Source organism: Lemur catta, chromosome 2, assembly GCF_020740605.2.
Source record: "Lemur catta isolate mLemCat1 chromosome 2, mLemCat1.pri, whole genome shotgun sequence".
Taxonomy (NCBI): Eukaryota; Metazoa; Chordata; class Mammalia; order Primates; family Lemuridae; genus Lemur; species Lemur catta.
In genome coordinates, this window is record NC_059129.1 from 8,908,866 (window position 1) to 9,401,891 (window position 493,026).

The 493,026-nt window shown below is 43.4% G+C and overlaps 1 protein-coding gene across 2 annotated transcripts; it reads left to right on the top strand.

Moving 5' to 3' along the window:
- The first annotated feature begins 35,957 nt into the window (after nucleotides 1-35,957).
- Nucleotides 35,958-285,995, top strand: SHISA9 (shisa family member 9). 2 transcript variants are annotated; one of them, XM_045542093.1, is made up of 5 exons: nucleotides 35,958-36,520; nucleotides 47,896-48,023; nucleotides 262,003-262,158; nucleotides 269,810-269,857; nucleotides 285,616-285,995. In XM_045542093.1, the coding sequence occupies exons 1-5, from the start codon at nucleotides 35,958-35,960 to the stop codon at nucleotides 285,993-285,995; spliced, it is 1,275 nt and encodes a 424-aa protein (XP_045398049.1). The 2 variants fall into 2 exon arrangements, with proteins under 2 accessions (XP_045398049.1, XP_045398050.1); XM_045542094.1 differs by lacking the exons at nucleotides 47,896-48,023; nucleotides 262,003-262,158; nucleotides 269,810-269,857; nucleotides 285,616-285,995 and adding an exon at nucleotides 41,518-42,571.
- Nucleotides 285,996-493,026: the final 207,031 nt, after the last annotated feature.

Consider the following 493,026-nt stretch of genomic DNA (forward strand, 5'->3'; position numbering starts at 1 on the left):
ATCAAAAGAACAGGTAAACGGGAAAAATAAAATTCTGTCATCTCACTCTTCACACAGTGTCAGCATGGGTGTTCTTACGTAAAATATGCAGAAACGCAAGTTAGGTTAATAAGTAGATGTAGTTTCTCATCTTTGGAACAGTCCTTTATTTGTTCTATAAATAAGGCAGCATGGTTCCCTGATGGCTTAGATGCCAAGAAAAAGGCAAGGGTGGTTCTGAAACTGTCCTGAGCTCCTACTGGAAGGATGGAGTTGTTAGGACACGAGATGGGAACAAGGGTGGGAGAAGCAGTTTTCTGGGGGAAGATCAGGAGTTCAGTTGGGGGTAGGCTGCGTTTGAGCTGCCTACGAGACACCTAAATGTTAGTAGGCAGTTGGGTAGATCTATCTGGAATACAAGGTAGAGACCTGGGTTTGACATCCACAAGGGCTCCGATTTTTTCTTCTTCCATTTTATGAGTCAAATTGTCTATGATTCAGAAGCATATTAACCACCTCTTTTTGGTTTGTCAGTACTTCCACGTATCTATAATCAATAATATTTGATATTCAGGATAATAAACCCAAGATCTGTAAGGTCCTCAAATACCTTCTGATTCATGGGTGAATCATAAAACCTGGTTAGAATGACTTTGTGTTTTCGTTTATAGTTGGCAGTTCATGATCTTTTCCCAGAACATATGGTAGCTGTACCACCCAGGGCATTTAATTCACCGGTCTCTTCTCCAATTCTATCTGTACAGAGAAAGAAACATGGCATGAGTGGAACGACTTTAGAACCAAACAGACCTGAGCTAGAATCTTTGTGCTGGCACTTTTCCTCCGTGAAGAGTCATTTAAATGTTCCTAGTTCCAGGGAATGACAACACATGTCTTGGAGGGATATTGGGGGAAAATATTGCACTTGATTCTTTATAATAATAATTATGGCTACTCACATCTTGCCCACAATGTGGGTGCCTACTAAATCCTTTTATTCCACCTGCTCCACATCAACAGAATGCCCAGCATATAGTAGGTGTTCAATAAATACTTACCGATTCATCATTCAGACTATCCTCTGAGTGAAAAGAGGGCTCTCACCTCTTTCCCCAATTCTTCTCCTATTTATTTGTCTGTCTGTGTCCATAGCACCCACCACTATGTGGAATGATGTGATGTGTTTATCTGCTTATTTTCTGCCTCTTCCAAGAGTGAGCTCCAAGAAGGTAAGAACTTGTATTTGTTCAATCCTTGTATCTCTAGTGGTTAGTATGATTTCTGGTCATTCTAGGGGCTCGATAAACATTATTGAATAAACGAGGAAGTGAATGAATGATGCAAGCAAACAAACCAATGCTAGTATCTCACATACAAAGTGAAACTCAAGGACCATAAGTCAAATCACCTTGAAAAATTCTGTTGCCCAGAAGAGGATGGATCTGACAATATTTCCAGCAGTAAGGTTTTATAAATTAATCGATTTTTCTGATTCACTCAGTGTGGGTTTAAACCATTTATCTGAAAGTGCCATAACACATCCCTTGAATTAGTCTAACAATAACAGCCCCGAAAGCGGATCCGATGAGTTGAACACTCAGTTGAGCCGTCTCTATTAGCCCTTTGCGTTTATTGCCTTTCAGAAGCTCCTCTGCAGTGTGAGCTTCAAGGGATATTGGGTTCTTCTGGGGACCGATTGGATGAGTCCTCTCCTCGCTTCCCTCCCAGCTCGTTGGAGAAAATGGCAGAACTGCCGTTTGGTGACATCACCTCCTTTTAGATCAGGAGCTTCCAAACAGAGCCGTCGTGCGCTGCCCACCCCTGATGCAGCAATATTTAATAACATGAAGCATGCAGAGACTGGCCGGATGGGTCACTGTTGTGAGTGACCAGCCAAATTGAAATCTCCTTTAACAAAAAGGGCCTTGAAACACGGGAGTAAACACACACTCCTTTAATTCCCAGTTTTCATGGGCATGCTACGCGTCTGCAGGCACGATGCCTGGCGTGCGCTTCCTTGTGTCGGATGCCATAAAACACCTCTGAATCCGAATTAGCTTCAAAACTCTTTCTTAACCCAACCTTCCGCAGACTTCAAGCATTTGCATGCCCTCTTCTCTCATTTCTTTGCTCTACCTGCATCTCACCTGTGTTATTTACTTTCCAGTTTTCTTTACTCAAATACCTTTGCTTAAAAGAGGGAAAAAATGACCTCGCTGCTCATGATTTGGGTAAACGAGTATCTCCCGCCACAAACAGACATGAGTCAAATTGGAGGGGAAAACAAAATAATATTAATATATGTGAGGTAGCTAATGCTGTCTGCTAAGGACGACGAGGCTCAGACTTGAGATCTCTCTGATAAAGAGGGAGAGTGGACAGTGTTGGCGGTAAACAGTGGATGCAGTGAGTGCAAGTGGAGGCTCTCTCCTTGGAGTAACGAAGTGAATTGAAAAGGGAATGTTGATGAGAGCGGGCCTTTGTGGCGACGCATTCTGTATCAGGATTCCGTAGGTGATTACGCGGAGCTAGCAGACGACCTCATCTCAATCCGACGACATCTGCAAAGACCCTGTTTCCAAATACGGTCACATTCACAGATACCAGGGGGTTAGGACTTGAACATATCATTTTGGGGGACAAAATTCAACCCACTATGATGACAGGGATGATGAAGATGATGACGATGATGGGAAGCAGAGGGAGAATAAAAGAAAGAAGATGATAAAGATGAGACAAATAAATTTTGAACACTTAAGTGCCATGCAATATGCTCCATAATGTACCTGAATTATTTCACACAATGCCCTAAGAAACCTAAGAAACGCTCTGAGGATAAAGTGGGATAAAATTACATAGAACTGCACACACACACACACACACATGCACCCCTATACACATAAACACATGTAAAAACTGGTGAAATCTGACCAAGGTCTATAGTCTAATTAACAATATTGCACCAAAGTCTATTGCCTGATTCTGATATGGCACTAAAGTTATCTAAGATGTCATCATTTAGCCTGCTGAAATGTAAACATGACTTTGTTACTGTTTTTGCAGCAACTTCCTATAGATCCACATGATTCCAAAATTAAAAGTTGTAAAAAGAAGGGGAGTAGCGTCTCCCTGGCGTGGCCTGCACAGGTGCACCACCTAAAATCAGCACGTCTACTGCCCACCTTGGACAAAAATTGGTTTATCCTTTTCTGGAGGCAAAAACCTAAGCAGATTCATTTATCAGGCTTTGGACTCCTCAAGAATAGTACGTAGCATTGTAAAAGGAAAGACAGCAAGACAGCATCATGGTTAGGAGCTTAGGCTCGGGGTCTTGATAGAACTGGAGGGAATCTCAGATTTATTCTACCAGTGGAGAGACCTTGGGTGATGGTCTTAACTTCTCAGAACCCAAGCTATTTTGGTTGAAAAGTGAGGAAAATAAAATTATGGTGCCTTCATCAGAGGGTTTCTTAGGGCTAAATACTCTGATTTGATTTTTTACACAACGCATACATGTATTGAAACATCACACTGTAGCCTGTAAATATGTACAATTATTATGTGTCAATTAACAATAAAAAAATAAAAACAATAAGCCACAGGCCACACAGCTTATCAGAGGTAAAGTAAACTTAATTACTTAATGTATTCGATTTAAGTTTATGATTACTCTAACTTTGCAATGGAACATTAATCATTCATAGCCAAATATTTCTCTTAGCTGATTTTACATATATTTTTTCTGAGTTAATAGAATATTATTCCACATTTAGAGCTCGTAATTTTCTACTGGATTTTAACACAAGGTAAAATACACATAAATAAACCAAAAGTAATATGTTCTCCCCACGAAAAGTACTTTAAAATCCCTTTCAATACATGTACCATAAAAAATATTTAGACTTTCCCCAAAGATGTAATTATAGGATTGAGATACATCTTACACACCCGCATAGCTTATGTGCCAGCAAAGATGGTAGGAACACAGAAAAACTGTTTGTTTTTAATGTGTCTCAAGGGGGAATCTTCCATTTTTTCTTTTAAATCATTTTGTCCTCAGCTTCTTAGTTCAATGCTTATTTGAATTTCCAAAAAAATAAAAAAGAAAACCCACAGTGACTGAAAAACGGGGTATTTAAGGCCCCCGTCTCAGAGGAGCAGTTAATCTAGGCATGTCGGCAAGTGATCGACTTTTTGGGGACAGTGGGAGTAGCACAGTTCTGAGGAGTTGCTTTTCTGGAAAATCAGAAAGTGCCCCTTCCTTCCTTCCTTCCTTCCTTCCTTCCTTCCTTCCTTCCTTCCTTCCTTCCTTCCTTCCTTCCTCCCTCCCTCCCTCCCTCCCTTCCTTCCTTCCTTCCTTCCTTCCTTCCTTCCTTCCTTCCTTCCTTCCTCTTTTTATCTTGCTCTGTCACCCTGGGTAGAGGGTGGTGGTGTCATCGTAGCTCACTAAAACCTCAAACACCCAGGCTTAAATAATCCTCCAGCCTCAGCCTCCCAAGTAGCTGGGACTACAGGCACAAGCCACCATGCCCAGCTAATTTTTCTATTTTTAGTAGAGCAACGTTTCTCTTGCTCAGGCTGGTCTTAAACTCCTGAGCTCAAACAATCCTTCTGCCCCGGCCTCCCGGAGTGCTAGGATTACAGGCATGAGCCACAGCACCCAGCCAGGGTATATTAGTTTTCTATTGTTGTGTGACAAATTACCATAAACTTAGCAGCTTAAAACAACACTCATTCATTTGCTCACAGTTGTAGCAGAAGTCTAGCATGATGTGGCTGGGTTCTCTGCTAAAGCTACCACGAGGCTAAAATCCTAATCTGGAGATTCAACTAGGGAAAGGTCCACTTCTCGGCTCCCCTGAGTACTGGGCAGAATTCATTTCCTTGTGGCTGTAGGACTGAGGTTCCCATTGTCTTGCTAGTTCTTGGTCAGGGACTGTTCTCAACTTCCAGGGTCTGTTCTCAGCTTCTTGCTGTGTGGGCCCTCCATCTCAGCCATTGAGAACCTCCTTCAAATTGAATCCCTCTCATGCTTTGAATTTCTCCAGCTGTTTTTTCTACACCCATCCAGGGAACACTCTCTGCTTTATAACGGCTCACGTGTTAGGTTAGCCTCAATCTCCTTTGTCCTTATTTTAAGGTCAACTGTGCCACATGGCATAACTTAATCATGGCAGTAAACTCCATCATCCTCACAGTACTGGAGATTACACAGGCTGTGTACACCCCAAGAGAAGAAAATCTTGATGGCCGTATTAAGATTCTGTCTAATACATGACAAAGAAGTAGCAAAGAGAGCAAGCGAGTAAGAAAGACTATTTGTTGGCCTATTTCTGCATGGGGAAGAATCTATATACCTGTCTCTTATTTAATAAATTTAATTCATTCCAGAAAACTCTGCTGCTAAGTAAAAAGCCATTAAGTGGGAAAAAATTCCATTAGTTTTAATGGAAAAAATTGTGATGCATTCCATCTCAATCCATAATATCCTCCCAATTTTTAAAGATAGAAAAACATATCAATTGAACAATGAAAACACATTTATAGAAGTAATATATATATTTTATTACTATATATTTATTTTACAAATAAATATATATTTACTTATATAAATAAATACAGTTTATCTATAAGACGTAAGAAGGTGTATTATCTTTGTCGATAGAGGAAGGTAAGATTTACTTGTGGGTGGTAGTTGGTGAGATAGGTGTGCCAGGGAATCGTTCTCTGCAAGGTACATTTTTCTTTTTTTTTTTTTTTTTTTTTGAGACAGAGTGTCACTTTGTTGCCCGGGCTAGAGTGAGTGCCGTGGCATCAGCCTAGCTCACAGCAACCTCAGACTCCTGGGCTTAAGCGATCCTACTGCCTCAGCCTCCCTAGTAGCTGGGACTACAGGCATGAGCCACCATGCCCGGCTAATTTTTTTGTATATATATTTTTTAGTTGGCCAGATAATTTCTTTCTATTTTTAGTAGAGACGGGGTCTCACTCTTGCTCAGGCTGGTCTCGAACTCCTGACCTCGAGCGATCCACCCGCCTCGGCCTCCCAGAGCTAGGATTACAGGCGTGAGCCACCGCACCCGGCCCATTTTTCTTTCTGCATCATTTTCTTCAGTAATTTCCAAATCATTTGGGGGCTGGTGGGTTGGTTATCTTGCACTCAAACTGCACAAAAAATTAACAGTAAAGCTCAGAAAACACCTATAGGATGAAGCAAGCTTGAATATAAGCATGCTCATGGAAATAGCACACATGCAAAACACACTGGAGAGCTAAGACTTCCCTTCTTCATTCCCTTCACTTCCCGACTTCCCTTCCGTTCCTCTTGGTGTAAGTATACAAGAAAATCTTTTGGGTTCACCCAAACATGGCTCACAATTTGAATTTGTTCCACCTGATACACTTGATAATTTCTGACTCGAAACTGTTGTGTTGGGTAAATTGGAGGAATCTTTGCCTGAAACCATGTCAAACTATCACTTCTTGCAGCATGTTTGTTTAATGTGTTTTTGAGGAAAAAACATTGGTATTTCAAAAAAAAGAAAACAGGAATGGTTGTACAAAAAGTAACATAAGTTTTCAAGAGCCATTATGACAAAAATTGATTGAACAGCTATAACGTGATCTCAAATTTAGACTTAGTCCTAGGAAGGATACGTGGTTTAGGGACACTCTGAAATATATAGGCCCATAGATGGTTTCTATTTTTTCTCTTCTGTTAAAAAAAAAATCACCCTTTTTTCCATAGTTAAATCGAAAATTAACAAGTCAATTATCATAAGAGAAAATATTTGAGATTAAGTCAAAATGACCCATTTGGAGATCATCACTAATTAAGAGTTTCTAAAAGAACCACACTTAAGAAATGAATATAAAGCTTAAGGTAGATAGTTATTGGCTTTTATCATTTTTTTTTAATTTTTAAAATAAGGAAATGTTTAAGTTAAGTGTTATTTTCATATTTTAGGGTGATGTTTTCTTACCACAAAACATTATAACAGAAAAATAATTTAAGAAATCAGTACAAAACAATAACGGTGAAGTTCTGTACCTTCCTTTAAAACATTTTAATAGGCAGTGTCCATTTTTGTTACAGTATTATATTTCTACTTTCTAAATGCCATGTAGGGTACTTTTTTTAGGATTTTGAATGAGGTAGAAAGGCTGTAAGCCTCGGCTTCTCTTTTGTTGTTTTTCCAAAATAGCCTTTCTTTAAAAATTCCTCAGTATAAGTTTATCTTTGCCTGAAATGAGCAAAAGAATATTTTTATCAAAGTCTCTTGAAAGTTCAAGAGGAGGCAGTAAAGTTTTAAGTAAATATGATATAAAATATAATACACTTAAAATAATGTTTATAAAAGATATTTTTGTGCGTCCTCAATACATTTATAATACGAAACTACTCACTTGGCTTTAATTCTGATATTTCTTAATGGTATTTTTTGGAGGTCATCCATACATTGTACTATGGAGATGTTGGTAGAGCCTCCCCCTAACCTCTATTCCTTACATTCTATCTCAGTTTCATGCTTTGAGCATGAATATTGAGCAAAGGGAAGGCACTATTTGATTTCAGTGAATATCAAATCTCAGTGTTTACCAAAAACAGGTCAACGCTAATTGTTCCAGGAAGAAATCCATTATGCATTCCCTTTGAACAAGCTATAGGATATTGCCTTATGCAACCCAATTCTCCCAAGATTTTTTGTGGTGAAATCATTATTGATAGTAGTTTTAGGACTTCTCCCCACAAAGTGACGCCAGATTGGAAGGCAATGTGTTGTAACAGTATGATAGGACTGAATTCAGCTAAGAGAAAACCCTAATGACATTGGCTTACAGTAGAGGTGTATTTTTTTCCATATAAATGAAGTCTAGAGGCAGGTATTTTGAGGCTAGTATGGCAGCTCCACAGTTTTCAGGAGCTCAGGCTTTTTGTGTATTCAATACATGCCTTTGGCCTCATTGTCCCACATGGCTGCTGTTGCTCCTGCCAGCAGGAAGAAGAGAGGAGGAACAAGAGGCAAAAAGTACATGTGGCAGCTACCTCCTAGGAAGGTTCCCTAGAAGCCACTATGGATTACTTTCTTGCACACCTGGAATTTAATTACATGGCCACATCTAACTATAGGGGAGGCTGAGGTGTTTACTCTTTATTCTGTGTGGTTTTGTGCCTAAGAAAAAATTTGGAATTTTATTACTATGACAAAAGAGGCAAATGAATCTTGGTCTCCAGCCCTCATAGGAAGAACATAGTCTTTGAAGTCAGACACATCTAGATTGAAATCTAGCACTTATTAATTGTTCAACCTTGTAAAAGACACTTAAGCTTTCATTTTAACATCTGAAAATAAGGATGATACCACATAGCTGCCTTCCTAACTTCCATGAAGTATATCTATGAAATAATAAAACTCTCAATCCTGAGACATGCATCTTCAAAGAGGTCTGCCAGTTACACTACGGCACTTCCAACACATCCAAATCGCTTTGGAAACAGCTCTTTAATAAACTTCCTTCTGAGTCACATAAATCTTATTACATTAGAATCCAATGCTTCACACAGAGTGTTTACATAGTAAATGTGGACTGAAAGAATAAATACATTCAAAGAGTGCACCCACAAATTCTATTAAACAACCGTATGATAAATATTGACTGGATGAAAATATTAAAGAAAAAATGACTACCCAGATTCTTTCATTCTTTATTTCAAAAAAGAATTTTGAATAAGTACAGGCTCTGGACTAGCCATTGATAAGAAGGAATGAGAAAGCAAGATCCCTGCATTCATGGAGTTTGTGATATGGGAAAGGAGACCTGCCCTTTCCCCATCTTGAAGGCATAACATATTCTCTATGCAAAACTCTGAGAGAATCTTGCCTGATTGAAAAATCAAATCCACCTTTAAGTGATTTTTTCCCCCTGTGGATGTTGGCTGTTCTGTTCTTCCTACCAGTGTGATTCTCTGTTGAAATATAACACAACCATAGTATTCCCAGTTACTAAATTGCTGCCAAAGTCATCCATCCATCTATCCATCCATCCATCCATCCATCTACCCGTCCATCATCAAATGCCTTATATAATGATGAACAAGCTGTAGTTCCTGCCCTTAGGAAGCTCACAGTATGCTGCAGGAGACAGGCAAGCAATCAGTCAGTTCTAACACAAAGTGGTGGTGCCATCGTTGGTGGAGTGGCCATGATGATGGTTGCCTCGGCAACAGCTATTCCCATGTCACACTCTTTCCTTGCTAAAAGAACCCTATTTTTTTAGGTGTTGGGTGGTTATGTGCTCCAGAGGATGGGCTCCTCTCTAGCCACAAAGAATAAATTTTGACTAGTCCCGTCCACAGTGGTAATCCCATTCCCTTTGCCAAGGACTGGTTTGGGTCTGTGCCTGGATTCTGGCCAATAGCATTCAAGAGGGAAGTGGTCGGTAGGGGAGCTTCTGGGAAAGTTTTTCACACTTTTAAAAGGAGGGATATCTTTTCTACTGTACTTTGGGCTTTTAGCGTGAAGACTTGATAGTCGCAAGCTATGGCGATGATATTTCTTCCAAGAGGAGATAAATGTGAGGACAAACACCAACACGTGAACGGCAGAGGAGAAATATAGAAAGAAACTGGGTCCCTGGGGAGATCGTTGCATTGCTGAATTAATGACCTTGGAACCTCCTGATCTCTGGAATTTTTGTTATGTGAAATAATAGTCTGGTTATTATAAAAGCTCTCTTGATTTGTGCCTTTTGTTGCTTGCTTCTGTTGCTTGGTGTCCTTGTTTACATCTGTGAGGAAAATTCCTAGAAATAGTATTACTTGGCCTAAGGAGACGCACATTTGGCATTTCAATGTATAAACACAAAATTACACAAGAAGGCACTTAAACATCTTTTGTTGGCCATTGTCTGATTGGTATCTGGACTGCAAAAAATTTCCCACTGGGCAAAGATATAGACTCCTTTATATTTCCAACGCCTCACATCTTTTTACCATCTTTTTCTCCAGCAGCCCAGGAGGTTGTTTAACCATTTAATGACCAGTATTTTGTAGGCAAGAGAAAAACAAGCCTGTCTAATGTTTTCCTGAAGTATCAGATAGCACTGTTTTCGAAAGCAGAGAGGATGCTTAAAGTAGACTGCTTTCTTTAGCTCAAAGACAAAGAAAAAACTACAACCTCTGGGCCAAATCTGAATACCATCTCTTTTTATGCATCCCATCAGCTAAGAATGGTTTTTACATTTTTTTAAACAGTCGTCAAAAATAAAAAGACAAATATCTGCGCTATGTGAAAATTATATGATATTCAAATTTTATGTCCATAAGTAAAGTTTTATTGGAACATAGCTACACATTCTCATTTACATATCGTCTATGGCTGTGTTCACTCAACAATGGCAGATATGATTTATTGCAACAGAGAATATACAGCCTGCAAAGCTGAAAATATATATTATTCATTTTATTGAGATATTTGTAGATTCACATACAGTTATAAGAAATAATACAAAGAGATTGTACTCTTTGCCTAGTTTCCCCCAATGGTAACATTTTGCAAACATAAGCATAACAGTACAACTAGGATATTGATATTGATATACTTCATTGGGCTTGAAACTTAAAATATTTACCATCTGGCCTTTTATAGGAAATATTTTCCAACCATTCCTTTAGGTCTGAAGTATTATTTTTCCTTTTGTGTTAGTCTTGTTTTTTCTTCTCCAAATTTTTCTCTATAGTTCTCTGCAGGCTTTTTCCCCCCTCAACACTTCTCCAAAGATAATACTCCAAATTAGCAGAGCCCACTTTAATAATGAATTATATTTTCCTACCTGCCAAGTTTCTGAAGATAAAATATATTTTAGGGAAAATAAAGAATAATGGATTTTCCTTTGGTCTAAAATTAGTTTTGGTCACAATATTAACACAAAGCTAATGAAATTCAGAACTAAGGGAATTTTAAAAAAATACATGAAAAACATAGCTCTTAATCTTTCTAGTTCTACATTTCCCTAGAAAGACTAATTTAATTTTAGGGTAGAAACCAGAGAAACTTCTACCCCATAATATTTGAGATCCATCAAAACAAAACAAAACAAAACAAAAAATCATTGACTCTTTCTGAACCAGAACTAGCCAGAGGCTAAACAGCTGCTTAAGTACTTCTGGAAAAGTCTACTTCTGAGCCCTGGGGTACCAGGTAGAACTTGGTCTTTTTATATTCTTTCCCTGGCCATAAGGATGAAGGTAGACCTCATCTCAAAATCCAAATTTCCTGAACGTAAGCAGAAATACAGAGCTTTTAAAGGGAGGGCCCCTCAGTTCTAGGCTATTGTGGAAGGATTTGTACATTTAATATCAAGAAGGCATTGATGTTTGAGCATGTCCACATTCTTGGTCTTGTTTGCCCCTCAATACAGCCCTGTGAGTTGGTAGAGCAGGAATTATAACTCTCATTTTCAGATGGGGAAACTGAATGTGGTGGATCCAGTCACTCGTCTCCTTCAGCAGCAGTTCAACCTTTTCCTAGGATGCCTCTCTACTGCAGAGACTGGAAAGCTAAAATCTACATTTCCTGAACTCCCTTGCAGCTAGAGCTCCAGGCGTGTTTCAGAACCACTGATCACATGGACTCACATGCGACTTGAATTTCGAATGGAATTCAGTGAGGAAATGAGGCATCCAATTTGCTGACAGGGCTTATAGCAGACGAGGAGTGGCTCTAGAAACAGCAGGAGAAGGGACTGGTTCCTATATCTGGACCATGGCTAAGGTGGTGTGATCCTGAGGTCAGATGTCAGAAGGTGGCTTTCCAGTTCCCCATCTTCCTTTTTCTCTGATGGGCCAGTTCTGAAGTGCTGCTCTGGAAGTCATTCCTGCAGGACAGCCTAGAGCCTGCTCCTCCAGCCCCCACAGCAATTTCGTTTGAACTGAATTCCATATATGAAGTTTTTTTGTGCCAACGTAGTGGGAGAGATTTTGCAGCTGAACCCCAGATGATACAGCGGTGTATAGAGAAGTTATACCATTTGTTCTAATAAAAGTTAAGTGTTTGATAATAGTCCTGACATATATTTTCACAACTTCACAGATACTAATTTCTTTCCCCTTGACTTCTCCATGTTAACTTATTTTTTCTTCTCTGAGCCTGAGTTTCCTCGTCTGTCAAATGGGGATAATAATATTTACCTTGCAGGGGATGTTGTGAAGAGTGATTGAGATCAGAGATATTAAACTATTAGGGTCATGTAGGTACTGCACAAGTGTTTCAGTCAGTATGTGCTGGCTTTTACGTTGAGATAACAAACACTCCCCCAAATCATCTCAATTGCTTAAAACACAAAAGGTTTATTTCTCATTCATGCTCATACATATGTCTAGAGTTGGCAAGGGGTGTTCTCCTCCTCTTGGTTACTCTGGGGTCCAGGCTAATGGAGCAGCCACTATCACCTATGCTCATTGATGCAAAAAGATAGCTCTGGAGGGTCTTCGACTGACAGTACAATGCTCTGGATTGCAGCAATACGGGATACCTCACAAGTCATTTTCCAAGACTAGTCACAGGACCCTACCCAATCACAAGGGAGCCAGGAAATGTAATGTCTTCATGGGATAAGCTGGTACTATTTGGTGACCACACAGAGTGTGGAAGTGGAGTGACAACAGTAAGACAGGATGCTCGGTAGTACTTTCAACATTTCTAAACTTCAGAACTGGTCCCATCTCCCATTAGGAACTGCAAGACTGCGACTGGGTGGTTGGAAAGAACTTAAAGGGCATTTTCAGATAGCTATAGGGAAGTCTGGAAATAGGAATCCTTCCAACACCTTGGTCTCTCTTGCCTTCCTGCATCCCCCTCACAGAGTCTGCAGTGCTCTATGTGAACATGAATCATTTGTCATTTTCCCATTTGAAATCCTTTCCTGGTGCCAAAAATAAGACCCAACTTGTCACCCTGGCCCTTCCATGACTGTGTTAGTTATCTGTTGCTGCATAACAAACAGTTCCCAACATATAGGGGCTTTGATTATCTCATGCGGGTTCTGTTGGTCAGGAATGTGGGAGCGATTTAGCTGGGTGGTCCAGGCTCACAGTCTTTCACGAGGTTGCAGTTGAGATGTCAGCTGGGGCTGCAGCTGTCTGAGGGCTTGACAGGGGGCTGGAGGACCCACTTCCATGCAGCTCACTCACACAGCTGGCAGGCTGGTGCTGGCTGCTGGCAGGAGGCCTCAGTTCCTTACCATACAGACTTCCCATAGGACTGCTGGACTGGACTGGCCTCATGACAAGGTGGCTGGCTTTGCCCAGAGCGAGTGTCTGCGAAAGAGCAAAGCAGACCTGCAGTGTTTTCCTATGATCCAGTCTCGAAAGTCACACAGTGTCCTTTCCCCAAGATCCTGCTGGTTACCCAGGTCAGCCCTGTTCATTGTTTACACAGGGGTGTGAATATCAGGGGGAAGAGGTCACTGGGGGTCATCTTGGAGGCTGGCCATGCAGTGACCTACCTCTCTGATTTTATCTGCTATTAGTTCACTCACTGAGCTCTCATCACATCGACCTTCTGTCTGTTCTTCTAACGTGCTAAGCTTGTTCCAAACTCAGGGCCTTTGCAGTTCTTCCCTGCATGGGGGACACTCTTTCCTGAGATCATTGCTTCCTCATAACATTCAGATTTTAGCTCAAACATCATCTCCCAAGAGAGACCTTCCCTGACCACCCCATTTAATGTTGCTTTTCCCTGTGGACCCCACTGTGGGACAGTCGCTAGCATATCATTTTATTTATTTTCTTTACTCTCTGAAATCACTGTCATGACTCATTGGGTGACTGAGCCCCAGTGTCTCCCCTTAGAACCTCAGCTCCCTGAGAGTGGGCCTGGCCCGTTATACTCATCACAGCATTCCCAGCACCTGGTACCTAGCAAGTGAACAATACTACGTGCCTCGTGAGAGAACAGCCTCCAGCCTCCCTGGGGGAAAATTCCAGATTCCTTAAATTTCCTTGTGCCCTCCTTCTATCATAGACATGATCTGAAATCTGATCCTGGGTTTGCACTAAGCTCCCTGTCCCCACGTGAGCATTATTCATGGCACAGCCCCTGAGTCTGCAAAGCTCTGCTGTCCTCCTGGAGAAACGAGGGTGAGAAGAGTCTAGGTGGCAGGCTGAGAGGCTGCCTCACCCCAGGCCTGCCTGGAACCACAGCCGGAGATCCCCTTTCCAGCTCAGAGCCTCTCTGTTTCTGACGGTGATTATTTGAATAAGTCACTTTTAACTGCACAGTCCAACAAGGGCTTCTTGGCAGGGGACCCATTAGCACTGGCCTAAATGGGAGTCACTTAGAGAGAGGGAAGCCCCAGGGACCACTCTGAAAGCTTTAGCAGAACATGTGGCCTTCTCAGTCGCTGTGGTTTCCCTGGGCAATTAGATGGGCAGCAGGCAAGACAGCTCACTTAGCGTCTCCAGCCTCTGGTCTTGGGGGCTGCAGGTGACTGTCTGCCCATTCGAGTGGATCAGCCGTCTGCCTGCCAGGCTTCCTCTCGCCCTTTGTCCATCTTTCCTTCTCCTGTCCTCCCTCTCTTCCTTCTTTTCTCCTTTCCTCTGTCCCTCCTTTTCTCCCCTGTCTCCTCCCTCCCTCCCTCCCTTCCCTTTCTAGGGAAGTCACAAAAGGTTTATGAATTTCCTAACTCTCCACTCTCATCACTGGCTATTGGCTCCACTTACTCCATCCTTTTCTTCTGTATCTCTCCTGCTTCTAAAATATGCAATATTGAGGTGACCTACTTTCACTTTAGAAGTGGAGGCAGTGGAGCTGTGGGCTAGATGTAGGAGAGAAATGGGCAGAGGCATCCAACCGGCAGGAACTGTGAGACCCTACAGGTTATCAGGCTGGGCTGCTGGTGGCTTCTTCAGGCATGGAGTTTCAAAGCCTAGCACCTTGGACAGCCCCTATGCACTTGGAGTTCTTGATCTCTGGCATTTTATCACAGCTCTTTTAGTAGAAAACTGAACAGAAGGTGGGATTTCTATAGCCAGAGTGCTATGTTGGGCCCAGAGTTTACTGACTGGACACTCTGCTAGGCAATGGGATTCCCCCTAGTAATAATGTGAGCACTTAGAAGGCAAGCACTTTGCACACACCATCTCATTTGATCCTCCCCAAAAGCCTCGTGAGAGGCGGATGATTTGTGTCCATTTTTCAGATGAAACTGATGCGTAGAGTGGTTAAGTTGCTCAGAAAATTCTAAAACTTCTGTGTTGTATGGCTTTTTAAATTTAATTCTTATTGCAACTCTGTGAGATGAGAATTATAATCCTCATTTTATACTTGAAAGCCCTGACACTCAAGGGAGAAGATCACATAGCCAATAAGCGGGAAATTTACTACTCATTAACAGTCCCCTGTGCATGCAATGATAGACTATAATGCACAAGTGACTTGATATCATTTGCAAAATTTGAAAACTCAGTTACTAAGAGTATCACTTATCCCACAAGTATGTCCTACGCATTAATTAGGTATTAGGATCAGCAATGGTGTGGTAGATTGCACACGTAGCTGCAGACTACTCCCTTCTCTTTAGTCACACCCCTTTGCCATGTGGCTTTGCAGCTTCTCTCATAATGAGGTAGAGTCTCTACCCCACCCCTTGAGTCTGGACTGGACTTGTGATAAGCTTTGTGCATTAGAATGTGGCAAAAGTGACAGAGTGCCAGTCTAGGCCTCAGGAGGCTGTGCAGTTTCTGCTCTCTCTTGGAATCTTACAAGCACCATGTGAGCAATCCTGAGCTGATCAGCCAAGTGGTAAGAGACATATGGCCCAGTCACAAATGCTACCTTAACTAGCACGTGGCCGACTCCTAGAAACAATCTTGTGGCTGACCAGAGGCTGACCATAGATGCATGAGTGAGCCCAGCTGAGACCAGAAGAACAGCCCAGCCGAGCACAGCCCACATCACCAGCCCGCATGACCATGAGCCAAATCAATGATTCTCCAAGTGTATCCCCAGCCCAGCAGCATCAGTTTCACCTTTGAAACTGTTGGAAATGCACATTTGTAAGCTCACCTCAGAACTACTGAATCATAAACTCTAGGAGTGAGCCTGAGTGACCTCCAGATAACTCTGATGCATGCCAAAGTTTAAGAACCACTAAACTAAATAATTAATGTTGTTGTAAGCCACTAAATCTTGGCATGGCTTGTTACCTAACAGAAGCTAACTGATACAGGTGTGGAAGATCAACTCATCAATGCCACTGAGATGCTTAAAGTTCCTTAGGGGAGACAACATATTCTTAAACTTAAAAATCTGTAATGTATAAGGCGAGGTATTAAAAGTGATAAACCAGTATCAGATTATGTGACAATAATGATAACCAACATTTAAATAAGGGCTTTCTATGTGCATCGCTATGAAGTGTTTTGCATTCATTGTTTGACTTAGTCCTCATTAAAAACTCTGACGTGGGTGCCATTTTTATAGCCATTTTACAGATGAGGAAACAGAGTCCTAGAGAAGAGGTTTGCCCGAGGTCACTTAAGCAGCAAATGGCAGAGCTAGGATTCTGACTTGGTTGTCTGGAAGACCCTCAAACCCATGATCTTGCATGTTGTGGGATCCAAACATTGAGTGTGATACAAAAAATTGTACTGCTGACATGCAGAGTGGGAGTGTTACAATCCCACGAGTCAAGAGAGATTTTATGGGAGAGGGAGTTCTTGAGTTTACTTTTGCAGATCAGGCAAGATTGGGACATGTGGAAACAATTTAAAAAAAAAAAAAAGAATTTCAGACGGAGGGAACCACCTGAGTGAACAAGCAAACCTTAGGCAGAGCAAGTCATTTCATTGGCAGAGGGAGTGTTCCAGGGCACGACTATAAAAGAATTTTAAATTCAGAATATTACAAAGACTCAGCATTCATCATCTTGTTGGACATGAGGTGTGGAAAAGCTTCTTGAAATATTAAATTATTAAACCCAGAAAACGTCTTTTGACTTTTGGGTAGTGTTGTCCCTGAACTGATTTCCCTCCACTGTTTGACTGTAAATTGTTTGAAGATATTAAACTTGAAAGGGTAGGGAAAGTATTTTGCTGTTGTTTTAGTTTATTCTCTCATCTAACGTTTTATTTATATCTTTTTTCCTTGAAGCTTGTTGAGAGGGTAAGACCCTTTTCTTTCTGCTGTCCTCTTTTTCTATGTCACCAATCAAAAGAGAGAATACTTAAGTGAACATCTATTATGTCCTCATCATTTGCTATGTTCACTGCAAGTTAAGACTCTGCTCCTGCTACCAAGGAACTTAACAATCTAATTGGACGCTAAACCACCAGGCATGAACTCTAAAAACCATTAACATCTATCAGAGAAGAGAAAAGTCAGTGCAGGCTGAAGAAACCAGGAAGACCTTCAAGGGGAAGTCAGTCCCGATCTGGGAGGAAGACATTTCAGTTTCACGCTGACATGCAGTACATGAGGGCCAGCCTAATGTACCAACTAGAATATATTCTCATCCAATTTAGAAAAATAAGAGATGAACCTTTGCCTGAAAATTTCTTGGCACATTTTCAAACTCAAATGGCAAATGTGCTTCGCCTCTTGGATCGATTTGGCTTGGAGTGCGATCTTGAATAGGATTTTGAGGCTCTGCCAGCTTCAGGGAAAATGAGTGCTGGGATCAATTAACGATGTCTGCTGCAGGCATGGGAGGAGTGAGATCAGGAAGAACATCCCAGGTATATGATGACTTCTCTTTTCTATACTTTTCTCTGCAAGCTGGTATAAAATCTCTGTTTTATGTACCCAAGTAGCTAAAATATTTAGCTAACTGGAGTTCATGCCTTGTTTTTGACTTTTAAGACAGAAGTACAATATGTGTAGCCTAAACATTTTTGCCCTCATAATATGCTGAAATAAAAATAAATAAATAAATAAATAAATAAATAAATAAATAAAAAAGAAGAGAAAAATAAAAAGACAGAAGTACATGAAAACAAAATTAAGCATATCAAATATTTGAAAAGAGAATGTTCTGGTACGTATCTGTTCAGCTAGTTAAGTTTTAATCTAATATCCTATACTTTATTTGGAGGACTCTATGTTGATTCCTTTATATTCTGAAAGATGATCCTGAAGTACAGTAAGATTCTCAATTACTAAGTATAAACTGTGTATCTCTATAGATACCAGGCTGGATTCTGTTGAAAATACATGTTATTAGCCGAGGATCTATCTGAATTAAGAAGGAAGTAGTCATTTAAGGATGTAGTTACTCACCAGAGCAGTATTAGGTGGTTCTAAAATGTTTAATTCTAATTAACTTTAGATAGCAACTCTAGACTTCAGAGATCAGGGAGAGAAGTCGGTAACATGGAGAAACGTTTTTCTTGATTAGACAACAAGAGCAAGAGGAATGGGGGGTGGAGGCTAGTGGGGCTTCCACATTGCATAACTGTAGGAGGCGCTGTTGACAACGCAGTCATATGTAACGCAGTGCGTGGTACCCCCAGCATTATGCTGTGAGGCTCTTCCCATCTAAGTCAAGTTCAAGTGTCAATTTCAGTTGACTTCAATGAATATTTATGTGGCACTTACCAAGTGTATTGGTCCAGGTTTTCCAGAGAAACAGAACCATGGGGAACAGGGAGAACTCCAGGCTCTTTGGTACTGCTGGAAAGGGTACATGCAGGGCTCTGTGAGGCTGGTGAGCAGACTGGGAGCTCACAGAGGACTCTGATGCTATGTTAAGGATTTGGAACTTTATCCTGAGGGTAACAGGGAGCCAGCAAAGGGTTTTAAATGTGGGTCAGACTTTCCCTTTTAGCTAAATTACCCTGGTGAGCAATGCAAAGGGAATGCAAGAATAGCCATGAATCAAGAAGTCCCATTCCTCCTTCATGCAAAGAGATGGGAAGGAATAAGAAAAGTTAAGAAGGCTGTCCCTAAGGCTTTGATCTCGAATAGCACTGAATGCTAAAACCTTGGAGCTAGAAGGGACTTTTCAGCGCATGCTGGAAGCTTTAGGGCTGTAACAGATTTAGATGAGTTGATTTTATTCAGCCTCAGACATAGATGCAGAGTTAGATTCTGCAGACATTTTTGAATTAAAATTGGTGAGACCGCACCCTGAAGAAACCTGGGCACATGAGCTCAACATTCATGTCCTAGAATGTTCATAGGAACATTGTTCAAGATAGCCCCAAAGTGAAAACAGCATGAATACATTGTATCTTGACATGATAGAATACTAGACAGCAGTGAAAATAAGCACAGCAGAGCTACATGCAACCATGCAAATGAATTTAAAGAACATAATACTGAGCAAAAGAAGCAAGATTCAAAAGCACACATACAGTATGAGTATATTTATAAAAGGCTCAAGAGTAGGCGAAACTAAACTATATTATTTAGGGATATATCTGTAGGCTGTAAAACTGTAGAGGCAGGCAAGAAAGAGTTACCTCAAAAGCCCAGGGGGAGGCAGGGAGTCTCGGTGGGGTAATAACCCTGGGGACCCCTGGGGTACTGAGGGTGTTCTATTCTTGACCTAGGTAGTTGGTCATCTGTGTACTTGCTTTCTAGTTATTTGTTAAGTAGGATATTTATATTTTTGCTGTTTTCTCATGTATCCATATTTCCTAATAAAATATTTGTTAATGTTAGAAAAGAAATTTTGATCATATTGAGTTAAGAAAAGGTAGTAACAGGAAAAAGTTAGAGGAGGAAATTTCCACAATATGCTAAGGCCTTTTTATATCTTTAAACCTTGCTCAAAATTATGTATCGTATTTGTTTACAGTCAGTGATTTATTTTGCTGCCACACTTTCTTCCTTAAGCAGATTTGTTCAACACACAGACACACACACACACACACACACACACCCCCTACATAAACTGTGAGCTCCATAAAACGACCCAAATCTAGAGAAATTTAGCTACCACTTGGAGCCAGCTTCATGAATTCCAGGTGTGGTGCTTAAGAACCTCTCAAAAATTGGTTCTGCAAATTCAAACTTCCAGGAATGGTAGATGTCAGAGTTATAAAAGGAAGATTAGTTTATATTTGCCCAGTGTCCCCTGAGAGAGGCAGCAAAATCACCCCCACATGAGAACTACTGCTTCAGAACAGCACTTGTTCAATAGAAATGAAATGTGAGCCACATGCCTTTCAATTTTCTAGTGGCTACCCTAAGTAAGAAGAAAGAGGTGAAATTAATTTTAATAACATGTTTTACTTGACTCAGTAATATCCAAAATATTATTTCAATACATTATCAATATTTTAAAACAGGCATACTTTCATCCCTTTTTCAGTGACAAGTCTTTGAAATCCTGTGTGTATTTCACAATGACAGCACATCTCAACTTGGATAAGCCACTTTTCAAGTTCTCAATAGCTCATGTGGCTCCTGGGGACCGTACTAGACAGGGTAGTTCTAGAACGTAAGCTCCACGAGAAGAGGAATTCTTTGTCTGTCTTTTGCATTGTTTTATTTTCAGTGCTCAATCTTGTGTATGCACATAGTAGACACCCTAATAGATATCTTTTAAATAAATGATTAAACGAATATCTGATTCTATTCATAAGAGAGAGGAAGAACATTTTCACATGGAATGGGGTACTTTACAAAGCACTAAGGGCAAACAAAGTGAGTCAGAATAATAATACCATCTGGTGAAGGTTTAAGTATTGCACAAGATGAAATCCATAAAATCACTACTAAAGAGGCCAGTTTGCTGACAGGTGAATGAAGGATGTGTGTATGGGTTTACTTTCCAATAAGATGCTGAGTTGTTCTCCTTTAAATGTCTTCCTCTGCCCCCCTCCCTCCCTGAAATGTGGTTTTGATATCCAAATCATTGTTATCCTCGTTGCAACACTTAGTTTTTTAATGCTTCAGATACCGTGTTAAGAACTACAGATTTCTTCTAGCTATCCGGTCTAAGAAAATTGGCTCGCCATACCTGCACTTGAGATTCAATTTTTTTTTAACTGGCAAACATCGCGATCTCCTGTGTATGTGTAGGCAGTTAAGCGTGTTATTAAAATGAGATGGTGTTTTGCTCTTTACATATGACATGCTGACGCCAGCAAACGGGCCACAAAAGACACAACCAGGACCTTCTCTCAGCAACTTTTCCCACGTCTTCTCCCAACATCTTGATGTACTTTTCAAATTAGACTCCAAGTCCTTTTGGGTCTCACCCCAATTTTTCCCCCCAGTGGTAGGAGTGTTACAATTCTGGGCAAGCTAATTGTGCAGGATGACACTGAGCTTTTTTCATGGACTTTTTTTCTTCCTCTACCCTCCCCAGCATTGATATAAAATACAAGCACATATCGATGGACTAGATTTTTTTTCCAGTTCAAGAAAAATATTCTCCTCTGGTGACAAATATCAAGGGAGAAAGCTAACTGTACTAACAGAAATACAATACTTTTCCATCACAAAATCATCTGTATTACAACTGGTTTTCCCCGTTTCAACAAGTCTGCCACTTGGCCCCTGCTCCTGTCAGCACATCTGCTTGCTAGATGTCACACTAACCTGATGTCTCCCTGGAGGACAAGCAGACGTGTTTCCCCAAAGTTCCTCCTAATGCCACCCCTTTTGCTATCTGTTAAGTGGTGACAGCGCAGGCTTGCATTCTCTGACTAACACAGTTTACAGAAAATTAACCCCCAGCTGAACCACAGGGACCCGGGCTCTCGTCCTGGTCTGTCATTTTCACTTCTCCCTAGACAGGAGAGGCAAGGCTTAAACTCTCCAGTGAGGACAGGTCGGTGATTTGGGGACTTTCGGAGTCCGTTTAAGATAAACGCATCCCTGGGGTTTACCACAACCACTCTTGTTCATTGCTAGAAATAAAAAGGCCACTACCTTAAAGTTAGATACACAGACACACATTCACAAGTTTAGCTATGTCAGCACTGAAAAACAAAACGGACAGACACGACATTCCCTCACTATTGGTAAGAGTCATTTTCTTGCTGAGACCTGAGACCAAGCAGACTCTGGTCCTCAAATGTGGATGGTGAGGGAGTCATTTGTAGGGCTTTTAAAGAACATTCTGGTTCTAGAGAACACAACGTTCTCTTGCCTATTTAACATCTGTTTAAAAATAGGCCGGGCGCGGTGGCTCACGCCTGTAATCCCAGCACTCTGGGAGGCCGAGGTGGGTGGATCGCTCGAGGTCAGGAGTTCGAGACCAGCCTGAGCAACATCGAGACCCCGTCTCTACTAAAAATAGAAAGAAATGATCTGGACAGCTAAAAATATATATAGAAAAAGTTAGCCGGGCATGGTGGCGCATGCCTGTAGTCCCAGCTACTAGGGAGGCTGAGGCAGGAGGATTGCTTGAGCCCAGGAGTTTGAGGTTGCTGTGAGCTAGGCTGACGCCACGGCACTCACTCTAGCCAGGGCAACAGAGTGAGACTCTGTCTCAAAAAAACAAAACAAACAAACAAACAAAAAAACAGTTCTCCCCTCTTCTGCTGGCAACAAGATACTTATTTCTCAGGGAAACTCATTTTGCCTGATTTAGGTGGAGTTGACACTAATCTCTACCACAGGCTTGGACACACAACTCAAGTCTCACCTATCAGAGAGCTATATCCTTCTGGTTAGTCATTGGTTTAGAGATGGGCATGTGACCCAAGCGGGACCAGTCATATATCTCTCCCTGACTGTTGCTGAAAATACCAGGAAAGAGATGTGCTCCAGTCTTTGAAGATGACTAATGTAAAGGTAAGAACAGAGTTTCTGGTAACTATCACTTTGTCACATGAGGGAGCCCCTGGATGAAGCTAACTGGGATATAAGAGCCAGGAGACGGAGGGGAGAGACAGAATCTTGAAGGCAGCATTGGAATCCCTGGACCCAGCCAAGTCTAAACCTAACCTTGGGCTTTTTAGTTTTGTGACCTAATAAATCCTTCCACTTTTTTTCCCCTTTAGGTTAAGTTAGTTTCACTGTAGTTTCTGTCATCTTAGAACGAAACAGTACTGATGAACACACTCATATTCTCACGATCACCCTAGTTGAAAATCACTAGATCATATATGGTGATTTTTTTAAAACTTCAGAATGCATAAGATTCAAACAGAGGGCATTAAAAATGCTTTTTGTGTCTTTCCAAGAAATTCCATTTCAGAAGGATGGGGCCCAGGAATCTTCATTCATTAAGCACTCCAGGTGATTCTGCTATAAGGTCACACTTTGAAAATCATGGAATTAGAATATTCTCATGGGCCAAAGCTTCAGAAGGAAGGGAGGTGACTAATTGCTTGTGTGCAAACTCTGAGCCACACTGCTGGGCTAGGTTATGTACTTACCTCGTTTGACCCCCAGAACAACCTTGTGAGGTCCTGAAAAAGAATAAGGTATCTCCCTTCGGATTTGTGAAATTATTTTGGATCGAAGTACAATAGCAATTCCACTCTTCACAAGGGCAGATAGCTGCAAGTAATAAAAGAATCCACAGTGTTTTCCTTGACTGTCCTTTCCAGATGTTAATAATTCCCAGGGTAATTGTAACTAAGAGAACTTAATCTCTTAAACGAAACCTACTGGTCTAGTACATGTGGATGAGAGAAGATAATGCATCTTTCAATAGACATAATCATTAGCAAGTTACAGATTCTGAGTATTAAATACTTTAGTTGAAGCCGCAGGAAACTGTCATGACATCAGTCATGATTGGCATTATCCTGTTTTGTGACAACTTGGAACAGGACCTTTCTACAGCTGGTCTTGGATCAATGATGTTTGTGCTTTTTGTTTCTGGTTTTGAGTTTAAACATGCAAGAATTATTGTCTAAGATGGATTTCTTTAGAAGGTGGGGGTGGTGCGAGGATTCACGTGCAGTTGATTTAGCAAGAAAGTACTTGCAGGAGAAACTCATAAAGGAAAGACAAGAAAGCAAGTAAAGGTCGGATTTTAGGCAAAGTTCCTCCAGCCTGATCCACAGGGGACTCTGGAGTACAAGCTACACCTCAGAGATTGTTCTGACCTGAGGCCAGAGGGCTGGAATTTCATACCCCTGCATCCGTAAGTCAATGGCCAGCCTCCCCCGCCCCGGCCCCAGGGATGTAACTTCCTAGTACTCTGTCTTACAGAGCATCCAGGAAAATTTGCTTCAGTGGCCTGAAACAGTTCTCTTCCTCCAAAGCTTTACTTATGTGTGATGATAGAAGCAAAAGCCTATCAAAGTGGGCAAGGGACACAAGACGAGGTCAAAGGAATCCGAGGGCATCTGGGTAGAGCATTGACAGTGTCTGGTTCAATAATAGTGATTTTGTTGCTGACTTGACAAATCTTTATTAATTTTTATACATTTTATGATGGTCAATTAATAGATGACAGACATTGGTTTTATAATAAGACCCTGATCTAATCTCAGAATGAAAAATTAGGAAGTATCCTTTGTGTTGCTGTATCTCAAACATGCCCAGCTCTTAGTATTTTTCGTTCCCCATATATGCAAAAAATAGGCATAGTTTTTTTGTGTTAACATTGTTCCATTCAATAAAGTGAATATTTATTTATTTATTTATTTTTTGAGACAGAGTCTCACTCTGTTGGCCAGGCTAGAGTGCCGTGGCATCAGCCTAGCTCACAGCAACCTCAAGCTCCTGACCTCAAGCGATCCTCCTGCCTCAGCCTCCTGAGTAGCTGGGACTACAGGCATGTGCCACCATGCCTGGCTAATTTTTCTATATATATTTTTAGCTGTCCATATAATTTCTTTCTATTTTTAGTAGAGATGGGGTCTCTCTCTTGCTCAGGCTGGTCTCGAACTCCTGAGCTCAAGTGATTATCCCACCTCGGCCTCTCAGAGTGCTAGGATTACAGGCATGAGCCAGTGCACCCGGCCTTAGTGAATAATTTAAATTGAAGAATATACATAATTTCCACGAGACTCAATAAAGCTGTGTTTGATTAAAGAATACTTGGGGACTTATTAAAATTACAAAAGTAAGGCATGCCAGAAAAAATCAGATAAGAAAAGAAATAAAATGGAAAAATTTCTTTAGTAGCACTGTCTAGAGGTAACCACATTCTAGTGGTTTATCCTATTTATTTATTCTTCTATTTATTTATCAGTCTCCAGTTTAGGTTGCTACCAATTTTTCACTATTACATGTTACAACAAACTGGCCTATCCACAGTCTTGTATACAATGATACAAATATATTGCGCACAAGTGTGGACTCCTTAAAGGAGGATTAATTGCAAGGTTCATTCATGCATTAAACATTTTAAAAGATCAAGTCCAGGCTGGGTGGGGTGGCTCACACCTGTAACCCTTACATTTTGGGAGGCTGAGGCAGGAGGATCAATTGACATCAGGAATTCAAGACCAGCCTGGGCACATACACATGATATTTTTCCATTTATTTGTGTCTTCCTTAATTTATTTCATCAATGTTTTATATTTTTCAGCATGCATATCTTTCACCTTTTTAGTTAAACTTATTTAAAAGTATTTTTTTGGTAACTATTGTAAATCACATTGTTTTCTTGATTTCTTTTTTAGGTAGTTCATTGTTGTATAGAAATGCTACTGAGTTTTTGTATATCAATTTTATATCCTGCAACTTTACTGAATTTGTTTATTAGTCATAACAGTTTTTTGGCAGAGTCTTTAGGGGCCTCTCTATATAAGATCATGTTATTTTCAAACAGGAACAATTTTATTTCTTCCTTTCTAATTTGGATGTCTTTTTATTTCTTTCTCTTGACTAACTGCTCTGGTGAGGACTTCCAGTACTATGTGGAATACAAGTGGTGAGAGTGGGCACCCTTGTTTTGTTCCCAGTCTTAGAACAGCTTTCAACTTTTCACTACTGAGTATGTTGTTAGCTGTGGGCTTTATTGTGCTGAGGTACATTCCTTCTAATTTGTTGAGGACTTTTATCATGAGAGGATGGTGGATTTTGTTATGTGTTTTTTCTGCATGTCTTGAGATGATCCTATACTTTTTGTCCTTCATTCTGTTAATGTACCCAGTCATTTTAAACTGCACAATCTATTGGCCTCTAGTACATTCACAATGTTGTGCAACCAACACCACTATCTATTCCCAAACATTTTTATCTCCCCCAAAAGACAGTCATCTTTAGCCACTTCTGTATGGTGGTACACGAGCATCCAGGGCTTATTGGATATGTTGGGAAGGAACAGCACACATTTTGAATAAAACAGGTGACCATCATTGAGACCAGAGGTCTGATCATCTTTCTTCTTCCGTGTTGTAGAGTTTCTGAGACTTCAGGTATTCCTTTCAGCACTTGGAGACTTGCCCAATGCACCACTCTTTTTTAAAGAATCCCCATTGGCATCTCACATTGTATACAGGTATCAAAATATCACATGTACTCTCAAAATATGTACAACCATTATATATCAATAAAAATAAAAAAAGAATCCCTATTGATCTGAATAATCTAAAACACTGAAATAGGATCTTGATAAAAGACAATATGAGTCACTGTTATATTCTCATCCTACTCTTCTAACCTAGGCTTTCACTACATTCCACCAGATAGCCCTTCATTCAGTTGCACTACTTACCAACATCCCTTAGCTCCACGCCTTCATTTAAAATGCTCTCTCTGCTCAGAACACCCTCTCTTGGAACATCCTACTCATTCTTCAAAGCCCATCTTCAAGGTCACCTCCTCTATGAAGCCTTTCCTAATTGATCTCTTTTTCCCATTCATGCCCATAGTGCATTGTTTAAACCCCTTTTCTCAGACGATCTGCTATCAGAATGAATTAACTGTGTCTGTCTTTCTCTATCTGAATGTGAGCTTCCTAATGGCAGGGATATAGCCCTATTTGTCCTTCAATTCTCCCATAGTTTCTAGCTCAAGAAGTGTTTCCTGAATGGAATCAAATTGTAGAATGTGTTACTATGAATTTTGATAGTATTTAATTTAAAGAAAGTAATCTCAGGGAAAAATTGATTAATATTCCCAGAAAAATACACCTGTCTTGGGCTTTTGGGGATGAAAGAAACCCAAGTCTATTTAAATTATCTTAGGCGTAAGTGGATTTTTAAAGAAAGATAACAATCCCACAGAATCCAAAGACAGGCTGGGAATGTAGTTCTCTGAAAGGAAAGGAGCTGGGGTGGTCCCAGGGATCTGGGGCAGTGAGAGTTTATGGGCTTTCCCTCTAGTGAGTGTTTTTTCTTCCTGCTAACATTTATTATGCACCTACTATGTGCCAGAAATGGTGGCAGGCACTGGGCCTCTATCAGTGAACAAGGCTGCTATTAAATACAAGTGCTGTTCTCATGTGCCTTTCATTCTGGCTTCTATTATTAATGTAAGTTGATTCTTCACCTCCACCCTATCCCAGTCTCATTATTTCTTAGCTCAGTCTCTTGGGGGGAATCTAACTGGCCGTTGAGCAGCATTAGGATTGATTGGCTCCTTCTGGGTCAGGTGTTTGTCATCTCTGGTCGGGGGCCACAGGAGCTGAGAGCTGGGCAAAGGTAGGGGGGACAGAGACTTTTCTCAGAGAAGAGGTTAAGAACTGGGTCAGACACTCAAATGTGACTCATTAAAAAATCATCTTTATTGTACATGACTTAGAAATATTTATGATTCATTTTTATGTCCTATAAGGCACCAGGTCCCAAAGATGACTCTAATAAAGGAAAAGCCATTTCATATTATGATGATAACATCATATGCTGCTGTGGGAAGCCAAGACAATTACTGCTTTAATTTGAAAGAAAGTTCTGCCCAAGCAGTTAGCTCTGTCAGTGAATATTGCAGATAACTTTTGGAGTTGGGACCAGATCCTCTAATTCTGCTGACCTATTTTCCAGATTAAAAAAACTGAGGCCCAGAGAAGGGAAGCGATTTGGCCAAGGTCAAGGATCTGTCAATGGCGAATCTGTCAATGGGAACGGAACTCAGTTGTGGTTAATCCATGCCATTTGAAGATCTTTCTCGTCTTCTTCTTTCTTTTCATTTACCCTTCATCCATTCTTCCTTCTCTTTTTCCTTCCTTTTAAAAACTCTTTAATTAGTTTATTTTCTTGAAAAGTTAAAGCACACAGCTAGTTTTTAAAAGTACAGTATATAAAAGTATACAGGGAAAAGTATTTCTCCCTCTCACTCCAGTTCCTGTCTCTAGAGGCTATCACTGCTTCTAGCATGTCTTTACAGAGATAGTCTGTAGAGTCTAAGCGTGTGTGTGTTATAGTTTTTGTCATTTTTGCTATACTGTGAAGATCATATAGATCTATCTATAAACATGTATCATATATATAACCTGGGGATCAGTAAGGCAGTACTGCTTAAGTACTCCAATTTCTCACCGATGCACATGTAGGTTGTTTTCAATTTTTTGCTATTACAAACAATGCCTTAAAGAAAACTCTTCTACATATGTCTTTGTGTACAGATGTGAGTTCTCTCTCTCCCCATCTCTTCTCCATCCAGCCAAGTCATGGAATCAGAGAGGAGGGAAATAAAATGTAACATGTGGTGGTGACATAACAGAAATCTGAATAGAGAAATTGGAGACAAAATATCTTGGTCAAGGTTCTTTCCATTATAACAGGAATCAACTTAAATTAATTTAGGCAAAAAGGGAGGAAGGTAAGAGGACTTTGTTGGAGGATCCAGGAATATCACACAGAATCTCCAAATCTCAGGAACCCAAAAGCCACCAACAATGTAGTCAAGTCTCTTTTTGTCTCATTTCGGCTTCTCTCTGAAATAAGACTCATTTTCCCTTTCTGTTTCCCAATTCTTTTTGCTCCTCTCTGCATGTGGAGGAAGAGGGGGACCCCCCGCCCCAGGACTCCAGCGTGTAGGTCTCAGCTCAGACCAGCTGGCTTTCTCCCAGTCGCAGATGGATGAAGAGTACCTGATTGGCTCTCAAAGTGACCTACATAAGCTGTAAATCTGAACTTGTCCCTCTTAACGTTTTCCTGATGAGGTACCATCAACTACAGGTGATAGTATGAGCACCTTAGCAAGGCATTTAAATTCTTTAATCTGACCTCCTACTTGACCTTCATCTCCAATCTTTTCTGCTCAACTGCTCCAGGGTCTGGCCATACCAAGCATCTAATCATTTTCTTATACACACCAAGGATGTACACCGTGGCCGGAAGAGTGCAGGCTGGATTTCAGCCCCAGCTCCCCCATGAGTTGGGTGCCTCTATGGAGTGCACATCTTTATGACTATAGGAGTAGAAGTAGGAAATCAGGGCCAGAAGAGATATACAGGAAAAAATATAAATCTCTTGATCATAGGGTGGGGTAGGGATAGGGGGGTTAATGCTGGGTTTCCCATTACATGGGGATGGGGTTTGAATGAGTTTTACTCAAGTTCCGAAGGGCATGGTGGTCTTGGGAAGCTGTAGGATTTGGACAATAACATCCAGGGTGGAGCACCTGGGTTTCACAGGCACATTCCCTATACCTTCAGGTCTCCCTGTTTTGCCATTTTCCTGGCTAAGCTGGTTATGGCCTCTGAAGGTACCACTGACCATCAGAGTTGGGACAGCTGATGTTGCTGATGGAGTGGATGCCCTTGGTCAACAATTGGAGCCCAGGAAGTCCATCATCAAGTTCTGCTGAGTCTATCTGCTTACCGAATTAGTCCTCTTCCATGACTCTGAATGATTGCCTTCTTACTTTTCTCCTGCAGTAAAGTGACTCACAGCCTCTACCTCCAGCACTGCTTCCCCTGGTCTGTTCTCCACAGCCAGAGTCGTCCTTTAAAAAAATGCAAATCACATCGCTGACTTCCATGCCTCCCAAGTGCCCTAAGGTTAAAATTCAAACCTCTACAAAACTCTGCTTGATCTGGACCCTGGCTACTTCTCTGCCTTAATCTCTATCTTCTCCAAATGCAGGAGCAAGCCAAGCCAAGATCAGAAGAATCACCCAGCTGAGACCAACCTAAGTTACCAACCCACTGAACTATTGATTAAGTACAAATTGTTGTTTTAAGCCACTAAATTTTGGGATGATTTGTTACATGCCAAAAACTAACTGATACATTCTGTATTTGTAGGAGTCTCAGTGGAGAGACAGAGGTCTCGGGAGTAAACAGCTGTAGGGTTTTCATCTGGTTCTCAGCTAATTCCTGGGGATACACTGGGTTATTTCAATTAATGCAGCTAGCTGGAAAGGGCATGATCCCAAACTTATTTTGGTTTCACAGCACAGTTGGAGGGAATTAAATTATTTAGATAATTGCTTCAAGTGACTACTTTACTTGTAAACAAAAGCTACTGTGAATCTCTTAAATTATTGGTCCCAGACTCAGATTTCACTTATAATAAAATGACCAAAAATTGGTGTCATTTAACCCCAATTAACAAGTTTGCTAATTTTTCCCTGGACAGATTTTTCTTAAATACCACAGACATTCACACCCACACACCACTGATAAACACAAAATTAACATTTGCTAACTCCAGCATTGCTTGAGAAAGTGAATTGTAACATGAATACAATGTACAACAACTAGAGAAGGTGTTTATTGAACACATTTCATCAGCCTTATGTTTTCTCGATTTTCTATGGATCAGTGAAAACTTCAACACTTATGGGTATTGTTCTAGCATTTGAGAACTGCTTTTGAAGAGTGTCTACCGAAATTCTTCCTGATGTGTTTCTGAAAATGTTTACGTACATTTAACTTACGACTGCTAGAATGTCACCACCTCTGAGAAGTCTTCCTTTCCTGCATAGGTGGAGCTAAACATCCTCATCTAACTTCCAAGAAGCTTAACTTCTATTTCTGCCAGTCGTATCACCTGTTCACAGGACTAGCTACACAGTTGGTGGTGCCTGGTGCAAAAATCAAAATGATTTTTGTCGAGTGCAGAGCACTAAAGCCTGGGGCCCTTCGGAGCACGGACCCTGGGGGACTGCACAGGTCCTATGCCCTTAAAACTTTCCCTCTCTATACTCCATCTCCCCCTGAAGATTTTGAGAACCTAGAGGGCAAGGACCTTGTGTGTCACCTGACTTCCCAGAGCTCAATGCAGTGCCTGACACCTTCTTGCCTTCAGGTTTATAGTCATGCATGACCATTTATTAGACACTGCTGAGGCTCCATGCACTGTGCCAAGCTCGTTATACAAAGTATCGACCATCTGTAACATTCCTGGGGAGAGGCCTCATCTTATTCTCATTTTATAGATGAGGAAACTGCAGCTTGGAGAGATGAAGTGATTTATTCACAGTCACAGACATCCTATTAGAAAGAGCCAGAACTTAAACACAGGCATGACTCAGTGGTTCTCAATTAATTTTGCCCCTCAGGGGACATTTGGCAATGCCTGTCAACAATTTCAGTTGTCACAACTAGGGGTGCTGCTGGCATCTAGTGGGTAGAGTCCAGGGATACACAGGACAACCCCCACAACACAGATTTGTCTGCTCTAAAATGTCAATCCTGCTGAGGTTGAAAAATTCTGGCCTGAAACCAAAGCTCATGCCTCTTAAGCTTCAGTTTTTAGTGCCACACACTTCATATTCGTTTCTTTATTTCTATTTCATTATTTGTACATATTTATTTTTCTTAAATTGACTTTACATGATATACTTAAAAGAATAAACTACACCTTCACCATTTATGCCTGTGAATTCATGTTTGATGTGTTATTTTTGAATACACATCGAAATAAATATAAAATCATTATTAATAATATAAAAAAGACCTTTGTTTGGGGTACCACCAAAAATCATCTTCCCTACCACTGCTAGTCTGAGAGAACTATACTTCAGACCAACTTCACCTCTTCTACAAGACTTCCCTTGTCTCTTCGAAAGGAGAGAATAAAATGCATCAAATTAGCATGTTGCTTCAAACTGGCAAGGTGCTAGCTACATCCTGCCTCTGTTTCATCTCCTTTTTTTCCTCAAGGCTAACAGTTGCTTAGAAACCTCTTTGAAACCCTAAAAGCCACCTGATGAGTGGATGATTAATAAACAATTCATTTGAGTGAGGGCCTCAGCACACATGATTTAATTTGTCGAGTAGCTTATGCACATTGGTTGCAAAGTCCTGGTACACAAACATCCTCTGTTACCTCACTCCCTTCCCTAATTATTGGGGAGTACAATTGCATTCTTCTTGCAGTGTGTACTGCAGTCTGACATAATTAAGGCTAGAGCAAACGAGATTCTTCTTTAGATATTAAAAGTGCCTGTGTTGTAAATAATAATGTCATCATCTCTTTCATAGGAAGCACTTTCATTAAGAGCTGCATTTTAATTTCAGCACATTTGCATGAATTCATTTTGGAAGTGGTGGGAGGGGTATTTGATATGATTTTTCATCTTCCATGAACTTACCAGGTGTTTCAATTAGGTAGCTTATACACCCCCAGCCCCCAGGAGCCCTGAAAGAAATATCTCCTCATTCACATGTTCCATACAGGGGCATGTGCCCAATAATCACATACTGATTAGAAAATAGTGACTGACTTGACCTGCTTAGAGAAAATCGACTTTTTCTTTGAAGAGCAAAATGAACCAAGATGATTCCTCCCTCTTTTTAATATTTTTCAAAGGCTTGAGAAGCAGGCTGGGGCAATATTCCAGGGAGCAGCAGCAGCTACAGCAAGCAGGAGCAGGAAGGGGATTTGGTTTGGGAAAACCTCAAGGGGACAGGAGATTTAAGGTTGAGAATCATTGGCTAATAAGCCACGCAGGGTGGATCCCGTTCTGCCTCTTTCCAAAGCACAAGCTCTGCACTCTTCTTGTCACAAACAGGGGGCAGTCTCTGTTAATTAAAGCCAGGAGCAGCCGCCAGAGTGAGTTTCCTCTGAGGACGGGAGTCAAATGTCCTGGTGACAGGCAGTATTTTACACAGCTTGGAGGCAGATTCTGAAATGGACTTTTCTGTCCAGATTTTATCTCTTTTCTCTGAAGTATTTCTTAAAAATCAAATTTAGAAATGCCTTAAAACCCACAACCCTTGCAGGAAGGTGTCTGTGACCCACTGATGTACCGTGTCCCTGGTTAACCTCTGCCCTGATGATTGCTGGGAGGAACCATGGTGGGTGGACTGGGGACAGGGGTGGCAGTAGAGCCCTGGATTAGGAGTCTGGCATCTGTAACCGGCCCTGGCGTTACCATTTGCTCGCCATGTCATCTCCCACACAGCCCTTAACCTCTCTGAGCCTTCGCTTCCTTCATAGGAAACCTGCTAGAAGATCCCCTTCCAATTCTGATTTAGCATGTAGAAGTCTCCGAACCCCTTTATGAATGTCATGACAAGTAACTTTGTCATCTCTGCCCTACATGTTCCTTTCTTCTCTTGGTTTAAGACAGAATCTTGCACAAAAGATATTAATTAATTAATACAGCCCATACATTTTTTTTTTTGAGTGCTGACCATGTTTAGAACTGTTCTAAGTGCTGGGGGACACAGTCAGAAGGTCGAAGCCCTTTCCATTTCAGAGTTTACATCTCAGTGTGGGGAGACAGACAAAAACCATAAATACATAATATAACATAAGGTGGCTAGAGACATCGGAGGCCTGTTTTATGCAGTGGTTAGAACACAGGCCTCTGGCTCAAATTTCCTGGGTCAAATGTCAACTTCCCATGCTCATTAGCTGAGCCACCATGGGCAGCTGGTATAATATAATTGCTTTGGGTCTCAGTTTCTCCCTCCATTGTGTGGGTCTGGTACTATTGCCTAAGGGACAGGGAGTGACATGAGATCAGTCACTCAAGGGTTCAGCAAATGTTTCCAGATTGTTTGCTCTATGCTAGGCACTGCTCTAAGCTTCTGTGAGGACGTGCTTTTAGAAACAGCAAGCTTAGTGGGTATGTTGCAAGCACTGAATAAATGTCAGCCGTCATTAGCGCTCACACAGACTCACGAGGTGGTGGTGGGTGTGGGTTGCCAGTCATGACAGACTTACCACACTGCCCTATTTTGGGGATCCTACTATAACGAATCTGATGAATTTGGATTAACCAGTCTCATACCGTCCCCAGGTGGGTTTGGGATATAATACCCCTGGGTATGCCCTATCCGTGTCGCTCTGGTGTGTATTTGCAAATCTTTTTTTAAACATCATAAGGTGATGTTGCTTCAGAGAGCAGGGGTGATGAAACTCCCTCTTATTTGGAGAAAACTTGCAATGGAGTCTCAGTAAATCCTCCCACGCTTTTTCAATGGAGACCCTGGTATATAATTTCACAGGTGGTCCAACTTCTGGGGTCTTCGGAGATGCCCTGAAAAGCCCTTGACTGCAGCCAAATGGAGAGGAGGGTGGTGGAAACATCCTCTCTCTGCAAATCGCCTGGCGGACTGCAAGTGTATACTTAGTTAAAGCAATTAAAAACAAAACGCCGGGGCGTGTGGAGATCTAAATTTGGGGTAGCAGCTTTGGTGAAAATCTTGTTCTGGGGGCTACTGGAGTCAAATTCAAGCAGAGGAGAGAAAGAAGTGGGAGGGGCCCGTGGATAGCTGGAATCACTAGGAGCGAGGGGGCAGATTTGGAAACACTGAGAGAAGACTGCAGGCTGGAAGCTGAGGAAGCAAGGCCGAGCTCCGCAGCCCCCGGTGAGGATGTCCGGGGGAGGCAGGGTGTCCGTGGGGACAGGGGCTAGCTGGCTCCCGAGACCGATACGCGGGCCCCAGGTCCGGGAGGGTGACAGAGGCTGGGTGCCCAGGCCTTGCGCTGCGCCAGATCCGGGCGCGCAAAGGCGACGCCGCCGCCGTCGCCGTGTGCCCTCCTGTGGAGCGCGGGGAACGCTGCGGGGGCGAAGAGGGACAGAAAGCTGCAGGTTCAGGGGCCTGGGGGAGTTCCAAGGATAGACCTTGCAGGACATGCCATTGCCTTGGCCTTGCCACTGTCCCTCCCTACCCTCTAAGCCTCTTTGACTAGTTCACCCCAAGCCCCTCTCCCAGGGGTGCTTGCTTACCCCCGGCCCAGGGGCTTGTGACCTCTTTCCCGGCTCAGCCTCGGTCCTCGCCTCCGCCCGGAGAGTTGGGCCATCCGGGTTGTGCGCAGGGCTGGAGGGCGCAGCCGGGGGAAGGGCAAGGCGGCCCCGCACGCCTGGGAGGGGCGCTTCTGGCCAGACTGCCTCGGAGTGAAAGCCATCTAGTCTGTCCCCATCCTCTCCGAGCCGCCCCTTCCCTGGTGGGCAGATTCCGGCCGCAGCTCCTGCGCTGGCACCCCCTCAAAAAGCCACGGGCTGAGTCGCCTCTGCGCTCTGGACAGGTCTATGCCGCGCCTCCCGCCCAGAGAGGGCGCGGGAGGTCCCGCCGCGGTCCTCCACCTGCCGGGAAACCCGAGCTCCTCCTGCTGCCTCGGCGGCCGCCGAGCTCGCTCCTCCCAGCCCGCCCGCCCGGCTCAGCTCTGCACGCCCCCAACTCGCTCCCGCCCGCCCGCCCGAGTCACCTCTCCGCGCGCCCCCGCCCCTCCGGAGCTCGCGCCCGCCCCCCCACGCCCCGCGCCTCTTCTGCCCGCCCTCCTCCCCTCCCCCTTCCCTCCTGCCCTCCCTTCATTCCACAAGTGTCGCTTCGCTCTTTCCAGCGCACTTGGCGAGCCGGGGAGGCGAGAGGGATACTGCGCGCGGGCGCGGGGCGGCGAGTCCGGAGCCGCAGGCCCCGGCGAGGCGCGGACCGACCCACCGTCCCCTGCTCCCCGCCCCCGCCTCCGCCTCCCCCGGTGGCCGGCCGGACCTGCACCCCGCGCTTGCCCCCGCTCCGCCTCCCCCCGCCCGGCCCGGCGCGCTCCTCCCCGGCCGGCCCCTCGGCGCGCGGCGCGCTGGAGGCGAACGCGGGCTGAGCCGAGCGCAGTGGCCGCCGACCACCGAGCGCCCCGCGCCGCTCCCTGCATGTGCGGCCCGCGGCGGCTCGCAGCCCCCGGCAGCAGCCTCGGCAGCTTCGGCCGCGCCTCGAGAGGCGGCTGCAGCGGCTCCAGCGGCGGCCGAGCGGCAGAGCCCGGACTGGCAGACACGATGCGCCGCGTCCTCCGGCTGCTCCTCGGCTGCTTCCTCACCGAGCTGTGCGCCCGCGTGTGCCGGGCGCAGGAGCGAGCGGGTCACGGGCAGCTGGCGCAACTGGGCGGCGTGTTGGTGCTGGCGGGGGGCAACCGCTCCGGGGCCGCCTCAGGAGAGGCCGGCGAAGGCGCTGGGGTGTCGGACGCGCCCCCGACCCGGGCGCCCACGCCAGACTTCTGCCGGGGCTACTTCGATGTCATGGGCCAGTGGGACCCGCCGTTCAACTGCAGCTCGGGCGACTTCATCTTCTGCTGCGGGACTTGTGGCTTCCGGTTCTGCTGCACGTTTAAGAAGCGGCGACTGAACCAAAGCACCTGCACCAACTACGACACGCCGCTCTGGCTCAACACCGGCAAGCCCCCTGCGCGCAAGGACGACCCCTTGCACGACCCCACCAAGGACAAGACCAACCTGATCGTCTACATCATCTGCGGGGTGGTGGCCGTCATGGTGCTTGTGGGCATCTTCACCAAGCTGGGGCTGGAGAAGGCGCACCGGCCCCAAAGGGAGCACATGTCCAGGTGGGCTGCCTCGGTTTCGTCCCCCCTCCGGGCTTCGCTCTCCCTTCTCTCCCCTCTCTTCTTCCCCCCAGGCAATGGCGCTCCCCCTCTCCTGCATCCCAGCCTCTCCGCTGGGGAATGTCGCCCGGGAAGCCAACTTCGGCTTGGAGCACGGAGAGCGGGCGCTGGGCTCAGCACAGGAGTAGGTCTGAGCGTGTGTGTGTGTGTGTGTGTGTCTGTGTAGGTCTCTGCCCCCTCGCCCTCCTGCCGCCCCCTCCTGCCGGAAGGTTGAGACGTACTTAAGACACACAGCCTGGGAGCCCGTGGTCCCCAAGTCTTGGGTTTTGGGGAGGGGGCCCGTGGCACCCCTCGATCCACATGCTAGCTTCTAGGTAAACAGGGGCAGGCGAGCCCGAAGGGGAAGGGGGGCGTGTGTGAGCCCGCGCGCGCGTGTGTGAGGGAGGGAGGGAGGGGGGAAGAGTCAGTGCCGCCTGCAACTCGTACGACTCGCGAAAAGGAGGCGAAGGAGGTGGAGTGAGGGGAGGGCGAGAACAAAAGCCTTGCTCGGAGCGGCCGCCTCGCTTTCCCGGAGCTTCACGGTCCCTGGAATCGAGACTTCTGCTGCCCCCGCCCCTTAACCCCCCTCCCCTACCCCCGTCCCTTTCTCCGGCCACCACCTCTCGCTGCCCGGGGCAGCGGCCACGGCTGCACCCCTTGCCCTGGCCGGCACGGCCTCCGGTGGCCCGAGACCCTCTCCGCGCGCCTTCGCCCTCTAAGCACCTTGAGCCGTCAACTTTCCGTTGGCCTTATTCATTATGCAAGTCCCAGCACGGGCAAGTCGCAGCAGATGGGAGAAGGCATTTGGGGATTAATGGAGCTATTTGCCTTTTGCTTTTTTTAAAAGTGTCTAAATGGATTCGCACAACTCAGTAACTTTGGAGGCGGAGGACGCAGCCACGGGCTCTGAGCCCCCGGCCGCGGAGAGAGGCGAGGGCTTGGGGTGAGGGCCGGGCGGGTGGGGTTTAAGGAGCCGCTGGCCGCCTGCGAACAGCTGGGTGGCCCGGGCGCAAGCTTTAACTGTCCCCTTCCTGAATCTGGTTAACGAAGTCGCTGGTTTCCGCTCCCCCTCCGCCCCCTGCGCCCGCCGCCCGGGGCCTGTGTGCGCGCGCGTGCGCGTGTGTGTGCACGCGCTCCGTGTGCATGCCTAAAAAATCTGAACAAAGAGACCCACCAAAAATAGGCGAAGGAACATCACTACCTCACTAGTAATTATTTTCTATTTATACGCAGAGTATCCGATGAATTTTTTCCCCGGAGGGGAGGGATTTGGGGAGAAGAGGTGAAGAAGAAGTTCTCGGTTTGGGTCAGCAGGAGGTGTGGGTGGATGGTGGGGTCTTGCGGCACAGAAGTAGGCTCCGAGGGGCTTCAGGAAACCTTGACCTACTAAAAAGGAGTAAAGCGCTGGCCCCACCCACCCCCTGCAACCGCAGGGTGTCCTGTCACTTGTCCCACCGGCTGGGCCAGTCCCTATTAATTCCCGGGGTCTGTGCTAAGGGGAGGGGAGAAATGCATGCAGGACTGCGGCAGCGGGTGTCGCCTTGGTAGAGAAAGTATCGCTCAGAGACAGGTAGGCTGCCTTGCAGATTCGGGTTAACTCCTGCTGAAATCTCCACAGCCCTTCTCTGCAAACCAGCTCTTAAAGGAGCCCTCCTTGGTGGTCGGCAGGGCGGGAGGTGGGCAGGTGGGGAGAAAAGCTGACCTTGGGGCATCTCTGGGAGACAGTAAAGCTAGATCAAGCCCTCTTTGATTTGCAGGTACCGAAGGGCCCAGCAGGGACCCAACTTCCTGGTCCTGCCCCCTTGTAGCTCTGCTGGGGGAAAAAATGACTCCAGCTACAGCTACAGCTAAAGGGGTTGCTGGCTACATCCTTCCGCAGGTACCAGGAGAGGTCTGCTTGCAGGTAGAATCCGGGGGTACCCAGTCCTGGGGTAGCAGAGCCTCCACACAAGACACAGCCTCTCCCAGTATAAATTTTGGGAATTCCAGAATGGAGTGAAAGTGCATCCTCCTGAAAAGAGAGAAATTTTTGTCGATTTTTACTGCTGGCCTCTAAGGTATGATTTGCAACCTTGAAGACTGCTTAGCATGACCTGGAGTGCTTAAAAAAATAATCCTATCGCCAGGGGCCCACCCCAGGCTATATAAATCTGAATCTCTAGGTTGAGACCTAAGCATCTATACTTTTGAAAAGCTCTCCAGGTGATTCTAATGTTCAACCAATCACTGCAAAGGAGAAGGAACTAACACCTGCTGAACACTGTACCAGGTGCCAGGACTGTACCATGGGCGTGTGTAAACACTCCCTTATTTAGTTCTCGCCTCTACCCTATGAGACAGGTGCTATTTTAATTGCCTTTTACGTGCAAGAAATTCATGGCTCAGGTGAGGTGCCTTGCCCAAGGTCACACAGTTAGAAAATTGCACAATCTCTAGTCTCTTGGTTTCAGCTGTGTCTGAGACAGATGCTTTCAGATCCAGTGAGCATCGGAATCTGGAGAGCTTCCTAAAATGCAGATTTTTGAGTTCCATCCGCAGAAATTGTGAGTCAATAGGTTGAAGGAGGTGCAGGGGGAGAAATCTGCATTCAACAGCTCCCCTGGATGGCTCTGAGATGAGGTGGTCCAGGCTTGAGGCAACACTGGTCTTTAGTTTGGGAACATTTTACAGGGTGAGGGGATGGTTAAATTAATTCAAGAGAAAAAAGAGGGGCCATGTGACATTCGTATTTGCTTTCTCCATGTGTGTAACCTTTCTGTGGTGCTGGGGCTACCCCAGGTACCCGCCAAATTTATCATGTACTGCTTGCCCAGTTAGTCATTTGGAGTCCCAGCTAGGACAGTTAGCTTTTGCCTGATGGTGCCAAGGGGTGATCTGGTGGGGACCAGCTTGGCATCCCAGAGGCTGCTAGAAGGCAAGGCAGCTTCCAGGTGAAATTAACCTGCGGCCGCAGCCTCTTAATTTTTGTCTGGAGCTGCAAGGGACACTGAAATGGGGTTTGTTGTCATCCTGCCTGAAAGCACCTTCTCTTAAAAGACAGAGCAAGTAGCTGCGTTATCACTACAAACTTTGCCCCTGGTGACCAGTGAACTTGTGTTTTTGAGGAGAGGCCTCCAAGATGTCAGTTTGCAGGCTCAGAGCCCTGGGCATGTGGCCTGCTTCCTTCTGGGCTGCTTAGGTCTGAGGAAAGGAGAAAGAGGAGTTCCAGGGAGGTGGGGGCTTGCCTGCAAGCTTGTAAGGACTGAACAAACACCCCTTCAGCAGCTGCAACATCAGCCACAGTCAGCCACTGTTACTTGGAAGAGATGACTGCCAGTGGTAGCTAGCTGTGGTCACCAAGCCACGTGGACATGTTTGGTTTAGTAGACAAGGTATTTCGATTTACGTGTCTTTATTTTAAAGTTCTCTTCATTTTTTTTTTTATGGTGAAAAACTTTAAACATACACAAAACTTGAATGAATAATAAAATGAACTCTAGTATACCCTTCATCTAGATTAGGGTTTCTCAACTTTGACACTATTGACATTTGTGGTTGGCTAATCCTTTGCTGGGGGGGGAGGGACTGTTCTGTGCACTGCAGGATGTTTGGCAGCGTCCATGGCCTCTACCCACTAGATGCCGGTAGCACACATACCTCTCACCCAAGTCGTGAGGGTAAAAAATGTCTGCAGACATTGCCAAATGTCATCTAGGGGCAAAATCGCCCCCACTTGATAACTGCTTATCTAGATTTAACAATTATTAGTATTTTGCCATATTTGCTTTATTGCTTTCATGCTCTCTCCATATATTTTTTCCTTTCTTTTCCCACCCTCTCTCTTTTCTCTCCCTCCCTCTTTTCTTTCTTCCTTCCACCCTCCCTCCCTCCCCTCCTTCTCCCTCCCTCCCTCCCTTCCTTCCCTGAGACATTTGAAAGTAAGTTGCAGACATGACAGTCCCTAAATATTTCAGCGTGGAACTCCTAAGAACAAGGACATTCTCCCACAATTCCATTACCATACTCAAGAAAAAGCAAAAATTCCATAATATCATCAAATAGCCAATCATATTAAAGTTTCTCAGTCGTACTGAAAATGTCTTTTGGAGCTTGGTTTTTCAAATCAGGATCCAGTCAAGGCTCATTGTATTTGGCTGTGAAATCTCTTTGGTTTCTATTATGTATGGTGTTTTAAAACCAACTTAGAATCAGTTGCCAACATTTAAAAACCGGGAGATTTCACACAGACATCTAGATTTCTGATTTCTCTGGAGAATTCAGTGGGTCTGGTGACATTGGACCTGCATTTTGCCACAGCGACTATTGGTTGCTGCTGAGTGGCGACTACCCACTGTAGGAACCTCCTGGGTTCATCTCAGTGGCCACCTCCACCCAATTCACTCAATTATGTTACCTGAAGCCCCCAGAGAGTCCGTCTGGCTGGTCGGAACAGCACAGGCTCCGGGCAGGTGGCCTGAGATTCAGTCCCAGCTCAGCCACTTAATAGCTGTGTGATCTTGGAAAGGTGATTTCACCTCTCGGAGTATCAGGTTCTTGTCTGTAGGTTGAGGATTCATGAGACTGGCCTTGGAAAGCAAAGAGCCCGGGCCCGTCACGTGGTCACTGCTCAGCAACTATTACCCTTAATCACTATCCTTGTTGGCATTTTCTACCTCTTGTCTCCTGAAGAGAGTGGTGTTATATTTCTGGATCTTGGTGACTAGCCCTTGCTGTGCTGTATTTATTTAGCTGTGTGACACTGGCCAAGTCTCTTAACCTCTCTGGATTTGCATTGTAATCTGAGCAGGAGGGGCTGTCATGTTCAGTATAGGAGGGAAGGTCTACTTGTTAATATGACGCATTAAATGCATTTCAAAGTATTGGTCTAGGTGATGGTAAGGAACCCTGGTTGGTTTTGCAATTTTGCCGTAAGCTTATGTGTACATTCTCATTTAATTTCATGCCGCTTCCCCATGAGGTAGGCTCTGTGACAATCTGCTGTTTACAGAGGCACTGCTTACTTTCCGAAGAGGATGAACACGCCCATGGTGAGTGGAGGAATCCGACTTCAAACCGGACAGTCGGAGGAAGGATACAGGTCCTGGACCATTGGCTCTACTGCCTTGGAGTGCAAACCTGCAGGACTTCCAGTCTTCTCAGCTCACAAGAAATGCTCGGTGCTCTGCAAACAACAGCACGTGCATCAGGGCCAGTTCAAGAAGCCACCAAAAGATCAAGACTAGGAATGTTTTCTGCATCTGCCCCAGGCAGGGCCAGGCATCTTGGTGGAAGCGCTGGTGAGAAATGACCCTGGGGACAGAGGCACATGTTTGAAGCTCTCTACACTTGAAGCCAGTAGGGAACACATGTCGTTATTTTGTCCACCTTCAAACAGAATTGGAAATCCGAGTGGCAAATTGCATAGCACAGTGTCTTGTGTCTTTTTCAAACACACTGCAGAAGAGCTGGCGTCTCTTGCGAAGAAATGGCATCAAATGACAAATGCACCTTCTTCCCTTGCCTTTTCTCATCTTCCAATTTCTCTGCTACCTCTTATCTTTCTACACATTGTGGTTATCCTATGGCTTTGACCAGCTTCCTAGGCTGGAGAGGGCCATGTGTACATGCATGTACTATTGGCCACAGAAAAGTCTTTATTTCTCCTTGCAGGATATGTTCGCTTTTTCTTTGGGCACTGAGTCCTTGTATTTTAAGAGTCAACTTCCTGGAGGTATAATTTACACGATAAAATGCACACAGTTTCACAAGTGTTGACAAATGTCTATGCCTGTGTAACCACTGCTCTAGAAAGTTAACTTACGCCCATCGCCCTTGCATTCTTGAAAAATAAGTGATGCTTCTTGCGAAGGAAGAAATGCTCAGGAATCCTATTCAAGTGTTTAAAAATCAAAACATAGTTTGGACATTAGGACCCCTGGAGCCTTTGAAGCAAGATACCAGGACTCTAAGCTCTGTTTGGAAATATTGGGGGTTATATGTTTACTGTCATTGGAAAGAAAAGAGATGGAACATTTTGTTTCTCAGATATGCTAAGCTCATTCCCACGTTGGAGCTGCTGTGTTGGCTCAAATTCTCTTCCGGCAGACTTTGCATGGCTGGTCCCTCATCACACAGGTCTCAGCTCTGGTGTCACCTCCAAGAAGCCTTGCCTGGCCACCTGCGTAGCCACTTAGCCGCTCCCCACCCCACCCACAGATGCTTGAGCCCATCACTTAGTGTGATTCGCTTCATTTTATATTACGGTCTAAAATTAACTTATTAATGTGCTGGTTTACTAGTTTATTATCTGTCTCCTTCCATTATCGTTCTCAGTAAGGAACGCAGGGACATTAACTGTCTCTTCCACCCCACGGTTGTGTCTTGACTGCCTACTATAGTACTTGGCAAACAGGAGTTCTGGTTTCTGATACCTTGGTTCACATGGCATAAGAAAGTATCTCTCATTCATTCATTCATTCATTCATTGAATAGGTATTTATTCAACACCTGCCGTATGCCCAGCACTGTGCTTTGGGCTGTGAGACAACAGTGACTACTACAGATGCAATCCCCGCCCTCCCAGAGCGGACAGCCAGATATTGGGAGACAGGAAACACATGAGGAAAAGTCTAAGAAAATGGGTACTCAGTTGAACCTGATGAAATTGCCGATGTTCAGTTGTTTTCTACTAAAAATTGGCAATGTTTCAACATAATCATTCTGAACTGGGATATCAAGGAAAAATGTGGCTTCTTCAGTAAGGTACTTGTATTAGGCAGGGTTCTCCAGACAGACAGAGCCAACATATAAAGAAATTTACTGTAAGGAACTGGCAAAATCTGCAGAGCCAAGTCCTAGTTGCAGTCTGAAGACCACTGGCAGGTGAAGAATTCTCTCTTATTTGTTCTATTTAGGCCTTCGAATGGTTGGATGAGGCCCACGCACGTTAGGAAGGACAATCTGCTTTACTCAGGTTGCTGATTTAAATGTTTATGTCACCCAGGATCACCCTCATAGAAATACCCAGGACAATGTTTGATCAAGTATCTGGGCACCCCATGGCCCAGTCAACTTGACGCATAACAGTCATCGTCACAGCACCCTTAGGCTCTTGCTACTCAAGAGTGTGGCCTGTGGACCAGCAGAATCCCCGTTCCCCGGGAGCTCGAGCAGGTGATGGAGATTCAGACGTATTGAATCAGAATCTGCCTTTTAACAAGATCCCCCAGAGGCTCTGAATGCACATTAAAGTTTGAGACACACCCAAACTGTGTGTCACAAGCAAATGCCAAATCCTGAGGCATTTGTTTGGTTTGTGTCACATAATTGTTTCTTTTCAACCATCTAATTCATCAAAAATTTTTTGGGACACATCCCTATTTATAAAATATTTTTTGTATGCTCCCCAATAGATGCACGTTTGTTTTACTAAGCGTATGCATGTGCCTGTGCCCACAAACAACTATTAGATACATTTATAAGTATGCACAGAAGTTTTAAACTGAGCTGAAGGTGAAATATTATTTTAAAATCTGTTGCTAATTGTGATGACTTCATACGATCATTAGCTAATATCTCAAAGCATAATTAATGTATACTGAGGGTGAAGTTCATCGTTAATAAATAAATCCATGTCTTGAAGATTCTTCCTAAGAGTTCTGATTACTTTTGGTGGGACTTTGTTTCAATCTGAATAGACCTTCACTGTTGTAACCTTGTAAGGCGCTATTGAAGAGAAGGGAAGAGGAGTCCACTTTATCGTTGTCTTGTGCTCACATGATCCGTACTGTCTTCAGGCTGTGGTTTGGTTAAAGGGGGCATTTTTTCAGCCACATGCCTGCTTTGCGATGGTTAGTGTAGTCAAATGCAGATGATTTAATCTGTGCATCCCCTTCAGGGGCACATGTAACCTCAGTACAGGCAGCATGTCCCAGTGAAGGCGTTGCTCGTGATCACCATCCTGGGTCCGAGGTTCCTGATTCCTGCCATCTGACATGGGTGTTCCAAGAGCAGGTGTGTTAAATTGATTTCTCATTTTTAATGACAAAAGATCATACAAAGAAGTTCTGATATTTCCTTCTTCCGTACCAAATCATTTTATGCCATCCCTGGAGTGAGCAAGTAATACTTTGGAGACTCCTGGTCCAGGAAAGGGGAGTCTCTAAGAATCCTCATCTTTTCTGCATGCTCTGGGGAGGGCTGCCTTGGGGAACAGTGTCCTTGGGCTTTCAGGCTGGAATTTCAGAAATTTTGGCACTCAGAAGCAGGCCAAGGCAGCTGCAGATGGCAGTGCTGGCCAAGTTCACGGTAGCCATCCTGATTACTTATTTTGCAATCCTCTTGGAAGCCTGATTATTTTGGAGTTTGAAGGGGGACTCCTTAGAGAGTCCCATAAAAGCTATAGCTTCTTGCTTGAGGAAAATGCACAAACAAAATTCCATTCAATTTCAGAGGAGTTCAGAGATCCCCTGAACTCAGGATGAAGAACCTGTTTAGAAGGGAAAAAGTTAGGTTCAGAAGGCCTCTGTCCTGTGCTTCAAAACTTCCTTCCCTGCTTATTGCACAGAGGCAGCAAAGAGCTTGAACTTTGATTTCAAAGACACTCAGGTTTGCATCTCCACTCGATCCCCCCACTGATAAGCTGGGTGAAATTGGGCAGTCTTTCATTCTGTGAAATGGGTTATGATAACCCACACCTGGTAATGAAGCCTTCCTCGTTTGACCCATTCCAGCTTTATTGGACTTCTTGCTTGTTCTTCAAATGCTTGAGCTCTTTCCTGCCCCAGGGCCTTTGCACTTGCTGTTCTCTCAGCATAGAATGGTCTGTCATCTTCTCATGACCAACTCCTCACTGTTTAAGTCTCAACTCAACTGTCATTTCCCCAGGAAGGCTTTTCCTGAACATACCATCTCTTGCCCCTCTCTCTGTTTATTTATAATTTAAAGAAACCCCAAAATCCACAGTCCTGTGGTTTTTAGTATATTGACAAATTTGTGCAACCATAATCATTATTTACTTCCAGTCCACTAATTCTAATAATGTTTTCATCACTCTAAAAACATTGCCCGTATCCGTTATCAGTCACCTCCCCCCTGCCACTAGCCCCTGGAAACCTCGAATCTACTTTCTGTCTTTATGGGTTTGCCTAGTCTGGACACGGGATATAAGTGGAATCATACAATATGTGGCTTTTTGTGCCTGGCTTCTTTCACTGGGAATAATGTTTTCAAGATTCAGGTTAAAGCAGGTGTCAGTGCTTCATTCCTTTTTATGGCTGAATAATATTCCACTTCATGGGACACATCTTGTGTATCCATTCATCAGTGGATGGGTATTAGGGTTGTTTCTACTTTTTGGCTATTGTGAAAATTGCTGCTGTGTCTTGGTCTCTCTCAATCACATTACTCTTTTTAAAAAATTATTTACTTGCAGCCCTTGTTTATTTGCTTAACATGTTTATTTTTTATCTTTTCCTATAGAATGTAAGCTCCGGGAAGGCAGTGACATTGTTCATCTCGTACACCACTGCGTCCTCGGGGCTTTGTATAGGGCATGGCATAAACAACGAATATTTGTTGAATGAATGAAAGACAATGAGAGCTGTTGTTATTCTTTTGTCTTTTCGTGAACTCAGTCTTCTAATCCATGTGGGACTCTTGCTGTGCTGGGTCTCTCTCACATCTGTGACTTCTCCCTGTCCGTGGCTCTTGCTCTGTCATCCCATTGCCCCATAATCAACCATGCCCCAAGCTCGGGGCCTGTATTGCCTTAGCACAGTCTCCAACCTGAATGTGCAGCGGACTCACAGGGGCGGCCTGTGAAAACACAGCTTGCTGGGCCCCACCCTTGGAGTTTCTGACTCAGTAGGTCTGGATGGATCTGAAAATTTGTGCCTTTGCAAGTTTCCAGGTGACACTGATCCTGCTAATTGGCAGACCCCTGTCTGAGAGTCACTGCTGTAAGTGGGGTAGATTTCAGCAGACGGGCTGGGCCTGCTGAGTTCAGAGGTGGTCTGGGTGGGCCTCGCCCAAACAGTTCATTTTCCTTCTCTGTCTTCCTTTGTATGGACTTAGAAGCTTCTGGTAAGCTAAGAACATTTGGGTCTGTCCTAAAACATGGCACTACCACTTGTGGGTTTGTATCCTGGAGACATTCTCCCTGGTCCAAGAGGAGGCCTGTATGAAGATATTTGTTTATAGGGGCCAGGGAGTTGGTGACCATCTAGATGTTCATAATTATGGAAATGATAAATAGGACTGATAGTCTGCTGGTTTGCAGTAAAACAACCGGATGTGTGTAGCTAGGATCCATTCTGATGGGTCAGTTCCTCTACCATTAATAGTTGCAGATGGAGACTGTCGTCCCTGCAGGTAAGTGAAATACGGAGGTTGCATATGATGAAATACTATGCAGCAGTTGCACGGGATGAAAGAGATTCACACTCAGCAATATGGCTGGCTCTCGTGTGTGAAAAAAGGAAGAAAGAGAATGAAGTTCATGGCAAAATCACCATTTATGTAAAGGATACATGCACGTACAATAATACCTACAATATTATATATCTTTCAAGGATATTCCTACATCTAAATAAAGACATGATAGAGGGTAGATAAAGAGAAGAAGTGTGCTGGTAAGTCTAATCTTAGGTGTGATATCTGTTTGACAGATCTCTGCTCTGTTTTATGTGTAAACACAGAGATTTATCCCTAAATGGACATCTAATTGTGAAGGTCAATGTTATGGGTTGCAGTGTGTCTCCATCCCCACAACCACCCCTTAGAAAGACTCTGGTTCGCGTCCCCGTGCCACAGCTTGCTGGTTGAGCAGGTTAATTCACCTCCCTGAGCCTTTGTTTACTCATCTGCAAAGGAGTAATGATTCTTACAAGGTGTTTTGCGCTGCTTTGTTGAGTTACAGGATGTAATGTGATTAGCATGGTGCCCGGCTTATGGTAAGTACTCAATAAATGTTATCTGTTGTTCCTAATATTGGGCCATTGCCGTACATGAAGTGTTGGTATCTAGTGTTAGATATGAAGAGAGAACTAAATCTACGAAGTGGAGACACCTAGCTTGTATTCATCATTTAATCCTCTCAGTGACTCCCTGGGGTAGATATCACTGTTATTACACGGCTGTTGTGAGAAGCATGTAAACTAGCCTGTGTGAAGTCCCTAATGTAACCTCTAATTACAGTGATTTTATTTTCTTGTGTTTTTCTCCACCCTACCCCTACCTAGAATGGAGGCTTCCATGGAGTCAGCATCCTTGCCTTTTGTTCACAAGCACAGTGCTCACGGCCTAGCAGGTGCCAGTCACTGTTTTTGCAATGAACAGATTTAAATTCTTTCTTCTTTCAGGGCCCTTGCGGATGTCATGAGGCCACAGGGCCACTGCAACACTGACCACATGGAAAGAGACCTTAACATTGTTGTTCACGTCCAGCATTACGAGAACATGGATACGAGGACCCCCATAAATAATCTTCGTAAGTACAGCCGCACGAATCATTTCCAGGCCCGCATGGTCCCCATGCAGTGGTCACATTTCCAGATTTCGTGGTGTATGTCTGGGTTAGTTAAGAGCTTCTCTTTGTTGACAAGTTAGAAGTTGTATTTCATCTTTCTTTCTTGGATAACGCGGAGTTTGGCATCGTTTCACTTGGTTGATTTCTTTGTTAAATAGTGATCTACTTGGTTGGTTTCTCATGGTTGATTCTTCTTGCACCTAGTAGACTGCTTCGGTGGCTCGTCTTGATGGATCTGTTAACTAGTGGCCCCCTTGGTTATTTCATCATGGTTGGGTACTTAGTTAAATAATGGATTATCTGGTTGGTTCATCTGAGGTAGTTAATCTCTTAGCCAATGATCCATTAGTTTATTTCTCCACTTCCGTACATAAACCAGCTGTGACTTCTAGGTTTCATGCTATATTCAGTTAAGCAATACTAGTTCAGAAGAATTATGTATTATTTTTTTTTTATAAAACTAGAGTTCCATAAAAATAACCTATAAAATACTCTGTGTGTATGTGTGGGGGTGGATATTGAATTATGATCATGTTGGTTTGGGGTTCATATGTGTGATTCAACCGTAGCAAATTTGTTTCCATTGTTATGCCAGGAAAAAAAAGGCTATATTTGCTATTGTGTATCTATTTTTCAGCAGACAGAGCATGCTTGGAGATCTTGGTAAACTCCCAAAGATTTTCTTTCCTTTCAAAGGTCTGTATATACAACATACATTATGGAGCTGATGCTCTGACTAATGAGAGTGGAGGAAAAATAAGATTGTTTAGTTTTTGACAATAATGTACTACCATGGTTATTCCCAGTAATTATGTTTTCAAGTAACCCCCACATTAAAGTAATGTGGAGGGCTTGGTTTAAAACAACAAACGCCAGACAATTTAAGGGATGCATTTAGTTGTGGCTGGAGGTTCCTGAAAACAGAAACGGTTCTGGTATTGCACATTTTTGCAGTCTGGGTCGCCTTTGCTCACTAGGAGGTGCATGGGTGTTTTATTTGCTGAATCATAGTTTTGGATTGTCTGGTTGCAAATTTTTATGCTCAATGGGGAGAGGAAGACGTCTGTGCAATTTAACATAGGTCACACGAATTCTCTGATTGCTCGTTGTGATGGTTTCTCATGGTTTTGGAAATGGTTGCAGGGCATTAGCAAAGTCAGCGTCAACATTTACATGATTAGAAAAATGAGCCACCAAATAGAATGTCTTAGGTTTAAATATATTAAATACTTGGACATCATTTGGTTGTGAACTGGGTCATAACATGGTGTGAGAAATAGCCACATGTGACAGCAAAAGACACTGGCCGTTGGAAGAAACAGCCCCAAAAGATACGGAAAATGGCTCGAACTCAGATGTAGGAATTGCTGTTTGTGATTCTGGCTTTGATGGGAATGAGCACATTCTCTTTCAGCTCTCACTGGGAAATAAGTTGAACCTAGCTGTGTGCTTGGCTCCCAAACATCATATATGAGTGAACATGGTCACAGAGCAGAGAAACTGAAATGGTATTGAGTCCCTGGCTATAAAAGGTGATTGTTAACAGGTTTTTCATTTGAAGTTTCAATCACTGATTTTGAATCAGCACTGAAATGTAATAACAAACTCATTGAAGTCACCCAAGTTTCATCCTTCCATCAGGCTAAAGGGCAGGGAACATTAACGAATGTTGCTTACATAAGGGATTTTCGTTTAAAGTTGCCCTGAAAATAAATCACTGCTCAGAGATGGTTGTAAAAAAATTGTATATTCAGAAGAATGGATGATTTGGGGAGTTGATTGACAGCCTAGGACTAGATGAGTGATATTAATCAGTTATTAAAGGTTTAAGAAACCAGGCGATCCCCAGAGCCCATTTTAACTGATGGAGAAGTAGGAGAGAAGGAATCCAGTCTGATAAATGGATAAAAAGACCAGTCCTTCATTCCACAATTAGAATGCACCTGCTGAATATAAACCCTTTTCTGGACATTATGGGAGCCACAATGACTTATCATTGCAAAAAAATGGAAAGAAAGATGCACCTGTTTTTGATGCACCAAGAAGGGTGCACCGTGCCATTTTTAGTTCTTTACTAAACATCCAAGTTTCCAGATTTGACTGGGGATTCGGTAGTCTCACCTTAAATGTCATTTTTATGGCTATTCAATCACCCACTTGACATTGCCTTAAGAGAGCAATAATATCCATCTATTTCTCTCTCCTTATCTGCTTACTATTAATAATGCTAGGTCGCTTTCTGACCTCTTACTTTGGTCAAATGCTAACAGAATCAATAGCCAGTGTAGAAATCTAGGTATTTGGAAAGAGGAGAGTAGAGGACTTGGGTGAAGGCAAACAGGGAGGAAAGTGTTTTGATATGGGCAAATTTTGGTCAGCCTTTCTGTATGAATTTCCTGGGGTTCATTTTTTCTATGATATGCATGACTTGCCTTTTTCTCTAAAGATGGACTTTTTCCCCAGCTGATGTTGTTCGTGTTCTTTCCAGGCATTCAGTGATATTGCCTAAAAATATTTAGTCTGATAATCAAAAGGGCCTCAACCTCTTTGATTAACAGGATGTAGATTCCTATGAGATAGTGATTTTCTGCAAATACTCCTCGGCTTCCGTATAATTATAGTTTGTTTTTGAAGGCACATTTTGTCCTTAAATGCTGTGAACATAACTCTGCCTTCCCCACCCCAACTTCCCTTCCTGCCAATGACACCCCCCACCCATTTTGGGAGTGCAGAATAAATATAGGCTCCATTTGGTCTTTTTCAGGATGGGGAATGTGAGTGAGGGGCTGTGCGTGTATCCTGGATCCAAGTTTCTCAACTCGTTTGTGTTCACAGCACGTTTTTTTTTTAAATAAAATTTTTCTTTCGGAGTACTTTTTTATTTACAGAAAAATTACAAAGATAGTACACAGTTCTATGTATTCCTCACCCACTTTCCCCTAATGTTAACATTTTACATCACCATGGTACATTTGTCAAAACTAAGAAATGAACATGAGTACATTCCCTTTGGCTAAATTGTTAACATGGTTTGGATTTTACTAGTTTCTTCACTAATATCCCTTTTCTGTTCCAGAATCCAATCCAGGACACCACATTGTCTTTAGCACAGCACACTTTGACGGTAGAGTTTTGCTTGTGCAATATTGTGTAATGATGTGATAAAGACAGAAAACAACATGAAATAAGCCAGCAGCAATTACAAAACCTTTATTGCTACAGTATCAAATGTGTCTCCCAGTATCTATAAAAACATCCAAATAAAATTATTCAATGTGGGCCAATGCTGGGTTGGAACCAGTTGCTGGCCTGACTGTACTCTTGCCACAGACTTGTGGGACAGGGCCCTCTCATGTTCCATGCATGCACGCAACCCCTCTTTGGAATCGGGTTGATGTTACACAATTTATTTTACTGCATAATCTGAGCAAGTGAGATCTCACCCCAAACTGAGGAGAAATGATGACTTGATGTTCTAGGCCACGGAATCCATCAGAAAGAGCAGGCTTCTATTCCAGCCCCACCACTTCCCTACCCCCCCCAGAATGATGCCCAAGTGGATTTATAAGGAACCAAACCTAGCACCATTCATTTGTCCACATTTACCAAGGCACCTGGGATTTTCCAAAGTTAACTTTTGGAAATATTGGCAAGGATATTCCCAAATATTTAAAACATTTGGGGAGAATTTCCTAGCCAGGGCAGGCAAAAGGGTAAATATAGAATAGATAAAGGATTATATTAAAGTAAAAAAAATATGTAAGAGTATAATATTAGCAGTGACTTATACATAAAGCATTATAAACCCCCAACACATTGAATCTTCAAAACCTTATTAGAGTCATACTATTAACTGTGATAAGGATTGAGAAACTGAGGCTCAGTTCATCTAGCTACTAAAAATTGAAGCTGGGATTTAAACTGAGCCAGTTAGGCCACAAGGGCTGTGATTTTAACCACAATGCTGTATTACCTCTCCTTATGGTGCTCAGTATACTTGAAAATAAACACAATAAAGTGTTAAACAATTAGAGAAGGTGTCAATGACATTATAGTTAATACATAGAGAGGCAGGATTCAAACCCAGATCTACCTGACTCTACAGCCTGGACTTTATTAGATGGACATGGGCTATCTCATGGTGAGTATTTGGGTCTTAGGAAGGGTGGGGATCAGGACCACCTCAGGGGCTTCAGTTGGTAGAGTGGGTAAGGCCTCTTTCCTGTCCTTAATGTGCTCAGTCACCGTGAGCACTTAGTTCAAATTAGAGAATATGATCGGTTTCCAACTGCCAGTGGTCTGGTTCCCCCTGGAGCAGCTGTCCGACCTTGGTTCAAGCAGCTGGGTGGGGTAGAGTGTATTTTAGGATTCTTCCTTAGGATTGTAGTGGGGCCAAGAAACGTGTGTGAGGAAAGGAAAGGCGAGGTAGATTACTGTTTTAATCTTTCTTGGGGGTAGGCAGGGATACATCTGTTTTATTTACTTCTGTATCTCCAGTGCCTAGAAAATACACAGTGTTAAGTAGATGGCTGTTGAATGCATGCATGCCTGAATCTTTAGCACAAGCACAATAAGGAGCCCGGTGGAACCCTGGGATTCTTGGGATTTTGACTTTTGAGAGAACTTGGCTCAATTCCAACCCATGTGAGGGTTTAACTTTCTTGCATGAAGCTATAACTACCAACACTCTTATTCCTGAAAACTAAATGTTCTTTTCCACAGTTGGGCAGACTAGTTGTTCCATCTGAAGATCTACGACTCTAATGGTTTTGGCACATGGGTTAGTAAATTATGTAGTTAATAAGAGTGAGGGAGTGATCTATACTGGATCAGCTAGGGAACATTTGCAGGTTCAGTGCAGAAGCCTGAAATGAGTCTGAGTGTTTTAGATCAGGAAATCTGTTTTTCTCTTAAAGCGTGGTATTCCGTGGTGTAGATGGGTCTCTGATATGTGGAAGATGCTCACCAGACCTGTCTAGCATGACTTTGAGGTGGTGCAGTGAGGGAGTGGGGGCTATGAGCTTGGCAGGTAGACAATTGGGATTGGGTATTTGTCATTTATTAGCTTTGCAATCTTGCAAAAATTAATTCTCTGAACCTCAGTTTCCCATTCTATGAAAGAAGTAAAATAACACATACCTTACAAGATTGGTGTGAGCACTAAATGAATTAACACGTGTAAACAATGTAGCACAGTGCCTGGCAACATAAATGTTGGTTGTTACTAATATTATTTGTGGAACGAGAGGCTATTGGTGCTAAAGTCTGTTCACTAGGGGACAGTGATACAAGTCGGCATGAATTCATTGTGCAGTTGTCTTCACAGTGAAAATGTTTTCACTCTGTGTGCCAGTTGATAACACAATTTGTGTGTGCATGTGTGCGTGTGTTTATTACTAATGTTTGGATGCAAATGAGAAGCGAAGGAACTGTCAATTCTCTCCTAAGGAAATAGCTTGGGTGGAGCAGCTGTCCCATCCTTAGCCATTTGTTCCTGTCTTATGTTTTTCTTGTATGCCCATGTAAAACACACGAGCTTTTGTTCTCTTAGGAATATCAATGCTATTACTTTATTTACACCAGCAGACCAGTCCAGGAAGAATCTGTATGGCCCCAACTGCGTCTTATACTTCCACCCAGAAAATTGAGATTGTGTGTGTGTGTGTGTGTGTGTGTGTGTGTGTGTGTGTGTGCGCGGAAGCAAGAGAGAAACAGAGCCCTTAAAGGAAAAAAAAATCGCTTTCTGTAAGTCGTCTCCTGGGCTCTTTTCAAAAATTGCTACTAATGCTGGCCACATGGCATTGCCTAATTAGATTTGCATTGCCTTTCCAAAGTACTTCCAACCAGCTGTAGGACTATTTGTAAAGAAAGCCTAAATGCTCAACACAGTGTCTGGTTTAGCTTAAAAGATGCCAAGTTCTGTTCCTTCCATACCAGGGAAAGCCTATCCTTAGACACATTTCCTTTGGGAGAGCATTTCTATTTATATGTCTGGATTAAGTGATATGACATACCTGCTATCTGATTGACATTAAGTGTGGATAAAAAGGAGCAATAAATAATAGCTTATGTTCTGCGCCTACCACATGCATGCATTTTGCTTCTTGCAACAACTCCATAGATAATTGAAATGTGTATTGCACGCACATATTGTCAATGGAGAGACTGTGGCTCAGAGAGTTTAAGTAACCTGCCCAAGGTCACACAGATATTTGCTGAGTAATTCAGACTCTGGACATGAACTCATGTCTACCTGGCTTTAAACCTTGTCCTCTATTCATGACCCTTCTCATGCCTTTCCCAAGGACCGATGCTAGGTGATATATCAGATTACGTCTCTTTTTCTCTTTCTTTTCCTTATTTATTGGTTACCACTAAGAATTGCTGTATTAGACTACACTCATCTTTGAAAATAGACGAACTGAGATAAAGTCATTATTTCTGTCCTGGAGGACTCAGATTTTAGCCAATTGTTTGCTTTCCAGTAATTAATATTTTCATTCAACCAATATTCAACTGATGTTTATTAAAATCTTACTACGTGTCAGTCAATGCACTTCGAATTGAAGGCACAAGGATGAATGAGACATAAATCGGACATATCATCTTGGAGCTTACAATACAGTGGGAGAGATTAAAAAAAAATAAACAGGTAATTGCAAAGCAGTGTGGTAGGAATAAATCCAGGGAGCCGTGGAAGCAAGCAGGAGGCCTCCACAAACCATCTGGGGCTAGAAAGGATGGAAGAGAGATTAGGACAGCTTTTCCTGAGAAATGTATGTTTTGTTCTGAAAGAAAAATACTCCTCATCAACTTTCCAAGAATCAAAGTGAAGAAAAGCAGAAAATTTTCATGTACTGGCTTTGCTCACCTTTGACTGAGGGGAGAACTAGTAGTCTTAGAATATAGATCTTTCTTGCAGATCTGATGAGTTTCATACAAATTGTATAAAGGGAGGAGAGGATTTTGTTCAGTTAGGGTCATACTGCTTTTGGACAGAAAATAAGAATGCCAAGTCGGCTACGGGAAGACAGAAATTTCAGGATCAGCTAGCTATCAGGAGTAGAATACAGGTTCTTTTCAAAGTACTCTCTCAGCTCAGTCAGCCTGCTGTTCTTTAAATAGATTAGAGTTGAATTTTTTCGCCTTTTAAAAATAACAATCAATATAAAATTAATATAGTTAATATAATAATACATATATTAAAATAATTTATAATAAGGTTTTAGGAAACTGCCTTAAAAATCCCAATAAGCATTCTCAATAAAGTTAATTACAAGTTGAATGGGAAATCCCATTACATTAGTCTGAGATGCAGTTAATGAAACTAAGTGTAATCATAATCTGAATATTTCATTAAATGGAGACTTAAACTCATTAATTTAGATATTAGGTCTTCAGTTGTGTGCTCACGCTAAGACTGCTAGTCTCAAAGCAGAACCTGTGTTTTTACTTATTTAGAGCCAGCTCTTTGGGCACAAAGGATCTGTCCATGGTTCTGAATCACACCATGGAGGGAAGGTATCCAGTTCAAACCTGTGAGTCATAAAGGTCTATCTTATAGATACTGGTGTTGGAGGGAACTTTAGGTACCATCTTGCCTTTGGCATGCCACATTTCTGGTATCCAATAGGATTAAAAATTTAAAAAAAATTAGAAGAACTTGAGACCAACATAGTGTACTAACTTTTCAATTTTGCCAAAAAAGGAAATTGAGTAAAAAGTAACCGCTAAATACTATCACCATAATTGCACAAACTATTAAGGCATCTTAACACCAAACATTTAGGTAAGAAATAGTTCTCAAAATAAATGACAATGCCTAAATCAAATGACATTTGCTTCATGAAAAACTCATTCCACTGTCCTTATTTTTTCTCATTTTATTTTATTGCACCCTAACCAGTTGGAAATGAGAACACAGATTTGCATTCCTGGTTGTTTGCTCATTGAATGAGTATTTATTGAGTACCTACTAAATTCTAGGGGCTTGTTACTAGGGATATAGAGATTAGCAATGTGTGTGTGTATGTGTGTGTATGAGTGTGTGACTTTATAGAGCTGTTAATCAGACCCTTTTCAGAATCTTACAAATGAAGAAACTGAGGTCCAAGAAAAAACTTGCATTTTGTTAAAGTTATACAACCATGGAACTCATCTGGTTAGTATTCTTTTAAAAATAATTATTAAACATTTAGGACATAATTACTGATCACAAATACATGTTTACTTGACAGTTCTGCGAAATGGACTTAAGGATGTGAACAAAAGGGACATACTTCATTCCTGTGACTGTAGAACTACTTTAGTTTGATCTCTCACCTGTTATCCGAAGGAAGCCCTTTGAAATATTCAGATACTCTTGACATTTTAATGAAATATTGAATTGCACACAGCCCATGAATTGGAACTTGCTCAAGGGCAGTGTGTGGTATTTACTTTCTTTCATTGAGTGGTAACAAGGAATGAAGGAAGTGCCTCATTCTGCAGAGGCAGTATTAAAAACAATTAATGTATATATCAAAGTCAAAGAAGGTTATTGATCAAATAATTCTTTGATAATAACTGACAGAAAAGTTGCATAAGCATGCTCTTAAAAATTGTTCCTTATGATCGTTTTTGTTCTGCTAATCAGCTTAGAGGTGGCTGGGTTCAGATCCTGGTTCTGTTTTTTAAAAACTTGTTTTTAAGTGCCAGAATTTCTTCCACCTCAGGGTATTTATATTTGCTATTCCCTGTGCCTTTAACACTCTTCCTTCTCATTGTGTAGGTTTTGGCCAAACTGTTACATCTTTGCGAAGCCTTCCCTATAGAAAGCAACTCAGCCTATGTAAAGGATACCCTGTCTATTAGATCACCATTTTATTTTTATCATGACTCATATACTGCCTAAAGTCATCTTATTTACTTGTTTCTCTTTCATCTTCCCCACAGCATGTCAGCTCCATAAGACCAGGGGCCTTGTCTGTCTTGTTCCCCACTGTATTCCCAGTGCCTAGTACTGTGCCTGGCACATAGTAGGTGCTCTATAAAGTTTGTCAGATGATCGATGCTGTCAAAATACAGTACTGGGCACATTTCATCAAATAAATGTTGCTGTTACTTTTTCTTTGTCAATTCATCAGGGTTTTATTTCTTGTGGACTAAACCCTCAGCATTGCTATTAGAGTTTAACAAATACCAAATTAAGTACCAAGAGAAGTTGCATACATTTACGAGCTCATGAATACATATTCCAGCATTACCTGGCAATTACAGAATGACACACAAAGGCAGTGTTTTTGAAGTTCAATTCACCAATTCAATCACAATTGATTTTTGTCAATAGCATTTCCTTCCTTTTCATTTCTTTCAGCTTCTCTGTATCATAGCTTGCTTGCTAATGTCCTGATCCATGCCAACTCTCCATTTGATTAGCATGAAAGCAAACTAAGGAGGGAATTGGGTGTGTTTAATATTTATGAAATTACTATGTTGTGTTGATGTGGATAATAAAAAAAACTTAACTCTGGTGATGCAAAATAACCTTAATAATCCCCTGCTTAGGCTCATAATATTGATTTCAGTGTGTTGCCAAACAGCCTGTTAAATATCCAACAGTTATGTTTCACATCTAAATATTATTTTTAAAGGAAAGTCTTAGAACCTAGAGAGAAAGGAAGTGGTGGGTACAATGAAATAAAAAACCATAAGAGATCCACAGCTCAATTTCACATCCTATGGTAAGGCAGTCGTACAATGGCAAGCCCCAAGCTTGGCTTATCTGTTGTTAAAATCAAGCATTTACCTATCCTTTGACTCTGAATCCAAAAATACCCAAATATGCAACCAGATCTTATAATCCTCACCCCTGGAGCAAAATCAGGTCAAGCTAAGAAAAGCACTTAAGAACAAAAGACTCAGTCTCTGAATTTTTAGTCAGGAATGCCGTGTGCATCCCCTGCCTCCCGGGATACTTTTTAGTAAAAGTATGGGAGGAAAATGGGTTGTATTATGTTGGGGATAGAGGGGATGGAGGGAGGAAGTTTTGAGCTTTGTGTCTCATTGTAGATTCTCATTTTATTAAGCAATCACTGTATGTGAAATACTTTGTGAGGCATACTCAGGGTAATAACACCAATAGTTAACATTTATTGGATACCTGCTCTATACCAGGTGTTTCAAATATATTATCTCATTTAATTCTTTTCACAGCCCTGTAAAGTGGTAGGATTATCTATATCTTAAAAAGTAAATAGGCACAGGCTACCCATCTAATATATGGCAGTGTTAGGATTCAAATACAGTTTGGATCGACTCCAAAGCCTGGGCTTTCTTCCACCCAGAGTAGGCAAACGGGTGTCACGTTGGGTGCTATCTCTGATGACTGGTCGTGGCTGCCTGCCGAGGAGTGTTGAAAAAGATTTTGAGGCCATATTCATGCTCAGTGGGCATGAGTGCTGTGATTGATTAGCCATGTCTGCTGCGAGAGAAGGACAGGAGAATTGTGCCATATTTCTGCTACAGACATAATAAAGACCCTTCAAAGCACTTATGAGTTTGTAAGTGAGGGGAGATAAATATGGTATAAAATGAAGGAATATACAACAAATTGATGGATTGGGAAGGCCTCAAGTGTGTAGTGCCTAACATACGGTGTTTGGATGAATGAGGTCTGTTCAAACATATCTAGCCATCGTTAATATAATGAGAATGGTTAACATGACATCAGTGTAACCTGGCAGCCAAGGAGAGTGGACTGGAATGCGCATGCATGAGCAGTGACAACTTCACTGTACTAGTCCGTGGGGCGCTGGATGCCATTGAGTGAGCATGTGCAGTGTGTGGCTGTTGCATTCAAAAATGCCTGAGTGAGTAGAGCAACGAATTTGCATCAGATTTTATGTTAAGCTTGAGCATTCCTCCTCGGAAACTATTCGGATGATTTGGAAAGCTTTCAGGGACGATGCAATGAGTCCAGTGCAAATGACACAAATGCTTCAAAGATGGTCGAGAACCTGTTGAAAGTGATCCATGTTCTAGAAGGCCTGCAACAGGCAGAACACCTGAGAATGTTGAGTATGTATGGGTTAGGTTAAGAGATGCTGGGAGAATAGAAAAATTAGCTGGGTGTGGTGGCATGCACCTGTAGTCCTAGGTACATGGGAAGCTGAGGCAGGAGGATTGCTTGAGCTCAGGAGTTTGAGGTTGCTGTGAGCTATGATGACACCATTGCACTGTACCCGGGGCCACAGAGTGCGACTCTGTCACAAAAAAACAATAAATAAAAATAAAAAAGATACTGGGCACACTGTGTGAGGTCCCAAGGTGCCTACTTTGAAGGGAACTGAGGCATCATTGTCTTATGTACAATGTGCTTTATACTTTGTATCATCTTCAATAAATGTCTCTATTTTTTCCTCTTACATGGCTGGATACTTTCCAGACAGACTGTATGGTAGGTGAAGAGCGTATCTTTGTTTAATGAATGAATGAATACGTGAATGAACAGTTTGAGGCACATGATAACTTTTTATTCTTCTAGATTCTCTAAGCTATTTCCCTGCATCAAGTCAGACCACCATAAAATTATATATCAGAACTGCATTCCTCTAGTTTCCTATACGAATGCCAATCTAGGACTGTATTTTAATAGTATTAATTAAAAAATATGGTTGATATAACAAAGGGAAAAGAAGAATGCACCTGTATTCCTGCAAATATGCTATTGAAAATGTGGCATATTATGCTGTTCAATATCCTTATATAGAGAAGGATTTCTGTATTACACATTTATTCAACAAATCTTTTTCTTGCAGTACCTAGTTAGGCACCGTGCTAATGAACCAAAAACAAGCCAGGCTTTTGACCTCTGGAGCTGACATATTAGTGGGGGAAGACTCTTCAAACAGCTAATAGACACACCATTTAAGAGATATTACTTGTAATAAGTATTGGAGGAAACAAGGTGATGAGATAAAATATAACAAGGCTGATGTCACTGAGGAAGTGACAATTAAGACGAGACCTAAGGATGAGAAGAACCAATCAAGTGAAGATTGGGGGAAAGGGAATTCTAAGCAGAAAAAAACAACATGTGCAAAGGCCTTGAGGCAAGAAAGAAATTCATCATGCTTGTGGAAATAAAGGAAGCCCAGTGGGGCTAGAGTCTGATGAGGTAGGGGAAGAGGTTACATAAATAAATGTGGAGAAGCGTTATTTAGAAATGAGAACAAAGTAAGATACTAATTATAGGCTATAGCTACAGTTTTTGAGCAACCACTGTGTCTGTGTGCTAGACACTGTGTGAGGTGCTTTATGTATATTTTGTTGTGTCTCCATGCTTGACCTGACCATCCAGTGGCGCTTCCCAGTGGATATTCCACTGGGCACTAGTCCTTTGAGATGTTCTGCAACGTTCGAGTTCCTTGGACAAATGAATTAAAGACTCTTAGGATAAGTGCAATAAAGCCATTTGCAGTTATGTTCATTTCAGTGTTTTTCAAACTGATACATCTGTTAAACATGTCTTTATGTAACAGTTATTGACATATAGGGGACATAATATTCTGGGGAGCAGACTTTGACGAATGCTACCAGATTGATTTTTTACCTGGTCCTACTTAAGCACCTTCTCTTGTGATAAACGTATTATGTCTCAAGGCAATCCATTCTGTTTTCAGGCAGGCTTCATTCAAAGGGAGTTTGCCACTCATTCCAAAGTTACCAGCCAAGCCCCTTAAAGCAACCTCCAAAGGAAGCCAAAGCCATCAATCATTTTCTTTCCTCTCCTCTCTGTACCCTTTTTTCTCTCATCCTTCAAGCCTCAGGGGAAATAGTCCATATCAGAGTGTTTTGGTTACAAGCAACAGAAATCAGTTTTGTCAGACTTGAGCTGAAAGGCAACTCTCTTGAATTCCGTGGGTTGGCTCATAGAACCAAGGGAACATCTGATGGTCCAAGCTTGCGATATGGAGCCAGGGCAGCTCCAACCATGGTCTTTGTCAGAGCTCCCCTGCTGATGTGAATTATTCCAACCATTTTTCTCTGTTTGTGCCCACTCATGTTTAAGGTCCTGGGGGAGCATCTCATTGGTCCACATTGAGTCGCATGCTCAACCCTCTGCTAGGAAGGGCAGGGACTTTGATTGACACTCTCACCAAGACTGCACTTGATGAGGAAGAGGAAGGTCTCCACCATGAAACTGAGGAGACTGGTCAGGAGAAGGAGGGAGTGAATGCTGGTTATTCTAAAAGGGAAACAAACAAACCTCCAAAGAGCCAAGCACGTCTCCTCTCCTGCCCGATCTCTTCTCCTCTGGATTTATATATGCCTTGATATCTGTCCAAGTAAGCCATTTCTGTAGCATTCCATTGTACCAGCATCTGGGTGTTGCTCGGTGATGTTTCCTGCATTGTTTTCTTGCCCTGTGGCTTAGCTCCTGTAGTGCTCTTTAACTGTGGGGGTGTGTTTACCTTTTGTCTCTATTTAGGCATTATAATAAGACTTATAGAATGTCTCCAGCAAAAATTGACATACGTGATGATGGGAAGATCATTCATGGGGAAGGGAAATCGAGTAACTAGAAGTGAGGCATGAGGATGTACTGAGGGCAGGGAGATGTGAGTGGACACATGGGCACACGGGAAGCATGTTTGCAGAAAGCTGCTAAGGCAGGTGGAGAGGAGCTAGCCTTGCTTGGGCAGAGGGACACCATGAGGAATGAGGACTGGTGAAGCTGACTGATGAATGGAAGGCCTCGAAGTCCAAGTACAGGAATTTAGAACTGAGTCTCTGGGACTTCTTGAGCAGATGGACTGCCTGACATCACTGCTTTAGCAGGTGTCTTGTTGGGCTGTTGGTATGATGGATGAGAAAGGCCTTTAAGACAATTTGGGGAAGCTCTCCAGCAATCTCAGACACAGCTGCCACCACCTTACCCAGGAAGTCCTTGTTCCCACCCTTCACCAAAGTCTTTTGAGGGTTGCTAGGAAACTGGGGATGCTTGAGTGGTTGGGATCTGATTATAATAATTCCCTAGGTTTCCATGGTTGGAGGAGGCAGGTCGGCCCAATGTCATATTCACTTACTTTACTATGGAGCACAGTGAGGCATGAGTGTCTTTAAGTTATGTGAATTCAACTCTGTGATCTCAGTTCAGGGACGGGGAGAAGGGAATGGGGGAGGGGAAGAGAGCTAGTGAGTGCTCATGTGTGCGCGAGCGTAACATAAATAACGCGAGTATTTCTGTTCCCCCTTCCACACAATGAGCATATGCTGACAGTGAGATGGGAGACATGAGTCTGCTTTTGCCTCAGACAGACTCACTTCCCACGAGCTTCTCCGGAGTGTGATTCTAGCATTTAAAGATATGCATTTTTCATATAACTTGGCCCCTAAACACAAGCCAGTTACTTCATCTGGTGCTAAACCAGAGGAACAGCCATCATGGGTAATTTTGGCTGAATGTGATTTTAGCCGCTCCCTCTGGCCCCAGATCTCTGCAAATGACAAGGTGCCAGTGTTCTGCAAAACCCTTACTTGGTGCCCCTGGATAATGTCATATGGCTCCTGTTTACAGACTTGTCCAACCCCTTGACACAGTGTGGGCCGGCTGGGGGGCTGTGGAGCTTATGCATTTGCTCCCTACCCCAACACTGTCTTTCGAGATCACTATTGTAACCTGGAATGGGGAACACCCCCAGGTACCTTATATAATTAAGTGATCATCTCAACAACCACAGCCCCATCCCCTGTGTTGTGTAAGCCCACCATGGCCCTACGTTCATATTTGTTAGAATTTTAGGAATTGAGTTTTAGATAATTTGTGGAGCTTGGAATTTCCCAGAAGGAGAGCTTACTCTGGACAATGCCTTTTGCCTGGCAGTCTGTCCATTTACATATAGTACATTTTAAAAAATTAATGTGTTTATCTATCTGAAGAGGCCAATAGGTACATGGTAGGGAAAAAAGTCAAGCAATCTGCAAGAATATAAAGCAAACACGAAGTGCCCTCTAGCCTCTCGGTCTCCTCTTCAGGGTCAACCACTGTAATAAGTTTATTGTCCATTGTCCCAAAGATACTCTATGCATTCGTCAGCATTTATGGACACTTCTGCACCTTGCTGATTTCACTTAATAGTGGATTTATTAGTCTACTTGGGTTGCCCTAACAAAATGCCACAGACTGGGTGGCTTAAACAACAGAAATTTATTTTGTCGTAATTCTGGAGGCTGGAAGTCCCAGATCAAGGGACAGTTTCTGGAGAGGGCTCTCTTCCTGGCTTATAGATGGCTACCTTCCTCCTGTGCCCTTACAAATAGTGAAGACAGAGAGACAGAGCACTAGCTCTGGCATTTGTTCCTCTTCTCATATGGGCAGCAGCCCTGTAAGATTAGGTCCCCACCACTATGACATCATTTAATCTTTGTCACCTTCTCATAGACCCCATCTCCCAATACAGTCACATTGGGGGTTAAAACATCAGCAGAAAAATTTGGGAGGGAGGGACATACACATTCAGTCCATAAGAGTGGTTATTGGATGTTTTCCCTATTGGTCTGTTTAGACATAGAGGTACCTTTTTCCAATCCTGGGGGCTGTGGACTGAGCCTGAAGGATCGGTATCAGATGTGATTTATAAGGTGGGGAGTTCAGGATCCAGAAGGGTGGATAAAATCTAACCGTTGATGCCCTTGGGGAGCACAGAGAGGTCTTAGCCAGTGGCCACCATTCTCTGCTAGATGAGCTGATGCCATACTTTCAGTACAGGTTGTGATCTTTTTCCTCAATGCCTAAGGCCCTTACTCAGTGTCAAGTTCATTTCTGACCTCTCCAAGTCAGCTTGCATTTGTTGACTCCCAGGTGCTAATTCTCATTCTGCCTTTGGATTTTGCCTGCCTTGTTGCCTTTGATTTTCATGGTGCATGTTAATTTTCACAGGTGTATCAGTTTTTCTCTCTAACTAGATTGAAAACTCTTTGAGGGCACTAAATACTTCTAAGTGTTCCCCACAATGTCTAGTATGTGCTATGCTCCCAGTAAGCACTGGGGTGAATATTCATTGAGTTAATACATTTGGATGATACTTTGGGGGAAGAATCAAGAAAAAGCTCCATCAGGAAGGGGTTTCTTTTGGATATCCTGATGGTCCCATAATTTTCCTCCCAGAGATTTGTTGTTGCGAAAATACACACCTTATATCCATGGGTCACAAGCGCACGCATGCCCTCTCGCTTGTGTGCACGCTCTCTCTCTCTCTCTCTCTATGTATATGATATATATTTATATATGATATAAAATATATATAAATATTTTATTTTTTTTTGAGAGTCTCGCTCTGTCACTGGGCTAGAGTGCAGTGGCATCATCGTAGCTCACCGCAACCTCCAACTGTTGGGCTCAAGTAATCCTCCTGCCTCAGCCTCCTGAGTAGCTGGGACTACAGGCGCACACTACAATGCCCAGCTAATTTTTCTATTTTTAGTAGAGATGGGATCTCACACTTGATCAGGCTGGTCTCAACTGCCTGAGCTCAAGCGATCCTTCTGCCTCTGCCTCCCAGAGTGCTAGGATTACAGGCGTGAGCCACCGTGCCTGGCCCCTTTTCTTTATGCTTTGAGTGGAATCCTACAGTTGGCTAAAAGCTAAGCATGTGTCATTGGTCTCATTTACGATTCAAGCCAACCCCGTGGGAGATTGACACTCAGGGAGGTTGTCAGTTGTTCAAGTGTCCGTGTTGGAATTTGAATCCTTAAATCTGTCTGGCTTGTGTTTTCTCTACACCATCAGCTTTTCTCAACCTAGGTAGGTCCTACTTCTCCCTGCCCTTATTATGATATTTGATGAAACATCACAGAAATGATAGGTATGATAAGGCACCCAGCATATACCTGGTGTAGAACAGGTTCTTCGCAAGTGCTCATTAATATACGTTCTCTCAGCTGAGCCTCATTCTCTCAGGGCAGTGCTGCTCAGACATTAGGTCTAGGACTGGGGCTGCGATGGATTCATGTGTAGCAGCCTCACCCTCTTCCCAGGTGATTCTGATATGGATAGTCTGAGGCCATATTTTGAGGAAAACTGCCTTAAGGGTTCTACTACCCAGTCAACTAATTCTTACTTAGGGGTAAGTGGTAGATACTTAATTAAAGGTTGAGGCTCCCCAAATATCATATTGTAATGATGTGTGTCACTTGTGGCCCTGCTGGGAAGAAAGCAGCTTTTGATTGGATCAACGGCAGGGCCAAGGGGTTCTTCTGCCTGCTTGGGTTCCATTGGGCTCACTTTCCAGGGTCTGATGCAGAGACCCGCGCGTGGGCTTGGAGGTCCATCTCACATGGATTCAGATCCATGGGTTCTGTCTCTTAGTAATGCTTTGACCTTGGGGAAGGTGCATTATCTCTCCTTTCTCCCCTAGGAAATGGCGGTGTTACTGTCCAGTTCTTTGCATCACAGGAAGTAAGCATGTAAAACCCTTGGCACAGTTCCTAGGGTAGCTAAAACAAACAAAACGAAACAAAACAAAACAAAGCCCTGTCTTCCCTAAAGTCACCAGTTACAATATTTCGCTACAAACCTGCCTTTGTTTGTGACACTTGAGTGAAGCGTGTGGATGGAATGGGCCTTACCAAAGCATCAACACTCCAAATTTGGGGGCACAGTGGCTTTTTTTTTTTTTTTTTTTTTGCTTTGTAAGGACAGGTTGCCTAGAACAATCTGTTACTTGGGCTGGAACCATTTGGGATCCTCAGTGCAGTGAGAGCCTGCTGGTAACGTGAGATCTCAACAGCTTGAATTAATCATGGAGCTGGGAGGTGAAGAACAGGTGCTCTCGGGGGCAGCTCCCGACGTTGGCAGGCACCTTGGTGCAACCCTTTTTGGGGCTGAAGGGCAGGAAATTCCAATTCTCTTATATTTCCCACCTTGGTGTAGGGGAGAGCGGAACCTTCAGTAGTTGGTATAAGTGACTTGCAGCTGAGAGGGAATGGGTAGAAATGGTCTGAGAAATAGCAGTGGCTAAAACGTTTTGGGACCAATTCCTGGAATGTTCATATGCAGAGAAAGCCTTTGGAGACATGCATGCTCAGAGCACATTGTCTCTTTCCCAATCCCACAGAATCAAGTTGACCAAGCATGTAAGAGTGAGTCCCTCAGTGTCCATAACAGAGTCTGTAACTGCAGCCTTATGAATCCCAGGATTAGATTGACTGCAGGGTATCAGTCAATGACATCCTGCAGCATCCTGCATATCTCTCCGTATTTCCTTCTACAAAGACTGTTGTTCTTTGAGAGGCAAGTGCTAGGAAAAAGCTTTACTTCTGCTAAAGAGCTTGAATGTTCTCACTTCATGTGTAATGAAAACAATGCTACTGATGAACTTTCCCTTTTCACTTGGTCTACCTGGAAGCACACAGCCAAATATGAAACTGCATCTCCCTCATCTCCTGTTGTCTGTTTTCCATTTTGCTCTCATCTTGGCATAATTCCTGTACTATGTCCAGATCTTTTAGGTTCAATGGACAGAAACCTAAGGCAAAGGAACAAAGGAATCATGGGGCCATGTCTCTGACCTTTAGGTACAGCTAGGTCTCAACAAATGTTCTCAGGGCTCTGACTTCACCTCTTCATCTCTAGATTTTGTGTGCCTCTCTTGGCTTATTTTCAGACAGGCTTTTTTCCTATGCTGGCAAGGTGGCTTACTGGCAGCCCTAACCCAGAATCATCCTTAATGCTCAACTCCCCAGAGAAGGACAGAGCCCTACAACTTTGGAAAAAACCCTAGAGAGTTCTCTGATTGGTCTAGGTAGGTCACATGTCCATCCCTGGCCCAGTCACTTTGATGAGGGTAAGTGGTGCTCTAATTGGTCAGTCAGGGGTCAGGTGTCCACCGTTGGATGTGGGTGGAGTCAATTCCACCCAAATATTACAGCTTAAACAGAACCACTATGGAGCAGGGTGCGCGTGTGTGTGTGTGTGTGTACACGTGGCATATTTGAAGGGGAGATCTTCAGGGAAGAGATTCTAAACAGACAACAATGGCAAAACCCCTACACACCCCTTATTCTAATTCATATTTTCTCTGTTTTGGATGTATGATTGTTTGTTTATATTTTACTTCACTGCCTTAAATCCTTTGTGAAATGAGGCGGAATAAATAAATGATACGATGTTTAAACTGACTGCATAAACAAATCAATACATCTCTTTTTACAGAAGGAGGGTAGGGTTGATTAGAGATCATAGTCACCAGTCTGGGCATCAGGTTGAGCTCTACTACCCGGTGGAGGCAGGAAACTTGTCTCCTATTGGCCATGAGTATGGCCAAGACCTCTATTCTGTTATGGGCATGCCTGTTAAAAAACACCCTGTCTCCCTTTGTAGATGCTGATGATGGGCTCATATAATATAAATCCCTGTTTACAAATTAATAGCAAAAGCTAAGAGGAAGAGATTGTTTCAGGGTTCACATCTCGAAATTATTGATTTGCCTGTGTATTGTCATTCTGTCTTCCCTTTCCTTTTTTACAGAATTTTTCAGCATCAACACTATCGATATCTTGGACCAGATAATTCTTTGCTGTGGGGACTGTCCTGGGCATTGCAGGATGTCTAGCAGCATCACTGGCCTCTACCCACTAGATGCCAGTAGCACCTTCCCACTCAGTTATGACAACCAAAAATGTCTTTAGTCATTGCCAAGGGGTAAAATCATCCTGGTTGAAAACCACTGTCCTATAAGAATGTGGCTTCTGGGAGAAGAAGGACCTTGCATGACTTGGTCTTTGTTTCATCCCTCAGCCTAATCCACGGTCTGGCCTGCAGTAGATGCTCAATAAATCTTTGTTGACTAAATGAACTGAGTACTTTGAACTCTTTTTTCTAGACTGTCTTGACCTCCAAGCAGCCACATTTCTTCTTGGAAGAACTAAAATACAAAATTTATGTAAAGTCTTATACCCTTTCAGGTATATAACAAGCACTCAATAAATGTTAGTTCCTGCCATTACTATTATTTTGATTATATCCTTCCTGGAACATTGCTAAGCCCAAAGCCATGGATTATTTGGTCTTTCTTGTTTAGCTTGCATGTTTGACCTAAAATTTGCTGCTGTATCTTGAACTGCAGGGATGGACTGGACCGAAATAGCCAGAGCATGGGATGTCGGCAACAGGGACAGAGGTTTGAAAGATTTTGGAAGGTGGTGCTCTGTGAAAAGACCCTGGCATGGGCTGTTCTTGGAGCCTGGGGTCTTTAGCTAGAAAGCAGTGGTGGAACTTACATATTTTCTTATGCAGGAATAGTGCTGTACCGCCCATGCCTCAGTATGGCTGTTTAGAAAATTGTAGGATTTTTTTCAGTATCAGCATGCCTGTGGAGTGGACTTGGTTTGATTCCCCCAGAAGCAGACCCTGAGACAAGGATTAGAGGACATTTGGGAGGCGATCTTAGGAAATGCTGTTAGGTAAGCGTAAGCAAACTAGGGAAGCCGATTAAGGTGTATCATCACGCGAGTTATAAGCATGGGCAACTGGATCTCAGTCCTGCTGGAGAACGCTGGGAGACCCAAGAGAACATGCTTCATTCAGAGTCATTGCGATTGAGGAGCAGGGAAGCTGAGGGATTTATCCACCAAACTGTAGCTCAACAGTGGTTGAGGGCTACTTCCCGGGGCATTAGCTCTCGGGCACTTGTGGCTTGCCTTGTGTGGGAACCAAGTGTGTTTTCCAGCCAGAACAAAAGTTACCAGACAGAGTCCCAGGTGTTTGCAGCTGGCACCCTTGGACATAGAGCTGAGTGCTAAAGGAACACTACAGGGCAGTGGTCCCCAACCTTTTTGGTAGCAGGGACAGGTTTCATGGAAGACAATTTTTCCACTGGGTTGCAGTGGTGCAGAGCTCAGGCAGTGCTGTGAGCAATGGGGAGTGGCTGTAAATGCAGATGAAGCTTTGCTCACTAGCCCGTCACTCAACTCCTGCTGTGCAGCACCCCCTTCTTCCCCTTCCCCTCTTCCCAAGTTTCATGAAAGACAATTTTTCTGGATGGGGGAAGGGGGCCAGGCATGGTGGAGCTCTGCAGCCTGGTCCATAATAGGCCATGGACCGGTACTAGTCCCTGCCTGGCCTGGGGGTTGGGGACCATAGCTGTAGGGAACTGGCTGCATCTGCTACAGGACATTTGGTGGACTGGGGGCCAGTGATGCTAAACATCCTACAGTGCAGAAGCCAGACCCTCACAAGTAAGAATTATCCCACCCTGAATGCCAATACACACCCCTTTGGGAAACATGATAAATGGAAATAGATATTTCCTTTAGATTTCTGGAAGAGAGAACATTTTTTGTCTGATTTTTAGTTATAAAATCAATAACTGTTATTTCCCCCCAGTTATAAACATAATAGGTGCTCCTTGTAGAAAATTTGAAAAGTACAAAAAAAGTCCCTGGAGAACACACATCTTGGGGCATTTCTTTCTTATTCTGTCCATAGGCCATAGTAGTAATGGTTACTAAAACAAGGTTCAAAGTCAGATAGTTCTGGGTTCAAATTCAGACTCCACCAATTACTAGCTGTGGCCTTGAACAAGTTAGTTAATCTCTCTGGGCCTCACTTTCCCCAACTTAAAAATGGGAATGATAATATCTTACAAAGTTGTTTTGAGATTTAAGGGAGATAATATGCACAGGGTACTTGGCTTATGATAAGCACTCATCAAGTATGATATATACCTATTCATCTGCTTTTAAAAATGAGAATATTATTAGCCTGTCTTCACGAATTACAATTCTTTATAGTATCTTTTTAGGTACATCGTCTTGTTTAATTTTGTTGTTGTTGTTTAGAATTATGTCATTGGCCTGTCCTTGTGGAATTAAACCTTTTCATAAACATTGTTTTAAATGGGTGTGTAATATTCTACTAAATGGTGTGTTAGTTATTTAATGCTGTGTAACAAATTGTCCCTACTTTGTGGCTTAAAACACCAATAATCGTTTATCCTCTCACATGGTTTCTAAGAGTCAGGAATCGGGGATGGCTTAGCTGGGTGCTCTGGCTCAGGGCTTCTCCTGAGGTTGCAGTCAAGATGTTGAATAGGGCTGCCACATCCTCTGAAGGTTTGACCAGGGCCCACTTCCAAAATGGCACACTCCTGGGGACTCACAGGCCATCTTGGAGGCCGGCTGTCACACGTGCCTGGCAAGTAAGTGGGTATGCATTAAATATCTGTTGAATAAAATAAACGAGTAGATGTGATGTGATGCTCCTATGTAACTGATGCAGGATGTTCAGATTATTTCTGGTGGCAAGAACTTTTGGTCCACAGGAAGGGGTCTGAATGGGGAGGCTAGACTGCTTGAAGCTCATGGTAAGACTTGATTTTCTCATCTTTGAGTCCCTTGTCCCATTAAAAATGAGACGCTAAAAGGGGGTGCGGAGCGAAAATGTTACAGCCAGGTGCTGGAAAAAGGATCAAATCATGTAGAAATAATGTCTAATGTGGAGATACCTGTCAATAAAACTGATGATAATGTGTTTTTGGAGCATCTGCTGGTGGCTGGGCACATCAGCCTTTGTGTTAGTGATCACCCTTCAAGGTTTACTGTTGTCCTCCTCTGTAAAATAGGTGACTTGGACACTCTCTGAGCCAAGTGTCCTCATTTAAAAATGGGCTAATGGTAGGCCTTCCTAATAGTGGTGCTGCGCTATAGGTGGGGTGTTCGTGTCCTCCCCAAATTCACAGGTGGAAACCTAATCCCCAGTGTGATGATACTAGGAGATGGGGCCTTTGGGAGATAACTGGGGTTAGATGAGTTCATGAGGGTGGGGCCCCCATGAATGGGATTAGTGCTCTTATAGAAGAGACCCCACAGAACTCCCTAGTCCCTTTCACCACGTGAGGTGACAGCACAGAGTCAGCTGTCTATGAACCAGGAAGCGGGGCCTCACCAGACACAGAATTTTCTGGCACCTTGATCTTGAACTTCCCAGCCTCTAGAACTATCGGGAATACATTTCTATTCTTTATAAGCCACCCTGTCTACGGAATTTTTGTTATAGCAGCTGGAACAGACTAAGACCTGCTGTGAGGATGCTGAGGTGACTCACATGAGGTGCTTAGCACAGTGCCTGGCACGAAATGCACCATCCAAGACACAGTGCCTGCTGTCACCACTGTTACTGTTGTTGTTCGGAGTCCCACACCGAGTAAGTGACAGAGCCAGGGTTTTAGCCCAGGCCATTGAACTAAGAAGCCTGTGGATTTCTTTTCTCTACCATGGTGCTGAAGGTACATCCCTCTTCTCACTCCCCACCCTTGAAGAAGCTCATCGTCTTACTGGGAAAGATACAATGTGGAAACATAAGGCAACCAAGAAAAAAGACAATGCTAGTATGAATCTGGCTTGGGTTTCCTAGAAGCAACGCCAAAGATAGGGATTTGGGGGGATGCAATTTGTGGAGGAAATGCTCTTAGGAGGAGGGGAGTATGGAGGGAGGGTAGAAAAGGCCAAGCAGGGGGATGGACTGGCTTCTGCTTGCTAACAGAGAGAGCTCTGGAGCATGGATTGCACCACAGAGTCGGTCCTGCCTTGAGCACGTGGCCAGCCTTTGGTGTCTTTGTGTCAATCAGTCCCTGGCTCTGGCTGCTCCCCTGGCTTGAGGTTAAGGGCAAAGTAACTTCCTAGAAGAGACGCTTCTGCTCTCGTAGCCAATGTGGAGAAGGGGGCAGCTGTGAGCCCTTAGCTCCCAACATTCTCAGCAGCTGGGAAAGGGGATCTGAGCAGCGCAGCCAGAGTGGCCGTTGCAGGTCTCTGGGGCCAGAGTCAGCAAACTCTAGTCCGTGGGGCAGTCCCTGCTTGCCCCCTGGTTTTGTGAACAGAGCGTTATTAGAACATAGCCATGCCCAGCATTTTGCATATGGTCTATGTTTGTGCTACCATGGCAGAGTGGAGCAGTGGCACCAGAGACTGTGTGGCCTTCAAAGCCTAAAATATTTACTATCTGGCCATTTAAGGCAAAGTTTCCCAGCATCTGGTCTACGAGAATCTAAGAGAGAGGGGTGCAGGGTAATCTGGGGTGCTCCCTTCGTGGAGGCTCCTCTTCCTCGGGGACTTGGAGAAATGGTGAGGTTTGGGTTGGAAGCAACGAGTCCAAAGACCTGCAAGGACTAGCGCGTTGGTGCAGGTCCCGGAGAAGCGAGTCCACCAGGAAAAAAGTATACGACTGTACTAAGGGAGCGTGAGCTGGTGCAGAATCTTCCCTCCAGGGACCACGTGGCTATCTGGGACAGGAGCTTGTCGGCGTGAAGAAATCCACTTAAGGCTCGTTTCCAGGGGAGAATTCCATTTAGAAGCCCTTAATCAGAGGAGTGCATGGTCTGGGCTGTGCTAAACGCAAATGAATTCAAACGTCATTATTTGGAGCACCTATAAACAAGTCTGGTCACTTAAGATAAAGATGTAAAGCACACGCTCTGCCTTCGTAGGAACAGCAAAAGGGAGAAAGGGGCCTCTCAGTCCTCGATGTTGGTGAATGTTAGCAGAAATTCATTCAGCAGGGGCAGACGTCACGTGCTCGCGAACAGGGACATCGGGGCTGCGGCTCTTGAAATCCATGGACTATTTTTGTCAAAGGAGAATTCAGTTTTAAATATTCGATGCCTTTAGGATAACTCATCTATCACTGGGCCAATTTAAGTCTCATTAATCACATAGAGGAAAGAACTCCCTGCCCCTTGAAGCTGTGAGTGCACAGCTGTGAAATGGAGGCCCGGCTCCCCGGAGACCTGGGACTCAAGTGGCATAATTATGCGGAGATGGGAGCAAGAGTGATCCCCCTGCGTCGGGATGGTTCCTTGACACAAAATGGCCCATTGTGGGTTCTCTGCCAAGCCTGCGGCAACCTGAATTGAGAGGATTGGCAGATCATGCCAAGGATCTGTGGATTGCATTTGAGGAGGGAACAGGGTAAAAACTGTGGCCTTTGGGGCCAGGGGGACTCCATTTATGTTCTATATCCATGAAGAACCTACTATGTGCCAGGCAGTGTACCAAACACTTAAAACACAAATACTTGTTTAATCCTCAAAAGAACCCTATGAGATACATGTCCTTGTCCCTTTTAGAGGTGTCAACATGGAAGTTTAGCGATGTTAACTCATTTGCCCAAGGTCATAAAACTTGGAAGTGGCTGAGATGGGATTTGAACCCTTTGGATTCTTGGTTTGACTGTTTCCAAACCAAACCAAGCGCTGTAACTGTTCTATGACACTGCTCTCAAAGCAGGACAGCTCTCCTCAGTGAGGGAGCCCTTACTCAGCTTGGAGAAACTGGACAATACAGAAGGGGAGGAAGTAGAAGAAAAATTAAAAAAAAAACCAAAACCCTTTAATTCCAATTGTCCAAAGTAAGTTATTGATAATACTGCAGTATATGTCTGTCTTGGTCTGTTTGGGCTGCTATAATAAAATATCGTAACTGGGTAGCTAATAAACAGCAAAAAATTATTTCCCATAGTGCTGAAGGCTGGGAAGTCCAAGGCCAAGGTGCTGGCAGGTTTGGTGTCTGGTAAGGGCCTGCTCTCACATAGGCAGTGCCTTCTTGCTGTGTCCTCGTACGGTGAAAGGGCCAAACAAGCTCCCTTGGGCCTCTTTTATAAGGGCACTAATCCCATTCACAAGGGCACCACCCTCATGATCTCATCACCCCCAAAGGCCCGACCTCTTAGTACCATCACTTTGGAGGCTAGGATGTCAATATATCAATTTCGGGAAACACTAACGTTCAAACCATAGCAATATCCTTTTAGGCTTTTTAAAAAATGTTCATATTTGAAAAAAACACATTCACACAGTGCACTTTTGTCTTATTTTTCCCAATCAACATTATGTCATAAGCATTTAAATATTATTATACCTTTGTAAGTGGCTTTGGAAGTATAATTTTAAATAACCTCATAATATGTCATCATGTGTCTGGATACACTCATCTATGTTAGTTTCCTTATCTTTGTAGTGTGGATGATATTTCCCACCTCATAGTTTTGTGGTAAGACAAGACAATAGTTATTAAGTGTCTGACATATGATAGATACTCAGTAACTATTTGTACGTTTCTCTCCCTGCATTACAACAAATTCCCTAGGCAGAGCCTGAGATGGGGATTCTTTTGCAAGGCTTTTGTCATGGGAGCACCTGCAGGGGAGTGATCTGGAAGAGGGTGATGGCAGCAGGAGTGGGCAGGGGGGTGAGTAAGACAAGAACGTGGTGTGATCCAGCCACAGCCTGATCCCACAGGAGCTCTGGAGCATGAATTATACTGCAGTCGGTCCTGCCCTAGGGCAATGGGGTTGGCCTTCTGTATCTCCATGTCAGTAGTCATTGGCTGTGGACTGCTCCTTGAGGGGAGGGATGTAAAACCTCTAGATGAGGCACCTCCTATTTAACCAAGGGAAACTCTCTAGAGCAGCCCTTTCCAATATGGTAGCCCCTAGCCACACATGGCTGTTCAGCTCTTGACATGTGGCCAGTCTGAATTGCAATGAGTTGTGAGTGTAAAATACACACCAGATTTTGAAGACTTAGCAGGAAAAAAATAGATGTCAACATGATTAATTATTTTTTAAAAATTGATTGCATCTTGACACGATAATACTTGGAATATAATGGGTTAAATAAAACATTATTGAAATTAATTTTACTTATTTCTTTTTATTTTTTTATTGGTATGTGATAATTGTACATCCTAATGGGGTACCTGTGATATTTTGATACATGCATACAATGCATAATGATCAAATATGGGTGGATTAGGATATCCATCACCTCAAACATTTATCATTTCTACAAATCTTCAAATCATTTCTACAAATCTTTTCTTCTAGCTGTTTTGAAATATACAATAAATTATTAGCTGTAGTCACTCTATTGTGCTAATGGACGTTGGAACTTCTTCCTTCTACCTAACAGTAGAACAATGGTATTCATCAACCAACCTTTCTTCTTCCCTCACCCTTACCATTCTACTCTCTACCTCCATGAGATCAGCTTTATTAGCTCCCACATATGAGTGAGAACATGCAATATTTGACTTTCTGTGCCTGGGTTATTTCACTTTTCCACTTCCACCCACGTTGTTGCAAATGACAGGATTTTATTCTTTTTGATGGCTGAATAATATTTTTTTGTGTATGTACCATGTTTTCTGTATCCATTCATCCCCTGATGGACACTTAGGTTCATTTCATATATTGGCTTTTGTGAATAATGCTGCAGTAAACATGGGAGTGTGGGTATCTCTTTGATATACTGGTATCCTTTCTTTTGCATATATGCACATTAGTGGAGTTGCTGGATCAACAGGGAAATACAAATCAAAACCACAATGAGATATCTTCTTGCCTTAGTTAAAATGGCTATTATCAGGGCCAGGCGTAGTGGCTCATGCCTATAATCACAGCACTTTGGGAGGCCGAGGCGGGAGGATCACTTGAACCCAGGAGTTTGAGACCAGCCTGAGCAATATGGTAAGACCCCATCTTTACAAAAAATAAAAAAAATTAGCTGGCCATGGTGGTGCACACCTGTAGTCCCAGCTACTCAGGAGGCTGAGGTGGGAGGATCTCTTGAGCCTAGGAGTTCGAGGCTATGGTGAGCTATGATTGGGCTACTGCAGTCTAGCCTGGGTGACAGAGCAAGACCCTGTCTCTTAATGAAAATATGAAAAAGACAAAACAAAAACAAAAACAGATGCTGGCCGGGATGTGGACAAAGGGGAATGCTAGTACACTGTTGATGGGAATGTAAATTAGTACAGCCACTATGAAAAACAGTAGGGGGATCCTCAAAAAACTAAAAATAGATCTACCACATGATCTTTTTATTTATTTATTTATTTTTTAATGTGGCTGCTTGGGAATTTGAACTTACATATGTGGCTTGTATTTGTGGCTCTTATTATATTTCTGTTGGGCAACATCGCTCTAGAGTAGGAGTCAACATGCTTTTTCTGTAAAAGACCAGAGAGTAAATATTGGAGACTTTGCAGTCTCTGCTGTAGTTCCCCAATCTGCAGTTGTAGAGGGGAAGCAGCCAAAGTGAAAACATAAATGAATGGGCATGGCTGTGTTCCAATAAAACTTCATGTACACAGACAGGTGGTGGGCTAGACTTGGCCCATGGACCATCGCTTGCTGACCTCTGCTATAGAAAAGAGTCAGCCGTGAGCTGTTAGCAGCCTGTACTCATATTGGCTGGGGGTGGTGGTGGTGGGGTGCACCAGTCTGGAAAAGGGATCTGGGGGAGGAACCAATACTGTGTCTTCTGTACTCCAGTTTCTGTCCTAGATAGGGAAGAATTCTTTTTCCAGTGATTTTCTCCTGCCTTTACCACCGACTTCCAGATACTTTGTCTCTAAAGGAGAAAGCTTTGGAGGGGAACTTCAGGGAGCTTAGACTGTGAAACGCTCTTGTATCAGAGGCTAAAGATGGAGAAACATGCAGGAGAAGGAAAAACAAAATGAAACATTTATTTCCTTCTCAAAATTGGAGGAGAGGAACATATGCGTGTCAAGATGGCATTTGAAGATGCTACTGGGTATTCTGAAGGTCCGTGCGACTGGTCTTCCCCGGAGGTGGGGGCAGTGTCTTGGGCCTTAAGTGATTTTTTAAAATAATCACCCCCCCCCCCCCCAGTTTTTGCCAACACAAACATAAACACGGAGTTTTTCCATTGAGAGCAATTAAATGCCTTAGGCCAGGAAATAATTAATACTAAATCCTGGGGAAACAGCAGCTTTGCAGCTCACGCTTTCTCAAGGTGGAATTGCTCATGAAAATGATTCTTTGGTCTTCAGAGAACTTTCTGTGACCTGCTTAGGCTGGACTTGAACTTCTCCACTGGGACTGCACATTTCCTCTGGCAGCTCGGTGGCACTGTCCCTCTTTGTAAATGCTGAGGGCCCTTAGCTTAAGGGCAGTCCATTCTTGCCAGATTTTTACCCATTGATATGTTGGGATTATCTCCTAGGTCTTCATCATCCTTTTATCAGAATCATCTGTTCCTTCAAGTCACAACAGACATCTTCCTCCTCCCTGTCCTCTTTCCCTTTCACTAATGTTTACTGAGCACCTACTATGTGCTGAGACTATTTTAGGCACCATGTATGAGCCTGGCACAGCCCCCAACTTGCTTGCTAGTGGGGAAGACTAATAATGAGTGTGTAAATAAAGAGGTAAAGTACGCAACTTCAGGAAGTGATAAGGGCTGTGAAAAAATAAAGGCAAAGGAATGGAAAGTGATGTGTGTGGGTGTCTCAGATAGGGTAGGCAGGGGAGGTCTTTTGAGGAGGTGGCCTTTGAGAGAAGGCCTAAAAAAATAGAATAAAAACAGCCAATGCTCATATAGTGCCTACTCTGTGCTAGGTACTGTTTGGAGGGCTTCCCACACATTGACTGATTATTTTTCTTGACAATGCAATAAGGTAGAACTAATCAGAGCCCTATTTGGCAGGTGAAGCTGAGGCATAGAAAGATGAAATCATTGTCCCAAGGATTCCTAAGTTCATCCGTGGTAGGATGGGGTTTGAACCCCAACACCTGACTCTAAGTGCACTTAACCAACAGAAGGCATAAGGACATTGATTTATTAAATATGCGATTCATTGATGTGTTGTAACCTTTCACTCATAGAGGACCTAACAAGGGTCAAGCAGACATAAATAAGACCTATTCCTCTCTTCCTGCCTGAGGGTAGAGACAGCCTTGGGGCTCAGGCTTGCAGAGGACTGTTCTAGAAGATCTTGTCTCTGCCTGGGTCAGTGCAGGAATGACCGAGGAAAGCCATTCGGAAGAAGTGACAAGATGATTTGAGACTTGAAGGACGAGTTGGTGGGAAGATAATGTTGGACTGAAAATGTAGAAAATGAGAAAAGAGGTCTCAGGAAAAGCATGCCAGACAGAAGTGCAGAGACATGGCATGCTCAGGGAAGTGGTGGTATTTAAACACAATGTGGGGTACACATGGGCAAATAGCAGTTTATGAGACAGCAAATGTGGGCAGAGTTCAGACAGAAATGTGGGCATACGGAACTTGGATTTTATCGTGAGGGAAGTGGGGAGCCATTGAATGATTCTAAGTAAAGGGTGATGTGGTTGGATTTGTGTTGTTGGAAGGTCACATGGGTAGTAGTTTGTGTGTGTGGAGGGGGGGTTGGTTTGATGAGCGGCAGGTTGTTCCCTTAGTTCCTTTTGACACCTTCCCCATCAGCCCAGTAGAAACAGACATTTCTCCTTAATTCTTAGCCATTTTAATGAATTATAGCAGCTAATTTTTATTAGGTACATATTAGGGGGTGAATAGATTTTATGCAGAATATTTTACATTTTTATTTAGTCCTAAAAATACACTCTGAAGTAGTTATTACTCTCATTTTTATTTTACAGGTGAGGAAACTGAGGATTATAGAGGTTAGGTGGCACGTCTTGAATTACACAGCCATTAGTCGGTGGAGCAGGGATGACAGCCCAGGGATCCTAATTCCGGAGGCCACAATATTAAGCACTGTGCTATTGTCACTCATCTTTTCATGCACGTGTTGTCTTATTTCCATACCTGAAGTGCAGGGAATGCATGAATGTATATACTGAGCATCCGCTATGCACTAGGTGAATGGGGGACATTCACCATAGTATTTGTGTTGCTTCCTCACAGTAGCCTTGTGTAGTGTCCTCTCCTTTTAGCAGATGAGAAAACTGAAGCCAGGCGGTGTAGGTTGCTGTGTTTTTCTCCTGCCTAGTGTGTCCATTGCTTTCTCCCTGAGCTGTCCGCCTCAGCCACCGTCTCAGTCTTCTATATCTGTAAACTCTTCTCCTCCCTGTGGGATTGCCTCCGCCGTCCCCAACGAGGGCTCTAGACGATGGTCATGTCAGGACTGGCTGGGTTCCACCGAATTCTCAGACACAAATGCTTTTTCTCCTCTTCCGTTTGGTTCACGTAATGAATGGTCATGGCTTCCTGGTTTCCTTGACACGGAGGCCTTGTCTGCAGGCTGGTGCTCATCACATCTCCGAGAATAACCAGCCTGTGCAGGCTTCGGGCTGATGTGTGCCTCCGCGTGTGTGTCCCACCACTGGGTGCTAGGGTGGGGGGGAAAGGGCTGCGTTCTTAGAGACAAACTCCCGTCCCAAAGACTCTGAGCTCACGCTCCATCATGGGGCCATGACTTATTTATTATAGCCAAAAAAAAAAGTATTTGTGCATTGCTTTTTATTACTAAAGCATTTTATACACACACATGTGCACACACACACACACACACACACACACACAAAAGGGCTGTCTGTAAAGTATCCAGCCATGCAACAATGTAACATGTAACAATGGCTGGATACTTTGCAGACAGCCCCCTCGTATATTCACCACCACACCAAATACTCAGCATATTTAGATAAGCCGAAAGAAGGAATCCAAAGTAACCTTTAATCTTATCACCTACAGATAAGTGCTGCTAACGTTTTAGAGAGTATTCGTCTACTCTTCTCTCCTCTCTCTCTCATTACGAAATGGAATCACACTGCAAATGCTGTTTTGTCACTGGCGATGTCCCTTTCACAGCTCAGCAGAGGCACCTTGACATTCTTCTCCAGTGATGGTTTTCAAACTTCTTTTAGCAGCTTTTGAAACCTTTCTACAAGCACGGGAATTGGAAACACAATTTATGACAGATTGTCTTAGTCGGCTTTGAGCTGTGTCTTCGTCGGTTCGGGCTGCTCTAACAAAATACCATAGACGGGGTGGCTTATAAACAGCAGACATGTATTTCTCACAGTTCTGGAGGCTGGAAGTCTGAGATCAGGGGGCCAGCGTGGTTGGGTGCCGGTGAGGGTCCCCTTCTGGGTTGCAGACTGCCAACTTCTCGCTGTGTCCTCACGTGGCAGAGAGCAGAGAGGAAGCAGGCTCTACTGTGACTTTTATAAGGACACTAATGCCATTGATGAAGGCTCCACCTTTATGACCTCACCTAATCCTAATTACCTGCCAAAGGCCCCATATTGGGGCAATCATATTGAGGGGTAGGGTTTCAACATATGAACTTTGGGGGGACACAGACATTCAGTACATAACAAAATACCATAGACTGGGGGGCTTAAACAACAGGCATTTTTATTCCTCAATTTTCTGGAGGCTGGAAGTCCAAAATCAAGGTGGTGGCTAATTCAGTTCCCTGGGAGGGCTGTGTTCTTGGCTTGCAGACGGTCACCTTCTTGCTGTGTCCTCACATGGTGAAGAGAGAGCTCTGGTCTCTCTTCCTTTTTGTAAGAATGCTAATCCCATCATGGGACCCCACTTTCATGACCTCATGTCAACCTAATTAACTCCCAAAGGCCCTAACTCCAAACACCATCACATTGGAGGTTAGGACTTCAACATATGAATTTGGTGGAGTCGGGGGCACATTCAGTCCGTAACACAGATAAAATCAGTTTCTTTGATTGAAGCAGAAGTGGAGAAACCAAAATCCTGCCTCCTCGCTTCATTTCCTGCCCAATTCGGCCCCTAAATCACCTCTGTGGATCTTTTAGGTTTCCAAAGAGCATTGTTTGCCCCCAAAATCATCATCTGACATTACTTTAAAGAGGGTGCAATATTCCATTGCATGTATGTATGCCATGGATTTGTCTGGTTCTCCTTTGTTGGACGCCGAGATTGCTTTCCATTTTTCACCATTATAAACAGAATTGTAAGGGACATCCTTGTACGTCCACCCTTCTGTGCACCTGTGATTGTTTCCCTCAGAAAAAGTCCTAGATGTAAAAATGTCTCTTGATCCCTGGCTTGTGGAAATTTCCCTCTGAAGCCCAGATCTTCGTTTGGTAGGCTGGGAGGAAATTTCCCCAGAGTGTAGACCTTGGTTCAGAGTGGATATGTGCTGGACACAATATGTCTTCATAACAGACAGCCTGGTGTTGGCCTGCTGAGTCATGCTCTGTTGTCAGGACAGCACCAGATTTTCCCCCGAGTCTGGGCTGGCCAAGACCGATGCTGATGATGCTATCTTATATTTGCAGTGGCCTTTTACAGTTTTCAAGGCCCTTTTCAAATCTGTTGTCCCACAGTCACTGCATGAGGTCAGTTGGGAAGAGATGAACATATTTTTAAAAAATTTTAAAGCATATTGAAGTTCAAGGAGGTTAAGTTACTTTCCTAGGATTATGTATCTAGAATAGTAGATAGTGCTACACTGTCCTAGTCAGCTATTACGGAAATAATGCTGCATAACAAATGCCTCTCAGCACCTTACATCAACACATAGTATTTTTCTTTCTGCAGTTGAGAGTCAGGTCTGAAGGTTGGCTGTGGTTTGGCTGAACTCAGCTGGGCCAGGGTGGCTGGCATGGGGGTAGGAGGGAGGGTGACACCAGATAATGTTGGAAAGCAAGACTTAAGCAAGATCTTAAAGGCAGTGGTGAGGTGTTTGAGTCTTATATTTATTGCAATGGGAAGCCATGGAAGTATTTTACAAAGGGGACTAACACGATCTGATTATGTTTTAAGAGCCTATTTGGATTTTTTGTTCAATGGTGGATTTTCTTTGCCTGGTTCATAATAAGATGCTCCGTAAATATTTTGCTGGATTAATAAAATTAATAATGAACCTGATTCCCAAAGAAAGCCATGGAGTACGAGGTCTGAGAAGTTGGGTATAGTTCCATCCTGTGCAAGGTGCTGGTCAGCTGGTTAGCTTCTCTGGGCAAGATCCATTTGTTAGTTTGCTCATCCATTCATTTCCTTCACAGAGAAAACATTTGCTAGGGACTTCGTCTGGGGTGTCCACACCAGCAGAGCAAAGGCCAGGATGGCTGTGACTTCGCAAGCTCTCTAGAGACCTCAGTCCTCCACTGAAGTCCTCTTCCAGGGAGGAGGAAAAACTTTGTGCAGCTGGAGAAAAAATGGGGCTCAGACTCGAGAGAGACAGGGCCCCCTCTCTTGGGGTCAGATACTCACGGCAGAGGGAGGCAATCATTGTTAGAACTGGAACATCCTCGATTCATCATTTCAGGCAGCTCTATTGTGCAGAGGAGGAAACTGAGGCCCTAGGAAGTGAACTGTGTTGCTCAAGATGACCCTGCCAATTAGTGGCAGAGCCAGGTGGACTCCAGACTTCCAGTGTTCCATCCTGGTGGCTGTCACCTTTAAGCCAACAGTTTTAACACTCTAAATAGGAGTTGGGGGGAAGAAGATAATGGTGTTTATTTTGCATTAAAATGCTGGTTTTTTTTTAAACAAATTAAAACCCAGCCACATAAAGATAGTTTATGTTTCAAATTAAATGTTAAAGTGCAAAGGTTTTCTTTAGGAATAGGAATTATGTCTTCTAATTGTTTAGTATTTGAAACTACATATTTCCTTTGAAGAAATGTGTTAGAAATAGGTCAAAACAGGCCTCACGTTCCTTATGTGTTTACTTGCCTGGTGTGCTCATTTGGCATTCGGCCCTGATCTTGTGTAGCCTTGAACTCTAGTTACATTTTCTTATGTAAATGAATTATCTCCAGCTAGACTGCAAGCAGGATTTTTTTTCCCTTCTATTTGTCATTCTCTTTCTATCACAGGGTCTAGCATAGTGCCAGATTCAGGGAATTTACTAATAAATGCATTTCATTCTCCTTCCCTCCTTCCCTCCCTCTCTCCCTCTCTCACCCCTGTCGTCCTTCCCTTCCACGGACATCTCTGTAACGTGCCAAGTGCTTTATAGTCACTGGGGATTCAGTGATGAATTAAGGTGAACAGTTTCCTGCTCTCGTGGAGCTTTGAGTCTGTTTGTGGAGACCCGGCCACTAAAGAGGTAGTAGTGCCACCCCTTGTGTAATTACGTCTGTAACACGTGGAGTGGAGACTGGGTGACCGGAGAGTACAGAATGGGGGTATTTGGTCAGGGGTCAGGGGATGATTTTCTGAGGAGCTGATACTTGAGCCAGGACCTAGAGGAGGAGTAGGAGAGGCCAGCTGAAGGGAGGGAGGGTGGAACAGCAATCCAGGCAGAGGGAACTGCATGGTGCACGGATGGCCTTGAACAGGGAGTGGCCTGGGGCTTTGGAGGAATGGACGAGAGGCCACGGAAGGGGTGGTGGTGAGGTGAGCACACACGTCACGCGAGGTCTCAGGCCACGGGGGAGATTCTGGTGCAATCCATGGAAGGGGTCTGAGCAGGAGAACACACCATCCGAATTTCATTTCTGGAAGGTCACTTGAGGCCAGAAGTGGAGGCGACTCTATCAATAAGGAATGGATTAAATAAACTAGGGAACCTGCTCACGACAGCACGCTCTGCAGATGTAGCAAAGAAATAGGACAGGGAAAGGTCCCCAGAATATCACGCTAGGTGGCCGAAACCAAGGAAGAGAACAGTGTCAGAAAGAGAGGTGGGAAATGATATATTTGAATTTACGTGTGTTTGTATAAGGAACCACTGGAAGGATAAAGAAGAACGTGTTAAAAGGGGCTGCGCAGCGTGTGTGCAGGGCGAGGTGGACGGGCACAGGAGTAGGGGAAGCAGACTTCCCCATGTGGCCTTTTTATATTGTTTCCGTATATATGGATTACAATTCAAAAATTGAAATGAAAATAAGATGAGCTGGGTTCTAGCAACATTGTTGTATGTTTGGGGGGGTTGAGGGGGATGGGACGTGGGCTATTGATTATGGGTGAGAAACATCCATTTACCTTTGACTCTCTTCTTCTTAATTAATTTTTTAGAGACAGGGTCTTGCTATGTGGTCCAGGCTGGTCTTGAACTTCTGGGCTCAGATAATCCTCCTGCCTCGGCTTCCCGAGTAGCTGGGATTATAGGCGTGCACCAACAGGCCAGGCTTGACTCACCTTTAGATGTTTCTCAGTCTGATATTGATGTTTTCATCATTTGTTGAACAAACAGCCCCAAAGAGTAGGATCATACTTCCTACTCTATCAACATCATGCTCTTTGTAACAGTGATTCATTAACATCTTACCTTTCACAATTGTTGAAGAGTTGCCCCTGTGGAAGGGTAATGTTATCTGACTTTTATGGAGCATGTGCTACATGCCAGACACAGAGTGCTGTACCTCTGTTGTTGTATTAATTCTCATAATGACCTATCACCACCATTTTGAGGACAAGGAAACTGAGGCACAGGGAGCTGAGGTGACTTGTCCGTGGTCATCCTTGGAGGTCTCCGTGTGGAAGGTGAAATAGGTCACTTATTAATCTGATAGGCATTTGCAGAGTACCTCCTATGTGCCAGGCACTGCTCGGTGCTAGGAATATGCCAGTGAATGAGAAGCAGTTTTTGTTCTCACAGAGCACATTGTCTAATGGGCTAGACAGACACTTCCACATGTGACCACTACACAGCGTGACAGGGGCTTTAAGCCAGAAATGTGCAAGGCCTGAGTGCAATATGAAGAAATGAGAGAAAGGAGTTAGGGAGGACTTCCTGGAAGAAGAGGAGATGCCTTAGCAGGCTCCTATGATATAGAGGAGTTTGACAGTGGGGTGCGTTTTGGGGGTGGGGAGCATTCCAGAGAGAGGGAACAGCATTTACAATGGCATGGAGGCAGGGAGTGGTGGATCACGATGGTGGCAATGTGAGTGCTCTGGAACTGGTGTCAGGGAGCAGCTAGAGAGGAGGGTGGGGACAGATCATGTCAAGCCTTGAATGCTGTGCTTGGGCTGTAAGCCGTGTGTTCCTCCAGCCAGTCCACTTCTGAGGTTTTCCTTCCCCTGCTGTCAGTGTGTCCCTTTGCCTTTGTAACGTGTCCGTACTCAGCTCCCAAGATTCATTCCTTACATAGCTGAGCAGTAACTGCGTGTCAGCCTCTGAGCTAGGGACTCAATGGTAAAAACGATGTGATGGTGCTTGGGTGAATCAGTCATGGAAAAGACAATTTGCATTTAATAAGTGGCATAATACGAGGAAGGCCAGAGAAGAGGCATTGGAGACAGAGGTGGTCAGGGAGGGCTTCTTGGAGGAGGTGATTCTTGAGATGGGTTTTGGTGGATGAGGAGGAGTTGGTTGGAGGAAGAGCTGATGATGGTGTCAGTAGAGGGGACAGCAGGGGCCAATGTCCAGAGGCACGACACAGTAAAGTGCCTGTGTGGGGCCAGCTGAGGGACCAGAAATAAGGCTAAAGACTGCAGTTCCCAACCCCTGGGCCAGGGACCGGTACTGGTCCATGTCGTGTTAGGAACTGGGCCACACAGCAGGAGGTGAGTGTTGGGTGAGTGAGTGAGTGAAGCTTCATCTGTATTTATAGCCGCTCCCCATCACTCCCTTCACCGCCTGAGCGCTGCCTCCCCACCCACCATCCGTGGAAAAATCGTCTTCCATGAAACCAGTCCCTGCTGCCAAAAAGGCTGGGGACCGCTGGCTAAAGAGGTAATGGAAGCCCCGGAAACCAAACCCCGAAAGCTGAATAGGGAGTTTTCCAGATGAAATGAGATGGGGGAAGAAGGAGAAGGAAGAGGAACAGTGACCACATCATATATTCCAAACTGCCAGTGAACACAGAGCCCATTGCCCCACCAAGAGCAGCTGTAAGTCAGCCCCGGAAGGCGCAGGAGTGCATTGCACTAGAAATTTCCCTCCAGTCAGCCCTCTCCTGTGAACAGTGAGTTCCTCACAAAAAGTCAGTGTCAGCTGAGCCCTGCAGGTTGGCCGGCTGTCAGGTGTGATCACACACACCTGCCGGAGCTGGCCTTTCCCTGCCAGGGAGTCACACCTTCCAGCATGGCGGAGACTGGGAACCGAGTGTCCAGAAGCTTGGGCCTGGTAAGAATAATTAAAATGGGATCAGTGGTCCGTCCCTGCAGTGACGTCAACATCAGAGCTCCCAGCGTGGCGGTCCCTGGCCGTGGCTGGACTTGTTCCTGAGGGCTGGCACTCGGCCAATCCTGCCTGCTCTGGCCTGGCTCACTCCGGCCAGACGGAAGGGCAGAGCTGTCCAGCCTGGCTGTCCCATGCTGGTGCTGTGCTGCTGTCATTTCATACACATGATCTTGCCTTCTCAAGATAACAGCCCTAGGAGGCAGGCAAGGGAAACTGAGGCTCTGAGAGGCTCAAGGATTTGCCAGTGGGAGTGAGAGTCAGGGGTGATGCCAGCCAGGTCTTTGGGCTGCTGCCAGTTCCAGGTTTTCTGAGCATCCTACCTCTATTTCTCGGCCCCCCAGTTGCATGAATGATGTTTGCCATGCTCGCTTGTGTTACAGACTGAATGTTTATATCCCCTACAAATTCATGTCTTGGTGCTCTAACCCCCCACTATCATGATATTTGGAGGAGTCCTTGGAAGGTAATTAGGGTTAGATGAGGTCACAAGGGTGGGGCTCCCATGAGGGGATTAGTATCTCATAAGAAGAGAAACGGAGACCAGAGTTTTCTCCCTTTGCCCTGTTGGACCATAGTGAGAGGGCAGCATCTCCAAGCAAGGCCCCCGCCAGGAACCTAATCTGCTGCTGCCTTGATCTTGGACTTCTCAGCCTCCAGAGCTGTGAGAAATAAACTTCTGCTGTGCACAAGCCGCCCAGACTGTGGTATTTTGTTAGGGCCGCCCGAGCTGGCTAAGACAGCATGCATCATCCCCCTTTAAAGCACCCCGATTTCCATTTGGAGAATTACATCCTCCTCCCTAGGTGCATGTTGTTGGCACTGGCCAGGGATGGCTGTGGGGCCACACCAGGCCGATCGGAGTCCTTTCCCCAGGGCCTGGCCTCTTCGGTAGAGTCCAGCATCTTCCTCCCATGGTGAGGCTCAGGGAGGCAGGGAGGGAGCACAGTTCCTGCCGCCTGATCCCCACCTTCCTGCCACGCCCAGCCCTCCAGCCTTGTGGGCCACGCCGTGAGCTACCTGGTGTCTGCTCCATCACATCCTTTTCTGGTCGGGTTTGCCGCGTTTGTTTCTGCGACTTGCGGCCAGAGGGACCCGAGGACAGCACCCACCTGGGTGTGGGCACGTGAAATGCCATTTGCTCTTAATTGTCAACTGAAAGCGTGTTGTGAGAGAGTGTGTGCATGTTGTGAGCGAGGCGAGGAGGAACAGTGGGGTTGGAGGGAGGTGTAAACAGGGTCACAGTCTTGATTTCCTCCTCCAACAGGAGCTGGGTGCTGGGGGTCAAAGGGCCTGCACCATGGCCTTGGCCTTCAGGGGCTCCCAGTGTACTGGGAGAGATACGACACAGGCATTAATAGCCATAATATCAGGGCACATGTATTAATAATAAAGCCTTCAGGGAGACAAGACTGGGGGGTGGGGACTTGGAGGAGAAAGATAGTTCAATGTGTGGGATAATTAATAGTAATAGTTAGCATTCATTGCACCCTTATTATGTGCCAAGTGCCTTACTAAATATTTTAGATACTTATGTCATTTCATCTTCATAATAATCCTCGGAGGTAGCAACTGTTAACTTCTTCCATTTTGCAGATGTGGAGACTGAGGCACAAGGAGGTTATATAATTGGCTCGTGGGTACAGGGCCACGAAGTTGTCCAGCTGGGATTGAACTCCTCCCTTGCTGGCTCCCTGGCCCATGGCTTCACGAGGTGTCATGGGGTGGAGGCTTTTGAGCAGAGTTGTGAAAGGCAGGCTGAGAAAATGTAGCCCAGAGGTAGCTCATACTCACCGCAGGCAGAAGGCATTGCAGCAGCTTTTTTTTTTTTTTTTTCATGTTCTGGATGTCGTAGCTGAGGGAAAAATCATTCCTGTAATCCTTTCTCTCTAGTCCTCACCGAGGGGGCTTCAGAAGCCCTTCAAGTCACAGCCTCATAATTAACTAAATGAAAACCTCCCTGTGAACAAAGAGTCTTCAAAGGGCTGCTGCTCGCAGACTAATAACACTGACAAATCGTGGTTTTCATTAGAACAAATTGCTGCTGAAGTTGGGCCAGGCCCCAGGTCTGCTCTGGGTGTATGTTAAGAATCAGATCTGGCCCAAGACGTTAAATTTCAAAAGAACTTGGAGCCGAGATACAGACGGAGCTGATCTCGAAGGAAGCAAGAATGTGTCCACTGTCCTCACACGCAGGGCTCTGGTGCACACAGGCACTCGATAAGTGTCCATTGTCTGAACAAATAAAAAAGAGTCCAAACTAATTCCGCAGAGCTCCATAGGTGTAACATGAACCAAAGGAGTGATGGTATATCAATCAAGACTTTGGAGTTTTCTCATTTTTTTGCCACAGAAATTCAAACCGACTTAAATGACAGAGCGAATTAATTTATTTACTGTGTAACTAAAATATCCAAAGGTGTGGTGGCCCTTAGGAAAGGTTCGATCCAGCAACGTCAATGCCACCAAGTTATTGTTTCTGTCTTGAGAACTCAGCCCCTAGGCAATTTGAGAAATGATGCGTTTATACTACAGCCCTGTTTGAAGTCTGATGTTGTGGCTTGGTCAAGGGTCATGTTTTACAGACACTTCATCTGGCCTGAGATGCAAAGACTTCCCCAGATTGCCAAGATTTCTGTAAAGTACAGAGGAACAAATCAAGAAAATTCAAGAATGTGGCAGAAAATGGGAATTCTTAGGTGCCTGAAACCTCAGAAAAGTTGCTTAAGCTCTCTGAGCCTTGTTTCTTTCCACAATAAACACGAGTAGTAATTTCCGTCCTATTTACTTCTTGGGGTTGTCAAAAGGCTGAATTAATAATGCACATCTATTATAATTTTTCATAAGTGAGCACTATAATTAGTCATCATAGGAATTAACTGATTATTAATAACGGTGATTTCTTCTAGTAGGTTGCCTCATTCCTTTATGCATTTATTATATATGTATATGTACATGTAAATGAATATTCATAGATATATATACACACACACATATCTCCTTCATGAAAGGCTTGATCTAGCAGTGTCACCAAGTTACCATTTTTGTCTTGAAAGTTCAGCCCCTAGGAAATTTAAGAGATGATGTGTTTGTATTACAGCCCTGTTTGAAGTTTGTTTGAAATACGCACGTACATGTGTATGTTTGAAAAATATATATTTGGTATATAACTAGCATACCATAAAATTTTAGACTTTTAAGGTTTACCAATTCAGTAGCTGTAAGTATATTCATAGAATGGTACAACCATCAGCGCTATCTAATTCCAAACATTTTTATCACCTCAAAAAGAAACCTTGTACTCATTGGCAGTCAACTCCTCATTCCTCCTCCCCCCGGCCCCTGGCAACTGCTAATCTCCTTTCTGTCTCTCTTTTACTGGGCCCCTATTGTGTGGGAGGTGCTCCACCAGGTTCTGGTGATACCATCATGAGACAATGCTTCTGACTGATTTGGAATCAGATGAACAAACCCTGAACTACTCAGGCAAAAAATTAATGGGCCTGCCTGGCTGGCTTCCAATGTCATTTAGGAGGTGACTGCTGTTTCAGGGAGGGACAGCATAGAATGGAGTGTGCAGGATCTGGAGTTTACTCCTCTGCCACTACTTGTCAGCCGCATGGCCTTGGTGTCCTTGAGCTTCAGTTCTCTCCTCTGTAAAATGGCATCTGCCTCCTAAGGTTTTAGCCTCATGGAAATACAATGAGAGGATGAGTGCAAAGTATCCACACCCAGCACGTAGCCAGTGCTCAATAAATGATAACAAAATTGTACTTGAAATGAATGACAAAAAGGTGTTTTTCATTGAATAACACCTCATAGCAGAGAGGTGAATGCTTACCCCAGGAATTGAAGAATGGGAGAAATTTTCTGACCAGCCACCTCCTCCACCACATTGAAACTGAGACGCCTGACCTTGGCACTGCTGTCATCTTGGACTGGATGATTCTCTGTTGCGAGGGGCTTCCTGTCTATTGTGGGGTGTTTAGCAGCATCTCTGGGCTCTATCTGCTGAGTGCCATTGGTGTCTTCCAAGTTGTAACAACCAAAATTGTCTGTAAACGTTGAAAAATGTCCCCTGGGGGGCAAAATAGCCCCTGGTTGATCAACTAAACTGAATACTCAAGTGTTCCCCGGAGAACTTTCCTACATCTATGATTTTGCTTCCCTGGAGGACTTTCATTTCTCCAGGCCCACAACGTCTATATCCTACCCTTGGCTTTTAAGACCAAGTCCAATGCCACCATCCTTCCTGGATCTTCCCAGCTGAAATAACTTCCATCTCAAATCCCTAACACACTTTACCTCTTGTATAATAACAGTGGGTGCCAACTATGTACCAGGTCTGTGCTTTACACTCTTTATGACAATTCCACAAGGAAGGCATCGTTATCCCCATTTGCAGATTGGGACACCAAGGCACAAAAAATGTCTTTCTCCTTTGCACTGGAGTGATCTATATACCTAACTTAGTCCCTTTGAAGACTGGGAAGCTGCTGTTTCATTCCTTTCTAACACAATGCCTGGTACGTGGTAAGTGCTGAAAAATACATGTTGAATGAAAAGAGGGAGACATCTGAGCCATCTCAAAAGAGGCTGCTAGCTGTGGTTACTCAGCCTTTGAACCTGGGAAGGACTCAGATCTGTCCTGGATGGTTACATACACATCTTCCTGAAGGAAGGCTGCTACCAGGATTATGTCTTGAATTCTCACCTGATTCTGGCCATTGAGCAGAGGTTTCCTGAGTGCTGCCTGTGTGCTGGGACTTGTGAGGACCTTTGGGGGTCCAGAAATGAGTAAGACAAGGTCCTGTTGGTAAAAATATTAATATTCTGGAGACCAATTTGGCAGCTTCTGGGAAAGTTGAAGACGCTTATGTGCTCTGAGCCAGCGATTCCTAAGTGTGGATCCTAAAGAAACTGCCGCTCCTGGGAACAGAGAGACATGCAAAGAACAGTTATTGCAGTGCTGTTGGTAATAGTGAAAAAAAAAAAATGGAAACAACCTAAACCGATGGTTCCCAAACCTGTCTGCATGGTGGAATCACTGGGTGATCTTTTACAATTGCCAAAGCCCAGGCCATATATCCTACATCAAATAAATCACCATCTCTGGGGTGGTAACACTGTCGCTGTGCTTTGAAGCTCCCAGGTAATTCCAGCGTGCAGACTAGTTTGGGAACCACTGACCCAAAAATATCCCTTATCAAGTGAGTGAGTAAATAAATCATGGCATACTTATGGGATGGATTACCTTGCAGTAATTACAATGAACGAACTGCATCAGAGGACATGTACAAGAATGTTTATAGCAGCACTGTTCATAATAACTCCAAACTGGAAACAACCCAAACATCCGTCAACAGTTGAATGGATAAATAAGTTGCATTGTGATCATAAAATGGAGTATCATACATCAGCGAGAATAAACAACTATGATTACATGTGTGACTCTCATGCACATACTACCGAGTGAAAGAAGCCAGACACAAAGGTGTAAATATTGTGTGATTCCATTTATGTGGAGTTCTGGACAAGAGGGAGACATCTCCAAAGAGCCTGCTAGCTGTGGTTACTGAGGCTTTGAACCTGGGAAAGACACAGATGGAGGGTTAAATACTCATCTTCCTGCTATCAGAATTATCTCTTGAATTCTCACCTGATTCTGCAAAGGGCCTGATAGTAAATACTTCAGGCTTGTGAATGAATGTGGTGTCTGTTGCTACTCAGTGCTGCCATTGTAAGTGCAAAAACAGCCATAGTTGATATATAAATGAGGGAGCGCGGCTGTGTTCCAATAAAACTTTATTTATAAAAACAGATGGCATGCTGGACTCGGCCCACAGTTTGTAGTTTGCTGTGGTGTGCTAATCTCTATTCTAGAGCAAGCACCCATGATTTGTGTGAAACTACCATGGAACTTGTTACCCTAGGTGGAGGGTAGTGAATGGAAAAAAGCCAAAGAAATTCAGGAAATGATTTTTTTTCTTTATCTGGGTGCTGATGATGCTGTGGTATTTACTTTGTGGAAGTTCATCATTCCGTGCAATTATGAAGTGTACACTTTGCTGTATGATGTTATTCTTCAGTGTTAAGTTTACGTTAGAAGCAGCCAACAAATAAATGAATGGACTAGGACTACATGCATTGAATAAATGTGTCAAAAAAGTAAGTTTTGGAAGCTATATTCAAAATATGAAACAAGCAAAACAATATAATAAATGGTTTAGGGACCATGCCAGAGATTAAGATTTAAAAGCTGTGCAGGGGAACAATAGCCACCAAATTCAGGATAGTGGGTACCTTGGGGTGGGAGGAGGGAGAGAAATGGGATGGGGGGGGACACGCAGGCAGCTTGACGTCGAACCATCATTTTTTCTTTCTTGAGCTGAATGGTGAATAAATGGGCTTCATCATGTTATCCTACGATTGCTTTTATGTGTTTAAATATTCAATACTAATAGTGAAAACAGTAACATGATATTTTTATTTTTCAAGGGCATAGGTTTTAAAGTGGGTTCAGAAGAATGTGAGCCCATGAGGGCAGTTTTTTTTTTAATCTATTTAATTAACTTACTGTATTTATCTCCAGTGCCTAGAACAGGGCCTGATCCATGGTTGATACTCGCAAAATGTTTATTGAATGAAGGAATGAATGAAACACATCACACGGGACAGTTGGAGATACACTGTGGAAGTGCTGTGGGACTTTAGAGACCAGGGAAACCAGGAATGCTCTAACGACCACCCACCCCTGCCCCCGACCTGGGATCTGGGTGGAAAGTTGGACACTGCCAAGGTTGCCTTTTAGCCCAGTCTTCAAAGGCACTAATTTTCCAGCCTAAATGGCAAGATCCAACCCTTGGGGCAAACATTTAAAAACTGACACCCGCTGCCTTTGTTTCCCTTCGAGATTGGGACTCTGTACAGAGAAGGCTGTGAGGACCTCTCAGGCTGCCTGCTTTGCAGGGCTGTCTAGTAAATTCTGAAGCCTTTGTCACAAGCTGGGAAGCTGAGATCACCTCTGCTCACAGATGGGGGAGGAGGCTGTGGGAGACAGAGGCTGTGCCCAGCTGAGTTGGAGAGGCAGGCAGAAACCCGCTCGTCTCTTGGCTGGCTGCCTGGTCTTGAATGGGAGAAAGGTCTTCCCATGAAGCATGAGTCAGCCTCCGAAGCTTGCAGAGAGGATGGGGGGAACTGTGGCCTAATTTGGTGCATAACTGGGGAGGCAGGCACCCTCCCTGTGCTCTGGGGATGCTGTTGTTTAAAAAATTTATGAATCTCCTTACTCACCCGGTGCTGTCATGTGGATCATCTCTCTTTAGGAGCATGAACACTAGGAGTCTTGCCTTGTACCGGATTATTTTTATGACCGCCATTATTATTAATGCCATCATCATTGTTGTAGGGGGTGAATCTTTGATGCAATTAATCAAAAACAGCTGAAGTAAAGAAAATCCTGCAAAAATGGAGAAAGCGGATATTTGGCAGACTTTCCTAGCTCTTCTCTGGCTCAGCATCTAGCTCAATTTTAGTGGTACCCACAGGGTTATTCTTATTAGTTTTCTCCTTAGAGAATTGTCCCACTGATTCTCGCCTGTCTTTGCATTATATTTAGTCTATTTATCCTACAAAAATTCCTCTTGAGCCCTTATTCTATGCCAGACACCATTCTAGACACTGGGAATATGGCTATAAATAAATTAGGCAAAATCACCGCTCTCTTGGAGTTTGTAGTCATGTGTTCTGTGGGGGCACAAGCGGAAGAAAGAAGTAAACAAGTAAAGAATAATTATTGTTTCCAATCATTGTAAACACTAATATTTAAATGGTAGAGAGATACATTAGCTAAGGTGGTTAGGGAAGGCTCTCTGGAAAGGCAATATTTGAATAAGGACCTTAAAGATGAGAAGAAACAGAAGGGTAGAGTGCAAGAGTGTTCCAGCCAAGGAAAACCAAAGGTGCAAAGGTCCTGCGGCAGGAAAAAAGTTTGGCAAGTTGTAAAACCAAATAAGAGGCCAGTGTGGTTGGAACCAAATGAGCAAGGATGAGAGTGACACATAATGGAGTGAGAGATGTTGGAAGGATGACATCATACAGAATCTTTTAGACCTCAGTAAGGAGTTTGGACTTTCTTCTAAGTCAGCACTGTCCAACAGAACTTCCCACAATGATAGTAATGTTCCATGTCTGCTCTGTTCAATATGGCAGCCAATAGCCACATGTGACCATTGGGCAGTTGACATGTGGCTAATGCAACTGAGAAACTAAACTCTTAATTTTATCTAATGTGAAGTTAAATTTGAATAGCTCCATGTCACTATCAGCTGTCATATTGGATAGTGCACTTATAAGTGACCCAGGAATCAGTGAGGGGCTTGGAGCAGGGGATGGTATGATTGGGTAATGTTTTTCTGCAGAATGGATTTTGTTGGCAAGGGTAGAAGCAGGACTCATGTAGGAGGCTGTTGTGCCCTATTCACTTTGCCTTAAGAACCTGGCAGCTGAGTCCAATATTCACAGAAAGTTTTCCTTTTGCCCTTATTTTTCTTTTCAAATACCAACAGCTTTCCTGGAATGATATGAGTTCAGGAGGGCCCTCTGGACCGAGTCGATTTTTTAAAAAATTTGTTTCAATAGATTTAGGGGCTACAAAAGGTTTTTTGTTACACAGATGCATTGTATAGTGGTGAAGTCTGGGCTTTTAGCATACCCGTCACCTCAATAGTGTACATTGTACCCAGTAGGTAATTTTTCAGCCCTTCCCCAGCTCCCACTCTCCCCACTTCAAGTCTCCAGTGTCCATTACACCACTCTGTGTGACCATGTGAGTTGATTGACGAAAACAGAAAGTCAGGAGATGTGTGCATACCGTTTTGCTGGACAGCTCAATTCTAGTGGTAGGTACTTGGGAAGTGGATCTTGACTCTCATGAAGATATGGGCTACAGACCACGCTAGTTAATTCCATTTGGGAAATCACTAGGCAAGTGGAACATCTTGATTTCAGAGCAGAGACTTATCAGGCAACTAGGCAGGAAAAGCCTAATTCACCCTATCACTTCCCTTCCCTCTTAGAGACAGAATCCACTTCATAAAATCTGCAGATGTTAATGCTACTTGCCTTTCTTTTTTTTCTCGAGTGCCTATGAGCTAAGCATATAACTTGTGTATGTTTAACATATGACATTTTTACAGCCACTGTACCTATTAGTGATTGATTCCTAAGAAATTTTGAGGTTATATTAATAAATATTTGTATTAAGACCCCCTAGAGAGAGGGATGGTCTCGTTGATTTGGGTACGGTGGGAAGAGCACTGAATTGGGACTTCAGAGGCCTGTGTTCTGGTCTCAGTTTTGCCACCAATTGGCTGTAATATGGCCTTGGGAAAGGCTCCTTTTTTGGTCCAGATATTATTTAGAGAGGACAAATAAAGTATTCTTCAAGTATCCTTCTGGATTTTGTTGCCTATGGCATAAAAGTGTGCTGGCATTCCTTATCATGCGTAAGCCACATCAAGGTACGATGGGGAGTGGAGCTCAGAGAGGCCTGAAGATGTAAGTGGAAGGTCTCCAGAAAGAGCAAAGCCAGGATTCTTTGGTGGCATGAAATGAAACTAATTCTGGCCATCGTGCAAAGCTGAAGAACGTGGCCTCAAGAGAATAGGAACCAGGGAATTCCAAGGTACCTAGAGAAAGGCAATGAAGACCTATCTAGTTTCATCCTTGTATGCACATGCCCATGATGCAAATTATGGGGAGAAAGCATGTGTTTGGACAAGCTTGGGCCATTCCTTGGCCAGGGGAAGACAGGACATCTTTATTGATAATTCCCTTAAACTTGTATCCAATGGAACAGAAGAAAATTGACATGATCTTACCAAAAGAAGGGGGCACAGAAACTAGGCAGGCAAAAATGACCAAGGTCCCCTAAAAACACAGATTATACTTTCTGAAAATTAGGAATGTAACTGCTGTGCCTACATAAGCCATGCCTAGCAAGTGATTTCTAAATTCTCTGTGAAATCTCTGTTAATCAGAATCTTAAATTCAATAGGATTTTTAGGGTACTTATTGTGAAAATTATTCTGGACCTGGAGCTATCTATATGTACATCTATAGCTATGTCTATATTTATCTACATTTACATCTATATCGTCTATATCTGTATCTGTATCTGCTTCTCTGTATTTTTATAAACTTTTGGAGTTGCTATGGAGTCAACTGAGGTTCCAACATTTGTACCTTGTTAACCTACGTGAGCAATACTTTAAGTAATGAATTCATATATCCAGCAAATATTTATTGAGCACCTGTTGTGGCCAGGCACTGTGCTTACTGCTATGGACACAAAATTGTATGAGATACGATCTGTGGTCCTTGAGGGGCGTGTGGTTAATTGTGTGTTGCTATGTTTATTGAAAATTGCACGAAATTGTATGCAGTGGAAAAGAGGTAGTTGATATACAGCTATTACAATCACATGATCAAAGTGTTGTTGCGGGGCTGGGAGGGGCGCCTAGGATGGAGTTATTAGTGCTGTCAGAATAATTGGATTTATGGAAGTCAGGTTTTTAAGGATTAACAGAAATATTTTGGTGGCAGTGACCAGGGAAAGGCATTCAGGCAGTGGTGACTGAGGGGCAGAGGTGTGGCATTATGAAATAGGCCAGGCCTCATCACGAATTGGTGAGTTTTAGATGGAAATTGTAGGTGAGGGAAAGGTCTGGCAGCAGAGGAGAAGACGGAAGATGGCCTAGATATTTGGCAAGATTCTCGGTCATCCCCGAGGGACTTGAAGTCATGCTCAGTGGCCTGAGTTGTAAAGAAGGATAATAGCTTCATTTATTTGAACAGCATTTTTTGGCAGTGAACAGGAAGCCAGTAGAAATTTCTAGTTAAACTTTAATTCATCAGCAAATCCGATGACCCAGAGCATCCTGACTAATCACGGTTTTACTGTGATTCTCAATCAGTTTCACTTGGCAACATGTTGGAACCAATCATGAGTTGTCTTCAGATCATGAGTTGCCTTTCCCCCTGATTGCTCTAGGAAAAGAAACTCATTAATTTTTGAAGAGTGTGGCCGTTTGGATTTCCTTCTGTTCTTTTGAGGCCACTGCCATGTGCACGTCATCTTTAGCTTGAAAGGTCTGGGACTGAGCATCCCTTGTTGATCATTCTTATCCTGCTACTGTCTCAGCCGAATCCAAGAGATTTGAAAAGATGCTTAATGCCTCTGGAATTCAGTTGTCCTAGATATTTGGAGCACAGGTACTTCCCCATTCTCGGAATGTCTCTGAATCTTACCAGGTGTCCTAAAGCGTGGCTATCACTTTCTACTTCGGGTATGTTTTCCAGGGAGTCGGTAACAAGTGGATTTCCGGCAGGTGAGTGTTACAGTGGCAGACAGTAAAATGTCGTGGTTGAGTCAGACTGCCTGGATTTCCAGCGCGGCTTTGGCTAGAATGCAACCCTAGGCAGGGGAAATTAAACAGCATGGTGGAAGGGGGAAGATACATTAGGGACCTCAGAGAATGGCTGAAGGTGAGGCAGAGAAGGCCTCTTTTAGAAAGAAGCGGCACTTACGATGAACCTAAAGAACACCGAAGGTTGCATGGTTTCTCTTGAGCTCACAATGTTCTCGAGAGATAAGGAAAAGGAGGGAGCAGTGTGAGCAGAGAGCATCTTGGGTGCCTTTCTTCCAACCCGCTTGAAGTCAGGCATAGCCACATGACTTGCTTCTGCTGGTGACATGTGAGTGGAAGGCTTTAAGAGCCAGTGCATGCATGACTCATTGTGTTTTCACCCTGTCTTGGAAACTGGCAGCATTCCACAGGATGGAGGCTTGGATGGGTTAGGTTCCTGGGTAAAGGATATTATTAATGCATCAAGCACTGGGGATATAGAAATGAAAGAAATGGCCCCTGCTTTGGGGGCATTCATGGTAGAGGCAACCATTGGTGCTGTGGAGAACACTGTGCCACCTGGGGGGAATCAGGTCAGGCTTTTTGGGAACCCCAGGGAAGTTGTGAAGAATGAAAGGGGGTGAAGTGGGTGAATTGGGTGGGGGAGAGGCAGGCTGTTTGCAGAGGGACTAGCTGGTGCAAAGACAGACATAGACGAGGAGGGAGAAAAAGAGTGAGAGAGGAGAAGGACACAGCAATGGGATGCCGTTCTCCAGAAAAGTGAAGTGGAAGCCTGAATTTGGCCCACATCTCGACCACACCATCATTCGCAAAGATGGCACCTCTGACGTGGTATAGGATCACTGGACTGCTTACTCTTTATTTTGGAAGAAACTTCTATTCCCCCATGGGAAAGAATTTTCATAAGTGCAGCCCTATTTCATCAAATTATGGTTGCTCATTTATGTACAGAAGGAAGAGTACTATGTAACCCAAGGACTCGATTATGATTGTAACTGACATCTGAAAGTTATTTGAAGTTCTCAGAATTTAATTATGGTCCATATAGATGGTAAATAATTTGAAATATTAGGCAATGAGTGTGTTTCCAAACCACAGACCAAATGCCAATGATGCAAATGACTACCTCCATGAAACTCCCATAAACAAGGATTAACGACATTTGCTTCCAGAGTAATGGGCTAAATATCTAACCTGAATGATGTTACAAATAATCCCAAAGGGGTGTTTCAAAGGAGTGTCTCATCACCTTGGGTGGGGAAGTGGCTTGAGACCACTGTAGACCATTTGGTTTCTATGTTTAAGGAGGTGAGACATTTTCTTTTACATTTATTTTTTTCCCATTGCCATGTTCCTTAAAAAAAAAAAATGAATTGATGAGTGGCTGGAGGGGTGGATAGAAGGATAGATATGTATGAGAGATATACCTGAGTATTAATTGTAGAATCTAGGTGCTGAGTACGTGTGCGTTCACCATACAATTCTTTCAAATTTTCTGTAAATTGGAAAGTTTCCATAATAAAATGTTGGGGGAACAAAACAGCGAGACACAGTCTCTTTTAATTATGGGATGGTCCATGATGTTTTTGGGATCCCAGAACCTGATTAGCAACTTTGGGCCTGCTCCTTCCCTCTAATCAGTCACCAAGTCCTGTGGATTCTACGTTGCATTAAATCTTCAGACATTAAATCTTCCCCTTGACTGTTCTGTCATTCCCACCTCCATCAGTTCTTGCCTGGGTTATAGCCACACCTTCTGGGCTGGTCTTGATGGATCCTTCACACTGTGGTCAAAATAATTCTCTTTGTATTCCACAGACATCTTTTGAGTATCTCTTATATGCAAAATGCTATCCAGGTGCTAAATATTTGTTTGTTTTTGGACCCCAGGTACACAAAACTGGATTGATCATGACCTTTGGTTTATGACATAATCCCATGGTTCCATGCAGGACTTGCTTTTGTCTACTTAATTATGTATAGTAGTTATAGTTAATTATTTTTAATAATATAATAAGCGCCTGTGAGCCCATGCTCCAAGCAGAAGCTAGACTATTGAGAATACTGTGCACCTAACCACATGGTTCTCTACCATTAGTCCTCGCCTTTACTTTTATTTACTTGCTTTCCTTTCGATATATTTATTGCTCCTATTATATTCTTAAATGTGTATATTTTTATTTTGGTTGCTTTTAATTTCGTGAAAGTTGTATCATGCTGTATATATTATCTTTTGGAATTTGCTTTTCTTTCCCCCCCACTTGCTAAGATTTACCCATAATGCGATGTGTTGCCATAGCTCATTTATTTTGACTGCTGTTTATCCATTTTCATTTATTTCAGTCTGTTTTACTTTTCAATTTTTAATTCCTGCTTTCTTTCCAAAAACAGATGTCTCTATCTCCTCTCTAATAAGAACTTAGCATGATCTCCCATTCCTTTATCTCTTCCCTCCCCTCTACCACATCTATTAGGTTGATGTTATCTAGACTTGTGCTTCTCAAACTTTAATGTGCATTCACATCACCTGGGGATCTTATTAAAATGCAGAATCTGTTTCAGTAGGTGGTGAGTAGGGTCCAAGTTCCTGCATTTTTGCAAGCTCAAGTAACACTAATACTTTTGGTCCAGGGAACCACACTTTGAGTAGGATCTAGAGACTTTCTTTCTTTTCTCTCTCTCTCTCTCTTTTTCTGAGACAGAGTCTTGCTCTCTTGCCCCAGCTAGAGTACAGTGGCGTCATCATACCTCTCTGCAGCCTCCTTAGACTGCCGGACTCAAGCAATCCTCCTGCTTCAGCCTCCCAAGTAGCAGGGACTACAGGCGTGTGCCATGATGCCCAGCTAAGTTTTTCTATTTTTAGTAGAGACAGGGTCTCTCGCTCTTGCTTAGGCTGGTTTCGAACTCCTGACCTCAAGCGATCCTCCTGCCTCAGCTTCCCAGTGTTAGGATTACAGGCGTGAGCCACTGTGTCTGGCCTAGAGACTTTTAATTCTGTGCGTTTATGGATATAGTTTCTCCTTTTATTTGGTTTTAGCTATTCTTTAAAGACAGCATATAGCTTTACCAAGGCCTTTGATTACCTACATCTATACATCTGATACCATCTCCTGGGTATATCTTTCTTCTTGTTTAAGTAATTTATTCAAAAGTGTTTTTAATGTGAGAGTTTCTATGGCAAATGTTTGAGGTGTTTTTTGTCTGAAAATATTTGTATTGTACTTTCATATTTGAATGACAGCTTATTTGAATATACAATTTTAAGTTCTGTTTTTTCAGTTAATTCTTTGAAAATATTATTTCATGTATTCTTGCATCTAGTATTACTGATGAAAAGATTCTGATGTCAAGTGGATTTTTCCTTTTTAAAAATTTGATTTGCTCTTTCTCCATGGAAGCTTTTAGAATTTCCTCTTTGTTTTTTGATAATTTCTTAACTTCCATTATAATGTGTCTAAATGTGTGTTTTTACTCATTTCTTCCATGGATTTTTTTTTTTTAATTCTGAGAAATCTATATCCATTATTTCTTTGAAAATGTACTCTTTCCACTTTTATCTCTCTCTCTTTTTGGGAATCCTATTATATTGATGTTAGAGATTCTCTTCTATACTACGTATCACTTAGCTTTTAAAGAAGCCTTTCTGATCTTTTTTGTCATGTCTTCTTCCTCCAGAAGACTTCCTCAGTCTTGTCTTCCAGTTGATTTATTCATTCTTCAGCTGTATCTACTTTGTGTCCATTTATCGATCCGTTGCATTCTTTATTTCAGCCATTACCTTTTTCATGTCTGATATTTCAACTTGGCTCTTTCTAATATTTTCTTATTCTTGTTTTATATTGTGAAAATCTCCCTTTGTCTCCATAATATGTTTAATAAAAAGGCTTATTTTGAATTCTAAGTCCATGTGTTCTAAGATTTTTGCTTCTGTTGGAATCTGTAACCCAGTGGGTTGTTTTTCTTTTAAAATGGTTATACTCTTCAAATGCCTTGTTATTTTGGGTTGTGAGCTCATTTTACCTTGGGGATATTGGGCTACTTTGATGGGCAGTGTGGATAGGCAAAGGCCAGAGCCCGAGTCAACCCCAGTGAGCTCAGGGAACATGGGTAGATGAGCCTTAGTATGTAGAACCCCAGACACCAGAAATGCATATCAATCACTCACAAACTTGGCATTGGCTCCTATTCATATCTTCCATAGTAGCACCCATTCTACTTGGCTGTTGGTGTTTTTTTTTTTTTTTTTTTTAAAATCTAAATACCTGGTATTGAAATTGGAGTTTGGAGTTCGAGTCCATCTTGGGCTCCTGATATAGCACCTGCCATCCACGTAATTCCAGCATTTCCACCCTCGGGCCCTGGCCTTCCTACCAGTTTTCCCTTGTCACTGTGTTGCCAGTACACCAATTCCCATCTCTTGAAGCTTCCACAATACTGGAGCTGCTAGCATCAAGGAAATGAGCAGAGGTATTGAGCGGCAGAAAGAAATGAAAAGCACATTCGGCATCTGCCATGGCAAAAATTGAAGCCCCTGTAATGGATTCAGTCATCTTCCTTGTAGAAGATTTTGCATTAAATCTCAGCTGCCTTTTAGTTTGCCCCAAAATGTGAGCTCAGTTTGCTGAAGTGCTGTGAACAGTCAAATTCTCTCTTATTTACTGATATGTGTATGAATAAAGCTGAAGATTCAGGGACAAGTTACTCGATTACGTCTCTCTCTCTCTCTAGAGGTGGGAAAAGAGCTACTTTCCTTAGATTAGAGCCATGTTTAGGTAATCAGCTCTCATAAATGGTCCTTGAGATGATCTTTAGAATATCAGGAATGATATATTTTTACCCCGAGACAGGAAGGAAATTGGTTTCTGGGGTTTGGGAAAGTGCCACTGGGCTTTGACAAAAATCATGGGTTCCCTGACGGGCACTGCCTATGCGTTCTCCAGGCAGCCCTCGGTTCCTTTGGCAAAGCCTCTGTGGGCTTTGCTTGTCTGTGACTCCCTTGGGCTGCTGGAGCCACCTTTGGAGTCTACCTGCCCCGAGAACCTGCATGCCCTGGGGTATCTACCTGGTGTGGGCATATGAGAGCCCAGTTCTCTTGCCTCCAGTTGGAGCAAACTCTGAAGCCTAATGTACACTCCAGAGCTCCAGACGGGATGGGGTCAGGCTGAGGCTGACCTGCCCTGAATTGTCTCTTGCTCAGGTTGGTCCCCTTCCCTGTCCTTCCTGCCCTCACTCTCTTACCAGTTTCTCCTGGGAATGCTTCCTTAATAACGTGCTGTACATTATGTGAATGGCACATGAATCCTCATCTCAGGCTCTGCTTTTGGTTCATGTCTGCATCAAAATGAATAAAAGGAGGAGGTGGTGTTGGATGGGGGTGGGTATTGGAAAGAATATATGCCCTTGAATCTGGCAGATCTGAGATTTATTGGAATTTCTCTGGTCCCACTTATGTGTTGTGAACCCTTCTCCAACTGTCTGAAACTTGCTGAGCCCCTGTCTGTGCATCTGTGAAATGGGAGGACTATGAGCACCTTGAAAAGCTGTTGTGAGGGTGGACATGTCACATGCATAGTCCCTGGCACATTTTGGACACTCCATACGTTTTAGCTCTTGTTACTGTTTGGCATTGAAAGGGGTGAGATGGGAGGCAAGGAAGTCATCTGGAAGTAAGTTACAATATCTAGTAAGAGAAATGTTGGGCACTGGGCCAGGTGCCCCATGCTGAGAAGTACCATAGTCATCATTTGAGGGTTTGGACAGACGTTCAGCTGGTGCTGTGGACAACGCTGGCCTTCCACCCACATCTCCTAGAGCCCCTTTCACCATTTTTGTGGTCTCTTATCTTTGACTTTCCTGTGCTTTTGTTTCCAGCAGCCATTACCACTGGCTCTTTTTCAGAGGACTTTCCAGATGACTGGAACTCCTTTGCCTGTGTGCAAAGAGCCAGAAATGCCTGAGGGTTTGTATCCTGCTCCCAGGACAACCCTGAACTAATGACTCCTGGGTGCAGGAATATGAAAGCCCCACTCTCTCATCCAAGAGCAGGCCAGCAGCAGTGCTGACTTGCATTCCAGAGCTCCCCTGTGGGATCCGATCGAGGTTACTACCTGGGGGACTTTGCCGGAAGTCCCCACCCTTGCTGGGCTTCCTTCCTTTCTGTGTGCTGTGTCACCTGCTTCCTTACTCTTTCCTCTGCAACCGCCCCCCCCACCCCGCCGAAGTGGTTTCTTAATAAATCTCTCATATACAAATCCTCATTTAAGCGTATACTTCTAGGGAACCCAGTCGAAGACAGCTGGTATGCACACGTACGCCCATAGTGGGTACTGAAATATTGAAATGCTTTCAATTAGGAAATAATCAGTTGCCCTAAGTGCTCGTCTACTACCTTGGTCCTTCCCTTGGATCCCCTAAGCCTTCCCATAATATTTAAACTAAAAGGATACTAACAGGGGACTTCCAGAATGTTCCCCAAAGCTATAGTCAAGTTTCCATTCGGATTGGTCCGATTGTTAAATATTTTGTCTGTCACCCCTTCGAGTAGCCACATATGGGGTTACAGAGAAGTGTGTGTGTGTGTGTGTGTGTGTGTGTGTGTATGCATGCGCACACGTGTGTTCATGTGTGTCTGGAATCTGGAATGTCAAGCTGGCTGAGATCTATCATTTAGTGGCGGTATTTTCCCCCAGCTGTCACAGTGCTTCCCTTGTTCAACAAAACCCTCAACCACTTTTGTCTGCCCGAATGTCCAGACTCATGCCAGGGAAAAGAAAGAATTGGCTTCTGTTGGAAATCACCGTGAGACCATGAGTCCATTCAGCCTGGGACTCACCCGGAATGACCCGAGGGAACGTCTGGGCAAGCAGGTGTTCAGGTGGAATAGTCACAGGGAAGACAGCTATCCCCTGTCTGCTCTGTCAGGTAAGGCCAGATGAGAGTGTGCTCAGGTGTTCCAGCCCGTGTTCATCCTCAGAGAATCCTGCCTCACCCGCCCACTGTCATTTCGTCATCAGCCCTTCCTGCTCTTGTCAAAAGTCTTCTCCCTCCCCGCTTCTTTCTTTTCTTCCTTCTCTGCTGGCTTTCTTGCTGCTCGTGTGTGTGGGCAGTGGGGGGAGATGAGGAAAGGGAGGTATTGTGTTTAGACATAATTTGGAGTTTCCTTTCTATTTAGAAAATGAACGAATTACTCTTTGCAGCCACGGGTCTTTTGTGTTTTTTGGGGGGGAAGGTGGTTAAAACAATGGAGGTGTACATCCTGATTCCTGAGAAAGTTTCCTGTGCATCTGTGTAGTGTTGCTAAGGGAAAATTCAGGTATGGGGAGGCCACGAGCTCTGAGGTCTGCCCAGACTGGATATTGAGGGGGATGGCTAAGTCCTGCTGGGAAGATCCTAGCCCCTGCAGGGTTAGAGAATCACACTGTGTTTCTAAGATCCACATGTCTGGTTGCCCAGATTTCTAGAATCCGTAAATATCGTTGCCCACTTATGAAACACTCACCGCGTGCCAGGCATCCTCCTAAGGGTGGCCTCTTAGTTAGTTTGACAAGCCTATGAGGGGGAAGAGCTACCATTATTCTCCCTGATTTACAGATGAAAATACTGAGTCTTAGAGAGGCAAACTAACTGGCCCAGTTTCATGTGGCTTGCCAGATCTGGAGTTAAAACCAGGTCATCTGGTTCCAAGGTCTGAGCCCTGAACCACAGCGTGATCCTGCTTCTGCTCATGCGTTGCTATCACATGTGTGAAGTGCATCTGTCTCTTCCATGTCTGTCTTCTCCACTGGGTTCTGGGAAACTTGACGCCAGTGTCCCCAGCAGCTACTGAGGACCTGGCCCAGGTAAATAAGTGCTGAAAGGAAGAGAGAATTGCGGCTAAAAGTGTCGTGCTGAGCCCTGGAGCACCTGAGAAGTCTTGAGGGGGTTGAAGAGTTGCTGTTGTTTAGCCTTTGTGCATCAGTCCCCATAGATACGCCATCTTCAGAGTGTCAAAAGGACCAATGCCACCCCGAGGAAGGTTCAAATTCTATATTTAGGGTAGCTTAAAAATATCAATGAGAGCTGCCATTTTGCTGAGTACTGGCTAGGTGCTACCAGCACCAGGCTAAGCATTTTGGGTAGTGTAGGTGTGGTTGTCCACCTCCTGCACAGGCAGAAACGGAGGCTTCGATCCACGAAGTCAGCAACTCACCCAGGATTGCAATAGCTGGTGTCTAAAGAAGTCAGGGTTCGCCTCTAGGGGGCTGGCCTCCACTGTTTCCATTCGCAGAGACTAAGCCATTCTGTGTCTTTAAATGCATCCATAATCGGAGACACAAAGAGATAAAGGAATGTGCAGGACAAGACAGCAACACCTTGAAGCCACCGCTCCACATTCGTCACTACATCCCAGTGGCACCACCCAGATTCTCCTCCGATGCGCTGAGACCCCTGTCCCTCCACGCTGCAGCCCCGATGGATCACAGCAGGCACAGTCACATTTGCAGATCAAATTCCCGGGGCCTCTTTGGAAGGTATTTTAAACCGTTAGGCAGTTAAACTCCTCATGGCTGTTGACATGTCAATACTCTTGACTTGAAGCTCATGCACCGTCCCGTCCAGTTCAAATAACATTTCCCCACAGGTCGTCTCCTTCTGCCGGGTGGATTTTTCATCTCTGCCTTCCTTTTACCACTAACAGAGTTCTGCCTAGTGCCACATCTCTAGCCACGAGCAATCACTCATGCTCAGACAGGGTCTCTCCCCAGAGAAGATACACAAGCTCCTTCTGGCTGGGTGTTTTGTACTTGTTTTTGTTTTAAGAAAAAAAAAAAAAATTTAAAAAGTAGTGTCTGTTCATGGAAACTGACCTTTAACTCAATACGACCTGCTGGTACCGTGTGACACGCTTAACCGTGTATTATCCCACCCACTCGTTTCCACTCTTTGTAGTAGGTACGTGGTCATCACTGTTTTGCAGATGAAGTCACAGCAGTGCAGAAGTTAAGATGAGGTAAGAGCTAGAAAGCGGCATTGCTGGAGCTTAAAGCCAGGTTGTTCAGACACCAAATCCATTCTCGGAGCTTACAGAACCAGTAGACGTTTTGAAACAGGAAATACAAACTGCTTCTTATCCTACTACCTAAAGATAATTACAGTAAGCATTTGCTTTATTTCCTTTCGGTCTGTTTTTGTAAGAATTCACGTCTACTTAAATAATTTTTTTTTTCTTTGCTTTTCCCCCCCGCCATGTACTATTTTATCATGATTAGGTTTCCATGTCATTAAACACTCCTGGAAAACAGCATTTTAAATGAATACATAATCTATCATATCAACAGATCATAAATTATTAAACTGTTGTTGGACAAATTTAAGTGATTGAAAAGATTTTACTCTTGGATCAGTGATTCTTAATGCGGGTTTTGACCCCCCTCCGACGGGACATGTGGCAATGTCTGGAGATAGTTTTGATTGTCATACCTGGAGGTGGGTGGGTGGCTGTGGGAAACTGCTGGACATCCTGCAACGCATGGGACAGGCCCCCACAACAAAGACCTACTTGTCCAACCCCAAATATGCTGTGGTTGAGAAACCTCATTCTTAGATATGCCATGGTGATGAACACCCTTGTGCAACAAGCCAAACATGTTTCTCACCTATAGATCTTCTATGATTTTCTTAGGATTGATTCCTAGCAAGGGAATTAGTGACTCAAAGATTATAACTTCTTTGAAGGATATTGAAACACATCATCAAATTGCTTTCCAGATGTATAGAAATATTTCCTTCCAACAGCAGAACCTATTTCACCCCCTCCTCTTGCTAGTATAAAAAATTATCATTATGAGCCTTTGTTAATTTAAAACAAAAACCCTCACTTTCTTGTTATTTTAATTGGCATTTTCTTTGATTGTTAAGAAGTTGAATACCTTTTTTATATGCTTATTATTTGCATTTCACCTCCTGGGAATTATCAGTTCATGTCCCTTCCCCATTTTTCTACTGAAATTTTAGAGGTTTTTAAGTGATTGGAGGGAAAGTTTTCCCTTTCAAACCTTCTCTTTTTTGTATTTCAAAGGCAACTCAGAACATACATTTTTGACTCATTCTGCATAACTTACTAAATATTGTTTAGTACGAGCTGTCTAGTAGGATGATTATGAGCTTTTTGGAGCCTTTCCCCTGTCAGATAGAGAGGTCATTGGGAATTGACAATATTCTTTGAAGATGAAAACGCCTTTGCCTGGGTGTAAACAAACGTCCCATTTTACTGAAGAGAAGGCGATGAAAGTGCCTGAAGTTTGGAGTGTGAATTGAAAACAGAGCTAAGAAGTTGAAGCCTGTTCCCAAACTGACAAAACCCTAGTCTCAGGCTCTGGAAAAAAAGTTCTTGTAATTGCTGAATAATTACTCCATTAACGTCACTCTGTTCATGGCTCTATCAGAGTGGGAAGGAAGGAGGAGAAGATGAGTGGAGTCAATCTTCTCTCCAGAGGAATCCAGAACGGCAAGATTTCAAGAGTGGCGAGGAGTCTTAGGTATTATCTGAGACCGTGTGTTCAAAAGAATCCAGCTGGTATCAGTGGTAGCAACCGAGATTATAGGTGGACCTTGATGGATACTTCTCTTTCTAATAGTTAGGCATTTATTTTAATGTACACTAGGAAAAAAAAATCTATCGTTAGCTTATCCATCCTGTAAGTTCATGAATATTATTGGTTAGGATAGATAAAATAGATGTTAAGTTTTTTTTTTTTTTAAAGTCATCTATAGCATGCCTCACTGTCTACAAGAGTGCCTGGCACATAGTAGGTACTCAACAAAGATTTGTTGAATAAATGAATATAAATAAAAATATTAAATAAGTAACAGTATGAGAGGTATGTAGATATTTCACGGCAACAACTGTGAAGGCAGTAGGAGAATGATACGTTTGAGAAATAGTGTTACTAACTCTCTTGTCTTCAGACAAGAAAAGCAAGTCCCATAGAAGGGAAGACTTTTCCCAAGGTCATGTGATAACAGCCAGATTCTGGTCTAGATCCCAGTTTTCCTGTCTCAGAGACCAGTGTTCTTTCGGTCATAACAGAAAGTCATTTCTAGCCATTTTATCAGAGAATTCCCTTTTTCACTATCGTAACTGTAGTGTCTACCGCTGTCACTCCATTTTTGCTTTTGGAAAATGGCAAGTTATGTCTTGCATTTATCAAAGGATATGCCTTCCAGGGTTGGTAAACATTTACTGAGTGCTTACCACACACTAGGCTAGTGTCTTTTGAATGTTTCTCTGGCATTTAGCCCAACAGAACTGATGTGCTTGGTTTCTGAATTTCTCCCTGGTCCCTGCGGCTCCTTCACTTGGCTTCCACCTTCCCACAACAGAGTTCCTAAGCCTCAGAGGATTTCTCAGAGTAAGGGTCTTTGGATGTGTCTTAGGGAAGAAGGGTTTTAAGATGGAAACAACCCAAGTGCCAATCAATACATGAGTAGATTAACAAAATGTGGTATATGTATACCATGGAGGTGTACTCAGCCACAAAAACAATGGTGATCTGGCGCCTCTTGTATTATCCTGGATAGAGCTGGAGCCCATTCTACTAAGTGAAGTATCACAAGAATGGAAAAACAAGCATCACATGTATTCACCATCAAATTGGTATTAACTGATCAACACTTATGTGCAAATATAGTAGTGACATTCATTGGGTGTGGGGCAGGTGGGAGGGGGAGGAGGGCATGGGTATATTCACACCTAATGGGTGCGCTGCGCATGGTCTGGGGCATGGACATGCTTGAAGCTCTGACTTGGGCGGGGCAAAGGCAATATATGTAACCTAAACATTTGTACCCCCCTAATATGCTGAAATAAAAATATGTATATGTAAAAGAGACAAGAGATCAAAACATTTGCATTGATTTCTCTATATTTATTTATAAAGAAAAGTCTGCTTTCAGATGAGCTAGTAAGCATTTTAAGTAGGCAGTTTTATCTTGTTTATTCATTTAAATGGTGCCTATGCTGAGACACTTGAGGTTGAGATGTGTGTACTATGGTCTTGCAATTCCTGCTGTCACGACCACTCAGGCAGGTGCATCCTTGGCCGGGGGCTGGACAGACACACAGAAAGCAGTGCCCATGGCTCTCACTGTGCTGCTTGGGTTGTGGTTTGCGCCTGCGTTTCTTCTGGTAATGCCGATTGCATAATTCCTCGGAAATTGGAGGAAGGTGTAAGTGAAGTCTCCGGATGCTCAGAAAGCAGACGGCTCAGATTCTTGGATCTGGGGCGCAAAGGAGCTCAAATGCTTTTTGATCAAAGTCTGAAACCAAAAGTTGCAAATTGGTGGCCTTCTAGGGGCGGATTTGTCTGGCAGATATGTTTGATTTGGGTCACACAAAGTATTTTTAAAATTAAATCAATTTCCAGCACGTAAAAACTGAATGGCTTTATGTAAAACCCAGATTTTGGCTTCTCTCAAAAAAATCCGAAGATCTGGCAGTGCCAAGCCCATTTTCCCACATAACAACAGTCAGCTGGAGGTGTGTAGCATCTGTCCCCTTTAAACAGGGCTGTGTTCCTCGGTTTGCTACAGGCCTTGCCACACCCTCCTGAGCTTGGAGCTCTGGCTGAGTCCTAGTTACTATTTATCCTCTTTGCCAGGTTTGCTTGACTTTCTCACTTTATCAGCACCGCCCCCAGGGCTGCTACATACCTCCACACCTGTGATACACATCATAGTCTGGAGTTGTGCAGTGCTCAACTGCACAACTGAACTCAGCAGTCCTACTGGGCCCCTTGGATTCGTGGTTCTTAACCTGGGATCTGTGGACCCAAAGGATCTTTGGATGTGTCTCAGGATCTTGTGGAGTTGAAGGAGAGGCCCTGAGGGAGGGACCTTCACTCGCTTATCTCTGCTTTAGACAGAATAGCTTCCTTTTGGTCTGGTATTTTGGAAGGCTGAATAATATTTTGATTTTGGAAAAAAAAGTTTTGTGCCTAAGAAAATTTGAAAAATATGGCTGCCAAAATTAGCTTTATATAAGGCAGTCAATGCTGAGTCCTCTGGGGATAAAACTATTCAGCTTATATGTAACTAGCTTCTGCAGCCCCCAACTGCCAAATCCTTAACTTAGAATTTGTTTTAATCAGTATAATTTACATATGGTGAAATGCACGTATCTTAAATGTACAATCCAGTGACTTTTGACAGATGCATATACCTCTGCAACCAACTCCTCTGTCAAGATGAACATTTCCATCACCCTTAAAATTCCCTTATGCCTCCTCTCCATCAGCCCCCCGACCCCCACAAATGTAATCACTGTTCTGATTTCTTTCACCGTAGAGGAGTTTTGCATGTTCTTGAACATCCCATAAATGGAATTGCATATATAGTCTTTTGTGCTTCTTTTTGCTTAGCGGTCTTTTTTTATGGGTTCTTATTATTTTTTTTATTTCAATAGATTTAGGGGTACAAGTGGGATTCCATTACATGTATATATTGTATATGGTGAAATCTGGGCTTTTAGTGTACCCATCACCCCATAATGTATGTTGTACCCCATAGTAAGTTTTCATCTCTTATCTCCTTCCACTCTCCCCCCTTTTGAATCTCTAATGTCCATTATACCACTTTGTGTGCCTTCGTGTAGTCATAGCTTAGCTCCCACTTGTAAGTGAGAACATTCAGCCTTTATTTTTCTGTTCCTGAGTTACTTCCCTTAGGATGATGGCCTTTGGTTTTATCCATGTTGCTGCAAAAGACATGATTTTATTCTTTCTTATGGCTGTGTTGTACTCCATGGTAAATATATACCACATTTTCTTTATCCACTCATCATTTGATGGGCACTTAGGTTGATTCCATATCTTTGCAATTATGAATTGTGGTGTGATAAACATAAAAGTACAGGTATTTTTTTTTGATATAATGATTTCTTTTCCATTGGGTAGATACCCAGTAGTGGGATTGCGGGTTTGAATGGTAGATCTACTTTTAGTTCTTTGAGAAATCTCTATACTGATTTCCACAGAGGTTGTACTAATTTAGATTCCCACCAATAGTGTATAAGCCTTCCCTTTTCACCACATCTGTGCCAGTATCTATTGTTTTGCCATTCTAATTGGAGTAAGATGGTATCTCATTGTGGTTTTAATTTGCATTTCTCTGATGATTAGTGATATTGAACATTTTTTCATATGTTTGTTAGCCATTTGTATATCTTCTTTTGAAAAATGCCTGTTCTTGTCATTTGCCCACTTTCTAATGGGGTTGTTTGTTTTCTTCTGGCTGAGTTGTTTGAGTTCCTGGTAGATTTTGCATATTATTCCTTTGTCAGATACATAGTTTGTGAGTATTTTCTCCCATTCTGCAGTTTGTCTATTTACCATTTTGATTATTTCTTTGGCTGTGCAGAAACTTTTGAGTTTCATTAAATCCCATTTGTCTATTTGGCAGGACATCTTTGAGGTTCATCTGTGTTGTTGTGTGTATTAGTAATTCATTCCTTTTTATTGCTGAGTAGTATTATTATATTGTCTAACATAAATTATTTATGTATTGATGACATTTGGCATGTTTAGAGTTTAGACTTAACCTGGAATTTGAGGCCCTTCATCATCTGGGCTCTGATTTCCCATCTGACCTCCCTGGCTTTGCCAAATACTCTTCATGGTAATCTCTAACTGAGGGTCTTGTCCAAGGTCTTTCACATTCTTGTACACACATTTATACATGACTTGTTCCCCCTGGTGTGCTTCTACACAGTCATTGACCTGACAAGCCTGATATTTTTCAAGATTCAGCTTAAATGGTACCTTCATGCCCAGATTCCTTGTTATGTATAACTTATGTTATGTATAACTTGTGTTTGATTTTGTCTCTCCCATGCCAGCAGATGAGAAAATTATGGACTGAGTCCATGTTTTATTCATTTTTATATTCCTAATACTTGTACCTGGGACAAAGCCATGCTCAATACATATTTGTTGAATTAATTAATGTGTCCTATCTGAATATCATATTTTCTTAGAGCCAAGCATGCCTAGTCGGTGAATTATGCTTCATGGTCTCTTTGATAGTAAGAGGAACGTATTGGGAAGCAGGTTCACTTTGTAAAGCCAGAAGGGGCCATGCATTAGTTAAGGTAGGCTATACCACTGTAGAAAAATAGGCCTTAAAATGTGTAATGTCTCAAAGACAATAGACATTTATTTCTTTCTCATGTGATACTTCAAGGCAGGTGTTTTTTCTTGGTGAACAGTTATTCCCCATGTGGAATATGACTTAGGCTTCTTTTGGTATGTGGTTCTGCCTTCCCTTAGGGTAAAGCTTCACAAACTTTCTTTAAATTCAGGATGCCTTTAATGTCTTTGTACTTGTTTCGTAGCACACTATGTCTACAGTGTCTACATTGTCTACATGATGTGCAGTTGATTCTTGTTATTCATGGAGTATATGCTCTCTATGGTTACCACAAACACTGAATTATCAAATCTGGAACCATTGCTCCTAGGGAAAATACAGGGTTTGGTTCCTGTGAGCCTTTGGTTACAACGTTTTTGTTAACCAATCGATATATAACCTGGTTTTATGTGTGTTTCTGTTTAAAGATACCTTATTTAGGATATATTATTGATTCATAAACCCTGAAGTCATGGCCAAGAGCAATATAAATCATGTCTGAACAAAGCATATCTAACATGTATTTTCTTTATACGATACAGCACAGCCTTCCTATGCTTAGGAACACTAGACAGCATTTCAGCATTATGCTCACGGGCTGTTTTAAACAGCAAAATCACTAACCAGAAGGACAAAAATGTAGAAAATGAGGGACTAAATAGACCATGGAAAGAACACTTGTTTACAGCAGGAGAACTGAAACAAGAAGACAGAGGGACACCTTGTTTGAACTCAGATGAGGATGGGCATGTTGAGTGACTCAGATTTTTTGCTACTCTGCACATGTTCATGAATGACCAGGAAAGCACCACAAATATCGATTTTGGGGTTAAAAAATAAATTTTAGTGAGTAGGTGAATTCACAAGTATAGAATCTATAAATAATGAGGATCTACTATACTTGCTTTTTATTCCCAAAACTGCCAAATACCCAGCTTTGCAGTGATGTGATATCATTGAAAAGAACAGAGTGATTAATGTGCAACCTTGAGTTGCCTTGAGCTAGTAGTTTACCTGGGGCCTGATAAATGTTGCTGTATATCCCTCAAAAATTTAAAATATTCCATGGCACCAGGATGAGTTTGCTGTGATGCTTTGGTGGGGTACATGGGGACCTAGTTTGGGAACTGTGGTATTGGTGCATTGAGATTGTCTTCATACAGCCAGCAGGAAGGTGAGAATGTCTAGGATGTACTCCTGCCTCTCAAAGTCCTTGTCCCACAAGAGTCCAACATCACTTCCTCTCACATTCCATTGGCCAGAACTAGTCACATGGCTGCACATAGCACAATGGAAGCTGGGAAATGTAGTCCAGCTATGTGCCCAGGAAGAAGAGAAATGGATTTTGGTAAATAGCCCAAAAAGTCTGCGATTGGCCTTGAACTTTTTATCTATTGGGAAGAATAATTTGACTCTCATATATTTCTCTCTCACGGTAAGTCTCTTTTATGCATAAATGTTATTTAACCCTCATGACCATCCTATGAAGTAGGGATTCTTAACCCTGACTTATAAGCAGGCATTCAAATCAAAGGTTTGGAGTTAGGTGTGCTTGGAACCCAATTCTGGTTCCTCCAGTTCTAGCTTGGTGACCATGACTGGCTGCTTCAGTTTCCTAGGCCTGATTTTCCCATCCCTGAAATGGTATGTCTTAGGTCAGGATCCCTAGAGGCAATGTCTCAGCTGGAGATTATTATGCAAGTGATTTATTAAGGGAGGTGCCCCAGGGGCAAACCCATAAGAGAATATGGAAGGCAGGAAGAATATGGGACGAAAAGACTAAACAAGGATGTGGTTTTAGGTGTAGACCAGCCTCAGCCTGATCCTGTGCATGGCTCTGGAGTGAAAATTGCACACCATAGTCTCCACCTTGAGACAAAGGACAAAGCTCTTATATTTTCACATCTGCCAGTCACTGGGTCTGGTGTGCCCCCAATTGGGAGAAGTAACTCCCTGGAACATCTGGGCAAGGTGGCTCCAATGGACCAAGGATGATTGCAAATGTCAGCCATTAGCAGCTGCAACATCCACAGCCCTGGGCAAAAGGGGTCCCCAGGGGCCTGGTGGGGCACCAAGAGTCTGCTAGGAGGGTTACAGGAGATGCTTGCCGGAGCTCCTGGTGCTAGTAAGCATTCAAAACTGGGTAGCTGCCCATTGTTACTGTTAGAATTTTTATTTCTTATTTACCCCACTGGCATCTAAACACAGATACTTGGAACATGCTGTATAAGACTGGAAGGCTAAGATTTCAAAAGTAAAGCTTTTTCCTGGACATCTGGGATATAAAAATAGTCAGAGAGGGGTCAGGCAACTGCCCTCATCTTGGGTTGCTTCTTTTTGAGTCTGGCTGGTGGTGCAGACTCCAGATGGCCACACTGAATGGGAGTGGGTGGGGTCCAGGGACCTGCTTCTCCTCCTCTGGCTGGAGCCACCTCCTCAGGCTGGCCAATCCTCAGGGCCATTGACTAAGGATCAGGGAGGCCTTATGCTACTCCTGGGGTTTCTTCCCCTCTCCTGAGACCCTCCCTCAGGGTAGGTGCATTTACCTAGGCCTTTGGTTCTGAATCTTGACTTCACAAAGAATCTCCTCTTGAGCATTTAAAATTGCAATACTCCAAACTAATCTATGGTAGAAAAAAATCAGAAGAGTGGTTGATTCTTGGAAATGGGGGTGTGGATTGACTGAGAAATGGCATGAGGGAGCTTTCCGGGGTGATGCTAATGTTCTGTATCTTGACAGAGATTGCAGTCATATGGGCAGATGCAGTGTTAAAGTCATAAAATAATATTTTTAACATTTGTGCATTACATTCTGAATATATTTTATCTCAGAAGAAAAATATAAATAGATACTGAACTCTAGTTAATGACATGATATGCATGCTGAAGTATTTAGGGGAAAATGTACTGATGTCTGCAATTTACTTTAAAATGCATAAAAATTAACATGGGTTGATGGGTGGGTGGAGGGATGGATCGATGGATAGATATTGGATAAAGCAAAAGTGATAAAATTTTAAATGTAGAAGTTAGGTTGTGGGTATATGAGTGTTCACTATAAAATTCTTTCAACTTTTATATATACTTAAAAATTTTCATAGTAAAAATGTTGGAAAAAATACCAATGCCCAGGATTTTCCCTCAGAAAATAGATTTGATTGGCCTGGGATAGGGCTTGGGCATCTGTGTTTTGTAAAGCTCCCTGGTGGTTTAAAACCACTGACCTGTCTTAGAATAATACCATTTGTGCTTTGTAAAGTGCCTATGATATGCCAGGACCTTTACATAAAAGATCTCACTTAGCCCTCACAGATGTCTGGGTGATCAGAGAGGTGTCACATGTTTAATGTCACATGGCTATTAAGTGGTAGAGCCAGGCTTGTAAACATCACACTTTATATCCCTAAACAGTGACCTTTTATGGATCTCTTAACTTGTGCCAGGCATGGTAATAAGCCTGCAGAATGTTACAGCTTCTCCCTGCAACTGTCCTAGGAGTTAGTCACGATTATCCTCATTGTTCCTCAGCAAAGGCTCCAGGAAACTAAGTCACTTCATGGGGCATTTACTCAGTTGATAAAAATCCATATGCTAGACACTGTGCTAGGAACTGGTGCATAGTTGGTTCCTGTCTTCATTGCGCTTATACTCCAGTTGGAAGGTAGGCTCAGACATGCATCATCAACTAAGTAATTACAATTGTGATAGGTCCTGCAGAAATGGAATTAGAGGGTGCTAGGAATGCATCTAAGAGAGATACTAGACTGAGTTTTGGGGACGCAGAGGCCACCAAAGAAAGCTTCTCTAAGAAGATGTGCTGAACTGAGATCCGAAGGAATAGTTGGCATTGGCAACATTCCTGTTGGAGGCAACAGTGTCTGTAGAAACTACGAAGTGGGAAAGTCTTCAGGAGAAAGAAGGCCGGCATGGCTGAAACAGGGTGAGAGAGGGGAAGGCCGGTGCAAAATGGTCTAGAGCAGTAGGGAAGGGATAGATCACGCAAAATCTTGTACGCTGTGGGGGTGACTTGGGACTTGAGCCCTAAGTCCGTGGGAAACCACAGAAGGGTTTTAAGCTGGGGAAAAACATAATCCATTTTGCTCCAGGTTACGTAAGTTAGAAAATGGCCAAATTCAGATTTAGACCTGGATCTGTCTGCCCTCAAAGACTTTTTTCTACTCCCTTACACTGTTTTCCTAAGCTTGATAGGATTCCAAACTTTTCAAACGCTGGTGTGTTTCCAAGCATTAGTTGTTTTGGCCATGTACAAAAACCCAACCCGCTCAACTGGCATGAAAAATTTCTCTCCATTACAGGGCAGAGGACATAAAAACAACTTGCAACCACCATTAACAACAACAAATGCTAATCAGAAATTACAACAGCATCCATAATGTTCTGTGTGGCAGGACTAGTGCATGGACGTTGGATAAGCTGTGTGTTGGCCACGCCTCCTTTATGATTTCTGTTGCAGAGGTGTCCTGAGAGACCAATGCGTTGGGCCCGGCAAGAAATAGGTGGGGAGGGGAGGTCAAGGTGGAGGTGTTTGCATATCCTTGGCACTCTTACTTATGTGTTTAGAAGATGCTTGAGAAGAGGCCTGCCAGAGATAGAAGCTGGGTCTCTTCTTAAGGCTGCCTCAAAGTAGCTATAGGAGAAACTCTAGCTTTTGACAGATCTGGAAGGGTCCCTAGTGACCAAATTGTCCATTTTTGAGAGATCCACAGGATGAATATGATGTAGTCAAGGCTCAACAGTGAGTCTGTAGCAGTTCGGGAAGAAGCAGCCAGGCTGTTTTGAGGACCAGGCCAGTGTGTTGCATGTCTCCAAAGTCAGGGCCAAAGCCATCGTCAATGGTGAGGGCATGGGGGTGGGGTGGACAGGACAAGTTCATGCTCTCTTTTTGGGTTAAATTTAAGAGTTTTGATTATATTCTAAGAGCCCTAAGAAGCCACTGGAAGGCTTTAAGCAAAGAAAGTGAGTTGATCAGATTCACATTTTACAAAGAGATCTCTAGATGCTTGGTCTAGAGTGGATTGGTACAGTCGTCACCTGGGTGGGAGATGATGATGATTGACCCTAGCGTGGGATGAACTAGAGGCTGAAAAGAGATAGATTCAAGAAATACAGAGAGATACAAGCAAGAGAACCTGGGTGTATTTTAGTGATGAGGGTGGGAGAGAGAGGTATCAAAGATGCCTCCAGGATCTCTGGGCTGGGCAGTTAAGACCCATGGATGGGTGTTGCCATTCCTGAGATGACAGTGACTGGTTGTGAGAAGAGTGGATCACTAGCTCAGTATGAGGCACTGTTAAGTATGGGATGCTTAGGATACATCCAAACAGAGATGCCAAGTTTAGCGGCTGGATAAATGAGTCTGGAGTTCAGAAGAGAGATCATTGCAGGAGATTTAAGTTCGGGAATTTTGGAGGGTTATAAGACTGAGGAAACCAGCTGCTAAGGAGATATCGAAGAAGAGGCTGGAGTGTAGGTGAAGGACAACCACCATTGATGAAGCCCCTACTGTGTGCCAGATCATCTTGCAAACACCTCATGGATGGATGCCCATTTTGCTAATGAGGAAAATGAAACTCAAAGAAGTTAAGTCACTTGCCTGAGGTCTCACAGCTAGCAAGTGATGGCAGAGGTGGGATGTAAGTCCAAGCCTTTACCTGTTCTAATCATGGACAGCAAGCTGCTGCTTCTCAGAGGTTCACACGAGGGTCCTGGGATCAACTCCTACTGGGAAGATCCGAGTACTTTCTCATCCCCACCTCCCTCACCCAGGCCAGTGGGACCTTCTGATCGGCCAGGTCTGGGGCAGGTGCCAGCCTGGCACTGAGCACTGGTGTTGGCCCTACCCAACCACACAGCTGGAGAGCAGGGATGCGGAAGGGCTATTAGCAGAAGCGGGAGTGGATATGGGTGAGGACAAAAAGCAGGTGTTCACAAGAGATAGACTCTTTGCTTCCGGGCCACCAGCATTCCAGGGATGGCTGCCTGTTTGGAAAGGCATTGCTGCCACATGGTGGTTCTTGGGTGACCTCGGTGTATGAGCAGGGGAAGGTCTGAAGCAGTGGGAGGCTCTTATCTCATAGAGTTGAACACAGAATGTTGGAGTCCTTTTCGATTGCAAAGTCACTCGCAAAGGCATGTGTGTCCCTGCCGCTCAGGCTACAGATGGGCAGGGAAGTGCATGTGCACAGCACACGTACACACAACACTCCGAGAGACTGATTTCAGATGAGCTTTTATTAGCTAACGTATCATCTGTGCAAAGACAAGACTCACATTTGAGCATTTGCATGATTTGAAGGAAAGAAAAATACGCCCGCTAGACTCTTGCCTTCCTCCCCCAAGGAAGGGGCCAGAGTGATTCCAGCAACCTGGGCAGCTGCATCTTCTCTAAGCACCTGTCCCTTAGGTTGTTTTCTAAACCTGAAATAGGAGACGTCAAACCATGAGCCACTGGCAGAGAGAGAGAGAGAGAGAAAGAGAGAGAGAGTGAGTCTCAGAGGAGGAGAAGGGTCTCCCTCCACTGCCACCTGTCCACATACCAGCCAGCCTGGGACACTCGGGCAGTATTTATCGAGCACTTTCTCTGTCTCTCCAACTTGTGCCTGAAGGCACAGAGGATGCCAGTGAAACAACACACAAAGACTCTGTCCTCAAGGACTTTGTAAGTCACAAAGGGGCTTCATTCATTCATTCATTCATCAGATGTTTTTTAATCTGCCTCATTTGTTATTGTATCGCTAGTGTCTCGCAAGATGCCTGGCTCACAATAGGTACTTGGTAAATAAGTATCTGTTGGATGGGCAAGTGAGGAAAAAATGAGAAAGTGAACTGTGCTAGACGCTGTGATGAAAAGACTAGGAACCTGCCTTCAGAAGTTCCCAGCACATCGGGAGGACATAGGTGCCGGCCACTGGTTCTGATGTACCGATCTACTCCCTGCCAGCCTCCTTGCCTACACCTCATATTTGACATTGCTGCCCACACTCTGGTCTTAGAGACTCACCCCTCTCTTGGTTTGCGTGCTCTACTTTCTCCTCTGTTTCTCTTCCACCTCTCTGACCGTCCAGCTTGGGCTACTGTTTTCTGGCCTGTCCCTCACTGTGGGTGTCTTCAGCTCTCTTTGTGTCACCTTCCATATCTTCTGCACACCTGCTGCCTTGGGGGTCTATCAATGCTGATAGATCCCCCAAATCATTCACTCATTAAATCAACAGATGTTTATGGAGTGCTATTCACCTATTCCACGTGTTAGAGATAATAAAATGAACAACACAGACGACATCCTTGCCCTCAAAGAACTTCATCCTCAACTCTAAACTCTCTCTCGATCTCCAGACCCATGTAGGCAAATGTGTCCTGGACAGTCTGTTGGATGTCCAAGAGAACACTCATCCTTTCTCCCAGCTCTAAGGGTCTCAGCGGATGGCTCTTCCCAGTTCCCCAAACCAGAGACTGGGAACTCCCCCTGGACTCCTTTCCCTTCCCTACCCTGCCACCTCCATAGGTCCCCAGTCCTGCAGTTTCCGTATCTCACACATCTTCCAGGTCAGCCTTCCCTTTCCCACCCTCCCAGCACAAGTGCTGTTTATTTCTTCTCTGTATGTGTTGCTGTGGCTGCCATATTGGTCTCCCTCCTGACTTATGGCTCCAGTGCAGCCAGAGGAATCCAAGATCCCTATCACATCACATTTTTCCATTGCTGAAAAACCTGAGGGCCTCCCACTGCCCTGGGGTGAGGACCCAAGCTTTCTACCCAGCACAACTCATTGCCTCCATCAGACTCCCCAGCCTCAGCTCCCCCATGGCCCATGCAGATCTGCGCATGGGTCCCGAGCGTGCCTGTCCATGTTGGCCTACAACCCTTTGCCCGTGCCTACCTCTCTTCTCTGCAGCTGTTTTGTATACCTCCCCTGGGTAGAACTGGCCTCTCGATCCCTCACACCTCTCTTGTGCCCTGTCATCTGTCTGTACTCTGGCAATGCTAATTGCACATACTTGTTTACATTTTTTGCTTTCTCTGCCCCACTGTGGAAGAAGCTGTGTTTTAGTATTCTGGTGCCTGGCACTTGTAGGTGACTGTAGCAGACAGTATTGGCGTTCTGCCCTATTCTTTCTGCATTCCTATACCAGCTGCAGGCTTCCTACCACAAGCCCCTGTGACTCTCTGCTTAACGGTTTTCTTTGGCTACAAGAGCTTGGTTGGGATATGAAATGGGGAAGAATGGAAGTGCCAGGGAGTTAATGCTCTAGGGACCATTGGTGGATAAGTAATAATTAAAAAAATATGTTAAAGGCCGGGCGCGGTGGCTCACGCCTGTAATCCTAGCCCTCTGGGAGGCCGAGGCGGGTGGATCGCTCGAGGTCAGGAGTTCAAGACCAGCCTGAGTGAGACCCCGTCTCTACTAAAAATAGAAATAAACTATCTGGACAACTAAAAATATATACAGAAAAAATTAGCCGGGCATGGTGGCACATGCCTGTAGTCCCAGCTACCCGGGAGGCTGAGGCAGTAGGATTGCTTAAGCCCAGGAGTTTGAGGTTGCTGTGAGCTAGGCTGACACCACGGCACTCACTCTAGCCCGGGCAACAAAGTGACACTCTGTCTCAAAAAAAAAAAAAAAAAAAAAAAAATATGTTAAATAAGAATAGACATTGGTGGATGAATAGCCCGGCTTCCTTACTCCTTAAGTAGGATGACTCTGAGATGTTTTTTTATACCTTCTCCCGGAGGTTCCCAGTATGAGTGTGTCCCAGTTGGTGACAGTGGAGACCTGCTTCTTCACACTCTGCCCCCATGTCATGTCCTCACTCCTATACTGGGGCCTCCTGGGATCACTTCCCAAATAAACCATTGTACCCAAATCTTTGTCTCAAAGTCTGCTTCTGTGGGAACTCAGCTAAGATAATGCCCCGAGAAATGTTTGATGACTGACTAACTGAATGTAATACAGTGAGTATAAAATATCCATAAAACAGTAGGTGAGTAACATAAGGCAACATGTCACCAAGAATCAGCAGTTCCAAAGTCCTTGTCAATCAGGGGAGAAGGCCCCCAGTGAGGATGAGGAGTGACAAAAGCTAACACTTAATGAACATTTATTATGTTCCAGGCTCTGTTCTAGGAGAGCGTGTATGTATGTGTGTGTGTTTTTCTCTTATTTAAATATCTCAACAACTCATAGTAGGTGCGCTATTATAACCCTGCTTGACAAACAGGGAAGTAAACCGGGGCATAGAAAAGTTGAGCCCAGGTCTTACCAGCGGCAGAGGGAGGAGCTGGGAGCGGGCTCCAGGCAGTCTGGCTTCCTTCCAGCTGGTTGCGAACCACTGTGGCCAACCCCCCACAACTTGGAGTTGGTGAGATTCAGTCTGATCCGGGTCTTGAATGACTGGAAAGGATTGGGAAGGACAGTCCAGGAGGGCAGGTCAGTAGTAGCAAAGATGCAGAGATGAGCACACGTATGCCTTGCTTGGGATCACCGGCTTGGAGGAGTCTGGACTTGCCGGAAGTTGTACATTCTGTAACTATCTCTTTTCTCCTCCATTTTCCCTGACCTCCCCCACTTACGTTCAGCACCCAGGGGACGTGGGGAAGGTGAAAGGGCCAGTAGCTTTCAGAAGCCTCCAAAGAACCTGGCTGCAGCAAATATGGCAGATTCTCTTCTCTAGCTTTACTGATGTGTAGTCAGAGTTTGCAAGAGTTTCAAACACACACGGAAACTCAGACTCAAAATCACAGTATGCTGAATGAAGCCTCAGATCCAAGGTTGCAAACTCACATGGCTGCAGGTGCCAAGCAGCTGGTGTGCACAGTGGAATGCCCAGGTGTGGGATGGTAAATGGCAGCGCGGATGCCCTGCCTGCAGGAGGCAGGTCACGCCCAGCCCGTCACTGCCTGGTGGGAGTGGCAGCCCAGCATGGCCTGCCCTTCCTCTTCTTTAAAAAAGAGAAGCCAGAACTGCCATTTTTAAAAGATGAACTATCCCAAATTTTAAATATTGGCAATAAATTAAAAAAAAATATTCGCTTTGCAGGATGGCATTGAGGACATTGAACAAAATGCATTGGTGGGTCAAATTTGGTTCCCAAACCCCCATGCTAAGACCTCCACCCTAGACAATAGAATATTTTGCTTAAACTGAAAAAATCTTGGGCACAGAGAATCTTAGTGTTAGAATCATTACCGTCATAGATTCTTAGACTTAAAACTGTCTCTTTAGACAGGAATACTTGGCACATTGAATCATTAAAATTCAGACATAGAATTTTAGCTGAGATCTCACATACGTAGAATCATATATGCAGAAAATCAGAACTGGCAGCATTATGGGTCTTTTACTCATTACCCTCTAAAATCTTAGAGTCAAGCATTATTGGAATCAGACTCCCTCTATGTCAAGTGTCTGGCTTTTTTTTTTTTTTAAATGCTAGTTGAATGAATACATGTACCAAGTCTCTGCTTAAATGAAATCACTCCTCTCTGATATTCTTGTTAATTTCTTCCAAAGATATTTTTATTGAGCACCTAATATGGGCAGCAGTGAACCAGAGAGACAAAGGGCCTGTTGGAACACAGCTTAAATTCATCTTACACAAAAGATGAATTTAGACAGTGATCATTTGTAAGGAGAAGTGAACCGGGATAATATTATAGAATGTGACACTGGGGAGAAATGATGCGGCTCCTGTAGACAGGTGTTTGGGGGTCCTCTCTGAAGAGGTGACCTTTGGGAGCAGAACTGAATGGTGAGGAGGAGTCAGGCGTGGGAAGATTTTGGGAAAGAGAGTTGTGGACAGGGGGAACAGCAAGTGCAAAGGCCCTGAGGCAGGGACAGGCTCGTATGATTGAGGGGTAGGAAGACCACCAGTGTGGCTGTAGCACAGTGAGTGGGAGGGAGAAGAGGGGGAGATGAGACCAGATAGCTGGACCAGGGTTCACCCTCTTTTCATTTCAGATGAATAATGAGCAACTTTTGGCGTACCTGTGTTGAACCAGCTGGCCTCTACACATTGTACATGAGCGCTTGCTAAGTGTTTTGGAGGAAATAATGAGGTCACAGGGAATGAAGTGCTGCCTGGGGGTCAGCACTGCCCTTGGCCACAGCATCATACAGGGTCTGCAGTTGAACTTCCTCGGTGCTTTTGGAAGCATCCTCCTCTATGCCTACACCAGTCGCCCATCACTGCTGCCTTGTGACAGCCCCTCCTCCCTGGTCCTGCAGTGCCTGGTCCTGTGTCACCATCAGCCATGGCCAGACGGGGAGGAGAGACAACTTTCAAAAGGGTGTGTGAGTCCTGTGACAGCCTCTGTGCCTGCTATCTCCATGGTACCCAGGCAGGGGGACAATCTAATTAGGCTATTTTCAGCATCCCGGAGGGAGGGGGATGGAGGGGAGACAGGCAGAAGGGGACCTACCTTTCCTGCTGCCTCCCTCTCTCTCTCTGTCCCCCCCCCTCTGAAGCTATTATCGATTAAGCAGTCAGAGGCCAAGGAGGCAGGACCTTTCCACGATCCATGCTGGGATCAGAGGAGGCTTTCTGGCAACGCCGGTGGGCCCTGGGAACAGCATTAGGGACCCCGGGGCTGGGAGGCTCCCAAGTGCCCGGTGCTAATGAGCTCTGAAGCCTACAGCTTGGACCAGAAGCACGTCCTCTGTAGGCTGTTTGTCCTCTGCTGGGGCTGGCTGCCACCACCTTCCTCTGGAATGATGGGCCCAGAGACAAGGATGCTGGCAGCCTTTTGTTTCTTAGCCCGGGGCCTGTGTTGGCCTTCGAGGTGTTTGCCTGTGATATTCAGAGCTTTGGAAGGAACCTGAGCTTTAATATGCTTGGAGCACGTGACTCATGGCTGTCAACTCAATGAAAAACCCACTTAACTCTAGGCTCTCAGTGGTCAGGGATCATGTTCAATTTGCTCACCCCATAGCCCTGCATCTAGCACTTGCTAGGTGCTCAACATTTATTCGTCAGACAGTCGGAGTCTCTAAGAAAGCTGGCTCTAACCCGCCTTCTTCGACCCACAGGGTGTCACTTGCACATCCTTTCCTTGGCTCCTGCTTTGCCCAAGTGTGCTGGATCTAGATCTTGATAAGGTTGGAAAATAATCGATACCTTTAAAGCCCTTAGTATATTTAGGAACTCTGCCAGGTGATGCCTGTGCGTCATAACAACTCAATGAGGTAGGGATTTTTATGATGCCCATTTCACAGACGAGGAAACTGAGGCATGGAGAGGTTCAAGGAACATGTGTCTAAGATAACACAGGTGGTGTCAGAGTTGAGACTAAAACCCAGGTTTGCCTGACTCCATCCTCCCAAGTAACACGTTTAAAAAGGATTCTCGGTGTTAGGACTCAATGGGGTCTTTAATAGGTTAATGTGAGTTGAGAATCTCTAAGAAGGGGCATTTCCTAAGATCATTTGACCCTTCCCTTTTCGTTTTTTTTTTTTTTCTGGGCACACTTGTTAACATCTTCTGACTGCAGTTTGGGGATGGATGCCAGGAGGTAGTTAAACAGAGCAAGTGATAATGTCCTTAATTAATCCAATCCACTCCTTTTCATTTGTGCCCATTTCCTCACATTGGTGATCGCTCCAACAGGAGGTCTTTAAAAATCAAACCCCTGGTTATTCCTCCTGACTCCAGAAAGAGCGTGAACACCCAACGCGGCTTGTTCAAAGAGAATCTCACTTTGGGTGGCTGCTCTGCGCCAGTCTGAGACTCGGCGCTGCCACAGCAGAGAGCTGGGTTGAGTTCTGAGCTGGGGGTGGAACGCAGGGTGTTCACCTGCAGGTTAAGGCTGTCAACCCCCCCATCTCCCCTCCACACACCTTGATGAATCAGGCCTCCCAGTGGGACTTTGTCCTTTTATTTAAAATATTATGAACTCACAGGACTTCAAAGACACCCCTCTGGTATTTTTCCATGGCTGTTTTCCTTTTCACCCATTTCTTACTTATTTGGTAGATGTGGACAATGCCTAGAGGGTGGGAGTGGGAGGAAGGCAGGTGGATGCAAACTTGAGTAACGCGCCTTTCTCTTCTCCATGGGCTGCGGTGGCAATGTGGGGAGAGGAGGGTGGTAGTGGCCTAGAGCTGCCGTGACAAATCATCACACACTGCATGGTTTTAAAGCAGCAGAAATGAATTTGCTTGCCATTTTGGAGGCCAGAAGTCTGCAAGCCAGGCATTGGTAGGGCTGCACTCCCTCTGGAGTCTCGAGGGAGAATCCTTCCTTCCCTCTTCTGGCTTCTGGTGGGTCCAGGCTTGCTTTGGCTCCTGGATGCCTAATTCCAGTCTCTGCCTCTGTCTTCCCGTGGCCTTGTGCTCTCTGCACGGGTGTGTCTCAAATCTCCCCGTGCCTCACTTAATGAAAACATCTGTCATTGGATTTAGAGGCCACCCAGGTAATCCGTGATGATCTCATCCTGAGATCCTTACCTTGATTACATCTGCAAAGACTTTTTCTAAAGAGGTCACGTTTGTAGGTTCCGGGGTTGGGGCGTGGGCAGAGCTTTTGGAGGGGATGCTATTCAACCCATTCCAGAAGGGATCGTGCAAACAAGGTGGGTGGTAAGAACACACTGGGGACTATGATTTACACCTGAAATTCAGGGAAAGGCGAGGCAGAGGAAGAGAAGGGAGAAGCAGTAACAGAACATGTTGTATGTGCCAGGAACTGGGCCATAGCTCTTCGTTTCTCATCTCCATTAACCCTCACTAACACTGGGTGGGTTGGTTATGTCCATTAGAAAGAGAGAAAAAGAAAATCAGAGGAAGTGACCAAGTAGCACAAGCACATACAGAAGAAGTTGAACCCGGGTCTGCTGGCTGCAGAGCCCTTCTTCTTTCTAGGATAAAGGAGGCATTTGCACAGCCCCTTCCTAGCAGCAAAGTAGGAAGAGGCCAAGCCCAGAACATCTATTTTGCAACAGTGAAGCTGTCACTGCTCTTTTTGGGCTTCCAACAGCTTGGTGTTCACCTGCTTGCCTTTGGCAGCTGCACCCCGGTGCTGGGCAGCCCAGCTGGCAGGCTTGTGGAGGGGACTTTGGCTGGTTCAGTGCAACAGCCTACCTGGCACCTTTGGCCCTGTGGAGGTGCCAGTCCCACAGATAAATATCAAAGGGTTTGGATCCCCTACTTTCACCAGTGCTGGGATGCGTGCAAGCCAGGCAGGATTTTCTGAAAGAGGAAGTATAGTGTGATAGAAAGAGAAGGTTGGAATGATACAAGAGCTGGGTTCAAATCTTATCTCTGCCACCCATGAGCTGTGTGACCCTAAGTGAGTTCCTTCACCTCTCTGAGCCTCAGCTTCCTCAACTATAAACTGGCAGGTGATAATACCCATTTTTACAGAGCTTGCACATAAAGCACCGTGGACAATGCCTGCTACACAGTAGACTCTTAAAGTTCTTGTGTTGGCTGAATCTGCAGGTTCCTGTGATGCTTCCCTATACGTGGTTAGCGTCTCTCTCTGCTTGCCTGGAAGTAGCAGCTGTGGACCTGGGTACTTTCTGTCAAACGCAAATGTGGTGAACACCACTGCTAATGAAAGGGGCAGATATTGGGCAAGGGATGTCGGGCTAGAAGACTGTGGTGTCCTGTGTGACTTGTTCTGGAAGGGCTTTTATTGAGTCCCTACTATAAGCCAGGTGCTTTACTACCTTGTCTCACTGATATTCATGGTTACCTGGACGTTGATACCATTGTTTTAAGAAGATTCTTACAAAATTCAGCATCACATCATTTCCTCTTAGAATTTCTCTCTGAATTTCTAGGCATACTTGATGTCCCCCTTCTCTCAGTTTCTAGAATGTCCCATGCTTCATGTATCATAATACTTATGACACTGTATTGTGTCTGTCTATTAGGGACAAATTCGAAGGCAAGGGCTAATTATCCTGTTTCTCTCTCTTTCTAGACCAGGAGTTTTCAAAATTTGGTTCTCAGACCAGCATCAGCATCACCTGGAAACGTATTAGACGTGCAAATTCGCAGCCCAGACCTGCTAAATTAGACTGCAGGTGTGAGGCCTGGAAACCTATCTCAACAAGGCCTTCCTGTGATTCTGATGCGCGCTTACGTTGAAACACCACTTCCCTAGATGACTGGTCCTCAAACTTGTAGGAAACCCTGGAAACCTGGAACCCTTGGAAATATTTTAGAATACAGTGATGGCTTGGTCCCACTTACAGAGATTCTGACTTAATTATTTAGGAGTGTGGCCTAGGCGCTAGAATTCTTTAAAATCTCCAGAGGACCTTAATAAATATTTAGCCTGGGTTGAGAACCATCCACGTAGATCCTCGTTCCTAACAGGCACTCAGTAGGCCTTTGCTGATTAGTAGAACGTGGTAGTTAAGGGCCTGCTTGGTCATCAGATAGATATAGGTCACACCCTGGCCTCCTCCTTTCTATTGTGGGTCAGTCCTTTTTTTTTTTTTTCCACTTTTTTTATTGTGGTAAGAACACTTAACATGAAATCTACCCTGTTAACAACTTTTTAAGTGTATAATATAGTATTGTTAACTATAGGGACACTACGGTACAACAGATTTCTAGAACTTATTTATCTTGTGTAATTGAGATGTTAATGCCCGTTGATTAGCAACTCCCCATCGCCCCCTCCCTCATACCCCTGGCAACTACCCTTCTACTTTCTGTTTCTATGAGTTTGACTATTTTAGATTCTTCATATAAACAGTATGATGCAGTATTGTTTGTTTTGTGGCTGGCTTATTTCACTTAGCGTGTTGCTCTTAAGTCTCAAACATGTTGTAGCACGTGATGGGATATCCTTCTTTAAGGCTGAATAATATTCCATTGTATGGACATACCTATCACATTTTGTTTATCCATTTTATCTGTTGATGGATATTTGGGTTGTTTCCATAGCTTGGCTATTGTAAATAATGCTGCAATGAACACAGAAGTGCAGATATCTCTTTGAGATCTTGATTTCAATTCTTTTGGATATATACCCAGAAGTAGGATGCCTGCATCATATGATAGTTTTATTTTTAATATTTTGAGAAACCTCCATGTTGTTATTTATTAATACCATAGCTGAACCATTTTACTTTCATTGTGGGTCAATTCTTAACTTCTTTAAGCCTTGATTTCCCTCCCTGTGAATGTGAGTACTAATGAGAATCTCCTCATAGGATCGTCTTGAGGACTGCCTATATAATGCATGTAAAGCACTTGACACAATGGAGAACTGCCAGTTAGCTGTGATAATTGGTGTGACTGCCATTTTAAAGGAGAAGGATGTGAAGTGCAGAGACTTTGGCCAAGGAAAGGGGAAACCTGCACTGCTCCTGGATCAGAGTTGATGTTTAGGTTTTAAGGTTGAAAGTCATTGGCTTTGTCTTCAAGGTACCATAACTACCTGGAATTTTATGTTCTGAAAGAGACTTGGAGAGTTTGTTTATACCCCCTTCACCCACAACTATATCTGAGTCTTTGGGGTATAGTCTGTCTACTGAATATCAAAACATTTAGGGATCCCCAAGATTTCTGTTTTCAATGTTGAGTTGCACTATTAGTTGTCCAATATTGGGTGAAGAGCCCCCAGCTTTCTTCAGAAATTATGGCAATACATGCAGATGTTATCATCTGGAGGATGGACCCCATCAGTATTCTTTCAGTTACAAGTAGCAGTAAAACCTATTTCAAACTTGCTTAAGCAATTAATGGTATTTATTGGGTCATGTAGCAAAATGCCCAGAAATCCAGCTAGATGGAGGTGCTCAAAAGAGGTTGTTAAAAGTCTTTTTGTTTCTTATAAACTGAAGTATAAAATTCAATATACACTTAGCATTCAACCCAGCAATTTCACTCCTATGTATCTATCCAAGAGAATTGAAAATTATGTCCGCACGAAGAATCTGCACTAATAATTCACAGAAGCTTTATTCATAATAGCCAAAAGCTGGAAACAACCCAAATGTCTATCAGTGGGAGAATGAATAAACAAACTATGGTACATCCACACAATGGAATAATTCTCAGCAATAAAAAAGAATGAATATTGATTCACACAAAACATGGTTGAATCTTAAAAGCATTATGTAAGGGGAAAGAAGCCAGGCACTGAAGAATATATATTGTGTGATTCCATTTATATGAGATCCTAAAAAGGTAAAACTATAATGATAGAAGGTGGACCACTGGTTACTTGGGGTTGGGGTAACAGACTGAAAATGAGTGTGAAAGAACTTTTTCAAGTGATGAGATCTCTTGATTGTCATGGTGGTCTTGACGATACGTATGTCTCAAAATTTACCAAACTGTGCACTTAACATGGGTACATTTTAGTGACTGTAAACTACACCCAAATAAAGTTTATTTAAAAGAAATCTACCTCTATCTCAGGGCTCTACTTACCTCTTCATGGCTTCATCCTCAGGCAGGCTCTCCCCAGATGGTAGCAAAGACAGCCCTGTGCAATTTTGCCCCTCAGCTCAACAATCCCCACCAAAAAGAGATTTTCCTATATAAAAGTTACGGCATACAAGTAGACCTACCGTTTGATCCAGCAATCCCATTATTGGGCATCTACCCAAAAGAACAAAAGACATTCTAAAACAAAGACATCTGCACCAGAATGTTCATAGCAGCACAATTCACAATTGCAAAGATGTGGAAACAACCTAAGTGCCCATCAATACATGAGTGGATTAATAAAATGTGGTATATGTATACCATGGAGTACTACTCAGGTATAAGAACCAATGGGCATATAGAATCTCTTATGTTCTCCTGGATAGAGCTGGAACCCATTCTACTAAGTGAAGTATCCCAAGAATGGAAAAATAAGCACCACATGTACTCACCATCCAATTGGTTTCACTGATCATCACCTAAGAGCACATTTAGGAATAACATTAATCGGGTGTTGGGCAGATGTGGGGGGAAGGGGATGGGTGTATACATACATAATGAGTGTGATGCACACCGTCTAGGGGATGGGCACACTTGAAGCTCTGACTCAGAGAGTGAGTGGGGCAAGGGCAATATACATAACCTAAACTTTTGTACCCCCATAATATGCTGAAATAAAAAAAAAGTTATGGCATAGAGTGTCATTAGAACATATATAACTCTCCTTGAACCAATCACTGTCTGGGAATGGTGGTGAAATTCTCTGATGGGTCAGTCCTGGGTCATGTTCTGGAGCCAGGTGGTGATGTCAGCCCTCCAAAACTACCCAGAGCGTGAGTGGAGGAGGAGTCCTTTCCCAAAGGAAAGTAGAGGTGCTGTTACTAGAAGGCAGAGGAATGGATTGCAAGTGCAATAGAGGTCTTCTACACAGACCTTCTCTAGATATAGCCTTCTAGGCTAGGTACCAATCTCTCTTTCAGACCTCTCACCCTCCAGAATTAGATAGACCCACATCTGTCTCATCACTCTTAGGATTTCTGACAGCGCGAACTAGTAGATAGACAAAGGCGCTGAAGTCAGAGGCATGTAGGTTCAAATCTCAGGTCTGTCTCTTCCTAGCCTCTTGACCCCAGGCAATTTACTTAAGCTCTGCAAGAATCAGCTTCCCCGTCCATGGACTGAGGATAATTATAGGACTTACCTCACGATGCTGCTGTGAGGACTAAATGAGATCATTCATATCTAGTATTTAGCATAGTGCCTGGCACACAGTAAGCACTTGATCAGTGTCATTTATAATTACCGTTTTTAGTCTTTTGACTGACTTTTAAACACTAGGTGTTTACCTATAACCAGGTGTAGCAGGTGTATTGGCACCCTGTCCACACCTCTTCAGTCCTTTCATTCCCATATACGCTGATGGCATCCTGCTACGAGGACCTCCCACTCCTACTGCCTGAGGGCTTTCTCTCGGCATGCTCTTCTGCAGGTGAGGTGAAGTGCTACTAGAAATGCTAGAGAGTTGATTCTCCTGGCAGTAGCCCTCAGCCGACAATAGCTACCTGTCTTTCTCATCCCTTGGGTGAGTCCACTCTGAGGCACAGTCTGCAGCATCTTCCAGTGGTCCCTTGCAGCATCGAGTCCCAGTTGCCCACTGTAGTACCAAGCTCATTAACACTAGACTGGCTTGCTTCCCTCCCCTAACTTCCCCATTTTCCTTTCCGAGGTCACTTGCCCCCAAAACTGTCTGCATTCACAATTTATTACAGACCCTGCTTCTGAGAGAACTCAATCTGAGATCTGGACCACATGAGTGAGTGGAAACATCACATGTTTCTGCCCTTGGCTGGAATTACAGCAACATGGTACAGTGCTGCGGCATAATATAGTTATCTTCTGTAGACCAGAGGCACTGACAGCCAGCTCTTTAAGGCTTTGATGAATAAAATATGGTAGAAAAGAATTAATTATTCTTTAATAAATGCAGTCTTTTTGGGTAGGAAAATTCTATAAAAACATTTATAAGAGAGAAATGCAATGGGGGAAATGAATCCCAAAGACCCCTTCATGGCAAGAAGGGAGTGAGTCACTGACAGGGGATTTCTCAGTAAATATTGGTTGAGTGATTGATTATCCTGGGTCCTAGCAGAGGGTTATTACCCAGTGTCAGAATAACGAGCTTTAGGCTTACATGTAGCCAAGTGACTCTGAACTGCAAGGCTGGGAAGGCTGAGTACACACCTTCTGGCCATACCTGTATCTTTGTTGTATTGATGAGAAGGGGCCAGTGCAAGTAATCAATGGCTCAACCAAGTCCCATTGGGCACCATGATTATAATGGATCTTACTCTAGGCATATTGGGAAATGACTTTACTAGGGATCCAGAGTCCCTGATTTTAATCCCTATTCTGCCATTGCCTTCCTGTGCAAACTTGGTGAGTCCCTCGCTTTCTCTGGCCCTCAGTTTCCTCCTTTGTCAAATGGGATGAGTTGCATGAGGATCCTCCAGTTGTTCATACTTTGTGAGCTGTTAGAGCTCCACGGCTTCGACAATAAGTGTATTCAGCCACTGTACCTTCTCCATGAGATGGGTGGGTAGCAAATGAACACTGTTTCATTTTACAAGTGAAATACCTTAGGTAGAGTTGGCCACATGATGCAGTCACCACTTATTGTGCCTTGTGGTTCTTTATTTCAGTACAGAATCTTGTGTGATTCCTGAGACCTGACAAGCATAGAGCCAAGGGTGAGGCAGCTTACAGAGGTATCACAGGAAACACTAGCTCAGGTGGAACATGCCAATATGGGGAGCATGTGAGTGCTAGAGTCTTGGAAGATAATGGGTTTGAATCTCAGTTCTGCCACTTACTGGCTCTCTGAGCCTCCATGTCTTCACTTTTAAATCTGGAAAAAGTAATATCTATGTCATAAGTTTAAGGCGAGGCAGTTAACTGAGACAATTCTGTTACAGTGCTTGTTCTGAAAATACCAATTTGTTCAGTGAGATTGATACATCAGGAAACAATTTGCACGTAATGAGAAGTTTGCATTTGCTCATGTGTAGTTTCTTCAGTGAGAAACAATAGGCAAATGCAAAAAGCTGCACTCAGATAAACCGAGCCAGATAGGAACACACAAAATACACACACACACGCACACACACAAACATCTACCGGCTTTACCGGCTTCCTACGTTATGAGCCATGCACATCCACATCTGGTGTTACAACATTCTGTTCAACTTTTGCTACTTTGCAATAACTCATAGCTACAACCCTTTTGACACCTGCTTCCACAAGCCAACTTCAGGTCTTTTTCAAGGTAAAGTGCCATATTCATTGTAGTATTTATGTATTTTAAAAGAATTCAACATGTATAAAATGGTGCTACCATTTTTATTAGGTTCCTGCCTTTTTAAAAAATGTGTCACTAATGATGATTTTTGAGTACTGTGCTTCTAACCTCACTTCCCCATAAACCCTGTAGGTTTTTTTTGCATGATTTCGCATGGTGTAGTGATCTTTAGGACTGTGTATGTTGCACCATAGCAGAAGTGACTATATAATAAAGTGCCTAGTCCAGTGTAAATATTAGAATGCTTTCACCCCCTCACTTCCCATCCTCATATGACAGGAAGTAGGAAAGTCCTGGATAGTGACTCTTGATTGTTAGTAAGAGAAACTACTCAAGTTTCATAGGTATAAAAGAAGGATTTATTAGAAGTCTACAGGGATCGCTCATGGGCTGGAATGTAACTTGGCTTCGGGAAAGTCATAGTTTTGACCTTTGTTTGTAAGAAACAGAAAACCCAATTCATACTTGCTAAGACAAAAAGAGAATTTACTGACTTATAACTGAAAAGTTCCCTGGAGATCTTGCTTCCGCCAGAGCTGAATCAAGGAACTCCAGCCACAAGATGTTACCAGGACTCTGTTTCCATCTCTCAGCCATGCTTCTGCTGTGCTGGTGCCATTTTTGGGCAAGATTTCTCCTCATGTGAGCAGATGGTGGCCATTGGTCCCTGGTTCACAACCATATGCCTTCAAGTCTAATGGAAAAGGGAGGATGCTTCTTTCTTCTAGTCTCATCTGCCTAAATCCCATGATTAACTGGCTCTAACTGGGTTATGTTCCCATTCCTGAAATTATAATTGTGGCCAGAGGAAGGTGATCCTCTTATTTGGCTAAGCTTAGGTGACATACCCTCCCCTGGGACTAGGGTATGGTCATCTCTTGTGCAGATGACCTGGACTGCTGGGAGAGGGAAGGTGATGCTCTCAAGTAAGTTCCAAGTATGAATACCTGAGTAAGGAAGAATGAATATTGGATGGTATTCAACAACAAAGTTCTACCACAAGAACCCAAACCAGAGATTTGGAAGCCATTTAGATTCTATTTCCTACTCTGTGCTTCATTTTTTTCCCCTTTTCTCCAAAGCCCTTCTTTCCCTGCTTTTCTAATCCACATGATCTTCATAATCATAGTAGTAGCTGCCAGCCCCATATTTCTCAGAAGGGATTGAATATTCCAATTCCAAATTCTAAAGGAGGAGCTCTGACCCAGCTCGGATGAGAAGCCCACTTGCATTCACATCAACAAAGACTCCGACATGGGTGGGGTAGTGATATCCTTTTGTATAAATAAACTGCCAAGAGCCCACTGTTATGTCTACAGGTGTGGGGACCAATAGGAATGGTCATTATGAGTTGGGCAGACTGCCCAGTAGGTGTCCATCATGAGGCAGTTATTCTCAATATGCTCCAGTATACCTCTGTATCTTTCAGGATCCAAGTCCAAGATGTTAGCCCATAATTGGTAAAGTGAAAGAAACTTGTTAAGATACCTCCGTCTGAGATCAGTCTTCCTTCACCTGGTCTCAAGGGGTGAAGTGGTCTGCTTGGCTCCTTGGAATCTAGCTGATTTGGCAGGAAGGTGGGGAATATAGAGGAATGGAGTTGGCGCGGGCAGGGGTGATGAGCACCATTGGCATCTCCTTGTGAATGACCCAACTTCACAGCTTCTGTTTCACCTCCTGGCCCAGCTAGACTTGTTAATGAGTAGTGATGATGACTCACATCTTATAAAAGTCAGGTCATCGGGATGTTATTTTTTCTGGGATTGGGAAAAATTGGATCATAGATACTCAGCCTCAGTCCAAAATTAGTGAGATGTGAGAGCAGGAAGTAATTTAAGTTTATTTTTTGGGGGGGCTACTTGGAGATTGTTTTGTGTGGCAGATTATAATGACAGACCCAATTCTTCACACCTCCCTGTATGCACGCTCTTTGCCATGTGACTTGTGGTTTCTATCAGAAAAGAAGTGGTGTCTGTTTCCCCACTTCTTGAATTTGGTCTGGCCTTGTGATTTTCTTTGGCCAATAGAATGTGGTAGGAGTGACTCTGTGCCATTTCTGAGCCTAGAGTTCAAGAGCTCTTGTGTGTTTCTTTTTTGCTCTCTTGCCCTTCTACCATTGCCAAGAGAATATTCCCAGACAAGCCTGCTGAAGGATAAGAGACATGTGAAACAGACCCAGGTCACCCAGTTTCCCCATCTGAGATTAGTCAACAGCCAGCCAATCCTGACACAATGAGTTGAGCTGAGACTGGAACATCTGCCCAGCTGACCCCACCCTGTATCACTGATCATAGATATTAGAGCTAAATAAATGCCTATTTTTAAGGCTACAGTATTTGGGGTGGTGGTTTCTAAAGCAGCATTGTTGTGGTAATAGATAACTGATATATTTGGAGTAGAATTAGTAAATCCATATGTTGAGTATCTGCTATGCCACAGACACCTTATATATATTGGCTTCAGTCTTCCTGACAACACATTTAGGTAGGTTGCATTAGCTCTAGTTTTGTATGTAACTGTGGTGAGCTTAAGTGACTTACAAGGGGTCAACCAGCTAATTAAAGGTTGGTTTGAGATAACAATATTGGTTTAATCCCAGTATACCAATCTGCCTACCTCTCTGTGGTGTATCTACACCAAGAATCTTATGTTGGCAATAGCTGGTGTTCCAAAGAGCTCAATTAATGCAGTGCAAAGGGGACATTCTCATTGTCCTGAGGTTGATTACATCTTCCTGTAATGCTCAGCTTTCATAACTTCTACCATAAAGATCTTGGATTTGTTGATGGCATTAACATAAGATTCAAGTGGGTGAAGATTTGAACACCAAATCCACCAAAGAAGATATACAAATGGTCGATAAGCACAAGAAAAGATGCTCAATATCATCAGTCATCAGGGAAATATATATTAAAACCATAACAAGACATCACCCATTAGAATGGCGAAAATGGAAAACACTGACAATATCAAGTGATGGTGTAAATGTGAAGTAACTGGAATTCTTATATATGGCAGGCATAAAATAGTACAAAAGAAAAGAGTTGGGCAGTTTTTAAATAGTTTAACCTACACTTACCATATGACTCATCGATTCCACTCCTAGGTGGGTAAATGAAAACATAACGTCTACACAAAGACTTTCACACTCATGTTCTTAGTGGCTTTGTCAGTGTTTTTCTGAGGCTGGGGGTGGGGGATTAATTAGTATGGGATCCAGTGGGACTTTCTGGGGTGCTGGAAGTATTCTATATCATGATGGTGGTGGTGGGAGGTATACTGGTGTATAAATTTGTAAAAAAATCATCAAAATGTACAATAGGATGGGTGCATTTTTTGTATATAAATCATACTTCAATAAGGTTGATTTTCAGGGACTTAAAATTATGTCTTCTGAACGTCACATGGTTAAGAATTCCTGGGGAATGATGGATGGGGTGACATAATCAGCTTCCTGGAGTTTGGAGGAAAAAGACTCCTACTGTCAAAGGCAATTCAGCACCACGGACAGCACCCCCAGTTCTAAATGAGGTAAAGCAATTCCAGTCTGGCAACAGAGTAAGCACTCACTGAAATGCAGCTCAAAAATACGCCTTAATAAATGCCTACTACGTGCCAAATATCATGTAAGGCCCTATTTATATGAATTATTTCATTTTAGTCTCACCAACCACTTGTAAATTAAGGACTATTATTATCCTCATTTTGCGGTTGAGAAATCAGGCATTCTCAATGCCATTTGTTAAGTGAAAGGAAAGCAAGGAATAATACAACACGCACACACTCACACACGCAGGGGTTGAACTTTAGAGTGTTGGTCCCAGGTTCTGAAAGGGGAAAAGGTCATTCTTGCTTGTCGTGTGTCATCGTGTTTAGCTCTCGGGGCGTTTGAAGGCAGGAGGAGTCAGCAGGCGAGTGTGTGTAAGTGCCAGTGTGCAGAAGAACTACAGGTACATTTCCCCCAGCCTCTGGCAGATTATTTTTCACATACAAAATTACTTGTCAGGCAGACTTTTTTCTCTCTCTCGGTTCTCACAGTATAGAAACAGCAGTGTTACATAACAGGCATATCAGCAGCGCTGGTTTTACACAGCTTCTCATCATTGAGTGGAGGGGGAGTAGCAGCAAGGGAGGGTGCAAATTATAGCTAAGAGACCCTCAAACGCTGAGGTTCTGGGAGGGATGGTGGATGAGAGAAGGGGGCAGAGATGAACTCTTCTTGTATGAGATGGGGCAAAGGCTGGGGGTCAAACCCGGGGCCCTCACCTGCCAGTATCTCCTTCCATTCACGCTGTTAGCACCTGGGTTCCAGCCCTCATTTCCTTCCTTGACTCTAGAATTAGCCCCTTCATGGATCTGCCCTCTTCCAGCCTTTCCTTGCCCAGCCTCTTGATCCTAGAACTCTGTAGAAATGTAGATCTGATTCATCCACTGTCTTCTATCAGATGTGCTAAACATTCCCCCAGACTGAACTTCCTCATGTAGAGCTCTTCATGAACATTGAGGGTCATTCAGAAATCCTCTGTCAGTCTCTATCCTTGCTCTTGTCCACCCTGTATTTTCACCCTTCTGAACTACTTGCAGTCCCCAAAAGCATCACGCTGCGCTGAACTTTGCCTGTGGTCTCTTTAATCATTCTGTGGTTTGCCAACTTTTCCTCTCCTGTCTCCCTTTCCTCCATCTCCTTCAGAGCAATTAGGATAAACTTACTGTGATCCACAAGGTCCTGCACAATCTGGCCCCTTCCTTGACCCCAGCTTTATCTCATCATTGTCCCCTCAACTTTCCTCCACTCTATTCCAACCACTCACTTTTTTAAAGGCCCCCCCAACCTGCATCATATTCTTTCCTGCCTCAGGACATTTGATCTTGCTGTTCATATTGACTGTAGTGCTCTCATCTTTCCCTACAGTTGCCCATTTCACAGTTAATTCTTGTATATCCTTCATATTTCAGCTCTAGCAGTTTTCCAGAGGAGTCTTCTCTGACCTTCAATATCACCCTGCATGCTTCTTTAAACATACATACTAAGGATGCAAAATTATATATTTGCTGATGTGATCATTTGTTTATTTTCTCCCCCACTAGACTATAAGCTCCATGAAGGCAAAGACAACATGTCATGTCTATTTTACCCACAACTGAATTGCTAGTGTCTGGCACATCATAGAGACTCAATAAATAATTGTTGAATGACACAGAGGCTGCCACTAGGTCATACCCTCATTTAATGCTAAGGAATTCACAATATTCACCATAATGTCACATGTTTCAGTTCACAAGTGACTTTCCCATGCAATGTCTCGTGTGGTTCTACTTGAGCTCTCCAAGATTGGCAGGCTAAGGATATTACCACATTTTTCACATGAGCTTAAGGCTCAGAGAGGCCAAGTGACTTCAACAAGTTCATACAGCTTCAGGAACCCCCACCTCCAGGTTCTTCTATGGTCTCACCTCCATCTTCATTATTTGTGGGAACACATGGCAGCCCGATATGTCAGTGCCATGGGTTTGTTTATTTCCATAACTCACGGAGGAGGTTGTGAGACTAAGGAGGATGACATATTCAGAGCCCAGAGAAAGATACAGTATAATGGGAGCCCTTATTACATTACCCTTTGGAAGATGAATTGAAGCTGCCAAGCATTTGCCTAAATCAATAAACAGTGTGGCATTAACTAGTGCGAGGCTCATTTTTCCTCTCCAAATGAGGAGCAGTTGGCATACAGGGAATGCACAAACCCCACACACCTGTTCCCTGGCAGTGACCGCCAAGAGCAAAAGTTCCATCCGAAGAAAGCAGAATGGAGAGAGAGCATGTGGGCTCTGGAGCCATACAGACCTGACTTCAGACTCTGGCCCTGACCTCAGTTTCCTAATCTGAAAAATGGGATGATAAGCCATTCTTCACCACATGCATTGGTGTGTTTGATTGCTGTCTTTCCTGAGTCCCACCAACTCTACCTACATAATATATCTGAGTCTCTTACTTCCTGCCACCATCTTGGTCCAAGTTGCAATCATCCCCCTGCTGGTGGGCTGCCATAGCCTCCGACCAGATTTCCTCGATTCCGCTCTTGCTTCTTCTACAGTCCACTCTCCACACGACAGCCAGAATTGTTCTTCAAAAGCAAATCAGGTTATGTCACCATGCCACTCGAATCATCCACCTGCAAACTGCTCACAGTGACCTGCAAGGTGTGTGCTTGATCTGGTCTCTGCCTCCTGTTCCTGCTCTTCTTCCCCTCCTTCTGCATTTACTACTCAATTCCAACCACATGGGCCTCTTTTCCACCCCTGAAACACATGATGCTTGCCCTTACCCCCAGGGCCTTTGCACTTGCTGTCACCACTGCCTGGCTTGCCATTCTCTCTGATGTTTGCAAGACCTTCTCCTTTGTCATTCAGATTTCAGTTCAGTTGCTGCTTCTACAGATGGTCACCTTTTCTAAAAAGCATTCCTTTTGCATCTCCCTGTTTAATCTTTTTCATAGCATCAATTACATTCCAAATGATCTCCATCATTTGCATGTTTTCATGTTTGTGGCTTGACTCTCCGTTAGAATATTAATTCGAGAGAGCAGGGATCTCGCCTGTTTCTCCCCCTGCTTTATCACCAGTGCCTTGTACAATGCCTAATGCATAGGATGCCCCAACAGAATTTTCAGATTAAAAAGTATGAAAGGGTCATTCCGTAATGAAAAGCTTCTTTTCCTTCTTCCTATCATACTAAGGTCTGAGGACCCTTAGGGGGAGATTTTTGGTGTAAGTGGATAAATAAACATATGGTTTGTAGAGAGTCATAAGCAAACATTGCTAGTCTTAAGCTGCCCTGGCTGAGCTTTGCAAGCCTTTTTCTAGAGCCAGGAGCACTTTGCTGGCGCTTAGAGTGGAAAGCAAGTGTGGAATCCTGAGCCCCACCCAAGTGACCCCCGATCTGGAAATGTGTGCATTTGCTTCAGAGGGGTCCTGCAGCAGATGCAAAGCCCTTCATTCATTCATCCATTCATTCACTTACCAAGGACCGTGTTGTTGGGGGCCGACGCTGTGCAGATCTTGGGCTGGGTATGGGGATGCAGTATTGAACAAAACATGTGAAGCTTCTCCTCCCAACACAGCTCATAGCTGGATGTGCTGTTCTGACAAGGATACTTTATCAGAACAGCTTAGTGGTCCACAGGAGGGGTGCAGTCCCCACTCCCCGCAAAGAAATTCCCTTTCCTCACCATTTCCTCCCTGGCCAAATGAAGCCTGCTTGTTTAGCCAGCCTGGTCTCTCTCTGTGCCTTGGGCTCCAGTTCCCATCATGACTGGCCCAGACTCCTGCTGTTGGCTCTGCCCTTGGCTTGGACTGTCCCTGACTCTCTGCTCTGCTGTTAGAAAGGGCTTTTCAGCCAGCCTTCCCCCCTCCACCCCGTGTTCAATGCCAAACCCTGGCCTCTCTTTGGCTGTTCTATTTATTCCCCGTTGGAGCCAAGTAGCTCCAGATGTGGTATCTGTAGAACACTCGCTACCCTTTCCAGCCATTCTGAGGCTGAGGCTTGCAAACAAGGGGCTGTTTGCAGCTCCACCCGATGTATTTTGTGTTGTGAAATCCTGAGGAAGAGTTGGTTTGAAGAACTGGTTCTGTTGTTCCATGAAGTTTGAAAACCGCTGATCTGATCAAATGGGTGCACACACGATTTCCTCCTTGGTCTGGCAGGATGTTGGAGCAGTGCCTGGGCCAGCAGTTCCCAAACTGTAGCGTGCACGAGGCTCACTGGGGAAGCGTGATAAAGTACTGATTCCTAGGCCTGTCATGGATTCCGACTCAGTAAGTCTTTGGTGAGACTCAGGAATCTGCAGTTTTAACAAATTCTGGTGTCGGTCTCGGGTAATATCAAGATTTAGCACATATTATGACATGAGGACCATGCAGTCATCAAAGTCTTGGAACGCCCCCTTTCCCCATTGCCAAATGCCTGGCTTTGACATTTGGGTTTCTGGCTTGGGAGGAGGTCAAGGGGATTTTGACAGAGGGATTGTAGCAGCTGAGTAATTAGGGGGTTATTTAATGTTCTCAGGGAAGTGGCTGTTACCAACAAGTATGGAGCTTTCCATGATCTATGGAAGTTGGGTAGAAGCTCTGCAGAACACAGTGGCCATCAGGAAAACTGGGAATCTTGGACCAGTCTCTACCTTCACCTCACCCTGAAACTGTGTGTTCATGTTGACTGGCATCTGGAAGGGAATTCTTACTGCTCCTCAACAAGATGTTGAATCCATGCTTGTGGTTTCTTTCTGCTCATCAACAGGATTTGTACCTTTGGGAGCTGGGGTGTAGGGTTAGTGACATAGCAGATTTGCTTTCCTTATAATGAGTAGGAAATACAATAGCAATTTATGGGACGGAATATAGCTGACCCAAGCTTCCCAAACACAGACACTCTTTGGAAGTATTTTACCAGGCTCTCAATGCATAAATGCCTCAATTGTTCTCATCAAAGTCTTCCCAAGCCAAGAACATTCGGTTTCCTCTGAGTTGAGGGTTTAAAGTTTTTTGATAATGGTGATCTTAAGCATGGCTCTTTACTGATGGTCCTCTGGTGTCCAGCATGCTTGTGGTGGGCACTAAAATGGAGTCTTGTGTTTCAGAAAGGGACTGAGGGAAAGGATGGCCCCAGGGGTCCTGGAGGAAGTCTAGTCGAGTCCTCCAATTTCGGACAGGTGGATGTCGAATCCATGGGGCCCTTATGGATACCTGTGTGGTAGGAAGAACTTGGATCCAAAAGACATGGGTTTGAATCTCAGCCCTGCTGCCTACTGGCTGCATGGCCTTGGGCAAGTTATTGAATCTTTCTGGACCTTGGTTTTTCATCCATAAAATGATTGCTTTTTTATAAGACAGGTGTTTATTGAGTGCCTAATAAGTGCTGGCTATAGAGGAGGGAATGAAATGGACGTTGACCTTAGAGACTAGTGGGCAGTGAACCAGTGGGGGCTCAGACCTGCAGGTCAGCAAGGGCAGATGAGGAGGCCGTGGGAGGATTCCTACATGGGAAGGCCCAGAGGTAAGAGGGCCCCCGGCTATGTTGCTCTGGGGATCAAAATGAACCGCAATTCCCCAGTGCATGAAGAATGCCACACCAGTAGTTCCCAGGATGAGTCTTGGGTGACAGCTAAATGATCACAGAAAACCCTTAAAACCTTTTATATACTATTCTCTACACTTTTTGCATGCCTAAATTTTTCTATCATAAAAAGTCAAACAAAAACTAGAATTTATGTTGATACTTACGTCATTCTCTCTTTGAAAAGCGATCGGTGTGTTCCATGGTGCAGCTCAGTGTGAACGTTAAACTCGTAGATTCTGGAGTCCTGCCGCCTCTCCTCTGAATCCCTGCTCTGCCGCTTGCTAGCTCTGTCGCCTCATGCCAGTGACTTGTGCCTCAGTTTCCTGATCTGTAAGATGGGGACAATAATGGTACTTACCTCATAGGGTTGTTAAAGAGTTTCAACATGTTTGCTATTATTGGTGGGAGTCAATTAAAGTTTAAGTCTAAATTGTGAATCAGTATAAAAATACTAAGCTGATAATGTCCAGGTTATTTGAGTACTAACTAAGTGTTACAGTATCTCCTTGAATACTTACGACGAGATCTGTTTTATTAACCCATTTTACAGACTGATAAGTAGTTTGGCCAGGGTCATGTAGTTAATGGCAGAGCAAGGATTTCAATGCAGGAATCCTGTCTTTGGAGCCCACGCCACTCACTGATACACCATACCATCTTGGTTAAATAGTCTATACAGTCCATGAGTCCATGCAAGATGATCCACTCAAGAAATACCTATTGAGCATCTACTAGGTGCTTGGTTCCTTGGAAAAAGCTCGGGTTACAATGGTGCACAGTAAATCTCCCATAGAGCTTCGGCCTACAGGTGATAAATCAGGAAACAAAGACATAAACTAGATAATTTCTAGACCCAGATGAGTGCTGTGAAGAAAATAAAGCTGGATAATGGAATAGAGAGTAAGTGGGGCGCTTTTGTGCGGCTGACCCCACGGGGGAGGCTGCCGGGCGCCTGGGAAAGAAGGTTTTTGTCCTTTCCCCAGCTGCGGCTTGTCTCTCCTGATAAGCCGGACCGTGTCACCATTACGAATTCAATCCAAATTTCAAGACGGTCAGGCCTATTAAGTCAGACCTTCCGACGAGGGTGCAGAGCACAGATTTATTATATGTCAGTGTTTGTTTGAATTTGTAACTCTCTCACAGTGGAATCGAGGAGGCAGGCTCCAAATAACCATCAAAGCCCATTATTTTTTTCCAAATGCAATAGCGTATTAATCAGACCTCACCAAGGGGCTGTGGTCCAGAGGTGTTGCTGATGCAAGACAGATATCTTATCTGCTCCGCTGCCCGCTTTCCCAGGGAGAAGTAGGTTCTCCTCTGTGACTGTATTTACTACACAGCCTTCCTGTAGCCAAGATGAGTAATGAAGGTAGAATCACAATTGTGTTGGAGCCAGAAGGGACTTTATTGAGAGAGGCTGTATTTTCTGAACCTACATTCAAGTCCTACTGGGGCTGACAAAAGATATTTAAGCTGCTTCTACGTGGGAGGTGCATTCTGGATATGAGATCCAGACTCCCGGACAGCTGAGTTTTTAGATGGTTTGGGGACTGTGTGACCCAGAGGGCTTCCTGAGCCTGCCCTGGGGAAAGCCGAGATTGCTTTTGTTATGGCTCCAAGTCATCAGTCTTCTTTTCTCATCTTCCAGAAAACAGGGCTCAGAGAAGCTGTGAAAAATCCATAGTCATATAGTATGTTATTTAGAGAACCAATATTCCATACAAAACAGCTGGGGCAAGTTTCATAAAAGGGAGGTTGATTGCACCTTCTCCTACCTAAAGCCCTCCATGGCTCCCCATTGCTCTAACAAGGAAAGTGAAGTTCCTTTCTGTAGCCCACAGCACACTGTATGATCTGGTCCTGGTCTATTCTAACTTCTTCTCACTTCTCTCCTTCCTCATTCTTTCCCATCCGGCCACGATGAACTTTTTTTTAGTTTCTTAGACATTTTTGTCTCTTCTCCCCCACCCCCCAAGTCTTGGATAACATTATTTCTTCTGCCTAACACACTCTACCTCTGCGTTGCCTGGCTAATTTCTGCTCCTCTGTTTTGCTTCGGTTGCAGCATCATTGCCTCCATGACGGCTCCCTAGAACCTGTAGGGTAGGTTTGCTTCTCCTGCTCTGTGTGCCCCTTAAACCCCGTACTCCTTGGGCTTCCTGCTCCACCCAGTGCTGGCCGCAGAGAAGAAATCTGACACATGGTATTCATTTTGAGGGTGATTGCTAGTGGGAGGTTCTCTTTCCAGTGGGCCTCGTTTGGTGTTTTCTAGAAAGATAGACTGAAGAAGGCTAGAAGTGTATTCCATGAGAATCTCCCCAACTCCCCATCTTTTTACTTGCCTTGATTTAATGCTGCTGGGATCAGTGTTTTGATGCTCACTCTGGCAGGTTTCTTGGAGCTTTAATAAATTCTTCTCTGCCCCTTCTTCCCACCACCGGAAGAAGAGAGCCAGCCCACTCCCTGCCCCAGCCAGCAGGCTGCCTGCTCCTCTGTCAATCAGATCTTCAGTCCGTGGTGCCTCATCCACTGTGAAAAAAGGAAAATTTCTGGGAGCCTTTAGGGACAGGGACAGGACCTCCAGCTGTGGCTTCCAATGCTGGAACATATCCAGTGCCAGTTGATGGCAGATTTGCAGGATTTATTTCAAACAAACTTTCTTAGGCAGCAGAAGGAAGTTTAGAGCCCGTCTGCCTGCCTGGTGCTACGCCAAAGGCTCTGCAAGGTCTGACCCAGGGCGTGGGGATTTGCTTTTTGAAGGTGGCTTTCTGGAGAGTGCCTGGATGTCTATGGCATAATGCTTCTACCCTGCAGAAAAACAGCAAATACAGAAAATTCCCGATAAGGCCATCTGGACAAAGTGACAAGAGATAAACATCTATCAAGTACCTCCTGGGTACCAACATCTGTGCTGGGTTCTTTATATCTTTGATCTCACTTGAGGTGCACATAACCCTGTGGGCTTAATACTACTAATAATATTTAATAATAAAATTGCTAAAGTTTACTGAGCACTTACTATGTCCCAGACTTTACATTGAGTGCTTAACATGCACCATCTCATGGGATCATCACCACCTCCCTGTAATGTGGAAGTTATTAATGTCCCTTCATGCAGAGGGACACTGAAACTCAGAGAAGCTGAGAAACATGCACAGGTTGATAACGTGGAAGTGGGATTCAAACCCTGCCCAGCAGACTCCAAGACTGTTAATTTCAGCATCCAGCATTTCTGCCTTGTGGTTAACTGAGCTGACCACTGTGTCTTCTGAGGCTCTCTGAAGGATATCATCCCAGGAGACAGCCTTCCACACCAGGATTTTCTTGGGATGAATTCAGAGGGCTCAGCTTCCAGTTAGCATGCTTTCAACACGTGCACAGTATATAACTGTCTTATTTGTTTTCTCATGCACTCTGTTGTTTTGACAAATGGCATATCTCAAACAAAGGATAAAGAAGAAGTAACAAGTCTGATTTTTCCATTTTGCATAACTCAAAATCAGATAGAATCATCAGAACTTCTGATCAGCAGGACACAGAGGCCAAGCCCCTGTGAAACCCAAAGCAAATCTAGGCATCTCTTGAGCATGCAATTTCTAGTAAGCCTTTTGAGCCACTGAAATGGCTTATGAACGTGCAGCAGTTTTAAAAAGTACTTTGTAGGTGAAGGAATTTAGAAAGGATGCTCTGTTTCAAGCACCCAAGCTTTGCACTTCAGAAAATCTCCATAGTGAGTAGAGGTCATGAGATCTAATTGCTCAAATATGTGTGGGTTTTATTGAGTAGACCGTTCAGATGCAAATTAATTATTCAATTAAAGGCATTCACACATCCATTTAATATTTTATTTCTTCTATTATTTATTGATTGAAGCTGTCATTCAACTCATTAAACCCCTTAGTCATTCAACAAACATTTCTGGTCCAGTGTGGGAGGTGCTGGACTCTAGTAAGGGAAAAGTAATTTAAAAAAAAAAATCCACTTTCTTGTTCCAGGCTCAGCAGGCACTAGTCAGGAATTACTGGCAAATACGAAGACTTGAGCTGCCATTCTGAGTTTTGGTTAGGAGTGTGTGTGTGCGTGTGTGTGGAGGGGTGGTGTGTGTGTGTGTTGATTTTCAGGCTTACTCGTGGTGTTTTGCCAGGTAGGTGTCTAGGATCCATGGAAGTTGTTTCATAGCTTAGAGGAAACGAGCAAGGTGAATGAGTGACCCCAGACTGCTCCGGGTTAGAAGTTAGCATACCTGGGCTCCGATTGGCACCGCTCCTTAGCAACCGCGTTATTTCTGGCAAGCTGAGGAACATCTCTAAGGCTCACTTTCCCCATCTGTCAAATAATCAGGTTGAGGTTGAGCAGATGATCTGGGACTCATTTTATGATTGTTTATCAAGTACCCAGCCCTGTGCTCTCAGCAGGTGACCACTTCCTTGCTTCTTTTACTCCAGGTTTGAAGTGAGGATTCATCAGGAAATGACCTAGTTTAAGCTTTGCTTTTTACACTCTGGGGAGGAAAATGTGTCCTCACTGCTATTTTCCCCACGGAATTGCTGATCGTGGTGAGGGAGCAGGGGACAGTGGGCCTAGCTGTGTGGATTGCAGCTAAAACAAGAACAGCTCTTGACAGCGTGAATTTTTCCTCTATCCACAGCTTACATCTTCCCTGTCAAGTGGGGAAAATTAGACAAAGAAAAAATTGTGGAAGAATAATGAGTCTTTTTTTCTTCCTGCTGTTTTTTATCTCCTAGGGCAGTGCAGTCAAAATGTCTTGGCTTCACCCTCCTGTCTTGACTTCAGCTCATGCTGCCGGAGGATTCTTACCTTCTGAAATGCTCAAACTGGGGACGGGATGGCATGGGGGTCAGATCCCACCTCTCTGTGGCTTGGTACTGTACCTGGACTCCCACTCCTGGTATTTTTCCTTTGATACTGTTTTCTCATTTGCCCTTATACTTGTCTTTGTAAGTCTGCAAGGATGGAGGTTATACATCTTCTCAAAAGGAGAAACAGCTTCTAGGAATTTATCTTAAAGAATTCATCTTGGAGGTGTCAAACTAAATTCCCAACAAAGAGGATGTTACATAAAGGAAATACTGTAACACCCTATCATGAAGGTGCAGAATAACTATTGATGTGGAAAGATATCTATGACGTATTGGTACATTTTTAAAAAGCACGGTTAGGAAAATCATATGAATAATATGGTCCTACCAGTGATGTTGATAGAGATATGGATATAGATACGGACATATTGATATATAACAGAATATTAATTAATATAAATTAACTTCTGGATAGAGATTATGGATGAATTTAATTTTTTCCTTTAACTTGTCCATAGTTTTATAATTTTTTTATAGTATACGTTTATTATAAATATAATAAAAATGTAGTAACCATTGTCTTAGAATCTAAGCGGGGAGACCAGGGTGTGGAGAAGTCACCTGTCTCTTCTTGGTTCCTCAACGTGGCAGGAACAGATGAGAACTCGGTCTTTCTGCTTCCACGCCCAAGCTGTTTGTCCGTGACATCCTGTCTCCTAAAGATTCATCAAGAAGGATCCACCAGGAAAATCCCAATTTTAAATATTCTGCCATGTCACTCCTGTGGGTTAAAGCCCTGTGTGGAGAATCAGTATAACCGTGTGCTCTGGAGTTCTTAGCTGTGTGACTTTGGGCCTCAGTTTTGTCATCTGAACAATGAGGTTAATAACAATTCCTGTCTCAGAGGGTGGGTGTGAGGATTCCAGGAGATGTTGCCTTTGCACAGTGCTTCGCACAGGGTACGTACTGAACACGTATGGACTACTGCTGGCCGGCCTGCCTGCTTCAATTCGGGGTTCAGACAATATGACCACTCTGCCCACCTTCTCATCCACCTGCTTTTATTTTGTGTTTTTAATTTTTTAGTTCATGGGAGTTTAGTAGCATGAGCAATCATCACGCTAGGGCAAGAGAGTTTAAACAAACCAGTGAGCAAACAAAAGTGAATGTTGGCAGTCGGCCCATATTTCCAGAGAGAAGAGACCACCTTGAATCAGAGCCCAATTTGCCCTCAATCATTCTCCCTTATAGTTTTTGGTGTTTTTGAAATATTTAAAAAATTTTAATACAGCCTTCAAATCCCCAAGGAGGACCAAATACATCTAGCTTACCCGTAGATGGTATTACTAGAAACCCCCAGTCATTAAAACATAATAATCCTCCCCCCCACAAAAAAGGAAAAAAGAAACAAGTAACATGGTGTCAAACTACAAGTGAAAATCCAGACACTTCGATTAGTGATTTAGAGACTTTTTTCCCCCCTCTTTCTGAATATACTTCTGGGCTGTGGAAATGAAATAGTTTTTCTGGAATAACTCTTGGTGAACATGTTACCTGAACAGTTTGGGTCTAACGATGATTAAAGATAATGTATGAGGAAGCAAAGAAACAGGGCCAGGGAGCCCTGTTGTGGGGCATTGTCTTGTGAGAACTCTACAAATAGTCATTATTAGGAGAGATGCCGCCCTTGTCCGCCCCAGGTGATGCGTAGTGAATCGACCACATCCCTTAAATGCTCAGGGCTGCCAATTGTGCTGAAATAATTGAGTCTTGAGCCCAATCTATGGCAAAAAACACAACTGACTGACAGACACTTTGTAAAACTCTATTCATATGAGTTCACCCGACCGAGAAATCCATATGGCTCCAAGTTGCTGGGGAGTCGTTTCTGTTTTCCTGGATTAAGTTAAATGTCTTTAACCATATGTTGTTCTTTTCCAGTGGCAGCCAAACCTCAAACATACTCAGGGAAAAAAATAGATTGTTTTTAAAATGCCACCTTGGCTGGGCCCTGTGCAAGGCAGGTATTTGGGGCTCCCGGAAATCCTTAATGTGGGTGTGGTTTTTCTCGTTTTGGGGAAACTGAGGCTCGGAGAATTGGGGTTACTCAGGTTGACACAGCCATTAGACACCAAGGCATTCTTTCATTGGGGTTTCGTACGTAGCAGAGCAGCTCCCTCTCTGCGATCTATTGAACATCAGCCCTCGACAACAAGGGTTTGCCAAGAAATCCTTTTAGAATCCCTTTTGCTCACTACTCCCTGCATCCAGTCCTCGTCAAGTGCTGGCGTCTCCCCTCCACAACGTGGTTGACATGTGATCACCTCTTTTCATCTCTGTTACCTCCGACGTGGCCCAAGACTCCATCACAGGTCACCTGGGCTCTAGCCAGAGCCTCTGACGGGTTTCCCTTCTGCCGTGCTAACCCCTTGCGATCCATTCTCTATACAGAAGTCCGACGGTCCACTTTAAAAATGTGAATCGGACTGTATCCTTCCATTATGGCTCTCGTCCACAGGGTTTCCCATCCACCTGCATTCAAATCTAGACTTTCCCCCATCACTTCCCTCCCTGACTTCACCTGGCCTGGTTTCGCCGTCCCTGTACTCAGATCTTCCTGATCTTCCTTCATGCAGCATAAATGCACCCAGCTCATTCCTGCCTGAGTGACCACACATTGCCACCTGCCTTTCATTCTGCCTGGAACACGCTGCCTCCAGGTGTCGGATGTGGCTTTCTGGTCCAGGTCTCGGGTCCAAGACAATCGCAGCCGGAAATGCCTCACCTCTTCACTCCCAGCCACTCTCTTACACATCACCTACTTTATTTTCTCTGAAGCCCGTATCAATCCCTGACATTATTTTGTTTACGTATCGATTTGCTTATTTGCTAAGTCTTCCGTATTCGAATGTACCTTCCACGAGGAGAGAAACCATAGCTGTGTGTTTCCGGCACATAAAACCATACCTGGTACTTGGTTCAAACACTGGCCTTAAACAAACCACCCAAAGAGCCTCAGTTTTGTCATCTGTAGAAATGGGGATGATTATCTCTGCCTTATGGGTGGGTGTGAGGATGAAATAAGGACAACCTGTACGGAGCCCACTGTCCATCCCGCACCTGGTGCGCTGTGGGCCCTCAATGAACATGACCCTCTTCCTTTCCCTTCCACATTTTTGTATGGCACTGAAATTTCCTGAGCAGCAAATGATGGCTGTTCTATTTTAAACTCCCCGATATTTCTGGGAACCAAGGAGCCTTGTAAGTCATTTGACTACACACACAGCCATGGCAGTTCTTATTGGTGAATCAAGGAGATTGTCTTTAACTTTCCATCATAACCTCCCTTTAAAAATAGCTGACAAATTTGACTTATTTTCAGGGCAACAGTGGGATTTTGCTAAGGGGGTTTATGAAACTCCTCTGGAGATGGTTGATAAAAAGGCACATAATGAATTGCCTGGTATGAAGAAGGTTTAGACTTGCCTTGAGGCAGATGCTTGGAATAGAGACGAACCTTGAACATGGACTGCCTCTCTCTGGCCTCTGCACCTCCAGCTCCCTCTTGAGCTGTGTCCACCTCATGCTCTGCCCTCCAGCCACACTGGCCTCCTTACATTGCTTGAAATTTTCCATGCTCCCTCCTGCCACGGGGCCTTTGCACATTCTGTTCCTGCTGGTTCACTCTTCTTTCTAGTCTAACGTGGTTAATTTTTACTTGTCCTTCAAATGTCTATCTACATGACTCTTCCTTAGGGAAACCTTCACTGATGTTTCCAAATCAAATCCCTTTGTCCTATACTCTCAGAGTGTCCCAAGTTTGCATTTATATATATCATTGCCAAATTAATAGGCCTCCTTCCAATTTGGCCATCATCACATAATAATAACTCCCACTTTGAGTATTCCTTCTGTCCTAAGAACTTCTGTTGTATTAGTTTATATAATCCACGCAAAAACCTCATGAGGTAGGTACTATGATTATGCCCATTTTATAGATGGGGAAACTGAGTCACAGAGTAGGTCAGTGATTTACTCAAGAGCACGCTTCAAGTAAACAGAACTGGGATTAGAACGCAGGTGTCCTTGTTCTGGAGTCTGGACTCTTAACTGCTCTGCTGTTTTGTTCCTTTTAAGCTCAGTGGCAGCAATGATTATGTCGATTTTTGCTCCTCACTGTCTCCTGATTCTAGCACGGGAGCTCATACATAGCAGATTCCACCTATATATTCAGGGGAATGAATACATGGCTCCTTCTCTCTCCTTCTGTACACCAAGGCCTCTGTTTCCTTACAGTCTTGGTGATGATCACGGGAAAGTCTCTTGGCTCTCACAGCGTGAATTCCAGCTTCAAGAGAACTGTAGTGCAACTTTGTCAGACCCATTGAAGAATGAGCCAGCATCTCAGTCTGGTTTACAAGCGCTGAGCAGATTCTAAAGCCTCCCTCCATGCCCACTCGCCCTGCTTCCCTCCTAGCACTCTGGAGGCTGTGTGCCACCCAGAGAAGCACTGAAATGCATTCTAGGGCAACAGAGAAGTCCCCGGAATTACCGATGATGCAGCAAAGTTGATGTTCTGTTACTCATTACTCAACTAAGATTTTTTTTTTTTTTTTTCAAAAAAGTTCTTGTGCTTAGCTGAACAAACTACCAGGTTTCCTTGGTAAGGAGCCCTTGCTAAGTTGGGCCCACAGGGAAGTTGCCAACCAGACCCACAGACTCTTGCTGATGCCACAACACGTGGTTTTCATGAGGCTTGGGACACAGATGTGCACACAGGGTGGCAGATCTGTCTCTCTCAATAGACCGTGAGCTCTAAGAGGCAGAGACTCAGCATGAACTCCCCAGGGCACATTTCAGGGCCTGACACATAGCAGGTGCTCAGGAAATGTTGGCTTAATGAATGTATGAGGTAGAGGGGTCATACGCTTAAATGGCTCAACTCTGAAGGCTTTATACCAGGCCAGCAGAAAAGCAGAGAAAGGACGTGTGCATTATGTAGCACTGATCCACAGAAGTGTGCTGGATGTGCACTTTGATCCAGGAGGCACTGGTAGAATTTTACAGTGTGGAGGCAAATCAGACTTTGTCTAAGGAAGAGTCCAGTCACTTCCCGAAGGCAAGGAAATAAAGTTCCACTCCCGAAATCCACTTCTCCAGGACAGTGGTATCTGCATTGGTCCATCATGTTGGAATCACCTACAGACATCAAGGCCAGACTTGTAGACCACTATTAGGTAGGGGGAGGCACATATACAATGAAGAGAAGACTAGATCAACATCGGCTGTGGGATGGCAGAATGGGATGGGTAATAAATAGGATGCTCTGGGACCGCCACAGTTCCAGTGCCTTCCGCTGTCTCGCTGTGCCCTACTGTGGCCACATCATTTAGTCAGGACAGGCATCATCCCTGTGAACGCCATGTTGATTTCTGTTCCTCTCCTTCCTCAGTGGAAGCTGCTGGGGAGGAAGGTCGTATTGGCCAAACTGTCTCTAGGATGCATGCTTGGCTTTGCAAGGAGCAGACGGAGATGAGACCCTTTACTCTGCGTCTTATCAGCTGGAGGCCACGAGGAAGATTCCTTCACCTCTCTGGGCCTCAGTTTCCTGCTCTGAGAAGTGGGGAGATGGGTACTGATCATAGAGGGTGACGGTGGAGATTGGAAGAAACGGTGCCCAGAAACAGCCTAGCACAGCGCTGGGGCACAACAAGGCCTTTCGGTCCCCATGTTTCTATCCCCAGCGGGACCAAAGGAAATGGCACAGAGGAAAGGCAGGGCTTGGTTATCACCCTGCCACTTGCAAGCGAATCCTTGTTATACATAGTAAACACAGGCATGCTTTTGCAGCCCTGCGCACGGGGCCTGCTACGGTTACAGGCAAGACCCACTCGAATAGGTTTCTGAAGCTTTTGCATATGCTCCGTGCTACAGCCAGAGATATAAATATGCCTCACACACAGCGTTAAAAAGAATCATTCCGCAGCCTACACAGATGTCAAAATAATAACAGGATGATGTTAGGCAAGGAAATATTTTTGATGACTATTACCCCATCTAGAGTTATATAATACTTTTTTTTTTTTTTTGGGTTGTTATTGTTGTTAAGGGAAGTAATCTGAAGGTGGGGAGTTTGAAGGTCTGAGACTGTTCGATATTAGCAAAACCTTTGAACTTGGAAGGCTGATGCATTGTCTGGGTTAAAGAGAACTCGGGTAAAAGGCCACTTTGGAGAATGCTTCAGGGACAGGCGAGATGCTGCCGGACTCGGGGTGCCCATGGACTCAGCACATTTCTCGGGGACTTGGTATGTGCAGGGCACTGTGGCTCGGTGCTGGGGAGATAGATGGCCCAGCTCCCGTCCTCTGGAACTTTCAAGCCATTACAGAAAGGCAGCCCCAACCCAAGCAACCAGCCATATAATAGAATCATAGCAAGTTGTGATTTCTGCTGTAAAAGAAATAAACAAAAGGCTGAGAGAATGAAAGAAATGGGAAATAAGTTATAGGGTAGCATTTAAGCCAAGACTCAAAGGATAAAAAAGATTGAGCCCTTGAATCGTTGGGGAAGGGACATTTCACACAAGCAGAAGAACCTGGGCAAGGTGTAAGACAGTTCGATGTCAGCAAAACCTTTGGAAAGAGCTCGATATGCAAGGAGGGGGGGCCAGAGGGGCTAGACTGGAGAGAGGCAGAGAGCAGGGAAGGGAAGTGCCCAGTTAAGTGCCAGCGCCGATTATCTTTATTATCCTAAGTCTATTGCAGTGAGGGTTGCTGAATAACATACAGGATACCCAGATAAATTTGAATTTCAGGGAAATAACAGATAACATTTTAGTCTAAGTATGTCCCAAATATTTATGCTAAAAAAAAAAAAAGTCCATTGTTTATCCGAAATTCAGATTTTGCTGGGAGTCTTGTATTTTTATTTGCCAATTCTGGTAACCCTAGCTATAGTGATCAACTTATTCCGTGCAGACTGGGAAGACAGAAGAGGTGTTCAGATAAATCTTATGGGCAAAGATGATGGTTTGCTTTGTACCTGCAAGTTCTATGGAGTAAAACAGTGACTACGGGTCTAGGTACAGCCTGCTGTGTGACCTAGAGAAGATCGCTTAACCTCTCTGTGTCCCAGCTACCACAGCTGAGAAACGGGGATCCTATTTTGGGTCCTGAGTACTTCAATAGGTTTTGCCGAGGGAAGATACTGGGGTTTCGATTATATGAGGGCACGAGTTATCATGGCACTTATGAGCCCTGAGACCAGGGCTACTCAGAAGAATTGCTTAGAGAAGGGTAGGGAGAGCATTACTGATTTTTCCTTTTGCTCCAGGAGCTCATTTGGGTTGGCATAGTATAGTTACTGATTCCGTCTTCGTTAAAATGTTGATTTGGTGTTCAACATGGATTTTTGGAATAATTTTGATTTTTAAAACAATTGGATTAAAATACTGTTTACCTTGATGACTGAGTTTCTCACTACCCCCTGATGTTATGTACCCGAGAGCAGATCACCAGCCTCCGCCTGGTCTTGGCTCCTGATGGAGAGGCGACAGTATCGGGGGCCAGACGCACCTGCCCAAGTGTGCTTTCAGACCCACTTTTGACCGGCTGAGTGAGCCTGTCTCAGTTTCTTTATTTGTAAAACAGGTTTAATAAAAGCACGCATCTGAAAGTTGTCTGTAACCTACAATGGAAAAAAAAAATCCATATCACACACTTAGGCTGGTGCCTGGCGTTTACAAAGTGCTCAGAGCATGTTAGCCATCACCCTTGTTATCTTTGAACCTCAGTTTCTTCATCTGTAAAGTGGGGATGACATTAACTTCTGCCTCTGTGTGCTCCTGTGGGGCATCAGTGAAATGATTATGCAGAATACCTGTCAGAGCTGGGCCCTCCGGCATCCTCGCCTTTCTTCATCCCAGGGAAGCAGGTTATTTGTATTTACCGTGCATTTTTATTTGCACCTCGCCACTTTGTGGCAAGGACCAGTGATGGCATCTGAGTAAGGGTGCACGTGCTGTAAAGGCTGTAACAGAGACACAGACAATTGGGACCTTCAAGGGGAGGCACATGGAGATGTGCCAACCGGGAGACTGGAAGTGGGGCATAGCCTGAGCTTTCTTGCACCAGGAAAAAGCAGGGCTTTCCCCAGACCCCGGTCTTTGGGTAGCACTAACCCATGCTGACAGTCTGCCCGACCCACCCCAGCCCTTGGCTCTGCCCTGCCTGGGATGTACTTTCGAAGTTTTCTGTCCCAGGCAGGTTTTGTGTCGGCTCCCGGGATTCGTGGCTCTTCTGCTACCTCTCTGGAGCCATGTCATTGCATCCGCCTCTTATTTCCTGTATTTAGCCTTTTTTTTTTTTTTTTTAAGAGATGGTGGTCCTGCCACTATGTTGTCCAAGCTCGAATTCCTGGTCTCAAACCATCCTCCTGCCTCAGCTTCCCGAGTATATTTTGACTTTTGACTCGACTTCTGCTGCTGAGAGCTGAGACTCGCAGAGGTGTAGTGCCAGGTCACAGCCATTCATTCATTTATTCTGTCAACAAATACTTATGAGCACCTACTATGCGCTAAGTGCTTCAGTAGATGTGGCAGCAAATGAACAGAGACAGATCTCTTCCCATTGTGGAGGTGGGCAAGATACAAGAGAGCAAATAAGTGAGCAAGACAGTTCCGAATACAGTGGTCCCTAAACCGAACAGAGCCGGGGAGAGGGGTGTGGGGGAAGACGGTACTTAGATGAGCAGCAGCCCCACTGTGGGGTAACACTGGGCTGGGACCTGAGGGACCACAAACTGTACCTCTCCTTTGAGCTTCGTGTCTTCATCCGTGACATGGAGTAAGAGTCTCTACCTCTCAGGAGGATGGTGAGGAGTATAGCCACTTGGCTGAAAATGGTCAGTCTGACCTTAGCTTAAGATATCTTGCCTTTATCTCCCCTACGTTTCCCAGACCATGGTCCTTGTCTAGCAGGGGTGCCAGTTATATCTGCTTCTCATCCTTCCACTTTGACCTTCTTATCCTCTATGACCTCACTTTATCACTGATCTTCTCTCTCTCTCCTCCCCTCCGTCTCACCCTCTTCCCTTCTCTCTTTCTCTTTTTCTTTCAAACCCATCCTCTCACCCCAATGTGAATTGCACCCCAGTCTGGGCACCAGCTCAGCATCAGGGTCAGGACTACAAGTACGTATAAGCAACGGAGCAGTGAACCATTTATAGAGAAGAAGACAGAATTCAAGGTCAAAGCCACGTTCAGGGCACAACCAACTGAAACTGCCTGTGTTCACATGAAAAGGACACATTGAGTTAGCCCTTTGATGTAAAAAATGATAACTTCAGGCATCATCAGGTGGGCTTTTCCCCATGTTTCTAGCTCTTGGGTGAGATTTCTTCTCTCCCTTTAATGTTCTTTGCCTAATTTAATAATTCTGTTGCTAAGGAAGGGTTTGAAGGCTTGCCACGTTTTCTACACGGTGGGTCTTCTGTAGAAAAGAATGGAGAGGAAAATGAAAGTTTCTGAACCGAGGTGTAAAGCCCTTGAATTTTCTAAGAAAGGCTAAAGCAGAGACGGTTGTCTGGTGCTCCGAGCATCTCTGCTTGTCAGAATGACTTTGCAGGTCTTTCATCACTCCGAACTAGACCTTGACAAAGGACTGGCTTCCACAGCTCAATTTGCAAGACTCGGTCTTGTGTACCTGCAGTGCACGAACTATCTTTTGTGCTGGGGTCACCGATAATTCATTCTAGTACCATGGCCAAGTAGAAGATGTGCGCTCGTGAAAGACCACAGTTCAAATCCAAGTTCTTCCATTCACTACCAAAAGGGCCTTCCTTGACCTCACTACTCAAAGAAGATCCCTCGGTTTCTCTCCATTCCTCACTGAGGGAGACATGAGTGCTGTGTACAGTACTCTCTTTCTCCACTTTCCAGGGAGAGTGTAGGATGGCTCTACCCCCAAGCCCCCACCTGCTTTGAAGTAAGGAGCGGACATGCGACTTGCTTTGGCCAATGGAATGTGAACAGAAATGACACATGTCATGCTCAGTCAAAGCTTTCAGAGCCAGCGTGTGATTTCCCATGTCCCCTTCCCCTTGCCCTGGCGATAATACCAAGATGGAACGCACGTTGAGATGGAGCCTCTACCTGGATTCCTGAGTAACTATAGTGAACACAGCCCTCTGCTTATCTGCACTGGATATGCAGTGTGAACAAGAAATGCATCAGCCACTGAGACCTGGGGGTTGTTTGTTACTGCAGCACAACCTGACAGACGCTGACTGATACAATAGCATCTTTTCTTTTGCCTTCATAACACTTAATCACCATCATCATGTTTATTTATATTTTATATGTTTATTTATTTTCTGTCTTTTCTCTCTAGTATATAAATTCCATGAGAACCATTTTTTTGTTGTCGTTGCTGGTGTGCAACGGAGTAACGCTGGCATATGAAGAGGGCCTAGTACATGGTAGGCAACCAATTAATATATGTATTGGATGAATTGATTAATAATTTGGTTAATGTGGATAGGTCACACCCTTCATCTGTAAAATGGGGATATTAACCATACCTGCCTCACAGGGGTGTTTTGAGAATTAAAGGAGTGATGAGTGAATGTAAGGCACCTCACACCATGCCTGGCACATAGTAGACAATTGCCAACCCAGTGAACCAAAATCAGGGTCTTCATTGTCAGTTCCATTTCGCAGATATATATATATTTTGTTCCCTAGACTTGTGGAAGGTCCCTTAGCAAATAGGTGGCATTGTTGCGCTGGAATCTGGTCCCCACGCACTGAGACTCTAAGCAGCTTGTTCTAAGTGTGTGCTTTTAGGTCGCAGCCTGGACATGGAAGCTGGGGAATCTCTCTTCTGCATCGGGCTGGAGCACCATCAGGGTCCCTAGAGCTTTAAATGCTTTGGGTCTTAGGATGGGTGTTTAGGTAGGAAGAACTATGGGAGCTGATGCCCAAGAAGCTTCTAGGGACACAGGTAGTGACGCCATATGGAGAATTAAACCTTTGAAGTGGATAAAACCCAGAAGAGACAGATCAAGCGTGTGCTCAGCTTAGCTTACACTTATTTTTTTTTTTCAGTGGTAGATGTAGGATCTGGTCCTGATGCAGCAGAAACGGCCACAGTGGAATCTCTTACAGGTCTTGCTGGCCGAGAGACTGGTGGGTCTCTAAGTAACACCAGCTGGGCAGGGGCTTGTGCGGGTGCCAAGGGGCTGGGCTCTGGCACTGGAGGAACCCACGTTCGAATCTGGCTCTGGCTCTGGCTCCACGATGTTCCAGTTGAGTGATGCTGGGCAAGTGGCCTCTCCTCTCCGTGCCTTGGTTTCCTCATCTGCCATTCTGGGTGAGAATCAGACGAGATTCTGTGCGTTTCCAGCTGGGCTTGCCTCCTTCAATCTGTTCTCTTGGCCAAGGCCAATGTGTTCTTTCTGAGAGGCAAATCTGATCATGTAATCCCTCCCCTAAAAAAAAAAAAAAAAAAATCTTCAATGGCTTGACCTTGTCCTCAGGGTGAGTCTGAGCTCAGTGTTTCAGCTCAGGCCCTGCCTTCACTGGCCTCGGCCCCTGTGCCAACTCCACCTGCACCTGCTGCTCCTGCCGCTGCCTAACTCCGCCCGGGCTTTGCGAGAGCCCTTCTCACCATTTGTGTTCTGCTCAGCAGCCCCCACGCTGCTGCCTTCACCCCTCTCCTGTCCTCCCACTGACTCCTCCTCAACCTTCAGATTTTACTTTAGATGTCACTTCCTCAAACCCCCGGACACTGGCATTAACACTCACTGTGCCATGTGGTTTTTGTCTCTGTAACTGTCTGCCTTCTCTAGCACCCAGTCAGTTTCAGGCTGGCTGGGATGCAGCCCTAATTCTGCGAGGGCCAAACAGCGGAGTGGCTCAACACGTATGTTCTGAGATCAGGCTCTCTAGGTTGGAATCGTGGGTCCACGACTGAGAGTTGCAGGCCCTTGAAAAATGCTTGTCACCCTCTCATGCCTCAGTTTCCCCAACCAGGGTATGGACTATCAGACAGCCCTCTTTACCTCTCCAGGCTTCAGTTTCTCCATCCATAAAATGGGCCAAGAGCAGACAGTGTTGTGTGGATGAAATGAGACAATGCGTGTAAAATGGTGCCTGGTACATAGGAAGTGCTGTATGAATAGTGGCCGTCTTCACTACTCTTTGCTTGTTTTGGGGACCTGAAAATAAAGAGGTTCAAAGAAGGCTGTGTGAACACACACAAACACCTGAACACTTGTCCTTATACCCCTTATCTACCTATTGGGCATAGTTCCCTTAAAGGACCAAACTTCGCACACCAGTGAGGCTGGTTTAGGAGTGGCCTTGCTTTTACACGGAGAATGGGACAGGGTGTATTTCCAGGCTTTTCTTCCATCCCATACTAATAGCTCCATAAATCAATTTGATTTTAAGGCATGGCTTTGACAGGCTTCCCGAATCCCAGCAAATATTGTGGCTGGGACTTGGAGAAGCCCAGTTTCCCAGGTGACCGGCAATGGCAAAAGTGTTCTAGGGGTGTGAGTTGTGTGTATTTGGGTGCTTATGTGTCAGTGCATATGTGTGTGCGTGTGCGTGTGTGCAATATGTGTATGTGTATGTAAATGTAAGTATGTGTAGTGTAGGTATGTGTGTGTGTGTGCACGCGTGTGTGTGCAATGTGTGTATGTGTATGTAAATGTAAGTATGTGTAGTGTAGGTGTGTGTGTGTGTGTGTGTGTGTGTCTACCCGTAACAGTGAGGGTGCTGTATTTGTGTTCCCCCTAAATTCGTATCTTGAAACCTAATCCTCAGTGTGAGGTTATTAGGAAGGTGGAACCTCTGGGAGGTGATTAGGTCATGAGGGCTCTGTCCTCATTAGTAAGATGTATGTTCTTATAAAAGAGGCTCCGGAAGGATCCCTTGCTCCTTCCACCGTGTGAGGTTATGGGGAGAAGACGCCGTTATGAGGACATCTCACTCTTGGTCCTTCCAACCCCCAGAACTGTGAGAACTAAATTTCTGCTGTTTATAAGTCACCCAGTCTATGGTATTTTGTTATAGCAGCACAAGTGGCCTAAGAGGGAGGGTGTCACTGAGAAATTCTACCATCTGGGGGCTTCCATTTTGTATATTGTGATTTTAGCCATTTTTCCTTTAAAAAATCAACACTTTAAAGTACATGTGTGTGCACACACGTGTGTCAACAGCAAAAGAAGAGATGGGACTTCTCCCTCTCTCTCTCCTGCTATCCTTTGTTTCTTCTCCCCATGTCCCTGCTGCATTGCACTGTCCCCTGACTCTGTCCCTGTCACTCTGTGGATCTCTCCCTCTCCGCCTCCCTCTCCCTCTTTCTCTTTCTCTCTCCCCCCGTCTCTCTCTCTTTCCCTCTCTCTCCCCCCTTGCCCTGCACCAAGTCTCTGTGTTGGCACAGGAGTACCGGTTACCTAGGAAACCACCGCAGGGCAAGCACATGCGATTGGCCAGGCTGGGGCCTGACTCTGGGTTGGCCGGCAGATTTTGGGGGCAATCCTTGTTCCTCAGTCCCCTTTGGGGAGGGACATTCTCCTGGACAGGAAGGAAACCTGATTGTGCAGTGCTGGGCAGGGCTTCTCAGCAGGGGAAGGAATTTCTGTCCTAATGAGGATTCAGAGTTGCAGAATGAGGCCACACTAACAAATTTCCAAAAAGGCAGGAGGCTTGGCGAGGGGGTGGGGCGTGGGGAGCGCTATGATAATAATAGCTCACACCTGTATGTTGGTCACTATTTGCTAAGCTCTTTGTATACCTTAGCTCATTAGCAAGCATATACAGCTGGTGTTATTTTCCTCCCTATTTTACAGATTAGGAGAGGGAGGCTGAGAGATATTAAATAACATGGTTAAGGTCACGTCGCTGCAAAGTCAGAGCTCAGATTTGAACCTGGGCGTGTCCTGTCATTAAGAGGTCTTCACAGTCACCTTCCCTGAGGACTCTAGAGCAGACATGGAGGGTGCAGAACCACAAGGATGGATTAGATGCCTCCTCAGGGTCCCTCCTGCCTGCCCCACCCTTATCCTCCACCTGGGCCTTCTCTCTCTCGAGTAACCAGCCTTCCTGTTCACGGAGCTCTGAAGTCCACAGGAGCTGGCATGCCCCACTTGCTTACTCATCTTTCAAGAATGGCACGGAGTCCTGGGCAGGGCTGGTGGTGACGGTCGCACAACAGTGGGAACGTACCTAATGCCACAGAACCGTACACTTAAAAATGGTCAAGGTGATAAATTTTATGTTGTGTTTATTTTACAAAAATTAAAAAATAAAAATGTTAAGGGTCATGGGGACAGCCAGCTGGGTCTTGTGAGCCTGTGATTTTGTCCCCGTGCTTTTCCTGTGGAAGGGATAAGGATCAGCTAGCAGGGTATTTTTGAGCACCGTCTGTATGCCGGGCAGACACTCTGATAGGCACTTAAATGTCTGTTATTTCATTGAATCCTTCCGACACCCTATGAGGCAATCCCTCTTTTTATCCCCATTTTACAGATGCAGTAGCTGAGGCTCAGAAGGCTGAGGAATTTCTGGAGGTCACACAGCTAGCTAGTGATGCAGCCCCAATCTGAACCCTGGCTGTTGTGACTTCCTGAAGCCGTCTCCCAAATTACCTAAGGCCACCTCACTGCTATGACATTGCAGGGACGTTAAGGGGAGAACCCTGCTTCTCTGCAGTGCCGGGAGATTAGATGATTCCCGGTCCCTGGTTCCAGCTCAGCCCCTTCTAAAGGCTTCAGCGCCTGTCAGTCTCTTGGTGGGCAGTTGGCTGGCCCAGGCCATCTCCCCAGTGTCCTCAAAGTGTCACAGCCGCTTCAGCGATGTTGAGAAGCAGCAGCTGGAAATAAACCAGGGACCCAACGCAGGTAAGCCTGCCAGATCAAAGCTAATGAGGCACGTCCTCAGGAAACACAGCAGAGTTTGGAAACATCTGGTGCGATTATTGTCATCATGGGTTCTGGACATGTGGCCGGCAGGGCAGGGGCTTGGTGGTGGGGGCAGGGGAGGAATTCTGGGCTTTTCAGGGCCAGGAGAGGAAGCGATGGGGCAGGACAAGCTGCCTGTCAGTCGTCACATGGTGACATTTTAGCCAGAGCCCTTCCTGCTGTCATGTGCCCATCACACATCCCATCTGGGTCACTTGGCCGGGCTGCCACTGGCTCCCTGTGGTTTTCAGTTCTAGCAGTTGCTGCACACTTACATGTATTATCTCATTCAGTCCTTTCAGGAACTATGATTGGGTTGGTCAACATGCTTATTCCCATTTTATAGAGCAGGAAACTGAGGCTCAGCGGGAGGAAATGGTTCATTCCAACCCACACAGGTGGCAAAGTGCAGATGGAGAAAGGGGAGCTCAAGACGTCCCTCCCCGTCATTGCACAACAGGACTTACTGCTTCCTGAGGATGGACTGGGCTCACTAGCCCGCCAGGGCAGGAACTTATTAGGTGGTCAATGGTGAAAGATGGGGGCAAAAAGTGTTTGCCATCTTTGATAGTTCTGTTCTGTGTCGACATCTGGCACATGCTAAATACCAGGACAGGAAGTCACATGGGCGTGGAGCATTTGCCGAGGGCAGTGGTCCTCCGAGTGCGGTCCCTGGGCAGGCAGCATCAGCATCACCTGGGAATTTGTTAGAATTGCAAATTCTCAGGCCCCACCTCTGACCTGTCGCATCAGGAATGCTAGAAGTGGGGCCCAGCAATCTGTGTTGAATGGTTGGATGGCGGTGAGAAGACATGTCCCACCCAGAACTTGTCAACGTGACCTTATTTGGAAAAAAAAAAGTCTCTGAAGAATGTTATTAAGAATTGTGAAATAGATTATCCTGGATTAGGGTGAGCCCTAAAACCAATGACAGGTGTCCTTAGAAGAAAAGGGAAAGGGACACACAGAGAAGAAGGCCATGTGACAATAAAGGCATGGATTGGAATGATGCTGCTCCCAGCCGAGGAACAGCCAAGGTGGCTGGCAGCTGTTAGAAAGCAGCAGAGATGCATGGAACAGATTCTCAGAGCCTCCAGAGGGAATCAAGCCTGCCTACACCTTGATTTCAGACTTCTGGCCTCTAGAAATGTGGGAGAATAAGTTTCTGTTGTTTCAAACTATCCAGTTTGTGGTAATTGGTCATGGCAGCCACAGGAGGCGAAGACAGTGCCCTGCAGGTAGTTGTGATGCACATTAAAGTTTGCGAGCCGATGGCTCAGACCCGCACCTCTCCAAGTGTGCAGACATATGCAGGCCTCGTTCTTTGCCCACCCCATCAGGACCAGCCCAAGGATGTACGTTTTTTTTAAACAAGCTTCTAATCGTGATTTTTATAAGCACACTAAACATTGAGAGCATTTAACCTTGAGAAGTGTTATCTTGTGAGTAAATACCTTTTGTCTCTCTAGCTCAGTCTGGCCACGCCAAACGAAATGGAGACATTCTTTAGCTAGCTTCCTATGCTTGTAAGAATACTGTTATTTTTATTGTTCTCATTATTGCGATTATTTTTATTGCTAGTTTTTTCTGCTTCCGCACAGTTGGCAGTGAGCCAGGTTTAGGGTAGCGATGAATGGATGCATTTAGACCCTGTGTCTTCCCCTACCATAGGTGCTCCCTGGCACGCGGCACTAAGTGTCAGGGCCTGGATGTGAGGTTAGCAATGATGATGGGCATGAGGCTCGCCTCTCTGGCCCACATCTGGGAGGCAGGACCAGCAAGGAAGCAGAGCAGGGATGTGGAAATTTCCCGATCATCTGCTTGGCTAGTATAATGAAGTCAACATGCCACATCATTATGTACTTGGGAAGTTTCCGTTATTCACCATGTTCCGACCGCTAGTGCCTGGTGTCACCCCCTCCAGAGAGAGGAGAGACTTGCCTGGCTCCCAGGGCCCTGAAGCCAAGGTTTTCTGAGAACATCACTATGCCTTGAAGCCATGGAAAGGTCTTTTGAATCCAAGTGGTTCTGCTGTGAGAGACAGGAAGAGGGGAAGACCCACTAGCCTGGGAGGAACACCAGCTAAGGCTGTGGGTTCTGCATGGGATCCTTCTGCTTCTGAAAACTCAGCCTGAAGATTTCTGGAGAAATATCTGCAGCAGGAACGGCTCATTCAGTTCATAGTATCTATTGGTAGCATTGATTGTCTCCTCTATGCAAGACACTTTGCATATATTATCTTACTTAACCTTCATGGGATCTCTGTCCTGAAGGTATTAATTGATTCACATTTTATAGAAGATTAAATAAGGCCCATGGAAAAAGTAGACTGCCAAAGCTCACGCTGCTGGTAAGACAGACCCAGGGTTTGGCTAACTCAGGGTTTCTCAACCTGGGTACTGTTGACGTTTTGGGCCAAATCGTTCTTTGTTGTAAAGCAGGGGTCCCCAACCTATGGTGAGTTGTTTAATTATTTCATTATATATTATAATGTAATAATAATAGAAATAAAGTGCACAATAAATGTAATGTGCTTGAATCATCACGAAACCATCTTCCCCTTCTGTGGTCCATGGAAAAATTGTCTTCCATGAAAATGGTCCCTGGTGCCAAAAAGGTTGGGGACCACTGTTGTAAAGGACTGTCCTGTGCATTCTAGGATGTTTAGCAGTATCGCTGTCTTGTGCTTATTAGATGCCAGTAGCACGTGTCACCCCAGTTGTGACAACTCACAATGTCTCCAAACCTTGTCGATATCCCTTCAGGAGTAAATCATCCCCTCACTGAGAAGCAGTGGTTTAATCTTAGATCTTGTGTTCTTTCTAAGATGTTACTCTGCTTCAGCAGGCAACCCAAATCTAAGCACCTTTGTTTGAGGCACCAGGGGGTAAGGTTATATATGACAGACTTTTTTACCTTAGCACTTTCTGGTTAACCCACCTCTTCCACCCCACCAACCCTCTTGTGCATACAAGCACACGCACCCCCCCATCTACCCACCCTTCTGCATTTTAGAGGCATGGGACCACATAGAAGTTTATTGACTTATTGGAAGGTCATATGGTTAGGAAATAACCACAGCAAAGCTAAAGTCAGGTTCTGAAAACCCTCATCAGTCTTTTCCCTGTTTCCTTGTTTTTCCCCCTCCACATGCCAACAGTGCCATGGCCTGCAGGGTGAGCTTCTGGAAGCTTCATTGTGTGGTGTTAACAATAGTGTCTTTTGGTGATTGGTTTCCTTACTTTCCATTCTTTTCCAAGAGTCAACTTGATTGTCATCTCCACAGTTGAATAGCTGTCTCTGGTGTGTTTGGTACTATATCTCTAGCTCCTACCTGTTGTGGTGCCTGTACATAATAAGCCATTGGTAAATATTTGTTGAATTAATGAGTAAATCACTTTGGGGGTCATTTCCATGAATGTCACAAGAGCATTAGCTCTTAGTGTCCATGATGCTTTGCCTTGGTTACAACTGGTTTCAAAGCAAGAAGCAAAAACCCACTGAAGCTGTGTCAAGCAAAAGGGCTTATTGACTGGAAAGGCCCAGGGACACATCACAGACACCCAGGGTGGAAGTACAGCCCCGCTCATGCAGTCCCAGGGCCAGGACCAGAACTAAGGTCTTTATCCTGCTTGTCAGTCTGGACTGAGTAGCTTCTGGGATCAGGCAATTGGCTTCATCTCTATGTCCTCTCTTTCTACTTCTCTCCCACTCCCCTGCTTTTTTTTTAACCTTCTGCATTTTTCCTTAAGTTCAACCCAAATTTCTCTGCTTTATCCACCTAGCAAAAGATAAATGCTTGCATTTATCCCCTAGCATTGCAGTCTCGACCCTCCACATTTACTTGTCCTCATAGTTCAGACATAAACTCAGACCAGGAAGACCGCTAATGCTCAGTTTCAAATTTCCAGGAGAAAGAATCTGATTGGTCCCCCCTTGGATCAGGTGATCCTCTTTGGTCCAATCAGGAATGGCCAGGAAGTAACTTTTTTTCCCAGTAGTATAAGAATGACCCCTGAGGTCCATATCCATATGAAGAGCAGGTCTTAGAAAAGGTGGGGGACAGGAAGACACCCTGAAGACCTTTGCTACACTTTTCCTGCCCAGTTGAGAAGTAGTAGCTCTCCCTAGCCTGGTAAAAGGCAAGCATTCAAGAAAGATCAGGAGTTGGCTGCCAGCCTCAGGTGGGCACTTAGACAGAAAGGGGCCATGAAAGGAAGTTGGAACACCATTGCTGCCACTTCTAATTATAGTCTTTGTCAATTTAGATTAATTGGGGGCAGAAGTCCAATTTGCGTGAACGAACAGCCAAATATATATTCCTCTGTTTTGATTACATGTAAGGCCATACAGCAAGTTATGCTGCAATGATAAAAATGTGGCAAACACAAACAAAAAGAAGCCAAGGAGGACGAATAGAAGCCTAAACAATAGAAATCCTGGGGGACCTGCTTTATTGAATAAAACCATAATGGTTATACTAAACACGTAAACAGTTGGAATTAAAACAGGTGCTTGCGAGATGCCTGGAAACAAGGTTTGATTCCCTTAAGTAATAATAATGATAAGAAAGAAAAATAGCAAATGTGTGCACAGTCACTCCTCAGTATGCAGGGGGGTTTGGTTCCAGGACCCCCTTAAGGATACCAGAATCTGAGGATGCTCCAGTCCCTGATATAAAATGGTGCAGTATTTGCGTATAACTTATTCACATCTTCCCGTATACTTTAAATCATCTCCAGATTACTTAAAATACCTGAAGCAATGTAAATGCTTTGTGAATAATTGTTATACTGCATTGTTTATTTTTGTTTTTTCTCAAATTTCTATCCTTGGTTGAACCTGTGGGTACGGAGGGCTGACTGTAGCATTTACTCTCTGCCAGGCCCTGTTCTAAGTGCTTGGTAGATTATGTGTCAACTCAATGATGGACATCCTGCAGGGCACGAAGCCTGGTACCAGGCACTGGAGGGTGGGGGTGCTCAAGATCTTCAAAAATACTTTCAAAATTAACACGGGAGGGCATGCCTAACCTTCTCTAGAGCAGGCGTAACAGAGTGGCTGAGAGCTGGGACTATGCAGCAGCCAGACAGCGTGGGTTTGAATCTTGCTGAGTGACCTTGTGCAAGTTACTTAATCTTTCTGAGCGTCAGTTTCTTCCTCTTTACAACAGGGCTAATTGAACCTTCCTTGCATGGTTGTGGGGAGGATTAAACATGACATAGAACCTGTCTGAAATGCCTAGCACATCCCCTGGCACATAGAAGACAATAAATGCCCTGATAGAGTAGTTGAGGTTACAGGGTCCGGATTCCAGCTGTATAACTTACATGCTTTGCACACTTGGAATTCCTTCTCACTAAGCTTCCATTTTCTCATCTGGGAAACAAGGATGATGATAGAACCTACCTTGAATGGTTTTGTGAGGAAGAATTCAGGTAACGCAGGTAAAGTACTTAGTACAGTGTCTCTCATTTTGTAAGCTTTTATTAGATATTATTGTTTTTGTTGTTGTTAGCATTCTAGGATGATGAACTAAAGTAGCACAGAGAAAAAGATAGGTCATTAAAAATGACAGTGTGAAACCCATTCTACTGTTAAGCGATTTTCACTGTGCAATTAGCAAATTATACTCAATATTTTTGCACAAGTACTTTAACAAGAGGGGGATGCTTGTGCCAATCATAACACCCTATAAACAATGCATTTCTCCTGGAAGATCCATTTTCTCCTAACAATGCTTGCTCAGTTTGATGGCATTTGCATTTCCCTTGATTTGCCTAATTTGAATGAGACATTAGATCAACATCACAAATGCAGTTTCAGATTACTCTGGTTCCTTGACAAAAATTCTGTTGTCATGACATTATTCAGTTTATACATGGAGAATTTTTGCCATTGATTTCTGGGTTAAAACTCTTATGCAATGCCAGCCAAAGTGTGAAATGATTATTTTTTAAAATATATAATTAAGGCTTTAAGAATCCAGGAAACACCTTGGCGTGTTAACACTACACATCAGTGTTCCTTGATGCAAGCAGCAGAAACTAACCTTGCCTAACATAAATGAAGTGAGAATATGTTGAATGCCTTAGAAAAGGGAAGACTAGCAAACCAGGACCCAGGGCGATTCTAGGTATGTAGAAAGCAGGAAAATTGGACAGTCTTGTATAGACACCACCACTGGGGTCAGCTCCAACTTTTATCTCTACTTATTTTCATTTAAGATTTGAAGTCCTAGAAATTGTCTCATTGGTCTAGCCTGGATCCTATGTCTGCTGCGTGGTGGGCAGGGGAGGATGACACTTGGTGATTTATAACTTTACCAAGACCACAGGCATCAGGGGAGAGGAAATTTCCCAAAAGAGCAGGAGTGGAAGGAATGGGGACACAGTGTATTTGTGTGCATAGGAACTCCTCTTCTTTAGTTGTCACTGACCAAAATTCCCAGTTAACGCTTTGCAGTGGTTGATTAATGTCCACCTTCAGCTGGCTGTTGACTAGTCACTGGAGAAATGGAAGAAGGTTGTCATCAAGTGTGTTAGTCACCATGGACTGTAGCCTGGGTGGCTTAAACAGCAAACATTTATTTCTCACAGTTCTGGAGGCTGGGAAGTCCAAGGTCAAGGTGCCAGCAGATATGGTATCTGGTGAGGACTTGCTTCCTGGTTTGCAGATGGCTGCTTTCTCCCTGTATCCGCACATGGCCAAGAAGGAGATCATCACTCTTGTGTCTCTTCTTACAAGGGGCCTGATCCTATTCACAAGGGCTCCACCCTCATGACCTAATTACCTCCCCAAAGCACCACCTCCCAATACCTTCACACTGAGCATTAGGTTCAACATATGAATTTGGGAGTGGTGGTGGTGGGGACACAAACATTCAGATCATAACACTAAATGATGGAGAATTGGGGATTTTCAGAACCATCCTTAGTCTCATTTGATTTAATTCTGGGAGTTGTTTGCCGTACCCAAGAATGGACAGAAAATGTGATTCCCTAAAGGCACACATTCTTCGTGATCCGGGCTTTGCAGTCGTTTTATATGGAGAGGGAATGCCTGGTCTAGATTGAGACCTAAAGCTGTGGGAAGGGATCATTTAGCACAGGGGAAAAAGATGAGATGGGAAAGACAACTTTATAGCTCTCTTTATCATGAATGTAAAAGGGTCAGGCGAGGCTGACAAGCTAGTCCTCACGGCCACTGTGAATAGGCTGAGGGAAGCTGGGCTGAAATTGCATTATAAATTATTTAGGTAGAACATGAGGGAGGACTTTCTGGCTGCAAGGAAAGTTAGACATTGTAGCAAGCCTTCCAGGTATGGCTTTGATCTCAGTTGGCCAGTATGTGTGTTCGCTGCTCCTCCACTGCTAATTCTTACATCTATGACATATATCACCAGGTAATCATAGCACTTGTCTCTTCCTGGGCAGGATTTGATCTCAAAATATTTCTCAACACAGTACTTGAGAGGATTCCTACTGATCAACCAGATTTAGGAAGTGTGTGTGTGTGTGTGTGTGTGTGTGTGTGTGTGTGTGTGTATGGTGGGGCACGATTTTCTGTTCAGAATTGAGATTACAAGCGGAGATGTGGCGGCACTAAATGTCTTTCCAATATTTCACCATACTTAGGAGTCACTGGCAACTCATTAGATAGCTGCTAAAGCAACAACAATGACAACCACAACATCAACAACAACAAACCCAAGGGGGAAATAAAAGGACAGGGAAATTTATAGGGTGTGAATTTTTTGAAGCAGATGTGAGGTATTAACCAGAGTGTCTAACTCCCTTGAGAACACAGAGTTAGATGCATATCATGTAAGACTTTTCAAATTGTATACAAAAAGAAGACACAAATCACTCTGGCTTAAATAATTTGTGCAATTTATTGACTAAAGCAATGGGAAAATCAATTCAGGTGGTGCTTGATCTAGCAGTTTGAAGACCTGATTTCTTCTCACTTTGTCTTTCCATGGTAATTGTTCCAACCTCAGGCACCTCTGGGTGGGTTGTTTTAGCACCACTCTCTTTTCTTCTGGTCTGAAAACAGCGGCAGCACCTGCAGAATTTCCTTCTTCGGTGCCTGCTGTTCACATCCTGGGGTTCTCTCTCTCTCATTGGCCCTAATGGGGTCATGCTCCCTTCTTTGAGCTGATCACCAGCTGTGGATGGCTTGAAGGTCAATCCTTAGAACCAAGGGAAAGGTCAGTCCTGTCCAAACCATATAGCTAAAGATTACAATAGAGGTAAACTCCCCAAATGAGAAGCAGGGTATGATTGAAAGCAGTAGGGAGAATGGGTGCTGAGAAGGCAATAAGAAAGTGTTCTCTACAATGGTAGTTTGTGCATGTGTGGGTGAAGAGATGAAGTAGTTTGTTGCCTAAGAGCCATTCCTTAAATAAAATAGGAATAAGGAAAAGAGAAAGTGCATCATGTCCAGAGGTTACCTAGGTGCATGTTTTAGAGGAAATCCTTCACTTCCCAAGAGACTCTGTCACCCCCTTCACTGACTCTTGATGTGCATGTTGGTTTGGGCCAAGTTTTCCACTCAGTTACTCTACCAGCTTTGCCTGGAGTTTGTCTCCCTAACAGCCATTGCTAGGTGCGTGTGTGTGTGTGTGTCTGTGTGCACCTGGCTCAGCTCAGGACTGATGTGCCAGGTAAGCTCAGCTTTCCCAGCGCTAGAAGATCCAGGGGCTGCCAGCCAACAGTGGGGCCACCCGTTAGCTGGCAAAGGAGGAAGCTGAGGAGAAGCAGACACTATTCCTCCTTCTCCGTCTCTCCTCACCTCCATGGGGCTCCTGGCTCCTCCATGGCGCTGGACGGCTACTCCAACGGGATAAAGACATTTTAAGGCTCAGCCTTGGACAAGTTGCTCAATTCCTCTTAGCCTCATAGCTCATCTATGCCATGATCACATAAGTGGTTCATTCTGCAGATTGTTGTAGGCATCACACGTGATAGCGTATGGAAAGTGAGAGTGACTCACACTGCATCTCAGATTGGGTTGTCTGGAAGCAGAGTCTGAGATGGGGATTCACGTGCAAGCGATTTATTGAGGGATGCTTTCCAGAGAAGGGTAGTGAGAAAAGCAAGATCGTGCAGGATCTTGCAGGAAGGAGCACAGCAGGGAGGAGGTGGTTGATCAGCTGGTCTTCCGCCTGATCCCATCTGGGCCCCTGAGCATCACTCACATCTCAGAGCTGGTCCCTTTGAGGCAAGGGTCTGGCCTTCTGTGCTCTTGTGTTGGTCATTGCCAATGGGCTGCTCCAGTGGGGAGGAGGAGAAACCTTGCTGGCGAGGTAGCTCCCATGCAGCTGAAGCCAATTTTCCTTAGGAGAAGGTGGCTGTGAGCCACCAGCAACCGTCTTTCGTAGCCCCTGGGGCATGGGGACACCTGCTGGGCACCACTGGCATCCACTAGGCCAGGATGGATACAATCTGGCAACAGAGGGGAGGGAGGCAGGACTTGGGATTAACTCTAGTTTATAGACATGGAAACCGAGGCAGAGAGATCAAGCAGCTTGCCCAAGGCCACACTGCCAGTAGGCATGAGTGGAAGATGCAAAATTCTTGCCTCTTGCAATGAGGTCATTCATATTATCATAATTTTATGAACAAACAGATCAGTTTTTTATAGATGATGTGGACCAGCCCCTTTATTTTAAAAACAAGGAAACTGAGGCCCAGAAAAGACCAGGCAATTCACATTCACAGAGAGAGTTGGACAGACCGAAGACCCAACCTGCACGAGCACGCCCGTCTTCAAACCCTGCACATCTCATTCTGCTGCTGCTTTTTGAAAACAGGCAACTAAGGAAGCTGCTGTTGCTTTGTGGAAACATGTTCCCATGAACTCAATGACCCCCTGCTGCTTAGAAGCAAATCTTGATCAGGCAGTGAATAAGCCTCCCAGACAACGGTGTTCTTGCTTTAGAAGAGGCTTGTGGGAACATGCGGTGAGCTCAGGTGCATGTGAGTGAGGGTGACAGAGGGCTGGAGGCAGGGCTCTCACATTCGTTTAGCAAATGTTTCTTGTGCTAGACAGTGGGGGTGCAGCACTACAACCCAAACGGGTTCTTCCTTCTGGAGGTTATGGTCCATTTGGAAAGACAATAACTGAACTACTCCTTATGCAATTTAAATGACAATTATGGTACGTGCTACGAAGACGTTAAGAGTGCTGTGGGTCCCTATGACTGAGGGACCTGACCTCGTTTGGGGCCAGAAAGCTTTCCTCAGCAGGTGTGATATTCAAATCGAGATCCAAGGAATGAGGAGAAATTAATGAGAAAAATGGGTTGAAGGTGGGGCTGCAAGAACGTTCCAGGCAGAGGGAGCTGTTTGTGTGCATGATCTCCAAGGTGGGAAGGTCTGTTTGAGGACTGTTTGTCTGAGAAAGGTCAGGGTGGCTGGATTGCAGAGTGAGAATAGGTTTGATTGAAGATGAGGATGAAGATGTGGTTCTTTAGTCAAAGGGAAGACATTAAGTGAAGATAAACATTGAGTATCAGGAGTGTGTGTGTGTGTGTGTGTGTGTGTGTGTGTGTGTGTGTGTAGGGTAACTGTATATGATTTGTGGTTTTTGTTTTGTTTGACTCATTCTTTCACCTGGGCTGGAGTACAGTGGTGCAATCACAGATTACTGCAGCCCTGAACTCCTGGGCTCAAGCGATCCTCCTGCCTGGGCCTCCCAAAGTGCTGGGAATACAGGTGGGAGCCACCATGGCCAGCCTATGATTTGTGTTTTCTAAGTATATCATTCTGATAGTTGTGGCTTGGGGGATGGTATACTTACCAACATGGCAGACTCAACTGGCATGACTCTCTCCTTTAAAACACATAGAGCTATTGGAGAGTTATACTGTGTGTGTGTGTGTATCTCCAAAAGAGAAATCATTAAGGGTCATAAAAGAACAAAGAGCTCCTAGACAGATACAGGTGCTAGGGTATAAAGGTGGTGATAAATGCAGATGTCTCATCAAGAGATGGGTAGCATCGCCTAGAGCCAGTGTAAAATATAGAAATGCAACTGACTCCCCTACATAAGCTTAGAACTTTGCTTCCTTTATGAAAGGACTAGAAAAACACCGTTCACATATTCAAGGAAGCTACAGGGAAGATTGTTGCCTGCCCAGGGTTTAAGGTTGAGGAAAGAAAATCTCTGGTGAGAAAGTAAAAGGCAAAATCTGTGTTATGTGTGGGTGCACCCACCTGGTTTAGAAATTCTAATGTGAGAAATTAGGGTATAAACTAACCTAGGGCCAAGGAAACACCTGGAGAGCAAGATGCCTTTGTAGGCTTATTTTTACATCCCTTGGCTCAGAGGACTTTTACAGAATAAACGAAACTCTGTTGGAGATGAGCTTCTAATAAAAAATTATAAGCCACGTGATTAGGCATTTCACATAAAGTTAGCAGATACAATAAGCAGAAATAGTGTATCAAGAACTTAAGACGAACCATCTGCAAGAGACTATAAAATAAGTTTGTTTAAAATGATCAAAGAGATCCAAAAAAAAAAAAAAAAGATGAGAGACCATAATGCAAGCATAGGATATTGTTAAAAATAAATAGGAAGTTTTTTTTAAAAGCCAACTAAAATTATAGAAATCAAGAATATTGTCATTGAAACTAAATACTTGAATTTAGAATTAAATAACAAACTAGATACAGCTGCAGGGAGAGATAGTAAACTGAAAGACAGACCTGAGGAAATTAGACCAGGGTGTAGAAAAATGAAGAGTTGAGAATGGATTGGAAGAATTCCGTAGTAGATGAGGATGATGCTTCAGTTACGTAGGTGAGAGATGATTGTGGTGCCTTGGGCCAAAATGGTACCAGTGAAAATGGAGAAAGGGGAATGGATTAGAACAAAATTCAGGATAATTTATATTTCAAAGTTGAGAAAAAGAACATGTCAAGGCAAAGAGAAGTGTGTTTGCCCCCTAAGGGAAAACAGCCACCAATGGATGGAAAGTAGGAGAAAGGATGAAGATTTTATTTTCTCAGAACCAGGCTTAGAAAGATTATATGAATATTAGAGATGTGAAATGAACCTAACAATTTTTGACACCAAAGCTCTTCTTTGGAAATACTGAGTTAAGATGAAAAGGGCTGTAACTTTGAGGTTTCCCTGGGGACATAGAATTCCGGGTCTGGCAGGCAGTAGAGAAGCTCGCAGGGGCGAGGAACATGGGGAAGCCAGCTCTGGTGTCTGGACCCCTCATGTTCTGGGTCTTGGCCCAGGACTTCACTTTAACCTCATGTGACAAGGTGACTTACATGGGAAAAACTTCTGTTGTAGATCCTGCCTCTCGCTGTAACAGAGGGGTTAAGAAAAGCCAGGCTCTGCCATATAGTAGCTGGGTGATCTTGGCCCAGTTGCTTCTCCATCTTTGGACCTCAGCCTGCTCATCTATAGAGTGGGGATGATGGTAAGACTCATCTTGCAGGGATTCGGACAGGATTAACTGAATAATGCATGAAATATCAAAGTCATTGAAAATCATAATAAATGTTAGCAGAACGATGGTTATTCATGACTATTTCTGGGCACAATTCAGATTGAATAGGAAGAATAGGAAGGGTCCACATAAGAGGGGATTCCATGAGCCATTAGCTGCCATGAATTCGACTTACGAATAGCTATTAAAATTCAAGGTAGGACGTGGGCATGCAGGAGATAGGAGGAGTGGGCAGATGATAAATCTGAGAAAGCCCAGAGCAAGCCAGCCAGTCCGCTGGGGAGAAGTCCTGTTTCTCTTTGGTACCTATTGCTGCATTTCAGCCCTGGATCTCTGTCCGGGCGCTCCGGTGTGCTTTGAGAATTTCCTCCAGGAGATTGGTATTTTTCTCCCTTGGCCTCTCCCACCTCTGCCTTTGTAACCCTTTGCATGTGAACTGTGCAAGGCCTCTCTGGGTACACCGCTTGGTACTGCGGGATATAAATAGTGCGAGGGCAAGTGGTTCAGAGGCAGTTGTCGCTGACTCAGATGTTCGCTCCTCTGGCAGAGGGGAGGCACCGTAGGATTTCACCGGGTGTGGCTTGCCTTCCCCTTCTGTCAGCTCCTTCCTCCCTGTCTGCCGGTCCCCCCCTTCTGCCTGCCCGGCTCCAGGCCACACCTGATGCCCCAGCAAAGCAGGCCCTTTCATTGGTCTTCCAAGGAGGCTGCTGGGGTCCTCGCATCTTGGTACTTTTCCATTCTCTCTTTGTCCTTTGCCACGGTGCCAGCAGAAGGGATTCTGGGAAAGAAATGATTGTCATTGTCACAAGAAAGGAGACAAGGCAAAGTATGACAGATCTCCCAAATGTGCTCCTGTCGTTTGAGGTGAGGGTAGAAGGTGCATTTCTTTCCCCCACCCCCAGTAACTTTTGTTCCAGTAACGTGTCCACTAACTGCACAAAACATGCAACCAAACTTCCCCTCCTCGGAAGATGACTTTAAAATAGGCCATTAGACAAAAGTAAGCTAAGAGCCAATTGAGTGCTAAATATACCCATTCTTATAAAATCTGCTATTTTTGAGTTAAATGTTGCGGAAATTACTGAATTTGCATTTAATTATTTTAATAGATCTTGTTTACAGATGACTAGGCAAAAATAAAAAAAAAAAATATAGCCCCCAAACTAATTCACTTTGACTGCTCTGGTTGTAACTGTGCCTAAAATAGAAAAACTTACTCTGAATATTTTCTGAAAGTTGGAGGGAAAGCTAAGTTTAATTCCACTTTGCCTCAGTGTCAACACCACACATACTGTTTCCCCTATCAAGTGAGACTTACGCTTTTGAAATTAGGGATGAAATATATTTTCCCTGGTGAAGGACTTTTCTGGACCTGTCTCCTAATTGGCTTGTAGACTTCTTTTTGGGTTTAGCAAGGAGTAAAGTGTTACATAGTCAGCAAGAGCTTGGCCGTTTCGGTCATGCAGGTCTGGGGTTGCATTCAAGCTTTGCTTCTTACTAGCTGTGCATCCTTGGGCAAGTCACTTAGCCTCTCTGAGTCCTGGTTTGTTCTTCTAAAGTAGAGATATTAACCTAACCCTGTAAGAGTGTTATAAAAATTCACAATAGCCTATGTAAGGCAGCTAGTACAGTGCCTGGCACACAGTCGGTTCTCAGTAAATGCATATTCCTTCCCTTTCCTCCTGTCCTTCCCTCTTTCGATGGGATCAGGCATTTTCTTACTCTTTGACAGCGGAGATTGGGTTCAGTGGTTTGTCAAATATTAATACTTCCCAGGTTCCAGGGGTAGCTGTGAGAGAGAAAGGCAGGATTTTCTGAGCCATCAATGTTTGTGGCCAGCTTGTTTCTTAGAAGGGGAGTGGCGGGTATCCACTTGAAATGCTTTTCATTCCTATCTCTGCTTTGGGGACAGCCAGGTCCATTAGCCTGCAATGTACGATTTGTCTGTATGCTATTAAGCTAAGCTGAGAATTTTGGGAAGTGGTCAGCTCTGCTGTTTGATTTCTGTGTTGGTGGACCCCTTTCATTCTGTAGAGTTTGCACATCCTAATTGAATGGGGAAGTGGCAGTGGGTGAAAGGGGCAGATTACAGAGGCCATATTCATAGATGGCCGCCTCACTGGGCCAAGGTAGGGAAACCAACAAAGGAAATGTTAGGGGGCTGCCAGCATCCTCCTCAGAACTTCTCTAGCCCACACAGACTCTTGGCACAATGTTCGCCACGTATGAAGATGTGGTTCAGACCATCCTGATTTCATTGAACCCTATAGCCTTGGGTTTCCAAGTAGGATAGGGTATCACGTTCATTCAACAAACACTGTAAAGTCAGCCCCATAAAGACAGGAGCTGGAGATGGTCTTTTCTCACCTGTTGTACACTTAGCATTTAATACACTGTCTGGTACCTTGTGAAAACTCAGTAAATAGTGAGTGGTTTATACTGCAAGACAATAAACTCCCGTGCAGTGGGTCTTAAGCCTGAGCATGCATCAAAATCACTTGGAGGGCTTGTTAAAACACAGATTGCTGGCCAATATGCCTTGAGTTTCTGGGTCATTATGTCTAGGGTGGGGGCAAAGAATTTGTGTTCTTAACGTGTTCCCAGGTAATGCTGGCATCATGGGTCCAGGGGCCACATTTTGAGAACCACTGCTCCAGTGTTGAGAGTGAAGGCTTTGTGGTCAGGAACACTTGGGGCTGAATCCCTGCTTCACTGGGTATTAGCTGGGTGACTTTGAGCAAGTCATTTACTCCTTCAAGACTCGTTTCTATATCCATGACGTGGAGATAATCATGCCTATGTCATAGGGTGATTAAGAGGCTCAAATGAGAGATTCACTTAAAGTCCTTAGTGTAGCCCAGTTCATAGTAGACACTCAATAAACGGAAGCTAGCTTGATTATATACCGAGCACCTCCTCTGGTAAGGCCCTGAGCTATGGGAGATAGAACGCAGAGACAAATAAACAGCTGCCCTCAGGAAGCTCATAGATTAGTGGAGAAGGCAAATGGTTAAACCAATAACCATTTACCATGACCCCTTGTGATCCATGTAGGCTCTGATGGGGCACAGAGGGAGGCACCTAAGCTAGCTGGGGCTGGGGGCTCTGGAAGGATCCTGGTGCAAGACCAATGGCCAAGCTGAATCTTAAGAAATGTAGAGAAGATGGGGAAGGTTGTTATAGGCAGAGAAAATGTTTGGGTAGAGTTGAAACCATCCATTTGGTGACCTCGTAGATACCCAAAGGCCTACATTATAGTACACCGTCTGATCATGCAGTCTTTGGGGGCTTTGACTTTGGTGGGAGGGTCATTCCTATATAGAGTGCTACTTAGTAGCACTGGGTGACTGGAGGTGGACAGGAAAGAGTTTTAGAAATAGGTTCAGTTGAATATCATGGTAGACAGCATCCTACTTCACCATTGTCTCTGGCCAATGGTGAAAGCCTTGTGATCCTCGGAGTCAGAGCAAAGAAGCTGGTAGTGATAGTAGCACTAGCTATAGCCCTCGTACTAATGGTAGTTGCAGTCAACATTCATTGAGTGCTTCCTATGTGTGAGCCACTGTGTCTAGTGTTTTACATGCAGAATCTTTTCAGCAACGTGTAAATTTGGTACCATTGCTACCAACCCATTTCACAGAAGAAACTGAGGCTCAGAGGGCTGAAGTTACCTGTCCCACGTTTTGAACCAGGGTTGGTTGACTCCAGAGCACATGCTCTTAATGTTGATGCTCAAGAAGTCTACAAGCCTGGGCTCAAATCCTGACTGTGACATGTAGGAGCTGTGTGACCTCAGGCAAGTAACAACCTCTCTGAACCTTGTTTTCCTCATCTGTACAGATGGAGTAAAAATACACTCTCTGTTGGATCATCATAAGATTCAGACATCATATATATAAAGTGCTGAATGAATCCCTGGTGCATAATTGGCATCCATAAATGCCAGCTCTTATAATTAATGGCTACTATTCTGTTCTTTAATTCTAATTCAGGATTAGCTGTTCTGCGTTGCCATAAACCCAATAAAGTCCCAGCAACCCAAGGAGTTGCTGTTTCTCTCCAATTCGCTGTCCCTGTGTTTTTTCTTTTGCCTTCTGAATTCATGAATTTGGTTCTCTGCAAATGATTGAGGGGTGGGGGAGGAGGTTCTCTTTGTAAAACATATGAGCCGCGTCCCGGCTATAAGGAGAAGGGAAAGAGGCCTGGAGAAAGTGACACCTGGAATTAACCCAAAGGCCTTGAGTGGTTTCTGGAGGTGGCACGGGGCAGGATGGCTACAGATTCCTCTTCAAGGAGCAACTGCAGGTTTCCATCCACTCTGTGCATGTGGCTGCCGCTGCCCCCAGGGAGGGAATTGCAAAGAAGCTGGGTGGTTTTGGAGTCAAACAGGCTCCCAGCTCTGATAAGTCTGTCTCAGTCTCTCCCTGGCTTTGCTATCTTGGACAGCTTTCTCTGCCTCTCTGAGCCTCAGTTTCTTCCTCTGCAAAATGGGGTTGCAAAGAGTAAATGAAGGGACGAGTAGTTATTATGGTTAAAAGAAAAGGTTGTACACATGTAAGGGACTGACATTGAAAGCTGCTGAGCTTTTGCAGCAAATGTTTATTGAGTCCTTAATGTCTGAGAGGTGCTATTCTAGGTGCGGTGTTGGCAGACTGTGGCTCTCAGGCCGAATCCAGCTGCTACCTGTTTTGGTAAGTGCTACTGGAACACAGCCACATCCATTCATTAGTGGATCGTCTATGGCTGATTGGGCTCTATAGTGACAGAGTTGAGTAGTTGTGACAAACACTGAGTGTCCCACAAGGCTTACAATATTTACCACCTGGCCTTTTACAGAAAAAGTCTGCTCATCCCAGATCAAGATGATGGGGAATAGTAAATGAAACACACGCATGTCTCCGATGGGATGTTCTAGGAGGGGCAAGATGATAGTAAACAAAGTAAATAAATTATATAATATATAAGAAGGTAGAAAGCACAATGGAGAAAATTTAAACAGAGAGCAAAACATGCTGGGGCGGGAGTAGGGCTGTGGTTTTGAGTAGACTGACCAGCGCCGATTTCTCAGCGAAGGTGACATGTCAGCTTCTCCTTGAAGGAGATGAGGGGATGGGCAGAGAGGATACCTGGGAAAGAGTGTTCCAGGCAGAGGGAAAGGCAAGTGCAAAGGCCCTGAGGCAGGGGTATGCTTGGTGTATCCTTAAGACAGTGAGGAATCCGGGTGGCTGTAGTGGGATGGGTGGGAGTGGGGTGGGTGTGGGAGGAGGAAGCAGGAGACCGAGAGTGCCCATCTCAGGTGGGGCCAGCAGACTCAGACCCTGTGGCCTTTCTGAAGACTTCCTTTTCTTCTGAGTGAACTGAGAGTCACTGCTCAGTGTGGACCTAAGAATTAACGTGATCAGACTTATATTTTATGAGTCCCATTGCAGCTGCAGGGTTGCACATGGCCTCCAGGGGAGGCTGGGGCAAAATCCAGGAGATTCCCAGAAAGCCTGGGAGTTTCCATGTTGACCTCCGAGGCTTTTATCCCCGACCACTCTCCTTCACCCCTTAGGACAGCTCCAGCAGGGGCCAGGCTGGGTGGTCTGGGGACTGCAGCAAAGTGACGGCCACTAGTCAGCTCCAGCCTGTTGCTGCCGTGCGTGAATGTCAGCTCAGTGTCTCCAGAGCCGATTCCTCAAGAGAACTCAGAGAGGCAGATTTTAATATAAAATCTCTGGCTTTTACATATGGCTGGTAATTCAACTTGTCTTTTCAAATACCGTGCAAAACAAAACATATCCGCAGTACCTTCTCAGCAAACATGCTCCGAGTTTACTGAATACAAGGATTTGGGCTTTGTTTTGGTTTTTTGAGTGAGCCAATTGGGACCTGGCATTAGAACATTGTTGTTGCTAATAATGTGTCCAGGTAAATTGTGACATGAGCCAGGACACGCACAGGAGGAGTCTGCGATGCTCTGTGTACGTGTGCTGGTGTGACATGACGCACCAGGACTCAGGTCTGGTTCCAGAAGGACTAGTGTCCCTTTTGGTTTCTTTTACCTTGCAGGTGTAACGTGCTTGGCAGTGACATCTCATTCATACTCCGGGTCTGGCCATGTGCTCACTGGGGTGGGGAACCTGCGGCCTTGGGGCCACATACGGCCTTCTGGATCCTTAAGTGGGGCCTTTTGACTAAATCCAAATTTTACAGAACAAATCCTTTTAATAAAGGGATTTTTGTTGTGAAATTTGGCTTCCGTCGAGGGGCCACACTTGGGAATCTAGACGGCTACATGTGGCCTAGAAGCTGCAGTTTCCCCACCCCTGCCGGGCCTCCAGGAGTGTATACTCTAGGAGAAAGGGTAGCACAAACTGTCCTTGAAAACGGGGAAATACTACTCTCTGCTTCTATGAGTTTGGCTGTTTTAGATTCCACATATAAATGGTATCAGGCAGCATTTGTCTTTTGGTGCCTGGCTTGCTTCACTTAGCATAATGTCCTGAGGGTGTGTCCCTGCTGGCAGGGCTGTGGGGCGAGGGAAGTAGGGAAATGTCGGCCAAGAGGTGCCAAGTTTCAGTTACACAAGATGAATGAGTTCTAGAGGTCTAATCTGCAATAGTGTGACCGTAGGTAACAGTACTGTCCTCTACACTTGAAATTTGCTAAGACGGTGGATCTTCCGTCTTCTCAGCACCAAGAAACAAAAGGAAACAGTAACAATGTCAGATGAGGGACATGCATGCATTATTGTGAGGATGATTTCAAAATGTATATGTTTATCAAAACACCAAGTTGCACACCTTAAACATATACAATTTTTATTTGTCAACTGTATCTCCATAAGGCTGGAATTAAAAAACAAAACAAAAAAAGAACTACTTGAAACAACAACAAAAACCCAACAGAGAAATACTGGCTAGTGCTGGGTTCACAACTGAAGCCCTCAGGCCAGTCTGGACCACAATCATGTTTTGTCTGGATTGATAGTCTTATGAAAAACAAAACAAAACCTGTTTCAAACCAGTTGCTGGCTTTTGAAAATCAAAACATTTCACACTATGCCCACCCAGAAGTGGGATTGCTGGGTCATATAGTAGTTCTGTGTTCCATTTTTTGAGGGCCCTGTCCACTGTTTTCCACAGTGGCTGTGCTATTAAATAAGTTACGTTCTCTCCAACGACGAGTGCTCAAGGCTTCTCTTTGCTTCTAGCCAACACTCGGTATCAGTTGTCTTTTGGGCAACAGCCATCCTAACAGGTGTGACGTGATAGATGCAATTAGCGATTGTCCATTAAAATGAACTAAATAAAGAAATGAAAGGGAAAATAAAAAAAGGATTTCACACTCAATAATTCCACATTTGAGCTTCTCTGCAAAAATCTGGAGATTCTGTCCATGCCAGGCCCAAATTCCTGCACGGGTGCCTGGCGATGCTGAGAATATCTGCCTCTTTCAGGTGGGGGTGTGTGCTCGACTCACCCTGCCCCCCCAACACACACGCCATCCACTTTACTCATTTGCATTCCCTGCCTGTCCTCTTCCTCCCTGAAGGCTTTTGGGTTTGCGTCTCTTGAAGTTTGGGGCTGCAGATCTGAGTGAGGGCCACCTGTGACTGTGTCCTGTTCGCAGAAGCTTCTGTGTTTGTCCCCAGGACCCAGAGCCCTGTGTGTCTTCAGTGATCAATGACCAGTGATGATTCCCCTAGTTACTGTTGTGTCTCCAAACATTGAACACCGTGCTCCAGCTCAGCATCCACCTGCATTGTGGGTCCCAGAGTCGATTTTCTTCATCTCTGCCAGGTCCCTCTGTCTTCGCCTAGGGGCCCGGGTGGTCCCCATCTCTGAGCGTGGGCTCTGTGGCCGCTGCTGCTCCTCTGGAATGTTGAGGGGCAAGGGAGAGGACCCCACTGTCCCATCTGATGTCCTAACGTAGCCTTCTTGGGCAACCTCATCACACGGCAACGTCAGGGTCGCAGATGGGCCTCTGGAAACATTTCATCCGTGACCTCGCCATTGATTCCCCCCTTTTGTCCTCCTTCCTGACTGGCCCCCTCCTTGCCCCCATCCCTGTTTCCCTGCCCCTATGATGCTTCACTGATTTCCCTTTGTGTGTGGGGAGAGTTCACGCCCCACGACTTGTTTTGTTCCTGTTAATCCCTGATCAATATGTGGCATCCAAAGCAGCGGCTGTTCAGGGGAAAAATAATTATTATTCTGCCTGGGCCAAAAGTCATCTTAATTTAAAGGATAAATGGCTCGCTCTACTTCCAGACTTTTCATTCTTAAGGGAGACAGGTTCCTGGGTTGGCAGAGGGAGGTGGCACTTCCTAGTACTCTATATGTATAGCAGTGCCCTTATCCTTTAAAAAAAAAATCTTATATTTTTATTGAAGGCTTGCCAGGTGCCTGTCTCTTGGAATATATTCTGTCTAGCCCTCCCCATGGCCTGTGAGGTTCTTTGCTCGTTTATAACGTGGGAAACGGAGGTAAAGAGATACCAAGGCTTATCCAAGGTCACATCACTTATCGGTGGCAGCGCTGGGATTCAAACGCACGTGTTAGACTCCAAAGCTCACGCTGCGCGTGGAGGAAAATACCCTTCCGGACCTTCACGCTCCTGCCTCTCTCCCTGTCTGTCTCCCGGGACGGGCTCAAGGCCCCCCCGCACCCCAGCTCTTCTCCTGGCCTGAGTTTGGTGATTTATCTTCCTCCAGCGAGCCTGACTGATGGCGTTTTAGTTATGCGCACAGGGAATGATTATGTTTCCGAGGTGAATTATTGCACGTTTGAGGTCACAGAGTGTCCTTAATGTCCCACGAGCAGGTGAGCAGGGGAACCAGGGGCTGCTGGGAAGGAAGCCAGGGCCAGGGGCATCTGCAGAGACACGAGTCTCGGGTGAGAGTCGGCTCTGGACCCCGGCAGCCCAGCCTTCCTGTGCTTCCAAGGCTGTGGGAAAGATGGAGTCATGGGGACAGGAATTGCCCCCATTGCTGGGCTCTTATCCTCATGCACATGTGCAGGACTTCCGCCTGCGCAGTTTGCCTCTATTCTGCCTGAGAATTCTTGTGGCAGGTTTACTGTGTCCTTGCTTTTGGGCAACTGCAAAAACTCACAGGATCTGCCTTGTTTTTCCTTCTATTTTTGGCTTCATCGTCAACGTTTACAGCTTGAGATGCTTGGGGGTGCCGTATTTCACCGTGCCGTCGGCTCTGTCTCCTGATATTTATTGATATAAAGGTGCCAACACTGAAGATTTCCAGAGTAATGGAGACAGGTCATCTCTCCCCCGCTCTGGGACGGGCTCCACTCTCCAAGCTCCAAAGCCATCCTGCTTGGGCTTCATGCTAGAGTCTCATGAAAATACAGCCTTTGGTGTCTCCACCTGTCCCCTCTCTAAATTGTTCTGGGAGCCACACACCTGGTTCTTGCTTCAACTCCATCTCCTTCTCTTGGGGCATCAGAGCTTTTTGCTCTCTTCTTTATCCCCAACAAATGTCCTCATGCAGTTGTCCTGGGGGACCCAGCTTACTGCTTCTCTACATTCTCAGACACATCTGAGTTCCAGTTTGGCTTCAAGGTAGGATGTAGTAGTATTTAATAGTATGGGCTTGAGTGGGAATGCGAAATGGTGCAGCAGCTTTAGAACAGTTTGGCAGTTTCTTAAAATGTTAAATATAAACTTACTATACGACCCAGCAATTTCACTCCTAGGAATCTACCCAAGAGAAATGAAAACATATGTTCACACAAAGACATATTCATGAATATTCATACAAACATTATTTATAATAGCCCCAAAGTGATAAAAATACAAATGTCAATCAATTAGTGAATGGATTAATAAAATACTGCATATCCATAGAGTGGAATATAATTTAGTGATAAAAAAGGAATGAAATACGAATACCTGCTACCACATGGGTGGTCTTCACAAACAGTATGCCAAGTGAAAAGAGGTCAGATGCTGGGACTGCATGTTGCATAATTCTGGTATTAACTGTCCAAAAAAGGCAACTCTGTAGGGACAGAAAGCAGAGTAGTGGCTGCCTGGGGCTGGGCATGGGAGTGAGGATAAACAGCATATGAACACAGGAACTTTTTGGGGTGTTGGAAATGTTGTAAAACTGGAAGGTAATAATGATTGAAATTCTATAAATTTACTAAAAAAAATCACAGAATCATATACTTACAATGGGTGAATTTTATGGTATGTAAATCATATATCAACAAAGATTTTTTTTTCTTTAAATATGGGCTTTAGATTCAGACATTCCTCACTTTGAATTCCTGCTCCATTGCTTACTAGCTGCGCCTTCATGGATTATTTAACTTGATCAAGCCTCAGTTTCCTTACCCATAAAATGGGCATAAACCCTACTTCATAGGGTTGTTGGAAAGATTAAAGTGGGTTAAAGCATGAGAAGTGTTTAACATCAAGGAAATACAATATGATCATGAAAATAAAAAATTATTTAAAAATTAACATGTAAATAGTATGTACTCAATAAAAGTTAATTTCTGTTACTGTTGTCTTTCCTTGTTGCTAAGATATTCTTTATATTATTAACATTTTGAAATGCACCATAGGAGTATACAGCTAGTAAGGTGATCGGGTTTGTTTTATCATGGAAAGTGTTTCTGAATATATGGAGCCTCTGCGGATTGGTGGTGTCTAAGATTGGAGGAGATGCGATGTTATTATCATTGCCTGCTGCATCCAGTCCCAAGTGGGTCCTGTCTGAACTGCATTTCAAGCAGTAACCATCCCTCCCTGCTGCTCACCACAACAGGTCTCCTAGTCTCCCCAGGCTCCCGGGATCCTGGTTCCTATTAATATTTTTGCAAAGCTTCTCATAGAGCGGCTTAGAAGGAGAGAGGATGGGCAGGATGTCCCCACGGGACTTCCCGAAGCCTCCCAATTAGACTGGTTGTGGGGAGACTCCGGAGGAGGGAGGCCTGGGCCCGTGCCAGCAGGATGGCTGGGAGTCTGGGGAGAGAGAAAATAGAGCAGGGAAAGGGAGCTGAACTTTCCAAGCAGCCAGTTTCATTTTGGGCATGGCAATTGCTTGTGCTGTCAGGAGGAATCAAGCTCCTCTGCTGAGGGGAGCTGCCAGGGGCTGACAAACTCCATCCTTACAGGTTGCCTAGCTCCTCTTGGGCTTGTGAAAATCTTGGCTCTGCCCAGCTGGGGGAACAGAGCTTTGAGGTTGGGGAACGTTGAGCATGTTGAAGTTGAGGGCACCATCTCAGATAATTTATTGGCATTCAAAGTCGTCACCATTTGACTTCTATCATAGACACTTCGCTCTTGAACCTCCCCCAGCGTGGACTACTCCATTTTCCCTGGTCTCTCTGCTTCCATACGTACTGTGCTCCCTCCTGCCTCCCTAGCTTTGTTCCTTAAGTCCTACTCCCTTCTTCTTTTTACACATGAGACAATTGATTCCGAGAGAGATAAAACAACTTGCTTAGGGGTCACACAGCTAGTGAGTGGCAGAGCTGGAATTCGAACCCTGGTTTTAATGATTCAGGAGCCTGAGCTCTTGGCTATTTAAGCTCTGTCAGCTCCCAAATTTTGGTGTGAATTATAGCACATGTTATCACCTTATATCATAATTGTATGCTGGCACATCTGCCTCCCTTGTGCAAAGATCACGTAGTTTTCATCTCTGTATCTTCTGGGTCCTGCGCAGAGCCTGATGTACTGTAGAGAGTTTGGTGACCATTTAAATTCCCGAGTCAGACCCTGCTGCCACCATTTACCAGCTCTGTGGCTTTGAGTGACTCAGTTAAAGCTTTGTGAGCCTCAGTTTCCTCATCAGAGTATAATAACACCTACACAGCATGTTTATGAAGATTGGTAAGGTGATATGCATTTGGCGTTTGATGCATACTAGGTGTGGTAGACACTTTTGTTTTCTTTTGGGGCACCCAATCCTGTGTATTGTCAGCTGATGCAGTTCAGATAGAGTTTACCTTAATCCCCAGCTCTAGGGAGAGCACCATGGCCATGAACCTAGCTGGCCTGGCCAATCAGAGGGCTAAATTAGCCTGGTCACGGGGATTGATTGGTTCAGAGGTGGACATGTGAGCCGGATGGGCCAATCCATGCCTTCTCTGGGACTTAGGCTAGAAATAGCAGGAAGAGGCACATTGCATCCTTCTGAGATAATGTGCTAAGGGCCATGTAAATAGTGAGCTGTGTTGCCACCAGGCGCAAAAGGATTTTTCTAAGAGTGAAGCCAACTCAGAAGAAACGGAATCAAGAGGAGGGTGAGAGAGAGCCTTCTGATCATACTGTTTGCTTTTCATGCCTGGACTTTTTTTAGCCACATAAACCAGTCAACTTGTTTGTGCTCTTGTGCTCTCTCTCTCCCTCTTGAGTTAGTAAAGTTGGTTTTTGTCACTTGTGAGTGAAATTTCTGATTAACATAGGAGGTGTTTAAAAATGGCAAGCCGTGTCTTTATTTACATATTCACTGAGTGAGGCCACGAACAAAATGATACATGCTTGTTAAAAGATCAGAATTGAACTTGAGATTTAGCCAAGATTAAATAATTAGGTAGGCAGTCAAGGTGAAGACAGGTAACAGGGTCCAGAATTCACAGGGCAGAAGGCTCTTCAGTAGGAAGCAGGGCACTGAGGCTGAGTAATTTTCTTGTGTGAGAGCCACAGTGGGGGTGGCAGGTAAACTGACCAGGTGGGCTGGGGCCAGCTCATCAAGAGCCTTAACCGTCATGAGAATGGGTTGGAGGATGAGTAGTGGATGGTGAAACTGAAGGCCAGTAGACCATTTGGACAACTCACTGGAGAGGAATGAGGACAGGGGCAGTGGGTATGAGACACAAAGTTAGTCTTAATCTTGAACCAGTATAAACCAGATTGGGGGCAGGAATATGAGTTGGGGTCTAGTCTGGCATAGCACAAGCCCTACACATAATAAGTCCTGTAGTTGTAAGTTGGTTTGGTTTGATTTTTTTTTTGAATGAACTAAGCTTGTCAGCTATGATTTTATAGTATCTTAAGTTTCATTAATTTCATTCATTCATTCATTCAAGAAATATTTATAGAGCACTTATCACATGCCAAGCACTGTACTAGCTACTTGGGATTCAGCTCGTAGAAAAGAGAGTGTTCTGGACATTGTAGAGTACAGTTCTCATGGAGCAATGAGTATGTAATATGTTAGGTGGTGATCAGAGCTGAGAGAAAAAGAAATTTGGTGGGGGAGGTCAGGGAGTGGGGCATGGGTGTTATTAAGCAGGACGTTCAGAGAGAGCCTCTTTGAGAAGGAAGTCTACTACTAGCTCAATGCACATGGGACCATATGCTTATTAATTTCTGGGAAAATGTTTATAATGTAATGCTAGATGCAAAAAAAAAATCAGCATAGGAATTAGGAAGCAGATTAGGAGGCAGCAAGATTGCTTTTTTACCACTGGGGAAATCTTGAATCTGATTTGATCTTTTTATTTCTTTCTTATTAAGAAAAAAGCAAGCTCACATCACAACCAATTATAAATACGAGAGAGTGTTGTAAGCCTCTGGTTGAGTATGGCTTCCCTAGGTACAGTCAACTTTTCAATGTTCCTCCTCAAGTGCAGGGCCCTGCGCTAAGACCTTCCAGAGTGTTCTGAGCAGCATAGTGCGAAATGGGGCAAAACAGGCTGTCTTCTCCAGGCCTGTTACAGGAATATGATGATTTGGGGTGGCCGTTTCGACCTGGCTGTCTTCACTCCAGAGTCATTTGCCATTGGCAAGCATTTTGGGATTCTGAAAATCAAATCATGATTATTTTTTTCTTTTTTGGTGGAGGGGCGGATTACCAAGTATTGTGGGTATCGGACATACACACTTCGTTTCTGGTCTTTAGGGTCATTCCTGACTTAGCCTCATTCCTCATCTTCCCATTACCCCTCACTCACCCCCTGCCTGAGTCTCTGATGCTCAGGGGTGGGCTGTTGGGTACCAGCCACGCAACCAGTTTGATGCACACATCATTTGATTGTTCAGAAAAGCTGAATGTCAGCCGGGCCTGGTGGAGGCACCTGTAGTCCCAGCTACTCAGGAGGCTGAGGCGGGAGGATCGCTGGAGCCCAGGAGTTCAAGACCAGCCTGGGCAAAATAGAGAGACTATCTCAAAAAAGAAAAGGAAAAAAAAGCTGAGTGTGTAATGACTTTTTAAAAACCCCAACTTGATGGATATATAATTTACATAACATAAACTTCACCCATTTTAAGTGTACAATTCAGTGATTTTGAGTAAATTTACTGGCTTGTGCAACTATCACCACCATCCAGTTTGGGAACATTTTCATTACCCCGATGAGAGCTCAGTTCTTGTCTCTCATCCCCTGCCTTAGGCAAACATGAATTTATCTCCCATCGCTATAGATTTCTCTTCCCTGGACATTTCATAGACATGGAATTGTAGAGTATGTGGTCTTTTATGTTTGGCTTCTTTCACTTAGTGTAACATTTTTGAGTCTCATCCATGTTGTAGCAGGTATCAATACTTCATATTTTTATTTTTGAATAATATCCCATTGTATGGATAGACCACTCCATTCACCGATTGGTGGACATTTGGGTTCTTTCGACTTTGGGGATATTATGAATAATGCTGCTATGAATATTCACATATGAGTCTTTGTGTGGATGTATGTTTTCATTTCTCTTGAGTTGATGCCTAGGAGTGCAATGGCTGGGTAATATAGTAAGATTATATTCAAATTTTCAAGAAATTAGTGGCTTGGTTTTTAAGCTGCATTGAAATGTTCCCCCAGCCACATCAGAAGGGCCATGTCTGAGTGTCCGTCATGGCCTGGGATGCTCCCTGCATGTGGCTGCAGCTGAGATTGCAAAGCGACACTCGGGCCCCTCCACACCCAGCCATTTGCTGGGGTGGATCCACCCGCCAGCCACTCCTCCGAGCACCCCCTTCCTGCCACAGCCAACCCCGAAGCAGGGGAAGCACAAAGATGTCTGTGGCTGTCTGAACTTGGCTTTTTCTGCAGATAGGACAGGTGCAGTGGCTGAAAAAGCAGCTGTGATGTTTCCGTGCTAAAAAGGGCTTTTCATGCAAGAGACAAAAAGATGAATGTTGTGCTAGAGAGGTGAACTTCGGTAGCTGGTATGAAAAGAGTGTGATGTTTGCTCCTTGTTTTTCTGGGATAAATGAGTCGTGTTTGAGAAATGGTCCCTTTTCAGCCTCGGCTACTGCTTGAAGCTATTTCGGCAATCCAGAAGCACACAGAGGGGGCACCTGAAACTTTAGCAAGAATCAAAGGTTCCTGGAGACTCAGAAACAGGCTGCTGATGATATAACAGGTCAGTGGGGCCAGGCAGCCAGCTGAAGAGCTGTAGGAAGGGTCTTAGGGTGACACGTAGCCTCATTAATCCCATGGGAAGCTGGAGAATTTGGTCTCAAGCAGATGGTACTGAATTGAATCTTTGTATGTCCAAGAGACAAGAGATCCATTTAAATTGAACAGATGCCAACATTACTGGGCTCCTTAGTGATAACTGATGCTCCTCTAATGGGCCCGAGGGTATTAAAAATATTTATATACAAATAAATTAATATAAGAACTAGGCTCCCCAGATTTAATTGTAGCCCATAAGACATGCAAGAGATGCACTTCCCTTGCAGGTTAACATCAGACTGTCTGAGTTCAAATCCTGGTTGTAGAAGATCGAAGATCATTAAATAATTTATTTAACTTCTCTGTGCCCTGATTTCCTTATCTATAAAGTGGGACTGAAAGTAACACCTCCCTGTTTTGAGGATTAACTGAGATAACGTGTGTAAAACACTTAGCATAGTGATGGGAACGTGGATGGAAAGGCCAGAATAAACATTAACCATCTCATCACTAGTATTTTAAAATTCATTTCATATCACTAAGCTAATTTTGTACTTCAAGCCTCTATTTTACCAGGTGGGCAAAATCTGAATCTTGGTCTATTCCAGGTAGCTCCAGGCAATTCAGTATGGCCTCTCTCCAAAGGTTTTGATTCCACAAATGTGCGGCAGGACTGTATCTGAAGGAGGGTGGGAGACTGTGATTGTTCCAGGCTGGATGAGGGGCCACCTGGTGTTCAGTTATCCTCTGTTCAGGCTGATACCCGTGGAGGTCTATTTCATCTTATATTTGCAGATGAAGGAACCGAGGCCCAGAGAGGTTAGGAAACATGCCTAAAGATGCACAGCTAGAAAGCGGATCTGGGATTCAAAACCAGGTCTGTCTGACTTCAGGACCCTTGCTCTTTATGATCTGTCTGCTAAAAATGACTCCAAAGCCTTTCCATATTAAGTCTAGATGGTCACACCATTAAAAAACAAAGGGGTAGGGGTTTTTTTCTTTTTCTTTCTTTCTTTTTTTTTTTTTAATAAAGGGGTTGGACTACTTTTTCCCCATAACTGGCCTGAGAAAGGCTTAAACTTGTGTCAGATGCCAAATAAAACTTCAGTTCCTGCTAAGTTTGGAAAAAAACCTGGTGTCTTAGTTAATAAGAGATATTCAATGCATATTTGTTGAATTGAAGGAATGAAGGAGGAAAGAAGGAAAAAAGTAGGAGGAAGAAGAAAGCAAGAAAAAAAGAAGGAAGATAGGAGGGGAAGAAGAGAAGGAAAGAGGGAGGGGAGAAAGAAGGAAGGAAAAAGTTTTGGTTTCCATTTGCTAGCCACAACTCTGGGGTATATTAGTTTGTGGCTTTACAAGGGTTATGCCCTAGAATCTCGCAAGGAACATTTTGAAAATATGGGTTCTAGGACCCCACCCCACACCCACTGAATCAGAATCCCTGGGATCAGTCCTGGGCAAACAAACACGGGCTATTTTATTTTGTACCTCTCATTAAAAACCAGGGGTTTGTAATTTTTTTTAACAAAGAAAATTTAAGATCAGTTTTGGTTTAGCGAGTGATTGTTCTGGTTTGTGGGTCTGGGTTGGTGGTGGCTTGTTTCGTCTCTTATTTGGTGTTTCCCAGTGGTCTTGCTGGGAGGAGGAGCTCAGTGATGCCTTTCAGAGACTGTTGAAAGTCACCCCTGGTTCGTGCCTTCAGCTCACCTTTGTGAAGGCCAGAGAATGTGTGGGGTGGACATCCTCCCTTTAACTAAACCCCGTGCCACATAGAATTAGGGTTGTCTTTTGCCTTCAGCCCACCTCAGCTTGCTGATAGTAGAGCAACAAATTTGAATACATCTTCCTGGTTTTTAGGACTAAATTGATCTAAGCAAAAAGTGTTTTTATTGGTTGTGGTGAGGATGGCAGTGGTGGTTCCTCGAGGGACCAATAATAGAGTGTCTGGCGTATGTTTGGTAAGAGGGTTCTAAGCCAGTTAGGGTTAGGGTTAGAGAGACCACATGTGCCAGGTAGTGCCCTTCCTGACCAGGTCTGGAGGTTGCTACCTGATCTAAATGTCCCCGCAACAGGGGTAGGAGAGGATCATTTTGGTTTGGTATAGCATCTCTGAATTAATTGGCAGCCTTCCCCAGAACTTGGCGCTAATTAGACAGAAATAGACACTGAAGCCCTGGGAAAATTGTCTTGCTTGAGAGGCTCATTATTGCATCCAATACAAAGGAATCTGGGCAGGGAGGTCAGAGTTAATGTGCTTACTATTCAGTTGCTGTAGGGACCCAGCCAAGGAATTGAGAATGTCCTGGAAATTATTGGACTCATTTGTTTGCATTCTCTGACTGTGTTCTTGGAACCCATGGGAGAGGAAGGCTGAACACAACACAAACTGGAAAAAGGTTCAGGTCCATATCTTAGGGAGGAAAAGGGTTTCGTGGCCACAGTCAAGAGGTATAATAGTCTGGTTCCCAGTCAACAGAGGCCTCTGCCCTACGCTACCTAGCAGGGATCACTGACTTATTCTCTCATTCATTTGTTCATTCTTTCATTCATTCTTTCATCAGAGCACTTACCAAGGATGTGCCATAATGTGCCTGGAAGAATTCTGGAGGTTACCTGGGTTGGTTAAGGTATTCCTAGAAAATAAATGACTATCGTTCCAAGAGGACAGAGACTTAACAATTGGCAAAGTCCTAATATTGAAGTCTCCCACTCTCCCAATTTTCTTTTTCTTAAATATCAACTTTTATTTTGAGGAACTTAAAAATTATAAAGCAAATAGAAAGAAGTAGGTAATGATCACCCAAGTTCCCATGACCAAGAATAATTGACAGTTCACGTTCGGTCATCTGTCTCCAAATGTTATTGTTTTAACATAAGAACGGATATGATACAGATAACGTTTGAATTTTCCCTTCTCTGGTACCACCTGTACCCCACCTTCTCCAAACCAGGCAATTATAGTCATGCATTTCATGTGTTTTCTTACGCTTAATTCCTAATCTCTTTTAACTTCCACAGATAAATTTATGTTTCAGTTAACAATATGTAGTACTGTATATGTTTTATGTGAATTTTATAATATTTTATGCTTCACTTTGCATCTTTTTCTTAGCATTTTGCTTTGGGGATTTATAGATGTTGACATGTTGCTAAGTATTATGTGGAGCTCCATCCATTTGTCCTTCCCTTCCTCCCTATCTCTATCTAGCCAGCTAGCTAACTACTTGTCATCTGTCTCTTCTCCATCATCATCATCATCATCATCATATCTACGTATCTACCTACTTTTCATCTTTCTGGCTGCCTGTCTATTTTGGAGCTGTCCTATTTCACATACTCATTCACTTTTTTTTTGCCTGGTTTCCGTAGCAGGGGTGATACTTAAAATATTTAACAACCCACATGGCCCAGGTACCACATAATAAAAATGTGCAAAGACCTAATCAGACTAACCCTGGTCATAAGCAACTGGTAAACCCATGCTACTGGTTCCTAGCAGCTGACCAATACCCTCACCTGCGGGCGTTTCAGTTTGCAAACCCTGCACTAGCAATTCCTTCCAGTGCTGACATTCTTACGAACAAAATCCTCTGACTTTCTTCTTCAGGAATACCTTCCCCTCCAACGACCTACAATCCTTCCCTCATCCTCAATTTAAGCAGCTTTTTAGACCAAGCTCAAGTACCACTTCCCACATGGACAACTCTGGGATCTCCAAGGCATATTTCCATTTTAATTCTCCACCCTGCCTTCTCATTGGAGTTTTATCTGTAGTATTGTCCATCGGCTGAATCTTTCAGTAGACTGTAAGTTCCTTGAAGCCGGGACTGCACCTTACTTAGTAATCTCTCTGATTTTACTTCCTATTCATCCATCACTGAAATGTGCACGTAGGCTGATGCCTGAGGTCCTTCACAAACCCTTGTCCGGTTGGCAAGGAGTTAACGGTGACGCTTACCTGGCATGGGGGCACTAGGGGAAGTGTAAGTGGGACAACCTGGAGATGTCAGCTTCTAGGGCTCTGAGTCACAGACACTTTCCAAGGTGCTTCTGTCTTTAACGGTCCTTGGCTCTGAGAAAAAGCTTGTCAGAGCGCCATGGTTTATGGTAAGGCAGTGTGACATTGCTGAAGGTCTCTGGAAGGAGCTGAGTGTCGGATGTGAAGGTGCTTTGAGAAGCTGGAGCAGAGGTGTGGGTTGAGAGCCAGTGGGCAGAACACCAGCTTTGGATCTGGTTGCTAACTTCGCAAACCTGTGTCTAGAAACCAGTGTAGAAAAGTGTGCAACTTGAACCCCATCATTTCTGGCACATAGTAGATGCTCAGGAAATATGTACTGGGTGTGTGAATACAGCCACATAGTCCTGTGTTCAAATCCCTTATCTGAACTGAGTTTCAGCTTCCCTATCTGAAAATATGTACGTCTAGTGCCTAACTCAATCACTGGCACAGAGTGGCTATGCAATAGATATGTTACACTTATTAATATAGCTTTAGGGACCTTGTGTATGTTAGGGACAAACACCCAGGAGGCAGACATATGTATTTGTTGCAGTACTATTTTAGTTGTGTGATACTGGGAAGGTTATTTGTTTTTGAACTCTCTCAGCTTTAGTTGCTGCATCCGTGTGGTTTCTGCATTCATGCAACAGACGTGTTTTGGATACCTACTGTGAGATGGAACAGTGGGCTCAGTAGACCCTCAAGAAATGCCCTCCCTAACCCTGGAACCTGTGGATGTGACTCTATTTGGACAAAAAAGCCTTGCAGGCGTAATCAAGCTAAGGATCTCGAGGCAAGGAGTTGATTCTGGGTTATCTGTGTGAGCCCTAAGTCCAGTAGCAAGTGTGCTTGTAAGAGACACACAGAGGAGAGATACGCAGACAAGAGGGGGAGGCAAGGTGACCACGAAGCAGAGGTCCGGGAGCCACCAGAAGCTGAAAGAGACAAGGAATGGATTCTCCCCTAGAGAGCCCCTGGAGGGAGCACGGCTCTAGTTCTGTCATTTTAAGCCATCCCAGTTTGTGGTAATGCGCTACAGCAGCCACGGAAACTGAAATAGTCAGTTTCTACATTCTGGATATTCGGGAAGCTTTTGCACATTGTAGGTGCTTCCTGAAATGCCCCTGAAGAAGCTCACTGTCTAGGGCTGGGAGATGACACATTAGCCCACAATTATACGATGTAGCAGGTTAGGGTTGTGACAGCAGTAACTTGGTGGTGGGGGAGAGGGCATTCCCAGGACTACTTCCTGGAGCTGAGCCCCAGAGATCAGGGGACAGTTAGCCAGCTCAAAGAAGGAAGGGCATTGCACATGCACAGAGGCATGAGGCAGCAAGAACAGGCAATAATTCTTACCTTCCTAACTCTCGGGAAGGTCAGGTAGCCACCCTAAAGCAGTGCTTCTCAATAGGTGAGGTACACGTGGATCACCTGGAAGACCTTGTTGAAATGAAGAAAATCATGTTTGGATTCAGCGAATCTGGAGTGGGTCTGAGCATCCTGCACTTTTTACAAGCTCCCAGGGGAGCAGACGGTGCTGGTCTGCCGGCCACACTTTGAGGAGCAAGGCCTGAGGTCACTACAGTCTAGGGCACTTTTGCCCATTCCTTATCTCATCTGAGCCTCCGCTGGAGAGAGCCAGGTCCTTGATGTGCAGCTATGAAACCGGATGCTGGTGGAGGGGGGAGGTGACCTGCTCAAGGTCACGCAGGTGCAAATGGCGCCATTGATTTTAGAATCCACGTTTTCTGGCCTTGAACACACTGTTCTTTTTAATAGCTCATCATACAATTTCATTATGACATACAAATAAGCGCTAGATTTTGATTTTTGATCGAGTCTCAGACTCTTGTAATAGATTATGTCACATTTCCCTTTGTTGATGTAATGTGCATGTTTATTATTAGGAATAATGATCATTTATATGACACAAGATTATTAAATAATCATCAAATAATATTTATCAACAATCATTAATAATTAAATAATCAAATAATTAATAAGTTAATTGCAATTAAGCTGTCTCTCTTCATAGCTTCCCAAAGGGTGTGCTGCTTCCTTTAGGGGAAGCGACTTAGTGGGGTCTAGGGGTGAAGTGGGCCGTACCCAAAACAGCTTTCTCGTGACCAGAGCCCTAGGGGACTGTCATGTAGGTCTTATGCTTAGTTCAAGACAAACATGTTCCTGAGGTCTTGGCTAACTGGTTATATCAGAAGAGTATTGAATATTGAAAGGGATAGGGATTGTATGAGATTTAAGGATGTTGAGGATTGTATGAGATTTAAGCTTCCATATAAGTTCACCTTCAATGGTAGTGATAGCTAAGATGTACATTTTTTGGAAAAGGGATGGTGGATGACCTCAGAAAGAGGGGAAGAGACTCCAGAATAGATGGGGACATGACAGAGAGACATAAAGGGATGTGGACAGGGTGTGATCTTAGAGGCAAGTGGGAAAGGGGTGACTACAGCTGGGATAGCCTCAGACATGGTACGACTAGCGCTGGCCACGAGAGGGGATGGAGAGGTGTGGGCGTGTCTGCAAGTAGCACCAAGAGTGGGTTACAAGAAGGAGGGGTGCAGATATGCAATTAGATATATAAATATTTCTTTATCTTTGGCCAAGTTCATTTGAATGCAAAGTTACTCGTCCAGGTACGCTCATGGGACTGTCTATAATCAGCAAAAGCTGAAAAATTCCATTTCAGAGCATTGGAGCCCTTTGGCATATTCGCAAGGACGTATTACCCGGGGACTTGTTAACAGGGGATTGCACATCAAACGTGTGTTCCTTCCCCATGACTCGGGAGGAAGTCAGTGGCCCCTGTGCTCCACCAGGCTGCACGGAGGCACCCTGTTCACCGTGCCCCAAAGGCGCCCTGTGGTTGTATGTAGGGCAGAGAACACCGGGGACTGGGAGAACATATTTTTTCACATAAATATTTATGTCAAACCAGCTCTGCTAAGAAGGTGGCAAAACAAGGCGTGAAAACACAATGAGACAGAGCAGCCTGACTTTTTGCAAATATTTATGAGAGAGGAAAAATGCTGAGAGAGAGAGAAATAGCCCTGGAAGGTTGGCAGAGAAGGAGGAAGCAACACCCAGGACTCCCCGAGCTGCGGGAAGGCTGTCTTCTTAGAGGAAGAATGTGCAGAGGGCAGGTCTGATCAAATAAGGATGCTGTGAGGGAGGGAAAACATGTTATTTCTGTTTCAAATGCCTATCTGACAGTCAGGTTGCTGAGCACATAGGATTCTTCAGTAGGCATTAATAGCCCATTTTATAGATGGTGAAAGAGATTAAGGGATTTTTTTCAATTTACTCAGCTACCAAGGGAGAGGGCTGGGGTTCTGTTCACGTCGGCTTGTCTCCAGCCGGGGAGTCTCCCCACCGCTGTGCTACAGTTGTTTAGCCGGGCACACAGCGGAGGTGTGCAGTCGCGTGATGGGCAGTTTAGATAATCTGTCTCTGTATTCTGTGCACGTCCTAGGATAATTGTACAACCATTAAAAATATTAATATAAAAACTCTAGTAGTCTATACAAAGAATTATATTTAATACACCTTTTTTGATACAAGCAGTGTCTACAAGCATCTACACCAAACTGTATCAATGTTAATCTTGTCCGGGTTGGGGGAGGGAAGGGAATAGGCAATCTTTTGTTTTTTTTAATTTTGGCATATTACGGAGGGTGCAAATGTTTAGGGTACATATATTGCCTTTGCACCACCCGAGTCAAAGCTACATGCACGTCCATCCCCCAGTGTGTAGCACACCCATTAGGCGTGAATGTACCCATCCCCTCCTCCCCCCTCCCACCTGCCTGAAACCCGATGAATGTTACTGCTGTATGTGCATATAAGTGTTGATATATTAGTACCAATTTGATGGTGAGTACATGTGGTGCTTGTTTTTCCATTCTTTTTTTTTTTGATTTCAGCTTATTATGGGGGTACAAAAGTTTAGGTTATGTATATTGCCCATGCCCCGCCCCGCCCGAGTCAGAGCTTCACTTAGTAGAATGGGCTCCAGCTCTGTCCAGGATAATACAGATTACCATTGTTTTTTGTGGCTGAGTAGTACTCCATGGTCTACATATACCACATTTTATTAATGCACACATGTATGGTTGGCACTTGGGTTGTTTCCACATCTTTGCAGTTGTGAATTGTGCTGCTATAAACATTCGAGTGTAGATGTCTTTTTTTAATAGTATGCCTTTTTTTCCTTAGGGTGGATGCCCAGTAGTGAGATTGCTGGATTAAACTGTAGTTCTACTTTTAGTTCTTTGAGGTATCTCTATATTACTTTGTGTAGAGGTTGTACTAGTTTGCAGTCCCACCAGCAAAAAGAACAAATTGGGAGGCATCAGTCTACCAGACTTCAAGCTATACTACAAGGCTACAGTAACCAGAACAGCATGGTACTGGCACACGAACAGACATAGACCGATGGAACAGGACTGAGAATGCTGATATAAAACCATCCTCATATAGCCATCTAATCTTCGACAAAGCAGACAAAAACATACACTGGGGGATGGGCAATCTTAATATCTCATTTTGTCCATTTCTGTTCAAAATTTTCTACCACAAACAATTACTGCTTTTATAATAGATCCCTACATTAAACACACACGCACAAAGAACATGTCTATCTCATAGGCACATTTAGCATTCTTCTCTCGCGGCCTCAGTTTCCACCTTGGTAAAATGATGATAATGACAGTCCTGTTTGATGGATTATCTGAGGATTGAGTAAGATAGTCCACAAAAAAATACTTACCATAGTGCCCAGCACATCGGAAGCTCTCAATCCATGTCAGATGTTATTGTCATTTTGTAGTGGATGGCTCACTGCAGGAGTTCACTGAGTGGTGGTCGGTAGATCTAGCAAATGCTTTGTCCATAGTAGAGGCTCAAGGCTTTTGTTGTTGAAGAAATAAATACAGTGAGACTGACATTGGCATGGAGAGAAGGAAATTCAGTCTCCATGTGTCCAGCTGTCAATGGTTATCAGCCATTGCAGAATTTTTTTTGTTGTGGTTTAGCCAAGGCTCTCCTAAAAGTCCTCTTCTGATATCCCTTTAGGATGTGATCATTTCTTGCCAAGCTACCAACAATTGCTCCTGCCTTTGGCGAGCGGTTGTTCTCAGGGTGACATAAGAATTGTCCTTCCTAAATGCTGGAGAGAATGAAACAGAAAAATCCCCGTGACATAGGAAACCAGGCAGGCTGTGGTAGTGGAGAAGGAAACAGATGCTCCTAGGATGTTTGGACATTTTCGTAAGAAGTTGCAAGAGAAATATGTACCATGTCATCTGGGTTTAAAGGATTGTTGCTTAGAGTTATTCAGCCCCAGTTTTCCATAAGGAGCAGATAGACGAGCGTTATTTGCTGTTGGGTGTTGCACAAAAGGGGAGAAAGACGTTGACGTTAATGAACTGTTCATTGTGCCAGGCATTGCGTTTGATGCACGATGTATGTTTTCTTTTTTAATCTTCAAACCATATTATTTATTAGGTTTGAAGAGTTAAAGATATTAAAAGATATTATTATAATATCTGTTTTATAGATGGAGAAGCCAACTTGCCTGAGGTCGTATAAGGCAAATAAACCTGATAGAACTAAGGTTTGAGAACTAGGGTATCCGTCAGGATCCAGATCTTTGGGAGGGTGTGTCGGGAAGAGACAAAATAAAGGAGAAAAGATAGTAAATGGGTACATTAGAATATGGTCAATTTGATTTTCTGCTCTCTTGGGAAATGGGGCAGGCAAGAAGAGACTTTGTTATTCAAAAAAGATAAATTCATTCATTTATCTAGGAGCTGTGATTGGCTTGGGCCATGGACGGCAAAATGATTAAATCTTGAGTGCCTAATCTGATCCACTGGGAGTGGCTGCTTAGTGGGAAATTGATTAATGGTGCCTGTTAAGGATGGGGGATGGAGATTAGTGGTCCGATTGCTGTAGCTCCGATACCCACTCATGACGCAGAGAAGTGGCTGTTCCAAGTAATGCAGGAAGAAGTGCTGTATTGAATGGCACAGATAAGGGGGTGGGTGGATTATGTCCTTTTAAGAACAAAGGGACGAAGTTGATGGTGAGTGCAGGCTCCACATGGGGTTATAACAGGAGACAGTGAACTTCTAATTCTTCAATCCCTCCAAGGGAAGCAGCCCAGACTGGGAGATGCTAGAAAGAATCCAGGAACCAAGCCCTTCTTATAGCAAAGCAGTTGTTAGCAGTGGGACCACATGTCAACTCCTGGATCCGTCACACATGAGCTGCAGGAATTTGGGTGCTGACCTCCATATTCTCACCCACAAAATGTGAATACTGCTCCTAACTCTTGGTGTTATTCTGAGGATGAAAGGAGACAACATTATTACAATAGATACTCAGTGTATAGTTGTTCTCTTTTCTATCCACCCCATCAGACACTGCAGCCTGGAGTGCTCCCCTTGTGGAGAAAGGCCTACCTGGGGGGCACCAAGTCCCGACTCAGACGTAACCCAGCCCTAGGTATGCAGGTGTCTCTGAGGCCCCCTTGTCCGTGGCTAAACTTCAGGGCCCTGTTCCTATTAATGGCAACTGTGTTCCTAATTCCCCTCCCGCTGCGCAGTCAATTTACCTCTTAATGCCTAGCAGAGGCAGCTGCCGAAAGATTGACAACATTGTTCACACTGTTTAAAGGTTGCACTGTGTGTTGAAAATTGTCTAAATAGGGGGATAATGAACAATCACCAAATGGGAGCTTTCTCAAACTGAGAGGGAAGAAAGGCTTTGGAGAGAGGTTGCCACCTGACCAAAGTTATTAGCCAGGCTGGGGACGGGGAGAGAGGTGGTGTCAGTTCTCCAAGCCCAAGAAAGATTGGATCTGTGACAGCTTGGAGCATTTGGGGACTTTCACTGTTAGCAGTTTACCTGGTTATCTTCCAGGGAATCCTGGCGGAAGACAGGGACAGGCACACCTTGGACTGTTAGCCCCAGACAGGTTCATGAAGCTGTGAGACCATTGGCATCTACCATAGCCTGCACTGACCTGTGTGTGAATTCACCATTGATTTCCCGATGGCAGCTTCCCCGATAGGATAGGTTGGAAGGATTGTGTCTCAAATCCTGACTCTGTTTCATTCACTGTGTGTCATTGGGCAGGTGGCTTCACCTCTCTGAGCCTCTGCTCTTTTTCTGGTAAAAGAGGGGTAATGATACCTTTCTGACAGAACCATTGTGATGACTTACATGATATTTAAAAACCATTAAGTATCACTTACCATGTCTTTATTTTACAGTGCATGTGTCTTCCATTTGATTAACAATCCTACATCGTAGGTAGCGTTAGCCACCCTTGTAAAAATAAAACACGGAGCCTCATAGAGTGGAGGTTTCTCGTTCAAAATTTCACAGTAAGGAACCAAAATCTGTATGGCTCCAAACCTGATGCCTTATTCCCTCTACCCAAGACTACCCTGACATAAGATGCTTGCTGATGACAAAACCCAGTTTGGTGCAAGAACATAATGGATGTTCAAGAAATATTTGTTTGTTGTCCATTGGTTGGTGCACACAAATACTGAGCCCTGATTGGCTTTGAGGCCGATATTGGACAATAGCTGGTTGACATCTAACGCTGCCTGGCTACTGACCATTACCTGGGAGAGAGCACAGACAGAGAGCACGCTGCCTTCTTTTTCTCTTAACAACGGTTATAACTATCTCAGAAATGGCCATCAATATTTGAAGCTGGAAGGAGGTGAGAAGGGGTCCGACTCCATGACTTATCCTAGATAGTGGCAACAGCCCTCGGGTGTCTTATTGCACCAATTGGAAACTCAGTGATCCATAGGGCTGACAAAGCCTTGGGAGCTGCATGTGTGCGGATGGTGACATCGTCAGCTCAGCAATTTGGGGAGTGATGCAGACGCTGCCTTGCAGAGGACGTTATCCCTGGGGCCCTCCTTCCTGCCTCACGTTCCTCTTCCAGTTCCACCCATCAGAGTGCTAACCTCTTCCAGGACTCTTGGGCTTTGGAAAAAAGGAAGAAAATAAAAAAAGAATGCTAATCTCACTGCCGTGGTTGTCTGTTTTGCTCTTGGTCCCCTCCCCTAACTGGGTGTGAGATCCTTGAGGACAGAGACAATGTTTCGTTGATCTGCACGTTCCCAATATGTCGTGTAAGGGCCAGGCAAAGCGTAGGTGGTTCATCAAAGCAGAGAGAGGGAGAGCAAGAGCCAGAGAGACTGAGAAAGGAGGAGAGATGGAAACGAAGAAAGGAGGGAAGGAAAGAGAGAAAACAAGAAAGGGATAGGGAAGAAAGGCAGAAAGGTAAAGAGAAAAGAAAGAAGGACGAAAAGGAGAAAGAAGGAGGGGGAGGAAGAGAGGGAAGGGAAGAGCAAACTCCACCGACCATTTCCCAAAGCGTTTCTCTTTGGCTGGTCTCCAAAAGATGAGCTCTTAAGCCGTAAACGTGACCTGTTTCCTAGGACACGAGGCTGCAGGGTGAGCTTAGGGATTTTCGTTCTGGAAGACCCAATTCTCTCTAAGCCTCAGTCCCCTTGTCTGTGAAATGGGCTTAACCATGTCTCTCTCACAGTGTTTTTGTGGGAATTAAACCATGCAATCACCGCAAAAGAGCTGCAGCCTCAGAAGCATGGGAGGCTGGAGCTGAGATGTGGCACTTTGCAGAGACGCTCGGAAGGACAGGAAGGGATCTCCGGGAGAGCCCAGCTTCTGATTGTGACCTGTTGGCCTTTCCTGTTCTAAGCAGTGCAGTTGTTAAATTCTTTTATTAGATACTTTTCTCTGGCTCAATAAGCCCATGTCTGTGCACGGGACCTTTCCTGGGGTGCGTACAGACTGTGCTATTCTGAATTCTGCATCATTAAGATAATTAGATGCCCAGACGGAGTTTAAGTACTATTAAGGGTTTGGTGCACAATGGCTGGCCCTGGTGACGGAGTCACTTGGGGACTCAGTCTCTGCTTACTGCTGATATTCTGAGCCCAGAACCCAGAACAAAATGGCTCTCCTGGGCAAAGGCAGGGAAGGGAAGGGAATGGAAGTGGCATATTTTTGAGTTCCAGGTGCTCTTCAGGGAATTCTACATGCATTGTCTAATTTAATTTTATCCTCCTAATAAACTTACCAGGTGTGTGTTGTCGCTACCATTTTACAGATGAAGAAACACAGTGGTGGAGTGGTAAAGGCACGTGCTTCAGGTCTAGCAGCTAGGTAGCCCCACTGGCGAGGTGGCCTTGAGCATTTTTCCTTACCTCTCTAACCCTAAATTTTGTGACTTGTGAAATGAAGATAATAATAATGCTATCACATGGGGATGATAAGAGAATTATAGTGAATGAGATAGGGCATATAACACTCTTGCTACAGTGATGGACAGGTAGAAAGAACTTGGTCAATGCTAGTCATAATAACAGTCTTACTCATTCCCACATTATTTGGGCCCAAAGCTTAAGCTTGGTTCTATGACTTGGGGAGCCCAGCTTACATCCCACTGGGAGATGGACGAGGGTCCCACAGGGACATGGGCTCTGAAAGACTCTTGTTCTGTTTCGGATGTGAGTGAGCACTTCTGGTTCTCACCGTGCTGTAAGGATTCAGCTGTGCCATGTCTGTGTACCTGTGTCTGTACCCACGACGCTGTAAGAACTTGGTGTTGCCACATCTGTATACACGTTCTGTGGCTGTGAATGCACAAACCCACCTCTGTGCTGATGGTAAAAATTGATACCTGAACAGAACTTCGCTGTTTCTAGAAGTGCCGTTTTGTGTATGTATTTGCTTTTATCTCATCTTTCCAATGGCCCTGGGTCACTGAGTGCCACTCATATTGCCCTCAACTTGCTAATATTTTTGTCTGCAAATGTTCTCTGAGCAGCATCTGTGTATCAGACACTGTTCTAGGCAGGGAAGTGAATAAGAAGACAGAGTTCTTGTCTTCCTGACTCTTCCATTCTAGTGGCAGTAAATGTATAAAGGAAAAGTAAGATCATTTTATGTGTTAATTAGGACTATGAAAAATAACCCCAAACTCTCAGTGTGTTCATATAGTTCACGAATTATTTCTTATTCATATCACAGTGAGCTCTGCTCCATGCAGTCATTCAGGGACCCGGGCCCCTTCCATCTTCTGACTCTCTTAGGATGTTGGAGTCCTCCTCTGGGTTCTCTGCACCTGACCAGCAGACAAGAGGAGAGTGAAAAACTGGGAACCAAATGGGAGACTTTTAATAGTCCAGGCTTTGTGGAGAAACAGAACTTTTACTTAGGTCCCATTGGCCAGAACTGTCATATGTCTGTATCTATTTACAAAGGAGACTGGTAAATAAATGTCCTAGGAAGAAAAGGGAACAAGTTTAATAAAAATGCATATCTCCTCTGCCGTGGCATAACATGAGTGTGGCTGTGCTTATGCTCTGTTCTGGGTTTGCATTTGCACGGCTGTCTTTGGAGGGGCTCAGAGGAGCTGATCTCTGCAAGGAAAGGGTGTATCCCTGGTGGATGTGTAGCTTCTTCTCCAGTCCCCTAATGTTCACTAGGGGAGATTTGACCTCTAGACCTGCCTTTTGCCTTTTTCACATACTCCTTTCTCCCCTTTGCCATTCTTACCCCGTGTCCTAGCAAGACTCATGTCTGAGCAGTGCTCTGTGTTCGTGCCTCCTTTCCTTCTCCCTTCCTGGAGTGAAGCTCTTCCACTCTTGTGAATCCCCTGTCACCTTCAGAGGCATCTCACAACTGAGAGCCCAGCTAGTTTCTTGTGCTTTTGAAACATTCTTAGCCATTGGTAGCAGTCATTGTAATGCTACCACTTAATGTGAGTGGCCCTCACCGTTTTCAAAGAACTTTCATGTATTGAAATTTCTTGCTCAAGATCTGTCTACTTCCCTAGACCCTAAGTGCCAGGATGGCAGGGACCACGGGCTCTCTGAGCACAGCTGTCCGTCTGGCTTACGTATTGTCATGGTTTCTGGCACACAGTGGGGCATCAGTATGATGTAGCCAATGAAAACTGAATCAATCGCTGAGTATGTCTTATGCAATCCTCCCAGCAACCTTAGGAATTAAGTATAATTCTCTCCTCTGGGTTTAATATTATCCTCAGCTAAGAAAACTGAAACTCAAGGAATTTAATAACTCTCTCCAAATCACAATAGTAGTAATTGGTTGGACTTGGATTCAAACTCAGGTGTGCTTGATTACAAATCCTATGCTCTTTTCTTTTTTAACTATGTCATCTTTCATCCTTATCATTTACTATTAATACCTCATGCATTTATTTCTTAGTACTTTTCCAAAGTACTTTCACATGTGTCAATTTATCAGAACATTACAATATTTCAGTGTAGCAGGTAGCACAGGTATGAGTTTTTATTTTCACAGAATAAAAAAAAAATCATCCACAGTAAAATTCCTCTACCCTAGAGCTCAGTAAACTTTTTCTGTATGGGGCAAGATGGTAAATATTTCAGGCTTTGTGGACCCTGCAATCTCTGTTGCCATTACTCAACTCTGCCAGGGGAGCACAAAAGCAGCCCTGGGCGATAGGTAAAAGATGGGTGTGGCCATGTTCCAATAAAACTTTATTTATAAAAGCCAGCAACAACTACATTTGTCCTGTGAGCCACAGTTTGTCAGCTGCTGTTCTACACCATACCACCAGAAGAGCGAAAATGGAAAATACCATAAAAGAAAAATCAGGCCTGAGAGTTTAAGTAACTTTCCCAAAGTCTCACAACATATTTGTGGCAGAGTTGTGTCCCTAATCCATCTATCACGCTTCCTAACATAATGTTCTTTCCACGACACCAGCCTCCCTCATTAGCCACTATGGCAGAAATAGAACTGATCTCGGACTTGCGGATTTGCCAATTGTTCCCCCCAACTACAAACATTAGTCATTGTTCAGTGTTCAGTTCTGAGAGCTTCCTTCCACAAAAACCTACAGGATTGTGAATGCCTTGCTTTGCTGAGTTCTAGTCTCAGCAATGAGCACAGGGTGCTGTGTCTCTTTCTTAAAGAAATGAATCTGGAAGCCAGAACAAAAATCTCCCTGATTTCCAATATGCCAGAGTAGTTAACAATACAGATTTGGAAGCAGGCAGTCGAGGTGTGAATAGCAGCTCTGATACTTATTAGCTGGTGACTTTGGGTGTTATGGTTGCCTCATTAGTAAAATGGAGGTAGTACTGTGTCCTCAAAGGGCTGTTGGATGAACATTAAAACGGTTAAAGTGTAAAGCGCTTAGAAGAGTGTCTGGTACCTAGTAGGGGTTTATTGCTGTTGCTGCCATTATTGTTATTATTATTTTTGCCTGCGTGGGATTGGTGACTTCATATATCTACTGCTTCTAACCTCCAGTGCCTCTAATGCAGAGGTTCCTTGCCCTAGGCACTGCTAAAACTTTGAGCTGGATAATTCCCTGCTGTGGGGGGCTGTTCTGTGTACCAGAGGATGTTGAGTAGCATCCCTGGTTTCTACCCACTAGATTCAGTAGCCTCTCTCTCCCCCAGCTGTGACAACCAAAATGTGTGCTAACATTGTCAAATGTCTTCTGAGTCCTGGAGGCAAAATCGCCCCCATCGAGAACCAGCGGTGTAAAGCCACTGTCTCTTCTCAGTGTCTGTTTGCCTGGTTCTGATGGCTGGTGGCTTCTTCAGGAAAAGAAAAATTAACAGGCGGTAAGGTATCGAAAGCAATTATCTCATAATTGAGACCCTCTCACTGGTACAATTAACTGAGGTTCTTTAGAGAAAAATTCAGGGAGAAAGTGGACAGGTTGCGGAAAGCATTTCTGTTAAATCCAAGCAATTTAAGATATCCCCTGGCCCAGATCTCTGGATCTTCCCCATGATTGGGGATGACATTCTGTGAGACCCGGTCACTTGGGGAAGGTGTATTAGGAGACAGCCACCCAGGTTAGACCATGATAGAGAGAGGCAAAAGCCATCATTTATTCAGTCAACAAACCAGACTATTTTCATAGCTACCAAAAGAAAGAGGTATGAGATATTGTCTCTACCTTCCAGAAGCTCACAATCTAGTCCAAGGATGCAGAGGAATAGACCAGTAAGTGCACAGTCTTCCAGGCTGGGACTACAGAACTCAGTGGCATCTCAGACATCTTTATTTTTCTAGACCTTAGGTTTTACCAAGTATAAGGACATTCTGCACTGATATGGAGGAGAGCATGGAAATGTTAAAATTCCCATTTTCTACCTTCATAAAATTTCCATAAAATTACTATCAAAGGCTCAAGAAACAGAACTTACTCAGAAGAAACATCCGTGATTTTCATTTCTCTTTTTCCTGAAAAAAATAATAGTTTGGTGAGCAGTGGGCTGTTGAAATTTGGCTCATTGCCCAATGATGTCTTTATAAATTCAGGTTTCCGAGTCCTTCCTCAATTCTCTTCCCATCTCTGCAGCTCTGGTCACTGGCACAGGTGGGGTGACCAGATTTAGAGAGCTCTCTGCCCCCTGTGTCAGGTTGCTGAGTGATGCAAGGCCCTTTGTGTATGGAAAGTGGACGGTTTTCTTCCTCTCCCGAATTTGCCGGGCCCATCCAGCTGGGTTGGCTGGTTTCCCCTCACATTTCGCCCGCGTTACCCAAGGGAGGCGACGTGTCAAACGAGGCTATGGGGTTTGCTTTAATTGAAAGTCATGGAAGTAATTGGCTTGTTCTCTGTCAATTGCTGCGTCTTCGTCATTCTCATTATCGTCAATTCTATCAACCAGTTCATTCATTCATTTAGCCACCATTCAGGGCTGCATCAAAGGGGTGGGGTGGAAATGGTTCACTTTGGCAGGGAGGAATATTTTATCACTGACATTGTTTAGAATTGCTGCTGCCTGGTGATCGTATGAAAGCAGATCTAATCTTAGTGATTTTATTACTGTTTTTAAATTTCCTACCAGCAATGTACTCCCTCTATGTCTGCACTAGTTCCAACTACCATGACCTTGATACACAACTGCTACCATTTACTGAGTGTCCACAATGTGTAAGAAACTTTGTTAGAATCTGGGTGCATGTGAATTGCTGCAGGATAGCACAGTGGTTAAGCAGGGGGTGGTAGCACCACACTGCCTGGATCTGTCACCGCCAAATAGAAACTAAATTCCTTAACCTCTCTGGGTCTCAGTTTGTTTTTCCAGTTGTAAAATTGGAAGCAGTAATAATACCTACCTTTATTTAATTTAAAATTAAATACAATTATGTAAAAATAAAGCATTCGGTACAGTGCCTGACACACACTAATACCTCTGTATATGCTACTTATTATTTATTTCAGCAAAAATTTATTGAGCCTTTACTGAGTGCCTGACAATGTGCTAGTGTGTGGATTAGCAAAATAGTTTCTCCCCAGGCCAAAAGGAAAGAGAGGAGGGGTTATTTCTGCCCCTGGAGAAGAGGTGAGGGAAATTGTCATAGAGAACATTTGAGTTAAACCTTAGAGAAGGGGCAGGATGAGTTTGATCGGAGCTCTGTGACATGGCTGGAGCAGAGGGTGGGGGTGAGACATGGTGAGATGGGCAGGGCGGGATCCTGGAAAGGTTTGCTGAGGAGCTTGGACTTCATGTCTTGTGGGTGATGGGAAGTATTTCAGTCTGTCTAGGCTAAGTTGCACCCTAAATTCCATCTCAGCATCTGCTTCTGGAGAACCCAACTTTTGATATTGTTATAGCAGTAATAATGATAATAATATAATTATTAATATAATATACACTAATATCAAAAAGATTGGTGTATTTATTATGTTATGCGCCCCCCCCCCATCAAAGGCCAATGAAGGGAAGTAAACTGGATTGCAGAATTAGTAGTTAAGGCAATAGATCGTTTTGGGGGGGGTTTCATCTGGTAAAGCCACCATGTTGTTCCATAAGGAGTTTGTGCTCTTGAGATAATATTCCAAGGCTCCACTATTAGATCCTTTTGGGATCAACCAGAAGCTGAAATCTGAGTCCCAGGCCATCTAGACTTGAGAGTTCTGGGCAATGAAGATCGCTTTAAGGGAACCCACAACTCATGGGAAGCCTAAAAGCCAGTGGCTCTTAGGAATATCTAGCCTGAAGTATTTGCTATGCTGTGGTCTTTTTTTTTTTTTCTTTTAAAGTTAATACCCTCTCTCTGATGCCTGTTTATTAGAGGGTAGTGGAAAAGGACCTGTATTTCTATCTAGAGAGACCTAGCTTTGAATTCCTGCTCTCCATCTACTACCTGATTGGGGACAGCCAATCAGGCTCATAACTTCTCTAAAATGTCTCTACAGAATGTAGATGACAAATTTACCGTATAAGGTTGCCATGAGGACTAGATTAACCATTCTATGTAGAATGTTCTTGGCAAAGTGCATGGCACATCGTAGGCTTGGTAAATGTGCGCTTCCTTCCCTTTTTCTTCTTCCCCTTGTGTGAAAGATACAAAACTTCCTTGGTGAATAGGTGGTTTGGTCACTCCACCTGCCAACTCTGGAATAAGGGTCCTTCTTACTGTTAAATCCCCACCATGCAGAAAAATGATGGCAGCCTTTTGTTCCCACCATGCCCAGTAAAACATTTACTTTGACTAATGTCTCTCATTCAGAAATGAGTGAAAGGATTAGAAAGGTTTCCTCTTAGGTACAAGCTCATCTCAGTCAGTGGTAGATTCCTAATGAGTTGGGTTGAGGCTTCTGCCATAGGATGTGGGTTAAGCAGGAAAGAGAACACAGATTGATTAATAATGTCTGTTACAGGAGCAGAATTAGGAAGTGGTGGCACACATTCTGCCCACTTGCAATCTCTGTGGCATCTCAACAGAACATATCCTTATTTCCCTTTCAGGAATTTTCAAGCCTGTCTCAGCTTATGGGGAGTGAAGTCTAGTTTTGCCTTGGCAATGATCTGTATTTGGCCAAGTGGAGTTGAATGAACTATATTTGTTGGATCTGAAATGGGAGGCAGACAGTGGAGTCTATAATAAATGCCTGGCCATGTGATTGGACTCTGAGTTCCTGAAAAATATATTTCAAGAAATTTGGAGGATGAACAAGTGATACTGAGTTTGGACAAGAAAAAGACCAACTCAGTTCTCAAATCTCTCAATGTGAATGGTGTTGAGTTGATCACACTGGGGAGGTTCATTAGAAAGCCCTCGATGGAGGACCTAGTCTTTAATCATTGAACATACTCCCTGCCTCGTTTCTTTGATCTCACATGCTGCACTCCAGCTGTATCAAACCACTCATGGTCCCCAGGTCACTCATAATCTTCATTCATCTCCCTGGGCTTCTGTCCCAGCTGTTTCTTCTGCCTGAAATGCCATTTCCTCACTTTGTTTTCATGGCTAACTCTTACTTCCTTCTTCAGGACTAAGCTCTAGTAGATTCCTGAGGATGCTGCATGTCAAATGTTACCTGCATAAGAATCACTTGGAGAATTTGGTAAGACACAGGTTTCCGGGCTCCACCCCCAGAGATTCTGACTCTGTAGGTCTGGAGAAAAGCCTGGGAATTTGCATTTATGTACTCCCAAGGTGATGGTGATGCTGCTGGTTGTGGACCATGGTTCGAGTAGCTCTGTTCTACTTCTCCTCGTGTGTTCTGTGGACCAACGGTGTCCATGTCATCTGGAAGCCTGAGGGAAGTGCACACTCTGAGGCTCCATCCCAGAGCTACTGAATCAGTCTGCATTTTAACAAGATTCCCAGGTGACTCATACGTAGATTAAAGCTTGAGGACTACTCCTCTAGGAACACTTCTGTGACCCTCTTTTGCTGGAATAGATGCTCACACTTTGTCCCAATGTCCCTCTCCTGCATCATTCATAGTCCTTGTCAAACTATTAGAATCAGAATGGTCTACCTATTAGATTTTGGGCTTTTGAGAACAGGGACCACATTTTCATTGCTGTATATTCATCTCCTAGGACAATACCTGACATATAGGAGACCCGAAGAAAATACAAGTTGAATGAACAGATACGGCAGCCCCCAGAACTTAGACTCCACTAACTGCCTTTCCCCCAAGTCTCATTAGGTTCTCATTTATACAGTCTTGAAGACAGATTTTTCTCAGTGATTCAGGATTATGGATGGATACCTCATGAGTGGTGACTCTGAGCCAGTTAGGAGATCAAGGGTTTTCCAGGGACACCAGCTCTTATTCACATGGAAAGAGTTGCTGCCCTAATTATAAGTTTTTTTCCCCCATTCATGTGAGCAGGGCATGAGGATCCCTATTTGGCAACATCTCTTTGTAGGACTCATGGCTCAGGAGTGGCCAGGAGCGTCTGATTTCCTATTTGAAGTTGTTAATTCCACAGTATCCACCTTCACCTTTGCATTTCAATTCACTGGGCATCTCAGGCTTGGGGCATCTATCAAGGCATCCTGGAACATTGTAGGGTGGAGGGGAGGAAGATGTAGCTAGTACAACTTCTGTCCTCAAACATGGTGCACTGAGTTGGGAATGAGGAATAGTTGTCATCACCTCAGTGCCTTTCCCTTCCTCTGTGACCTTAGAAATATCGCCTTTCCTGACTGTTTCCTCATGGCAGGTTTGGGCCTCACCTGTATTTGTTTCTTCCTGCCTTTGTTTTTCTTCCTTCACTTTCTTCCCTCCATCATCCCTTCCCTCCCTCTCCCCTCTCTTGTTCATTCTTTCTCTCTCTTCTCTTCTCTTCTCTTCTCTTCTCTTCTCTTCTCTTCTCTTCTCTTCTCTTCTCTTCTCTTCTCTTCTCTTCTCTTTTCTTTCTCCCTTCCTCCTTCCTTTTGTTCCTTCCTCCTTCCCTCCACCTCTCTCCCCTCCTCTCACTTCCTTTCCCTTTCTTCTCACCCCTTCATCTATCTCCTTTCTCCTTCCTTTCCTCTCTCTTTCTCTCCCTCTTCCTTCCTTCCTTTCATCTTCTCTCTCCCCTCCCCTGCCCTCCCCTCCCCTCCCCTCTTCTCCCCTCCTCTCCTCTCTGCTCCTCTCCGCTCCTCTCCTCTCCATCAGTATCAATCAGTGTGATAAGTACAATGATAGAAATGTGTGTGGCAGTAAGGGGAGAGTGAGAATTTTGTAGAGAGGGTTGGTATGGTCAGGGAAGGTTTCCAGCTAGGTTTATAATGAAACATCCAACAATGGGACGAGGGAGGTGGAAGGCACTTGAAGCTATAGCATTGGATGTACAAAAGCTGTGAGGTATAATGCCACAGAACATGGCTGGCACAACTGTGGACACTTAGAATTATTGGGAAATATTGGTATCTAAAAGAAGGGCAAGTGGTGGATGATGACACTGGAGAAACAGGGCCAGATCAGGAAGGCTGTGGTCTGTTACTTAAGGAGCTTCACCATGTACGTCGTAGGACAAGAGTGAAGCCTTCTTCAAAACCCCCTTGCCCCTTAAAAATAATCATGGAAAATTTAGAAGAAAAAGAAAAGTTAAAGAAGTAAGAGAAAAAAACAAAAAAAACAAAACCCCTGTACCTTACCTATGGGATCCCACCATCTAAAGGCAATCATTGTTATCATTCTTGCTTATTTCCTTCCAGTCTTTTTTCTATACAGTTTTTTTTTATTAATATATAGTATAATAGAAATAATGACAATGGAGAGTTTTAAACAGGAGAAATAATGCACCTGACTTGCCAGTTAGAGCAATCACTTTGTGAGCCTGAGCCCCACACAAAATCTCAGTGGACTGGAAATCGCTTACAGCCTTTTGTCTTTAAATGTTTTATTTTAGAGTAGTTTAGATTTACAGAAAAGTCACAAAGGTGGTATGGAGAACTCCTGCTGCGTACCTCTCTTCCTAGTTTCCCGCTTAAGCCTTTGAATTAATTGAGGTTTATCACCATGGCTTGTTATTAGTCAAATAAGAAAATAGACAAGTCATGTCATGGGATTTGTCTGAAAACGCGGTGGCCAGTCACTGTCCGTCCTGCCTCCCATGTCCTTTATGGCGGTCACATTGGACACTGAGAAGGAGAGTTCACGCTGATAATCCGGGAGGGACAGATCTGCAGATCTTCCAGACTGAAACAGGAAATTAACTCAGATGGTGGGCAGATTCCCCACCACGCAAGCTGAAATGAACACAGCTTTAGCAACGTTACAGTGTCCGCATTCTGGGAACGTTTCTGAGGCTCAACCTCGAACTTGTAGCTGTAGTTGGAGGTGGTTCTGCTGGGTATGACTTGTCTGGATGTGGACTGGGGGAAGTAGGAGCCTAGAAATCATCATAATTTGGCTAGAAATGTGGTGTTTAGCATGACCAAGCTGAATGGTGTAGCCACAACTACTTATGAAGTCTTCCCTAAGCCCACGTGTTCCCTTCTATAGCTGTACCATTTGAGTCCCCCAAACTATACTGCCTGATCCAGGAAGTTTAATTCTCTGCAGTTTCTGAGTTCCTCCAGGCTCCACTTGGTTTTCATACTCTGGCTAGATGCAGGTAATCAGAACCCAATTTGTTGTACACTTCTGTGGCCAGCTGCAGAGGGACTCTGAGTCTCGATATTAGAGTCGTCTGTAGTTATTTCGCCCTTCCTTTGGAGTCTGCAGACAATACATTCCCTCTCCCCCTTTCAAAGAGACCTTTTGATTTTCCGTCATCTGGAAAATTATGCAAAATCATTTTCTGCCTTTTGTTTAGCCCAAGTTCATTATTTTATTACCATCTCATTATTACCTTTATCTTATTATCATCTCATTTATTTCACCGAGGGGTGGGGGATGTTTCCATGGTGATGCAGAAACCTTACCACTTTGAACCCAGGTAAGCACATTAGCACACTGTGAGGAATTTTCTTTTTTTCTTTGAGGGGACATGAGTCAGGACGGTATAGAGAGTGTAACAGGGTTATGAGGCCCTTTGTAATTCTCCTTTTTTATATCTAAGGGGAGAAGACATATTCACGTTGGTGAGCATGAACTCGGCAGCGTGTGTGGGTGGGTGGATGAAGGGCCTTGGTGGCTGTTCCCCTCACTCTAATTAGCCTGCTCACTTAACATATTAATGAAAGCTGTTAGCCAAGGATGCATGTATATCCCTGTACGTATCCTTCTGTAGTTCAGAGCCTTCCAGGAGAAACTGATAAGGAAGGAAGCAAACAGTACAACAGAGGGTGATTTGGATTTCACAGGAGGCAGAGGAAAGGCCAGTGGGCCAGCTGCAGGGGTCCCCAGTGGGAAGCCGTGCTGTGGTCTGGTCACCATGCTCCAGCTGTGCTCCCCAGCCTTGCCGGCTATCCCTATGGGTGTGATCTGGCTCCAGGGACTGATTCCCACTAGACTGATGTATAAACCATCATGAAAATGCATCTGTCCCCATTGAAAAGAAGAGCCGGCCATCATGCAGGTAATGTGGAAGCAGGTGAATTCTCTCCCATGGGCCAAAGCACAATCAAAAGACCTCTGAGGTGGTACCACTGGGGATGCTGGAATCAGATCGCTTTGACTCATAAGAACCAATTATACACATCTCTTCCTGCATTGACACATTCAGTGACTTCATGAAGAATGCTTGCAGGTGGCCATGGGTGGGAGTATTTGCACCAGGATAATTGGCAAATCTTACAAATTAGGACTTATTTTATCCCCCGCAAATCTGATTGCTAGATATTTGCCACCGTACCACTTGACCTATTACCTGTGCCATAAAATAGACTCAGGTTGGCTGGTTAGGGCACCGGATGTCCTGGGAGGGAAGGCCAATGTCTTCTTCTTTCTTCCTTTTACTCTATTTGTTGTTGAGGAGAAACTCTTCCTATGGATGGATTAGTGTTATGTCCTAGCCTGGGAGATTGTTGTTGTTGTTGTTTGGCTAGTTCTTTAAGTTGACATCACCTTCCTCTGCTCTGGTGTCCATCTTGTATTCAGCGGGTCACCTGGTTTCTAGGTTCCAAGTTCTTTGGGGCGACCTCACTGTTGGCCAAGTGTGTGCTATCATGGTTGGGGCCTGGTGGAGAGGTGGAAATAAGAGAGAAGAGAGAGCTGCTATTATTTTTAGTGACTTTTACCATCTGTCATTAAATGTCTTTCCCAACGTGATAGAAATAGATTCAATAGAGGCTTAAATTTTGTGCTAAAACCAGCCTTCTGTTGATCTTGGGCCTTGGTTTGGACAAATGGAGGGCAGCAGAAGCCACCACTAAGTGGATTTTGCTCTTCTTAATGAGGGATATAGTGCCCAAAAATTAAGTTTCTTTCATTAGTGAAAATGAGGCTCCTTCATCAACTTTCACATTATACAAAGGAAGAAGGAAAATAAATACAGGCAAGAAGGAAGGGAAGGCACAGAGACAAAGTAAACAATTATTTTTGATTTATTGATCCCTGCAAGAAGATAGAGCTTTTTGGCAGAACAAAGAGCATCTTTCTTAATTAGTGTCATGATTTTCCGGCAGTTACTGACAATGCATCTTTGGCCCCATTGTTTCTTTAATGCCAGCATCCTTTCTTGTGCTCCTCACCATGTAGGTTGCAAACCCCATCAGAGGGGTGAGGGGGAAGAGGTCTCTCAGCTTCTCCCCAGGAAACCACAGGAGCACCTGGATTGCAGTGCAGTGTTGGAACCAGCCTGCTTTCAAATCCCAATTCTAGCACTTAGTAGTTTAGTGGCTGTGGGCAAGTTGCTAAACTCACCGAGTCCAAGCTAACTTAGCTTACTCGCCTACAAAAGGGAATAATCAGAACTTCCTTCGTGATTTTGTTGAGAGAATTAGAGATGAGGTGTGGAGCACATTGTATAGGGCATGTGGAAAGTGACAGTTAATAATGATTGGAGAGATTAATTTCTGCAATTTGCTGATAGGTGCAGCATTCATTACCTTAGGTACTTACTGAGCACTTACTGCGTGCCAGGCACTGTTCTAGACATTGAAGTTATATCAGTGAACAAAACAGACAAAAAAAATCCCTGTCTTTGTAGAACTTAAATTCTAGTACATCATCAAAATTCACAGTGAAAATTATTATTTGAATTGAGAAGACACTGGAGGCTTTAGCCCAGTGGACTAGGCTCTTAACTGAAACCATAATTCCTACATTCAGGATGTGAAAGGAACATAATCCAAGCCCCCTAGAAGGAAATTAGGTGCATCGCTTTTAAAGCCAACATTTATTGAGCCCTTACAGTGAGGCAGTATCTCATTCAACCCTTTGAGGTAGGTTTATTACACAAAGCTATTGAGGCACAGGGTCTTAAAACCTGCCCCAAACCACACATCTTACCATTGGCAGAGTTGACTTTCGAACCTAGATGTGCCTGATCCTGAATTCATACTTCACCTGTGACCGAGGGGACACCAATTTGATGGATGGGATCTTTTCTTCAAATTCTTCTTTGCTTCAGATTCAGGCACAGGTTATGGGACTAAATTTCTGGAGAAAAGTCTGGTTTTAGTTTATTTTAATCTATAAGCTTTGCAATGGCAGGAAGCATTATTTTTTTTGGTTGACACATTCCAGAACCTAATTGAGCTCTTGGAACCTATTAATTGCTTCAAATATTTTGAGTGAATGAATGAATGAATATAGTAGGGTGTGTCCTTCTTGCAGAAGAAAAGAGGGACTGAATTATTGAGCACAAACAACAGCAAGGTGGATTTTTTTTTTTTTTTAACCGCGATAACATTGCCTTTGAGGGACAGGCAGTCAGTAGACTGGTGGGCCTAAAAGACATGGTGGCATGGAAGAGTGGCGGGAAATTAAACAGTAGCAGCGCCAGGTTGTGACGGGTCCTGGATGGTATGCGAAGGAGATTGGACTCCATTCAAGGGCTGTGAGGAGCCACTGAAGAGTTGTTAAATGCATGAACACATGGCTGGAGGGGGTAAGGGTTAAGATAAGATCCCAGAATGAAGGAGAGGAAGGTTTTTCCCAAGTCCAGACCACAAAACAGTGATGAGCAAGAACTAGAAACCCTAAGGCTAGGGGAATTTTTCAAGCCATATTGCATTTTCTTAATTCTTATGGGAAAGTGTGAACTGAGCTTTAACTCTAGGCTGTTTCTACCCATGATAGGTTTTTTTGTTTTTGGGTTTTTGTTTTTGATCATCTCCACCAGGTGGGAAAATCTCTGCCTATAGAGCAGAGGTTGAGAGAAGCCCATGTGTATCAGGAAATGCTACCTGCCCCTGGAAAGAGGAGGTAATTAGGGGCTGGAGTCTCAGAGGGGCAAAGGAGAGCAGTGGGTCTGCATTCTGGAGAACACCTTCAAATAGGTCCCTGGAAAGATGTTGGAGAAGGATCTAGAATGTTCTAAACATTGTGAAGGGGCACTCAGGACTCTGTGATCATCTTTCCTGGTATCATACCCACAGCATGCAACACACACCCACACACACACACACCCCTGCATCACCTGTGTGCTCTACTCACACTTCCAGCACATCACCCCTACACATCACACTGCCTACGTACGTTTTCCACACACCTAAATATACACAAGTATACGTTCCCCACACTCAGTGAAATACGTCTGCCACACACTCACATAAGCAAGAGAAGGTGAAATGCCTCAGGCTCACATACCCTTTACAGACTCCTGCAAACGCATCAACACTACACACACTCTGCATGGTTTCTACAGCACGCCCACACAACTCATGCTCTTAGCCGCAGACATATTCCACACACCCGTGTCGAAACCTTCTCACTCACAGAATGCGCATACCTCACACTCACCTACCTGTCCAGGTCACATTGACACCTGTCTACCACCTCACCACAGCAAACCATAGCCGACATTCGTTCTATATATGTACACGTATCTCTGTATCTGTGTCCATACACACACACATCCTCATTTGCACACTTGTACACACACATACACAAATGCATCATGAATATGCCACGCATATAGACCACATTTATTTCCTAGGGATCATAATTTAAAAGTGAAGAATTGCCCCAGGCCACACACAATTCTAGCCTAGGATCACTAAGAAAATATTACTGAAAGCCTAAAAAGTTTGTGGGGAAATAAAATTCTATTTGCCTATTTTTAGCTCCCCCGAGGTTAAATATGGCCTTATTCCACGCTCAAGCAGCTTCTGGGATTATGTAACTCCAACAGCTCTGACTTCTGACGTCAGCGCCTTCTCTACCCTCAGTGACGGAAGTGCAACACCCTTTCATCCACCAGCAGCAGCAGGTGTTCTGGGCGAAGGGATATTTACTGCTGTGGCTGGGGAAGGGATGAAACGGGAATAAATGGGGGGAAGCGACGCCCTCAGCCAGTTAGACGAGCTTCCTTGGCACAGCGAACCCTGTTATTGCCACATGCCCCTTCTCAAGCTCTCCTGATGGGAGACAAACGTTTGGGGAAAAGAGCAGGGACTCCAGCTTACCAGGCTGATGTCGCGAGCCTGGCGTTGAAGGGCAGCTGGGGGTAGAGATGAGGGGGCCCATATGGGGAGAATGTGTTTCAGTGCCCTGAGCCTCGTTGCTCATGCTCACTGAGCACAGGGTTTCACCTTCCAGCAGGGCTAGAGTGGCCACTGCATCTCCAGGTTGAGGGTAGGAGGCACAGTGGTTAAGCACATGGTACCTGGAGTCCAGTTGCCTTGGGTCAATATCTGGCCCCTCATTGGTGAACTTCTTTACCCTGTGCAAGTTACTTTGCATCTCTGAGCCTCTCTTTTTCCAACTCTAAAATGGGGATTACTGTGATGTTCAAGTGATAATCATGAAAAGAGCTTAACACAGTGCCCAACATGTAGGAAGCACTCAGTAGTCATCATTTTTTTTTTTTAACCAAGCCTATTTTTCTTGGTTAACAGTCTAGTCTCACTCTGGCCAAGATTGACTTCTAAGGAAGCCCTACTACTCTTCACGCATATTGATGTTTCAGTTGTTCCCCACATCTACTGCATTTGCTCGTGCCTCTCTTTCTTTGCTTGTGCTGTCTCATCTGTACATACTGCCATCCTCTCCCTCCTTGGCTGGGCAAACTTCCACTCCCCCTTCAAGAGTGGGCTCCGATGTCACTTGTGAACAGCCTTCTCAGACACCCCAAGGCAGGCTCGGATTCCTTCTCCTGCTTTCTCCCTTCTCCTTATACATGGTGACCTTGGTCCCCCGGATCCCGTGCCATCCTTCACTGTTGTGCCCGACTTGTGCCCTCTTTGGCAGCAGCAAGAGATGGGGGGGGGTAGCTAAGGAAGAGGATTCACAACAGCCTCTGAGACAATGGGATCCATCTCCTCCCAGCCTTGCTACTCAAGGTGTGTTCTGGAGACATGTAGCATCATGATCACTTGGGAAGTTGTTAGAGATGCAGAATTTTAGCCCTAACCCAGAACTACTGAATCAGAATATGCATTTTAATAATGAGATGATTCATCTGCACAGCAACATTTGAGATGCACTGTCTCGGGCTCCCCACCTCCTCAAGCAGGTATGGTGGCAAGCAGGGCAGGTAATGTCATGTGGATTCACTTAGTTTGGTTTCAACCATAGCCATGGCAGAAACTCAAGGTAGGTATCATATCTAAGATGCAATAAAAAATATGATCTTGGCCTGTCCTCCTTATTGAATTCCTCAGTAAGCTTTCTCCATGTTACCTTCCACCCAAACTCCATCCCAATTTTTTCCAAGGTGGAACCATCAGACTTTGGGTTAGCTTGCCTCCAATTATTACTGAATTCACTTGCATATGGATTTTCTTTTTATATTATCATTAACATGAGGAGAGAGCACCATAATTGGGACAGCCATGAGTGGTGGCTGATCTCTTTGATTTTCACAGGGCCACATTATCTCTCTGTTTCCTTCAACAACAAGCAGCTCACTTTTTTCTTATGGTCAAAAGACTATAAAGCTTCTATTGATGTATCCTTATTATTTCACCTGCGTCTTTATATATCTTATCCACCCAGACATGTTACCTCACATCCCCTCAATTAAGATCTGTCTCTACTCTCGTTACATAAAGAATATTTCCAAATTTACATGAGTGCATAATTTACAAACTCTTTACAAGCTCTTGAACTAAATACATTTCATATGCTTATAAATTAGCCAAATGCACTTGTCTCATTCAGGAAAATAGATTTCCCTGCTGCATGTCAGTACATGCCCACTTTATAGCCTTTATAATTAGACTTTAATTTTCATGAGAACAGGACCGTGCATTGGCTGGCTCAAGGTAGGTATTCTCAGGACATTTTTCTTAGGTAAATATTAAATAAGTAAATAGGACCCTTGGGTCCAGGGGCTCAGACTTTCTCATCTCCATATTCCCAGGGTTTGGGGGCACATAGTAGGTGTTATAATTTGTTTTGAATGAATCAGTGGACAGGAACTGCAGTCAGTTCTGCAGCCTTTGCCTCTAGGGATCACTGTGGTTCCCTAGATTAAATGGTGTAAGAAAAAGACCAGGGAAAAAAAAACGAAGCAGAAACCTTATTTCATGCATATTATCTTACTGCTTTTTTCATTCAGTGTAAATAAATAAAAGGGGGCTAGTTCCAACAATGGAACTGTAAAAATAACTGAAGATGCATATAAAAGTCTACCACTCCCTAGAAATAAATTTATCTAGTCATGCTGTTTATTTCAGACTCACTTCTTTTTCTCACCCCAGAATAAATCTTCTGTCCTTCATACAAGTCAGGAGAGGTTGTCCATGTGCTCCCTTAACTGTAGTCTTGGTAGGTTTCTCTGCTTGTCTCCCTGTGTCTCTATTTGGATTTGAATCTGTCAGGGCTCATGGGTTGCAAGCAACAGAAACTGACTCTGGATAACAAACCAATACATGATCTATTGGAAGAAACGTGGGACAGCTTACAGAATCAGAGGCCGTCCTAGACAACCACACTTTAGGATGGAAGAAGACCAGGGAAGTTTCAGAGATCTGCAACTGTCATTGAGATGATTGAACTTCAGCTATTTTCCATGATTGGGGCACTAACTCAAGATTCAAATCCCAGGGGCAGGGTTAAATCCCAGGCCTACCTTGGGTCACATGTCCAGTCCTTTGCCAGGCAAGGAAGGAACACTCAGTTTGATGGATTGATCAAGACTGTATCAGAAGAAGGAAGCATAGATGTTGTGAGTGGCAGAATAATGATTCCCCAAAGATGTCCACAGCCTAATCACCGGAAACCAAGTGAATATGTTTTGTTACATGGCAAGAGAAAATAAGGTTGCAATAGAATTAAGGTTACTAGTCATTTGACTTTAACGAGCAGATTAGCCTGGATTATTAGGGTCAGACAATACAACCACAAATGCCCTCTGAATGTAGAAGGAGTAGGTAGAAGCATGGCAGAGGGATGCATTGTGAGGCTCAGTCAACCACTGCTGACTCTGAAAATGGGAGGGGGCTGTGAGCACAAAAATATCACAGCCACTAGAGGCTGGAAAAGGTAAGAAAACAATTCTGCCCTAAAGTCTTCAGAAAGGAGTGACGCCCTGCCGATACCTTGACTTTAGCCAGGTGAGACCCGTTTTGGACTTCTGACTTCCGGAAATGTAAGAAAATAAATGTGTGTTGTTTTAATCCACTAAGTTTGTGGTAGTTTGTCACAGCAGCCATAGGAAATGGATATAGATCTCCACCAGGAAAAACAGCACATGTCTAAAACAGGGCCTGCTTTTCAATGTTTGCTTCTATATCGGGCTTTTGATGGAAAGCTCATTAGTTGCAATCCACTTAGGGACAGAGAATCGTAATTTTATTCCAAGGCCCAGCCCAGAGGAGGTGCTTGCTAAATGTTGGTTGTATAAATCAGTAGACATGGAACCTTCCTGTTCTTGGTTCTCCCAGGTGCAGCGTTTGTGCAGCTGTGCTGTGCCCATTGTTGAAGGAACTCGTGGTGGAGCGCCAATGCGTGACTTCCACAAGGGAGGGGGCCCAAAGGCCCTGTTTCCCACAGCGCCTTTAGAAAAGACAAAAGCATGCCCCACGGTACCAGTTCCATCCCATTACAAGCTCCAGCAAGCAGGGAAATGTGACCCTCTGGAGGGGCTCAGACCTCATGTTCCAGGGCATTTGCCAGTCTGCTCTGGAGCAGGAGAAAACGCTGGACTTGATGATCCTTCATTTTGGTTACACTTCTGCTCTGGGGATTATGGTACTTTTTTCTGCAGTGTTTGGGAACGAAGCATCTCTGGGTATTGGTCTGTGCCCATCAGAAATCAGTGTTGTGATATAATTACATTTGTGAAGCAGATGGTTCATCAACAGGCACGTGGCTGGAGCTCCTGTTGCAAATAGAGGCAACAGATCTGAAGGCTGGGGTGGGAATGGGGGTAGGGGTGGGCTGAAAGCTCCTCTTTGTTCCCACATGACAGCCATCTAGCTTGTCTCGCTGATGTTTTTATAAGGATTTTGGCAGGGAGATATATGCAGAGGCTAGGGGAAGGGAATTAGTATACATTAAGTGCCTACTGTGTGCTGGCTTCTTTCTATACCTATCTCATTTAATATTTTTAACAAACCTAAGGAGTAGATTTTCATTATCACCATTCTACAGATGAGGAGTTTGAGGCTTGAGGGACTTCAAGGTAGAGGTCTACAGGTACCTAGCTGGCATGGTAGTCATCAGCATTGCCTGCCAAATATTTCCAGTTCTTCTCCCAAGCACATGGCAATTTCCCTGATCTTTGTCCCTTCCAAAGTGTGGTTTCTCTTCTCTGACCTTTGAATGGGGGTAGAAGCATGTGACTCAGGACAGTCAAATGTGAGCAGAAACGAAGTGGACCCCTTCTGGGTGGAAGCTTTAGGAGCTAATGCACAATTTGTCATGTGTTTTTCTCCTCTGCCGTGGTGACGGGCAATGTCCCAGACAGAGGTTGCTCTCTTGGCTGGTTCTTGACAATGAGGACAGAGCAGAGCCCCCAGTCAATGTATAAGACACGTGAATTATGAGTGAGAAATAAAACTTTATGTTGGTTTAAGGCACTGAGGTTTTTGAGGCTGTTGGGTACAGTGGCATAACCCTGTCTAATACAGCTGCTAAGGAGAGGATCTGGAATTTGACCACTTATTAGTCTAGCTTCTTGCCTCTACTCTGCATAGCACTAAAGCAGTCTTGGTTCCTCACTCATGACCTGTGCAGAGAGTGAGGATTCCAGGTTTAGGGTCTTTTCCTTTGCCCTTGATTCTTGATTTACCTGGGCCTTTGAAGACAAACAGGGTTACACGGTTCTCACGTTGTTCTGTAAGGGCTGTTTCCACTCCCCCAAGAAGACTGCAAAGATGGGGACCCTGTCCTTCTCTTCACATGGGTACATGGCTGCTCACATCATAGATGGTGGCGAGATACTTTCTGTAGGAGTTACTGGCACAGATTAAAATGATTAAAAAGACAATGAAGTAATGAAATGGGGTGAGATCTAATGGAATGGAATGAACTGGGCCAAAATGGCTTGAAATGCAAGAGGTTGAGTTGCAGAGGCACAAGATGGAATGGAAGTGGATTAGGACAGAACAGATTGAACTAGGACTGAATGGGATGAGTTGGACTCACATGGGATGGAATGGCTTAGAAGGGAATAGACTGGAACGTAATGAATTGGAGGAATGGAATTATTGATTGGATTACAGGCATAGATTGGAGCGAAGTGGATTGGAATAGAAAAAGATGGCAGCTTCATCTCATCTAGTCTCTTACCTCTTCCCCTCACCCTGAGACTATTTCTGTGGCTGTTGAGTTGTCAGCATAATGTTGAGAAAATGGCACTGTTCACGAGATGTCCCCTCTCTGAGGGAAATGACTTCGATCTGCTCATTATCTCCACCAGCCTCCTTCAGGAGTGGCCTATGACCTTTAAGTGTGTGTGTGTGTGTGTGTGTGTGTGTGCATTGTGCATGCATGCATACGTGGTAGGAGTAGAACATGGTGCTAGTTGGGGTACCCAGACCGCAGCCTTTGAACTAAGTGGCAGTGACTGGACCTGGAGGACACATTGCTGGGTCAGGAGACATTTGGTCGAGTCCCACGTGGTGAAGAACATATCATTTGCTTTTCTGCCTCTTCCCTGCTTCCCGTGCCCCTGTTCTGTGTTCCCTGTATAGTAACAAGAGCCTTTCTCTGCTTTTTTTTTTTTTTTTCCTTCCCTCTCCCAGAATGAGGGAATGTGCTTGGAAACAGTTGCCGAGGGAGCAATCTTGTTTTTGAAAAAGAAACTGTAAAAAATGTGTTTGTGGGGATGCCGAAGTGGAGTGAGCCTTATTTAAGTGAGTGGGGTGGTGGGAATGTGTTTACACAGCAAGAAAACGCAAGTTGGGTGTCTGCTGTTTCTTAAGTGGATGGTATTTTGAAAGGATTTTATGATCTATCTTTTAATTCATTGTTACCGCTTCCAGTCCAGGGAAGTGCGCCTTCACGGCGTTATTCATGTAGCTTGGGTTAAGCAGCCGAAAATTGACAGCCAGCCTGAGCCTGCACTTACCTAATAGAAATCTGTGTATGCATAGCTCAGACAGAGCCATGTACAGGTGCAGAACTGGGTGCATCCATCAACACCGTGAGGATTAAATTAGGTGATACTTGCAATGTGCTTAGGACAGAGCCTGGCACATAATAAGCTCTAAATAAGTGTCAGCCCATTAGGAACTGTGTGCACATGTGCACATGCACACGATCCTGCAAACACTCATTGACATGCCCAATTGTACACACACACAAAATTACTTCCTTGCACAACTGTGCACACGAACAGCGAGGCACACCTGTGGGATTATGTTGTTCTACTGAAACCTAGGCACACCCATCACTATGCATACGTGCAACCAGGTGTTCTCTCATCTTTGCTTATGTTTCCACATTGTGTGCACCGTCGATACATGAAGGCACGGAAGAAGAAACTGAACATTTATCAAGTGTTTTTTACACAGAAGATATATAAGTGCAATTTGCAAATTTCTTTCGGAAATCTGGCTGAGGGCTTTTCAAGCATGCATCAGAGGATCCCTATTTAAAGCCTTGTTTCTATGTTCTACTCTTTCCCGGTTCCAAATGGCTCTTTCCTTTTCATTTCCCCTGCCACCATCTGAATCCTCATCTTATGTGTTTATTCATCTATTCGTCCATCCATCCGTCCATCCCACTAAGTGGCTCTATGTGCTCCCTCTGGGTTAAACATGGTGCTGGGTGCTGCGCTTTAACACATATCTCAGTCAACCTTTGTGGAGCCTCCAATCTTTCACAGCATTAAGTACGTTGTTAGCTAATACGTGCAAAGCAATTTTTAGTCACAAAGCTCTATTGCCTGCATTATGATACTTGATTAGCAGAGGACAGAAGATCTCGGATTTTGGAGATGCCTGGGTTCAGATCCTAGCTCTGCCAATTTTATTTGCTGTCACTGGACGAGTTACTTAACCTTTCTGTGCCCCAGTTTCTCATCAGAAAACAGAGATCACAAAAGTACCCATTTCATAAGGTTTTGGTGAGGATTGAAAGGATCCATATATGGAAAGCACTTAAAATAGGGCGTGGCACATATTCGGTGCTGCATGTTGTGGCTAAAATTGCTACTGCTGATTTTCTAAGACTTGTGCCGTTAGTGGTGTTATCCCCCTTCTGCACATGAGGAAACAGGGTCAGAGCAGCTCAGTGTGACAGCTCAGTGACTGTCGCTTCCTGCCAGTGTCTTCCCTTCTTGCTCCCTATCATTCATCCCCTCTCTCAGCCTTCCAGGAACTGTCAGTGTCTTGTTCTGAGAAGAGGGTTTCAGAGATGGCCAAAGTCCAGCGAGCCCCCACCTACCTCTGCTCGTCTGGTGTCACACTCCCCTGCTTTGACTTATCTGCAGGCTTCTCATTCCCTCTAATGTGGGCTCCTCAGCTAGTCTGCAACAGGATTTCTACGTCGGGAAGTGAAACAGTGGTGGTGGAGAATGGGGGGCAGGGGTAGGTGAGTGTGGTGAGTTAGAAAGAACCAGGAGCTTCGAGCTCAGACTCGGGCCCTAGTCACTTCCAGGCAGGGTGATTCCCTCGCCTCTGTGCCTCCTCTGTAAGACGGGATGACGGTTCTTACAGTGCTTCCCCTCAGAGCAGTGCAGCCAAAGTGGAAAATGCCTGTGCTTTGTCTTGAGATCGACCAGCATGCAAATCCCAGCTCTGCCTCTCCTGAACTGGGACTTGCTTGTTTTCCCTGAGGCTGAATCAGCCTGAGTTCTTAGTTGCAAACAAAAGAACCCAATTCTAAACGATTCTAGCAGCAAATAAACATATTGAAAGGAAGCTCATAGAATTTCCAGGGTGTCTGAGAAACTTGCTCAGAAAATGAGCAGAGACAAAGAGACACAGGGCCACCCCTAAAACCATGCCACAACAGCTGTCCTGGGAGGACCCTGATATTGCCCCCACTGGGGGCACTGAACGTTGCCATGGTGTTACTGCTCCCAAGATGGCATCTGCACTGTCCCTGTTTCCTAATTCAAAATCTATGCCTGGTGCATCTGATTGGCCAAGCCCAGGTCACATGCTCTTGGCTGAGCAGCAAGGGAGGCTGGGAAAGTACATATTGGGTCTTTTCAACCTCTTGGAGGTAGCCTCTTTTTCTCTCCAAGAAATGGGGAACTCTTAAATATAGGAAGAGATGATGAAGATGTTGCATTTTAAAAATGCAACAGCACAACAAAAATAAATAGACAAAACTAGATTGTCAACTACAATATGGATTCCTCTTCTGCAAAATTTGGAAAACAAGACCTATTTCTAGGAATTATTGTGAACGTTACATAAATTAACATGAATTAGGCATAGTACCTAGCACATTCTATGTGCTCAACAAATGCTGGTTTCCTGCCCCAGTTTCTAGAAGGTGCTTCAGGGCTTGAGTTTCTGGAGTGGTTCCCAGAAGGCTTCCCTTGCTGAGCTGTGGAGGAGGGAAAGGCTGCCTGAGTCCATGATGCTGATCTGGCTCCAGACTCTCAGTGGCTCATGGAAGTTCCTGAGAACAACTATTTTTGAGATTTGAGAGAACAGAGCCCAGTACTGACCAGCTCTCAAAAGATCAAGATTGGGGATAGTCTTGTTCCTTTAACTAAAACTGGAGTAAAATGTCATGCGGAAGATTGACACAAATGATTATGACTAGTTCTTGGTTCATTAATCAGAGCATCGTTTGAGCACATGCTTTTTGCTTGATAAACATTTGCTACATTTCTCTGCCACCAAAGCTTTCCTTTGGTACCATGTTCCATAGGTATCACCTACCTATAGATGGCCTCCCCTAGAGGAGATTATAGGCTCCTGGATATGTCCAAATCATTTTCCCATTGTCCAAGCCCCAGGTTCAAGTTCATCCTCTGGGCAAAGCTCTCCATGACCGTTCAGTCCCCAGCAATTTCTGCCTTCTTTGAATGCTTCTGAAGCTCATATTGCCTTCTTTTCTTCTTCACTCTTGTTCTTCCTTCCACAAATATTTGTTGAGTGCCTACTATGTGGAAGACACTGGAAATTAAGTGGATAATAAAACAAACAAGCTATCTTCTCTCAGATAATTTTGATTCTAGTAAGGGAGAAAGAAAATAAAGAAAGAAATAAAGAATAGTTTCATATCGTGGTGGGGGAAGACTCTGAAACAATGAAATCAAGGAAGGCTGGGAAACCTTAAGTGTGGATGCCAGTGGGGTCCCTTCTAAGAAAGAGTGAGCTTGATGAAGACCTGGGGAAGAGAGTTCCAGGTAGAAGGAACCACGGGTGAATAGTCCTTGAGGTAGTCATGAGCTGGTGCATTCTGGGTAGAGATAAGAGTTAGCATGGTTAGAGGACAGTGAAGGAGGGAGAGAGTGATAGGTAAGGTTTAGTTAATATCACTTGCTATCTTGGCTTTTTCAAATAGCTTTTCTACAAGTCAGACCTGTATCTTCTACTTCTTGGCATCTACTATTCACTGGGCATACATAATATACCCAGAGGCATATATCAAATATAAGTTTATATTTGTTGATTGACATTAGTCCCTCTCCTAGTTGTATATTATGCTGCATGGGCATTCTAGCTCCCTTCAAATTTATTTCCTACAAAATAGTGAGGCTGAAAACAGAAGACCACGAGGTGCTATACTGGGTTACGTGGAGTTGGAGAAGCAAAATCTGACGAGAGAATTCTAGCATGTGCTCTTTGGGGACGGTTTTAACAGTCTTGGGCTTAGTTTAAAGGTATAGCCCTCTGAACTTCATATTTCACAACCACCTTGTCAAATGCACGCATAGATGTGTCGGAACACCCCTGCGAGGAACATGCCGATAGGAGAGAAGTGGCGATGTTGCCCCGGAGCCTCCTGATTCCACTGCCTCTGGCTGAGACCGGGTAGGCAAGGCATCAGCACTCTCCTTTTCAGACTGGATGGCTTCAAGGAAACAAGCAGACTCTGAGCCCCGGGGTAGATATCGGTGTTGAAATGACCCTGATTTTTCTTCCTGGTCCCATTCCCCATGGCAGGAGACGTTAAGTTAGCATTTGAGCCAAAGCTTTACAAATAATTTGCTGGAAAAAACAAACCCTTGGTTATAACCAAAGACATATATATTTCAAAGGAGGCATAGAAATTCCCAGACTTTTCTCTCCTGGCTGGCCCTAGGGAGCTGTGAGCAGAGAGAACTGTATAGTCTATTCAGTGCTCCAGGCTGTCCAGGGCTTTTGGAGAGGTCCGTGGGAAAATAGAACCTCCCAGGATGGTCAAAATTCAAAAGCAGTGATGGAATTTTTGCTACATTGATGGGTCACTTTTTGTGACATCCCTCAGGATATCTTCCCCAGATGCCCAGGCCTTTAATGTCATCAGATTCAGCTGCACATGTGACCTGGACCCTAACACCTTCTCACTGATCTGTCTTGTTTTTGAGCAACTTCTCTGAACTTACCTTGCAACATTCTTCTGAGCAGCTTCTGACCCAGTTAATCATACTCTTTCATTTGGGTCTTGACTTTTGGCACTGTTCCCATCTCAACCTTGGACTGTTCACTTACATCTAAGATGCCACATCCATGTGGACTCAAAGGCATTTTTCTGTCCCAGCCATCCCCTCCTGTGTTGGTCCAGACGCATGCACCCCTGGTCAGGACCGAAGCACTGGGGAACCGGTCTATCTTTCTTATCTCTGAATTCTAGGTCTTTTACTCCTTGGCTCTTAGATCTTCCAGCCTCACAGGACTCAGTGGTTTACACCTGTAATCTCAACTATGTGAGAGGCTGAGGTGGGAGGATCACTTGAACCCAGGAGTTCAAGGCTGCAGTGAGCTATGATCTGACTTAGAGATCCCGTCTCTAAAAAAAAATTAAAAAAATGAAATAATCTCTCATTTTCTTTTCTTCTTACATATGGTGGGTGAATAAAGTTATAAGTGGGCTGAAGGTGGAGAGTTTGAAATGGGAAGTTTCTAAAGATTTGTTTCCTTGAGTATTTTTTACTGGGGAAGGGGATAATGTGATGGTAGAGTAGACCTACGATGTGGCTGTCATCAGAGGTGAAGTAGCCCATGTGACCCCCAATGTTCTCAAGTCGGTAATGTAAGGTTTAGTAAAAGTAGCCAGAAGGGTGGGTGTTCAGAAGCAGGTGGGAGAGAGCTTTCTCCTGGCGACAGCATGTTTGCATATTTTTCTCAGGTTCTTTGGAGAACTAGTTGGTGTAGAAGGAATAAGGAGAATAAGTATGAGTTTTTAGGAGTTATGAGTGGGTGTAGAATTGTGTAATTCTTTCTCGGGAAAACAGGGAAGGGAGGTATTTGTTTGGATATAGGAGTCATTAAGACACAAATTAAACAAGATATTCAGGTGATTCTTATAGGACTGTCAAGGAAAAACACTCGGAGAGGTAGAGATGTTCTTTTATACCTTGCATTAGCATCAATCACTGTGCTGAGTGTACTGAACATCTTTAATACATGAGACTGATTGCTAGAATGATAAACCAAATGCCATTAAAACAAATTCAAAGCTTGTCCAAATTCTTCTCTGGGATAGAATTAGGTTATGACAAGTTAAACTGGAAGTAGGCCATTACTGGGCCTTAACAATGTGTTACATGCAAAATTTTGTCGTACTGCCATTTTATATATTAATAGTAGGTGCCTATTATCAAGTAGGTATATGATCATTGTCATGAGAAAATGGGAACAAATCTTAGCAAAGTAGATGTCAGAACACCTGAAAAAGACTTTAATTACAAGTGCTCTGAAAAGGAAAGCAAATTCAGTTATTCATTTACGTGAAAAATACTTACATAAGAAAAAGAGGAAGGGGTTTTAAGCATATCCTATTTTATCACCTTAGAGTAGTTATTCTATCTGTCTGAAGATGGTTCTTCTCAATCCTAATTCTCAAGGTGAGTGTGTTACTTATAATGTTTTCTATTTCAAAGAAAGAAACAAAGAAGGAAAGAGAAGGAAAGAAAAGAAATTCTGAGTTAGTCTTCATCCTTCTCTTGTTCTTAAAGCTCATGAACTTAAAGAACGTGAACAGAACCTGAATGATCTTGGGCAACTCACTTAACTTACCTGAGCCTCAGTTTCCTTGCCTGTGAAAGGAAGCCAAAATTGCTTAACATCTAAGGTCATAGTAAGGATGAAATGAGAAAATGTATTTGAAAGTAGCTACCTGGAATAGGTCCTGGGGGGAGGCAGAATGAATGAGTGCCCAGTAAGTTCCAAATGTCTTTTAAGGGAAGAATCTTTATTTGACATTGGGAAAGTTATTTAACATTTCTAAGCCAACTTTATTCTACTTTCTAAAGTTGCTTTGGTTATTACAGATCTTTTGAATTTCCATATGAATTTTAAAATCAGGTTGTCATTTCTACAAAAAAGTCTACTTAGATTTTGATTATGAGTGCATTGAATCTATAGATTAATTTGGAGAAAATTGACATCTTAAAATGTTGAGTCTTTTAAACCATGAACATGATATAGTTCTATATTGATTTAGGTCTTTTACAATTTCTTTCAGTAATGTTTTGTAGTTTTCATTGCATAGGCCTTGCACATCTTTTGTCAGCTCTATCTCAAAGTATTCATTATTTTTGATGCTATTGTAAATAGTGTTTTTATTAACTTTAAATGTCTCAATAGTCCATTAGTATGCAATAGAAATAATACTGAGTTTTACATATTGATCTTGTGCTTTGCAGCATTGCTAAAATTACTTATTAGTTGTAATAGTTTTTTTTTGTAGATTCCAAAGAATTTTCTACATAGATGATGATTTCACCTGCAAATACAGTTTTAACTTTTTTTTTTCCAATATGTATTCTTTTTCTTTTCTTTCTTTCTTTCTCTCTTTCTTTCTTTCTTTCTTTCTTTCTTTCTTTCTTTCTTTCTTTCTTTCTTTCTTTCTTTCTTTCTTTCTTTCTTTGTGCAGGATAGAACCTCTTGTAAAATGTTGATTAGAAACGGTGAAAATAGATATTCTTGCTTTCTTTCCGGCCTTAGGGGATAAGTATTGGGTCTCTCACTATTAAGTATGATGTTTATTTGTACATTTTTTCATAGACACTCATTATCAGTTTGAAGAATTTCCCCCCTATTCCTAGTTGGCTGTAAGTTATTTTTTTGTTGGTGATAAATGTGGGATTTATCAAAGAATTTTTCTGCATCCATTGAAATGATCTTATGGTTTTTCTTTTATGGACTGTTACTATTATAAATTACACAGGTTGATTTTCAAACGGTAAAGCAACCTTGGAGTCATTGGATCATTGCCACTTAGTCATGATGTATTATTGATGAATTTAGTTTGCTTAAATTTGCTTAGAAATTTTTCATCTGTGTTTATGATGGACATTGGTCTGTAGTCTTCTTATAATGTCTTTATTTGGTATCAGGGTAATGCTGGCCTCATAGACATGAGTTGCAAAATATTCTCTCCTCTTCAATTGTTTTTTGGGAAAGATTTGGTATGATCAATATTATTTCTTTCTTAAATGTTTCTTAAGCTGGACACTGAAGTCATTCATTTGATATCTTCTAATGTGGGCATTTATGCTATAAATTACCCTCTAAATACTGCTGTAACTGCATCCCACACATTTTGGTATGTTGTGTTTTCCTTTCTATTCAGTTCAAAGTACATTTCCCTCCTGATTTTTTTCTTTGACCCATAGGTTATTTAGAAGTGAATTTTTAGTCACCAAATATTTGGGTATTTTCTATTATGGGTTTCTAATTTAATTCCACGTGGTCAGGGAATATACGTTGTATGATATGATCCCTTATAAAATCATTGAGTATTTTTTTATGGCCCAGAATATGGTTCATCTATGGATATTTTTTCTAGGTTATATTATTTTTGATAAGAAATAATGCTGTTATTCTTATCTCTGTTTCCTCTGTATATATAATGTGTCCTTTTTTCCTCTGGCTGTTTTTATGATTTTCTCACTGGTTTTCAGCAATTTAGTTAAGCTGTGCCTTGGCATAGTTTTCTTCTTCTTGTGATTTGTTAACCTTCTTGGATTTGTGTGTGTAGAGTTTTCATAATATTTTGAGAATACTTGGCTATTAATTGTTCAAATGTTTATTCTGTCTTCTCCTTTCTTCTCTCCCTTGGGACACTGATTCTATATATATTAAGTCACTTGATGTTTTCCACAGCTCAGTGATGCTCTTTTTTCATGTTTTGCTATCTCTTTTTTAAAATTTCAGTGTTCAATTTTTCTTGATTCTATTATTATGTTTTCCAGTTCACTGTTACTTTCTTCTCTGTTGCATAATCTGCTTTTAACCCAATTCAGTATATTTCTCTTATCTCATATATTGTAGTTTTTATCATTAGAAGTTGAATTTGCCTAGAATGAAGCAAAGGTAGTGACGTTAGACCTGAATTTATTTTAAAGAGAGTTATTTAATAAATACAAGTATACGTAGTGGTCGAAATTGGCAACAACCGTGAAAGTGACTTAGGAAACTGCCTAGTACGTGTTTTCCGATAGGTGGAGACACTGAGGCTAAGGTGGGTGCAGATTCCTTAGACCGTGAGTGGAGAAGGCACTTTGCAACGTCTTTCTTCTCTGTCTTCAGGCAGCTCACAGTTCCACACCCCCAGCCATTCCCACAACAGGCTGCAGGGGAGACACACTGTCACATACTGATCAGCAAGTATGGTCTTTTCTGCTGTGTATTTATTAAGATTAATTTACCAGGGTGTTTGGGGGGTTAGAAATGTTAATGGACACAGTTCCCAATAAATTATATCAACAGATCTTTATGAAAACAGCGGGAAGCTTTTAAATCGAGCCCAAGAAGTAGCCTTCGCTCCACGTGGTGGGTTCAGTGCAACCTTTAAGAAAATGACAGGCGTTATCAGCCAGAGTGTGGGGCCTGTGGTCTTCCAGCTGCGGAATCCTCACTGGGAAGTCGTCCTCCTAACAATAGCCATTATATGTTAATGGCTGCTGCTTGCAGGAGGTTGGTCTTGGGATTTTATATACGCCTTCTTTGATCCTGCAAATGTCAGTTTTATTTCCCATTTCATAGATGAGGCAACCAAGGTCCTAAGAAGTGAAGCTCAAGATTGTGGCTTTTATCCACCCCTCCCCCTCCACCTCCTGCCACTCCAGCAGTGTCAGACTGCTAAGAGTTCAACAATTATATGTTACGCTTTCATGCTTCTGGGCTTTCGCTTGCATTTTTCCTTCTATCTGGAACACCCTCTCTCTCCCCTTTTGCCAGCCAACTTATCCTTCACATCTCAGCCCTTGTGATAAAACAGATCAGTTCATGCCACTCTCCTCCTTAACTGTCTTGGAATATCCCCTTTGCTTTGGGATCAAGTGCACATTCTTAGTGTGGCCACGAGGCACAGTGGGAGAGACCTTTCCTAGCTACTTCTAATGAAACCCAGCCTGCGTTTCCTCCGTGCCCTCTCTCCATCCCCTGCCTCACCTTCCCCAGGGCCTCCATGTTACCGGACATCATGCATTTGTCTGTTGGGTCATGATTCTCCCCCGCTAGAATGTCACCACCGTGAGGGTAGGTATTTTTGTCTGTTTTGTCCTTGGCACCACCCCTAATGTTGCAGAGAAGCTGTTGAAAGTGAAGACTAAAGAAATGCCTTTGGATGTGACAGTGGGGAACTCCTGGTGACCGTCACAAGGTGGTTCTGGGCAAAGAAGGCAGCCCACAGTGGGGGAAGTAGGGAAGAAGAGGAGGCAGTGGGTAGAATGCTCTATCAAGATTTTTCTTTTCCTTAGGAGAATACTTTCCTATTCTCATTTCACTCCACTTCTTAGCAGCATCGGACACAATTACCCACTCCTTTCTTTTTCTTGGACCTCTCTCTTCCCTTAACTTGTTCTTCTCCCTGCACTTCCGGTGACTGCTTCTCTGTCTTATTGCTTAGATTTTCTATCTTGTTCTGTGTGTTTCGAGCACGACTTAACTGCTCTTCCCATGGCTGATGGCTTCTCCTTATTCAGGTCCCAGCTCGCATATCTGTGACAACCAGGTTTTCTAGTTTCTGCATTTGATGCTTTAACGTCTTGGGGCCATGCTCACCCTGCAGGGACTGCCCATCCCAGGGTTGGCCAATTCCTGGAGACGGCAACGGACTTGCCTCAAGCATGCCTTTCCCACGGCCCAATCCCCAGCCACCTCCTTTATGGGGCTCTTATACTCAGGGTCACCATCCCCCTGTCCTAATCACCCCAGGGACAGGTACAGAGAGCAGCTGACAGCCCCTAATCTCTAGAGCCCACCAAAATTATTCAAACTAGCCAGTCCTAAACCCACTGACCCTGCCCTGCCCATTTCTTCCCTCGGAAGCTATGAGAAAGGCTCTTACCCATGTTTTCCCCTCGCTTCCTCTGCCTCCAGAGCAGCCCCGATGCTCCCCATGGGGCCCCCACCCCCGTGGTGTGGCAATGCCCTCCTCATCTGTGAGTGTAACAAGCTACCTTTGTGGTGGTGATCGCCTCCTGGCCTGTGGGCCTTGCCATGTCTGACTAATGATAAAACCCACATTCTGAGACACTAACCTCCCTGGAGAGCCCTCCTGACTACCCGTAATTCTCAGTCTCAGCAAACGTGGCGGTTTCCTTCATGCAAAGTACCACGGTTGTAATTATTTAATTTGTAGATTGATTTGTCTACTTATTTATTATCTCTCTACTCCTACCAGACTCTGAGAAACAGGACCCTGTCTGTCTTGATTGCCCTCATATCTCTGCTGTCTTGCATACCAGAGGTGCTTAATAATGACTGTGGATTGAGTGTCGAACAGAGAGAGAGGGAGATAAGATGATTCTTTGAGGGTGTAGCCCAGGTAGGCTATGCAGCAGTGATGAACAGACCTGTAAATTCAGGAGCTGAATCCAATAAAGCTTTAATTCTTACACAAACTCAGCCACACCTGGGCAGTCCGTCTTGCAGCAATGTCATGCTAACCTACGGCCTCCAGCATTGCCACATCAGTGGCCTGGAAGGGGCTTACGTCACCTCTGACTGTACTTCATTGGCCAGCGTATAATCACATGGCCCCTGTCTTCCCAAGTGCACCAAGAGTGGCAAACTGCAAAGCACTGTTTCTCTACTACACCATACATGGGAGGAGGGAGCCTTTGAGGAGGCCGTGTGACCTGCCGCCGTGGAGAACGCTGGCCAGCAAGCAGCGAGAGCTCAGGAGCAGCCAGTGAGCTTGGATTTGCTCTGGAGCCCATCGGCACCTACTTTCTCATTTTCCAATATCCTCTAACAGGCTAGGAGCTGGGGATGTGGGCGGTGAATTCAGAAGGCCACGATTCATGTCCCATTTCCACCACCGACCAACTATGTAGTCTCGAGCAAGTCACCTCACCTGTTTGAGCCCCCATTGCTTTGCCAGCAGAGTGAGCAGGATTACCTGCCTCACAGAGTGGACGTGAGTTGGAGACGATGCGTGCGCTGTGCCTGGCACGAACGCTTTGCTTGATGAGTGATTGTCGTCATGACAGCTGTCGTTTGTACCATCTTGGTAATTATAGTGAAGCCTATGGAGGCACGGGCCTTAGCAAAGTGGGAGCAGCTTCCACTGTTTCTGGATTTCTAGCTCTCTGCATATGGTGACCCTAACAGGAGACCTCACACCTGTTCCATAGAAGAGAAAAATATCCTCCCCTGGGTTTGGCTATTTCCTCTGTCTTACAGTTGCTATGAGAGCCTCTCCCCTTCCAACTTTAGTTGGGAGGTCAATTGCAGTGCAGTCCTTTTCCAGGGTAATAAGTTTTTAATGTAGACGCAATTACAGAATAAGCAGTTGATTAGTTCATTACGAAAATACCAAAAACAACACCATTTGCGGTGGCAGCAGCTCCAGGAAGACAGATGCGTTCCCTTTGCATGTTATCAGTTGGGTCAGAGTGCCAGGAAAGTTAACATATTTTACCATAATATTAAGGCCTTTTAACACTGAAAGGCCATTATGTGAGAAAAAAATTCCCCCTCTAGGGTATTAATTAGAGAGATAGGGCTTTAAAAAAAATCATAATCCCATTAAATTCCTCTCTTATAACCATTTTCATAAAGAATCCTTAATGTGAAATGTGTTTGGAAAAACGCAAGTCTGGCTGAAGAATTTATGAAAAACACTACACAGCTGATTTATCATTTTTAAGAGAGGAGGAAACAAAACATTGTGTCAGATTCCTGGCTTTGGGTTTCCAAAACAATTACGAACAGCCTGGACCAGAAGTCAGAGAGTAATGCAGTCTTTGTAGTACAGTCTCCAGCCTCCGCCAGAGCTAATGATGACAGATGATCACTCCGGGTGGAGACTTGCACTCTGTGTCCCCGCCCTGGATCACTCTCTTCTCTTGGGGCTTTCCTGGTTGCACTGGGTCTCTGGCTGGCAGAGAATCAGGTTCTGAATTCTTGCACATGTACTTACAACTATAGGCATTTAAAATATATATTCGTTTGTTCATTCATTCATTCCTAGGATAGATTATCTACTGAGCCACTCTGCACGCCACGTCCTGCGCTAGGTGCAGGAGATACAATGGTAAGGGGAGTAGACAAGTTCCCCAAACTCAGGGGCTTCTGGTACAATGGAGGGGTTGTCCATTAATGCACAGGTCACAGTGGCTGGTGTGGAATTGCAAACGGGGGGATGGAATGGATGAAGGAGGGATGCGGTCCCGGGAGAGTGAATAATTGAGGCTGTGGATATAGCCAGGGGGCAGCAGGAAAGGCCTCCCTTGCAGCTGACATGAAGGAAGGGCAGGGGCTGCCTGGGTGGGGACGAATGGGGGCATTTCAGGCACAGGAGACAGGGTTTGCCAAGGTCCTGTCCTGGGAGAGAAAGGACAGAGGACATTTGGGAATCTGAAAGAAGTCCAGCCGGCTGAAAGTACAAAGTCTGTCGGGAGAGTATCCAGCCATTGTTACTGTAACGAGAATGGTTACACGGTTGGACACTTTCCAGACAGACCCGGTATAGTGAGTGACGGGGAAGCGGTAGGACACCAGGCGGGAGAGGTGGGCAGAGGCGGTGGGGGCTGCAGTGGGTGAGGACTGCCATCTTCATCCCGAGAGAGAATGGAAACCACGGCAGCATTTTAGGAGGCGACATGATCATGTTTACATGTATGTGTAAACACTCATATGCATATGATTAAGTTGCCACTTTATGTGATGCTGAATGCATTGCTTTATCTCTCTCTGATTCCTTCCTCATTACATGTTACTAATAATTGGACTTACTGCTAGTTTTACAATAGCTATTATATGAAATCACCCAGGTAAAAATGCTTATTCTAGTGTTTGGTGTGCTGTATGTCTGTAAGAAAATTTTTCTTCCTTCCTGCTTTCCTTCCTTTCCACCTTCTCTCCCCCTTCTTCTTTTTCTCCTCTCCCTCTCTCCCTCCCTCCTTTCTTTTGCCTTTACAAAATGGATTAACCGAATACATCTTGCTTCTTTTAACTTTTAGGGCTCATGGTCATTTTCTTTATAAGCTAGGGGCTCTGCGTTGCTTACTGTTCTTATTAAATCAGTTGGTCTTCAAGTCAGTCAATCAGTGAGTATTAAATGGGCACTCACTTCATGCCTGGTTCTGCAGAGATGCCCAGGGGATTGGAAATCTCCCTAGTTATAACATTTGTGCATCGATATGGTTCTAAGTGCACAAGAAGTCTTTGCTTAAAGAAACAGGTGGGTTTAGGAAGGGACACTAAACAGAAGCCAGGTCCCCTGCTGATTTCTCTTCCTTAGGGGAATTTGTTATTGAGTTCAGTCGTTAGTCATAGCATAAAATGGAAGCCTCTTTAAAGACACACAATCATCTTAATTTTGGTTTTGACTTTTCTCCTTTCTTGTGGCACTGTCTATAGCTCTTCAGTTCCCTTTTCGTGTGAGATAATAATGAAAACACCATCTCACTGTCACCTTCATGCTAGCAAGAGCAGCCATCGTTGAGTCTTCCCGTGACAATTTGAGTCTGATTTCCCATGTCTGTTGTGGCTCATAGAAAAGTGGCAAAACAATCATATGACTTAATTACAATTCACTTAATCTTGATGATTTTTTTTTCTTTTTGGTAAATAATCTTGATGTAAAATCCTAGTGGGCCATGAGAGAGGAGGCGGGATTTTAATGAACTGGTGATGAAGTGGAAATATTTTGAAATGTCGAATAATGTATTTTGCTTGTCACATAATTACTTATCTGCTGCCTAATACCACATTTCATAATATCTTACTTCCCAATCTGTTCATCTGGCAACAAAAATTCTTTGAGATTGTCGTGTGCTCCCAAGTAAAGACCAGTGCATTAGGATCTCAACGTACAATGATGCTTTAATGGCCTGATAATGTCCCTTTTATGAAATGGAGAAAGAGTTTTCTTGTTTCACTGAAAATATATTTTCTTCTCCAAGGGAATATTGTTTGAATATTGTCTTATCGGTGAGAAGAGATGAATACACACACACACACACACACACACACACACACACACACACACACACACACACATTCTTTCTTTCTCTCTCTCTCTCTCTCTCTCTCTCTCTCTGCCTCTCTTTCTCTCTCTCTCTCTCTTTCTTATTCACTGATCTAGAAACAAAGGGTTGTTAAATGCCAATTAACACCAACATCTTTTGTTACTTTCATTTTAACAATGCATCATAAGCACACGGAAATGTTGAATGCATCCCAGAAGAACAAAAATTCTTGTATCTTTTGACAATATATTTTGGAAACCATACGTACACACCACATGTGTGTTTTCCTAATTATAGATCCAACTTATTGCCCATTTACCATGATCCAGGGCCTGTGCTGCATACTAGGAATGTGAAGAACAAGAAGACGTTTTTGCCCTCGTAGACCTGACAGTTTAGATTAGCAGTTCTCAACGGGGGCTGATTTTGTCCATTTGGGGGCATGTAACAATGTCTAGAGACTGTTTAGGTTGTCACAACTTGCAGGAGGATGCAGCTGGGGTCCAGTGGGTAGAGGGCAGGGATGCTGCTAAGTGTCCTACAATGCACAGGACAGCCCCTGCCCCTGGCAGAGAATGACCCTTCCCAAGATTAGGAAACTGTGGCCTAATGTTAAAAACCTGAAAAACCCAGCATAAATACATTCTATGCCAGAGGAAGCTTAGAGGGCACAGTTGGGGCAAAGTGGCTGGCACCTAACCTGGCCTGGGGGGTCAGGGAAGGCTTCCTGGAGGAGGTGATGGCTGAATGGAATCTTGAAGAGCTAAAAGACCTTAGCTAGAAGAAGAAATGGGGAAAACAAATGGGGAAAAGGAACACTGACTGGGGAGTCAGTGTCCTGGCGGATCCCACAGTGTGGCTCATCGTCTGGCCTTAAAGAAACCATTTCACCTCTCTGGGCCTCAGTTTCCCACCCTACCCTCCACCCCCAGTAAAATGAGAGGTTAGACTAGATGATTTCCTAAGTCCTTACTAACTCCATGTTTATTATCCTATACCTCCAGCTTGTCTCCATTTGTAAAATACAGAATTTGTTTTTTTGGTTTGTTCTCTATTTTTTTTTTTTAACTATAGGGCCTTCTCCTACGACAGCTTTAAGCCTCCTGTTTGTTTACCCAACAACAAATGACTTTCCTCGGGTCCCAGCCTTGTTCTGGCTTCTGAGAACACAGATATTCCTCCTCCTCATGCAACTTACAACCTGGCCGCAAACCGCTCCCCGGAGGGTCCACCCTGTCGTTGTTGGGGTCCTTGAGCTCTTGTGGGTTGAGGAGCTGGAAGCCCTTTGCTGCCTGTACTTCTTTCCCGGTGTTGTTCCCGGGAGAGATGGCGGGGGTCTGAAGTAGGGCAGGCAGAATGGACACAGAACTTGGGGACAGCAGTGGGGGCTGAGACTTGTTTATGAGAAAGACTCAGTAGAACTGGGCCCGTCCCTGGGGCTGGGGGATGAGGTGATGGAGACACTCAGGAGCTGGTTTGGACTTGAGCAGAGGGTGACTTGTGACACCCTCCTCTCACAGGGGAGAAGGAAGAAGCTGGTTTGATATGAAGATGGTGCTTCTGGATCCTCTTTCTCCCTGGGGGGCCAGGGAGGCCTGAGGGGTGGGAGGGGTCTGACGGGGCCAAGTAGAGCCCTTTCCCACCTCTGGGTGTAGACAGCTCTGAGACAAGGACGTGAGGCTCCTCGTGTGGGGAAAGAGCCTCCTTCGGGTCCAGGTACCCCCTGAGCACTCACAACAGCCTAGGTGGGGACGCGAGGGAGACCTGTGCCTGGGTCTTCAGCCTGGGGCACCGAGAGGGATTCACGTTGGGAGTAAAATAATCTGAACTGGAGTCCCAGGTCTGTCGACAAGATGCTGTCTCTGGGCTTCAGTTTCCCCCTTTTAAGAAGAGGATCGATTCTTCCGATGCTCCAGAGAGGCCGTGAGGAGTGAACGAGGGGAAGGGTGACGAAAGCACTGTGGAGGCCGGGCAGTGCTGTGATTCGGTTGAGACACACCCAGTGGCAGGGCTCTGGGGTGAGCACAGACTCTCCTGCCTGCCGTCGGCCGGGCAAGACGTGAAGGGGGCCTGGGACCCATAGTTATTCTTCAGCTGGTCCTAAAGGAACCTGGAATTAGCACCAGTGTTTCTCAGCAGGGGCCCTGTTAGCATATTGGGTGGGAAACTCCACACATTCCAGGACATTTCACACCCCTGAGCCACAGTACCTGTAGCCTCCCCTCCCCCATGCTTCCTCCTGCTTCTGAAGGTGGACGTGGGGTGGCATCACCTGCTTAGAACATCACCTATTAGGAAACCAAGCAAGAGAGAGCAATAGTTGGGTCCAAAGCCATCTAGCTATTTAGTAGAAGAACTGAGATTTGAACCAAGGTACATTCTCATTCATTCATTCTCTCTCTCTGAAATGTATAACTTTATATATCTTTTTTACAACTTAGCTTAATTTTTGCTTTTATTCTACCTAATATCAGTCAATTACATTTCCTCACTCAATTTATTCTACCTCCACCCTTCTCCCTAAGATTGCATCTAAATTTGGAGGGGGCTTACATAGTATCCAGACATATTTGGGGTACAGGTATGACCTTTGGTCATTTTGTGTCTACAGCGGCTTCCGCTACCCAGCTGGTTCTTGGCTGACATGAGTCATCTGTCCTGACACCTGCAGAGGTGCCAGTTTTCCTCTTTGGTCTCTGATCACATGGTCCATGCCATGCTGGCTGCCGTGTCTCCTTGTCCTGAGCCCAAGGTCTGTCCAGGTTTCATAGTCTACTCTCGCCAGAACCTGGATCTCACGCACTGCCCGATGCCACCACTCTCGTGCTTGGTGGCCTCACACCTTTCCTGGCCAGGTGCTGCTCACAGACACTGGGAGACCCAGACAGACTCAGGAACGTGGATCCTCAGTGGGGATTCTGAATTCAGCCCAAGACTTGGCCCCCTCCCACTTACATAACTAGCAGTGCCCGTTACATCTGCGAGCTGGTTTTTTGACTCACCGCTATCTTTTTTTTCACAAGTGAAATATAATTGCAGGCTTATTGTTATGTTATAACCTCACACGGAGGAGTGGGTGGTAGGGTGGGCCGAAGCTCAAGACAGATAATGGCCTTATAGATCTGCAGCCTTCAGATCACCCACATCCCTTCTCTTGTTCCTGGTCTTAATCTGATGTTGAGACAGTAACTAAGCCTCAACTCGAGTGGATGTTATTCGCCCACGTGGTTACCCCCAGGCTGGGGGGGGGGCACGTGATGCCAGTTATCGCCTGTTTCCCAGATTTTGATCTTTGAGGGCCCAGGGCTGGGGGTCCCCCTCATTTTCTGACTGAGGAAAGCCTGATTCTCTCTTCATGCTCTTTCCCTGCTTGGCCCCCCAGCAGGGAATATCTGTGATCTAGGGCCAAAGTCACAGACATGCTTGGGGATTTGAGGGTTATGAAAAATTTGCATTTTATTTCTACTGTGGATGACATACAGAAACCCATCCCAGAGAATGCACCAACAGCTGACTTGATTGCTCTCTTACCTAACTTTTTCCTCTCCTACAGCCCAGAATTCCTCATACCTTCTGGGCCAGAAACAAAAGCTAGCTCAGCAAAAGCTTGTCCATATCAATACTATGTTTTGAAGCTCAAAAGCCTAGAAATGTGGCTCTTTTGTAGTCTGATTCTGTGTGCAAACTCCCCACAGAAACTCTGGGTGCCCGACAGTCATCTGCCCAACAAGTAAGTGCCACTGTATACAACAATGTGTCAGGGGAAAACATAACAGTCAGTTCTTCATAATAGCCCACCACATGTGAATTCGACATGCCTAGTGCCGAATACTTTTTTTTTTTTTAAAAAAAAAAAAAGCTGACCCAGCGTGTAAGCATATATCCATTCATGTGATGTTTCTCTTTGCCTGATATCTGTATTGCTTACTAGATTATTAGTTCCTGGATGCCAGAACTAGGTCTATTTTTTCAATTGATGTAGTCCTTGTGCCTGGAGTGATGCACATGGAAGCATTTCAGAAATATTATTGAATGAATGCATGTGTGAATGAGTGAGTTAGTGAATAATCAGGTCCATTCTGAGATTCTGTGGAGCGGAGAAGGGACTTGAACTTGAAGAACAAATGTGAACATAGACAAGACAGCTGGGATATTTTATTCTTCTCAAGTGCTGAGAGCATCTCCTCTACCCACGGGTTGGGTGCAAGGCTGGGGCAGGTGAGTGCATTCTGGCAATTGGCTGGGTGGCCATGGGCAAACCCACCCCTTCTCTGGGTCTTTGTGTTTGTTTTTCTTTTTTCATCTGTAAAACTTTGGAAGGGACTGAGAGAGTCTTCAGGTTCACAGTTCTACTATCTCCTGACGAAGCTTCTGCCTCCCATCTTGGGCCCCACGTGTTACAAGCGGCTTCCTGCAATTGCTCTCCACGCTCCTGACACAGCAGATGGAGCTGGAGCCCGCCCACGACGGACAGATGAGCCTCATTTGCAGCCCTCAACATTTAACTGCTTGGCGACTTGGCAGAGGCACCAAGCTCCGAGATGCTGGGAGAGTCCTCTCCGTGCCCAGCCACACAGACAACGCCCACTCCATGCTGCTGCCATGCCAGGGACCTGGGCACGTGAAACCGAGGAGCCAGCCTCCAGCCTCGGGTCTGCGAGGCCTTAGAGGGAAGCCACACTTGGGCGCAGGAGTATTGCCCAGAGAGCAGGAGATGGAGGGCAGGTGTCCAGACATACGTTAGCCAGCTCGGTCTATTTCCAGGTCCAATTTCTTAAAGGCCAGTTGGCTTCTTATTGATGCCCTATTCAGTAATAATATCCATAATTCTAGAAAGGCCTGGTATTAAACATAAGGTGGTCTGAGAATCGAAGCAAACTTTCTTCCTGTCTCAGGCATTGATGTTGAAGGCTTCGAGTGGCCAAATAGTTCTGTACCAATAACGTCTCCCTAATACCTACTGAATGCTAAGATAAGATCTTTACGTGCTTATCTTACTTTGCCCTCACAACACCATTATAAGATCGATGCTATGATTATCACTATTTTATAGCTGATAAAAAAGAGAATTAGAAATGTTAAAGAAATTTACATGAAGTCATATAGCTACTAAAAGGACTCACACCCAGGAACACCCACACCCTTGTTCCTTTCCTTCTCATGTCATTGACGGAAAATCCCCTCTCAAATACACATGCCTCCCAGCCTTGGTTCTAGAGATGATCCTCTGGGAATGAGGATGGGGCTGGGAAAAGTCAAGATTAGCCCCAGTGTTAATTCACTGACTCTTCTCATCTGAAAACATGAGCAGGGACCATGGGCTAGATGTTGTGCTGAGTACTGGCATTAAACCAGTGAGCAAAACAGACATGGTTAGTGCACATCTGGTGAGGAAGACGGGTTTCAATTAAATAATCATGCGGGTAAATATATTTTTATAAACTATGACTATGGAGGAAAAGTAAAGGGTGGTGTTATCGTTACCATTATTTTTATGGTTTTTATAGTAGTAATTATAATAACAATTGTTGTCATAATCACTGTTGTGGGAGGGCCAGATTGACATGGGTGGTGAGGTTCAAGAAAGTCTTTCCTAAAAAAATAGATATAAGCAGAATCCAAAAAGATGAATGAGAAATCAGGAGAACAGAGAAAATTCTAGGAAAAGGGAAGCATGTGTGTGAAGGCTCTGAGCCACGCTATTTTCCCCAAGTAACATGTGTGTTTGAGGGTTGAAATGAAAGCTCAGATTTCCGGAGGGGTAGAAATCACCAGGAAGGTAGCGCCATGTGTCTGGAGAGGTGGGAGGTGCTGGATCACGCGGTACCTTGTGATACATAGTGTGGATTTGGATTTTACTCTAAAGTGCAGTGGGAATTCTTCAAAGGGTTTTAAGCAGGGGAGTGAGGCAATAGCATGGGGACATTAGAGATTACCCTGACTTGTGGGTGGTTAATGGATTGGAAATGGGTGGGAGGAACAGGGGCATCTCAACCGGAGGTCCAGGTAGGAGACAATAGTGGCTTGGTCTAAAGAGGGGATGATGGAAATGAGGAGACAGGCGATGAATTTGGAAAATATTTTGAAAGGAGACTCAAAAGGACACAAATTGAAAATATCCTGGAGATGTGTGTGTTGGGGGATGGGAAGGGCAGGGATTCATACTTCATTTAGAATTGCTCTGAGGGAACCAGCAAAGACTGAGGAGTGACATCAGGTGGGAATTCAACAAAAGCCTTGTCCTGTGCTAGCAGTAATAAGTATAGCGCACAGCTGCCATTGGTGCTCAGAGGCTGACGTGGGGAGGCAGGAAATGCCACCGCAGGCAGTGGTTACTGGACGCCACATAGTGCTAGACCACCTAGCAAACTTGGAGAAAATATATGAAGAAAATGATTGTGTTTGGGGTATCCCAAGTTCTGATAAGAAATTTTACTTAAACTTGCCTTAATATTTCTCATTTCTTTGCCCTTCTGGGTTCATTGTCACCAGATATTTTTGAGGATAGGCACTCCTTACAAAATAAGTGTCATTTTTCTTATTTTATAGGTGAGGAAATGGTGGCATCAGAGAGGTAAAGTCATATACCTGAGCTCACACAGCCAAAACTGCAAGTCTGGAGCTCATTGTCTACAGCCATCCTCTTTCTCAGTGGTGTAGGAATATTGAGCTGAAAGAAGAACCTTCCCTCTCCTCTCTGGTTCTCTGTCTGCGTCACTTTCTCTCCCTTCACTTTCCAGCAGGTCTCAGCCTACCCACTACTCCTGGTGGTGACGGGTGAGTGTACGACACTGGGTCAACGGTAGGAGGGTCCTGTTTTTCCTCTGATGGCCCCCGTTGTAGTAAATGTTGGGATTGTGGGTTAAATTTCATCTCATTTGATTTCTTGTAAAGTTGGAAGTAGAGATTATTCTAAAAAAAAAGATCTAGTATTTCAAATTTATAAACTAAGATGTTTTCCTGGTATCTATTGGTATGTACTAAATCACCTAGTAGCTTAAAACAAACAAACAATCACGTTATCATCTTCCATAGTTCTTGGGGTTGACTCTGTTCATCTGGGAAGTTCCCATTCAGGGTCTCTCATGCAGTTGCACTCCTGTGACTTGGGCAGAAGTCGTCTTGGAGTTCCTTCACTCATGTCTGGCAACTGATCCTGGCTGTCAGGACCCTCTGCTAGTGCTGTCAGCTGGAACATCCACATGTGGCTCTTCATGTAGCCTGGGCTTCCTCGCAGCATGGCGGCTGAGTCCCAAGAAAGCAAGCCGAATGGCCTGACAGTTGATGACCTAGCCATAGAATTCACAGAGCATCACTTCCGCCATACTGTGTTGGTAGAGGCAGTCGCAAAAATCTGCCCAGGTTTAACAAGAAGGGACAGAGACCCCCACCACTAGGTGGAAGAAATGTCAATATCACGTGGTAAAAAGTGCATGTGATGGGGGAGACATTGTGGAGGCCATGTTTGGAAAATACGGTCTACCACAGATGGGATTAGATGGTCAGGAGTAAAATGAAACACTTTAACAGTTCAAACTTGGACAGTTTCACTGCAAAGTAATCCATGGCTAGTGCTAGTAACTGAAGCCTTGTGAAAATGAGTTCTTCCCCATGCACTTGCTGCTCCAGCTTCACGGGGTTTCTTAGGGTTCCTTGAAAACCATAAAGTACTTTTTCATGGTTCTTTACCTTCATCCTTGGAGTTTTTCCTAACAGGAATGATCCCCCAACTGAGAGCGTGGAGCTTCAAGGAAGCCTTCCCTGAATCCTCCAGATAGACAGTTAAATCTCTGTGAAGTTTCTCATCTTGGTTTCCACAACTATGTTTTCCTTTTTTGAATAACTCTGTTTGGTTCTTTCTTTCCCCCATAACTAATCTTATTTCCTGTTTGCCATATCCTCTCATCCCTCTGAGGACATTAATTACACCTAATTTAAGGTCCTGATCTAATTGCTCTATTGGCTCTGTTTCTGTGGAATTAAGTTCTTCCACTTTTTTGAGTTTATCTTTCCTATCTCATGGTGTTGGCATTGCCTTTAGTGACTGTGGATTGGATGCTAAACTTTGGGATTGTGATTCCTTGTTAGACTCTATTCTATTTGTTAGCACTGTCTTCCTGGGGGACGGATGGACAGGACCTACTATTACCTGCAGTTTCTTATCCACAGTCTGTGCAGAAAATGTGGGTGACGAACAGGGTTTGTCGCTCAGCGGGATGCGTGGGCAGATGGTCTTGCAGTGACAGTGATTCTTTTTGAGCACCCTCATCTACCATGAGGACTGTTCTGCCCCTCCAGTCCAAGAACCCTCAGTCATGGTAGTTGAATTGAGAAGCCAGAGGGTTTGAGGAGAGGCAGGATGGTTTTGGGTCTACTCACCTGCCTACTTCCACTGCAGCACACAACTAGTAACCTGGCAATGCTCTGCTCTTACCCCCTTTTATTTCCAGAATCCACCACCTCGGGGATGTTTGAACCCATAATTTGTCACTATACTTTCTGCCTTAGATCCTGGGCTATGATTCTCTTTTTAACATAATCCCACATAGGTCCATACTTCACAGATTCCTCTAAGTTTTTGGAATACCGGCAGTATCCTGTGTTTCTAAGCAGGGTGATGCCTTTACCTGTATTTTTTTTAAATCTTTTAAATTTACTTTACAATTTACATACAGTAAAATTCACTCTTTTTGGTGAACAGCTCTATGAGTTCTGACAAATGCATTGAGTCCTGTAACAACTACTGCAATCAAGACACAAAATCACCCCAGATCCTCACCCACCCCCAAATCCCCTTGGGCTGCCCCTGTGTGGCCGTTGCCTTATCCCAACACCTGGCAACCACTGCTCTCTCTTCTGTTCCGACAGCCTTACCTTTTCCAGAATGTCACGTAAATGGAATGAGATAGTATGTGGCACTTTGGCTGGCTTCTTTCACTTAACCTAACGCATGTATTAATAGTGTGTTGCTTTTTATTCCTGAGCGACATTTTCTTGTATGGATATACCACCGTTTGTATATCAGTTCACCAATTGAAGGACATTTGGACTGTGCTCAGTTTTTGGTTTATGAGTTAATCAGTTTATGATTATGAGTCAACCCACTTTAAACATTTGTATACAGGTTTTTGTGTAAGTTTTTATTTCTCTTGGTTAAATACCTAGGATTGGGATTATAGGATCATAGTGTAAGTGTATGTTTAACTTTAAAGGAAACGATTTTTCCAAAACAGTTGTAGCATTTTGCATTCCCACCAGCAATATATAAGAGCTTCACTTGCTCCATATCCTCACCAGGAATTGGCATTGTCGGATTTGTGTTTTTTGTTTGGTTTTGTTTTTTGCTATTTTCATAGATATGTAATGCTAACTCATAGTAGTTTTATTTATGTACTTTAAAGATTACTTTTTATATCTTGATCACCATTTTTTAGGAATTCGGTGTAGAAAGGATTACATTAAGGCATGTCCCAACTGGAAACAGCTGTTGCCTCTAATCTTTGTACCTACTTTTTAATATTATCACATGTTATAAGAAAGTTGTTTACCTGTCTGATTTCCTCATTGGACCGTGAGCTTCTCAAAGGCAGGAGAGGGTCTTACTCATGTCTCTTTCCTCAGTACCCATAATGATACCTCGCCTAGGACTGACATACGGTGATTATTTGATAAGCGGGTTTTTCAAGGAATGAATTTGCTCAACCTGTGATTAGAAAGGGTATGGCTTATTCAGCAAGCACCACCCGAGAATTCTCAGAGAGAAAAAAAAAGGTTAGGTTGTTTTTTATCAAGGCTTGAATTAAAAAAAAAAAAGGAAATATTATGGGTAAAAGCAGACAAGATTTAGCAATACAGAGCACTTCTGTGTGCCAGGCACTAAGGGTGATGTTTTCAGGACTATCTCATTTTACCCTACCCTGAACTCTGTGGTAGATAAGCGGTGGGGACAGAAAAAAAGAGAACTGGTTTTGGATAAAGCTGCCTTTATCTCTGCAGCCTGTGACCTTGAATAAGTGGTTCAAAGCCTTCCTTTGCCTCTGTTTACTCATCTGCAAAATGAGCAGAATAATGCCTGACTTGTGGATGGGTTTGGGATAAGGAAGGACGTGTGTATGTGTGTGTGTGTGTGTGTGTGTGTGTGTGTGTGAGAGAGAGAGAGAGAGAGAGAGAGAGAGAGAGAGAGAGAGAGAGAGAGAGAGATGAATTATGGTAAAAAAGGCATAACATGAAATTTGCTATCTTAATATGAAGCAAGTATACAGGTCAGTAGTGTTAAGACATTCACATTATTGTGCAAACAATCTCCATAACTTTTCCATCTTCCCAAACTGAAACACTGTTCCTAGTAAACAGTATCTCCCCATTCCCCCTCTGCTCAGCCCCTGCTAACCACTGCTCTACTTTCTGTCCCTGTAAATGTGACTACATACAGCCCTTTGTGATTCATACAGCCCTTTTGTGACTGGCTTATTTCACTTAGCGTCATGCCTTCAAGGTTTGTTTACGTTGTAGCACATGTCAGAATTTCTTTCCTTTTTAAAGGTGAATACTATTTCATCGTGTGTATGTACCACATTTTGTTTACCCCTTCATCTGCCGAGGCACACGTGGGTGGCTTCCACCTCTAGGACGTTGTGCGGCATGCTGCCATGAGCATGGGTGTGCAAGTACCACTTTGAGGTCCCGCTTTCAATCCTGTCCTTAGCATATGTTTGGCATTCAGTAATACTTCCTTCCTCATTTCAAGTGCTCTGTAAGGTTCTGGAATGTTAATTAATTTGCCAGGATTTGAACCCAAATTTTCAGGCTCTACATGATCCATTCTCTCTTCACAGCCTAACTTTGCTCTCAGATTTTCTCAGACATGGGATTGGCACCTTGAATGACAGAGGAGGCTGTTTGGGGAACTTTAGAAGGTTTAGAAGAGAGAGAGAGATGATAGTGCCCATTGCTGTGAATTGCATAACCATTCACTTTATACTCTTTCTGATAGGCCCTTAAAAGTGGAATTTCAAAGCTAAGCAGGGGAGATTTGCACCTTAATTTGAGTGGGCTCGTGAGTGGACAAAATGTACAAGGGTTGGAAAATCAGAGCAGCATCCTCCCGTGCACTGACCCTGTGCAGCTTCAACCTAGGCTGAGCCAAAGGCCTTTTTGGTGCACAGTGAAAATGTCCTACAGGAACTCCCTGAGTGGGATTGTCTCTAGAGGCTCCTCCAACCCCTGTTAGAGACAGTCTTTCCTGGAAACTTGGTATAGATCACACTGCATCCTCCATCCATGGGGGAGTGTGCTGTGTCATTACCTCATCAGTGTAGTATCCTTATTTAGGGGTCAGCTAAGCCCAGTTTTTTCATTTGATATATTGCTTTCCTTTTTTATTGTCATTTGCTGTCCCAAGGCATCAAATGGTCCATAAACAAAACACCCGCTGCACACACTTTCAAAAAAGAAAAAAAAAACCCCACAAATATTAATATCGGAGCAACCAAAATGGCTGGTGCTAAACCAACACATTTTTCTTTGAGCAATGTCTACCTTTGAGGTAAAGCACCTTGCGAGCTGCCTGTCATATAATAGGTGACTGAAAAACGTTCTCTTTTTTCTCTTCCTTTCCTGCAGTGGAATTTAGATCCACGTAAGGAGCTAGGCTAGGCGCTGGAAATGCAGTGGTGAAGGAGATGAACATATTCCCTGACCTCAAAAGGTGTGGGGAAAGCAGGAATTGAAAAGAAATAAAAGTGTTCCTGTAGGAAAGGAAGTGAAAGGAGTGTCATAAATTGGATTGTGTCTTTTTCAAATGTATATGTTGAAGTCCTAGCCCAAGGACCTCAGACTGTGACCTTAGTTGGGAATAAAGTCACTGCAAATGCAATTAGTTGAGATGAAGTCATACTGGAGTAGAGTGGGCCCCTAATCCAATATGACTGTTGTCCTTAAGAAAAAAAGGGGGTGGGGAGGATTTGGAAACACATAGCGAGAACGCCTTGTGAAGATAAAAGCAGAGATCTGCAAGCCAAGGAATGCCAAAGATTGCCCAGCTAACACTCAAAAGCCAGGATAGAGTCATGGAACACATTCTCCCTCACCACCCTCAGAGGGAACTAACTCTGCCGACACCCTGACCTTGGACTTCTAGCCTCCAGAACTTTGAGACCAGTACATTTCTGTTGTTGAAGCCACTGGGTTTTGTGGTACTTTGTTACGTTAGCCCGGGCAGGCTGATTCAGGGAGCTACGCAGTATTTAGTGATGGGAGGAAGGTTAGCAAAGGTCCCTTGGAGGATATGGTGTCCTCAGCTGAGCCCTGAAAGACGGTTTGGAGTTAGTTTTGGAAAACCATAAAGGAGAGCATTTTGCAGAAGAAAGCAGTATTGTTACATATGGTTAATTGTTACTTTACAATTTATTCTAACAAACTGGAGTATCTGGTTTCTAATCCCACAACCCATTAGGACCAGAAACAAAGAAAGCTGCTGCTCCCTGTGTGGCTGATAAAACAGACTGACAATGACGGAGGACAAAGGGACTATGAGATAGGAAAAATTAGGAAGAGGATGCAGAGGGAGCAGGAGGGGGGAAGGAGGAGAAACTGAGCAGCCGTAGTGCTCCGGGGCTGTTGAGCGAAGGGGCTCACATCCCCTGTTAGTAGTATCTCATGAAATAGCTGCTGTGGGCATAAAACCACCTTTGGTATCTGTAGTGATGAAAGTTAAAGTGCCTGAGGGATGTTCTGTTTCCAAAGTGATAACAAATACACCGTAGTTTCTTGGACACACACACGGTGCTACTTCAAATTAAAATGGAAGTCCTCCTCTTCATTCTGCCATCTTTGAGACTCTATTTTTCAGAATGTGGATGAAGAAGGTCCCCTACCTTCTAAAGGGTTAGGTGGCCCTCTCCTGTGCTTTGGCAGGCCCCTCTGCTTTGCTGTGTCAGAGCACTAACCAGGCCGGTTGCAACATGACCTCCACCTCTCCTGTCACGGTGCTCATCTGCCTTCCACCATTGACTGGTATCTACTTGGGACACAACCTAAGCCTTTGAAATGAATCTCTCTTCCCCAGCGCCTGCATAAAAACTGGCCAAAAATGAGCATGAAATAAATATTTCACAACTCTAGTTTTAAAATATTCCTATCCTCAGTGGTCGAATTTTTTTTTTTAAGAAGTCTGTATGCTTAAAGATACAAATGCTTGTGTAACACAGATGCCTGATTTGCCAAAGGTTTTACCATCATACATGTGCATTTTTTTTCCTTCACTGCAAATTCCTGCTGGTCCCTCTGCCACCAAGATTCAATAAGATTTTAATTTTCTTTCTACATAAACCTCTTCCAATGTGAGCCTATCCTGCTATGTTCTCTTTTGACAAATTCAGGGTAATTTTGAGTTGGATTGGATATTTTTCCCTTGCTTGTAGCCAGAGAAAAATCTACATGGTATTTCAAACTATAATTTTCAGGTTTCCCCTTTAAAAGGATGTTGGCATAAAGATTTGGAAAGGTTAGACAGAAAACAGAGCTAAAAGCCAGAGCTCTGTTCTGTTTTTCTGAAAGTCTGGTCTCTTTTTTTTGTTGTTATGAGAATCACCGGTGCATTTGGCCCCTGCAGGGACACCTCCTGCCCCTCCCCTCTCAATGGTCAAGTTTTGAGACAACTGAATAATCTGGAATATATCCGAGACTTCTGAACTCAGAGACGACCTCATAGAAACCTAACACCCTCTTCTCAGGCCACCCCATTGTGTGGTCTTGGTTTCCTGGGATTATCCAGGCAATGAAGATTTAGCTACCATATGTTGGGTGTTTACTGTGTTTCAGGTGCAGGCTAAGCCTGGGGCATGTAATGTCTTTGAATCTCACAGTGACCTTATGAGCAAGTTATGGTCCCAATTTGGAGTTTAGAAGACCAAGGCTCAAAGACTTTATGACACACCCAAAGATGCTGTTGGTAAATGGAAAAGCCAGAATTTGAATCCCAAACTGACTAACTCAAACCCCCATTCTGAGTTCATTGTGTTATTCTGGATAGTGCTGTCTGTGGACAGAGGGACCCCTGAAACTACATCCCGTGGCACAGAAAGTGTGTTGGAAAGAGTGGGGGTGAGGGAGGACCCTGGGCAGGACCAACATGGCTTCACCGATCAGGCAAAAACATGATCCCTCTGGAGTGTTGAGAGCTTTGGTTACCAGGGTCTGGGGAGAGGAGGGAATGGGAAGTTATTGCTTAGTGGGAACATAGTTTCTGTTTAGGGCAATGAAAATGTTTTGGAAATAGTGGTGATGGTCGTACAACATGGTGAATGTAATTAATGCAACCTTAACTGTACACTTAGAAATGATTAAAAAGGCAATATTTATGATTAAAAAAAGAGAAAGCTTTGGAAATGTACGAGATTCTCTAGTTAGTAAGTGGTTTAAGAGCTAGGACTTGTACACTAAGTACAATGTCTGGAACATCAAAGACACTAAACTATGTGAGGAAGAATGGATGGATAAACCACATTGGAGAGTCAAGGGCACAGGTGGCTTCCCAGGAAGCAGGATATTCACAGGATCGGGGAGGTCTGCTTCTCCTCTGGACATAACAGTATGTTCTTTTCTCTGGATAAGAGAAGAAATAAAAAGCCGTAGATTTGGCCAAGGCTTTTCTCATCTGACTGGGAAACTCTGTGGGAAGAAAGAGAAGGTATTATACTCAAGACAGAAGGGTCTCTCTCGCCTCCCGTCTCTTCCTGATCCGTGGTAGGGGTAGCCTGGCCTGGTAAAGGAAACATCAATTTTTCTATCACACAAATCTTGGATCTAATCCTGATACTATTATAACATGCTGTGTGACTCTGGGAAAGCCACTCAACCTCTCTGAGCTTTGGTTTCCTTATCTGTAAAATGGGCTGCTATACTTAGAGAAATGAAGGTTAAATGTTTTCACATGGTTAATGTGCCTTTTTATTTGGCCTTTCTGAGTATATGACTTTTGTCCGAGTTGGCCTGTGATAACCATCTGCTGAGGAGAGAGGAGAGAGAATGAAGTGGAGGGAAATTCATGCTACACCGCTGTGTAGGACTCATTGTCCCACAGTGGCAGGTTCTGTGGGAAGACTCCGGCTCTCAATAGCTGGTATCTAAGAGTCACTGGGGAGTGCCAAGTGGGCAACCTTCTGGTCAGATGGTACCACTCTGTTTCTCAACTGGCTCAGCTACCCTGTGACAGCTCAGACCTTCTGCACTGTGAGCTCCTGCCAGAGACCCAAACAAGGGCACAGGACAAGAGCCCCCTGCCCCTAGCATGTCCCTTGACTCACCCAACGTTCCTTCCCAACCCTGGCTCTGAAGCCCAAAGAGAGAAAGTTGGGTGACATGATCTTAGTCTTTGTCATGTTTCTCATTTTTTTTACCCTTCTCACAATCCCCCAGCATTGAAGGAGTCAGACATCCCATCCCTTTTCCTCCCTGGTTCACCTTGTAAGAGCTCTGTGGTCTGGCCAACCAAGTCTGGTCCTTAATATGCTGAAGACTTGGAGGTACAGGAATTCAGGGGGAGAAAAACCTCTTACAAAGACAATAGTGTGGCTTAAAATCGTATTTTTGTCTGGCTGCAAAATCATTTTTTGAATGTTAGAAATTTGAATATTAACTTTCTCAGAGGCAATAAGGAAGTGCCTAAGACCACAGATTCTAGAGTCAGACTGCCAAGTTCAAAGAATGCCTCTGCCACTTTCAAGTGATGTAACTTTGGGCAAAACCTCTCTGTGCCTTGGTTTCATCCTCTACAAAATGGGGTTCATAATAGTATCTCATACAGATTCCTAGGATAATTAGATTAGTTACATGGAATAGTGTCTGGTACCTTATAATGCCTCTGTAAATGTTTATTATGTATACGAGGGTGTCTTCACTTTCTTCATCACTATTATCAAAATCATCATTTTTCTTTGTGTTACTTCTATAATAAATCCTAATTTACTGGATTATTGGAAGCCCTGGGCCATCCAGAGCGAAGCTCATGTACTCAGGAAGATGGGAGAGGAAAACATATTAGTAACTTGAAAAACACATAGTTCATGTCTTCTAGTTGATAAGGTTGTAGCCTGTGGGGAAATCAGTTAACAATTCTGATATTCCTATAAAGATATACTGGAATTGAACAATTAACTAAATGTATGGTGGATGGTGGGAGCCAGGTTTATCATTGTTGGGGTGGGAGGTTAAAGATAACCAGGGAAGCAGAGGCTGGAATGGTTCATTTGGTAATGATCAGCATTGGAGACACTGGGATGAATTCATGCTTAGGTTTGTGTAGATACGGATAGTTATAAATGTGTGTGTATACACACATTAGTGTGCACATGTACACTAACTCTGCCAGGTGAGAGGGAGTAGAAGCAATGAGCACTCCCAGCACCCAGATCTTAGTTGCTAATACCATTTTCCAATAAAGTGAATCTGGCTCCTTAAAGAAATAGATCATTCTTGGACTGGGATATAAAATATACAAGATGAACATGGAGAACCTTGTATTACCAGAAAGTAAAGAGGTGCTCAAAAAACTAAAAATGATGGAGGTATGTCAAAGGGACTCAGGAGCCAATGAAAGTAGTTTGCAATGGCCACACTTGGAACAATTTGAGCCACAAAACAAAATAAAGTAGTATTGGATTATAACCCCAAGCATAAAATACATATCCATGCATCCACATTGATATGAATAAATGATTCAATAAATAAATAAATACATGGTGAAGAAGAGGCAAATCTTCCATGAAGAAGAATTCCAAACAGTTTATATAGATATTCTTCACTCAAGGAGATAGAACGTAACTCCTTACTCCTTAGGTGTTGACGGCACGTAGTGACTTCCTTCTAAAGAGGGGAAAATAGAATAATTTTATAGGGGAGAAATCTGACAAATACTTCAGCCAGGGGATAAAGGGTAACATCAACAGTGATAAGTCATCATACTACGTATCTTTGATATGTTGTGATGAGAACGTCACTTTACTTCTATGATTTTCCTACCCTAAACCCATAACCTGAGTCTAATCATGAGAAAAATATGAGACAAATTCCATTCGAGGGACATTCTACACGATACTTGACCAGCACTCCTCAAATCTGTCAAAGTCATCAAAAACAGGGAAAGTCTGAGAAATTGTCACAGCCAAGAGAAACCTAAGGAGACGTGACTAAATTTAATGTTGTATATGGATGAGATTCTGGAACAGGAAAAAAAAAAAAGGACATTAGGTAAAAACCAAGGAAACCCAAATAAAGTGTAGGCTTTAGTTAATAGTAATATATCAATATTGGTTCATTAACTGTAACAAGTGTACCATAATAATACGTTAATAATAGGGAAACCAGACCTGGAGTAGATGGGAACTCTCTGTAATATCTTTGCAATATTTCTATAAATATAAAACTGTTCTGCAATAAAAAGTTCACTTAAAAATATATTGTTCCCCCCATTGCTACTTCATAGGGTTGACATGAGGTTTAAAGGAAATATAGCACATGAGAAGTTCTTTGTCTAGTGTCAGGCACGTGATACGTACTCCCCAAAACAGCACTATTTGACCATGGAGTGCCTTTCTGTGCTATTCTTCCTTGGGATATGCTTTGAAGCAGTTACCTGTGTTGTGTTTCCTTTAAGATGAGCCAACCTGGTCTAGTTTCTTACAGTTGTTTTTTGTCTCCTCTACACAGCGAAACTTAGTGCATCCTCTCAGTGTTTGTAACTAAGCATTTCTACCATCACTGACTCTATTTGAATTGCATCCACTTTACTTCTCTGTTTAATAACCAAGACAGACCACATAGTAACAGTAGTTACACGGTGGTTACCTTGGCATAAGTCTGCCAGATGCTTCCAATTAGAGTAACTGTATCTTAAATTTCTTTGGAAACAATCCTCAGATATAGGAGTCCCCTTCTCTATCTTGGGAAGGAGAGCACAGGATGTCATCAACTTCTTGTTTGCTCACCAAGGGATTGGAGGGAATGAAGCATCAAAGTCTTCATTAGTTATTTCTAAGGGTCATGATGAGCTGCAAAATTATAATGAGGTGGGAAACGTTTTCTTGTAGCATTGAGTGGGGAGGAACTTTCCGCAGAAGTAGGTAAGATATCTGTGGGGTTGGGGTGTGTCAGGAAGAAAAAAATCAGTCTTCTGAGAGCAAGACACCTGACTGGATTCATCTATAATTATGACCGTGCAAAAGAATTTATGTGTGTGTGTATACAGACACATGTAAACACATATATGCGTACATACATTTCCATATATATTTAATATTTATATTTCTTCCCAACTTGGCAAGGGCAGGGTTTGCATATTGTAACCCATATCTCACTCACGCTGCACTCTTCACTCACCTTATTGTTCTGCTTTTCTTGGATCTCAACCCTGGCTTACCTCCCATTCTGCACTTTGGTTTCTCCTCCTTAACTGAATATATTTATAGAAAACTCACGGAGCAATTGGGTTGCCAGGTCTGGTCCATGTTCCTGTCCAGTAAAATGAAAATATTTAATAACATTTTTAACCCCCCAGTCACAAACGTCTATTTAATAATTCTTGATTGCTGCTCTGACATTGGATTTCAATATTTCTGAATACTCAATTCCTGGAAGCTAGCACACATGGCCATCTAAAACTGCCAGAAATTTGCTTTCTGTGGCTGTGACTGTGAATGTGCGAATATGACTTTGGGGCAGCCTCGTTTCTTCTTTTGAGAGGGATATCTCGGTGGGCTCTCTCGGTTGTGCCTACTTATATTTAGTAGCGACTTTCTGCCCTGCAGGCAGCTTGGGACTTGGAAGAAATAATATAACAGCAAATACTTTATAATGGAATATTAAGGATTCTGTTTAATAATATAAAAGGCTGTCCCAAGATGTTCTGAGAGGAATATCTCTATAGAATTTTTTTCTCTTTAATGAAGTGTTTAGCATTTTCCCTGGCAGGCCTGGAAGCAGGGTTTGAGGGTAGTAGGCACAGCCTGGGACTGAGGGAGCAAAGGGATGAGACAAAGGACTTATACTGGATAATAGGCTTTGAAGGTGTCAACTCTGTAACTAGACAGTATGATGTCTGGGGTGTATTTCCAGGAAAAAAAAAAAAAGACCTTCCATGAAGCCATTAGTTTATGAAAGTCTATCTCTATGCACTACTCAGCCAGTTTGTTGTTGGAAATTTATACTGTAGCTCTGTAGAAATACCTGTTCCATCTTGATGCAATTAAGTTGCCTTCTGCACTAAGACCCCAGGGCAGCCTCCTCCCTGGTCAGTTTCAGCTTCCCAGAGGAAACCAAAACAGCGGCAGCATTAATCCGAACTCTGTTGCAAGTGGCAGGAACCCCAGAGCATTCTAATTATTTAGAAAGGGGCTTCTCCATCCCCTTACCTCCTCTTGTATGGATGTGACCCTTATTCTTTTATAATGAAGAAAGATTTTTCTCTATGTGTAGGTTCAAACTCACTTGACTTCATGGCCTCCCAGCTCCTTGACTCCAATGGTTCCAAGTAGACAAAGTCACAGAAGAACTCTGATTGGCCCAGGCTAACTCACATGTTCCCTTTTAAGAAGAAGGAGGTACTGTGATTGGTCTGAGTTGGGTCACATGCTCACTTGTATGGCGTGAGGGGTGAAGTACTGTAGCATCTGGGCCCTTACTGTTTTGGTACATACTTGCCAGCCCTTGAGGAAGGGTTTCTCTGGCTACCTGAGCTTACGCTGCCTGCGAACATGGCAGGTTGCAAGTGCTGGGGAATTAAGGTCTCCCAGATGCAGCCTTCAGCCAAAACCTGCTGGGAGTTGGTGTATAAATACTAAGGGCTCCCTTGCTCCTAGGGTGATGCAGTTTTGAGACATGCATTCAACACTGTTTGCCAGAAATGCAGAGTGGGATTAAACTCCAGCTCGCCACCGTTGCATTTTGCTTGGCGTTGCATTCTCTATTTGCTTCTTTTTCTTCCCTGTCTCGCTCCCCTTTTGCTGCAAGTATATCCTGTGATCACCTCTCACATGTGCTTGCATTTGAGCCCTTAATACAGTGGCTTCTGGGGAAACCCACACTAAGGGGCAACACCTTTTGCATCTTGGCTGCCAATCAGTTACCATGACTGGCAGCTCATCACATGACTCAGTGGGAACTCGCTTCCCAAAAGAAGTGATGTTTCTGGATACACAAAAACAGTATCTATGCATTAAAAAAACATGGCATGAAAAACACACGCCCAGAGCAGCATGCAATGAGAACTTACGGCAAACCACTTCCCACTGGACCAATATTTGGATACAAAACATGGCTGGCGTGATTTTCCCAGGGGAAGCAGTCAGAACTGCGTTGTAGGTTGGCTCTGGAGAGGACACTGTCAGAGGATCTTGGGGTCCAGGCTGCAGTGAAAGCTATAGCTTATCAACGCCTTTTCTTCCATTACTTAATTCATCCCAGCTGCATCTCAGCCGCAAAGCTATCATGGCAGAAGGATATGCCCACCTCCTCAGATGCTGGCCAGAGACTGGGTGACTTAGCTCATATTTGGTGACATTCCTTTTAGACACTCAGGCTTGTGTGACAGCCCGTGCACGTGAAGTGATAAAAGTGCTCTCCCTATCTTTGTGCCTCAGCTATGGTGTCCCTGCCTCTATCCATTTGGGCTTGTTGGTGTCTAAAGCCAAACGTATTTCAAATATGTCATGGGTTGAGTTATCTAGAAGCAAAGCCAGGGATGGGGGTTCAGGTGCATGTGACTCTGAGGGAGTGCTCTTCAGGTAAAGAACAAACAAATAAACCCACACACCTCTATGGTTGTGAAGGAAGCACAATAGGAAAGGTCAAGGAGCCACACAAGGATGGGGTATCAGGTAAAGTCTAGGTCAGAGGTTGTCAAACTACAGCCCTGGGGCCAAATCTGGTACCATCAGTTTTTTTAAATAAAATTTTATTGGAGCACAGCTATGCCAATTTGTTTATATAGTCATCCGATGATATCCCCAGGGGATTGGTTTCAGGACCCCTCACAGATACCAAAACCTGTGGATTCTCAAATCCCTTATATATTAATAAAATGGCATAGCATTTGAATATAACCCACGCATGTCCTACTGTATACTTTAAATCATCTCTAGATTACTCATAATACTTAATATAATGTAAATGTCATGTAAACAGTTGTTATACTGTATTGTTTTTTATTTGTATTATTTTTTATTGTTGTATTATTATTTTTAAATTGTTTTTTTCTGAATGTTTCCAATCCGTGGCTGGTTGAATCCAAGGACGTGGAACCTGTGCCTACAGAGGGCTGAGTGTAACTGTCTAGGGCTGCTTTCATGCTACAATGGCAGAGCTGAGTAGTTAAAACAGAGACTGTTACTATCTGGCTCTTTACAGAAAAAAATTTGCATACTCCTGCTCTAAACTTGCCGCAATCCATTGGAGTATCCATCATAAAGTTGGATAACTTTACCCACCTTAAGGCAAGGGGCTGGTACGGTAGTGTCAGCTGGGCATTGGTTGCCAAGCACCCTACGTGTTGAGGATGAGGTGTGTGAAGCTTGTTAACCCCAAGGTGGTGACTCCCATCGCCAAGAACAATTCTCTGGACACCAGGGGCAGTTGTGAGCTATTAGCAGCTTCCACTTGCAGCCACTGGGAATGGGCGCACACGCTGGGTGAAGGGGATATTTCAAGGTCCCACCAACATCCACTGCAGTGTGTACCTGGACCAACACGTGTGCTTCATAAAGCTGGAGAAAACCTATGTTTTCCACCTGAAACTGAACCGTCATTATCTCATCGGGATTCCCTGTCACTCTTTCCTTCTGTCCATTCATCCCATTGTTCTCGGAATGAAGTTGGGAACACTTAACAGGGTCCACTGTGTCCTGCCACCTGCCCAGCCTCACCTGGTTCACTCTGCTCACACTGTATCCTCCCGCCGTGCGTGGCCCGAGCCCAGGGGGCATGCCTTCAGTTCCTGTGCGTGCTGCTTCCTCCAGCGTCACGGCTTTTGCTCATGGTGTTTTTTCTGCCTGGAACACCCTCCCTCATGCCTCCGACCTGCTGCTGCACCAGACTAGCATCTCTCCTTCACCCAGAACTCAGCTCAGAGGATGTTTCCTCTGAAAAACCTTGAACTTCTCGCCCTATAAATCCCTTTTGCCCCGAGTACCCAACATTCACTTTGTGTGTCTTTACATATCGTTTTCTGGCTTGTGCAAACCACAGCACAAAAAATGCATAGATTTTCTTTAACAAAAAAGCCTTATTATTTGCATTACTTTGAAGCTTGTTTTTTGCCTGTAACTATATAAACCATAAGAAACTTTCCAGTTCGATATGTATAGAGTGAACACATTTTTAATTCATTTTTTTCTGACAGCTGCATGATATTCCATCATGTGTGCACAAAGTATGGGCATCATATGTATTACAATAATTTAAATTCAATTCTCGATATTGTCAAGAGTTCAGATTGTTTCCGTGTATGTGTGTGTGTTTGCATTTTACAGAGAATGCTGCAAAAAACATCTCTGAACAAAAATATCCCTGCATTCTGAAGCTTATATTCCTGTAGGTTCAGTCCGTAGAAGTGGTGTGGTTTGGTCAATATATCCATGTATGTTACATTTTCAACACACAGTGCTAGATTCCTTTCTGCAAAGATAGCACATCGCGCATCCAGCAGCAGCCTGGGAGCCTCCCTGTCCCCGGCATCTTTGCCGGTGCCGGCGATGTCCCTTAATCCTTTTAATATCCGCCGATCTCTTGGCAAAACAATGGCTTCTCAGTGTTCTTCCGGCTTGCATTTCCTTGACTGTTACTGACGCTGGGCATCTCTTTATACAAATACTGTGTCAATAATGAAAATGACCCCTGCACTGCTAGGACCGTGTTAATGGAGGGGCAGGTGGAGACCTTCTGAGCAGGGTCTGAGCACATCCTTCGCCCTTTGAAGTGCTGGCAGCAGAACACCCGTCCGTCCCCAGTTGCTCTCCGAAGAGTACGGACTTGCTGTGTCTGACATATCTGGACACGCTCTGATGTTTTGCTGCTCCGCAAAGGGTGGGGAGAGCTTGGGTCTGGAGGGATGTGTTGATGGTGGGGAAAGTAGGAGGTTCTGCCCCGTCTGTGACCATCTCCATCTGTCTCTTCGCTTCCAGACACCACCCAGATGAACAACGCAGTGCCCACCTCCCCCCTGCTCCAGCAGATGGGCCACCCACATTCGTACCCCAACCTGGGCCAGATCTCCAACCCCTACGAACAGCAGCCGCCGGGGAAGGAGCTCAACAAGTACGCCTCCTTAAAGGCAGTGGGTAAGGGCCTTTCTGTTTTCTCTCTGCTGTACCTGGCTGCTCCGTCCAGTCCTACCTCGCTGCGAGGGGCAGAGCGTTCGGGTGAGGGGCACATGTGGGGTGAGGGCTGTTTCCTGGGGAGGAGGCCCTGGATGCTCACTTGGTCCCCACGGACACTTCAACCCCATCCTCATCCCCTCTCTGCCCTAGTGAATCCTCAGGGAAGCCTGACATAGAATCCCGGTCTCTTGGTCTCAGAAATGCCTGGCCCTTCAGTGGGTAGCGCCCTTCACCTGTGATGTCCATCCCATCTCTGAGAAGTCGGTAAACAGGGCACATTTTTACCCAGGCAGCTTCTGCTCTTCGGGACGTACCTATTTATCAGGGCAGGTACCAAGTGTGAGACGCTGCGCCGAACCCTTTACACACTGTCTTATTTTCTCATAGTGACCCAAAGAGGAGAGAACGATTATTATCCCAATTGTCAGATTTGGAAACTGAGACCCCAAGAGGCTAATTTAACTTGCTCCACATCGAGCAGCAGTGGTTGAAAGAGCTGAGAATTGAACCCCTGTTCTTATCACTCAAGAGCCAACGCTCCCGCTGCTGCTCTGGTTCTGCCCAGTCCGTTCCCGACTCATATATGGGGGGGGAGGGTGTGGTGACAGTCACCCTGCAGTGACCAAGGCTCCGGAACAGAGTCCTATCCAATGGAAGCGCAGCCACGGCAAAGTTAGCGATTCCTGATTCGCGATTGCCTGTGGCCCCTCAGGATTCCTGCCTAGCCAGTAGTTCCCACATGCAGATGCCTTTTACCAGAATTACCTGGAGAACAGGTAACATACTGATGCCCAGTCCCACCCTACAGAATTTAACTGAACTGGTCGAGGATGGGGTTCAGACACGGGCGTTTTTAAAGCCCTCTCTAGGTGTTTCTCACGTGAAGCCATTGGCCCCACAGCCAGGAAAACCAGATCCCATCTCAATTGCTTGCTCGGAACTTCTTTTTCTAATATCCCTAGAAATTCATATACATATGCATATGCATTCCTATATGTGCTTAATACGGAGGGAAATTCCTCTCCTTTCCTTCTCACTGTGTCCTACGGGTTCTGTTTGTCCTCCCTGTCTCAGGGGAGAGATTTTAAAACTAGGCTTTCCACTTAACCTGTTCCTTCTCTGAGTTTATGCCTTGGGGAGCTAGAAAGAACCAGGCAGATGTGAGTTCCAATCCTAGCTCTGCAGCTTACTGTCTGTGTGGCCTTGGGCAACACTTAACCCTTTTTTAGGTCTCAGTCTTCCAATCTGCAAAATGGGCATGAAGGTGCCTGTGAGGTTAGCCAATGATGACTAATGTGACAGCCTACTAAAGGGCATTCATTTGACATAGATGAGTCACCTCCCTTCTCCAGCACCCCACTATCTTGTCACTAGTAGCTCCATGGATGTATCCCTTCCTGATTTCCATCTGAGAGTATGCTCAGATCTCACGGGAAGGTCTTCCTTTCAAGTGTCTTTAAACAGTCTCCCTTTCAAACTCGGAGTCCTCGCCTTTCCAGCAGAACTGACTGTCGGAAGCCCCAGACTAATAAAACAACTCACTTTGGGCGGGATACATTTGATTGGTGGAGGTCCTTCTGCTCTTTAGCTACCTATAAAGTTTATTCCCACAGACTTTCAGTTCCTTGAAAACTTAGGGCAGGCAAGAAGACCCCACGGACCATGTGCTTTCTTTTATTATCAAGTGCTCACCTTCTTTCCCTCACCCACTGCCAAGCCCCTCGTTAGAGACGGGGTGGGAGATAACTTGCTGATTGATTCCATGAAATATCCTAATTCTGTTCTAAACCAGCATCAGAGCCCAAAACACAGACACTGTCATGTGTTGATGGTGGTGACCATGGTGTACACACATCAGATTCACAAAACTAGCATACTGGTGCCCAGCAGAGAGCCTGGCACATATTAGGTGCTTAATCTCTGTACCGGAAGTCTACCTTTGGGAAATTCATATTCCCCGATCTCTTGACTTCCAGATGGAATCACTGAAAGAAGGGTTGAATCCAATTTATAATACAGGTTGTGCAGCCTGACACGGGCTTTTGTAAATCTGAAGGCTTGTAAGACCTTACCTAGTGGTCACCCATATTTCATGTTGAATTTCTATGCCCAGCTCAACCCTCATTACACCCCATGACTGTAGATTCCTTCTATTCCATACTGCGTGTCTGCATGGCACACGCATCCTGAGCATGTTCGAATATACTCAGATATTACCAGGGAGGGGTGAGGGCCGTTGCCTAGGAGAGCAAGAGTCGGGGCATCTTTGCCGATGTCACTGTGGAAGTCTTCACAGGCTAGTCGACGGCCCACTTCCCTTTCTGAGCCTTGCAGTTAAGTGCTAAATAGCATATGCTGTTATATTTTATTCTTCTTTAGGCGTAAAAAAAAAATCAACCCAGATGTCTTTTCCTTTTTAAACTGGTCACACTAGCCCATGCAACTCATTTCTTCAACTTCAGCTCAGCGTCTCCTCCCTCAACACCCAGCAAGTAGCTCTCTGGGAAAATAACAGATGGACATTCCAGCACAGCGCCTTAAATCTGTCCAGGATGCATGCAGGACTCCTTTACATAGCAAATGTCTGCAGTGCGTTTGGAAAGAAATTTGCAGCATGAAAATCATTTGACACTCTTTAAGTAACCCTCTGTTCCATAAATCAGGAACTCCTGAAATGTTTGTTGAATGAATGAATGATCTTGTTTTTGACAAGAATAAGAAAAAAAAAATAGAATAGCTTGGTTGTAAGGAAGAACCTTTTATCTCCTCAAAAACTATGAAGGATCTCACTGGGTACACGCCGCCCCCGCCCCCCTCCTGGAAGTGTTTGACGTGCACGGCTTGTTTTTCCTCCTCTTTTCTGGCTACTGTGGGAGTTCTCAGGGCTTTCTCTGAGCCACAGATGGTCTTGTGAATCCGGAGGACCAGTTTAGAGCAGACTGGGGAGCTGCTTGACCCAGTGGGTCACCCAGGAGTCCAGCCTCTGTCTGCACAAATAAAATGCAAATCCCATAATACATGTTCTTTCAAGGGTTCTTTATTAAGGCATAATGTGACTTCATTAATAAAATCATTATGACTCAGGAGAGAGGTGGGTTTAAAAAATGGTTTGCTGTTGAAAGCTCTGCCACCTTCAATAAACAGACTCATTTTCTAAGAATTTCAATTCAGTGACTAAGGGAAGGGTTAGACAGCTTTTAGGGTTAACTGCTTAGTTCAAAAATACCTCCAAAAAACACGTCTCGGGAGGCTTTAATGTCCAGAACACTGAGTAGATAGAGATTCTGTCTCTAGCCTTACTTAACTGTGTGACTTTGAGCTGGTCACCCAAACTCTTGGATTTCAGCTTCTGTGTGTGAAAAATGAGGAAGCTGAACTATATGGGCTCCAAGCTCCATTCTCATTTTAAAATTAGAAAATTGAATAATTCCACTCATTCTAGTTATTAGACTACCTGGGCCATTAAACATGTCCCATTCATTCACTGCCAATTTGAGCAAAGGGTGCTAACTGTTGGTTGTTCCTGAGATAAATTCGCCCCAAATCTGCCTTCCTTTCTATTGTATTCTATTTTTGTTTGCATATTGAAATTGCCCTCATTCATGTTTAAAGAGAGCTCTCTTTTTTTTCCCCCTACAATTCAGGGATTTGGGCGTGTACCATCTGGTCGTATATAGCATGTGACTACAGAATGGTCTCTGTTCCCAGGGAGCTCACTGCCCAGCTATTGGGCAGTGTGTAAACGATTAGCCCACACCAGGAAATGTCAGGGGCTAAACCATATAGAACTCTGTACCAGAAGGGATGATGGGTTGAATTTTCATTCATTCATTCAATTCTCTAAACATCGGGTCTGATTCCCTTTGACTGCAGGACCCACTGAGGCATGGGCCAAGTCTGTCCCATTTGTCAATGTATCTCCAGCACCCAGCACCCACCATGTGGGGCGCTTCGTAAGTGCTCCCAGTACCTGTTTGTCAAACTGGAGAAAAATGCCATGTGACAGGCACCTGATCAAGGCAGGGGCCCGAGATGATCAGCAGGGTAGCATGACCTCTGGAATTGGTCAGGGGTGAGAGGAAGACCTAGCTCAGACACTGATCAAGTAACCGCAGAAATTATTTAACCTCCTCGGGTCTCAGTTTCCTCATCTGTAAAATGGAGATAATAATTATAATTAACACAGCTAAGGGCTTGGAAGGTTTAATGGTATGTTACAGGTAAAGTTCTCAGCCTGACACATAGCCAGCCCTTAGCAAATGCTACAGCATATTCAAGTCTCAGACCAAAGTCGTTTGCTGGTCATATTCTTCTTGTAATCTTCAAGATACACTGGTAACTTGATTAATATACATTGCCCAAATTTCATTTTGAGGAAGAGAGCTGGATCCATATTCTTTACTCCAGTTAGATGGGAAAGACATACATTAAAGTTAACTCACGCTGGGGACCTGACAAAACAGCAAGCAAGGAAACAGTTGGCTTTCCTGAGCCATCCTAAGGACCAGCAAAGAGTCAGCCCAAACCTGTTCAATTTCCTCGTCTCTAGTCTAGACAATAAATGTCGATGCCCAGACATATGGGTGCGAGAGTCCATCAAAGAAGGTTCAGTTTCACTCTTTTTTGACTGTTTCTTAAGGCAAATATATGAGTTTAAACATTTTAGAAACATTTTCCACCAAGGTTGCAGTTGAGAAGTGTCTTGTTATAGACTGAGCCAAAGTGTATCCTGAAAATTCAGTTAAGTACACAAGTTCCCTGGCCTGAGCCACCCCTGTGGTTATAATATGAGAACCTACCTGTGGTCCTTCATAGGCCAATGTTTGCGAGACAGAGGGGCTTGTGAAAATATCCCTAAAGGTCACATTATAGTTCAGAGAGGGATGGCTCCTGCCTCCAGAACGGGAAAAAGGTCACTCTTTTTTATAATTCCTGATGGGCCTTGCAAACAGCAGGCTGCTTGCATATTGGTATTTATCTCTTACTGACCTCTCATCTGATGTTCCCTCTAGGTTTCTGAGAGTTGAACTCCTAGGCTACCAAAGGTTCCTGACCATGTGCCCTTAAGATAGCTCAATGCAACCTTGGCCACCCAGTGTAAGAGACAGGATGTACCAGCATCGTTGATAAAATGCTGTGTGCCTTCGTTTTTAATTCTAAATTTAATTTTAAGAAAACATTTTCTCTGTTGCTATTTGACAGACAATTGACTGTTTTGCCAGAATCACATTGCATTTTCCAATAGCACTTTTGCAAACCCTAGCAACAATGCACTTCGATGTGGCAGGAATTCCCTCTTTACTCCTGGAATCATGCATGGAAACCCTAAGAAATGCATGGGGCTCTCAGCCAAGGATTGACCTCTGCTAGTTCAATTTTTTAAAAAAATGTTAGGACAGAAAGGGGGTTAATACCACTGAACTGCCAAACAGCACACCTCTGTGGGAGGCATTAATTCCACCATTTCCAGATGGGGAAACTGAGGCTCAGTGTAGTTAAGTGATTTTCCCACAGTCACACTTTTAGTCAATGAGAGAGCCAAGACTCATTCAAGAGTGTCTGACTCAGAATCCTGTGTTCTTTCCATGAAACGATGCTGCCTTCTGCAGAGCAATTTCTGGCATCTGAAGGAAACAACCAGGTAAAAGAATGGTTATGGGGGGGCTATCTCCCCTTTTTTGGGGGAAGGGTGCTTACTAAGGTATTTGTTATTTTTCTTTGTTTGAAAGAAAAAGTTTTCCCATCACGCTGAGTATAATTGAGGTATATGCTATAGTTGAGGCATATTTTACATACAGTTCATAATTTTACAATAATGTGATTATTGAAAAATGCGTATGTTTGGGTCACCACATTTCAATAAAGACAAGAAATATTTTTATCACACTGAAAGTTCCCTCACATCCCCTTCCTTTTAATACCTTAGGTCCACCCCCTCTCGATGAGCATTTTTCACCCAACGAATACCTATCTAATGTCCACTGGTGTGACCAAGTACATAGAGGACCCTTAACTACATGTTCTGTAGCCTGTGTGCCATCTTATTAAATGCTATTATTGTCAGTGAATTTATGAAAGAATACTTGTTACTGCCTTATCAGAGCTACGCCCTATATCTGAGGTGCTGGGGACAGAGGTGACAAGGGGGTAGTTCCTGCCTTCAAGGCAAGCAGCGATGGATTTGATTGTGGGTAAGATGGTTTCCTTGGAGTCAGTGACTCAGTGGCTCGGTCAGCCCGTGTCCACCCACACAGGAAGGTCTGGGGCCACATCACTATTTCCAGATGACCCCGCCTTCGAGGGAGAAGCAACACCGAGTCATCCCAGGCAGGTCCCACTTAATTTTAACTTTGTCACCCTTCTGTCACTCCAATTTCCACTCATGTGAGTGATGAGCATGTGGAGTCCAGACCCGCAGGGGGAAGGTGGCAATTTGAGCATCCTTTGGCACGCCCGGGTGGCCAACCAGAAACGTTTAAATGGGGCCGGATCTGTGCTCTGTAATCATCCAGATCACAGACTGTTCCCTGCGGCTCCTCTCAGCTGGCAGCCTGGTATATCTCTGGAAATTGTGCCGAAACGTTGAGGACTTGGTCTTCCCAGGTAGTTTCCTAAGAAAGGAAAGGAGAGCTAGTAGCGCACGCTGATTGGTCAGGCTCCAGCCAGTGAGGAGAGGCGTCATGGGTAGGTTTGCCCCACTTTAAGTAAAACCCAGTCTTACAGAAAAGAGCCACCAAGAGGGGGTGCAGGGCCGTGGAGGCATAGCTGTGGCCATGGCCATGCTCACCGTCCTTTCTTCCATGAAAGGAGTCACCATGGAATTCTGTTGATCATCTTAGGTCCCCCAAGGCTCATTCCGTACATCTGAAAGGAATTCAACGAATGTTCCAGGCACGCATCTGTTCTGTAAAGCAATATATTACTCATGATGGGATTCCCAGATAACAAGCTCAGTCCCTTTGGCGATTAGGGGAGTTTCCATACCTTAGAAAGAGTGACCCTGTGGATAAAGTTGAATTCATTCATTCATTCAACAGTATTTTGCAAACACAGACCGTGTGCTGGGCGCTGTGTTTAGGCATTCCCTACGCCACCGAGCCTGCCACCCGGTATTTAAAGGTACAGTCAGCAGAGCCTGTTCCAACCTTGAATTTGGAGCCAATAAGGTGCCCCCTTTCGGGAGGGGGATTGCAATAAAACAGGATCAAAATTCATCTCTTGTCATCAGAGTATGATCTTTAGCTGAGGTGAGCTCCTGGAAATCAAATTTTCTGTTATTTCTAAGCAGATTGAAAGTTAGAGCCAGAGTTTCTCCTTACAAGTTCTCTCTCTCTCTTTACCTTATATAACTGAAAATATCTAGGCCTTTTTCAGGGCACTTCGTTTGATCTTCTGTTGGGTGTTAAGTAGATACTGTTTCAAGGCCTTGCAGAAAGAGGTACACACAGTTGCACGTTGACACCTGGCTCCTCCTCCTGTTCCCTGGGTCCCCTGAGGCCAGCTCCCCTTGGAGGCTGCAGCTGGGGCAGCCGGCAGCACCTGGGCATGAGGGCACAGCGACCACGGGGCACCCTGCAAACACATCAGCATCTCTCGATTGTTATTTTTTTAGGAAGTTCTGATGGTGACTGGACTGTATCGACACTTAAGTCACCAAAAGGTATTGTACAGCTTTTCGTAGCTCTTGTGTCCAGGTGTTGTTGACTTGAGCACTAAATGACAAAGGAACAGAGAGTCCTAGTGTCTGTGTGTGACCCACGCACACGTGTGTCTGCCTTGGGTGGCCCCTGCAAGTCCGTCTAAGTTCCAGTGTATAGGTGTTGTGTGTGTGTGTGTGTGTGTGCACGTGCACGGGACCGCTGTTGGACAATGTACTCCCCTTCGCTCCCCAATATTCGTTGCCTGAAGGAAAATGCCACTATGAGAAACCGTCCCAGGTAAGGTAAAATGTGATGTTTCTTCCTCAGAAAGCTGCAGAGACAATATGGCAAAACACAAGGTAAATTAATGTGGGAGAAAGAACACAATTTCCAAGAAAGAGATAAATGCAAACAAGTTGTTGGCCAAGGGTCTTGGGAATGATTAGCCTTTTAGGGAACTGAACACTATTTTCGGGTTTCCTGAAGCAGCCTGGTGAGCAGTGAGAGGGAAGGAGTTGGTTGACTTCAGTTAACTAGCCGGGTGGTTGGGCCAGGCGGTAGCTATAATTAATATATTAGCTCCCTAATGCGTGCCAGAGTGCTGGCCCTTTACATCACTTATCAGTTAATTCTCCAGTGACCCAACAGTATAGGCGTCGCCATTCCCACTTAGACATGAGGACACGACGTCTGAGCAAGGACAAGTCTTGCTGGTCTCAAGTCAGATAGCTGCTAAGCGGTAGAGCTGCAACTTGAACCTGTGTCTGCCTGACTCTTCTTCTATGCTATTTCCCACTGGGGTGTGGGAGAAGCAGCTCTTTTCAGATCAGAGCAGAAATGCCGTTCTCTTCTTTCGTCACTCCTTCTGCTTTGTTGGATTTGGCGGTGGGGAGGATGGGGCTGACTCGACGAGGTGGAGGTGGAACTCTAATGACCAACCTTGAACTGTGGGCAATTAGGAGACATTGCAGGGCCATAGGCAGGGCACTGGCATGGCCGTTTTTGCCTTCTCAAAAGATCATTCTGGCTTCTAAGTGGAGACTGGATTAGGGGAGCGTGGACTGGAGTTGGGGACGCCCACTGGGAGCCTCTTGCAGGTGGGCATTGAGCTGCAGTGGGGTGGGTAGGGGATGGAGAGAAGAAAATATAGGGGAGGGAGAATTGAGGGGCTGCAGGATGCAGTGAGTGAGTGGAGAAGAGGGGAGGAGGCACCGTTGGACCAGTGGTTCTCACATTCCCACAGCTTGAGCACACACCAGCATCCCTTGGAGGGATGTTAAAACCCAGATTCTTGGGCCCCACCCTGGAACTTCTGATTCATTAAGCCTTGGATGGAGTTGCTAACAGGTCCCAAAGTGATGCTGCTAGTCTGGGACCACACTTTGAAAACCACTGCAGTACAAATAATCTTGCTGGGAAACTAAGACCCTTTGATTAGTTCTCCAGGTGTCTTTTTATGGGCTGAAGGCTCTGAAGAGAGGCATTTGACCAGGGTCCCAGAGGCTCAGAAACAACCTGGGGTTGGGGGAGGAGGGTGCACTGTATTTCCTCACCAGGAAAGAGCTCTCCATCAGCCTGTTTAAAGAGAATCCCCCAGCTACCCAGTTGTTGCCTTGAGAGAGACAGATTTTTGGGTCTTGCATTAGATAATAACTGTTCACATGTCAAAGTCCATTTTTAGAAATGCAAACAATTTAGAACATGACAGACCTACTAATTTGAGGCATAAACTTTTTTTTCTCTCTCTTCCCCATGAAAAACAAAGCCGTTATGATCCGTGTGACAGCACTGGGAGGCAGTCTGCATCCCCGTCCTTAGATCAGCCTGTTGTCTGATGGATTTAGGATGTATTTCAGGACAGGTCAAAAGCAGGGGCTTGGAAACTGTTTTCTACCCAAACCAAGTTAACTTCACTTGTCTTGCTGAATGCACATTTATTTATGCTGTCTTGTCTGGGGAGGGGAACAGGGGTCCCTGTGAGGGCCAGGTCCAAGTTCCTCTGGGGTCATTGGTCTGCGTCTAGCATTCTCTACTCAACCTGCAGACCCAGAGTCTAGAGGAGATGTGGTAACAAGGTTAGGGGGGGTTGCATGCCCTCACCTCCCACATTCTGCCACTTTCTTAAAAGGGGGAGACAAGCTGGGTGTGACAGGCTCAGACTCAGACACCCCTGGGTTCCAATCCTGACCGCAATATCATTTGCTAGTCTTGTTCTCCTCAGCAAGTTTTTCAACCTCTCTGAGCCCCTATTTCCTGATCCGCAAAACGGAGACAATCATGTCACCTACCTGCTAGGCTGTTGAGAGTTAAACCGTTTAAAACAGTGTCACCGTCCCTGGCATATGGAAAATGATAAGTGCATGTAGGTTATTACTGATATTATCATTACTGTTGTCATAAGGTGAGCAAATTAAAGGCTCCGAAACATCCTGTGGTAATAAAAACTGGCAAACTCTGTTTAACCTGCCATTTCCCAAATACTTTTGGCATCTGATCTCTTTTCTCTTTAGGAAAACCAGTGAACATCTTAATATCCAGTGGCATGAAGGTTGCTGGGAACCCACTTTGGGAACATAGGGCATTGGGTGGGGAATTAGGTAGAGGGGTGGGTGTCACCTGCAGAGGTAGGATAAGGAAGGAGAAAGGACAAGGTACCTGAAGGTACCGGTTTCCCGCTGCCACCTGCATTAACTATGACGCAGGGGAAGGGGATGTACAAGCGTCATACTATCGTGCACTGCTCAGTTTGCACTACCTAGGGCTTCCCGTGCAAGGTGCCCCCTAGTGGTCACTGCTGTCGGTCTGCCCACACCCAGCCTGGGGAACTCCTGTCCTGTTTGTTTAAATCCCACCGTGAAAGACACCACCTGAAGCCCATCAGACTGTCCTATTCAAGATGAAGCCGTGTCTTTGGAAATCGGTTCCTTCTGCAAAATGAATCTTTAAACCTGACCCAGTCCAGTGCCACGGTGAAGCAGTCAAGTTGGGGGAAGCCGGCAGCGGAGTACTGTGCTTTAATCCCTCTGCGTCCGAGTGGAACCAGCCTCTGTGCTCTGTCCCAAGCCACTTGCGTGCTCTGGACTTCTGCTTCTGCCATTGCCAAACCAGCGGCCATCAGATTATCCTCTCTCCATGGGGCTGGAGGGAGTAATTGTATGAGATAACGCGAGTGCCTTTAGTTGTTAGCACAGGGCTAGAATAGGTGCTAAATAAGTATAAAGGAGTCCAGTACTCACCAAGTTTCCATTCGCCTCTGCTTCAGAGATGATTCTTAGCCATCATGATGGAGTCTTTCAGAAAGAAATCACTTCACTTAGCTTTTCTGCCTTGACAGACGAGGAGACTGGGTCTCCATGAGAAAACTTAGGTTGCCTAAAGCCACCCAAGAAAGGTATATCACAACAGGGCCAGGGTCAAGACCTCAAAGAGGGGCTTATGGACATGACCCAGAAGCACTGGAGATGGTTGTCCCAAATGCAAATCCTGGCCCCACTCCCTCCTAAGGAATTGGAACCTCTGAGTATGAGGTCCCCGCCTATTCATTTTAAAAATCCATCTCTTGGGTGATTCTTATGTATGTGAAAGTTTAGAACTGACTTTCCTAAGCCCCCATCCTAGATGCAAACACAGTGTGCGCTAGAGCACTAATTTTCACACACCCGCATTTCTCCCAACATGAGTACTTTCGCTGTTTGCCGTGACAAAACTGTTGTCTTAGTGGTGGTTTGAGCCGGGGCTACAGCTGGAAGGTAAGAAAAACATTAAAGGTGGATAGTCTTGGATTTGGTTTCCTGCTCTGTCACTTATTAGCAGTGGCAGAGTAATTTGGCAGCCAAATTATTCATCATCTCCAGGCCTTAGTTCTTTCATGTGTCACATGGAAGGAATGATACTGCATTGTCGTCTTTCTATAACACATTGACTGCCACCCAAAAGAACCCGAAACTTTTCCTTGGGGCCACAGTGTTTTATTACGAAAATAGAATAAAAACTTTGAGTATAATGTAAAGATAGACATAAATAGAAAAATGAAATTTATTGACGTCTATTCATTTAATCTACATTTTGAGAATTCAATCGTCGGTATTAATTGTAACAATAAGAACATCAACGAGATTTTATATATGCTTCACATGGCCCCAGGGTCAAAACTGGAGTGAGTTACATACAACTCTCACGGCAGTTGATGTGTTAAGAGAGTTTAAATGAGACAATGTAGGTGAAATGGTTCAAATAGAGTCTGAGCCATAGTAGGTACTTAATAAATCCTACTTCTTTTTTTCTTCTAAGGAACTTGAGGTAGCCCAGTGAGAGATGTCCATCGAAGAGACACTATAGAAGGCACGAGACAATAGGCAGTGTGCAGTAGGGTTGCAGTGCTGTTGGGGTACACACGTCCTATGTACCGTCCTGGGGGGACACCCACCTAAAGGCAGCGTTAAGGCATCACTGCATGAAATTCAGTCTTTTGCAATTTCCTGATTTGCGTTATTGGTTTGGCAGTGAGCAGTAGGGTACAGAGAAGGTGGAAGATAGGAGGGTGATGTGAGGTGAGGTTTTTTAATAAAAATCAAATCCCACCCGTTCCTGAGTTCATCCCTTTTTGAAAAGCACACAGCAAGCGCTGCAGTTTTGATGAGCTTCCTTGGGAACCCATAGGGCATGAAATGAATCAGTGGAGAGTGTTACACCGAAAATGGTGTTACATTGAGACTGCAATAAATATTTGACTACTTTGAAAGTGTGTCTCTCTGAGGCTGAGCCAGCCGGATCCCCTCCGTTCCAAAGCTGACCTGAGTGATGTCTATAGCACATAGTAGGCACTCAACATACCTTTTGTTAATAAATTATCAAATGAAGTTGGCATAGCATTCGAAGGGAATCTTGTCTTTTCTGAAGAGGCACTGGGAAATATTATAGAAAATCAACCAGATGGAAGTCAGGAGAGACTGAGTGTTGCTTCTGCCCATTTGGGTGTCTGTGAGCTTGGTGCTAAAGTTACCTCTCCTAAAATAATGGAAAGTTTAGGATTATTGATCTTCTTGGCCCTTTTGACCTCTATAAGTAAAGATACCAGGCTTTGCTCTGATTAGTTCGCCCACCTTTAAACAAATTGTTATGGGGAGGGCAGGGAAATGGGGCATGGCTGGGGGCTCTTCCTGGAAGTAGGGTGAATGAATGATTGGTGTTTGTATCAGTTATCTATTGCCAGAATAACACTGTGTAACAAATGACCCCAAATCTCATGGCTTACAATTTATTTAGCTCAGCATTCATTCAGATGAGGAGTCTGTGTGCCAGGGATTTTTGCCAATGTGGGAGGTTCTTCGAGTCTCAGCGGAGTTCACACATCTGTCTGGGAGTTGGCTGGACGTGGCTGCTCCAGGCTGGTTTGAGCTGCAATGACTGGGCCTCTGCTCTACACAGCTCATCCTCGGAGAGGTCAGCCGGACGTGCTGTCATGATGGCAGAGGTGTGAGAGAGTGACCCAAACCAGCAAGCGCTTCTCCAAACTTCTGTCTATGCCCTTCTGTCTGCTGACACCCATCAGTCATATGAATGAACTCAGAATCCACTGGTGGGGACACAAGAACCTCCTCTTTTTATTTCTTGGAGGAGTTTGAAAGTCACATGGAAAAGAGTGAAGAGCGTGGATATAGGAGGAAGGAAGGACAAAGGATTGATTCATGCATTAATATAACACAGGATCCCAAATCTCGTATTCTCTACTTTGAAATGGTTCCAGGAAGCTGCAGCCAAGGGGAAGGTGGCAAATAGCACTCAGGATTTTTACCCTTAATTTGTTTTGTTTTAAAAACCTCCAGTTGAACAAAATTTTGCCAGTTTGGAGGATGATCAGAAGACCACACAGTGCATTTCTGGAAAGACATATCTGCATGCATGGAGCAGCCAAGCAGGATGCATGGAAAGGGAGGGAGGGAACAGTTTCACCTGGGGCCCGGTGGCGGCAGGGGCTTTGTGGTCCACCACGGCTGCAGCGTGAGCTTGTCCACCTTCATTCAACAGCCTTTCAGAAGATGGTGACTGCATGGCAGAACCGCCTAAGGGAAGAGAGGGAGGCCTGAGGTTTCAGAGGCTGTCAGCAGCAGCGAGAGGAGATTCACGAGAGATTCACGGAGAGCTCCCCGCAGCACCAGCAAGGGCGGCTTTTGGTACAACCTGGATGGTTTTCGTGCAAAGCCCAAGCCCGGCACTGTTTTAGCAAAGGTGGCAATCGTTCCTGTCAGGAGCCTTTGGGTTTAAGACAAAAAAGAGCCAGGCTCCTAGACACACTTTCTTGTTTTCTCTCTGAGAGAAACAAGGCTTCTGGAAAGATACGGTGCCCCGTGGGGAGGGCCGGACGCCCTGAGATTCGGCAGGACCTGCCTCATATGCGATGATTTCCCTACTTATGCCTCTGCAGCAGGGGCGTGGACCAGGTAAAATGGGACTAATTTGCCATAAAGACAGACCTTTGCAATCTCCTCCTTAGCCCTTTCCTACTTGGAAAGCTCAGGGTTTTTTCCTGCCTTTCTTGTTTCTGCCTGCTGAGACAGCCTCAGGAATCTGCGCAGCTTCATAGCACGTATTTCAAAAGGAGAGAGAAATACCTGTGCATTTCTTTTAAACAACGTGAACTCTTCCCCTTTTACTTTTTAATTCAGCTTGTGAAGAAGAAAAAAGAAAACAAGCAGACACCCAGAACACATTCCTCTGCAAGTTAAAGTAAATACTGTCCCACGGTGCCAAAAGGCCCCACAAACACAGTGGCTTAAGAGAAAGAAGTGTATTTCCTTTTTAGAAAGCAGCTTTATTGAGATATAATTCATGTATCACACAACTCACTCCTTTAAAGTGTACAAGTCAATGGTTTTTGGTATGTTCACGGAGTCGTGTAACCATCGCCACAATCGATTTGGGAACATTTCATCACCACCCCCAAAACTTCATAACCATTAGGAGGCATTTCCCATTTCTCCCCTGCCCCATCCCAGCTACCCTCTCCCTGCTACTCCCTGACCCCAGGCAATCACTGTCTACTTTCTGTCTCTATCTTGTTAGTTTAGACACTTCTTTCTCCTGTCATAGTCCCAAAGCGGGTAGTCCCAGTGGTGGGGCAGCTCTGCTCCAAGCAGTCACTCAGGGACCCAGGTTCCGCCAGCCTTGTGCACTGCCACCCGTACCGTATTGTCCTCATCCGCGTTGTTATAGTCAGTTGCTGTCACAGCGTAACTCTAGCCTCTGGGAAGGGAAATCCAGGACACTCAGGATGAGTAAACTTTTTTTTTTTTAAGGAAGCAAGGTGAAGTGGAAGTTGGGCGTATCATTTTTGCTAGTATTCCATTGGTGAGTGATCTGTCACATGGCCAAATATAGCTTCTAAGAAGGCTGGGAAATCTAGTGGGGAGTTGGGTGACCTTGTGCCCAAGAAAAAAGGTACAGCAGGTCTGACCTGGGAGGTGAGCAGTCAGCTACAGCATCTTATCAGAGGGGGATACACATTTGAGGAGTCCTACCATGCACCAGGTATAACGTTCTGAGCTTTTACATGTCTTGTTTCAATTACATCTTCATTGCCCTCTGCAAAGTAGATTTTATTATCCTCATTTTGTAATCTTTTTATTTTCTAACAATGACAGTGATAGCAGCTACCATCTGTTGAATACCGGCCATGAGGCAAGGCCATTGGTGCTTGACATGATACAAGGTGATCATCTACATGATTCTCTTCAATACCCTCAACCCCTCTACCACACGGACCTTGATACTATATTTTCAGTTTTATAGATAAAGCTCAGAGAACTTAGGTAACTTGCCTCAGGTCTCAAGCCTGTAAGTGGAAGAGTTGGGATTTGAACCCAGATCCCTCTGCTCTCCAAGTTGATGCTCTATCCTCCATATTGTACAGAAGACTTTACAGTCATGAAAATCAGATGCTCATACTTCCAGTCTTTGTTTTGTATTGTGTAAACATGGTGCACTGAGTCCCTCAAGCTCTCAGCCTCATTAATTCCGCTTCCCTTCTCAACAGTCCCGGATCTCACTGTCTTGCTTTGCAAGACTCGCGGCTCTCCTGTGGCTGTCAAGAGCTCGGTGTAGGATGCAGAACCAACACTTTAGCTCTTTTTCCTCATCGAAAGAGAGAGGATTGTAGAAGCACAAGGAAAAGAAATACTGATTAATATCTCAGAAAAGATCTCTACATTGTCCTGGGGGGGAATCAGTATGAAGTGGTGTGAAGATCCTACCTCTTTGGCACAAGGGACCAATTAAGCGAGAAAAACCTGTGGGATGTCCCTGGGGGTTGTCTGGACTGATGACAGAAAAACCTCAGTCTTCTCTCGGTTCTGTGAGAAGCGTGCAGCGCTTTCATCCAGCCCTGTGCTAGGATGCCAACTTCCGGTCTGCGACTCTCTCTAGCCAGGGTCAGCATGGCTCGGAGGATGCGAGATCCACACCTCTTGTAATGAAGCAGCCGACCTGAACACGGCACGAACCAGACCTGGCAGGGAGCCTGACGTCACCCCCAGCTCTTTCCTCTTGCCCCACCTTAAGGAAGAAAACGATAAACATATTTTGCCTTGAGGGTGAATCTGGGGCTTCGTTAAACTTTTGGCTGTGACATTTTGATGTTTTCTCTTGAAAATATGATATTTACATGTGTGCTCCAATCCCTGAAGAAGATGAGACATCCTGCCCATTTCTAATATCTTAAAGAATGTCATTGGAATTGAAGTTTCTTCAATGTTTTCCTTCCCTCATCGAGTGCTTATCATGCCTCCCACCACTGTGTGCCAGGCCCTGGGCTTGGTGTTGGGGAAAGAGCAGTGAGCAGAGCAGATACTGTCTCTGCCCTAAGAGGAGCTTATATTCTGGTCAAGGAAGACAGACAATTCATAAGTAATGAAGAAAGATAATTTTGTATGGTGATATAGGATTTGAACATACTAAGATAGAGGTCATAAGAGCAACTGGTGGGTCTGTCTTCTTTGGGTCATTAGGAGGGTGTTTCAGGAGGTGGCCTTTGGTTAGAGGACAGAATGACAAGGAGCATTTTGGCAGGAAAGACCACAGGGACAAAATCCCAAGACCCTGAGATGGTGATAAACTTGGTGTGTTCAGGAACAGAGGACTATCATGTGTGGTTGAAGAATGTTCCCCAAGTCCATGTCCACTCGGAACCTCAGGCAGTGAACACACATGGAACTAGGGTCTTTGTAGATGTAATCAAGTTAAAATAAGGTCACACTGGATAAATGTGGGCCCTAATCCAATGACTCGTGTCCCTCTAAGAAGAGAGAAATTTGGACTTGCATGCACGCATGCACGCACAGAGAGAAAATGGCCATGTGAAGGCAGAGGCAGAGATTGCAGTGATGCAGCTACAAGGCAAGGGATGCCCAGGACTGCCAGCAACCACCAGAAACTAGCAGAGGCAAGGAAGGATCCTCCACCAGTGCGTTCAGAAGGAGCGTAGCCCTGCCGGCACCTTGATGGCAGACTTCTGACCTTCAGAGCTGTGCAGGAATTAGTTTCCGTTGTTTCAAGTCACCCAGTTTGTGGTACCCTGTTACGGCAGCCGTAGGAAACTAATAATACCCCCTGTGATGTGTGCACAGTAAGGATGGAAGAGAGGAGAGTGGGAAAGTAGCCAGGGTCTGGGTCATGCAGACCTTGGGGACCACTACAAAGGATTTGAATTTTATTTTTAGGTGAGATGAGAAGATTAATCATTGTGTTTCATCATATTCGTGAATGAAAGACAGAGACTGATGTGGAACTGTGAAGGCTTTGGTTGAGGGGCATTGCTTACCAGGTGAAACCTATCACCTGGGACACAAGAATGTCACCCAGCGAGAACGAGCTGTAGCAACCCCTCCTTAAGACGTCTTTGGCCCAAGGAAAGGACGTAGGTGGGACGCCACCTGCTGAGACCCTCAGATGTGCAGCTTGTTTTGAGAACTGGTTGTTACCTTCACGTTCTCCATTTCCACGGAAGCGAGGCTCCATCCCGCCCCGCACCTGTACAAGTGTCTGCTGCTAATTAAGAGAGAGACAGATGGAGGAAGGTATAGTTTAATTTTACAGCCCCAGTTTCTTCAAGGCAATTAGGCGCATTGGAAGGAAAGCACCTTTTTCTTTCTTTCTTCCTCTTTTTCAAATGAAGAAAAATCAAACTGGAGAGGGCTGGTGTGGTTGAAAGGCTCACACATCTCTTTCCTGGTCGGTTTGTCAGCCATCTGCCCACGAGATACTGGGGGCTGATTAGGTTAATGCATTTATTAATGGGGCTTACAAGACTGTTCAATGAATCCGTGATTTCTTTGACACGGAGCTTTTTAATATACTGAGACAGGGACCACACTGCACAAAGCCAAGAGTAGCCAGATGAGCATTTCTTCCCCCCTTACCTGGCTCCAAATCAGAGCGGACAAGAAACGTTATGAAAAAGGGATTTCATGAAGACTGCATTGCCAGGTTATGGGAATGGTTCATGCGCCGAACCTCCAACTACCTCCTTGTTGTTGAAATAATCTTGAAAATATCTCTTTGGAGGACAGTTTTATGCCCCAGGCACCAAATCCGTGCCTGGGCTGCACTTCTCTAAAACACATCAGAGTTCCATGGAGGGAGGGTGCTGAGACAGATCAGTCAGTGTGAATGACGTAATCTTGCCTACAGGACACGAGGTGATCTGAGGACCCCTTGCTGCTTCACTCGACCACACAGATACGCTTTCAGTTTCCTAAAGCTACTCTTCTTCTCAACTCAAAGGCTTTTGCAAATGCTGTCATGTATCAGTTATCAACTGCTGTGTAACAAACGACCCCAAAGCTTAGTGGCTTGATGTAGCAACCATTTATTGGAATCATGATTCTGAGTCTGCTGGGCAATTGTTCTGGTTTGAGCTGGATTGGTCACTTTTGGCTGGACTTGCTCCATATCTGTGGTCAGCTGATGGCTGTAAGGTCTGGGATGGCCTCACTGGACATCTGGCATTTAGCAGGCTACTGGCTTGGTTAACATGGGTAACTGGCATATGGGTTTCTTATCCTCCAGGAAGCTAGCCAGGTCTTCCTTCTTCACATGGTAGCAGGATTTCAAGAGTCTGAGAGCAGAAGCTGCTAGAATCTGCTGGCCAAAGCCAGCCACAAGGCCAGGCCAGATTCAAGGTGTGGGAAAACACACTCCACCTTTTGATGGGAAGAGCTGCAAAGTATTACAGTCACCCTGGCAATAGACCACATTTTCCCTTGCCTGGTTGCTCTTTCTGTTACTCTTGACCTTTATAGATCTTGGCTTAAAGAACAGTTCTTCAAGGGAGCCTTCCCTGACCACCACCTCCCTCCTGGCCAGATCAAGGCTTCTTTGCATAACTTCTCACAGAGTAAACTAGGCACTCAACAAACACAATGGGTGAGAGAAGGGAAGAGGGAAGAAAGAAAAGAAGGCAGGTGGGTTTGGACCAATGCCTGCTTTGTGCCTAGCAGGTTACCTGCCACTGAATAAATGCTCAGTTAATATCTGTCAAATTTAATCCAGCATTTTTCATAAGGCAGGGGGTAGAGGAAATATATTTGTTGAACAGTTACCATATTCCAAGAGTATATGTACTATGTAGCTTGTGTATCTCATATCATTTATTCTTCACAATAAACCCGTGAGTAGTTAATGTTATCCCCATTTCACACCTAAGAAAACAGGTATAGGAGGTTAAGGGCTTTCCCAAGCTCTCACAAGGTATCTACTTTTTAAAAGAACTTTCTGAGAAGACATCACCTATGCCAGCTGCTGGGATGCCTAATTCATAATCAATTTTGCCTACTTGTCAGAAACAGGAACCTTTGAATACATCTCGTGCGCTGGGCAGACCCCAGACTAGTCCAGTGTCTGGGAAGAGGAGCATGAGAATGGCCGACTGTTAACACGACTGGGCACGCAGTGAGGGCGAGTGAGATTTTCCTACTGGGAGGCAAGTGGGAAGGGAGTCTTGTCCTGATGTTCTCCTCTATGCTGTCAGGATATTTTGCTCATGTATTCGTTCATCAAATATTTATGGAACACTTTATATCTGCCGGGAGCTAGGCTGGACGTTGCGTATGCAGTGGTGGGCAAAGATCAGACTTGGCCTCGCCTTCTTGGAACTCTAGTGAGCAGGACAGATAATGAGTGAAACCGCATGAGCAAGTGTAAAAGGGCAGCTATGGTGAGTGCCGTGGAGAAGAGTCTACTACGGAGAGATCTGACTTTGTCAGACTTTCTAGAAGGGAGGGGTAGCTGCCGTGGGAGGCAGCTGGGGATAGCAGGAGTGAGATGGGAGAATACTTCTCTTTAGTTCTCTACAAAAACCTGCGTGCTGGCCCCATGACAGATGCCGGGGCTCTACCTGTGGTTCCCAACACTGGCCGCACGTTAGAATCCCATCATGGTGTGTCTGGGTCACACTCTCAGAGATGCTGGTTGAACAGGTGTGGGAAGGGGCCCAGGTATCTGCATACCTTAAAATCTCCCCCCTGTGATTCCCATGTACTGGCAAGACTTGAGGATCATGGAGCCACCCAGATGAAAGGATATTTCTGCTCTCGAAGAACTCATGGTCTACTGGGGAAACATGTGAACACAGAAAATTATAAAACAGCACAGCCAGTGCTATGATGGAGCAGGCAGGGGTCACCTCGGGAACCCTGGGGGAATCAGGGAGGCAACAACTTACCTGAATCTTGAAAGATGAGTAACAGTGAGTCTGGTGCAAAACCTGCAGCTCAGACATCTGGTTCTTAGACCACACTGGTAACCTGGTTCTAAATCCTCATATGACTGGATAGTTCTCCTTCATAGCGTTTACCATATCTATACTTTTATGTAATTTGCAGATTATTTGGTAACTCTCCGTCCCTCCCTTGTAGAATGTCTACCCTATGAAGTCAGGGACCACATCTGTTTCTGATTCTCGCTTGTATTTCCAGTGTATAGCAGGTGGCAGGTACCTGTTTGATGACTGACTGACTGACTGAAGAAATGGCTTCGAGACTGCAGCATAGAGAGTGGATTGGAGGAAGTGAAAGGAGGCAGGGAGGCCAGTCTGGTGATTGAAGTAGAACAATGTTCTAAGAGGGTAGGGGGAAGGGACTAGGCCAGAGTCACATTTGTTAGATGTAGCTGGAAGGACTTGGTGGCTTAGCCTTTGTGCTGCAAGACAAGAGGAGGTTGAAATTAAGAATTCCTTCCAAGTTTCTGGCTTTAGTGGCTAAGGAGTCCCATGTGAGGATAAGGAATAACCTGGGAAGAACAGATCTGGTAATGTGGACGGGGTCAGGCGTGGCCACCTGGAATGTGAGATGCCAGTGAACCTGTCCAGGAGGTAACTGGACATGTGAGTTTTGAAGTCTATGGGAGAATCTTAGAGCATTCTGTTGAAACCTCATGGCACTGGAAATCTAGAACTTTCCACTGAAAGGCAGGAAGATGGAGTTCTAGTCCTAGCTCTAATATTGTGCCACCGTAAGCAATGCAGGATATTTCAGGAATGTGTGCTCCTCACATCTTAGTGGCAGATTCCAAGAGTCCTTTTGGCTTTGACATTCTATACCTTCGGTAGCTCTAGCTAGAGTTTAGAGAAAGGAGAACTTTCTCATAAAAGACCGTATCAGTTGGGGCTATTTACATTACAAGGAATAGAAACCCAACTTGGCCTGTATTACACCTAGAAAGTTAATATGCGGCTTCCAGGGGTGTTGTTGTGAGGAGGAGTCTGTGTGGAGGCCAGGCTTGCCGGGGAAGAGTGCTGTGATCACTGAGTGACGTCTACAGCGGATGCGGAGGGAGCAAGTGGGTCATATTTTGGTTTCAGTTCTGAAAGCAAAGCTTTTCCTCTATGGCCTTTCAAATATTGTTGATTGAACTTAGGTTCGACCTTGGCTCAGCCATTAGCTATGGGTAACCTTAGCTCCATCGTTTTATGAGCTTGACAGTTTCCTAACTTGTCAAGCAGAAGTAATGGCTGCCGTCTTTCCTACCTTTGTTGGTGAAAGGATCAAATGAGAGAAGAAACATGGAACTATGACGGTCTCCTTAAGTTTATACATATTTGCACATGTAACACTATGGGATGTTAAAAATGTGCATGAAAGAACAGCAAATATTTCTGATCTCCTGAGAGATGTAAGTTCAAAAGTTTATGGTTAAGAAATTAATTTAAAAAGTGTGTAGAGAATCTTATAATAAAAGAATTCCAAGAGAAAATAAAAGGAAGTCATTTATTTTATTTTATTTTATTTTATTTTATTTTATTTTATTTTGTTAAAAAATAGGGAAATAAAGAAAGAGAAGTAAAAAAGGAATGAAGGGAGAAAGGGAAGAAGGAAGGAAGGAAGGAAGGAAGGAAGGAAGGAAGGAAGGAAGGAAGGAAGGAAAGAAAAATCATCCAATACTGCAGAGAGAGTGCTGAAATTGAGTGGAAATTGGTATAATGCTTTTGCACAGCAGTTGTCAATACATATCAAGAGCCTTAACAATGTTTATAATCTTTGGCCAAATAATTCTGCTTTTGATAATCCAGATCAGAGCCAGCAAAATTTTTCTGGATAGCCAATATTTCAAGCTCTGGAGGCCACAAAGTTTCTGACACAAGTACTCAATTCTACCACAGCAGAGCAAAAGCAGCCACAGACCATTCATAAATGAATATGTGTGGCTTTGTTTCCAGTACAACTTTACTTACAAAAATAGGTGGTGGCCAGATTTTGCCTGTGGGCCATAGTTTGCCAATCCCTGACATAAACTAAGAAAATATGTTTAGAATTATTCTAAATTCTAAACATAAAGACAAGTATAACCCAACAGATTCTCATCTCAGCCTTATTTGTAATAGAAAATATTGATACACTGTTCATCCATAGAAAGACTGATTAATTTTGATAGTTCTACTCAATTATTTTGTAGGCATTAAAATACTGTTTAATAATTTATAACAATTTGGAGAAATGCTTGATAGAATGTTACATGAATGATCCAAACAAGGTTATTTATAATGATATTGTTGATGAACACAATACCTAAGCACTTTACACACTTTATATTATTTAACTCTCCAAACAACCCTATGGAGTCTACTTTTTTTTCTTGCAACTGCTTTCCTTATGCAGAAGCTGATGGTAATAAAAGTTAAGTGATTTTGCCGAGGTTACACTGCTGGTAGAGTTGGGACGTGAATGTGGTTCTGTTTAACTGGCGAAAAGTCGAAACAAAAGCAATCACATAAACCAAGAAAAATCCTACCTTAAACTCTGTTTAGTAAAAACACCAGAAGAAAATACACCTAGAAGTTGATATTGGCTGTCTTGATTCTTAAGTGATAGATTTAAAGATTTCTTAACATGGTCAGTATTTTCCTTAATGAGAATGTGTGATTTTAATAATGAAGAAACAATACTTGGATCTTATGGGAAAGCCAAGGGTGGCAGGACGCTAGGTGGAACTGTGGTGGGAGAAGTATTTCTTGGGGGGTTGGGGGATCTAGCGATTTCCTTGGGGATGTGCCCTTAACCCTCTTGGTCCTGCTCTTGTTTGTCAAAAGCACATGGCGCTGCCCTTCCCTCTGTCGTGTTCCAGGTGGAGTTTCTGGTGTGTCTTGTTTGGACTGTTGGCCCATTTTTATGCTGTTCTCTCGGGTTGACCTGCCAATCCCTAACTCTCTCTCTCTCTCTTCTCTCTCTCTTTCTCTGCCCCTCTCTCTGCTCCCTCCTGCCCTGCCTTGTCCACCCGCCCCACTGCACAGCCGACAAGGTCAATGATGACTTCTACTCCAAGCGACGGCACCTGGCTGAGCTGGCCGCCAAGGGGAACTTGCCTCTGCACCCCGTAAGAGTGGAGGACGAGCCGCGGGCCTTCAGCCCCGAGCACGGTCCTGCCAAGCAGAATGGACAGAAGTCCCGCACCAACAAGATGCCCCCACACCCCCTGGCCTACAACTCCACCGCCAACTTTAAGGGCTGGGACCCCAACGAGCAGTCCCTGCGGCGGCAGGCTTACGGCAACAAGGGCAAACTTGGCACGGCCGAGTCGGGCTCCAGCGACCCCTTGGGAACTCGCACCCAGCACTACCCACCCCCACAGCCATACTTCATCACCAACAGCAAAACAGAAGTGACTGTCTGAGCTTTCACGACAGGGAGCACCCTGGAGACCACACTCAACCGAGAGGCAAAAAAATAAATCCTGGCCACACCCTCCCTGTCCTCCCCTATACACACGCACCCACACACCCACCCTCAACGAGAACCGACTCTAAACCTACTGGTGACACAGAATCGTGCTTTTCCTGGGTCATGCCTAACACCTGTCAGTGGGCAGCTGAGGAAGATTGAAGCATGGACATTCAGCAATACAGCAAAGAGGAAACTGAGGCACGCTCTTTCAACTTCAGGCCCGAGGTGGCCAACTCACATGCCCAAAACCATGGGGCTAATTTTTCTTTTCTTCCTAACTTGAAACTGAAATCCATGATTAAACAAAAAAAAGTAGCACAATTTAGAGAAATTGTCCATTTGAGCACATACACAATTTGCCACTTGCTGTGTGTTTCTGGGTAAAAAGAGCCAGGGTGAAAGGGCCTGTAGAGAAGTAGGGTGGACACAAGAGAAGCGTGTATTGGAGAAGAGTTGTTTGGGGAAGAATTTGCCCACATTATAAGCATTTTTCTAATCCCAAGAAGGAGTGACGTGAATGCCAAATTTTGATGAGTAGGAGAGAGTAACTGGACCCCAACCATTATATTTATAATACTTTTCATATCCTCACTGTTGAAAGCAAAAAACAACACACACTCAAGCTCACAAAAAATAAACAGACCCTGAACCCACCGACAGTGCTGGGAAGGAAAAAAAACCATTTTCGAGAACTCCCATAAAGACCATGACCGTGGAAATGGGAGGGGGACAGGCTTTTATGGCGGGGAGAGGGTCCAGAGAGTAGGAAATAACTTTTTAAAAAAAGAGAGAAATAGAATATAAGCCCACAACAAAACAGACAAGAACAGCAAAATTAATTTTTGGTCAAAATCTTCGAGACTTAGGAAATCAACAAAGACATCAACAATGACAAAAATCCACAGGTGGAAGCGTCCACAGGCGGTGAAGTGAGGGCTCGGAAGCCCCCCATTTCTGGATTCCGCCTCCAAGACCTGAAACAGCCCCAGAAACAAGTCCTCTAATAACTGTCCATCCCCGACGTCCCCTTTCCCTTCAGCGCGTTGCCGCCGCCGCTGCCAACCTTCAACTGCTTTGGACTGAAAGTGTCATAAGCGTGGGTGGTGCCTTCAATGTGTTACTGTTGTTCAATGACAGTCTTGTTCCCCAAGTGCAACCTGTGTTCTTTCAGCCTTCCTCCCTCCTGTGTTTCTGCAGTAGTAGAAGATGTTTCTATCCTTCCTTTGTAGGTGAGCCTACCCCATCACACACCCTCTCAGGGGGCTGCTGCAATGTCGGGGTACCTAACAACGAAGACCTTCCAACTCCCCACATTGGCCAAACAGGTTCTTCCACTTTCCAGCCTCCCAAACCTGTCAGACATCTGTGGGTCCCATAATTCCCATGGTCCCTCCAGATTACCTCCCCCCAGATACTTCAGCGTGTTCATCTCCCCATCCCGGAATTTCCTGAGGTTCTTTTCCAGATTGGTTCTTACAGTCAATAGCCCTTGGGGTCCCAGCAAAGACAATTTTTCCTATGAGCTCTATTTGTTGAGTGGAAGCCCGAAGAGGTGGGTTGCGGGAGAAAAGATTTGCATGTAAGGTGAGAGGTGTTCAACTAGCCCCTAAAGGTCTTGCCTAATTTTTTAATGGAAACTTCAGGAGCCCCAGAGCTCCTCTGGTGTCAGGAGCTATAAATGGTCTGGTCAAACAAGACTCAGAGCATTTTCTGGAACCCTGAGCTGCAATGTTCTGCCTCACCTGTCTTTCCACCCTGACATTGCGGAATCAGCAAAACCAGTTAGTAGTTGTTCTCACTCCCAGCAGATGCAAGGACCCTGACAATGCATCTTAGCTCTCTGAGCCTTCGTCTCCCACCTGAAATGTGGGGAATTTGGGCTAGGTCAAGCTTTTGAAGCTTCTTGAAACAGCGAAACCTCTGCCTATTTTTTTTAAGTGAAATCTTTCAGTGAACCCCCTGGATAAGATCCCCACATATGAAGAGGCACACGATGCTGGACGAAGTAGGGCTTGGGGATTGAGTGCCCACCTTCTTGGCCTCCTTGCTGACAGCCCAGAGCGGAGTGAATACCGCTGGGCTTGGTCAGTATTTCCTTGACCTTGGCTGGTTACATACCTGCTTTGGGCTACATACTTTGGTATCTCTGTGTATCACTGTCATGATATTTGTATCAAAACTGATGCATTTTTAATACATTTTATTTTTAAAATGAAAACTTCCTGCCTTCATCACAAATAGAAAACCATTATTAATCACCATAAATAGAAAATAAGCATAAAAATAAGTACAAAGGCAATAGAGTGGGAATGATTAAATTCTAGGTGGATACTGTTGCCTGTGGAAGTGTCTAAACCTAAAGCCCAGCATGTGTTTTGTGCTTTCTCTCTCTTTCTCTCTCCCCATCTCTCTCTTTCTCTCTCCCCATTCCTCCCTCCCTCTCTTTTTCTGTCTCTTAAAAGGAGATTAGCAGGTATTAAAGAATTGTTAAAGATTCCAGCACCCAATGGAGACTTTCTCCTTGAAGTAATAAGATTAACTGAATTGCAAATGAAAAGGGAATCATTTCTGATGTGAGTCAGTGTTCAATAGTGCCGTATCCATGTGCTGCCTACAACCATTTTGCATACACCAGTGGTACACAGCCCACACTTCAGGAAATACTGGGTTGGCTTATCCATGAGGTTCCCTCCAGCTCAAAGGCTCTGCAATTCTTATCTCCCTTTTTAACTCATCTTGCTTTCTGCCCTCAACCCACTGCACCTCACCCTTATCTCAACTCTGATTAAAGGTCTCTCTTGGTCTCTGAATCTGTAGGATTTTATGTCTTCACACTCCTCTTCTGAGTAAATGTCATCCGTGGAACTTGGCTCTTTGCAGCCTGTAGTTGTAATTTTGGCAGCAAAGATGCAGCCTGGTCAACAAGATACAGCAGTGATGACAGCCCAAGAAGGACAAGTACTCCTCAAGTGGTACTTTGCAGGAAGGACAGTCCGAGAAGAACTTCTCAGGCTCATTAGCTGCTAGTTGGCTTTGGGAGCTGAACTGAGGAGGGGAGTTTGCACAGGGAAGGTCTGTTTATTCTTTGGTTTCCTCTTGGGAGGGTAGACAGACTTTATGATACTGAGAGTGAGGACAACTTAAGGAACTGTCTGTGACTGCCATGTACCAAGGAAAGGATCCCATAGCTAGGGCAGGGAGACCTGGAAGAGAGAAACCAGAACAAAGCAGAGAGACCATCCTGTCCTCCTTTCATGCCCTGGCACTAGCCTCTACCTTTTGCCTTTACCTGTCCCCTGACTTCCAACTCAATGGGACCAGAGTCTGACCCCCTTTGCCCTCCCCAAGCGTCTCAGCCTCCACCTGCCTTGGGCTCTGCCTGGCCTCCCCATCTAACTCCCCTCAGTTTTTTTTTTTTTGTGTAAATGAAGCATATTTTATGTGCGAATATTTTAGTAACCGTATGTTCTGCAAGTAAACCTGTGTTAATACTTGTCAACAACTGCAGAGTTTATGATACCAATAATACTTCCTACAATGAAGAAAAAAACATTTGTTTGTTTTCTAAGAATGTTTATTTGTAAACATATGTATTCACTATATTAATATGAATTTCTTACCTGGCAATAAAACTGATTATATGTGATGCTGTTGGGGTTGCCATGTGTCCTTCCGGGGCCCTTCCTCCTAAGTTGTTTTCACCAGGGAGTACCAGCATTAGCATAGAGAGCTGAGTCCCTAATACTCAGAATGTATGGGAGACCATTTCAGGTAAAGGGAATTTCTAGTTAAGAGTAATTTATATAAATTTTCCAGGAGACTTTGTATCGGAAGCCTTCTTGATAAGTTTGTGTTATATCTGTTCCTTCACTTTCTTGCCTTAAAATATATATATATCATTGCTATGTCTCCTCATCATGCTTAAATTTATCTGTAATGGTCAAGAATCTTGCTGAGCTTTGGATTTTCTTGTTTTTCCCCGTGAGCACGATTGTAAAAGACACAAATATTGAAAGGACGGAAGATTGGATTCTTTCCCTATTTGTTAAATTTTATTTCCTGTCTGGCCTCTGTTAGCATGGAGTTTGAAATTTTCAAATAGAAACCTGTCTGAAAATCGTTCTTCTAGAAAAAGGCTCTGAGACAAGGATTTGAGAAGTAAAGGGAAGACTAGGGGGGTGTAGGGAGGTTCAGTAAGTAAGGAAAAGCAGCCACTAAGGGTGCTTCATCATGCCAGCTAGCAGTATGGGTGGCTGGAGTTTCATTCCACAGGAAAACTCTGGTACAGGGTGTTGGACACACACACATTCAGAATTATCTTGCTCAAGGATGATGGAGCTTGGGTGTTCACCCCCATCAGACATCTTTTGCAAATTACTTCCAGGGCTGTTAATGTTCAGACACTCCTAGGCTGTCATGTGCAAAGGCAGAGGGATTTCTCTGGTGTCCAGAAAGCCCCAGGCACAGAGATGCACCTACTGGCAGTTGGAAGGCAACAATTTTGCACTACAGTTTTAAAAACACAAGGGAAGGGGGCAAGAACTCACAGTGGCTGCTCAAAGCCAGAGGTCCACAGTCCCTCGGGGATGAAACTTCCACTCTCTGGGTACTTAGAGATGGTATCAATGTCGAGCAAAGAGCAGGGTGGACCACAGTCTGCAGTTACAGTCAGGGTCTTTACTCTGGGATTTGGAGACCCTTCCTTGGCCACAGGGTCAGTTGAGCAGTGTCGTCCAGAGCAGATCCCATGGGCTCTCTTTTGGGGGCATAATTCTGGTTATTAGAAAACTTTGGAAGGCAGAGGATGCTCTTCTAAGTACCCAGGAACCACTGAGGGATAAAGTCACTGACCAACACACGTCACAGCCCCATGGATGCAGTTGTAGAACAGAGAATCTTGCCTCTGTGGGGAGGGACAGACTATTTCTCGAGTGAAGCCACCTGGGGGGTTATAACTCACGAACAATAAGAACAATCATGCAAAGCTTATTTGCATAGCCAAACCCTGTTAGAGACTTTACCTTGCCGCATTTGGTCCTCACAGCTGCAAAAGGTAGGCACTATTGTGCTTTGGGGATTCTGTTTAGAGATCTACCTAAGATTTGGGTAATTTCCCCAAAGCAATTCAGCTAGTAAGCCGTAGACCTAGGATTTAAACTTCAGAGCTCATCCTTTGACTGCCGTGCCAGGAGTTCTCATGTGGATGAGCATGTGAATCAGTGGGGAAGCTCTATAGAAATGCTGTTTCTCAAGCTCTCTCGAAGAGATTCAGATGAGGTAGAGCTGAATTGGGGCCCGGGATCCAGTGTTTGTAACAAACTCCTGTCGTGGCGATGCAGTGGCTCTGGGACCCTGCTGTGAGAACATTGCCTGATGTCATACTGCCTGGTCTTCCAACACCTCTGGTCTCATCCAGAGACCTTGAGAGATGCAGAAGAAAATGGGATGGAGGGGTGTGCCGCCAGAGAGAGGGACCTTGCCATTGGCTTCACGTCCAGTGTTGAAAGGTTGTGTCCTATAATGAACAGAAGACGGACTCCAGGAGACCTGGTTGGTGACATTGACTCCAAAGCTAATTTGCCACGTGCTCTGAAACAAGCCTTCTCTGGCACTCTGTTTCTTCATCCTCCTTCAGAAGGAGGAAGTTGCAGTTGCTAATCTTCAATCCTGCTCTTTGTTGACTGAGTGTTCTCCTTTCTCATCACCGTGGTGGTTGGTACAATCAACAGACTCGAGTCCCTTACCCCTGTCCAACCAGGATTTTACTGGGTGTGATAATAACAATTACAGTAATGGATTCCAAGCGTTGAGCCCTTGCTGGGTGCCTGGAGGTAGGCTGAAGGCTTTCTGTTCCTCTAACAACCACAGAGCAGCATGGAAGTTCTTAACGTTTTTGTGCCATGAAACCCTTTGGTAATCTGGCAATGCCTATGTATTTCCTTCTCAGAATAATGATTTTAAATATGTAAAATAAAATACATAGTATCACAAAAGAAACCCATTTTTTTATAATATGGCCATGAAAACTTAGTGTCTCTAAGTTGTGCTAGTCCGTGGGTGCTTAAGCTGGGACCCACAGACCCTCAGAGGGATTTGTGGACGAAATTCAGTGGGTTTGTGAACTTAGGTAGGAAAAAAAACAGCATCTCTATTTTCTTAATATCTCTATTTAATAGATATTTTAAAAAACCCACATTTTTGATACGGTCATACAGTTGACCCTTGAACACCATAGGTTCAAACCGTGCAGGTCCACTTATACATGGATTTTCTTCCGCCTCTGCCACGCCTAAGGCAGCGGGACCAACCCCTCCTCTTCCTCCTCCTCAGCCTCCTCAGTGTGCACATGTGAGACAATGAGGATGATGACCTTTATGATGGATGCTCTACTTCCACTTAATGAGTAGCAAATATATTTTCTCTTCCTTATGATTTTCTTAACATTTTCTTTTCTCTAGTTTGCCTTGTTATAAGTGTAATTATGTGTTAATCCACTGTTTATATTATTGGTAAGGCTTCTGGTCAAAGTAGGCTGTTAGTAATTAAATCTGGGGGGAGTCACAAGTTATATGCAGATTTTTGAGTGCATGAGGGGGGTGTCAGTGACCCTTGCATTGTTCAAAGATCAATTGTATATGTCCTTTTTAACTAATACATTAAATAACATGATCTCATGGCAGATTTCAGAGTTACAATAAGCATAAACAATTCCTTGAGCTATCTGCTATAAATATACTTTGATGTGACAATATTTGTGATTTTACTCGTGACAAAGTCCTAGATCAGTGCTAATATCACTGTGGTTTGTTGCCTACATTTATAATTGAGGGTCATACTAAATTTTAACTAGAGGCTAATGAAAATAGAGATTTTTTTTTTTCTACCTAAGTTCACAAACCCACTGAATTTTGTCCACAAATCCCTCTGAGGGTCGGTGGGTCCCAGGTTAAGCACCCATGAACTAGCACAACTTAGAGATACTTAACCTGTTTTCTTCATGCTTCTATTTTCTCATCTTTAAAATAGGGATAATAAGAGGGTCTTTATCCTTGGCTGTTGCGAGAAGTAAAATAATGGATAAAAAGACATTATCTTAATGCTTGACTCCTAGTGAATACTTAGACATTAACTTTTATCATAATTATTATTTCAGATTATCCCTGTGATAATCCCATAAAATTGCATTTTATGATCCCCATTCACAGAAAAAGAAACTGAGGCTCAGAGAGGTTAAACTTGCACAAAGTAACACAACAAGTCAGTGGCAGAGCTGATTGAAACCCACCTCTTGTTCAGCCTCAAGCTCTTGACCGTATACAATGCTGTGTCATTTTTTTTTTTTTTAGTGATTATATTAAATGTCCTCACTTCTCCCTGGAATGAGGCCAGACACTGGAGTAGATCATAATGGATGTCTTCAGTTCTTCACCCTCCCTAAGGAGAAAGAGGTTCAGGAAGCTCTTGTCTGAGGCCTATTTACTTAAAGGCATATGGGAGACAGTTAATACTAATGTTCTTCATTCAACACAAGCTGTCTCCAACCCAGTGCTTAGAAGATCCCAATTACAAGTCCCTCGCTGTCCCAGAAATTGTCAGATTCTGGTTTTTTTTTTAAGTCAATCCTACTAGAAATATATTCATCATATAAAATTGAAATAAGTCTTCCTCATAAATTCAAATGGTCTCAGCCCTGAAGGATAATAATTACCGTAATGCTAATGATAGCAACAATTCCTTTTATTACCAATTATTGAGCTTTTATTGTGTGTCAGGCACTGCCTAACTGTGGTTAGGCACTGTAAATGCATTGCCTTGTTTTCTCCTCTCGACAGTGCTCTGAGCAAGAAACATACCCATTTTCAAGATGGGGAAAACTGAGGCTCAGAGAGACAAAAACGACACATCCAAGATCATACGTCTAGTGAATGGCAGGGCTAGAATTCAACCTGATCCCAAAGCCAACCTTATCACAATGATCCATTTTATTTTTACATGTTCCATACCAGCAGCTACTTCTTTTGGGGTGGAAAAATGCAAACCAAAATAGTTCCAGGGAGATACAGTTCAGTCCAGGGAGTATCTACTGATCCGTGTCCACTCCTACCAGCTGCCACTGTCCTGGAGGCATTGAATTGGGCTGATGCTGCTTCGGTTGTTTTTTTTCTCTATTCTTGAAGACCTTCTTCAAGTGTGTCTTCCATATTCCACAGATCACCTGCAAAGCACAGTTGGTCTTTGGGATGCTTGAGTGTCCGTGAGGTAGGAAAGAAAGCAGGGCCAGAAGAGGACTTTGGGACGAGCAGACAGGAAAGTGGGAATCTTATTAATAACTTGACAAGCCTTAATTTTGTGTGACCTTGGGAAAGTCATTTCCCCTCTCGGAGACATTGTGAGCTTTTGGATAAGAGCAGGGCCTCTGGAGTCGGAGGGGCCATGTCTGAGCCCCAGGTGACCTGTCATGTCTGAGATAGGACAACTCTAGCAAAGCGTTGTTACAATAATGAAATAAGGTAATCTATATAAAATTCTGAGCACAGTTCCCAGAGAAAATGATTTTCAATATTTTAAGGCTTCATTCAAATATCATGACGTACCCCAGGCCCTACAGGAGGGGTTAGTGGACACATCAAGCTTCTTTGCTCTGGGTAAAACATATCTAAACTTGGTGTGGTGCCTTTTCTTTAAATTCTTTGGTTGCTGGTGATGTTACGAGCATTCCAGAGATATTATTTTACTGCAGACCCTATGAGATGTAGTTTTGGTGAAGTTTTTAAAATGGGGAAGAAAATCAAATTTTGCTTAATGAGAGTGGCTTTCTTGGTAGAGGGAAATTTTTTAGATCTAGATCTCTACAGGGGATTATAATTAATGAGGTCCATGGTAGTAAACATGATTGAGAACCCCCAGCTTTAGATGATATAATAGTTATTTATTTTGGCATAACTACGTAATTACCCCCAAACTTAGCAGCTTAAAAAAACATACACACATTTTTTATCTCGGTTTCTAAGGGCAGGAATCTGAGCGTGGCTTAGCTGTGTCCTCTGCTCCAGGGTCTCTCATGAGGCTGCTAGGAAGGTGTCAGGCAGGGCTGCAGTATCATCTGAAGGCTCAACTGGGGGAAGGTCTGTTTCCAAGCTCACTCACATACTTGCTGGCAAAACTCAGTCCCTCAAGGGTTGTTGGACTGCCTCCCTCAGTTCCTACTTGGCTCTTGGCCAGAGGTCATTCTCAGTTTCTTGCCCTGTGGGCCTCTCCAATGTAGCAGTTTGCTTCATCAAAGACAGCAAGAGAGAGCACCTTCTAGCAAACAGAAGTCAATCTTTTGAAATGACAGAAGTGACATCGCTTCAACATCACCATATTCTGTTGGTTAGAAGCAAGTTGCTCAAGGTGAAAGCATTTTAGAAGGCTGAAAAGATAAATGGTGAGGATCATTTGAGGCCGTCTTAGAGGCTGCCCGCCATAGATGGTATCTAAGTTCCCTCCACTGCAAGAATCTGAGCTTTTAGGTTTTCATGGGTGGTGGGTATCTGAGTACAGTTGTGACTGTCAGAGAGGCAGTCAATTAACTAACCTGGGCTCAAATCTTGGCCCTACCACTAATTACCTTATGTGCCTTAGTTTCTCCATCTTCAATAATAGGGATGATAATGGCACCCACCCCTCAGGTTTATTGTGTGAGGTCTTTAATAAGCAATGCTTCAGTGGTAAAGAGAACTGATTGTCCAACAAAGACACGATGAAGAGTTGTGGCTGCCCATGCAGGAGCTATGCTTCCCAGCCCTTCTTTCCTGGTGTCTGGATGGAGGCCATGCAACTGAGTTTTGGACAATATGGGTGGAAGTGATATGGGCCACTTTGGGACATGGCCCATGAAATCCTCTAGCATGAACCTCCTGACTCTTTCCCCAATCTGCTGGATGGATGCCAACACCCAGGGCAACCTTGGAAACCACATGTTGAAGATGACAGAGCCTTAGTCATCCTAAGTCTCTAAATGATTTTGTGGAGCAGTGACTTACCTCACCTCCAGTTGACCTTTATGTGAGTAAGGAACAATCTCTATTGTGTTAAGTCCTGAGATTTCAGGGTTTATCTGTTAGAGTAGGTAGAATTGCCTTAACAAATACAAAAGATAAAATACTTAGAACTCTATCTGGCACATAAAAAAATAAGTGTCATCTGTTACCTTCTTCATCATCATTGTCATCATCATCACCACAATCTTAACTTCTACACTGTGCTAGGAACTTTACATACCTGATCTTTAATCCTCCCCATAATAAATCCACACCCGCCATTTCTAGCATCCCACTGAACCCTCTCAAAGTTGCTGGTACTATCTGGATCCAGTTACTGCTGTAAAACCTTTGTAGGAGAAGAATGTCTTCATCAGCAGCTTGGCATCTCACTTATTTTCTTGTCAGATCCCAAATCCTAACTCGTGCTGTGTTGTACAGTTCAAAGAAAGCATTTCACATCAAGAAATGTCATGGTTGCTAGAAATAATTTTGTCACATCCTCTTAAATTTTTCCTCTTTGCAAGTTCAGAGGTTTCAGTTAGATTCAAATCTTATAATGCCTCTTTTTAAAACATTATAAAAGGGCAACTCATTTAAAAAAAATCTCAGCATCCTAATAGAACACTTCTTTGTTTTCATCTTAAAAGGCACAAAATTGGAAGACTCTAAAGAGGCAATTTGTGACACGCAGGTGCCTTATTTTCTGGTCATTTGAAGTTGTTTTTGATGCTATAATTTTGTTTATGTGTTTTGCTGTCCATTTATCAAAGGCTGTTGAGCTGAATGTACCAGAATTCTACAAGTGAGGCATCTGTTGGATTCCCAGATTTAGAGTACCATAAGTCAACACTTGCCTGTATCTTGGGTCTCATTATCTGCAATGAGAATCATGGGTATTTGATTCTTTCTCACACTGAGTCAACATAATTTTGGACAAAATTTAGAGAACACTCTGAGTGCTCGGTTCTGCTCAAAGCACATCATTTAGTAATTCATTCAACAAATACAGAGCATGTAGTCTGTGCCAGGCATTGTGCAGGGCTTTGAGGAGACAAGGATCCCTCTGCTGATTCCTCTCCCCTTCCTCCTCCTCCAAAAAAAAAAAAAATTAAAAATAAGGAAAATGGAAGAAAGACAATGGATAAACAAATGCTGTAAAGAGATAAAGAGAGGTATCACAGGTAGGGGGGAATCTTAATGTCAGATAACTTTGGATTCGAATCTTCTCTTTAATACATCTAGTTATGTGACCTTGAGGAAGCTATTGAGCTTTTCAGCCTAGGTTTTCTCGTCTCTAGAACAAACACAGTCATACCAACCTTGTAGTGCTGTTTAAGCATTTGAGATAAGGTATGCAAAACATTTAATCATGGCGGATGTTCAATAAACTGGAGCTGTTATTAATATGAAGTATTTGCTTATCATTGGTTCCCACTCATTAAGAACTAGGCTAATGGAGTAACTTGGTTTTTCCCTTTTGTCTTTGTTGAGGTCCCCAGCAACAGATCCTGAGACAGGAATTCATGTGCACGGTAGGAATCCTTGGAGAAAATGAGATGAGAATGTTGGTTAGATAGAAGTGGAAGAAACCAAGCAAGGGTATAATTTCAAGCAATGTCTCTCAAGTGTAGCTCTGGTGTGTATAACTCTTTAGAATTTGCACCCACTCCAAGCAAGGGAGCTGGGCTTCCGTTATCACATGCCCGCTAGTCATTAGCCAAAGGTTGGGACCCCCCAGGAACTCTGGCTCACTGCAGGTTGAGGGAAAGTTCTCAAAGTGGGTCTCAGGTGCTGGTAGTTAGAATTAAAGGTGTGTGGAATCTGGAAGAAAGATGCATAGAAACAGGGAAAAAGATATGAGGACATGTGGGTGAAGTACCAACCATGTTGGTTATACCTTCCTTTCCTGACTTCTGGGCACATTAGCCCTGGCCCAACTAGTCCCAGTAAGTAAGATAAGTTTTCCTTGGTTCTTAGATGTTTGGATGTTTGGAGAACTTGCCTGTCAAAAATATAGCTAATGGGAGGCATTTGGGGAATGGTTTTGGGGCCAGCCTGGCATAGCCCGTGTCACTTTGGGCAATCAATTGAGCCTCCTTGACTTCAATTTTGTCATGTATAAAACAGGAATAACGATGCACTTTTTGTAGATTCGTTGTAGGCTGAGATGTCTTTGTGTTCACTGATTTATTTGACGCATATATACTGAGCATCTGCTATATGTCAAACTCAGGGATAAGCAATGGTGCACTGAAATGAATCAGATACAGGTACTGCCTTTCAAGACCTTGGCATCTAGTGGGAGAGGCAGGCACATAAATTGCAGACTGTTCTTGCATAAACATTCTTTCTCTCCTTCTTCCTCTGTCTCCTCTTCTATGTCTCTGTTTTTGTCTCAGTTGCATCTCCTCTTCTTCCTTCCACCCCACATCCTTCCTCTTTCACTTCATCTCTGCATTTCTATCTTGCATCCTCCTACCCTCACCGCATGCATATCTAGTTTTTATGTCAACTGGAGGGTATCCAACCAACTACCCTTTCAAGTTCCTGCCTCCTGCTGCTGTTTTCCAAGGTATCTCATGAAGGGTGCATGGTCTATGAAGTTCTGGGGAATTCAGTTTGACCCAGAACCTCAGGTGTGTGACAGAAAGAGGCTTGGAGACAACAGAAAACCATCCAGAGCATCACTTAAAGCTTGGGGGTAGAGCAAGAGGGTGTGCAGCTAGTGATCCTGTGTGGGCAGCCCTGGGGAATGGCAAAATAATTTATAGTTAATTTCACTGGGGAGGTGGGAAACAGAGGGGACTTCCCTGCTATTTTGCAAATGTGTGGACTCCGAAGAACATTAGAATAGGTGCCAGAAAATTCTTGGTTTTAATTCTAGCTCTGGAACTAGCTGCATGATCTTGGGCCATGTTTTTCTCATTCATATGATGTAGAGGTTGCATTCAGTGATCTTTTTGGACTGCTCTGATCCTTTGGGCCAGGAACTCTGCCTTCATAAATTTCTTATTCCTCTGACCCTCCCACCTCCATTATGCCTTACTCTGGGAATGGTACCCACAAGGCACTTATATAACAACAACTAACTCACTGTTTTCATTCCAGGATTCTGGGAGATGGTTAGCTTTGGGCTTGAAAAGGATCTATATCGAGGGCCCTGGAAGCAGAGTCTGTTGGCTGGAACCCACTCAGCCATTTTACTGTGAAGTCAAGGGCAGCTCTTGTAGATGGAGAGACCAACCTTAGTGACTTGTATAGACAGTATTTCTCAGACTCCAGCACCATGATACAGGAGCTCTGGGGGCCCAGGAATCTGTATTTTAAGAAGCACACCAGAGATTCTGATGCAAGGAGTTGGCAGAGCACTATTGAAGATCACTTACAGGGATCTGAGCATGGCTCCACCACCAGTGCTCTGTGTACCCCTTATCTAGTTGTGTGAGGTCTCTGAGCATCTTTCTGCATCTGCAAAACAGGGCTCTGCACCCCTGCCCTGTATTTCTGCAGGATTTCTGTGAGGAACAGATAAAATGGTAGATGAGAAAAGTCTAAGAGGCTCCCCCAAAATCGAAGATGATGGCCTTTGTGTGTGAAGGTGCTGCACCCCCAAGCTTCCACCACTCTAAACACAGGGGCAAAGGGACGGCAGACATCCAGCATTCCAGGGGACGTTTCAGCCCCTCATCCCATCTCTTGTATGTGGTACGTCTTGGGCTCCACTTCACCTGCTTTTGGCCAACTTTTTTTTTACTCCTTCCATTGCTATGGCAACCAGCTGTGCAGCTGTACCCAGATAGCACCTGGCCCAGGTGTGCTGTAGAGCTCTTTCTATCTGCCTCAGTGCCTTGCTTCCTCCACCATGGAGGAGGCACGTGCAAACCAGGTAGGGGGTTATCACCCCACGGCCCAAACCTTGCCCAATGGCTGATGGAAACCAGGGGTGCATGTCCCCCTCTCCATCTCTCGGGTGGACCATTCTGAGTGATTCCTACGAGCTCCTCAGAGGGCCCTAGTGGACTGAAACCCACATGCCCACAGTGGTTATCAGGTCCATAAAACCCCCTGGGGTTGGCTTTTCCTCCTCCCCTGTTTTATTCTTCCCAGCCCTTCCTCCTCTTCCTTAGAATACCTTCCCGGAATCACCACCTGCGTGCAGCACCTTGCTCAGGCTCTGGTTTGGAGGGCAACCCAGGCCAGCACGACATCCCCTTACTTGCTGGCACCAGCCTGGATCTGCAGTAGAAATTCCAGGACAGGGATAGTCCTCCAGCAATGGACTCTTTACTCAGTGACAGAGTAGGGGCAGGTCACAGAAGATGTAACCAGTCTGCTTCCCACTTGACCAGAGAGAACTGAGTCCCAAGCCCAGCTTTGTGCCCTGAGGCCAGTTACAAGGTAGGTAAAGGATTCTGCAACAATGCCTGGCACGTAGCATGTTCCCTCAAGACAGATCATCATGTCCCTCTTCCTTCAGTTCCTTTCATTTTACTGCAAGTAGAATCAAAGCCCTTTAAGAAAAAAAAAAAAGCTGAAAAGACCGTCTATGATCTGGCCTACAATTCCCACTCTGCGTTTCTGTTGTACTATTCGTTCACGCCTTTGTTCACTCTGCTCCAGCCACCTCTGGCCTCGTTGCTGTTACGCAAATGCTCCAAGCATGGGCTCACCTTGAGTGTTTTGGCAGTAATTCCCAACTGGGCAATTTTGTCTCCCTACTTCAGGCAAGTCAGAGCTGGGGGTGGGGGGTGGGTGGCAGTAGGTAGAAGCCAAGGATGCTGCTAAACATCCTACCAGGCCCAGGACAGCCCTCCTCCTCCTACAACAGAGAATTCTCTGTTCCCACATGTCAGCAGTGCCGAGGGTGAGAAACGGTGCAAGATCCCTCTTTGTGATCAGTCTTCCTCCCCTGGCCCTCTCCGTCACCTCTTTAGAATCTCTGCTCATGTTTCACCTTCCCAGTGAGGCCTGACGTCCTGTCAATACTGCAGCTTACCCTGCCCTGCCCATGTCTCTCCCAGCCTCCTGATCTGTCTTACCCTGCTCCTTATGCTTCTGTCCTACTGTATAATTTACCTACTCACGTTTACCCTTATTGTCTGTCTCCTCTCACTGGAATGGAAGCTCCATGAGGGTGCACATCTTTGCTGCTGTATCTCCTGCACCTCCCCCAGTGCCTGTAACACAGTAGGCATTCGATAAATATTGGTTGAATGAATGGATGAAAGGAAATGCAGTTGACCTTTGAATAACATGGGTTTGAACCGTGCAGGTCCACTTGTATGTGGATTTTTTTCCACCTCTGCCATCCCAGAGACAGCAATACCAATCCCTCCTCTTCCTCCTCCTCCTCCTCCTCAGCCTACTCAGCATGAAGCCAGTGAAAATGAAGACCTTTAATGATGATCTACTTCCGCTTAATGAATAGTAAATATATTTTCTCTTCCTTATGATTTTCTTAATAGCATTATCTTTTCTCTAGCTAACTTTATTGTAAGAATAAAGTAAATAATACATATACTATACACTATATGTGTTAATTAACTATGTTATCAGTAAGATCTCCAGTCAACAGTAGGCTATTAGTAAAGTTTTGGAGAGTAAAAAACTATATGCAGATTTTTGGCTGCATGGGGGTCAGTGCCCCTAATCCCTGCATCATGTAAGGGTCAACTATATAATGAGGTGCGTCTCTCCTACTGTCAGGACAGTGTATCAGTGCTTATGGGAACATCTGTCCAAATACACAAGGGAGATAGCAGTATAAGGACTTCAAAAATTTCTCAAATGCATGGAGTTTCTTTATCTATGACTTAATTATGTGTCCAGCCCTTTGCCACTCTTTAAAACAAAGCCGTTAGCATTTCCAGCAATCAGAACCCTTATTCTCTCATGACAGCACAGAGGTTCAAGGGCCCTGGCATCATCCTGCTCACCCTTGGGTGGTCTCTTTAAGCTTTTACTTTGCCCCCATGTTACAGGGCAAACCGCATATAAAGGGGTGCCCTGGAGCAAGCCTGCCAATTACAGCCTTAATCCAGAATTTCTTATTTGAACTCCCTTTCCCACATCCTGCTCCGTCCTGTACTAAGGATATACTCAATTATTTTGTGAGTCCATCAGTTCTTGAGCTAGGAGAGAAATATATCCATGTGGGCACTAATTATCCTTGGACAAGAGTATTATGAAACATCCCATTAGGACAAAAGGTGAGCACACGAGGGACGTTTCATTCAATTTCTCTTAATGCTCACCAAGATCAAGAAGACAAAAATGAGATACCACTGAAAGTTATTCTTTTTTCACTTTTTTTTTTTAATCCTCCCACTTTCTGTTCTCTCTGGGGAGATTGAAAAGTGTCTTCTCACACATTTCTCATTATCAAAACTTAATGAGAATTCTAATTAGGGCGACTGCATACTTCAGTGGTGGTTTTTCCAAATGTAGCTCTGGCTTCTTATTTGTCAGGCTGCCAGTCTTGCGTCCTCGCCAAAGATGCCCTCTATAATAATAATACTAATAACTATCATTTATTGAAAGTCTATGTGCCAGGCAATTTGCATACATTAGCAGCAGTCTTCACAAAAATGATATGAGATGGGAACTATTAACCCTAATTTTAGATGAGGAAAGTGAGGCTCAGAGTGATGAAGTGATTTGCCCAAAGCCAAGAAGCTAGGAATTGGCAGAACTGGGATTGAAACTCAAGTCTATTCTCTGGGCAAAAACTTGTCGTGTCCAGCCATCACCAATTTTGGGGAGAGGGAAGATAAGACAACAGGACCACTTGTCACTGCTTCCGGCATGGCCATCAGTTCCGATCGGAATGTTTGTTATGAGTTGTTAATATTATATCTCCAGCCTTGGTTGCTGGGTCTGTCTGGGCACAGTGTTATCATGTAGGGAATCCCAGGAGACTCTGAAGCACCCAATTAGAAGGGCGGTAATAGCAGACCCAAGAATAGACTGATTGCTTATTCATTATTCTTGTTATTTCTGGCCTCTCTTACCCATCGTACAGAGGGCTGTCAGCAAGTGCCATGATGTTCTTGCCAGAAAGGGGTCTCTCGGCCCTGCTAATCACCTCGCCCAGAACCAAATGGAATCTGGAGGGGGCAAATCCTTCTGATGCGACATCAAAATTCTGCTGTCTCTGGAGCTTCCCGGTGAATTCTCCGTGGACACCTTGGGGGCAAAGTGAAAAAAGTAGACTTTTGCAAATGAAGAAACAGTCCCTTCCAGGCTTGTTAAGCGCCAGGCGTCTTGTTGAGCAGGTGTGCCCAGAGGCAACTTGGTCTTGTAATGGGCCAGTAGATTGACACCAGGTAACCGAGGATCAAGCCTGAACCTCCAGCGCAGCAAGAGAGCATCTGTTCCCTCTCCTCCCAGCAGGGGACTCTTTTATTTGATTTTTCCCTTCTTTTGATATCTTCCTCCTTTCTTCTTTGCTCATCCTCCTTAGCCTCTGAGCCTCTTCATCTGCTTAATAACAACCACACACTTGCACACCTGGCTTTACCAGGTAGAGGACGCCATTGACACCTGTCGCGTCCCCTCACCGTCTCACTGCCTTCTCACGTGTCCCTTTTGCTCTTCTCATTCTGCTTCTCACCTTGTCTTTCTCCTCCATACTGTTTTTCCTCTCTGTTCCTCACCCTCAAGTCAATTTTTCTCTCTCTATCCCTCCTCTCTCATTCTCTCCTCACCCACAACATGCTCTTTCTTCCTTTTCATGTCATGCGCTTTTCAGCCTCTAAAATCTGTCTCCCTCTAAAACACATTCTCTCTTTCTGACTCTTTCTGTCTCTCCTCTCTTGCTTTCAATCTTTGGGACTCTAGGTCTCTCTGTTTCATATACATACAAAGAATGAATTCCATCTTTAGCTCAGTCCACATTAAGCCATCACCATCATCTTTCACTACTTCTGTTTTCCAAAAAAAAAGGAAGAAAGAAAGAAAGAAAGAAAAACTTACCATTCAAGTTCAGAAGGCAGAAGTTAAACCAGAGTTGGCTCACTCCAAAGCTGGAGATGTTAAAAGCTGCCTCAGTTTCACTCTTTCTCACCATCCATATCTAATCTATTTCCAGTCTCTTCCAATTTAATGCTCTAAATATTTCTTAAACATTAATTCTAACTCTCCATAATACTTATTTATTCATTCCATTTATTCGTATACAAGCACCTACTACCTAGGCTAGGTCTGGGGACAAGTGACAGAAAAGACTGAAGAAGACATGACCTCAGTCTATTGGCAAAAGAGACGACCACTGTCTTTGTTCCAGTTTCCATCATTCCATGCCTGGGTTAATATAGATTTTTCTCAACTGACTCATACAATAGCCAGAATATCTAAATTTTTTATTAAACCTTTTAATAAGATCCCTTCTCTGTAGAATGAAAAGGTGTCACATAACAACTTCCTTCACCTGTTCTGTAACCTTGCCATACTTGTTTTTCTTAAATCATTCTCAGCCTTTTTATAATCTAGGAAAGTCAGGCTGTTGGAGCTTCCCCCTACGTCCATGATGCTGATCCTACCACATGGGCTGTCTCTTTGCTCTACTGAAATGACTTTCCTTCTAGATCTGGTTGGCTCTACTCCTACCTTAAGACCCAGAATCTTCCCAGCCCTCCCAACCTGGATTAGATGCTCCTTCTCATGGCCTATAAATATCCACTATTGAAATGATAGTATATTGTTTTATAATCATCTGCCTAAATGTGTTTCTCCCTACTAGACTGGGAGCTCCTTAAAGATTAATTTGCCTCTAAATTCCCTTTGCCTAGAACAGAGTGTAAATTTAGGCAACTGGCAAACCTTCCCAGGATAATGTTTTCTTTCTAGCATCGCTGCTACTGACATGAGATACTTTGTTATAACTCTGGAGAGTGACTTGGAGATGCTGCATAGGGTAATTGAATGCAATTAAGCTGATCTAAGTTGTATCTGGCTTCTTATTAATTACTCTGCAAGTTATTTAACCTCTGGGACTCTCTTTGCTGAACACTAAGATTGGGCTAGCAATACCAAACTCACAAGGTGTTAAGTAGATAGCATGTAGGGGTAGTGATTAGGACACAATGTCTGATATACAGTATTAATACATGCTTAAGAATTGTGCACCATCACCATCATTATCACCACCATCATCGTTATCCCTAGAATTCAACTCTCTTGATCTTATTATATGAGGCTTTACCTTTACAACAACACCATTTTATTTTGATCACTCCTTTTTATAAAATAGAAGAATGTTGGCAGAAATGTCCTCCAGATGTCATTTCTGCCAATTTAAATATTGTGGTTCTCGGAAACAGTCCAGATGTCTTTGCAGGTATCACCACCTCTGTTTGGGTGTCCACCTGGGATCAAACATTTATGTAAAAGCCCTTAACTTGACCTTTAGCTTGGAAAAGCTCCCTCTCTCCTTAATATTTTAGACTCCCTTCTGTGCTATTTAGAAGCTGATAAAATCTGAAATCTGTTCGTTATGTGCCTTTTGGAGGAAAACCCAGTTTAAATACTTTATTTTATTGGTTTTTCTTCGCAAAGAACTCCGAGATTTCAAAAGCTGCCCTCTGTAAATAAAAACATCATGACCAGACTTCTCAGCATGCCCTGTGTGAATGGATAGTTTTGCAAATGGAAACAATATTGTGCATTTTCTTAATTTCAAGAGGAGGGAATTTGACGAGAAAATCTTAGTGGCCCTAAGGCCATGTAATTTAACGTTTTTGACACCATTCGGCCATCTGCCATCCACTCCCCAATGGTAGTGCCCCTCCCCTACAACTCCACTTAGAGACAGCAAAAGTCTGATTACCCGGAATGGTCAGAATAAATAAGGTTCTGAATAAATACATTTTCTGGTTCATTAGGGAGTCATCCTGGTGTGAAGAGATCATTGGCCAATCCGATGTTTGAATACAGTCACTCTCACTTAAAAAGTGTGTGCTTGGTGAAGTCATTTAACTTTTCAAGGTCTTTATTCCTCCAGGCAAAACAAACAAACAAACCAAAAAGGAATGGAAATAGAAACATTTCGAGGTTTCTTTGAGGATTAGAAATAAGAATTTAAAGCATATGGCACATAATAGGTGCGCAGTGAGAATTGGTTCTCTTCTCCTCCACTTAGTCATTAATTCATTTTAAAATATGTTGAAGGGTTACAGGGTGCCCAGCATGTTTCTAGGCAATGGGGTTATGACGATAAACAAGATTATCTTGCCTGTTCCCTTGAGGAATCTAGTTGTAAAATGTGACACATTCTATGATTGGGAATTTAGGGTGTTTGGGGAGTCCCCAGGAGAGGAATCTAACCCGACCTAAATCTATAAGATTATAGCTGATGATGATGATGATGGTGGTGGTGGTGATGATGATGGTGATGATGATGGTAGTCGTGGTGATGGCTATGTTGATGATCATGATTTTGATGATGATGATGATGATGGTTATAGCATTCCCATTTTGTACTGGACATTGACATTAAGTGATTTGACCGAGGCCACACAGCTGGTAAGTGTTAGAATCCATTTCAAACTGGCTTCCTTCCTAACTCCAGAGCCAAACATTCTCACCAGCTCTCTCTTCCAACCTCGTGGAACTTGAAGATTTATTCTGATGTTGATGAGAAATAAAATGTGGGGCATCTAAATCCTTGCACTATGATTGCGTTCACTATACCCTTTCTTATAATCCATACCCAGTTTTCAATATTTCATAACTTCGTGTAGGAAGCAGCTGGTAGATTAATGGTGCTACATGTCTACCAAATGCCATGTGCTGAGAGTGCACAATCATAAACACTTTCTATTGCCTGGAATGGGTGTGGGTTGGTGACCGTGGTTTCGTGAGCCCAAGAGATCCATTACAGGGAAAACTGTGGGGTGGGAGTTGGTGAGACCCAAACTCATCTGTAGCCAACTCTCTCAGAATCACATATGAATATCCTCAGGAATCAAAACATCTCTTGCGTTGCCTCTAAGTTCTGTGGCTGAGGATGTCAGTAGATGGGGGTGTGCTGGCAGGTGTAGCCTGCAGGCGTATCATCATGCAGCCTTAATATCAACAACATGACAACAGCTTTAAAAGTAGCAGATAGATAACACAGACATTAATTAAATCAGCCGGCCCAGGTGGGCCCCCTCTACGGAGAGTTGGAAAATTGAGATAAGAACCAGGAGTTCTCTTCATGACTCAGAATGAGAAGAAAATGACATCTCTACCACCCTCAAATGTCCCCAAACAATTTGGCAAAACAACAAGTTGCCAATCATTTTGTGAAGAAAACTGATCCTGAAATGCTCAGTGCCTGAAAAGAGTGGGGTTGATACCAGCTATAAATCGATGTGAAGCAGCTTGAACACCTACATGGTGCAGCCAGGATGTATATTGGCTTTCGCACAACATCCTTGAAAGTCCAAATTCTAGATCCGGACACCCACAGCCCTCTCGTGAGTTTCCAGCCCGGTTTATCAGTTCCCTCCTTTCTCAAACACACTCATAGGTTTTAGCTCTCACTGCACTGCCTGTATTAGACACCTCATCAGACTGTATCACGCCCCCCGACCTGCTGCCTTGCCCACTAGCTGGGAAGATCTTTAAAGGTAGAAATTCTCTCATATCTTACTTTTCAACTTGGTCCATAGTAGGATCCATAGTACTTCCATATTCTGGCCCAGTGAGTACATTCTCAAAACTGTTTTTGTTAAGAAAGGAAGGAAGGAAGGGAGGGAGGGAGGGAGGAAGGAAAGAAACACGTAATGAAACACCCCAGTGTGAAACACGTTTGTTGGAGTGTGCTACATTCACCATGATCACTCTGTTGAGAGATGTAAAGCCAGTCCTTGCTCATTTCAGCTTTAAGTTACAGAGAGAGCATTAACTCCCTCTCTGCTCTCTTCCTTCTAGTTCATTCTCCCTGGGGGCACCCGTGCCTTGCACCCCCGCCCCATGCATAGCCATGGGATTTCTTCTTTACCCTCCCATCTCAATCTAGATACCAAGAAGCCTCTGTGTACTTGCCTTAAATATTCTTGCAACATAACAAATCTTTCCTCTGGATTCATAATTTCTCTCATTTCTTAAACCCCATTTCCAGAGCTTTCCCTCCACTTCCCTCAGCCCATCCCAGATGTGTTCCTCTTTCTCATGAACATCTCTCTTAGCTATTTCCCCTGAGGAGAGGAGATGGTAAGAACTTTTAACTTGGTGAGTCTGTGGTCATGGATGTGTGGATAGCCACCCACGAACTCCATTGTCAGGAATCCATAATTCCCCCGTGGCTGTATATGAAGTCTTGTATGGGATTGTGCCAATGCCAATTTCCTGGTTTGGGTCATGCACTGTAGTTATGTAAGATGCCACCTCTGGGAGAAACTGAATCATAGGTGCATGGGACCTGTCTGGACTATTTTAGAAACTTCTTGTAAGTCTATAAATAACTCAAAGTAAGAAGTCTTTAAAAATCCTGTGAGGCAACCAATACATAAAATAGAAAAAAAAAAAACAAACCCGTGTGTATATACTTATTTTTTAAGGAGAGTAAGATCTTTCTTTCATTTTTTAAAGTGAAATTTGATCCACAAAATTGTATAAACACTGGTATAACTACTTGCACAATTCTGAGCTTTAGCACTTCTCTTCCACATCACAGTAATTTTGCATTATGGGTTGTCAGTTGTCATTACTTGGGTCTACTTCTACAATGAAGTAGGGGAGGGGGGAAGAGAGAAATTGTTTTAAATCTTGCAAGTGGAGGGAACTAGGGACAGAGTTGTTCTTGGTTGTCTGACCTCAGGATGAAGCATCAAAAATACAGTCATTTTGTGCTGCCAAACTTAACTCCATGCTAGTATTTCTCCTGTACTTTATTTTACTAAACAGAATGTCTCTCTTTTGTTTCTAGCCTTGGGTTGCATTTCAGAAGATCCTCCTTCTAATAACTTAGATTTGAGTTAATAGTGAGCCTTGGTTTAGGAGTAATGATAAATGAAGAGTGAAAAGGGTGCTTACTTTTTGGCACTAGCCATGGAGCTCTCATCTTAGTTTATGAATGGGGAAAGAATTCATCACATATAAGAGAACTAAATCCTTATCTTTCCAAGAGAGAAATCAGTAAATAATTTCTGAGAAAGAATAATCTCCTCTCCCCTCCCCTCCCCTTCTGCTCACCTCTTCCATCCTCTCCCCTTCTCTTCTCTTAATGATTCAGCAACTACTCATTGAGTACAGTATATACAAGCATAAAACCATGTGATATGTACTGAGGATGATGAAACCAATGAGACATTGGCCCTTCTCTCTAAGAGTGGAGAGTTTAGTATGGGAGAGACAGAAATAATCCCTTTCAAAGAAAAGAGGCAAAAGATAACTCAAAGAAAAGCAATAATTTTGTCTTTAACAGGATAATTTGCCAACATCCAGAGAGTGTTTGGGGCAACAATTTACATTGAGATCCATCTTTTAAACTCTAATTCATCTCCATCTGCAGGCTTGGACAGTGAGGATTTCTGTTACTAAGATATGAGATCACAAAAGAAAGATTCAGTTTTGCTCATTAGAGATCAGATAAAAATGTGTGTTTTGTTTTGCATTTTCATTGTCATGTTCACTAGATGATTCTTAAAATGTGTCATTTTTTTTATATCAAAGCAATTGCATGTACATAGTTAAAAGTATGAATCAGCTTAATAAGGAAAAGTAGAAGTCTTCCTTTCCCAGGTCTCCATATCTCCCCTCTTGAGTACGTCCCCAAAGGCAAGGACTTTTAACGGTTAGCTCTTTCTTCCAGAAAGTTATCTCTATATTGTATTTCTAAAAATGCATACGTTATTATTTCTTGATTACTGTTTCCCAGACATTATTTATTGATTTCTCTCTTTGGGAAGATAAGGATTTATTTTTCTTATATGGGAGTAAATTCTTTCCCCAGTCTTGGCCTAAGATGAGGGCTCTGTGGTTCTCAGAATCTGCAGCGCTTCTCTGGAAGCTCGTACAGGTTGTTCCCACCTTGAGGCTTGTCCAGGCTAGAGAGAGAGCACACGCTTTGATGTGGGCAATTTTTGGTAGGTTCAAAAACAGCCTTCCCACAGGCCCTTACTTGTTGCTGTGTTTCCCAGCTGGAATTGCTCAGGGAGGCTCAGGCCTTCCAGAATGTAGTGTGGCATTGCACATGAAAAAAAAAATCAAGATGGGAAACTCTTTGGCTGGAAGTCCAAGGATATCTCTGGGGCCCCCGCTGGAGGAGGAACTGAGTAGGCGGTGGTAGGTGGAACAAAGAGAAAAGAGGACATCTGCAGAGGCCCTTGCACAGCTCGAGAAGGGAAGGATGAAAAACAGTTACTCTCAGGAATAAGACTTGAATATATGATAACAAGCCATGGAGAAAGCAGGGGATTATTCAGTACCCACTGCTGGGACAAACGTTGGTTAGCAATTTGGCACCAATGCAGGTTAATCCTTGCATTGAGAAGAAAAAAATATGCCTTCCAGATAGAGTAAAAGAGTCAAAAATTTTTGATAAAAATAATCAGCAGGACAAAATAAAATCTAACATTTATCAAGTTGCTGAAACAGAGAGGACTTTGGGTGGATAAAATCACAAAATAAAAGATTGATGCATTTAATCGTATTTTTTTTAAAAGAAAGTCTTTGGCTTAAAAAATGTTAAATAGAAGCAAGATGAGACAATATTCTAAGCAAAGATGACAAACCGAGGCTTGATATTTTTAACATAAAGAGCTTATAAAATCGTTATGAAAATCACTAAGATCCCGAAGACTAAACGAGACAGGAAAATAAAAATCACAAAGAGGAAACAAAATGGCTTTAAAAACATATGAGAAAATGTTCAACCTTACTAGTAATCAAAGAAAGGCAAATTAAAATGGCAATACTATTTTCAGCTGGCAAACGTGTAACATTTCCAAAAGATGAGAACACCCAAACCGATGGGGGTGTGGTAAGATTGATACTCTTCGTGCACTGCTGGAGGCATGCGTGAGTTTATACAGCCCGTTTGGAAAGCAATTTGGCAATGTATATCAAAAGCCTTAAAAATAGCCATGCTTAATTCGATCATTCTACCTCCAAGGCAGGAATCCTAAATGCAGCCAAAGTGTTTTGCATAATATTTTTTTAAAAACTCCATTGTGGTGTTATTTACAATAGTGAAAAGGAGAACATAACATAAATGTTTAACCAGAGGAGAAATGATTAAGTAAATGATACATTTGCTGAATTATTATAAGCCATTAGTGGTGAATCAGACCAACTTGGGTCTGTTCTCTGTTCTGTCTTTTCTGTATCCCAGGGAAATACTGTTTACATTTCTGTAAAATTGAACTAATGGGACCCTGCAGGGTGGTTGTGAGAAGTTGGCTAGGTATTTGGTACATGGCCCAGGAGGGTTCTTCTCTTGTTTCTCAGTCTTACTTGGTTTAGCACCTGGCACTGTTCTATTGGGGTAGACATTCCTGTGACTCAGGACTTTTGTGGCCAAAGGATTCCACCAGGGAAGCATTTGCAGAAAGAAAAGGGTCCAGAGGTCTTGGGAGCCAGGGTAGATGCAGCTGGTGCAATTGCTACACAAATTCATGGGGCGGGGGGACTTGTAAGACCCCACATGCCTTATTTTCTCACCCCTCAGCTCCTCTCCTGAAACACTCCCAATTCTATTGGGATTGAATACATGTTTTTGTGACAGATACTGGGGGTGGAGGTGGGGGCCCAGGGAGTTGTTTAGGATGCTGAGATGAATAAACCATGCCTTATGTTGAACAAAAAATTCTCTCTTTGAGAAACTCATGCTGTGCAAGATACTTAGCAGCACATAATGTTCTCCATGTCTAGGGGAAAATGAAAGAGCCTCTCTCCATGGTGTTCATGGTCTTGTTTTCATCCTCAATGTCAGCATGTTTTCCTTTTCAGGAGAGCGGACATGATTTCTTGTGATTTTTCTTTATTAATGAGCAAACGTGGCATCATATTAATCCTGCAGATCCTTTTATTTTCAAAAAAACCAACATTCACCCAGAATAGAAAGCAATTCTTAGAGAAAACCACCATCACTAACTTTGTGGCACATTCAGCAAGTATTTGCTGAGTACATAGAATGGGCCCAACTGGACACATATAATACCAGCTATACCCATTTACCTATTGCCAGTGACATGTATAGCGTTATATGTCTGTAACGAACAGATGTAGAAGTTCATACCTGGTCTCAGTCCTCCACAAGCCATGATCAAGTGGTAGAGACATTCAGGTCAAAACAAAAAAAAAAATGAGCATAACATGGAGTTGGGAGAGCTCCACGGAGATGCACTCAAAGTACCATACGATGTGCAGAGGTGAGAGGCGGGGCTGTTCGGGAAGGGGAGTTGAGGAAGGGTTTTAAGGAGGTGGTGAATATGAGCTGGTCCTGGAGAGAAGAATAGGCTTGTGGCTGGTTGAAAGCAAAGCACTGTAGGGTTTTTGCAGCACGCATGCATCCTTTTAGGTTATGTAACATGGCTTTCAAGGCAGAGAGCCCTGGATGAAATCCCAGTTCACTCAGTTACCAGCTGTGTACGTTGGAAATGCTACTCAGTCTCTCTGAGCCTTGATTTCTATGTATGCAAAATGGGCAAAGTGGTACTTACTTTATAAGGGCATATACAAGAATGAGTCTTTCTCTACATTGCCAGGGATGCTGAGTCTCTTGGTGATCATAAACAGAAAGCTCTTCTCCCAAGGTAGGGCAGTTATGCTCCCTCTGCTCCCTGTCGTGCCCTCTCTGCTCTCTTAACCGTGATTCTCCGGGGAGTGCCATTAATCACTGGTGATCGTGGAAAGGTCATTTCCCCTCTCTGTACATCAGTTTTAGCATCTAAAAAATGAGGGAGATGGACAAAAGTGGCCTCTTTCAGCTATAATGTTCTGCAAATGTTCCAGGCAGAGAAAACAGGATATGCAAAGGTGCTGCGGTGGTATATTAGAAGTGGTATGGATAAAGAGAAAGAATAAAGGAGGCAATGGCTAGAATAAAGCTATAGGGTAGGTGGGGATCTGTGACTCAGAAAGGTGATACAATTTGCCCATTGCCATATGCATTATAAACAGGGGATCTAAGTTTTGATCCAAGGTTTGGAGCAAAATCCATGCTCTGCAATCACCATAGATTTGGTGAAACTTGACCTCTAGAAAGTCCCCCCAATAGCGAGGGTGAAATTTGACAAAAGTTAGCTTTTGTGCAAGGGCATTGGAATGAGACCCTGAGCGGCTGGCCCAATTATCATCCCTCTACCTGCCACAGAAAATTTAAAACCAGCCACATTGGGAAGAAGTGTTTGCGGGGCTCTGATAAGGGCTTAAATGGAGAAATGCCCCCCCTGCCTTGCTCACCAGACTCCAACAGAATCCAGCTGTTTATTTGATGAAAAATAAAGTTTGCCTTTAATTTACATTTCCCTGGACAGTGAGGGTCTGCAGGCTGCAGCCTGGCTGAGACAAGAAGTAGGATTTTGTAGCACTGGGCTGATGTGTTGCTCAAAGCTGTAGGACTCTACAGACCCCCAACAGCGAAGGTACAAGAACAACATTGCACCTCTCCAGGGCACTTCCATGGGGTTTTTGGAGGGAGACCTTTTGTACAAGGCAAAGCAGACTTAGAAACAGAATGTACCTTCTTAACGACCCTCTTTTAGGAGAGTGAGACAGGAAAAGAGAAAATGAGGTAGATAGAATGAGCTTTGCAAGAATGTATTTACAAATAAATTGCATTTTAAAGGGAACATGGAAATCCTTGCTCTGCAGAGAAGCAAAGTGGAGAGAAACCAACAAATTGTGGTAGAAAGGACTCAGGCTTTGGAGTCCCGAAGACTGGAGTTGAATCTCTGTATCTACAATTATTAACTGCCCTTGGACAATTAACCTAGCTGAGGATCGAAGTCTGAAAATAAGGACAATAATACACTTATATGATGGGGTGATTCAGCAGTCACTGAATATGATTTTTCTGTTTTACTATTCAAGAAATGTGTACAATAAACAAGAAATGGTGAGGGGTAGAGGACCTTGGAGTCATAAAAATAGCATCTAATTAGAAGTACAGTGGTTGGCATCTTGGAGTCACTGGAAGAGTGTCCCTTGGAGAGGACATCACTTTTGAGCCATTGAAGTTAGCATCCTCCAGAGAGGGATTCAGGTCTGCAGCCTCACCTGGGAAGTATATCTAGTGGTCTCGTGTTCTTGGGTTTTGGGGGTTTAAGGAAATGAGTGTGCTGACTGCTGACCTCAGACCCTGAGAAGGGAAAATTGGGAAGACTTTGGGGTTCAGTGGTAAGCAGGGGTATGTCCAAAGTCTGATGCCCAAATGAAATTCTATAATATGGAGCTCAATTTGGGGAACCTTGGCCAAGCCCAATTCAGAGGCAAGGGGATCATGAAACTGCAGTGTGATCCAGGAACTGTAACATCAATGCAGGGAGAAGGGACAATCATCATCTGCTGGACTTTATAGAACGGTGATTCTCATGGCTGGTAGAGTCACCTGGAAAGCTTTGGAAACAAAGTGTCCGGAGCTTGGCCCTAAGCCCATTTAATCGAAGTGCACACGTGTAGCCAGCCTTGAGAACCACAGATGTAGACCAATTTAAAAAGGCATTTAGTTGTTTTTTTTTTTTTTGTAAAGTTTGAGGCTATTATGAATAATGCTGATATGAATATCCACATGCAAGTCTGATAGACAAAACGTGGTATATTCATACAATGAGATACTCTTCAACAATAAAAAGGAACAAACTGGTGACTCACACCACATCGTGGATGAACCTCAAAAACATTATGTGAAGTGAAAAAGAAAAAAAAAAGAACAGACAGAGACCACATATTGTATAATTCTATTTATATGCGATGTCTGAAAATGCTAGAAACAAGGCTGGGTGTGGTGGCTCACGCCTATAATCCTCGAACTCTGGAAGACTGAAGTGGGAGGATCCCTTGAGCTCAGGAGTTCGAGACCAGCCTGAGCAAGAATGAGACCCCGTCTCTGCTAAAAATAGAAAAAACTAGCCAGACATGGTGGTGTGTGCCTATAGTCCCAGCTACTCAGGAGGCTGAGGCAGGAGGATCGCTTGAGCTCAGCAATTTGAGTTTGCCGTGAACTATGATGACACCACTGCATTCTAGCTCTGTCTCAAAAAAAAAAAAAAAAAAAAAAAAAGGAAAGAAAGAAAAGGTAGAAACAGAAAGTAGATTATGGTTGCCTACAGCTTGGGCTGGGAGTGGTGATTAACTCAAAATGGGGGTGAAGAATTTTATGGGGCATATGTGTGTAAAAATGTTCTAGAACTGATTTATGATGGAGGTTGCATCACTTGGTAGAGTTGCCAAAGATCATGGAAGTATACAAGTGAAATGGGTAAATTTCATACTATGGAAAATATATCTCAATAAAGTTTTTTATAAAAGCAATACAGTAGGGTAACAAGAAGCAATGGTGATCGCAGGCTGTTTAAAAGCCATTGCTTTTCTTGCTGAAGTGTGAAAGTTGCATGATAACTCCCCTCCTCTCACGCCCACCACATGTAGACTGCATACAACCCTAGTTCTTTCTGGAGAAATTGATGGGGAGACCTAAAGGTAGACAGCCATATTTTTGTCCAATATTGTAGGTAAGGACTTGAAGATTGCTTGGAAAAATAAAAGAAATATCACCGTATCTGCACACAAAGTTTATAGAGCAGCAGACACTCGTTATGCTAGGAGTGAGTGAAATATACACACACCGGTAAAGTGCCTTGGCAGTTGGAAGATGTGCAGTAAATATTAGTCCCCTTTCCCTCTGCCTCAGCAAAAGCCTGTTGTGTTTCTCTCTTCTTCTTTAAGATCTACTCCCATCCCGTTGTTTACCACCCAAACTATACCTGTAGTGAATAGGATTTTCATTTTCTCTAGAGCTTTTAGAATCACCTCTGTCTTTGCCAGTACTGCAGATTTTCCTGATCGACTCACTGATATGGTCTGTCTGTCTGTCTGTCTGTCTGTCTCTCTCTCTGTTTAATTGGGATTTTTAAACTTTCAGGAGAACTGGGATTATTGTTTTCTCTCCCATTTTCTGACCTCGTAAAGCCATGAAATCACAGCAGTGACAGTGACATGCCCAAGCCTCCAGTTGATTAGTCAGAATTGGTACCTTAAACTGCATTCCACCAGCTTAGCCTATCACTGGCTGTGAACCTCTACACAGGGGCAAAGTTTACAAAATTATTATCAAGGACCCAGTTTTTGACTGTGCACTCCCCTCACATCAGTGCAAACAAAGAGCCTCTACCCTAGTGGTGAGATGTCTGGATGACGTGGCCTCATGAAGGTATTTCGAAGTCTCAGATCTGTGACTCTGGACAAGTTGCTTAACCCCTTAGGCTCTTTCTCCATCTGCCACATGGGAATGCCTGTTGCCGTGGAAGCTGTAAAAACTCAATGAGATAGTGTTTACAAAGAGACCACAGGACCAGGCACAGAGCTGGGGCTCAGAGAATTCTCATTCTCTCCCCTAAACCTCAGAAAATTAAGAACCTCTAAGATCGCTGTGAATTATCAAAGTCTGTGGTTATCTTTGTGCTTGGGCATCAGAAAGCACATGGAATACAACTCAGCCACAAAAAAAGAGTGAAATAATGTCTTTTCCAGCAACTCGGATGGAACTGGAGGCCATTATCCTAAGTAAAGTGTCTCAGGAATGGAAAAACATACTACATGTTCTCACTTATGAGTGGGAGCTAAGTGATGGGTATACATGGTCATACAGATGGTATAATGGACATTGGAGACTCAGAAGGGGGTGGCTGGGAATGGGGTGAGGGATGAAAAATTATCTCTTGGATACAATGTATACTCTTCAGGTGACAGATCCGCTAAAAGCCCAGACTTAACCACTATACAGTTCATCTATGTAATAAAAAAACATTTGTATCCCCTAAGTCTATTGAAATAAAAATTTTAAGAAATAAAGTTAAAAAAAACAAAAAAGACAGCCTCCCAGGGCCATTAGAGCCATCAGTTTTGTGTTGGTTAGAACTGAAAACACCAATGTTGAAAGTGAACCTGGGCCCTTCCACAATGGTTGTTTTTAGAAATGAAGTCACTGTGTGACCTTGAAAAAAATCACATAACCTCTTCAATTTTTTCACTTAGTTAAAAGAAAAATATTTGGCTAACCAGATATCTATAACACATGCCATCCGCTTGCTTACTTCTAACTTGAAACCTCATAAAATCGAAACATAAAAAATGTGTTTCTGCCCATCAGTTATTTGGACAGCCCCAGAGTTGTTGGGCACCTGATACAAGGAGCAGATGGACGGGTCGTCATCTTGAATTGTCACTTTTATTCATCAGTGTTTTTACTTTGGTGTCCTGGCTCTCACTCTCCCTCCATGAATTCATTTTGATGTTCTGGGTAAATTTCCAATTGCTATACATGACAAGATTGTTCTGCTTTAATGTCAGTTTTTGTGGTTTGATTACACACACACACACACACACACACACACACACACACACACACACAATGCTTAGGACATGCACTTTATATTACTAATATACTCTTGGGAAAAAAAAGTCATCTTTCCCTTGCTAATCAGTTGAAATGCCTTGAAGAGGTTACCTACGCCTATAGTGTCAGATGCAAAGGCTTGTAAATGGTTTCATTTTAAATTTTAATTAATTATCCCGGCCTCTAGCAGCTGTGCAGTGAAGTGGTTGTTAATGCCCTGTGGTAGAGATAACGTGAGTGGAAGACAGAGGCGACCAGATAACTGCTCGCTGACCCCGGAAGGAGGAGGGAGGAGAAAGCTCCCGGGCACGTCCAGTGGCCCAAATTCCAAGATACGCCAAGTCTGTGTGGGATCAGAACGCTTGAAAAAGTCACTCACGATGCCTCGGAGCTGGAAAAGCCACTTAGCAATGATAGCCATCCTTTGGAGGAAATCCAGGAAAACCAAACCTGTTTTAGGGAGGATTTGCTAATTCCCTACAGAGAAAGACATCCGTCAATGCTGTGAACGCAATTAATTGTTCCCTTGTCAAGTGTGAGGTCACAAGGTCCACTGCAAGTGTGGCCCAGAGTGCTAACCTCTGGGTCCACTTTGAGTCGGGGCTGCAGTTATTGGTGGCAGCAGGTCTCTCTGCCACTCACGGTCAAGTCTAAATCCCTAACTGGTGACAGGGCATGTTGCCAAACATTCTCTTACTCAGAAGGCATCTGAGTCCAGCTCTGCCCTGTAACGGGTGTGTGAGATCGGGTAACAAAGAAAAAAATAATAATCTCTACCTCACAGGGCTGCTGTGAGGATCAAGGGTGGTAACATTTCTAAAGCCCTTAATATTGTGACTTGTTAGGTATTCAACACACATTGTTTTTTTTCTGTAACTAGATTATCCATATTGATAGTTGGTGTTTTTCTTTTCAGATATTTTCTATGCTTATTTTAACATAAATGAGATTGTACTGCATATACAATTTTGTCCGGGTATAGAAATAAAAGTTTGGCATCATATTCTATCAGTACTTCGGACGTTGCTCTAGCGTTTTAGCAGAGAAGTCTGAGGTCAATATAGTTCTGATTTCTTTTTATTATAAACATTTCTCCTCTTTCTCTTCAATATTTTAGCATTTTCTTTTAATATTTTTTGATCATAATGTATTATAATGTATATGAATTTTTAGTAACATTTTAAAGGATATTTGCCTGTATGTTCATGAGTATACACACACACACACACGTATATATATATATATATATATATATATATATATCGGGTTTTTTTTTTGAGACAGGGTATCACTCTGTTGCCCAGGCTAGAGTGCAGTAGCGTCATCATAGCTCACTGCAATCTCCAACTCCTGGACTAAAGCGATCCTCCCAGTAGCTGGGACTATAGGCACACACCACCACACCTGGCTAATTTTTTTATTTTTTGTAGAGATGGGGTCTTGCTTTCCTGCCCAGGATGATCTCAAACTCTTGGCCTCAAGCAATCCTCCCATCTCGGTCTCCCAAAGTGCTGGGATTACAGGTGTGAGCCACCATACCTGGCTGTCATGAGTACTTTTGATCTGTAATTTATTTTTTGGTAATGTCTTTGTCTAATGTGCAGGTCTCATGAACATGGGAGGTACTCCCTCTCTGTTTTCTGAAAAAGCTCGTGTAAGTTTAGTGTGATTTATTCCCTGAATGTTTTATAGAATTCATCAGTGAAACTGCCTTGGCTTTTCATTTTCTTTGTGAAGAAAATTTTGATAGCAAATTCAATTTCTTTATTAATATTGCTTTATTACCTTTTTAATGTCTTGAGGATCTGTGGAGATAACCTTTCATTCCTGATTTTATTAATTTGAATTCTCCCTCTTTTTTCTTGATGAGTTCTAGCTAGGTCTTTATCAATTTTTTAAAATGTTTTTAAAGAAGCAATTTTTGGCTTTGCTAATCTTCCCTTTTTTTGCTGTTATTCATTTAATTGATTTCTGTACTTTTAATTTCCTTCCTTTCTACTTACATTGGTTTTACCTTTCCCTTTTTCTGCTTTCTTAAAGTACAATCTGAGATATTGATTTCATACTTTCCTTCTCTTCTAAGAAAGGCACTTAAAGTTTCCTTCTAAAGAGTGCTTTGGCAAATAACAACACTTAGATATATTTTGTTTTCATTATTCAGTTTAAAATATTTTAGAGTTTTCCTTGTGATTTCCTCTTTCACTTACAAATTTTTAAGAAGCGTTTTGCTTAGTCTCCAAGTATTTACAGGATTTTGGTAGATATATTACAGTTATTCATTTCAAATTTGGGCCAGGTATGGTGGCTCACGCTTATAATCCTAGCACTCTGGGAGGCCGAGGTGGGTGGATCGCTCGGAGGTCAGGAGTTCCGGGCCAGCCTGAGCAAGAGCAAGATCCCGTCTCTACTAAAAAAAATAGACAGAAATTAGCTGGACAACTAAAAAATATGTAGAAAAAATTAGCCGGGCATGGTGGCGCATGCCTGTAGTCCCAGCTACTCAGGAGGCAGAGGCAGGAGGATCGCTTGAGCCCAGGAGGCTGAGGCTGCTGTGAGCTAGGCTGACGCCACGGCACTCACTCTCGCCCGGGCAACAGAGCGAGACTCTGTCTCCAAAAAAAAAAAAAAATCTCAAATTCAGTTCCATTGTGTTCAGAAAATATTAACAGTGCCTATTCTTAACTGTTAAAAGGAATCCTGGTACTCTTTCATGCTTTACTCTGATAATTCATAATTTCTGCTTCCAAAATGTTCCTCTTTTTCACTTTATACCTGGCGCCACTTCCCACCTTCCTAGTTCCTACTTCATACTTCACCTTTCACACTTCACAGATATGACAACCTTACAACAGTGTAATTTCATTACCCAGAACCCATATGTCTCATACACTTGTTTATATAGTTTTACCTCTACGTTTGTTTTAAACCCAACTTTACAATGGTGTTATTTTTTTATTCAGTGTTCTTTTAAGAAAAGTATGAGAAGAAAGAAAGCATAGTATTTTATATTTATTTACTTCTTTGTGATTTCCAGTGCTCATTATTCTTGTGTGTACATCCAGGTTTGTATTTGGTATTATTTTCCTTTAGTTTGAATGATGTCCTTTCTGAGGCAGGCCTGCTGGCAATGTATCCTCTCTGGCTTCATTTACCTAAACATGCCGATACTTCACCCCTGATTTTGAAGGCAATTTTTTTGCTGACTATAAACTTTTGAGTTGCCAGGTTTTCTTTTTTTTTTTCCTCTAGAATATTAAAGATATTGTTTCTGGCCTCCCTTGTTTCTAATGAGAAGTTAGTGATATTTTTCATCCTCGTTCCCCTGCGTTTTTATTTCTCTATTTTGAGAAGATTTTTCTTTATCTTTTGTTTTCTACATTTTGACTATATAGTTCCTAAGTCTGATTGTGTTTACATGTACTGAGCTTCTTGAACGATATAACTCACTGTTTTGTTTTTTATCTTGATTTTGTGAAATGTTTGCCACGATTTCTTCACCGTGGCGGAACCGCTGTAGTCTGCACGGGCTCGAAGTTCTCTGCATCACGCTGGGGAAATCTCCCCCCACGCAGAGAGCTGGGTAATCACAGCGCTCGCCTGGGATGGTCCCTTCTGTTAAGACTCATGTCATGTGCTTTCTTGAAGATCTGTTGGCTTGCATATTCTGTCTATTTTTACGGTTATTAACAGTGGAAAGACTAGCCCAGTACAAGTTACTCTATCATGGCCAAAAGCAGAAAAGCTGACCATTTTAATATCTGGAATTCAGATAATGTCACTAGGCTATATTTAGAGGTGATAGTTATATTCTTTATCACTGCATTTGAAATAGTGCCTGGCACACAAGTGGTCAATAAAAAAATGGTTGGATAAATGAAATATCCTTGCTGATGATTTGATCAACCCTTTCTTCAACTCAGAAAAAAAAAATTCTCTTTACTATTTATTTGATAATTTCCACTCTTTCATTCTTTCTGGAACATTTACTAACAGGTGTTGGATCTTCTGGATATATCTGTCATGTACCTTAACATCCCGCCCACCCCATGTTTGACTTTTGTTCACCAGTTATGAGTGCATTTCTCAGCTGAGCATCCCAGTCCAATTTTTAGCCTTCCGTGGCATCCATTCTTTTGTGCAGACCATCCATCTATTAAATTCTTGTTTTTAGTTTGGCAATTACAGTTGTAAAATTCTGTTTATGAGAGTTCTGGTTGTTTCTTTTCCTTAGCAGCGTGTTCTTTCTCCTTGACATGGTAGCTCTGTAGGTCTCATTTGGTTTATTGTGTTAACTCTTCGCTTACACATTGTTTATTGTATTTTGAAATTCTTCTTTACACTGTTAGGTTTATTGAAATATGTGGTATTTATTGGTTGCTGCTCATAATCATTGATGAAATTTAAATTGAATGATGTTGGCACCTGGGGGTTGATTCTTCAGCTCAAGGGACATTTCATATTCTCTTGGCAATAGATACAGGTTTGGATTATAAAGGCCTTAAATCTGATGTTTTTTATAAGAGAAGTGAATAGAGGAGGGATGTGAGACCAAGTGGGATTTTTTTTTTTTAAGTGTGTAAATGGAAGATTGTTTTTTATTTTGAATATAAGATCTCCCTGTCTCTCCTGGAAGCGGTAGATTATCTGAGGCACAGCCCTGCCCCTCCGGCCATGGATCCCACTTTGGGGATGAATTTCTGGGTTGGAGATCTGTACATTAGCCTAAGTACGAAGGTCACAGAAAGCCAGGGGCTGGCCTAACTGCTCTGCTTTTTAATTGCTCACCCTGCTGATAGCGTGTGGTGCATTTGTTCTTCAACCTTCTATTTTAATTACCAATCTCTCCCAGCTGCTTTTCTCTTCATCACAATTTGTTGGTGATACTTCTCCCATTTTTCAGTTCTGCTATGGATTGTTTTTTCACATGTATATTTGTCTTCTGCCATTTTAGTCATTGCACTTTAAACTAGAAATCTCTACTTACAATTTTCTATCCTGTTTTTCAGTAACCATCGTCTCCAGACATTTACTTTGTCATTAAATGTACTCATACCAGTATAAAATTGCACTCAATAGCCCAGATAAAACAAGCATACAAATCTGAGTAAGCCACTTGTCTGAGTAAAATATAACAGCCAGTGTGTTTATTCCACAGTGATTAGGGGAAAAAATTAACCTCTATTAGGGAAAAGAGTAACAAGAAGGAATATGTCCTTCACAAAGTCCATCTGAGAGCTTTGATGTGGGTTTGTTTATCGCTAGGGGATAATCACCGATAAAACAGATCTTCATTTGCAGATCAAAAGTATCCCAGGATGGCAGACATTGATGGAGAGAATAGATTTTCAAGGAGAAGGTAATGAAGTTACCATAAAGCCCAAATAAACTACTTGACCTTATATATAAAGCCATAAAAATGATACTTCTTAGAGGCTTTACAGACAGACTCTCAGTAAAAAAAAAAAAAAAAAAAAAAAGGTAAAGCCGTGGGGAATTTTTTATTCTTAATTTTTGTAAGAGCTGAGCTTAATGAATTATGGATGCTATGCAACTGGAGTATGGGTATGTGTTTGTATATTTTTGTATCTATATATCTTACTCATTAGTTCATTGATTCACTCATTAAACAAATATTAATTAAGTATCTACAACAGACACCAAACACTTACTCCTATCATTAAAGATCTTCCAGTTCCTTAAGGAACTCCCAACAGAAGAGGGAAAATGTAAGCACATCATGTACAATACCATGACATGGTCCTGCAATAAGATTAATAACATGGTCTATGATGTCCCATAAGAACCTAATTAAATTTGGGGGGAAGGGAAGGCTTCCTAGAGAAACATCAGCTAGGTTGAAGCTAGAAGGAGTAGAGGAGTTAATCAGGCAAAGAAGAAGGAAAGGAGTTTTTAGATAGAGGGATTAGATGTTCAAACGTTCAGAGGCATTAGTGAGCATGACATCATTCAAAAGAATTGTAAGCATATACACACAGCTGAAATACAGAGCGTGAGGGGGAAATAGCAAGAAATATTGCTGGAGAGGTTAGCGGGAGGGAGCGAGTGCAGGATCTCTCCCTTGTGCCGAGCTCCGTGCAGAGGAACAGCACGGTCAGGTTTGGGCTGCAGAGTGCAGAGGAGACTACAGAAAGCAGAACTGTCATTGTGGAGACCCTCCTAGGAGAGTGTTACAGAAATTCAGCTGGGCGATCGATGATGGTCACTTTCATGAAGGTGTTGTCAGCAGGAATGAAGATAAATGAAGGCATTCTAGAACGATTTGATTGGTGTAATAAATAGAATTTGGTGAGTGTTTGCACCCAAGGGAGGGAGAAGGATGTTATGTTGACACCCTCAGCTGATGGGTGAGTGCAGGTCCGATCACAGAGAAGAGCGTGGGTGGAAACATGGATGGACGAGGGGCTTTGGGAGGAGATAACGTGTCCAGTTTTGGACTCCTGAGTTTGAGGCAACAGTGGAACTAATTCGTGGCAGCGGGATATGTTAGTATGTAGCTTATGTGGCTAATCTGAGCTGAAGTTTATATCTGGGAGGCCAGAGTGATGGTGACAATTGAAAATGGGACTAGGTTTAAAAAAAATCAACCCATACAAGAGTATAGAAGGATAAAATATCAGAGAGAGAAGAGAAAAACAGGCCTAGGTTGGCTATTAGTCAGCTTGGACTGCCATAACAAAATACCATAGACTGGGTGGCTTAAATAACAGGAATTTATTTTTTCATTTATTTTCTCATAGTTCTCGGAAATTCTGAGATCAGAGTGCTAGCAGCATGACTGGGTTCTGGAGTGGCCTTTTCACTGTGTTCTTACACGGTGGGGAGAGAGACAGAGACAGAGACAGATCCGTTATCTCTTCCTCTTCTTGTAAGTCCACCGTCGTATTGGACTAGAGCTCCACCCTTATGCCCTCCTTCAACCATAATCACTTCTTTAAAGGCCCTATGTCCAATACAATCACATGAGGGAGGGGTTAGGGTCTCAACATTTGAATATTTGGGGACACAATTCAGTCCATGGCAGTTAGTATTGCCTAAGCCAGTGAAAACACACATCTTCAGGAGGAGAGAGTGGCAAATAGGGCTGTCTGCTGCAGATGAGCAAAGGAAGATGGAGACAGAAATGTGTCTGTTGATATTGGACTGTCCACAAAGGAATCAGAGTAGACTAGCCTCTGTTTCCCTAGCATGCTTTCCTAGCCCCTTTCTTGTGTCAGTGGAGAAAGTGTCTTATGTCCCATGTCTTCCCCCTGACCTCGAAGTATGCGTGTAGGGAGGGGGGACATACGACCTTGCCCACCCAATCAGTTTTTCTTTCCCTTAACCATGTGTTTAAGGTTGCTCTGGATCTGATAGGGAAGTCGATCTCTTGTTTTGGGGGTCAAGGTTCTAGAAAAACATAACTAGGGAGTTGCTTTCAGTCATGGAAAAAAGTCCTTATGCAGAAAGAAAAGATGAAGTCAACAAACAAAGAGAAATCAAGAGGAGCAGACAAGATATCAGTAATGGGAGATGGGAGAGAGGAGGGGAGAGAGAGAAAGAGAGAGAAATTGGCTCGTGGATTGATTGATTTCTGGAAGCATTGAGTTTCAGGATGAATCTGCATGTCTCAAACTCCCAAATCTTTTCCTTTGATCATTGTGAGCTGCTCCAACTTTCTTCCTAGACACATGGTCCAAAAATCCCCTCTTTTTTTTTTTTTTGCCTAAGCTAGTTTGAATTGTGTTTATACGTTTTATAATACTTGAAGAATATTATAACATTTGAAGAATCCTGACTAATACTGACATCACCAGAGTGGAGATGAAGGCAAGAATACTGTGATGTGAGGAATTAACGAAGGGTGAGAAAGTGGAGAAAACAAGTGTAGTTGCTTTGTAAGAGAGATTTGACAAACATTTCCTATTCTATGCACTGGGGATTCAGCATCGAGCATAGGTGGTGTGTTCTGTGCATAGTTGAGAGTGTGAAGAAATCTCTTTGATAAAAAATTCTGTTGAAAAGAAAAATTCAAAGCCAGTTCATTGTATGATCTAATTTTGACTTCTATGGTATTGCACATGTAGCAATAATATTGAATTTTTCGTCCAACACTACAAAAGGGCAAACATTTTCATCTATGGAAGATAGCCAAAGCAGAACATCTCTCTTATATACAAGATTGGTCTTGGGAATGAAGATATAAACAGAATCAGACTTTCCTGAATTTAATTTTCCCTTTGATATTCTTCCCTATGGTGGGCATTCACCTGTGCTTTTAGCCAAGATGAGCACACAGAGGATAAAGTGGCACGCTGTTGTTAAGACCTAGGAGGATGGAAGCTGATTTAGAAACAGACCTTCTGCACCAGGGAACGTGGTATCCTGTGTCGCTGCCAATTAATTAGTGATGAGTTTGTCGTGTTGCCTGTTGCCCGGGATGATTAATTTGAGCCCGAATCCAACTAAACCATTAAGGAAAGTTCCCAGCAAGATAAGCTGTGAGTGACAATGTTACCCTTTAGAAGAAAGGGAGCTGACAGAATGAAATGCAACCCCCTGCCTCCCCCTCACAGGCTTCCAGCCTGTCATGGTAAAATCCCTGGGCTCCCACTGTGATCAAGAGCTGGGAAGGCGTGAGTTGGAGTCACACAATCAGGGACTATTAGAACTTAAAGGGGCGTTGGAGACTTGCTTCTCCAACGTGCTCATCACACAGATGAGGGGGTTGAGGCACAGAGAGGTCATTTTACTTGCTTATCCATGCACAGCAAGTTGTTAACAGGGCTAGGACTAGAGCTCTGTCTTTTGATATCTATTGTGGTCTCTTTGCTACTATATAACAGAGTTCTGATCTCATAGCAGCTGTCTTCTTCTGCAGAGGAGAGTTGCAGTGCTGAACACACTTTTTAAAGAGCTGAGATTAGAGACCTGAAGATCTATTTCTCATCTAGTCTCTGGCACGAACTTGCTCTGTGGACTGCAGCAGACTGGCTGCTGACGGGGGTACCTTGGTTATTTCCATGTGACTTCTCATTCTTCAATAGGCTGGACCTATTTCCTTACTTGGCAGTCTCAGAGAAGCATTCCAGGAGAGTGAAGGTGGTTGATGTAAAAGCTTTCAAAACCTAGACTCCCAAACTCTCCCGGTATCACTGCCACCATTTCCTACCGATCAAAGCAAATTACTGAGCCCATACTCAGCGTTCAGGGAAACAATCTCTGGATCCTGATAAGAAGGATGGTAAAGTTACATTGCCAAGGGTCGTATGGAATAGAACTGATTTTTTGCAGTGATCTTTGCAAACCACATCTTTCATATTTGGCAGTCTAGAAGTTTAAGGTCCCCATAGAAATAGCAAAATAACCCCACTAATTGCATTTCCTACACACTTTATGTATTGCCTCTGTTTTCGTGTTGCTTATGAAGTGCTCTCAGTTTGTTGTTGTGGTTGTTGTTATGGTGTAAGGGGGTAGTCTTATGAGAGACATAAGCATTTGTATGTAGATCATGTGATCACACATGTGCATGCATGTCAGTGTATGTTCAAGCAGATGTTTTAATTTGATATTTGAATGATTTGTTTTCCAGAAGAGATATCTTATGATACCAAAGAATGTGTAACATCAAAAGAGAAAGCCCAAATTCAAAACAGATGCAAAGCTAATTTAAAAATAGAAGAGTAGAGCAATAAGATGAAGCCAGAAATGGGGCTTAAAACGCATACTACTGTATCCTTAACTACTTGTGATGGGCAGACTACACCCTTGACTCTGAGCTTCCCAGGAGACATCATGAAGATCACAACACATGACGCCTGCTAAGAGATACAGAGAAAGTAGGGGCTTATCATCTCTTGGTCACAGAGGCTTCTGTCAAGACTGCATTCCCTCTCTTGGATTTCATAACCCATTTATATCTTAATCTATAAACCTTCCCTCTTTTTGTAGCTGGAAGGGGATTCCTTATGATCAATTTATTCTGCTTTAAGATGTGGTCTTAAGGAAAAGCAGAGACCAGATGTGGAGACAGGGTAGCCTTTATGTTCTGTCCAGGGTGCTGAACTAGTGAAGGACCCAAGGTGGACAGAGATCTTGATTTCTACGAATGTCTGCACTGTGACTGAGAGTCAGTTGCAACTGAAAATATGTCTGTGTTTGTCCTGATTCTGCTTTAAAACCCACGCCATTCCTAACACAGTCTTTTTCAAATTATGGAGTTGGACTTCTGTAATACAGGAGTTGGATATTCTTGTCCAGTTCATCAAGAAAGGCTTGGGGTTCCCTCCTTGTTTCTACTTAACCTCTTGAAATAACTTTGTGTTTATCTTTTTCTGATCCTTTGATTTAGTCTATGGACCTAGCTGTGGGCTCATACTAAATCTAATGGCAGATTTTTCTAGGTGTTTGGTTTTTTTATTTCATCTTTTCAGTTATTTCTCAAATATCCAGTTTGCACTGATGTCTCTGTCATTTCCTATTAGCCTTCATCATGTAGTCATGCCCAAGTCCCATAGATCCACTCCTCATCCCAGAACTGGTCATCTGGTTCCTACCGGATAGCATCAGCCTCTGCAATAAGGGAGAGTAATAGAAAAAGAAATCTTATCTTCAAGACAAGACAAGAGCAAGGGGTGGATAAAGGACTCTAAGGCTGTCTTGTACACTGTGCCCTGAGAGAGTGACCTCTTTTGAAACACTTTTAAAAAAATTATCAAAGAGCAAAAGTTCTAGGGCGTCCAGTTGAATGAGGATGCTCTATCTTTCTGATCCTAGCAGTCATCCTTTGGAAATAAAATATGTATATATACTTGCTTGCTTTAGCAGAAAACCCAGTATTGATCTCTCTTTTAGAGAGAAGGAATGATGCTCCCCGTCAAATGAGGGTCTTTTTTCAAGAACAAGACAGAGCCAAGAATGCCCAGGTTTCCCCCGCTCCAAACTGCTGTTGCTTTTGGCTACTGTATTTACTGGGGTAATCAAAGAGACAAATAGATTCCAAATCGCCTCCACATATTCCACAAAATTGAAATGAGTACCCAGCTGTGGTAGAAAAATTCAGAACAAGTTATTGCAGACAATGGTCCTGTGATTGTGTTGAAATAATTTATTTGTTTATCTGACCCAGCACACACACACACACACACACACACACACACACACACACACTTTTCCATAGAAGAAATGAGAAAACTGTGTTGCTTTTAAACTGTCTTGAACTCCCTGTTCCTTACCCTTCTATGGCTAACCAACCACTAAGTCATTATTTATTGTACCATCTGCAAAGCTGTTAAATAATGCAGTGGCCATTCTGAGAGCCCAGACTCAGAATGTAGACTTCCTGGGTTTGACTCTACTATTTGCAGACTGGGCCACCTTAGGCTAATTGCTTAGCCTAAACATCATCATCTGTAAAATGGTGGAAGTAATAGAACCTCATTCATAAATTTGTTGATTAAATATCTATAGTGCACTAGAACAGTACCTGACACATACGTAGTGCACCTAAGTGTTGTCACTGCTTTTGTTATTGAGTTTCCTCACTTATTTATTTTCTTGCTCTTTGTAGTCCCAGTTCAAGCCAACACTGTCTTCCACCTGGACACCTGCAATAGCTTCTTAATGAATTTCCCTGCATCTGCCTCCATTCTCATTTTCATCCAGTCTTTTCTCTCATTATGCAGCCAGAATGAACACTGAAAACAAAACAAAACAAAAACTCTGGTGATTGTGTGTGTGTCTGAGAATGTGGAGATGATGAAAACCATGAGAAAATAAGCTGTGGGAACTGAGAAAATCCAAGAAGGGCTTTGGGTTGTATCCCGCTGAGTGTTTGGGGTTTTGTCCAAGATTGTGGGAAGCGTTGGGGAACCCAGTTCACAGCTGGCTTCCCCAACACTCCAACCCTGGAATCTGGGACCTCATCATGTAAGTCGGAGAGCAGCACAGTTCTCACAGAGCTCCTGGTCATATCTAACACAGATGGCAGCATCCCTGTATCCTGGAAAATGTGCAGTATCCCATTTGGTCACTGGGTTATGATAAATGGTTTCATTCACTAGTCTATCAGCTAGGGTTTGCTGTGTAACAATCTACTCCCAAACTCGGTGACTTAAAACAGCATCCATTTATTATCCTATCTCACATGACAGTGGGTTCATTGAGGACTGGCTGACCCAGGCTGGTTTCAGCAGATCTCTGCTGGGTTTGTTGATATTCAGCAGGTCAGCTGTGCTTCTACTCTATGTTGAATTTGGATATATCATCTTAGTTGGGAAAGTTCTGCTTCATGATGTATCACTGCTCTTCTTCCTGGACCAGCATCTAGCCTGAGTTCTTTCTTTTCAATGGTGATGGAAAAAGTGCAAGAGGCTTAGTGGGAACATGTGAAGCCTCCTAAGGCTTCAGCTCAGAACCAACACATCATCAATTCTGCTTCATTCAGTTGCCCAAACCAAGTCACATGGCCAAATCAGGGGAAGGAAACAATGTTTGTGTTTGTAGACTTCCTAGTGTTAGGAAATTTGCAGCTATGAGATATCTGAGCTGTTACCCAAGGCACGATTACCCTCATGGGTTTATGCAGGCTCACATTGGCAAATACTACATCTCCATTTGAAGGCAGAGGTCTCAAACACAAATACTTACAGAGGTCAGGAAGCTAATAAAACAAGTGAATTGAGTTGGGTGGGAACCATAATTAAAAGGAAGGATTATGCCCTAGCTAGAGTGAAGGAGGATGACTGTTGTAAATGCAGGTCCGCTATTAATATTGATAGCCAGCATAGTGCAATTACTATTCTAACATTTACATATGGCGGGCACTGTTCTGAAGGCACGGCTTACATTAATTCATTTCACCCTTACAGTAGGCATTTGGGGTGGATATTATTATTCCCTTTTTGCAGATGAGAAAACTGAGGCATTGAGAGGTTTGGTACTTTGCCCCTAATCACAGAGCTGAAATTCTAAACCAAAGAATATGGCTCCAGTGTTCATGCCCTTAACTATGACACTATACCACCAAACATTTTATTTTATTTTATTTTATTTTACTTTATTTTATTTTATTTTATTTATTTTATTTTATTTTATTTTATTTTAAAAAATCCAGAAATGTAGACTTTCGGTTAGAAGCATTCAAGTTTTTCATTTTTAATTAAAATAAATAAAAATTATTGTGCAGGCCAAGGAAAATACATTTATGGGCCAAATTTGACTGTGGATCCCTGATTTAAGACCATTATCTAACCAAGAGGGTTGATCTGATTAGGAGAATTTTATCGACCCGAATTCAGGAAAACTGCTCAGCTACTCCAGGTCTCCTACCCTTCTGGAAAAGTACTGAACTCAATTGAAGCTTCAAAAATCAATCCTCAAGATTTCGGCAGTGTCTTCAGAAAACTCTGGCTGATTCTCCTGCCTTGGCATTGGCCCAGGGTGTCAGGTAGGCACAGCCTGACATTGGCCAGTCCTTCAGTGGGCGTTGGAAATTAGAACCGGAGCCCAGGATGGAGACTGGCCTTGGTTTGCATATCAGGTGTGGGGCCAGCTGTGGGCTTTTTCATGTTGGGTGGTTCACCTTCCTGTAGGAAGCTGGGCAGGTGAGAGATGTCTCAGGTGCCAAGCAGCTGTGGTTTAACACTGTTGTGGAAAATCTGGGGAGCTGAAGGAAGAAAAATCCCTAGGAAGGCAAGAAGACGTGAACACTAGTGATGAAAAATTTACCACAAAATGCACAGAGCAGAGCAATGCATGAGGTGTGGCAAAGAGAAAGTTTGAAAACTCGGAGGAAGAAACATTGATTAAGAGAGAACTTTTTTTTAATCCTCTTTCTCCTAGAGCTTTTCCTTGGCTTGCCCAAATTCTCAAGGCAAGTCCTTGTGGGACAAGGCCTGCCTCTCTTGAGCCTGTGTCAGACTGGATGTACGTGTGTTAGTCAGAGAAGGGGAAAGATTTTTCCATGCATTCCTTGCAAATCTGAAAAGTGTCCCTTAATCCCCAGTCCTTCTGTTGGTCTCAACTGTCACTCTCATGCTGTGAAATCTAGCCTACTTCTTGTTGTTCTTTCAGCAGTGATAACAGAAAAATCTCTTTTTTTATTGAATACAACACTTTCCTCCATGATCAACCCCACCTCTTCCTCTGTCAATTTGAAAGAAAAGACTTAGGATTTTTTGTTTCTCTGCAAAATTTCCCACCCTCCAACTTTTTGGCAGAAACAGATGCTGGGATTTCTGAAGGTGGGAAAATAAGTGGTTACATCCTCGAGTTATGTTTTTTTAGCACTTTATGTAACAAATCCTGGCAATATTTACCCATTTGTATTATCCAGAGGGTTGTTATTTGCTGTGCCTGCTGTTTTCTGAACAGCACATAGGGAAAAAAAAAATAGCAGATCCCTTCCTCACGGTGTCCAAAAATGCTGGGAATGTGGTTGACAACATTCTGGGTGGGAGGGGCCACACACAGTCCGTCTGAGGCGCTGACTGTTGCATTCCTGGCAACAGGGCACAGTATAGGGCTTGTAAGAAACCTTCATGTACCTGACAATATTATTTCCTTATTATAAATGTAACATATGTTCATTGTAAAAATATCTTAGAAAATACAAAAGACAGAAAGAGAATAACCATCTGTATTTCTTACCATCAGTGATAACCATAACAGTGTGATGTAGGTTCTCCCATGCACCCCATTCAGAATCACCCTGTAAGTAAATATTAACACCAACATGTATGTTTCACTCCAATGGCATCCCCCCAGCATTAAAGACTTGAAATGCCTGCATGATGTTCCAACGCACTGATGTTCAGTAACATTTTACTCTATTCCCTTAGGGTTAGATATGGAGGCTGTTTTCAACTTTTCACGTCTATAAATGCTACCTTGATGCACGATCTTGCTCATCAGTCTTTGTGTCTCATATTATTACGTTAGACTGTTTCTATGAGTCAAATTGACAAGTCAGAGGGAATGGATATTTTTAAGGCTCTTGATAATTTTGCCACATAATTAGGAAATCAGAGCAAGCTTACATCATAGAGCCTTTTAAGACCAGGTTGGCATAAGATTGTAGTTGGGGCTTGCCTTTGGCCTTGGGAAAAATTACAAAATAGGTGAGGGAATGGAGGGTCCCTGGGATGGAGTCCTTGTTTGAAATAGGACAGTCAGGGGTGGTGTCTCTAAGGTGATAGGCCCCTGAATGAGGTGAGAAAGAACCATATTTAGGATAATACAAAAGGTGAAGTATCACAAGAATGGAACAACAAGCACCACGTGTACTCACCATCAAATTGGTATTAACTGATCAACATTTATGTGCACATATAGTAATAACATTCATCAGGTATCGGGCAGGTTGGAGGGGGGAGGAGGGGATGGATATATTTACACCTAATGGGCATAGTGCACATCATCTGGGGTATGGACATGCTTGAAGCTCTGACCCGGGTGGGGAAAAGGCAATATATGTAACCTAAACATTTGTACCTCCATAATATGCTGAAATAAAAAAGATTAAAAATATTTTTAAAAAGAACCATATTTAGGGGAAGACATTCTCAGCAAGGATGCAGCAGAAACAAAGTCTCTTAGGCAGTAAAAGTTTCGACTTATTGAAGAATAGTAAGGAGAATGGTCTGGCTGTTGGCTTGAGCTTCCTGAAAGAGCGAGAAGAACTTGAACTTCAGGTGCTCCCTCCCACACAGACCTTCAGTGGACCTTCCAGGATGCAGGGAAATACATTCCGGGGCCTAATTCAACCCATTGACAGCTGCTGCTCTTCCTCATAGAAACTCAGCAGGCTTCCCGGTCATGACATGTCCTTCAAACCGCTCAGAAGTTCAGGTAGACTCTGATGGATCCTGCTAAGCTGGAAGGAATTGATGATCAAACTCCTGTTGGGAAAAGTCCTCTAGAAACTCTAATTTCCCATCAATAATTGTTTGTAACTTTACTAATTATTAATGTCCATATGATTATCAGTCATACCAAGAATGATAGCTCACACGTACTAAGAGATCATCTCCCAGGCATTGTGCTAAAATCTCTATATGGATCATCTCCTTTTAATCATCACAGCAAACTTAAGAAGCAGGCGATATTATCGTCCTCATTTTTCAGAGCAGGAAAGCAGGGCTGAGAGCGCTTACGTAACCTCCCCAGGCCCACAGAGCTGGTAAGTGGTGGAGCTGGGATTTGAACCCACTTCTGTGCGACTCTAGGGTTTGAGCTCTTAATCACCATACCATGTTGCCTCCAGGGTTGCCTGGGCATTTCGAGTCAGAGTGAACTCTGTCCGAGCCATACTTTAACTGGTGAAATGCTGACCCGCAGCCCTTTGGAGGAGTTTATTCCATTAACTAGGCCCTGAGGAAGGAGGGCCCGGGACTTCACTCTCACACATCCTGGTCCCCATGCTGAGATCTGGCCTAATTATGGCTTTCAGAGCAACCGAGGGGCTCCATTTGTCAGAAGGGCACAGGCAGCTTCCCTCCTGCATAGCACTGGGTTCTGGTCACGGGCAGAGTGGGAAGCTCAGCTCCCTGCACAGGGTGCCTGCAGGGCTGTCCCCAGACCTACTTGGCTTAAAGCCAGTCTCCTTGGCTTCCGTCAGAGCTGCAAGAACAAAGCAAGGACTAGCTTGGAGGGGGCCTGCGGAGGGATACTTGCAAGGGAAGGGAGGGGGCTCTCCCTACTCATGCCATAAAGTCCCGTTGAGATATCCCTCTCCCCTGTCTCAATCACACCCTCCAACAGACTGACAGCGCTCCTTAATTGCCCCGAATATTGCTTTGTGGCTAAGGGTGTGAAATTTTGCTCTCCAGACACCCACTCTTACTTCCTCCGTACAGGCAGTCACTGTTCTAAAAGACTGACCTTTTAGATCATGGAGATTTATAATAGATACGCATTCGCTCTCCATAACTCCGTGAAGTGGGTATTGGTTTTATCACCCTTTTACAGAGGACAATGCTGAGGCACAGAGACGTTATGCAACTTGCTCAAGGTCGCACAGCTGGCAGGCGGGCAGCGGCGCTCAGGTTCAAATATAGACGGGCTGGCTCCAGAGTCCATGCTCCTAACCGTCCTGTAGAAACGGAGGTGAACAGACCAGTGTTTGAGTCCTGGCTATGCCACATTCCTGCTACGTGTGTGAGGGCACAGCCTTTGACAACTCTGTGCCTCAGTTTCCTGATCTGTGACCTGCAGGTGCTCCCTGTACAGGCTCTGTGGGGTTTCCATGGGGATTAAATGAGATAGTGCGTGTGGCATGCCAGGTTGGAGTGGCACTTCACAAAGGGACCTTACTCTCCATGGGTTGACATTCCGCTTCTACTTCCATGCAATGCCCCCTGTTTCGAAGCAACCCAGCTGTTTTCCTCGTTTAGGAAAACAGACTGAAATTGCACCTTGATCCAAGCAGAAGAAAGGCTGCCACGTGATGGAAGGAGAAAGCCTAGAAGTAACAGGTTCTTGCTCACTTTTCTCTTGTTCTTTTCTCTCCGATACTCCGGCATTTCAAGATGTGCTGACTTCCTAGACCCAATCCACCCCCGGATTCCGTTTCTGAGTGGGATACTATGATGTAACAAGATGCAAAGAGAAGCCAGCTCCCCTAGAACAAGGATCCATTTTTGGAGCTTCCCTGCAAATGCAAGCGTGCTCCTCCCCCTCCCTACCCTAAAACTAGCTCATCCAGGTGGGCCCTCCAGAAGGAAAATCAAAGAGGTGTGTGTTCCTGCGTTTCCCCCTGCCTGCTCTGTCATCTGGTTTGCCCCATCAGCAAAACGTGGAGTCAGATTACTCAAAGAATCATTTATTAATTGGGAATCGGAGCCCCTTTAGGACAGAACTGGGCGATTGTTGAGGAGCTAAGCTGCAATGAAAGAATTTAATTTGAAGCAAGAGTCAATTCAATTGAATCCTGAAAATCATTGTGATGTGTTCCCAGGGGATTCTATTTGAAATCAATAAATGTGCCTGTGTTAGTGTCTCCTGTCTACATTCTCTCCCCTGCTGGCCCCCAGCCAGGGGAAAATCGTTCAGAGGGACCAGGTTTCATATCGGAGAAATGTGGGTTCTGCCAAATGCACAAATTGAGGCACTTTTCGGCCATGTGATAAGATCTTTCTCTCTCTCTCTCTGTCTTTCTCTTTCTCTCCTGGGTTTCTTTTCTTTCTTTGTCAACATTCATTCTGACCCCTCCTTTCTTCTCCTCTTTTATCACAACTTTCCCTTCCCTTGCTTCAGAAATGCCTATTAACCCTTCCCTGGACAATCTACAACCTGCATGCAAGAGCCTGCCCAGGGACTTTAAGCCAGAGTTTGCTGTGCAAACGCCCTTGACAATTGGTGGTGCTGACCACCTCAGCAGAGCCTAGATGAGTCTGAGGTCGGGTCTGTTGCAGCCAGACAGGTAGAGATGTCCCCCGAGGAGAGAATGTCAGAAAGGGCGACTAGATTCATATCGGGACATCATATGGTGAGGGCTAGCACTTCTCAAACTTTAATGTGCAGAAGAATCACCTGGGAAGTTTTGTGAAAATGCGGTGTCTGATTCACTATGTCTCGCATGGGTCACAAGGTTCTGCATTTCAGACAGGCTCCGAGTGATGCTGAGGTGGGGTGGCCTACACACTGACCGAGCCTGGAATATAGTCAGACCGTATGGACTGTTACCCAGAACATAAGTCACGTGCCGCTGGTAGTGCACAAAAAAACAACTTTTACTGGTATCCGGGTGAAGGCTTTTAAACTTCTAATAACTTCCATGTTAATTTTTATGAGTAGCAGAAAATTATAATGAAGCACCTGTGGTTTTATAGATAATATTGTTTGAGATGAGTTTGGAAAAAGCATTTAATTTCCTAACTGAGTGGCCTGAAATAAAATTAATACAGACTTGGTGGTATGAGGTGTGCGGGTGTAACGCCGCTGGGAACGTGATCAGTGAGTGGATGCAGTCGGGCGGGCGGAGGGGGTGGCCCAGCGCAGAAGAGGAACCTGGGCTTTGGAATGAGGTCAAGACTTGGGCTTGAACCCTGATCCTGCCAAACTTACTCTCTCTGAACCTCACTGTCCTCCATGTAAAATGAAGCTGTTCTTGTCTACCTTGCAGAGTTATTGCGAAGACAGAAAAGATAGTTTGTGGAACATGCCAGGTGCGAGATGAGATAATGGTGTTAAGGGTGTGGGTGATTTTACTGTTGCAGAGGGGTTTGTGGGCCCAGACTGAGGAGCACTCATTGATTATAAAGGATACTGGGCGGACACAGAAGGCTTTAGACAGTGGGGTGGCGTGCTCTGAGCTGGTCATTTCTTTCCTCATCACACTATAGGACACACATTCTTATCCCTCCATCCAGCTAAATCGTGGTTGTTAACAGCAAACCTGGAAGGACAGAAATCTCTCCACATAATCTCTCATTTGTGTCCCATAGAGCAATGGTATACAAGCAGGACATTAACCTCATTTTTAGATAGCAAAGGAAGCCCGTAGCTTGTGTGTGTGTGTGTGTGTGTGAGTGCATGTGTCTAAATCAGAAAGCCGGACAGAGCCCCAAAGCCTCTGCTGGAATAAATAAGTTCTGCCTAACGCGTCAGCTTCGCTCACTCTGAAAGGTAAGTAATGCTAGCAGCCAGATGCCCGAGGGGGAGGGAATGGAACCCCTCTGGCCTTAGTTCTCTATAATCAGGTCCTTGGCTGTCACCAGAGTGAGCCGCCTTCCTCTGCCTCTATTCATGATGTGACCGTGGGATCCAGTCTCCATCCATGAAACCGAAGCTGGAGACCTGGAGCCTTCCTGGAGGGGTCCAAGCTGTGCCCCTCCTGAGTGCCCTCCTTCCCCTGGCGTCTCACACTGAGCCGTGCGCTGCTCTATCTGCCCAGAGGAGCCCACTTCCGTCTAGATAACCTCACCTCCTCTAGGTAACCCTCTCTCTTGGGACTATGACCCGCGAGGACTATGGCAAGGACTTTAGTGTCTCACAGGCTTAGATGTAAAGCATTCACATCAGTTTTTCATCTGTAAAACAGGAATACAAGGCAGTTCCTCAGAAAGTCAAACACAGAAACATAGGAACAACTGTGCTAAGTATATATTCAAAAGAACTGAAAACAGATACCTGTGCAAATACGTGTACACGTGTGTTCATCGCAGTGGTGTTCACAGTACCCAAAACGTGGGCGGCTGGGTCCCATCAGAGCAAGAAAGAGCAAGAGGGAAGAAAGGGTAAGAACCAGTCTTTATAACCTAATCTCAGAAGGCACATTCTATCATTTTTGCCATATTATACTTTCTAGAAGCAAGTTACAAGGCTAAGCCAAAGAGGTGATTACACAAAAGCCTAAATACCTGGAGTCGGGGATTACTGGGAGATACAGGTTGAGCATCCATTTATGATACAGGGTTTCCTTTGAGGATGATGAAGATGTTTTAGAACTATATAAAGGTGTCGGCTATGCAACATTGTAAAGGGACCAAATGCCATTCAATTGTTCCCTTCAAAGTGGTTAATTTTGCTATGTGAATTTTACCAAAAATTGTTTTAAAAGGAATAGGAATAACTACCCACTTAATATGGTTGGGCAAGAATGGTGAGATAATGCAAGCAGAACCCCAAATGTACCCTATGGCTTAGCAATTGTCACTCCATAAATGTTATTTCCCTTCCTCTTCCCAGACTTAATCCTTCCACAGCCTGCAAGGATTATATCCTTGGGGTCCCTGAACATAATTGAATTGTCCTTAATTTTTAAAGAACCATATTAAATGCTTAGGGAAATCAATTGGGATTTTTTAATAAAGCAGGACATGTGCAAAAGGTACAATTTTACAACCTGGTTGCTGTCTATACTGCAGCTTTTTTTTACTTACTTCTGGGATCTGATTCCAAGTCTGTTTCCAACCTCTGTCGGGGGCTTCCCACTCATGGACCAATGGGTCGTTCTGTTCCTTGGGTTTTTCATTTCCTAGTTCTGGGTCAGATCTGTATGAGCGGTATCTCATCACCACCTACCACACAGAAGCTACCTTTTAGATATCTTGATGTCCACAGACAGAGTGACAACAGTAAAGAGTTGCTATTGTTTATTGTGAATTTATGTTGTTTTAAGAACTGTGCTAAAGGTTTTTAATGTGTGTTTATAATGCTCACAATAATCTTATGAAGTGGATTTTATCCTTAGCCCCATTTTACAGATGGGCAACTGAAACATTAGTGAAGTTAAGCAACACATTCAGGGTGGAAATACAGAATAAATGACTGGATGAACTGAGTTAAGTGAAGGACTATCATGCATTGATTTCCAGCAGGGAGAGGTGTCAGCTAATATTTTCCATGAGGGACACAGAGCAGGAGGAGTTGGAGATGGCTCTTACACAAGGCAGGTGAAGGATACCCAAGGCTGCACCTGTTCTGAGAGGCAAGGTCAAGGTAACCATGGTAGACAGCTCCTAAAATACATGTTGAGTATCCCTTATCTGGAATCTTGGGATCGGAGGTATTTTAGATTTGGCTTTCTTTTATTTTGGAATATTTGCAAATATACAGTGAGATATCTTGGGTATGGGATACAAGTCTGAATATAAAATTGATTTGTTTTATATATACATTATACACATAGACCAAAGGTACTGTAATTTTTCCCTTGTGGATGTGGAATAACTGTATGTTGTGTGCCTACATTTTAACGGTGACACATCATATGAGGTCAGGTATGGAATTTTCCTCTTGCATTGTCATGTCAGCGCTCAAAAATTTTTGATATTGGAGCAGTTTGGATTTTCGATTTTTGGTTTAGGGATACTCAATCTGTATCTCCCAAAGATCCCTGGCTCCAGGTTTTCAGGACTTGTGTAATCACCTTTTTGGGCTAGCCTGGTAATTTGCTTCTAATAAATACAATACGACAAAATGATGGAATGTGCTTTCTGAGATTAGGTTACAAAGACACTGATTTCCACCCTCTCTTCCTCTTTCTCTTACTCTCTCCCTTCCCCTTGGTCTGACAAAACCCAGCTGCCTTGTTGTAAGCTGCCCCGTGGAGAGGTCCACATGATAAGGGGCTGACGATTCCAGCAGTAAGGACCTGTGCCCTGGACTGCCAACAGCCACACAAGTGACCCTGGAAGTGAGTTGCCCCCCAGTCAAATCTTGAGTTGAAGACTGCAGCCTTGTGAGGGACCCTGAGTCAAATGACCCAACCAAATCACCTCAATTCCTAACCCACAAAAAAGGGGACATAATGAACATTTGTTGGCTTAAGCCACTAAACTTTGGGATAATTTGTTAAAAGGAAATAATCATTAGGATGGTAACATTTTCAAGTCACAGCCTTTGCCAGATGCTTGCTAAGACATAGTCCCAGACCTCCAGGAGCTCAGGGACTAGTAGGACGGAAAGAGAACCCCTTACAGTGGGTAGCTAAAAATGTGTGCAAGGTACAGAGGTGGTGGATGGGATTCAGCATTAATAAAGAGTTCCAGGGCCTTGAATAGGAGTTCATAAGAAGAGGCTACAAACAATATATATATTTTTTGAACCACTGACTAGGCTAGATTGGTAGAAAATGGGAAGAAAGACCAGGTGAGATGCATAAGTGGGAGTATCATGATTTGCATGATTTGGCAGCCAGTCTGCAGGAAGGGAGGGATGGAGACAGGAAGGGGTTGAGGGTGACTGGTTTTTTTTGTTTGGTTGAACAAGTGGGTGGTGGTGCTGTCAACTAAGATAAAGACCGCAGGAAGAGGATTGCAAAGAACAGTGAGCCTTTGGGACAAATCTCAGTCATGTTCACATTGCTGTTCTTTAGCTCTCTTTGATTACTATTTGATAAGACACACACACACACACACACAGACACACAGACACACACACACACACACACTCATACTCACACACAGTATTAGTTATCGCCGTGCAGCAAAACTAGTGATTTTAAACAAAAAACATTTACGTTTCTGAAAGTCAGCGTTCTGAGAATGGCTTAGCTGCTCAGGGTCTCTTAGAAGTTGCTGTCAAGATACCAGCCAGGGCTTCTGTCCTCTGAAGGCTCGACTGGGGCTGGAGGACCCACTTCCAAGATGCCCACGCATGTGGCTGTCAGCTGTAGGACTCAGTTTCTCCCCACGTGAGCTTCTCCGTAGAGCTGCTCTACACAGTAACTAATGTCTTCCAGAGCAAAGCCATCCAAGAGTCACAGAGTAATCAGGAAGCTACAGCTAGACTCCTGAGTCATACACTATCACTTCTGCTTTATTTTATCCATTAGAAGTGAGAGACATCAAAAAATTTTTAGACATATAGTAAAACCAGCACGCACATACACATACACATGTATGAGTGTCTGTATACATATGTATGTGTATATATGTGTGTGTGTTTATGCCAGTTCCCAGCTCATGGCGGGTAATAAGTATTTGTGAATGAAATAATTACACTGCCTACAAAAATTGTATTCTATTTCATTTAATGTATGACATACATGGTTCCATGGTATTAAGACATAAATAGATCATAGACTTTGCAGTCAGGCTGGCTTGGGTTTGAATCCCAAATCTATCTGTGCAGACTTGGGCAAATCATTTATTCCAAAGCTCAGAGTCATCATCTGTAAAGTGAGAATAATAGCACTCGTATATCCCAGAATTGTTATAAGAATTAAATAATCTAATATGTGCACAGGACTTAGTCCACTGCCTGGAACATGGTAATTATCATTTAAATGTCATTTATTGTTAGTATCATGCCTTCCTGAATGGAGTGGCCTTTCATGTGTTTTCCCTATTTTTTCGACTGCTGTTTCCCCTTGGCTTGTGGTTGAGGCTTTAAGGATTCAGACTTTCGGGGATGAGCTATCACAGGGCCTCCAACCGTGAAAGGGGCTGTACTTTCTGTTCTAGTAAAGCACAGGATAGCTGCCTGTTTTGTATTTGCTGTAGGAGTCCAGAAAACACGGAACCCGATGCCAGCCAGGATGACTGTAGACATGATTAATCGGCTGTCTATTCCAAGAATTAACACTTATTCCCATAGATACCCGATTACAATGACTCATTAGACAAAAGTTCTTCCCAAAGCCTGTTTGAATTACGGCTCTAACATAATAAACCTTATTCAGTGTGGACACGATTGTTCCCCCATTCTTTCTCTTCCCAGGAATCGATGAGTTGTTTAAACGTCTTTAATAGAGAGGAAATGAACAAAAAAATGGGTTTTGCTCCTTTATGAAAGTGATTTTTAAAATTTGTACCTTTAAAAAAGACTATCTCTTTCATCTACTCAAGGAGTTGAGATTTTTAGGAAAATTTCACTGGGCTTGTTTTTGTGATTAGGTGAGGACAATTAATGGTCTTGCCAGCAATTATAGTTGGCTTTCACCGTAAACAAAATGAACTTGCTCTCACAAATCTCACTGTGTATATTCTGGGCGCCGTACATCACCAACGAGGGGCAATTTGTTTTCTATTCTTGCCTCGTGCCACAGTTAATGCTCGTGTTTCCTCTGCTCTTCTGTGACATTCGGAGTGCATCTGGAATGCTAAGATCCTCTCAGAAAATAATTATTTTGAGGCATCACATGAATAATAGGACAGTGAAAAAATGGAATACAATGTTCTGGGACTTTATAACCCCCATGGCATCAGACTGGAGAAACTTTTCTTTTATCGTCATCAAAGTAATCTTTGTTCCAGGCTCATCCTCTTAAGGGAGAACCTCGTTCTGGTGTGAGTGAGTGACAATGCGGATGAAAAGCACCATCCACGTTTTCAGACGGCATTGTGAATTGAGGTGGAATGGCAGAACAAGCCATTCCAGGACTGGCACCCACCATAATGGCCTCTGGTTCTTTTCAATCTCTTGTACCCTTGGCCATGAGGACCCTGAGCCCACATGACTCAAGGTGGATCATTTAGGCAGGAAAATGGGTGGGACTCCACCACCGTCCTCTGAGGGTCCTGACTGGGTCTGAGAATTAAAATGACACAAGATAGCAGGGGAGAAGCATGATGCAAGTTTTATGTGGCACCGGAGCCCTCATAAAGAAATGAAGACCCGAGTAAGCAGTTAGAGTCAGTTACTTATGTACTGGATTGGACAAAGAAGAGTTCATTGTGTTGAGGGGAAGCTGAAAAGATAAGAGTTATTCTAACAAGGTCTGGATAGTGTTCTCTTGGTCTCAACTTTCTTATCCTTGACAGATTTCCATTCTTCATAGTTATGTAAATTTTTTGTTAGTTTTCAAGTGTTAGGATCAAGTCATAGAGAAAGCATTAATGTCTCAATTATGGACTAAGTAGAAAGTATAAAAACGCTATCAAAACTGACTAATTAAAATAAAAACTATAATTAACTGAAGTTGAAAAATGTCAGGGAGGATCTTACAAAACGTTGAATTTAAAAAAACAGTGTAATTAGTAAAAACAGAAAAGTGAGATTTAGTTATGTTATTTATAATTATAATGGTAACCAAGAAAGGAATGAAAAAATAAAGGTAGAACTATTGGGAGAGGAGGCACAAGGAAAAATGTGTGCAGAGGTGGTGGGAGAAATGAACTCAGTTCCCATCCATTGCTGCAGGAAATCAACAGATAATTCCTGAAGTAGAAACATCTAGAAGTCACATATTATTGAGCCATATGGAGGTAACATAAAAACTTTAAATGCAAATGGTTAAAAGTGATTCCCAAGGGATATGAATAGGTTGGAGGTGGGTGGGTAGGTATAGGACAGGGAACTGCTACATTTCAATATTAAAAAGGAAACACTGTTTATGAATAGTCTATAATAGCATGGAAAAATATTTCTAATTTAAGTGGGAAGGCTGGTAACGAATTGTATACACAGAGATTTCACAAGTATGTAAAAACCAAAAAGAAAACAAACAAAAAGCTATGCATAGGAAGAGGCCTAAAGGAAACATGCCAAATTATCTACAGCTCTCTGGGTGGTGGGAAATAGGATCATTTTATTTTTGTCATAACTTTCTTCATTTCCGTATTTTCCCAATTTTCTATAGCAAACATGCACAGCTTTGCCAAAGTAAATTATACCTCAAAAGACTTGAATGGAAGCCCTTTGATGCAGTTTGCTATACTCTGTGTTGGACAGTTATCAAAAAGGGAAGTTTGGCTGGGAGTCAGAGGTCATGGGATTTTGTTTTCACTCTGCCAATAACTGGCTGCATCCCAAAGGCAGGTCTTCAGTCTCTCGTCTTCTCCTGCAAAGTGAAGGCTGGAACTAGATGATGCCCAACCTTCCTTCTTCCTCTTCCTCTTGCATCTTAGGATTAATTCTAGGGCAGTTCACATTGCTCTGGGAACAATTCCTTATTCTTTAATTTTTATTTCATTTTGTTTTTAGCAGCTTTATTGAGGTATAGTTAATATACAAAAAACCAGCACATATTTAATGTATGCAATTTGATGAGTTTGGACACATTTGCATAACCCCTGTGAAACTGTCACCATATCAAGGTAACAGATTATCCATCACATCACCTTCAAAAGTTTCCTCGTGTCTTTTCTTTTTTTAGTCTTTGTAGGAAGAATACTCATACGTGGAATCTATAATAGTCAAACTTACAAAAGCAGAGACTAGAATGGCGGTTGCCAGGAGCCGGGAAGAAGGGAAATGGGTAGTCGTCGTTTAATTGGTATAAAGTTTCAGCTGTGTAAGATGAAGAAGTTGTAGAGATCTGCTGTACAACCTGGTGCCAGCAGATAACAATACTGTATTGTGCACTTAAAAGTTTGTTAAGAGGGTTGATCTTATGTTAAGTGTTCTTACCACAATACCTTATTCTTGCTCACCATGGTCCACAGCAGCAACACAGCCCTGCTTTGTTTCCTGTATACGCACCCTTGTCAAATACGACCTGCAGATCTGGCCACTTATTAGTCGTGTGCCCTGGGACAAATCACCTTTAGCACAACACCTTTGTAAAGAAGGAATTACCCTGAGCCTACCTGCTCCTTGGCTTTAAGGATGTGTGTGTGTGTGTGTGTGTGTGTGTGCGTGTGTGTGTGTGTGTGTAATAATACTAATTTCTACTTCCTAGAGTTACTGTGAGCAGGAGAGGGATTGTATGTTAAGGAACATGACATAATGTGTGGAACATGACACATGCTTGTAAATGGAAGTTGTCCCTACAGTAACCAACCTTTACTATGTTTAAAAAGCCTAGCACTGAACTCTATGCTTCACATCCATTATCTCATTTCATTTGACTATAGTCCTTCCGATCAGGGAGGCATTTCTGTCAAGTTTGGAATGCAACATAGAGTTGTGGCTAAGAACATAAACTCTGGAGATGGTCAGCCCGCCACTGTCTAACTGTGGAGTTGGGCAAGTTATGTAACCTCTAAAAGCATCTTTTCCCTCATTTGTAAAATGAGGATGTTAATAGGACACCCAGCTCAAAGACGGTTGTGAGGATTAAATATATTATTGCATGTAGACTTTATGGAGTGGTGCCTTGTACGTAATATAGTTAGCTATTATTCTTCTTGTTTTACGAATGAGGTCACTGAAATTGAAAGTAGTTGGATAGCTTTCCTAGGGAGGAAGGTCACACGTCTAGGAATAAAGACATGAACCCAGGCAATTAGATGCCAGCATTTGATTTATTAATCATCCCACTCTTCACCTTCTGCCAGGTCAACTATATAGCATGAGTGAATGTTGATTAAAATGCCCAAGATGAACTCTATGCCCACTAAATATTGCATCTGTAGGTCAGAGAAAATAAAATCTGACAGACGCTGTTATTAGAACAATAAAAATAACCAAGATGGCTTCAAATGCCCAATTTTGTGGCCAAGCTGATGATGACAGACAGTGTTTGGAAGAGACTTGTCACAGGGCCAGCAGAGCAATTTGCCACTCAGAGTCCAGGTGGCTTGTTGGTAGCCTGAGACGTGAGGGAGGAGGGGTCAGTGGCTTTGTATTGCAAACTGTGGAGCAAAGAAGAAACATGATGGCAAAAGTTTCCTGAAACCACAGAGAACCTCTCCAGAGCGATTTATTGCAACGAGAGTTTCATCATTTCTTCCTGTCAAGGGGATTCTGTTTGTAGGTTTCTGATGACCTCCTTCCCCCCGGAAGGAAGCTCAGAGTGTGACCTCTCCCTGTGCTTCGCCAGGTCCCATTGACATCCAGGTCAGACTCAAACTCGTGAGCCCACACTTAATGAGTGCTGATGTGTTACATGCAGGCAATAAAAATGGAAACAGTAATTCCTAATATTTTAAGCCTATACAATGTTGCTGGTATACTGTACCACTGAATCTAAGACAATATCGATAACTCACACTTTTATTGTAGGCACCACTAAGAAAAAAATAAAAACTCTCCATCCAATAATCTAGAATACACCATCAATTGTAAGCCACATTCCAATTTCAGAGATGATAAAATGTGGAAAATGGTCACCTTACGAGGGATGAAACACACTGTTGGCTCATTTGGCCCTCCCATCAACTCCACATAGCGGATATTAATACACACCCTCTTCAAGGACAGGAAACTGGTTCAGAGATAGTAAATAACTTGTTCAACGTTATATAGTTAGCAAGAGAGAGCCACAGTTTAAACCTAGGCAGCCTGATGCAAACCCATGTACCTCCTGCCACCTGCAGGTCACCTGTTCTCCACGCGCTTAAGGCAGGAGGCCTGATGGTGCCTCTCACCCCTTCTCCCCCAGCCCTCCTCTGAGCTTCCGTCTTCAAACACGACAGCTTTCCTGTTCCTGACTCCCCAGCTGCCTCCATAGGCCAGCAGAGCCCCAGAGGTCAGAATCTCCTCCCTGGATCTTTTCCGTACCAGGATTATCTGGTTGCAAACAACAGAAACCAGCAATAGCCTCAGCAGAAGGGGAGCTTGTCGAGGAAAGGGGAAGCTTGCAGAGTGGACAGGACAGTGCGACCCAGGGCAACATCAGGAGCCTAAATGCCAGGAAGTCTTCAACCATCTCTTTGAAGGGATCTGTGTCAACTCTTTCTGATCCATTTTCCTAATTTTTGTGTCACAAAGCTCACATTTCAGGACAGACAATCCAGTTGGGGAGGTTCCTTGGTAGTCCCCCAATACCACACCCAGCAGGGAGCTCTTCAAGAAGAAATTTAGGCAAAGAGTGCAGGCTTTGAGGTTACACTGCCTTCTCTCACAGCCTGGCTCTGCCTACTATCTGGGTGACTCTGGGCAAGTAGCTTAATCCTTCTGTCCTTCAATCCCTTCATCTGTAAAATAGACATCACAATAGCCGCTCCTCACAGGATTGTTGGGTGAATGCATGAGACGATGCATTGCACCACATTCACAGTGAGTGTTTAATCCATGTTGGCTGCCATTTGTCCCTTCATGTGGCAAATTTGGAAGCTATGACTGTCACAGAAACTTTCTGATACTTAGAACTTTATGAATCTTTCCTTTTTCCAGAAGTACCTGGAGTCCCTAAAATCAGAAATGCCTCACATTTGATTTTCTTGAGCTCCCTCTTGGAAGCAAAAAACCTCAAGCACTCAAATTGTTTTTCTGAAATACCTACTATCTGACATTGGTATACAAATGGATAATTGTAAAAGCCAACTCACAAATGCCTTATTTTATTTGATCTACTATTTGCATACTCTGTGCCCAGTACTGTGGTGGTATCTGTGATTTGCATGCAAGGTGACAAGGTCGGTATCATTTATGAATTTATGAGTTAATAGGTCAGGTTTTCCAACTTCAGCACTATGGATGTTTTTTTTTTTTTTTCAATTATTTGTTGTGTGGGGCTGCCCTGTGCATTGTAGGATGTTTAAGAACATCTCTAGCCTCGACTTCTAGGTGCCAGTAGCAAATTCCTGGCCTCATGGTTATGAAAACCAAAAATGCCTCCAGACATTTCTAAATGGGGGCCTATGTTATCCCCAGTTGAGAACCACTATGCTGGATCAATGTGCTGGGAAACTGGCTGTCTGTCCAGTTCATCCTTGAATTCCCAGGGCCTAGAATAGTAACTGGTACATAGAAGGTGCTTAATATTTTCAAAGTGATCAAATACACTCGGATCATGGCAATCTTTGCTAAAAACAAAACAACAACTGGCCGGGCATGGTGGCTTGTGCCTGTAATCCTAGCACTTTGGGAGGCTGAGGTGGAAGGATCGCTTAGGGCCAGGAGTTTGAGACCAGCCTGAGCAAGAGCAAGACCCCATTTCTACAAAAAATATGGAAAAATTAGCTGGACGAAGTGGCATGCACCTGTAGTTCCAGCTACTCGGAAGGCTGAGGCAGAAGAATTGCTGTAGCCTATGAGTTTGAGGTTGCAGTGAGCTATGATGACACCACTGCACTCTAGCCCAGGCAACACAGGGAGACCCTGTCTCAAAAAAACAAAACAAACAAACAAACAAACAACAAAACAAAACAACAACAAAATACCTCCACTTCTAGAATTGTTATTGCCTCCTAAATCAAGTCTAAGTTCTTTAGCGACGCTCCAAGCCCTGAACAGTGTGGGTCCGAGTGTACCTTCTCAGTCTTATGTTCCCATTTGGATTCAGGGGGTCCCCACGGACTCATTTCACCACATTTATTTTTGCAAAACAAACTCAACTGCTTGACGAGAAAGTGCTCCAACCAGCTGCATTGATCCTGCCCTGAGAGACTCTTCAGAAGAACTCTCAAACAAATATTTTAGTCGTCAAAGTGACACTGTGAAGTAAACCCTACATGAATAAGAGATGATAACGCTTTATCGCACAAGAATAAAGCTGACTCTTTTCCTTGCCTGACACAGATTGGAAATGGCACGGCTGAGGCTGTGGTCGGGAAGAGCCCAACTTCAAGGGAGCCTCCTGCCTTTTTTGTTTTTCCCTCTCTGCCGTCCTGGGAGGGGGTACGTGTTGGGGGGCACAGGGGGTTACTCAGGATCTGATTTAATCCTTCGTATCGATTCACAACATGCAGTCCCGAGTTTGCAGAAGGAGAACTGGGGATGGTCTCTGGGCTGTGGCTCCTTCCTGGTCCCTCTGGGTCCCGCAGAAAGGTTTCCAGGGGCTGCAGTGCGGAGATGTGCGCAGAGCTGCTTAAAAAAATAAAATAAAATAAAACAAGGCCAAGGAATCGAATGCATGTGGCTTTTCCAGCAGGGATGGTTCTTGTTTAAACTTTAGTTTTACACTTGTTTTGCTATTTGAATTTGAAGCCAGGCCAGCAAAGAGGAAAATCTGCAATTATAATTGTTTCTTATCCTGTTAAGATGAAGCTTTCAGATGAGATGTTAGGTTAGAAGGCAGACAAAACAGCAACAGGCTCAGAGGTCAAGAGACCCAGGTTCCAATTGAGGTTTCTCTCTTTGTAGCTAGGTGACTTCGGGCAGCTTATCTCACCTTTCTCAGCCTTGGTTTCCTTATCTTTAGTAATAATACTAAATGCTTTGGGTTGCTGGGGAGACTTATAAGAAATAATGCATGCCCAGTGCTTAGGACTGTACCAAGAGCCACGCACAAAGGGAAGCAGCTGTTCTTGTTTTTGTTTTTGTTATTGCTGTTGTAGTTATTGATGCCTACAACCTCCCGTAGAGATAGCAGGTTCTCTGCTGGACAGTGGCTTCTTCTGAAGACCAAGGCTGACAAGCCTGATGGGACAGGGTTGGGGGCAGGGGTGTTATTCGGCAAAGGTGCTGAAAAAGCTTCTACTTACAGTTGGACTAACTATGGATTCAGTCTGTGGCCACCCCTTTCTGGGCCTCCAGTTCACCATTTCTACAATGAGGAGGGTAGAATTTGAATATCTCTAAACTATCTTCAGTCTTTGATTTGCTAATCTGGTGCTGTTCAATGAAGCTTTCTGCAATGCTGGAAACATTGTACCACCCAACATAGTAGCCATTAACCAGATGGAGGTATTGAGACTTGAAATGTAGCTAGTGCAACTAAAGGACCGAATTTTTTACTTTATTTAATTCTAATAAACTGAAATTCAAATGCAAATAGCTCATGTAGCTAGTGGTTGTCATATTGGACAGCAGCTCCAGGATTCTGGGAATCTATCATGAAGACTCTAAATGGAACCACAAGCCCCATATTGTGACCAGCTCCATCCATCTATAGGTGGCATTAAGAGGATGTGTCAGGAACAACTGTAACACCAGCAGACTCTAATATCTGTGAGGTCAAGGATCATTTCTCTCTCATTACAGATTTCTCTCCAGAGTCTTGGCAGTGTATGACACATAGCTGGTGATCAATAACATGTCACTGAATGAATGCATGATTTTTCTCTAGGATTCTCTCTCTTTTGTCTTCCTACCATAGGTCTTGTAATTCCTCTAAGAGCAAATAATTCTGGCAGCTTTTGCATTGTGGTGTCTAGAATTCATCTGTTAAAATGAAGCTACCCTTGGGAAGGTATTGCAATAAAGCCATTATTAGCATCCTACCTGCATGAATCCATCATATTAGTGGAGCACTGAAAGGAATAGTACAAAGAAGGACATTCTGATTGTAGAGGGGGAAGGGAAAGTCTATAATTTTTAATGAGTCTATGTACTGCATAATATGTGTGTTTCTTTGTGTGTTTCTAGGTGTGTCTGTCTGAGAATCTCTGGGTACATTTTTGTATGGATGTGTGTGCAATAGCTAAGTGGGATTTATGCATTGTTAGAGAGTTGAGCTCCATATAACAAAACTAGCAATAAAAATCACAGTTACAATAATCTCCCATCAATTAATAGCTGGCTCTGGGAGTTTCTGTAGCTCGAGAGTTGGTGAAGAGCTACCTCCAGGATCCTAGCCCAGTTTCCATCATCTATCCTGTCACTTTCTGTTGTCAACACTGAAGAAAAAAGGGGAAATAGCAGAAGCTATAGATTTAGGCAGATGGGGCCAAATCCTGGCTCTACTACTCACTAGCTGTGTGATATTAGTTAAGGAATTTCATCTGCATGAATCATAGGGCTTTTTTAACCTTTAAAGAGGAACGGTATTTACCCATCTACTAGGGGTGCATTATCAGCTGATGTTCTTTGGTTACAAGCAACAGAATTTGACTCCAAATTGCTTAAGCAGAAGGAATTAACTAGAAAAATAAAGAGTAGCTTCTAGGATGGTAGGGAGCAGAGCACACAAACTATCTAGGCATCTCCCAGAGGCCTCGGTAGCACAAACCTCTTGATGGTTATGCTAGTCAGCGTTCTCCAGAGAAACAGAACCGATAGGATATGTTTATATATATTGTAGAAATCTGTTCATGAAATTATGGTGACTGAGAAGTCCCATGATCTGCTGTCTGCAAGCTGGAGACCTGGAGAACCGGTGATTATAGTTCCCGTCTGAACCCGCAAGACCAGGAGAGCTGATGATGTAAGTTACAGTACAAGTGCAGGAAGAGACAGATGTCCCAGCTCAAAAACAGTCAAGCAAAGAGAGAAAATTCTCTCTTATCTTGTCTTTTTCCCCCCCCCATGAGGGCCCACCCACAGTGGGGAGGGCAATCTGCCTTACCTAGGCTACCCATTCAGTTGTTACTCGTATCTAGAAACACCTGCATAGACACACCAAGAATAATGTTTGATTAAATATCTGGGCACCCTGGGTACAGTCATATTGACCCAGAAAACTATCACAATGGTCTCACTTACGTGCCAACATTAGAATAAACAAATCTCCATGGCTGCCACTGTCCTTGCATCCTTTCATTCAAGAGTCAAAGTCCCAGGAAAGAGAATGAATGTCTGATATTAGGTTTTGTCCCTGTCCCTGATGTATTGGGGTAGTGACAAAAGTGATCTGGTTGCAATACCCGATACATACTAAGTGTTCCATGTACAGGTAGCTGTTGTTATTATTTTTGTTTCTCTCCTCTCTATGCCTTATTTTCAGTAACTCGGTGAATCATCTCAGAATGTCTTTGCAACCCAGTGATCCTGAAAACAACCTCCCGAACACCCACAAGCCAAATTCGCTTCTTCCCCAGCAGCAATATATACAATTAAGGTGTTAAATAATATGATAATGGTTATTTCAGTTCTTGCCATCGTGCTTACCAATTTTTAAAAGTCTTGCCTCCTAGAAACACCAGGTATGATCACCCTGTGAGAGGAACATTCCAGGTTACTCTTCCTAATACACCGAGCCAGAGTTCTACTAGCCCCACTCCCTGCCCACTGCTCCAGAGGAGTGAGCTGGTCCTCACCAGGGAGGGAGGGTCCTGGGGGCGGGACCTGGCATGGGTGGGACCTGTTGGGGGTGGAGCCTGTATCTCTGAGTTAGTAGAGGCATGGCTCTTGCCTTTCTCTGGGCCTCAAGGTTGCACTTTAATACTTATATCGACTAAAAATGTTTTATCATACTCAAAACAAAATCACTAATTGTGAGATCCAGTCCAGTCAGCCGTGTCCTGGTCATCTCTGCAGCACAGTGGCCTTCTCAGACCTGGACCATTGTACGTTCTCAGTTAATGTTCGTGGTCGGAATGACTAACCGGCTGAGGGGACCACCCAGAGGCACATTCAGATAGGCAGCAAGTTCATCTACTCTCCTTCCTCAGAGGCAAACAGATATTTCTAGATTCGCCTGCCTGTGTGCACGCTGACCTTTGTACAGTGGGTGACTTGGTCAATCAGCAGTTCTTTCATTTAACTAATTTGTAGTGTATTATTAAATGCATACAGTGTGTCAAAGTACCTTTCAATTTTCACTTGTCTATTTATATACCTATATATATATATCTATCTAACTTAGAGTTATATGATAAGTAATACATGCAAATGATAAAAAAAAAACCCAGATGCAATAAAAGGGTATCCAGTAAAAATTAAGTCCTTTCTGTTCTTAACTGTCAGTCCCCCGGGTCACCTCTCTGTTATAGTTCCTTGGATATCATTCCACAGATATCTTATGAATGTGCAAGCAAGTAGGCATCCACCATCCAATTTCTACCTTCTTCTATGTATTAACAGTGCATGCTCCCACAATTTTCTTTATTTTGCTTTCCTCACTTACTGTTTCCCCCAAATAGTACCATATTTAGTAGGCATAGCTCTGTCTTGATGTTGTAATGGCTGCATAGTATTCCATTTCATAAATGCATCGTGATTTAAGCAATCCCTGTTGTGGGTGTCGATGTTGTTTTCAGTCTTTGGGCCAAACTCCTCTGAAGGTCCTTTGAAGAACTTGGCCTCATTTAGGGGCCAGCAGGGATGGGCACTTGGCCAAGAGGAGAGCTGGGAATGATAGCCAACCCTCCACTCATCAAGCCAGGAACCTTAATGTAGCACTGCAGCTGCCAGGTGTACATGAGCAGTAAGGGAGCAGCTCCCTGGCCTCATCTCCGGAAAGACTTCAAGCAGCAGTCCTCTGAACCTATAGCATCTCAGAGCTCAGCTAAGTGAGATGACCAGTTGCCACCACGAATGATGGCAGACACTAACTACTACATAAGTTAATTATAAAGAACTATTGAGTCGGAAGCTGGACAAAAGGCTGGAACTTGAGAATAGGCCAGGAAAAACAAGGTTGCCAGATGCATGAAAAGTTCCACAACTGGAGAGAAGGAGGGAATGCAGAGGGCAAGAGGATAGAGAGTGATGCTCAGTGTTGGCCTCCTGGGCAGGGGGGGTCATCTGAGGGTTCCTAGGAGGTTAACAGAGGACAGGAAATGTTAATGACTGCATGAATAGAATTGTGAACATCTGATGCAAAAATAGAAAAATTATCTTTAATACCATTTTTCCAAACCATTTTAACTTTTCTAAAAAAAAAAAAAAAGCCATTTCCCTACGACTCTTCTCCTTCTTCCTATGTTCTCATGTCTTTAAATACACCAAACATGATAATTTTATGAGCAAACCACATTATACATAATACATTTTTATGTTCCAAAGCTTACAAAGTGACTTAAGTTCCATAAAGAGTGTCAATTTCTTTTTTAAAAGGAGGGTGCGTATATGTCAGTTTTTTCCCCACATTGCTATTTCATCTGCTCTCCTTCATCACGGTGGATTCTTTTCCCCCTTGGCTGCAACATTTCGTGAAGTTTGATGTCTTTAATCCTAAATTTCTCTTCCAGGATGACGTCTCCTTTTCAAATAAGACCTCGATTCTGATTCCAATGCTGCACAGTGACTTGCAGTGAGTCACTTAATCTCTCTCGCCCTTGGTTTCCTATCTGGAAAGTGGAAACCACACTAATACTCACCCCACGTTGAGGTGGTTACAGGATATGTTTTAAGGATCTGGCATGGTGTTCTGTGCACACTAGGCTGACTTCATGCTCTGTTTGTCCTTCCCAACACCCTTCAGAAAATGCTCCTGTTCATCTAGGGCCAGTGGTCTCTCTTAGTAACCTGGAGAGAGTAGAAATTACATAGCAGTATTTAGGAGGAATAAGAAGGAATCATGAGTCAAGAGAAATGACTGGAGATAGATCTCCAACAAAAAAGGTGACAGCAGGAAAAAAAAATAATTAGAGAGACCCTCTGCAGGTCTACAGGAGAAGACAGGCCTTTTGGAAGAGGCAGGGGCACATCACTTGGATGACAACTGGCCTGGTTTGCTTGGGACTGAGAAGGTTCTCAGGCTGCGAATCTTTCAGTGTGAGAACGAGGAAAGTCCCAGATAAACCAGGGCAAGTTGGTCACCCAATGTTTTAACCTTTTGGAAGTCATGAAGGACCCTTCCCATGCCCATGAACGACTGGGTGGACTGAGCAGCCTCCCGGCAGAGTAATCTCCATTTCCCGCCGGAGATATATTGAAAGGGCAGGTGAGAGAACAATGGGCCAAGAAAACACTGGAGGTGAGAGAGATAATAACAGCGGAGTGACTCAGTGGTTCTGTTTGGCTGGGTGAGTCCCCATTGTATTAATACATCCAAGATCCACTTGCATTCCCAAAGAAGCTTCACATTTGATTAAAAAGGATGTCCTTCCCCCAACAAAGAAAAAGATCCCTCCATCAGAGCAGCACTGAAGAGGCACTGTTCACATGGGACCTCTGATGTGCCCCGAGACCCTGGAGTCGCTGTTTTTCTTCAGAGAGAGAACCTGGGAGTGAAAAAATCCAACAGGATGTGACTTCAGGAGGGTTCTCAGAAGCCTCATGTGGGAGGAGTGTTAGGGACACAGTTAAATAATTGCGCATTTGTCTTTGAGTATTCATGCAGTCTTGCTGGTGTTACTCATCCGCCATGCACTGGGCAGAGGTGCTGAATGGCCCAGTGTCTGGGCCACCAGCACCCCCCAGGGATGCCTGACACACGCTGAACTGCCTCAAGTTGCTCTGCCCACTTCAAATTGCCTCCTCTTTTGAAGTTTTTGTCTTTCACAAATATCCAGCCCTTCAGCCTACTTCTTTTCTCAGCAAGAGGTCTTCTGCAGTGCCCACGGGAAGTCAGAGATCCAGAAGAGCCACCTTGCACCGGAGAAGGGAGAGAGGGAATGGTGTTCTCCAGGGCAGCTGTTGCACCTTGCGTTGCATTGAGGTCATCAGCACGTGTATGCCACTGAAGCATCCACACAGAGGCAAAACACCCCATCTTGTCTCTTTTAGGGGAAGGAAAATAAAGCCACAGCCAGGGACATGGGAGGACCATTTTGATCTTGGAGCCCTTCCAGGGGCAATCAAAGCCTCTTCAGGCTCTCCAGGTGATGTGGAAAAGAGGAACCTTGTTTGGGTAAAGTGTGACATGTCATCACCCTAATGGAGTCATTGATACGGCCCAAGATCATTCCAGATCACCAGTGGTTTCATCTGCCTGCATTCATCTGTCCATCTCTGGACACGGGTGCTCAAGGCACAGTGAGGTCCCCCACCCACCTTCCCATGGAAGCTTAAACCTCCAAACCCTCAGGAGCCAGGTAGGCAATATACATAGCGAAAGTGGAACAGGTACAAGAAAACACATGGGTCTCTCAGTGTTCATTAATTGACCGACTTTTTAAAACGATGTGGCCACAAAGAAATATTTACAGCAATGACAGCTTGATGATAAATGAAGACTGATGCCTGGCTCTAGAATTTGGGAGACAAAGGGTGTGAGAAGGATAAAGAACAAGAATGATGCGTGAATGTTGGAGGTCCAAGCTAGATAGCTTAGTGGCGATGCCTACGAATAATTATTCAGCCCAGGATAAAAATATTTACTGAGCAAGTACTAGGTGCCAGAGCCTCTCTTAGGCACTTCTGTGGATATTTTCTCATTCAACTCTCACAAGAGCTCTATAAGGTAGGAAGTATTGTCCCATTTTATAGATGAAGACACTGAGATTCAGAAAGATCAAGCAACATACTCAAAGTCACAGGTGTGCACCACCTGTGTTTTGAATCTTTTCCTTTTTCTTTGCTATCACAGCTAAAGTTCCTACTTTTGGATCTTGAAGGTTTTTCCAGACTTCCTGAAGAGTTTACTAATAAAATGCAAAACAACAACAATAACCATTTAAAAAAATAATGATACCATAACTTTACCAGGTTATGTTGGTTAAAATTTTTTACTTGCTATCAAGGACCCACAAGATAGGATCTGATAGGTATCCAGACTGGAAAAAGACCGGAAAAGGAGGTAAAACATATCAAAGATAATTCTTACAAGGAGAGGCTGAAGTTGTTTATAGCAACTATGTCTGTGCCAAGGTAATGGCGCCCATTTCCTGCAGGGTGTGCTCCATGCCTCATGAATGAGAGGCAACACAGCACGTTCGTGTGTGTGTGTGTGTGTGTGTGTGTGGCTCCACCTCTCCCCAGCCACGTCACTGCTTTCACCACATTACCTTGAGTGAGGTATGGTGATACCTCACAGATCAAGGGAAAGAAACAGGAAAGTTTCACAGTCTGTTACCCTCACAGTTCTCTGGGGAGAAACAACACCCCAGGAAGGGCCGCTCAGAAGATCCAGGGTCAGCCAGAAGGCAGAGAGAGAGAGAGGAGAGAAACTATGAGTAGGAGCCTTTTTTGTGGCTTCTGAAGGAAGGAAAGCTTGAGGCAGGATAAATAGGCTTAGGATTGGCTCATCTGAATAATTTCAGTGTGCTCTGGGGCACAAGGGCTGTGTATGGTTGTCTGGTAACTGGCCTTGGGGCAATTAGAGAGGATGGATTGGCCCCAAGTGTGAGACCCCGATAAAGGAGGTGATTGGGGTGTCGACTTATTCATCAGCTCAAGAAGGAGAACTCACTGGCCTCTAGCCAGACCCTCAAAACTGGGTCAAAGCAGCATTTAAAACACTATATTGCGTGACCTCAAGCAAATCATGAACTCCCTGGGCCTCCATTTCCTTATCTGTAAAATGGGGATAACAGTGCTTATCTCATAGGATTGTATGAAGATTAAAAAGAAAATAAATGTAAAGCACTTAGGTGGTGCCAGGAAGTGCTCCATAAAAAAGTGCTATTATTTTAATAAAGAATGTTGTTAATTAAAGTCACTAAAGTCCTGAAAAGAACCCTACTTTTTACAACAACATACACTGGGCACCTGCAAAATCCTCTTCTTGCTGACCTGGTCCAACCCACAGACCTTGCTCATGGGGGGCACTTCTGATTGGATCAGGGGTCTGTCTACAGCTCATCCATTGGCTGGCCAGTGACCTATGAGGTCTCCCGACACAAAGAAGGATGGTCAATGAACTTGGTGGCTGTTTGCAGGGCCAATCAGACTGGCTTTCTCTGGGATGTGGCCCATGAAATAGGAAGAGGATTAGTTAAGTGGGAGGAAGAGGGGACTGGGGTTGAGAGATGGGAGACACAGAGCAGTCAGTACGGAGACAGGTTGTGGAGGAAGAGAGAGAGAGAGAGATGGAGTAGGTTGTTTGTAGACCTACCTTGAATCCTGATAGCTTTTCTGGTTCCGCATCCACCCTACCTATGCTTTCAATACCACCTGGCTCCTTTTAAAGGTGACCACAGTTCCTTAAAAGAGGGAAACCATATAATTGTTCATCTGTTGGGAATGGAAAGGAACATCCTGCCTCTGCAGGTGCAAAATGGAATGTCACCCTCACATAAAACCAAAGAGAGGTCATGTGACTGTCTTTCACCTTCATCCTTAACTTGTTTTGGACCAGCCACACAGCTTCCCTGAGCCTCAGTCCCCTTCCTTATCTGTCAAACCACCTGGGCAGCCTCCAAGGCTCCGACATCCTCCTGAGCCATAGAGCCTTAGATGCTCTGCCTTTGAGGGGGGCTGAGGTCAGTTTTGAGCAGGATCAGAGAGTCAGGCAACACAGAAGAGTTGGAGGCATCCTGTTTCCTTAGGCTCCTGGCAGGACTAGCTTGGTGCTTATGTCCCGTACCTCCTGATGCCTGGAGAAGAAATGGAGATGTATTACCAACCAGAGAAATGGAGATAAATATAGTCTTTGTTGGATTAATATCCCCAGGATTACTCATGTCTCCTTCAAAGTGAAGCAGGGATCATGTGCCGCCTGACAACCACCCATCTGGCCCGAGAAGAGCCGCCATATGGATAGTTCTCGCTAATTATAGTTAAATACTGCAGGGAGGGGTTCCAGTGTGGAGCCTACTTGGTTCAGAAGGCCTCTGGTTTCCCCTTTGCTGGGAGCTGGTGGAAAGGCCGTGTGGTTACTCTGCTCAGACTTGTCCAGGTGCATTGTCATTTAACCTTTTCAAAACCAGCCTTTCTCTAGTTCAAAAATGGAGGAGTAATACTCATCCTCCTTTATGTTAAAAAGGGTGAACAACAATGGCCTTTATGCCAAATAAAGAGCCAGTCAAGATCCTGGATCATGGAGGAATCCAAGGAAACAGCCAATAATTTAATAAAACCACATTTGGTTCCTATGATGGACCTGAGTCCTCGTTGAGTGTGCTGAGATTTATACAGAAGACATGAAGATAGAATCATTTTAATTAATTATTTAATTAATTTGCTGGTCCCAGGAAAAAAGGACTCAGTGAATCATTTCAATCCCAGAAAGGAATTTCCCTTGTAGAAAGCATGTAGCAACCGACAGTATGGCTTTCTTAAAATAGGAGGCGATCACTGGCTCTAGAGTTTGGGAGACAAAGGGTGTGAGAGGGATAGTTCATTAAGTGGAGAGTATGTGCTCCGTGTCAAGGTTGTCCCCTTTAAATAGTTAGCCTATAGTTACCATTTACAAATGGAAGCTCAATATTACCCAGTCAATGGATTTTTCTAGAGATACTCTACACTGGGATATTTATTTGTAATATTCTGATTTTTCTTGAAGTAAATTTTTAATAAATGCTTGAAGATTTACAAGTATTATTTTTTTAAAGAGGCACCAACTTTGGCTTGGCTGAAGTGATAGGATGTGAGCCAAGCACTATCAGGGGACTTCTTGAGTCCTGATGATGTCATCTGAACCCCTGGATCCAGCCATACCTGAAGCTTCTAATATCCCTGAACTTCCCAACTGCATAGCCTAACAGTATCTTCTTTTTGCTTAAGTCAGTTTAAGTTATGGTTCTTTTACTTGCAACTGCAAAAATAAAAAAATCCTAATCAATAGAAAGACTTCAGGGTCACTCAAGAATAGTTGATAACAGGGTTGTTCAATATGAGCGTGCCAAAATCTGCTGATGTTTGAAATGGCTGGGGAAAAAGTGTGTTGGGGCCAAACCAGTTGCACAGATAGAAAGAAGCTATTTCATAAATAACCTAGGATGTTTTCCTAAAAAGTTTATTTCTTCACCCATAGACGATAGGAAGCCAGTGAAGGGTTTGGGAGGTGGCTCCAGCTTTTTCTGTCATGAAATTTTTATTTGGAAGTTTGGCTTGTCTACTAACGGTCCTGTCTTTTTCTGCTAGTTGCTTCTAGGCCAGTGGAGGGGCTGCCTCCTGAGTGATGGGATGGAATTTTTATGCCCATGTCTTCTGGATTTCTAACATCTCTGAGCCTGTTACAGACTCATTTGACTGGTTTTAAATCTCCAGGTGAATGTATAGTAAACAGACACTCTCCTGGCAATTTGAATACGTGATACAATAAAGCAAAAGTCACAATAATAGAAGAACAAATGGCACAATATTTTCCTAAGTGTGTTTGGATTAGATTTATGTTAGACTTGGGAACCTGGCAATTTAATAGGTGGGAGAACTTTCATCAAACTTCAGAAGTACATGTATAATTCATGGCCGCTTGGTACATGAAATTGCAGGGAGAGAGTGTAACCTCAGAGAGAGAGACACTATGGCAGAGAGCAAAATAGTGTCACCTGTCACCCTGCTGAGACTCCTCAGGCAATTTATGGGGACTGTCAGTTACTTACAATCTAAACTCATTTCCATGCCAGAGATTATAACTGAAGCAGAAAATACAGGAGATCAATCCCTTGTTGTGACATTTTTTTTTTTTTTTTTGAAAATGGGACACAGTCTGGTCTGCATGAGTGTCATGGAGCGGTAGCTGGCATGACTTAAAGGCTATTAGGCACTTTTTGCCATATCAGTCTTTCGCTTTACTTTTTTGCAAGAGTCCCAAAGTTCATTCAAGAAGGGCTAAAATGAAACCCAGTGGAGAGAGGATGATAGGAAATTGTTTTTATGTCCTAGTAGCAAGGGCTTTGAGATCAAACAGACTTGGATTTGAGTCGTGATTCCTCCAGTTACAATCTGTGCTATCTTGAATAAATAATTCACTCTCTGAGCCTCAGTTTCCTTATCAGTAAAATGGGTACAAAATAGCACCAACATCAGATTTGTAAACAAGGTAAATGTTCCCTTGTGCTTCATTTTTAAAATGGATTCACATAAAAATTCATGACTAATAGTCATAGTGGATTTTTCCCTTTTTGTATGTATTTGTTTTTGAGAGAGAGAGAGAGAGAGAAAATGAACAAAATGGTATTTCTAACAGTCTGGGCTCTGAGGACAACCTGCTAGGGTTCAGGTTATGGCTCTGTTACTTGCTTGTTGAGTAACCTCCTCAAACTCTCAAACTACTTAATTTAACTTTTCAGTGCCTCAGCTCCTTATCTGTAAAATGAACATAATGATACTACTTAGTTCTTAGGTTGTTATGAGAGTGAGATGAATGAATATATATAAGGTGTTTAGAACAGTGCCTGAAAAATAATGGAATTGTAGTATAATAGTAACTATATTATTATTAATTGGACACTGCTATTATTTCTGTTAGGAGTGATAATGATAATTACTCATTTGATGTGGAGGTTTGTGAGATCTGGGAGGAAAAAGATGAAGAGTATACAGATTTTAGAGTTAGTCATCCTTGATTAAATTATGCTTAACCTTCATTTCCACTTCTATAAAATGGGGACAATAATTGCCACCGCTTGGGGTTAAGGTGACGTTAAAGTAAGACCGTGGTGTGCCAGCCTGCGACACAGTCGAGCAAGGGAGGTTCCGCCATCTGCCCCACAGACACACAAGTGGTTTGGCCATGCGACTTTCCCAAAGTCCCTTGCCCTTTTCACTTGCCAGATGCTGTCTCCTCCAAAGGAATCCAGGGACATTTAGGGGACAGGGAAAGTCTTTGGGTTTGCATGTCACGGAAAGGGATGGCACCATGTGATTTGATGCGTTATTTAGGGTATTCTATAGAGCTCGTGTTTTCTGAAGACTTTCCTCAAGGTGGGTCCTCAGTAGCCATGTGACTCTCTACCCTCCTGATTGGACTGGGGTGGACACATGATCAAAACTGGGACAATCAGAGTCACTCTCTGAGGAGCTGAGGATCAGAAGTTGAGTCCTTCCAAACTGTACACTGCAATTCAGCCAGAGTGATCCTTTTGAAAGGCAAATCTGAAAATCAATCGCCTTCTCCCTGCTTCAGACACATCTATGGCTCCCTGTTGCTCTTGTCCACTCTAGCCTTAGCCGTGATGGCCCTGCAAGGCCTCCTCTCACACCACCAAACCTTTCATTTTAGTGCTGCACCCACACTGGCCTCATGGCCCCTTGAGCTCACCATGTGTCCTCTTGCTATAGGGCCTTTGCTCATGCTGTTCCCTCTGCCTGGAACACCAGTTCCTCCACTTTCCAGTGTCATTTCAGTGGTTACTTTCTTGTGGGAGTCTTCCCTAATGTCCCTGACTAGGTCAAATTTGTCTACGATGGATTTTCAATGTACTGTGTATCTTTCCATCATAACACTAACCACAGTTGCAATTATACATTTGTATGTGTGATGATGTGATTAATGACTCTCTCTCCCTGCAGACTCCAAGCTCTGCTTGCAAGGAACTATCTTTACTTTTGTTCACTTTTTTGTTCCCAGCATCTGGCACAGTGCGCAGTCTGTAGTAGATACTCAATAGCAAACAAACAAAAAGCAGAGATGGGCAGAGCTACAGCACGAAAATCCACAGACCACCACCACTGAGATTCCTAGAGTTGTCCTGGTCACCACCCATGCCCTTCTTGAAGCAGACTTTTCTTCACATGGTCCATAGAGCCAATAAAAGACCTTAAACATCTTTCCATTGAACCCTCATGTTTTGTTTAATCTTGGATGAGTAGATTTCTCTTACATGAAACCCAATATAGCCTTTCAGGCTGCTGTAAAGGGATGGAGATACAAAAGTCCCAAGAGTTTTCTTCTTTCCAGATGATTCAAACTGAGGACAAACAACAGAGGCAATGATTATGACCACATCTCTGAAAAACATAAAAAATGTTTGTGTGAGGAAGAGGATGGAGATGAAGAGGAGGAAGCTGAGGCTGCCACAGGCAAATGGGCAGCTAAAGATGATGAGGATGATGATGTCGATATCAAGAAGCAGACGATTGATGAGGATGGCCAGACAGAAAAAAATGAAAAGTTAAACTTAAAAAAACAAAAAAGCCACCATGACCTATTCACCCTCCACTCCCCGTCTCAGAAGCTAAAAGTGGTCACCTTTGAGTAGAGGCCCACCCAGCCACCCATCCTGGGCAGGGCAACCTGCAGATGGCACGCACTCTCCACCACCCAACCAAAACCACACGAAATTGCAACAGAGGAGGAAAAAAGAACCAAAACTTCCAAGGCCCTGCTTTTTTTTTCTTAAAAATACTTTTAAAAGGACATTTGCTTGTATTTTTTATTTACAATTTATACTTTTGTACATATTGCTAGGGGGTCTCCATTTTTAATGATCTCAGATGACCAAACCAGCCTTTGGAGCATTCCATGTTCATGATAATCTCAAAGGAGAAAAAAAAAAACCTTGTAAAAAGAAAAGCAAAACCAACAACAACAACAAAATCTTACTCTGAGCATTCCAGCAACTTTTTTTGTGTATGTACTTAGCTGTACTATAAGCAGTTGGTTTATATGAGATATTTAAAAAGGCCAAAGATAAAAGGTTTCTTTTTTTTCTTGTTTTGTCTGTGAAGTTGCTGTTTTTTTTATTTAGTTATTTGTTTTTTTGGCCTGTTTGATATATGTGTGAAACAATGTTGTCCAACAATAAATGGGAATTTTGTTTTGCTGAGTCGTTCTAAAAAAAAAAAAAAAAAAAAAAAGTTTATGGTTTATACCTGCTGTTACTTACACCTCGGCTCAGCAGACTGGCCAGGGAGCATCACTGCAGTTATTGCTAGTAGATATCTGTAAGATAGGGCCTTATCTTCAGTTCTTATAATGCCTTCGCTGACTTCCTGTATTCATTTCACCATTTTAAATGCTTTCCTCTCATGTACCCTGTTTGAGTTAATTAGTAACCTGGTCAAATGCAAAACTCTCCTTATAGGAGAGGTAACGTTGCAAACAACTTGTAAGGATCCTATCTATATGTAGAAGAGACATATTGGTTTATTTTAAACAAGTGTCTCAAACTCTGCTTGTCTACTCTGGATTCATTGTTTCTCTCTGGGTCCCAGTCTTTTCCTGTGATTGAACCAGACCAACATCCACTCAGTTGCCTAAGCCAGAAATCTAAGCATCTCTTTGCTGCTTCTCTCTTCCTGAACTCTCGTGATCAAACCCACTGAGTTCATCCACCATTCTGTCTGCTGAATCTCTCTCCAATCCACCTGCTTCTTCACCGGCATCCTCACTGCCACCAGCCTAGCCAAGCTGCCATCGTCTTTCTCCCAGTAACTAAAAAAGTCTTCTCCAAGTGTCTCTCTGCTTCCAGGCTTGCTCGTTCCATATTGTTCATCTTTCCAAACACAAAACTGGTTGTATCTATTATTTTACCTCCTCTATACCTCAGCTACCACCTCTGGGTCACACCTTAGAACTCATTGTCACTGAACATTGCCCCATCTACAGACATCACAGATGCCAGCTTCCCACTTTGTGGCTGCAAACTCCTATTCTTTCAGCGTGAAGGCAACTAACTCTAATACAGTAATTCTTCACCTTCACTATGACTCTAATCCATTTATATCACAACTTTACGTACATTCAGTGGCCCCCTTCTCTTTACACTCCAGTTATTATGCTGCTTGGATTTCATGGTCCATAATTTGCAGTCATCTGTTTCCAAGTGCCACCTGCTCAATGTTCTTGTCTCTTTTTCTCTGTCCACCACATTTACCTGGCAAAACGCAGCCCTAGGTGCAGTAAGGGCTACACCTGAGCAGCTAGAAACACTACAGTGACAAAAAAAGAGAGACAGGTTTTACATCCTATGATATTTTCCTACTGAATTTGCTTTTCTGCTCTCTAAGAGCTAATCCAACTCATAAAGATGTTGTAAAGATTAAGAGTGAATATATGCAAAATGATTAAAATACCACTTGGCCCATGGGAAGCACTCAATGAATATTGGCTATTGTTGTTGCTAATATTGTTCTTGTTGTTATTATTATCACTATTATTAACCCATGCTCTTCTAAGCTGGTGATTTTACCTCATACTCAATTGAGAAACTGGGTAACTTCTAATGAGGATTCTCTAATCTTGCTATCACCAAATCTTCAAACCTCCCAATGTCGCTACTGATTTTCTCCTTCTCTCTTGAGAAAGGTTTTCTTATCTTCCCAAGGTTGGTCCCTCAACATGTGATCTAGATCTTATATAATTTTGCTTTCTTAAGACTTTCACATTTTCCCATTTGTCCTTTTTCTGTCTTGTACCAAAGAAAATACGAGTCATCATCTGAACTAAGGTGAAAGTCACCAGCTCCCACCCCTCCATACTCAGGACAATCTATTAAATCAAGAATTTAAAGCATGTTCCACAAAGTGGCACTGGGAGTCTGGCCTCTAGATCTAGAAAATAGCCACCAATTGCTTTTTTAAAAAGGTGAGAAATCCTATAATCAAAGTCCTAGTTGATTCACGTATTTGTACCCTGAAAGCCATTTCTTTCAGAATTGTAATTCATTATCCCAAGGCAATTTATCTCTGGTGCTTACGTGTCAAAAAGTGTAAGAACTATCCCGACAGAAAGGCTGAGTGAACTAATTACATTAGGCATCATGATCTTTAATTAGATCAATAGAGAAGAGCATCAGTAAACATCTTGGGAAGCTTTTGTCACATTGGCTGGGCCCTCCGAGGACCCCAGCATCAATACTAATCCATAACAAAGTGTTCAGAAAAACAAGATGGATTAACAATGAGAAGAAGGATAATTTGGACGAAATCAATCATTGTTGTCATAGTACAAAAGCAAAAATCGGCTTAAAATGAGTCCAGAACATTAAAGACCATTCTCTTCCCTGCCACAGTCAGAATCACTCTCAGTTTCACAACCCATGACTTTCTGTTGGCAGAGGCAAATGGCAATTTCATCACCAATGCATACTATTCTTCAAAGGAAAATGTTGGAATTATTTTACTTTCAATGATACCACACAAGGAACTCCCTGAGTGTGAATCATGGGGCAGGATCAGAGCTTTCCTCACTTACCGACTTTGCGTACGACCATGCCAGAGTGAGTGATGAGATTTGGAGACCCAGCCAATAGGTCTGCATCTGGTCACCATTTAAATCTTGGTTTTATAATAATTCATCTCTAAAAGGTTCGTGTGTGTGGTTGCATGTATAGAGGGGTGGGGGTAGAAATTACTATGTACCAGGAATGGTTCCAAGTGCTGCAAATTAATTTTTCTCCATCATTCTTTTTTTGGTTCTTCTTCCTTATTCCTTCTCTATGCCCTTTTCTTACTTCTGAGGGTTCTCTGACTTTGTTACAGGTTTCAAAATTATTTTCTGAAGGTCAGATCCTTGCAATATGTTTGCCTACAGTGCCTCTTCCTCCAAATAGGATCATAGGGTAATGATGTTGATAGTGGTAACAGTAGAAATAATCGTAGTTGCAACAATAGTAATATGATGGCAATTGTTACTGAGTTCATACAATTTGACAGGCACGAGGCTAAGCTCCTATGATACATACTATCATTATTCTCATTTTATAGATAAAGAAACTGAAGGCACAAAGAGATGAAGTTATTTTCCTTAAAACTCACATCCAGTAAATGACATAGCACAAGTCCAAACCCATGAAACATGACTCCAAATCCTGTGCTCTCAGCCATTATGCTATAGTAAGAACCTCAAAGGAGGCATGCATCCTCTTGGCCTCCAAGATCAGGAAGGAGCCAAAAAAAGACATTCTGTCCATTCTACAGATAGAGAAAACTGAGTCCCCAAAGGTCTGCAACATCCCCAATGGGCACGTAGAATTAGAAGGAAGTGGAGGAAAGCCTGCCTAGAGGAATATCAGAGTTTCTGAGTGAATCTCTGCTGTGACTTGTTTAGCGGATCACTCAGTAGCTTGCTTGGATACATCTAAAGGCACAGCGAATGAGGAGGCAGCTTAAATCAGCTTTGGTGCCATTGGATCTTCCCTGGATGAAGAGCCCCACTGCTTTATAGAGCACACAATGCTCAAGCTCTCAGGCAAAACAGTTTACGAAAGGCTAGGCAAGACTTGGTAATATAGGTTATCCTGAATCCTGAATCCACCGCACCAGTGTGGACTGAATACAGCTCCTTTATTAAATGTAGGATTTTCTGGCAATTCCTTTGAAATAAAAGTATGAAAGTTGCTATTGATCCTTGTTGTTGTCTTTAACAAAGGATCTGAACAACAAAGAGTAGAGATGATCATACTCTCCCACTCATAGCATGTTGTCATCCTGAGTCAGCGGTAGACATCTCTTTTATTTTACTTTATTATTTTTATTTTTCCTTCTCCCCAGCACTTAATATATATTATTCAAGTCACCTTCCATAGTTTATAATCACTTAAAATATACCTGTATCCTTGAAGAAATACGGTTTTGTTTATGTGTGCATGTTTTTAATTTGCCTAAATAGTATTGTGCTGTAATTCCCAAACTATTTCTTACCTTATCTTCCTTTGCACTGGGTTTTTGAGATTTATTTGCATTGTTCTATGAACTATGGCACATGGATCTCTGGTTTTCTGGCCATCTTCTATTCTCTCCCTTCATTCATTGACTCGAAAACCATCAAAGGAAAATTGTATATTGTATGTATTCGTATTTAGTTTCTTTTTTGTTCTTTTCCTGATAGTATGAGAAAATATAATGCCTGGGATGCCATTTTGATTTCTGGTTCCACCAAATAAAAGGAGTAAAAATTTCCATTTTTGAATACTTGCTCAAACACTTTTTTTGAGGTCTAGGTCAAGTATAGCATACTCATTTAATTCTTACACCAATCCCATGAGGCAGGAAATGTCTCCATTTTATCCGATAAGGATACTGAGGTTGTATCCTCAGTATTGAGGCTACGTATCTTGCTCAGGCTTCCAGAGCTTATGGGAGGAAGAGCTAGAACTCAAATGCATCTTTCCTCAAGTCTGCCCACCACCCAATTCTCCGTAAAATTGCGCAGTGCAAGGTCAGTGCCCACATATGCCCACAGCAATCCTCCACCTGAATGTCTTCCTCTGTGAGGTAATAGCGCAGAGACGGTGGCTGTTTAGAGGGGCGTGAGAACGGAAACTTGAGGACCTCTTTCAAAAGAACATTGCATTCCTGGACAAAGAAAAGAAGTGAAAATGGATTTAGCTCAGCTGAAATTCTGAAGTGCATTATCAGTGAATGGTGTCATTTAGTTTTTAGGGGCCACTGATGGACATAAAAGCGCTGGGTTATTTCTAGAATGAGCGTTCGGTTCCTAAGTAAACCAACCCAACACCCATGAAGCAAATCCCAGCCTTTCCTTCCCTCTCTGTTCCGTGGTCTTCGGGAGCCCAGCACCTGGTCTCCAGAGAGCTGGTGCTCAGCCAGCAGTCACATGCACATCTGTAGCGCCTGTCCCCTAGAGCTCCCACCAGTGGCCCCCTGGTTTCTCAGGCCTTTGGTCTTGAACTAAGAGTTATCCCATCAGCTTCCCTGGTTCTGAGGCCCGTGGACTTGACTGAGCCACGCTACCCGCTTCCCTGGTTCTCCAGCTCGCAGACGGCCTACCACGGGGCTTCTCAGCCTCCATAACCACATGAGCTGACCTCCTTAACGGATCACCTCCCGCATCTCTCTCTTCTTCTATATCTTATAGGTCTTGTCTCTCTGGAGAAGCCTGACTAATGCAGCTTCTAAACTGATCATGCTCACATATGTCCACTGGGTTGGGGTTGCATCCTGTCTGGCCTCAGGGCTCAGTCCCCTGAGAGCCATCCTTGGGATCTTCAGGTCTATGCCTCTACCTCCTAATGGTACACGTGCATCTGCAGAAGTGAGTCCTTTCCAGATGTGCCTTCCGGCCCCAGAGGCACAAGTCCCTCCAAGACGCGCCTAAGCTGCTGTGATAGGTTTTGCAAGGACAGAGAGTGAGGAAAAGAGTGAGCCCTGGGGTACTAACTCTGAATGGCTGACTTGAAGATTTTGCTTCTTATTTCACAGAAACCCTGTATTCTTCAAAAAAGAGGCTTTGGCAAAGTCATAGTAAGTAGGACTTAATCTTACATAGAACCCAGCTGTTCCAGGGAACATAAGGCCCGAAGTATCTTCTACCGACAGTACTTCCTGGACCTAAAAAGGCTTGCAGGTTTTTCCAACAGTAGTAATGGCTACCAGCTATTATGCACCGATGTGCAGGCACTATGCTAAATTCTTTATATGAATCGTCTCAATTTTCTTAATAATTCTCATTATACAGATGAGGGAATTGAGAATCAGAGAGCTTTCTCAGGGTCAAACAGTGAAAAAAAAAAAAAAATGGCAGAGCCAGGACTCAAATCCAGATCTGCGTCACATCAAAGCTTAGAGCCTGGTCTCTTACCCACACTGCCTGTCTGCCACTAGCCACATGTTTTTCTCCATCCAAACAATGTTAAACCCAAACCTCCAGCCAGACGGTGTTACAGCTATCAGGGCAAGCAAATGGTAGCTGCTTCCACGTAAACATACTCTGCTGTATAACTCCATTTTCTGCCCTTCAGGAGTTCCTGGGTGGGTGGGTGGCAGAGAAGGCAGTGGGATCAGGAGACACGTACAACACACCGTGAATAGCAGAAGCATGAGCCAGGGACTGTCGATGTGCAAAGGAGGGAAGCCAGGTCTGTTTTAAAGTCAGGCCCAGGTCTTATTTCCCCACCCACCCCTTTCCTCTCCCTCCCAGGCTGTGATAAATCCGAGGAGGAGAAGTCAACACTTGCACAAGTTGCTGTTTATTTCCTTAAGCTCCTAGTCACCAGGAAAAGCTACATCTTCCCTTCTATCACTTGGAAAAATCACTGGGTTGGGATAATTATGAATCACCCTTTGATCTGTCTCTATATCTGCAAGCATAAATAGTGTCAGCTGGTGCGGTCTGATGATTGCTTGAGATTTCAGGTTAATATTTTGAATAACACAAGGCTTGGTTGCTAACACTAGTAAATAATTTACTCTAGTCTGAAATATGAGCTCCAGGCAATAAACATGAGATCAAACACAGGGAACTGCGGTAGGATAGCAAACACGCTGCTATCCTGTGAAGGGTTTTTCTAAATGCACTGCTGGAAGAAAGTAGGGGAGATGACAACAGGTGGAGTGTCAGCCAAGGTCCTTCTGGCTACTGCCCAAATAAAATAGTTTTGCCGACATCAAAGGAGGAGGCTGGAGAGATGAGTATCAATTGTGAGCGTGGAGCGGGGACGTGATGGCTGAAGGAGAGATCCTCCAGCTTCTAACACCAAAACGTTTCTCCCCGTACCCCAAGCCCTTGGTCAAGCCAAGCGGAATAGCAATGCCAATGTATTATATCTCCTTTAGAAACATCATTCTAAGCCACAGGATTGCAGAATAGTGGGAGAAGGGAATGCATGGGCCGATTTCTTTGATTTCACATATCTGGGACAGAAATAAAAATTAACAAATGGAATTTCTTATGATATGGGAGTTTGTTTGATGCTTTTGTTTTGACATTAAAATTTTTAAAAGGCAGGATTTGAAATGCAGCTGCAGTCATCACAGTGAAGTTCAAGTCAACAGCAAAATTCCTGGCGTGAGGAAAAGACTGAAAATAAATGCATTAACATGTTATCAGTGGTTGCTGTAGGGAGACGGGAGGGTAGCTCTGTGCAGCACCTCCTTGTTACTGTTTAAACCTGATCCTGGTGGGAAATGTTGGGGCTGCTTTGTTGTCCTTAAGATTGTTCTGGAAAGTAACAGTATAGTTCTGTGATGGGTATGGCCTTCCTTGAAAAAGGAGACTTTTCCTTTGGCCAGCGAATCCCTGGTAAGCGGGAAGGATACCAGTTGGCCCTCACTACTCTGCTTGATTAATAGTGACCATCGGGGACACTGAGGTGAGGAGGATTCTGAAATCAATGGAAGAAAAGGCCTGACTGAGTAGTGATGTCTACCTGGGGGCAGGAAGGGACATATCTGCCATCTGGGTTTGAAATCAGACACCCAAGTTCAAATCCTGCCCTTAAGCATGGGTTTTTGAACCTTAAATAGTCACTCTCATTTTTTTTTTTTTGGATTAGCTACCTAATCTGTTACCAAACAGTGGGATTACGTGAAATAGCCCATGAGGATGTAGCTGGCATAAGCAAATGCTCAATACATTTCTCTCTCTCCTCCCTCTCCTTCCCTTTCCTTTGCATACTTCAGAACCCAAAGACCATAAGAGAATTGTATTCTCTTTTCAGAATTTCAATACATTCAACATAATTCTAAATGCCTTAACCAGGCCGTGGGAGGCCCCAGGTTAGAGAAGGGTGGGGAACGTCCCCACTTTGTGCCTGACCTACATAAGACTGTTGAGGGTTAGGAGTTCCAGACGTCAACAGCTGCTGCCTTACCTGCTCTCTTTGCTGTTTTCAGCACAGCCATAAGAGGATGAACGTGGTACCCAGGCCTAGAAGACAGGGTGGTATCAGGACCAAATTGTGTTAGAAGGACCTGTCAAAGAGGAAAACAGAAAAGTACCTGAATGTATTGCACACAATACTGAGCTAAGCAGATTACAGATGGAATTTTTGGAATTCCTCCTCAGAGGCCAGAAGCCTGGAACTTTAATAGCTCTGTATTCCTGGAGGTAAAGAATTTCTTGATTGAGCTGAGAAATGCAATTCCCATCCATTGGACTTCAACTGGAGAAACATAGACAATTCCAGATTCTCTGTGGCTCTTATTTTTCTGCTTTTTCTGTAGACTCTTCCACTCTTTCAAGAAATAGATATATTTTAGGTCCTAGTCTGAAGAACTATAAGTCAGCAAAATTCCAATAATTAGTACTGGGGAGAATTGGCCCCTTGATACCTTTGCCATTTGCATTTAGTAAAGTTCTTTGCTGAAGGCTGGCAGCATGTGGGTGGGGAAAGCATGTAAGTTTAGGATTCCATCCAACATGGGTTTAAACCCCAGTTTACCACCTTACTTTCACCTCTCTGAGACTCAGGTCCTCATATGTTAAATAACACTAAAAGTCTTTATACATTTCAGGATTTTTGTAAGATCTGAAGTTTATTTATTGATTTTTATAGCAGGTGCTGTTGACACTGAGTGTCACTTTCTCTCTGCAAAGCAGGTTACCAACTTGCCTGAGTCTGGTGGGACAGAGTACCCCCACATAACAAGTTACATGACGTGGGTTTGTTACCCACAGATGGGCATCAAGGGACAAGTGAAGCCAAGGATTCACCATGAGCTGGTGCCCCAAGGCTCAGGAAAGCTGACCAGGGTGCATGAAGTCTCACCTGCACACGCCCCACTTGCACTGTGGGCGAGGGACTGTGGAAACCTGTCCAGCTTGGATTTTGTACCTCAGGGAACCATGACTTACTGGGCTAAAGCACTGAAGGACATCCTGGTCTGGGGGAAGGTCCACTGGAACAGAGCCTGGGCTGTTTCAGCCACTTCCTCCCTATCTCAGGATGGTGAACTCCCAGCATATTCTAGTTATTTTCTGAGAACTACAAGTGAGAAAGGAGAACTGGGTCCGTGCAAAGCTACTGAGAACTATTATGCACTCTCGGCCCACGTTGGGCTTTCACTGCAGGCGATGCTCACCAAAAGGTGACCCACTTCAAGTTCTCACTGTGTCTCTGCTCTTTCTGTCTCAGAAAAATGGTAGCAGCTCCCTACGGCCTCACCTAGGTGGAGCCTAGAATTGCAGAGGAGTTCACATCAACAGGGCAGCCTTCAACCAACAGGAGACGAGAGTCAGCAGATGAAGGCCCCAGCCTGCCAGTCTCCAGAGGGGACGTTCTGTAGTGCATTCTACCCAGCTCTCAGAGGGACCCCAGCACGATGATGTCTGGTTGCCCGTAGCAGTGACCAACCCCATGGTGCCTCCTTCACCAGCTTTCCTTTCTTCCTCTTCTCACTCACCCTCCTGCTTCATCCTATTTCAGAGATACCTCTGGAAGTACCTGCACCCAAGTCCTTGTCTCAGGTTCTGTTTTGGGGAGATTTGAACGGACACTGCAGCTATGTTAAATATTCTTCCTCTTTCTAATACTCATTCTTCTGCCCTCCTTTCCCACACTCATGGGTGACTCAATTTCTCCCTAAAGATGGAGAAGATACAAGATCTTCTTTTCCTCCCCCCCCCCCACAATATATCTCTGTCCACCTCTCTTCCTTTCATTCTTAGGGAAATGGGGTTACTTTCTCTCTAGAACCAACACTTTCATTTTCTTTTGCATAAACCTGGTTCTCCATCAGGGTCATCCTTTTTAATGAATGGCACCACTGTCTCCTCCATTGCTTAAACCAGAAACCCGAGGGCATTCTTATCCCCTAATCAATCACCAAATTCCAAATGTTTCTTAATTTTATCTACTTCTCTCTGAATTAACCTTTGTTGGGTATTTGCTACATGCTAAGCATCTCATGAGCTTTACAAGCTTTATCTCATGTATATCTTCATAGGAATGGTGCTAGTTTCTAATGGTACTATTTTTATCCCCATCTGCAGATGACAAAGTTGAGGCAAGACAGGTTAAGGAATATGGGGATGTGAATATTGCTTCTAATGGCACAGCTCATGTTCTTAACCTCTCTGCTGTTCCACCTGCATATCTCATAAGGCATCTCACCCTGGTGGCTGCTCCTTCCTGCTCTGTCATTTCTGCTCTCTCCCTTCCAGAAATCTTCCCTTCTGCCTTTATCCATAATGATAGATCCCCTGTTCCATACAACAGACTCACACAAATGATTTACTGGATGAATGAGCCTTTATGTAACCAATTATTCCCCTTATATGCATTATAATTTGCATTGCCATGCAATTGCTCACTATTGTTTGTCATTGTTGAATAGAGGTAAAGAATTGTGGACTTTGCAGACAGAGGACCTAGGGTTAAGCCCCATCGCCATCACCTACTGGTTATGTGACTTTGAGTGACTCATGCAACATTCTCAAACGTTAGTTTCTTCATCTGCAAAGTTTGGACTAAAAATAACTCTTATCCCGCAGGTTTGTTGAGAGAAGTGAAGGCGATAATTTATATATGTAAATCACTCTTCCATGTTTCTGACACATAATTAATGTTTATTATCCTGTAATAGAAGCAGCAGCAATTGCAATAGTAATAATAGTAGTAGCAATAGTATTACTACTAGTCGTAGCGGTAATAGTAGCAGAAGTAATAGGAGTACTAAATCCAGATGTCAAGTGGGTCTCCCAAACCCATGCAATCTGCAGTAGATTGACATAAACCTCATTTCCATGGCCAGGGAAAGTTCAAAGCCTTCCCCAAGAGTTCCATGAATTTTTAGGGTAATTTTGTCTGTCCCTCTTTCCACTCTTGCCGCTTCAGTCTATGCTCCACACAGCAGCCAGAGAAAGCCATTAAAAACAGATCAGATCATGTCACTTCTCTGCTCAAAACCTGTCACTGTTGCCCCATTTCGCACCCCCAGTCGGGGTAAAATCCAGATTCCTTGCTATGTGACAGCCACAGGGTCTGGTCCCTGCACCTGCTGACCGCACCCCCTTCCACTCCTCCCTGCTCTCGCTGTGCTCTGGATATGCGGGTACCTTGCTGTCCTCAAACGTGCCACGCATGCTCCCTCTCAGTGCACGTGCAGTTGTTCTCTCTGCCCGGAGGTCTCTCACCTCAGGTAGCCCATGACTCACCCTCTCATTTCCACTCAAGTCTCTGCTCAAAGAGAGACTCCTCCTCATCTCCTCCTCAAAGAGGCTTTCCTTGGCCACCATGTGCCATCGCCACATCATGGTCTTGCCCTAATTTGTTTTCCTTCTTGGCATTCAGTGCCCTGGTTGTACTAAATATCTCCCTCTACTTGGATGTAAATTCCATGAGATTAAGGACTCTTCCATGGTATTCACTGCTGTGTCCCCGAGGCTAGGAGAATGACCTCCTGGATGTGACAGTCATGTTCAGTATTTCTTGACCGAGTGGTGTCCTGATTCAATGAAGTCATTTAGTCTCACAGGTCATCTGACCATTGTTCCACGAATCCTGGATCCAGCCCTCACCGTGCTGATCCAGACACAAAACTCAGCCTCTTCCTTCATCTCCATGAAAGAAAACACTAACAAAAGCACTCATGGAAGGCATTTGGGAGTTGATGTGTTTTATTGGAGATTATGGGATGTGCAGGGCAGACATAAAAGAGGTCCCAATCAAGGCAGTACAATTTCTTTCTTCAGAAAGAAATCCTTGTTATTGAAATGTGTGGTCACTTGGGGACTAGAAAGAGTTTCCAGGGAGCACTTGATCCCGTCTGGGTCAGCCTCACCTCATCCCACTGGTGGCAGGGTCCTCTCTTTCTCAATCTCTCTTTCACTCTTTGCTTTCTTCATTTTATTTCCATTTCTCCTATTCCTTCTCTTCCCGCTCCAGGAGCAAAACCGCCTTCCTTTCGTCTTCTGACACAGAGCCACGTAGCTTTCTCTTTCACTGCCTTGATGTTTTCCAAAGTCTAGGCACTCAGAATTGTTCTTCAACCCCCACGTGACTTCTCAAGGGCTTTCTCTCAACAAAAACAGTTTCCCCGTCTAAAAGGAATTCTGATGCCAACTAATAATATAATTAAGGTGTCCATAACTGCTGCATATGTGTTAGTTTTAGATTGTTATCTCTTTGGGAAGAAAAGCCGTGTTTTATTGAACTCAGAAAACATTTAGAAAATACTCGATGATGTGACCAACTCCCTGTAGACTCTGGGTACAGAGTGATGAAAAGATGTGGATTTGGCCCTCCGAGGGACCACAATCTGTGACAATAAGAAAATATAGAAAATAGCTAATGTGGTATTAGATAACAAGCCCAGCATCAAGATGTGTGTAAAGCTGAGCAAAACATAGAAGTAGTGGTTCATTTCATTCTTGCCCTCCGGACTGTAATTTCCTGGAGGGAAAGATTTTCCCTGAGGAGGGACTGAGCCTCCTTTATTTGTCGTTTTATTCCAGATGCTAAGCAAAATGACAGGCACCTAAGACAAGCCCAGTAAACATTTGTTGAATGAAGGAATAAATGATAAAATGGATTTAAAACAAAAACAAAGGATGATGGCAAGAGAGGCAGAGGAGGATGGAAGTGAGGAGGATGGCATCGTCGCAACTGGGCTTTGGAGGATGAAGCAGAGGAGCGGGAACAGTGTTCTGGACACATGGAACACCGTATGCAAAGACGTGAACGTGCAGAACAGCTTTGAATTTGGAGAACTGTGAGTGGTTTGGTAAAACTGGAACACATAGCAGGGATATGGGATCACAGAGGACAGGGTTCCAGAGGCAAGCAGGACCCGGCTCTTTCTGGATCCTCTGTGCTGACTCTAGCACAGGGCTGGCATCAGAATAACCACACATTGCACCGCATTGGTGGCTTTAAACTTTTGGGTGTACGGTTCCTTAGCATGCACGATAGACATGCACATTCTCGAGTTTCAGAACATTCTGATTCAGGATTTCTAGGGCAAAAGTGGTCAAAGGGTGGTCCAAAGACCAGCAACATCTGCATGTCCTAGAAACTTGTTAGAAATGCACATTCTCAGCCCCACCCACCCCACCCCGGCCTTCTGGATCAGAAACTCTGGGGACAGACCCTAGGAGTCTGTGTTTTAACAGACCTTCCACATGATTTCAGATGTACACATGAGTTTGAGGACCACTGCTCTAAAGCATGGGGCTGAGAAATTATACTAGAAAACAAAACAAAAACATGACAAATTTTTGATAATCTGTCCAGGGTGAGAACATCTCTCCAAATATGTCCCTTATCTTTATTGCCATTGGCTTAGCACCGCACTGACAGATTTAATCTGTCCTTTTAGGACTAGCCCCAGCTTCCTCCGAAAGACTGTGACCACTAGGTTCTTAATGAAAATATGGAATAGACTAGCAGCTGGGGAGGAGAGCTTATCTCTTATGTTCACATGCTCCAAGGAGGAAGGAAAAGCAATTGTCTCTTTCCCAAAGAGATTGAATCATAGACAAGGAGACGCCCTGGGAAAATAAAGGAAAGCAAATTTAGAACAAGCAACAAGAGGTATTTTCCTATTCCGCATTCACTCAACTTGCAGAATTTGGGTGGTTTACGTCTTTCAATGAATATGCAAGATGGTTCTTTTCACCCAAATATAATTAACACCATTCAGTATTTTTATCCAACAGACAATATACCATATAGACAATATTAAACAGACAATACCCAATTATAATGCATACCAGAGAATATTTTTATTAAATAGACAATGTAATAATAAGAGATTTCTGAAAGATTGTTTCCTATTTCATTGATTTTTGGATCAACCTCTGGAAGAAGCTTGATTCCCCACATCTAAAGAATTGTGCTCTTTGAATGGATGGCTTTCCCGGACATTAATCATGGTTTGAATAACGTAAGTGACAATTATAATAAAAGTATCTGTGTTTGGTTAACTTCTGTGGTTGGATGAGGTTTGTTTGAGCATGCTGCTGGTAACATCAAGGTTAGGTGTTCATGTAGGCAGTAGGAATGAGAAGATCAATGCTTACGGGTAGGGAACAACAGAGAGGAAAAGTGGATAATAACATTCGAGACCTTGGATTTCCACTGAGGAGAGATGAGGGAAGCTGAGTCCAAACACCCTAGGATCCCAGGACATCATAACTCTGTTCCAAAACAAATGACGATGGTGATGATGATAACAACATTAATGATAATAGTAGCTAGCAATTATTCAGTGCTTACCGTACGCCTATATTGTGCTCAACGTGTGTATGCATTTGCCAAACCTTCAAAACAAACCGGGGAAGGTCGTAGCATCATCTCTTGGAGACTGAGTCTGAGAAAGGCTAAAAAATGTCCCCAACGATCACATTCCCAGTAAGGGACTGAACCAGGCTTCAAGTCCGGGAAAGTCTGTGCTCCTCAACACTGCACGGGCACTGCTTCTGGCAGGGAGGGCCTGAGATGCAAGGAGGGTATTGATGTGTCTATGTTGTTTGCAGCATGCTCTAACATTTATTGAACACGTGCCATGTGCCAGGCACCAGGCTAGGCATTTAACAAGCCTTATCCCTGCTACAGAGAGTATGCTCCTAACATTTGCATTGTATGGATTGCAGAACTGTTTGGAGCAGCATGTTGTGATTGTTGCAACAGGAAATCAGGAATGACTCCCATGTCTGTGGGACATCATGGATGACCTATAGACTTGAACCTCGGGGAAAAACTCGAGGACAAGAATGGAATGATTCCGTAGCTCAGGAAGTTTCCCCCAAGATAAGTTTCATCTCATAGAAAATAAAAGCACTGCTGATGCCTTCAAAATTACCTTGAATTGAAATACATGGAGCCTCTACTTTGGTGCTATCATCACATGGTGTAATACTGGTGATTTCGTCGTTCAGTGGGTCCAGAAAATTATGTATCACTCAAGGGCTATGTGAAAAGTGTTCTAAACTGTCATCAGTGACTCACCCATGGAAAAAAATATCCGGTATCTTATTTAAGTGGCTCATGTCATTTTAAAAAGATCTTGCAGATTACTCAAATGGTTAGTGCTTTATGTAACATTGCACCTTTGGTCTACTCACTTTCCTGTAGTGCCTGCGGCATAAACAGAATCAATATGTGAAGATAGAAGGCACATCGATCTAAAAAAGAACGAAAATGTATTTTCATATATAGTGTATATATTTAGCAAATACATTTCAAACTTTTTTGGTGCATAGAAATCGCCTGAGGATCTTGTTAAAGCACAAATTCTGATCTGGTAGATCCAGAGGTGGATGAGATTCTGCGTTTGTGACAAGCTTCCTGATATACCAACCCTCCTGGCCGTTAGACTACACTTTGACTAGCAAGAATATAGGTTGTAAAATCTGAGTTAATATGTGCATACATTCCTGTCCTTTCTCAAAGATCTTAATAACCTCAAAGATCATTTGTCAAAACACTACAACAAGGAGTGTCAATCAACACAATTTAAACATGAAGAATTAAACCAACTATGGTACCAAGGTGAACATCTAAATAAAATGTCCAACAACAATTGCACAACCACTCAGGGATCATACTTTTAGCGACTACCATGTGTTGAGTGCTTGCTGAATGCCAGGCACCATGCAGAGTTTGCTCCATGGCACCCAGTCATGCTGGGGTCTAAATTCAGGCAAACTGGATACAAAAAATACCAAGGAAAGGAAGCTGCCACCCATGGCTACCATTTATTAAGCTCTTGCTCTGTGCCAGGTACTTTACAGACATTCTCCCATTTAATCCTCACAATGAAAAGAGGGAAGCATTATCATTGTCCTCATTTTTCAGAAGAAGAAGCCAAGATCCAGAGAAGTTAAGCCATTTCCACAGATCGCATTGTTTTTAAGTGGGAAATCAAGATTTTGAACCCAGAGTCTATTGAGTGATTACCTAGCTTCTGCTGAATTCTGGAATGAAAACTCAGCTCCCATCCTAAGTCAAGGTAAGCAGCAAGCAGAATGGGTGGAAAACACACACACACACACACACACACACACACACACACACACACACACACAACTGAGCTGGTCTCCTTCCCTAGAATTTGGGCCAAGAACATGGACCTGCCTGCAAGTCCTTACTTATTCCCAGGCATCCCACAGTCTTCCAAACCATTGGGCCCCTGGCTCTGATCCAAATCCGTATTGTTAACAGCTGTAATCATGTATAATTCAGAAAAGCCTCCTCCAAAAACCCACAGACTGGCAATTTCCTCCTGTGCCTCAAGGGATTCATTCAACTGGGTCAATCAACCAGCCGTTAAAACCGGGCAAGATCACCTGCAAAGCCATTGCTAATCAGCCGTGTCTGTAGCGGGCACTAGTAGGTGGATGAGGACGATTTTGCAACCAGACCTTTTCAACCCTTGGGGAACTAGAGGTGCTTCTGGGACAGTGAGGTGGGAAAAGCGGGATTTCAAGGAATTTTGCTAGCGGGAGTTATCTCTTACTTATCCGAGGAGGGGCAGCAGACTAACCTCACGTGTTCTGAAATAGCGGATACATAGTGTCACTGCTATATCCAGAAATACGCTAATTGAGAGGGGACAGATCTTATGCCTATAAGGAGACAACCCAATAGGAACTTACAGAGCCTGAATGGATTATGTAGGTTTTAAAGCTTGACTGTGGTAGGGGGTTGTTGTAGGAATGAGGAGAGAAGGCAGTGGGGAAGGCAGTGTGGGCTTGTTTACATTGGGAGAAGACCTTTAAAAGACACATGGAGCTCGAGGGAAAACAGTGGGTTCTACTATATCGGTCAGAAATGAATTCTGTTATCTTGGAGGGTAGAAAAACATTACGTTAGCTAATAAATATTAATACAAAAAATGTATTTGGCTAGAGCAAATGGCAGGCCTCCAAGCAAGATGTGTGTAAAAAAAGCAAAAACAAAACCATTGGGATTTGGAAAGAAACAATTAGAACTAGTAATAATGTTTTCTTTTACTTAGAAATTAAGAGGGAAATTAGCTTTATTGCTGTCTAACATATGATTAACAAGAGGTCAGTATACAGTGTGTAAGTGAATATGAATACATTTGGGTGTATCATCAAACACTTTTCCTGGTAGGAATGAGATTCCTTAGTCAGTAAGATCATTTATATATGAATCTGGGTGTTTGGAAATATTTTAAATGTTGGTAGAAAGAAAATGTACAAGAATTGATAAATAATTGATAAATAAGGTGTTTATATAATGGAACATTCCTGTCCTTTCTCAAAGATCTTAATAACCTCAAAGATCATTTGTCAAACACATATTAGACAACTGTCAAAATAAATAAACTAGATTTAGAGAAATCTTAAACAAAATGCCAAATGAAAAAGCGAGCTGCAGAATAATGTGTTCAGCGTGATTCCATTAATTTATTCTTTAAAAACATACAAAATTGTATTCTGTGTCATTTATTTGAATATATGGAAAGGGTATAACATCATGGTTAAGAGGGGTACTCGATGATTTCAGAGTGGTGGTCAACACCTAGGAGAACATGAGGGGTATGAGATTAGGCAGACCACACAGGAATTTCTGAACAAAACATTAACATCTGTTCAGTCTGGGAGACGGGGTGTGGCTGCTTGTGAGTTTATTCAATGAATCTATATTCTTCTGCAAGTTCAAGATATTTTCCAACAACCAAAGAAATGAAACGTGCTAAATTGGCGAGTTGAGAAGAACATATCTCAGACAGTCAGATGAAGACGCAGTGTGGGGAAGCTGCAGAAAGTTTACTTCCTTGGCACCCCGGAAGGAAGGTGCCAAAAACACATTGTTCAAGCAAGGGAGGTGGAGGATGCAGCCAAGACTACATTGCAGCCGCCACGTTGTGGAGTTCTGGGGTTCTCTCCTCCTGCTAATTGTGTCATAACGAGCAGAGCCACATGAGAATGAAAATCAAGTCATCATGAGCAAACGTGACGTGTGAGCCTGTGAGCCCCGTGTTGGGGGATTCAGGGGGCGTTTGAGAAGCATATGAAAGAACAACAAAAACTGAACTCACAGAGGCTGGCGAGGCCAGTGGTTCTCAACTGCAGCTGCATATCAGCAACGCTGGGCCCTCCGCAGACCAATTGGATCAGCATCTCCGGGGCTGGAGCCCTGGCATGGGCATCTAATTTAAAGTTCCCCAGATGATTCCAAAGTGCAGCTTGAGCTGAGAACTGTGGGTTACAATATAGGTTCCAGGTCTCTGTAACTACAGGTTTTGTCTGTTTTTATTCCTCCTGGCCTGATAACAACTAATGTAACTGGCGGTTGCCCTTTCTGCTTGGACACAAACCTCAGAGGGAAATGGGAAGTACAGTCAATGGCCCTTGAAAAAAATCGGGTGATTTGGTGGCCCTGTTTTCAAAATCAGGGAACAAAGCAACAAAGTTCCTGAAACAAGAAACGCCTTGACCCAAAGACACACAGCTAAATAGTATTATAGTAGATCCAGGATTTGAACACTAATTTTCTGACATCGTTCTTAAATTAAAGAACATTCTATTAATAAGAGTTTATCTTCCACAGCCAATATGGTTAACCTGCACTGGCTTGAGAAGGGGTTGCTGAGTCGATCTTTGAAGTACAAAAAAATTATAATTATCCTAATTATATGGAAATGAGAACTTCTCAAGCATGTGAAGAGTCATAAAAACATCTTGTTCAGTTAACTATTTTATGTGTTGCCACTATGATCGTGTTTTTAACATAAATTTATTTTGTTTTTGAGGGAGTGTTTGGTTAGTGATAAAAAGCTCTAAGCTACCCTGTGTTTGAATGGGCATGCATTAAAATTATTGGAAGCCAAATTAATAAGGTTCTGAAGGACCCTTTAGTCTGACAGAGAGGCTGGGAATGGCAGGAGCTCAGTAATAAAAATCCAATAATATTAATAGTAATAGCCAACACTTACTATTAACAGCACTTCCTGGGCACTCTTCTTAGCACTTTAAGTGATGGGATTGCCAGAATTAGCAAATAAAAATACAGAGCACCCAGTTCAATTTGAATTTCAGCTATAAAACAAAGAATTTTTTAGTATAAGTATGTTCCTGTATTTTTTTTCTTTGCTGATTCTGTCAACTCTACTATGTGAATTAGCACCATTTCATCTTTACAACCCTACAAGGTAGGTTTGATTATATTTTCCATGATGCAGATGAGAAAATTGAGGCTGCAAGTGTTAGGTAAACTTTTCCAAAGTGACAAAGCTACTATGTGGCAGAGCTGGGATTTGAACCCAGGCAGTCTGGCTCCAGAATCTGTGCATTTAACCATGGTGATACCCTGCCTCTCTGACGAGGTGAGCTGGAAGTCGTTCAACAACCGTTCAGTCGGCAAACATTCACTCTATGTCCGGGGGACTTGCTGGCCTCCACATGCCCTCCTCACGTCCACAGAATCGGACGCAGGAGACCTGGCATGGAGCCTTGGCATCTGTTGAAGATGAGGAACCTGATGTTTGTGACCCTCCAGACGAGATCATCTCTAGTGCTCCATGATCCTCAGTCCCAGCTGCACACGAGGATCGGGCACCACGGGAAGTTGTGACTTTCTTGGTGTGGCACAGAGCTCCCTGAGGAAGTCACCGTAGGAGCCCAGGTGGAGAGTCACCGCTGCGGTGCCTCCCAGCTCTAACTCGATGTGACCATAAATGTGAAAACACGTGATCGAAACACGCCTGAGGAGGTTATAGATTAACAAAAGAGGAAGATCTGTAATGTCCCTTCGTGAAAACGGACCTTCCCCTCACCTGACATCTGAATACTCATTTTTGCATCAGTTCATTCAACGTATGTACACTGAGAACCTACCGCGGGCTTGGTGGGAGATACATAGAATTAAAGACGACATAGACACATACCTGGAAAGCAGCCTGGCATTCAGGAAGACCGTGCTTTGATCCTCAATCAGATGCTCCAACTTCTCTGCTCCACCCAACCCGCCGTTCAGATACTCAGGACCAGAATTCCAATTTTATTTCCCAAACCCACCTAGAGTTACGGCAGCTGCCTAGGCAACACCCATGCTGCACATCTCCCTTGCCTGCCTGCCTTCTTTCTTGTAAAGCTTACCTGCTCTATGTTGCAGTCCCTCCAAAGCTCTCCAGGAATCTAGAACCCAAAGAGTGACCTTATTCCGGCTACTATGTAAATACCTGACTTGATTTTGTCCACTGCTGAAGAGTTTGTCCTCAGGGCAGAGAGTGTGGGTTGGGTGGTGTCAGGACCTTCCTTTTGTGGACTCTGGGATTCTGCATCCCCCAATCAGCCTTTGAAAGCCTCCAGGCGGGTAGGGCACTCTGAGTTAGAGGTGAATTATTGAAGCCTCAGAGTGATTAATGGTCATCTTTCATTTATTTAAAAAATGCCAACAAAGTGGTAGGTGCTGGGCTAGATCATGGGAAATCAAGCCTGTTGGAGTCAGACAGGTCCCTGTCTCCATGGGGCTTATCGTCCCTCTGCCTAACTCTGAATGACACAGCTTCCTCCTAGTCAATATGGTGCAGGCAGAGAATCATAGGTTTAATTGCAAAATAAAAAACGCATGTCCCGCCATAGCTTCTCCTCTAACACAACATACAAGCAGCACCATCTCAGTGGCAGGACTGTGGGCCACAATGCTGAGATATGGGACATTTGAGACCACAGACCTTGGTCCCTTGAAACAGGCTCTGGTCAGCCACTCCTCCCAGTTCTCAGCATTCATTAAACATGTCCTGGGATGATAACTGTGTTAGTCCATTTTGCATTGCTGTAAAGGAAATACCTGAGGCTGGGTAATGTATAAAGAGAAGAGGCTCATTTGACTGATGGTTCTGCAGACCATACAAGAAGCTTTGTGCCAGCATCTGTTTTTGGCGAGGGCTTCAGGGAGCTTCCGATCAAGGTGGAAGGTGAAGGGGGAGCAGATGTGTCCCATGGTGAGAGCGGGAGCAAGAAAGAGAGGTGGTGGCACTAGGCTCCTTTAAACAACCAGCTCTCCATGGACTAATAAAGTGAGAGCTCACTCTATTGCTAAAGTGAATTGCTCACCAAGCCATTCATGAGGGATCTGTCCTCATGATCCAAACACCTCTCTCCAGGCCCCACATCCAACACTGGGGATCAAATTTCAGCGTGAGATTTGGAGGAGCGAAACATCCAAACCATGTTGAGCAAAGCTCAGCCAACTTGGCAATATGCTCTGACCCCACCAGACTGACCAGCATCAGGCCCCAGTGGTCAGGCTTCTCTCTCCCACTCGCTCTAACACAGGATATCCTGGGAAGGGCGTGACCTCCGGCCAGGTGCCTTTGTACCCTGAGCAAAGAGCCGTGGGCTGTCTACTGGTCATATTCCCACAGCTGTGCAGCAAGTCCTGCTTTGAAGAAAGATCTGAACCTCACACCTCTACCTCTGCGTCTACCACCACCATCATCATGATCATCATCATCTTCATGGTTATGAAAGAAATACCATGACCGTACTGACAAGTTATCCTCAAAGAAAGTAAAGAAATGCCCCCACTCCCCTGCTACCACCTAGCAAGCTTCATCCACTGAGCCCCAGCATCCACCTCATATCTGAAGGGCTTGAGGAATTCCTGGACTGAGATGTGACCGTGGGGGACGAACTCATTTCTTCAGGGAGCAGAGCTGTTATGATGGATGCATCGGTCAGGCAGAAATGGAATGAGGGGAGGATCGCCCCAAGCAGAGTGGGCTTTCCCCCATCTGCTCAGCAGGCTGCCCACATTTCATGGGTCTACTGATGTCAGTGCAACCCACAGGTTGTGACTTTAATGGATGTACCTTGCTGACGCCTGGACATTGCAAGCAGCCTGGGACTCACTCTTTTGCCATTTACCTTCTTGAAAATATTGGCCAAATTCCTTCCCTCACCCCCCCCCCACACAGACACATATTCACAAGTATTCAGACACAGACACACTCACATTGGATACAATCACTCAAGTACACTTACAGACACACGCATAGATACACACAAACCTACGCATACACAGATGATCAGAGTCAAATGTAACAATTATTTATTAAGCGCAGACTGTACACTGATCCCTGTTCTAGGTCTTGAAGATACAGCAGTTAACAAAACTGATAATAAAATGAATCCTTACGAAGTATACATTTTGCCTGGAATGATGATGGGGTGAAAATGATACATAAGTAAAATATGTGAGTTGTTGATAAGTGAAAAAAAGAAAAATAAAACAAAGAAAGGGGACAAGGATTGATGGGGGGGGGAGGTTGTAATTTTAGAAAGCACTTCTTGGGCTTTTACTTGGCACCGGGCACTGTGCTAACCCTTTTCACGTCCAGTAGCATTTAACCCTCACCTCTTGGTGGTACAGGTATCATAACTATCCGGTTTTGCAGATGAGAGAATTGAGACACAGACAGATTAAGTACCTTTCCCAGGCCACACGGGTAGTCAGTGGCAGAGCTAAGATGTAAACTAAGACAGTCTACTTCCAAAGCCTGTGCTCTGAATTATTATACATCAAACCACGTTGACATAGGGATGTCCCCAGTAACAAATAAAGATTCACACCCCGTCCAAACATACAGGTGTGCAGTACAAAAACACAAGCATGCAAATAGATACAAATGAATGCAGTGACATATATACGCCTACATGAAGGTGCATGCACATATAACCTCATGCATGAGTGCACACACATGCACACACACACACCCCTCTGGGCAGGTGAAAAGCAAATGCTCCTGCCCCATCTCCTTCCCCTCCTTCCATTTTGCTGCGTCCATGCGTGTGTGACCTGCTGCAGGCTGCAGCCCCGACTCACTCACACACTGGAATCCTGGCAATTTCCCTCCTCCCTGAAACAGCCAGCACAGTCACTGCAAGCTCATTACCGTGACTGACAGGGTGAAGATAACCCGGCAGAATAGTGGCAGCCACCTTGACAGAGGGGCAGGAGGAAGGGGACAGAAAGGAGACTGCCAAGCCACAAACTAAGCAGATGTCATTTTATAAATGGGATATGGATGGAGGGGCAGAGACGGCTACCACTCTTGCAATCATTACCAGCAGGGGACGAATCTGCTAGTGAATAATTCAGCCCATGAACGTTTCTTTTCCAATGAAAGTGCCAGACGTCCTCCCATTTCTCATCCCCTCAAGTCTTCCCAAACAGAGCATCCTTTATGCACAGCTTCCTGGTGATGATTGGTATTAGAGCCCATAGAGATCATTCCTTGGATCCAACCTACCCCGACCCCATTTCACAGGGGACTAAACTGAGGTATGTGGAGGAGAAGTTTATTCACCCAACATGACCAGAGCCAATGGGAGAGAACAAAATTAGAACTGGAATTTCAAGACTCCCAGGCCAGGTTTTTATAATGGAATTATTTCCTTAAGAGAACAACATCTAAATGTTCCTTTAATGAATGGATGATGCCAAGTGATTGGTAGAGGGGCAAGAACAAACCCACATCTGTTCTCACTTCTTTTGCATTCCCTCTTAATCACTCTGATGTCTTATTAGCTTTAACATGTGATTGGCATGTGATATATATTTAGTGTTTTTCATATGCAGACACACATTATCTCATCTACTCTGCACCACAATCCCAGGAGGTAGGAACTATTATTATTCCCATTATCCAGATTAACAGACTGAGGTCTGGGGAGGTTGTGTACACTGTCCAAAGCCATAGCTCATGTGTATGGGTCCAGAATTTGAACCCAGAGTTTTTCTGACTCAAAACCTTGTGTTTCTGGCCACCAACCTATAATGCTTCCTCCGTAGAGTTGTGGTTAAGGACACAAGTTTTGGAATCAGACCCTGGTTAACATCTGGCTCTGTTGCATGTTGGTGTTCTGTGATCTTGGAAAGATTGCTACAGATCTAAGTCTCTTTATTTTAAATAGGGAGTACAGCCATATTTTCAAATTTAAAACACACACTGTTTTCACGTTTTTAAAATGTTTCTCAAATGTGACATATAATTGACTTAGAACTTTAAAATGTTAGTTTTCCCCTCTTCAGTTTTTGAATTGCTGATGCATCGTACAATGCATGGCATCTTAGAATAGAGAAGGTAAAGCAATAAGACCTCACCTGAGTAAGACAAATTAGGTTTAAATTTGCATTGGGTTTAACTCTTGTTTTGTTACAGAGAGATTTCATTCATTCCTTCCTTGATTCATCAAATATGTGCTCAGTGCATGCTACACAGCAGGCATTGGACTGGACAGAGGGATATGGTGCTAAACAAGACAAATTATTAATAAAGTACTGCCTTATGGAAACTTCCATTTAATGGGAGTAATATTCTTTAGAATGGTTACAAAAGTAAAGCTTTTAGGCTAGATTTAATGACCATTAGAGGGACATCAGGGGAAATGGCATAGTAAAGACTCCAAAAAAAAAAAAAAAATCTGCTCTTTCATATACACAATGAAAACACTAAAATCGTAAAAAATTGTCAAAATCAACGTTTTTAAAACTCTGGAAATTAACCAGATGCTTATAAAAATTCAAGGAGCAGGCCGGGCGCGGTGGCTCACGCCTGTAATCCTAGCTCTGGGAGGCCGAGGCGGGTGGATCGCTCGAGGTCAGGAGTTCGAGACCAGCCTGAGCAAGAGTGAGACCCCGTCTCTACTAAAAATAGAAAGAAATTATCTGGCCAACTAAAAATATATACACAAAAAAATTAGCCGGGCATGGTGGCTCATGCCTGTAGTCCCAGCTACTAGGGAGGCTGAGGCAGGAGGATCGCTTAAGCCCAGGAGTTTGAGGTTGCTGTGAGCTAGGCTGATGCCATGGCACTCACTCTAGCCCGGGCAACAAAGTGACACTCTGTCTCAAAAAAAAAAAAAAAAAAAAAAAAAAAATTCAAGGAGCATTTATTCAAGAAAAACAGCTCAATAATGCTAGGAATAGAGAGATCTGTGGCATTCTAATTTGCCCATTTCTCATGCCCCTCCTGAGCTCTGTAGCAGCCTAGAAAACCAACAGCCTGCAATCATGGTGCAGACCAGGAGCCTTGCGGTCATCAGAAGGGACAGAATGAGTATGGAGCTCTCCAAAGGCACGAGTCTCAGATATTGACATTATTGATCTGTCTGACAGTTCCCTGGAAACACTCACTCACGAGGCTTGTATTTATTTGACCTGATTCGGAGCTTCCTCTGTGTGAACAATCTTTTCCCCAGAGACATTTGTCGAAAACAATATGTAGTAATTGTTGAACATAGCAAATGCCTGAGGCAGCAATAAAAACTTGAGCAAACAAAAAGCTGACCAAGAAAACTTAAAAGGAAAAGGCAAAGAATGAGATGTCCATGGAGAGTTTTGAAAATCTCTGACACGTTCCTGAGAATCTCGAAGGCTATCCACATATGCAAGACTGTGTTCATGCCCAGGAATAGGCACATGCTCAGGGTGGGATGGAGAAGACCCTACATTTTCATTGCAGGCTGACCTTGGTGCTCTGCTCAGGCAGGAAGTGAAAGCTAAGGCAGAGTTATAAAAAAGGACTCAAATATAATTAAGGATGAAAGTGAGGACATTCCATCTGATCTTATAGAAATTAAAAGAATCACAAGGAAACATTATGAACAATTGTATGCCAACAAATTAGAAAACCTAGATGAAAATGGCAAGTTTCTAGAAAGACATAAATTGCTGACACTGACTCAAAAAGAAGTTTAATTAGTAATAAAAAAAAGTCATACAAAACAAGTCTTAGACTCAGATGGTTTCACTGGTGAATTCTTCCAAACGCTATAAAAAGAAATAAAAATAAACCTTCACAAAGGATCCTAGAAGAGGAGGAGGAAGAAGGAGGAGGAGGAAGAGGAAGAAGAAGAAGAAGAAGAAGTGCAGAAGGAGGAGAAGGAGGAGGAGGAAGAGGAGGAGGAGGAGGAGGAGGAGGAAGAACAAAAAGAAGGTGAGAGAATACCTTGTAATTCATTCTATTAGGCCACTGCTGTCCTGATACCAAAATCAGACAAAGATGCAACAAAAAATGAAAAGTACAAACGAATATCTCTTATGAATATAGATGCAAAAACCTTCAACAAAATACTAGAAAACCATATTCAGAAAACTATGAAGAAAATTATACACCATGAATTATACCAGGAATATAAGGTTGGTTAAATATATAAAAATCGATCAATGTAATATACCATACGATAGAACTGAGGACAGAAACCCCATGATTACCCCAATAGATGTAGAAAAAGCATTTGAGAAATTCAACATTCTTTCATGGTAAAAACATTCAACAAACTAGGAATATAAGGGAATGTCTACAACCTGATAAAGAAGTTCTTATGTAAAACCCACAACTAACAACATGCCTAATGGTAAAAGATTGAACACCTTTTCCCAAAGATCAGGATCAAGAGAAGGATGCCCACTGTTGTCATTTCTATTCAACATTGTACTAGAGTTGTTAGCCAGGGCAATTAGGCAAGAAAAAGAAATAAAGGGCATCCAGACAGAAAGAAAGCAGCAAAACTGGCATCTTTTTGCAGATGACATGATCTTATATACAGAAAATCCTAAAGAAACAATTTTTTTAAAAAAATTATTAAAGCTAATAAATTATTTCAGCAAAGTAACAGGATACAAGATCAATATGCAAAAATTCATTCTTTTTCTATAAAAGAGCAACAAGAAATCCAAAAAGGAAACTAAAAAAACCATTTCATTAGCAATAGCATCGAAAGTAATAAAATACTTAAGAAATTTGGCAAAAAAAGTATGAGGGCTGTCCTGAAAGTATCCAACCATTGTTAATATAATTTTTCATATTACATGGCTGGATACTTTCTGGACAGCCCTTGTATAAGACTTGCACACTAAAAACTATAATACATCATTGAAAACAACTAAAGAAGACCTAAATAAATGAAAAGATACCCTGTATTCATGGATAAGAAGACTTAATATTGATAAGATAGCAATACTCCCCAAATTGATCTGAAGATTCAACCTAATGCCTATCAAAATCCTAGCTCCCATTTTTGCAGCAGTTGACAAGCTGATCCTAAAATTTATATGGAAATATAAGGGGCCCCAGATAGCCAATACAATGTTATATAGAAAAAAAAAAAGAACAAAGTTGGAGGACTCACATTTCCTGATTTTAAAAGCTACAGCAATCATAATGGGTACCCATGTCTGGAACATCAGTGATTGTGTTGCCAAGAACAAAAAGAGGAGATAGAATACCACATAATGACTTTTAAAACTTCTGCTAATAATTGTTCCACAATATTTTAGTCCACATTTCATTGGCATAAGCAAGTCCTGTGGCCAAGCCTGATATCAGTCAGCACAGATGTATAATCTTCCCTTAGGGAGGGGCAGTTAATATTTTGAGCAATAATATAATATGCCCAGGGGATATTTTAGATAGAGTGGTGGCATAATAATTTACGAGTATAGTCACTCCTGGAGCCTGACTAATTCTCTGGCAGAGCCCTTAGAAAATGTGAAGATGATGTCAACACATTTATTAATATATAACTACATGCTTCTCAGAAGCCTGTATATTTGGAGCCAGGTGGGGAATCCCAAGTCAGCCCACCCACCTCCCTAATGTATCTGAGGCCATTTCAGTCTGTACCTCTATAACTGGAGGTGGGTTTTTTGTTTTTCAGAAAGCCCAGGAGAAATTAAAGTTCCAGAAAATTGAAAACAGGACTGTGCCTGTGAGCAAGCAGCTTGATTTGTTTTAAGCTGATTAAAAACTAAATGTCTGTTTCTAGGGACAGAGCTGAAAGAATATTTCTTATTGTGCAAGTGATAGGGTCTTTATATCAAAAAGGCAGATTTCAAAAGGGAAAGTTAATCAGAAGAAAACTTTAATGCTGCCCCCCATCTCCCAGGAGGCAGGGGAGAGGGAAGGGTTAAAACATTTAACCACCCAGTGAGGGCACATTATACACCAATGGTGGAGAGTAGGTGAGTCCCCAAAGCTGGACCTTGCCTTGGATGGTCAGAGAATAAAGCTCGCCTCTCCCAGCAGGGACCACAATAGCAGCCTTCTGGGCAGTGTGCTGTTGCTCAGCCTCCCCAGGAAAGAAAGCTATGGGCTGATCCTTTTATGGGGCAAATTGAGTATTCAGAGCAACCAAGTACAAGTACTCAGGGATAAGCTGCTCAGGTGCTGGTGACCCACCAATTCTTTTTTATTGTGTTGCCTAAATACAATCATCCATTTACATTTCGAACATACTATTTGTTTTTTTTTTTTTTTTGGAGACAGAATCTCGCTCTGTTGCCCAGGCTAGAGTGCCGTGGCATCAGCCTAACTCACAGCAACCTCAAACTCCTGGGCTTAAGCAATACTTCTGCCTCAGCCTCCCGAGTAGCTGGGACTACAGGCATGCGCCACCATGCCTGGCTAATTTTTCTATATATATTTTTAGCTGTCCAGATCATTTCTTTCTATTTTTAGTAGAGACAGGGGTCTCGCTCTTGCTCAGGCTGGTCTCAAACTCCTGAGCTCAAGCGATCCTCCCGCCTCGGCCTCCCAGAGTGCTAGGATTACAGGCGTGAGCCACTGCACCTGGCCGCAGTGCTCTGATTGACTGGCCCTTGTTCATGTGCCCAGAGTGGAGTCAACACACCTGAACCATTTAGAGAAATTGTGAGTTGAGTCTGTTACCCACAGCACTTATTATATTACTATATAATGTGCTTTATAGATTTATTTTCCTAACTTTCTATTCTAGACTTTGAGCAGCACAGGACTTAGGCTCTGTAACATGTCTCGATAAACCTGGTGTCTAGCACAAGGTCTGAAACACGTGGGTGCTCAATAATTGATCAATACTGAATACGAATAGGCATCTAATAATGATGCAATAAATTAAAGGGACCGTGTGTATTCTAACTACCTCATCTGGGGTCTGTCCCATGGCTCAAAAATGTTTGTTGAGTAAATCAGTAGTTAGTTCCTCTGGGGATAGAAAGTATATTTGATTCACTGTATTCTCAGCAAAGTACACATTTAGTGACCGATAATGCTTGTTAAATAAGCAAATAGTTGAGCGAGTGAGCTTTAAGTTCCACCACTCGAGGGACCCCCCCATCTCCTTTCTATCTCAATTCCCTGCAGGGGTCCAGTGAGCCCTACTCCCTAGGGACCCAGGATGCTTCCAGCCACACCCTCCCACCCCTCGGCTGGACAGCTGCTCCTCACCTGTTCCCCAAGGACGTCCAGAGAATGGAGGCCATGGCAAGAAGGTCATGAGTTCGAACACAAAGAAGAGTCAAGGAGGAGACAAATGAAGAGTTCACTGTAAGTTCACGTCTATCTTATTTTGGAAGGAAGTGGGAAAGGAGAACAACATTTTCATGAATAATACGGCTTATTAAAATGCTTGCTCTCTCCGATGGTGATTAAGATGGATGCGGCATCACACTGACTTTCGGAGGGAGTGGGAGTACAGCTGATAATTTTCCCATCAGAGTTTTTCATGAAGAGATGCAACTCCCAGGTCCCCCTCACTTCCCTCCTCCTGTTCCAGCCTGCCTCTCCTGCACAGCTTCTGGCTGCTTCCAGGCACTGGGGGAGGAATTCATCAGGGGCTGACAAGTGGCAAATGACATTAGCTTCCAACTATATTAAAAAAAAAATTGAACACAGCAGGGATGGCGCCTCATTCCCCTCTCCCTGTTCCCAGACCCTGTGCCTAACAACTGTGCCCGGATCCTGGTAGGCACATGGTACCTTGCATCATTCTGTGGTGGGCATCTGTCATTTTAGGCTGTCCCACACCCATTTCCTCTTCCTCTATTACCACCTGCCTTTCTTTTCCTTTGGAGAACCAATCCCTTACCTCAATGTATGTGGTTCTGGAGGTTCAAAGAGCTAATTTTGTAGCATTCTTCAAATACTCTCTTGCTCAATTAATATTAGCTGTCATTGTAGTTAATATTATATCATAATTCATGAAACACCCATGCAACAGGATACCATAAATAAAGGCATTTTCAGAGTTTATGAAAGAGCTCTTTTAAATTAAAACATTATAACCAATCTTTTTAAAAAATTAAATAAGCATAAGAGTTGGAAGATAAAGTCAAGAATGTCTCAGAGGAAGTAGAACCAAAACACAAAGGTATAGACACAGACACATACAAATGTTTAATTTGAGCATCAATCCAAGAGGTTCAATATTTTCATTAAAAAGAGTCTTCAAAAAAATAGAACAGGTATTACAAAGGAAAGGAAATTATCAAAGATTAAAAAAAAGAGAAAAAAATTCAGGTTTGAAAAACATTTTTTTTCAGATGAAAAGATGCTTTTTCTAACCCAACGCTAAGCATGAAAAAATATGTTTTTAAATGTCAAAGCAAGACATATCATCAAGTTTTCAAAGAAAGAGGGTAAAGAGAAAAATGTTAAATACTTTAAATGAGAAAAACAGCAGATAATGTATGAATATTGGAAATCACTATGGTACTGGATTGCTCAACAGTTACATTAGAAACTAGAAGACATTGCAACAATGATTTCAAAATTCTGGCTAATAATGATTTCCAGATTAGGACTCTATCCCTATTTAGACTACAGATTAAGTATTGAGAGGCACTTAGGGTTGTTTGTTTTTTTTTTTTTTCCCACATTTACAAGTTCTCAGAAAGCTACTGAACAATGCATTTCACCAACATGAATAAATAAACCAAAAGATAGAAAAATAAGTTTCCTAAGGAAGGGATCCAAGCACAGAACAGAGGCAAAGGTGACATCAAGAATAGATTTGAAGGAGAGTCCCTGCATGGCAGCTGTAGAAGTAGGTGACAGAAGGCAAGTAACGTAGACTAGAGCAGGAAAATGGGGGGCCTTGAGAGATATGAATAGAACATCCCCAAGAAAACAGTAGAACTAATAGAATAACTAATTCGTTTGACTGTGAGAAAAAATGATGAAAGGATTTGTAGTGTTCTGTGGAGAGTGTGAAGTAATTTATATGTAGAAAATGAAACAAATTTTTAAAAATATGGCGATTATCAACTCCAGGAAAAACATAAAGTTATATAACTGAGAAAAGATGATCAAAATATACCCAATCTTCAAGGCAAGAGTGTGTGTAAAATATAAGATAATACACAGATATTTAAAAAAAAAAAAAGAATGAGGCAGATCTTATATGGAATGATCTTTAAAATATATTTTAACAATATCTTAGGTAAAAAAAAAATAAGGGGGCAGACTAGCATGCTGCCATTTATGGAGAGAGACAGACAGAGACAGAGAAAGGAATGCATGTTTATATGCTGCATATATGTAGACTATCTCTGGAAAGATGAATGAGAAACTATTCATAGTAATAGGAATGTCCTTTGACTCATGGAACTGGGAGGGGCACTGGGAGAAACTTACTTTAAGTGTAATATTTGATTCTGATTTTTTACAATATGCCTGTTTCTTACTTTTCAGAGCATACTTATCTGAAAAAAAAAATGACAAAAGTTAGGAAAGGGGAAGAATCTATGCCTCCCTCCAAGTGGTTTATATATTCAGAAATTTTTGAGTTTGGCAAGAGATATTAAATGTCTAGTTAAGTTCCATTCTTCTGTATTCATAGGCAAATCCTAAAGTTCAAAAAATTCAGGATAGGAACTACACAAGATCAGGGACCACCCAGGACAGAAGGTGAAGATTTCAAGCTCCCCTCGTATGGTTCCTCCACTCCATCCCCCTTGGGCATGTTCGTGGTGATGGTGTTGGGTGATGGAGGCTGGGAAATTATCTCTGTCTTGCATCTCATAAGATGATTGTGAAAATGCTTTTCTTTGGTCAAGTGCTATGGTCTAGATGTGGTTTGTTTGGCCCCACCCAGTCTCGAGTTGAAATCTTATCCCCCAGCATGGAAGATGGGCCTGGTAGGAGGTGTTTGGCTACTGGGGGCGGATCCCTCATGAATGGCAGGAGTGAGTGAGTTCTCACTGTCAGTTCCAAGGAGAACCTGGCACCTTCCCTTCCCTCTCTCTCTCTCTCCCTCTCTCTCTCTCTTTCACACACACACACACACACACACACACACACACACACACGTACGTATAATTCTCCCGTAGAGAGGGGCAGTAAATATTTTGAGCAATAATATAATATGCTCAGGTGATATTAAATATTTTAGACAGAGTGATGGCATAATAATTTGGGAGTCTAGTCACTCCTGGAGCCTGACATTATGTTGTACACCTTAAATATATACATTGAGAAAAAGAGAAAATATATTTCATTTTCTGGAAGTACCACAGTTTATCCCTTCATCTATTGAAGGATATAGCCCTTGCATCGAATGAAATTAGATCTCCCTTTTACAGCCCAGTGACTACAGCATAGAATCAGCAGACGGCAGCATTCCAGATCACTTGGAAGCCAAACGGGTGTGAAAATGATTAGCCCAGGTTCACACCGATGTACTACAAAGGACAGGTCTTAGGTCTCTAAAGTCGAAACTCACTGCATGAACAGGTTAAAGAAACAAACCAAATTGTTTGGGATGCTGCAATTGGCCTGGAAATCACAATGCAATATCTCCACTTGTCAATAATCATTGAAAAGTTTCATTTGCCCCCAAAGGGTTGAGCCACTTCCCTGGGATGGGCACTCTTGGAAGATCTAATCCCAGAAATGTATTCCATTCTCCCTTCTTATGTCCACTTATTTCTAAGGACAATACTGGGTTAAGCACTTGGCTTAAAGGGGTCTTTGAAGACCCCAGTTGGCGAGTGCAAATGATAAAACTTGAAAAGAACATCAGAGTGCTTTGCCTTGGTTTGCTGAAGGCTGCAATAAACAGAACTTAAATACTATATTTTTTTTACTTTTTCGTTTATGTACTGAGCCTAGAACTAAAAGGGATTTTTTTCCTCTCTCTCTTTTTATAAGACACAGGTAAACCAGAAGCAAACACGCATTTTCTAAAATCAGTGAAGCAAGACATCAGAATATTCTCCAAATCACACCTGAATTGAACCTACATTTCATCTGGCTGGGGTCTAAATTAGGACCCAGATGTGGAATTGTTTTACCCAATTCAGAGAGCCAACACAAAGTGTTGTTGGGTTTCTATCTTAGCTCAGTTGTTGCTGTTATGGTCCAATTCTGTCTTGCTGGTTCTCTGCACCTTGGTGGCTGGCTGTCTTTGTCCCTCTCTGTCTCTGTGATCTTTCTCCCTCTCCCACTGCCACCTTCTGAAATGCTTGCCATACAAAGCCACGGTTAAGAGTGGACAGCCTGGGCTTGAAGTCACCTCCTGTCTCTGCTTTCACTCTCATCTGTCAAAGTGCTCAGGAGGGCACCTGGCATGTAACAAGCATGTTATGGTCATTTGCTATTATTATTCCCCATATTTGTGTAGTCCGCTTTTCCAGTTAGTCTCTGGGACCAGCACACAGGGTGATACCGCAGACTGGAAAGAAAAGACTTTGTGAGACAGAGGCTGTGTGAGCTGAGGAATAGAGATAAAGACCTAGGCTAGTTCTCTCAGCTGTATGTCTCTCCTGACATCTTTTGTGAGAGGCGATCTGAGATATCTCAGAAGATTGCAGGATATGCATATGGCATAGCTTAATTCTCGTAACACTTGGGTTATTGAATCTCCACCCCAACATGGCAATCTGTGAAAGCAAGAATGCAAGAATTTTGAGGCATGAAAGTGAAAGAAAGAGAGAGACAGCATGAGAGAGAGAGAACATAAGAGAGAACGAGAAAGAGGATGAGAATTAAAAAGAGAAAAAGAATTGATAAGAATGATAGTAAAAGGAAGAGAAGGGGAGAGAGAGAGATTGTTTGAGATTCACTGAAACCATATACCAGTGTGTTCTGCTGAATAGAGTGAGATCAACCTGCATCCTTGGAAAAAAGATGCTACAGTCCGTATTATTGGCTCCTTATAATAAATTACACTCTGTGCAAGTCTGTTATCTGTTCGATTCAGATTTGGTATAATTGAATGTGCTACACAGGCCTCAGTTTCCAGCTGAGGTGCTGCCTTTGTGAGCAGATGTGTAGCTCAGTACAGCAGAGATTTGGCTCCTTAGCAACTGAAAGAAGTTAGGCGAAAGAAAAGAAAACAAAGCACATGATGTTACAGAGTTAAAGCAAAGAGATATCAAAGTATTTAATTTGGAAGCAACAAACAAAAACCAACCCCCAACAAATCCATGCCACGCCATCTGCAATCAATATGCATCATTACAGTTACGCAGATGGCTGGGTTCTGGGAGAGTTCCAAGCCAGTGGTTCTCAACCTTAGCTGCACACTGTAAATACCTGAGAGATTTAAAAAAAAAAAAAATGATTTCAGTGTCCAGGTGAGAGTGTGGGAGGCAGGCATCAATATTTTTAAAGCTCCCCGGGTGACTCCAATGGGTAGCCAAGGCTGCCATCCTTTGGTCTTGGATAACCCTCGGAGCCAAGTCACAATGTTTTTGAGCTCTGTAACCTGACTTCTTGTGAGGCAGCTCAAGAAATGACCGCACCTGTTGGGTAATTAAGGTAGCGACTCCGGGGCTGTCAGAGGACTATGAAAAGTCCATCTGTTTTGGATGACGCAGTTTAATCAGATGATATTCTTCAAAAGTGACTACCTCGTTCCTTGACATTTGGTTTGCCCCAAGTGTTTGATGGTCCTGGTTTGCTGGTGTCTGTCTATAGCCATCTGCCACCGGTGGCTGTTGGAGGAGGGGAGTGACATGCTGCCTGCCAGGTGAGGTGTGCGGCAGGGCAGCTCCCCTACTTGCTGGTTCCCTGGGAGCAAAGATGTGTGTGTGCCGGGGCGTGACCTGGACCTCAAGCATCCGAAATATACCTGTTATGGGTTGAGTTTTGTCCCCCGCCCCCAAGTTCACATGTTGAAATCCTAACTCCCAGGACCTCAGAATGTGACCTTTTTTGCAAGTAGGGTCAGAGGATGCAATTAGTTAGGGTGAGGTCATACTGCAATAGAATGGGCCCCAAATCCAACATCACTGGTGCCTTATAAAAGGGGGACATTTGGACACAGAGACACGTTCACAGGGAGAACGCCATGCCAAGGTGAAGGCAGAGATCACCTGCTAGTATAAACCAAGGAGCACCAAAGGTTGCCAGCCAACCACTAGGCGCCAGGAGGGATTTATGGAGCAGATTCTCCCCCACAACCAGCAGAGGGAACTAATCCTAGTGACACTTGCTTTTGGACTTCCGGTCTCTAGAACTGTGAGACAATAAATTTCTGTGTTTTTAAGCTTCCCAGGTTGTGTTACATTGTTACAGCAGTCCTAGGAACCTAACAGGACAGCCCAGCCCCAGACAGCCAATTCTGCCCCCTGTCGGGAATAAGTGGAGGGTTTCAGACCCGGGAAAGGAAGGACCCTGAACCCATCAGCTGCCCCAGTTCCAAACCTGATCCAAACCAGTCACACAAACAGGTGCTCCTGGCCCCGTCCAACTCACTGTATCCACTATCGGGGGATTGAAATACCCCAAGAGTGGCCAGCCTTGGGAAGTCAGATGTGGACATGTCTCAGACACATTCTGTGGAATGTTCACCCACCCAGAAAATAGAAATCTGCTCCCTGGGGAGCAGCTGCCCAACAAGAGGTGTTCTGAACAACAAACCCCAGAACCGAGATCACATTTTTTAAATAGCTGCCCAGATGTGCAACTGCTTGACTTTTTGAGAAAATTTACCAATAATAAGTGCATTTTCTAAGTGTCTCGTAAATGGGAAGCGGCAGGGGGTAGGAAACCATTATGTTGTAGGGGGTTGTGAGCATAATCGTGCTTATTCTTTGCACACGATCTAGTGGCTCAGACTGTCTCCAAAAATAATTTAGTTCACCTAAACGAATCAGTGCAAATCTTACTCTTAATGTTCCCAGTTCCTCGACCCCTTATTTGGTTCTAAACCCTACCTGGCTACCTGGAATAGATTTCCATTTTCACTTTGACTTTGGGGCCCTCTCTAGGATGTTGATCCCTAAGAAGTTTTCCCACTAGACTCAGACACAGGACATCCTCCTTTTACCTGGTCCTGTAGAACTTTCTACTGCCCTATACTCCTTCTCCAGCACCGGGCCATGCCCCCCAAACCTCTGCAACTTACAAGTATATGCCAGGGACACAGCCCTGTGGGTTGGGAAGTCTATATGGCATAGTTAGTATAAGACATTAGTTGGGTTTGAGAGTCAAACATGTCTGCGTTTTTGAATTTTACCACTTTCTAGGTGTGTGCCTTTGCACATATCACTTTACTTCACTAAGCCTTCACTCATTTATGTACAAAAAGGGACAGTGATTTGGGCTGCTGTAGTCCGTTCGGTCCAGTATATGGTAGTGTGACAAACTCCACAGACTGGGTGGCTTATAAAGGACAGAAATTTGTTTCTGATTGTTCTGGAGGCTGGGAGTCCTAGATCAAGGAATAAGCAGATTCAGTGCCTGGTGTGCATCTGCTTTCTGATTTGCAGGGGGCTGCCCTATTGCTGTATCCTCTCATGACACAGAGAGAAAGCTCTTGTCTCTCTTCCCCTTCTTAGAGGCATGCTCTGTGTTTTCACACGGTAGAAGAGGCAAGGGAGCTCTTTAGGGCCTCTTTGAGGAGGGCACTAATCTCATTCATGAGGGCTCCATTCTCATGACCTAATCACCTCCCCAAAACCTCACCTCCCAATACTGTCACATTGGTTGTTGGGATTTATGATGCTGTTGTGAATAGTCTCAGTTGCCTAACCAACAATCATTCCTTCCTTTTTGACAATAGCGTTTCATTCAGATATTCATGTGTCCTGTCCAAGGGCTTAAATTTTGGTTCTAGATTGATCATAATAATCCTATTCCTATTTGTCAATGACTGCCACAGTGTAGGCCATATGACTGTTTCTGGACTAGGAATGTAAAGGGAATTTGGGGGAAAAAGTTTTCCTGCCTTGTAATAAAAGAGAGACTTGAGAAGGGCAAGCTCATCTCCCTTTTTTCATGATTTTGGATATTGTTGTATGATGCTGTGATGGCTGGTGCTGCAATAGCCATCTTGTAACCATAAGGGAAAAGCTAAAAGAATCACAGAGAAGCCACACAGAACCCTGGCAGTGCATATGTGCTGAATTAGCTCTTCCTGAAACCATCTATTCTAGATGTTTTATGATACGAGAAAGAAAAATCTCTATTGCTTAAGCCATTTTACACTTTTGTGAGATCCGAAGGTTGTATTGTGTTAAAGACACTCTTTAAGACTACAAATTAAAAATATAAAAATTAGGTATAAAAATGAATATTTATTTAGAATAAAAAGGAAGGCAGAGCAGATTATAGACTTTAAAAGCTGATAAATGCCTAAACACTACAAAATTTTTTTTAAATAATAGTTTTTATTAATAACTGACTAATAAAATAAAACATTTTATCCTGTGTTCAGGCTGCATGGTCTATCATCACATAACAATAATTTGGTAGCATTAGTTTTTATAGAGAGAACAAATCATTTTTCTAGCATGGCTGATAAAAGTTTAATATTATTATTGGTGACTTACAAAATTTTCTTTCAGCTTCAGAATTCATTGTTGGTAATGTTCTGTACATTTTTATGATGGCCGTCAAGTTTGGGGAAAGCTCTAACGAGTCTGTTTCATATATGAGTTGTATGATTTAGAAGAATTTCCCACAGGTTAACTTTTGTTTGGCTCCTTACACTTCAAACTTGTTTGCTCTTTTGTTACCTACATGTCTTCTGTTCCCATTATAATACCACCTCCAGCCCTGCTGTTCTGGATCAAGATACCAGGTGAGTCAGCACAGTGATGGCAGAAGTATTCCTAGAAGACATCCCCACACCCGGGCAGTATGTAGTAACTTAACTGTACCTGGAAATTACTGAGAACCACAGAGACCTATCTCACTAAGCCCTATCCCAGTGCATCGCCTTAGCCGGATCTCGAGATGCACCCAGCCTCCTTAGCCCCAACTACCAGGAAAGGGTATGTCACCAGGGAGAAGTTCAAGTGGAAAGAGTTGGCAGCCTTGACTCATTGCAGCTAAGATGTTTTACTTTTGCAAATTTCCAAAAAATAATGTGACCATGTGAACACATTGCTAGGGCTTCAGAATGGGTCCGTGCATATGGGGGGGCCCTAAAATTTAACTTCTGTTTGCTTTGCAGTAAATACATCCTTCTCAGATCAAAGACGTGTTGTGAGAACTGGATAAACACATAAGTAAAGTTCTTAGCACACTGTCTGGCACATAACAAGCCTTGAAATATGGTAGCAATTATTATATTTTTAGTAGTATTTAAGATGGTACCTCCCACAGGACTTTCTTTTTTTTCTCTCCTGAATGTATTTTCATTGCTGTAAGCTTTTGACCCACAGTTTTCTATCTCTGGGTGAACAGAGCTTTGAAGTTGATTTTCCAGTGTGAAATGTGTTCGTGATAGGGTCTTTCGTTTTCAGGGGTTAAACATTTCCATGCCTGTAAATGGTGAATATCTCTATAATTGCAGTGACTGGGAAATCAAAGTGACATCTTTCCAATCAATAGTTTTATTATTATGTTTTAAATTTACAGACATCTTTGGCCTAAAATCGGCATGCTATATTTAGTCACCATCACCAAGAGACATCTGCCCAATGAGGCGACAGCGCTTTTCATAAGTGATACGTCATCTATTTATTTCGGCAGCTAAGCACCTTCTGGCACAACAAACAGCCACCTTTGGAAACAAAGATGAAATTTTTGGGTGCCTTAACAGATACGGGTTGTCTAAAATTAAAGACGGTGCTAATTAACTGGAACACAGAATTAGAACCTACAGTTTGGAAAATATGCAAGAAAAAGAGTGTTTGTCAGAAACTTTAGCACTGGGGAGCTAAGCTGGCTGTTTCAAGGACACTAAACTGATTATAAGAATTATATAACATTGTTAAACCTCAGTAAACAAAGCCTGCCAGGTTGTGCCCAAATGAGATCACTTGTTTGCTCAGAGAGCTGTTGTTTAAAGTAAACTTTCTTTCACTGATAAAAAATTATGACTAAACCTAGTAAAGAAATACTATGTGGCGGATGGGAGACTGAAATTGACCATAGCCTCATTTGTGTGTAGCTAACAATTTTTTTTTCTGTCAAATACACCTTAATTCAAAGAAAGCAATTGTCATCAGTATCCTGGAGCCTACACCCCGAATGAGTTGCTTAGAGTGGTAAAAAATATTAGCAGGAGGTGGCAGAGTATGGGGTACACATACTAATGTTCTTCTAGGAGAGCCACATGGATGGTGTCAAGTGAAAAGGGCAAAGTTTCAGAGTCTGGAGATGTGGATTTTCATCCCAGATCCATCCCTAATTCACTGGATGATTTTAATCAAGTCTCCTAACCCGATTTGGCTGATAAGGACAATAACAATTCTTGCCTCCTTCACTGAGACCGTAATTGTAGAACACTTTGAGAGCTAGAAGACACAACGTAAAAGAAAAAGTGGGGATGGCAGTAGAACATGGTGATTAGGAGCCCAAATTTTGTGTGAATCAAAACTAGACTCCACTACATGCTCTGCCACTAACCAGGTGTGTAGTCACAGGCAGAGCACTTAATTCCTCTTCCTTAGAAAGAAATAGTGGCCATCATATGAGATCATGTGTGCAAATTATTTCACCTGTGTGTACCAGCAGCCCAGAATAATTATGAGTTAAACATAAAGATGAACCCACGGCAAGCAGTCCAGGCTGGGATGGGTTCTCTGCTGAACTGGGTCATTCAGCAATCCAGGACCCCTCTCACTGTTGCTCTGCCATCCCTAGGCTGTTGTCTTTATTTCCATTGGCAAAGATGGTTTGATAGCACATCCGAATTCCAAGCAGCAGGATGAATGAAGACAAGGCGAGGGGAATCAAGACATAGCCCTTTTGTTAAGGATACAATTGGTATGTTGCACATGACACTTCTCATATTTCATTTGTTGGAACCTGTCAGAGATAGACAGGGCCTTGAAAGGACAGACCAAGCCCTCGTTTCATGGTTAAAGTTGCTGTGTATTAGAAAGGGAAAGAGATTTAGCTGTCAGCTGCATACCAACCTCCAAATTTTCTCATGGAATTTGAAGAAAATCCCATGATCAAAAAATTGGGAAATCTGAAAAGACACAGCCTGTCCCTAAAGGTAACCTTGTATAAGTCATTTGTCCACTCTTGTCATCAGCTTTCATCATTTGTAAAACAAGCAGATGGAACTGAGGCTCTTTCCAGCTCTAAAAACAAGGAATTTCCATCCTGAAGGGTTAAAGACCCCTGGGTTGCATAGGGAATGGAAGAGTCTTTGATGCTGGGGTTCTAGTTAAATGTGCATTGCTGCTTTGGAAAGTTGTGAGTATGTGTGTGGGGAGAAACTGCTTTACCAGATGTGTGAATCAGCTGGCTGATTCCATGGGTACTGAGGAAAACAGGCAGCAAGACTGCTTTAAGCTGAACTTGCATCATCTTATGCCCGTGTCTGAAGTCGTCATGGAACTGTAGCAATGGCTGCAACCTAAGTCCATTGCAGAGCTAACAGGACACGTCTGTGACCAGCTCCATGTTTTCTGAGTTCCACCATTGGTAGATCATCTCAGTAAGTCCTTTCTGTGGTCTTCTCCTCATGTGTTACATTTTGCTGTCTCGTGGCTGAGATGTCACACGTGGCCAACCCATGAGATAGACTTAGGTATGCTAAAATACGTGCACAGTTTTAAATTATCGCTGGGTTCTGTTTTCACTTCTGCATTTAGTAAACAGGAGGAAAACAACCCCCCTACCACATCCTTGTGTTGTAATCTGGTATTCAAAAATCCCGTTGAGAAAGCAGCATGACCCATTAAGCCCTGACTTTCTAACCACAAAAATTACTGCCTTGGCCTAATGATTACAATTCGTTATCGGTGGACAGCCCCAGCAGATGAGTAAGTTTTAGCATATGGGGAGAAAATGGACTTGAAAACAGGATGGAGTAGGAGTTGGCAAATGCCCACACAGCATTCCTGAAAACAAGGGCAGTTAATTCCCTGGGGACATGATTAGCCTCATTTTATTTATTTTTCTTTTTTATTTCAGCATATTATGGGGGTACAAATGTTTCATTTTAAAACACAAAGAAACAGGTTCAGAGAAGTAAGATGACCTGCTGTGTCAGGTATGGAGGAAGTGGATATGTAAATTTCAGAGTTAGGGGCTCAGAGCAGATTTTTATTTGTCACCATGTTCTTTCCATTGTTCTTTGTCAGAATGATTTTCAAAAACAGAGCAGCACACCTACCAAAATGGCTAAAATGAAAAAGACAGAAAATACCAAGAACAGGAATGAGAAACACCTAGAGCTCTCACACACTGCTGGGGCATACAGTGGCACAATCTCTTTGAAATATTGTCTGGTGTTGTCTACTGAAACCACATATGTGCACACTGTATGAACCATCCATTCCATTGTCAACAGTCATGTGTCCCTATATCCACCCAGAGAAATGTACAAGAATGTTTGTTGCACTATTCGTATCATCCTCAAACTGGAAATGACCCAGATCCTTATCAGCAGTAGAAAAGATAAACTGTAGGACATTATATGTAACAGGATTTTGTACATGGAACAACATGAGTGAATCATACAAATCTAGTATTGAGCAAAAGAAGCTAGACACAAAAGAGTGCACAGTGAAAGATTACATAAAATTCGAAGATAGGTAAAACCGATCTATGGTGTTAGAAGTCAGAATAGCAGTTACCCTTGGGAACGAGGAACAAGAAGGGGACAGGAGTCAGATGCTTCTGGGGGGCTGGTGATGTTCTCTTTCTTGATCTGGGCCTGGTTATGTGACTGTGATTGGTTTATGAAACTTTGTAGAGCTATACTGGTATGACTTCTGCACCCTTCCGCGAATAAAATCACCAAAAGTAAAAATAAAATAAAGTTGACGTGAAGTTAAAAAACAAGCTGGCTGAAAGCTATCAGAGAGATTTATAAAGGACGACAATAGTAGCTGGTAGTTTATCATAGGCTTACTTAGAGTCTGGTAAGACATTTATTTATACATTAATTTGTTTAATTCTTTCAACATCAAAAAATAGATACAATTGTCACCCCATTCTTAGAAGGGAAACAACACTCAAAAGCTTGATTACCTTACTCCTGACCGTACAACGCGCAGGAACTAGAGCAGGTATTAAACAGAAGCAGCCCGGCTCCAGGATGCACACATATTTTAACCATCATGTGACATTGCTTCTTGCACACTGTGAGGCCCTGGGACACCCACGAGCACATTGATTTGCAAGTTTTTTCCTGTGGAAACCACTCAGAAGCCTACGAAATTGGGATGAATTCCCTAAAATGACCTCTGGAAGAAAAGAAAAGGTTTAAATCCAAATCCAATGTTAACGGAGACGAAGAAAGTCTGTTTATAAAAATTTAGGGAACCACAGAGAAAATCACCGGGGCTATAATGTTGTGCCTGCCGAAGGCTCCTTCTCTATGAATCACTGCTTATCTAACTGCATAGCAACAGAAGAAGACGTGGATGGATGCAGTCATTTTCAGGAAGTTAAAGGGCTCTTAACATCAGCACGAGATTCGTGATGATGTGTTGAAAGATGGTTGGCGCCCAAAGGCAGGGAGGGTGTATGTTTCATGTTTTATGATATGTTTTGTCACTCGAGGGAATTTAGAGGTGGAGGCTCTTTAGAGTGAGAATGGAAGCCAACTTTCTCTTCTTTTTTCACTTGTGTTATCTGGGATGTTTTAAGTTGGGGGGAATAAAGAAAAGCGAAGATGGAATCTATCCACTAAGGAGAACAGAGTTACTACTGAGAACTGGGTTGGAACCAGGAAGTGGCTGGGAGGAGAAGCAAAGCCTAAGGACCAGATACTTGCGCTGTTTGTTTGCTTTCTCTCTCTTGTTAGTTATCGGGTTTCTGCCACCGTGTCTTTGCCTCTTTCTGCAAGTCTTTACTGTCAGTATGTTGCAACCTCCTGCCCACCGCTGCATCCCTCATTCCTACACTGGAAGTCACGTGACTGCATGGCCTAATAACGGGCATCACACACGCCGGGTGGACCTCACCACTGCAGGCTGCCTCAGTAGGTATCACCTGCAAAGACAGCCTGTGTATATGGGTGGTGAGGTGCTGGGTGCCCACCCCTGCTCAAGGAACAGCCATTGCTGCTTCCTTGAGTGGAGACAATGGGCAGAGAAGGGGGGAACGGAGGGTGGCCCTACTAACGTGCTCATTATAATTTACCTACCAAATGCTGGAGTCAAACAGAGGATGCTTGAAGCTTCGGTGGGGTGAAGCTGGTGCAACTTGGACAATCACTTTGGAAAGTTTATGCCAAAGGATACGCTATATAAACTCCATCTTGCAATTCCTATGTTGAAACCGTGAGCCTCTTTTCTCCCTCCCTTCTTTTCTTCTTTAAATCCTGCCTTCATTTACTCCTTCATTCAACAAAACATTCATGTTTTGAAGGGGAGGCCCTAACCTGAAAGAAGCCAGGTTATGTTAGTCTTTGAGAATATGACTTGTCTAGGCATGTGTCTGGTTTGTTGGAAGAGTGGTTGACCTGCATGTGTTTATTGGCACAACTTTTTGAGAAGGAAATAGAGGTGCTCCGGTTATTTTATATCCCCAAACACAGTGGCATAAGAAAATCACCATTTTAATATGCTTGTGAGTCTGTGGATCAGGAATTTGAAAGCGTGAACCATGTGCATGTTCCACAATATCTGGGGTAACAGGTGACTGGAGATGCTGGAACGGCTCACTGGGGTTGCACGTCCAGAGATTGATTCTTCACCGTGTGGCATCTGCTGAAACTGAATGTCCAACAGGACTCACTGCTTGACTCACATGCCTGGTGCCTGGGCTGAAATGGCGGGAGCATGCCGGGGCCGACTGGCACTGCTTTCCCTCCAGGTGACCACGGGGACTTCCTCACAATGTGGTGGTTTTATGCTACTCCATCCAGAGCCTCCCGCCCAGGCCCTCGAGAGAGCAGAAGCTGCAGGAGCTCTAGTGATGTAGGCCAAGCCGGGGTGTTTCCTATGGCCCAGACGGCAAATCAGCAAATAGGTAGAGTGATTTTTTCACCATGTGCATGAATTCACCATCACACAATGTGGCTCTAGCACCATGAGGACTGCAAGTGACAATCTAACCTTGAGAACACAGGAGATAGCATGCTTGGCATGATCACACTGAGTCACCCTCAGCCAGCCCAAGAGGCGTTAGAAACAACACAGGCTGCCAGCGCAGGGCAGAAAGAACACACTCGCACAGAGACCACGGCTAATAGCCTGGTTAATGAGCACAAATGAGCCAACCCTTAGGGGATTCCCAGACATAAACTGAGGACACCGTAAGGAAGCCTGGAGGGTCTCTGTTAAGTAGTTGAAGCAAAACTAGCGCAATGTGGATGTTCAATCTTATACGAGCCCATTTGTACAAACTAGTTTGTCAAGACGTGAGTTAACATTTTGCAACATTTTTAGTTCAAGCTTTGTACTTAATGACCTCACCCTCAGGGGGTTAGCATCTAATTGGAAAAATAAAATTAATATATATTAAGTAATGGCATAAGACTGCATAAGAGCTGTCACCAGGGAGCCCTGAGTAAATGGCTCACACACTAAGTTTGATAGGAATAACCTCCAAGAAAGAAGACATTTGAGAGCTGGAGGCACAAGTGGGCCTCCCGGAAGAGGGAAATTTGATCTGTGCTTTGGAAGCTGGTGCAATTTAATTAGGCACGGAATGGAGGAAATCTTAAAACCAGAAATATTTTTGAATGGCTTTTGGTCCAAGACACAATTATTTTCTTCCAAGCATTTTTAATTTTTTAAGCCTTAGCCATTTTTAGTGTGTGATGCATGGAACCCTAGGGTTTGAAGATAGGTGGGAAAACGAAATGTGGTTATAATAGAGGGTAAAAAAAATCAAAAGTAGAGGAGGCTTTTTTTTTTTTTAAATCCCTTAGTCAATTTGCAAAGAGGAGGTATGAATGTTTTAAAGTGCCTATTTACTTCCATCTCTTCCTGGGTGTGAAAGGAAAGAATGTAGATCAGGGTTGGCCAGAAAGTAAGTACTTTTTGGCACCATAGGTCATACCGTCCTCATCGCCACTACTCAACTCTGCTGTTGTAGCCCAAGAGCAGTCCCAGACAAGGTGTAAACAAATGGACATGGCTGTGACTGTGTTCCAATAAAACTTTATTTACAAAACCACATGGGAGGCTAGGTTTGGCCCACAAACCATCGCTTGCCAATTGCCACTCTGCGTGTTCAATTTAATTCTGTAAATGTTTGCTGAAATCTACACTAAGTTTACCATTGCGGATAAGAAAAGTTCAGTGTGGCTGAGGAAGAACTGGGTGAAAGAAAGATGAAATCGGACATCTTATCGGGCACCCAGCAGTCTCCCCAGAAATGCACAAATGGGGAAATGTCCCGAGCCTCAGAATATGCTCCTTTCTTCTCCAGCATCAGGGCATTTTGAAATCAGCCTCGTTTGGTAACAGCTGAGATTCTGCAGACGACAAATCCTGTGAAACCCTCTCACGCAGACACTGATTCCACCCGTGAGAGGGTGGTGTTATGGCTGCTCCAAGAGAAACAGCTACATTTTGCTTCAGGGGGAAGCAGTGACCCAACTTCTACTCCCCAACACACACCATGCAAGGAGAAAGTCCATTTCCACATCATTTTCAACACTGAGTAAACTGGCACCAGTTATTGCAAACCCAGAGAGCACTTGGAAGTGATCCTTGGCCCTCTCCCTTCAACAAGGGTATATAATTGGCTGGAGCTCCTCATCCCTGGCCCATGCCAGATAACGGAGAGTCCTCTGCATCTGGGTATCCTACAGGCAGTGTCGCTTCTTTCCTGTGTCATTCCTGACAGCAAGCCCTTTATGTAATTCCAATATTCTGTCCTTGGGCTTCAGGAAACCAAGATGCAAACTTCATCCAATGGAACACAGTAAACACTCGGTGAATTTTAATTTCTATTATTTTGTTGTATGTAGAAGGACCCAACACGATGCTTGGCACACAGTGGGTATCAGCAAATATTAGTTCTCTTTCTTTTCTTCCAGGCCATTCTAGTGTCCAATTCTTGCCTGTAATCTCATAAAGCCTCTCATGTGCTATATTTTCCATGCCACCATATGCTTTGGGAGCATCTATGTAAACAAATCCCATATTTGGGCAAATCCTTTCCAGCCACACTAAAAGGAATGTCTGATCCTCAGGATACAGAGGAGAGGCTAACTCCCTGGTGGCAAGCTCAGGAAATGCCTGTGTGGGAATCCAAACCCTATGGGGGGCTTTTTACTCCCTGCAACCCCTAATACAAATGGCAGGCTTTGCACATCCGACTCCGAGTGCACACACCCAACAGCGGTACAGCCAGGGCTGGTCAGCTTCTCTTACCTCTGTGGCCACGGGTGAGATCGCTGTCCAGAACACGGACCAGCTGCAAGGACCTGTCTGCTAGTAAAATGTAGCCCTGATGTCAGACTGCAAATGTTCCCCCTAGAGCCAGCACAGAGGGGCAATCAGGCCACAAAGCTATGGGGGATGTCATGCTTCCAGGCTAAGGAACAAAGGAAATGGCAAATATGTTCCTCTCCCTGTCATAAGTGTCAGGCTAAAAAAAAAAAAAAAGTTATTACTTAATGCCACCAACATTCAAATAGCCTGGAGAAAACTACATTTGAAATGGTTGATATAAAGACAATTGGGTTAAAGAGTTAAATTTAAATTCTGACGCTGTAATTTTCACTACCCCATGAGTGATCTTAGTGAGATCATGTCCCCAATCTTGTGTCCCCATTTTCTCATCTTTCTAATGAGTGTCTGCAGATGAGAGCTAAGGTTTCTTCTCTCTCTAAAATTGAAAGTGTCTGTGGTATCTTTGGAGTAAGGAAGAAAGAGCCCTGGATTTAAAGTTACAGAACGTGAATTCCTGTCCTAACTTTACCACTAATCAGGCATATGGCCTTGGATAAATAATTTAGTGTCCCTGGGAATCAGTTTCTTTACCTATAAAATGAGAAGGATAAGCTTGATCACCTCTCAGTTTCGTGAGTCAGTATCACGAAGTGGGATAGCCCTCAGCATCTTCCCTGGACAGCATTTGTGAGCTCACGTGGCCACATATCCGGATGTTTGCCTGAGACGAATGAAGGCTTCCATCCACCAGGCAGTGTAGAAATTGTTGTCTACTTATTTTGCAGGGAGACCACTAGCCTGTGGCCATCTGACATCTGCCTTGTGTTTACCTGGAAATTGTTTTCTTTAGTTTTGTCTTATTACAAAAATGAGACAAGTTCAGAGGAAGAGAAAAGCAAAAAGGAAAAATCAACACCTGTAATCTAACCTATCCCCCCAAATTACCTACAGATTAATTTTGTTTTATATTTTCCAGACCTAGTTTCAGTATCTTCAAGTGAGACACATCATTTGCCCAAATCATCCCTAAGTTCTTCACCTTTCTGGGACACATCTTTCATTTAATATTCAAATAAAATAACTCATTTCCCCTGTATTAGTTCTGTGTTGCTGCATAAAAAATTACCACAAATCTAGGAGCTATTAACAACACCCATTTATTAGTTCACTTTATCCCTTTATCCCTCCGGGTTGAAGGAAACTCCTGTCCCAGGTAAGGAGAGGAAAGTAAAAATATCAAAACCTCCAAATGAACTCTCCATTCAAAAAGAACCATTCGTTCACATTAACATGAAAAACAATTTTAGCTTTGCATCGTCCTGAAATACGTCCTTATGGATTGTGCATTGCCTTGGAAAAGCTAATTAGAGGGTTGTTTGTTTGCTTGTTTGTTCCTTCCTAGAGAAGAACTCTTAAGCAACCCAAAGACCCAAAAGAAACGTTACAATTATAGTTGCTATTGTTGCTCTACTGATCCTGCAGGTGTAGATGGAGTTCTCAAGGACTGTCCAAGGTCAAGGACAGGTGATTCCCTTCCTACCAGCCACTCTGTCAGGGAAGCTCCTGAGCAGGAAGAAGGCAACACGAAAGAATTATCTCCTCTTTCCCAAGCCAACACCAAAGGTCCCTGCTTTCTTTCTTTCTTCTTCTTTTCTCTTCCTGTTATAATAGGAACTTCACAGTTCAATGGATTCTGTGGAGTATTTGGCAGAAAATGTAGTTTGAGCTGCAATTTGCTGTAATAATAATAGCTACCATTTATTGGGAGCTTACTACACACCAGGCACTTTGCCAAGTGTTTTCTATGTGTTATCTCATTTAATTCTCACCACAATTTCACGAGACAGGCACTATGCCTTTTTCCATTTTATGCACAGGAAACTGTAGTGTCAAGAGGTGAATCAGCTTCCCTAGGTTTACAATCAGTTTTCAGCGCCGATCTCCTGACTCCAAAATGAGTTCTCCTAAACGTGACACCAAAGAGCCTTTGCATCTGGGAGACAGAGTCCTTCTGGGGTGCACTGTCTGTGGACGTTCCCTCTGCCACCCAGGTGATGGAAGGTCATGGTCTACCTAGCAAAGGGTACCATGGAGAATCTTGACATTCTCTTAAGACCAAGGCCACTAAATAAAGTACTTCTATCGATTGCTCCTAGTAAATAAGTTCAAGACAGGCTCAAGGGTTTAACTTCAGGCAGGACAATATATTAATATTACGAGGAAGCAATGCCACATTGCTAACTTAATAAAGCTTCTTCACTTGGGGGATCAGACCACATCAAAATGTAACACTGAAATTGAATGGCTGTACCTGGATACGTTAGAATTGCCATCCTCTCCATCTCATCATGCGCTTTTTGAATGGTGGTGACAACGAGTAAACACTTCCCAAGTGTTTACGTCACCGTTTTAATTTAAGTGTTTGCATCACCCTCTGCGTTAGTCAGGACAGTCTAGACTATGCTGCAGTAACAGGTAACCCTAAAATCTCAGAGGCTTGAAATAGCAAACATTTATTTCTTGCTCCTGCAGCAGTCAGGTGGGGACTCTATTACTCTGAGACCAGGATGGCAGAACATTCTGGAATGTTTTATCTGGAACACTCCTGGCCAGTATCTGAAAAATTGTTGGCTGGCACTGCAGAGGGGAAAGAGAGGTCGGGAGCATCTTTCTTTACCAATTAAATACTCAAACCTGGAATTGTCACATGTTGCTTTTGTCCAAACTCGTCAGCCCGAGTCACGTGCTAAAGGGAAAGAGATAAAATATTTGCTGTAAGGCAAATGTCGTTATTACCCCACCTTTTATAAAAGAGGAAAGACAGGCTAAGGAGCTTAGCCAAGGTAATGCAGCTAGATAAATGGTTGACTTTCTTTCTTTTTTTATTTTTAAAGTTTTATTGAAAAGCAAATATGAGCATGAACCTGGGGATACACGCCAACGAAGCTGGGTGTGTTCCAGAGTCTGCCGCAAATTCGAAAAGATTTCATATAAAATTTAGAGTAAGGGAGGGGAACTCGTCCTACCAAAGTTGCCCTCCTGTACAATAAGTGCATAACCTGCCCACGCTGAATAGGATGCTGATTTAGTTTAAGATTTGAATTTCTGATTTGACTCCTCCCCCCTGGTAGAGAGAGAAGTGTAAACAGGTTACTATAATACAAAATAGATTAAGATTCAATCACAGTTTAAATAAATAAAAGAATGGTAGGGAATGGATAGTTCCAATTGAGAGGTAGAAGAATCTAAAAAAGAATTAAAAAAAACACAGAGTCTCATGGAGGAGATGTGGCTTGAGTTGAATATTGAAGGATGGGAAGAGCATTCCAGCTACAGAGTAGAGGGAAGTAAAGGCATAGAGAGGGACGAGCATAAGATAAGCTGGGATGTCATGGCAGCGTGGCTGGAGGGAGGGGTGGACTTGAGAGAGAAAGGTCAGAAGAAACACAGCAGGAGAAGAGGTAAGAACTGGACTGGAAGCAGACAACAGGCTTTACTTTCCTAGCCATAAGGAGATGTGAACAGGGTATTATTCTAGAATAACTCATACCCACAACTAGAAAAAGCATTGAAACACAAACCCACTCAATAATGAGTCAAAAGCCTCATGTGTTATAGAATTACAGCATTTCTAGAGAGTGCACGGCACACTGTAGGTGTTTAATAAATATTTATTGCACATTGAATGATTTCCAGGAGAAGAAGTATAGATGAGGTTGAGAGTTTACCCTGAGGACAAAACAGGAAGAACTACTAGAAACCTAAGCATAAAGGGAAACGGCAAAGAATCTTCTAGATCGCATTTGTCACTGAGGACACAGAACACCAACACGCTGACAAACAGCCAAGACGATAAGAAAGACGAAACTCTAGTGCAAACCGTGTGGTCAAGGTTTAACTAGTCTTGCGATGAATGGGACTGCCATATGGAACTGTTTTTATTTGATTTGGGTAATTTTCTGTGGAAGAGCATCCTTCTAACCTGGCATAATGAAGCTGATTATTTGTGCTTAGAATCACCAGCAAGAGGAAAATGAGAGAGAAATTCAGTCATAAAACACTTGAGCTAAGCGATACCCTTGGCTCAATTTTATCAGCAGGGACCATCCTGGATGGATCACCAAAAGGTTGGCAAGGACTGCATTGGCAAATACACTGACCGAGAGTTCAGAACAACTGGGATTTCTTATCCCCAAATACACAAACTCTAAGTGAGAAGAGAGAGAGGGAATTCTAGAGAGAATTCTGCTCTGGGGGCCCTAGGGAATCTCTAACCCTAAAGGCAGACATAAAAGCTGACGGATAGCTTCCTGGGAGTGGATCATTCTTTCCATGTCATGCCCAAATGAATCTGGACCCCTAAGAAGAAATTTAAAAGATCTAAACATGGGATAGATAATGCTCAGGGAAAAGAAGTGATTTTATTAATGAAGGTCTTGTACTTGTATCTTGGGCTGATGATCTTGGAACACACCCTGAAGATAATGGTGAACCTTCCTCACAAAGGGGCATGGATTTTTAGAAAGATCACTGGGCAGCTGAGTGGAGGATGGATGAAAGGGGAAGGGGTTAGTCTTGTGGCAGCACTGGTCCCCAAGGTTGCCTGCAGCAGACCAGGTGAGAAAGATTGAAGACTTCCATTTTAACCATAGTTACAGGATTACAGAGGAGGAGACCTGTATTAGTTTTCTAGGTCTGTCATAATAAAACATCACAAACTGGGTGGCTTAAATGACTGAAATTTATTGTCCTACAGTTCTGGAGGCTAGAAGTCCAAGCTCAGGTGCCAACAAAGTTCTTTCTTTGTAAGGGAGAATCTGTTCTATGTCTCTCTCCTAGTTCTTGGTGGTTTAGCTGGCAACCTCTGGTGTTTCTTGGCTTCTGCTACATCACCCTGGTCTCTACCTCTTTCTTCACATCATCTTCCTTCTTTGCGTGTCTGTCTCTGTGTCCAAATTTCCCCTTTTTATGAGGAGACCGGCAGTATTGGATTAGAGGACAACCCTATTCCGGTATCCCTTCATTTTAACTAATTATATCTGCCAAGATCCTGTTTCCAAATAAGGTCACATTCTGAGGAACACTGGGTTAGGATTTCAACATATGAATTTGGGGAGGGGAACATAAAGCCACGACAGGACCTATTTCAAGGTATTCTGGAATTATACTTAAAATAACTAATTGAATGTGCTTGGTTATTTGTGGATTAAGATTGTTTGCAGATCATGGGGATATTAGCATACAATGGAGATATTTGCACTTTACCAAGAGGTAAACAACAGTGACAATGTCCTTGTCATGGGCTGAATGACTCTCTAAAATTCATATGTTGAAGTCCTAGCTCCCAGTACCTTAGAATGTGGCTGTATTTAGAGATAGGGTCTTTAAAGGGGTAATTAAAGTCAAATGAGATCATTGGTGTAGGTCGTAATCCAACACGAGTAGTGTCCTTATAAGAAGGAGATATTAGCTTGAGCCCCAGAATATGAGGTTGCAGGGAGCTATGATGGTGCCACTCCAGCCCGGGCAACATGAGACCGTCTTAAAAAAGAGAGCGAGAGAGATTAGAACGTGGACACACACAGAAGAAAGCCTCTGTATGTGAAGTCCCAGGGAGAAGGAGGGAGAAGACAGCCATCTATAAGCCAAGGAGAGAGGCCTCAGAAAAACAATAACGCTGCTGACACCTTGGTCTCGGACTTCTAGCCTCAGGTAAGGTGAGACAATAAACCGCTGTTGTTTAAGCCACCTAATTTATGGGACTTTGTTATGGCAGCCCCAGCAAACTTGTGCAGTCCTCAGTGATCTACTGACCATCATTTGAGGTGTTATGCCGGAGGGGTGCGGGAGACACCACTTTGGAAGTGGGGAACATTGAGTCCTGTGTAACTGGATTCTTATCTGTTTAGGAACAAATTTAGTGTCGTCTTTTTGTAACTCGATGGCTTGCCAACTTTAGCAGGCCTGCAGCCCCGACGAAGAAGCACCGATAGGGCGCTGCACTCTAACTAGTCCTGACATCCTAAATGCCACCATGTTCTTTGCCTCTGGCAACCTTACCGTGCCGGTTTTCAGATGCAACTTCTGCTCAGTGAGGGATGTTTTATTTTATCTGTCATCAAGAGGGAAAAGAAGTCGGACAGAAGAGAGGATTGGGAGGCTGGGCAGAATAAGATAGCAGGAAAGGGAAGGGAGACAGGGAGAAACGGGAAAAAGGAGAAGAGAATGAGTCTATTGCAAGGATTCCCAGCTTCAGCAGGGGCTTAATAATTCTTTGTTGTGGGGGACTGTGCTGTGCATTGCAGGATGTTCAGCAGAAGCTCTGGTCTCTACCGACTAGATGCCGGCAGCACTGCTTCTCCCACTAGTTGCGACAACCAAGAGTGTCTCCAAACATTGCCAAATGTCCCCTGGTGGGCAAAATCACCCACGGTCTGTGGTTATAATTTCTCATATAATATGCAAGTGGTCATCTTCATTTTATAAAACGAAAGGCAGAAGGTGAAGAAACACATAAAGATGGGAAGGCAGGGATGTAGGCACAGTTCTTGAATAATCCATGGTTTGGGGGTCTTATATTGCACAGATGTGGTTGAGGGTTCGACGCACAATTCTGCTGTGTTTATCGGACACTGTGACAACTGTGACTTATGCTTCACCATTTAGACAGTGGATTCCATGTACTCGTGACAGTTACATCACATTTCTTCTGACAAAAACACTTTCCTCCCTACTCGGAACATGGAGCGCCAAGCCAAATATAATTATAAATCAGAGTTCACTTCTTTTTCATAATTGGCTCCAGTACATCTGACTTTTTGACATCATGCTTTTCCTCGGCTAAAAGGTCATAATGGGCATCTCACATCTTTGTTTCTGATCGTTTTAATAAATCAGTGGGCATCTAGGAGGCAATATTATTAACTGTTAAAGCGAGGGCTCAGGCATCTGCAAGTGTGCCTTCTGTCACCCACTAGTGGCATTACTTTGGGCAGGTTATTTTCATAGTCTTCATTTTCTCATCTATAGAATGGGGGTAAAAAATAGTATCTCAAAGGATTTGTCATAAGACTAGAGCAAGAAATGAAAAGTTCTTAGCATAGGCACAGTAAATATTTATTTTTACCACCAAAGGATGATCAGAAAGATGAAAGAAGTAGATGTCAAGTTATATTAGAAGTGATGAGAAGATGTTTATTTTTTTAAAGGGGGCACTCTAGGGGGTAAAAGGGCTGTCTTTAAGCATATGATGGTGGCCTGTAAAAAGAAAAGAGTTTTTCCAAAACACAGAACTAGAAACAAAATAGAAGTTTCTACATAGGAAGGAATATATAGGCTCAAGAGGTTTTCCAATAACTGTCCCAACATGATTAACTACTGGAGAAGGGAGAGGGTCTGCTCAAGAGAAATGGTTGAGCAGAGGCTACCTGGGAAACCTCTTCAGCTCCATGAGTAAAATTCCTACACATCCTTCAAAACCCACCTCAGTTGCCCCTACCTAAGGAATCCTGCCCAGATCACCTTCACAGTCCACCTTGAATTCAAAATTCTTAACTTGACCACCTAAGATTTCAATGTTTACGTGCTTCTTTCTAAACCTACATGGGGAGCTTCTCTGAAATAGGAACTCAGTTGTTCACCTCTGTAGCTACAGTGCCCGTCATAATACCTGGAACTGAACAAACACTTGAAGATATCAAATGGGGAAAAAAATCAAATAGCCAAAAGCAATTTCTGATTTGAGTAGGGGGGTGGTTAAAGTTGATCACCAAAAATTTCCATCCACCTCAAACATGTGACAATTTCTCGGTTATGTTTTACAACATCTAATTTATTTTTATCAAGGCTTTATCAGGTTGAATTACCAGCATCAACACAACAGCTTGAAGCAGAAAATGGGAACCAAACATTCAGTCTACTGTTTTTTGTTTGTTTGTTTTCTGCTTCCCAAGGCAATGCCCATTGGCCCATTTTGTGGTAGACATGATTTTCTGCACTTATTGGTCAATCTGAGAATCAATCAGCTTAAGCAACTACTTCTGGACTGACTCAGCTTCCTGCCTTCTAATGGTGAGTTCATACACAAAGACCTGTTGGGGAATTAAGATGTATAAGAAAATATGTATTTCATTCAAATAACAAAATACAAATGACTTGTCTTCATGCTGTACCCAGTCTTGTAAAGTCTTGTGTTATGAATTTCTATATTATAGGCTCTGAAAGATAAAAAGTTGTGTAAGCAATTTAAAAAGGTGGTCGGTTTCCTTCATTCCTCCTTTCTTCCAAGTTCAGTAGATGTAGGACATCTGTATTCTCTTTAACCTCTTAGCGTAGATGCCTGTTCTCCTGAGGCAGAGAGCAGGTGACTATTTGTTAGGTTGCAAATAAATAGAAGTTGCAAATCTGGAATGGAGGGTGTGAATTATTTTCTAAGGATGGCTTATGGCGGGGGGCGGGGGGTGGGTTGAGAGAGGACGAAGGGAACTGGAGACTGATGAGCTGTGAGATGACTGAAATGGAGGATGACGTTCTAAAGTGTGCAACAATTTGCACTGTGCACAAGGCTCCAGGGTCATGGAAAAAACATTTACCCCCCAAAATTAGATTTCTGTTTGTTTTCTTTTGCTTTGTTTCCTTTTTAGGAAAGTCATTTCAATTCAATTCAATAAATATCGTGGACCCACTTCGTGCAGAGCACAGAAGCAGAAGACATATAAGTGACTATGACATTGGTCTTTGTTTCAAGACGCTACTAACAGAGTAGTGGGAAAATACAATTAAAATTGTGTTTATCCTTAGGATAATAATAGTTACCACGTATTAATGCCTACCATGTTCTTCTAGAAAAATCAGTAAGATCATGATCACAGGAGGCAATGAACCTTGATTCAAAATCCAGATCCACCATTTGACTCGCTGTGTGACTTTGAGAGAATTTCTCAACCTCTCTGAATCTCAGTTGCTCATCTGTGAATCTGAAGTGACCAAAGTGTTCCCAGGGTTATTGTGTGGATTAAACGGGTTAATACACATAAAGTACTTAGAAAAAAGCGTTATCGTAAACGAAGTATCCCAAGAATGAAAAAAACAAACACCATATGTAGTCGCTATTTAACTGGAACTAACAGGTGAACACACATGTGCACAGAGGACTGTAAAACTTAGTGGAAATCAACCAGGGGGCAGGGGGTGGAGGGGAGGGGTAAAAACCTACCTAACAGGTACAATGAACACTATCTGGGTGATAAGCACACTTATAGCTGTGACTCAAGCATTACCAAAGAGATCCATGTAACCAAAAACATCTGTATCCCCTTAATACTTTGAAATTAAAAAAGAAGAGGAAAACAAAAAGGACAAATGCAGTCAGTGCTATATGTGTCAGTTATAATTGCTATCATCTCTGTGAAATACAATATTGTATCACACAGCAAACTCCTATTTCACAGGTAAAGAACCTGAGGTCCAGAGAGGTGAATTAACATGTTCAAGGATACACAGCAAGTCAGGGTTAAACTGAGGATGCAAATCTCAGTCGAGCACTGAGATCCTTGTTCTTACCACTGCGGTTTCACCGCAGACAAGGCAACAATATTATAAGACAAAAAGGAAAAAAGTGAAAAAGGAAGTAATGGGTAAAAACGTCCGGAATGCAGGGGGAATGGATGGATTGATTTGTGGAGGAGGTAGCTTTTGAGCAGAGCTTGCAGGAAGAACTTGCCCACCTGACTAATCTTTGTATCCCCAGGATAGACAGCCCTGGGGTACTTTGGTTTTGACCATCTATTATCTGATTTTTGCCAGGGTGGTGATATGACTGTGTTAGACAGGCTATGTCTTACACATAGTAGGCACTCCATCATTCCCACTGGAATGAGGAATAAATCAATCAATCAATTATAAAAGGGGACTGGCATTACAGGTTTTTAGCAGAATCTCAGTAGCATTCAGTTAGCCTATAAGCCACTCTTCTCCTTACAAAGTAGTTGGATTCTCCTGTGTTTAGAAAGAGATTGGTGCTTTTCAGAATACACTGTGAGCAGAGAATGCCTTTGGGGTTTAATTAATAATCCCTCTTTAAGATGAAAAATACACTAAAACTACAAATGTGTTGTGTGACAAGATTTCAGCCACGTAGGTAATCTGGTTTTTTTTTCCCCCAACATAATTTCTTCCCTATTTACTGGATCCATTATGTTAATTAGTGAAAACACCGAATTCCAGGAATATACCAAGGTTGTGGTTTTTTTTTTTTTTTTTGTAGTAAAACGTCTGTTATTTTAGCAACAGTTACTGCCTGAGAGGATAGATGTACCCATTCTTTGAATCATTTTTTCAGTAAATATAAGTGAGATAACTATATGTCAGGTGCACTCCAAACTGTGAAGACTTCAAAGGTGTTCAGTGAGATTTTCCCCTCAAGAAATCTGAAATGTGGTTGAAAAGATAAGATAGGTGCACACAACAAAGTTAAATAACAAATGTCAGGCAGGTGACAGAAAACTCTGTTACAAGGAAGGATAGAAAGCTGTGTGTGATTGAGCCCAACTTGGTGGAAATTACACCTATTCCAGTGGGAGTTTTAATTTTTACGACTTTATGCTCATAAACATATAACTGGAAAAGGTATTTTTCAATGAATCAGCAAATATACAGACTATCCAGACCCTTTGAAAATTATTTCTGGTGGGCTCAACCTTGGCCAAAATCTGAGAAAACAAATAATGGTATATTCCAGAGCCTCTGACAGTTTAAAGCCAAGTGGTTTATTTTTAAACAGTTGAATAGTGTCATTTCTCGTTAGGGCTGTGAGTATGAAGGAAATTTGAGAATAAAACAAGGTGAAAGAGGCTCTCGTAATGGTCTGTCTCGTGATCTGGTCCTACTTGTGTGCCCATTTGTAAAAATGCATTTAAGATTTGTATTCTTTCCCATATACGTGTTATACATCAATATAAATTTTATGTTTAAAAAAAAAACCAGAAAGGAATAAACTACTTAGGTAAAAAAGGACATTTAGAATTCTCTCCCATTCTCCATTCCTACTTAAGTTTCCTAAGTCACTTTAAAAGATAATGACCTTGTATTTCCTATAGATTTGCTTTTTGTTTCGTCCGTCCGTGTGTGTGTGTGTGTGTGTGTGTGTGTGTGCGCGCGCACGCGCGCGCGCGCACACACGCGCGCGCAGTTAATTGCTTGAGGACATCCTGTCTAATCCCCCATATCTTTGCTTAAAGCTTTTTATGGCTCTGATGGAAACCTAGATTCCCTTTGGTCTGGAAAAATTAGATATCCTTGGTTCTTAAAAGAAATTTCAAGTTTTTCGCTAAAAAAAAAAAAAAAATGTCATGGAAACATCTGGAGGGGCTGTTTGCCATGGTTACGGGAAGACGATATGGCTCCAGAAAAGATGGACATTGAAGTTTTTCCCTCCTGCTACACCCTGGGGAGAGGAGGTTTCTGTGATAATGATGGTTACTAATTACTCAGCACTTTTATCTATCCCAGGCTCAATTCAAAGCACTTTAAACATATTAATATGCCCAACAACACAATGAGGTAGCTGGTATCAATATGTTCGTTTTATAGATGAGAAACTGGAAGCAGAGAGGTGAAGCCTGTAGCCCAAGGCTGCACGGTGGTAAGTGGAGGAGCTGGGGTGATCACCAGCCCAGCCCTGGGGCCCGGTTGTCTACTCTCTTCTGCATTTCCTCCCGAGCCAGGAGGAACTGGGTTACTGTGATGCCGTTGAGAAGATCCTAATAGGTTTTAATTCTCTGTCCTGAGAACTCCCTGTTGACATCTAGGGTATAAAAGCATTTCTCAAGTTACTATCAATGCCAGCTTTGGTTTTTCCTGGTGACGCTTGACTAGTAAGTAGGGAAAGGGATCTAAGGTCATATCAGTGAGCATGGCAGAAACAATCAAAGCCTTGCAAAGTCCAAGCATTGGCTTTAGGGCAAGGCACGTCTGGGTTAATAGCTCTTTTTCTGCTATTTAATTATCCGTGAGAACTTCTGCAAGGCATTCACCTTCTCTGACCCTTAGTTTGTTCATCTGGAAAGTGGCAGTGATGTTCATTTTCCAAAATTCTGGGAGGATTAAAGAGATTAAGTATGTATCGGGCACACAGATAGATGCTCAAACTGTACCAGTTTTCCATCCTGATCACTGCAGTGTTTGCATCACAAGGACCTAACAGCATCTACCGTTTTCCATCTCTGACAGTACCTAGCATGTTCTTACCTGCACAGTGGAACCTCAATAGCTATTTGAACAAATCTTAAATGATCATTTATTTTGTAGCTAGGACATTAAGCTACAGAAAAAGAAAGAAAAGAAGAGAAGATAGCTGAGATTTTTGGTGAAAATGTCATTGCAGAAATGTAGCTGAAAATTAGGCATATCATTGTTATTAGATAATTCTCAAAAATGTATGGGAATCTCCTATCAGGGAAAAAAAATAATAATCATTTCATTATTACTATTGAAAAGCTTTGGCAAACCGTGAAGAATATGTAACCTCTGGAGAGGGACAGGAAGTAAGCAGTGAAAATTCATTAAAAGGTCAGAAAAAAAAGAGCCCAGGCGAAAAGGTTAAAAATAATTGGGATTAGTTAGCCCAGAAAAGAAAAGACTAAACGGCAACTTTATTACTGTCTTCATTTCTTTGCAAAATGAGATGTCCTCCAACGCAGCCGTCTCTGCTAATGAGAAAACTAGAGGAAGTGACCCTAAAAGAAAGCAAAGGAAGTGCAAGCCATTTGGGGGACATTTTTTACTTGAGAAAGCAAATGGTTAAAACCCTGCCATTTGCAACAACGTGGACACATCTGGAGGGCATTATGCAAAGTGAAATAAGCCAGGCACAGAAAGGCACATGCTGCATGATCTCATTTATATGTAGAGTCTAAACAAGCCAAACTCTTAGAAGGAAATGGGGAGATGCTGGTCAAGGGGTAGAAACTTTCAGTTGTGAAATGATTGAGTTCTGGGGATCTAAGGTCCAGCATGGTGACTGCAGTTAATAATACCATATTGTACTCTTGACATTTGCTAAGAGAGTAAATCTTAAGTGTTCTCACCACATACACACACACACACACACACACACACACACAAACGTGCAACTATGTGAGGTGATGGATGTGTTAATTAACTTGATTTTGGTGATCATTTCACAGTGTATATGTATATCAAATCTTTTATTTGCCAGTTATACCTCAATAAAGCTGGGGGGGCCAGGGGGTAATCCGAAATCATTCTAGAATTGTCTATCCCAAAAGCCTGTCTTTCAGGTGTGACATGCTTGAAATGTGGGGTGAGGGGGGAAGGCCTTATTACATCTTAATAAAAAAAAATGGCAGAAACTGAAGGCAGGGATTTGGCTTTTGGTGGCCCTTCAAGTTCTCAAATCTTTAATTCATTGAATTTGAGCCTGAGTCTCCACCTCATTAAATGTCTCTGCTGCTGCCATTGTATGAAACCCAATCACAAGGACCTTCTTGGGAAATGAGGACTTGCTTCTGCCACAGAGCACTGGAGGAAATAAAAGGTCAGCTCTCAAAAGCCCAGTTGGGAGCCAGCTCTGCTTCTTTTGACCTTCCAAACTTCCCATTAGAAGGGCAGTGATCTCAGCGATTTAGCAGCATGGGCGGCTGGGGCTGTGATTAGATGAAAAGCTGTCAAGGGGCCGAGTTAAGACTGAGGCAGGCACATTGCGGGAGGAGATGTGTTCTGGGAGAGTCTCGGTCTTCTTATACTTGCTGGTAAGTTTGTCTCCTTGATGGAGGAGGGGAGGCCTGGCAAATTATCAGTCTTCATGTCACCCAGTCAAACTCCCCTGTGGAATCTACAGATTTGCAGATGGCTTCTTAGTAGTATGGGGGGGAGGTTCATTTTAGATATCTGGGGCTCCCTTTCCTTAGAAGGAAGGCTCTCCCCTGTGTATATCCTTTAATTCCCCTTGGCAATCCCTTTAATGCCTCCGCTTTTCCCAGTAGAGTCCCATCTGTTTTTCTCTTTGGCTTTAAGGAAGAGGCGTCGGTCATTTGATTCCATCTACCCAGTTACCTGCTGGGTTGGGGATCAGGGACAGAGTATCAGCTCATCTATTGAAGGAGGAGAAGAAAAAGGGGGCCCTTGCCATTGTCTGGCTTTAAAACAGAGCAAAGACATCCAGGTTTCAAAATGTCGGGATTGACTGCCTCTTAGCACGTCTCCTCGTTATTCTGTTAACAGACCCCCCCCCCTTTCCTGCTTTCGGTGTCATTTACAAACGTCCCTTCTATTAGCCAAAAACCTGTATATGCTTTGTTTAAAGAAGGGATATGAGCATGTCCCAAATTCTGGGAGGGATAACCCGGGAGTGGAGAAAATGAATCCAATTCACAACAGCAATAACCAGGTGGGGATCGGGAAGCGGGTGGAGAGAAGCAGTAGATGGCAGGGAAGGAATAAATTTTATTTCACAGGGTCCTAAGGAAAAATAAAAGCAGAAGAGAAAAGCAGTTGAAGAAAAATATATGCGAGGTGCGCTTGGAACTCCATTTCGGTCTGCAGGGAAGGAGTGAGCGGAATCACAGAGGATGAAACGTAAGCAATAATAAATATCTTTCTGAAACAAAAATGCTTAAACCTTCTTGTGTCAGAGGGGCACAAAAATTTCCCACACGTTCAGGAGGTTCCTGGAATCGCCAAATCCCAACCATAAGGATGTGCGCACCCCAGCTTAAGAACTCCAGGTTCAGTTGTGTTTTTTGCCCTGAAGCCATACAATTCCGTGCCTGAAGGGAGGTGCTGGAAAGGTAACCCATGACCATTCAAAAGTTTTTCTCCCGAAATAAAAAAAAAAAAAAAAAAAAGAATGCGATTACCTATACTCTCTACCTGCAAATGCAAGTACAAACTCACCTGCCTCCAGGAGCCAGACACGACACAAAAGTGAAGGAAGCTTCCTAGACCTAGTGACTGTCCCTGCCCGTTAACTAGCTGCCAGCAGTGCCCGTGTGGGAGCACATTGCCAGATCCTCCAAGAAAGGCCAGAAATCTAACTTTTCTATTAGACCTCCTAGTTTTGTTGTTGAAGTTTGTTTGCTTATTTTTTGTTTTAGTTTGGGGGCCGAATTTATTAAAAAAAATAACAATTAAAAACACCCCACAATGATATTGCACCATGGATATATAATCGTTACCACTGGGGGGATGCGGTGAAGGGTACATGGCGCTTCTCTGTGTACTATTTTTACAACTTCCAGTGAGTCTATACCTATTTCAAAATTAAAAGAAGAAAGGAAAGAAAGAAAAGGAAGGAAGGAAGGAAGGAAGGAAGGAAGGAAGGGAGGGAGGGAGGGAGGGAGGGAGGGAGGGAGGGAAAGAAAGAAACTGCCTAAACAAAACACTTTGCAAACCAAATAAAACGAGGTTGGCAACTGATTTTTTTCCTATTCTCTTTCAATTTCAGAGGCTACTTTGCTTCACCAGAGTGCGAACTCACCGACAGGTAAGGACAGACTGTACTAACCAGGGCTGCCCATGGGAGAACTTTTTGTTACACTTCATTTCTTTTGTGCCAACAAATTGTTTCTTCTGGGGAAGTTCACTAGAGGAACAGTGTTCCTGGAATTCCAACCATAGCAAATATAATGAACTCTGTCTGTGTCAAAGAGATTTTATCAAGGTTGATGGTTGAATGTGACTTTGGGACTGGGGGAATAGAGGAATTCTAATCTTTGGAGAACTTTTTCTCGGTGAGTGTGGTTGGGGAGGATGCTGTGTAGGACAAATGAATTCATTTTAGAGTCAGTGCCTCTGAGTTTCAATTCTGTTTGCTCCTTGCTGGTTGAAAGACTTACCCATTATCTGTAAAACAGGGACGGTATAACGTCCACTTCCCAGGGCTGAGATAGGAGTGAGTGAAATAATGCAACGTGAAAGCAGTTGATAATCTTTAAAGCAGCAAACATACATAAATGACGGTGATTGTTTTTGTTACTAATTGGTGGGACATACCTCTGTGATCAATTTTATACCCTTTATAATCAACTCCCCATGTTCCCAAGCCCCTATATTTTTTATTTAGTTCATAGGGGCTCGTTGTTTTAAACAAGAAAATAAAACTTCCATTTATTGCCTTGTTCCGTGACTTACATGACACACCTGGGAAGGCTTAACATTAACAAAATGGCACGCATCATAAAACACCCACTAATGCCCCTTCATTATTCTTCTCTGGCCTGTCTTTATTCATTTTTCTCCCCTTTGACATTCTTTTCTTTCTCTTATGGAATAATCTGGACATCAATCTTGTTTAAGCACAGTTTCCTTCTCGTACAAAGGAAGAGTCCAGCCTGGACGTCCAGTAACTTATTTCCAAAGTACTTCTTGGCCCCGTGAGGCGATAATTGTCATGTCAAGATATCTCCCAGGAATTATGTTGTACACAGCCATCTGGGAAGGAAGTTCACCTCCTCTCTCTTTCACCGAGACCAGTTTGTTTCTTTTTCATTTCTGTAAAACTGTGTGTAGAAAATGGAAGATCTCATAGGTCTTACAGAGATATTTTCTTTATTTTTCTAGCATGTTCTGTTGCCCATGTTCTTTGTGTTCTCCAACTTCATCTCCTCGCCTTGACTTCCTCTCACTATGCTCTGGCAACACTAGACTATTCGTGGACACGCAGTCATTTCCCATCGTGACAGCTTTGCTACAGCTGCCCCGGGTTTCCCACCTGGTTAACGTTTTTGGATTCCTTAAAGCTCAGGGGCCACCATGTCTCCTCCAGAAAGACTTCCACAGCTGGAAAAAGATTTCTTTTCTTTTTCAACCCTTTACGTTTTCATTGTCATTATGCGTCGGTCTCTCCTACCATTTATGAGTTTGCCAAGGAACTCAGAGGCTTCTGGATTCATCTTTCTATCTCCAGCACTTAGCACAACCTCAGTACAAAGGAGGTTCTCAGAAGATATTTGCTGAAAGAGAATTAAATTGAGATGCATTTAGATGCCAAGCTTTGTGGAGGTAACGGTGGTGTCCTTTTCTGTTTATTACTGAAAGCCAATTCCTGTAACAGTCCCTGGAACCTGGTAGTCAATAAATATTTGTAGAAAGAATAAAGGACGGTACCAATGAATGAACAAATATTGTCTTGAGTATTAGTGATAGTACAAAGGGAGTGTTATTCTTAGGCAAATTTGAAATGATTTTGTTCACTACCCTTTCCTTTGATTGAAGCCTTGGGTCTTAATTCACAGTGCTATGAGATTATTCAGGGAACATTGTACAATAGTGGTAGGTTAAACTCATGGATTCTACTTGAAGCCGTACTACCTGGACTTAAATCCTGACTTTACCACTTATCAGCTGTGTGACTTTGGGGAGGTTGTTGAACCTCTCTGGCCTTCTGTTTCCTCATCTTTAAAATGGGGCATAGTAATAGTACCTCCCAGACTAGAAAGGAATAAGTGAGTGCAAAAGAGGTACTTAAAATAATGCCTAGCACATAGTAAATGCTCATTGTAAATATTATTATTTATATCAAGTAGGAGGCAGATTGTAACATTCAATATTATTAAAGATATGTACTGAGTCCCTAATATGTGCTTGACACCAGGTTAAGTCCTAAGGAGACAAATATGGTAGAATAAATTCTTGTCCACCAGTCACTTGTAGTCTGTAAAAACAAAAAATTTAATTTGGTGTCATGAGTTCAGTGAGGTGAACAAGGTCAGCTGAAGGGGAGGTGATTTGCTCTTAATTGGTGGAGTGGGACGAGTAAGGGGTCCCAGAGAATGAGATGCTGAGCCAGGGTTGAAAGGGTTCACAGGAGTTAAACCGGAGACATATGTACGGCAGGGCAGTTTGTTGAGAGTGTGTGCGCGAGTGTTTCTGGCTATGGGGTAATTAGAAAGAATAGGATCCATCTGTATTTTGTTTTCTGTGTTTGCTCCCCACCCACTTAAAGAAGGCAGCTTGGCATTGGGGAGTCTTTAGCTCGAGTGTGTTCAGCCAAAAGCTGAAGGCACCACCATACCCTTTTCAGATTTTTATTTCTCAAAAATCCATTAAAGAGATTATGTGAATTGTGGCGGGGTGTGGAGGGGGATGTTTTGAGTCCATGTAGTCAGAAGCTGCAGGAGCAGCAGGAGGGTTCCGAGCTCTAGAAAGTCGTGCTTTGGGGTGGGTGCATATGTGTTGAGGACTTGCATTCTACACATGCACGCTCTCCCAACGAGGTGGTGGGAGCTCTGGAGGGAATGACCGAGATGTGTAGAAAGGTTGGTTCTTTGTTGCTCAAGTCTCTGGCCTCACAGCACGGCTGCAAGGTGGGACAGCTGGCCCAGCAACACAGGGCAGGCGAGGAAAGAAAGAGCACCTGCCAAGCCCCGCTACAGATGCTGCCCATACGGGTAGATCCAGCTCCCTGGGATGTCCAGCATCCAAACGTTTGCCTTTGTGGTCTCAGTCTAATCTCCATGGAAATTGGAATCATTTTCTCTGGGGGATGAACATGCATTATACACCGCAAATCACAGAATAAACACAAAGGAACCAAGAATGTCAGGGTTAACAAGACGGAGAGAGCATCAGCTCACCAGCTGTGTGACACACAAAAAACATTTTTTTCTTTTCTTTTTTGTGTCCCAGATATTGAAAGATTCTCAAAGAAATGTGATGATTTTTATGGATAAACATCACAGCACCTAATAATGTCTCCTGAAAAAAACATATGCACCTTCACAACCAAAATCATGATGTGCCCATCATTTTAATGTATGATGGACTTGAGAAAACATATACAAAAGTCATTCAGTGATGGTGACCATCATGTGACCAAGGTCATTTAGAGATGAGCTTGTAAAGGAAAACCATGTTCAATAAACACAGGCTCAGGGTATCTAACTTGAGGCGAAGAGGCAGTACTGCCAGGGTGGGTTTAGAATGAAACTGCCTGTGCACATGAACCTCTCGCCGTCAGACGTGTCCACCATTGGAATTACTCCGCTGAGCTGCAAGAAGTGGGTTTTCTTGCTCGCTTGGAGGGAAATTTTCTTTGGAGTGCTTTTCCTAGAAGCAGGTTTGGAAGTGTTCTGCAGAGACCATGGGCACATACCCTGGCCTTTTACTCTGGTGCAAAAGGCCAGCTTTCCTGGAGATAGGAGGGTAAACTTCGACACTGGAACACGCCTTCAAAGGCCATTATTGAGTCTGACCTGAAGGTTAGGTTGGCCCTGATCATCACACTTCTTAGCTGTGCCCTGGGCTGTAATTACTGGTTCTCATGCTGCTCCGATTGTCACGATGATGCCCTCTGAAGCTGCCCAAGTCCCAGAGCGGGTCTGTCAACTTCTTCCTTCTCAATGCCCACGATGAGATGAGAGGTGAACAGAAGGTTCTCTTCTGATGCAGGTTATGTAACAGGAGGCCATCTGTGACCCTGCTCCCAGGCATGGCGTCGGTGCCCCTCATCTGTCCTCCCTACTTACTGCTCATCGATGGTTCCAGATGTTGAACCAAAGTGATTTCTGAGGTCACTTATACAGAATATCTAAATGTTCCAGAATAGGAGAGGAAAAACAAACCCGCATTGTTCTGAGTGGATACCAAACAGAGCTTTTAGTTCAAGAGCTTTTCTGATCTTTCCCAGATAGTCTTAAGTTTTGTTAAAAAAAATAAAAATAAAAAACAAAAAAAAAAAAACCCGCAGTAGTGCTCAATGCTGGTGAGTGTGCCGCTCAGGGGGTGATCTTTGTGCACCTGAGTGATAGGAATATAAATCTATATGTTCTGTTTGGCAATAGGTTTCAAGGGTTTGAAGAATATGCATTATTTTTAACCCAATACTTCTACTCTTATTCTAATAAAATAGTCTGAAATTCAGACAGCACTTTATGGAAAAAGCATTCATTACTGTGAAACCTTGGAAACAAACTAAAATAGCCCATATTTAGGGGAAAAGTACTTTTTGCTGAATTCCTCAATGGAATATATTTAAAGCCATGTGAAATGAAGTTTACAAAGAATTTGTACTGGAAAAATCGCTTATGTGCTAATGATTCATTTACAAAACAGAATATAAAATTGAATATACAATATGGTCTCAAGTTAAAAATTTTAAATGTACCAATGAAGGCAGCAAGGAGTAGATTCCAATGTTCAAGGCAGTTTCTTCTGGGCCATAGGATTATGGGCAGTTTGACTTATTCTCTTCAATCTTTTTGTCATTGTCTAAATTTTCTATGACATGCATGTATTCCTTTTATACAATAGAAAGATGTTACTTTAACAGTCTAAACTTTGGTGATCAAAATCAGAAGGGTGATTTCCTGGGGGTAGGGGGTGCTATTGGCTGGAAAGGGACATGGAGGAGCTTTCTGGAGTGACAGAAATATTCTATATCTTGATTTGAGTGGTGGTTTTATGGTTGTACACAGAGATAGAAATCCACTGGGTTGTATCATCAATATGTGTGTACTCCATTATTGGTAAATTTTGCCTCTATTTTTAAATGCATGTTGATCTTTCCATTCCTTTCATTGCATAACGCCCCCACTTGCTGTCTTTCATGATATTTGTGGCCAGTCCCGTATTTGCAGATGGCCCCATCACTTCTGTTAAGTTACTCCCATACACATGTCCTACCCCCGCCTTGATGTAGCAGACACCTTCTGGGAAGAACCTCATTGTCTCTTCCTTGCAAAGCTCTCCAAAGACCTTTCTTACTTTTAGTCCGTATTCTGCTACTTATTCGCCAAGTGAACTCAGGTAATTCACTTTTCCTTTAGTTTTTTTTTTTTCATTTTCAAACTTGAAGGTAGGGATTTAATAACACCTACCTCATCCTGTTATGTTGTGCAGATGAGGAATGATATATATAAAGTGCTTCCTAACAGGGTCTAAGACCTAGTGAGCTGATTATTCTTAGCCACACTATCTCCCATTTCCTGTCTATCCATGCTAACCCCACCCATTGTTCAAAGAATACTCAACTCTTCTAGAAGCCATTTATGACCACTCCAACTTTCCTGGATCTGCTAATTCTGATCGTATAATTTTAGCCCTTAACCACGCACTGCCATATAGAACTTGCTGCTGTTTCATGCTGAAGACAAATGAGATTTATTGGTCACCTGCCATATGCCAACACAATTATAAGCCATATGCACTGTCTCTAACCATTTTACAACAATCCTGTGAGGTAAGAATTATTATTTCCAGTTTACAGAGGAGGAAATTGTAAAGTCAGAGACTCAGAGAGGTCATGAAATTTGTCTAAAGTCACACAGCTAGGATTCAAACCTAGCTCTACCTGAGCCCAAAATCTGTGGGTTTTTCCCCTTCTTTGATGTGTGCTAGTTACCTGCCCTATTAAGCTTGAACATTTCTTGAGGATCAGGTGGCATTATCAGCAGGAAGAGGCATAGCAATCATTCATTCATTCAATAAATATCTGCTGAGCACTGTGCTACGTGTCCCCTCCCTTTCCTCTTAGGTCTTACCAACGTAGATAGTGTACAAAACCCAACTCCCAGTGCTACCATCCACACCTCTGCACTTACAGATTTTTCTCTGGCCACCAGAGCATAACTCTGCCCATGGCCACGACAGACTGAAAGTGCTAGAGAATTCCTGCTCCCTGGGAACAGCCCCCAGGGATTGACGGGAAGTGGTGTATAACTAACCACCCCAGCTCTATGACTCCTCAGTCGGGGTAACTGCTGTGTGTGTTCCTCATTGGCACCTAGAGTCCCAGGAGAATTACACTCCAGTTGGCCCAATAGTAACTCACTTGAAGACACACCCTTTATTGGCTGCCTTCTCTTTTTCGTCTCTCTTCCCCATTTGCTTCCTGCTCTTCCTTCACCTCCAAAACAAACCATTTGCACTTGAATCCCTGACTCAGCATCTGCTTCGGGGAAGAAACCGAAGATAAGCACATACATGTAGTGTTTATGCAACTTGCACCCCAGTGGGGAGACCAGCCATGCAGAAGCAAACAGTAAATGATAGTTCTAGATCGTGTAGGGTCACCAGGAAAGAACCAAGATGATGTCATATAAAATAACTGGGGTGGAGGAATTAGATATAATGAGCAGGCACGGTTTCTGTGTCAAGGGATCTTCAAACTGAGACCTGAAGGGAATGCAGGAGCCCGTCACCCGAAGGGCTGGGAGAGATCCTTGCAAGAAGGGAACATTGAGAACAAAACCCCCGTAGCTGGAAAAAATGCTTTGCATATTTGTGCACTCAGAGGAGGACAATATGGCAGTAACTGTCACTGAGGAATTTGGAGATATAGGTTGATGACAGATCTTCCAGGACTTGTAGGCATGTCAAGAAGTTTGGAACACTGGAAAGCCACGGGCGAGGTTTAAGGGAGGTCTTTGCTCTGTAGGTGAATTTGAGCCATGCACCGAGGTTACTGCTTTCCATCCTTCTAAGGTCTTGGGATGCAAACCCATTCACCTGGCTTCGGGGAGGAGGGAAGGGAGAAGGGACACAGGGAGGCTGCTTCTGCAAAGAAGCATGTCAAGAGACGCCGAAGGGACCCTTTGTTTCATCAAGTTCATTTTCCCTTTGATTCCCCAGTACCTCTAATTCTGCATGTCACCAGGAAATAGGTGTGCTGCAGCTCGGTGACAGCCTTCTCCAGTGTCTATGGCAACCTGGGGCTAGGGCCATTTTTCCTTCATCAAAAGAATGGGCTGGCTTCCTGAAGATAAGTAAAGCCCATTGTTGTTCTCAGCTGTTACAGAGGGAGCGTGCACAGGGGTAATAAAGATACGACTGAATACTGCTAATGATATTGCATGAAATAACGTGAATTAAGTAAATCATTTCTCTCCAGGTTAATTATAGATGCTCCAGGGTGAAAATGCAAGAAAGAGTCTTACACTAGGCCTTGCTTTTTATTCCAGCCATTCTTTCATTCTTTCTGGTGCGTTTTTTTTTTTTTTTTTGGTGGCTGGAGCCTGGATACCTTATTATCTGACAACTGTGAAAAGAGCTAGCTTCCAGATTCATGAATTAGAACCACTTAGCTGTGGTCCTGAGAGGAACAATAGAGCTAAACAAAGCTGGGTGGGTGGAGGAAAGAGCGTTATTTGACAACAAAAGTCTCCTGACTTACAGATCTGGTGGGTGTAAAACTCTTCTTCCTCTCCTTGCTACTTGGACAGTGGTTATCTTTCTAAAGGAAGGCTGGTCACATCATTCAATAGCACAAAAACTTTCAGTGGCTTCCGGTAGGCTGCAAGATAAAACCTAAGCTATTTACCCCAACCCCTTCAACCTCGGCTCTCACGACGCCCATTTGTACTTTCTCTGCTGAACTGTTAGCAGTTCTTACACCAAGCTGTGTGGGGCCTCTGAACTTCTGCTTGAGCTGTGCTCTCTTCCTGGCTTCCCCACTCTCCTCTTAAAGAACACACGCTCATCTTCTAAAGCTTGGCTCAAGAGTCCCCTCCATTGTAAAGCTTTCCCAGCCTCCCCAGGTGAAACTGTTTGTTCTCCCCTTTGCAATATGGGGGTATATATTCCAACCTCCATATTGCAGACTTTGGGACTGAGCTAGATTGATTGCATTCATAGCCCCAATTAGTGGTCTGCCTTTATTCATACCTTTTGCCTGTAATCCTATCAGACACGTGACTTGTTTTGTAAGATGAGATGGTAGCAAACTTCATGCAAGCAGAGGCTTGCGAGCTTGTGTGGGTCTCTTCTTGCCTTCTCGCACAGCTGGGTCGGCTCACTCTGGGATCCCTGCCGATACCACGAGAAAAAAGCTGAGCTGGAGGGTGAGAGACACATGGAACAGAGCCGAGTTGCCCCAGACAAGACCATCCTAGCCCAGCCAGCCCCCAGCCAACCTGACTGAAAGTGCATGAACAAACCCACCCAAATTGACAGAACTATCCACATAGCCCATCTAGTCCAGTAAAGCATGATAAATGGCTGTTGTTTTAAGCCACTAAGTTTTAAAATACTTTGTTTTATGCCAATTGTTAAACAATATAGGGGCCCGCAGAGAAGGCTTAGGTCTGGTTGGCTGTTGTCCGACCAGCTACACGAAAGATCACAGCTCACCTGACTCCCAGTCAAGAGTAACAAGTGAGAAAAAGATGGCTCTGCTGCCTTTAGCACATGAATTCTTTCCAGTACAGAAGGATGGTCCAATTTATGTTATAATCCCGTCATTCTATACATCAGATAAAGAAGTTCTATTTCTTCAAGGAGTCCCAGTGAGAGGTCGGGAGAAGGCAGCCATGTCTACTTGATCCTTTAGAGAGGGCAGAAATTTCTCTTTTATGGGCTGGTTGTGAGGGGATGAGAGGGAAAGGGCTCCCCCTGCAGGACAAATTTGACCAACCACGCACAGTCATAAAAGGTTGAGTTCATTGTGCACTTTCTTTCCCTCTAAGTGTGTGTGTGTTTGGGGGAGGTGAAGGAGATGCTATTTCCATGCAAACCACTGTGGAGGAAATGGAGATGAAGATACAGGCAGAAGGAAAAAGCACGGAGTTGCAGGCAGAGCAAGAGACTCACTTTAGGAAGGGAGTTTGCCTTGGCTGACACTGCTCCGCCACCCACCCAGACTCGTGTGTGTGTGTGTGTGTGTGTGTGTCCTCCCTTCAAAGTGTTAAATATCACAACAGAAGGTGTCTGATGAATGTTTCCTCCATGCCAGGCATTGTACAACCTCCTTTGTCTCTCACAATAACTACACAGGTGGGTACTGTTGTTGCCATCTTCATTTTACAGATGAAGATAAAAGCGAGTGAGGGGCTGGCCACGGTGGCTCATGCCTGTAATCCTAGCACTCTGGGAGGCCGAGGTGGGAGGATTGCTCAAAGTCAGGAGTTCGAGACCAGCCTGAGCAAGAGCAAGACCCCGTCTCTACTAAAAATAGAAAGAAATTATCTGGCCAACCAAAAATGTATATAGAAAAAATTAGCCGGGCATGCTGGTGCATGCCTGTAGTCCCAGCTATTCGGGAGGTTGAGGCAGTAGGATTGCTTAAGCCCAGGAGGTGGAGGTTGCTGTGAGCTAGGCTGATGCCATGGCGCTCTAGCCCGGGCAACAGAGTGAGACTCTATCTCAAAAAAAAAAAAAAATAGCGAGTGAGGAAGGAACTTGCCCAAAGCCACACAGCAAGTGATGGAATGAGGACTCAAATCCAGGCAGACTTGCTCTGACACCTGTTCTACACCTGGCTTCGAGGAGAAAAGCCACACTGTGCCTGGTAGCCTAGAATGTGGCATTAGGCTTCCAGTGTGGATCAGTAGAAATGGACAGAAGGAAGGAGAATTGCTTCTTATATACTGCGCCTTAGACCTTCACCCAAACTGGCGAAGGTCTGCCTCTAATTACTACGTATTTCTAAGCACGTGGCTTCCTGCATTACAAAGGCATTCGCCTGCGGGAAGAGGTGTCTCAAAGCCAGACAGTGTGGAGATTTTCCTGTGTTCACCCTTAGGAGGACACTCCCTCTAGTTGGTTGAATTCCAGCTGTGTCCTTGGCTGTTCTCACTGCTGCTGTCACAGCAACACAATCAGCTACCTCCTTTTTATCCTACCGCCCGTCATGTTCTAATTCTACTATTTTAGTCCACTTAATTTCTACACCAGAATATTTCCAAATATATGTAACCACATAATTATACCTTTATAAACCATTTATCCAAATTCATTTTATAGACATAATCTAGTATATTTTCCTTCTCCAGAACAAAAGATTCCCCTTGTATTCCATGTTTTGCATCACCCCCTCCTACTGCAAATTTAGATTTTGTCTGCATTTATCTCCCAGTCAGCGAAAAAGCTCACTTCTGCATTGTCTCAAGTCATTCTCTGCCAATTATACCCCCACCATAGGAGGTACCTGTTGTTTCCTCTAAAGAAAGCAAAGTAAAATTCCATTTTGTCTCCCACCCCCGACTGGATTGATTTTAAGTACAACTTCCGTGTTGCATTCATCAGGGTTGCATGTGGAAATCAATAAAATAGCGTCCAAAAAAGTGACACAAATTTGCACACAGTAGATAAGAGAAGTGAGCAGAAGTGGTCATTGCCATTGCCTACAGCCTGTGGTTAGGAAGCATTTGCCTGACCCCAGCTGAATCGTAGTGTGCATGTAGAAATTGATAATTATGTTCATTCAACCCTTTACAAAGTGCCTTCATGTGTTAAGATGCAAAAACACGAAGCTAAGCGCCCGATTCTTTATTAACTCGGCGTGGAGTTTTACAGTTAAAAGCAGCAGGTTTGCATCTGCAATTACCCCTCAGCTTTAAAGTGGACCTAAAAGGACAAATGAACCACAACCACACTAATGGCAGCCTCCCATTCCCCTGGTACAAGGCATCATTTTCCTGCTGGAAGAAGTGGATGAGAGTTGATATGGAGCTAGACACTCTGTTGGTAGCTGTAAGTTTCTCTTTGAGTCAGCTGGAGAAACCTAAACCCTGTAAGTAGAAAGTTCAGAGATCCTTCTTGTGACCTGGGTTTGGAATCAGATTTATTTAATGAATGAATAATGAGTGGCTACCTTGGACTAGGGACACTTCCAGGAGCTGGCAATACGGCGGTGAGAAAGAAGCAAACACCCTTCCCCATTCTACTGGGAGAGACAAACACTAAACAAACAAGCAAACAAGATCATTTCAGATGTAATAAGTGCTAAGAAGAAAATAAAATGGGATAGAAATCTGGATAGTGACTCCACTTTGCCTGTTTCCTGTGGGTATGAATGACCTGCCTATTTCCTGTGCTCTGGCCATGTAATTGGACTTTCTCACCTCATCCTTCTGGATTAATAACTGGGAGCCCTATGCCCCCTTAGACTGTGCACTGTAACTTCCCCGTTTCCCACTCGAGTTCTGTCCTCTCTTGCTAGCTAGACCACTTCTCTATCTCCCACCTGCAGCATGTCCTTCATTATTGCTCACATCTGAGTCAGCTCAAAACCACGTCTTTTCCACCACCGTCTCCCGTACAGTGCCTAGTATAGTATTTTGCACAGAGAAATGAATGAATGAATGATTCACTGGGGCAAATCTGGGATGCCGATGTCCATTCTTTAAGACCACTGTGTAGTAAAGAATTAATCTTACCCAAAGAGAAGTCTGGTCTTTGCCCTTGGCTACTGAATTGTACTTCCCAGACCCTTGGAACGCCATGCCTGACAGAGAGTCTTCATTTGCCTGAGGGTCTTGGCCACTGGAAAATTTAACAGTGTGATTTACGGTGGAAGCTTTGGGCCATGCAGTATCCATTCTACCTCCAAAGAAGCTAAGGTCTAATGGTTGACCACATGTTGACGGCTCTGGCTCTGGAGGGGCCACCATTCCAGCAGTATGTGATCAAGCCTCAGTGAAAACTCTGGACACCAAGTGTCAGGGACGTGTCTGAGGTGGGCAATATTCCGTGCTTATTGTCACACACTGATGAAAGGAAAGTAATTCTGCCCATGACTCTACGGGCGGAGGACAACAGAAGCTCTGTGTTTGGAACTTTTCCTGGACTCTGCCCACGGGCTTCCTCCCTTGGCTGATTTTAATCTGTATTCTTTCCCTGTAATAAACTGTAACCATGAGTATAACAGCTTTCAGTGAGTTCTGTGAGTCCTTTTAGTTAATTATCAAAACTGAGGGTGGTTTTGCCCCCCCTCCCCCTGAACTTGCAGTTGGTGCCAGAAGTGAGGGTAGTCTTGTGTGGACTGTGCCTTCTTACTGCACAGTTGTCCAACTCTTGCTGCCACCGTGCCTGCCCCGTGTCACCACACAGATAGGAAGATCCAGCACACGCTGCAGTTCACAGCCTAAGTTCTGAATGACCCCCTTTGGTTGACTCTGTATACAGATACCAGCTCTGTGCAGCCTTCCTGCTTCTGCTTGTTCTCCCTTGTTCTTTCTACTTGACCTTGAACCATTTACCATCTATAATATTAATTCTTCTTGAACTGAGTTTCTTTGTACTGGCGACTCAGCCACCAATAAACACAATCCTCAAACCTATCACTATCCTTTACGCTTAGGAGAGACCTCAAACAGGAACTCAAGGTCCAGGTAATTTACCTGAGAAACGAGAAGAGAATTAGATAAGTAATGATTCCATATGAGAAATAAGAAATGTAACTGGGACCTCTCTAGGTAAGACCTTGGGCAGAATTCCTCCCTAGTCAGATATTTTCCTTCCTCCCTCCCTCCCTCCCTTCCTTCCTTCCTTCCTTCCATTACATCAAGGACAATGACTGACATGTACTGGGAGCTCAGTAAATATCTGCAATATTTGTTCAATGAATGGATGCACTAACCTATACTGAGCACCTACCATACTGTATCACTGCACTAGGCACTGGGGACACAGTGATGGATAATAAAGACACGTTCCAGGTCTGATGTCCTCATTCTACCAGTCAACCCACTGAACCAAGGGGTATCTGAACGAACACAAGGGATAATAAGAATAATCTCTTGTGGACACTGATTCTGTTAAGGCTCAACTTTTCCTTCCGACAACTGTGGCATGCTGGTCTGGATATGGGCATGCTGAGATATCATAAAAATTATGGCAACTCCAGCCAGAGTTAGACATTGTAGCATGTGCCCATGGCTTATGAGTCAAGCACAGTGCTGGTTTAGGCATGCCTTAGGGAGTTAGGATTTTTACAAAGGCTTCAAGCAAATGTCCCCTGCCCCTCTCTCAATCCCACCCTCTTTCCCCCATGTCACCATGCACATGACAAAGTGAGTAGGAGACAAAGGGAGCATTATCAAGAAAAACACGACCAATTAATTAGTGTATAACCTCCACATTATGGCTGGAGATGTTATAGCCTATTGATTTCTCTTCTCTTTTTCTCAGGGGCTTTATCTCGTTTGTTGTTTCAAATGAGCCATAGCCAGATTATCTGGAACCCCAGGCCACACCTCAAAATCTGAAATCATTGGAGACCACTTATGAGATAGGCAGAGTTTACCTATCAGAGAGAAGGAAGTGTGCACTCCTCCTCACCTTTTCCAGCCTGGCGCTTGCTAGCAGCACCAGACGGACCTACAGATCCTGCCTGGAGACCTCAATGGAGGTTTTATAACACAATTAACTTAGAGGCAAAGAGCAAAAGGAAAGGCATCGTGCTGTTATCTGGCCATTGGAAGCTACTCTGTCTTAAGATAATGTTTATGGAAAGAAACAAGTTTGCATGAGTCCTTAGATAGCTTTGTAGTCATCATCAAGCATCATGTGGTTATTAATATTATCCCCTGAATATGTCCATTTGCATATTCCATGGACAGTGACTGAGTGTCTACTGCATACCGATCAATACTGGATTCATGGCAGATACCAGAAGAACAAATATAATCCCTGTTCTCTTGGAGATGGGGTCTATTTGGCATATAAACAGCACACGCAACCAACCTCAAAATGAGTCAGCTCCATGAATGCCTCAAGGAGATTCATGGTCTCATTGTGGTCACCATAATAATAATAATAATAAAGACTTAGTGTTTATCCATCATTTACTGTGAGCTGGAAACTTTGTGCTCCCTTCTCTAATCCTCATAACAAACCCCTGAGATCCATTGCATTAGTCCCGTTTTGCAGATAAGAAAGTCCAAACTCAGAAGTTATGTGAGCTGACCAATGTCACACAGCTGGTAAATGCCAGGACCAGGCCTGGCACTTGGGAATGTCTGATTTCTCCAAAACCCATGGGTTTTCTAGTAGTTTGTGGTTTTAGGGCCAACCACAGTGTCTGCCACATGGTGAAGGTTGAAATAGACTTGTCTGATGCTTAAAAGAAGGTGGCAGAGCTTATCAGGAGGGTGTCTTAGAACAAGGGAGCTCATCAGGCCTCATGGGTCTAATTCTGAAGCCACCAAGATTAGTGAGTTCCATAGTATGGGTATAAACCACCTTCCTTCTCTCTAGTGTCACTGGTCCTAGGTCAACTGCAGCTGATCTGGATTTGTAATGATGCAGAACACCATGGTTAGGTCTTGAGGTCAATCCTACTCTGCATTCAGAGAAGCTGGACTTGTCTTCCACAATTATCACCTTCTCCCAGCCAGCTGCTCTGTATGGTGTGAGCACACCATTCTTGTCCTTCATTGCTCCTTGTTAAAACCACTTTCAGCTTTCTATTGGTGTCTTTTGCTCTCTCAGGCAGTAATCCATTTCTCAACTTGTCGTTTATCCAATAGACAACAGAGCAACAAGGCAGGCAGCTTTGATTTGTCCAAAGGTGTCTGGCAAATGAAAGAGGTGCCCTTGCTGAGGTGGCAATAATGTTAATGGAAACTTGAGCCTGAAGTTATGACAAGTCTCTCAACCTGGGCATATTTGCCCCTCTTGGGCAGTTCTTAGTGTCCTGAAAGACACTCTCCTGGCAGCTGAGTCCAAGAGAGCTAACTTTTCAGGTTTAGTGACTTTCTAAAGAGCTGTAGATTCATTTTGTTAAGAAAGTATTCACCAATTCAACAAAGAATTGTTGAGTACCTAGTATTTTCCAGACCTATCAATTTATTCATGTCTTCAACAAAAATGTATTGAACACTTACTATGTGGCTTGCCTTGGGCTAGACATGGGTGATGTATAAATTAATAACACATGATCCTAGTCCTCTACAAAACATGAAATTTATCATTTATCATTCATCTAACAAATATTCATAAGATTCATACTCTGTGCCTGACACCAAGCTAAGCATTTTATACTCATTATCTTATTTAATTCTCACAATATTGCCATGGCAGATTATATTTTCCTGTTCCACATGCCCTATAGAATTTTGCCATCCCTATCAGGAGGTGAAGTTTCTGTGTCTTCTTCTTAAACCTTGGTGGCTTTTGTGACTGTCTTAGAGCAGTAGAGTATGGTGAACCATGTGACACCATGTGACTCCCAAGACTGTGTCATAATAGGCAATACAGCTCTGCCTGCCTCTCTCTTTTGCAACAGTCACTCTTGAGCACAACCATCATGCTGTGAGGAAGCCCAGGACACACGGAGATGCCTATGTGGAGGAAGACCAAGGTCCCCAGCCCTTAGTTCAAGTTGAACTCCCAGCCAATATCCAGCACCACCTTGGCAACCATGAGGGAGCCATCTTGGAAACAGACCTTCAGCCCCCAAATGAGTAGCCACAGCTGACTCCTAGTGGAGCAGAGAGGAGCCTTCCCACCTGAGCCCTGCCCCACCTGCAGATGCACAAGCAAAATAAATGTTTAGGTGTTAAGCCTCTGTTTTAGCATGGTTTGTTATGCAGCAATTGATAACTAGAACAAATGCTGAGATTAATGTTAATATAATCCTCATTTTACAGATGAGAAATAAGGACCTTAGCAAAGTGAAATAAACTAAAGCCACAGAGCTATAAGCTGTGGTTATAAGTAGAGCCCTAATTGGAACCGAGGTCTGAATCTAATTTTCAAATTTTTAGTTGCATTTCTGTACTTGTTCCTGATTCCAGAAGTATTTTGAAAGGGAAGCAGTTAATCATTGCCATTTATATAGTGAGCAGGTACCATGTACCAGGTGTGTGATAGGTAAAGGTGACAAAAAAAAAAAAAATAAGAATTTGACATTGCCCTCAAGGAGCCCAAGGTCAAGTGATAGAAACATATCAACTGCAATTATAATGTGATGGTGCTGTCATACTAGCAAGCATGTATTAAGCACTTTCTGCATGGCACTGGGGTAAGTGCTTTATATGCATAACTCGTTTAATCCTAGGAAATAGTTACTATTATTCCCCTTTTAACAGATGTGGAAACTGAAGCAAAGAGAAATGAAATAACTTGCTGAAAGTCACAGAGTCAGTTAGGAACAGAACCACGATTTGAACCTAGGGAGTTGGTTTCTAGAGATGTATTAGTTATCTATTGCTGCATGACAATGACCCACAATTTAGTGACTTAAAACTGTAATTTATTATCCTCACAATTTCTGAGTCAGAAATTCTGGAGTGGCTTAGCTGAGCATTCTCAGCTCAGGTATAGTCAAGATGTCGGCTGGGACAACAGTCATGTAGAGGCTTGACTGGAGTTACAAGATCCTCTTCTAAGATGGCTGACTCACATAGTACTGGACTGGCTGGAGTCCCATTACTCTCCATGGAAACCTCTTCACAGGCTGCTTGAGCACCCTCACAACATGGTGGCTGGCCTCCCCCAGAGTGGGTGATCCAAGAAGGAGCAAGTGGGGGCAGAAATATTAATATTTTTTATGACCTAGCCTCAAAAGCCACACTCACAAATTCTACCACATTATATTTATTAAAAGCAAGTCACTAAATTTGGTCCACATTCAGGGAATAAGGAATTTGACTCTACATTCTGAAGGGAAGAGTGTCAAAGAATTTGTGGGCATGGTTTTAAACTGCTACGAGAGTTAAGAACAGGAGGCTACATAAATGCGGAAGAACAAGTGCCCGACTCCAAGCAGGTTTAACTCTTGATCTGAGTCTTTATAAAATTAAATAGAACTAAACTTCTTGTTTAATCCTATTAAGCTTGGAGAAGGAAGGAAAAGTAATTCAGACAAGAGAATCAGCAAGTATAAAGGTAAAAAAAAAAGTGTAGGGAACGGAAAGTCACTCAATGTGGGGGCATGAAGGAAGCAGGAATGAGAGAAGAGGTTGAAAATGTAGGTGAGAACCAGATTTCAGAGAGTATTATGTCGTGAAGATGAGCTTAGTTTCATCCTATTGTCGTGGGACCCGCATGGTATCGGCACAGTCAAAACTGCAGCAGTGCAGAAAGTTCACTATAGCTTTCGTGTAAAGAAAGATTGGGAAGAATGGGCATGGAGTTGGGTGACCAGTTGGGAAGCTGTAGTTCAGTACTGAGGAAACAGAGGATGGGAAGTGACATTTTGGGTGTGGGGAGGGGAAGGACCCTGTGAGTAGGAGAAGGAGACGTGGGGTCGGAATCAACAGTACTTGGAGAATAGACTCCTTAAAAGTCGTGGAATAGAGAGAGGAATCTTGGAAGATTCCTGGGCTTGTTCTGGCTGGAGTGCTTCACCTGCTTTCTGAAGAGTTGCCAGTTAACTCTTTTACCTTCTGCATTTGCACAGATTAATGTCAACTATGTTGAAGGTGATGATCCTGATCTTGGCTTGGTGCTCTGGGTAGCCAAAGTCGAGAAGAAGGAAAAACAAGATTTGCAAACCGTGTGTGTGCAGGGCAGGGAGCCCTGTTTCCTTGAAGAAAGAGCTTCCTTAGCAGATTCCTCATTTAACCAGTTACAGTTGGCAGCATCCTCATGGTTGTGGCTGGGACAGGACTGCTGGCCGCTGAGAAAATATCGAGCAACTAATCAGCTGGCAAAGAATCGATTCCTGTGTCACATTCGTCCCCTTAGGCCACAAGTCTACAAAATTGCTAAGTGGCAGAGGCTTCTGAATCCTTGCCTGTGGCTCCCTGGAATTGCAGAAGCTTGTTAGTATTGACTTTCATCTAATTACTTCACTATTTAGTTGGCAGCATTTTCCTTTTTTTAATTTTTCCCCGTAGTTATCTTATGCCCAAAGGGAATGCTAATTAATAGAAAGGTCCAGGTTCTCTCTCAGATTCAGAGTACGTAAGCCTTTCTCCTCATCCTTCTACCTGTGTAATACACAGCAGGTTCGTCACTTAAACTTTCCATGTCTCAGTTACCTTAGATTCAAAATGTGCATCACCCTATTAACTCTATTACTTCCTTCATAGAGTAATTGTGAGGATTAGCGGAATGAATGGGACTGCAAACTAGTACAACCTCTGTGGAAAGGAGTACGGAGATTCCTCAAAGAACTAAAAGTAGACCTACCCTTTGATCCAGCAATCCCACTACTGGGTATTTACCCAAAGAAAAAGAAGTCATTTTATTGAAAGATACCTGCACTCCAATGTTCATTGCAGCACAATTCACAGTTGCAACAATGTGGAATTAACCCAAGTGCTCATCAATTCATGAATGAATTAACAAAATGTGGTATATGTATGCTAAGGAATAGTACTCTGCCATGAGGAAGGATGAATTAGGGCCTTTTGCAACAATCTGAATGGAACTAGAGACCATTATCCTAAGTGAAGTATCTTAAGAATGGAAAAAGAAACACCACATGTACTTGCTATTAAATTGGAACTAACTGATGAGCACACCTGTGCACAGAGGGAAGTAAAACTCAGTGGAAACTAAGCAGGGAGGAGGGGGGAGGAATGGATGGGCAAAAACCTATCTAACAAGTACAATGAACACTATCTGGGTAATGGGCACACTTATAACCCTGATTCAAGTATAACAAAATTGATACATTAACCAAAAACATTTATACTCCTGTACTATTTTGAAACAATATAAAAAATGAGATCTCATGGCAAACCACAGCAATCACTATAGGTACTAAATTGTGTTTTAGCCTCTGTGATAAATGCTTTATATATCGTTTCTCATGTACTCCTCACCAGAACACATTGCATCATGTAGGCATCATTGTTCCCATTTACAGATGAGAAAATTAACTCTATATGGATTAGGATATTTTTTGGAGACAAATGACAATGTGACCAGTTACAGAAAGGAGGACTGTTATTTTCGTATTTCCTATGTTTTAAAAAAATACATTTGTTTCTATGTAAACATCTATCATGCAAATATCTTTGTTTTTCCCCTATCTTATTCCTTTATTATGTAATATAAGATATATTGACTTTATAATAGCATTTAAGTATTGTTAATTTTACATCATAGTATTTAAGCTACAGGCTTTCAGGAGAGGAGAAAACATCACTCGAGAACTCTACCTCCTCTTCTGGGGACGGAATTAGTACGGTTTTAGTTGTACACAGGATAGTTTATCATGTTAGGTGGAATTATGACCTTGGATATTAAGTATAGGTTAAGGAAATGTGTATGTGTGCCAAGCTGACAAGGGGTGGACTTGAGATCATTAATTTTAGGATTCATTTGGACTTGGCTGAGGGATGTCTAGATGGCTGGTGAAGCATTGTTTCTGGGTGTGTCCGTGAGGGTGTTTTCAGATGAGACTGACATGTGAGACAGTGGACTGAGAAAGACTTGCCCTCCATGGGGCAGGCACCATCCAATCAGCTGGGGGCTTGGCTGGGACAAACAGGCAGAAATAACACACTCTCTCTCTCTTTTTCTTCCTTTTCCTGAGTGAGACACCTTTCTCCTCCTGCGCTTAGACATCAGACTCTAGGTTCTTTGGCTTTTGGATTCTGGGACTTGCACTAGCGACCCCCTGGGGGCTCCAGGGCCTTCAGCTTCAGACTAGGGGCTGCACCATTGGCTTCCCCAGCTCTGAGGATTCCAGGCTTGGACTGAGCCACACCACCAGCTTCCCTGGTTCTCCACCTGGCAGACAGCATATCGTGGGACTTCTCTGCCTCTGTGATCCTGTGAGTCAATTCCTCTAATAAATCCCCTTTCATAAGTCCTATTGGTTGTGCCTCCCTGGAGAACCTTGACCCTCACAGTTTGCCAATCCATGATTTGGAGAATGGATCTCTACTGCTATGCTCCAGAGGTTGCCTATGGATGGAGCCAAGGGGCAGCAAGATGTTGAGCTTGTCTCGTTTCACTCCTTCCACTCCTGCATGGAATCTCAGCACAGCCCTGTCGCTTGCTTTCTCCCACATGCACGTAACAGCAGGTTCATTTGCCTTCACTAGAAGAATCCTGCAATTAAAAAGTGAAAACAGTTCAGTAAGGAAGAGTTGTGACACAAATTGGGCCTGCGAATGCTCCCGAAATTCACCCCGTTGTACCTATCGCTCTTCTTGACAGTGTTTTATCTCTCTTAAAAAGAACTGAAAAACTTAATGGCAGCGAACATCACAGCAAAACGCATCTCAGCCTTGCCATTAGACTGAGAGGGTTTTATTCTCCTTGTTCCTCTGTCAGATTTTAAATGGATGTGGTTTTATTTCGCTTCTCATCTAATATTGGAACATATCAATCTACGGCAAGATCTCCTTTTAAAAAGGTGTTCTTATATTTCAAGAGGCCTTTCAAAGGAGGAAAAATAGCTCCACTCCAGAGAAAGCTCATGACTTGAAACCAAGTGTATTTATCTCCAGTGATTCAACAAATATTTACTGAGTTCTGGGTCCACAGTCTTGGTGCCTCCAGGGGAGGAGACGTGACTTGCTCAGAGTCACACAGCCAAGTTAGAGTCAGGAAACCTATGCTTTTTCTTTCTTCTCTTGGATCTTAGGGTGAGGCACAGACTCTGGTAGGAACAAGAATTCCTGTTCAATGCCCTGCTAAGATGTAGCACCCTAGAGAATAAAGATACCATCTCTTCCCATTCTCTTGTTTATTATTTTTTAATTTCAGAATATTATGGGGGTACAAATGTTTAGGTTACATATATTGCCTTTGCCCTGCCCAACTCAGAGCTACACGCATGTCCATCCCCCAGACGGTGCGCACCGCACCCAGTAGGTGTGAATATACCCATCCCCTCCTCCCCCTCCTACCTGCCCGACACCTGATGAATGTCACTACTGTATGTGCATATAAGTGTTGATAAATTAATACCAATTTGATGGTGAGTACATGTGGTGCTTGTTTTTCCATTCTTGTGATACCTCACTTAGTAGAGTGGGCTCCAGCTCCATCCAGGATAATATAAAAGGTGTTAGTTTACCACTGTTTTTGTGGATGAGTGGTACTCCACGGTTCGCCCATTTCTCTTGGGAGAAAGTCACTCACTAGACCATGACTGCACAACTCCACGTGGCCCAAGCCTCTGTACCCTGCGTGGCTTATTCTCTCAGTCGATTTCTCTGCAGGCACAGGTACCCTCTTTCGGGTTGCTTGTACCTACCATCCCAGGGCTGATGTACTTACAAGTTCGCCACATGCAATCACCCTTCCCCTCACTATCAGCCACTCTTTGCCCACCTAACCCTCCCCTATTCTTTAAGTTTCAGTTTCAATGTCACGTCCTCAACCCACCCCCCCACACACACACCACTGTCACTGATTTCTCAGACTAGGAGGAAAAACTAGAAGAACTCCCATAGCTTCTTCACTATTTATTCATCACACTGATGCACATTTGTAATTTTTCACTTAACGAGATTCTCTCCCATTTCTCTGTGGACTTCATGAAGGTGACAACTGACTGGTCATTCTGTTCACTGCCCTGTGGCCAGTGCCCAGCTTTCTGCCAGACGCACTGTGCTCAGTATTCACATGTTGACTTTCTGGCCAGTGTGGCCTTCAGGCTCTGGGGTGGGGAAGGAGAAGCAGATGCGTTCCTTGTACAGGAAGGTAAAATGGGTGGGAATTTGTCTCTCTACCCTCTTTTATGATGTATTCTTCTAAAGGCTTGTTTAAGCCACTGAGTTTTGCAGCTGGCATCAAATAAAGTAGGTTTTTTGATACCTTCACTTTATTCAGAGGCTTATTCCTGAACATAGTCTCCTAGACCCCCTTACGCTCCAGACCAGCTTCTGACCTCTTGATAGTCTCTGTGTAGGTAATTCCTCCAACATATAGACCTGGCTTGAGATAGTTTTGCCTTTTCCCACCCCTAAATCATGACTGAAGCCCCATCCTTCTTGGCTGAAGTTGTGTTTTGTTCAGTTTCCCAGACTACACTCTGCTTCCAAAGAAATGTGGCCCCAGGGATACTCCAGCCTAACTCATATCCACTCAGTTTTGCAAGCTCTGTGCTGTTCCTCCACCTCCCCAGAGTTCTACACATGCATTTGCTACTACCTGGAGTGCACCCCTTCCTATTCTGTTCACTTGATTAACTCATATTCATACTTCAGGTCCCAGCTCAAACAGGAAGATTTCCCTGACTGTCAAGGCTGGGTCAGGCCCCTTGTTATAATATTTCATAACACCATATTTTAGAAAAAATATTTGGAGCAGTTTATAAGGTTGAATTTGTGAAATTGTTCTCATTAATGTCTATCTATTCTAGATGGTAAATTCCACAAAGACAGAAAACGTGTCTGTTTTATTCATTGTTCAATGTCTTGCACAGAGTATGTGGTTGAAATACTGGTTGAATGAAGGAGGGAAAGAGTTTCTCAAACTGAGGACAACCTCCCTGAACCTCTGCCTCCCTTTGTACTCTAAGGAAATGGGCTGAAGGGCTGAAGAGCGTGGTGTATCTCTGTTACAACTTTCGCTAAATGTCTTTCACAGGATGGAAGGAAAATATGTGGCACATCTGCTCTCAGTAACAACCATGAGGACTTGATCAAGCTCTTCACTTGCACTGTTTCTCAGTTGCTACCTTTCTAAAATAATTGTTAGAATAACTGCCTCAAAGAGTTCATTCATTCATTCAATAGAGAGTCATTTTCAAAATAAGATCCTTGGACCAAGTGCATGAAAACCCCAGGGCCACTTATTAATGATGCAGATTCTTAGCTTTTTTTTTTTTTGAAGGCTATAGATCTCAAATATCTTGATGTGCAGCTTGTCAATCTGCATGGTAACAAGCATCGGTGATGATTGATTCTTATGCACTCTTTAGTGGAAAGGGTGCATGAGAATCACCCTTTTAGGGTTTAGTTGGTGTCGTGAGTTGATGTGATGAGTGAGCCTGGCACGTGGTCAGTGCCACACACCAGTCTATCAGTCTTTCAGCTTCCTTATCTGTACACCTACCCAACCATCTATCTACCTCTTATTTTTAAAATATAATACTTTCATCTCTTCCTCTAATTCCACCCTATCATTCTCTTTTATTTGCTTTTCTCATCTTATCCTAAATATCTTGCTCTACTCAAAACTACTAGGAGGCCCACCCATGCACCAAGTAATGAGAGAACTCTAGGAAGTGAAGCCATAGACCTGGTACTCAAAGAGGTCCTATCAGAGAGAGGAGACCTGGAACTCTGCAAATACACAGAGATATGCAGGCACACCCGAGCCTTTGGGCCTCAACCTGTGCAAACGGCCTCTTATCCTGCCTTCTCCTATGCCAGGAAGCCCAGTTCCATGCTCACCCACATGACTCTGGCTCTTGTTCTCAAGCCTGCTCCCACCCATGCCGCTTTGCCACTTGGAGACAGACACAGTCACCCATTCACCATATCCAACCTGTGCATCCAGAACACCTCCCTCCTCAGGGGAATCACAGGGTAAGATTAATTATGTTAATCAGCCTCTATAGGCTGACACAATTAACCAGAGCATGCAGTAGTTCCAGAAATCTATATAGGAGGTGCCTACCTGCTGGGTTTAATTTCACCATTCAGCACAGTAATTAAGGGTGGGAGGGGAAGAGATTTCTCTTTTCAACTAAAGAGCATATGGTACCATCCTCCAATGGAAGTTGTGTGAAGTTTTCCAGGAAATGTTTGGCCACTTAATATTCCCTCTTGGGACTAGCCACTGGACATCTCCTTCCTGGGCCAATTGTTTCTTCTGGGTGCAAAAAAAAAAAATGACGTGGTCATAATCTGATACATTTTTAAATCCTTTTCTTTCCCCTACCTACTCTTCTACACCTTTTAAAAATTTTAATATTTTTATTTATTCAAAAATAAGAAAAGTTATAAAAACTTTAGATCAGGCATCCCTACCATGTGTTTCTCGGAGTGCTAATTCTGAAAGCTGACTTGGGGAATAGAAGTTTGAAATCCAAAGTAGGGAAGCTCTAATTTATATATTCCCCTTTCGATGAGTCAAAATGAAGTCAAATCAAAAACTCTGAAAATTCTGTAACAAAGAAAACATGTTAACCAAATACAGCTAACCCAGTATTTTCTGGATTTATTTTACCATGTATCCTAGCTTTTTTGCCCCCAAAAGGAGACCCTGTGACAAGGATTTGGGCACAGTTCATTTATTGAGAGAGGATTTCAGGAAACAGAAGTGAGGAAGTGGGAAAAGTGAAGCAGGCTAGGGAGAAAGCCAACCAAAGTGTATTAATGAACTAATTACTACTTTGGACAATTAGATTTCAGTCTTGTTGGGGACCCTTTAAAGATCCATATAGAAAGCATCACAGAATTGTCCTGCTGAGGGATGGAAAGGCTGCGGCATCGTTTATTCACTGACATCCCTTATTGTTTGTTTTTTTTTTTTTTTTGTGATTTCTGAGTTGGTCAGCTGATGGTGAGGAGACAGGACACACCCTTAATATGGGACACTGACAATGAAGCGTGGAACTGTCCACCGCAGCAATACTGAAATCTGGAGGACCGAAGGGATGTGGTGTGGTCACCACAAGATCACAAGTTCTTGTTACATATGCCATGTAACCTTTTAAAACTGTTTTAGAATGCTAAGTTATTAACATCCAGAAAATTTGCTTTCTATGCACATAATTTAAGAAATACTGCTCTGTTTGAAATTATCAGTGCTTTTCTATATATGGCTCTCCCCTTTTCTCTTCCTGGGACCATCAAAGACTACACTCCCAGCCCCAGTGCACTAGGCATTGGCTAATTAATTGAGAGTACATTAAGAGTGGAGGGGTATGTGTCCCTTCCAAACTGAGGCAGGAGAAGTCTCCATACAACTCTCCATCTTTTGCTTCCCCTGTGGTGACAAACCCTGACATGTATCAATTGAGTTGGCTACAAGAAGTTAGCAGACTAGATCCCTGAGTGAACTTGGAAGAGACTGTCCCAGTGATCTTCCTGACCTGCAGCAGACTTTGAGGGAAAAAAAGAAAACAGCTTTAATGTGTCAATCCATTGGAATTTAGGGCTTTGTTTTTACTGCAACAAAACCTAGCCAACCCTGAGTAACACAAAAGCCTTAGAGAGTACACCCATAGGTAAGCAAAAGTCATTGTAATCTGACTATTCCTTACACAGAATATCTGATATGGGTCAGCTGGTGTTATAGCAGAAAAACAAGTAGGGGACAAAGAAAGACGGAAGTATTGTCTGTTTTTCTTAGCACACTCACAGAGAATCATAAGGACAAGGGAAGAAAGGGCCAGGTGAGTGATCCAGGCATTGAATGGAAATGTCCTATTTCTGAAGAATGAGATTTAAGAGGAGGGTGTTCAATGTTATGGGAGCAGATATGAATCCAACTCTTCCTGAAAAGGAAAAAGGATCTGAGTGCTATGCTTCCATAACCTTGCTCCTGACTCTTCAAGAGGGCTCATTGATCTATAAACCACACACTACAGATGTGAATAATTGAAGCAACGTCTCTCACTCTTGCTTCTTCCAATTTGCCTTCTTCGCATTTTCCTATCTAAACTAGCTCAGAGATGTTAGCTCTGTAATCCTTGCTCAAATATTTTTCCACCCCATTCCCTCCTTTGGGGAATTCAATTACACATATATTTGACCGTTTGAATTTATCCCACAGCTCACTGATGTTCTGTTTAATTTCTCTTTTATTTTGTTTTTTGATAGTTTTTCTTGCTCTGTCTTTGAGTCTGATAATCTTTTCTTCTGCCAGGTCTTGTTAATCCCATCTAATGTTTTTTAATCCCATACATTGTAGTTTTTATCTCAAGAATGTTGATGTCTTTTTTTTTATTTCTCATGTATCTATTTAGATTTTTTTTGATATTTTGAATGTAGTTGTTACAACTCTTTTAATATCCTTGTATGCTGATTCTAACATCTGAGTCCGTGCTGGGTCAGTTTTGATCGTTTAATTATTCTTCTCACTGTGGGTCGTATTTTCCTGCTTTTTTACGTGCCTGTTCATTTTTGACTAGATGCCAGACATTGTGAATTATGCCTTCTTGGGCACTGAATATCTTTGTATCCCTATAAATAATCTTCAGCTTTGGGACACAGTTAAATTACTTGGAAAAGTTTTATCGTACCCGTTCTTGCTTTTAATATTTGTTAGGCAGGACCAAAACAGTGCTCAGTCTTGGGATAGGCATTCCTCATTATTGAGGCAAGATCCTTCTGTGTACTCATTTCTAATCCCTCAAAAAGCAGAGGTTTCCTAATCTGGCTGGTGGGAACAGACATTATTCCCAGCCCTGTGTGAGCACCAGGCACTGTTAACTCTAATCCTTTTGGGTGGTTCTTTTGCTCACATCAGATAGTTTTCTCACACGCATATGCTCATCAGTATTCAGCTCAATATCCAAAGCGTATCTTCTTTAAATCTCCAGAGTTTTATTTTTGTGCAGCTCTCTCTGTCTCGTGCTTTCCCTGTGAATCCAAGCTGCCTTGGTCTCTGAGTTCTGTTCCTCAACTCAGAGCATCTACCAGCTTCTGCCTGGGCTCCCCTTCCTTACATAGCATCTTGGAAACTCTCTCAAGGCAGTGAGGTATGGCAGTTACAGGGTTCACATTGTTTGTTTCCTGTCTCTCAGGTAGCACTATCTCTTCTTAGCTCATGTTGAATATCTTTAAAGTTATTATTTCATATGTCTTGTACTGTTTCCTTTCTTCTTTATTTTCTTCCCCCCCCCTTTGGTTGTTTTAGATTGGAAAGTAAATCTGGTCCCTATTAATCCATGTTGGCTGGAAGCAGAACTATACTGATTTTAATTATTACCAAAGTCCCCCTTGGAATTTGTGGTTTAACGTGCCTTCTTAGGTTTGATCAATTGACTTGAGTAATTGATTTTTGCTTGTCTTGACCTTTTCCAGAGTCCCTGAAATCCCCATCCTTCCTCAATTTCTTTTGTCACATCCACCCTCTTTATTAAGCTGTCAACTATCTGATGCAGCTTTTCTTTAGAAAGCACTGCCAACTGTGTACTTAATAGCTATTCTCCCCTTGTTTATTAATTAATGGAACTCTGATATTGCTCAGGGAATCCTTTTTTGTCAGCTAAGTCTTACCTCTCTAGACTTCATTTTACCTAGTAGTAGCTACAGGAAAGCTGGAAAATTGTTTTTGCTTTTTTTTTTTTTAAATAACACAGCTACTTGCATCTGATGTTTTTCCTATTTGTAACTTGGGCAATGCCTGGAGACTCGGCAACCATCTTGCAGCCAGAAGCACATACATGACATGCACTGTGCATTTCCAGATAGTGCTACTCATATACAGTAAAATGTGAATGGTGCCCCCTGATGTTTTGCAATGAGCAATATATGTAACCATACTCTGAAGCCCTACAAAGAAAGATGAAGAGCAGGATGATAGAAGGATCCTGGGCATGAGCCCTGAACTGTCTGTATCCTGACTTCTTGCTGTGTGAGGAAAAAAAAATACCCCTTACCTGTTTAAATCACCTCTTTTTCTTGGTTTCTGTTCCTTGCAGCTAAGCCCGCTTTACTCCTCCTCTCCTTCCCTCCACAGGTAACCTAGAATCAATCTGTTCTATTACCCAAAACATAGAAAACAGAAACAAGTCAGTTCTGCTTGGGGGACCTCTCCCCACAACTCCAAATCAAATGCGTTTGATAGAATTGATGTAGAAATAGAAACGTAGACGTGGGGACTTTTCTGTTTAAAGCAAAGTAGTAAATGATTAAAACAACTACATTCATTGCATGTTATTTATGTGTCAGACACTGGGCTAAATGCTTTCCATAAACTATCTCATTTAATCTTCAAACCTACACTAAGGTACAGGGATTTATATATTTGTTCAGCAAATATTTATGCATTATTAGAACTGTTCTAGGTACTGTGGACATAGCTGTGAGTTATACAAGGAACTTTCTGTCCATGGAGTTAACATTCTAACAAGGGAGATAGGCAACATCAAATAAATAAATAAAATAAAGAATGCAAGGCTATGGACAAATCTCTGAAGATTATTAAGGCACCTGATGTGATAAAGATGTTGGTTATTTTAAATCAGGTCGCTGGGGAAGGCCTCTCTGAGGAGGTGCCATTTAAGGAGAAATCTGAATGACAAGAATAAGGCAACCACGTGACAATCAGGGCATCGCAGGTGGAGGTTACAGCTGATGCAAGTGTCTTGAGTTGAGAACAGCACGGTGGGTTGAAGGAATAGCCAAAAATGTCCAGTGCAGTTGGAGAGTGAAGATGAAAGGAGATGAGGCCGTCGGTATTAGTAGGAGCACAGACATGAAGGCAAAGCAAGGCTAGGAGTTTTATTCCTCCCAAGTTGGAGGATTTTAAGCAAGGGAGTGCTGCGATTTGTTTTATATTTTACAAAATCAATCTGGCTGCTCTTTAGTGAATAGATTATAGGAGAGGGGGAAAGAAGAAAAGCAAGGAAATGAATTAGGAAGCTTGGCAGCCACCCGGAAGATGAAAGGACTCAGCTCGGATATGGTGATTGAAAAGATGAAGGGATGGGGAGGAATTTGGACTATGTTTTGGAGATGGCATTTTCAGAGCTTAGTCAGAGATTGGCTATGGGCTATGAGAGAAAGGAACCAAAGATCACTCTTAAGGTTTTATCACTCTCATTTCATATATATGAAGAAAGTCATATATATGAGGAGAGATTATATATGCTAGCCCATGACATTCATTTCACGTGTAATTTATTTATTCATTCAACAAATATGTATCAGGTGCAGCAGAAATAGTAGTGATCAAGATAGCTATGTTCCCTCATGGAATTTACAGGGTAGAGAAGGAAAAGGGGTGTGAATAATTACATACCCATGCCCAGACATAGCGAGGATATTTTACGGCATTATTAAAGTGCTTCAAAGAATCTGAAATTCAGACTCAGTCATTATAAGCCAAAGTTCATGCTATACCTTATTTTATATTTGATTGAATTTCCTGGGGTTTGAAAGGAGAGACCCAGGAGTCAGGACTGTATACACCCTCCCTCCCATCTCACTTCACGCACATTGTTCTTTGCCTGGGTTTTGTCACCCAGCCACAAGCACCTCTCTGGGCTTTTTTTCTTTTAATCTTTCTCCTCACAGGGTCCACTGGTGACCACCACCGGCATCTTGGCAAACACTTACTGAATACCTACTATGTGTAGATCTTCCTGTCTTCAAGGAGCCCGCAGTCTAGTTGGAAAACAGAATCATAAACAATTGTTTCAATGCAGCGTAATTAGTGTCATGATGAAGATAAACACAGGGCGCCCCGGGGTGGCACACGAGGGTACCTTACTCAGATTGAGAAAGAGTTATTAGGAAAGCTCTCTCGGAGGAAGTGACAGAGAAAAAGGAAAAGGAGGTGGATTTTACCATGCAAAAGGAAAGAAAAAGAACTCTAAGGCAGACAGAGCAGTGCAAGTAGAATCACAGAGGCTTGAAATCATATGGCAGGTCCAGGGGACTCAGGTGTGCTTGGAACATAAAGTGAAAGAGGGGGTGAGCCTGGAGCATGAGGTCCCAGCCTGGCCCCCAATGCAAGTCGTCACAAAGCCTCTTTGTCCCCCTACATTTTTCCTCTCTTTCCCTTTTTCAAAAAAAAAAAAAAAAAGGACTTCACAGTGCAGACTGCAATCTGCATTTAAAAGACTAAACTTTGTTGGTTTTCTCCCCATCTTATTTTCTGGGGACCTGCTATATTCTGATCGCGGATCCTCTTTTGTTTGGGGGACATATTAGCATTTTCATCTGAAATTCTTTCTGTCCTGCTTGCATCCGGTTGTTTCTTTAACCATAAAAGGAACCTGCCTGGGGGAACGTGTCAGGATCTTGACAGAATCTACTGTGTGTGTATATTTTAAAACACATGAAAGAGATCCTGAGTCACTAAGGGGCATTCTCCTGTGCCAGGGGCTGTCGCCAAAGTTCACCTCTCACTGCTGAGAGTTTGGGGGTTTCTTCACGGAGTTAGAGACTGTCATGTTTAGGGAACTCTACTGGGGTAGGCCTTGAAAGCTTTCGTCTTGTAGAGAAAAATATATTTAATTCTTCTGAGAGCTCTCATTATCCCTCTAAATCTCCAAGAAATACATGCAAACACATACATATGTGTACACACGCATTCCCAGGTTTGTTTATTTACTTATCTAGATACAGGGTCTTACTCTGTCACCCAGGTGGAATGCAGTGGCATCATCGTAGCTCACTGCAACTGCAAACTCCTGGGCTCAGGTGACCCTCCCACCTCAGTCCCCCAAGTAGCTGGGACTACAGGCATGTGACATCATGCTTGGCTAATTTTTTAGTTTTTGTAGAAAAGAGGTCTTGCTATGTTTTTCAGGCTGATCTCAAACTGGCCTCAAGCAATCCTCCCGCCTTGGCCTTCCAAAGTGCTAGGATTACAGGTGTGAGCCACTGCGCCCGGCCTCTTTTATTTATTTTTTTAAAAGAAATGCAAATTATTGCAGGAATCTCAGAATAGTGGCCCATTTTAGGGCTCTGGCCTGCCAGGGTGGGAGCTGCGAACCTGCATGAGAGCCTGCCTGCCCCCTGATCCTACTGCAGCAGCGGTTCAGGGAGAACTCCCTACAGTTCAGTTATGTTCATGGTCTATTTTAATGTCTTTTATCCTATTTTTGAAGAAACTGCCCTGAGAATTTTAAAAATATGCCCCTGTTTTCATTCCCAAGATAACCTGTAAGAATTCATAGAATTCAACAATGGAAAACTTTTTTAAAAAGCCAGGAGAAGAACGGAAGGCAGGGAGGAAGGAAGGAGAAAAAAATGAAACAAAGAGAGAAAAAGGAAGGGAGGAAGGAAGTGAGAGAGGGAGAGAGGGAGAAAGGAAGGAAGAGCATGGAAAGGTGAGACCAAGAGAAAAGATAAAATACAAATGTACAGTCCATATTACATATAAGCATGAAAACTGGGTTTTTAACTTGGCTATGAGTGGTCTGGAAACCTAAGAAAAAGCGCTCACTTTCGAATCAGTGTTGTCTTCACAAAACAGAAGATCACACCTAAGAAGCACCAGGGTTTCCCTTTGGCTCGGGTCAAAAGAAATCAACCTGAATGTCTGCATTCTGGGCCAGCCTTGGACTCCATGGGTTACCCCCTCGAAACCCTAGATTTCCTGTTGCTTCAGTTCCTGCATCTGCAAAATGCAGGCATTGGCCTAGATCATTCCGGAAGGTCCATTTCAGTTTTAATAGTCTAGGATTTGATAAATAATTGACTGATGGTTTAGGTAGTGCTTCTGCCAAACGTATCTGGAAAACCTTCACCTGGCTTTTGAAAAAGAACCTTCTAGATTTCATCTCCCTTCTCGAGTGTTTCTCAGTCTTCTGGAACCAGAACCCCCTGGAGATCTGGGGAGAGAGGGGCGTTAAATGTGCGGACTCACTGGCTGGACTTGAGTCTAATGAATCCTGACGTCTAGGGTGGTGCTAGAGGATGTTCATCCAACAGCTGCCCGGGTGATTCTGATTCTCATCCGCCATCCCTGCATCCGATGTTTCCATAGGTAACACACTATATTAATTTCCTATTGCTGCTGTGACAAATGACCACGTGGCTTAAAACAACACAAACCTGTCTTTACAGTTCTGGATGTTTAGAAGTCCTAAATTAGTTTCACAGGGCTAACATCAAGGTGTGAGCAAGCCCCCCTGTTGGAAGAATCCAGTTCCTTGACTTTCCCAGCTTCTAGCCGTTCCTTGGCTGGTGGCCCAGCATGACTCCGACTCTGTCCTTTGTCATATCTCCTCCTCTGACCCCAACTCTAACTCTCCTGCCTTCCTCTTTTAAGGGGCCTTGTGATTGCATTGAGTCCCCTCAGATAATCCAGGAAAATCTCTCCATTTCAAGATCCTTAATTTAGTCACGTCTGCAAAGACCCTTTTGTCAAGTAAGGTAATGTGGGCACAGGTCTGAGTATTAGGATGGAGACTCTTTGGGAGCCATTTTTTGGCACTTATTACCCCTTTGGTTGTGCTGAGACTCATACAAGGGCCTCAGAATTTGTTGCTGCAGCTTTTTTCTTGTAAAAGCCAACAAATTGGCTCTAGGAGATGCTATATCCCACCAGGTAATCTGCAACTGCCTGCACCATGTGTCACTTAGAACCCTGTATTTCATTAATGCAAATATAGTCTCCTCAGAGGGTAGAAGAGTGTCTATCGAGACAACATGGTTTGCGGGCCGGACTGACCTGAATTAGCATCCTGCGTTGGTCACTTACTAGCTGCGTTGTGTTTGGCACATTATTTAATCTCTCTGTGCCTCAGTTTCTTCATCTTCAAAATGGGTGTTCATAGCTATTAACCTGCAGGTAAGACTAGACCCCTATGTCTGGCTCTTCTGATTCCTGGATCTGTGCTTTGCTTGGGGGGTGTGTGTGTATAGGGGTGGGGGGAGGTCTTTCTTTTTCTATAAAACACCTTAATTTTTGTTTTGAGCCTCAACTGTACCACGCAGAGAAAACTAAATCTTGATCTATTTAGGGTTCTTCTCTCTTTTCTCAAGGGGTTGTGGCTAAGTTTTGAGGCTCATGGAGTGAAGGAACACCCCTTCATTCACTGTGTTGAAGGAGAGGATACCCTATTTTTCTGACATTTGCAGTCTGAGCCAACTCCTCCTAAGAATTGCTCTGTCCCGTCTGGTCAAAGCCAGGGCCACTCCAGGCTTCAGTCACTCTCAGCCTCTCTTGAGTATAGGCAGTATTTGCTTGCTCTTTTTCAGGGCTCCAGGAACAGGGAGAGAAGGATGCTTAGGGCACTCACCATGAGGTCAGCAAGCACCTGCTCTCTGCACCTTGCTGGTCACTCAGAACTTGAGATTCTTGGAGTATCTATCTCAGGACAATTGTCCAGGGCAACTCCCACTTCCATTTATGCTCTGCTATTCCCAGATGACAAGGGAGGGTCTTGCCATTTTTGAACTGTGCTCTGGAGCAAATCAAGTCAGACTTTCATCCCAGATGCTTTGGAAGCTTTCTTTTGTAGGCAGGCAGAGATAAGAGGTTGAGAATGGTGTAAGGGAACCAAGACTAGAGCTCCTAACACCACAGCGATTCCTTTGCTAGAAAAGGAGCTACGTGCGTGTCCATCTCTTGCACACTGCTCCTTGGCAGCAGAAACTCAGAAGGCGGTAGAAGGGTTGTAGACGGGATAAATCATTTATGTTTAATTGCCTTGGGAGGGTCAAAAACAAGTCTCTGGACAGCTTTGTCAAGCTAATTAGTTGGAAAAGAATGTGCTCAGCACATAAACGAAAGCCTTTTCTCTATAAGCAATTAGGAACGACCCTAATCTTACTCATTTAAACACACGTCCCACCACAAAGTTGGAAAGACACCAAAGTTGAGGCCTTTGCTAATCCTCAAACCTTTGCAATTAAAGGCTGCTCTTGCTTTCTGAAAAGCTTCTCCTCCTCGCTAACCCCTGAGCATTCACTTTCAAATGTTTAGCAGTGACAGCGTCAGGCTAGAGCCCCATCCACGCTGCAGAGGTACCTTTGCCGTGTTCCCACTGCAGCCTCCTGTTCTCCCTCCATCTCACACTCACACGCTGCCCAGAGGGTCTGTGGGTCTCTGCCCTCCACCAGCCTGTAAACACTGCGAGACCAGGTGTGTGTCCACCACCGTGTCCTCAGTACCTTGTACCATGCCTGGTAGGTAGAAGGTGCTGAGCAAGTCACCACTGAACAAATGAATGAATGAGTGAATGAATGCCTTCCCTGAGAGGGAAGGTAGAAAATGCCAGAGGTCATGGCTGGGGTAATGAGGGTCTGCAAATCTGCAAAGCAAATAACATGGAGAATAGGAACTATCTTTCTCCAAATCTTCTATAAAACTGAACGTCAAAATGAAGAGGAAACAAATGACAAGATGGTAGACCTACGGTTTTACACACTGTGACTAAGTAATCAGGGCCCATATTTATTAAATGTATCACTGGCCAAGCACTGTGATGCAACGCTTCACATGCATCCCTCCCTCTGTTTGGGACTGGAGCCAGATGTCTTCTGCTAGACCCTCCAGATCCACCTTCTGTGTCTCTCCACCCTGCTTTGGTGCTGGGATGCTAACCCATACAGACTGCATGGGTCCTCTTGCCCTCCAGCTTGTAGATGGATTCAACCATTGGGAGGCACCAACAGAAGTCAAAGGAAGAAATTAGAGTATGGTCAGGCTAGTTAGTCTGCTGGTTCCCTCCCTGCCAAGTTACCCTGGGTGAGCTGTCTGCACCCCCTTGCTGAGGGCCACAGAACCTGTCTTCCTGCCTTCTTGGGGTGCCAGTAACCCACCCCTTCCTCTTGCTCTTGCAGGCTTAGAGTTGATGTTAATATCAGCTGCCTCTGTTATTACCCCAGGAGCATTCACTTGTGGATTTCCTTAAACTCTGTCCACACTTTCCTCATTGCAACAGTTCCATGGCACAGGTCATTAATAGCTTCATTTAAAGAAAGGACATTAAGTCTTAAAGAGATTAAGAGACATGTCCGAGGTCACAGAGTCCTTGAGAGCAGTACCTAAAACCTGGATCTATTCAATTCCAATGCCATTGCTTTCCTTCTGTCGTAAACCAAGAGAAGAGAGTGGCTGGTGCCCTAAGCTTGAGATACAACTCACAGAAAAAACTAACTGGAGCGATGTTTAGTGACAGCCAAGAGCAGGATTCTCATTTCAGAACTCTGCTTTCACAGATGGGCACTTAGAGTTTGGCTCCGTGGGGTGGTGGTGGTTCACTGAGAGTTCAAACCCCATCACAGACACATGTGGGTGAGTAAGTGGCAGGGTCTTTGGTTTTTCCAAGTGCCTGATACAGGCTTGCAGATGCGTGGGGGTGTGAACAAGAGAGCCTCGAGTGGATCTCACTCTTGGATATAGCCTATAAATATGTATGTTGGGTACCATGAATCATTTAGGGCTGGATTGGTTGCATTTTTTTCATTTCTTAAGGGATGGTTTGACTGACTCAGAGAGATTGGCGTGCACCCCTGAGGCCAGAGTGGAACCAAATGCTTTACAGAAATTGGAAGATAACAAAATATTCACTGCCTAACTTTATTCTGGGAACTTTTTCTAAGTTTGAAAAGATACAAGGGAGGAGAGAAAGCCAGTCACAGACGAATGTGGCTCCGAGTGATAAAGGTCTTGGAAACTGTACAGCTTTTAGAGTTTGTTTTCACTGCTTATTACAGTTGTGGCTTTCAGCAATTTCACCTCACCTGTCTGAGCCTCAGTTTTCACATCAGCACAATGGGCCTAAGAGCCCGATAAGATGTTCGTATATAAAGCACCAGTAAAGGACATAGACTCTGTATGCATAACTGTTGGTTTCTTTCCTTCTTCCTCTTGTATTTCTTCAGTTCACAGCCAAATCTGAGAGCCTAGAACACTTACAGCCAGGCCTCAGAGATTTGCATTTGCTAATTGGTAAATGTTGCCTGTTTGGTTCTATGGTAAGCTCCAGCAGGACAGATGTGTCAGTCAAGAGATGCTGCAGTAACAACACTCAACCCCTTGTTCCTAGACCATACTTGTTCTTTCACCCCCATACTGAGTATCTGCCTAGACGGCCTTTGTCACCCCTCTCCACTTCATCCAGAGGGTCATCCCAGAAGTTCCATGTCAGATAAATATTACTCCACTCCTGCACGGAGTTCATTTCAGATGGTCTGTGGACAGGCATCTGATCCAATCAGAGTCCTCTGAGAATTGAAGATCTGGAACTTCGACTGAGTCTCCATCTGCATTCAGGACTACAAAGATGTAAAGCTCTGGAAGTGTTGATATCGATGTGTCCCCTCACATGGACCAGAGAAATGGAGAAGTCCAGTCTGGGCAGAGAGATTGAAAATGAAACAGCGATTCAGAGAGGATATGGATTGAGAGAAAGGATTGTCATGACAACATCCAGAAGTCTTTGGTTCCAATTAGACCCGAAGCCCAGCCACATTGCTGTCTTGGCTTCTACAAGTCACCCCAATATCCTACTTTTCTGAAGCTCACTGGGTTCCCATCGCTTGCAACCAAGAGTCAACAACCAGTTAGCAGATTAACATCTATCAACTTGTTTTTTTTTTAACTTTTTATTTTGAAATAATTTTAGACTTACTGCCAACTCATTTTTACTCTACATCATTGCTGCTTTGATTTTTCTCATTTATAAAATAGGAAGAAAGATTTTTCTGGAACAATCCTTTTTTTAGCAGGATGCATGTAAATCATCTACTCCAGAGTCTGACACATAGCAGATGCTGGGGGCGGGGGGGACTTGCAATAATTCTCTCCACACCCTCTTTCTCCTGGGGATGTTTGTTTCTTGGTTCTGCACCAGGCTAAGTGGTTGCTAACCCATCTTCCTAACCCCCTTTCTGAATGGGGATTCAGAAATCCCCACCTGCTCCCTCATTGCTCACGCAGTCAGTCCTTCCTCAGTACGTGTGGGGGACTGGTTCCAGGACCCCAGCAGATACCAAAATCCACAGATGCTCAAGTCCCTTATATAAAATGACATAGTATTGACAAATAACCTTCACACATCCTCCTATAGACTTTAAATCATCTCTAGGTTACTTATAATACTTAATACAATGTAAACAACATGTAAATAGTTATACTGTATTTTTTAAATTTGTGTTATTTTTGTTGTTGTATTATTTTTTTTCCAAATATTTCCCACTGCAGTTGGTTGAATCTGTGGATGCAGATCCCGTGGATAGAGAGGGCCAACTGTGTGTGCATCTGGGCTGAGACAGTTGGGGTTGGGACAGTGGGGTTATTTGAGGGAATGTGGGATGGTGAAGATAGTTTGAAATCCAGGAGGAAAATCCCTTTTAACACAACTGATCTTACTCAACGAGACCAAAGAAAACTATTAACAAGGTTGATACTTGGGCTTGGAGCACATCCAAAGTGATAAATCATAGTGCCCATTCAAACCATTTCCTCTGATGTTTTAGAAAGATAATGGGCTACCAGGGAGGCTTATTAGACACTGAACTTGACCTTTACAGCCCTCCCTCCCCTCTCCTCCCACCCAAGCCCCTAATGGCTTTTCCTCCCTACCCCTCTTCCCACTGCATTAAACACATATGGCCTAAGGATATCAAACTCCCTCAAAATGTGGAAAAAGGAATGATTTCTAACTTTATATCAAAGAATGTGAAATGTATATTTGAGGACAATATTCCACCGTTTAATTATGAACTCTTATTGACCTACTGTAAACTTCAATTTAAATGCTTCATGTTTCTGTATCATCTGGGAAGCTTTGATATTAAGACTTCTTTATTCTCATGTTCAATAGTTGATTCTTCCCATAAGTACCCCTTACATATGACAAGAGTCACCACAGCTGATAAGGTACCTTCACCTCCAAAATGTTTTGGCAGTGTGCATGCTCCTAGGCATGTGTAGGTTCATATAACTCATTTTTAGAATGAGTTATGTGAATGCTGTTTGGTAGCCACAGAAGTATTAGAGGATAGAAAAATATTTTTTTTTCTCATTCTTACTTTACAGGTAAAAAAAAGAGGTCTAGAGAGGTTGAGTGGCTTGCCTAAGATCACACAGCTCGTATATGGCAGAAATAGAATGCAAACTGAGGTCTTTATTTATTCAATAAATATCTCTTTGTCACTTATCATTGGTGCCTTGCTTGACATTGTGGTAATAAGGTCATTGTAAGCTCTCAATGAGCTTGCAGTCTAAAAGAGGAGTCTAGTAAAATAAATCAATGATTATAATAGTTAGCACTTATTTACCATTATTTATCATTAATTACATGCCAAGAATTATGTTAAATAAATATAGATAAACAGTCACTCATTCTTTCCTTTACAAAGATGCTACTGGGTGATGATGATAATGATCCATTACAATGATGATGATGATGATAGTGATGATGAAGGTAGTAGTAGTCACAACATAATAATAGCAAACATTGATTACCTTGCTGTGTACCAGATCCTGTCCTCAGCACTTAAAGGAAAAACTTTATTTACTTTTCAGAGGCTTTCTAAGTCAAAGTTGCTTATCATCCCCAATTTTCTGATGGGGAAACTGAGGCTAATAAGAGTTAATAACCTGCTAGGATTACAGAGCTTCATCATGACAGGGTTGGGATTTTAAACCGTAACTAGTGGCCGCTGGAATAAAGGCATCTGCCTCTTTGAGATTCTAGACCCCACTCTTGGCCCTACGCCATCTCACCCCTCCTCCACCAAAAAGGAAGAACAAAGAAAACCTTCCTTTGGAACAGAAGGCAAGTTTCTCAGTGCCCTGTGTCACCATGACAACCAGCCAGACACAGGGAGGGGAAAAGCAAAAGTCAAACAGAGCTTCCAGGGGAACATTCTGTGGGCAAACGCCGGGGCCAGTGTGCTGAAGCCTGTCTGTGTTGTCCCTTAAACAGGGTGAATCACTCCTGGCGTTGGAGCTGGGAAGCGGGCCAGGTTCCTAAATAGGTAAGGTTAATGGGGCTCTTGGACAGCCTCTGGGTCACTTTGAAAATTAATCCTTTTTCCTCCAGACTCTGAGACCATAAATGAGCAGATTAGATATCTAAGGGGACAGACAAATGGGAGTTCCTGGCACGCGATTTTAGAGCATTATGGCTTCCTTTTAGGCTGACATCACTTGCCTCACCTCTGGTGCCATCGTTTGGCAAGGTCTTATCTGTTTGAAGACTGTCGGGCACCAAAAGATTGTAAACTCCAAGAGGTCAGGGGCCATGGTAAGCTATTCACCACTGTGTTCACAGTATCTAACATAGTGTCTGACTCCTAGTGGGGGACTTACTAATTACCGATCAACAATTCATTGATTGCCGCTAACATAAACAATGATTTGGTTGGGGCAGAGTGCGTTTGTTTCCAATAGTTGATCATTCAAAGCAGAATGAGGTGACATTTAAGCTGAGATTTGAAAGACAAGAGGCAGCGAGAACAAGTTATAGAATATGGAGAAAGAGCTTTCCGGGCAAAAGGAATAGCAGATTCTGAGGCAGGGAGAAGCTTAGTATGTTTGAGAAACAGCCTCCGTGGCTAGAGAGAAGTGGAGAATGAACAGAATGTGGGGAGCAGGGGGAGGATGAGGCTGCAGACACAGAAAGGACCAGCTCCTACTGTGAGGGGATGGAACTGAATTTTTATTCCAAGTGTTATGTGAAGCCATTGGAGAGTTTTAAGGGGGAAACGTGTGGGGCGGGATGTGTCATTCACTCTGTGTCCCCAGCGCTTGGCATATAACAGGTGCTCAAAGACTGGATGAATGAGCTGAGACAATGCATATGAAGTGCTTTTTAAACAATGAAGTGTTTCAGAAATGACAATCATCGTCATTTGGAGGAGCATGAGACACTGCCCCCAATCCCATTCTTTTAGATCACAAAGCTATTACAGACTTCTGGGTAATGAGGGTGGAAGTCTAGCGGCACCTGATTTTTGCAGTACCTTATTCTGTTAAAATAATTTCGAACCACACTCAGATGCATGATTGCAATAGCCCTGGTAAGACTCCAAAAGAAATTTCCACGAAGAATTTGCTCTCGGCCACCTGAGGCAGAACGGCAAGATCAGGAAGGGAAAAGGTAATCAATTTTTAGTGCCCCCTGATATCTGAGACACAAGGGGCTCTGGCATGTAAGAGGTACATTGGGAGGAAGTCATGGCTCTTTCGTTGACCCTCCTCTCCCAACATTGTCTTCTTATGACAATCACTTGGAGACTGTGATGGCTGGAGGTGTGACATGGTGGAGGTTGCAAAGAGAAAGAGGGAGCAGTGGATGCTGACTGCAACCTGAGAAACAAGATGTGAGAACTAAAGCGGGAGGAACGAAAGAGAGAGAGAAGGAACGGCAGGAACAGCGTACTCTGGGTCACGTTTCATGGACTGCTTCTGACCAGCAAAGAACTAGAACCCTTGGTAAATGAGCAAGAATAAATTCCCAAGATATCATCAGGCGGCAAAGATCTCTTCTCTGCCCACATGCAATATATGGCCACCAGGCCTCAGAAATCTGGCCAGCAGCGGAGTGCATGAATCAGCCATTCGCCAAAAGATCTGGGGGTAGGGACCCAACGGGACCCAGGTGAGCAATTAGGGACACCAAGGAAAATCCACCTCTCCTGACAATAGGCAAACCCTAACCCTGCCTAAATGTTTTCTCATTTTTGCAAAGGAAGGAAGAATAAAAAACCAATAATCTGGGGTCTAGGAAACAACTTCCAATCATAACTGGAAAAGAAACGTGGCACTCAAAATGCATAGAAAGTACAGACATTGTTAAAAGAATTACTACGAGAAAGAAGAAAATTCTAAAAAGCATCTGGTATGCTGCCAATAAAATTAAAGAAAACATGAACTTACGGGGAAATGGTTAAAGAAATTAAGGTAGAATATTTTGCAGCCATTATAAACCATGTTTTCAAAATCTAAATGATGACATGGGAAAATGCTCACAATAGAATGCTACGTTTTAAAAGAGAGACTTCAAAACAATGTATACCAGAGAATCCCAATCTGTGCACGAATGTTCCTAGAAGCTTTGTTCACAGTAGCAAAAAAAAATTGGAAACTGCTCAACTGTCCTTCAGTGGGTGAATAGTTATATTAATACAAACTTTTTACCCACATACGTTGATACACGCAGCACCCAGCTTGGAGCTCAAGGGCATTACGCTTAGCAAAGTAGAGTAAATCTTACAAGGTTACATACTGTATGATTCTATTTATATAACATTTGGAAATGATGAAATGAGAGAGAGGAAACAGATTACTGGTTGCCAAGGGATAAGGATGGGGAGGAAGGTGTGAATATAAAGGGATCAGGGAGCTGCTTTGTGGTGATAGAACAGGTCTGTATTTTGATTGCAGTGGTGATTCCATGAGGCTATATATGGTATAAAATTGCATAGATCTATACACACACATATGCAGTAATATATGCATGTAAAAAATGGCAAAAAAAAAACCTGAATAAGATCTGTAGTACAGAAAACAGTATTTTACTAACGTCAGTCTCCTAGTTTTGATACTGTGCTAAAGTTATATGAGGTGGCACCTGAGAAAGCTGGGTGAAGTTTACATGGGACTGTGTGTGGTATTTTTGAAACTTCCTGCGAGTCTATAATTATGTCAAAATAAGTCTAAAAATAGCATATACCAAAAAATCCCAATGAAAGAAAGTACTCCATCATACTAACAGTGACTTATTTTGGATTATCAGGATAATGGTCATTTTAATATTCTTGTATGTACCTCTCTGGACTTCCAAAATTTTCTGCAGTAAGTATATGTTACTTTTAGAATCTGAAAAGAACTTATGAATTCTGATTGAAGGAAAATGTTTGATGAATAAAAAAAATATTCCAGGCCGGGCGCGGTGGCTCACGCCTGTAATCCTAGCCCTCTGGGAGGCCGAGGCGGGTGGATCGCTCGAGGTCAGGAGTTCGAGACCAGCCTGAGCAAGAGCAAGACCCCGTCTCTACTAAAAATAGAAAGAAATTATCTGGCCAACTAAACTATATATAGAAAAAATTAGCCGGGAATGGTGGCGCATGCCTGTAGTCCCAGCTACTGGGGAGGCTGAGGCAGTAGGATTGCTTAAGCCCAGGAGTTTGAGGTTGCTGTGAGCTAGGCTGACGCCATGGCACTCACTCTAGCCAGGGCAACAAAGTGACACTCTGTCTCAAAAAAAAAAAAAAAAAAAAAATTCCAGGGAAAAAGTATACAATGATGTTATAAAAGGGAATTGAGTGAAAAGCGGGGTTGGGGGGCAAACAAGAAATTGTCCTAATAAAATATGGAAACATGGCAAGGAAATACAAAATGTAATAGCAAAATTAAATCATACATTGAAAGTGGTGCAGAATATTATAGAAACTAAACCAAAGTAGGACAAACACACAAACCAGGCCCAGAATGCAGAATCAAAGAACAACCACATGAAATAGAGGCAAAATGAAAGATGTGGAAAACCAAACATAGAGCGTACCACTCACTGGTGTTTCTAAAAAAGTTATCCTAAAAAATAGGACAAAAGCAATAATCAGAGAGATAAAATAACAAAACACCTTCCAGGTTTATGGATGACCTGGATTTGTAATTCAAATAGATACACTGAATACCATTGTCTAGAAATATACCTGATATGATTTTAGAACTTTAAGGACAATTTTTTAAAATTCTACATGCAGCTAGGTGGAAAACAAAACAACTAAAAACAAAAATGGTTCACTCAGAAAGTTTAAAACATCAAGCTGATCTCAAATTTTTCTTCCATAGCATTAATATTGAGCAAGAAAGATCATTACCCAAGAATCTCCACCAAGTCACCAAGTTCTTATTAGTGTGTGAAGTAACAATAATAAGCAAACACTCATTACTAACTAAAACTCAGGGCAACTAGAATAAAATGAAAGTGCCACAAACAATGTTTTAATTATCTTAAGTCAATGGCCAACATCATATAAGGAGATTTGCCATTAATACTAGGACAAGGAAGCCCACTAACTTATTAACATTATGGATATTCTAGTGAACCCAGTAAATCATGCAAAATAAAAGAATAGGAAAATTTATCATTACTTCCATAAGATATGATTACCTACTTAGAAAAAAAGATGGAAAAACTGGAAATAATAAGTATGTTCTGAAGGTGATGAGTTACAAAATCAGTATGTCTACATTTTCCCTACTTAGCATTTAAAATAAAGCAATTAACTCGAGTGGGGCAAAGGCAATATATGTAACCTAAACATTGGTATCCCCATAATATGCTGAAATTAAAAAAAAATTTAAAAAGCAATTAGAAAAGTTTTAAAAATCCATTCACAGTAGGAATAGAAAAAAATAAAAGCATCCATAAGTAATAGGCAAAGCATACACACACACACACACACACACACACACACACACACACTCACACACAGGCAGCTTGACCAAGGGATGTAGATAGAGAAATAAATAGATAGACAGATAGATTGATTGATTTGAAGAGCTCAATATACCATTTTCCTGAGTAGAAAAACTTAGTATTATTAAAATGTCACTTCTTACAAAATTAATTAATGCCTTTAATTCAATGCTAATCAGAATTCTAAAAAGGATTGTTTCAAAACTTAATAAAATTATTCTAACGTTTATTTGAAAATATAAATAGATGAGACTGACTAAGAGAGTTGGGGAAAAACAGGAGAAGTAAGAGGAGTATCTTGTCCTGCTAGATATTAAAAAAATGTTTGTTGTTATTAATGTTTTTTGAAAATTTTTTATTTTTAACTGACACATTATAATTATATATATTTATGGGGTACATTGTGATGTTTTGATATATGTTTACAATGTGGAATGATTAAATCACACTAATTAATAAATATAGAAGCAACTTAAGTGTCTGTCATCAGATGAATGGATAAAGAAAGGGAGATATTAAAATTTTAATAAGTTACTGCATAAATGTCCTAGCAGACAAGTTGACAGACAGATAAAGGAAACATAAAAGGTGCCCATATTAGCAGTTAAAAAAAAAAAAAAAAGAAATGATGTTGGGACAATTAATTGTCTATTATAGGGGAAAACATGCCTTATAACTCACATCAAAATAAATTCCAACCAGATTAAAGTGTTAAATGCAAATATATGAATAAAATCATGTGGATAAATATTTTACATCTGAAGAGGAAGAAATTTGTAAGTAACAGAAAAAAATCACAAAGCAAACACTCAAGAAATTTGACAAAATCTATATAAATTACACACAAAGTAAAAAGCAACAAATTAAAAATATATCAGATAAACATTTGGTGTATTTAGCATATGAATCCATTGGAAAATATTTAAAATTCAGCAGAAAAAAATAGACAAAAGTTGTGAAAAGACAATCCATAGTAAAAGAAGCCTAAATGACAAATTGATGAAAAAATTATCAGTTCATTGCTATCCAGATAAACAAAAATGAAAAAAATAAGCTGCCTTTTTTCCTATCAAATACTACTCAGCCATGAAAAAGGATGAATTAATGCCTTTTGCAACAATTTGCATGGAGCTGGAGACCATTATCCTAAGTGAAGTATCTCAAGAATGGAAAAGCAAACACCACGGGTACTTGCTATTAAATTGGAACTGACTGATGAGCCCACACGTGCACAAGAGGGAAGTAAAACTCAGTGTAAATCAAGCTGGGGGAGGCAGACGGAGGGGATGGGAGAAAACCTACCTAATGGGTACAGTGCACACAAGCTGGGTGATGGGACTCAAGCATTACAAAAGCAATCCATGTAACCCAAAACATTTGTACCCCCATAATACTTTGAAATTTTAAAAAAGAGAGAGAAGAAACACATTTAAGCTGATTCTACTCAGTGCTAGTCTAGATACAGTGACGTGGTCAACTGTATACACTGGTCGTGGCAAAGTAAATTGGAACAAACTTTGCAGTAAACAAGTTGTAAGTACACTTCAAAGGTCTTAAAAATATTTCTTTGACCCAGTAATTCTTCTAGAAATTGCCTTAAGAAAGCAGTCGTGAATTTGTCTTTGAGGATGTCCAACAAAATCAGGAAGGTGGAAAATATCTACTACAGCATTACTTACTCCTTGGTCACTCCAAGGGAAGAGGAGAGACCCATTACATTGGTGAATTTGGGCGAAGACACTGGGTCTGGCCAGTCCTGCCTTTTCTTCCCTCCTCATTTTGGAAGGGATCTGCCTTCCTACAGAGAAAGTACCTTCTGGGCTGTTCTCCAGACATGCAGTGAGAGGTCTGCCCCTGAATAGAGGGGCTGAGGTTTGCTTGCAGTGCCTGTGCCTGTCATTGGTGAGCATGTTAGCTTTTAGGGTGTAGGATCAGGGAACTCTGTTTCCCCGCCTAAGCTGCATCCTCTAAACTAGGAACCAATCAGCAACCAAGTTGACAGTTAGATCCCCACCTGTCCTAACTTCCTGTGCCTAATCCTCAATTTGCTCTGAAGTTGGGCAGGAACAAGAAGGGTTAGTCCTTCTTAGGCCCCAACTCATTGTTATTTATCACCACCCACAAAAAATAGGAAAATGACATAGTTATGGCAAAGAAGAGGTTGCTGAAATCAATGTTAGTGTGTCCATAGAATGGAATATCATGCATACTCTGAAAGTGGTGCCCTCTAAGAGTGCATAAAGGAAAATAAGCATTATTTAAGATCAAATGGGAGAAAGCATGTAACAAAAAGAGTATATACATAAATACCTCTATAAATTATGAGTAAATCGGAGAGAAAAAAAAGAATTAATCTAAAATGGTGGGATTTCTCTCTGGATACTGGGGTCATGGGTGATTCTTATCTTCTTCTTTCTGCATTCTTGTATTATATATATTCTCTACAATATGTGTATACTGTTTTTATAATAAAAATCCATGTTATTTTTTAAGAAAGCAGAATCTCAGAGGTCACAGTGACTTTGTACTATTTGTCCTCTGCACATCAGGAGGAATAAACTCTTTGATTTTGGCCGAGGGCGCTTTGAACATATGAGCACAAACCCACTAAAGGTTTATTCTGAGCTAATTCAGAGCAATTGCTCTCAGTCATGGAGCGTAACAACTCTTGGACCTCTCGTCCTTGCACAGGGGCAGAGCATCTATCCCTGTCCTTACCCATGCAAAGAACAATAACTGAGTAGGGACCATGTGCCTGCTACTGTGCTCACTGTCACACAGGTAACCCTCAGAAGTGCAATTCTCACCCCAAAGGTGTGTGGTGTGGTAGATGCTGCACTCAAGGCATGCACACAGCCACGTGGGGGAAACGGAGGAACCAGTGTAGCGTCTCTCTGGAATATTCATGGAAGGAAATAACATTTGATCTGGGTCTGGAAGGATGAAGAGTCGGGTGAGGGGGCCACTTGTGTAGAATATTCCAGGCACAGCAATGGGAGGAGCGAAAGAGCAATAGAGACAGAGACAGACAGACAGAGAGAGAGAGGAAAAGAGAGAGAAAGTGAGAGGGGAGAATATGTTAACTACTGGTATCCTAAAACTTGTGAAGTGTGTAGGAGGATGTACCAGTTAGGATTCCTTGGTCATAAATCACAGAAACTGACTTTAAGGGAGAACGGGAGCTTACTTGAAGAATGTAGGGCAGCTCTAAGAAGCACCAAGCAAGTTGAAGAACTAGACCTCAAAAAGTGCAGCTTCAGGAAGCTTTAGGAAGCTAGATTCATCTGGAAGCTACAGCAGGGTGGATCACCTGTTTTCAATCCATGTTTCCCTCAAGAATAAATTCTAGGGAGGGAGCAGTTTAGGAGCCCAGTATCCATCACGTAGTCACCCCTGGGCGAGAGGAGGGGTGCATGTTGACTGGCAGTGGAGGGTGATCAGCAAGGACCAGATAATCATCCCAATGCCAAACTGAGTACTCTTAACCCAGAGCAGTGGTTTGCCTCCCAGGGAACATTTAAACATTTCTGCAGATATTTTTGCTTGTCACAAATTCGGGGTGGGGGAAACGCTACTATCATCTAATGGCTAGAGTCCAAGACACTACTAAACATTCTACAATGCTCAGAACAGCCCCCGTAGCGAAGGATTGCCTTGTCCTGGAGTTGAAAACTCCCGGTCCACAGGTGAAATATATGTGAGAACAGAAACAACAGAAGTCCATTAGGAAAAAGTAGGTAGAAGGGACAATGCACCGATGAAAGGACTATAAGCAACATGAATTTTATGTTGCTGGCAATGGTAGGGTCTTTGAAAGTGGTTTAAGCCAGAAACAGACATGATATGCATAGAAAGCTTGAGCATGTTAGTATATATGACAACACCCTCTTCACCAATTACGTAGCAATTTTCTCCATTTGTAATTATATGCTTTTAAAATTTTTGTTTGTTTATTCATGGCTTGCTACTCATCAGTAATCTTCATTAGGGACAGTACCATACCTTTTTATTTACCATTGCATTCCAGTGCCTAGATTGGTGACTGGCACACAGAGATTCAATAAACATTTGCTGAAAGAGTAAACAAATAAATAAATATGTGCATGAATGGATGGATGTAAGAATGGATATATAGATGAATGAATGAATGGGTGGATGAAATAAAAAATGTATTTAAAAATACTTGGTATAAAAGAGAGTATAATATTTTTAGGTTATGTTTGTAGAGATTGTCTATGTCACTGTCAGATTCCTGCCTACTAAATACTCCAAAGCAAGCATTTGGACAAAAAGAAAGGATTCCAGATGATTTGTGCACATGATCTCTGTATTTTATAAGCCCTGGCTAAATCAGTGTTGTGCATGATCCCATGCTAGGATCTTTCTAATGGGCAAAGGGAGAAAAATAACCATGTGTCAGATGTGGCTTTTGCTTAGGAGGGCAGAGATTTAGCACTAGAATAACTTCAAGACAACATATCAGGGGCTGGAATGCATAGCATACCAATAATTTATTCATTTAACAAATACATTTATTTTGTACCTACCATGTGCCTGGGCACAGTGCTAGATAGAAAATATCTATTTGTTAAAAAGACAGACCCAGTCTTTATCTCTGTGGTATTTAAAATCTATTGGGAGATACACATAATAAAAGATTCAACAAAGAAATATGCAATTGTAAATTATGACAAGTGGTATTAATAAAAACAATCAGAATAGAGTGATAAATAAAAAAAAATGGGGGAAGGGTGACTGACTTAATAGGGACAATACAAGGGGTTCTCAAAAGGAATGATATTTAGCCAGGTCTGAAGGATGCACAGAAACCTGCCATGGTAAGAATGGAGGAAAGAATGTTCCAAGTAGAGGCAACAGTAGGGCAAAAGCCTTGAATCAAGAAGGGTTTTTGTGCTTGAGAATCTTAAAAGAGGCCAGTTTGGTGGGAGCATAGTCAGTAATATGAAAAATAGTATGATATTAGAATGGAGAGATAGTCAATGTCTAGATCGTGCAGGGTCTTAAAGGCCATGGTAAGCATTTGGATTTTGTTTTGATTATCTATTGCTGAGTAACAGACCATACCCAAGCTTGGTGGCTTAAAATAATAGTAATTTATTGTTGCTCATGACTCTGTGAATTTCCTAAGTGGTTCTTTTGTTAGTATTACCTGGGCTCAGTCATGCTGATGCACTCACCTGGATATGACATTGAGTTGGAATGTTTAAGACATGGCTAGCTTGGGCTTCCTCACAGCATGGCAGCTGGAATCTAAGAAAGCACATTCAGAGGCAAAACTAGGAGTTGCAGATCTCTTAAGATTCAGCTTTAGATGTTATACGTTACCATTGCCACATTCTACTGATCAAAACAAGTCACAGGGCCAGCCTTCTTGATGAGAGGAGTGACAAAAAAAAAATTATGGCCGTATTTAATCCACCACGGATATATTTTTAATCCTGAATGCAATGGAAAGTCATTGAAGATTTTAAAGCATGGATGTAACATAATGAGACTTATGTTTTTCAAATGGTTACATTAAAGCTGCTGTGGACAGAATGAATTGCAGAGAGGTGGGAATAGGATCAGGAATAGATCCTTGCATGCGAGGAAAAGCCCACAGTAGCATAAACAGGGAAGGTAAATTAGAACAGAGCCTTGAAAGCCAATATAAATTATCAGAAAGAAGGAAACCTCTCCCTAAGGCAAGCGAATGTCATTTAAGCAGATACCCCCAATGTGGGTAACCAAAATCCTCTGCGTGAATTTGCAGAAGCAGCCTACTTTATCAAAATGAGCACTGCCTTGAGAGTCCAACATATTCAGATTAGAATCCTGGTTTTACTACTTACTAGTTAGTTTCCTGATTCGTAAAATGGAGATCTGTACATTTATTTCTTGGAATTTTTATGGAGAGTCACATAATTCACATAAAGCAATATATATGATGCATAGGCACTCAACAAATTTTATTTTCCTCCCTTCCTTGTAACACCCAAATTGCAGTGAGATCAACACGTAAGGTTTCATTGAGATGTACAAGAGAGAGTTTACAAGCAGAAAGCACACACCACTTTTGTGTTATTTAGCTGAAATGACCACAACCAACTGATTCTCTTCCCTGAGATTCCCAACGCCCATGCAGTCCCTGGACAGAAAGTGGCCTCACATGGAAAACTCAGGCCAGCATTGCTCTTCAAGCTCCTGAGAACACTGCTCCAAGCCAAAGCCAAAAATAATCCTATTAGTCACATTCGAAGTGTTAAGCAGAAACAAAAAGAAATCAAAATTAATTTCAATACTTACAGTGACAGCAGCAATTAAGGTGACAAGATTATGGAAATCATCACCATCACCGGAGATCTTTGCCTAAGGGGAAAAAATAACCAGTGATACAAAGGACTAAGAAACAGAAGAATTTGAGTTGTGGTATGATGAAACCCACCGTTCCCAGCATACGAGCCACAGCCCTCAGTGGATTTCAAATGGACATTTCTCCATGCAGTTATAATGTATTCTGTACCCACTATATATCAAGATCTTTAAGTAATTAACTCTAGCACTCACATCAACTCTGTAAGAGTCTGATTGTTCTAGTCAGTGATTCCAGAAACTGAGTCACAGAAAGGTTAAATAAATTATCTAAGTCAACATTGAGGGAAAACATCAGAACCTTGAAGGAACATCTTGTTCATTTGAGATGCCATGACCGTTCTACTGCCCTGTCTTTGTAGATAATAGTCACAGTCCCAGAAGACCCTCAAATTGCTCCAGTTTCCTCTTGATCTGTGGCTACGTGCTAGGGATTATTAGAGAAAGGCTGTTCGATGCAGTTTGAAGGTTTCATGAGTTGTTCATTTTTTCCTCTTTCTGCTTTCTGGTTTGTCTCACTGCAAGTGATTGCTAAAGAACTCCAGTATGGTTAGCTGGAAAAGACCCTAGCACGAGAGAGGAGCATCCTGTTCTGACATCTCAGAAAGGATAAATTGCATCTTGCTGTGCAGAATGACAAAAACAATCATTAAAGTCAAGTGGGTCTGGCATCAAGCAGTCCAAGCAGTGCTAAGAAACTTTTTGTGGTTCTGTCCTCTGGTCCTCTCTCCTGAGCATCATGCCCTTCTGGGTGCTTTATATATTCTTATTGATCACCTCCCTGGAGACCTGGGGTGATGAAGAAAACAAGTTGGTCTGAGAAAAACCTGCTTTTATCAGGATGACAAGAAGTAGCTGTTCTGGGCTAATAGTATCATTCAGTCCAATTTTGGGGCAAATTTGAAGGCTTTTAAAGTAGGAAAGCAGGAACAGTTACTGTGAGTCTTCATGTACATGGGTGAGGACAAATAAATAATAACAATAGCAATGATTATAATGCCAACACCACCCACTGCTGAGATGTGGAGTTTTAATATTTTATAGTCTACAGTACTTCCCCTTTAATCACATTCTTATTTCGGAGCCAGTAGTCCTGTTTTTGGAGGGTCTTCAAGGGAATGTAGAAAGGGCAGGCAGCCAGAACTGGCTTTACTTGCTTGCTTGGGAAATTTTATTAGGCTCATGAGGTCAAGAGGCTTCTCCAGTGAGGAGAACGTGACCATTAAAGCTTGTCTTAATGAGGCACATCATGACCCATTGCAGTCCCCCATATTTTTGGGAAGGGTGGCATTGACCCATCTTTTTCAGACACATACAATTGCCATTGTTGTTTTACAAATGACATCCATGGCAAATAGCATCTCCAGGTGCTCGTCCACCGGCCAAATGTTAAACAGTCCATTTCTACATACATCTAGTTCCTCTCACAGCAACAAAGGCTTTTGGCAAGAAGAATATGAGAGATTAACAGGGATTTCTAAAGAATTAGCTAAACCACAGATAAAACAAGAGGCAAATAAGTAAATCCCTGAACACTCAAGCCATTCTGCCTTAAGTTACTATCCATCCCCCTTGTAAATGATGGGGTGGAGGAGATTTGTCAAGTTCTCCTTTTTTTTTTTCATTCTTTCACCCATGTATTCATTCAACAACTATCTCCTGAGCACCTGCTATGTGTCAGGCACTGTTCAAGGGGCTTGGGGACATCCATGGACAACAATAACAAAAGGTAAAGATGCTTGGAGTTGTGCAGTTTACAAACTTTCCAATAGAGACATGTGGGATATGGAGGCAAAAACAGTAAGGATAATAAAAAGGTACATTATAAGGTATGCTTGCAGATGAAAGTGCAAGGAAAAATTGAAAAAGAAAAGTGAGGGAGGGGATACAAGGAGGGTGATGAAGAGGAAGGGGTTGAAATTTCAAAAAGGATGGTCTCATGGAAAAGGTAACTTGGAGCAAAAGGCTTACTGAAATTACACATGTATTCAAGAGCCTTGTGCTGGAGTGTGCCTGGGATATTTAAGCAAAGACAAAGAGGATGGTGTGCCTGAGTGAAGTGAGGAAAGAGTAGAAGATGGGGTCAGGGAGCTTATTGTGGGGGGGTAGAGGAGATCATGTGGGATCTCTATGCCATCATAAAGATATGGCTTGAGGAATTGTTGCACACCTACGTTTCAGGCAAGGATTATTCCAGCTGTTCTTCCACAAAGTAGGCCCAGCCATAACAATAATATCTATCCTTATTTCCATGATTGCTATTATCCCCATTTCAGAGATAAGAACAATGAGACTCAGAGAGAGGAAGTAATTTCCCAATGTCAAGTTCACCCAAATGGGAAAACAGCAGAACCAGGATCCTAGTGGGAAGTTACTAACCTGATGTGATCAGAGGAATTTTCTACCCCCAGATATCTGCCCTGTGGAACCTCTCACTGGGTTAAGCATTGCCCTCTTCATGTTCTTTCTTTTTGTAGTAGGTTCCCCTAGAGCAGTGATTGTCTAACATTCATGTCCCTAACAATCACCCAGAGCTCTTGCTCCAGACGCAGAATCCCCAGTCTCATTCTGCGTCAGGAAGTCTGAAAGGCTCAGGACTTGATGTTTTTAATAAAGGTGCCCAGGTGTCTCCATGTTGGGGGTTCCTAGATCATGCTTTTAAGAAATGCCGCTACTAATGCCAAAACCCTGAGCGTGGTTGAGTTTACCTGATACTTTTTTCTGGGACAGGGAATCGTACATAGAGAGAGGAGACAGCTGCAGGGATTCAGGTCCAGTGTTAGTCCCATGACAGCCAAGCAAAACTGTGCTCAAGTTTTGAGTATTTGAAGGCTGGAACTGAGGTAGTACATCCTGCTCCATGCAGTCCAGCTCAAGAAAAATTACTTTTCCAGAGCTTTTGTGTCTTAGGTACCCAGAACATATTAAAGATATGTATTCATGATTGCATGTAATGTGTGCTTATGGTGGAAATTACCACCCTTCATAAAGAAAAAAACAACTGTTTTTAGCTCCCCCTTCTTCAGAGTAACTAACCACCAATAACTGTTCTATCTTTCCAACTAGCATTTTTCATCTCTCTCTTTTTCTCTCCTGTTTCTTTCTTGCATAAACTCTATGTGCTTTTGTATCCTCTTCTGTAATATGGGAATAATTATATAACCTTTCAGGGTTATATAATGTATGCTTAATAAATTAAATTACACTTATTATTATTCAACTTTGATTGTTTATATTTTCCACTTGATATAATGAACATTTTCCATGTGTCATTAACTGCTCTTCAAAAACATGACTTTTAATGGCTGCATAATGCACCATCATCTAATGAACCATAATTAATTTAACTATTCTGCTACTATTAAGCTTTGAAGTGCTTTCTAATATTTTGCTGTTAGAAATAACACTGAGTTCTAGCTAGAGCAATCAGACAAGAGAAAGAAATAAAGGGCATCCAAATTGGAAAGGAACAAGTCAAATTATCCTTGTTTGCAGATAATATGATCTTATATCTAGAGAGACCTAAAGACTCCACAAAAAACTATCACAACTGACAAATTCAGTAAAATTGTTGGATACAAAATCAATACACAAAAATCATTATCATTTCTATATGCCAACAGTAAACAGTCTGAAAAAGAAACCAAGAAAGTAATTTCATTTACAGTATCTACAAATAACATACTTAGGAGTAAACTTAACCAAAGAAGTGAAAGATCTCTACAATGAAAACTATAAAACATGGATGAAAAAATTGAAGAGGACACAAAAAAATTGGAATGATATTCCATGCTTATGGATTGGAAGAATCAATATTGTTAAAATGTCCGTACTGCCCAAAGCAATCTACAAATTCAAAGCAATCTTTATCAAAACACCAGTGACATTCTCCACAGAAATAGAAAAAATAATCGTAAAATTTAAAAGACCCAGAATAGCCAAAGCTATCCTCAGCAAAAAGAACAAAACTTGAGGAATCACAATTAAGTGATTTCAAACTGTGCTACAAAGCTGTGCAGCATGGTATTGATATAAAAACAGATACAAGACACATAGACCAATGGACGAGAATAGAGAACCCAGAAATAAATCCATACCTCTATACTGAACTTATCTTTGACAAAAGTGCCAAGAACATACAGTGGGGAAAGGACAGTCTCTTCAATAAATGGTGCTGGGAAAACTGGATATCCATGTGCACAAGAATGAAATGAGACCTTATCTCTTGACATATACAAAAATCAAATCAAAATGGATTAAAGACTTAAATCTAAGACCTGAAACTATGAAACTACTAAAAGAAAACATTGGGGAAATGCTTCAGGACATTGGTCTGGTCAAGGACTTCTTGAGCAATACCCTCAAAGCACAGGCAACCCAAGCAAAACTGGACAAATGGGATCACATCGAGCCAAAAAGCTTCTGCACAGCAAAGGAAACAACCAACAAAGGGAAGAGACAACCCACAGAATGGGAGAAAATATCTGCAAGCATGTTGCCAAATTATTTTTCCAAGGCAGGTAGAAAGTGTATGCTTCAATACCATTGCCAGCATTAAAAATCCCTTAGAATTCAACACTTATGTCAGAGATGTGTATGTGTCAGCATATTAATTGATGGTAATAGTGAAGAGAAAATATAAAATTCATTATAGATTTCAAAAACCCATCAAGTCTGGGTATATACTGTGCATCGAATTCTTTAAGGAAAGTGACTTAGGAATGTTGATGCATTTTCTAACCATTGCTCACTTGCTAAGAAACCTTCGTCAGGAGAAAGACATACTTTCTCACTGGCAAGTTTCTAATATTAGTCCATATCTTGAAAAACCTTCCACTCTTCTGGTCCCTATTGCTAAATTTCAATCATCCTGAAGGGGATTGATAATTGTGGCAATTGCACAAAATGATTGCTACCTGCAGAGGCAATCACTGCCATCTCCTGCAGAACTGATGAGCAATTCATTATCAAGGATTTAATTGCTGTAAACCTGGGAGGAAAAGGGATTTCTCATATGATTTCCAGGATTTTGTTCATTCGACCCTCTTTGGCTCCGAATTTGCTTTCGTGAACAGGAATTTGAAATCAGGCTGCGGCAGGAGGGTAATTACATGATGGAAAGTGCAGTGGAAATATTTGCATAACCTGTCTTGAATTTATGATGTTACCTGTAAATGGGATGCTGCATCCATGAGTAGGGTAGAATCTTGTTAAATGATTATGACAATCCTGGCAGCAATCCCACAGCCGGCTTCAGTCAGAAATGCAAAAAAATGATGGGTGAAAATAATGTGTATTAAGAGCTATGATGAGGCAGTGTAATGTGGTGGTTAGAGTCAGGACCCTGGACTTGAACTGCCTGGACTCAAAACCTGCCTGTGTTCCCCAGCCCTTACTGGGTGAATCTGGATAAGCTAGACATGCCCTCCGTAATTCTCAATAGAAATGATGCAGACAATAGGGCCTGCCTCACATAATTGCAGCAAAGATTATTTTAGAATATCTGTATAAAGCCTCAGGCACAGAGCCCATGTGGAGTAAAGTAATATTATTCCTAGGTATCCAAAAACTTTCCTTCATTTTCTGATTTTGAATCTGTCCGTTGATCTCAATTACTTTCACCACTGAGAACTATATGTTTAAATTATTAAATCTCTCATTATGGACTTCTTGTTTTAAGAGATTACAATAAGAAAGGGGAGAATACCATTTATTGAAGACTCACTGTGTATCAAGAACACAGGACGTTTAATCTTTACCAACTACTTTTTAAGATAGGTGTCATTTTGCCTATTTTTTGCATGATACTGTTATGAAATTGATTAATATGTTGTCTGTTTACCAACAATGCATTCAGAAATTTGAGGAGCCTTATAAAGGTATTCGGTCAACTAGAATTGATATGAACTAACTGAGCACCTTCTTACAGAAGTCTGGGGCCAACAGATAAATTAAAGTCTATCTCAGCACAATTTCCTCTACCCCTTTATTTCTATGTGAATAGTGCATTTTTGGTGGTTCATTTTATGCCACCTGTTCATCCCTTTCTTTCGTCAATCAGAACTTTCCCAACGGTGCCCCATGATAAATTAATGTATCCATTACGTATGTTCTATGGGGAACTATAGTAGGAACAGTGAGTTAAGTAAGCTTTTTCCCTGTAGAATATTATACAATCTTAAATCTATTGGCATAGAGTATAAATGTCTAAGAGAGGAAAGAAAATATATGCTATTCCCCTACTAATTTCACTCCAGGAAACGTATGTATGCAACTTTTATAAATAGAGCATAACTTTACTCTCTGTTGGCAATCATGACATCAGGTGGTCATAGCAGGATACAATTCTTAAAAATTACACAAGCTTAGTATTTTTGCTGAACTTTGGAAAATGCATCTGAATGAGGCCATTAGTGACAAGGGGTTAGAAATGCCCAGCTCTACGGGTGATTTGTCCAGCATTAATAAGCAAATATCGTACGTTAAAAAGTGAGCAGTGCCCAACCGAAGAAATTGGTATCACTACAAGAAGACTCCTGGAAAGAAAACGTTTCTAAATTGGGGGTAAACATTACATTTGCCAGCTTGCTCTTTTTTTCCTTCCTGTTAACACCCTTCGTAATTACTGCAGGATACAAATTGTTACAGTGATGAGAGAAGCGCTCCACTGGACGGAAATTCAGGAAGATGTTTCAAGAGAAGAGCGTAGCCCAGTGCTTTTCACACATTACTGTGCCTGTGAATCACAGGAGGGGATATTGTTAAAATCCAGATTTAGAGTTAGTAAGACTGAGGTGGGGTCAAAGACTGTACATTTCTAACTGCATCTATCCAAGGTGATGCTTATATTGCTGGGCAGTGGGCTACATTTTGAGTCAAAAGAGTGTATTCTGCATACATTTTGGGAAATATATTCTCTTTTGGATTAGGCTTAATGTTGGCAGACCCGATGTGAATGAACCTCATGGGATCGCCAACATCTCATGAGATACTGCAAGGAGGACTGTCCTTTGCTCTCACAACTCACCCCCAGGAAGCAAGGACGGTCATAACACCTAACAACCTGTGCTCACAACTAGTGAAACAGATTAGAAAGTCCAAACTCTTTCCCTTGGGTTTCCAGGTCGTCCGTAAATTGCCTCTACTTAAGTTTATATTTCCTGCCATCATGGCTCCTCTCAGAACGCACTCTTTAGACCCTTAAAATTACGTGCTTTTCTGGGGTAAAAAAAAAAAAATCAACATTCTTCATTCCCTCTGTCTTTGAAAAAGCTGTTCTTTCTCCCTGTTTGCTCTTTGCCTGGCACTGAGCTGTCCCTCTCAGACTTACTCATTCTGTTATATAATACAAAGCCCAGTTAGTGCAAGCTCTACTTTCTCTAAGACGTCTCCTCAAGTAACCCAACCAGAATTAACTGCATGCTCTTCCATTGCACATTGTTAGTATTTACTTAAACATGTTTATCATAGAATGCACTTTGTATCGGAGCCACGTTCATTACACCAACTTTTCCCATTATAGATTGAGGTCTTGATGATAAGATGCCTTTTCTTATCTGTGTTTAAACCCTCTTCCCTACAGTATTTTAATGTAGAGATATACCATAATAAATACTGGTTTAATTAGTTTAATTACATACTAGACAGTCCTTAGAGAAGTTTACCATCTTATTTTGGAAACATGACACAAGAAACCATTTGAGAAAAATACAAGACTCGGAATAAGAAAAATAGCTACCATGTACTGAGAAATCATTAGATACTAGGAACTATACTAAGCATGGTTCACATGTTGTCATTGAATCCTCCTAAAAACTCTATGAGAAGTTATACCACAGATAAGAGAAAGTGCCTTCAACTGACTGAATAATCTGTTTTTCCATTTTTCATCAGTTGCCTGTGATATATTTTACCTTCTAATTACATGATAGGCTGATCAAGAACCTTCCAAAGTTCTGCATGGAGACATTCCCTCCTGCAGAGAAGGTGTCTTGTCCAGGCTAATCCTCAACCCAGATAAACAGCAGAGCTAGTGGAAGGTCAGTAGGGGTGGATAGGCTTTGGCATCTTCCAGCCATGCAATGTGGGGAATAAATGTCCTCCATGCTTGCACAGAGGTAGCATTCCTTCCTTCCTCAACAAATGCTAAGTGGGGTAGAATGAAGGTTTAGTAATCACCTTGAACCTAGAAGCAGAAAGGAACACATTTTTGGAATTTGTCCATAAGATTGAAGCCACATTTTTTAGAGAAAACTCCTGCAGAAGAAGGAAAGAAGTTGGAGATGCAGGTCCTGGAGAATGAGGACAGCAAAGTGTAGTCTGGCCCAAGATGGACTTATGAGGTACTTCTGGGGTGAGCAGAAGAATGATGGAGAAGGAGCCAAAGTCACAACTGATCACATGTATCCATTCTTTCCTTTAGTCAATAAATACATTCTGGGACACACTCTGTGTGAGGTGCCAAATACGGTCAGTAAAACCGACCTGCTCACTCTCCTCGTAGAGCTTACAGGGTGGTGAGCAAGAAATGAACATGTGTTGGTGTAGTGGTGTCATAGTGTCTCCAAATAGCCATGTCCATCCACAACCTCAGAACGTTTGGAAATAGGGTCTTTGCTGATATCATTAGTTAGGAGAATACACTGGATTAAGGTAGGCCCTAAATACGATAACTGATATCATTTCAGGAAGAGGAGAGGATATGCAGAGACACACACAGAGAAGAATGCTGTGTCAAGACAAAGGCAGAGACTGGAGTGATATATCCACAAGCCAAGGAACACGCAGGAGTGCCGGCAACCACCAGAAACTAGGAGAAAGACACGGAACAGATTCTCCCTCCAAGGCTCCAGAAGGAACCAACCCTGAAGACACCCTGATTTCAGACTTCCAGCCTCCTGGAACTATGGGGGAGTAAATTGTTGTTATTCTAAGCTACACAGTTTATAGTGATTTTTTTGTGGCAGTCCTAGGAAACTAATACAGTTGGGCCACAAACTTGCACATCATACCCAAGTTTCAAAGACAATGCACCAATTGTATTTCCCAAATTAACCTGATTACCTTCACAAATCCTCATCCTGAGGGGTAGTGGTGAAAACTCAAGTTTAGTTTAATCACGTTGACTCAGTATGATGTAGTACTTTAAACCATCTCTTAAGGTAACTCAGCTTCACCCAAGTGCTTCCAATTTCCCCCCCATCCTTACATTTCCTCTTCACTGGGTATTTGGATGGGGATCTGGAGGTGGGAGGAAAGAGAGGGGCCTTGGATCCTCCCTGTCCAGCCCCATCCACTGAAGCCCAGCCCCTCTGGTCTCCATGGCGATGCCCTTACTGCCAGGTTGCTGAGCACCCCGCTGGCAGTCAAGGAGCAAGCCAGTGACTGGTGAGCTTGAGCTCTGTGCTCTCCCAGCCCAGTAGGGACCTGTGGCGGGTCCCACCTGCTTCTCCTGGAGCTGTACATCCCTCTGGGGTGGGCCACTTCCTTTCAGCTCCCAGGCCAGGGGGCCAGCATACACCACACTACCATAGATCACTTTGTCTCTGACGTAGCAACCCCTAAGGCAAGCTTCATAGACATTTTCAGCTAACATCCAAACTCCCTTCGTGATTCAGAAAAATCCTGGCTCTTTCCAGTCCTCCCAAGAGCTAAGGAGGCCTAAGATGCCATCCCAGATTAACTGGACCTTACCACAGTGGGCCTCTGACCTGGTTCTACAGCAGCCACCACATATTGACATGGGGGACATCTTATAAATCCCTCCCCTCTCGGATCCCAAATAGGAAACGGGAAAAGAAAAACGCTAGTCTGCTTTCATCTTCCTTCTTAATCCATCTCGCTGGTTTCCCTCTCTGCACTTCAGCCTAGAGAGCTGATGAAGATGCATGTGTTTCATCACCTGCTCCATCGAGCTGCTAACTTCTTCCTTCCCAGCCCACCTGAAATGACAGAAATGGGACGTCAGCTGCTTCTTCCTCTCTCACCATGATGATCCTTGCTCTACACGCTTCTCTTTCCCAAGGTAGCGTCTTCCTTCCCTCTTCCTCTAAAGCGGTATTGAAATAACATTGTCTTCGTCTTAGTCTGTTTTGTAACAGTCTATTTCTGTAACAGAATACCACAGACTTGGTGGCTTATAAACAACAGAGATCTAGTTCTCACAGTGCTGGAGGCTGGGAAGTCCAAGATCAAGGGGCCAGCATCAGGCAAGGGCTTTCTTGCTGCATCCTCCCATGGTGGAAGGTGGAAGGGCAAGAGAGGATGAGAGAGAGAGAGAGAGAGAGAGAACAGGGGGCTGAGCTTTTATAAAGTACACACTCCTCAGATAATAGTATTACTCTATTCATGACAGCAAACCCCTCACCTCTCCTTAGGCTCCACCTCCCCAAACTGTTGCATTGGGGATTACGTTTCCAACATATGCTTTTAGGGGGATGCATTTAAACCATAACAAACATGATTTACCACAAAAAAGAGAATACCATCCCTTTAAATTTTTCAAACTATTATCCTCATTACATGAGTAAACAGAGATGCAAGTAAAATATTTGATGACTATTAAGAATAAAATAAATGGAGGATAAGTGGCAGAAAATAATCAAAGGTTTCTTGAAATAGTTAACACCTGTAGGGCATAATAAATCCCCAATAATTTCTTAAATCCTTGTTGTTGCAGCATTAGCTGTAATGTTGTGATGGGTCATTCCACTGTGAACTATAGCAATTTATGAGATGCCAGATGATCCATGGGCCTGTGCATAGCTCAGCTGGCAATGGGGAGATGGCTTGACCAGAGCCTCAAGCACTATTTCCAGAACGTGAATGCCATTGCCGAATTTCCCGCCACATCTTCAAATTTTGCACCAAGTACCACATCTTCATAAATGGTATTTCTGTAGCCGCAGTTGTCTTTGTTTCTATTAGCTACAACACCTATTCATGAAAATGCCACAACTTAAAAAACAGTAACCTCCCCTTTGTCTCCGTCACCAGCACACACATCCAGACTGAGGAAGACCCAGAAAGTCCACGACCACAAGAGCCACAGCAACAGCCATGTTGGCAAGCATCTGGAGCAATGCTGGTGACAGGTGTCACCACAAATATCACCCAGGTGATGTGGGAAGGTTGGTATGAGCCCTTCCCACTTCAAAAGGAAGCTGAGCTTCTGCCCCACTGCCAAGCTTACGGATGTTGGTCAGTGACCAGACACAGGTAAGTGCTACCCAAAACAAGCCTGGAGCTGCCCCCCATCATTGATGTGGCAACTAAAAAGTTCCAGGGAAGGGAAAGCTTCCAAAGCAATCTGTCATCATGATCAAAGTCTTTGGCAGAAGAGCCGAGGAGAAGATGAAAGGTATGTGTGTGTGCATGGGTGGGGGTGGTAGAAGGGAAGGCGTTTGTGTCCTGGTGACTTGCAGCCTCACTGAGTCCATTAGGTGCTAACAAAAGCTCTAATAAAAAAGCTACTGCACAAGAAGTTGGCTGTCCTCCAACGTCCTGTCACTTCTTGGTTTTTTTTAATTGACATATAATAATTGTACATATTTATGGGGTAAAATATGATGCTCTGATACATGTATACATTGTGCAATGATCAAATCATGGTACTTAGCAAATCAATCATCTTAAATATGTACCATTTCTTTGACGTGAAAACATTCGAAGTCCTCCCTTTTTGCCCTAGGAAAGGCATCTCTATACACGTATTCCCTCCCCCTCTCGCAGCTCCAGCTCTCTGAGATTCAGTGAAGGGAAAAGGGGATTTTTTTCTAGCCACTGATTTCTCATCAGTCAAGAGCACTTTTCAGGTTAGGTACCAGAATGTGACCATTCTGCACAAATTGTTCTGTAGCTGGTAGTTACTGGGTGGGAAATTTCCAGTATTTTCTTGGCTTTTCTCAGATTGAGTGCACAGCATATGAGAACCTGAGCTTCCTTCTCCCTCGAATCTTCTTTCCTGCTAGCCATGTTGGTAAAATCCTGCATCTTCTTCAAAATTGTTCTGACCTCCCTACCATGAAAAAGTTCCTCACCCTCCCAAGGAAAATTAGTCGTTCTGTTCTCTCCAGCACACATGCCCATTGGTGCATCTAATACCTGGTATCACATACGTTCATTTACCTGATTGCCTCTGATTATTTTCTTGAGGGAGCAAATTTATATCCTGTTCAACTCTGTCAGTTCAGGTCAGTGGTTCTCCACCCTGACTTCACACTGATATCATCTGGGGAGGTTTAAAAAAACAACAATGCCTGGGAAAATACCCAGGGCTTCTGGTTTAATTAGTCAAGGGGTTGGCATTAGAGTGGACTTTTAAATTGGATTATTCTTGAAAGCTATAGATGATTCTAGTGCCTAGCCAAGGTTGAGAGTCACTGTCCTTTTGCCTCTAATAGGGCTTGGTGTATTACATCCTTTGCCATTTAACTGCTTCATCATTCTTATATTTAATGCTCTTACCCTTTAGCTGATTTTCCCCTACAACTGTTACATTGATGAGTCACCCAAATATCACTTGTCCCTGAAAAACTAAACAGATCTTTGAAATGGAAGTCTCCATCCATCAGTGCTGTCCTTGTAGCGTGGCTCATAAAAACACTCCAGTAATAACTCCCTCTGAACGAGTCATAGGCTGGCTGTTAACTTTATTATTTTTTCATGAAGCCCACACATACCCTGAAAGATACTCCGTGGCCCACAAACAGAACTCTGGAACAACAACAACAACAGACCTGACAGGTGCTCCCGAGGATGTTTGAATTCCCCACACTCTGTCCTCCTCCAGCCTTGAAATCTGAAGACTGTTCAAACTGCCTTTCTAGAATATAATTCCACACGGGAGGAGACCATTGTTAATCAAGAGGGCTGCACAGGTACCCGTATGAGATTTCCCCATTTCATTCTGTTTGGACGTGGAGCAGGTTTCGCGTTGTGGCACTCAGATTCAAACACAGAAAGAGGCTTTCATGGGAGCCTCTTGGGACACCTTTGGCATATTTCTGAGGCTACTAGGCAAAAAAGAACCTTGAACCGTTCTCATCCTAATAACATGTAGCTTCCCCCGTCGGCCCCTCCCTCAGTGGTCTGATCAGCTGGAGGCAAATTGGGGATGCTCCACTGTTAATGATGTTGACCCCATTTGCTTCCTGGACCGTAAATGAGGACTCCCATCCCTAGTCCCTTTTGCCTAGTTTGATCCGGAGGCCAGCTGTCCTTCTACCTGTGCCGATTTCTGCATATTTTAATATTCAGGCAAGACTTGGGCTTAATGAGAGCAGACAGATTCTGATTCTGCCCCTTGATTATTTTGAAAGCCATATTAACCTGGTCCAAGCTGACCTTATAAAAGCTGCAGCGAGAGCCTGTTTATGTGGAGGAAAGCCATCCCTTGCTTGAAAATGTCTTCCCTGATGCTGATAACCCATTATTTCAAATTAATTCTTTAATATCTAGGGCAGCCAGTTTAGAGCAAGATACCTGTCTCATCCCCCTCGGTAATAAAACCAACCTTCCAGGGCCAGGGTGAACTCCTAGGAGCAGGAGGAATAGGATGCAATTCATCTCCCAGCTTAGCGGAGGGAAGGGGAGAGAAAGGGCTGATTCTGGATAAGCAGTGTCCTGTATCAGGTATGAGGAGGAACGAAGAGCCCAGCCCTGGAACAGGCCTAAAGACATGGGCATCATGGGTTCTCCTTGAGAACTAAGGGGCAGACTTGCCATTTTTAAGAGATGAAAGATCCAGAGACACAGTACAGAGCATTAATAATAATTATAACAAGCAGATGGCAAGCATTTTTATGGCTGGCACTGTTTTAGAAGATTTATATGCATTGTCCCATGTGATGCTCATAGTACTGCTGAGAGAATAGTACTACTACTGCTACTGTCACCCTGATTCTACAAATGGGGAAACTGAGGCTCAGGAAAGTGAGAAATTTACCTACAGTCACACAGCTAAGAAATGGTGAAGCTGTGATTTGGCTCCAAAGAATTTGACCGCGTCTCAAATGGTGCTGTCAACCATTTTGCTATCCTGCCTCATTAATAAGGGCCTAGAGAGGTGGAATCTTAGCTTCCAGGAGACAGTTTGAAGTCCTGGGTGCCGAGAGAGACAAGGTAGGGTGCACCGAGTACAAGCCCCACACGTTGCCTCAGGCTGCCCCGGTCTCTCTGACCACAGTTTGATATCCATTGCAGGTGTCATGAATGTGGCCATGAGCAGCCTGGAGTAGACCCTTGCCCATGGCCATCTATCTCTGAGCACTGGCAAATAAAAGCCATGCAACCCAGTCGATCAGAGGCCAAAGTAAGCGACAAATTTAAGATGACTTTTGGCCTCTTCAATATAGCTCCATTGGCCTAACCACTATGCTAATCAAGCCAAGATCAATTAGTGTTTCTCAAGCTCAGCACAATTGACATTTGAGGCTGGGTAATTCTTTATTGTGCAGAGCTGTCCTGTGTGTTTTGGGATGTTCAGCAGCACTCCTGGCCTCGAATCACTAGACATCCAAAGCACCGTCTGCCCCAGCTGGGACAACCAAAAGCATGACCAGACATGGCTAAATGCCTCCTGGGTTAAGAGGCATAGTAGTACATCAGAATTACGCTATCGGTTGATGAAACAGATTTTTCTGGGCCCCATCCCCCAGAGTTTCTGACTCATTAGTTCTAGAGTGGATCTAAAAATTTTCGTTTCTAGTAAGTTCCATGGGATGCTGATGCTGCTGGCCTGGGAACCACCCTTTGAGAACCACTGAGTTAACCCATTTGGTTGTGTATTCAGAGCCCACACCTGTCATTAATTCCAAAAAGGTACAGTAGAGGGAGTGTGGCTGACTCTGGGAAGACTTCCTTCTCCTGCTAGAAAAACGAAAGCTTTGTCTTAGACATTGACTTTCTGTAGAAGACTCAAGGAGCAGAAAGAATACTGCAGTTAGATTCAGAACACATGAATTTAGGCCTGTGAAGAAAATTGGATGAGTTATTTAAAATCTCAAAGCCTCAATTTCCTAAACCATAAAATGGAGCAAAGAACAAGTGGCAGTTTATTTATTATACTTACCCTGGACTGTTGGTGACTCGATGAAATAACACAAGGAAATAATGAAATAGCAATCCAAAACTTGGATCATCCTCAAAACACATCACAATCTCTTGCCACATCCACCTACCACATGAAATTAACACTTCTCTTTAAAGCTATTCACTAAGAGAAGGGGGGAAACCCCTTAATTATCTACTTCATAAGAGATATCTGTAAAATCATGGTTTTCACATGTTAATTATGTTTTTCCTAATATGCATTAAGATAACTATTATAAATCTCCATGTTCCACCTAAAATTATCTTATATATCTCCTTGTGTTTTCTGTTGCCCACTTTGGGGAACACAGAGGTATTCATGGTGGAACTTTATAAGTGGCAAAGTGTAGAAATTCAAGGTGCTGTCATCAACTTTGTCTGGGCAAGGCAGTTGTTGTAATTGTCTAGAAAGTGAGTGACTGGAGAGACCAAGGTGACCCTCCCTGCTGTAAGCCAGCGGAGCAAGTGTACGTTCTAATTCTGCTCTTGAAGTTTGGCTGTGTATCAGGAAGGGCCACTTGAGCCTGTTATCCCATCACCGAAGGTCTCAGAGAGCTCTTCCTAATACGCTGTAATACCATTTCAAATGGGAGATGATGAGTTAAAAGGGCAGAGCCGATTGGAGCCACTAGGAGTGTACTTAACACTACACGATCCACCTGAGTTTCCATTATTTCTCCTATAATTATCAAAAACAGGCCTTACTCCAGAAGAGACCCATCAGTGACTTCAGCACAGCACCGCCTGAGAAGGACATCAACTCAGAGCCTTGTCAATGTCTGCCTGTGGCAAACTCAGCCTTCTTTGTCTGCCTGTGATTACGTGGCTTTTTGTTCTTGTTATCTTCTTGGAATAGGCTCAGGTCCTCAGGCAACTGCTTCGCACTTTAAATCAGTGGTTGTCTCCTCTGTGTATATTAGACTCACTGTGAAGCTTTTTGAAAAATTAATGCATAGGCCCCACCTCATACCAATGGAATCAGAATCCCTGGAGGTGCAACCTAAACAGCAGCAATGTTAAAGCACCTCAGGTGATCTAAATTTGCATCCGTGGTTAAGAGACATGAAGGAGAAAAAAAAAAAATCCCCAAATACTTGAGTCTTCCTGTAACCAAAGGACCTATTCCTTAGAGATAAATAAGCACTAATCTCGATTCTAAGAAGAATTCCACAGCATTTCGTTCATTCCCTTTTGTGCTCATGCACTGACTTTTTCTCCTCCCCAAATAGCAACCCATTCTGTTTTCCACCTCAGGGCTCAAAGAAAGGAATGAATGAACATTGTTGAGTATCAAACACTATAACCTGCTCCATTAACTGAGCATTTACTTCAACAAACACTGCTCTGAATGTTTTATATGACATTCACTGGCTTCTCATAATGAGTAAATATTATTATAAATTTTCTTATAAAGGAGAGCTCTAGGGTTGTCTATCCAGCACAACCACAACTTCCGGGATCTCCCCTCACATTTTTTGGAGAACACTTCCCTCTCTCCCTCCATCTACAGGGTTCCAGTGGGAGCCGCCATATTGGTGTCCCGATCTTTAGACACAGATGATTGGGCTAGGGATGGATTCACAAGATTTAGTCAAGCTAATTAATCTCTTCCCTAAGGACACAGAATTGGGAGGAGAAGAGAGAGAAAAAGACAAAGAGATTGGGGGAAGGGAGAAAAAAAAGAGCTTCTGCATAATCATGTGACTAGTTAAATTTAAAGTAGAGGTGCCAGGAGTCAGTATTGTTCTTGTTTGTGGGGGTAGTAAAAGAAGCTAGTCTGCAGTGAGCAAGAAGAATGAAGCAAACACAGAGAGACGTTCATATAATAGATGGAGAGACGGTCCACGTGGAATTCAAGTTCCTGGTTATTTCTGTTTGGTTTTGACTTCCAGATCTGGTCTTGGGCTTGGCAAGAAACCTCAGTGACTTCTAATAAATGTCTCCTTTTTGTTAAGCTATTCTGAGTGGGTTTCTGTTACTTGCAACCAAAAGAACTTAAATTAATATGACTATCGTTAGGATATGGAGGAGTTCAAAGAATTATAAGACTTTGGCAGGTGCCCTACAGGAATGAAATTTACAATCTGTGAAACACAATAGAAAAATCCAAGATGTGAAGTCAGACACAGGTCAGGTTCAAACTCTCACTCAACAGCTGTATCATCTTGGGTAGTTATTTTACCTCTGTGAACCACAAGTGTTTTTTTTTTTTCCATTTGCACAAAGGATACTGATATTTCATGCAGCTATTGTGAAAATTAGATACTAGTATACTACCTGGCACTTTTTTGGTGCCTCAGTTAATCAGAATTCCTTTCCTTGTCTTAAAACTAGACAAGATCCCCCAAGATGATGAGCCCAAGCATGAACTGGGTTTCATGTGATCATAATCTCCTCCCCTCTCCCCTTGCTCCTGGCTAAGGAAGAAGAGGAGGCTTGCCATAGTATAACCCAAAGAGGCCATTTCTACACTCCCGACTCCGTGCAACACAGAGGGCATCAGAGCAGCCAATTAAGATGTTTAATCTCAAAAGTTCTCAGGGAAGGAAGGTGGAAAGAAGAGGTCATAGAACTTGGAGTGCAATAAAAAAAGATAAAAGTTCACTAGGGCATGTTCTTTGAAAATGTCTTATTTTAAAAGAAAAATTATCAAAAAAAACTGGGTCATTGAATTGAAATTCATCAGGATCCTCATTAAAAGTTTGATTTTTTCCTCATATGAATCCCAAAATAGAATACTGTGAGAATGACATTCGGTTTTTTGGAGGTCATAGAAAAAGTTGGGGCTTTGCAGCCAGACAGACTTGGGTTTAAATTTTGGCATTGCCACTTGTTAGATCAGTGGCTTGCAGCACGCCATGTTCACTCTTTGAACCTCAGTTTATCCCCCCCACACTATTAAATGGACCTAACATGCCTAACTCATTGAATTGATTAAAGGAATTAAATAATATTCTTGTAACATGTCTACATAGTGTCTAGTGCATGGTATATGCTTAATAAAAGTGGTCATAACTCCTTTCCATACCCTAAAAGCTTTAGTGTTGCACTAGAGAACACATTTTATAATCAGACAGAGGATGAAGTTCTTTTTTTTATTGTCAAATTTACTTTTTTTATTTCAAAATATTATGGAAATACAAACACTTTGGTTACATATATTGCCTTTGCACCACCTGAGTCAGAGCTACAAGCGTACCCATCCCCTCCTCCTGCCTCCCACCTGCCCAACACCCGATGAATGTTACTTCCATATATGCACATAAGTGTTGATCAGTTAGTGCCAATTTAATGGTGAGTACATGTGGTGCTTGTTTTTCCATTCTTGTGATATTTCTCTTTGAAGAATGGGCTCCAGCTCCATCCAGGATAATACAGGAGGTGTTAGTTCACCACTGTTTTTTGTGGCTGAGTAGTACTCCATGGTATACATACACCACATTTTATTAATCCACTAATGTATTGAATGGCACTTGGGTTGTTTCCACATCTTTGCAATTGTGAATTGTGCTACTATAAACATTTGAGTGCACATTTCTTTATTATAGAATGTCTTTTTTTCCTTTGGGTAAACACCATATAGTGGGATTGCTAGATCGAATGGTAGTTCTACTTTCAGTTCTTTG

Coding starts and splice junctions, on each gene's coding strand:
- SHISA9 (XM_045542093.1), top strand. CDS start 35,958: ATGCGCCGCGTCCTCCGGCTGCTCCTCGGCTGCTTCCTCACCGAGCTG. Junction 48,024..262,002: donor GACCCCCATAAATAATCTTC/GTAAGTACAGCC, acceptor CTTCGCTTCCAG/ACACCACCCAGATGAACAAC. Junction 269,858..285,615: donor GACACTTAAGTCACCAAAAG/GTATTGTACAGC, acceptor CCCACTGCACAG/CCGACAAGGTCAATGATGAC.